This window comes from Ahaetulla prasina, chromosome 12, assembly GCF_028640845.1.
Source record: "Ahaetulla prasina isolate Xishuangbanna chromosome 12, ASM2864084v1, whole genome shotgun sequence".
Lineage (NCBI taxonomy): Eukaryota > Metazoa > Chordata > Lepidosauria > Squamata > Colubridae > Ahaetulla > Ahaetulla prasina.
In genome coordinates, this window is record NC_080550.1 from 24,099,032 (window position 1) to 24,586,618 (window position 487,587).

The 487,587-nt window shown below is 42.6% G+C and overlaps 9 protein-coding genes, 1 long non-coding RNA gene and 1 pseudogene across 16 annotated transcripts; 8 read left to right on the forward strand and 3 right to left on the reverse strand.

The window, feature by feature from the left end:
• The first annotated feature begins 85,576 nt into the window (after window positions 1-85,576).
• On the forward strand, window positions 85,577-134,021 carry CBFB (core-binding factor subunit beta). 6 transcript variants are annotated; one of them, XM_058155051.1, is made up of 6 exons: window positions 85,596-85,962; window positions 91,110-91,196; window positions 95,551-95,667; window positions 117,132-117,248; window positions 120,783-120,875; window positions 131,062-134,021. In XM_058155051.1, the coding sequence occupies exons 1-6, from the start codon at window positions 85,885-85,887 to the stop codon at window positions 131,128-131,130; spliced, it is 561 nt and encodes a 186-aa protein (XP_058011034.1). In that variant the 5' UTR covers window positions 85,596-85,884; the 3' UTR covers window positions 131,131-134,021. The 6 variants fall into 6 exon arrangements, with proteins under 6 accessions (XP_058011038.1, XP_058011037.1, XP_058011034.1 ...); XM_058155050.1 differs by having other exon boundaries at window positions 85,601-85,962; window positions 120,780-120,875; XM_058155053.1 differs by having other exon boundaries at window positions 85,601-85,962; window positions 120,783-120,906.
• Window positions 134,022-154,491: 20,470 nt separating this feature from the next.
• Window positions 154,492-227,446, forward strand: PHAF1 (phagosome assembly factor 1). Its single transcript, XM_058154727.1, has 17 exons — window positions 154,492-154,574; window positions 163,931-164,055; window positions 188,296-188,378; window positions 196,168-196,251; window positions 198,640-198,683; window positions 202,096-202,175; window positions 208,402-208,496; window positions 209,809-209,906; window positions 211,424-211,536; window positions 213,177-213,310; window positions 215,359-215,442; window positions 217,526-217,608; window positions 219,070-219,113; window positions 220,900-220,943; window positions 221,636-221,694; window positions 222,905-222,977; window positions 225,220-227,446. Exons 2-17 carry the CDS (start codon window positions 163,992-163,994, stop codon window positions 225,307-225,309), a joined length of 1,272 nt encoding a protein of 423 aa, XP_058010710.1. The 5' UTR covers window positions 154,492-154,574; window positions 163,931-163,991; the 3' UTR covers window positions 225,310-227,446.
• Window positions 227,447-231,707: 4,261 nt separating this feature from the next.
• Window positions 231,708-250,081, reverse strand: B3GNT9 (UDP-GlcNAc:betaGal beta-1,3-N-acetylglucosaminyltransferase 9). The gene is made up of 3 exons (XM_058154725.1): window positions 249,375-250,081; window positions 247,170-247,353; window positions 231,708-233,898 (listed from the first exon to the last, which is right to left on the reverse strand). The coding sequence occupies exons 2-3, from the start codon at window positions 247,178-247,180 to the stop codon at window positions 232,587-232,589; spliced, it is 1,323 nt and encodes a 440-aa protein (XP_058010708.1). The 5' UTR covers window positions 247,181-247,353; window positions 249,375-250,081; the 3' UTR covers window positions 231,708-232,586.
• Window positions 250,082-250,732: 651 nt separating this feature from the next.
• Window positions 250,733-270,086, reverse strand: TRADD (TNFRSF1A associated via death domain). Its single transcript, XM_058154726.1, has 5 exons — window positions 269,828-270,086; window positions 264,176-264,331; window positions 260,264-260,544; window positions 259,282-259,495; window positions 250,733-254,413 (listed from the first exon to the last, which is right to left on the reverse strand). Exons 2-5 carry the CDS (start codon window positions 264,315-264,317, stop codon window positions 254,106-254,108), a joined length of 945 nt encoding a protein of 314 aa, XP_058010709.1. The 5' UTR covers window positions 264,318-264,331; window positions 269,828-270,086; the 3' UTR covers window positions 250,733-254,105.
• A 190-nt stretch (window positions 270,087-270,276) lies between these two features.
• LOC131184161 (uncharacterized) lies at window positions 270,277-281,633 on the forward strand. The gene is made up of 3 exons (XR_009151931.1): window positions 270,277-270,313; window positions 279,258-279,329; window positions 281,566-281,633. It is a non-coding gene; the product is annotated as an uncharacterized LOC131184161 (long non-coding RNA).
• A 12,842-nt stretch (window positions 281,634-294,475) lies between these two features.
• On the forward strand, window positions 294,476-302,496 carry FBXL8 (F-box and leucine rich repeat protein 8). Its single transcript, XM_058155464.1, has 2 exons — window positions 294,476-295,033; window positions 301,247-302,496. The coding sequence occupies exons 1-2, from the start codon at window positions 294,717-294,719 to the stop codon at window positions 302,217-302,219; spliced, it is 1,290 nt and encodes a 429-aa protein (XP_058011447.1). The 5' UTR covers window positions 294,476-294,716; the 3' UTR covers window positions 302,220-302,496.
• Window positions 302,497-303,980: 1,484 nt separating this feature from the next.
• Window positions 303,981-353,009, forward strand: HSF4 (heat shock transcription factor 4). Its single transcript, XM_058155465.1, has 11 exons — window positions 303,981-304,103; window positions 313,285-313,393; window positions 319,466-319,593; window positions 323,289-323,413; window positions 325,139-325,214; window positions 328,111-328,175; window positions 329,630-329,729; window positions 338,672-338,793; window positions 342,977-343,082; window positions 344,534-344,599; window positions 352,662-353,009. The coding sequence occupies exons 1-11, from the start codon at window positions 303,981-303,983 to the stop codon at window positions 352,704-352,706; spliced, it is 1,065 nt and encodes a 354-aa protein (XP_058011448.1). The 3' UTR covers window positions 352,707-353,009.
• A 16,927-nt stretch (window positions 353,010-369,936) lies between these two features.
• DNAAF1 (dynein axonemal assembly factor 1) lies at window positions 369,937-390,648 on the reverse strand. The gene is made up of 14 exons (XM_058155045.1): window positions 390,556-390,648; window positions 389,603-389,744; window positions 388,284-388,391; window positions 386,008-386,131; window positions 385,580-385,671; window positions 385,064-385,285; window positions 383,633-383,799; window positions 382,427-382,548; window positions 380,921-381,111; window positions 380,340-380,573; window positions 376,939-377,045; window positions 376,723-376,794; window positions 373,397-373,745; window positions 369,937-370,730 (listed from the first exon to the last, which is right to left on the reverse strand). The coding sequence occupies exons 2-14, from the start codon at window positions 389,727-389,729 to the stop codon at window positions 370,675-370,677; spliced, it is 1,971 nt and encodes a 656-aa protein (XP_058011028.1). The 5' UTR covers window positions 389,730-389,744; window positions 390,556-390,648; the 3' UTR covers window positions 369,937-370,674.
• Window positions 390,649-391,378: 730 nt separating this feature from the next.
• Window positions 391,379-403,727, forward strand: HSDL1 (hydroxysteroid dehydrogenase like 1). 2 transcript variants are annotated; one of them, XM_058155501.1, is made up of 6 exons: window positions 391,379-391,503; window positions 393,206-393,291; window positions 394,313-394,546; window positions 396,631-397,076; window positions 398,529-398,756; window positions 400,677-403,727. In XM_058155501.1, the coding sequence occupies exons 3-6, from the start codon at window positions 394,327-394,329 to the stop codon at window positions 400,755-400,757; spliced, it is 975 nt and encodes a 324-aa protein (XP_058011484.1). In that variant the 5' UTR covers window positions 391,379-391,503; window positions 393,206-393,291; window positions 394,313-394,326; the 3' UTR covers window positions 400,758-403,727. The 2 variants fall into 2 exon arrangements, with proteins under 2 accessions (XP_058011484.1, XP_058011485.1); XM_058155502.1 differs by lacking the exon at window positions 393,206-393,291 and having other exon boundaries at window positions 391,426-391,503.
• Window positions 403,728-404,535: 808 nt separating this feature from the next.
• Window positions 404,536-487,315, forward strand: MBTPS1 (membrane bound transcription factor peptidase, site 1). The gene is made up of 23 exons (XM_058154965.1): window positions 404,536-404,727; window positions 412,324-412,862; window positions 416,744-417,001; window positions 420,879-421,082; window positions 421,860-421,970; window positions 423,999-424,108; window positions 425,732-425,848; window positions 426,079-426,146; window positions 429,960-430,062; window positions 430,709-430,860; window positions 432,710-432,871; window positions 436,528-436,672; window positions 442,090-442,278; window positions 442,530-442,702; window positions 443,434-443,549; window positions 455,995-456,151; window positions 460,308-460,432; window positions 461,347-461,424; window positions 462,417-462,557; window positions 473,870-474,001; window positions 476,743-476,869; window positions 483,511-483,641; window positions 485,473-487,315. Exons 2-23 carry the CDS (start codon window positions 412,676-412,678, stop codon window positions 485,664-485,666), a joined length of 3,180 nt encoding a protein of 1,059 aa, XP_058010948.1. The 5' UTR covers window positions 404,536-404,727; window positions 412,324-412,675; the 3' UTR covers window positions 485,667-487,315.
• Window positions 476,878-483,502, forward strand: LOC131184053 (uncharacterized; annotated as a pseudogene).
• Window positions 487,316-487,587: the final 272 nt, after the last annotated feature.

The following is a 487,587-nucleotide window of genomic DNA, read 5'->3' on the forward strand; positions in this document are numbered from 1 at the left end:
CTACAAGGTCCCTTCCAACTCTTGTTAATCTGTTACTGTTATATCATGGGGGAATTTTGCTTGGAAACCTGATTGTATTGCCCTGCACTGGTTTGAATCATTTTTATTCTGTTTCCTTTGATTTGATATTTTCTGCATGGTTAGCTATGCAGACTCACTAAGTGGAGCTGGCCAGCCTTTTAATTCTATAAAATGATTAAATAAACAGCTTTAAATGAATCCTCAGCAATTGGTGCCCTTGGTCTTCCACCACTCAGAAACTCACAAGGTTCAAGGTTGAGTGTCAAATTTTGTTGGATTTATTTAGCTGGGTTCATTTATTTTTCAACCAAGGCATTTAGAAAGCCTGGTCCAATTTCACCATTTCTCAACTGAATTGACGCCCTTTAAGATGAATGCAGTTTTCATGCTCACAAGAGCACTGGTTTTACAATTTTATTAGGGCATGGTAAATGAGGCATTGTACTTTTCTGAGCATCTGTGAAGGAAGAGGAAAGAAATCAGGGCATCAATTCTTCAACTGAGAAAGGAACCAACAATTATTGAAATAATCAACAGATAGAGTTGTCTTAGGAAAGCACCAGAAGTAGAATAGCAAAGTTGGAAGGGACCTCAGGGATCTTCTAATCCAAACCCCTGCTCAAGGCAGGAGAACTTAGACCTGTGATGGCAAACCTATGGCATGTGTACCGGAAGTGGCACGCAGAGCCATCTCTCCATGTACGTGAGCCGTTGCCTGTTGCTCTACCTGGTTCCGGTGTGCCGGCCAGCTGGTCTTCATGCATGCCGGAGCGCCAGAAACCAGAAGAGCAGTCACCCAGCGGGCTTGTGCGTGATGGACAGCTGCTCTTCCAGTTTCCAGCATGCGCATGTGCACCGGCCACCTGGTCCTCCTGTTTCCGGCATGTATGCACGAAGACCCGAGTGTGCCAGAAATCAGAAGATCATCTTCTTGGCATGCACAGGCGCCCTGGGTGACTGCTCTTCCAGTTTCCAGTGCACACATGCGCACCGGCCAGCTGGTCTTCGCATACATGCGTGTCAGGAATCAGAAGACCAGGTGGCTGGTGCGCATGTGTACACTGGAAACTGAAACAACAGCCACCCCGTGCACGCATGTGCACCAGGCAGTTGCTCTTCCGGTTTCTGGCATGCACATGCACACGCATGTGTGTGCTCATCATGCCGAAATGGTTCACCAACACTGTCCTATACCATTTCAGACAAATGGTAGTCCAGCCACTTCTTAAAAGCTTCCAATGATGGAGCACCCACAACTTCTGAAGGCAGCTTCTGTTCCACTGGTTAATTGTTCTCACTGTCGGGAAGTTTCTCCTTCGTTCTAGGTTGAATCTCTCCTTGATCCGTTTCCATCCATTGCTTCTTGTCCTGCCTTGCCTTCAGGTGTTTTGGAAAATAGCGTGACTCCCCACAAATAGTGAAAGACTGCTATCATGTCTCCCCTAGTCCTTCTCTTCACTAGGCTAGACGTACTCAATCCCAGCAACCATTCTTCATATGTTTTCGCTTCCAGCTCCCTAATTTCTTCTTGCCTTGATTAGTTTCCATCCATTTAGATCCAATAAGTTCTGAGGTGTCATCATTTGATGAGAACAAAGCTACAAAGCCATAGACTAGGTTCACACCCCAGGCTGATTCCCAAATCCCAGCTTAACAAAAGACAACTGCTGTATTTGCACCGCGTGTGATGTCCAAATAAACTCACAATATTCTGGTTTTATTGCAATGGTCGGGTTCAGCCAGTTTGCTACAATAAAGGACCCAGCACTGCTCCAGAAATGTCCAACACAATTTTACTCCAGCTAATGCTTTGTACAAACCTAGCAATTGTGTCAATGAATTGCCTTGGGCTGATTTTTTTTTTTCATTCCAGTAACAAGGAAATACTTTTATCCCTCCTACCAGCCTTTGGGATTTGAATTCTCTTTTTACAAAAACATCGAGACGTGAAAGCCTCTCTTTCATGCAGTCTACCCGGAGAACCGACCTCACTACAAAGATCTCAGCAGGCAAAAATGTGCCCAGTCGGGCCTCCTCAAGGACAAAATATCTGCCTCAGGTTGGGCAAGAAGTGAAAATATCAACCTCAAAGTCAGAAAGAAAAGGGTTTCCCTACTGTCAAAGATACTTGAATGGCTGCCAGGAGGTTTGGCATTCACTTCAAAGAGATGCAATCCAAAATATTATTCAGCTACAGAGAAGCACATGAAATGCACACATTCAAGGAGCATAAAGCAACCATCTTGGTTTCCAGCGTAACCCATGCCCGGGTGGAGAAGGCATGTACCTTCCACTTTCCCATTGCCTTGGGAGCCAGGTGTCTACCAGAGGTGGGATTCACTTACCTTCCCTGTCAGTTCGCAAATGTGAGTGCGCGCATGTGCAGTAGTTGCGCATTACATCCGGGCGGGTGGGCGGAGCCTCCTGCAGTCACCGCTACCAGTTCGTGCGATCTGGAGAGAACCAGCTGAATCCCACCACTGGTGTCCACCCAAGATGAATCAAGTCAAGAGGAACTGTTGGAAGCCTTATTTACCAAAGGCTTGTCAGTGGTGTTACCTAAGCTTTCGGGTTGCCATGGGCGGCTGGGATAAAAAGTCTAGTGCCACTTTACAAAGCCTTGATAAAACCACACTTGGAATACCGTATCCACTTTTGGTCACCTCATTATTTTAAAAAAATGTTGACGCTCTGGAAAGAGTGCAGAGATTAGGGGGCTGGAGACTAAAACCTATGAAGAACGGCTTCAGGAATGAGTGAAAACCTCCAGTGATGGAGCACACATAACTTGTTAATTCTTCCACTGGTTAATTGTTCTCACTGTCAGGAATTTCTCCTTAGTTCTATATTGGTTCACTCCTTGATTAATTTCCATCTGTTACTTCTTGTTGCACTTCGGGGGTGCTTTGGTGAATACCAGACTTCCAGTTTTTCCGGTAGGCCCATTTTTTGCCCTCCCCAGGCTCCAAAGGCTTTCCTAGAGCTTCCAGGGGGGGAACAGCATCCCCCAGGCACCAGAGGTCCTCTGGAGGCTGGAAATGGGCCCATTTCCAGACTTCCGGTACTTCTGGTAGGCCTGTTTTTTGCCCTCCCCATGCTCCAGAGGTTTTCCTGGAGCCTCCAGGACGACAAAAATGACCTTCCTTGGGCACTGAAGGCCCTTCAGAGGCCAGAAACAGTCCTGTTTCCAGACTTCCAGTAGGCCCATTTTTCGCCCTCCCAGAACCTCCCTGCACTTACCTGGCATCCAAAATGGACCACTTGGAGACTCCTGGGAAGGATGGGGTGGGGTGGGGTGGGGTGGGGTGGGCGGGGGTCAGAGAGTCCTTGGAACAACCGGTTTGCTGAACCAGATTAAAATTAACATCCGGTTCTCCCGAACCAGTCCGAACCAGCTGAATCTCACCCCTGGTCACGGTCTCAGATCCCACCTCCTCGCACCTGGTGGGAAAGTCCTTGGTTCTCAGAGGAAATAATTTTATTTTGGCTACAATCCCCCAGTTATCTCTACCTCCCCTTACTGTTCCCACAGATCGACTCATCTCCGCTGTGGCAGCCCTGAAGAGGCCAGGGGAAAATGGGTCCAGGATTGACACCCAGTACCTGCAACCCTTCTTCATATGTTCTAGCCTTCAGCCCTCTAACCATCTTTGTTGCTCTTCTCTGCACTCTTTCTAGAATCTCAACGTCTCTAGAATCAACGTTTCTAGAATCGTCTCTAGAATCAACGTTTCTAGAATCAACGTTTCTCGAATCTCTGCACTCTTTCTAGAATCTCAACGTCCCCTCATATTCCTTCTATCATTCCATCTCTGTTAGTGATAATTAAGTCCAGTATTAGATCCAAACTAACCAGAAGGCAAGAAAACTGTACTTTGAAGTCAACTGTGTCACAACACATAAGTTTCCATGATCATGCAAGAGATCAAAGGGAGCTGTGCAATAGAAGAGGAGATAAGTCAACTTTTGCTCATCAACTTCAAAGCTATTCCTTATCAGAGGACCCTCCCTAGTTTTCTTCTCTTCGTGGAAGGAGAAAAGCCAGTAAAAATTGCCCTCAAGGTATTATCCACCCAATAGTGAATCTCCTCTATTATCTCCAGTCTACATGAAGGTTGACTGTGTGCCAGAGGCAAGTAGTAACTGGTCCACATTTGCTACATGCCCAGAAATTGTGCAAGATCTTCCATCTTCTCACTGCTCAGTAAAACAGACTGGCATAACAGCAGCAAATTCTGTTCTGTAATCTTACAACTGAGGCTCAGAAATATGATACCAGAGGCTGGTATTTTCTGATTCATAAAGGATTAAAACCGTCATAGACAATGATTTGGCCGGTGAGAACTTTGGTGGGCAAAGATATGATCTAGGTTATGAATATCCAACCTTGACAGCCAGCGTGACCTAGATCAGGGGTGTCAAACTCAAGGCCCACAGACCGGGTGCTTAGATCTGGCCCATGGGGCTGCCCTAGAAACAGTGAAGGACTGGCCCCCAGTGCCCAGTCCTAAGCTCTGTTTTTGGCTGTGACGGCCTACTGCAGCCATATTCCAGCGAAAACAGAGCCCGGGAGGCCTCCCAGGCTCTGTTTTTGCTGGCAGAGGGCTGTAGGAGGCCATTGCAGTGAAAAACGGAGTCCAGAGGGCCATGTGCAGGGTGCAGGAACTCAAGCTGGCACACCCACCCCGACCACACCATCCCAGCCATGCCCACTCAGCCCCCAGAGGTCAAACACAACCCTGAAGTGGCCCTCAATGAAATTGAGTTTGACACCCCTGATCTCGACGGACAGCATAAGGCTAGAGGGCCAAGGATAATAGGGGGAGGGATTCAAAGCAATTGAGGAGCTATATGGAGACCTTGAGCTTGCATTGTATGGTCTTAGTCCTTATTTTCGTAAGATATTCTGTAGGGTTTAATCTCGGCTGCAAAAATCTGCATTTCAAAAATCAGAACCATCACTAAATAGCAATAGTGATTTCTTTATAGCAATAAAGAAAGACAAAAATATCTGATTTTGATGCCCTTGAAGATTTTTGCAGCTGAGATGGAATAGCCATAAGGTAAAAAAACTGGATGAAGTATATGCTTAGGACATCTAGGACAAAGAAGAGGGGATCAACCTATTTTCTAAACCACCAGAACGTAAGACAAGAAACAATGGATGGAAACTAATCAAGGAGAAAAGCAACTGGGGATTAAAGAGAAATTTCCTAACAGTGAGAACATTTAACCAGTGGAACTGCTATGCCTTCAGAAGTTGTGGGTGCTTCATCACTGGAAGCTTTCAAGAAGAGGCCTATACCATGTCAGCCATTTGTCTGACATGGTATAGGATTTCTTGCTTGAGCTTGGGGTTGAACTAGAAGACTTCCAAGATTCCTTCCAACTCTATTCTGGTTGATTGATCTAATCTTTCCTGAGATGACAATATTACTTTTTTCCCCAAATTTTTTCTTTCTTACTCCTAAAAAGAACTTCATCTTGAAAAATCCAGGAGAGTCTACAAGTAGCTTTGGCCTCCACCACCTCCTCCTCCTCCTCCTCCTCCTCCTCCTCTAATACTATTGAATGCTTGTAGAGCCCCATCAATCTCTCATCTTCCACTGCATGAGGTTCTTGCATCAAAGTGTTCAAGAAATGTCTTTCTGGAGGACAGCCAAGATATGAGATGCATCTCAAAGGCACAAAGGAACTGAACAAGAATCATCCAATGACTAAGAAGAACAGGGCTTGCACGTCTACTGTGGTCACCAAAAACCATCTGGCTGGTCTGCTCCGCCTCTTCCTCCTCGCACCTCTCTTATCAGCCTGCCAATCAATTGGCACTTGATGGCTTGGCTGCTACACCCTCCGTGCTATGTTTTTTCAGTGGCTTGGCCTCGGATAAATGAATAGCCCCCTTGTTGGAGCTGAGTTCGCTGCCCTATCGCTGTCAGCCCATTCATCTTTGATTCCGCTGCTTTATTTTCGTTTGGGAAAAGCGATTGCAAGGAGGGAGGGAAGGAGGGGTGGAAAGAGCTTGTGGTGGTGAGGGGAGAAATTAAATAGGCCTTTTATCAATGTGTTTAAATAGATGTGGCATTACAGGGCTCTTTGTATATAACACTATGCATTTTAGCATCCCTGGTTCCCATAAGAGATTGCTTTCCTGGAATGAAATAATAGCTCCCATATTTTTAATTTATAGTGCCATAAATAAGGTGGTACACAACCTAGCTAAGAACAGCACTGAAATTTTTCCTCCTCTGAACGTCTCCCTTGAGTTTCAGATTACCCAGGCTTGTTCTTCCGGGGCTGGTGGATTTTTCCATTCTTCCCTCCCCACCCCAATTTTCTATGAAACCCCATTCAAATCAGGGATGGGCTGCTGGGGGTTCACAGGGGTTCGGGAGAACCTCTAGCTAAGATTCTGTGCAGTTCAGAGAACCCCTAAATCCCACTCCTGGCTGGCCACACCCACCTCACTCCACTCCTTCCAGGAGTCCCCACATGGCCCGTTTTGGATGCAGGTAAGTGCCGGGCGCGCACGGAGGCTCAGGGAGGGCGAAAAGTAGTCCTACTGGAAGTTTGTTTCCAGCCTCTGGAGGGCCTGCAGAACCTGGGGAGGCTGTTTTCGCCCTTCTGGAGGCTCAAGAAAAGCCTCCAGAGCCTGAGGAGAGCAAAAACACCCCTCCTGTTGTGGTGCAGGAGCCCGACTAGGCCATACCCACCATAGCCACACCCACCCAGCAACTAGGCAGAGAACCCCTTGCTAAAATATTTGAAGCCCACTCCTGGTTCAAATGCTAATGATTTCAATGGCCCCTGTCTTCCTCCACCTCTCTTCTTACGTGTGCAAAAAAGTAGCCGTGGTACGACATTTCAGGTGACAGGCTAAGCCATCAAGTGTAAGATGGAAGAGGCCGAACAGGAGTTCAGCCAGACAGCTGTTGGTGAAACACAATAGAAGTGCAAGCTCTGTTCTTGTTAGTCATTGGAAACAACATAGAATTATAGGGATGGAAGGGACCTCAGGGCCCCTGCTTATGGCAAGAGCCTCATACTATCCCAGTCAAATGATTGTGCAGTCTATTTTTGAAAACCTCCAGTGTTGGAGTACCCACAACTCCAGAGGCAAGCTAGTCCACTGATTAATTGTTCTCACTGTCAGGAAATTTCTCCTCAGTTCTAGGTTGCTTCTCTCCTTGATTAGTCTCCATCCGTTGCTTCTTGTCTTCCCTTCAGGTTCTTTGGAAAGTAAGTGAATCCCCTCTTCTCCACAACCCCTCAAGTACTGGAAGACAGTTATCATGTCCCCTTAATTCATCTCTTCGATAGGCTGGACCTGTGATGGTGAACCTATGGCATGCGGGCCACAGATTGCACACAAGCTCTTTCTGCAGGCACGCCAGCCAATGCCCCAGCCCAGATCCCGCCGGCTAGCTGGTCTTTGGGTCTCTGCCACGCATGTGCGGGGGATGGGGCACATGGGGGGGATGCATGTGTGCATGGACAGGGATGGGGCGCATGCATGGGGGTGTAGGTTGGTGCAGGAGGCTTTCCAGGCCAAAAATGGGGAATGGGAGAGGGCTCGTGAGGTCCCCCCATGCCCCGTTTTGGGCTTGGAAAGCCTCCTGCACCAACCCGGGGCCAAAATGGGGCATGGGATGCAGGGCGCATGTGCGGGGGACACACATGCATGTGTGGGGGACGTGTGTGCATGCATAAGGGTGGCCACATGCGCGGGGGGCACTCGCATTGCATTCTGTGGGTTCCGGCACACACATGTGCATTTGCACATGCACACATGCACTTTGGGCACTCGGCACCAATACAATACAATACAATTTATTATTACAGCCAGAACAAATAAAAGCACTCAGTATATATACACTTAAAAATTTTAGTATAAAATAATATATAACACCTAAAATATATAATAAAATCCAATCAATTATACATAGTTTGACTATTTGATAGTTGCAATCCATGAACTGTGTGGCCCGTTGTAGGTTCAACACTAAAAGGGAAAGGACTAAGCGGTGCAAAGGGTTTGCCAGAAATTGTTATATAATATTGCTATGGTGGAGAAGACACGTGTTTGCAATGAATCCCCAGTGGTGCTGCACAGAATCTGGCCACCTGCACAGTAGTTATGGACTGTTTATCCTTAAGCAGCCACTGACAATAGGTAGTGTCAAAAGGGCCGGGATAATAACCTAGCAGTTATTGGCAGAATATGTTTTTTCCTAATCTCCGTATAAAACAAACATCTAAGGAACATGTGACCCACAGTCTCCACCTCTCCTGAGCCGCAGGGACAGAATCTTTCTGTGAATGGTATCCTTTTATACTTGCCATACAAGGCGGCCGATGGCACCGTGCAAATGCAAATGCTTTCCGGTGGTTTGCTGATTCCAACTGACTAAGATAGCTGGCAGGAGCAACATCTAGTGGCATCTGGAGCCAGAAACAGTGGAGCTTTCCCTAAGTCCGCCTGCCTCTCGATCTCCTCCACCCTATGATCTAGCAAGGTTTGTCTTGCGAGATCATAGTCCATCTTGAGTATTAAAGCTGGGGAGAAGCCTAATTTGGCAAGGTTGGACTCGACAGCCTTGATCCATGATGAAGAGAATTTGTCTTGGAGGATTAACGGAGCAAGACCTTGCGGAAAGAAGTTAAGCTTTAGCCAGAGATTTAAGGACACTATACAGATTCTTGCTTCGACTTTTGTCAATCCTGTCTCCAGGCGCAGAAGTGCATTTGAGACACAGTGCAGCATCTGGAGAATTGATCTAATGAATTTGGATTGAACTCTTTCTAATGATGTAAAACATAAAGCTGACGGTCCGAGCAAGGTCCCATAAAGGAGCTGTGCTAGCGACTTAGTCACAAAATGCTTAATAGCAGCAGGGACATAGTATTCTCCCTTTGTGTGGAAAAATTTAAGAATGGTGCTCACTGAACTTTGGCCCAAGGCAGCTGCATATTCTCCATGTGCTTTTCTTGAACCATCGGCCTGAATGACCTCCCCCAGGTATTTGAAGGTGATTACTTGCTCTATTTTGTGGCCATTTAGATACCACGAATAAAGTTTTGGCCTTTTTGCAAAGGCCATGATCTTTGTTTTCTCATAATTTATGTCCAGTTTATTGTAATTACAGTACTGGAGAAGGGCTCCCAAGGTTCTTTTAAGGCCTCCTGGTGTCTTGGAGAGGATCATAGCATCATCTGCATAGAGCAGGAGGACAATGCTTCGGTCACCTATTTTAAGGGGGAGTGATATGGTTTGTTTAGCCATTTTACCATGTCATTTGTGTAAAAGTTGAAAAGCAGGGAGGCCAAAATGTACCTCTGTTTAACCTCCTTTTCAATTTTAACCAGAGGTGGGTTTCAGCAAGTTCTGACCAGTTCTGGAAAACCGGTAGCAGAAATTTTGAGTTGTTCGGAGAACTGGTAGTAAAAATTCTGACTGGCCCCGCCCCCATCTATTCTCTGCCTCCAAGTCCCAGCTGATTGGGAGGAAATGGGGATTTTGCAGTAACCTTCCCCTGCCACACCTACCAAGCCATGCCATGCCCACCAAGCCAAGCCCACAGAACCGGTAGTAAAAAAAATTGAAACCTACCACTGGTTTTAACTGATTTTGAGAGGCACCCTTGCATATTACACTTCACCTTGAGGGATGTTTTAGTATGTAGAGCATGTAATAGATGAAGAAGCCTGTGGTCACTTGAGGCAGCTTCCAGCTTCTCCCATAATTTAGTCCTAGTAACTGTATCAAAGGCTATCTTGAGATCTATAAAACTGGGGTATAATGATACAGATCTATTGGAGATGCATTTTTCAATCAGGTGATGAAGAACTAAGCACTGATCGGTAGTGCCTCTTCCTCTCTAAACCCATCTTGCTCTTCAGCGGTCAAATTCTCAAAATCCAGCCACTCCTTTAGTTTATCTTGGAGGTGTTTGCTGATTATGTTTAGCAGACTTATTGGTCTATAATTGGCAGGGTCATCTCTTTCCCTTTTTAAAAATTGGGACAACAATTGCCAAGCCCCAATCTTCTGGAACATAGCCAGTGGAATCGATATAAGTGAATAGTGCTGCCAGAACTGGTATCCACCACTCCAAATTGTTCTTCAGTAATTCAGCAGTAATGGAGTCAGTTCCTGGGACTTTCATAGTCCTGAGTTGGCCAATGAGCGATTTGAGCGATTCAGGAAAGTCCTTCATTGTATACCTTATACTCTCACTGGACGGGTCTCGGTAGATTCTCCAAAAGTGAAGTTCCCAGGTTGTAGGAGGTATGTGGATGTCTAATGGGGTATAAATTCTGTCGGCACCAAAAAGGTTAACCATTACTGGGCTAGACATACCTAGTTCACTCAACCGTTCATCCTATGATTTTGCCTCCAGATCTCTTCTCATTTTTCTTGTTCTCTGGACCCAACACAAAGCACACGAATGGTTTTAAGAGGTTTGCTTTGCACTGTGTTTGAACTGGGATGTGAGAACACCATTGCTTTTCAGTAAAATGCTTTACAAATGAAATGCAAATGATGTGCAGTACACTTTAAAAAAAAAAAGAATGCAAATGTTCTGCCAGAGCAGTTTTATTCAGCAGCAAGACAAGGAAAAGAGAGTTCAATTCCCCTTCTCTAGCTGGCTCCCCTAATTGTCTTTGCTTGTCAGAAGAAAGTTGCAAATTGTGATAATGCAATTGCAAGAGTGCCACAACTGCCACCATGCAACCCAGATGCCAGGTGTGCAAATTGTGAAGAAACGAACCATTCCCCCTTCATTAATAGCACGAAGGCTTTGAGGTGAGGTGACAGATATGATTTATATGAAGTAGTGGATCTGGGGGCATGTCGTTAAGTGAATCACTATGATTGTTAAGTGAATCCAGCTTCCCCCATTGACTGACCTTGTTGGAAGCCCTCTGGAAAATTGCAGATGGCATAGGTGGTTGCAGCTCAGTGGTGGGTTGCTACGGACGTCTCTGTGCATGCACAGAAGCATTGCACACATGTGCAAGTGCAAGCGCGCCCACGAGCAAACTGGTAGCGGCCAAAATTGAAACCCACTACTGCTGCAGCTGCTGTAAATACATGCCAGTTTCCAAGATCCCAAATCATAACCACATCACAAAACCATTATCCTGATTGGTTGTTGGACTCCAAGGGGGTGGGGGTCTTAGCTAGCCTTTTTAGCTGATGTAATCTTCCCAGGTGCCATGTGGTGAGTTTCTGTTGCTAGATGGGTCCTATTGTGTTGCAGATGATGGTCCATTGACAAAGGTAGGAGAATGAGTTTCTGCCTCTGGCCCATTGACAAAGGTGGGGGGAGGCAGGAAGCTGCAGGGAGCTGCTTTGTCCTTAAAACATGTTTCTCCATTTCTCATCCAGGGAAATATAATATTCTGCCCTTTTTAATATTTTCTAAAATATTTCATTCTTCTAGGAGAGGAGTGGGTGCTAACTTCCTACACTACAATTATTAAGTGGATCACTGCAGTTGCTAAGTTAGTAACACGATTGTTAAGTGACTCTGGCTTCTCCCGTGACTTTCTTGCTGAAGGTCTCAAAAGAGGATCACATGATCCCGGGACACTGCAACCATCATAAGTACGAGTCAGTTGCCAAGCATCTGACTTCTGATCAGGTGACCACAAGGACGCCGCAACAGTCATCAGCGTGAAAAATAGTCATAAATCACTTTTTTCAGTGTTGTTGCGACTTCCGATGGTCACTAAAGAAATGGTTGTAAGTTGAGGAATATCTGTACTTCTTGTGAATCCTAAAAGGACCCCACTGAAAGCAACATGTCAAGGGTGTGCGGGTTTCTCTTCTTTTCTGGACTAGGAAATGTCTCAGCCAGGAAGCTTGGGAGAAATGGAACCGGTTCACAACAGTAACCTCAGTCCCGTCTTCAGCATTGTTTTAGACTCAAAATCAGTCCAAGAATAACACCAAGATATTTTTGGGGAAAATATTGCCGTACATGCCGGGAATAAAGTAGAAAAAAAAATACTTTGCAGGGGAAGTGTTTATGAAGATTCTCAGTCATCCAGGCCAGGTTTGTCCCAAAGGTGCTTTTTCAAGAGGCAACTGGACTTCCTTCTTATTCCTTGAAGATGCTTCGCTTCTCATCTAAGAAGCTTCTTCAACTCTGACCGGATGGTGGGGAATGGAAGGATTTATATTCCTTGCAGACAGCTGGTCATTTGCATCCTTTTAGAGAGTCGTTGAGGCCACTTGGAGGTTTATCTGTGTGTTGTGACCCAGGTTCCTGGACCCGGACTCCTGGACTCGGATGATTCAGAAAGTGAGGGAGAAGACCTGGCCAGCCCTGCTTCTCTTGAGCCCTTTCCCTCCCTGGCACCCACTCAAAGGGAGGAGGAGGGGCCGGCACAGCCTGATTCCATGGAGCCTCCTTCTGATTTGGCAACGCCCCAAGAACAGTTTTGGAGCGATGCAAGGTTACGTAGACGTGATCGCCGTGCGCAGCAGCGGAAGAGTTGGGATAAAGCCAAGTCATAATTGTCATGCAGTGACATCTGCAGAGACTATAAATAGGAGGCGGGACTTCCTGGTTTTTTGTCTTGGACAAAGTAATGAGTTGGCGAGCTAATGAATTGGCGAGCTAACTGTTTCAATGGAGGAAGAATATATTCGTGAGTAATTCTGGCCTTATCTATAATTTCCTCGTTATCTCCAGAAGCTTGGCAGGCGCGTGGGTAGGCGTGGCCAGGACATGTATCTATGTAAATAAAAGGAAAAAAGGAAGGCCTCTGACGGACTCTTTGCTGGGAGTATTGGGGGAAGGGAAACAGAACACTGTGTCTTCAGGGTCACCTGAGTAGTGCAAATAGGTGCAAAGCCTTTTTGGAACGACTGAAAGGCCTGAGTTGTGGAGCTGCGCATTCTGCAGGATGTTTTTCTCTGCCCTGTGTCCCTTCACTGTTGAACCAAGCTGCAGGCTGTTGGGGATGAGTATGTTGTCTGCATCTCAAACTAAAGTGCAAATGGTTCCTGTAGTCTGCAATTTTCTGGAATTCCATTCGTACTCCTGCACCATTCAAAGTAGATTCATCCCAAAATGCATCACTAAAAGTCTATAGAGATTCTCAGTCATCCAGGCCAGGGTTGTCCCAAAGGTGCTTTTTCAAGAGGCAACTGGACTTCCTTGTTATTCCTTGAAGATGCTTCGCTTCTCATCTAAGAAGCTTCTTCAACTCTGACCGGATGGTGGGGAATGGAAGGATTTATATTCCTTGCAGACAGCTGGTCATTTGCATCCTTTTAGAGAGTCGTTGAGGCCACTTGGAGGTTTATCTGTGTGTTGTGACCCAGGTTCCTGGACCCGGACTCCTGGACTCGGATGATTCAGAAAGTGAGGGAGAAGACCTGGCCAGCCCTGCTTCTCTTGAGCCCTTTCCCTCCCTGGCACCCACTCAAAGGGAGGAGGAGGGGCCGGCACAGCCTGATTCCATGGAGCCTCCTTCTGATTTGGCAACGCCCCAAGAACAGTTTTGGAGCAATGCAAGGTTACGTAGATGTGATCGCCGTGCGCAGCAGCGGAAGAGTTGGGATAAAGCCAAGTCATAATTGTCATGCAGTGACATCTGCAGAGACTATAAATAGGAGGCGGGACTTCCTGGTTTTTGTCTTGGACAAAGTAATGAGTTCGCGCGAGCTAATGAATTGGCGCGAGCTAACTGTTTCAATGGAGGGAAGAATATATTCGTGAGTAATTCTGGCCTTATCTATAATTTCCTCGTTATCTCCAGAAACTTGGCAGGCCCGTGGGTAGACGTGGCCAGGACATGTATCTATGTAAATAAAAGGAAAAAAGGAAGGCCTCTGACGGACTCTTTGCTGGGAGTATTGGGGGAAGGGAAACAGAACACTGTGTCTTCAGGGTCACCTGAGTAGTGCAAATAGGTGCAAAGCCTTTTTGGAACGACTGAAAGGCCTGAGTTGTGGAGCTGCGCATTCTGCAGGATGTTTTTCTCTGCCCTGTGTCCCTTCACTGTTGAACCAAGCTGCAGGCTGTTGGGGATGAGTATGTTGTCTGCATCTCAAACTAAAGTGCAAATGGTTCCTGTAGTCTGCAATTTTTCTGGAATTCCATTCGTACTCCTGCACCATTCAAAGTAGATTCATCCCAAAATGCATCACTAAAAGTCTATAGAGATTCTCAGTCATCCAGGTTATGGTTGTCCCAAAGGTGCTTTTTTCAAGAGGCAAATGGACTTTCTTGTTTTTCCTTGAAGACGTTTCGCTTCTGATCCAAGAAGCTTCTTCGGTTCTGACTGAATGGTGGAGAATGGAAGAACCGAAGAAGCTTCTTGGATGAGAAGTGAAACATCTTCAAGGAAAAAAAAAAGTCCAGTTGCCTCCTGAAAAAGCACCTTTGGTTTTCAGGGGAAGAGAACTTCGGAGAAATAGAAAGGATGATTTCAACTTGGCCTTATCAGAAAAAGGGTTTGATATAGTACCTGTGAGAGGGTAGTACCTGTGAGAGGGATCTTGGAGTCCTAGTGGATAACCATTTAGATATGAGCCAGCAGTGTGCAGCAGCTGTTAAAAAAGCCAACACAGTTCTGGGCTGCATAAACAGAGGGATAGAATCAAGATCATGTGAAGTGTTAGTGCCACTTTATAATGCCTTGGTAAGGCCACACTTGGAATATTGCATCCAGTTTTGGTCGCCACGATGTAAAAAAGATGTTGAGACTCTAGAAAGAGTGCAGAGAAGAGCAACAAAGATGATTAGGGGACTGGAGGATAAAACATATGAAGAACGGTTGCAGGAACTGGGTATGTCTAGTTTAACAAAAAGAAGGACTAGGGGAGACATGATAGCTGTGTTCCAATATCTCAGGGGCTGCCACAAAGAAGAGGGAGTCAAGCTATTCTCCAAAGCACCTGAGGGTAGAACAAGAAGCAATGGGTGGAAACTGATCAAGGAGAGAAGCAACTTAGAACTAAGGAGAAATTTCCTGACAATTAGAACAATTAATAAGTGGAACAACTTGCCTCCAGAGGTTGTGAATGCTCCAACACTGGAAATTTTTAAGAAAATGTTGGATAACCATCTGTCTGAGATGGTGTAGGGTTTCCTGCCTGGGCAGGGGGTTGGACTAGAAGGCCTCCAAGGTCCCTTCCAACTCTGTTGTTATATTATATATTATATTATAGAGAATAAATGCTAACCCATGGAGCTCTGATGGCTGCTTATAGTCCTCACACAAAGATAGCAGCGGTGGATTTCAGGTTATGTTACTACTGGTTCGTCCCGTGCGTGCATGCTCACTTCGTGCGTGTGCATGCCCATTTCGCATGCATGTATGCCTTCCACACATGTGCCCAGCTTTCCATGCATGTGCTTTGCTCACGTGCCTGCCTTCCGTGCATGCGCCTGGCCTCAAAAACGTGCCTAAATAGGATGGCATAGAGCCAGGGCGGGTGGGCCCCCACCCGCGATTTCCACTACCGGTTCGAGTGAACCGGTCCTAACCAGCTAATTACCACTTCTGAAAGATAGCCTTCTTAAAGAGAAGGGACACCCTTTTGTTAGAAAATAAGACAATCTATTAATGAGCCCGTCCATTCTTCCCTTCTTACCAGTGTTGCTTTTCTAACGTTCCTGCCTGTCTGTACTCTTTTATTCTGCTTCTTTGGATCAAATCATTCTTGCCAGGATAATTTGCTTTTGTTGTGGGCTTTTGAAACTGGGCTGAGATGCAATTCAGACAAGGGTCAAACGTGGCGTTACGGCAGCAGTTTGCCAATCTTAATCCCAGAACCAACCCCAAATCTCCCTGGATAAATTCCTTTGGCAATCCTTACGAAAGAATTAAGCGTTGTCAGCATTTCCTCTGAAAAATAGAGGGTTCGGTGAAACTGGTATAACAAAAACAGACTCATTTTAAATGCAGGAAAAACTAAAGGGTCATTGTTGATTACAGAAAAGGCTGGCATAACCACACACCTCTTTGTATTTAATGATTCCTCTGCAGAGGTGGTTAGCAGCATCAGGTTTTTGGATGGGCAACTAACGGGCAGGATAGTTCATTTAGCGACCATTCGAACTTTCAGTGATAGCGAAAAAGTGATTTATGACCATTTTTCACACTTATGACCATCGAAGCATCCCTATGGTCATGTAATTTACATTCAGATTAGATTGGATGAGATGAGATGCGATGAGATGAGATGAGATGATTAGATTAACAGAGTTGGGAGTGACCTTGGAGGTCATCTAGTCCAACCCCCACCCAAGCAGGAGACCTTACACCATTTCTGACAAATGGCAGTCCAGTCTCTTCTTGCAAGCTTCCAGTGATGAAGCTTCCCCAACTTCTGAAGGCAACTTCTGTTCCCTGTCAGAAAATTTCTCCTTATTTCCAGTTTGAATCTCTCCTTGGTCAGTTTCCATCCATTATTCCTAGTCTGGCCTTTGGGTGCTTTGGAAAATAGTTTGACCCCTTTCTCCTCTCTGTGGCAGCCCCTCAAATACTGGAAGACTGCTATTATGTGTCCCCTGGACCTTCTCTTCCCTAGACTAGCCATGTCCAGTTCCTGCAACTGTTCTTCATATGTTTTAGCCTCCAGTCCCCTAATCTTCTTGGTTGCTCTTCTCTGAGCTTTTTTCTAGAGTCTCAACATCTTTTTTATAGTGTGGTGACCAAAACGGGATGCAACATTATAGGTGTGGTCTTACTAAGGCTTTATAGAGTGGTATTAGTACCTCGTTTGATCTTGATTGTATCCCTCTGTTAACGCAGCTGTTTGACAGGATGTTTGACAACTGATTCATATTTATGACGGTTGCAGGGCCCCAGGGTCATGTGACTACCTTTTGCAGCCTTCTGACCAGCAAAGTCAATGGGGAAATTGGATTCACTTAACAACCATGTTACTAACTTAATAATTGCAGTGATTTTAACCTTCAAGCTGAGTATGCTGAGTTCATTTTTAATAATCATCTTCACTTGTTTTGGTTAAATAGATATCAAACAAGCAAATACAAACCCAAATTAAGAAAAAAATTCCTGGCAGTGAGAACAATTAATCAGTGGAACAGCTTGCCACTAGAAGTTGTGGGTGCTCCAACACTGGAGATTTTCAAAAATAGACCAGACAGTTAATTGTCCACAATGGTATAAAAACTCAACCAGCATAAAGGATAAAAGAAAAAAATCAATTAAACTGATATTTCAGAAAGTGTCATTTTCTACATTTTCTTTGGAATTCAATTTCTGTGTATTGTTCTGGCATAGGGCAGGCTAAATTAAGAATTAAGCAAATGCCAAAGCAACAGGATTTGCACTACATTGTACACTACACTGCATTGTGGTGTTTGTCAGTATTAACAGAATAACAGAGTTGGAAGGAACCTTGGAGATCTTCTAGTAGTCCAACCCCCTACTCAAGTAGCAGACCCTATATCATTTCAGGCAAATGGTTGTCCAATCTCTTCTTAAAAACTTCCAGTGCTGGAGCATCCACAATTTCTGGAAGCAAGCTGTTCCACTGGTTAATTTTTCTCACTGTTAAGAAATTTCTCCTAGGTTGGTTCTCTCCTTGATTAATTCCATTCATTGGTTCTTGTTCTGCCTTCTGGTACTTTGGAAAGTAGCTTGACTCCCTCTTCTTTGTGGCAACCCCTGAGTTATTGGAAGACTGCTATCATGTCACCCCTAATCCTTTTTTTCATTAAATTAAAGGTCAAGGTAAAGGTTCCCCTTGCACATATGTGCTAGTCGTTGCCGACTCATCTCTGTTTCAAAGCCAAAGAGCCAGCGCTGTCCGAAGACGTCTCCGTGGTCATGTGGCCGGCATGACTCAACGCCAAAGGCGCACGGAACGCTATTACCTTCCCACCAGAGGTGGTCCCTATTTTTTCTACTTGCATTTTTACATGCTTTCGAAACTGCTAGGTTGGCAGAAGCTGGGACAAGTCACGGGAGCTCATCCCGTTACACGGCAGCACTAGGGATTCGAACCGCTGAGCTGCCGACCTTTCGATCGACAAGCTCAACATCCTAGCCCTGAGCCACCACATCCCTTTCATTAAATTAGACGTAACCAATTCCAGCAACCTTTCTTCTTATGTTTTAGCCTCCAGTCCCCTAATTAAGTTTGTTGCTCTTCTCTGCACTCTTTCCAGAGTCTCAACAATATTGTTGTTCATGTCATATCAATATTGGGTATGAGCAGTTGATTTTTGTTGTTTCGTTGCTTTGTTGTTTTGCAAATAGTCAAGGACTTTTGTGCATTTTGGCCCAAATGCTGAAGATAATGTGTTTTTTATGGTATTTTGAAAAAATATATAATTACTTTTAAGGTTATATTACCGTAATCCAGGTGCTTTGCTCACTTTGCTCACATAAGAACAAAGCCAAAGCCTGAAGATGATGAGTGAGATCTCATCGAAACGTTGCCAAAATACTTCCAATCTTACACGGGAAAAGACCCGAACATACCAAAACCTGCATATATATGTGTGTGTGTGTATGTGTGTGTTTGTATAAATTGCTTTTTTCCTTTCCTTCTTTTAAATTGGATTGATAAAAAAAAAATACAATACCTTTCGCTTGAATCCTTCTTATAACATTGGCCTCTGCTCCACCTCTCAGCACCAACCACAACTGCCTGAACAGAAATTCTCCTTTATTTTCTAAAAAAGCTCACAAACAACAGAATTATGTTTTAGAGAGATCTTGAAATGATTTGAAATCCCTACCCAATGGCCTCAAAAAAGGGGGGGGGAGGAGAGAGGGAAAGAAACCAGAGCAAAGCAGAAGGAAAGTGTGATCATTGTAGAATTAGAGAAAATTGCTTTTTCTGAATGAAGGCCTTTGATGTGCTGCTGCAGAAATTTAGGAGATGCGTCTGAGAATGAAGTAAATAAGTGGGAATTATCGGGACATCTCAGATCTTTGAGGAATGGCATGCCATAATCCTTCTGGAGAAGCAACTGCTTAATTCTCTCCTCCTTTTTCATCGGGGCTGGCTGGCTGGCTGGCTGGCTGGAGTTCATTTTTATTCCGTTTGATCCAAAATAGGTATTTTTGTTCTGTCCCAGAATTTTACAACGTTTGGGGCTGTTGTAAATCAAAGGCACCCATGCATTTTTTTTTTAGCATTAATTAAAGGGAGCAACCGACTTTTCCCCCAGATTATACAAAATATAACTGTACTTGCCGTCTCTGCTCCACTTTCAGCAGAAGACTTATCTAAAATGATGGAAGTGTTTGTTTTTTTAAAAAAAAAACTTTTTTAAACAACTGTTAAAGCAGGGATATTGATTACAGGTAGTCCTCTATTTACAATTCATTTAGTAACTGTTCGAAGTTACAACGGCACTGAAAAGCTGACATGACCATTTTTTACCCTTATAGCAATAGCAATGGCACTTAGACTTATATACCGCTTTACAGGGCTTTCCACCTCTCTCTAAGTGGTTTACAGAGTCAGCCTCTTGCCCCCAACAATCTGGGTCCTCATTTTACCCACCTCGGAAGGACGAAAGTCTGAGTCAACCTTGAGCCTGGTGAGATTTGAACTGCCAAATTGCAGGCAGCCGGCAGGCAGCAGAAATAACCTGCAGTACTGCATTCTAACCACTGCACCAGTGTGGCTCATATGACCGTTGCAAAATTTTGAAACTGGGTCACAAGTAGCTTAAGTTTGGATTGTCTGTCATAACTTGGAATGGTCTCTAATGGTTGTAAGTTGAGTACTACCCAACATACTGCATCCTTTTGCTTGGTTTGGGCTTCATTCTTATTTATATATTTATTTTTAAATTGACATGTCGCTCATTGCTCCTCGAGGCAAGTCTAGGCGGCTTTCAACAAAGTATGTGGTTTAATGCACAGTTCGTGGTTTGGTATGTTGTGCAAACCCCAGCCATGGTTAAAATGATGGCTTAGTATCAGAAGCAAACCTGTTTCGGTACTTGGGGAAATTTAGATGCTAATCTTCCCAAGCCAGGAGCCCTGGAGAGAAATCAGGAAGATCAAAGAGAAGGGAATGTAATTTCGGATTGAACTGCGCAGGTAAGCTAACTTAAGTGCCCGTCTTCAAGGGGGCTGAGTCTGAGCCTAGCTAGGAGATTCCTTACAAAGGAATCTTTGCATGCTTACTATGCAGAAATAAGCCCTACTATTTAGAGCTTACTGCTTTGGTAAGATTACTACTTTAGTGAGCTTGCCTATTACCGCAGTGTTAGCAAAGCTAGTCCAAAAAGACTTCTCTCTTTTAAGCGTGGAGAAGATCCGGAGCTTCCACAGGGATGCCCTTTCTCTCTTCACTGGTCATTCAGCTGTTTCCCGCCCTATAACTGGCGGGTCTCCAGTGATGTTTTGAAGGATTCTGCAGAGTTGCCAGGCGTGGTATTCACTTACTTTCCCTACCAGTTCACAAATGTGAATGTGCGCGCATCCACACATGTGCCCAGCCTTCTGTGCATACGCTTTGCTGGAGTGTGTGCCTTCCGTGCATGCGCCCGGCAGTGGTGGGTTGCTCCAGGTTTGGTCCGGTTCTATAGAAAGTAGAAGTAGTAAAACCGGTGGGAGGCTCCGCCCACCCGCCATAACGTCTTCATGGGTGATCGGGGCATGTGCAGAAGCTTCTGGGCATGTGCAGAGGTGCGTGCATGAGCGAAGCGAACCGATAGTAAAGGTAAGTAGAACCCGCACCCGGCCTCAAAAACGTGCCTAAATAGGATAACATAGAGCTGGGGCAGGTGGGTGAGCCCACCCGCGATTTCCGCTACAGGTTCGAGTGAACCAGTCCTAACCAGCTGAATACCATCTCTGAGAGTAGCTTGAGAGAGATCCTTGGACACTTTTGGAAGAGCAGGTGCCAAGTGGGGAGTAGGGTTGGGCTTGGCCCAATTTGTCTCCCGTCCCAGATGGTTGTCCAAAACGGTTGCTTCATTCCACCCCATGGTAGGGCTGGTCCAGAGCCTTCATTTGCTTATACTCAAGAAGGCCCAACCTTTTACATGTCATATGCTAGCTGGGAAATTCTGGGAGTTGAAGTCCACCCATCTTAGAAAGGCAATAGGACAAGGAAACTGATTGCCAAAAAAAATTTGGTCAGCTTCGATTCTGCCATAGTCTATGTCAGTATTTCTCAAATCCTCAGCAACTTTAGACCTCAACAACTCCCAGAATTCTTCAGCCAGTTCAGCTGAGTTGACTGAGACCAGTAGCTATGGAAATTGGAGGGATGGATGGATGGATGGATGGATGGATGGATGGATGGACGGACGAATGAACGAATTTGTTGTTTATTTCTGAGAGTTGACGTCCACCCATCTTAAAGATGATGAGGTTTTGAGAAACACTGAACTAGGCAAAAAAAAGGATGGATTTAAGATCCATAAGGCAGATTTTCGTTAAAACTTTGAAAAAAGTCTTCCTAACAGTAAGAACAACAGGACAAGAAAACTATCAAAGAATTTTTTTTTATTTTTTTTCCCCCACATCGATTCAAGTCAAGGTTGGAGAACCATTCTCTGTTCAGCCTTTATATTAAAAAGTTTTTTATTTTCCATAATAATTCCCACAATTTGACCAGTGTACAGTACAATCACTTATCCAACAATCGATCCTGTACTCAAATTATGCTCAATCGGGCCTGCTCGGTCGCCACTCCCTTCCTTAATCCTTTCTACCCTTCTCATCCTTCTTCTACTTTCCCCACCATCCTCCTCCTCACTTTCCTACTTCTCTCCTCCTTCCCACTTCTCACTTCCATCCTTTCTAACCTTCTATCTTCCCCTCCTTCTTCTCCTCCTATCCTTTCTTCCCCCTCCCTTCGTTCCTACCTACCTACCTGCCTACCTACTTTCTTCCTTCTTTACTCCTCTTTCCTTACCCTTTCCTTTCCGGAGTGGTTACCGAGCAGCCCCGATTTTACACCATTCCAATTTATTTAATTCTACCATTATTCCTGTACAATGGCAATCAATCAATTTATAATCTTTCCCCTTCCCCCCCTCTTTCCCCTCCCACCTCCCCCCCCCCAGACTTCTCTGTTCAGCCCTGAGTCTGCACTAGTCTAAATCAGTATTTTCCAATCTTCAGTAACTTTAAGATGGGTAGGCTTCAGCTCTCGGAATTCCCGAACCAGTTTAGCTAAAAGTTTTGGGAATTGGTCCATCCATCTTAAAGTTCTTGAGGTTGAGAAGAAGACAGGGTTCCATAACTGAACTTAGTTGTTTCTAAGACTAACCCTTGGGGAAGGGGCTTAACATCTGGATCTGTTCTATAGAGGGATGACCAGGGGTGGGCTGCTGGGGGTTCACAGGGGTTCGGGAGAACCTCTAGCTAAGATTCTGTGCAGTTCGGAGAACCCCCAAATCACACTCCTGGCTGCCCCCTCCAACCTGCCCCTCCTAGAAGCCCCCACATGGACTGTTTTGGATGCAGGTAAGTACAAGGCATGCATGGAGGCTTGGGGAGGGTGAAAAACGGGCCTACCAGAAGTTCAGGAAGGCCAGGAACGGGCCTCCAGAGGGTCTCCGGAGCCTGGGGAGGCTGTTTTCACCCTCCCAGAGGTTGGAGGAAAGTCTCCGGAGCCTGGGGAGGGCAAAAACGCCCCCACCCCGCAGTGGTATAGGAGGCCAACTAGGTCACACCCACCATGGCTATGCCCACCCAGCAACCAGGCAGAGAACCCCTTGCTAAAATATTTGAAGCCCACCCCTGGACACAGTACTTGGTTAGGTTAACACTGGAATCTCAGGCAACTGGTTGGATCTGACTCACGATAAACAATCTGTTATAACTGAAAATGTTCTTCCCAGACAATGAGTCTTTGATTTATTCATGTATTTCCAGGAGAGAGAGAGAGAGAAAAGGAAAGAGGGCACACAAAGAGCTTCCGCCTCCCCCTTGTTTTGAAAATAAAGGCTGGGAAGAGAAACTTTTTAGCAAGCCCTTCCAGTATTTAGACACGTCTGCTTTTCTCTAAACAGAGTTGAAATTACCCATTCTGCTGCAGCCAAAGAATGTAATTTAAGACCGGCCTTGCCCTCTTCACTCAACGTAATTGCCACGCTTTTCAGATTCATTGTGAAATAATAGCAGCAGTGTGAAAAAGGCACTCCTGTTTCCAATCACTAAATGCTTCACAGCAACCATAAGAATAATATTTAAAAAATTGCACACACACACACAAATCCCACTAACTAATGACAGGAAGCTAGGAGAAAGTCCTAGGCTGCCCCTTTAGATAAACATGTTTGCTTTTCTCTCCTTTTCTGAAGGGACAAATTTTGCACACAACATCCGAGCAAACCGCAAGATTAGGAGTGTAATAAAGATAATAGTCCCTGAGCCCTAACCAAAAACTTTTGCTTCTGCTGCTAAACCTGGATGGATAGATTTTATCCTTTCAGTGTTACATTATGTTGATAAGTCAGGAAACTATCATAGAATAGATAGAATAGAATAGAATTTTTATTGGCCAAGTGTGATTGGAGACACAAGGAATTTGTCTTGGTGCATATGCTCTCAGTGTACATAAAAGAAAAGATACGTTCATCAAGGTACAACATTTACAACACAATTGATGGTCAATATATCAATATAAATCATAAGGATTGCCAGCAACAAAGTTACAGTCATACAGTCATAAGTGGAAAGAGATTGGTGATGGGAACGATGAGAAGATTAATAGTAGTGCAGATTTAGTAAATAGTTTGACAGTGTTGATGGAATTATTTGTTTAGCAGAGTGATGGCCTTCGGGAAAAAACTGTTCTTGTGTCTAGTTGCTCTGGTGTGCAGTGCTCTATAGTGTCGTTTTGAGGGTAGGAGTTGAAACAGTTTATGTCCAGGATGTGAGGGATCTGTAAATATTTTCACAGCCCTCTTCTTGATTCGTGCAGTATACAGGTCCTCAATGGAAGGCAAGTTGGTAGCAATTATTTTTTCTGCAGTTCTAATTATCCTCTGAAGTCTGTGTCTTTCTTGTTGGGTTGCAGAACCGAACCAGACAGTTATAGAGGTGCAAATGACAGACTCAATAATTCCTCTGTAGAACATACATAATACATACATACAAATGAAAACATATGATGAACAGTTACAGGAACTGGGCCTGTCTAGTCTAGGGAAGAGAAGGTCCAGGGGAGACATAATAGCAGTCTTCCAATATTTGAGGGGCTGCCACAGAGACGAGAGGGTCCAGCTATTTTCCAAAGCACCTGAAGGCCAGACAAGGAACAATGGATAGAAACTGATCAAGGAGAGATTCAATCTGGAAATAAGGAGGAATTTTCTGACAGTAAGAGCAATCAACCAATAGAACAGAAGTTGCCTTCAGAAGTTTTGAGAGCTTCATCACTGGAAGCTTTCAAGAAGAGACTGGACTGCCCTCTGTCAGAAATGGTGTAGGCAGAGTCTCCTGCTTGGGCGGGGGTGGGTGGACTATATGACCTACAAGGTGCCTTTCAACTCCACCACTCCTCTGGTAGCAACAAAATACCTTATGCCACCAGACTTGAAATTCTGGATTTAGATAATTTAGAACTACGCCGCCTTCGGCATGACCTGAACATAACTCATAAAATCATCTACTACAATGTCCTTCCTGTCGAAGACTACTTCAGCTTCAACCACAACAATACACGTGCACACAACAGATTCAAACTTAAAGTGAACCGCTCCAATCTTGATTGTAGAAAATATAACTTCAGTAACAGAGTTGTTGATGCCTGGAATGCACTGCCTATTTATTTATTTATTTATTTATTATTCATATTTATATACCGCCCTATCTCCCGAAGGACTCAGGGCGGTTCACAGGCATATAAAACACTTATATACAATTTAAAATAAACATTAAAAAACTTATTCTAATGCCCAAATTATTAAAACTAGAAATATAAATATTAAGACCAATTTAAAACCTCTATAAAATTTAAAATCTCATACCAAAATCCCCAAAACTTTAACCTAAGACTGTCTACTGTTGACCTCACCTCATTCCTAAGAGGTCTGTAAGGGGCGTGCATAAGCGCACCAGCGTGCCTACCGTTCCTGTCCTAATGTTCCCTTTGGTTGTATTCATTTTGTGTAGTTACTTCATTTATACTTTTATATATATTGTTGTGTTTGACAAAATAAATAAATAAAATAAAATAAATAAACTCTGTTAATCTATTAGATCTGTTAGATCTGGGCTGGCCTCTTATATTTTCCAGGACAGCCCTGCGGGCTGGAGCCGACCACATCATGGGCTGGATCCCGCTCAAGGACCTTGTGTTTGACAACCCTGATTTAAAGTGGAAAAAAGTGACTTATGACCACTATTCACACTTACGACCATTGCAGCATCCCCATGGTCAGGACATCAAAATTTGGATGCTTGGCAAAGAAGAGAACAGAAGAGAACAGAAGAGAAGAGAACAGAAGAGAAAAGAAGAGAAGAGAATTTTTTATTGGCCAAGTGTGATTTGACACACAAGGAATTTGTCTTTAGTGCAGATGCTGTCAGTGTACATAAAAGAAAAGATACATTCATCAAGAATCATAAGGTACAACACTTAATGATAGTCATAGGGTACAAATAAGCAATCAGGAAACAATCAATATCAATATAAATCGTAAGGATACAAGCAACAAAGTTACAGTCATAAGTAGAAGGAGATGGATGACGGGAACGATGAATTAATCTGAATTCCTGATTATAAATAGTCCTCCTTTAGCAAGTTAGTTGGATTTTTTTTCATGTGTTCAAAATTTTTATTACTTTATCCAAACACAATATAAATACAAAATACAAAAGAAAATAAGGGGAAAATAAGGGAGGAAAGGGGGGAGAGAAAAGTGTAGGGAAAGAGGTGGGTGGGGGAAGCAGACTTCCAACTCCTTTTGGTGCGGCAGGATAATAGGATCAAACCTAATATAGGTAACCTATGGTATCCTTCGCCATTAAAATACATAATTTAAAAACAGCAAACTAAATTAATTTTTCTGCTTTGGAATATAAAATTAACTAACTGAGATCAGTCTGGGGCAATGACCTCTTTCCTCTGTTGATGCCAAGTGCTTTATTTATTTATTTATTTATTTATTTATTTATTTATTTATTTATTTATTTTGTCACAACAATATATATAAGCATCACACAAAAAGATTATATAGTATATAAACATATATATGAGGAAATATAAGGAGATATAAGCATATATATATATACGGTAGGCACGTTTGTGCGCTTATGCACGCCCCTTATGGTCCTCTTATAGGAATGGGGTGAGGTCAATAGTAGAAAGTTTTTGGATAAAGCTTTTAGGATTATGGGAAGAGACAACAGAGTCAGGTAAAGTATTCCAAGCACTGATGATTCTGTTACAGAAGTCATATTTTCTGCAATCTAGATTAAAGCGGTTGACATTAAGTTTAAACCTATTGGTTGCTCTTGTATTATTGCAATTAAAGCTGAAGTAGTCTTTAACAGGAAGGACATTACAATAGATGATTCTGTGAGTTAAACTTAGGTCTTGTCGAAGGCGACGGAGTGCTTTCCACCTCAAAGGAAAGGCTATTCCTGCTAGGAAGCAGGGTGAGAAAATCAAGCGGGGAAGGAGGTCAGAAAAGTCAAAAGTCACTTTTTAAGTTGTGTCATGTGGTCAGTATTGCAATGATTGGCTTTTCACAGATTTGCTTCCCGGGCTAAAGGTGTCCTTTGAGCAGGGGTTGGACTAGAACAGGGGTCTCCAACCTTGGTCCCTTTAAGACTTGTGGACTTCAACTCCCAGAGTTCCTCAGCCAGCTTTGCTGGCTGAGGGACTCTGGGAGTTGAAGTCCACAAGTCTTAATGGGACCAAGGTTGGAGATCCCTTCCAGCTCTATGATTCTATGTTCTTTGACCCAAACAGATTATCAGTTCTAGAGAGATGTTTGATTACAAACGAAGGCCCTTTTAGGGGCACGTTCTGCTGCAAAATAGCTTCTCTGACAAAGCTTGACTAATATTCACTTTTCCCCCCTCAGACTGTGTAAATACCTTTTCATTAACTTAGTTATGATCTTCACTTCTGAGTTCTTTGATGTGTGATGTGTCATTTATTTTGCTGCTAAGCTGGTTTAATCTTTTTTTTTCCCCTGTAACTTCAAAGAAGTTTTTTCCCCCCCCTCCTGGTTTCTCTTTATTCACATTGATCTTGTCCTTCAGAATTTTACTTTCAGCGTTTTATTCTATTTCTTTGGAATTACCCATGGAACACAGGTTATCTGTGACCAATATAAACACATACAGTGCATTTCTAAGTCAAATATCCCTGCCCTGAAGCTGACAGTCCAACAGGCAGGGCACAAAAGGGGCAAAGAGGTTTGAGAGGAGGAGGAGGAAAGAAGGGATGATGGGGGCTTTCATTTTTGAGAGCTGTTATTAATAGGAGGTGGTCTGTATTGCAAAGAAATATAGAGATGGCCAGGGAGGGCAGAAGGAGAAGAAAGAAAGAAAGAAAGAAAGAAAGAAAGAAAGAAAGAAAGAAAGAAAGAAAGAAAGGAAGGAAGGAAGGAAGGAAGGAAGGAAGGAAGGAAGGAAGGAAGGAAGGAAGGAAGGAAGGAAGAAAGAAAGAGGGAGGGAGGGAGTCCCCATGTGAAAGAAATTCTAATTAATCCCACCTTCATTTTGTCTGATATAAAAAGGGGGAAGAGAGTCATGATTCTTTTATGCAATATATTGTATTAACTTTAGGATTTGGGAGGCCCCTAAATTGACAAAATAAATCTATTCCCACATGCTGCAGCTCCTTCTTTTTAAAAATATGTGCATGGCAATATTGCATGCATTTAAAACACGCAGCCACAGAATTAAATGTCACATTCGCTGGAAAGTAGAGCAGAATAAAGTCAAAGTTTTTCCGAGATTTGGCTGAACAAATGATGGTTTAAGAGAGGATGCGGGAGGAAACCATGGCTTAATTCTTGCCTCTAATTTTCCCACTCCAGGATATTCAGCTAGGAGGCACGAAGGGGAGCTAGGTTTTGTGAACATAGCTTTGTGCATTAACACAAACTGCTAATAAGACAAATAACTTGGTCTCCTCTTGAAATAAATATAAGTTTAGCTCTCCTGGCTGACTGTGCAGAATGCAGGAGAGCAGAAATCTAACCAACACTCGAGTGATTTTTCTCTCTGAAGCTGTCAAAGGTGGAGGCAAATGGCTGAAAAATTCTTTCTCCTGATTGTGATTGCAGGATGGCACGGTGGCTCAGGAGTTAAGACTGATGGACTTGTCCGCTGGAAAGCTGACAGCCAAGTTCAAGACCCGAACACCACACAATGGGGTGAGCTCCCATCCTAGCCTCAGCTCCTGCCAACTTAAAAGGTAAAAGTAAAGGTTCCCCTCGCACGTATGTGCTAGCCGTTTCTGACTCTAAGGGGCGGTGCTCATCTCTGTTTCAAAGCCGAAGAGCCAGCACTGTCCGAAAATGTCTCCATGGTCATGTGGCCGGCATGACTAAATGCCAAAGGCGCACGGAATGCTGTTACCTTCCCACCAAAGGTGGTCCCGATTTTTCTACTTCCATTTTTTACGTGCTTTCAAACTGCTAGGTTCGCAGAAGCTGGGAAAAGTAACGGGAGCCCGCCCTTTTACGCAACTCTAGGGATTAGAACCGCTGAACTGCCGACCTTTCAATCGACAAGCTCAGCATCTTAGCCACTGAGCCACCGCATCCCTGCCAACCTAGCTGCCAAAAGCATGCAAATGTGAGTAGATAAATAGGTACCACTTTGGTTGGGGGTTCACAGGGGTTTGGGAGAACCTCTAGCTAAGATGCTGTGCAGTTTGGAGAACCCCCAGATCCCACTTCTGGCTGGCCCTGCCCATCCTACCCTGCCCCTCCCAGGAGTCTCCAAGAGGCCCATTTTGCATGCGGAGGCTCGGGAAGAGAGAGAAATGGACCTACCAGAAGTTTGGGAAGGCTGGAAGCGGGGCTGTTTCTGGCTTCCAGAGGGCCTCCGGAGCCTGGGGAGGCTTTTTCCGCCCTCCCGGAGGTTTCAGAAAAGCCTCTGCAGCCTGGGGAGGGCAAAAACGTCCCCCCCCCACGGTGCAGGAGTCCAATTAGGCCACGCTCACCATGGCCATGCCCACTCAGCAACCAGGCAGAGAACCCCTTGCTAAAAGTTTTGAAGCCCACCCCTGGGATGGAGTTGCAAACCTGGAAGTGAAACCCTGCCCCAGATAAAGGTTTAGGAGATGCTGCAGCAAAGTCCTTTGAGATTCAGCACTGAGACCACATCCCAGGGTGGACTTTTCCTGGGCTCCCATTTCTTCACCTCATTTGCAGAAAGGCCCAGGAATCAGATCACCCAGCTTCAAAGCAAGACAACCCCTTGCTTAGGAAGGAAGGAAGGAAGGAAGGAAGGAAGGAAGGAAGGAAGGAAGGAAGGAAGGAAGGAAGGAAGGAAGGAAGGAAGGAAGGAAGGAAGGAAGGAAGGAGACAAAGACAAAGAAGAATAGAAAGAGATAAAGAAAGTTAGGAAGGGAAGGAGGGAGGGAGGAAAACTTGGAGTGTGTGAGTGAGTGAAGGATGGAAGGAAGGAAGGAAAAGTCAGAGGGAGGGGGGAGGATGTAAGGTGAAGGAAGGTGGATGGGTGGATGGGTAGAGAGGGCAGGAGGGAGGGAGGATAGTGGTAGGAAGAGCAGTGAATGCCTGTTGAATGCCCAGAGCCCAACATTTCACAGGGGCTTCCCCTTCCCTAAGACTTTTGGGCAGTGTTTCTTAAGTGTTTCTTCTTGGTAACTTAAGCAGGCTGGCTGGGGAATTCCGGGAGTTGAAGTCAACACATCTTCAAGTTGTCACGGATGAGAAACTCTGCTCTGGGAAGCCACCAAGCCCCGATTCCAATTTATAATCCTGAATTGGTCCTTGCAGCACTGGTGTGGTTTCCACACTGAAAACTATTTCCACGTGTGGGGATTGCATGTGCCTGGCCTAGTTCTTGGCCTGGGCAGAGACTGACCTCAGGACTCAGGCTACTCAGATCTCACTTTTACTGCTGGAATGCAGTTTCTGCACCCTGCAATTAACTAGGAACACCCGCTAAAGAACCACCTCCCACCCCAGCCTGTTATTAGTTCCTCTCCTGTCTCTCAGCTTCCCTGCTGCTAATTAGAAGCACGTTTTTTTCTCTTGCTCTCCACCCCACCCCGCCCCATCTCTCGTGCCCCATGGACGAGATGCAGCCATACCACGCGGGGAGACCCATCTCCTTGCCTAGATTTAGCCAGTTACCCTGGAGTTATTTCCTTGAGTCACAAAAACCCTCTTCTCTTCCCCTTTCTTTTCCTTTCCTTTCCCTCCTTCATCAGTTGACTTCCATTCCTTTTCTTTATCTTCCCTTTCTTTCCCTTTTTTGCTCTTTTCTTTGTTTCTTTTCTTTTCCTTCCCTTCCTTTCCCCTCTTCATCTATTTACTTCCTTTCCTTTCCCTTATCTTCCCTTCCTCTCTTTTCTTTCTCCTTTCCTTTCCTTTCCTTTCCTTCCCTTTCCTTCTTCTCAATTCCCTTTCCTTCTTCCCTTCCCTTCCCCCCTTTAACTATTGCCTTCCTTTCCTTTCCCTTTCTTTCCCTTTTCTTCTTTTTTCTTTCTTTCCTTTCCTTTCCTTTCCTTCCCTTCCAGCCGGCACTTAAGCAGAAGTTCAAATTGTGTGGAGTCTCTCAACTGATGACAACAAAGCTTCTGTCTGGAAGCTTTAAAAGCAGCAGGGAAAGATAATATTGACAACAGTCCCTCCTGGAGCCTTGAGGCAGTGAGTCATTGCATCCTCTCCTGCCAGCCCAGCCCCCCCTTGCCTGCCTCATTTACAGATGCAGAGGGAGAGTCTGAAGCATCACAAGAAGTTACTGTCCCTGCCAAGGGAAGACCTGGCATCATCGACAATCTTTATCCGTCAAATTCTGCTGGGAAACCTATTGAGTGATGCCAGAATCCTGAGCTTAGATAAACGAAAGGCTTTGGAGCGTGTGGGCACATTGACAAAGCACCTGCCTGCCTGGGACATTTTAAGTCAACATCTGTTTCCTGAGATTGTTGTGGAAGGCAGCTGGACAAGTCTGGGGATTAACTCGAGGGCTTTAGTAAAGTTTCCAAAACTTTTTCCTTCATTGTTTATTTGTTTGTTTTATTTCTATCCTGCTTTACTATTTTTACAAATAACTCAATAGGGTAATATTCATGACTTAGGTGTTTGAGTCTGCCCTACTTTGTAGGGCAGATGATTGACACAAAATGCTTCCCTTTCTTATTACATTCCTTTCCTTTCTTTGCTTAACACTTCTTATTCTCTTCCTGCAGCTGGCATAAACTTGCTTGCTTGCCCTGAAAAGCAAATAGGAACAGGAATAGGAATAGAATTTTATTGGCCAAGTGTGATTGGACACACAAGGAATTTGTCTTTGGTGCATAAACTCTCAGTGTACATAAAAGAAAAGATAACGTTCATCAAGGTATGGGATAGAATAGAATAGAATAGAATAGAATAGAATAGAATAGAATAGAATAGAATAGAATAGAATAGAATAGAATAGAATAGAATAATATTTAGAATAGAATAATATATAGAATAGAATAGAATAGAATAGAATAGAATAGAATAGAATAGAATAGAATAGAATAGAATAGAATAGAATTTTATTGGCCAAGTGTGATTGGACACACAAGGAATTTGTCTTGGTGCATAAGCTCTCAGTGTACATAAAAGAAAAGATACGTTCATCAAGGTACAACATTTACAACACAATTGATGGTCAATATATCAATATAAATCATAAGGATTGCCAGCAACAAGTTATAGTCATACAGTCATAAGTGGAAAGAGATTGGTGATGGGAACTATGAAACGATTAATAGTAGTGCAGATTCAGTAAATAGTCTGACAGTGTTGAGGGAATTATTTCTTTAGCAGAGTGATGGCCTTCGGGAAAAAACTGTTCTTGTGTCTAGTTGTTCTGGTGTGCAGTGCTCTATAGCGTCGTTTTGAGGGTAGGAGTTGAAACAGTTTATGTCCAGGATGCGAGGGATCTGCAAATATTTTCACGGCCCTCTTCTTGATTCGTGCAGTATACAGGTCCTCATAACATACTGAAGTCTGAAACTTGGTTGTTTTCTTGCAGATATTTCATTATCTGAAGTGGTAACATCGTGAGTGCTAGAAGACTCACACCCTTCTAGCACTGATGATGTTACCTGCTTTGGGTCATGAAAAGTCTGCAGGAAAACAACCAAGAAAGCACCAAGGACCCCACAGTCCTCCTCCTTCTCCTCCCTCTCTCTAGCACTGATGCTGTTAACTAGTTGGGTAATGAAATTTCTGCAAGAAAATGACCAAGCTCAGTGAGCACCAAAGACCCAACAGTTGCCATTGTCCTCCTCCTTCTCCTCCTCCTCCTCTCGCACTGATAATGTTAACCAGCTGGGTAATGAAACATCTGCAGGAAAAACCACCAAGCTCAGAGAGCACCAAGGGCCCCACAATCATCTTCCTCCTCCTCCTCCTCTTCCTCTAACATTGAGGATGTTTATTTATTTTATTTATTTATTTAATTATATTTTTATACCGCCCTTCTCCCGAAGGACTCAGGGCGGTTCACAGCCAAATAAAACCACAATAATAGATATAATAAAACAGTAATTAAAAAACCTATCAAATATATATGCAAGCGAAATGTTGGAGATGTAATTGTGATGATGCTACATATTTTCATGTATGGTGGACTTGTAAGAAAATTAAGTCTTTCTGGATAAGAATCTGGTGGGTTATGCAGAATGTTCTGAAGAAGAAGATAAAGTTCCTACCGCAATTTTTTCTTTTGGGAATAACAACGGACTGTACAGTGATTGAGACTAAGTTGATTTTGAACTTAATAACAGCAGCAAGACTGTTGATTGGACAATATTGGAAGAAAAAAGAATTACCCACAATAGAAGAATGGATATTGAAAATTTCCAATTTGGCTGAGATGGCTAAAATTTCAGCCTTTTTGAAAGACAGTACTCAAGAAAAATATTTAAATGAATGGAAGAACTGGATTGATTATATTCAAAATAGATATCAGATTAAGAAATTTCGGATTGCCTTTGAATGAAGGATGTTGTTTTTGATTTTAATGGAAGAAGTCAGGTTATGTGGGAGAGAAGGATTATAATTGTGTTAGATTTTAAAAAATTAATGTATGACTGTTTGTTTAATGAACTATACCTTGTGTTTGCTCCGGGAAGTCGGGGGGGGGAGGGGGTTTTGGAGGGAGGGGGGAAGGTGGGGGAGGGGGGGAAATTTAATTGTTGTTTTAAAACTTTTTCAATAAAAAAAAACCTATCAAATATGGCCCAATTTAAAATACATATAAGACAATAAAACCCAGTTAAAATTTACAACCCCAATAATAACATATTAAAATTCTAAAATCCTATGCCAGTCCTGCTCGAAGAAATAGGTACGTCTTCAGCTCGCAGCGAAAGGTCCGAAGGTCAGGAAGTTGACGAAGTCCCAGGGGAAGTTCGTTCCAGAGGGTAGGAGGCCCCACCGAGAAGGCCCTTCCCCTGGGGGTCGCCAGCCGGCATTGCTTGGCCGACGGCACCCTGAGGAGTCCCTCTCTGTGAGAGCGCACGGGTCGGTGGGAGGCAAATGGAAGCAGAAGGCGATCCCGTAAATAGCCCGGTCCTAAGCCATGTTAACTAGCTGGGTAATGAAACAACTGCAATAAAACAATCCAAGCTCAGAGAGCACCAAGAACCCTTCATTTCAACCCAGACCTACAAATATTCTCCTTTATTGAAGACTGAGGTGTTCAACTTTGGCAACTTTAAGACCTGCGGACTTCAACTCCCAGAATTCCCCAGCCACCATAGTCTTAAAAGTTGCCAAGGCTGGGTACCCCCCTGGAGGCATTGTTCTGCGCACATAATAGATAATGTCCAGGGCGGGGTTGATGCGGAACAGAGTGCCAAGGACATCAAAGGGAAATTCATGAAATTGAGGTTAATGTGACATTTGAAAAAAAAAAAAAAGGGGGGGGAGACAATTATTTCGGAAAACAACGGCACACTCAGTTCTTCTTCCTCCCTTTTAAGCCAGATGGGGGATGTGGCAGCCCCATCCGAGGGTTCCAGTAACTGGAGTTTAAGATTCCCCTGCCTGCTTTAATAATTCAGCTGCCAACTGCATCTTCTCTGTAGCTCTATTATAGTCTCTTTTTTTTTTGTCTCCTCCCGCTCTATTTTGTTATGCATTAAGTCAAAGCACAGACAAAGAGGCACCACGCGTATTAAAAAGAGAGTGGGGGTGGGGTGGGGGAATAGCTTGCCGCATCTTGCCCAGAGGAAGCAGATATTTTAAAAGAAACAGTTCTCTCTGTTGCCAGTCGCTGGTTATGTAGGTAGTCTTCCACTTACGACTACGTTGGTAAGCGAAGCAGTTGTTCAGGGAAGGTTACCCCCATTTTACGATCTTTCTTGCCACCGTTGTTCAGTGAATCGCAGCAGTTGTTAAGTTAGCAACCTGGTCATTAAGTGAAGCCTGGCTTCCCCATTTGACTTTGCTTGTCAGAAGGTCGCAGGAGGTGGTCACACGTCCCCCCACCACCAACCCCAGGGATGCTGCACCAGTGGTGAAATCTGAACCGGTTTACTACCGGTTTGCTGGCTGCACATGTGCACCACGTACCAAATGTGAGGTGCACACGCGCAGTGCACACCTAAAGGAGGCACGCAGTAAGTAGAACAGCGCATGGGGGTGATCAACTGTGGCGCGCAATCTTTTTTTTTTTTTTACTTTTAAAAGCATTGTTTTTAAAAGTAAAAAAAAAAAGCCTCTGACGATCGCACAGCTCAGCTGGGATTGTCAGAGCCTTTTAAAAGCATTTTTTTTACAACCTCTTCAGCTGAAGAGGCTGTAGAAAAAATGCTTTTAAAAGTAAAACCAAAGGCTCTGACGATCGTGTGGTTCAACTGGGCATGGGCGATCCGGTCTGAACTGGGAGTATTTCACCCCTGCACTGCACCCATCATAAATACAAGCCAGTCACCAAGCCTCTCAGTTTTGGTCACATGGCCATGGGGATGGCTGCGACAGTTGTAAGTGAGAAAAACAGTCACAAGTAACTTTTTTTTCAGTGCCCTTGTAACTTTGAATGGATGGTTGTAAGTCAAGGGCTGCCTGTTGCGTGAAGCAGCCATGCCTGGGTGTCCTCTAAAACAGGCGGAGCTAAATGGGTGGGTCCACATGAGATTCTCTACTCTGTAGAAAAGAACGGAAAGAAGTCCAGGAATAGTACGATTTATTGAAGGGTCCTTGGTAGTTTTCTTGTAGATATTTCATTACCCAACTAGGTAATATCATCGGTAACCAGAGGTGGTATTCAGCCAGTTCGGGTGAACTGGTAGTTGAAATTGTCAGTAGGGCTCTATGCTGTCCTATTTAGGCATGTTTTTGCGGCTGAGTGCATGCGCGGAAGTGGCACATTTTTGGTGCTGGGCGAACCGGTAGGTAAATTATGTGAATCCCACCTCTGTCAGTAATGCTGTGTCAGGTAACACTGATGATGTTACTTAGTCTGATAATGAAATGTTTGCAAGAAAATAACCAAGCTCAGAGAGTACCAAGGACCCCTCATGTTTAAAAGTTACTTGACTTGCATTAGGGAGGTATAACATAGGACGCTGCTTTAAACTTCAGGAAAGGGTGACTTTTTCATGACAGTTGCTGAACTTAAATTTTTGTTTTTTGTTCTGAAGGCCAGAGGAGGTCATTGATGATGTTATGAGAACCATGTGGGTGTAAGTACTAAATATATCCAGGGCAGTTTGGAAGGATAGGTGACTTTTTTCCTGAGGAAAATGTGAAAAAGGAGTAGTTTTGCCCTCAATTTCAGTACCACTGTTCGGGGAGGGGGTCTCCACGTTGCCCACAATCTACACTCACAATTCCTTCCTTCCCCCATTTGGTCACATTTTGCTTTTCTCAATCTGCTGCCTTTGAGATGAGTTGTAGATCATCTCCTAGGACTCCATCAGTGGTCATGGACATTCAGAGGGGTGAAGTAGGGCAGCTGTATTATAATTCAAATTCTGTCTCTCAAAGAAACTCAGATAACCAAGCTAACAGTAAATTATAGCCTAATCAAGGATCCACCAAGATCACTCCCACCAACAATCTGGCTCCTCATTTTACTGACCTCGGAAGGATGGAAGGCTGAGTCAATTTTGAGCCACTCAGGATCAAACTGCTGGCAGTGGACAGAGTTTGCCTGCAGTACTGCATTCTAACCACTGTGCGTCATAGATGGATGGATGGATGGATGGATGGAAGGAAGGAAGAAAGGAAGGGTAATAGTAATAGCACTTAAACTTATACTGCTTCACTGTGTTTTACAACCCTCTCTAAGTGGTTTACAGAATCAGCATATTGCCACCCAACAATCTGGTTCCTCATTTTAGCCACCTCAGAAGGATGGAAAACTGAGTCAACATTGAACCGCTCAGGATCGAACTGCTGGCAGTGGGCAGAGTTAGCCTGCAATACAGCATTCTAACACTGCGCCACCACGGCTCTTTACTAAAGTCCAGTGCCTTTCAGATGAGTCGTCTCAATAAAGACAAATTAGATTACAAGATTCCTATATGGGCGAGCCCCAGACATGCAATAGAGAATATAAATATAGAACAGAAACAGGAAATGATTACTTATAAAGAACTTTTGTATGCTGAAGGAGGTAGATTGCAATTAAAATCATTACAGCTATTAAATGAAGAAGGGAGGAATTATACTTGGTTTCAATATGGGCAAATAAGTGCTAGATGGAAAGAAGATCAAAAAATTGGTATAATACAAAGGGAGGAAAATTTAATAAAGCAAATTAGAAATCAGACCCAGGAGTATATAAAGAGATTGTATAATGTGTTGCTTGAAATAGATTCGGAAAAGGATTTGGTTAAGGACTGTATGATAAAATGGGCACAGAATATTCAGGAACCAATAATGTTGGAAACATGGGAGAAAATCTGGGTTAGAAATGTTAAGTTTACACAAGCACAGAATTTAAGGGAAAATTTTTATAAGATGTTTTATAGATGGCACTTAGATCCCAAAAAATTATCATGTATGTACCCTAATATCCAAGCGAAATGTTGGAGGTGTGATTGTGATGACGCTACATATTTTCATATTTGGTGGACTTGCAAGAAAATTAAGGCCTTTTGGATAAGAATTTGGTGGATTATTCAAAATGTACTGAAGAAGAAGATAATTTATTTTTAAATGTATATAACTGTACATTGAATGAATTGTTTGACATGATTGTAAAAATAAAACTTTTTTACTAAAAAAAAAAAAAGAAGAAGATAAAGTTCCTGCCACAATTTTTCCTTTTGGGAATTATAACGGATTGTACAGGGATTGAGACTAAACTGATTCTGAATTTAATAACAGCAGCAAGACTGTTGATTGGACAATACTGGAAGAAAGAAGAGGTACCTACAATAGAAGAATGGATACTGAAAGTCATTAATTTGGCTGAGATGGCTAAAATCTCAGCTTTTTTAAAAGACAATATGCAGGAAAGATATTTAATTGAATGGAAAAAATGGATTGATTATCTACAAAACAGATATCAGATTAAGAAATATCAGATTGCCTTTGAATAATTAGGAAGTTATTTTATGTAATGGGGAGGGGGTTGGGAGATGAAAAGCTTTGGATGAGGTCAATTGGATTGGAAGGGAAAATTTTATTCTATGTTTGGTTTATGTATAACAATACCTTGTGATTGACCCGGGAAGCCAGGGGGGGAAGGGAGGGGAAGGGGTTTTCTGGGAGGAGGGGAAAAGGAAATGTTTTGTTTTTAAAACTTTTTCAATAAAAAAAAAATATATATATATAAAGACAAAGCTACCACTCCGGTTCTGCTTCTTGTCCAGACTACCTTACAAGGCTAACAGGACGCAAATAAAGCCTCTTTTATCAAATTGGACACTCCGAAAAGCAGCTAAGTCACAATATGGCTGCCACAGTGGGTGTGGCCAATCCTTACACACCCATTTACTAGAAGTAAAATAGGTGTTCACTATGGCAACCTTGTGCCCACTATGTGAAGTTCTACCTAATTGCTTATTTTTTTCCTTCTGCTGCGGCTTATTTTGAAGGCAGCGTGGGATGGTTTCCAAGTGTGTAAGCAGAAACCTATTCCTATGAATAAAATAATGCTAGAGGCTGCTGTTATTCTACACCATAACAGTATCCCCTTTCATTTTTTTTAATTAAAATAATCTTTAAAATAATAAGTCAGAGAAAGAGAGAGAGAGAGAGAGAGAGCGCTGGGGCAGGAAACTGTCCTGAGCCACAGGCAAATTGGTGTTCCACATTCCCTAAATATACCCTACAAGGTCTAATAAACTCATGCACTCAACAATCTGGTATATCTTTGCAGGAAAGGCTCATTCACCTGAAAAAAAAAATGTCTGGAATTTTAAATAATGTATTCTTTGTTTTCCTATTTAGAAATTGCTCTCTGCAATGTTGTGCACGATGGAGATGATTTTCCAAAAGAAAAAAGAAAAAAAAAAACGCTGGAGGAAAAAAATGTTGCGTGAACAATTGCTAATCAAAGCAGACGATACCAATAAGTATTTTTCATCTTGGGCAAATTATGGATGTGTGGACCGACTCCTAGGAGTCCCCATTGCTGAGAATTGTGGAAATTAAAGTTCCTATGGGAAAGTTTGCAAGAGATACTAGCTGGGGAATTCTGGGAATTGAAGTCCACAAATCTTAAAGCTGCCAAGGGTTGGATACCGTGGCTATAAATAGTTGGGTTTGAGTGATGCACTGACCTGGTTGAGCATGTTACCTCATAACATGGAAGCTGGATCTTAGCTTCCAAATGGGGTTTGTTCAGGGAGTGAAGCATCTTCTGTTATGGACCTGGCTGGCTGGACTTCTGGACATAAGTTTAGCAATGTCCAAAGAACCACAGTGTTCTTAGCAATCCTAAATTGCATTAACAGAGGGATACAGTCAAGATCAAGGGAGGTACTACTATTGCTCTATAAAGCCTTAGTAAGACCACACCTAGAATAAGTTTTGGTCACCACACTATAAAAAAGATGTTGAGACTAAAAAAAGCGCAGAGAAGAGCAACCAAGAAGATTAGGGGACTGGAGGCTAAGACATATGAAGAACAGTTACAGGAACTGGGCCTGGCTAGTCTAGTGAAGAGAAGGATCAGGAGAGACATGATAGCCGTCTTCCAATATTTGAGGGGCTGCCACAGAGAGGAGGGAGTCAAGCTGTTTTCCAAAACACCTGAAGGTCAAACAAGGAATAATGGATGAAAACTGACCAAGGAGAGATTCAACCTGGATATAAGGAGAAATTTTCTGACAGGGAGAACAATCAACCAATGGAACAGAAGTTGCCTTCAGAAGTTGTGGGAGCTTCATCACTGGAAGCTTTCAAGAAGAGACTGGACTGCCATCTGTCAGCAGTGGTGTAGGGTCTCCTGCTTGGGGGGGGGGCTTGGACTAGATGACCTACAAGGTCTCTTCCAACTCTGTTTATCTGTATCTGTATCTGTGTTCCCTCCTGTGAATCTCCTCTTTCCTCATCCTAACCTTCCTTTAGGAACTTCCTTTAGGGGAACGAATGAGAAAGCCCAACCCCCTTCTCCCTTGTAAAGACAGGGTACAATATCCATTATTAGCCCAATTGCAGCTTTTCACCAAACCCATTAGTGACAGGTTGCCTCCAGTTTTCTATCTGCAAGCATGTTGTATGACCTCTTGCAAAGAAGCCGTGAGTTGATTGCTGCTTTCCTCAAGTCCCGTTTTTGGCACGGAAGGTCCCAGCTGCTGGAAGGGAGGCCCAGATGTTTCCAATGCAGATCAAATGCTTCTTTCCCATCCCTGAAATCAGCCTTGACAAGCAGTTCTCCTTCCAGGGAAAGCGTATTGACATGTCAATTTACTGTTGGCTTTAATGGCCTTAGGCCGCTCCTGAATGTATGGCAGTGTTCCAGAAATTCAGAGACGAATTCAACTTTTAAGGAAGAAGAATCCAACGGCTTGCCATATCTCAGGTACTTTGGAAGCCCAGCAGATGCCCTCATGCATTGAGGTGCCACCGGTGGTGGTATTCAGCCAGTTCGGACTGATTCTGGTGAACCAGCAGTGGTGACCTGTGGGTGGGCCCGTTCCCGCCTACCTGCCCCGGTGCTATGCTGTCCTATTTAGCCACATTTTCTCAGCCACGTGCATGCGGGCAAGCTGCATGCACAAGCAAAGTGTGGAAGGCCACACACATGTACAGAAGGCGTGCATGCGAGCAAGCACTCACATTTTCGGTGTGTGGCGAACCGGTGGTAAAATTATGTGAAACCCACCTCTGGGTGCCACCCCCAAAGCACAATTTTTGCAGAACACCCGGCCTGTGCCTTCGAAAAGGTACAGCCGATGATGGAAAGATTTGTTTTATTAAGAATTAGAATAGAGGTAGCAACTAGAAAGGGGGGGAAATATTATTATTCATATTTCCATATAATTATTAATATGTAGATGTAAAGATCAGAAGTTGAAAGATTATTTTATCATGTATACCTAGATAATACTACTATTGCTATTAGTACTGTGTATCAAAATATTGAAAAATAAAATCACGGGTGAAATCTACTTACCTTCCCTACCGGTTTGGAAGTGCATATGTACGCACCGACCCACTGCATATGTGCAAACCCTTCTATGCGTGTGCAGAGAGTAAAAAACAGGTTACTTCCTAGTGAAAACCAGGAAGTAACAACGACCAGGTGGGTGGGCGGAGTCTCGAGCTGCCATTGCTACTGGTTCTCTGAACCATCAGCCGTCATCGTTACTGGTTCAACCGAACCGGTCCAAACCAGTAGCATTTCACCACTGAATTAAATGACAAAGGTCTCCAACCTTCGCTTTGTTGCGAAGGCTGTAGAGAGTGATGTGGCGCGACAGCTTCCCCGATACCTGGATGAAGCCGTCTATCTAGACCCGTTCCAGTCCGGCTTCCGACCCGGATACAGCACGGAGACAGCTTTGGTCGCATTGGTGGATGATCTCTGGAGGGCCAGGGACAGGGGTTATTCCTCTGCCCTGGTCCTATTAGATCTCTCGGCGGCTTTTGATACCATCGACCATGGTATCTTGCTGCGCCGGTTGGGGGGATTGGGAGTGGGAGGCACCGTTTATCGGTGGTTCTCCTCCTATCTCTCTGACCGGTCGCAGACGGTGTTGACAGGGGGGCAGAGGTCGACCGCGAGGGGCCTCACTTGTGGGGTGCCGCAGGGGTCGATCCTCTCGCCCCTACTGTTCAACATCTATATGAAGCCGTTGGGTGAGATCATCAGTGGCTTTGGGGTGAGATACCAGCTGTACGCTGATGACACTCAGCTGTACTTTTCCACCCCGGGCCACCCCAATGAAGCTGTTGAAGTGCTGTCCCGGTGTTTGGAGGCCGTACGGGTCTGGATGGGGAGAAACAGGCTCAAGCTCAATCCCTCCAAGACGGAGTGGCTGTGGATCCCGGCACCCCGATTCAGTCAGCTGCAGCCGGATATGATCAGTAATCATCATAACGTCTATGGCCAGGAAGAAAAGAAAACAATGGAAGGGAAAGGAAAGGTTAATTAAAAGGGCCCTTTTGTGGTATATATTTGCAGGTTCACAACTTCTGTACATCTAAAATATACATCAATGAGGGGTTTTTTTTAGGTAAAACATATTAAGCCTTTCTAGCAATGCTTGCGGGAAAAATGTTTTAAAAACTCACAACTTCACTAGACTCTTCGCTTGTCAGGGTGACCCAGGTCCATGCAAATACAGGTAGTTCTTGATCTACAACTGTTCGTTTAGTGACTGTTCCAAGCAGAGAAAGGATTCACATAATTTACCTACCGGTTCGCCCAATACCGAAAATCTGTGTGTGCACGTTCACGCATGCGCCCAGCCTACCACGCATGTGCCCAACCTCAAAAACCAGGGCGGGTGGGCAGGCCCACCCACGATTTCCGCTACCAGTTCGCCCAAACCGGTCCAAACCGGCTGAGTACCACTTCTGGTTCCAAGTTAAAACAGCAGTGAAAAAAGTGACTTATGACCTTTTTCATACTTACGACCACTGCAGCATCCCCATGGTCATGTGAACAAAATTTGGATACTTGGCAACTGGCTCATATTTAAGACAGTTGCAGTGTCCCGGGGTCCTGAGACTTGCAACCTTTTACAATCTTCTGACAAGCTAATTTAATGCCAGGTTCACTTAACAACTATGGCAAGAAAAGTCATAAAACAGGGCAAAACTCACTTCACAAATGTTTCACTTAGCAACATAAATTTGGGGTTCAATTGTGGTCGTAAGTGGAGGACTTAAATGCTTCCAGAGAAACCAAGAGAGAGAGAGAGAGAGAGAGAGAGAGACAGGCAAAGCTGAATAAGCCCAATGGCATTTGCTGTGTCTGGTGAAAATTATAGTTGTTATATTATTACACTAGGCTTTATAAGTAAGGCATCATGTTCGGAATAACCTACTGGGGGAGAGAAGATTGTTCAAAACAGAGGTGTACAATTATTAAGGCAAGTTGACTCCTGCACTCAGCTGGAAGCAATGTCTTAGAACTTCATGGTCCAATTTGGCAACTTTTAAGACTTGTGGACTTCAACCCCACTAACATTCCCCAGCCAGCCAGGCTGGGTTGAAATCCACAAAGTTGTTAAGTTTGGAAACTCCTGATCTAATTCCAGGTTCCACTTTGCAATCCAGATAAAGACACACTCCTGATTCTCCTTCCTTGAAGCTCACACCTCTACAAGCATCTGAAGGCCAGACAAGGAATAACTGCTGGAAACTGAACGAGGAGAGATTCAACCTGGAAATAAGGAGAAATTTTCTGACAGGGAAAACAATCAACCAAAGGAACAGAAGTTGCCTTTGGAAGTTGTGGGAGCTTCATCACTGGAAGAGACTGGACTGCCATCTGTTAGAAATGGTGTAGTAGGGTCTGCTTGGGCAGGGGGTTGGGCTAGATGACCTCTAAGGTCCCTTCCAACTCTGTTAATCTGTAAAAATCTGGAAAGAGTTAGGACCAGCAAAAGCCACAAGTTGTTGCACACCTAGAGAAGCAAATTGGCCAGGGAGATTAGAACACAGAATATAAAATCATAGGGCTGGAAGGGATCTTTGAGGTTGTCTATTCCAACTTCTTGCTCAAGCAGGTGACCCTATATCATGTCAGATATGTCCATTTTCCTTAAAAACCTCCAGCAGTGGAGCACCCACAACTTCTTGAGGCAAGCAGTTCCACTGATTAATTGTCCTCACTGTCAGAAAATTTCTCCTTGGTTCTAGGTGGGATCTCTCTTATAAAAGAGAGGTGTCCTGAGGTGCTTTGGAGAAGAGGTTGTGCCCTTCTTTTCTGTGACAGCCTTTCAAGTACTGGTAGTCCTTGACTTACAACCATTTGTTTAGTGACCAAAGTTGCAAGGCACTGAAAAAAGTGACTTATGACTGTTTTTCACCATTACAACCACAGGTGGTATTCAGCCGGTTCAGATCGGTTCGGGCGAACAGGTAGTGGCAACCTGACACTATGCCGTCCTATTTAGCCACATTTTCTAAGCCGTGCGCATGCGTGCAGGCCGAACCGGTGGTAAAATTATGTGAAACCCACCTCTGGTTACAACCTTTGCAGCATCGCCATGATCATGTGATCAAAATTCAGAGGTTTGGCAACCAGTTCGTATTTATGACGGTTGCAGTGTCCGGGGTCACGTGATCCCCTTTTGCAGCCTTCTGACATGCAAAGTCAATGGGGAAACCAGATTCACTTAATAAACTGGGTTACTAACTTATCAATTACAATGGTTCACTTAACAGCTGAGGACAGGTCGTAAAATGGGGCAAAACTCACTGAACAAATGTCTCACTTAACCACAGAACTTTTAGGCTCAATTGGGCTTGTAAGTCAAGGACTAGATGTACGGGAGGATTGCTATCAGGTCACCTCTAGTCTTTCTCTTTGTTAGAGTAGACATCCCTAGTTCCAGTGGTGGGATTCAAAAAAATTAGCAACCGGTTCTCTGCCTTAATGACCGGCTGGGTGGGCGCAGCCAGGGGATGTGACAGGCAGCACTCAGCCTCCTGCACCCCCGGGAGCAAAAACGGGCTGTGGGGGGACGGGTTTCCCCCCATTTTGGGCCTAGCAGGCCTCCCTACAACCTCCTGGGAGCAAAAACATTTTGGGTCTAGGAGGCCTCCTTGCACTTACCTGGGACTCAAAATGGGGTGCATAGGGACTTTCTAGAATCTCTGCGTATTTTGTACCTGTTTATAGATAATCTTCAAACGGTGGTGAACTTTCCTAACCACTACAGAAATGGGGAATGCCCATATCGAGATACTTTTGACCACAACTGAAAAAGAGCTCGTTCTGGATTCCTTCAAAAGTTGTCTATCAAGACGGTTTCATCTGAGTTGGCATTTGGGCCAAAGCAACAACATCCACCTTTTTTTCCCAGTCAGTAGCTCAGCTCTAGATGTATTTATTCTGATTTATAAAAAAAAAAAAAAGGTAATTATGTTGATAGGTGATTAAAGGAGCCTCGTTGCTAATCTCCCTGATTCCCTCTCTAAAACACAACGGATTTTGCCACTAGATTCACACCTTGCCCTACACAATCCTGTGGTTAGTTTGGTTTGGGATATTCTTGTTGTGAACACAGGCTTTGCGGTTTATGTTAGGGCTGGGCACACTTACACAAGGATTCAGAAGATCTCGTGTGCCAGCGCTTCTCTGCTACTTGTTAAAGAGTCACATAATATATAACCTCATTTCAGAAGCCAGTCATTTACATCAGGCCATCACAAACCACAAGTTGCCTTTTTGATATTGGCATAGTTTGGTCACCATGATGTAAAAAAGATGTTACTAACTTATCAATTACAATGATTCACTTAACAGCTGAGGACAGGTCGTAAAATGGGGCAAAACTCACTGAACAAATGTCTCACGTCCCCCCCCCGGCCCGTTTTTGCTCCCAGGGGTGCAGGAGGCCGAGTGCTGCCTGTCACATCCCCTGGCCATGCCCACCATGGCTGCACCCACCCAGCCAGTCATTAAGGCAGAGAACCGGCTATTAACTTATCAATTACAATTTTATCTAGAAAGAGTGCAGAGAAGAGCAACCAAGACGATTAGGGGACTGGAGGCTAAAACACAGAACAGCAGAGTTGGAAGGGACCTTGGAGGTCTTCTAGTCCAACCCCTTGCTCAGGCAGGAAACCCTATGACTGTCCAATTTCTTCTTAAAAACTTCCAGTGTTGGAGAATTCACAACTTCAGGAGGCAAGTTGTTCCACTGACAGGAAATTTCTCCTTAGTTCTAGGTTGCTTCTCTCCTTGATAAGTTTCCATCCATTGCTAAGAAGTCCTGCCTTCAGGAGTTTTGGAGAATAGGGTCAAACCCCCCCCTCTTCTTTGCAGTAGCCCCTCAAATATTGGAACAATGCTATAATGTCTCCCCTAGTACTTCTTTTCATTAAAATAGACATATCCAATTTCAACAACCGTTCATTCTATTCTATTCTATTCTATTCTATTCTATTCTATTCTATTCTATTCTATTCTCTATTCTCTATTCTCTATTCTCTATTCTCTATTCCCTATTCCCTATTCCCTATTCTCTATTCTATTCTATTCTATTCTATTCCTTGGTATAAACACCTACGAAAGGTGAAATATTGGCAGAACAGTGTGTCACAGCCTCTGATGATCACTCGGCTCAGCTGGGATCATCTGAACCTTTTAAAAGCATTTTTTCTCAACCTCTTCGGCCGAAGAGATTATAAAAAAACGCTTTTAAAAAGCTCCTCTGGCGATCCCAGCTGAGTTGCCTGATCATCAGAGGCTTTTAAAAGCATTTTTTCTACAACCTCTTTGATTGGAGAAAAAATGCTTCTAAAAGTAAAAAAAAAAGCCACGCCCAACCCAGTCACATTACCCACCACCACCAAGCCACGCCCACAGTAACAAATTTTACATTTCACCCCTGGTTCTGTGTCTTTTTTTTTTTTTTTTTTTGCCAGTTTGGCAACTATAGGTAGTCCTTGACTTACAACACTAGTTGAGTCTAGTTGCTAACCAGGAAAGTTGTTAAAAGTGAGTTTGGCCCCATTTTACGACCTGTTCTGCTACAGTTGTTAAATTAGTAATATGGTTTGTTAAAGTAAACCTGGCTTCCCCAATTACTTTGATTGGCAGATGGTCCCAAAAGATGATCACATGATCCTGGGACACTAAAACCGTCATAAATAAAAACCCATTGCCAAAGATCTGAATTTTGATGACCTGACCATGGGGATGCTGCAACAGTTGTAAGTGTGATTAACGGTCATAAGTCACTTTTTTCTACTGCCGTTGTAACTTTAAATCAGGAGTGTCAAACACAAGGCCCGTGATCCAGCCCATGATTTGATTGGATCTGGCCCGTGGGGCTGTTCTGGAAAATGTAAGGGGCCAGCCCAGATCTAACAGATTAACAGAGTTGGAAGGGAACTTGTAGGTCATCTAATCCAACCCCCCCACACCCAAGCAGGAGATCCTACACCATTTCTGACAAATGGCAGTCCAGTCTCTTCTTGAAAGCCTCCAGTGATGAAGCTCCCGCAACTTCTGAAGGCAACTTCTGTTTCATTGGCTGATTGTTTTCACTCTCAGAAAATTCCTCCTCATTTCCAGGTTGAATCTCTCCTTGGTCAGTTTCCATCCATTATTCTTAGTCTGGCCTTTGGGTGCTTTGGAAAATAGTTTGACACCCCCCCTCCTCTCTGTGGCAGCCCCTCAAATATTGGAAGATTGCTATCACGTCTCCCCTGGTCCTTATCTTCACTAGACTAGCCAGGCCCAGTTCCTGCAACTGTTCATCGTATGTTTTAGCCTCTAGTCCCCTCATCATCTTGATTGCTCTTCTCTGCACTTTTTCTAGAGTCTCAACATGTTTTTTATAGTGTGGTGACCAAAACCGGATCACTTCGGCCCGGCCTGCCCAATGCGAAGAGGGAACATGCCAGCTGTTTGGGGAGTGATGTCAAACTGGCCACAGCCACCCAGTCAGCCACGCCCGCCCACCCACAAGGTCAACCACAGCCCTGATGTGTCCCTCCATGAAATTGTGTTTGACACCCCTGCTTTAAATGGTCACTAGATGAATAGTTGTAAGTGGGGGACTACCTGCACTAAGAAGGGACACATGCTGGATGGAACTAAACATCTTTCTGCAGTCTGTCCTTCCAGCCTGATCATTTTCAATCTGACCTTTTAGATCCAGGCCGTCCAACCACTGTTACTTCCTTGAAGACGTTTACCAAGACAGACATACAAATAAAAATCTCAGGAAAACTAAGGTCAAGAACTTTTTTTGTAATTATTATGATTTAGGAATCTCCAACTCCTGGTTTTAGATATCCGATAGCGAAACTCATACAAGAGTGGCTGTATTATTGTGAAGTCCAATGAACAGCTCAGAAGTGGTGGAGCTGTGGTGATGTTCCCCAAAGCTCTTCCTGTTGACAGATGGACTCTAGAAGTTAGGAATGGCTTAGGCCACCACGACCAAACTCAGGCAATATGACCAGATTTGTGTCCGAATCTTGGAAAGAACTGTTGGTGCTCTGGAAGATCTTCTCAGCTATAGAAGCATGAAAAGGTGGCTTAGACTTGGTGGCCATTTTGAAACTGGACAGTGCCTGCTGGAAGCCAGCTGCATACTTCTGAAGGTCGTTGCTGAGCCAATTCACGATGTTGGCTTCTTCCGAGGAGCCTTGCTTGAAAAGGCAGACGGTGTTGATGGCATTGTTCCGTTCGTTATCCTTGATCACAATGACGTTCTTCTCTTCCAAGTTCTCCAAGGCCAGGTCAAAGTCGTTGGAGGACATCGAAACGATGCTGGATTGACTGGTGGTCTTCTTGGCTTTGAACTGGTCCTTGTCCTTTAAACTCAAGGTGGCTACGTCGATGAAGCAAACCACCTCACAGTTCTCGTCCCTGGGAAAGTCGTGTCTGTACAAGTCTACTGGACACAGCCCTGCCTGGCTATTTAACCAATCAATTTCCTGAGCCATCTTCGTGACTTTGGAAAAGGAACTGTAGAGGTCTGAGGTCTTTGAAGGGTTCAGTTTTCAGTTGGCTGGCCTGGATGACTCTGCCAGCTTCAAGATACTCCTTCTTCTCTCTACTTCTTTCTGCTACTTGAGGTCAGAAATCTTGTCCTTAGGCAAGAACTCCTGGTTTCTACAGCAGCAAGTGACATCACAAACCATCAGTGTCCACCACTCACCAGAGACATATGCATTGTATGTCAACAAGAGGTATGTTGCTTAACAGCTCTCGGGAAGGACCCAAAGCAAGAACTCAAAGTAGATCTTTGAGCTGTAGCTCCAAGCAGCGCCATCACCATTACTGAGTGTGTCAGGGAGGTGGGCGCAAACTTCAAGTGTTTTAACTTTATGTTAAAGTATTTGCCTGGGTGGGGGGGGATTTCCTAGCAGATGTTCTATCCAGAATGCTTTAGTACCAAGAAGGAGATGCTAAATGCCGTGTTTGTGTGTGTGTGTGTGTGTGTGTGTGTGTGTATGTGTGTTTATAGCATATATATGTGTGTGTTATGTATGCGTACACTTTCGAAAGCAGGTAACAGAATTTCATTTCTAATGTGTGGCAGTGTGCCCACAGTAAAAAATGACAAGATCGATCGATCTATCAATCTATCTATCTATCTATCTATCTATTGGAGAAAGGGAGGAAAAATGAAAGGAAGGAAGAAGGGAGGGAGGAGGGAGGGAGTTAGGGAGGAAAGAAGGAAGAGGAATACATGGAAAGAAATAAGTAAATCAGGAGGGAGGGAGGGAGGGATGAGGGAAGGAAGGAGGAGGAAGAGGAATACAGGGAAAAAAGGAGGGAGGAAGGAAGGAAGGAGGGAGGGAGGGAGGAAGGAAGGAAGGAAGGAAGGAAGGAAGGAAGGAAGGAAGGAAGGAAGGAAGGAAGGAAGGATGGATAGCGGCATTCTTGAGTCTCATTATTGTGGCAGGAACAGATTACACAATGAAACTCACACAATTTATGTTAATAAAATTTACTTCCTGGTCAAGAGTAACTTAGCCATAGTAAAGAGACTTTACTCCCCCAAAGGAAGTTAAGTTGAGGCCAAAACAAACCCAGTCATACATAAGGATTAACTCTGCCCTGGGAGTGAGACATGTCTTGGGAATAATTAAACCCAATTAAGTTGACCCATTTTCTACCTAGGTCTAAAAAAAGGCAAGAGAAAAAGGTGAAAATGCAAGCCCCATTTTTTGACCTCTCTGGCCACAGTCATTAAGTGAATCACACAGTTGTTAAGTTAGTCACAAGGTTATTAACCACGGAGTGGCTTGGGATGCCGGCACCCCGGTACAGTCAGCTGCACCCGCAGCTGACTGTTTGGGGCGAGTTAGTGGCCCCAAAGGAGGTGGTTCGCAACTTGGGCGTCCTCCTGGATGGTCGGCTGTCCTTTGATGAACAACTGGCGGCCGTCACCAGGAGGGCCTTTTACGAAGTTCGCTTGGTTCGCCAGTTGCGTCCCTTCCTTGACCGGGATGCCTTATGCACAGTCACTCACGCTCTGGTTACGTCTCGGCTGGATTATTGCAATGCTCTCTACATGGGGCTGCCCTTGAGGTGCACCCGGAGGCTGCAGTTAGTCCAGAATGCAGCTGCGCGAGTGGTAATGGGAGCCGCTCGTGGTTCCCACGTAACACCACTGCTCTGTAGTCTGCACTGGCTTCCTGTAGTCTTTCGGGTGCGCTTCAAGATCCTGGTTACCACCTTTAAAGCGCTCCATGGCTTAGGACCCGGGTACTTACGAGACCGCCTGCTGTTACCTTATGCCTCCCATCGACCCGTACGCTCTCACAGAGAGGGCCTTCTCAGGGTGCCGTCCGCCAAACAATGTCGGCTGGCGGCCCCCAGGGGGAGGGCCTTCTCTGTGGGAGCACCACGCCTGGTTACGCCTCGCTGGATTATTGCAATGCTCTCTACATGGGGCTGCCCTTGAGGTGCACCCGGAGGCTGCAGTTAGTCCAGAATGCAGCTGCGCGAGTGGTAATGGGAGCCGCTCGTGGCTCCCACGTAACACCACTGCTCCGTAGTCTGCACTGGCTTCCTGTAGTCTTTCGGGTGCGCTTCAAGATCCTGGTTACCACCTTTAAAGCGCTCCATGGCTTAGGAGTACTTACGAGACCGCCTGCTGTTACCTTATGCCTCCCATCGACCCGTACGCTCTCACAGAGAGGGCCTTCTCAGGGTGCCGTCCGCCAAACAATGTCGGCTGGCGGCCCCCAGGAGTAGGGCCTTCTCTGTGGGAGCACCGACGCTCTGGAACGAACTCCCCCCTGGCTTACGTCAAGTGCCTGATCTTCGGATCTTTCGCCGTGAGCTAAAAACATATTTATTTATTCAAGCAGGACTGGCATAAAGAGTTGATTTTAAATTGGGGTTTTAGTAATATTTTAAATTTTTAAATCTTTTAAATTATCGGCCGTTTAGTAATAGTTTATTTTAAATTCTTTTAATTGTATATATTCTGTATTTTATTCTGGCTGTACACCGCCCTGAGTCCTTCGGGAGAAGGGCGGTATAAAAATCTAATAAAATAAATAAAATAAATAAATAAATTAAGTGAATCTGACTTGGCTTGTTGGAAGGTCGCCAACGGAGATCATGTGACCCTGGGACACTGCAATTGTCATAAATGTGAATCAGTTGCCAAGTGTCCAAATTCTGATCACCCGACCATGGGGATGCTGCAACGGTCGTAAGTGTGAGAAATAGTCGTAAGTCACTTATTTCAGTGCCATTGTAACTGAACAGTCACTATAACAAATGGCTAAGTGGAAGACTACCTGTATGACATTTTAAGGCATGCTAACCTCACTCATAAATCAGGTGATCAAATATAGTCACCGAATTATACAACCCCACAAAACTTTTAATTAGACTTGCTGTTTTCCTGCCCTATTATTTTTTTCCTTTTTCTCAATAACGAATGGTTCCATTAAACCATTTCTCTTTTTCACTGTATTTTTTTTTTGTATTTTAAACACTGGCCAAAGATCTAAATCAAGAGATTTGATTTGGTAGAATGGTGGGATTCAAATAATTTCACCCCTGCTTTGTTGAAAATGCGTGTGCGTGAATGTGCCCGCGTGGCTTCTGCGCACGTGTATGTTCACACGCTTTCCAGATGGGACTTCTTACAGATAAGAAGAACCATCCGAAGTCCGGTCCATTCCCAAACCACTTTGGGCCCCCTGCGCCCACACACCCCTCCCATGGCCCTAAGGCCTAGTGCGGCAGGCAGCAGGCCAAATAAATTGCTTGGTCCCAGGGAGCTATAGTTTAAGGCCGGGGGGAAAGGGGGCAGCATGTGGGTGGAGGCTCCGAGGCAAGGCCGGAGCCGGGGAATGGCATGTTCCCCGACCCGGCGAGGCAAACAGCAAGTGGACAGAGGCTCCAGGGTGGGTGGGCAGGCGGGCAAGGTGGGCAATAAGCCAGCAAGTGGGGCTAACCAGGGGTGGTAGTTTGCCAGTTCTCTGAACTACTCAAAATTTCCACAACCAGTTCGTCCGAACCAGTCTGAACCTCTGATTTGATACATATTGAAACAGGTTTCAAATGCACCCCCCACAGCCAAATTCCAGGTTTGCGAGAGTCCTGTAAATGGCCTTCCGTGTTGTGCGTTGATGCAAATGTAGACTGCAGCCACAACCATGCAAATATACATTATTATTACACTCCCTACCAGATGTTTCAATACACGGCATTTCTCTTTAAACTGGACAGTCTGCAATTTGCAATATATCAACATTTGTGCTGTCTCTTTCTTGGTATTATTTGCTTTTTTTAAAAAAAACTATTTTGAAAACATCCTGTTTTTGTTTTGGAAAAGCTAGCCATTCCATCCAAAGGCTGTCCGTGTCTAGCAAGATACGGTGCCAAGAGAGACCAAACAATTGCTAAATTTATGGGCAAAGGAGCTTTCCCGGAGAGAAGAAAGGGCTTTAATATATAAAATATAAAAATACTTCTTAGGATGGAAAGAGAATGATAACCCTAGTAAAGACCACAGCTGGAATACTGCATCCAATTTTGGTCACCCTACTACAAAAAAGATGTTGAGACTTTGGAAAAGGTTCAGAGAAGAGCAACTAAGATGATCAAAGGCCTGAAGACTGAAACATATGAAGAATGGCTGCAGGATTTGGGTTTGGCTACTCTAAAGAAAAGAAGAATTAGGGGTGACATGGTAGCAGTATTCCAGTATTTGAGGGGCTGCCACAAAGAAGAGGGGGTCAAATTATTCTCCAAAGCACCAGAGGGCAGAACAAGAAACAATGGCTACAAACTAATCAAGGAGAGAAGCAACTTGGAATTAAGGAGAAACTTCCTAACAGTGAAAACAATTAACCAGTGGAACAGTTTGCCTCTAGAAATTGTGGCACTCCGACATTCAAGGTTTTTAAGAACAGACTGGACAGTCACTTGCCTGAGATTGTACAGGTTCTCCTGCTTGAGCAGGGGGCTGGACTAGAAGACCTCCAAGGTCCCTTCCAGCTCTATTCTATTCTAAGATTCTAAGCCAGGGATGTCCAAACTTGGCCCCTTGAAGGGTGGTGGACTTCAACTCCCAGAATTCCCCAGTCAGCAACTTGCTCATATTTATAGCTCATGCTGGCTGGGGAATTCTGGGAGTTGAAGTCCACCACTCTTCAAGGGGCCAAGTTTGGACACCCCTGTTCTAAGCCCTCTTAGAAAAAGGGTAGGGAAAAAGGGTTTCAAAATTAGAGGTGGTGAGGATTTTCTTTAGATTACTAGAGAGAAATAATGCCAATCGGGTGAAAATAAAATGTAGGCAGGCTAAGAGCCAACATTTTTAGCAAAGAAATCTTTAAAAGTACAAAGCTTCTCTGAAGGCAGACTTGGAGAGAAAAATGCAGACAGGGCATCAAACTAATTGCACTAGAAGAGACAGTAAAGGTTTGCGCTACTTCTAAAGCTCAACTACCTGAATGAAGAGGCAATTAAAATGAGAGAGCCACTTTGCATATTTTCAAATGCACATATTTTAATAGTTCACTTTCCAAGAGAGGTCTAACTTTTGAAAACAACTATTGTAACAGGCAAAAAAATTGTGCTTGCATCTCATCATCAGCTTGGTAGCGAGGTAATTTAATTACCCAAAGGAATGAGTGACTAACCAGACGGAACTTTGCTTAGGTCCATAAATCTCAGTGGGAACTAAGAGCAAGTTTAGCTGAATTCAACAGACCTCACTAAGCCTAAATGTGTTTGGTTGCTGGTATAATATTCTGTGTGAATGCAGGCAGTATGTACAAATTATTCCTCATATAATGGGTTCTCTGAACCCAATGTGTTGTCTTTTATTCTGGAAAACCCAGAGCATCCCTGGCCTGCTCTTGAGTTGCCATAGGCCACGGGAGATGGGAAACTGGTGAAATGGCATGGCAGCCAAAGACAGATACACATTCCATGCTATCTCTCTCAAGGCTGTATCCCAGGGTTACCCACAGCGGGCAGAGGGGAGTGACCTCTACAACCAGCGAAATTCCTCCATTGGTGAATGTGACTAATGACACACCTAGGGGGGAGGGGGAAATAGGGTCAGAGCTGGGGTGTGAATTAAGTGAGGTCAGAGCTGGCTTCACTTGGGAACGTGCCAACATGAAGCTCCTAATAACTGGATTTCTTTTGAAGCTTGGCTTGAGGCTCATGATTTAATTAGGGCATCAGTCAGAACCCTGACAACCTGGTTAAGGGACCTGTGAATCAGTGTACTATAGAAGAATGGTCTGCTTGAATCCAGATTTTATGAAGAGTTTATCTGAAATGCAATCAGAATAGAGCTAGAGGTCTTCTAGTCCCACCCCTTGCTCAAGCAAGAGACCCTAATCCATTTCAGACAAATCTTAAAAGCCTCCAGTCAAGGAGCATCCACAACTTCTGAAGGCAAGCTGTTATAAAACCTTAGTAAGGCCACACCTGGGATACTGCATCCATTTTGGTCACCACATTATAAAAAAAAGATGTTGAGGCATTGGAAAAAGTGCAGAGAAGAGCAACGAAGATGATTAAAGACTTGGAGATAAAAACATATGAAGAACGGTTGCAGGAATTGGTTAGAGAAAAGAAGGACTAGGGGTGACATGATAGAGGTATTCCAATATTTGAGGAGCTGCCACAAAGAAGAGGGGGTCAAGTTATTTTCCAAAGCACCAGAAGGCAAGACAAGAAGCAATGGATGGAAACGAATCAAGAAAAGAAGCAACCTGGAATTAAGGAGAAACTTCCTAACAGAACAATTAATTAATTCCAGGTTGCTTAAGGTGGTTAAATTGAGGGCTACCTTTAGTTCATTTCAATATTAATGCACAAATTCTTTACTATCCCTTCTTGCGTTGAAGTGCTGAAATCTGAGGTCTTCCAGAGGATTTCGGTGCCCGATTTCGACCTCCCTTCAGAGCGAAAAGGAGTAATTCAGATGTTTTCCAAAATTGCACAGTAATAAATCAGTTATTCCAAAGTGCAAGCCCAACCCACATAAATCTTGAGTAAAGAAAATGAGTATACATAAACATGCACATACATATACATATGCACACCCACACACCAACTCAAACAAGAGACCAAAAAAACAATTATGTTGCGATAAGATGATGATGATGACATATTTAATTCAGAAAAGTATGCATGTGATGGAGCTGTTTTTGTGTTGACAGCTTACAAGGAAACATAAAACTGCTCTAGATGACTCAGCCTAATGTTGCACAGTCTGCAAAGAATTTGCCCTACCACAATTCATTTCTCTATCTTATGTTATTGAATCCAGGTTTTTTTTTTAACTGTAACACTAGGACAGGTAGAATAATGGCCAACTTGGTTCCTATGTTGGTCTCAAACCTACTTATCGGGGTGAAAATCCAGCAGGTTCTGACAGAACTGGTAGTGGAAATTTTGAGCAATTCAGAGAACCGGTAGTGGAAATTTTGAGTAACCGCAAATACCATCTCTGGCTGGCCCCAGAATGGGGTGAGAATGGAGATTTTGCAATATCCTTCCCCTGCCATGCCCACCAAGCCACGCCCACCAGGCCATGCCCACAGAACTGGTAGTAAAAAAAATGGATTTCACCACTGCTACTTATGTGTTGCAAGACCCTGAGAGTAGAACTGATACATTTAATAAATTTGCTTTTGTGTTTTGGGTTCAGTGTGATGAACTCATTTCATAATGGCTTAACGTTACATAGGAAAGAGCAATGGCAGCGTGTTTAACAAACCACGGTTTAATGAAATCATGATGCCATGCTTTGTATAGTCCAAGGTAGGAGCTGAAATTGGAGGGATTGGTTCCATCACATCTACTCCACTTGCCTATTTGGATAAAAGAAAAAATGTTCTTTGGGGCTCCAAAAATATCACGTCAGTAATAAAAGAAACATCTTGTGTATGAATCCCCAGATATCTATAACACACCCTATTCCAGGATTGGACAACTATGGCCCTTTTATGACCTGTAGGACTTCAACTCCCAGAATTCCTGAGCCACATGGGCAACTATGGCCCTTTTATGACCTTCTGGGGCTTCAATTCCCAGAATGCCATAGTTGCCAGCGCACCCCTGCCCTTCTCTGTGTGTCCTGGGATGGGGGAACCCGCAGAAACTTGTGATTTCCTGATACACAAATTCTTTCTCTCGCCTCTACCTCTCGGCTTCTACCCATAAGTTTAGTTTGGATCCAGGACCTCAAACCAGGGAGTATTTTTAGACATTAACGATCTGCAGATATTTGCAAAAGCAAAGCTATGTTTAAAAAAAGAAAGAAAGAAAGAAAAGAGGCACCAATAGAAAAACAGACAAGCCTTCCTTGTTTTCCAAACCATTTAGGTAAATAACTGTGAACAAGCAGCCCGGATTATATAGCACTATATATATATATTTAGAGAGAGCAGAACCGTTGTTCATGGTGGCAAGCTCCCCACCACGCCGACAAAAAATATAGACCTTCTGCATTGATTGGAAACTATCCAGCCCTCCAAATTTATGGTAGACTTAGTGACCACCACTTTCTTGGCGCTCTGGGGAGGGAAAACGATAATTTCTTCCCTTTGTTGTAGATTTCCAAATCTAAGAGTTGTGAAAGGAAATGGTTGGGGTACATTCAGAGGTGGTATTCAGCAGGTTCTAACCAGTTCTGGAGAACCGGTAGCGGAAATTTTGAGTAGTTCAGAGAACCGGCAAATACTGCCCCCATCTATTCTCTGTCTCCCGAGCCCCAGCTGATCAGGACGGAATGGAGATTTTACAGAATCCTTCCCCTGCCACGCCCACCAAGCCACACCCACCAAGCCATGCCCACAGAACCAGTAGTAAAAAAAATTGAAGCCCACCACTGGGTACATAGGTTAGCCCACATTTCCCAGCACATGAACGGCAAATATGATTTATAAGAAAATATCCCATGGAATGGATTTTCATGGAGCATGTGATCTGTCACTCTCTGCCATTGATGGACCACAGCTCCCATCATCCTCAACCAACCCAGTCAACAGTGAGGCAGGCCAGCAGCTCTTATTTCAGAGGTGTCCAACCTTGGTGACTTTTTAAGACATGTGGACTTCAAGTCCCAGAATTCCCCAGCTGGCAATTCTTAAGATTTGAAGTTCACACATCTTCCAACTTGCCAAGGTTGAGGGACGCTGTCCCAAAGAGACACTCTTCTTGCTCTTGAGATCTCATCCCTGCCATTGTCTGGCCACTTGGAGAGATGAAAATGGGCAGGTAGGACCACTCGCCTGCCATGATGGGCACCAAGACTGATTCTGTTGCCATGATGGGCACTAAAACCCTTTTTTATTATTATTATTAGATTTATATTGCTGCCTATTCGCCCATGGCGGCTCAAGGCAGCTTACAGAATATAAAAAAACCACATTTAAAAAACAGTAAAACTCATAAAAAATCAAATAAATTAATGCAATAAAATTACCCCGACCCCCACCTCCTGCCTCAGCGACAGCGACAGCCGATCACACGAGCCATTTAATGGGCTCCATCCCACTCTGGGTTCCCCAGGCCCATTGGCAGAACCAGGCCTTCAGCGCCTTCCGGAAGAGAATTATGTTAGGGGCCATTCTAGTCTCTGGGGGAATGAGGTTCCCAAGAGAGGGATCCACCACGGAGAAGGCCCTTCTTCTGGGTCCCACCAAGTGTAACTTTTCTTAATCTTTTTATCACTCTACAATAGGAGAGAGAAAATGGGATCCGGAAACTGTCGAAGTCTACGTATCTCAAAGTTGCAAAGGTTGAGAATTCTTGCTCTAGGGCTGGTGTGTGTTTGTGTATGTGTGTCAAACTCGTGGTATCACGTTGCCATCACATGACGTATCACAACTTCCCCCCCCCTTCACAGCGCTGAGGTGGGTGTGGCCTGCGTGTGACGCATCCGGACCCCAGCCTGCCTAGTTTGGCATCCCTGCTCTAGGGCAGGGGTCTCCAACCTTGGCAACTTTGTGGACTTCAACTCCCAGAATTCCTCAGCAAGCTTTGCTGGCCGAGGAATTCTGGGAGTTGAAGTCCACAAGTCTTAAAGTTGCGAAGGTTGGAGATCCCTGCTCTAGGGTATTATATCAGTCATCAGGAGAAGAAGCTTCCCGTTAAAATAGCACTGATGATATTACCTAGTTGGGTCATGAAATGTCTACAAGGAAACAACCAAGCTCAGATAATACCAAGGACCCCACAGTCATTCTCCTTCTCCTCCTCGCAACTCCAATCCCTTCTAGCACTGATGATGTTAGAATTGGAGGTCTTGGAGGTCTTCTAGTCCAGCCCCCTGCTCATACAGGAGACCCTATACCTTTTCAGACAAGTGACTGGCCAGTCTCTTCTTAAATATTACCTAGTTTGGTAATAAAATGTCTGCAAGAAAACAACCAAGTTCAGAGAGCACCAAGGACTCAACAGTCCTCCTCCTCCTCCTCTACCTCCACCAACTCGCAAACCTTGCTCCCTTCTAGCAAAGATAATAATAATAATAATAATAATATTTTAATTTGTATACCGCCCTTCTCCCGAAGGACTCAGGGCAGTGAACAGGCAGGTAAAATACAAATATACACAATAGTTAAAACAACCCTTAAAAAACTGATTAAATTAGCCCAAGTATTAAAATAACTTACACCCCTATAAAATTACAAAAATTTAAAAAACCCATCGAATTCAATTAAAATCTAAAGATAAAAATCAAGCTAGTCCAGCCATGCGAAATAAATAGGTTTTAAGTTCGCGGCGAAAGGTCCTAAGGTCAGGTAGTAGTCGAAGTCCAAGGGGAAGTTCGTTCCACAGGGTCGGAGCCCCCACAGAGAAGGCCCTCCCCCTGGGGGCCGCCAGTCGACATTGTTTGGCTGACGGCACCCTGAGGAGTCCCTCTCTGTGGGAACGTACCGGACGATGGGAGATAGAGGCCGGCAGTAGACGGTCCCGTAGATAGCCCGGTCCTAAGCCATGGAACGCTTTAAAGGTGGTAACCAATACCTTGAAGCGCACCCGGAAAACAACAGGTAGCCAGTGCAGTCTGCGCAGGATAGGTGTTACGTGGGAGCTCCGAACCGCTCCCTCAATAACCCGCGCAGCCGCATTCTGAACTAGCTGAAGTCTCCGGGTGCTCTTCAAGGGGAGCCCCATGTAGAGAGCATTGCAGTAGTCCAGGCGAGAGGTCACGAGAGCATGAGTGACCGTGCATAAGGCATCCCGGTCCAGGAAGGGACGCAACTGGCGGATCAGGCGAACCTGATAAAAAGCTCTCCTGGAGACGGTCGCCAAATGATCTTCAAAGGACAACCGACCATCCAGGAGCACGCCCAAGTTGCGTACCTTCTCCATCGGGGCCAATGACTCGTCCCCCGACAGACAGCCGCATCTGCAGCTGACTGTACCGAGGTGCCGGCATCCACAGCCACTCCGTCTTGGAGGGATTAAGTTTGAGCCTGTTCCTCCCCATCCAGACCCGTACGGCTTCCAAACATCGGGACAGCACTTCGACAGCTGTCGAAGATGATGTTACCTAGTTTGGTAAAGAAATATCTGCAAAAAAATAACCAAGCTGAAAGAGTACCAAGGACCCCAGAAACTAAGATCTACTTCATAATCAGCAGTTCATCCCAGAGAGCAAGGCTGGCATTGGGGGAGTCCATTTGTCCCTAAGTGAGTCTGTTTGGAGCTAAAGATAGCTTGTAAGCCACAGAATGAGATGGAGAAGTTCATATCACCCATTTCCCTGTCTCCTTCTTGAATGGTGTGAATAGGACCTGGTTCTTCTCATCATTTTTTTAAAAAGAAGCATTTAAGTAAACTGTAAATAAACATTACATTGTTTCTCATCTTCCCAGCCCATTTGTTCTCTAAGATGCTTTAGGATGGGGCTGCCCCCATCCGTTCTCACCTTCTGGGAATTTGGGCAAGTGGTTGGCTCCAAACCATAAACCCAAGAATCTGGTTTGTTCCAGTTTCACTGTTTCCACTCAGACACTCCAGTGATTAAATCGCACCGGTTCTAGATAAAATCAGAGGAACAGAAGAACCAGACGCATTGCAAACACCGAGAAAACACTTCAGTTGATCCCCGCCTGTTGTTTACATTGTTCAACCTAAAATAAGGCAAATAAGAGAAAGGTTAGTTTTAAAACACGAAATGAAGGCGAATATACAGTATATCACAGAAGTGAGTGCACCCCCCCCCCCACATTTTGTAAATATTTAAGTATATCTTTTCATGTGACAACACTGAAGAAATGACACTTGGCTACAATATAAAGTAGTGAGCATACAGCACAGCTTGTATAATAACAAACGCATAATATAATTGAGCACAAACGCAAAAAAGGCTTTAAGAGTTGTAAACCTAATCTTACGTAGCTTCTTCTCCAGAAACACTACACTATTGACCAGAGCTTATAAAACATTTGCTAGACCAATTCTTGAATACAGCTCTCCTGTCTGGAACACATACCACATTTCAGACATCAATACAATTGAACGTGTCCAGAAATATTTTACAAGAAGAGTTCTCCACTCCTCTGAATACAACAAAATACCTTATGCCACCAGACTTGAAATCTTGGATTTAAAAAACTTAGAACTCCGCTGCCTTCGACAGGACCTGAGTTTAACACACAGAATCATCTATTGCAATGTCCTTCCTGTTGAAGACTACTTCAGTTTCAATCACAACAATACCAGAGCAAACAATAGATTTAAACTCAATGTTAACTGCTTCAATCTTGATTGCAGAAAATATGACTTCAGTAACAGAGTTGTTAATACTTGGAATATACTACCTGACTCTGTGATCTCTTCCCAAAATCCCCAAAGCTTCAACCAAAAACCCTCTACTATTGAACCTCACCCCATTCCTAAGAGGTCTGTAAGGAGCGTGCATAAGAGCACAAAATTTGCCTACCGTTCCTGTCCTATTGTTTCCTTTCATTATATCCAATTAATATAGTTATTACATACTTATACTCATATATATGCTTATATATTATATAGTGGAATCTTTTTTTATATATTATATAGTGGAAAAGTTTTTATATATTATATAGTGGAAAAGTTCTGGAACGAACTTCCCCCGGGTTTACGCCAAATACCTGACCTTCGGACATTCCGTCGCGAACTGAAGACACATCTTTTTATTCGCGCGGGGCTGGCTTAAATTGATTTTAACAAATTTTTAAATTCTTAGTAATTAATTTTAAATGGGGTTTTTTAGCTTATTATATATTTTACTTCTCAGGCCAATTTTAAAATAAGTTTTTTAACTGCATTTTAAATTTGTATATTGTACCGTCTGTTTTATTCTTGCCTGTACACCGCCCTGAGTCCTTCGGGAGAAGGGCGGTATAGAAATCAAATAAATAAAAATAAAAATAATAAAAATAATAGTTATTTTCATGCTTATGCTTATATATACTGTTGTGACAAAAATAAATAAATTAAAATAAAATAAATAACTGTGTAAACAGGGCTGTCCCCTCAAAATAACAAATGGGGCCCAAAGTGTCAATATTTTGTGTGGCCACCATTATTTCCCAGCACTCCATGACGACGTCCCAGAGCTAGTGGATGTTAGAGACCTTGCACGCTTCCCCTTTCCGTTTCAGGATGCCCCACAGATGCTCCATAGGGTTTAGGTCTGAAGGCATGCTTGGCCAGTCCAAGGGCTGGAAGAGGACTCCCGTGGCAACCTGTGAAACTCTGGTGAACTCTGTGCTCAAGAGGGTTAAGGCAGTGCTGGAAAATAATGGTGGCTGCACAAAATATTGACACTTTGAGCCCCATCTGGACATTATCGTTTAGGGGTGTACTTGAATAGAATTTATTGGCCAAGTGTGATTGGACACACAAGGAATTTGTCTTGGTGCATATGCTCTCAGTGTACATAAAAGAAAAGATACCTTCATCAAGGTACAACATTTACAACACAATTGATGATCAATATATCAATATAAATCATAAGGATTGCCAGCAACAAGTTATAGTCATACAGTCATAAGTGGAAAGAGATTGGTGATGGGAACTATGAAATGATTAATAGTAGTGCAGATTCAGTAAATAGTCTGACAGTGTTGAGGGAATTATTTGTTTAGCAGAGTGATGGCCTTCGGGAAAAAACTGTTCTTGTGTCTAGTTGTTCTGGTGTGCAGTGCTCTATAGCGTCGTTTTGAGGGTAGGAGTTGAAACAGTTTATGTCCAGGATGCGAGGGATCTGTAAATATTTTCACGGCCCTCTTCTTGACTCGTGCAGTATACAGGTCCTCAATGGAAGGCAGGTTGGTAGCAATTATTTTTTCTGCAGTTCTAATTATCCTCTGAAGTCTGTGTTTTTCTTGTTGGGTTGCAGAACCGAACCAGACAGTTATAGAGGTGCAAATGACAGACTCAATAATTCCTCTGTAGAACTGGATCAGCTTTTGTTTACTCACTTTTGTTGCTTTTTGTACACTTTTTGTACTCTCTTTTGTTGCCAGCAGTTTAGACATTAATGGCTGTGTGTTGCGTTATTTTGAGGGGACAGCACATTTACATTGTTATACAAGCTGTATACTCACTACTTTACATTGTAGCCAAGTGTCATTTCTCCAGTGTTGTCACATGAAAAGATATACTTAAATATTTATAAAATGTGAGGGGGTTGCACTCACTTCTGGGATATACTGTCCCAGGATAATGTTGCGGGATCCAATCTGGGTCATCCACTGGAAACAGAGGTTTAGTCTTTGGAGCTTTCGGACTCGTCCTGAAGCCCATCCTCAGGGAACTTTGCACTATCGGAATGTGACCTTCCAGCAAATAAAATTTCCTGAGGATGCAGTCCAGCACGAGTCCAAAAGTTCAGAAAACTAAACCTCTGGTCCTGGTGATCGACCCAGTTTGGATTCTACAGTTTTAAGACAATCTGAGATTGGCTGTCGTTCATGGAACTCATATTTTGCTGTAGCTGCAGCCATTAGCAACAACAATATAAAATGTTATATTGCAGAGGTATAGGTAATAGGTAATGCTAAGTATAGGATAGGCAGTACCTTGGCTCGGCAGTTATAACATGAGAAGGAGCTAGGGGTCCTAGTGCAGGGGTCCCTGTGAACCAGCTCCGGACCATGGCATACCAACAACCGGGTCACGCAAATAAGTGAAACCCCATCCACAGGATGCAGGCAGCACACGAAACCACGCACCCTCCGGGCCACGAAAAAACCTTTCTCCTCAGAATCGGTTCCTGGTGCCCCAAAGGTTGGGTTGGGGGCACTGTCCTAGTGGACCACCCCTTAAGAAAGAGGAAGCAGCCTATTGAAGCTTCCAAAAAAAGCCAACACAGTCCTTGGCTGCATCAACAGAGGAATAGCATCAAGATCATGAGAAGTGATGGTACTACTTTATACTGCACTGGGGAGGCCACACTCTGAATATTGTGTCCAGTTCTGGTCACCTCGCTACAAAAAAAAAAAAAAGATGCTGAGATCCTAGAAAGAATGCAGAGAGAAGCAACCAAGATGATAAGGGGTCTGGAGGCTAAACTGTAGGATGAACAATTGAGGGAACTAGGTTTGTCTCTAGCCTATCAAAAGATCAGGGGTGACGTGATGGCCATCTTGCAGTACTTGAGGAGCTATCAAAAGAGAAAAGGACATCAATTTATTCTACAAAGCATTGACGGCAGGACAAGAAGTAGTAGCAATCCAATCTGGCAATAAGTTTGGAATTTCCTGACAGTGAGAACTATTTACAAATTAACAGAGTTGGAAGGGACCTTGTAGGTCATCTAGTCCAACCCCCCACCCAAGCAGGAGACCCTACACCATTTTTGACAAAGTCTCTTCTTGAAAGCCTCCAGTGATGAAGCTCCCACAACTTCCGAAGGCAACTTCTGTTCCATTGGTTGATTGTTCTCCCTGTCAGAAAATTTCTCCTTATTTCCAGGTTGAATCTCTCCTTGTTCACTTTCCATCCATTATTCCTTTTCTGGCCTTCAGGGGCTTTGGAAAATAGCTTGATCTTCTCCTCTCTGTGGCAGCCCCTCAAATATTGGAAGACTGCTATCATGTCTCCCCTGGTCCTTCTCTTCCCTAGATTAGCCAGGCCCAGTTCCTGTAACTGTTCATCATATGTCTTAGCCTCTAGTCCCCTAATCATCCTGGTTGCTCTTCTCTGCACTCTTTCTAGAGTCTCAACATCTTTTTTATAGTGTGGTGACCAAAACTGGATGCAGGACTCTAGGTGTGGCTTTATAGAGTGGTATTAATACCTCGCTTGATCTTGATTGAATCCCTCTGTCAGGCTGCCTCTGATTATAACTAGGAAAGAATATACCTTGACTTCATTTGCAAATAAAGAAAAGTACTTTTACTAATTACATCTGGATAGCAGCAGTGCGGAGTTGAATCTAAGACAAAATATGGCGAACAATCTGTATCACCCTATTCCTCCCTCCTCTTTCCCAAAAGGTCATCAGGTCTGGTCCAATGCCAGCTCCTTCCCGGGGTCCCGTGGTAATCTTCTTCTGCAGGTCTCTGGTTGTCAATCATATCAGGAATGTACTGTCCGTTAGAGTTCGCGCTCAAACATTCCTGTTGAATTCAAAACATTAATCTCCCCTCCCACCTTCATTATGTCAGACCGACACTCTTAAAGGCCCCTCTCTACTTAACTTGAATCAAATAGCTAATTACATTAGAAATACAATTCCATGCTATCTAACAACTGAATATAAGGAGTACAAAGAGATACGAAGTTTGGAGTGGAGGCTGACACCCTCTGTTAATGCAATTTAGGATTGCATTGCACTGCAATTAATCAATGGAATATCTTGCCTCTCTGAATTGTGGGTGGTTCATCACTGGAGGTTTTCAAGAATAGATTGGACAACCATTTGATCGAGATGGTTTCAAGTCTCCTGCCTTGAGCAAGGAGGTAGGACTAGAAGACCTCCAACGTCCCTTCTATCCAGTGGTGAAATCCAGCTGGATCTAGCCGGCTCGCGTGAACCCGTAGCGCCGGCACAGAAGAGGTGCACACATGCGCGCTCCCGTTCCCAAACCAGTAGTGAAGGTAAGTGGATTTCACCGCTGCTTCCAGCCCTAGGATTCTAAAATAAGCTTCTCTATTTGGGATCCTGCTAGCATGCAGCCATTCTTTCACCAACATCTGCACAATAAGGGACTGTTGTTATAGAGAAAATTGGAAGAAAGGAATGCTGTGTTCATTGGTTTCAATTCCAAACTAAAGAAGTGAATATAAATCTAAAAAATAAGCTTAAAAATAAATGCTGTAACCCAGACAATCACTTATTCTAAACCAGAAAATGTTAACTTTCTTCTTTTTCTCTTTTTTTAAAAAAAAAGCCATTTATAACATGGTCACGGAAAACTGCAGCTAACGCCAGAACAAATTTGTGTGCATATTTCTTAGCCCCGGCCCTCGCTTTTTGAAATGCAAATGGGCACACCAAATCATGAAAACGAGACAAATTTGTAGTCTTTGGCTGCACTCATGCAACAGATGGGACTTAGGCCCTGAATTTTCCACAAGAGGGTGAACTGTAGAGGAACAAGAACCAAATTCACGAAGTAGAACTATTGAAGTTCATCAAAGGGAAGGGAAGGGAAGGAAGGAAAAGAAATGCATAGGAAGGAAATAGAGAAAGAGGAAAAGAAAGGGGGGAAAGGAAAAGGAAGGGCAAGGCAAGGCAAGGCAAGGCAAGGAAAGGCAAGGAAAGGAAAGGAAAGGAAAGGAAAGGAAAGGAAAGGCAAGGAAAGGAATGCATAGGAAGGAAATAGAGAAAAATGAAAAGAAAGGGAACGGAAGGGAAGGGAAGGGAAAAGGAAAAACTACATTTCATCACATTATTAAGGATTCTATGACACCTTTATTTCTTCTATTTGACATTAATGCCAGTCCTCCAGGCAGCCAAGGGGTACTCCATCATGTCTCCTGGAATTCAAGCCTTACTAAGGGACTAAGTGCTGCACCCCTCATCCTGTGTAAATGTTGCTCTGGCTCAAGCTACTTACAAGGTTGATCCAAGAATCCCAGGAATTTTGGTCTCCCTGCTGGTCGCCTGCATTTGCAGGTCCTCCATCACTGGAGGTTTTCAAGAAGCGATTGGACAACCATTTGGCCAGGATGGTGCAAGGACTCTTGCCCTGAGCAGGGTGGGGGGGGGTTGGACTAGAAGACCTCCACAATCCCTTCCAGCTCTAAGATTCTATAAATTTCCAGTTCCTTCCAGCTCTAAATCTTCTGTAGCTGGTCCTGCACTAACATCCAAGTCATCCACCCAATAATCCTTTTTAAAGATGCAATTCTTTCTGCAGAAATAAGAGCCAAACGGGATATGCAGATGTGATGACACCATTCTCCATATAAGTTGTTTGTGTATGTGTGTGTTTTCTGTGTAATTTTTTTTTAAAAAAAGGCATTTGCTGGAAATAGAAAAAAAAACCACTGCTGTACTGCCTTACCAACATACACACAGTTAGCACTGAATCACACTCACAACTTGTTGTTTACCTTTTGGCGATTTCCAAAAATGAAGGAAGCCGTCAAGGCAGAAGTTGGGCACATCTGTTGACCTGCAGTAGCTCTCCCTCCCCTGTTGCATCATCAAGGATAAATAGCCAGTTCTGACATGCTCGGGCTTCCTTCCATCTGGGTTGCTTGGAGAGCTTGCCAAACTGCCATTGATGGATGGATGTAGAGGTGGAATTCAGCCAGTTTGGACCGGTTTGGGTGAACCGGTAGCTCTGACAATCAACTGGCCCCGCCCACCCACCTCTGCCCTATCCTGTCCTTTATTTCCTGCTTTATAGATCATCTCAGTCACGTGGCACAACTGATTATTTATTTATTATTTATTTATTTATTTTATTTTATTAAATTTTTATACCGCCCTTCTCCCGAAGGACTCAGGGCGGTGTACAGCCAGAAATAAGATACAAGATATATACAATTAAAAGAAATTAAAATATAGCAATTACTAAACGGCTGATAGTTAAAAATGAATTTAAAATTTAAAATATTAATAAAACCCCAATATAAAATTAAACTATTATGCTAGTCCCGCTTGAGTAAATAAATATGTTTTTAGCTCACGACGGAAGGTCCGAAGATCAGGCACTTGACGTAGGCCAGGGGGGAGTTCATTCCAGAGCGTCGATGCTCCCACAGAGAAGGCCCTACTCCTGGGGGCCGCCAGCCGACATTGTTTGGCGGACGGCACCCTGAGGAGACCCTCTCTGTGAGAGCGTACGGGTCGGTGGGAGGCATACGGTAACAGCAGGCGGTCTCGTAAGTACCCAGGTCCTAAGCCATGGAGCGCTTTAAAGGTGGTAACCAGAATCTTGAAGCGCACCCGAAAGACCACAGGAAGCCAGTGCAGACTACGGAGCAATGTTGTTACGTGGGAGCCTCAAGCGGCTCCCATTACTACTCGCGCAGCTGCATTCTGGACTAACTGCAGCCTCCGGGTTCCCCCCCCCTCGTTGTTCTACTTATCATTGCTGACTTGGAAGGTAAGCAGCTAAGTTTCTAAATGCTCTATTTTCAGCGCAAAGCACGCACTCACCGAACCAGATGTTAAACCGGCAGCATTCCACCAATGGATGGATGGATGGATGGATGGATGGATGGATGGATGGATGGATAGGATTCATGGAGACCACCTTCAAACCCAGATTTTTCAAAGCAGAACAGTTGCTCCACTATTCTGCCAAGTCATTGCGTGGTCCCCGAAAGACCAAGCAACGACAATTTAAAAATAGCTAACTTCTCAAGGGGAAAGAAGCAACCCAGAACTAAGAAATTTTTCCTGACAGTTAGAACATTTAATTAATAGAACAGCTTGCCTTCAGAAGTTGTGAGTTCTCCAACGGTGGAGGTTTTCAAGAGATTGGGTAACCATGCGTCTGAATGTAGGTAGTCCTTGACCTACGACCGCAGCTGAGCCCAAAATTTATGCTGCTAAGTTAGAAATGAGTTAAGTGAGTTTTGCTCCGATTTTACGACTTTTCTTGCCACATTTGTTAAAACGAATTAGCTGCACTTGTTAAATTAATAACACGGTTGTTAGGTGAATCAGGTTTCCCCATCGAGTTTGCTTGTCAGAAGGTCACAAAAGGGGATCACGTGACCCCGGGGCTCTGCAACCGTCATAAAAATATGCCAGTTGCCAAGCATAAGAATTCTGATCGGGACCGGGATGCCCTATGCACGGTCACTCACGCACTCGTGACGTCTCGCCTAGATTACTGCAATGCTCTCTACATGGGGCTCCCCTTGAAGGGCATCCGGAGGCTACAGTTAGTCCAGAATGCGGCTGCGCGGGTGATAGATGGAGCCCCTCGTGGCTCCCGCATAACACCTCTCCTGCGCAGACTGCACTGGCTACCTGTGGCCTTCCGGGTGCGCTTCAAGGTTTTGGTGACCACCTTTAAAGCGCTCCATGGCATTGGGCCGGGTTATTTACGGGACCGCCTACTGCTACCAAATACCTCTCACCGACCCGTGCGCTCTCATAGAGAGGGACTCCTCAGGGTGCCGTCAGCACAGCAATGTCGTCTGGCGACGCCCAGGGGAAGGGCCTTCTCTGTGGGGGCTCCCACCCTCTGGAACGAACTACCCCCCCGGACTTCGTCAGCTTCCGGACCTTCGGACCTTTCGCCGCGGGCTTAAAACATACTTATTTAATTGTGCAGGACTGAGCTAGATTTTAACTTTGGGTTTTAATTGGGTTTTATTTTTATATTTTAATTAACGGGCTTATAGAATAAGTTTTTTAATTGTTTTTATATTGTATTTATGTGTTTTTAAGTGCCTGTGAACCGCCCTGAGTCCTTCGGGAGATAGGGCGGTATATAAATATGATTAAATAAATAAATAAATAAATAAATAAATAAATAAATGATCACATGACCATGGGAATGCTGAAACGGTTGTGTGAAAAACGGTTGTAAGTTATTTTTTTCAATGCCATTACAACTTTGAATGATCATTAAATGAGCTGTTCTAAGTTGAGGACTATCTGTACAGGATCTGCTGCTTGAGCCGGGGGTTGGCTAGAAGACCTCCAAGGTCTCTTCCAACTCTTGCTATTCTATGTTCTGCCCTTGAAGCATCTGGATACTGCACAAAAACATGCCCGGTTTTCACTTGATTTTCAGGGACTCTGAAGGCCATGCATGGGCACGTTCCACAGCATCCTAAAATCTCACAAAAGTACACACCACTTGTGCAAGATTTGGGGGAAGCTCTGGAGCCCATGCAAGAGCCCACCCCATCCTCGCGCAGCTTCTGCAAATCGCATAAGAACAGGGCGTCCTTTGGACAGTTGCGGTTGTTGGATATTGGTGAATGCTGGCCTTTCATCTTTGACACGCACACCATAGATTCACCATCACTGTGCAAAATGCATCTTCTAGGTTTTATCCTAAGGACCATTTTTTCATTGCCCACCCCCCCCCCCAAATGTTAGAACAGGGTGCACAATTGCATTGGGAAGATCAGTGTGCGTCAACACTTCCCTTGGGACTTTCAAGACTTTTCTGCTTCTCTAAAAAATCTCTTCATCTTCGTAAAAGCCATAGTGGCAGATAAGAAGGAAAAGTGCTCCCCTTATTACTTTTCCACAAGGAGCGTTGAGTTTACCCCAGTCCTCAATGACCCGAAAATAGGAGCAAAGCAAAGCCACACCCAGGCTTGCAAGGTTGACATACAGGTGAGATAAAGCAAGAAGGGAGAAAGATGGGCTGTCTTTCTGTCACTGGTAGGTTCAGATAAAGTCAGCAGTTCATCTTTTGTGTGCTCCAGAGTATAAAGGGGCAAGTTTTCAATGGGAGGAACAGATTTCGCGCCTGCTGCGCCCAATGGCTTTTAAGCAGCCATTGTTATTTGAGTTGATCGGGGAGTTGCTTGTGGGTACTTGCTCCTGTTCCCCAATCACATCAGGGGTTTGGGATGAGCAGCGGATTCCCCTGCTTGGCTTTTGCTTTAATCCATGTAATCCTCTGTATGTAAATAAGACATGACTCTACCTGTAGCAGGTAGTTCAAATAACATCACTGCAAATTGCTTCAAGGAACCCATTGGCTTCTCTTGGGGGTCACAGAGTTTGCAGAAATGAAGCCAGGGGAGGGAGGAGAAGGGGGACGGGGGAGGGAGATTGGGAAGGAAGGACAAGGGGGAGGGGGAGAGGAGAGGGAGGAGGGAGGAAGGAAAGACAAGGGAGGGAAGGAAAAACAAGGGGAGGAGGAAGGGGAGGAGGGAGGAAGGGGAGGGAGGAAGGAAGGAAGGAAGGACGGACAAGGGGAGGAGGAAGGGAGGGAGTAAGGAAGGACAAGATGAAGGGCAGGGGAGGAGGAGGAAAGACAAGGAAGGAGGGAGAAAGGGAGGGAGGAAGGAAGAATAAGGAGGACGGGGAGGGGAGAGGAAGGAAGGAAGAAAAGACAAGGAAGGAAGGGAGGGGAGAGGAAAGACAAGGGAGGGAGGGAGGGGGAGGGAGGGAGGAAGGACACGGGGGAGGGAGGAAAAGAAGGACAAGGGGGAGGGGAAAGGAAGGAAGGACGGACGGAGAAGGGAAAGGAGGGAGGGAGGGAGGGAGGAAGGAAAGACAAGGAAGGGAAGGGAAGACAAGGGAGAGAGGGAGGGAGGAGGAGGAAGGGAGGAAGGAAGAAAAGACAAGGGAGGGAAGGAAAGACAATGGAGGGAAGGAAGGAGGAAGGAAGGAAGGAAGGAAGGAAGGAAAGAAGGAAGGAGTCTAGAGTTCTTAAGTTCCCACAAATGGTCCATATACAGCCCATCTTGAATTCTAGGGCCCATTTAGTGCTGACCATGAGTTAATTAGATTCTTGTGTACTGCGTTGGCATGAGCATCCCAAACGTGTTTTTCCAAAAGGCAGCTGGATTTTCTTTGAAAATGTTTCACTTCTCATCCAAGAAGCTTCTTCAGTTCGAAACATTTTCAAAGAAAGTCCATCTGCCTTTTGGGAAAAAAGGACCTTTGGGACAACCGTGACCCGGATGATGGAAAATCCCCACAGACAAAGGCATGAGCAATAGATTATCTTAACTGGGACTTCGATGTGGTCCCGATTCTGATTCTTCGTGCCTGGATTAAGAAAAAGCAGGAGGAAAGGCTAATAAATAAATACTGAGGACTCTAATAATGGAAATCGAGGTTTCCTGTATGCAAAGGAAATGTTCTGCAAAATAGGATAATTTGAGCCTGGTCATTTGTGCCTCGAATGAGAATTCTGAATTGATTTGTTTGACGATCCGTTGATTTGTTTCCTTGGCTGTCTGTAGTATTCTCAGGAGTTTTCTCCAAAACCAAAAGTGTCAATACTCTTCTTCTCCTGATTCTTCAAAGTCCAACTTTCGCTTCCATCAGTGAAAGTGCCCCAGAGAATAGCAATAGTACTATTGTAAGAGCACTTAGGCTTATATACTGCTTCACAGTGCCTCACAGCCTTCTCTAAGTGATTTACAGAGTCAACCTCTTGCCCCCAACAATTTGGGTCCTTATTTTACCGATCCTAGAAGGATGGAAGGCTGAGTCAATCTTGTGCCAGTCAAGACTGAACTCCTAGCAGTGGGCAGAGTCAGCTTGCAATACTGCATTCTAACCACTGCAAACCAGGGATGGATGGATGGATGGATGGATGGGAGAGAGGGAGGGAGGGAAGGAAGGAAGGAAGGAAGGAAGGAAGGAAGGAAGGAAGGAAGGAAGGAAGGAAGGAAGGAAGGAAGGAAGGAAGGAAGGAAGGAAGGAAGGAAGGAAAGAAGGAAGGATGGAGTCTAGAGTTCTTAAGTTCCCACAAATGGTCCAAATACAGCCCATCTTGAATTCTAGGGCCCATTTAGTGCTGACCATGAGTTAATTAGATTCTTGTGTACTGCGTTGGCATGAGCATCCCAAAGGTGTTTTTCCAAAAGGCAGCTGGATTTTCCTTGAAAATGTTTCACTTCTCATCCAAGAAGCTTCTTCAGTTCGAAACATTTTCAAAGAAAATCCAGCTGCCTTTGGAAAAAAAAGACCTTTGGGACAACCGTGACCCGGATGATGGAAAATCCCCCCAGACAAAGGCATGAGCAATAGATTATCTTAACTGGGACTTCGATGTGGTCCCGATTCTGATTCTTCGTGCCTGGATTAAGAAAAAGCAGGAGGAAAGGCTAATAAATAAATACTGAGGACTCTAATAATGGAAATCGAGGTTTCCTGTATGCAAAGGAAATGTTCTGCAAAATAGGATAATTTGAGCCTGGTCATTTGTGCCTCGAATGAGAATTCTGAATTGATTTGTTTGACGATCCGTTGATTTGTTTCCTTGGCTGTCTGTAGTATTCTCAGGAGTTTTCTCCAAAACCAAAAGTGTCAATACTCTTCTTCTCCTGATTCTTCAAAGTCCAACTTTCGCTTCCATCAGTGAAAGTGCCCCAGAGAATAGCAATAGTACTATTGTAAGAGCACTTAGGCTTCTATACTGCTTCACAGTGCCTCACAGCCTTCTCTAAGTGATTTACAGAGTCAGCCTCTTGCCCCCAACAATTTGGGTCCTTATTTTACCGATCTTAGAAGGATGGAAGGCTGAGTCAATCTTGTGCCAGTCAAGATTGAACTCCTAGCAGTGGGCAGAGTCAGCTTGCAATACTGCATTCTAACCACTGCAAACCAGGGATGGATGGATGGATGGATGGATGGGAGGGAGGGAAGGAAGGAAGGAAGGAAGGAAGGAAGGAAGGAAGGAAGGAAGGAAGGAAGGACAATAGCAATAGCATTTTATTTATTTATTTATTTATTTTATTAAATTTTTATACCGCCCTTCTCCCGAAGGACTCAGGGCGGTGTACAGCCAAGATAAAACACGAAATATATACAAGTTAAAACATTTAAAACCTAGCAAATTACAAAAAGGCTGAATATTAAAATTTAGTTTAAAAATTTTTAAAATATTAATAAAACCCCAAATTAAAATTTGACACTATTATGCCAGTCCCGCTTGAATAAATAGGTGTGTTTTAAGCTCACGAATTTAGACTTATGATCCCTTCTTAGTGTTTTACAGCCCTCTCTAAGTGATTTACACAGTCAGCCTATTGCCCAGAACAATCTGGGTCCTCATTTTACCCACCTCAGAAGGATGGAAGGCTGAGTCAATCTTGAGTTGGTCAGGATCGAACTCCAGACTATGGGCAGAATTAGCTTATAATACTGCATTTTAACCACTGCGCCACCACCTCTTAGTTGACTAGACCCGTGGCTTTTATGAATCCAAGAAGAAAAATTTTTCAGCCTATCACCACAGGTAGTCCTCGACTTATAACTATTTGTTTAGTGACTGTTTGAAGTTACAAAGGACTGGAAAAAAGTGACTTATGACCGTTTTTCACTCTCACAACCGTTGCAGCATTTCCAGGGTCACATGATCAAAATTTGAATGCTTGCCAACTGGCATGTATTTATGATGGTTGCTGTGTCCAAGGTCACGTGATCGCTTTTTGTGACCTTCCAACAAGTCCATGGGGAAGCCAAGCTGACTTAAACAACTGTGTTACTAACTTAACAATTGCAGTGAGTCACTTAACAACTGGGGCAAGAAAGGTCATAAGATGGGGCAAAACTTCTGTGTTGCTTGGCAACAGAAATTGTGGGCTTTGTTTTGGTCGTAAGTTGAGGACTACCTTATATTGTGGACCTCAGTCAGAGGTTCATAGACGCTAACCAATGCCTGTGACAGGTCAAATCAGACCTTAATCTGATTTGATGCCTGAAATCAGACCGTCACCCATTCTTCAGGGAAGGGATGTAGTTCCAAAATGTTTGGAAATAGTTCTATACATGTTTTTGCCCAACTTGAAAAAAAACACAATAGAATAGAATAGAATAGAATTTTATTGGCCAAGTGTGATTGGACACACAAGGAATTTGTCTTGGTGCATATGCTCTCAGTGTACATAAAAGAAAAGATACGTTCATCAAAACAACCCAACAGAAGATGAAATAGCAAAAAATGTGCCACCTATTCCCCAAAGATCAAAATCAGCTACAGGAGGAAATTGTTTTACTCTGCCTTAATGGTAGGAGAGGCCTTGCATGATTTGTGTATGTTTCCCTTTTGAAATACAACAAAAATCAGGAAATTCCAAAACAGAAATAGGGGAAATCATAAAACACTGCCACCTGGTGGTAATTCCTGCAAGATGACTCTCACCTCTCTAGGCACCGTCCTGTACGTGGGTTGTACACAACCTGTTTAATTCTAGGCCGGGGTTAACAAGTCACAAACCCTGCACTCATTGAGCATGCTTTGCTTAAGCAAAATGGCATGTAACACCTTCGCGTGATGGTCTGGGGTTTACACAACTGCAACAGACAGAGCTTCCCAGAACAACAGGATTCTCCAACTTGGTTTTAGTTGAAGGATAAACTTGGTTGACTTAAGCCAGCCAAGATGGCTGCAGTAAAGGAAGAGATACCTGCATTGCAGATGAAGTTAGCTATCTGCATGCAACTTATGCACTGAAACCGATGACCGGGGTGGTGGTGGTGATGTTTAAATTACTTATTTCTAAGACTGAGATAGAGAAATGCTAAAGAAACTAAGCTGTTCCCAGAAAATCTGCACTTTGAAGAAGCAAGAAGAGGAACAGCATTGAGGGGTTTAAACTCTGATGCTGGAGAAGGTATACCTGAGAATTCCAGGGAGAGGAGAGAAAAGAAATCAAGGAATCCTGGGGGTGGCGGAATCAACCCAACGTTCTCACTCCAGGAACAGACAGTCAGGCTTAAATTTATTCTATTTTGCACGCGTTCCGTGAAGATCTGGTCTCCTGCTTGAGCAGAGGGTTGGACTAGAAGACCTCTAAGGTCCCTTCCAGCTCTTATTCGCATGGATTGGTTGATCTGCCACTTTGGGGGGGAAAAAGGCTGTAACGTTACCAAAAGTGGAAGGAAAGTGAAAAGGATGAGGGGGTAACAAAATCGATGGATTCAGTTACAACAGTGATGGGCTCATTGTTGGAAGGCCGAGTGATGGACAGACAGTCATGAAGAATGACCGAATAACAGAGCTGGAAGGGACCTTGGAGGTCTTCTAGTCCAACCCCCTGCTCAAGCAGGAGACCCTATACCATTCCAGACAAATGGCTGTCCAGTGTCTTACTAAAAAACCTCCAGTGATGGAGCACTCACAACATCTGGAGGCAAGCTGTTCCACTGGTTAATTATTCTATCAGGAATTTTCTCCTTAGTTCTAGGTTGGATCTCTCCTTGGTTGGTTTCCATCCATTGCTTCTTGTCTTGCCTTCTGGTATTTTGGCGAATAGTTTGACCCACTCTTCTCAGACATGATAGCAGTGTTCCAGTGTATCCCAGGGGCTGCCACAAAGAAGAGGGAGTCAAGCTATTCTCCAAAGCACCTGAGGGTAGGACAAGAAGCAATGGCTGGAAACTAATCAAGAAGAGAAGCAACTTAGAACTAAGGAGAAATTTCCCAACACTAAGAATGATCAATCAGTGGAACAACTTGCCTCCAGAAGTTGTGAATGCTCCAACACTGGAAGTTTTTAAGAAGAGATTGGATAGCCATTTGTCTGAAGTGGTGTAGGGTTTCCTGCTGGAGCAGGGGGTTGGACTAGAAGACCTCCAAGGTCCCTTCCAACTCTGTTATTCTATTCTAAATATTGGAACACTGCTATCATGCAAACTCTATGTAGTTGCTAAGAATTGATATTGAATTGAAAGCATGTAAACCACTCTACCAGTCTATGAATGCAAGACCCAGCACCGTAGAGATGTCTGTACTGCTGGGAAGCGTGGAAAGAAAAATAATGACCAACAGTAAGGTAGATGCAGGTTGCCCTCGACTTATGACCACCCAGATGGGATCAGAATTTCCATTGCTAAGCAAGGAGATTTGTTTAGTGAGTTGCATCTGATTTTAAAACCTTTTACCCCAGAGTTAAACAAATCTTGCAATTCTTAAGTGAATCAGGTGGTTTTTTTTAAGCAGATCCGGCTTCCTCCATGGACATTGTTTGTTGGAAGCTGGCTAGGAAAGTCACAAATGGTGGATCACGTGACTTTGTAAATACATGCTGCCCAAATTTTGATCATGGGACCTGGGGATGCTGCAACCATCCTAAGTGCAAGGACCAGCCATAAGTCACCTTTTCCAGTGCTGTTGTAACTTTGGATGCTAAATGCACGATTGCAAGTGCAGGAGTACCTGTAGAGCAACAATGAAATTCACAAGTTCAAATTCTTCTGCAGAACTCTTTAGTCAACAGCTTGATGACACACATCATTAATCAAGCAATCTAGAAATATCGTCTCCATCAACCTTTGAGTTTCTCATTCACCCTAAAACTAGAAACAGGAGGGGGCTGGATGGTTGTTGCAGTCCCCATCCTGAATGTTTTCTTCTTGTTTACTTTTTAACTCTAGCAACAACAAAGAAAAACGGAAATGAGAGAGGAAGTAATAACTTCCTTTCTGCTAGCTATACAAATATTTGAGAAACGGCTAGCATATTTATTTATTTATTTATTTATTTATTTATTTGTCAAACATGTAAGATAGCAGGTATGAATATGAACATGAACGAAGGAAATGAATACAAATAAATGGGGACAGAAGGAACAGGGATGGTAGGCATGCTGGTGCGCTTATGCACGCCCCCTTTATAGACCTCCTAGGAATGGGGTGAGGTCAGTTGTGGGTTGCTACTGGTTCGCCCCAGTTCAGGTTAACTGGTAGCGGCGGGAGGTTCCTCCCACCCACCTAGACGCTTCTGCGCATGTGAGCACGCATGAGTGAACTGGTAGCAACCCACCCTGGGTGAGGTCCACGGTAGAGAGTTTAAGGTTGAAGCTGTGAGGGTTTGAGGCTGTAACAACGGAGTCAGGTAAAGCATTCCAAGCGCTGATCACTGTATTCCTGAAGTCGTATTTTCTGCAATTGAGTTTGGAGCGGTTTGAGTTTGTTATCTATTGTTTGCCCGTGTATTATGGCGGTTGAAGCTGACGTAGTCATTGACAGGTAGGACATTGTAGCAGACAATTTTGTGTACTCTGCTTAAATCGGACTGCAGGCGGTGCAGTTCCAGATTGTCCAAGCCCAAAATTTCAAGACTGGTGGCATAAGGGATTCTATTGGGAGTAGAGGAGTGGAGGACTCCTCTATATATATGATGAATCCAGGGATCGTGGTTTGTAAGCTGCCAGCATTCAGAGGTGAGCTAAATGGTCATAAGAGGTAAGTGTTGCAAAGAAGGAATTACCATGTAGGGATTAGGGAAATTCATCTTTTTTGATACAGATAGCCCTTGACTTAGAACAGTTCCTTTAGTGACTGTTCACTAAACGGCACTGAAAAAAGTGACTTACGGGCTTCCCCCCCCCACCCCACATTTAAGACCGTTGCGACCTCCCCATGGTGCCGTGATCAAAATTCAGACATTTAGCAACTCGTATTTATGATGGCTGAAATGTCCCAGGGTCTTGTGACCTCCTTTTGCAACCTTCTGACAAGCAAAGCCAATGGGGGGAGCAGGATTCACTTAACGACCGTGTCCCTACCTTAACAACTGCGGTGATTCACTTAACAACCCTGGCAAGAAAAGTCATAAAAGTGGTGGGGGAAACTCATTTAGTAAACATCTCATTTAGCAATTTTGGCCTCGGTTGTAGTCGTTAAGTTGAGGACCACCTGTACTGGCAACAAGACGGCAGACTCGATGGAGAAACCATGTTATGTTTAATAGATGCTGTAAACTGGCTGGAATCACGCAGGCTGATGAAGGATTATTGGCAATGAAGAGCTTGGCTCCGTTGCCAGGATGATAGATGACTTGGCAGGTCTCCAGTAAACACTCTTCGCAGATCAACGTGTCTGTATTCGTTGTTTAAAGTAACCTAATTGCTTCCACTAAATAGGTGCAACTCTCGACTACGGTGGAAGTGGAGGTTGCCAAATGCCCTCCGTGGTTCTAAGGCAAGGAGCCACTGGTTGGAGACTCAGACATTGCAAAAGTTGATGCCACGTATGCTGGATAGCAATAGCAACAGCATTTAGACTTATATACCACTTCTCGGTGCTTTACAGCCCTCTCTAAGCGGTTTACAGAGTCAGCCTCTTGCCCCCAACAATCTGGGTCCTGATTTTACCCACCTCGGAAGGACGGGAGGCTGAGTCAACCTTGATAATGATGAAAGGATGATGGAAGGAGATATTCCCTCCGAGAACCAACAGGCGGGAAGAAAATGCTCATTTCTCCCACCTAGTGCTTCCCCACTCCCAAGTTTCTCCCAGCCAGGAGATGGAGATAAAGATCAGTCAATCAGATTCCATTCCCCACCATTCAGTCAGAGCTGAAGAAGCTTCTTGGATGAGAAGTGAAACGTCTTCAAAGAAAAGCCAGAAAGTCCAGTGGCTTCTTGAAAAAAAACGCACATTTGGGACAACCATGACCTGGATGACTGAGAATCCCCAGAGACAATCAGAATGGAGTTGGAGGGGACCTTGGCGGTCGTCTAGTCCAACCCCCTGCTCAAGCCAAAGAACCTATACCAAATGATGGCGAACCTGTTTGGCACTGTGTGCCGAAAAGGGAGTGCGCGTGTGCATGCTCGTCTCGGTCGCAACCTGGAAGAGGAGCTGCCCAGTCCGCATGCCCAAAAATAAACTTCTGGCTTCCGGTGTGCGCATGCACACTGGCTAGCTAATCTGCCAAGTTGACGATCAGCTGGCTGGCGCACACGCTCACACAGGAAAATGGGAGACCAGCTCTTCCCGTTTCCGGCATTGCCGCACACACGAAGGCCAGCTGATCATCGTGCCAGCATGCGCGCCAGAAACCTGCAAGAGGAACAGGCGACACTGCACGTGCCAGGTGACATGGCTCCGTGTGCCACTTCAGGCACTCATGCCATAGGTTCGCTATCATGGCCCTATACTCTTCTAGACAAGTGGCTGTCCAGTCTCCTTGAAAGCCTCCAGTAATGGAGCACCCATAACTTCTGAAGGAAAAGTTGTCACAGAAGTTGTGGGTGCTTCATCATTGGAGCTCTTTAAGAAGAGACTGGACAGCCACTTGTTTGAAACAGTATAACCTTCTTAATTAAGATGGAGGAACCTTGGGTTCAGGTCTACCCCATATGCCTCTGGCCACAGAAGATGGAAGTTTCTCATTTCAGATCTACCACCTGGTGGCTCCTAGGGTGAGTCATTGCCAGGCTCTCCTTCGGCCAAATGACCAAGATTGGTGGCGAGGAGAAAAAAGTCAGCAGCACCCCAGACATGGTCCGCTGTCACCCATTCCTTCCTCCTTTTTCACATTCCACAAAGATGCCTGGTAGAAACCTCAATGGCCACTGAGATAAAGTTCCTGCAACACCTGGATGTACCGAGGGGCTCCCTAGATCTTGCCTCTGTCATGAGTTATAATATAAATCATTGCCCAATTTTGGCAGATTGGCCAATCCATCCTTCGGTGCTATTTGGAAGTCAAACTACAGTACTGGCCAAAATTGTGGAAACCTTTTGGGAAAAGTGTATTTTTGAGGTTTGATGGCTAATAACACCACTTTTTTGGGAGAGGGCATTTCAAGATAATCCTATTCCACCGCTGGAATGGCCTGGGAATAGTCCAGACCTTAATCCAATTAAAAATCTATGGAGCCAACTAAGGAAACTTGTTAGTCAGAAGCAACCGAGCAATAAAACCCAGTGAATAGAAGCAATCCTTCAATCTTGGTTTCACATTATAACAGCTGCAGAACTAAAAGACTTGGTTCACTCCATGGGAAGACGTTATAAGGCCATCATTCATGCTAACGGGTACCCAACTAAGTATTAACTGACATGGTAATAATTTTTGTGTATCTCATTTTTTTCCTATGGTGATAATTTTTGTATATCTCATTCTTCCTACATGTTTCACTTTTCTTCTTTATACTGTAACTGCTATTCTAATTAGCAAATCCTTCATAAAAGTTATTGCGTTACGTTCTTGATTAAATTATCTTTTCATTGACATATAATTTTATGGTACTACTGCAAAAAAAAAAGTAGTGTTATCATCTAGTTTTAGAAAATACACTCTTCCCAAAAGGTTTCCACAATTTTGGCCACTACTGTAACTTCTGAGGGTCCTTGGTGCTGTGTGAGCTTGGTTGTTTTCAGGCAAATGTTTCCGTAGCAACTACACAGCATAGTCAGTGTACTGGTGATGTTGCTTAGTTGGGCAATGAAATGCCTGCATGAAAACACCCAAATTCAGAGAACACAAAAGACATCACAGTTCAGTTGCCTTACAAATATTCTCTTCCATGAGGGGACTTCGGTGTTCTCTAAGCTTGGTGGTTTTCTCACAGATGTTTCATTACCCAAACTAACATCATCAGTGCAACAATCCAGCCAAAGTGGTACCATTCAACATGTTGGGTTTGATGATGTTGCTTAGTTGGATCATGAAACATCTGCAACAAAACCACCAAGCTCTAGAGAGCACCAAGGACCCCTCATTTTCAATCCTGAGCTAAAAATATTCTCCTTTCCCAATTCTCTTCTATTCTTGGGGTTCTTGGAGTTAATTGGATACGTCAGTTTGCATTTTGCCAGCACATAGATAAATGTGTTGGGTGAGGAAACCCAACATGGTCTTTTCCTTGTTTATCTTAGTTTGTTTTCCCTCCATCGTAAGCCTGAGAGCCTTGTTCATCTCTCCCGTTTTATTTCAGCTTATTCAAAATCTCTATGGATGACAAGCAAAAGATAATGTTTTCCCCGGAGTTCAACCGAGGTCTGGGTGTTGTATATTCTGGCAATGTGGAAGCGTTTTACCAGAAAATCAGAGATATGGTCAGCTTTCAACTTTATAAACGTTTAAAGTTTAAACTTTTTAAACTTCAATTCAAAACTCTTTGACTTTAAATTAAAAGTTTAAACTTTTTAAGCATTAATTTAAAAATCTTCAAAGAAGCCATGTTTGTTTTGCTTTGGAAAGTCTCTTGACTTTCCCCCCAAATCTGACTCTGAAGCCACTATTATAAATAGGAACACAAAAATTAAAAATAGTACAGAGGCAGGCGGCTTATCGGGCTACATAGCTGAATTATAAGAATACAGGAAATGGCTGTATTTTAGGCTATTTGTTCAACTACCAGCACTGTCGAATAAGACCATCCTTCCTGCAAACAACTTTGGCATGTATACTTGTTAAATTAAAAATGTATACATTTTGTTTTTTTTAAAAAATGAATTAGCCTTTGGTGGTGACTCTTTGGCAGAAGATCTTTCCCAATTGCTCCTACTGAATCTTTGAACTGGATATGCCGAAGGCTAAGGGATGTGTGAGAATTTTATTCTTCGTTTTTTTCTACAAGAAAGTGCTGTCACCTTACATAAAAGAGAGACAGGCCGAGATGCAGGAGGAAGGAGAAGGTAGGATCAATTTATCTCTCCAGACAGGAAGGTTCATAAAACGTTCCCTTCAAAATGATGTTGCCAGTTTCTTCCTTTTGACAAAATCTGGTTGTGTTTAGTATAGAATAACCTCCACTCAAACACATTCAGGAACATTCACAATCAGAGCAGACAGTTAAAAAGACATGAAATCAGAAAGCAGTGGGATATTAGCATTCTGAAGTCAAAATGCATTAGATCTCCGTTTCAAATTTAATTCTAAAAAACAGGCCTGACAGGATAGAAATATATATTTCCCCCACCCCCCCAAGGAAAGAGCTAAGAATACAGGATTTGGGGGTTCAACCTTAACTTCTCTTTTTGCACTCAATTTGGTGGAATTTATACAAGTGTCTAAAACGGCCAATTTTTTTTTTCTTCTTCCTCAGAAAATTAGTCCAGTCGCCTTTTTCAAAAACCATTTTTGATACAACTGTGACCTGGATGACTTGAGAATCTTTATAGATACTAAAACTGCAATCTTCAAATGCATATCCATCTCTAGACAATGGTTACAACTCTTCTCAGATTCAGCTTTAGCATATTTAATTATCCTAATTTAGATTGTCTATTATATTTTCAATTTTCTTTTGGTGCTGGTAAAATCAGCTTAAGTCAACTCAGCAAATGAGTTTGATCAGTAATGGTTGAGATTTTGTGAGGCTACGATTTTAACCTTTTCTTACTTCCTGCAAAAGTCTTCGGAACTTCTTCAGAAAATGAGGAGTAAATACCAATAATATTCTCCTAATTATCCATCATTTCTCTGATCTTCTCAACTAAAACAAGCAGATTCTTGCCTAGGAAATCTCATGCCAGAATACATTGTTTTTCTGGATGTGATTTCCTTACACAAGATCAACTGAGCTGTGCTGTCACTTGTGTCAGGATATGACTTTCATGTTCAGGATAGCCATGCCCAAGCTAGGAAAAAGTGGAACTTCTTTGTTTAATAGCAGTCTATCCTTCGTCCATTCTTGAGAACCAAGAAATTTTAAGGTTTCTTTACATACGATTTAACACTTCCCACAAAGCCTTCAGAACTTCTAAAAATGAAGAGTAAATGGTCATATTCTCCTGAGAAGCCACCTGGGTTGGTAAAGAGTGAAATCATGAATTGGACTCTCTTTTATATGTAAAATTTAGAATCTCTGCCTTCCCCAAAGAGGTAAACCAAGTCTCTTAAAAACCCAGCAGCATCTGCATATTAACCTGAGTTAGTTTAACCAGTGAACTCCAGGCATTTAGTTGGCTTATAGTTCGGTGGTTTGTACATACCCAGACAATGGGCTAATTCAGAAATCAAGCATGTTGTACGAATACAGCCATGTTTGCCAATTTCCAGAGGGATAACTGTGGTCTGTTGAGGCAAACACAATAGACAGTGGAGGCTTTGTTCACACAAGATAATTATCGGGGGAGAGTTCGAACTGCGGTTTGATCAAATTGGCCAACTTGGGGGGGGGGGGGGACACTGAATGACACTCAAGTAAAATGTTCAGAGGCTGGGTTTGCACAACTCACGAGGCTGCAATGTGATCGGGTTGTGTAGGACCCCACTTGCAACATCTGACAAACCTGGTTTTCTGCAAATAAGGGTACTTTGCGACTTACAACCGTTGGTTTGTTTAGCAACCAGTTACAACAGCACTAAAAGGGAGGGGGGTTATAGCAGGACTCCTCACACCTACAAAACCCTGAAATATCCCCAGTGATGTGATCAGTCAATGGAGGAAGTTGGATTGGCTTAACGACCAGGTGATTCGCTTAACAGTGGTGGCAAAAAATCAGATTCAACTCACTGAGGAGCTACCTTGCTTAACAACAGAAATTCTGGTCCTGTTGTGGCCTTAGGTCAAGGACTCCCTGAAAACTTTGCATTCAATGATACCCCCAAATCTTGTGGCTTAAGCCACAGTGCCTCTTCGGCCTGATCCTGCACAGCATTTCCTCTCCAGAGAAGCTCAGGTGAGAATCCCAGGTGCCTGCCTCTCTGCCCCTGCCAATGCCCGGCTTTTTGCACGCTGTCGTTTTCCCATGACCAAGGAACGGCACCCGAGGCAACCCCACGAAAGCCCAGCCCAGCTCTCCTGATCAACAGCAGAAGCAGGACGTGAGTTGCTGCCCGCTGCGAAGCAGGAAACAGGAAATCCAGCAGACAAGGCCAGTGTGTGCGCGCGTGCAAGAGGCAAAAGGGAGCCAGGCAGCGCGTGCAAGCAAGATAGGACGCAAGAACGGGGAGGATCTCAAGCCAGCCCCACCGAAATGCGAGGGGATCGACGCCGACTAGCCCCGATCTTATGCGCCACGCAGCAAAGGAAATTAATTCCCCGGGTGGAGTTTTAGCTTTGGTTGACCCGCGCCCCCACGCGCGAGTCTTGCAAACGGGGCTCCTTTCCCTCGCCAGAAAATTTCGGATCGAGCTCCGCCGGTGGTAGATTTCCCCCTCGTCCCGGATTCACGGCGGCTGGCTCGCTTTTCGACGGCGAGGAAAAGAAAGAGAAGGGTCCGGTCGCAACTGCTCGGTTTACTCGCGAGGAAAAGGGCCCGTTGGGGCCGATCCGGATGAAAATTTTGGAGATGCTGCCTCCTCACGAGTAAGGAGCCACAACAGGACTTGGGACTCTCAAAAGCCACAGCCCACCTGCCTCAGCCCCCCTTCTCCGCCCTGCAAATACAGGTAGTCCTCGACTTACGTCATTTTGCTTAGCGACCGTTCAAAATTACAAAGGGATTGAAAAGAAGGGATTTTACTTGACCCTTTTTCACACTCATTCCCGTGGTCATGTGATCAAGTCAGACTGACTCGTATTTACGACGCTTGCCGTGTCCCCGGGGTTTCCTGTGATCTCCTTCTGTGACCTGACAAACGAAGTCAATGGGGGAGCTGGATGCATTTAACAGCCGCAATACTAACTTAACTGCAGTGATTCGCTTAACAACTGCAGCCAGAAAAGTCCTAAAACGGGACAAAACTCACTTGTAACATGAGTCACTTTTAACAACAGAAATGTTGAGCTCAACTGTGATCGTGCATAAGTCGATGACAGGTTGTAAAACACTACCCCGTGCATGAGTTGTGCAGTGGTCAGAGCCAGGATAGGAAAAGAGGCGGGCCCCCCCGCCCCATAGTGCGATGTTGGGGCCGAGCTGCGGGCAATGGGAATTGGAGTCCAAAACTCCGGAAGGGTTTTGAGCTGAAGCTCCAGCTCGTGGAAGGGGGGGGGGATCGGGCCATGCGTGGGAATAATCGTCCAGTTTTGCATCGAGAAGATGGTTTCAGTTGGAAGGAGTCGGGCTCCGTGCCAAGCACGTGCGCAAACACAACACAAGCCAAATTGCAAAGAAGCGACCCCCTTTCTCCCACGGCCCCCTGGGGTCGCGGCGCCCCATCCTCCGCAGGCGGGACCATTTTTTTCCGACCAACGCAATTAGAGCTGCCCTCGAAAAAGCGAGGTGAACGCAAGTCGCGCGCAACGCCTGTGAATCCCAAAGGCGCTTTTTTCAGGAGGCAACTGGAACTTTCAGCTCCGAGCTGAAGAAGCTCCTTGGATGAGAAGCGGAAGATCTTTCGAAGAAAATCCAGAAAGTCCAGTTGCCTCCTGAAAAAAGCGCCTTTGGGATTCACACCCGTTGTGCGCGACTTGCGTTCACCCCTTTTTTTCGAGGGCAGCTCTTGAAAAAGCGCCTTTGGGACCACCGTGACCTGGATGCCTGAGAATCTCCATAACTACGTGTGAATGCATCCATCCTCCAGCGTTCGCTGACCCGCTTTAAAACACGTGTAGCTCTTCGGAAGACAGTTTCCAGGTGACGTTACCTTCGCCCAACACGCTTAAGTTCAACAGCCCCTTTTTCTCCATTCCCACAACGCCGCCTCCTCGAACGAACGAACCCCAAAGTCGGCCAAAACTAAAAGTTTAGCACACGTTGCACAATTTTTACGCGCGGCCACCTCTCCTCCGATCCGGTTGAGTCGGTCGGTTACGAACAGACAGCCAGGACTGTGGGATCTGAACAAAAAAAAAAAAAAAAGAAAGTGGGCTTCCCGCTCCCTTCCCCACCACGGCTTGGAAAGACAGCCCATCCCCACTCTCCCAAACCCACGGGATGCTGGACAAAAGAAAAAAAAAAAAAAAAAGATAGGGTTGAGAAAGGAGACCACGCCGAAATATATCCCGCTCGCTAGCGCGCGCGCGCCTCTTTCTCTGCTCCACCCGTGCGCATGCGTGCTCCCCGCTTCCCCACCCCTCCCCGCGGGCATAGCCCTTAGGCGCGGCTCTCCCCGTCCTGTACCTTTTTTTTCCTTCCCCTTCCTTTTAATGGGCGGCCGGAGGAGGAGGGGGGGGGGAAAAGAGAGGCGAGTGGGCGGGGCTGCGCACGCGCAGTGGCCAGCGCTGGCGGGTTTTCTCGCTCCTCTGGCGCGCGGCGCCTCCGCCCCCTCGGCTCTCCTCAGAGGCTCCGAGACGCCTCAGCGGCGGCGGCGGCAACAACGTCGACCGTTGGCCGAGCAGGCAAGCCGGGTGTGGGGCGGGGGGGGTGTCCTTCTTTCTCCCGCGCTTTCCGGCTCCTCGTCTCGCCGCCAGCCGGCTTTTTCCCGGGCGTTCAGGGAGGAAGAGGACGAGGCGGCGGGACCTCGTTGCTGGTACGCCCGCCGGCCGGCTGGCTGGCCGCGGCGCCTCCCGCGCACCATGCCGCGCGTCGTCCCGGACCAGCGGAGCAAGTTCGAGAACGAGGAGTTCTTCAGGAAGCTGAGCCGGGAGTGCGAGGTGAGGCGGCGGGGCGGAAGTGAGGCGGCGGCGTTGGCTCTCCCGCTCCCATCATCCCCAGCCGAGTCCCCGCTCGGTTGGTGGGTTTGGGAGTCCCATCATCCCCAGCCAGCTTTTCCTCCTTGTTTCTAGTTCTGTCCCTGGAATTGCCGTCATCCCCAGCCAGACTTCCCTCCGCTTTGTGGGTTTGGGAGTCCCATCATCCACAGCCGGGTCCACGGGATCCCCGCTTAGTTGGTGGGTTCTGGATTCCCATCATCCCCAGCCACGCTTCCCTCCAGTTTCTGGGTTTGGGAGTCCCATCATCCTCAGCCGGGTCCGCTGGGTCCCTGCTGGGTTGGTAGGTTCGGGATTTCCATCATCCCCAGCCAGCTTTCTTTCTGTGGTCCTTGTTTCTAGCTCTCTGTCCCTGGAATTGCCGTCATCCCCAGGGTGCCGAATCCATCTCTCCCCTAGTCGTTGGGTTTCTGTTCCCATCATCCCCAGCCAGACTTCTCTCTCTCTCTCTAAGCCCTCTTCCCCCAGTTCCTGGGTTTGGAATCCCATCATCCCCAGCTAACCTTCCCTTTGTGGCCATTCATTCCATCTATCACTCCTTCAGTCACTGGTTTGGATTCCCATCATCCCCAGCCAGCCTTCCTCCTTTGCCCCTGGATCCCAGGTTGGGGTTTGATGTCTTCTCTTCCCTTTCTTTGACACAGCAACTACCGGTAGTCCTCGATTTATGACTACAATTGAGACCAAACTTTCTGTTGTTGAGTGAGTTTTGTCCCGTTTTTACGACTTTTCTTGCCACGGTTGATAAGCGAATCGCTCTAGTTGATAAGTTAGTAACCCGGTTGTTAAGTGAATCTGGCTTCCCCATTGACTTGGTGCAAAAAGGGATCACATGACCTTAGGACACAGCAGCAGTCATAAATATGAACTGGCTGCCAAGTCTCTGAATTTTGATCGAGTGACCAAGGGGATGCTGCAGGGGTTATAAATGTAGTCTTAAGTCACTTTTTTGTAACTTTTGAATGGTCACTAAATGAACTTTTGTAAGTCGAGGACTGCCTGTGCCTCCTCCCCCACCCTCAGGTTTTTGGTGTTTCACACTCTCATCATGTCCAGCCAGATTTCTGGTGCTGCTCCTGGCTGCCAGCTTCTCTTTTCCCCCCTCAAACTGATGCTCTCTAGACTTCCATTATCTTCAGCTGGTTATCTTTCTGCAGCCACCTCATCTTCCCCCACTTGATGATTTGCAGACGTGAGCTGTTGATCCCCATCATCCCCAGCCAATTTTCTTCTTGTCCTCCCCCTCCTCCAGATATGTTGGGCTTCTGCTCCCATCATTCCCAGCCCATCTTCCATTTTGCGATCCAAAAGCCAGTTTTCCTCCCATCTTCCCCTTTCATCCCAAACCAGTCTTAATGCTTAGCCCTGTAACCCAGCCAGCCTCAAGCTGTTGGGCTTTGGGATCGAACTCCCATCATCCACAGCTGCCAACAAGCTCTGCTTCTGGACACCTGCCTTGCCTTAGTCTTTCCCTAAACTGGTGCCTTCCCGATTTGCAGAGCTACAATGAGCCATGTGCCGAGAATGTCAGGGGATGTCATACCTTTGGAGGCATCCACATCTGACTACATCAGTTCCAGAGACTGGAAAGCCCCCTCTCTTCTTCCCCCAAGCCTTGCTTTGGAAATCAGCCCGCCCTCCCCAGGCAGGCAGCTGTCCAACTGAAGTTGCATTCTTGTCTGCAGTGTAAAGAAAGAACTGAGCGTCAGACCCCATCCTGCCATGGTCATCAGTTTAGAGATCCTTGTGGATCACAGTTCCGCTCCGTTAGTTAATAAATCGGTTAGTCTGTGAAGTGCAGGAACGTGCTTTTTCTGTTCCTGGAAAAGAGCTATAATGGCTACCCTGCTGGAAACAAACTAAGGAAAGGAAGTATTTGGTCTTCCTTTGCCTTTTGCTGGATTAAAAGCTGTGCACAGGTATCTTACGTAGCTTGAATTTTTCTTTAAAAAAGTGTTTTTATCTTACTTTTCTTCAGTTGAAAAAGCTTTGGGCACTTTTGAATGAACAGGTTGCCATCCTGTATCTGCAGGAAGAAAGCCCCTATCGTCTCTCAGAAGTTACAGCCTGTCTCACTCATTTGTACTCCAAGGAATTGATGCCCTCCAGATGTGTACTTCTTCAATTCCCATCATCCCCAATCAGTCTAGCCAATCCTGTGCAGCCTCCAGATGATGGTATTTGGTGCCCTACGGAAGGTTCTGAAGTTGGGGAAGGTTTAAATTATAAACTGAAATGAAACCCATCATGTATAAGATTTCAGCCCCATTTCCAAGTATTTTTACTTGGAAGTAACCCCACTCTGCTCCCTGCCCCCATGCAGGAGAATTCTTAAAGTTACAGTTACATGATAGCATGAGCCTCAAGGGGGGGAAAAATTAAAGGGTATCCTTACTGAATTTAGGGATGCGAAGCATCTTCCTGTTTCTGTTTTGTACACACAACTGATCTGCAGGGCTCTGTTCAGAAAGAAAAAATTGCTTCTCCCCCTCCCCCATTCCATTAAAAAACAATTGCATTACTGTTGATTAGTTGGAAAGTTGAGGAATAGCTACCTTCGTCTTCTGTACTGATTACTTTTCATGGATAATGATGTTGAAAAAAGGATCTGCTTTACAATCAGCTTAGTTATGACTCAGTATAATTGATGAGACTATCTTATAAGATTATTATTTATTATTATTATTTATTTATTTACATTTATATCCCGCCCTTCTCCGAAGAATCATGGTAACAGTACACAACTACAAATGTTAATTTGAAAGCAAGCTCTGCTGTTTTCATTGAGTTTTATTCCATTCTAAGTGGGTTTACAATTGTAATTTAAATGAATATGATTGTAACAATGCACAATGGAAGAGTGGCGTAAAATCCACCTTAATTGTCTTGATATTATATGTATTAGAGCTATGACTGAATGCAAGAATTAAGCGTTAAGTGCCCATGTTTTGATTGCATTTCTGATATTAGCACACCAAATTATGCTTTTGCCATCCTTTTGAATCATTCAAGGGATGGATAATGATTCCTGGAGAAAGATAAAAAGGACTCCACTGGTTATATCCTGGTATACATCTAACCACGTTTTAATATAACTTTGATGTTTATTAATATTAAGTAAAACAAAACACTGTAGTGTTGGTATATTTGCTACCTGTATATGGTCCAGACAACTAATATTTACCCCAGATTAAACTCAGTTGAAGATGATCCTATATATAATGGAGGTAATCTGCACTAGTAAGTACCACATATTTCAGAAAATTTTATTCCTATACCTTAAATATGCAAATTGAGAGTAAAAAAAATCAAAAGCCAAAATTGTCAAATTTAAATTAACTAGAATTAGTGAAAATTCACTTTCTAGCACAAGAGAGCTGGATGCTATTTTAACTTTTGTAACAACAAAAATTATAGTGGGATCTTTCCTACAATATTTCTTAATACTGCAATGCTCTCTACATGGGGCTCCCCTTGAAGAGCACCCGGAAGCTCCAACTGGTCCAGAATGCAGCCGTGCGGGTGATAGAGGGAGCACCTCGTGGCTCCCATATAACACCTATCCTGCGCGGGCTGCACTGGCTCCCAGTGGTCTTCCGGGTGCAATTCAAGGTGTTGATTACCATCTTCAAAGCACTCCATGGCTTAGGACCGGGCTATTTACGGGACCGCCTACTGCCACAAACAGCCTCCCACCAGCCTGTGCGCTCCACAGGGAGGGCCTCCTTGGGGTGCCGTCGGTGAAACAATGTCGCTTGGCAACCCTCAGGGGTAGGGCCTTCTCTGTGGGGGCTCCTGCCCTCTGGAATGAGCTGCCTCCGGGGCTATGCCAACTCCCCGACCTTCGGACTTTCCGCCGTGAACTGAAGACTCTTTTATTCCGTCGAGCTGGGCTAGCCTGATTAAGTAATTTTAAATGGGGTTTTAGTTTTTATAGTACTTAGTTTTAAATTTGGCCGCTATTTATATAAATTTTTAGTTTTGTTTTTATTGCCTCTCTTCATGTATTTCTTTCCTTCTTAGGCAACCATATTTTATTTTATTTTTCCCGAGTCCAATAATTTTTATTGTATTTTAAATTGGCTGTTAACCACCCTGAGTCCTTCGGGAGAAGGGCGGTATACAAATGCAATAAATAAATAAATAAATAAAATTAAGGTGTCATTTTGTGAATATGCCCCAACTTCCTTATGGACACATTTTTCTCTAGTATTTTCCTTATTTTATACACCCATGCAGCTCCTGTTTCTCTTTTCTCATTTTCTATTCTTAGCATCCCACTCATCTCTGGCATTTATTGCCTCACATCCTACCAACACCATTAAAACAGAAGTTCAGTTTCCTTTATGCTCTTCATTTCTGCTATTGGAGATGGGCCTTCTCACTTTCTTCCTTGCTGTTCTCCAGTTGAATGGAAGACACATGGAATATTCCCTTTGCCTTAGACACCACATGCAGTTCAAGTTGCATTTTATTGCAATATAACCTTTATGTGGATGTGCATTTGCACTAATCTTAAATATATAAAATATGAAGTCAGTAATTATAATCTGTAAGGTTACTGCAAAGGATATTTATTTTAATAGACCAATTAACTGAAAAAAGGTTTAGTATATCTCTTCATGTTCTGCTGTCAGTTATGTTTATGCCTTATGATCTTCCTATGAAGATGGCTGGAATTTTGTTTTTTATGGCCATAATCCCATCCTCTGACTGAAAAATTCTGTAACTTTAGAAGGGCAGGCCTCTCTTCATGTATTTCTTTCCTTCTTAGGCAACCATATTTTATTTTATTTTTCCCGAGTCCAATAATTTTTCTTTGCCTCTTATAGTTTGCTGCAGCACCTGAATACAAAAGTTGTAAAGTAAAAATTGGGAATTCTGTAAAAAAAAAAAGTGTTATGGTAATTTAAAGTTGGGGGTGGATAGTGGCATATTGTAACGATATTTCAGAGTACTGTCCTTGCTTGGCTTCCACAAAAGTAATATTCACATTCTAACCATCATCTCTGCAGGCTTGCCCTTATCTCTTTGTTGGTACTGTAAAACAGGCATGATTCAATTTTTGATTTAGCTCCTGCTCTTTGCAGATTAAATATACTGGCTTCAGGGATAGACCACATGAAGAAAGACAGGCCAGGTTTCAGAATGCATGCCGGGATGGACGATCTGAGATAGTAAGTTTATACATTTATATTTTTATTTATGGTACTTGTGTCTTCAATTTCAACTGTTTGATGACTCAGGACAAACTGCATTATTTTTTAGGAATCTAGCCCATTTCTTATGCTAGTTCTGAGCTATTAGCATTGTTCTTTCTCTCTCCCTATGCCTTTCCCTATCTGCTTGCTGCACAATGTGAGGGGATTAAGATACAGATTAGATAATTAAATCTTATTTGAAATAATATAGAATGCAAACTAATTAAATCCAAATTTATAATTTAAACTGCATACTATATAGTACCAAGTTAATGTTACTTCTTCTCAGAGTTTTTTGTAACAGTTGTTACATATAAAAATTAGAAAAATATCCTTCAATTTTCCTTCCAATTCACATAAACCAGGGGAAAAAAAGGCCATTTGCATTTTTTTTTCTTCTGTGTCATTCATTTATTTAAACAAGGCATGATGTTACTGTTTATCTGTTTACTCATACTTTAATGGCCTAACTCTAGGCATTTGAGGTGGTTTAGAAAAGCATGTGCTTAATTTGCACTTTTTAAAATAAAACTTGAATCTCTGTCTAGGTAGAGTAAAAATTATAGAAGTCTAAACTAAATAAAAGTTCATATGCTATCAAAAACACTAATAACTTTCTAGGAGGAAAAACCCTCATCACTAACTATTGCTAGGCAGGAAGGACGGAAAAGGGGCTTTCAAAGAGATAAATTCAAACAGTAATTCCTTTACACTAACAAAATATGTAGCTAAAAGTGGGTGAGAACAGAATGCTACCATAGCTTCTGTAGCTAGTTATTTTTGATGTTAAAGTGTTTTCTTTTTAGCTTAGAATACTTCTAAAGAGCTTGGTTACAGGAAAGATTTCTCAAGGCTAAGGACTATTGGATGCTAAAAAGTACATTATTCAGCCATATAATTAGACATAAAGTTGATTGTTTGAAAGGACTGCATGGATTTCATGGCCTGATTTTAGTTTCTGCTTCTTAATTGTGATCTATTATATTACATGATGTGTAATATTTAGTTACATAGATTTTTTTGTATCCATTGTGATCTTCAGGTGTACTTTTAAAACAGCAAAGAGGATAATCGTATATTTTATGTTGAAGGCTGACATAGATACTTGTAAGTGAAACTCTTGAACATCCTGATAGCATATACCCTATGGAAGCTTTTATCTTTCACAAGAGCCATAATTAAACTAACTTTTGCTGAATTGTTATTCAGTAAGTAGCATGGGACTTGTTCGTTTAACAATATTTTTCCCATTATAGATTGGCCTTTTCATAAGGTCTGTCTTATATAGCAATAAATTTACCTTCTACAGATCATGGATTTACATGCTCTGTACAGTAATATTTGTCCTAAATGAATTAGTTGCATGCAGTCTACACTTTATTTATTATAATAAAGCATGGCATATTATGACAGAGCCTAAAGTCACTAAATTCTCACTATTATCAAGATCCGAACTTAAAGAAGAGCTATATGTTTTTTTTAATTAACTCATTCTGTTTCAGCAGAACCTGAGAAACTGTAGTTAATCTAATTGTAGTTTAGATTTTGAATATAGATAGAAACTATTACTATTAAAACAGCATGTTAAAGAGTTGGCCCAAAGTGCATAGATTTCTCATTTGCATCCATAGTTTCCTTTAGTTCCAGAACAAGTGGTATAATAAGTATGCAGCAGAATTCATACATATCTCAGATTGTACTTTGTTGGTTTCCCTATACTTGTATAAAGTATGGATTTTAAAAAGAGGATGATAGATTATGTTCAACTGTTAAAGCAAACAATATACCTAGAATTGTATTCTAGTGTAAAAAATAGTCCAATTCTATCAGAATAAAATTTGTTTAATTGCACACATTGTATCATATGAAGTACCTGAGACTGTCCATTGTCAAGAAAGTTGTATGGTACACTGTTTGAATTCTTTTAATTGAACAGAGTTTGAATGCAAGTTGTTTTTCAAACCTTATTAGCACAAAAAGACAAGTTCCCAACAATTACTTTATTATTTTTGTTACTAATAGAAAGGACTGATTTGTTCCTGTGTAAATGCTATCTTTCCCACCAGTCACACTCTCAAATTTGAAGCCTCTTAAAGTTGCTACAGAGTTCTAAGACAACAACTGTTTTGATAAGATAATCTGGAAGAATGCCATGTGGCTGAATGGTTGCTGAATATTTTAATTTATTTTATGAACAAATTTCAAGACACTCTGTGGTTACTTATATTTATTTAGCAGCTCATTCATGTGTTTTTAATGCAAAATTGGTAATAAATATTGTTTACTGTAAACTTTGTGTTTAAAAAATTAACATCAACTTTTGTAAGTTGCAAGAAAGTAACATTTGAGTCTCACTTTGCAACTGTACTGCAGACAAATTTGAGTATTATTTCTGAGTCATTACTTCACTCCTGCCATTCCTCCATTTTTAACAGAGATCATAAGGAGATTCATCTTTATTCCACATGTCTTCTGAACACAGTGGGATTCTCTAATCTGTATTTTGATTCTGTCACTCTGCACCTATCACAGAAGGATGTGGTATAAAGTCAGCCCTAAGTAGGAAATTCCAGTTCCAGGGGGTAAAAAAAGAATTTCCCATTTCAGGCTTTATCAGCCTAAACCATGAGGCTTGTACTGTCTGTGACCCTTTTTCTTCTCCTTCTTCGTGTACTATATTACATAATGCCAAAAGTTCAGGCTTGGAACTTTAAACTAGCTTTGGACATTATCGCTTAATTACCATACAGTTTAAAGCATGGAAGAATTACATGTAAAGTTTATAAGCTCTAGGAAATACATTATCCCCAGGTTCAAGTCCTTCACAAAACTTTCCACATTAATGACAGCATAGTCTATTTATTTCATACCCACCATTTGTTTGTTTGTTTCATACCCACTGTTGTCCTGAATCTCCTCCATAAATTTCCCCACCCCATTACTTGTAGCCCCTGGCCACCGAAGTGCTGCCTTTTCCTAATGCAAGGACTTTAGTTAAATCCCCCATCATTTCTATATTCATCAGAGCATAGACACACTTCTGCAGTGCATGGCTTCACTATATTCAAATTTGTTTTTTGCTGCAGCTAGCACAAACTGGATTATTTCTGATTCTTTTCACCCTTGCTCCTATGTCTCCAGAAATTCAAAAATGAAAAATAGAATTCAAATTGGAAACAAATCTTTTTAAAAAACGCAAAGGGGAGGAGATCTGGCTTAATGGTAAATTTCAATGATGTAAAGTTCTCTCTAGCTTTCTGGTTTTTGCATGTGCAATATTCTGCATATTTTGAAAGACATATGAATGAGATTTCTATTTTTCTTCTCATCCTCTCTATGATATTAATACCTAAAGAACCCCTTATGGTAGTATTGAAACTCAAGGGAGGCTACTGATTTGTTGTCTTATTTCTTGGAATCATATTGATTTAAGATAGATACACAGTACCCTTATTTTGCTGTTAGGAGAGTTATTCTGGCAAATGGTTTGCTCCCTTACAAAGTCTGTTTTATTCTTGAATTGATTCCTAAAGCACCATTATATGCATTTTGAGACTATTTGTGTTTGCTTGGTTTCCTTTCGCATTTAGTTTGCTTTGATCCTGGCTTTCAGTTTTTGAAGAAATACATAGAGCTGTACTTACATACATATATACAAATTCTTGACTTCAATAGAAAGGGGTTAATTAATATTTCTGGCAGCACAGTTGGAATTAATATTTTAATGAAAATTTTGCTTTCAATGTCTGCATTCATTTTCCTTCCTGCAATTGGAGTTCCTCTAGTCAGCTTGTGCAATATACACCAGTCTTGTGTTCCTCTATTTGTGTGAGTGATGGAAAGAATTTGAAATTAACAGAAGTTTCAGTAAATAATGCTCAACCTTCTGCTTGCTATACTGTACAGCTCCCCACATGATTCAAAATAGTAAAGCAGAGGTAAATCTAACTAAAAACTGAAAGCACTTTTTTATAAAATTACCAACAGCAGGAAAATGTACCTTAAAAACATTTGAGTGCTAAAAAAGTCATGCAGAAGTTTCAGACGGTACTTTGAATTTTAACGTCTCCAAGAACAATTTATAATGAAAGTATTGATTCCATAGAAGTATCTTATTTCTCCAGCAACCTGTAGCAAATATTGTCGAAATGAAATCAGATGTTTGTAACTTAGTACTTAAGAAAAATGATGAGTGCATGTTTTGGACTTTTGAGTATTCTCTACGCAGTTCAGCTTTAAAACATAAAACTGATGTAAAAATAAATGAGTGCTTGCATAATTTATGTAATGCCTTGCTCCCTGATCCTGTTTGTATTGATTTTTCTAAAAGGCTTTTGTGGCCACAGGAACCAATCTGTCTCTCCAGTTTTTTCCGGCCAGCTGGCAGGGGGAGCAGCGGCAAACACCGACCCGAGAATACGTTGACTTTGAAAGAGAGGGAGGCAAGGTAAGGACAAAAGGGATAGATGGCGGCCCTCTAGGTCTGTCTTCCAGAGGTTTTAAAACCCAAAAACTTAAAAGCATTATGTGGAATGAATGTGCTATGTCTTACACATATCCATTTTTATGGAGACTAGTTGCCTGAAACACTGCTGTTTTCCAGCAAATTTTCCGTGCTGTCTGCAAAATATTCCGAAGCCCCACATTATTGTTTCAGTAACCATTCTGTAGATAAATTTGCATCTGTTTATAAAGAATATATTTTTCTGCTTGTTAGGAGTGTGTTATCTCCAATAGCCTTTAGATTTTTTTTCTATTATCAAACCTTGTTTAAACACAATATAATATTACACAATATTATCCTTAAGAACTGCAAAAGAACTCTATAACCCTGTGTAATACTCATGGCATGCAAAGATTTTGTTTGGATGTCAACAGATGGCAACGATGTGTTTGTTAGGGTATTTCTGACAGCATTCCGAACGGTCAGATTCCAAATCAGCATTCAAATGATTTCAGTTGATAGTCAGCTTAACATATGGCAGCTCATCTCCACAGACATAGAAAATGCTTGTAGAAAAGAGTACATATTAGAAAACACAGATAATTGTATTTCTTTTTCTTTAAAAAGTAGCCAGTGAAAATAATCCCACCCTGAATTTGAAATTCTATGTGTATTTTTAGTACCCCAAAATTGCACTGGTCTAGTTTTGCCTAACATTACTATGTTTTGCCTATCGAAATGCTTAGTGTAGTTACAGTAGATGCAATCTGCACAGGACATATTTGATTAACTGTGCCTAGGGTGAGCTACTTTCAACCTAATATAGGAACAAAGTAAATTATTAATTTTCATTACTGAGTAATGTAAAAGATAAATTTGCTTATAATTCTCCAGATGTGTGTGCTTCTTTAATACCTGTATATTGCTGTTTCATCCTTTTTTAAAAATCAGAAGAAAACACTTACAGTAATCTGATTTTTTTCTATACATAGACTTCTAAAAGGAATTACATTAGAACAAATATTGCTGTTTTCTTTTGCACAAAATTCCACCATTTAGCATTTCAGCCTTTTCCTTGTACTCTGAAAATTGTGTGTTCTTATAAATGTGCTTGAATTATTGGAACAGGTCCGAAGCTTCTCATTTTAACTTCACCTCTAGACAAGTATAATTATTGGTCATAAAAAATCTTAAGTGAGGGGGGTGTCATTCAGTGACATATTTCTCATGATGTTTAATTTGTAACAAAGGCACATAATTAAGTTTGCTGGCTTTTCTGTGCAGTCCTTCGCAGTGCAGTGCACCAAAACCCAATGGAACTTTGTGTTGCTATTTTCATGCTGCTTTCCATTATTTCACTGTCAGGGAACCAAAATACTATAGTGGCAAGTAGAAATTTGGTGCTAATAACAGAAGAACTTTAAAATACAGTAACTTCTAATTTGACTTTTCCCTGGTATATTTAATTTGGATTGAATTTTTATGTGGAAAACAACCGCCACTTAATTTTTTAGCCCCAAATTCTTCTTTAGTTGCTTGCAAAGCACAACTAGCAGGTTTGTGCAGGTTTGGTTTGGTGGTAGATTGTATTTTTAGATTCTGGAGCTAAACTGTGCATATTATGGATTGTATTGGTGAGAAATGGCTTATGTACTTTTGTAAGTTAACATGCTCATCTTTGGGATTGTAATTAATACTTTAAAGAACATTTTGTTAAATAAAAGTTTTCTTTTTTAAAAAAAACTAGTCTGCTAAGAGTACCACTTTCGAAATAAGCTTTCTTTTTAAAGTTTTTTTTAAAAAAAACTAGTCTGCTAAGGGTACCACTTTCGAAATAAGCTTTTAAATTGGCAATGTTAAAGTTTGGAGAGACATTGCTTGTAAACATACTGTAATTGAACTTGCCCTTTTTCATTTTCAGTGTATTCACTTAATTTGCTGTGGGATTTTTTTACTTTGTTTTAATCTGAGTAGAAGAGAATAAACTACAAAGAAGCTCTTATTACTATTACTTTTTTTCCACAGTTTGACAAAGTCCTGTAATGAAATATTAAGTTTTATTATTCTTCATAAATATATTGGGACAATCAAAGTGCCATATCTGTTTTCAGATTTTGTTGTTATTGTTTATACAATATTATTTACCTTGTGGAAGAAGAAAGCAGCTAAAACATGCATTGCAGTATAATTGCCCTTTTGATATATATCTCTGGTTTATGTGATTTCCAGCTGATATTAAGATGTTGCTTATTTGAATTAATAGTGGAAATCAGGTTTTATAAAAACTATAGTAATTATGGCACTTGTAAACTCATAGAACATTAAGTATGTCTCCTGCTAATTCCTTTGTGTTTCTTTCATAGTATATTTCTTTTACTATCTGACAATGGAATACTCAAAAGTTACCTTACCCAGTATTATATGTGAAGGCTTAAAAGGGTGTTCCTTATGGGATGTGTGTGAGAAATAATTCAGTGAATACAATTTTCCCATTTTTGTGCACTCTGCCCTTAACTATGGCTCAAGCAGCAAGCAATTATTCTAACATAAAGAACAGTAAAGGCTAACTGCTTGCTACATACATACATACATATATACATACATACATAAAATTTAGTTCTATGCTGCAGGTTTTCTAAACTTGACACATAGCCTAATGAATGGAATTGTTCATTTTAACAAAAGTAGCACATTAAAGCACTTTGTGCTTGAATAGTTAATCTTGTTCTATATGTAGAATTTATGTATACAACTTTACACCTGTCTGCCTCAGAATAGAATTCCTTCTTAATTAGAAATTTAGCTTGAAATTGTAGATGCACAATTAATATATTCCAAGTGCTTTATCATAAAATAAGAATGCAGGAAACACTTTGCTATCTCTCTGTAATGAAACCGTCGATCCAGCAGTTCCTCACCCACTTTTGGTGAAAACAGTTGCAGCGGCTAAACTATTGCATGAGATATTTTAAATGGTGAAACTTCTAAATGCCTAGATGGTGTGAATTGGAGTAGATTCACTAAAAATTTCTGTTGATAAGTACAATACATGAAAATTGCTGCTGGGCTACCTAAAAAAAACATACACGAATGTGAAATAAATAATTATTTTTCTTCTGACTCATCATGGCCTGAAGCTTTACTTTGTATAATATGATCCAGCCATAGTTTGGCTAAATGTTCAGGTACCAAAGATAACATCAAGAGTAACTGATCGGCTTCCTGTGGCACGTTGTCTGTGCTAAAAGGGAAATAGCTGATGAGAGAAAGGTGACTAGGACAGCAACGGCATTAAAACATCAATACTTCCTTTTGCTTTTTATGGTTTATCCTGTAAAATTACCATCTTGTACTTAGCTGCTTGTTACATTTGGGGAAAATAACAGCTCTGAGAGCAGTTCTGTCAGATAAAAGCCTGTAAGAAGGACATGTTATAAATGTTCGTCTCCTGAGGCTCTGCTGTTCATATCACCTTGATAACTTTATTCAAAAGGTGCTTTTTAAAGAGGCAACTGGACTTTCTGATTTTTCTTTGAGGATGTTTCGCTTCTCATTCAAGAACTTCTTCAGCTCTGACTGGATGAATGAATCCTTCCATTCCCTACCATCCAGTCAGAGCTGAAGAAGCTTCTTGGATGAGAAGCGTAATGTCCTCAAAGAAAAACCAGAAAGTCCAGTTGCCATTTGAAAAAAGCACCTTTGGAACAATCATGACTTGGATGACTGAGAATCTCCATAGATACTTGACAACTTTATGATTTTTGGACTTCCAACTCCCAGAATTCCTCAGCCAGCGTATAAGGTTTATATGATTTTTGGTAATACAAGTACTGCCTGCTACAGGTAGTCCCCAACATATAACCACAATTGAGCCCCAAGTTTATGTTGCTAAGCAAGACAGTATTAAGTGAGTTTGACCCCATTTTACAGCCTTTCTTGCCACAGTCGCTAAGTGAATCACTCCAGTTAAGTTAGTAACAGTTGTGAAATGAATCTGTCTTCACCGTGGACTTTGCTTGTCAAAAGGTCGCAAAAGGAGATCACATGATTCCAGGATGCTGCAACCATCATAAATATGAGTCAGTTGCCAAGTGTTTGAATTTTGATCACATGACCATGGGGATGCTGCAGTGGTTGTGTGAAAAATGGTCATAAGCCCCCTTTTCAGTGTCATTGTAACTTCGAACGGTCACTAAATGAATGGGTGTAAATCAAGAACTACCTGTATTCGGAAAGCAGGAATGGCTCTAAGCTGTGATAAACTTCTCTGGAAAGTAGAGACTGTGTGGAATGAGGCCTCTTTGGCTCACCCACGGGAGCAATTCCTGAGTGGACCAGACTAGCACACACTTGAAGTGTTGGCATAGGACACTTGATCACCTGTCTTTTTGGAAAGTGGAGAATGGAACCACGGTTAGACTGGCCAGTGGGTGCCAAGCCCTGCCTCTCCTCCTTTCCCAATAAAGTATAGACTCTCGAAACGTGGTATTTCAAAAGGAACCTTTTATTGAGAAGAAGTGATAGCAGGACAGACTCTAAATTCCCTCTCAAAGTGTACAGTTAGAAATAGGGCTTTAGAATCCCTCCCTCCCATCCAAATGTAGATTCAGCCAATCCACAGGTATGAAGATGTTATAAGGGGCCGTTCCCAGGATGATCTTCCGCTTTCAACAAACTGAAACAATCCACATGCCCCTCCCTCCTTATTACATTCCAAAGAAGGTGAGAATACTGCAGGGCCCTTAGGCGCCAGGAAAAAGGTTATATTATCCCCATGCGCCCCCCTCTCTCCGTAAATGGCAGTATCACGTTAGGGATCTGACAGTGGGTCAAATTCTGGGATGTGTTCTACAACTGCAATAGGATCAGTCCTGATCCTCCTTAATAACTCAGCAACTTTTCAACTACTAGCAATCACGAGATTCAGGACAATTTCTAAGAGCTGGGACTTCAGTCACTGTGTCAAGTTTTCCTTTCAGCAGTTCCAGTCAGGATTGAGGTGTGGAGAGAATGAACCGAAAACTCCTGCTTTGCAGGGTTCCTCTGGGCTTGATGTTCTTCCCAAAGAATGGTCATCATCTAAAACTCTTCCGATGTTTTAAAAGGTCTGAGTTTTATCTAGCTTCTGTTCTGTTCAGTCCATATGGGGTTTGGAAAATCCAGATAAACAAAGAAACAATTTGGCAAGTTTACCTCCAGATGTGTTTGTATCCAAATGTGCACTCCATGATGAGCTATTTTGTGATTAGGCTTCTGTATGCTTCGGCTTGGAATACGTGCTTCGTTGTGTAGGAGCACAGATGTAGCATCTATATGTGACTCATTAAAGCAGCTGCACCATTTCCATGAGAGGGTGACTGCTGCGGAAACCTCCCAGCAGCAACTGTGCAAATCTGGAAACAGATGTGGCTGCTGCAATGAATCAGAGACAGGTGCTGCTTTTATTCTCGACACATTCTGAAGCACTTTTCCCCCCATTGAACTGGAATATTGCACAGCTCTGTTGAGATTTAATACTATTGTTGGAAGCCTCTTGTGCGCCTAGAGGGAAATTGAGTAACATAATCCAAAATGAGTAGGCAGTTGTAGTCTAATAGCTGTACTTGGTCTTTCCTAATTTCATCCTAGCAGAAGAAGAGGTATTAATTCAGCAAGAGCAGTCTGTTTCTTCTGTTTGGTACGCAGGAAGAAAAAGAGATATGAGGAAAATGTCAGTGGCTTGATCATCCATTGCCATTACGGGTCCCCATTCTTCTTCTGGTAGGAAAAAAGTCTCCTTGTTGGTGTTGCAGCAAAGTCATCTTAATTGTTTTTTAAGCCTTGCTGACTTCGTAAACAATCCTTCTCAAAATGACAAGACAGGATCCCATCTGCTGCCTCTTCAGACCATAGAATAAAAGTTGGTCTTGTAAATTGCTGTCACTTGAGTAACATTGTTCCAAAGCTGAGCAGTATATTGGTTATTCCTGTGAGGTTTGTTGTCCAGATGTATGGCAGAATGCCAGCTGGCAATCACGGTGGTCTTACCATGAATAAGTGCTTAAGGGAAAACACTGCAATTCATTTGTAGACTTTTATTCATTCATTTCCCACCCACCCCCCTCATCTCATTGGGTTATAGAGTCCCATTAATTTACAGATAAAGGAAGTAATTTTAATAGGGTTTAATTACATTTCTGTGTTAAACCATTCATAGAAATTGATGTTTCTTTGCTGGTTTCCATATTGTAATAATTTGCTGTGAAAATCAGCATAATGCTACACCTTCAATTTTCAGCCATCTTCCATCAGTTTTACATACACATTTTTAAAAGTTAAATATTTGGGAGAATATTTTACAGAGAAACGAGTCACAACTTTCCTTGAGTTCATTACAGGTAGTCCTTGACTTACAGCAATTCATTTAGTGATCATTCATAGTTACAATGGCATTGAATAAAGTGACTTACGACTATTTTTCACAGTTCGATCTTTGCAGCATCCCCATAGCCATGTGATTAGTTTGGCAACTGGTTCATATTTATGATGGTTGCAATTTACCAGGGTCACATGATCATCTTTTGCGACCTTCTGATGAACAAAGCCAATGGGGAAGCCAAATTCACTTAGCAATTGTGTTACTTACTTAACAACTGCAGTGATTCACTTAACAACTGTGGTAAGAAAGGTTGTAAAATGGAGCAAAACTCATTTAATAAATGTCCACTTAACAACAGAAATTTTGGGCTCAATTGTGGTCGTGAGTGGAGGCCTACCTGTATTACAAACTGTGATGTAAGAGACTTGAATTTCTGTAGATTGTTGTGCAGTTCCCTTTCCTCTTTATACAGCTTAACTTGGGGATCTTAAAAAACACTTAGGTAGATTCATGGAGGAAGTGCTACAAATAATAGGTGCTACAAATCATTGTGGTTCACATGATATATACCAGGAGAAGTATAGCTCTGAAAACCAAATAGTAAGGAAAATGTTAGGTGTATATTGTACCTTAGTTATAGTTCTGGATTTCCATCTTGCAAGTAATAAAGTTATTGACAAGGTAGGTATTACTCGACTAGCAATATAGTTCTTATGTTTTCATGCTGAGTTAAGATCAGGGGTGTCAAACTCGATTTCATCGAGGGCCATGTCAGGGTTGTGTTTGACCTTGGGGGGGCGGGGGCATGGCCATGGGGGGCATGGCCAGCTCAACGTCACTCGTGTCAGGGACGCCTCTGGTGGCCTGAGCACTCTGCCAGAGAAAATGGGCTCCCAAGCTCTCATTTTCCCCTGCAGTGGCCTCCTGCAACCCTCTGCCAGTGAAAACAGAGCTCAGGAGGGCTTCCCGCGGCCCTCGCAAGCTCCGTTTTCACTGGCAGAGCCACTGTGGGCCGGTCCTTCACTGTTTCCAGGGTGGCCCCACGGTCCAGATCTAAGCACCTCGTTGGCCGGATTCAGCCCCCAGGCCTTGAGTTTGACACCCCCCCGACAAGAGCATAATTAAAGCTCAGTTTCATTCATGGTTTCATGGATGGAAACTGGAGTATCAGTCCTGCCATATTGAACTGGTCAGGCAGATGCTGTAGGAGACAGATAGTCAAGCTAGACAATTTTGTTTCCTATTATGGATATACATACATACGCCTTAATTTTTAGAACACGTCTTAATACAGATAGTGCTTCGTTCCAGGAATGAAGGAAGGAATGGAGGCTTGATGGTAAAGCAGTAACTCTTTATTAACAACTAACAGGCAAAAGGAACAAACAAATGGCAAGTAAAAAGGGCAGTATTACCGAGAGTGCACAACTTCTCTCACAGCTGCTATTTATATAGCAGCAGTCAACTATTGGCCAATGACGGCCGCTCATTTCTCCTGCCGGCTAAGGGGAACCGTCACAGCCAATAGGCAACAATTCTCTGTTGCCAAGAAGAGGCGTGGCTGCATACGCTGCAGATAGTCCACGACTTACAAGCATAAGTGAGCCCAGAATTTATGTTGTGAGGTGAGAAACTTGCCAAGTGAGTTTTGCCCCATTTTTCGACTCTTCTTGCCACATTTGTTAAGTGAATCACTGCAATGGTTAAATTAGTAACACAATGGTTAAGTGAATCTGATTTTGCTTGTCAGTAGTTCGCAAAAGATGATCATATGACCATGGGACACTGCGACCGTCATAAATATGAACCAGTAGTCAAGCATCCGAATGTAAATCTCATGACCCTGCAGATGCTGCATAGGTCGCAAGTGTGAAAAACAGTCATAAGTCACTTTTTTTCAGTGCCATTCTAACTTTGAACAGCCACTAAACTACCTGTTGTAAGTCGAGGACTACTTGAATGTTCAACTGCTTGAAGACCAACCTATTCTGAAAAGTGTATTTTGGAGCTACTTTTTACTGCTTATAAATCAACGGACAGGACCTCAGTAATTAGCACCCTATTCTTGTTAGGTATTTTATCATCTCAATTGCAGCATTTATATTTTTAAATCTAGACAGCTTTAGAAAGGAGTGTTTGTAATTAGAGACCTGGTAAGGTTTAGAAGGTTATGTCTGTCCCTTTTAAAACAGTGATGGCAAGTTGCCCTTGTGAATAATTGATGTGGAGTTTTGCTTTGGAATGTTTGTGATGTAAATAGCGAGAACACTGTTTGGCCTGTCACAAATCAAAAGTGATCCAATGTGCGCTTGCTTGGCAAAGATTTCAGGGTGTGACTTTTAGGTAGACATCGAATGTATTATCGTTAACACTGCTGCTGTTGTAATTATAATGATGAGAATAATTTATTTTCCTACGGTTGCTGTTTATTATCACAAAGAGTGCTTGTCAGCGCTTTGAAAGATTTCTTCTAAGTCTGTCAGACTGCAGCAAAGTTTTCAATAAAGCTGATAAAAACAAGCCATTCTTTGTTGCCAGTGCAACACTATTTTGTTCTATGAATGGTGCTTAGTAAAACTACATTAGAATGTCATTTCATTTGTCTAGTAGTTAGTAAGATGATTCAGACTCAATTGAGTTCAACTTTCAGGGTTCATTGCCGGAGCTAATATGCAGACAGGCTGTTAACTGTGCTCTGTGAATAGGACAAGTTGTATATGATGATATTTGAGCAGTGACTCACCTGAATGTATTCTGTGAGAATGTATGGTAGACCTAGTTTCTGGGAATATGACTGAAAACGAATTCCAGTGCAATGGTATGTTCTTACTATTTTACAGTTTCCATGTGGCGACACTGGCTATGCTGACTCACTAACTGATGGCTGGTGATTGGTGAATTACATGCATTCAGTTGTGTTAGAAATGATTCAGCTGGCTTTTTAGAAAGAAAGAAAAAAGATTTGTGACAACTTTAGAAGATATACACTCTGAACTGGCTTTCTATAGAAGCTTACATTATTAATAGTAGCTTAGTAATACTGGGGCTGAGTACTAAATTGGATATCAGAATGTAAATGTTCTTTTCATGTGCACTTGTGTATAAACATCATAACATAAAATGCAATTGATAGAATGTCACGGGATATGTGTTTAATGGAATTGAGAGTTCATTGGTGGTGGGCAGCTCAAAGATAGAAAGATGCCATCTGAGAAACATTGGGATGCTCTTGAGACACTAAAATATGCTTGTTTCACCGTAAATCAGGTGTATCAAGAATGATATAATTCACATTCTCGGATTTTGTTAAAATAACTGTTGGAGTTAAAGTTTCTGTAACTCATAACATTTTCTTTATAAGTTTTATATCTTACTATATCTTAGCAGCTCCAGCAGATAGTTAGTGAAATTGATGTGTAATCCAAGATACTACAATTTCAAATTGCTGACTTGGCTTGCAGTAGATTTTACTTCTGTTCAAAGCAGCTGCTGGTTAAACATATAAGCTTCTAGCCATCACTGTCAACTGCTTAGTATCAGGTATTGAGTAATGATGTTTCTTTTAAGATGCTTTTGTAAAGAGTCCCATTTCTATACTACTGAATAGTTGTCTGTATCTGTGTATTAAACCTGTATGTCTAAAATTAGTGTCTGTACTATTATATGTAAATTTGCATTAATGGTGGAAAACAAGTTGATAAAGAGGTTTTTTTAATGTAATCTCAAAGCTAAAATAGCTTGCCCTCTTAACAATTTGAATACTAGAAAATGATCAGCTATTGGATATTTGAATGCCAGGCTTCCAGAAAAAGAAAAAAAAATAACCCATTCTTGCTCCCTTTTAGAGACAGAGAGAGAAGAATCTGTAAGCCCTTGTCCCAGATTTCTAGCCCAGCTCTTCAGTACGCATGCATTTGATATTATACAGATTCATAGAGTTAACCTAAAGTAAGACAAGTGGAACCTTCCTTGTAAACCTTGACTAAAGGTGCAACAGTAGTCTGCAGCTGAAAATTGGATTTCAGATTTTATGTACGTACTAAGCTCATTTTAAGTAGTTTTGTATTTGAAATTTCTTTGTATTTTACTAGACAAATGTATTCTTTTTTTAAAAATGTATGTAATAGGTATTGTTTTCAAATCAGATGTAGCTTGAAATATAAATGTTATTTCTGTATACAGGGTAGAGTTAATAATGTTCCCAAGATTAATTTTCATGAGATAAAACTCCAGTTGCTACTTTACTTTGTTGTGAAATAGCAGGCATTGTTTATATATAGCCTTAATCAGAGTTATTCAGAATTCTGAGCTATCAGACATGAGTAATTTGTCCTTGGATCTTCCATCCAACTGGTGTAGGTTTGTTTAGTGTCTCCTCCACTAGGATCCCAGGCTTCGAGCAATGTAGGAGAGAAGAAAACAAATGTCATTATTTGGGCATAAAGTAGCAACTCTGTAAACAGAGGCATCTTATTTGTTTCATGGTGCCACTTGCAGGTGGTATGGATGAAAAGCAGCAGCATATTCCTTAAGCAACATTCTGGCTAAAGTGTTCAAATCATTCAAAAGACTCCCGTCTCCATTTCAACAATTTTTACTTGGTTACTAGTTTGTTTCAAAAGTCAGAACTGACTGTAAAGAGGATATGACTGCTATAAAACTCAAATAGAGTTAGAAATGAAGAGGAAACCAGTTTTATCTTTAAAAAGGAAATGTGGTCAAACGGCTTCAGCAATAGTAGCAGTTTCTTCCAAGCTGTAGACTTGGGCTTCTTTCTCTGACAGGGAGGAATATTCATTGACGTGGTTTAAAGGAAAACATCAGAACACGGAGCAACAGGGCCTGCCTGTACATTGGGAAACATTTCAGTTGGAAGGGAATTATTTTAAAAATGGCAAGCTGCAATATTCAGAGGCTTATTCTAAAATAAATTCAGGATTTCAGCAGGGAGGGAGCCAAATATCACCAGCATTATGGAACAGCTACCATTTGGATATTAAATATGCCCCTGCTGTGGTGGTTTCTGGAAAATATTGGAAAGGTAATTATTCTAGAGCAGGGGTCTCCAACTTTGGTAACTTTAAGCCTGGCGGACTCAACTTCCAGAAAGCTGACTGGGGAATTCTGGGAGTTGAAGTCCGCCAGGCTTAAAGTTGCCAGGTTGGAGACCCCTGTTCTAGAAGCATTTAGAAGTTCAATATTGTCTATTCTTGCTACCTTGTAAACTGAACTTCAGGACATAGTGTAACGGTCATCAGATTGTGTAATAGAGATTATTAGTGTGTGATAATAGTAAGGTGTTAGTGCAGTGGTGGGTTGCTACTGATTCTCCCCAGTTCTTGCGAACCAGTAATGGAAATTTTGGTAGTTCGGAGAACCAGTAAATACCACCTCTGCCTGGCCCCGCCCCCAATCTATTCGCTGTCTCCCGACTCCCAGTTGATCAGCTAGAAGAAAAAAATCAGGGTTCACTTGACAAAGAAGAGGAGAAAAAAAAGACCGTTGCTTTAAATTGAGAAGCCAAGAAGCAGCTGCTGGAAGGAGATTTTTACTTGCAGAAGCGAAGTGACATTCAGAAGTGACATTCAGAAGTGACATTCAGCAGTTTGTTTCTCGATCAGCTGAACAACAAACTGGATAAAAAGAGGGATTCTTGTATGGTTCTATGTTTTTGAAGTTTTGGGGGTTGTGCAACGTGGGCTTTGTTTCTAAAAAGGTTTGGGCAATTTCCATTGTGAAATATCCTGTCTTGAATGAGTTTTCTACCTGCTTGTAAATGGAGCCGAACTTCCGGCTTCCACTTTCTATTATCTCTAAGCACTGGTAGCTGTTTTTTTCTTACAAAGTTTCCTTTATGCAGCTGGCAGGAATGTAGAATGAGTATCAGGCAGGTTCCTTGTTAGCAGCTTGATTTTTCCTTGCTTTTCTGGGAGCCTTTTCTTATGAGTAATATTTTATTTGAGGAAATGAAGAGGGGGGGAGTTTGATTCCTTCCCAGAGCAGGTTAGTGGGGTGGGGAGGAAATGGGGATTTTACAGTATCCTTCCCCTGTCACGCTCACCACGCCCACCAAGCCACAGTCACAGAACCAGTAGTAAAAAATTTTGAAACCCACCACTGCGTAAGTCCATCTTAATATGCTATTCCTGGTATGTGATGTTTTGTATACATACAGAGAAAGAAGCACTCTTGTAATCTTTGACTTTTAGACTTGCTGTCAAACATCAGCCATAATACAAATGACTGTTTTGAACAATATGCAGGTTGTATTACACAAATGGCTATTTTATATGTGAAATTATGACTGAAATATTTCTGCACCTATATTGTTTCACACTATCAGGAAGTTTCTCCTTAGTTTTAGGTTGCTTCTCTCTTTGTTAAGTTTCCATCCATTGCTTCTTGTTTTGCCTTCTGGTGCTTTGGAAAAAGCCTGTTACCTATCACACTCTTGGGCAAAGCATGTGAGCCATTTCGTCCTTTAGTGGTCCATGAAAGTACATCTATAGTATGTAGATAATAAAGCTGAAAAATGGTGAACAACGTTTTTGAGAACTATAGATACATTGAGACTGGGTGTGACAAGGAATGGAGGGGAGGGGCCAGTTGAGGCACCCCTTGACGTGAGTGACTTTGAGTTGGCCAAGCCTACCCAGTCACATGATCATCAAGTCATGCCCACTGTCACATGACCAAGCCATGCCCACAAAATAAGCCACGCCCACAGAACCTGTAGTAAAGAAAATTAGAACCCACCCCTGTGTTAGTGTGCTTGTTAAATTATTCTGTAGGTATTTCATGATTTGGTGCTGCTGATTTGATTGTGTAGGATGTTTTATTGTTGAGAGTGTTACACGTGCGAGGGATATTTTCATTGTTTTAACACTTCGTGAGCTCAGTGAAATTGGTCACATATGAGTTTGGTAAATAAATAATGTATACTGCCCAACTACTGGAGCTTTTGTGGGCTTTTTTATATGATTGTAATTCAGCTTGCCAGCCTGGAATATGTTGAAAAGTGAGATAAACTCTAGTTTAATAGTTTAAATCCCACAAAAATGTGTAAAAAATACAGGTAACAGTTATTTGTACCGAGTGTCTTGGCTTACAGACATGAGTGGAATGTGCATGAAATAGGGAGAAAGAAATTTGTTTTGAGCAAAAGCAACTTCAGGTAAATCTTTTGCAGCATTATTTTTCAGCATGTCACAAAAGTTGTGTGGAAGTCCACAGTACAGATAAAGCCCTCATTTTAATAATGAACAAAATTGAGCCCAGGATTGCAATCACTAAACCAGCTCACCATGTGGCCTGACAACATAATAACCATTTTTAGAGTAATCATAAAGTGGCTACTGGAGTTAACTGGAACATGTGATTGTTAAGCAAATCCATTCTCCTGAATGGGAACTTTTTTTGCCATAAACCAGCAAAAATTGCCAGAAACTGGGCAAAACCATCGCAAATTACAGTCACAGGATGGCAGGACCCTACAATCAAACGTAAGTGCAAGCCAGTTGCCAAGCACCAGAAATGCAATCATGTGACTGCAGGGGGTAGAATAATTGTAATTTTCAGTATAATCAAAAGTAACTTGGGGAGGGGGGTTGTTAGAATTTCCAGTGATCATTAATGTTTTTAAAAGTCCTATAGCAGAAAATTCAAGCAGTAATAAAGTTATATAATAATATAAGTGAGGGGGGCAGTATATTTATTTGAATCAAAATTGCTTGTATGGGGGTTTCTTTTCGGTGACCAGAACACTTGGAACAAAACTACTTGAATCAAATAAGTTCTGAGGCTGGAACAGAATGATCAATACACTCATTTCTCACATGTTTTGCACACTCCTGTTTTCCCTATATTCTTTCTTTCTAAATGGACATGGTGATTGCACAATTTACATTTGGCAGTCTCCCTTAAAAAAAACCTCAATTCATGAGATATCACTGCACTGCTTACTCATGAATAACTTTCCTATTGTAAACAATTTAAACCAGCAGTATACACTTACCTCTCCCCCTCCCCTCAAGTCTCAAATGGTTCTAACTCTTAAAACTTTTAACTGATTCTCTTTCACCTCCATTTCTCCTCAAACAGTTTCTGACAAGAAGTGGATGAGATCTGTGTCTGGTGTTTCACAGGCTAATGCACTCTTAAGATTTTTCATCTTGAAAGATTTTGAAAAGAACAGAAAAAAATGAAAGCCTTATTTTATTCCATATCGGGGACAAAACTCCAGAACACCAAGTGTTTTGTTCTAAGCTCTGAACACTCAAAGCAGTCATTTCAGAGTCAAAACATTGATGATTTTGACACTTCTGCTTAAAAAAAAGACACTGTTGCCCAGGAAACATTACCATTTTGCTGCTTAGCTGTTTTTTTCCTTCCTCCACCCCATTGCCATAAAAAATTATTATTGATATTAAGCATAAAAGTTCTTTAGTCATACGATGATTAGAGTTTTTAATCATTATTAAAGTTTTCTTTAATAACCTCCGTCTGGAGAGGCATTTTTGAAATGGAAAACACTCCATCTAATCCTAGACCAGGTGTGTCAAACTTGATTTCATTGAGGGCAGCATCAGGGTTGTGTTTAACCTTGGGGTGGGGGAGGTGTGTGTAGCCAGCTCAATGTCACTCATAGAAGATTCATTTTCTGCCACAACGGCCTCCTGTAGCCCTCTTACCAGCAAAAACAGCTCAGGGAGGCCGCAGGCAGGCTGCCGGAGCTCCGTTTTCACTGGCAGAGGCACCACGAGCTGTTTCCAGGGTGGATCACTGGATCTGGCCCATGGGCCTTGAATTTGACACCCCTGTCCTAGACTTACAACAGTTCATTTAGTGATTATTCAACGTTACAGCAGCACTGAAAAAAGTGACCTATGATTTTTTTTCACATGAGCATTGCAGCATCCCCATGGTCACATGATCGAAATTTGGACACTTGGCAACTGAGTCATATTTATGACTGTTGCAGTGTCGTGGGGTCTTTTGCAACCTTCTGACAAGCAAAATCAATGGAGAAGCCAGATTCATTTAACAACCATATTAATAGCTGCAGTGATTCACCTAACAGTGGTGGCAAAAAAAGGTCGTGAAATGGGGCGAAGTTCACTTAACAAATGTTTCACTCAGCAACAGAAATTTTGGGCTCAACTGTGGTGGTACATCGAGGACTAATCTGTACTAAAATCTCATTATTGAAGACAGAAGCTCGTACTTGTAGGTTCAGTTTGTAAGGAAAAAAAAAAAACCCAAGCATAGCTCCTTCTGCAGACTGTTGTTCACAACTGTTGGGAAACAATATAATAGGAAGCAGGGATTTTATTTCCACCCGCAATAAATAAGCTGTAATCAGTTCAATACCCTCCCGCTCTTATTTCAAACTGGTGCAATAATTCTTGCACTGTTTCAAAAGTCATTAATGGGTGAAAGAAGGATTTCAGAAACAAGCTATTCTTAGATTTGTGGATGTCATGTCATAACCTGATTTTGATGTGTGTCTTTGATAGAGCACTAGAGTTTCGAGGCTTGCATCCTAGTCTCTAAGATAACCTGTTTGCGACCTCCAGATTTTCATCATGTTTTTCTGTGATAAAATTCTAGTTATCGTAGTACGCTTGTTATCACAAGGATGGATCTGATGTGACACACACTTAGGTTGTAGACAAGACACTCTTGAATTTTTTTTGCTAGGAGTGGTGTAAAAAAAATTTGAAAGAAAGAAAAGAAAGAAAAAAGGAAAGAAAAGAAAGAAAGCAAACAGCACAAATAATAGTAAATGGTGGATTAACGGAATCTTTTGAGATTGAGAAAGAGACTAGAAAAGGATGCCCTTTGTCACCGTTATTATTTATTTTAATTTTGGAAATATTATTGCATAATATACGTGGTTTAGATCGAAAATATTTGCAGATCCCTCGCATCCTGGACATAAACTGTTTCAACTCCTACCCTCAAAACGACGCTATAGAGCACTGCACACCAGAACAACTAGACACAAGAACAGTTTTTTCCTGAATGCCATCACACTGCTAAACAAATAATTCCCTCAACACTGTCAGACTATTTACTGAATCTGCACTACTATTAATCGTTTCATAGTTCCCATCACCAATCTCTTTCCACTTATGACTGTATGACTATAACTTGTTGCTGGCAATCCTTATGATTTACATCGATATATTGATCATCAATTGTGTTGTAAATGTTGTACCTTGATGAAGGTATCTTTTCTTTTATGTACACTGAGAGCATATGCACCAAGACAAATTCCTTGTGTGTCCAATCACACTTGGCCAATAAAAATTCTATTCTATTCTATTCTATAAAAGGAATTAGAATTAAAAATCAAGATTATAAATTAAAAGCGTTTGCAGATAATCTGGTTGTTACTTTATCCCAACCAATACATTCAGCTATATATTTAAAGGAGGTAATTGATCAATATAGTAAGGTATCTGGGTTTAAAGTGAATCAACAGAAGACAAAAATGATAATTAAAAATATGCATAAACACCAAAAAGAAGAACTAGAAAGAATAACTGGATATGAAGTAGTTAAAAAGGTTAAATACCTTGGAGTATATATTACAGCATCAAATGTGAAATTATACAAAAATAACTATGAGATATTATGGCTGAAAGTAATTAAAGGAATGGAGAATTGAAAGAAATTATAATTATCATTGTTGGGAAGAATGGCAGCTATAAAAATGAATATTTTGCCTAGATTTTTATTTTTGTTTCAAATGATACCAATATTGAAGAAAGATGCAAATTTACAGGAATGGCAAAAAGGGATAAGTAATTTTGTATTGAAGGGTAAAAAACCTAGAATAAAGTTAAAAATAATGCAAGATGTTAGGGAAAGAGGGGGTTTAAAAATGCCTAATTTGAAATTGTATTATGAAGCAGTCACCTTATCTTTAATTTCTGATTGGATTAATTTAACAGAGGAAAGGGTTTTGAATATAGAAGGTTATGGTTTGTTATATGGTTGGCATGCATATGTATTATACGATAAGAAAATTGATAAGACATTAAAGAATAATATGGTTAGAAGTGCCTTGTTGAGGGTTTGGAAAAAATATCAATATAAGTTAGATGGTAAGATACCAATATGGGCAATCCCTAGACATATGATAGAGAATATAAATATATTCCAAAAAATGGAGGTCATTACCTATAAAGAGCTCTTGATTATGGAAAAGGGGGAATTACAATTATTTATTTATTTATTTATTTATTTATTTATTTATTTATTTATTTTATTAGATTTTTATACAGCCCTTCTCCCGAAGGACTCAGGGCAGTGTACAGCCAAATTATAAAACAATACAATATACAAATTAAAACAAAAACTTAAAACAAGCATATTTCATAAATGGCCGAAATTTAAAACAATCAATTTAAAACCCTTAAAATTCATAAATAACCCGGATTAAGATTTAGTAAACTTTTAAGCCAGTCCCGCTTGAATAAATAAATGCGTTTTCAGCTCACGGCGAAAGGTCCGAAGGTCAGGCAATTGGCGCAAACCAGGGGGAAGTTCGTTCCAAAGAGTAGGAGCTCCGACAGAGAAGGCCCTTCCCCTGGGGGCCGCCAGCCGACATTGCTTGGCGGACGGCACCCTGAGAAGACCCTCTCTGTGTGAGCGTACGGGTCGGTGGGAGGCATAAGGTAACAGCAGGCGGTCCCGTAAGTACCCGGGCCCTAAGCCATGGAGCGCTTTAAAGGTGGTAACCAAGACCTTAAAGCGCACCCGAAAGACCACAGGAAGCCAGTGCAAACTGCGCAGGAGTGGTGTTACATGGGAGCAACGTGTGGCTCCCTCTATTACCCGCGCAGCTGCATTCTGAACTAACTGAAGCCTCCGGGTGCACTTCAAGGGTAGCCCCATGTAGAGAGCATTGCAATAATCCAAACGAGAGGTAACAAGAGCGTGAGTGACCGTGCATAAGGCATCCCGGTCAAGGAAGGGGCGCAACTGGCGGACCAAGCGTACTTGGTAAAAGGCCCTCCTGGAGACGGCCGCCAGATGATCTTCAAACGACAGCCGTCCATCCAGGAGAACACCCAAGTTGCGCACCCTTTCCATTGGGGCCAATGACTCGCCCCAACAGTCAGCTGCAATTGTAGCTGACTGTACCGGGGTGCCGGCATCCACAGCCACTCCGTCTTGGAGGGATTGAGCTTGAGTCTGTTTCTCCCCATCCAGACCCGTACTAGATGGAAACTAGATCAGAAAATTGGTATTAAGCAAAGTGATGATAACTTGGTAAAACAAATAAAAGATCAAGGTCAACAGTATATAAAGAGATTATATAATGTATTGGTAGAAATTGATTCAGAAACGGAGTTGGTTAAAGATTGTTTGGTAAGATGGGCACAAAATTTTCAACAACCTATAATGTTAGAGACATGGGGAAAAATTTGGGTGAGGAATGTTAAATTTACACAAGCACAAAATTTAAGAGAAAATTTTTATAAAATGTTTTATAGATGGCATTTAGATTCGAAAAAATTGTCGTGTAAGTATCCAAATGTGAAAGCAAAATGTTGGAGATGTGATTGTGAGGATGCTACTTATTATCATATATGGTGGACTTGCAAAAACGTTAAAGCTTTTTGGATTAAAATATGGTGGATGATGCAGAATATTTTGAAAAAGAAGATTAAGTTTGCTCCACAGTTCTTTTTATTAGGAATTATTCCAGATTGTACTGTTATAGAGACTAAACTGATTTTGAACTTAATAACTGCTGCGAGACTATTGATTGCACAATATTGTATAGGATTGATTGTTGTATAAGTGATTGTACTGTACACTGGCCAAATCGTTGGAATGAATATGGAAAATTAAAAAAAATTGGGTAAATACTGGTTATTTTCCTTCTGTATCAGCCAAATGAAATACAACTTGTAAAAAGGAATCTTGCATCTCTAAGCCTGAGGACATGTGTCTACATCCAATGAATTATAAAAAAGAACTCGATTTTTAAATTCCCTAAACTGAAGACCAGAAAACCTTTCACGATTCTGATAGATTTTACCTTGCTTGTTAATTAGGACCAGAATTCATGCCTCCAAGCAATGCGATTTTAAAGTGTGACATCACATGACCATACTACTTAGTGACAGCAGTCCCAGTAATCCCCGATTACGGTCTTTAAGTGAGGAGTTCCCATGATTGTGATTTCCTGCTGGCTTCTCCATTGACTTTGCTTATGGGAAGCTGACAAGAATCATCACAGATCACAATCACATGACTGCAGGACACTCGGACAACCAGAACTTTTGAGGACTTCCAGTCGTACAGCACTATTGAAGTGGTTGGTGGTCATTAAACAAGGACTGCCTGTATTCAATGACTCAGAATTTTCTTCTCAAAGAAAACCTGGAGTAACTTAATTCCGTTCCAGAATGGTCTCACTTCTCTAGCAGAGCTCTAACACATTTTTCACAAAGATATTTCCAGGAATAATATTTATTGTGCCAGCACTTTTAAAAGGATACATTTGTTTGAACGTAATTGTTATAATCTAAACAGTTTGTAACAACTTAAAGTAAAACTGTTACTGTTATAAACTCTGAAGGGTGCGGACTTATGTAATGTTTTTTTTTTGTTCTTGGTGAGTTTTCTTTTATTAAATGTATTAGGCAAAATATTGTTTTGCCTAATACATTTTTGTTTTTTACATAGAACATAAGATTTGAGAAAAACACAGATCACAAAATGAAATTCTCTTTGTACTTGAATATCTGCTTTTTTCCCCTGTTACCATATTGTAGATATTTGAAAGTAAACTTGTAGCTTGAATCTTTATTTTAAAAGTTGGTTGATTGGGGTTGTGTTTTGTTTTTGTTTTTTTGCCTGCCTCCTGCTATTATCCTGATAGAATTCTAATTAATATAGTAGCTGAAGTTTTGTTTGTGTTTTGGGTCTGATTTCTGTGGTGGTCTGCACAAAATGAGAGGCAGCTCAAAGCAGTTTAAAAACACCTTGTTCCAACATTTATTTATATTTTATATAAATTTAACCAAAGACCTATATATATGTAGGTCTTTGGTTACCTACATACAAACACCCGCCAAAACCTCAGAAAACAAAACCTCAGAAAACATATATATATATATATATAGTGCCATTTATTTATTTATATATATATAGTGCCATGTCAGGATAACAATGCAAAGTACAACCAGAGAGAGATCAATGATAAATAACATACATGCTAATAACTATAACTGTACTATGTTAACAGTAATTGCAATGCAACAAAAAAAAGAAAAGAAAAAAACTTCAACTAAGTTTCTACTTACATTAGCTTATTTACAAATTTCTCCATATTATAGCCATAGTTTTATACATCTTTGTTGTACTGACATTCATAAACTTCCCTCTCATTTCTGCCTCTTGTCTCTATCCATTCATAAAATTTATTCCATGTCCTGTGATATTTTGAGTCTTCTTTATCTTTAATTTTTAAAGTTAATCTGTACAGTTCTGCACAATCCCAAATTTTCCTAATTATGTCATCATCCAGTGGGGTGTTCACATTTTTCCAATATTTAGCATATATAATTCTAGCTGCCATCAATATATGTAACACTACGTAGATGTCTGCTTTGTCATAACTTTCCGACAATATACCTAAGAGGCACATTTCTGGTTTGAACTCAATATATTGTTCACTTATCATTTCTAGCTAGTTATGAATTTTCTCCCAATAACTCCTTCCTTTCTTACATGTCCACCATATGTGGTAGTATGATCCAGGAGTCTGATTGCATTGTTCCAACTTTAAAACAAAACTCAGAATCCTGGTGATTCGTTTCTTCTGTCTTGAAGTAATTTCCTATGATCTTAGAATTTAGAACAATACTGCCTCCAAGTCTGGCCTGTGTTTTGTTTTAAAAATCATACTGCTTTGCACATCCTCTTGCCTTTTTTTTTTTTTTTAAATGATGTTGTAAGGCCATTGTAGGTGACATTAAAATTAAAGATACAGAAAGAGATAATAGCGTGATGTGTAAAATGCCTGCCTAGATTCATGTTCCTAGACATCATCCTCCCTCTGAGCATTTGTTTTCTCACTTTTCAGGTCTACTTAAAAGCACCCATGATCCTTAATGGGGTTTGTGTTATTTGGAAAGGCTGGATAGATCTCCAAAGATTGGACGGCATGGGCTGCCTAGAATTTGATGAGGAGCGAGCACAGGTAAAGAAGACTTCTCATGTACTATCCTGTGATTTCAAAGCTTCATGCATTTTTATAATACATTTATAAATTGAGGTTGAAGGAATTCTATAATAAGGGGGTCTCCCAACTTGGCCACTTTAAGACTTGTGGACTTCAGCTCCAGAATTCCTCAGCCAGTCATGCTGGCTGGGGAATTATAGGAGCTGAAGTCCACAAGTCCTTAAAAATGTCCAAGTTGGGAGACCCCTGATATAATACGTTGAAAACATCAGCAGTCATGGTAAAGAAATAGATTCAGCACTTTTGGATCTGCCTGATTCTTTTTTCTTTTGATTTTAGGCTGTTGTTCTTTTTCCTCCTTCCTTCAGTATTCATTGCTCATAATTTAAATGTCCATAGTTTTCTGGCTCATATGTCATTCATATATTTACAAGAGAAGGCGAGTAGAAGTTTACTCATATCTCTGGATGATATTGAGTTTATTTGGGTTTGGGCTGATAAATATCTCTTGATTACGACAGTGTATGCTTTACTGGATGTTAAATATTTGTCTTGTGGTAGGTGATGCTTTGTAAAAAGAATAAAAATCCTTATTTGTAAAACTGAATACTGGGATTTGCATGGCTACAGAGAGCTTTGTGGCTTCTGTACTAACATTCGTCCTCTCTCCATCCCTTTTTACATCATGAAATGGCAGTTGTTGAGACAATGACCAGGAGCAAGATTCCCAAATGGCAGTTGGTGTTATATTCTTTCTTGGCACATTAAAAGGGGGGATTGCATTGTTTTGCACCCAGATAAAAATTGACTCAAAGGGCCCAGATCTGCTACATGAAAGCGGAATCCAGTGGATGTTGCTTTTCAGTGCAGCTAGCTAAGGCCTTCACTGATGTTTAGTGATTAATAGAAGTTGGTATTAAATTAGGCAAAGCCCCACTGATGCTCTTTTACATCACTTCTCAAAATAGCTTAAGGGCTCAGAAAATGCCTTGGGCATAAAAGGCAATTTAATGTTTTTTTTAGTATAGTCATTTGATTTTTAGATTTAAATTTTAATGTACTCAAAGGCTATTAAAATATAGTTGGATTCTCTGGAGCCAAAGCAATTATCAGCTGTAAACTGTTGGAAAATCTGATTGCTAATGGAAGATGAGCAAATGTTATGTGTTTATATTAACAATTGTACATGCAGCTTTTGATTATTAGCAGGGTAAAACATACTAAAAAGAAAATATAGATATATTTTTTAGAAATAGTGCATCAGAATTACATGTTGCCGTGTATGACTGGACGTGTAGTTCCTCAGCACAGAATAGTTAGAAATGTTAGCAGAAATATTTTTTAAAAAACATACTAGACTTATGCAACAAAAAGCTTTCCAGATTATAAAACTTACGGTGGAAGATTCTCATATTTGATTTGAAAATGTCAGGCTGAAATTATAGACACTGATATTCAATAAAGCTTCTGGCAATCGAATAATATTAAGAATTTTACCCAGCTGTACTACATTTTTCTTCTGATAACAGCCAGGTTTATTACTGTATTATCTGGTGCAATACACAAGGGTTATAAAGAGATGATGCCCAGATAATGTCTTTTTAAAATGTCCTATCAACACTTAGAGCAAGCATATTTCTTAATTTTGCTGAGATGCAAATCAGCAGTGATTTCCCCACACACAGGTTGTAAATTATTTCCTATTCTTCATTGCCTGCATGACAGAGACAGGAACCCTGTGAGAATCCATGCATGGCCACCATAACAGTAGAGGAATTAAGCTGTCGTGAATGAAGGCAAATATACATGTCCCAGGGTAATGTTGTGGGAACCAATGTGAGTAGGTCACTGAGACCAGAGGTTTGTTCTTCCAAGCTTTCGGATTCATGCTGGAGCCCATCCTCATGGAACATCTCAATCTCCAGGATGTTCTATGTTGAGAAGTTCTGAGGGTGGGCCCCAGCATGAGTCAGAAAGCTTGGAAGAACAAACCTCTGGACCCCATGACCAATTCAGACTGAATTGAGCTACACCTGTACCATTTTACAAACACCCATTTTGAACTTGAGAAGAAATAGAATGATTAACGATGGGTTGAGTGTACCATTTTAAAATGCCTCATTTGTTTATCAAGGCAACACTGAGTCTGAAAGAATATATATATGGCCACAGGATTTTATTAACAGTATCCGTTGCAGGGTGGATTTGATTTAAATCAAGTCGATTTAAAGCAAGATTTAAATCATAATTTAAATCAATAGTTGTGGTCCACCAGCAGCCCATGGACTTGGCAAAGGAGTCAGACAGTGAGGAGGCTGTGGAGGACAATGGGCCAGTCCTGGAGTCAGGGGAAGGCCCGGACGAGGTCTCTGCAATGGAGGCAGAGATGGGGCCAGGGCCATCTGGGAGCGATGCGCAGAATCCAGAGCCTCCAGAGGCGGATAGCAGAGAGGCAGAGGAACAGGAGGAGCCTGTTCCTAGTGCATGCATGGGAAGAGCTGCCAGAAGCCAAGAGCAGCTAAAGAAAAAATAACAACTCGGGAATAAGGCCAGAAGATGATTGGCCACTCCTGTAAGGCTTAAAAGAGCAGCAACGAACCGTTGGGTTCTTTGTAGAAAAGCAACGTTGATTTCTGTGCTTCCTGTCAGTGTCTTTTGAACTTTGTGGGGGTTTTGCCAAGAAAAGCCTTTGGCAGGTTGCCAAAGACATCAAAGGTTGGTGATAAGGCCAACAGACTGGTTATTAAGAATTTTGTTTTGGACTAAGCTGAAAATGAATTGATTCTCAGCTGTTTTAATAAAATAAGTTTGTTAAGGACTGACTTGTGTTTAGTAATCACTACTTGGGCCTTGGTCACAACTAGTAAAAAGGCTTGATTTAAATCATCTCGATTTAAATCATAATTTTTAAAGAGCAACTGTCATCTCTGACCCGCTGTTGACTCACCGACAGTCCCAATACTGCAGAATATACAGCCTCATGCTACATAACTTAAGCGCCATTTCATGCTGAATAAACTAAATTATGAATGTATTTTAAATAGAAAACTATCTTTACAAAGATTTTTACTCCAAAAGCATTTTATTAAAATAAATTTGATAAAATAAAAAAAATCCAATTTAAATTTTTAAAAATCCATTTTTTCATTATTATTTTTAAAGAATCATTGATTTTTATCCAGAACAGAACAGAACAGAACAGAACAGAACAGAACAGAACAGAATAGAATAGAATAGAATAGAATAGAATAGAATAGAATAGAATAGAATAGAATAGAATCAGAGTTGGGAGAGACCTTGGAGGACTTCTAGTCTAACCCCCTGCTCAGGCAGTAAACCCTACACCACTTCAGGCAAATGGTTCTCCAACTTCTTAAAAACTTCCAGTTGTATGATCCGTTGTATGCTCTGTTTCATGATGCACCATTCAGTTCAGTTCTCCCACAAAAGGTAGAATTCAGCCAGGTGACAGCGTCAGTCAGGCAAACATTTGATTCCAATGCAAGTAAGACTTCTTTTTTTCCTCTCACTCTGGTTTCTGGTTGGTAGCAGGAAGATGCATTAGCACAGCAGGCTTTTGAAGAAGCTCGGAGAAGAACTCGAGAATTTGAAGACAGAGATAGGTCTCATCGGGAGGAAATGGAGGTGAGAGTCTCACAGCTGCTGTCAGTTACTGGTTAGTACTCTACCAAACATCTAGATTTTTTAATTTTTTTTTACAATGTTTGATATTTCAATGTTGTGATGTTGAGAACTATTGTTTTAGTGAAGATTAGCGCATACAGTTATTAAAAATGTTAATCCTACTATTAAAGCAAGTTTTTTACACAATAAACTATGGTCTCATAGTCCCTAGGTTAGTTAATTGTTTGAATTCATCTATTTTGAATTATTTGTTGCATGGTTAATACCTATTGTCTGCTTAAGTTAGTGTCCTACAATATTCTGTGGCTCACAAGGGGCAGCATACTGTGAAATTCTCCATTGAAGTATATATCTCCATTATTATATAATGACAGTGCAACCGTCATAAATATGAAGCCATTGCCCAGCCCTTGGGGATGCTGCAGTGGTCATAAGGGTGAAAAACAGTCCTAGCTCACTTTTTTCAGTGCCACTGTAACTTTGAACAGTCACTAAATGAAGTCTTAAGTCAAGGACTACCCTGTATTTATAGTTCTTTGTTTTTTCTGATGGTACAAGCAAATTCAACCCCAGAATAAAACTGTTGTCCTCTAGATTTAAAAAGGTAAAGGTTCCCCTTGCACATATGTGCTAGTCATTCCTGACTCTAGGGGGAGCTGCTCATCTCCGTTTCAAAGCCGAAGAGCCAGCGCTGTCCAAAGACATCTCCATGGTCATGTGGCCGGCATGACTAGACGCCAAAGGCGCACGGAATGCTGTTCCCTTCCCACCAAAGGTGGCCCCTATTTTTCTACTTGCATTTTTTACGTGCTTTTGAACTGCTAGGTTGGCAGAAGCTGGGACAAATAACAGGAACTCACCCCATTACACGGCACTAGGGATTTGAACTGCTGAACTGGCGACCTTTTGATCGACAAGCTCAGCGTCTTAGCCACTGAGCCACCATGTACCTAGATTTAAACCTATTTAATTATTTTTAAATATTTATTTAAATATTTAATTAGATATAAATCTAGATTTAGGAGAGAACTAAAACCCCAAATGCTTTGCTTTCTCTGGGTTTCAAGATGGGAAAGCAAAGACTCCTGCATTTCATGTTCACTCCTCTCACTTCATGCTCCCAGCACAGTTCCTTCCATCAGGATGTTCACCCCATTTTCTCAGGACTCCTTTTTCCCTTACTCTCCAACTGCCCTCATTGCTGGCCTGCCTTCCCCTGTCCTCAACTATTTCTCCTCTTCTCCTCCTCACAAACAGTCCCATTTCATTGCACGTACACAGCAGAACAACTGAAATGTACATGTTTCAGTTTGAGCATGAAACTATCTAAAATTGGCTCTTTTTGCAAAAGACAATTTTTGCACAGAAGTATTTTTAAGCAGCTTTTTTCAACCCTGGCAACTTTAAGATATGTGGACTACAGCTCCCAGCATTCCCCAGCCAGCACGTTGGCTGAGGAATTCTAGGAGTAGATGTCCACATGTCGTAGAGTTTCTAAAGCTGAGAAACATTGGACATACCCAGTTTTCAAACCACGATCCTTTCCTAAAACCAGCTCGGGTGCTTTGATTCCTGAACCCCAGCAGTTTTTTCATAGTTAATGTCATAAACGTCAGGATAGTTTGTTGTTGCAAATATATTTAAGAAAAAAAACCATATAACCGTCCTCCAAAAAGTACCTCTGATTGTTCTCCAAACAAAAAAAAGTAGAAGAGAACTAACTGATTGTTCTCACCCACTGAGAACAAAAACACTTCAATCTTGAAGTTTATATATAGGATTTGGTTTCAGAAACCATAAGACACCATTCCTTTCCTTTCCTTTCCTGCTGCATTGAAAGATGGGAACAGGATGGAGACACACAGTGGAATGATAATCCCACTTGCCTTTGATGGGGAACTTAATGGTTCAGTGCAGTGGTGAAAATGTTTGCAGAATGTATGGAAGATTCAGCATCCCCAACGTTTTTGCTAAGCCATTTAAAAACCCCTCCAAGTAGCAGTTCAGTTCACTCATTTTTTTATATACGTGCCTACATGCATCACCACCCTGTTCTGACAGCGAAACCCGACTGTACCTTCTGGTGTCTGGTGGTCAGCAACTCACAGCCCGTCCCTTTCCCTCCAGTCAATATGCTTGGGACGTAGCGTGGAACGCTTCTTTCTAGCCACTCCTCATCCCTCCTGCCCACTGTGATGCTGCTATCATGAGTCTGCCTGCCTTTCAAGGTAAACCATACCTGGAGTTCAAAGACACAGAAACTAGTACAGGTAGTTCTCAACTGGCAACCACAATTGAACCCAAAATTTCTGTCGCTGAGTGAGACAGTTAAATGAACTTCGCCCCATTCTACGACTTTTCTTGCCACAGTTGTTAAGTGAATCATTGGAGCTATTAAGTTAGTAACATGGTTGTTAAGTGAATCTGGCTTTCCCATTGACTTTGCTTGTCAGAAGGTCGCAAAAGGGGGTCATGTGAATCCAGGACATTGCAACAGTCATCAGCAATTCTTGATTAACAACCCATGCAGCCCTTGCCTTGCTGTCATGCTTTACGACCACATTACTTAGTGAAGGAAATTCTGGTTGCGACTGCTTTCATAACCCAAGGACTACCAATGCAATAACTTGCAAATCTGAATATGCTTCCTCCCTCCCTCCTTTTATCTACTAGAGACGGTCATGCTTGAGATGCTTTTTCAAATTACGTTTCTGCCCTGGACTGACTTCTTTTATCTATTATCTTGGTTGCAGCTCTTCCCCTGTTTCTCCAGATTTTATCCTCTGCCTATTACACACTTAGAGATCGCCCCCATATCTGAGTTATTTTTCGGTGAAGTTTCAGGAGGCAACTGGACTTCCTTGTTTTTTCTTTTGAAGATGTTTTGCTCCTCATCCAAGAAGCTTCTTCAGTGCTTACAGGACAGTGGGGAATGGAAGGATTTATACTCCTTGCAGACAGCTGGTCATTTGCATCTTTTTAGAGTAGGGGTGTCAAACAGCTTCACGTGAGGTATCATGACTTTTTTCCCCCTTCACTAAACCAGGCGTGGGCGTGGCCATAGCATGACACATCCGGCTTGTGGGCCCCGAGTTTGACACCCCTGTTTTAGCAAGTCGTTGAAACTCTTGCAGGTTTATCTTCAAAAGAAAGAACAAGAAAGTCGAGCTGCCTCTTGAAAAATACCTTTGGGACAATCATGACCTGGATGACTGAGAATCTCTTTCGCTGAAGGCTTTGCTGGTCTTTCTCTTGGGTATGCTAATTTAAAGAGGGGGAAATGCTGCCAAAGACCATCTGTACACCACAAGTGGAAGCCCTACACTAAATACCCTTTGTTTGTTCCAGGATGAAAACCCATCATTTAGGAAGCAAGACTGGTTAGCAGTTTTATCGTTTTCATTTTCCTCAGTTTATGCATTTCAAATCCCACAATTATAGAATATTTGAAAAGATTCAACTTGCTGCCTTGAATTTTAGCTCTGTTCTCGAGGATCATGCAGAAAACAGGGCTGTTTGTACAAAACCAAAGTTCAAGCTGTCTTATTTTTCAGATTGCAAGGTTACTGAGCACATACAGTTAAAATGCTGAAGGATTTTAAAAGTCTCATTGCTACAAATGTACATAGAGGATTGCTGCAAAGTCTGCACAAAAGTTTCTTTTATAAAAAAAAAAAGCATGCGTAGTTTAAATTACTTTAATAGATACCACATTTGAGCTCAATAAAAAGGGAAATCCCTGCACTCCTTGGTCTGCCACTCCTCAAAAGAGGCGCCAGCTCTTCGGAAGTCTTCATCCAACTCTTAACAGCATATGAAAATGATCACAGATTGTATTCTTTATTTATACAATTTCTTTCCTATAAAAGATTTTTATTTGCTTTAGTCATCTGCATGTGTAACAACTTAAGAAGTCTTCTTTCCTAAAACATCCGCAGGGTCCTTATTTTAGATTAGCCTCTGACAATTTTGAAAGTTAGGAATGAATATTAGACACATGGTAGCTACTCCAGATCGACACTTGCTTAAATAAAAGACTTCACTAATTCCCAGAAGCAACATTTATATGCACATCAAATGCATCTTTTTAGCAAAGTCAAGTTAGAGAATAAGATTAAACACAGAAAGAGAATATTTAACCAATTTAAACATAATTTGGGGGGGAAACCTTTTCTAATTTTGGCTCAGCAAATAAAACAATTTTATTGGACAGTTAAATGAACTACATTTTTTGGGGAAAAAGAGATGCTATTTTTTAGCACAAGAAGTTGCAATTAAATGTACCTCTGAATTTTAAGAGAAGCTATCTTCTGGAAATAACTCTTAATAAATCAGAATTGCAATGATATTTAAAGCAAATGAGAGAAAGTTCTAAAAGCTTTACTATTATTATTATTATTATTATTATTATTATTATTATTATTATTATTATTTATTAGATTTTTATACCGCCCTTTTCCCGAAGGACTCAGGGCGATTCACAGCCATAGTAAAAATAGACAATATACAAATAAAACAAAGATTAAAAAACTTATTATATATCGGCTAAAATTTAAAACAATATGCCATTAAAATTAAACTCTCTAAAACTTATAAAATTATAAAATTTAAAAATTACGAAGCCAGTCCCGCGCGAGTAAACAAATAGGTCTTCAGCTTGGGGCGGAAGGTCCGAAGGTCAGGCAGTTGACGTAATCCAGGGGGAAGTTCATTCCAGAGGATAGGAGCCCCCACAGAGAAGGCCCTTCCCCTGGGGGCCACCAGCCGACATTGCTTGGCGGACGGCACCCTGAGAAGCCCCTCTCTGTGTGAGCGTACAGGTCGGTGGGAGGTATTTGGTAGCAGAAGGCGGTCCCATAAGTACCCTGGCCCTAAGCCATGGAGCGCTTTAAAGGTAGTAACCAACATCTTGAAGTGCACCCGAGAGACCACAGGTAGCCAGTGCAGTCTGCGCAGGAGTGGTGTTACATGGGAGCCACGTGTGGCTCCCTCTATCACCCGCGCAGCCGCATTCTGAACTAACTGCAGCCTCTGGGTGCTCTTCAAGGGGAGCCCCATGTAGAGAGCATTGCAATAATCCAGGCGGGAGGTAACAAGAGCATGAGTGACCGTGCACAGGGCATCCCGGTCAAGGAAGGGGCGCAACTGGCGAACCAGGCGAACCTGGTAAAAAGCTCTCCTGGAGACGGCTGTCAAGTGATCTTCAAACGACAGCCGTCCATCCAGGAGAACGCCCAAGTTGCACACCCTTTCCATTGGGGCCAATGTTTCGCCCCCAACAGTCAGCTGCAGATGCAGCTGCCTGTACCGGGGTGCCGGCATCCACAGCCACTCCGTCTTGGAGGGATTGAGCTTGAGCCTGTTTCTCCCCATCCAGACCCGTACGGCTTCCAGGCACCGGGACAGCACTTCGATAGCTTCGTTGGGGTGGCCTGGGGTGGAAAAGTACAGCTGCGTGTCATCAGCGTACAGTTGGTACCTCACCCCAAAACCACTGATGATCTCACCCAGCGGCTTCATATAGATGTTAAACAGGAGAGGCGAGAGAATCGACCCCTGCGGCACCCCACAAGTGAGGCGCCTCGCGGTCGATCTCAGCCCCCCTGTCAACACCGTCTGCGACCGGTCAGAGAGATAGGAAGAGAACCACCAATAAACGGTGCCTCCCACTCCCAAACCCTCCAACCGGTGCAGCAAGATACCCTGGTCGATGGTATCAAAAGCCGCTGAGAGATCTAATTTATAACGCAAGCAGCGGCAGATTTTGAAATTAAAAGGACAGGGGCAGTTGGAAGACAGGACCTAGAGTTGTAGTCACAGCCAGGAGACAAAAGATTCATGTGGATTGATACTGCATACCATGTGGCAACATCTGGAAAATATTACCTAAAAAATTTATTTTTATGTACAGAAAGTAAAATGTGTCTTCCTGTCTGACTATTTTAAAGTCTTAATGATGTTTCAGAGTAAAGAAATGCATGCGATGTAACGTTTAATGAATGCCTTTTTACAGGGGTTATTACATGTATTTTCTTGCATCTCGGAACCTAACATTTTTATTAGAATTTAAAGTAGGCTTTCCCTAGTTTATTACTCTTCCTTATTGACCAGAGAAGCAAAGCAAGCATTCTGAATGTAGGCATCTGAGCATATATCTTTTTAATGCCAGTCCTTGTACTATTCTTATCTCCCCATGCTCAGTGCGCTGCAGAAGCTAAGATAGATAGGCAAAGCTGGCTGCATGGCTTATCCCATTTGTACAATACAGCAAGATATATAAATCAGTTCAAACAAGAACATTACAAGGATTTTGTCTGCTGGATACATTTTAATGCCCCCGACAAGAGATTGCCAGTGTGCTGTTGTTGCTGCTATTCTTGTGGTAGCCTTGTCTCACCACAAGTCCTACCACATAATGGGGATTTTACAAAAGATGCTGTTTTGCCTTGTGGGAAGACAGTAAATATACTTGCATTAAACTTCCAAAAGATACATGTATCAGTCTTCTACAGCACTGTAGAAATTAGAATTCCGCTTGGTTTCAAGCAGTTCTGTATTGAAGCGAGATCCTCTATATGGTAAGCTTTTAAATTGTGTAGTCTAGAGGCAAGAAAAACGTTGCCTTGAGTATAAATATAAGAAAAATATTATGTCTTACCCTTTGGTTGATGGGTTTCTATAGAAAACACAGAAGGGGAAGTGACATTTAATATCAAGCTATATGGTCATGGAAAAATTGCTTTGCATGTTTTGAAATACTGAAACATTTAATTGAGGCTCTGATAGCCTTTGTTTATTTAAGTGATGTTTAGCCTGTTTTTCAGGACACACAAGTCTTACCAAAGAAGTTTGTAAGATTATAAAACATAAGAAAATACAATTACAGTAAAAACCCAAAGCTTTTCCTTGAAAAAGTAACATGAAACTGTAAGCTATGGGCAATTTCTCAACTGAAAACTGAATCCTTGGCACATTAATTCATTTTTCTCAGCTGGACAAATTTTTATATGCCTTTTGAAAGTCTATTGCAGGTCTTAGTTTCTTTGGGATTTTTTTTTCTTTGGGATAAAAGCATTTTTTTAAAAATGCTTTTATTTGAAAAAGAACGTTGGTGTTAATAGTGATGCTATAAATATATAATCACTATTGATTACTGTCAGTCAGGGTTTCACTATTGCTCAGCCCTTTTTAACCTGCATTGACTGAAAGAAAAGCATATATTACAAGATTGCTTGACTTGCAAAGATTATCTTCTCTCTGCTACATACAACGCAAATTCTAAGCAAAAACAAAGCAGTTTTCTTAGCTTAATTTTGTAACTGCCTTGCTACTGGTTTATTTTGCTGGCATTTTTACACAGAAGTCCAGCCTCTTCTTCAGAAAGAGGCCATTAATATTTCTGTGGACATTAAACAACCCTTCAAGTTGTTGTGGCTTTTTTCTCCCTCTTTGAAACTCACAAATCAAAATATAATCCTGAAATATAAGAAAGAAGGCACTTTCAACAGTCAGTATTGAGAATGCATAGATGTGCAGAGGGTATATCTAATTTAGGTCACCTTGTCTTCTTTTGGAAAGGGGAAAAAAGATCTATTGCATTATCTGCACCAGATATAAAAAAGACAACCAGTCTGCCACCTATTACGGTAATACAGGGTTGGCCATTTTTTAACATACTATCAAAGATATTCATGTGCAAACTGAGAAAATATTTCTGCTTTTCCTGCATTGTGGCAGTGGATTTTAGAATTCCCTTTAGAATGCATGTTGTACATGGAAAGATTAGAACCCAGAGATTCCCTTAAGATTTCCTGGTGTTTTCAGTTCTAAGCTGAATTCCAACCAGCCAGACCATGAGACTCTGAAAGATTATTATGGGACGACTCCTTCGTCATCAACTTGGTTAATTGAAAATGGTGAACAACTGGCAGTTTTCAGGGTATTCTTGAATAAGCAAGCAGCTGTATATAGGTTGAGGTTTAATAATAATAACAACAACAATGATGATGATGACACAGTAACTTCTTTTTTAAACTAAGCTTTAAGATACATATATATATATATATATATATATATATATAGAGAGAGAGAGAGAGAGAGAGAGAGAGAGAGAAAGAAAGAAAGAAAGAAAGAAAGAAAGAAAGAAAAAACAAAGAAAGACTGTATTTGGACTTTATTCTTATTTCACATCTCCTTAGCCTTACTCAATTTTTAGAATCACAAAATTCTAATATTCCAAAGTTGTGTAAAATATACTTGAGTACTTGAAATTCAGTATTGGACCTCAGCTATTTATCTGAAAGAAAAACTTTGGTATATGAACAGGACTCTTTTCAGCTGGTTAAAGGGGCTGGTTAAAATAACTCCCAAGGATTAAATCTTATTATATGACTAAATAAAGTGGCCTGTAATCTCTCCTCCCAAAAATCCTGAAATTAAATAAATCTGGAATCTATTTAGGAGGAATTATGGTGGTATCGAGCATGGGGAGCGAGTAAAAGAAACATATCAAGAAATTACAAATGTGATATTATTCCAGATATGAAGGAATGGTTGTCAGAAATGTGTGGTCTTAGATATTTTGGAAAAGACAAGAACTTCTATCAAAGAATGTAATGATATGTGTTACTATGGCAGGGATCTTGTAATATCTTGCAATAATATCCTATATTAGTCATATTACACTAGTATAATTTATTAGTAACCAGTAACTATTGTTCCTTATAAAATAAAAGGTGGATTTTCCTATTTTTCTTTTTTAGCTTGTATTTTTAATTTACTGGGGGTTGTCTCTTCTATTTTTTTTTAAGCTTAAAGCTTGTTTTGTTAATTGTATATAAGAGTGCTAAATAAAAAATACATTTTTAAAAAAAATTGAAAGAAAATAAAACCTTTATGCAGCTAATTCTAATGTCATGTTTATGTGTGTATATATATGCACATTATGTTAATTGGTTGAGCTGCTTTAACTAACAATGGATTTGACAATTTGTGGGGTTCCAATAAACAGAGCAATATCTACAATGATATTTTGTTTGCTCCCAGAAGTACTTCAGAGTGAACGTGCATTTTTATTATTTCTGCCTATCATTCTATTTTAATGAGTTTATACATTATCTGTAATGGCTTTCATGTTATGTCTGTCGTGCAAAGTTTTTATTTAAATATATATGGTATGAAGCTCTTGCAAGGGGCTGTTGGTCATATTGTTTAATTTTTAATGTAGCTATACAATTAGAAATGCTGAGCTTAACTTCTCTCATAAAATGATTTCCAGTATAATAAATAATGGTAATGGTAGTGAACTTTTTTTGAATGTAAAGATACAAACTTTGTAGTATAAGTAGTCCTTGACTTATGATCCCAACTGAGCCCAAAATTTCTGTGGTTAAGCAAGACAGTTGTTAAGTGAATTTTGCTCTATTTTATGATTTTTTTTGCCACAGTTGTTAAATGAACCACTGCAGTAATAGGTTTATTAACTGAATCTGGCTTCCCCATTGAGTTCACTTGTCAAAAAAATCTCAAAAGGTGATCACAATTCCAAGACACGGCAACTGTCATAAATATGATCCAGTTGCCAAGCATCTAAATTTTGATCACGTGACCACAGGAACAGCTGTACCATTGGTCATAAGTCTGAAAAATGGTCATAAGTCACTTTTTCAGTGCTGTTGTAACTTCGAATAGTCACTAAACAAATGCTTGTAAGTCTGTCATTAAATATTCTTTTTTCAAAGGTGGTAATAAAACAAGATGATTATAGCTTTTCATCATGGTAACGCAGAAAGATGGAAGCTTTGAAGTGGAAAATTCCAATGTTAGGAAAGTCTGGAGTTAGTGGAGACTAAATCAGGATGAAAGAGAAAAAACAGATCTCTGGCACTAAAGTTTTCTTGCCCAGGGTATCTAACTCTGTAAAATATAGGAACAATCTCTGCAAAAGAAGAGAAGAGATGCCTAGATAAACATGTAAATCTAGAACTGGGTATTTTAAAACCTTCTGATTTGGGCACCGACACAGCATTTGTGAGCCCAAGACCATCCATCATTCTGTTTTCGGTTTGTTAGTTGTCCCGGTGGTGGTTTCAAATGTCATCTAAAACATTTTGAATTGATTTGCAACATTCTATTATCTCTTAATTTGTGCTCCATCCTTTCTTTTTGTCCCCTTCATCTCATCTAGGCAAGAAGACAACAAGACCCTAGTCCTGGATCAAACCTGGGAAGTGGCGATGATCTCAAATTGCGTTGAGAGGCAGTGCTGCGCTTTTTAAACTTGGCAAATGATGGAATTAAAAGACCAGAAACTGTGATGACTGGAGATATATATATAAGGATATATAACCTTTCCCCTGATCTGCGGCAGCCAAACTATCATGTCCTGCCATGGTTTGCACTATGTTTGTGTTGCATTACCTGTGTTTCTGTTCTTTAAGCATGTCGCCAGTGGGGATTTGACATTCTTGTTTTTTCTATGCAAGCTTATGATTTCTTGGCACTATTTTAGCAAAGAGAGAACTTTACACAGCCATAAAAATGTTCCTCAGCCAACATTTGTTCATTTCAGGATGGGTCCGAATAAATGTTTGTGAGTTCTTTAAAAAACCAAAACTTTCTAAACTAATTTTATATGAGATGTTGGAAGTTTGTCATAATGTTCTTGCTTTGGACACACAGTCTTTGTGGTTATCTCTTTTTGCACTTTTTTATCAACTTGCAAAAGACTTTTACCCTTTTACATATGCAGCCTGAACCAAGTAACACAAGTGGTGTCTGCTGATTTACTGAATTACACGGTTTTATTTTTAAAAGTACCATAGTGTCCTATTATTTTAGTTTACATTTCCAGTGGCTAAATGTTTAAAGGAATCTTAACCTGTCAGCATATTCTCCTGTAAATTAAATTCTGAAATTGTTCTTCTGAAATCAAGACATTTAAGTAATGGTTCAGTGTGTACAAAATCTCACGCTGGTTGCAAGGTTCCTTTTTGTGTGTCTGCATGTGTTTACTTTCCATTGATTCAATATTTTCCAGTGGGATTAAGCTTTTGGGTAACATTAATCAATATTCACCTTGCCCTCCTTCCATTTATTATTCAAGAAGTATTCTCTGCTTTATGTTGTATCTAGTAGTTTTGCTCTGTTTATCTAAGCAATCCACTTGAAATACCTACCTGCAATATTCATTTAGACTTTTAGAGTGAGTAGATAGATAATGATCATTGGCAGAAGAGTGGATACTCCTTTTAGGTTGAATCATGGTTGTCTGATTTTCAGTTTTTTTCAGTCTGCCATCCATGTAAAATCCAAGGCAAAATGCAAAGACAGGATTCTGCCTGCTTACATTTTTGCAAAATTAACATACCTCCTTGGTCTTTCAATATTTTTAGTCAACAAATAAAGGGCTTGTTTTGTTCATAATTGGGTAATGCAGCAGTTGATGTTTCTTGTTCATTTTGGAAACCCATCTCCCTCCTCGTGAAGCAGAGTTGCTGGCCCATCAAATATCCTCCGAGGACTTTAGAGAGTGAATGAAAGTAGGAAAGTAAGCTAGCCAAGAGGACTATTGGCCACAAACCAGGAAAGTGAGGTCTTCCTACTTCAGGTCTTCATCCTTTTTAAAAATTGACGTGGCACCATTCCAAATCGTGTATGTTGGTTGGTGCGGCAGATGAAAGCTATGACCAGCTATGGGTTAAACCAGTAACATAGCATACGAATGCCACTCTTAGTGAGGAAAGTCAAGGAGAATAATGTCAAAAAAACAAACAAACTTGGTGCTTGTTCTGAGATCTCTTACAGGGTTCAGAGGGTGAGGTGGTCGCTAGGGAAGTGGAGCCCAAATAAGCCCACAAGATTGATCATAGCAGGACCCAAGTCAGAAAGGCTGGTGGCTTTTGCACCAAGGAAAGGAAAGGAATCGACTCAAAAGAAATTGCCTTTGCAATCACTACCACTCCCCAACAGATTTCTATAGTTAAGGCTATACACATCATTTGAACCTCAGGATTTTAAAGTTCTACTTACTTTGAGGATATAATAATGATAAAACTGCAGTCATCTCATCTAATTGTTTTCTATCAGTTATTTTTTGCATTTATATTTCTACTGTTTTGTATATAATCCTCTTCCCCAAAATACTCTACTGATCTCAAAAGAATAACTAAGATGCATTATTTTTTTTAATAATGGGAGATGAATTAGAAACAGCTACAGATTTATGTTAATAGCTGGTGAAATTCCCCAGACATGACAACCCTAGATTTTTATCTTTACTGTAACGGTTGATTGTTGATGCTATAGCCAGATAGATCTCTAAACAGATCATTGTCACACTTCATTTTATTAATTTTGATACTCTTTTTTCAGTGTGTGTTTTTTATTTTCCTTAAGAAATAATGCTTCAAAGAGTTTCTAGCTGCTGTTATCATCCCTAATGTTCTGTTCCCTTTTATTCGCAAATAGCATGATGTTTACCTGGTTTCCAATATGGTTTGAGGGAGGAAAAAAACCTTAAGTATGCAAACTATATTATCGCATATTAACCTTTGTGTGTAAATATTTTTATCCTATTCCTTAGAACCTTCTACTTATGGTCAATTCCATTGATCACATTGGTTTAATAAGGTGGGATACATAAAGGGGATTTGCCATATTTTCAGGCAGTTCGTGATAGAATCAATTAAATCAAGACACCTAAAATTGATCATAGTTTTCAATTTCCAATTGTTTAGAGAATAAAGCAGATTATGAAAAACATCACAATTTTGCAATCTAGTTTCTCCTTGACCTGACGTTCCTATTTTATTTGGATTACACATGAAGCTATGGTTAATTAGGAATTTCCTGATTTAATGCCTTGTGAAGCAAAGGTTTATTAAACCAAGGTATGATTGTCAAAAGAGACCGCTATATCTTAATGCTGGCATTAAGATCAACAAATGTTTTCTGTTGCTATTTTGTGCAAACCTATTGAACTTAAACATTAAGTTATTGATGCAATTTAATATTTTCATAATTTCTATTTAAACAGAAGTTGCATCATCTTCATAGAACATATTTTGAGAGTTGCCTTAAAGCATCAACATTGCTTTTGCTGTCTTTTTCTCTGTCATGTTCATAATAAACTTCTGTGTAGTGAAACCGTGTGGCTGTTTATTTCTTTGTAACCATATTCTGAAGCAATGCAGGCAGTCGTAACGTTTAGAAACAGAAGGGCTGACTTTTTAAAAAGAAATATTGGGCAAATTACTATTTTTTGAAGCAATATTCCTGAAGTATGACCATTATTTTGTTTCTTTTTGAATAGATTCTCAGTATACAGTTGAAAAATTAAAAATTTCAGGTTTTGCTCAAGTTGTCCGTAATATCTCATAGCATATATTTTTCATTGGTTTCTGGAATATAGAGAAATTAGTTCTGAAATTCATTTCTAGAACTAAACATCAGTTCAATGAAACTTTTCCAATACATGTTTTCTCAGAAAAGTCTGCAATACCTATTGTTTAAAATTTTTAAATGTAATACAAGTTAAACTACTTGGTCTCTTAAGTTTAATTAAAATGCCTCTCTTGCAAACTCAATAAAAAACTAATGTTAAAACAGACATGAGAACATGAACAGCGGGTGTTTTCCAGAGCTGTGACACAACTTCCCACTTCCAGTTCCTCTGTCTTGGCCAGAGGTGGTATTCAGCTGGTTCGGGCGAACCGGTAGCTGCGACGATCAGTTGGCCCCACCCACCCGCCCCCACTCTATCCTGTCCTTTATTTCCTGCTTTGTAGCTCATCTCAGTCGTGCAGCACAGCTGATTCCCCCCCCCCACTCCTCGCTGTTCTACTTACCGTTGTTGACTTGGAAGGCAAGTAGCTGAGCTTCTAAATGCTCCATTTTCAGTGCTCGCCGAACCAGTTGTTAAACCGGCAACATCCCACCACTGGTCTTAGCCCAGGATGTGCAAAATCGCAAGCAGAGGCTCCAAGCTTATCCAAATCCTTCTACAGGGGTTCAAAGGCTACCTGATGAGTTATCGGCTAAACGAACAACAATGGAATCATAGGTAGTCCTCGACTTACTATCACAACTGAGCCCAGAATTTATGTTGCTAAGTGAGACGTTTGTTAAGTGAGTTTTGCCCCTTTTTATGACTTTTCTTGCCACATTTGTTAAACGAATCACTGCAATTAGCCACATGGTTTGTTAAGTGAATTCCGGCTTCCCCATTGCATTTGCTCATCAGAAGGTCGCAAAACGGGCATCTCGTGACACACACACACACACACACACACACAGAGGACATTAGCCACATGGTTTGTTAAGTGAATTCCGGCTTCCCCATTGCATTTGCTCATCAGAAGGTCGCAAAACGGGCATCTCGTGACACACACACACACACACACACACACACAGAGGACATTAGCCACATGGTTTGTTAAGTGAATTCCGGCTTCCCCATTGCATTTGCTCATCAGAAGGTCGCAAAACGAGCATCTCGTGACACACACACACACACACACACACACACACACACAGAGGACATTGCGACCGTCATAAACATGAGTCAGTTATCCAGCACATCCAAATGTAAATCATGTGGCCATGGGGATGCTGCAACGGTCACAGGTGTGACAAATGGTCATAAGTCACTTTTTTTCAGTGCCGTTATAACTTTGGACAGTCAGTAAGCAAGCTGCTGTAAGTTGAGGATGACCAGTGCTTCACTGTCTGCTTTGTCAAGTGTGATTGCGGCTGTGGTACACCAAATGCAGCCCACAGCCACACCTGTGATTTTCTTCTGGGTTGGGATCCAATGCTGGATGCGTCAATTCTACAGGGCAGCAAAAGGTGGCAGTTTTGCCTTTCTTATTTGAGATTGGAATGCTTTTAATGTCTTCAGACTTTTTAAGCAGGTCCCACTGATGCCCTTTCATCCCAAAACAGCTGGGGTAAAATCTGTGATCCATTGGGAACAATAAAACCAGGTGAGGTGGATTGCAAAGAGGAAGCAGGTGCAAAGTTTTTTAAACCTCTCGGAAAGGATTTGAATGGGCAGAAAGGTTCTTGGAGAGTTGTACACACAGCTGCAGTTTTTTTTTTCTTATTTCCTTGCAATATAATACAGTTTGCATCCCAATAATGTAAACTATTCTACTATTCATGTTCTCTCCTCTTCTTTTTTTTTTTTTAATGGCAGTAACTGTCAAAACCAGCTGAGAACAGGCAAGTACCGTATATACTCGAGTATAAGCCGAGTTTTTCAGCATGTTTTTTGTGCTGAAAAACGTCCCCTCGGCTTATACTCGAGTATATACGGCTTATACTCGAGTTTTTTTTTTCTTTTTTTCACATTATACCGGATGGTGCAAACTTGGCGGGCTTTTGCATTAGCGCGGGGAAGCCCTGCCGGTGCAGTGAGAGGGCGGGGGGGGGGAGCCGCCAGCCTTCTCGGCTGAGGGAGGGAGGCTTTCCCTGACCGGTAGCTGCCTCATTTCCCTCCCTCGGCTTATACTCGAGTCCCCAGTTTACCCCAGTTTTTTGGGGTAAAATTGGGGACCTCGGCTTATACTCGGATCGGCTTATATTCGAGTATATACGGTATTTAAAAATGCATCTAGCAAGAGCAAAGGACCAAACTTTTATTAATCTGCACAGAACTGCAGGAAAAAAATGTTCTAGGGCCAATCCTCAAGTTACAGCCATTTGTTCACCGACCATTCAAACTTAAAACTACACGGAAAAAAAGGTGATTTACTATCATTTTTTCATACTTAACAACCGTTGCAGTAATTGCCATATGTTTGTGACAATTGCACTGTCCCAGGGTTAAATAATCACCTGATCATCAGATTCACTTAACAACTGAATTACTAACTTAACTGCTGTGATTCACTTAACTCTGACAAGAAACGTAAAATGGGGCAAATCTCTCTCAATGACTATCAGTGAAAATTTTAAGGGCCAATTATGGTCATAATTTTGAACTATTTGTAATGCTCATAATGTTTCAGGGCTGACGAGCCACATCTCCATGCAACTTAATGAATTTCCCTCTTGTTTTAAAACATTAATGCTAAAAACATTAACCGGCAATCTCAGCAATCAATCTGTAATTTATTTTCCTTCTTTCTACAAATCAAAACTATTTATTTATTGTTTGCATGTTCTACCACCCTATTCTGCGTCAAGTCTCTGCTGTTTGCACTTACAAAAAAAACTCCAACAACACATACATGGTAAAAGAATATCAGCAGTCTTAAGCAATTAAAAGATCATAGAAATTATGTAGACATAGGGGAAAGATAATGACACGCTATGGCTCAGTGGCTAAGACATTGAGCTTGTCAATTGAAAGGTCGGCAGTTCAGCGGTTCAAATCCCTAGTGCCACGTAATGGGGTGAGCTCCCATTACTTGTCCCAGCTTCTGCCAACCTAGCAGTTCGAAAGCACATAAAAAATGCAAGTAAAAAAATAGGGACCATCTTTGGTGGGAAGGTAACAGTGTTCCGTCACCTTTGGCATTGAGTCATGCCAGCCACATGACCACGGAGACGTCTCCGGACAGCGCTGGCTCTTCGGCTTTGAAACGGAGATGAGCACCACCCCCGGGAACGACTAGCACACATGTGCGAGGGGAACCTTTACCTTAAGGAGAAAGATAATGGTGGCCTTCCAATATGAAGTAAATGAACTGAAAAATATTGTTGGACCTGCTTTGCTGTCTTCTCCTGGAACAGGTCTGCAACCTTAAACACTCAAAGAGCCGTTTGGACCCGTTTCCCACAGAAAAGAAAACACCGGGAGCCACAAAACCCTTCCCGTACCTGACTATTTCTTGAGCGGCCACAAAACTAGCATAGGTAGTTGAATTAAACATTCTGTTTTCTTCTGAAACAGTTATTTTCTTGGATTTTTCTTGGTAGGTTGGCCTACCAAGGGTTGAAAAGCTCAATAAATTGCATGCCTGCGGGTGTTGTACATTGGCGGTTGTGACACATATTTTGAGTGACGGAGACGCAGCAGAAGGGTGGAAAGAGCCACATGTGGTTCCAGAGCTGCAGGTGCTGACCCCTATCCTGGAAACATCGGAGACAACCAAAGATTTGATGGGGGGTATGGACAAAATGGGGTGAATTGGCCACTATACAAGTCAAGATGGTCCTTTAAGTAGGCCAGCATGGAAAACAGCTATTCACTTCACTTCTTCCCAGTTGGAAACTGCAAGAATGCCTGGGGAGAGGAATGGTCCAATCCAAGGAACCTTCTTGTGGCCTGACCATTAGTGATCCCTCTATCCAACCACCTGGCTTTAACCCGCCTCTTCTCCAGACAAAATTGAACACAATTAGGTGTGATACTGGAAGAAGTGCCTTTGCCTTGTATTGGTGGGGATGGAAAGATTCCTCTTGTAATTGTGGTGCTGATATGCAAACTGTTAAGCCTTGTGCAAGATTGACAACAATGTATGTTCTCTGGTTCCTTAAAGGATCTGCATGAAGCAACTCCAGAGGCATTCGCCTGGATAGCTGAACTGGACATACCGTTAGGAAGCCGCTGCCTACCATCATAGAAGTTTTGTTTCTAATTATGTAGACTGTGCATATGTGTTTATTTCTCTTCTTTCATGTTCTCATCGTAAGCCAAATAATAACGTATACAGTATTGGCCAAAATTGTGGAAACGTTTTGGGAAAAGTGTATTTTTGAGGTTTGATGGCTAATAACAATTTCTTCTGAAGTTTCAAGATAATCCTATTCCACTACTGGAATGGCCTGGGAATAGCCCAGACCTTAACCCAATTGAAAATCTATGGAGCTGACTAAAGAAACTTGTTAGTCAGAAGCGACCCAGCAATAAAACCCAGTTAATAGAAACGATCATTCAATCTTGGTTTCACATTAGAACAGCTGCAGAACTAAAAGACTTGGCTCACTCTATGGGAAGACGTTGTAAGGCCATAATTCATGCTAAAGGTTACCCAACTAAGTATTCACTGACATGGTGATCATTTTTGTATATCTCGTTTCACTTTTCTTCTTTATAACTGCTATTCTAATAGCAAATCCTTCATAAAAGTTATTTCATTACATTCTTGATTAAATTATCTTTCCATTGATATATAATTTTATGGTACTACTCCAAAAACAGTGGTGTTATTAGCTAATTTTAAAAAATACACTTTTCCCAAAAGGTTTCCACAATTTTGGCCACTACTGTAAGTAGTCCTTGTTTAGCAACTGCCTCATTTAGCAACTGTTGAGAGCTCATCCTAACAACCTCTTCCAATGTTTTGTAGCCAATTACCCTTTTGTGAAGTCTCCCATGGACTCTTAATAGCAATAGCACTTAGACTTATATACCGCTTCAGAGTGCTTTACAGCCCTCTCTAAGCGGTTTACAGAGCAGCTTATTGCCCCAACAATCTGGCTCCACATTTTACCGACCTAGGAAAGATGGAAGGCTGAGTCAACCTTGAGCCAGTCAAAATCGAACTGCTGGCAGTAGGCGGAGTCAGCCTTCAATGCATTCTAACCACTGCATACCACTGATGGGTGGATGGATGGATGGGCAATAGCACTTAGACTTATATGCCACTTCACAATGCTTTCCAGTCCTCTAAACAGTTTACAGAGTCAGGCTATTGCCCACAATGATCTGGGTCCTCATTTTACCCACCTCAGAAGGATAGAAGGCTGAGTCAACCTTGAGCCGGTCAGACCATTCGAAAACCCATATACACTACATATGGGGAGGACTTGCACACCATCACACCCAGCTTCGAAGACATTGTTGATTCCCACCACCCTACCAAATTAGTATTGTGTAGAATTTTGAAAATACTTTGGAAAACGTTCTTGCTCTCTACAAATGCCTTTCCCTCCAACCTGGAGGTTTTTTCATAAAAATTGGAAGCTTTTCTTCCAATACTAGCAAAAGGCAAATCAAATTGTATTCCGCGAAGCCAAGGTCTTCATGTTAAAAACGCTTCAGGGAGTTCCCACAGAGCTTTGTTCCTTCAATTTTAAAGTCAAGATAGCTTCAGGGATTGGTCAGATGACCATGTGAGGCTGGGTGTGGTCCCAAGATCATTCCAGGAATAAACGATGCTATGTGGGGAAAATGCATTCTTCACACACAGTTCTCGCTTTCTGCAGCAGCATTTCCTGAAGGATTCCTTTGATGCCCCATAGACGGACGCTTGCATTTGTATTTGAAGCAGGCAGTTTGCTGCCCCAGGCAGCAGAAGACCTCAATCCTAGAAGTATTTTAGTCTGGCCATGAGCTATTAATGAGGCTGCAAACTATGTAAAAGACAAGGAACAGCCCCTGAAACCTAGGACAGTAACGGGAATTACCATCGAATTATCAATGCATCTCAAAGACCCTTGAGTTGGAGAAAGCCGAGCTGATGGATTTATTTTATCAAGATTTGCCCAAATCTTTTGTAATCAGAAGTTCTCCTGTTCATCTTCTTGAAGGAAGAGAAGGTTCAAAGCCCTGTGTCAGACCTGCCCCAATCCGATCCCTTAGAAAAAAGAGATCCTTGATTTCATTTAGTTGAAGTGATAGGTTGTTTTACTGAAAGATGCTGGCTGCAGTAGAGTCAGGCTAGAACTGAATTTCCCACTTGAAAGCATACAAATTTTTCCTGCAATCCATCCCACCCCATCCCCTTGTCTAGCTCAATGCCATCCAATGAGCTGGGGTCTAGGTACCTTGGGAATGTCTGGTGTTTGGAGCAATCAACATTGCTCTTCCAGTACCTCTAGCATTTTAGTGTCCTTGAAGGCTGGCCTGAACTGGTTGAAAGCATCTCTGGTCTTCCTCAACTGTCATTTCCCCTCTCTATTTCCCATCACATACTAACACAGGTTTATTGCCCATTTATTCATTCTTTCCCCCCACCCCCCATGCTCTCTCCCACCCTAGCCTTTGATGGCAAGATGTCAGCAAGGCGCCAAGCCGAAGATGGCAAACTTGACACCCTGCGGGATTAACTGAAAAACAGAGTTGGAAGGGAACTTGGAGATCATCGAGATCATTTACGGGACCGCCTACTGCTACCGAATACCTCTCACCGACCCGTGCGCTCTCACAGAGAGGGACTCCTCAGGGTGCCATCGGCGCGACAGTGTCGTCTGGCGACGCCCAGGGTAAGGGCCTTCTCTGTGGGGGCTCCCGCCCTCTGGAACGAACTCCCCCCAGGACTCCGTCAACTTCCGGACCTCCGAACCTTTCGTCGCGAGCTTAAAACGCATTTATTCATCTGCGCAGGACTGGGTTAGTTTTTAAATTTATGGGTTTTTAATGGGTTTTTTATTATTTATCCTAAATTTTTAATCTCGGCCAATTGAATAAGTTTTTTAATTGTATTTTAATTGTATTTATTTTGTAATATTATTGTGTATTTTATCTGGCTGTGAACCGCCCTGAGTCCTTCGGGAGAAGGGCGGTATAGAAATGTAAACAATAAATAAATAAATAAATAAAAATCGAGTCCAACCCCCTGCTCAAGCAGGAGACACTATACCATTCCAGACAAATGGATGTCCAACTTCTTAAAAGCCTCTCGTGATGGAGCAACCACAACTTCTGAAAGCAAGCTGTTTCACTGATTAATTGTTCTCACTGTTAAGAAGTTTCGCCTTCGTTCCAGGTTGCTGCTCTCCTTGTTTAGAGTATCATGTCACCTGAATACATTTTTAATGCATGTAAAAAACAAGGCCAGGGCTTCAAACAACGCCCTCTTTACTTTCTGGACCCCCTCCTTCTGCGGCAGAACTCCATACCCCACCCTTCTCCAGCCCCAAGCAGAAAGGCAAGTGTTGTGGCCCACCAGCTGCCAGTGGAGCTGGTGGCAGACTCGGGCGAGGAGGAGGTTGGGGAGGAATTTGGGCAAGTTCTGGAGTCTGGGGAAGGCTCTAATGGATGCATTGGACACAGAGATAGAGCCGGGGCCGTCCCAGCCACCGGAGAGGCTGCTGCCTTTGGAGACTGATATGAGTGAGGAGGAAGAACAGCTGGAGCCTGTTCCAGAAGCATGTATGCGCAGTTAGGAGAGGTGAATAACGAAGGACAAGGAGTCAACTTGAGAAGCAAAGTAAACATGGAAACTGAATGGCCCCTCCCTGGCTGGGGAATAAATAGAAGGAAAGGGGAGTGGTGGTTGTAGTAGACAACAGTTCATATTTCGGGAGATTTTGCTCATTGTGTTTCGTGCCACAAACACTTCTTGCCAGAACTTAATTTGCAGACTTTCGGCTGGGAGCTGACGGCATTGCAATTATCGCAAGGAACTGATAAGGTCTGTTGCTGCAGTGAACTCCTTGCAGGACTCTTGCCCAGACTTTTTGGTAGGTGAATGCCATTAATTCACAAGAGGTAAATAAAGAGGGGTTTTCAGGACAAGGCATCTGTTTCTTGCTTCTGCTAAGGCTGGGTCAGAACAGCAAGCTTACTTCCCTTTCCAAGGCTGAACTTCAGAGATGAGAAGCGGCCCAGCAAAAACTCCTTTTAGGTGTAACCCAGCCGACCGTGGGCCTCTGATCTGACATGCAAGATGTATTATCAGTAAAGTTAGCTTGAAAAATCATGCTGGGGGTGGGGAGGAAGGGGGGCATCTGTTTCTAATGAGAGGTACAAATTTAGACCTAACTCAGCATGAATCACAGTATTTGGCACGGGCCAAGTTTTCGTACATTGATGCCATTGTAATGAGCCCGAATGGGGGAAGCACATCAAGAGAATCCGGGTGTACCAATGGGGGGAAGTGGACATTGAGAGCAACTGTGGTTAACAGCCTCCTCCCTCCCCTCCCCGTCCCAGGCTTGGGGGGGTGACCTCATGTTCCTGCCATGCATGTGGAGGGGGGTGTCCTGTTCTCCCCCTCTTTCTCAGCACAGCCACATCTGGGCAAGGATTTGGGGGGGAAACCCACACCCCTCCCCAGAAGAAATGATGGGTTTGAAAGTGCCACAAACAGCCTGTCAAAGCTACTGAGCAACTAAGTGAGGGGGCCCCTCCCACCCACCCCGGCTCCCGGCGGGTGGGACAGGGGGCTATCCGAAATGAAAACCAGGTTGGCAAAGCTGCAGCTGAGCTTCAGCCTGCTGAGGGGCTGTTAGTCAGATTTCTCATCTGAGCTTCCTTTGCTCTGCACTGGGCTCTCTCCTCAGAGGGATCGCTTCAACCAAAAACCGTCTACTATTGACTTCACCCCATTCCTAAGAGGACTATAAGGGGCGTGCATAAGAGCACAAAAGTGCCTACCGTTCCTGTCCTATTGTTCTCTTCATTATAGTATTATATGCATACTTTTACTTATACTTTTACTTATATATATTTTTTCTCTCATGATGGGTTATTGTTTATGTTGATGATTGTATATACTGTCGTGACAAAAATAAATAAATAGGGAATCTATTCCGCTTTGCTCTTCACTTCATTCAGAATGGGTCCGGGAGCTAAGAGCCAAGGGGCCCAGAGCAGAGTTGGGTCTTTGGGGGGTGGGGGCTCGTCAGCAAAACATGGGTTCTTTGCAGCAGGATTGATGGCTGGGAATATCAGAGGAACTTTGCTTTGCTGGAGGAAGGAAGGAGGGAAGGAGGGAGGGAGGAAGACGCCTCAATATTTGGAACAGCTTTCTGCCAACCGCAGCTCACCAGAGGGCTCAACCCCAGGCCCCATCGTCCTCAGCTCATCTGACTTCCTGAGGAGGCTCACCAGGTCTCTGATGAATTGGCCAGGTGTGGTAAAGTTTTGCCCCTAGTATATCATGCCTGGACAGCTGGACTTTGGAATGATGGTGCCTTTTCCTTAAAGGGGGCACCGCGTCAGAGATCCTAAGAAAAAAACCGCAGCGAACCCAACTGGATGCACGGACAGGGGATGATAGGAGCTTTAGTCCTGCACATCTGGAAGGTTCAGCAAATCAGACGGGAGGAAAAAAACTATGTTCCAGAGACCCCTTTTTATTTTCCCAGAACACTTTGCTTCTTTAAAATCTGCAGTCAGAATTCTGAACATGTTCTTTACTTCTCTTTGTATCGCATTTCTTGTATTTTGTTATCAATTCCTCCTCCCTCTATCATACTTGTCAGAAAGTCTTTCTCACGAAGTATGTAATTTTCTTTTGTTTTTCTTTTTCTTTTCTGTCTTTCAATGAGAAGGATTTTCTGCCCAGCCTAGTTTGTTTTAAATTCTGCTGTCCTCCTTTCTCCGTCCTTTCTTGCTTAGAAAGGGGCTCTCAAATTGATTTCCAGATTAAAAACACAAGCAACTGATTTTAAGAAAAATCAAAACACTGGCAAAACCAAACAGGTAATCATTTCAACTCAAACAACAAGGTTCAGAATGAAAATGAGTTTGAAAAAAGAAAAAAATTTTTTTTTTTAATTTACATTTATATCCCGCCCTTCTCCGAAGACTCAGGGCGGCTTACAATGTATAAGGCAATAGTCTCATTCTATTTGTATATTTTTTTTACAAAGTCAACTTATTGCCCCCCCAACAATCTGGGTCCTCATTTTACCTACCTTATAAAGGGTGGAAGGCTGAGTCAACCTTGGGCCGGGCTTGAACCTGCAATAATTGCAGGCTGCTGTGTTTTAATAACAGGCTTCTACAGCCTGAGCTACCACGGCCCAACTTCTGCCAAAATTGGCAGAAGTTGGCAGAAATGAAGAGTTATAGGCTGAAGGAAGGAAGGAAAGAAGGAAAAAAGGAAAAAAGGAAAAATGGAGGGGACAGATGGGAGAAAGGAGAGAAGAAAAGAAGAAGGGAGAAGGAGGGAAGAAAGACAGATGGAAAATAAGGAGAACAGATGAAAGGGGGGAAGGAAAGAGGGAAGGAAGAAGCAGCAACGGATGGAAACTAATCAAGGAGAGAAGCAACCTAGAATTAAGGAGAAATTTCCTGACAGTTAGAACAATTAATCAGTGGAACAATTTGCCTCCAGAAGTTGTGGATGCTCCAACACTGGAAGTTTTTAAGAAGAGGTTGGATAACCATTTGTCTGAAATAGTGTAGGGTTTCCTGCCTGAGCAGGGGGTTGGACTAGAAGGCCTCTAAGATCCCTTCCAACTCTGTTATTCTGTTCTGTTCTGTTCTGTTCTGTTCTAGTCCAGTCCCGTCCAGTCCCGTCCAGTCTATTCTAGAGAAAGAAAACAGGGTTGGATGAGGGAGGGAGGGAAGAGAAGTGATAGGAGAGATGGGAGGGATGGAGGAAGGTTTAACTTAATTGTGTTGCTAGCTGAGGAATTCTGGGAAGTTAAGTCCACACCCTTTAAAAGTTAACTAAAACTGAGAAACACTGACCTAAATCATTCCAAGAAAGAGCATCCCAGAGGCCTGACTGATTCATAGTATCTCTTGGGAGGTAAAGGTAGTTGCAGCAAGTCCTCCTTTTCCAAATCACACCTTTATGGAGAGGCAACTGAGAGCAAGAAGTCTCATCACTTTCCTCTCTGTTTTCTTTGTAGAGCAGGGGTCTCCAACCTTGGTCCCTTTAAGAGTTGTGGACTTCAATTCCCAGAGTCTTGCTGGCTGAGGAACTCTGGGAGTTGAAGTCCAAAAGTCTTAAAGGGACCAAGGTTGGAGACCCCTGTTGTAGAGGACTACAAACCTATACTTCCCCAAAATGACCTCACCCTTGAAAGGAAAAGGCTACCTGGATTTCCACAAGATTCCAGGTTGGAGTCCAAAGGGGTTGGATGTTTTACATACACTACGTGGAGGAAACTCAACCAGTCTCATAAAAGCTTTGGAAATGGAATAGAGTGGAGTGGAGTGGAGTGGAGTGGAGTGGAGTGGAATGGAATGGAATAGAATAGAATAGAATAGAATAGAATAGAATAGAATAGAATAGAATAGAATAGAATAGAATAGAATAGAATAGAATAGGAGCTGGAAGGGATCTTGGAGGTAGGAGACCCTATACCATTCCAGACAAGTGGCTGTCCAGTCTCTTCTTAAAAGGCTCCAGTGATGGAGCTCCCACAACTTCTGGTGGCAAGCTGTTCCACTGCTTAATTGTCCTCACTGTTAGGAAGTTTCTCCTTAATTCCAAGTTGCTTCTCTCCTTGTTTAGTGTCCAATCATTATTTCTTCTCCTGCCCTCTGATGTGAGTGTGTGTGGTATATTCCATTTCATTAATTTCCTGAAGAATACACACACACACACATATTTGCGGGTGGGAAAAAGATACCACTTTCTGCTTTCCATTAATATGGCTTTCTTGACCAAGACATGGTAAGCTTGGTGTAAAGAATGAGGTTTGCTTAGATGGTCCTTTCAACCCACCTGAACAGGAATTTCCAGGCTGCAATATCCCAAACTGCTGAAAGTAGACCTCCAAGGTCCCTTCGAACTCTATGATTCTATGCTCTATGATGTCTCTGTCGCCTTCCCTCCCACACCACTTTCACAAACTGTTGTTGGTCTGCTGGAGAGTTCTGAGACATCTTGAAAACTTTGTTCTGTTTTCTTGTCTCTTGTTTCTTGTCTCTGTTTTCTTGTAACTTGTCTCAAAAATAGGCACTCTGAGGTGTCTCAAAACAACGCCATAGAAAAGCAGATGGATAAAACTATTCGTTGACCAGTTTAAGAAGCTGCATTGACATGAACTATACAGCTGTGGTCCACAAATGGCTGGAATTGTCCACAAGATGGAGCCAAAGGGAAAAAAAAAACCCTAATTGTGACTTTTCTTCTAGCTTAGCACAATGTCTCTCACCGCTGTGTCAACTAGCGCACCTAAGAAAAATAGGCACTCTCAAACATTTTAAAATCCCAAAAGTAAAACTTTATTGGATACACCATTTCCAATACTGAAGAATTATAAACCAGCCCATGCAATGAATGCTACATAGAGATCACACCGTCCAATTAAGAATCAGTCTTTTGTTTTGAGAACAGTTCCTTTCTTTGTCAGACACCTGCAAGAGTGACCTTGGTGGATTCTTGGCTCACACGGTCTATTCTTGGATCGTCTTGCATTCCTTCTCCCCCTCCCCTCCCCCCAGTTGAACAGCGATAAAAGGTTCAAATGGCTGAGAAACTTGTCAAACTTGACACTCTTCTTCTCATTTCTCCATCCATAACAGGCTTTCTTCCCCAGACACATCTGTTCCTTCAAGCCCAGCTTGGCCACCCAAATTTAAACCCAGACAAGCTGTGGGAAAGCAGCAGAGAGGAAGGGGCCAAGAAAGGCAGAAGACAGGACGCTGCTGCAGTTCTTCAAAAGTTGGGATGATGAATTCAAATGTTGGGAACAATCGAAGACAAATAGTTGGCCACGCCACTGTGACAATGCAACTGATTGTTGGAAGGCTACCTACAGCTTCACATGTCCTCCAGCATCTTTCAGAGGAGATAAAAAGAAAAATTAGAAGATTTATTATTATTATTATTATTATTATTATTTCTTATTCATTAAACATGAAACTCACTCAACTGAATATTGTAAAATGCATCACAAATACCATTAACTGGTCCTAATGGTTGATATGGATTGCTGCCAGCATCCTAGGTATTAACCAAGTACCTTCTTAAGATGTACGATGTTCCAAGTAGTGATTTTTTTTGCAGTTCCGCTGGTGTTATTGCATGAAGCTGCAATTTCTTGGTGTGTTTTGTAAAATTCTTGGACATGGTACCTAGTGCACCGATGACAATGGGTATCACTGTTGCATGTTTCATTCTTTTTTTTTTAAATTTCATTTTGTCACAACAGTATACACAAACATCGTCATAAATAAAAACAACACACCATAAAAGATATATATATATATATATGTAAAAGTATGCAACAGCTATGTTAATCTGATATAATGAAGGGAACAATAGGACAGGAACGGTAGGCACTTTTGTGCTCTTATGCACGCCCCTTATAGTCCTCTTAGGAATGGGGTGAGGTCAATGTTTTTGGTTGAAAATTTTGGGATTTTGAGTAGAGACTATGGAGTCAGGTAATGAGTTCCAAGCATTAACAACTCTGTTACAGAAGTCATATTTTCTGCAATCAAGTTTGAAGCGGTTGACATTAAGTTTGAATCTATTGTTTGCTCTTGTATTATTACGATTGAAGCTGAAGTAGTCTTTTACAGGAAGGATATTGCAATAGATGATTTTGTGTGCTAAACACAGGTCATGTCGGAGTCGGCGGAGTTCTAAATTTTCTAATCCCAGGATTTCAAGCCTGGTGGCATAAGGTATTTTGTTGTTTTCAGAGGAGCAAAGAACTCTTCATAGCCGTGTAGTTTCAATAGTGCAGTTCCTAAAGTTATGGGATTATTGTCTTTGGACAGGTTGTGGTTTAGCCCCCGTGAACCAACTTAGGCACCTACCATCACTAATGATGAGAAGAAATCAACAAAATTCCACACCGGATCAGTCGATGCCTGGGTCAATAAGGACCGCGTCAGATGCTGTGGCTCCTGGACATCTGTCAAAAAAGGGGCTACGGGGCTCAGTTGTTACTGCTAGAGAACCAGAGCATGCAACTGCAAAGGGAAAAACAAAAGTGCAAAACTTGGATAACCGAAGAAAACTGAGAAATCAATAATAATAATAATAATATTAATATTAATAATAATAATAATAATAATAATAATAATAATAATAATAATAATAATAATAATAATTATTATTATTTTTTAAATTTACAATTATACCCCGCCCTTCTCCGAAGACTCAGGGTGGCTTACACTATGTTAAGCAATAGTCTTCATCCTATTTGTATATTATATACAAAGTCAACTTATTGCCCCCAACAATCTGGGTCCTCATTTTACCTACCTTATAAAGGATGGAAGGCTGAGTCAACCTTGGGCCTGGTGGGACTTGAACCTGCAGTAATTGCAGGCAGCTGTTGTTAATAACAGGCTGTTTAGCAGCCTGCACCACTCAAGGACCCCATAATAATAGTAATAATAATATCTCTTTTATTCATTAAACATGAAACTCAGTCAACTGAACATTTAAAAATGTATCACAAATACATTTTGCAGGAAGCTGCAATTTCTTGATGTATTTTGTAAAATTCTTGGACATGGTACCAAGTGCCCCAATGACAATGGGTTGTTGTTGTTGTTGTTGTTATTTATATTTTACCTCACCTGTATTATTTTTATAACCCAGGATGGCAAACATACCTTATATTCCTTTCAGATTATCCCTACAACAACTCTGTGAGGTGGGTTGGGCTGAGAGAGAACGACTGGCCCAAAGTCACTCAGCTGTTTTTTCAATGGCTGGCTGGGGAATTTTGGGAATTGGATTCCACAGGTCTTCAAATTTCCAAGGTTGAACATCCCTTATATACAGTCTCCTGCTAGAGCAGGGGTTGGACTAGATAGAAGACCTCCAAGGTCCCTTCTAACTCTGTTACTCTGTTATTCAAATGCTAATTCAAAATGGCCACTAAAGGTAAAGGTAAAGTTCCCCTCGCACATATGTGCTAGTCGATCCTGACTCTAGGGGGCGGTGCTCATCTCCATTTCAAAGCTGAAGAGCCAGCGCTGTCTGAAGACATCTCCATGGTCATGTGGCCGGCATGACTCAACGCCAAAGGCGCACGGAACGCTGTTCCCTTCCCATCAAAGGTGGTCCCTATTTTTCTACTTGCATTTTTTATGTGCTTTCAAACTGCTAGGTTGGCAGAGCCCGGGACAAGGAACGGGAGCTCACCCCTTTACGTGGCACTAGGAATTAGAACTGCTGACCTTTAGATCTACAAGCTCAGCATCTTACCCACTAAGCCACCACATCCCTTAAATGGTCACTAGATGGCACCAATCTTTTACTTTTCAAAATTCTACACAACACAAAACCTTGGTAACAGTTGTGTTTGCATTTCTTCTGGCCTTTGCCATCAAGCTGATATAATAGAATAGAATTCTTTATTGGCCAAGTGCGATTGGACACACAAGGAATTTGTCTTTGGTGCATATGTGCTCAGTGTATATAAAAGGACAAAAAAGAAAAAGAAGAAAAATGCATTCATCAAGAATCATAAGATACAATACTTAGTGATAGAATAGAATAGAATAGAATTTTTATTGGCCAAGTGTGATTGGACACACAAGGAATTTGTCTTGGTGCATATGCTCTCAGTGTACATAAAAGAAAAGATACCTTCATCAAGATACAACATTTACAACACAATTGATGGTCAATATATCAATATAAATCATAAGGATTGCCAGCAACAAGTTATAGTCATACAGTCATAAATGGAAAGAGATTGGTGATGTGAACTATGTGAAGATTAATAGTAGTGCAGATTCAGTAAATAGTCTGACAGTGTTGATGGAATTATTTGTTTAGCAGAGTGATGGCCTTCGGGAAAAAACTGTTCTTGTGTCTAGTTGTTCTGGTGTGCAGTGCTCTATAGCGTCGTTTTGAGGGTAGGAGTTGAAACAGTTTATGTCCAGGATGCGAGGGGTCTGTAAATATTTTCACGGCCCTCTTCTTGATTCGTGCCGTATACAGGTCCTCAATGGAAGGCAGGTTGGTAGCAATTATTTTTTCTGCAGTTCTAATTATCCTCTGAAGTCTGTGTTTTTCTTGTTGGGTTGCAGAACCAAACCAGACAGTTATAGAGGTGCAAATGACAGACTCAATAATTCCTCTGTAGAACTGAATCAGCAGCTCCTTGGGCAGTTTGAGCTTACTGAGTTGGTGCAGAAAGAACATTCTTTGCTGTCCTTTTAGTCATATAATCATACTAGGAAACAAACAGAACAATATAAATCGTAAAAATACAAGCAACATGGTTATAGTCATAAGTGGGGGAGAGATAGGAAGGATGAGAAGAATAGTAATACAATCTTAGTGAATAGTTGATAGTGTTGTGGGAATTAGTTGTTTAGCAGAGTGATGGCATTTGGGGGGAAAACTATCCTTGTGTTTAGTTGTTCTGGTGTGCAGTGCCCTATAGCGTCATATTTAACTCGCTAAGCTTCAACTTTAAGTCAATTTTCTTTGGCTTCACTGCATTGTTAAGTGTACAGCAGTGTTTTTGGAACTTGGCAACTTTCAAGATGTGGGGGCTTCAACTTCCAGATTTCCTCACCTAGCATGAGGTCAGATTGAAGTCCACACCTCTTAAAAAGTTGCCAGGCTCTGGAGAAACAATGCACCTAATCTGGATAATGGATGGTTATAGAGCAGTGGTTCTCAACCTTTATAGTGTTGCGACCCCTTTAATACAATTCCCCACGATTTGGCGACCCCAACCATAAAATTATTTTCGTTTTGAATTTATCGCGCCTGAAGCCATATTGGCTAGCGATCTGAACTGCTTGCGATTGCCTTGAGGACGGAGGCATTAAAGTGGAGACTCCTCCCCTATTAAGTTTATCGCGCCTGAAGCCAGATTAGGCTAGTGATTGGGAGCGATTGCAGCTGGCTTGAGAGGGAGACATCAGAGCAAAGATTTCTCTCTTTTTTAATTCATCGCGCCCGAAACCAAATTTGGCTAGCGATTTGAAGAGCCTGCAGCTGGCTTGTGGAGTCAACCATTGGAGCGCGATTCTTCTTTTTTTTTTTTTTTATTGAAAGAGTTTTAAAAAAACAAAAACATTTTTCCCCCTTTTTTCCCCCTCCCTCCCAAAAAAAAAAACAAAACACCCCCCTCCCTCCCCCACCCCCCGGCTTCCCGGGTCAATCACAAGGTAAAGTTATACATAAACCAAACATAGAATAAAATTTTCCCTTCCAATCCAAATAACCACATCCAAAGCTTTTCGTCTCCCAACCCCCTCCCCATTACATAAAATAACTTTCTAATTATTCAAAGGCAATCTGATATTTCTTAATCTGATATCTGTTTTGTAGATAATCAATCCATTTTTCCATTCAATTAAATATCTTTCCTGCGTATTGTCTTTTAAAAGCTGAGATTTTAGCCATCTCAGCCAAATTAATAACTTTCAATATCCATTCTTCTATTGTAGGTATCTCTTCTTTCTTCCAGTATTGTCCAATCAACAGTCTTGCTGCTGTTATTAAGTTCAGAATCAATTTAGTCTCAATCCCTGTACAATCCGTTATAATTCCCAAAAGGAAAAATTGTGGCAGGAACTTTATCTTCTTCTTCAGTACATTTTGAATAATCCACCAAATTCTTATCCAAAAGACCTTAATTTTCTTGCAAGTCCACCAAATATGAAAATATGTAGCATCATCACAATCACACCTCCAACATTTCGCTTGGATATTAGGATACATACATGATAATTTTTTGGGATCTAAGTGCCATCTATAAAACATCTTATAAAAATTTTCCCTTAAATTCTGTGCTTGTGTAAACTTAACATTTCTAACCCAGATTTTCTCCCATGTTTCCAACATTATTGGTTCCTGAATATTCTGTGCCCATTTTATCATACAATCCTTTACCAAATCCTTTTCCGAATCTATTTCAAGCAACACATTATACAATCTCTTTATATGCTGTCTTGATGTTGTGTTAGGCTAGTGATTGAGAGCGATTGCAGCTGGCTTGAGAGGGAGACATCAGAGCAAAGATTTCTCTCTTTTTTAATTCATCGCGCCCGAAACCGAATTTGGCTAGCGATTTGAAGAGCCTGCAGCTGGCTTGTGGAGTCAACCATTGGAGCGCGATTCTTCGACTCGCAAGTATACTTCCCATATTTCCGATGGTCTTAGGCGACCCCTGGCAAATCGTCATTCGACCCCCAACAGGGTCCCGACCCACAGGTTGAGAACCGCTGTTGTAGAGGTTCTGCATGGACTGAGCATGGGCTCAACTCAGCAAGGAGAGCCTTTCGCTGTGCATAGGTACAACTCTAGACCTTTCGACCCACCATCTTTCTCACTCTAATGCAGGGGTTTCCAACCTTGGGAACATTAAGCCTGGCGGACTTCAACTCCCAGAATTCCCCAGCCAGCTTTGCCAGTCAGTATTCAGAATTGTATCTCCAGAAGCTTCACCTTCCCAGACATCCAAAGTTCTCTAGTTTTCTTCAGTGGTTCCACATTTTACTTTAGTATTCTTATTGCATTGTCATTCTAGCATTTTCCTTCTCTTCCTTCCTTGCTGCCACTCTTTCCCTCTGGAGGGGGGCAACTTCCACAAAAAGGTGGAAGGGCATGAGCAAAGGTGCCTCTGAGAGAGTGCAGAGTTCCATCAGTCCCCACCCTTGTCCTGTTCTGCAAGGAAAGGGAGACACGTGCAACACCCTCCACCTCCAGGGGAGCAAGAAAGGGACGGGACCCTGAGTCCTATCCCCCAACTCCCCAGCAACCCGAGGGGAGGAAAGAAGAGAGAGCTTCTGAGCATCTGCAGAACGCTTCTTCCCCTCCCCTCAGCTTTGCGACTGTAAAAGGTACCATATATGTGGTACCTTGCTCAATAGTAGTAACTGTGAAAGGGATCTTGGAGTCCTAGTGGACAACCATTTAGATATGAGCCAGCAGTGTGCAGCAGCTGCCAAAAAAGCCAACACAGTTCTGGGCTGCATAAACAGAGGGATAGAATCAAGATCATATGAAGTGTTAATACCACTTTATAATGTCTTGGTAAGGCCACACTTGGAATATTGCATTCAGTTTTGGTCGCCACGATGTAAAAAAGATATTGAGACTCTAGAAAGAGTGCAGAGAAGAGCAACAAAGAGGATTAGGGGACTGGAGGCTAAAACATATGAAGAACGGTTGCAGGAACTGGATATGTCTAGTTTAATGAAAAGAAGGACTAGGGGAGACATGATAGCAGTGTTCCAATATCTCAGGGGTTGCCACAAAGAAGAGGGAGTCGGGCTGTTCTCCAAAGCACCTGAGGGCAGAACAAGAAGCAACGGGTGGAAACTGATCAATGAAAGAAGCAACTTAGAACTAAGGAGAAATTTCCTGACAGTTAGAACAATTAATAAGTGGAACGACTTGCCTTCAGAAGTTGTGAATGCTCCAACACTGGAAATTTTTAAGAAAATGTTGGATAGCCATCTGTCTGAGATGGTATAGGGTTTCCTGCCTGGGCAGGGGGTTGGACTAGAAGGCCTCCAAGGTCCCTTCCAACTCTGTTATTATTATTATATTAAAAAAAAGAGCTTCCTTTCCAAGAGGGGAGAAGAGATGGGGCGCCTCTGAGCACGTGCAGACAGGTCTTTCTCTCCTCCTCCCCCCCCCCTCGATTTGCAGAAAAAGAGCAGCCCCGTTTCCAGCGGGTAGAATAGATGGGATGGCCTCTGAGCATGCGCAGGTCTTCCCGGGGGGGGAGGAGGGGGAGGAAGTGTCTCTGAGCACGTGCAGAGGGCTTCTCCCTCGAGATTGCGTGGGGGGGGGAGAAGAGCTTCCTTTCCAGGAGGGGAGAAGAGATGGGGCGCCTCTGAGCACGTACAGAGAGGTCTTCCCCCCCCCCCGAGGGAGGGAGGGGTGTCCCTGAGCACGTGCAGAGGGCGAGATTGTAGGGAGGGAAAAAAAAAGGAGCCTCCTTCCCACCGTAGAGACGAGAGACCTCTGAGCATGCGCAGAGTTCTCCTCCCGGGAGGGAAGGAGGGAGGGAGGAGTTCGGGCGGGGCTCCCTCCGCGGCGCGGCCCTCAGCGCGCAGGCGCGGCCCCTCCCCCCCCCTCCTCTTCCTCCCCCCCCCTCCCTCCCCCTCCCCTCCCCTCCCCTGCTGGGCTGGCGGCGGCGGCGGCGATTTTCATGCTTTTTGCGGCAGCCGCAAGTGAGGTGAGTCGCAGCCCTGCCGCCCCCTCCCCTGCCCCGCGCCCCCTCCCGGACGGCAGCGACCCCGGGAGGAGGAGGTGCTGCCGGGGGCGAGGGCGGGAGGGTCCTCCTGGCTCTCCCGGAGCCTCTGCAGGGCTGCAAGAAGGAAGGAAGGAAGGAAGGAGGGGCGCCTTTGGGGCGGGGCGCCGGGAGGAGGAGGAGGAAGAAGGGAGGGCTAGCTGCGCCTTTCTCCCCTCCGCAGGGGACGCCCCAGCCTCACTACGCCCCCATCGTTCCCAGCCGCCCCGAGCCTCCGTAGGGCGCCAGGTTGGGGAAAGGCAGCCCGGGGGAGGCTAGGGGGAGGATCCAAAGCCAGCCCCCTCCCCATATTAGGGGAGCCATGTCTTAATGCAGGCTCTTATTTGGGGGTGGGTGGGGGTCCCCTGGGCTGAAGCAGCCCCCGGGCTTACGTAAATCAAGGGGTGGGGGCCCCTTCCTGGGCTTGGGGCCAGAGGGAGGGGGGCTATTGTCCCTGCTAAGACACAGTGGGTCCAGGAGGGGATGAACCCCACAGATCGCATCTCCCCCTCCCCATCCTTCTCCTGGGAGAGAAGAGTGGTCCTCCAGGTGTGGGAAAACTACAATTCCCAGCATCCTCTTTTCTCTCTCTCTCCCTCTCTTTCTCTCCCTGTTTCTCTTTCTCTCTACCTCCCTCTCTCTCTCTCTCCCTCCCTCTCCTTTCTTTCCCTCTCTCTCTCTCCCTCTTTCTCTCCTTTCTTTCCCTCTCTCTCTCTCTCTCTCTCCCTCTTTCTCTCCTTTCTTTCCCTCTCTCTCTCTCTCTCTCTCTCTCCCTCTTTCTCTCCTTTCTTTCCCTCTCTCTCTCTCTCTCCCTCTTTCTCTCCTTTCTTTCCCTCTCTCTCTCTCTCTCCCTCTTTCTCTCCTTTCTTTCCCTCTCTCTCTCTCTCCCTCTTTCTCTCCTTTCTTCTCTCTCTCCCTCCCTCTCCTTTCTTTCCCTCTCTCTCTCTCCCTCTTTCTCTCCTTTCTTTCCCTCTCTCTCTCTCTCTCTCTCTCTCCCTCTTTCTCTCCTTTCTTTCCCTCTCTCTCTCTCTCTCTCTCTCCCTCTTTCTCTCCTTTCTTTCCCTCTCTCTCTCTCTCTCCCTCTTTCTCTCCTTTCTTTCCCTCTCTCTCTCTCCCTCTTTCTCTCCTTTCTTTCCCTCTCTCTCTCTCTCTCCCTCTTTCTCTCCTTTCTTTCCTCTCTCTCTCTCTCTCCCTCTCTTCTCTCCTTTCTTTCCTCTCTCTCTCTCTCTCTCTCTCCTCTTTCTCTCCTTTCTTTCTCTCTCTCTCTCTCCCTCTTTCTCTCCTTTCTTTCCTCTCTCTCTCTCTCTCCTTTCTTTCCCCTCTGCAACTTCCACAAAAAGGTGGAAGGCATGCAAAGGTGCTCTGAGAGTGCAGAGTTCCATCAGTCCCCACCTTGTCCTGTTCTGCAGGAGACACGTAACACCCTCCACCTCCAGAGCAAGAAAGGGACGGACTGAGTCTAACCCCCAGCAATGAGGGAGTGAAAGACTCTGAGCATCCAGAACGCTTCCCTTCAGCTTTATGACTGCACCCATATATGGTTTTTTGCTCAATAGTAACTGTGAAGGATCTTGAGTCCAGTGACAACCATTTAGATATGAGCTAGCAGTGTGCAGCAGCTGCCAAAAGCCAACACAGTTCTGGCTGCATAAACAGAGGATAGAATCAAGATCATGAAGTGTTAATACCACTTTATAATCTGGTGGCCACACTTGGAATATTGCATCAGTTTTGTCGCCACTTAAAAGATATGAGACTCTAGAAAGAGTGCAGAAGAGCAACAAAGAGGATTAGGGGACTGAGGCCAAAAACATGAAGAACTTGCAGGAACTATATGTCTAGTTTAATGAAGAAGGACTAGGGAGACATGATAGCAGTGTTCCAATATCTCAGGGCTGCCACAAAGAAGAGGAGTCGGCTGTTCTCCAAAGCACCTGAGGGCAGAACAGCAACGGTGGAAACTGATCAATGAAAGAAGCAACTTAGAACTGAGAAATTCTGACAGTTAGATTAAGTGAACGACTTGCCTTCAGAAGTTGTGAATGCTCCAACACTGGAAATTTTAAGAAAATGTTCAGCCATCTGTCTGAGATAGGGTTTCCTGCCTGGGCAGGGGTTGGACTAGAAGGCCCAAGGTCCCTTCCAACTCTGTTATTATTATTATATTAAGAGCTTCCTTTCCAAGATCGCCTTGAGCACTGCAGACTCTTTCTCCTCCTTCGATTTGCAGAAAAGAGCAGCCCTCAGCGGGTAGAATAGATGGGATCCTCTGAGCTCGCTCTTCCCTTTCTCCTCTTCCCTGAGATTCAGAGCCTTCCAAAAAACCTCTGAGCATCCTCTCTCCCTTCCTCTCCTCTCAGCCTCTTCCCACCAGAGAACTCGCAATTCTCCTCCTATATTCTTCTCCTCCTCCCGCGGTCCCTCCCCTCCTCTTCCTCCTCCCTCCTCCTCCTCTCCTCTCTCCCCTTTTCTCTTTTTCCCTCTTATCCCCTTTCCCTCCCTCTCTCTCGCTCCTTCCCCTCAGCACCCCTTCTCTCCTCCTCCTCTCTCCCGGAGCCTCCTCAAGAAGGAAGGAATCGCCTTCCCTCTGCCTCTTCTCCCTTCTAAGATCTTTTTCTCCCTTTTCAGCCTCTTCAGAGTCATATTCCTTCTTTAATCCTCTTATTTTTCCTCTCTTCCCCTCTTCTTCTTCCCTTCCTTTTCCCTTCTCTCTTCTCTCCCTCTCCTCCTCCCTCTCTCCTATTCCTCCCTCTCTCCTTCTCCCTTTTCTCTCTCTCTCTCCCTCTTCTCTCTGTTTCTTCTACCTTCTCTTTTTTTCTTCTCTCTTCTCCTCTTTCTTTCTCCTTTCTTTCTCTCTCTCTCTCTCTTCTCTCTCCTCTTCTCCTTTCTTTCTCTCTCTCCCTCTTCTCTCCTTTCTTCCTCTCTCTCTCTCTTCTCTCCCTCTTCTTTCTTTCTCTCTCTCTCTCTCCCTCTTCTCTCCTCTTTCCTCTCTCTCTCTTCTCTTCTTCTCCTTTCTTTCTCTCTCTCTCCCTCTTTCTCTCCTTTCTTTCCTCTCTCTCTCTCTCCCTCTTCTCTCCTTTCTTCCCTCTCCTCCCTCTTCTCCTTTCTCCCTCTCTCTCTTTCTCTCCTTTCTTTCCTCTCTCCTCTCTTCTTTCTCTCTCCTTCTCCTCTTCCTCTCTCTCTCTCCCTCTTTCTCTCCTTTCTTCCTCTCTCTCTCTCTCTCCCTCTTTCTTCCTTTCTTTCCTCTTCTCTCTCCCTCTTCTCTCCTTTCTTCCTCTCTCTCTCTCCCTCTTTCTCCTTTCTTCCTCTCTCCTCTCCCTCTTTCTCCTTTCTTTCCCTCTCTCCCTCTTTCTCCTCCTTTCTTTCCTCTCTCCCTCTTCCTCTTTCTCTCCTCCTCTCCTTCTCTCCTTCTTTCTCTCTCTCCTTCTTCCCTCCCTCTTCTCTCCTTCTTCCTCTCTCTTTCTCTCCTTTTTCCTCTCTCTCTCTCTCTCTCCTCTTCTCTCCTTTCTTTCTTCTCCTTTCTTTCTCTCTCTCTCTCCCTCTTTCTCCTTTCTTCCTCTCTCCTCTCCCTCTTTCTCCTTTCTTTCCCTCTCTCCCTCTTTCTCCTCCTTTCTTTCCTCTCTCCCTCTTCCTCTTTCTCTCCTCCTCTCCTTCTCTCCTTCTTTCTCTCTCTCCTTCTTCCCTCCCTCTTCTCTCCTTCTTCCTCTCTCTTTCTCTCCTTTTTCCTCTCTCTCTCTCTCTCTCCTCTTCTCTCCTTTCTTTCTTCTCCTTTCTTTCTCTCTCTCTCTCCCTCTTTCTCCTTTTTCTTCCTCTCTCTCTCCCTCTTTCTCTCCTTTCTTTCCCTCTCTCTCTCTCCCTCTTTCTCTCCTTTCTTCCTCTCTCTCTCCCTCTTCTCCTTTCTTTCCTCTTCCTCTCTCTCCTTCTCCTTCTTCCCTTTTCTTTCTCCTCTCCCTCTCTCCTCCTCTTCCTCCTCTCTCCCTCTTTCTCCTTTCTCTTTCTCTCTCTTTTTTCTCCTCTTTCTTCCTTTCTTCCTCTCTCTCCTCTTTCTCCTTTCTTTCCCTCTCTCTCTCTCTCTCTCCTCTTTCTCTCCTTTCTTTCCCTCTCTCTCTCTCTCTCTCCTCTTTCTCTCCTTTCTTCCTCTCTTTCTCTCCTTCTTTCTCCTCTCTCTCTCTCTCCTCTTCTCTCCTTTCTTTCCTCCTCTCTCCTCTTCTCTCCTTCTTCCTCTCTCTCTCTCTCCCTCTTCTCCTTCTTTCCTCTCTCTCTCTTTCTCTCCTTTCTTTCTCTCTCTCTTCTCCTCCTTCTTCCTCTCTCCCTCTCCTTTCTTCTCTCTCCTCTTCTCCTTCTTTCCCTCTCTCTCTCTCCTCTTTCTCCTTTCTTCCTCTCTCTCTCTCTTTCTCTCTCTCTCTCCCTCTCCTTTCTTTCTCTCTCTCTCTCTCCTCTCTCCCTCTTTCTCTCCTTTCTTTCCCTCTCCTCCCTCTTCTCTCCTCTTTCTCTCTTTCTCTCCTTTCTCTTCTCCTCTCTCTCTCCCTCTTTCTCCTTTCTCCCTTCTCTCTTCCTCTCTCTCCCTCTCCCTTTTTCTCTCCCTCTTCTCCTCCTCTCTCTCTCTCTCTCCCCTTCTCCTTTCTCCTCTCTCTCTCTCTCTCTCCTCTTTCTCTCCTTTCTTCCTCTCTCCTTCTCTCCTTTCTTCCTCTCTCTCTCTCTCTCTCTCCCTCTTCTCTCCTTTCTTTCCCTCTCTCTCTCTCTCTCCCTCTTTCTCCTTTCTTTCCTCTCTCTCTCTCTCTTCTCTCTCCTCTTCTCCTTCTTCCTCTCTCCTTTCTTTCCTCCTCTCTCTCCCTCTTCTCTTTCCCTCCTCTCTTTCTCTCCTTCTTCCTCTCTCTCTCTCTCTCCCTCTTTCTCTCCTTTCTTTCTCCTTCTTCTCTCCTTCTTCCTCTCTCTCTTCTTCTCTCCTTCTTCCTCTCTCTCTTCTCTCCCTTTTTCTTTCCTCTCTCTCTCTCCTCTTTCTCCTTTCTTCCTCTCTCTCTCTCTCTCTCTCCTCCTTTCTTTCCTCTCTCCCTCTTCTCTCCTTTTTTCTTTCCTCTCTCTCTCTCTCTCTCCCTCTTTCTCTCCTTTCTTTTCTCTCTCTCTCTCTCTTTCTTTCTTTTCTTCCTCTCTCTCTCTCTCTCTCCCTCTTTCTCCTTTCTTTCCCTCTCTCTCTCTCTCTCTCTCTCCCTCCTCCTTTCTTCCTCTCTCTCCCTCTTTCTCCTTTCTTCCTCTCTCTTTCTCCTTTCTTTCCTCTCTCTCTCTCTCTCCTCTTCTCCTTTCTTTCCCTCTCTCTCTCTCTCTCCCTCTTCTCTCCTTTCTTCCTCTCTCTCTCCTCTTTCTCTCCTTTCTCCCTCCTTCTCTCTCCCTCTTTCTCCTTTCTCCCTCTCTCTCTTTTTCTCTCCCTCTTTCTCTCCTTTCTTTCCTCTCTCTCTCCCTCTTTCTCTCCTTTCTTCCTCTCTCTCTCTCCCTCTTTCTCTCCTTTCTTTCTCTCTCTCTCCCTCTTTCTCCTTTCTTCCTCTCTCTCTCTCCCTCTCTCCTTTCTTCCTCTCCTTTCTTTCCTCTCTCTCCTCTTCTCCTCTTTCTCTCCCTCTTCTCTCCTTTCTTCCTCTCTTTCTCTCCTCTTCCTCTCTTCCCTCTCCTTCTTCCTCCTCTCTCTCTCTCTTTCTCTCCCTCTTTCCTTTTCTTTCCTCTCTCTCTCTCTCTCCCTCTTTCTCCTTTCTTTCCTCTCTCTCTCTCCTCTTTCTCTCCTTTCTTTCCCTCTCTCTCTTCTTCTCTCCTTTCTTCCTCTCTCTCTCTCTCTCTCTCTCCTCTTCTCCTTTCTTCCCTCTCCTCCTCTCTCTCCTTTCTTTCCTCTCTCCTCTCTCCTCTCTCTCCTTCTTCCTCTCTCTCTCTTTCTCTCCTTTCTTTCCCTCTCTCTCTCTCTTTCTCTTTCTCTCCTTCTTTCCCTCCTCTCTCTCCCTCCTTCTTCCTCTCTTCTCTCTCTCCCTCTCTCCTTTCTCTCCCTCTTTCTCCTTTCTTTCCTCTCTCTCTCTCCTCTTTCTCTCCTTTCTTTCCCTCTCTCTCTTCTTCTCTCCTTTCTTCCTCTCTCTCTCTCTCTCTCTCTCCTCTTCTCCTTTCTTCCCTCTCCTCCTCTCTCTCCTTTCTTTCCTCTCTCCTCTCTCCTCTCTCTCCTTCTTCCTCTCTCTCTCTTTCTCTCCTTTCTTTCCCTCTCTCTCTCTCTTTCTCTTTCTCTCCTTCTTTCCCTCCTCTCTCTCCTCCTTCTTCCTCTCTTCTCTCTCTCCCTCTCTCCTTTCTCTCCCTCTTTCTCCTTTCTTTCCCTCTCTCTCTTCTCTCTCCTCCTCTTTCTCTCTCCTTTCTTTCCCTCTCTCCTCCCCTCTCTCTCTCCTCCTCTTTCTTCCTCTCTCTTCTCCTCTTCTCTCCTTTCTTCCCTCTTTCTCTCTCTCCTCCTTTCTTCCTCTCTCTCTCTCCTCTTCTTCCTCTCTCCTCTTCTCTCTCTCCCTCTTTCTCTCCTTCTCTCCTTTTCTTTCCTCTCTCTCTCTCTCTCTTTCCCTCTCTCTCTCTTTCCTTCCCTCTCTCTCTCTCTCCTTTCTCTCCTTTCTTCCTCTCTCTCTCTCTCCTCTTTCTCTCCTTTCTTCCTCTCTCTCTCTCTCTCTCTCTCCTCTCTCCTTTCTTCCTCTCTCTCTCTCTCTCCTCTTTCTCCTTTCTCCTCTCTCTCTTTCTCTCTCTCTTCCTCTCTCTCTCTCTCTCTCCCTCTCTCCTTTCTTCCTCTCTCTCCCTCTTCTCTCCTTTCTTTCCTCTCTCTCTCTCCCTCTTCTCTCCTTTCTCTCTCTCTCTCTCCTCTTCTCTCCTTTCTTCCTCTCTCTCTCCCTCTCTCCTTCTCTCCTCTCTCTCTCTCTCTCTCTCTCTCCCTCTTTCTCTCTCCTTTCTTTCTCTCTCTCTCTCTCTCTCTCCTCTCTTTCTCTCCTTTCTTCCTCTCTCTCCTCTCTTTCTCCTCTTTCTTTCCCTCTCTCTTTCTCTCTCTCTCCTCTTCTCTCCTTTCTTTCCTCTCTCTCCTCTCCCTCTCTCCTTTCTTTCCTCTCTCTCTCTCCTTTCTCCTTTCTTCCTCTCTCTCTCCCTCTCCTTTCTCCTCTCTCTCTCCCTCTCTCCTTTCTTCCTCTCTCTCTCTCCTCTCTCCTTTCTCCTCTCTCTCTCTCTCTCCTCTCTCCTTTCTTTCCTCTCTCTTTCTCTCCCTCTTCTCTCTCTCTCTCTCTTTCTTTTCTCCTCTCTCTCTCTCTCTCTCTCTCCCTCTTTCTCTCCTTTCTTTCCTCTCTCTCTCTCTCCTCTTTCTCTCCTTTCTTTCCCTCTCTCTCTCTCTCCCTCTTTCTCTCCTTTCTTTCCTCTCTCTCTCTCTCTCTCCTCTTTCTCTCCTCTCTCTCTCTCTCTCCCTCTTTCTCTCCTTTCTTTCCCTCTCTCTCTCTCTCTCTCTCCCTCTTTCTCTCCTTTCTTTCCCTCTCTCTCTCTCTCTCCCTCTTTCTCTCCTTTCTTTCCCTCTCTCTCTCTCCCTCTTTCTCTCCTTTCTTTCCCTCTCTCTCTCTCTCTCCCTCTTTCTCTCCTTTCTTTCCCTCTCTCTCTCTCTCTCCCTCTTTCTCTCCTTTCTTTCCCTCTCTCTCTCTCTCCCTCTTTCTCTCCTTTCTTTCCCTCTCTCTCTCTCTCTCTCTCTCCTTTCTTTCCCTCTCTCTCTCTCCCTCTTTCTCTCCTTTCTTTCCCTCTCTCTCTCTCTCTCCCTCTTTCTCTCCTTTCTTTCCCTCTCTCTCTCTCTCTCCCTCTTTCTCTCCTTTCTTTCCCTCTCTCTCTCTCTCTCCCTCTTTCTCTCCTTTCTTTCCCTCTCTCTCTCTCTCTCTCTCTCTCCCTCCCTCCCTCTCCCTCTCCCTCTTTCTCCTCTCCTTTCTTCCTCTCTCTCTCTCTCCCTCTTTCTCTCCTTTCTTTCCCTCTCTCTCTCTCTCTCTCTCTCCCTCTTTCTCTCCTTTCTTTCCCTCTCTCTCTCTCTCTCCCTCTCAGACAGGCTGCTGGGACCTGATTTCCAACACTATATTTTTTGGGGGTGGGTGGTGGGTTGCATGACTTTTTGAAGACAGTCAGGCTCCTCGCACCCCTTCACTCTAAACATCACCAGGTGGTGTGGAATCCCTCCCTTTCCCTGGATTTGCACAAGACATGGACTTGTGGGTTCACACAACCAGTGGGTCGTTCGGATGGTTGTGCGAACGGTCGCCGCTAAGCAGTTTAGGCCCGTTGGGTGGGGGGGGGGGAGGTTTACCTCTTGGGGAAATCCCTCTCTGGTTTTAGAATCTATCCATGACTGGGAAAAAGATTATCCCAAACTTTGGCAGGCAGGCAAGGAATCGATTAGATTCACTTTTACTCCTGGCAGAAGGACAAAAGGGACGGGAGGGGGAGGAGGAAGAAGAGAAAACAAACAAGCCAGATAATCTGCCTGTCACTTGTGGACGCTATATCTGTGTCTGAGTATCCGTGAAGGAGAGGAATATTATGGGATTTACCTGCCTGCTGCAAGATATTGTATCTTTAAAGAGTTTGGAGATTTTTCTCCCACTCTTTTAATAGGGATATTAGGGTGGGGGGGCTGAGCACATGGTGACTCAGTGGCTGAGATGCTGAGCTTGTCGATTGAAAGGTCGGCAGTTCAGTGGTTTGAATCCCTAGTGCCGGTTAATGGGGTGGGTTCCCGTTACTTGTCCCAGCTTCTGCCAACCTAGCAGTTCGAAAGCACGTAAAAAAATGCAAGTCGAAAAAATAGGGACCACCTTTGGTGGGAAGGTAACAGCGTTCCGTGCGCCTTTGGCATTTAGCCATGCCGGCCACATGACCACGGAGACGTCTTCGGACAGCGCTGGCTCTTCGGCTTTGTAATGGAGATGAGCACCGCCCCCTAGAGTCGGGAACGACTAGCACATATGTGCCAGGGGAACCTTTACCTTTACCTTTTTTTAAGAAAAGAAAAGAAAAGAAAAAAGGAAAGTTCTTGTGAAGAAAGGAGCCACAGGATTCCCAGGATGAATGAATATGAATATTTTAATTTGTATACCGCCCTTCTCCCGAAGGATTCAGGGCGGTGAACAGGCAGATAAAATACAGATATACACAATAGTTAAAACAATGAGAATGAGAAATGGGAATTTGAGAGTGAAGGAACCCTCTCTGAGCTGGGGTGGGTGGGAGAGCATCCCTTTGGGGTGAGACCTGAAAATGAGGATAACCCACCTTTTCTCTCTGTCCCCCAGGACGATCTACAGTTCACATTGGGAACCAACGAAGGGCAGCCGGGCCATTCTGCTTAAACCAATGCTAGATTTAGAAGTGCTTCCCGAAAGATCTCTTGGGAATGAACAATGGGAATTCACCCTTGGTAAGTATCGGATCCCTGCCCTTTGGGGCTTTCCTCCCAGGGTTAGGGGGGAAAAAGTGGGAAGAAACATTTATTTTCTCCCAGAATTAGGGAGGGGAAAAAAAGGTTGGAAGAAGCATTCATTGGACCTGACATTATTATGTTCTTTACTGGGTTGAACTTCAATCCCATCATCCACTACCAACATAGCACCAACTGAACCTCAGTCTCAACCAACCCATCTATTGAAAGGGGAAGATTCATTTCCAGTGCTGTTTTAGAAGCTTGCGGTTAAGTAATCGATTGGGAGCCTTTAAAGCAATCTTTTTCTCAATTCCAGCAACTTCAAGCTGGGTGGACTTCCATTCCCAGAATTCATAGCACAGCTGGCTGGGGGATCCTGGGAGCTGAAGTCCATCCAGCTTAAAATGGCTAAGCATGAGAAAAGTTGCTTTTAAATGTCCCCATTTTAGCACTTCGCAAAGCGGAGATCTAACACAAAGGTTTTTAAAGCTTAAATATATATATATATTTAAATGTATAAATTTAAATTTATTTATTTATTTATTTAAATATATTTAAATAAATATATATTTATTTAAATATATAAGGGGCGTGCATTAGAGCACAAAAGTGCCTACTGTTCCTGTCCTATTGTTCCCTTCATCGTATCAAATTGATATAGTTGATGCATATTTTTTTACATATATGTATATATTTTCTTCAAAATATGTTGTGTTATCTATGACAATTGTTTGTGTATACTGTTGTGACAAAAAGAAATTTAAAAAAAATGTATAAATATACATTTGAAATGAACTTTGAAATACAGGTAGTCCTCGACTTGGGACCACAATTGAATCCAACATTTTTGTTGCTAAGTGGGACATTGCTGCAGTTGTTAAGTGAAATCACTGCAGTTGTTAAATTAGTAACAAGGTTGTTAAGTGAAAGTGGCCAAAGGGGATCACGTGTGAAAAACAGTCATAAGTCACTTTTTCGTGACTTTGAACAGTCACTAAATGAACTGTTGTAAGTCGAGGACTACCTGTATAAAGTAATAAAAGAAAGGAAATACTGCCTGCATGTAGTAAATTAGCACCTCAACTGAGAGCTTATCCTCCTTCCAGGATAAGGCTAGGATTTTGTTTGTTTGTTTGTTTAGCCTTTTTTTCTTTTGCAAAACTCTGTTAAGTATTTTAAGATGGCTTCCTGTCTTCTCTTGGCGTGTCCTTAAAAGGGGTCGTGTTCTGTTTTGGTTTGGCTTCGGGACTCCCGGCGTGTTTAGCAACATGTATAAGCCATCACATGGGTGTTGCTCAGATCACCTGGCATGTGGCCTTGTGGGAAGCTTGGGCTAAAAAGAGATGGGGTGTTTTTTCCACATTCTGCTCCGGGTGCTGTATTTCGGAGAGAAGCTGGCAAGCTGGCAGCCAGGATGCCAAGAAGAGACGGGAACGGGTGGTGAAGAAGCGGTTTTGGGTGACAGCTGTTGGGCTTGGAGCCTTCAGGAAGGGCAGGTTTTGAGGTTTACTCGATCTTTCTCACCGGATTTCTTGGTGGCCTCTCAGGGTGGAAAGGCACAGGAAGTATCCTGACTTTGAAAAAGAACCCCCAGCCTGCAAGAAAGATCATTTCCCTTGAACCCAAGTGGATTCAAATCCTCCTTTGGTTTTATTTTATGATGCCGATCAAATTTAGAAGCAGGCCCGTCTCGCTCGCAGAGAGAGATTCTGGGTGGTAGAAAAATCAAAATATTGAAACTTGAAAACACTGGATGTAAAATTTGAAAAAAGGCAAAGGTGCTGTGCTGAGTATTTTTGGCCTGGACAGTATCCTTATCTTCTTAGTGCTCTTTAAAAGAGAAAATGGAACACAGGTAGTCCTCGACTTACAACTGTTTGTTTAATGACCGTTCAAAGTTACAACGGCACTGAAAAAAGTGACTTATGACCATTTTTCCCACTTACAACCTTTGTAGCATCCCCATGGCCATGTGATCAGAATCCAGGCGCTTGGCAACTGGTTCATACTTACGACCATTGCTGTGTCCCAGCGTCATTTGATCCCCTTTTGCAACCTTCTGACAAGCAGAGTCAACGGGGAACCCAGATTCACTTAACAACTGGGTTTTCCCGAAGGCCATCACTCTGCTAAACAAATAATTCCCTCAACACTGTCAGACTATTTACTGAATCTGCACTACTATTAATCGTCTCATAGTTCCCATCACCAATCTCTTTCCACTTATGACTGTATGACTATAACTTGTTGCTGGCAATCCTTATGATTTATATTGATATATTGACCATCAATTGTGTTGTAAATGTTGTACCTTGATGAAGGTATCTTTTCTTTTATGTACACTGAGAGCATATGCACCAAGACAAATTCCTTGTGTGTCCAATCACACTTGGCCAATAAAAATTCTATTCTATTCTATTCTAACTTATCAACTGCATTGATTCACTTAAAAACTCCGGCAAAAAAAAGATTCGTAAAACTCATTTAACGAATGTCTTAGCAATGGAAATGTTGGGCTCAATTTTGGCCATAAGCCGAGGACTAACTGTAGCCTTATGAACAGTTTGTTAGAGGGAAAAACAGGACGAAAAGTAATTTTAGAAACCCCATGACTGAAAGGAAGAATCGGATATAGTTTTGTCTTGGTCTCAGTATTGAATTTGCATTACCAGAATTTCTTATTGTGTGGCTTTGAAACCTGGGTTATTTTCATGCCCAGAGTGTCTTCTGGGGACTTGATTGAGGTGAAGTGAAATGCTAATCTCATACATGTAGTCTTCATTTAGTGACCAACTACAGTTACAACGGTGATCGAAAAGCAACTTAATGACCAATTTTTTGCATTTATTTTCTGGAGATTCAATGAATAAAATGTTGTTAGTCCTTAGCTTAATTGAGCCCCAGATTTCTGTTGCTAAACAAGACAGTTGTTAAGTGAGTTTTGCCCTGTTTTAAGACCTTTCTAGCCACAGTTGCTAAGTGAACCACTGCAGCTGATAGTAACACAGTTGTTTAATGAATCTGGCTTCCCCATTGACTTTGCTTGTCAGAAGATTGCAAAAGGGGATCACATAAGTCCAGGCAAAAGGGATCACATAAGTCCAGGCAAAAGGGATCACATAAGTCCAGGCAAAAGGGATCACATAAGTCCAGGCAAAAGGGATCACATAAGTCCAGGCAAAAGGGATCACATAAGTCCAGGCAAAAGGGATCACATAAGTCCAGGCAAAACGGATCACACAAGTCCAGGCAAAACGGATCACATAAGTCCAGGCAAAACGGATCACATAAGTCCAGGCAAAACGGATCACATAAGTCCAGGCAAAAGGGATCACATAAGTCCAGGCAAAAGGGATCACATAAGTCCAGGCAAAAGGGATCACATAAGTCCAGGCAAAAGGGATCACATAAGTCCAGGCAAAAGGGATCACATAAGTCCAGGCAAAAGGGATCACATAAGTCCAGGCAAAAGGGATCACATAAGTCCAGGATACTGCAACTGTCATAAATATGAGTCAGTTGCCACATGTCTGGATTTTGATCATATGACCATGGGGATGCTGCAACGGTCGTTAAGTGTGAAAAACGATCATGTCACCTTTCTCAGTGCTTTTGTAACTTCGAAAGGTCACTATATGAATAGTTGCAAACCGAGGACTACCTATATAAAAAGAAAAATAATTCAAAAGTGAAAAATCAGGGAGGAAGAAGTGAAATAAAGGATCAAAAACGGGAAAAGTGGGAGACAACCAAATTTGGCTAGCGGATGGGTTGAAATGGCCATTTGTATAAAGAAAAGATGGTCCTATAAATATAAGTAGTTCTCGTTTAGTGACTGCCTCGTTTAGCGACTATTCACAAGTGGTATTTGAAATGTAGTTTCCAACTAATCTTCACATTTATGGCCTTTGCCAGTCTGTCAGACAAAGAAAACCTGGTCAGATCAGAAACATGGTTGTGGTGTTATTGAGCGACGGCTTCACTTAATGATCAAATCGCCAATCCCAATTGCGGTTGCTAAATGAGGACTACCTGTACTCTTATCTCCATATCCTAGTTGCTTTTAAAAGTTAGTCTATGGGTTAGATGCATGGGTTAAACAGAATGCTCTACTTGCATCGGTTGCTAATGAAGGCTGCCTTAAATCCTTAAATTTCTTCACTTTGTCAGCCGAAGGCTGAGGGAGCACTACACAGTTAAGTGAAATTGTCCCACCCAGTTGTAACTTTTCGGTGGATTGCATCAGGGCAGTGTTTGTCTAACTTGACAGCTTAATTTAAATTAAGAGAGTTGGACGGGACCTTGTAGGTCATCTAGTCCAACCCCCCTGGCCAAACAGACCCTACACCATTTCTGACAGATGGCAGTCCAGTTTCTTCTTGAAAGTTTCCAGTGATGAAGCTCCCACAACTTTTGAAGGCAACTTCTGTTCCATTGGTTGATGGTTCTCACGGTCAGAAAATTCCTCTTTATTTCCAGGTTGAATCTCTCCTTGATCAGTTTCCATCCATTATTCCTTTTCTGGCCTTCAGGTGCTTTGGAAAACAGCTTGACCCCCTCCTCTCTGTAGCAGCCCCTCAAATATTGGAAGACTGCTATCATGTCTCCCCTGGTCCTTTTCTTCGCTAGACTAGCCATGCCCAGTTCCTGCAACCGTTCATCGTATGAACAGTCTCCAGTCCCCTGATCTTCTTGGTTGCTCTTCTCTGCACTCTTTCCAGAGTCTCAACATCTTTTTTATAGTGTGGTGACCAAAACTGGATGCAGGACTCTAGGTGTGGTCTTACTAAGACTTCATAGAGTGGTATTAATAACTCCCTTGATCTTGATTGTAACCCTCTGTATATGCAGTTTAGGATTGCATTGGCTTTTATGGCTGCTGCCACATATTTAACTGGTTGTCCACTAAGACTCCAAGATCCCTCTCACAATTACTGCTATTAAGCCTGGTTTCACCCAGTCTGTATGTGTTCTTTTGGTTTTTTTGCCCAAGTTCTTCAAGATGGGTGGATTTCAGCTCCCAGAATTATTATTGGATCATCTTCTCCTATATTTATCTACGTTGAAGCTTTTCTACAAATGTCAGAATGGGGTAATTTCCCGCTTCCTACTCACTTGTGCCTTCAGCTCCAGAAAAAAGGCATTTTATTCGCTTAGCATCCTGTTTTAATTTCATACGCATTGTTCTATTTTTATCTGCATTTTAATCACTGCTTGCTCTTCTTTGCTTCCTCTGCTGTGATCAGCATTGATGCGCTGTGGATAAAAGAAGCTGATTTGGGGTTTTATCCCTTGCTAAGGCAGTTGTAAAACACAACACCTTGATTTTGGTTTTCCTGTGGTTCTAAACTGGCCAGACTTTGGTGAAACTTTTTCTATTTATTCTACAGCTAGTGTCGTGTCCCATTCCTCCGCTGACGGCCGGGTCAGGGAAATCCGAATCAGGCTTGCCTCTGCAGCTCTGCCCAAAGTCCTAGCAAAGTCCTCAGAGCAGGCAGGAGACCAGAAAGTGACTTCAGCAAGATAAGTTCGACTTTGCCTGACTCAGAGACTGCCAGAAAGCAGATCCTTTATATAGGCCATGGGGTGTGGCTCCATGACTCAGCACTCATTAAGGCCTGCCCCTCCCTTCCTTCTGTTGCCTCCGCCTATCCAGTCTTCTGACGCGAGGGTCACTCCAATCAGCAGCTGTTGGAAGTAAACTTTCCTCAGGCTCACATGCTGTGGAGGAGGGGGAGGGGTCTAGCTGCTCCGTTTGCCTGGGCATGGAGCCAGGGCTGGGGCCGGGGGGTGCTCCCTCCTCTGCAGCCTGCTTGGGCATGGAGCCAGGGCTGGGACCGGGAGGTGCCTCCTCCTCAGCCTGTCTGGGCATGGAGCCAGGGCTGGGGCCGGGAGGACATTCTTCAGCGTTCGGAAGCAGATAAGCAGACCCCGGCTGCGGTGAGAGCGGGCAAGACACAACAGCTAGTCTTTAACTTACAACCCCAAAATTTCTGTTGCTAAGCAAAACGGTTATTAAGTGAATTTTGCCCCATTTTATGACTCATTTGCCACCGTTGTTAAGTGAATCACTGCAGTTGTTAAGTTAGTAACATGGTTGTTAAGTGAATCTGGCTTCCCCATTGACTTTGCTTATCAGAAATTTACAAAAGAGTATTACTGGACACTGGGACGCTGCAATCATCATAAATGTGAGTCTTGTCAAGCGAATATAAATCACACGCCATGGGGATATTGCTGTGGTCATAAATGTGAAAAATGGTCACTTTTTTTCAGTTTTTTATAACTTTGGTCACTAAATGAACTGTTCTAAGTCGATTATTCCCTGTACTTTTTCAAAGACACAAGCATTGAAGGGTGTCTTTTAATCATAACTTTATAACTTGCATAAACTCCAGCAAATTCTAGATAAAAATTGTACAGGCAGTCCTCAATGTACAACTTTAGACTTAGAACAGGGGGTGTCAAACTCAATTTCATTGAGGGCCGCAACTGGGTTGTGTTTGACCTTGGGAGCGGGTGGTGCGGCCATCTTGATGTCACTTGTGTCAGGGGTGCCTGTGGCGGCCCTGAGCGCTCTGCCAGCGAAAATGGGCTCCCGAGCTGTGTTTTCGGCTGCTATGGCCTCCTGCAACCCTCTGCCAGCGAAAACGGAGGCTCCATTTTCCTGGCAGAGGCACCGTGGGCCAGTCTTTTGCTGTTTCCACGGTGGCCCCGTGGGCCGGGTCTAAGCACCCCGCTACCGGGTCTGAGCACCCGCTAGCTCGATCCGGCCTACAGGCCTTGAGTTTGACACCCCTAACTTAGAATAATTTATTGAATTAGAATTTATTGTCACTTTAATTGTCCACCAATCGGCATACACTAAAATCAAATTTTATTGCATACAGCTCTCACTTTTCTTGTTCACCTTTTATAAACAGAGAATTTGAGTGAATATTCCATGAAATGGCATACAGTTGTTCAGGTAGCATCTTAAGCAAAAGAATCCCAACATTGTAACACCTCCAATACACATTACATAAACGTGACTGACTAACTAACTAACTAAACAAACAAACAAACAAACACAAAATTATGCACATACCCACATATGTTATATGACACAGAGAACCAACCAGTCTAGTTTGGATGTACCGTGTTTCCCCAAAAATAGGACCCAAACAGAAAATAAGCCCTAGCTTTTTCAGGATTTTCAATGATTTTTCAGGATGCTCATAATATAAGCCCTACCCTGAAAATAAGCTCCAATTAAGATTGTCAGCCAGATGAATAAATTTAGTACCGTATTTCTCTGAAAATAAAATCTAACCCACGGGTGTCAAACTTGCCATGTCACATTGCCGTCTCGTGACGTATCGCGATGTTTTTTGCGGAGCTGGGGTAGGTATGGCCTGTGCGTGACACATCCAGCCGATGGGCCGCCAATTTGACCCTCCTAATAAGCCCTAATGCGTCTTTTGGAGCAAAATTTAATATAAGACAGAGTCTTATTTTTGAGGAAACACGGTATACATGTACCCAGCGAGAAAAAGGAATCTTACGGGTTTACCAGACGGATGGCCTAGGCCAGGGGTCTCCAATCTTGGCAAGTTTAAGCCTGGCGGACTTCAACTCCCAGAATTCCTCAGCCAGTTTTGCTGGCTGGGGAATTCTAGGAGTTGAAGTGCTCCAGGCTTAAAGTTGCCAAGGTTGGAGACCCCTGGCCTAGGGAACAAAGCTGTTCCAGAATCTATAGAAACAACTCTGTCTGAAGTTACAACAAATTGAAAAAATTTACTCGTGACCCGTTTGCAAATGACCGTAGCAGCAGTCAAGTGATCAAAATTCAAGCACTTGGCAACTGGAATGTATTTACGACGGTTGTATTATCCCGGGGGTCATGTTTTGCGACCGTCGGTCAACCAAAATCAACCCGGGAAGCCAGATTCACTTAATCACCGTGTTACTGACTGAACAACTGCAGAGGTTCACTTAAATAATGGTGACAAGAAAACTCGTAAAAATGGGACAAAACTGACTTAACGACCATCTCAGAAGTTTTTAAAGCTCCACTGTGGTCGTAAGTCGAAGACTACCTGTATTGAAGTTGTCATCCAGCTGTGGAAGGCCTTGGATACTCTTAAGAATAGGGAAACAAGGCATAGAATAAAATTTACTCTTGGAATATTTTTTAAAATATTTCCTGTTGGCGTCCTTTTGCTAAATAATGAGAGGTTTCTCAGGAAAAGCAGTTTGAGGAACATGAGTTAAACAACAGCTAGACAGCAATAGGTTGTCGTTTGACTATGCAACATTGTGGTTTCAAGGAAAACGATACAGTTAAGGAACATGCAATACACAAGAGGCACCTGTTAGCCACTCAAGAGGGTGTGTCTTTTCCTGGGGTTGCATGCTTCGTTCTATAATGGCACAATAATTTCTGGATCGTGTGATCATGGGGCTGCTTCAGTGGTCGTAAGTGTGAAAAATGGTCATAAGTCCCTTTCTTCAGGGCTGTTGTAATTTCAAATGGTCACTAAACGAACGGTTGAAAGTCAAGGATCCCCTGTATAACTTTCTCATCTGAACATTTTTCTTGATTTCCTGTTTCGGTCACTAAATGAACTGTTGTAAGTCGAGGAATAGCTATAGTCTGAATTGTGCCTGTTTGGGATGGAAAGGGTCCATAATTCCCTGCTTCCCGGGTTGCACTTAAAAGCCTACGAGCTCTTGACTTTATCATTAGCAAGAGCAGCTTCAGCCGTAGCTCTTTGTGATGATCAGAGACCAAAAATACAGTGTTAGCCGAACGCTAATACGGTTACTAAAACCGACAAGGTCAGGCAAATGTTCATTCTAGCCCATCGACCCTGATATAAATTCTGCTGGCATTATGCTGCAATTTAGAGACATTTAGAGAAATTCAGTCCGTCCAATCTGACAGTCGGCACAGAGGATCGAACTGAGTGTCCTGGAAAATTAACTGTTAACAGATTGATGTAATATGCATAGATGTTCTTACAGAGAGTGCAAAATAAATAAATAAATAAATAAATAAATAAATAAATAAATAAATAAATAAATAAATAAATAAATAAATAAATAAATAAATAATAATAATAATAATAATAATAATAATAATAATAATAATAATAATAATAATAATTTAATTTTATACCGCCTTCTCCGAAGGACTCAGGGTGGTGAACAGGCAGATAAAATAATACAATATATTACAATAAAAACACTATTTAAAAAACTTATTCAATAAAGCCTAAATTTAAAATACAATACAAAATATAAAATAAACCCCAATAAAATCCATGTTTAAAAACCCTATTAAGCCAGTCCTGCTTGGAAGAATAGATATGTTTTAAGCTCGCGGCGAAAGGTCCGGAGGTCAGGAAGTTGTCGAAGTCCTGGGGGAAGCTCATTCCAGAGGGTAGGTGCCCCCACAGAGAAGGCTCTCCCCCTGGGGGTCGCCAGCCTACACTGTTTGGCTGACGGCACCCTAAGAAGACCCTCTCTATGGGAGCGTACCAGCCGGTGGGAGGCATGTGGTAACAGAAGGCGGTCCCGAAGATATCCTGGTCCTATGCCATGGAGCGCTTTAAAGGTGGTAACCAACATCTTTAAAAAAAAGAAAATGGGCTGTGGATTTTGAGTGGCACGGAGAGAGAGAGAGAGAGTGTAATATTTCCTGGTTTTCCTTCTTGAAAAGCAGAGACTAAATCTTACCTGTGCCTGTGGGGGCTTCCTTCACCTTTGCTCAAGTCTAGGCCCCATCTGATTTTTTAAAAAAAATTTTTTAAAGAAGTTTCTTACTGCAAACTACAGATAGTCCTGAATCCATTCATTTAGTGACTGTTTGAAATTACAATGGCACTGAAAAAAGTGATGTGTCACCGGTCCTCATACAGGTAGTCCTTGATTTACGACCACAATTGAGCCCAGAATTTGTGTTGCTAAGTGAGACATTTGTTAAGTGGGTTTTGCCCCATTTTATGACTTTCCTTGCCACATTTGTTAAGTGAACCACTGCAATTGTTAGCTTAGTAACACGGTTGTTAAAGTGAATCTGGCTTCCCCACCGACTTTGTCTGTCAAGAGGTCGCAAAAGGGGATCCTATGACCTCGGGGCACTGCAACCATCATAATTATGAGCCAGTTGCCAAGTGTCAAAATTTTGATCATGGAGATGCTGCAACTATCTTAAGTGTGAAAAATGGGTCATAAGTCACTTTTTTCAGTTCCATTATAACTTTGAATGGTCACTAAGTGAACTGTTGTAAGATGAGGACTAATGCCGGGTGTCAAGCACCCAAAATTTCATCATGAGACGTTGGGGATGGTGCAACAGTCATAAAGATGGAAAACTGATCATAAGTCACTTTTTTCAGTGCTTCTGTAATTTTGAACAGACATTAAACAAATACCCTGTCTCCTTGAAAATAAGACCTATCCAAAAAAAAGCCCTAGCATGTTTTTATATGTGCATCTAATAAAAGCCGTACCCCAAAATAAGCCCTACATAAGAGCCTGTGGAGTCGGCCCCCCGCCCAGTCCATGTGGTTGCTCACAGTGCCGTGGCCACAAGGCAGGGTGGTGATGGAGCTGCCCCCCCCCCGCCCCCCACATTGGCTTACCTCAGGGCCCCCGCAGCCAGGCCATCCACGCCCTGACACCTGCCTCATGGCAGCGGCACCAACAGCCATGTGCAGCAGGAGCCCACGTGGCCTCCAGCCCACTTCTGTTTGCCCACAGCCGCAACAGAGAAGGAGCCCAAGTGGTGTGTTAGTGCCGCGGCTGCGAGGCACGGCAGATGTCGGGGTGTGGATGGTCTGGCTGTGCGGGCCTGAGGTAAGCCAGTGTGGGGTGCATGGAGCAGCACAACCTGCCTCGCCTCATGGGCGTGGCACCGGTGCGTTGCTCGGCCTGCTGCTCCGTTGTGGTCACAAGCAAGCAGAAGGAGTGGGCTGGAAGCCACACAGGGTCCTGCTGGATGTAGCTGCTGGTGCTGTGGCCATGAGGAGAGGCAGGTGTTGAGGTGTAGTGGCCCGGCTGCGGGAGCTCTGAGGTAAGTCGGTGCAGTTGGTGTAAGTCAGATGGAGTCGACTCCATCCCCCTTGCCTTGTGGTGGTGGCACTGGGACGCCGCATAGCCTCATTCCCCACTGTGAGCAAGCAGAAGTAGTGGGCCTCCCATACATAGAAAAAAAATAAGACACCCCCTGAAAATAAGCCTTAATGCTTAATTTGGGACCCAAAAGAAAATAAGACCTGGTCTTATTTTCGGGGAAACACGGGTAGTTAAGTCAAGGACTACCTGTTTCAAGCCATGATATGCTTTATATACTTGGGGCAGCTTGTGAATCTAGCCAGTTCTAACTCAGTTGGCAAACTATATTCTAGCATACCATGACTAGTCTCTTTTTGAAAGCCTCCAATGATGAAGCGCTCACAACTTCCGAAGGCAACTTCTGTTCCATTGCTGGATTTTTCTCACTGTCAGAAAATTTCTCCTAGAAAATTTCTAGGTTGAATCTCTCCTTGATTAGTTTCCATCCATTATTCCTTGTCTGGCCTTCAGGTGCTTTAGAAAATAGCTTGACCCCTTCCTCTCTGTGGCAGCCCCTCAAATACTGGAAGACTGCTATCCTGTCTCCTTCTCTTCACTAGACTAGCCAGGCCCAGTTTCTGCAACCGTTCATTGAATGTTTTAGTCTCCAGTTCCCTAACCTTCTTGGTTGCTCTTCTCTGCACTTCTTCTAGAATCTCAACATCTTTTTTTATAATATGGTGACCAAAACTGGATGCACTATTCTAGGTGTGGTCTTACTAAGGCGTTATAGAGTGGTATTAGTACCTCAATTGATCTTGATTGTATCGCTCTGTTAATGCAACCAGGTTGCTGTGTGTCATTGCAACAGTCACACCTTGCAAACATCACAATGAAATTCTTCATTGAGAAATGGGGGCAAAACACCAGGAAGTTGCAGCTGATTGAGTGACTTAGTCAACTTTGCAAAAATACTTTTCTTAACCCTTGAACTGGGTTTGGCTATTGAGGGTTCCATACAAGTTTTGTTTAAGATGTGTTGGCCAACACTTGATCTTCAAGTGTCTACAAGTCCACTGTGCAAACACTTCTTAACAGAAATTGTTCTCCATTTTCTCTGGTTCATGTTTTTGAGCATAACCTGCAGAGACGCCTTCAAACTTTTTAAAGTGTTAATTCCAATAAGATACTTTAAAAACAGTAACGAGAAAATTTATTAGGGTAAACGAAACCCTTAAATATCGTTGTCTAAACTAAAGCCACTTCATAATGAAGTTGACTTTAACTTACCAGATTTTCAATAATATCTTTGGGGCTTTATTTTAATATCAATATTCTTTTAAAACAAATACTTTGATGAATGTTCCCTTCTGGAGAGAAATCCTGGCTCAAAAATAATATTGAAAGATTCCAGCGTTGAAGTTGTTATACATATTTGGTTATTGACAAATAAACAGTTGTGTTTTGATTGCAAATTACATAAATTAGGACAACACAAATTTGGAAATAGTGGGGAAGGTGTTTTGCTGGAAAGTGTGGGCCAAACAAGGAACCAATACTTTAAATCAGTCATAATGGTTATTTTGAAAACATTGAGAGTTACATTTTGAATTCAATTTCTATACAACATTTCTTTGATAATATAAATAGCTGGAATATATATTAACTATAGCAGCCTCCAAGATACCTGCTGTTTTGAGATCCTTAAAAGATGCAGTGCTTAAGCAATAACAAACTTTCTAATTTTATAAGGAATTAAAAGTAAAATGAAGATTACTATTAGTGAATTATGGAATTAAGAGCCGGTGTATCAAATTCTGGAGAATTAATGGGCTCAGGTGTTAAGAAACACAACATACAATACTTACGATTTAAAAATGAAATTAACTGATTAGAAATACTCGTTTGTGTTTACTGGATCTCCCAAAGAATATTTTTTTTAAAAAAGATGGATATTTGGGATTTTTTAAATAGTATTGTAAATGTGAACATTCTTTCATTCATAAGTTTAATCTTGTCTACCTGTAGTTTTATTTTGGTTTGAAATGATCACCCTGTTTCCCCAAAATTAAGACCCAACCAGAAAATAAGTCCTAGCATGATTTTTCAGGATGCTCGTAATATAAGCCCTACCCCCAAAATAAGACCTAACCGGAAAATACGTCCTAATATGTCTTTTGGAGCAAAAATCAATATAAGGCCTGGTCTTATTTTCGGGGAAACACGGTATATATATGCTAATACAAGTTTATAAAGTAATAGGGTTAAAGACTTTAATGCTGTGCTTCCGGACTTTGACAACTTTAAGATGTTTGGACTTCAATGACTAGAATTCTCCAGCCAACCATGTTAGGGAATTCTGGGAGTTGAAGTCCACACATCTCATACAAACTCAGGTGCTTGGCCGCTGGGATGTATTTATGATGGTTGTGCTTTCCCAAGGTCATGAGATCTCATTTTTGTGACCTTCTCAGACAGCTTCCCACAAATAAAGTCAGTGGGGAAACCAAATTTGCTTAATTACTGCATGATTCACTTAACAGCTGTAGTGATTCATTTAACTACTGTGGCACAAAAGGTCATTAAATTTATTTTATTTATTTATTTATTATTTAAATTTTTATACCGCCCTTCTCCCGAAGGACTCAGGGCGGTTCACAGCCAGATAAAAATACACAATACATTATAAATACAATTAAAATACAATTAAAAAACTTATTAAATTGGCTAAGATTAAAAATTTAGGATAAAAACCCATTAAAAACCCATAGATTTAAAAACTAACCCAGTCCAGCGCAGATGAATAAGTGAGTTTTAAGCTCGCGGCGAAAGGTTCGGAGGTCCGGAAGTTGACGGAGTCCTGGGGGGAGTTCGTTCCAGAGGGCGGGAGCCCCCACAGAGAAGGCCCTTCCCCTGGGCGTCGCCAGACGACACTGTCGCGCCGACGGCACCCTGAGGAGTCCCTCTCTGTGAGAGCGCACGGGTCGGTGAGAGGTATTCGGTAGCAGCAGGCGGTCCCGTAAATAGCCCGGCCCTATGCCATGGAGCGCTTTGAAGACGTTCACCAACACCTTGAAGTGCACCCGGAAGGCCACAGGTAGCCAGTGCAGCCTGCGCAGGATAGGTGTCACTCGGGAGCCACGAGGGGCTCCCTCTATCACCCACACACTGCATTCTGGACTAACTGTAGCCTCCGGATGCCCCTCAAGGGGAGCCCCATGTAGAGAGCATTGCAGTAGTCCAGACGAGACGTCACGAGGGCGTGAGTGACTGTGCACAAGGCATCCCGGTCTAGAAAGGGGCGCAACTGGCGCACCAGGCGAACCTGGTGGAAAGCTCTCCTGGAGACGGCCGTCAGGTGGTCTTCAAAAGACAGCCGTTCATCCAGGAGAACGCCCAAGTTGCGCACCCTCTCCATCAGCTACGACTCAAAGGTACAAGAGGCAACTGGACTTCCTGGTTTTTCTTTGAAGACGTTTTGCTTTTCACCCAAGAGGACATTCCGCTAGGACTCACTTGCCTCACTTAGCAACGGAAATTCTGATTTCAGTTTGGTTGTAAATCGAGGACTTCCAAAGCTGCTGTTGTTAGGATGTGTCAAATATTTCGACTTTCAATTTCCAGACGTTAGTTGTGCTCAAAATTTGTGACATGCCTTAGGGATTGTAAACATATTTTGATTACTTTAATATCATTTAGGTGTGCTTGGTAAGAGTAACTTACAGAAAGATCATAACTTTCTAACATTTTGTTTGTTTGTTGAATTATAGCCTGCTTGTTTCTCCAAACAAGAAAAATCATTTTGAATTTCATAGTCTCTCTTAACTTTGTGGTTTTGGACTATAATTTATTGGAGCTCTCTTATTTGTACAAAAAATGATTTTATTAAGAAATGTTGTCATAAGACCCCACCTTCCCCCTGCACAGTTTGCTTCATCTCGCCTATTTTTAATCCCATATTACTATACCTTCATTGCTTATTACAGTTTTTGTTTTTGTTTTTTTATTTGCATTTATATCCCGCCCTTCTCCGAAGACTCAGGGCGGCTTACACTGTGTCAAGCAATAGTCTTCATCCATTTGTATATTATATACAAAGTCAACTTTTATTGCCCCCAACAATCTGGGTCCTCATTTTACCTACCTTATAAAGGATGGAAGGCTGAGTCAACCTTGGGCCTGGTGGGACTTGAACCTGCAGTAATTGCAGGCAGCTGCTGTTAATAACAGACTGTCTTAGCAGTCTGAGCCACTCAAGGACCCAGTGTTTATCCTTATGGTTTCATTACTTTAATACTGTTACGTTTCGCCTGCTTTTCATTTCTCTGTTCTTACTTTTTACGATCTGCTCACAGTAGCCCATTGGCGAGATGGGCAGAAAATAAATTTAGCAAATAAATTTCCATGAAAGGGTTTCAGGTGCTTCTTTTTCTCTCCATTCTGTCCCAAGTGCTTTTCAAGAGGGCAACTGGCCTTCCCCTGTTTTGGCTTGAAGACGTTTCTCTCCTCATCCAAGAGGCTTCTTCAGTTCTTCCATTCTTCACCATTCAGTCAGAACTGAAGAAGCTTCTTGGATGAGAAGTGAAACGTCTTCAAAGACAGCCGTTCATCCAGGAGAACGCCCAAGTTGCACCCTCTCCATCAGCTACGACTCAAAGGTACAAGAGGCAACTGGACTTCCTGGTTTTTCTTTGAAGACGTTTTGCTTTTCACCCAAGAGGACATTCGCTAGGACTCACTTGCCTCACTTAGCAACGGAAATTCTGATTTCAGTTTGGTTGTAAATCGAGGACTTCCAAAGCTGCTGTTGTTAGGATGTGTCAAATATTTCGACTTTCAATTTCCAGACGTTAGTTGTGCTCAAAATTTGTGACATGCCTTAGGGATTGTAAACATATTTTGATTACTTTAATATCATTTAGGTGTGCTTGGTAAGAGTAACTTACAGAAAGATCATAACTTTCTAACATTTTGTTTGTTTGTTGAATTATAGCCTGCTTGTTTCTCCAAACAAGAAAAATCATTTTGAATTTCATAGTCTCTCTTAACTTTGTGGTTTTGGACTATAATTTATTGGAGCTCTCTTATTTGTACAAAAAATGATTTTATTAAGAAATGTTGTCATAAGACCCCACCTTCCCCCTGCACAGTTTGCTTCATCTCGCCTATTTTTAATCCCATATTACTATACCTTCATTGCTTATTACAGTTTTTGTTTTTGTTTTTTTATTTGCATTTATATCCCGCCCTTCTCCGAAGACTCAGGGCGGCTTACACTGTGTCAAGCAATAGTCTTCATCCATTTGTATATTATATACAAAGTCAACTTTTATTGCCCCCAACAATCTGGGTCCTCATTTTACCTACCTTATAAAGGATGGAAGGCTGAGTCAACCTTGGGCCTGGTGGGACTTGAACCTGCAGTAATTGCAGGCAGCTGCTGTTAATAACAGACTGTCTTAGCAGTCTGAGCCACTCAAGGACCCAGTGTTTATCCTTATGGTTTCATTACTTTAATACTGTTACGTTTCGCCTGCTTTTCATTTCTCTGTTCTTACTTTTTACGATCTGCTCACAGTAGCCCATTGGCGAGATGGGCAGAAAATAAATTTAGCAAATAAATTTCCATGAAAGGGTTTCAGGTGCTTCTTTTTCTCTCCATTCTGTCCCAAGGGTGCTTTTTCAAAAGGGCAACTGGACTTCCTCTGTTTTGGCTTGAAGACGTTTCTCTTCTCATCCAAGAGGCTTCTTCAGTTCTTCCATTCTTCACCATTCAGTCAGAACTGAAGAAGCTTCTTGGATGAGAAGTGAAACGTCTTCAAGCAAAAAAAGTCCAGTAGTTGCCTTTTGAGAAAGCACCTTCAGGACAACCATGACCTGGATGACTGAGAATCTCCATAGACATTTCTATTCTATCCCTGTTTTTCCTTCTTGGAAAAACGATTTGAAAATGATGAGTTTGGAAAAGCAAATTATTTCCCTGAAATCTCTGCATAGTCCTGCTTTGTGCTTGATAAGATCCTGATCTGAGCTGTACAATTTACTCCAAATGGTTTGCACATCAAACAAGTCAATTGATTAAGAAAGAGAGAGATGAGCTTCTTGTAACGGCACATAATGTAGATGAACGACCTATTGGGATCCTTATATTAAAATGACATATTTCATGTGCGATCAATATTCAAAAATTGCACTTAACACAGCTTTTATTTCAATAAAACAGTCCAGTTGAAATTTGCATATGTGGGTGTGATTGGAGTAAATAGCAATCTCTCTAGTTTTTAGTTTTAATAATTTTACTCTTTGATTTATAAGTCATAAGCCACTTTATAGGGAGAAGGGTAGCGTAAATATAAATAAAAATGGTAAGGCTGATACCAAAATATGATTTGCATTCTTTATACTTTTTATTTAATCTGTTTCTTTTATTCCATTTTGTAGAGTCTTAGTAACGTTCTGTGTTTTTATATTCTGGGTTTTTTTATATGGACTTATATAATGGTGGGTTTCAAAAATTTTTACTACCGGTTCTGTGGGTGTGGATTGGTAGGCATGCCATGGTGGGCGTGGCAGGGAAAGGATGTAAAATCTCCATTTTCACCCCACTCCAGGGGAAGGTTACTGCAAAATCCCCATTTCCTTCCGATCAGCTGGGACTCGGAGGCAGAAAACAGATAGGGATGGGGCCAGTCAGAGGTGTATTTACTGGTTCTCCGAACTACTCAAAATTTTCCCTGTGCTTTTATTCAGTGTGGCATTTCTAAAGAAATTCTTGATTCCTGCAATATTATTATTGTTATTTTGCTCTGCTTCATTTATATTTCATCAGTTACCCAATAAACCCGGCAATAAATTCACAGCCTATAATCAGTTCTGCAGCCTGCATTTTTTTTCCTTCGGGTGATAAACAGTTCCGTAGGGCAGTCTTGGCATTCAAAGCTATAAAACATTCAACCTTCTGGGGAATGCTAAAATTTTCCACTGCTTCTGTAAAATCAGAATATGGCCTTGCTCCCTACCTATTGATGATGTGTGACTTTTGCAGAGTTTGTGCTGATTTAGGATACTGGGATACTTCATGATAGACAGATGTTTGTCAACTTTGGCAATTTTAAGATGTGTGGACCAACTCCCAGAATTCCCCAACCAGCAATACTAACAGATTAACAGAATGATAAGAGTTGGAAGAGACCTTGGAGGTCTTATAGTCCAACACCCTGCTCAAGTAGGAGACCCTACCATTTCATAAAAATTGTTGTCCAATCTTTTCTTAAAGACCTCCAGTGTTGGAGCACCCACAACTTCTGGAAGCAAGTTGTTCCACTGGTTAATTGTTCTCACTATCAGGAAATTTCTCCTCAGTTCTAGGTTGCTTCTCTCCTTGACTAGTTTTCACCCGTTGCTTTTTGTTCTGCCCTCAGGTGCTTTGGAAAATAGGTTGACTCCCTCTTCCTTGTGGCAGCTCCTCAAATACTGGAACACTGCTATCGCATCAGCCCTAATCCTACTTCTCATTAAACTTAAAAGACCTCAGTGAGATGTTTCTCAACCTTAGCAATTTTTAGATACCGTATTTTTTGGACTATAAGACGCACCGGTGTATAAGATACACCAAGATTTCGAAGAGATAAGCAAGAAAAAAAAGTTATTGCCCTCCCTGGCCCCCAGAAGCACTCTGCAGGCCTCCCAAACCCTCCGCATGTCCTGTTTTTCGCAAAAACGGGGCATGCAGAGGGTTTGGGAGGCCTGCAGAATGCTCCTGGGGCTGGGGAGGCAAAACACGACAACAGGGGGTTGGGAGGCCAAAACCTTCATTTTTGCCCTCCCCAGCACCCAGGAGCCCTCTGCAGGCCTCCCTCTGCGTGCCCTATTTTTGCGAAAAACGGGCTAGTTTTTAGCAAAAACAGGATGCGCGGGACGGGGCTTCGGAAGGCCAAAAATGGCTATATTTAGTGTATAAGATGCACCAACATTTCCACCCTGTTTTGGGGGGGGGGGAGAAACTATGTCTTATTACTCTGAAAAGTACAGTATGTTGGCTCCAGCTCCCAAAATTGGGAGTCGGCTGGCTGGCTGGGAAATTTCTGGGAGTTGAAGTCCACATACCTTAAAAGTTGCTAAGATTGAAAAACACTGTCCTAGACACAACCATAATTGCATTTGGCCAGCCCTGGGGAAGGCTGAATCATTAGATATATGGTACTCTTTTCTGCTGTAAGCTGTGAATAGACATGCACATGCAACATTACAATGATATATGGCTTTTTGAGCCTCCTAGCACATAATGTGCCCAAAGGCTGCTTGTACCAATGCAGTTAAACTAATCCTTCTGGGTGTCTGCTTCTTCTTTTCAGTTCATATCTTGTTGATGTTAGGATGCTCAGTGGTGGCAGTGGCTCAGTGGCTAAGATGCTGAGTTTGTCGATCGAAAGGTCGGCAGTTCAGCGGTTCGAATCCTTACTGCCGCATAACGGGGGGAGTTCTCGTTATTTGTCCCAGCTTCTGCCAACCCAGCAGTTTGAAAGCATATAAAAAATGCAAGTAGAAAAATAGGGACCACCTTTGGTGGGAAGGTAACAGCATTCCGTGTGCCTTTGGTGTTTAGTCATGCCGGCCACATGACCACGGAGACATCTTCAGACAGCACTGGCTCTTCAGCTTTGAAACGTAGATGAGCACCGCCCCCTAGAGTCAGGAACAACTAGCACATATGTGCAAGGGGAACCTTTACCTTTATCCTTTTGATATTCTTATTTCCTCTTTATTTTTCCCCCTCAAAAGGGCTGGAAGGATAACATTTTATTGCAAAGCATGTCTGGGTTTATCTGTTGCACTCAGTAACAGGCACCATGTACCTGTTTATATACAGCAGGAATCGTAGCACTTCGATTCACAGCTTGGCATTGTCCATGAATCCCAGGCATTGTGGTTTTGTAAGGCACGGATTTTGGCTTCAGATGTTCTATGAAGAGAACCCAGCTGTCGAAGTTTATAACCAGGATTTCTGGCCCAATCGTGGGGATTAGTGAGCCTGGCTTACATATGGGTTGAACCAGTTGTTTAAGCAATTGCTAATATAGTAAGAAAGAAGAAACAGATTAGCACTGGTATATTTAAAGATCCTAGTTAGGAACAATTTTAATAAAGAATTAAATGGGGTAAAATAGCTTTCTGCTGGATGGAATAATTTGGGCATAAATTTGTTCAAAACTGAAGAGAGCTGTAAATCTGAGTTTAACTTTCAGGTGGAGCCTGGGTGGAGAATGGTGGGGCATCCAAGCATAACAAGGATTTCCTCAAGTTGTGAACACATAAACTCTGATCAGAAGAATGGTGTGCTTGAATCTTAGACTTCTCAGCTGCTAACCACAACAGATTGAAAAAGCAAAACTTCTGAATAGTCCTAAATCCAGATTGCAGTCCAAAAGAAACAGAAAGCAGATTTTTTAAACTTGCTTATTCATTATTTATTTAAAACAAGACTATTCAACCTTGGCAAATGTCTGTGGAGATTCTGTCATCCAAGTCATGGTTGTCCCAAAAGTGCTTTTTCAAAAGGCAACTGGACTTCCAGATTGTCCTTGAAGACGTTTCGCTTCTCATCCAGAACAGAAGAAGCTTCTTGGATGAGAAGTGAAATGTCTTCAAAAAAAAAAACAAAAAAAAAAGTTCACTTGCCTTTTGAAAAAAGACCTTTGGGACGACCTTGGCAACTTTAAGATGTGTGGACTTCAACTCCCAGAATTTCCCCAGCATGGCCTGGGTTGCTGGTGAAAACAGATTTGTCTAGCACCATATAGATAATCCAGTAGTTATAGAGTTGGAATTATAAGGATAACCCTGTTGAGCAATTAAGGTTTCATGGAATATAGCAGATACAAAACCACAGCATAATTTGCCAGATTTAAATACGTGTTGAAATGTTCCTAGAAGGCCTTGTGGTATGATGAAGATCTCCTATTCCAGTGATGGCTAACCTTTGCCGGACGCCCCCCCACGCATGCGTGACACCCTGCGTGACACCCTGCATGTACCTCACACATATGTGCGCACTCCTATGCATGCATGTGTGACCCCTGCATGCGCCTCGCCCCAGCACATGCATGCAAGCATGCCCCCCCGCATGTGCACAAGCCCCCCATGTGCGCCCCACCCCCCCACACATGCGCGGCAGAGACCTAAAGACCAGCTGGCTGGTGGGAGCCACACGCGCATGCATGGCAGAACTGAGCTGAAGCGACGGCTTGCATGCCCACAGAGGATGCTGCGTGTCACTTCTGGCAAGCGTGCCGTAGGTTTGCCATCATGGTCCTATTCTGTCAATCGGTTTTAATAAATGAACATTTAGGCAAAATATAGCTTTGACTTCAAATGCTTTTAAGCAGGCACAGAAAACTTCCCTGACTCACAGATTTTGAGAGTATGTTGTGGGAGCTTTCACAAAATGGCTTCCATGGGAGTGGCCATTTTCTGAGGGGCTCTGATTTAGATAGGCCTCGATTTATGACCACAGTTGAGCCCAAAATTTTCATTGCTAAGCAAGGCAGTCGTTAAGTGAGTTTTGCCCCATTTTATGACCTTTCCCACCTCAGCTATTAAGTGAACCACTGCAATTGTTATGTTAGTAATGCAGTTCTTAAGTAAATCAGGCTTCCCATTGATTTTGCTTATCAAAAGAGGGTCATATGACCCCAGGACACTGCAACCATTATAAATATGAGTCAGTTGCCAAGTGACTGAATTTTGATCAAGTGACCGTGGGGATGTTGCAACCCTTGTAAGTGTGAAACATGGTCAAAAGTCACTTTTTTCAGTGCCGTTGTAACGTCAAACTGTCATTAAACCAATGGTTGCAAGTCAGCTGATGACACCCAGCTGTACATTACCACCCCAACGAAGCTATCAAAGTGCTGTCCTGGTGCCTGGAAGCCGTACGGGTCTGGATGGGGAGAAACAGGCTCAAGCTCAACCCCTTCAAGACAGAGTGGCTGTGGATGCCGGCATCCCGGTACAGTCAGTTGCAACCGCTGCTGACTGTTGGGGGCGAGTCATTGGCCCCAATGGAGAGGGTGCGCAATTTAGGCGTTCTCCTGGATGGGCAGTTGTCTTTTGAGGAACACCTGACGACCGTCTCCAGGAGAGCTTTTTACCAGGTACGCCTGGTTCGCCAGTTGCGCCCCTTCCTAGACCGGGATTCCTTATGCACAGTCACTCATGCCCTCGTCACTTCTCGCCTGGAGTACTGCAATGCTCTCTACATGGGGCTTCCCTTGAAGAGCACCCGGAGGCTCCAGTTAGTCCAGAATGCAGCTGCGCGGGTGATGGAGGGAGCCACTCGTGGCTCTCATATAACACCTCTCCTGCGCAAGCTGCACTGGCTGCCTGTGGTCTTCGAGTGCACTTCAAGATGCTGGTTACCACCTTTAAAGCGCTCCATGGCTTAGGACCGGGATACTTACGGGACCGTCTTCTGCTACCACATGCCTCCCACTGACCGGTGCGCTCCCATAGAGAGGGTCTCCTCAGGGTGCCATCAGCCAAACAATTCCTGCTGGTGGCCCCCAGGGCGAGAGCCTTCTCTATGGGGGCACCTGCCCTCTGGAATGAGCTTCCCCCAGGACTTCGTCAACTTCCTGACCTCCGGACCTTCCGCCGCGAGCTGAAGACGTATTTATTCTTCCGCGCGGGACTGGCATAAAATGGGTTTTATTCGGATTTTAATGGGGTTTTACGTTGTTATGTATTTTATATTAATTATCAGCCAATTTGAATAAGTTTTTTAATTTTGATTTTATTGTATTATTTTTATGTATGCTATTTTTATCTGGCTGTAAACCGCCCTGAGTCCTTCGGGAGAAGGGCGGTATACAAATAATAATAATAATAATAATAATAATAATAATAATAATAATAATAATAATAATAATAATAATTATTATTATTATTATTATTATTATTATTATTATGTGTGTGTGTGTGTGTGTGTGTGTGTGTGTGTGTGCCTGTACACAATTTTCAAGTACGTCCACTGGCTCAAAACAAAAGCTTTTCCAGCCTCTGGACTCTCAAATCCTCTTAGCAGACCAAAATTAATGCTGTGACCAAAGGGAAAAACAAAATATAGAATAGAATAGAATAGAATAGAATAGAATAGAATAGAATAGAATAGAATAGAATAGAATTTTATTGGCCAAGTGTGATTGGACACACAAGGAATTTGTCTTGGTGCATATGCTCTCAGTGTACATAAAAGAAAAGATACCTTCATCAAGGTACAACATTTACAACACAATTGATGATCAATATAGCAATATAAATCATAAGGATTGCCAGCAACAAGTTATAGTCATACAGTCATAAGTGAAAAGAGATTGGTGATGGGAACTATGAAACGATTAATAGTAGTGCAGATTCAGTAAATAGTCTGACAGTGTTGAGGGAATTATTTGTTTAGCAGAGTGATGGCCTTCGGGGAAAAACTGTTCTTGTGTCTAGTTGTTCTGGCGTGCAGTGCTCTATAGCGTCGTTTTGAGGGTAGGAGTTGAAACAGTTTATGTCCAGGATGCGAGGGATCTGCAAATATTTTCACGGCCCTCTTCTTGATTCGTGCAGTATACAGGTCTTCAATGGAAGGCAGGTTGGTAGCAATTATTTTTTCTGCAGTTCTAATTATCCTCTGAAGTCTGTGTTTTTCTTGTTGGGTTGCAGAACCGAACCAGACAGTTATAGAGGTGCAAATGACAGACTCAATAATTCCTCTGTAGAATTGGATCAGCAGCTCCTTGGGCAGTTTGAGCTTACTGAGTTGGCGCAGAAAGAACATATACACGGTGTTCTTAACTTTAATACTTCATCAATGGAAGGAATGTTTACATTGCAGTTCCTAGAGATGGCTGAAGATGTAATCTTTCTTTTTTTTTAGACAATTTCAGTTTGCTGGTTTTGTCCGGCTTAGGAGAAATGTTCCTAATTTTATGGCTCTCGTTGCTGTTTTGAAAGCACAGGTTACTTTTCCTGATTTGACATGGAGCTGAATTTACTCACTGCCTTGACATGTTTGTGTGGGTCAACTGGTTCTTCCCCAGGGAACAAATATTGCTCCACAAGTACTCTGCTGAGCCAACACCTTCGCATCAGCCTAATTAAACTAAGAGTAATTTTCTAACTCTGTTTTCCTTTTTTTCCCCCTTCCTCCAGGAATGCCGTTGGCTCAGGCTGTAGCAATTGTTCAGAAACACTGCCGTATCATAAAAAATATCCAAGTTCTCTACAGTGAACAAGTAAGTGTTTGTTTTGCTGGCTTTGCTTTTGGTGTTTATTGCACGCTCCGCAAGCAAGAGGAAGGTGTCTCAATGTTGCATGTTGTTATTGTATGTGTGTGTTGGTCCTTATGATGTCTAAACATTCTTGGCTGTTGCCACATCCTGATGAATGTGGTTTTTAAACACAGTGGCTTTCCCGTAGTGTCAGGTATGCATAAGTGCACGTATCATTAGTTTTATTCAAGAGTATTTTTTGACCATATCATGCCATGCCACTCCAAGGGACCGGTGATATATTTAGCTTTTTACAATCAGAAAATGTATTGGATTCAGGAAGCAGAATTGAATCAGTTTCTTTGATTTGTATCCTTGATTTCATTTGGAAATAAGAGAATCTTGCACATCTCAAAACAATTTAGTAATTTGGTTGCATTCAATCCCTCAATTTCCCAGTTAGATCTCTGAAACAGATTATTAACCAAAGAGATAGTTAAACTTTTTGGATTAGGTAGAGACATTTAACAGTTTTGGAGAATCCCTTGTTCAAGAGATTATGATGATTTTCACAGATACTGTACTTCTATCTTGTATTTAGGGTTGCATCAGGGATCAAATCTAATCAAAACCAATTAATTCTCCTATAAAAGCAGAAGAACTAAAAGCAGAATTTAAGACATATTGACGCTTTAAATAAACAACTGTTAATACATGATTAAAATCTCATTCTAGTTGCTGCAAAGCCCTGTTTTCAGATTCACACTTTGCAGTCTAATATCACAATGCTTCCATTCATCCAGACTGAAATGTGCTTTTGTTTTGCACTCTGTTACATTTTTGGTAAGGAAAGGCAGGGAGGATTTTAAAAAGAAAAACCTAGGAATCACTGATTTCCTTGTGACATGGATTTTGCTTCTTGGAAAGAAAGAAATTGAAAAGAGCTTATATTCTTAGCCATAAATAATTTTTGTCATGGCTCAGTATCTGGCTGATTTTGTCCTCAGATACATACTATTATTAACATGCCTTTTGTAACTTTTAATATATATATATATTGCCCTGCTTAAACTCTCTTCATCAATATTATTTTCCTTTATTCTACTTCATACAGGAAGGTGTTTAATCAACAATGTCTGTCCATAACTGTTAATGTGAAAAACTCATAAGAACGTTTATTACACATAGCCAGTTTGTTTCATGGGAGAATTCTGCAAATGTGTCCCCCATTGCTCGGCTGCCTTTCAATCTGACTGTTGCCTAGTCTGTGGCCAGATAAAAGCGTAGCCCTATTGCCTTTTATTTGACTATTGCTTAGACTAGAGCTCTTTGTTCTACCTCTGATTGTGATCCCTTTCTCCTTTTTCATGTTGGGACAAATGATATAACTAAGAGGGCAGGACAAGAATTAAGCTTAATTTTAAGAGAGATCCAACACAAAACTAAGGAGAAATTTCCAGACAGTGAGAACATGGTGTAGCTGCTTCATCACTGGAGGGTTTCAAGTGTCAGCCCTGGTTTTAATATCAGCTCTGCCCCAACTTGGTCTTAGGAAAGTAAGACTCTCGACTTCATATGTATTGAAAAGAATCATTTTACGAAAAGCCAAGCAGTTACAGTAGATAGAATAGAATAGAATAGAATAGAATAGAATAGAATAGAATAGAATAGAATAGAATAGAATAGAATTTTTGTTGGCCAAGTGTGATTGGACACACAAGAAATTTGTCTTGGTGCATATGCTCTCAGTGTATATAAAAGAAAAGATACGTTCATCAAGGTACAACATTTACAACACAAATGATGGTCAGTATATCAATATAAATCATAAGGATTGCCAGCAACAAAGTTACAGTCATACAGTCATAAGTGGAAAGAGATTGGTGATGGGAACGATGAGAAGATTAATAGTAGTGCAGATTCAGTAAATAGTCTGACAGTGTTGAGGGAATTATTTGTTTAGCAGAGTGATGGCCTTCAGGAAAAAACTGTTCTTGTGTCTAGTTGTTCTGGTGTGCAATGCTCTATAGCGTCGTTTTGAGGGTAGGAGTTGAAACAGTTTATGTCCTGGATGCGAGGTATCTGTAAATATTTTCACAGCCCTCTTCTTGATACGTGCAGTATACAGGATCTCAAGGCAGGTTGGTAGCAATTATTTTTTCTGCAGTTCTAATTATCCTCTGAAGTCTGTGTCTTTCTTGTTGGGTTGCAGAACCAAACCAGACAGTTATAGAGGTGCAAATGACAGACTCAATAATTCCTCTGTAGAACTGAATCAGCAGCTCCTTGGGCAGTTTGAGCTTACTGAGTTGGCGCAGAAAGAACATTCTTTGTTGTCCTTTTTTGATGATGTTTTTGGTGTTAGCTGTCCATTTTAGATCAAAGTATTTTATATATATTTTATACATATACATAGTCATTTTAGATCAAAGCCAGAACTGAGGTTTTGTATGCGAAAGCTTCCCCATTAACTTCCGCTTTCTAATTCCACCCCTCTGCTATCTCCCGTATGTCCAGGCACAGTCAAAGAAATTGTTTTGGTAACTGTCCCTGCAAATGCAGGCTAAATCTTGAGCCCTTATATTCCATTTCCCAGGCCCGGGACCTTGGGATGTTGAGTCGATGTCTCAGGAAGGCACTAAGCTTAGTTTTGGTTTCCCCAGTTCCTTCCGCCTGTAGTTTATGGCATGCTGACATCTAGCGAAGCAGGGCTGAAGTGAAGGATGACAGTTCTGACAAATACACTGGTCAACCTCTTGACCGGGATGGTATAAGATAAGCTGTGGGTTGGACTAGAAGACCTCCGAGGTTCCTTCCAGCCCTGTGATTCTGTGTTCTATGTCCCCCCAAGGTTATTCCCCCGTACCATCACAGCCCTGGTGCTATACCCAGTCCTGCCTTGATCTAAGTCTGTGTCATAGGGATTCTTGCTTAGAGAGAATTGTGTGCAGACCAAGCACTAGGCAGACGTATTTCCCCGTGCAAAGGACACCCTGTATAAATAATAGCAACATCTTGTTTATATAGTTTGATTAGACGTTTCTATAGCTGTTCTAACAAATGCTTCAATATGTGCGTTCCTTGGTATTCCTGTATTGGCGTGTTTTTGTCCAACTTTAACATGTGTGGATGTCAACTCCCAGAATTCCCCAGTCAGTGCATTGGCTGAGGAATTCTGGGAGTTGAAGTCCACACATCTTAAAGTTGACTTAAGTTGAGAAACACTGCTCTTTGGGACAGAAGCTGTTCTGCTTTGCTTTTGAGAAAGGGAAACATAAATCTGTTGTGATCGTGTTCCATTTTACCAGGTTTGGGAGACTATAAATTAAATAAATTAAATAAAAAATAAATAGAAGAGCACTTAGGGCTTTCATAGAACCAGTTGTATTTTAAAGCATCTGAACAGCACTTCCCAGAAGCTTTTGCTTGCGCTGCTCAGGAAATTCGTTATAAATTTTGAAATTTCCTGAGCAGCATAAACAGTAACTTTAAAGGTGCTGTTCAGATGTTTGGAAACACAAATGGTTCTATCCAAGCAAATCTTTCAGGGTAGGAAAGAAGAAATGCTAATTCTTTTAAGCTTAGCTTTTCTCAGTTGAGGAGGTCGAAAGCCATTGCATTAAAAAAAAATACAGTGTAAAACAGCTGGCTACTGGAAATGAGCTTAGAAATCTGCTTCCAACTAGCTGTGCAGTTCTTAACTTCTTGTGAGGAGCAGAGGTTTCTTCAAAGTGATAGAAGGAATGGGGAATTACAAGGTAAACAAAACCTATTACTTGCCCGAGGCAGCTTGCCCAAGAGTTGTAGGAAGTGATTCCAGAGATGGAAGTTAATGTATCTTAAGAGTCATGAGCGATTGACTGTTTCTGACTAACATGTGTCTGGACTTAATCCTTTGAAGACAGGTATTCCTTGACTCACAATCATTAATTTAGTGTCCTTTCAAAGTTATAACAGGACTGAAAAAGTGTGATTTATAGCAATAGTAACAGCACTTAGACTTATATACTGCTTTACAGGGCTTTACAGCCCTTTCTAAGCAGTTTACAGAGTCAGCATATTGCCCCCAACAATCTGGGTCCTCATTTTACCCACCTAAGGAGGATAGAAAGCTGAGTCAACCTGGAGCTGGTCAGGCTCGAACTGCTAGTAGTGGGCAGAGTAGCCTGCAATACTGGATGAATGGATGGATGGATGAAGAGAAGGAAGGAAGGAAGGGAGGGAGGGAGGGTGGATAATAGCAAAAGCACTTAGACTTATATACCGCTTTACAGTGCTCTCTCTAAGCAGTTTACAGAGTCAGCCTATTGCCCCCAACAATCTGGGTCCTCATTTTACCCACTTCAGAAGGATGGGAGGCTGAGTCAACCCTGAGCCAGTTAGGATTGAACTGCCAAATTGCAGGCAGCCAGCAGTCAGCAGAAGTAGCCTGCAGTACTGCACTCTAACCACTGTGACACCATGGCTCATAACTGTTTTTTATATTTCTGACTGTTTCAGCATCCCTATAGTCATGTGATCAGAATTCTAGTGCTTAGCAACTGGCATGTGTTGCAGTGTTTCACGGTCCTTGCAACCTTCTGACAATCAGGGAATCTAGATTCACTTAACAAGTGTGTAACCAACTTAACAAGTGATTCACTTAACCACTATGGTAAGAAAGATTGTAAAATAAGAAAGTCCCTACAGAGAGTGGTGAGGACAGTGGAGAAGATTAAGGGAAGCTTGTTTCCTGTTATTCAGGATACTGCTTATAAGCGCTATGTGCTTAGAGCTCAAAGAATTGTTAGAGACCCCACGCACCCACTTCACAGTCTGTTTCTGTTGCTCCCCTCTGTTAGGAGGTTTCAGAGTATTTCTAGCAGGACAACCAGATTCTGTAACAGCTTTGTTCCCTAGGCTATCCGCCTGGTAAACTTGCAAGATTCGTTTTTCTCACCATGTATTGTGACCGAAGCCCAAGTAGTGATTACCAAACTCAATTCAGCCCTGAACAAACTTATTTTATTAAAACAGCTGAGAATTAATGAATAGAATAGAATAGAATAGAATAGAATAGAATAGAATAGAATAGAATAGAATAGAATAGAATAGAATAGAATAGAATTTATTGGCCAAGTGTAATTGGACACACAAGGAATTTGTCTTGGTGCATATGCTCTCAGTGTACATAAAAGAAAAGATACCTTCATCAAGGTACAACATTTACAACACAAATGATGGTCATAGGGTACAATTAGACACTTAATGATACAACACTTAATGATAATCATAGGGTAAAATAAGCAATCAAGAACAATCAATATCAATATAAATCATAAGGATTACCAGCAACAAAGTTACAGTCATACAGTCCTAAGTGGAAAGAGATTGGTGATGGGAACGATGAGAAGATTAATAGTAGTGCAGATTTAGTAAATAGTTTGATAGTGCTGAGGGAATTATTTGTTTAGCAGTGTGATGGCCTTCGGGAAAAAACTGTTCTCGTGTCTAGTTGTTCTGGTGTGCAGTGCTCTATAGTGTCGTTTTTAGGGTAGGAGTTGAAACAATTTATGTCCAGGATGTGAGGGATATGTAAATATTTCATTCTCAGCTTAGTCCAAAACAAATTCTTTATAAAAAGTCCTTCAGCCTTATCACCAACCTTTGTTCTCTTTGGCAACCTGCCAAAAGCGTTTCTTGGCAAACCCCCCACAAAGTTCAAGAGATGCTAACAAGAAGCAATGGAAATCAATGTTGCTTTTCCACAGAGAATCCAGTGGTTCGTTGCTGCTCTTTTGAGCCTTATGGGAGTGGCCAATCATCTTCTGGCCTTACTCCTGAGTTGTCCTTTTTGCTTCATCTGCTCTTGCCTTCTGGCAGCTCTTCTTATGCATGCACTAGGAACAGGCTCCTCCTGTTCCTCTGCCTTTCTGCTGTCCGCCTCTGGAGACTCTGGAGTCCATGCATCGCTCCCAGATGGTCCTGGCCCATCTCTGCCTCCGACGCAAAGCCCTCATCCGGGCCTTCCCCTGATTCCAGGACTGGCCCATCGTCCTCCCCAGCCTCCTCACTGTCCGACTCCATTGCCAGCTTCTCAGGCTGCACAACACTATCCCTCGCTGCAGAGCCCTTCTCCCAGGTCTGACGATCCAGATGCAGCCATGATGGGAATTGGTCATGGAATGCTGTCACCAAAGCAGATGCATGCACTGAGGTCACATCCTCCCAGGTGAAGTCCTCTGGCCCATATCCCTTCCACTCGATGAGATACTGGAACCATCCTTTTAGCCACCGGGAGTCCCAAATGCTGGGGACCTCGTACTTAGGTGGTTCCTCTCCATCACATTTCATATAATAATATATGTGGGTATATGCATAATTTTGCATTTATTTATTCATTTTGTTATATTTATGTAGTGTATATTGGAGGTGGTGGCCCTTTTGAGAGCTGCATGCAACGAAATTTTAATTTTAATAGAATAGAATAGAATTCTTTATTGGTCAAGTGTGATTAGACACAAAAGGAATTTGTCTTTGGTGCATATGCTTTCAGTATGTATGTATATATGCCAATTATGTATGTAGGTAGTAATTGTCAGGCCTGGAAACCATACTAGACTTTAGGGTTCCAGACGCTGCCACATTTTTTCCCCTGAGGGGAAGAAGGGGGGCTGAGGGGTATGGTAACATTCTTCAAGCGGTCAAGGTCGGATGGTGTTCACATCTGCAGGAAGAGTGGCGAGAAGATATTTGAATGAACTGGGAGAACGTGGGACCATGTGACCATCAAAGGGGTCAGGGGGGTGGGACTCTTGGGGTTTGTATAACTGGGAAAAGAATCCGGAAGTTCAGTTTTGGAATTTCACTCATCGGGTGCCAGTTTCCTCATGCTAGTAAAGAACTCTGAAAAACAATGGCTTCTGAGTTTTTTTACGCAGAAGAGGTTTTTCTGGAACCTTGACAGTAATATATGTATGTATGTAATACATGTATGTAACCTCTTGGAACGGTGTTCTGATTTTCAAGCAATTAACATGCATATGTCAGTCCTCCATTCCTCAATCTGTTGCCTGCTGAGAAGGAGTTTGATAAAATTATCCCCTCTCGTTCTAATTGGCCATGGAACAGCAGGGACGATTTATTAACCGTAATAATAAGAATGAGGGGTCCTTGGTGCTCTCTGGGTTTGCTTGTTTTCTTGAAGACGTTTCATTACCCAACTAGTTAACATCATCAGTGTTAGAGAGGAGGAGGAGGACTGTGGGGTCCCTGGTGCTCTCTGAGCTTGCTTGTTTTCTTGCAGGTAACAGCTAGTTTGGATAATGAAATATCTACAAGAAAATAACCAAGCTCAGAGAGCACCAAGGACCTCTCAGGTCAACCCTGAGCCACAAATATTCTCCACAATAAGGATAGATTTAAAATCTAAAACGGAATCACAAAGTTGATGTGAATGAACAGAATTCCAGCTTTTTATTTCTCAAAGCAATCACTGCAGTTGGACTGAACAGTGTGTCTCTGGTGATGCACTTTGGTTGTTCCTTCTCAGCCAGGAACACGAGATTTGGCCGTTATTCCTGTGAAAGCAGATTTTAAATGTAATCTGAGTCTTGCCTAGCGCCTCTGTATTTCAATTCAATAATACGAGGAAAAGAAACTTGGCAACCGCAGTTTTGGCCATGGCTGGTTTTCTGGCAGCCTCCAGCGAACATGCAACCTTTCCTGGTGCCAATCGAGAGAAATCGTTCTTTTCTTTGGCTTTCGGAGAAACGGGACTCCAGAAATTCTCTGCCAGCAACTCAAAAATGAATTTCTTTGATTTATTTTCCAGTCTCCTCTCAGCCATGACCTCATCCTTAACCTGACTCAGGACGGAATCAAACTGCTATTTGATGCTTTCAATCAAAGACTGAAGGTAATCTCATGCCCAGAAGTTACCATTCTCTCTTCCTACGCATCTACCATGCATGTTGGCAGTGTAGGTTAATCGTAAAAGCGACACCATGTTTGGAGCCACAACTATGCAACTGTGTCTCCATGGCTACTGCTTCTCCCCAGTATTTACATCTTGTGTGTTTACCGGGCTGGCTGCTGCTGCTGCTGCCACTGTGATACGGATGGTTTTGTCAGTCTTGATTTAATGCCTTGATTTTAGATCCCTGTACGAGATTCGAGTGTGTCGTTTCAGCTAGAATATCTGTTGGCTTATGGATAAGCAGGGAGGTTGAATTTCAAAAGAAGACACCTCCCTAATTTGTAGTCCTTGACTTAAAATTATTTGTTTATTTATTATTTATTATTTATTATTTATTTATTTATTTATTTATTTATTTACATTTATATCCCGCCCTTCTCCGAAGACTCAGGGCGGCTTACACTATGTTAGCAATAGTCTTCATTCTATTTGTATATTTATATACAAAGTCAACTTATTGCCCCCAACAATCTGGGTCCTCATTTTACCTACCTTATAAAGGATGGAAGGCTGAGTCAACCTTTACTGGCTGTTCGATGTTACAATAGCACTGAAACAGTGACTTGCGCCCATTTTTCACACTTAATGACCATTGTAGCATCCCCATGGTCACACGATTCAAAATTCAGGTGCTTGATAATGGATTTACCCTGTTTCCCCCAAAATAAGACATCCCTGATAATAAGCCCAATCGGGCTTTTGAGCGCATGCGCTAAAATAAGCCTCCCCCAAAAATATAAGTCGTCACCGAAAATATTTAAACACAGAGCTGGAAATAAGGTAAGACGGCAAAAGAAGCCCCATCTTGTTCCACGCGCCCCAAAATAATGAGACCTCCCCGAAAATAAGGCCAAGCGCTTATTTCAGGGTTCAAAAAGTATAAGACGGGGTCTGATTTTTGGGGGAAATACAGTATATTTGTGATGGTTGCAGTATCCTGGGGTCGTGCGATCCCCCTTTTGTGACCTTCTGAGAAACCAAGTCCATGGGGAAGCCAGATTCACTTAAACAACTGCAGTGATTCACTTAACAGCTGTGGCAAGAAAGGTCGTAAAATAGGGTCAAAACTTAACAAACATCTCACTTAGCAGCAGCAATTTTTGGATTCGATTGTAGCCATAAGTCGAGGACTACCTGTATAAGGAAGGCGATGGGTGACTTCCCTTGTCCATATTTTGGCTGGTGGAGGCTGCCCACTATCACTTACATACCATGAACAGCTCCTTCTTTTCTCCAGCCCAATTGTGCCATCCCCGTTTAATCCTTTTCTCGTCAGTCATATCCAATTTTTCTATTTGGCAGCTCCTCTGAGAACCTGTGGGCCTCCCTTGGCCTTACTGGGAGATAACAGAATAACAGAGTTGGCAGGGACCTTGGAGGTCTTCTAGTCCAGCCCATGCTCTAGCAGGAGACCCTTTGCTCCTCTCCTTTGTAGAATCTTTGGGAAGCTTGGCCTCTCTTCTCAATCGGGGGAGCCATGCTTTCCCCCCTTTTGAAGCTCCTGCTAGGTGTGGGGCAGGATTTGGCGGAGCTGACGTCTTCTCGTAGATCAGCCAATCTCTCTAAAGCAACATAGTGGTGCCCAAGTTTATGCAGGCTTTTGAAGTAAACCATTGGTGAAGTCAGTCTCTCCAGTGGCATTTGGGCAGCATGTGGTTTATCATAGTTTATTCATGGGGAGATGCAAACCATGGTTGACCATGATATGCAAAGCAGCACCTGAAAAATTGATTTTGCAGCTTTTGAGACGGATAGATGGTGTTTGGCCTTCTGCACTTCTGCACTTTGGCCTTCTGCACCAACCACTTCTGTTGATGTTATATGTAAATGAAGATTCAATGATCCAGGCCAAAAGTATCAAAAAAAAAAAGGCTTAACTCGTGGTAACTGGACCAAAGTTTCTTCTGTTGATGTTTTGCTCAGTTCTTCAGCTTCATGGCTGTGCTTTCCTTCCTTCTCTTTTATCTCCTCCTCTGCTTCTTTGCCCACCCCCTTCTCTTACTTTTTCTTGTTTCCTTCCTGCTTTTCGTAACACCCACCTTCAGGTCCATTAAAACAGTTTTTCAACCTTGGCCCCTTTAAGTGGCATGGACTTCAACATGCTGGCTGGGGAATTCTGGGATTTGAAGTCCAGGTCTCTTCAAGGGACTAATGTTAAAGAAGCACATTCAAACTAAAATAGAGGCAAATATCCTCTTCCTTTGTTTTATTCGCATGTAATTGTTAAGTTTTTAAGTTTTTCTTTGAAGTCAAATATGCCCTACAATTCCAGGAGATTAATTGATTAATTTTTCAGAATGTTTACAGTTTTTGTTTCTCTTTTTTCAGGTGATTGAAGTTTATGACTTGACTAAAGTGAAATTAAAGTACTGGTAAGTAGCCAGATGGTCTCCGCAATGGCCATAAAAAAAGACTTATTAAGACATTTTCAATTCTGCAGCAGTTGAGCTGTCTACAGGAAGAGCATGTCAGAAGAGATAGGATGATGGATGCAATTATGCAACCAAATTCGTGCCTTTTTTTATGTACATAGGAGTCTTCAAACTTGGCCAAGTTTTAGGCTTGCGGACTTCAACTCCCAGAATTCCTCAGCCAGCATGAAGTCCGCAAGCCTTAAAATTGCCAAGTTTGGAAATTCCTGATGTACATCATAAAACTTCAGTCAGATGATTGTGACTACTGAGGTGATATTTTGGACTCTCCCCAAGGACATCAAATTTCTTAAGATACTTCTTGAAGGAAAATTGTTAAAACTGGTTGGTTTCAAAAAAGCCGTGTCTTGTCTAAGGTAAAGGTTGCCCTTGCACATATGTGCTAGTCGTTCCCGACTCTAGGGGGGCAGTGCTCATCTCCATTATAAAGCCAAAGAGCCAGCGCTGTCCGAAGACATCTTAGTGGTCATGTGGCTGGCATGACTCAACACCAAAGGCACACGAAATGCTGTTATCTTCCCACCAAAGGTGGTCCCTATTTTTCTACTTGCATTTTTTACATGCTTTCGAACTGCTAGGTTGGCAGAAGCTGGGACAAGTAATGGGAGCTCACCCCGTTACGCGGCACTAGGGATTCGAACCACTGAACTGCCGACCTTTTGATTAACAAGCTCAACATCTTAGCCACTGAGGCTCGCATCCCTTTTGTGTCTTGTGTAAGCATGCTTAAAAGGAATAAAAGATCGAAAAAGAGAAATTGGAGTTTACAGATTGTATCCTTTTTGATTCAGCACGGTGCAGATGAATTTTGAGTCGCCTCAAATTGCCAAAAAGTTCTATTCAATGACAGTTTCTCATTTGCACATTTGCTGGAGAAAGATGATTATTTTCAGGATGAAACATGGCCTATTTGAAATGGCCTTTGGGATAAATTGGGATTTTCAGCTCCGTGTGGCATTGGCTTTCCTGACTGATTCCTAAGCAGGTTACCATAAATTTATTGTTAAATTCTGTGTCACAAGTTTCCCTCCCTGGTGTCTCAGAGCAGCCCTTATTTTTACTCACGGTGTGCTGAAGAGGTATGTGCTTTGCGCTCTTGTATGCTATCCGCACTAATGCCAGGCTCCTCTCCCCTGCGCTGCGCATGCAATTGCACCATCTGCACATGCATGCGGTTTTCGCACGTGCAGTGCACATGCACGAATGCCATCTACGCATGCATGTGCTGCAAACAAGTACTTGCATGTGCAAATGCGCACACATGTGCAGGAGAGCTCCAAATACTAGCTGGGTCCCCTGAATTGCGCACTTGCGCACCGGAGGCCTGAATACCAGTTGGGGAGTGCACGTATGCACAGCTGCAAGTGACTTGGGCGACAGTTCACATGCCCAGAAAGATGGCTCTGTGTGTGCCGCCTCAGGCACATGAGCCATAGGTTCACTATCATGGGTCTATTCCAATGGCCCCAAGCTTTTGGGCACCAGAAACCGGTTCCACGGAGAGAGGTTTTTCTGAGGACCGGGTTGTGTGTGTGGTTTTGCGTGCTACCTGCATCCTGTGAATGGGGCTTTGCTTGTTTGCGAGGCCTGGGACCTGGCATGCCATGGACTGGTGCCGATCCATGGACCGGGGGTTGGGGACCCCCAGTTGGAGTGGAACATGTTTTTCACTGAACTTCTCAAACCAAATGTATAGGTAGTCCTCCTTAGGCAGCTTAGTCATTAAGTAATGTGCTCACTTAAGTAAAACCACAGGTGTATTTGTCATCTTCCTTCAGGTTTCCTTGGGCTTCACAGCAGTGTTTCCCAAACTCAACAACTTTCAGATGGATGGGGTTCCTTGGGAATTCTGGGAGCTGAAGTCCATCCATCTCAAAATGGCTGAGATTGAGAGAGATGGTTTGACAGACCTGCGAAGGCTGTAAACGCGAGGATTGGTTGCGAAGTTGCATTTTCATCACTGTTGCAATCGCAAATCGTCACTAAAAGAGACAGTCATTAAATGACTACCTGTACTACAGTTTCCCCAGCATTGCATTATGTGGACAGCACAGGGAGGCATCCAAGCAGCCCTTCCCTGCTCACATACAGCTGTGCAGGCAGACAAATTCAGTAGATTTCTTACTAGACCTTTGCCAAATTTGTATCTGTCGGTTCAGTTATTATACAGGTGGTCCTCGACTTAACGTCCACAATAGAGCCCAAGATTCCTGTTGTTAATTGAGACATTTGTTAAGGGAAGTTTGCCCCGTTGTACGACCTTCCTTACCATAGTTGTTAAGTGAATCACTGCAGTTCTTACGTTAGTAACTCGTTTGCTAAGTGAATCTGGCTTTCCCTTTGATCTGAATCCTATTCCACCCTCCTCATCTTAAAAGCTGGTCAAAATGCCGAGTACAGGCAGTCCTTGACTTACAACAGTTCATTTAGTAACTGTTCAAAGGCACAGCGGCACTGAAGAAAGTGACTTATGACCATTTCTTACACTTACAACCGTTGCAACCTCCCCACGGTCACATGAACAAAATTTGGACGCTTAGCAATTGCTTCGTCTTTATGACGATTTCAGTGTCCTGAGATCAGGTGATCCTCATTTGCAACCTTCGGACCAGCAAAGTCACTGGGGAAGCCAGATTCACTTAAAAACTGTATGACTAAGTTAACAACTGCAGTGTTTCACTTAACAAGAAAAGTTATAAAGTGGGCCGGAAGTCACTTAACATATGTCTTGCTTAGCAACAGAAATGTTGGGCTCAATTGTGGTCCTAAATTGAGGACTACCTGTATTATTTCTTGAAAGATACTTGGTGTGATGGAGTGAAAAATGGTTCGTAAATCTATGATGAGAAACTAGTAACAGTGCATGTTCATTCTTTGGACTTTCTCTTCTAAACCCATTTAAAAAAAAAAACTGTAATTGCAGAAGATCTGATGAAAATAAGAAAATAATGGATTTGGCTTGAAAGAGCATTCTGTTTCTCACCCCATTAAACCAGTAGTTGCAACAAAAGCATGTTGTACATGGCGTGAAAGTGTGTTAAATATACTTTTGAGCCTTTTACCGAAAGAACTCTGCATTAGAATTTCACGTCTGAGCAGATTCGGTTAAAAGCAGAGATAGAATAGGGTATTTAACCCGAAGCCCCAGATCACAAATAGCTTTGAGCAAGGTAGTTTTTGCAAGTTTCACGCTGCAAAAAAAAAATGGGAACATTCTAGTTTGCTGGGTTGTGGAAATCTGAAAAAAAAGAAACAGTGAAAATAAAAAGATTTTGAAGACATTTGTGAATGCGAGGGTAACTTTGCATTTGACTGGTTGGTTTTAATTAATCTTTTCTTTTTTTTTCCCTAGTGGTGTTCATTTTAACTCTCACGCTATTCCTCCTACCATTGAACAAATTGATCAGTCTTTTGGAGCCACCCATCCAGGAGGTGAGTTTTGGACATTAAAAAAGATACAAATCTTGCTTGGCAGCTCATGTCCAGAAGAATCCTTTTGCCAGATTAGATTAGATTAGATTAGATTAGATTAGATTAGATTAGATTAGATTAGATTAGATTAGATTAGATTAGATTAGATTAACAGAGGTGGAAAGGACCTTGTAAGTCATCTAGTCCAGAGGTGTTCTGTCCCCCCACCTCAGTCTGGGAAGCACGAGAAAATGACTCAATTAGCCGGCAATTGAGTCCACAGCAGCTATCAGCTCTGGCAGCAACCCAGCAAGCATCTGCCAAGGTTTTTCTGTTATCTTTCTTGATGCCGGCGTGTCAAACAGGAAATCAGGAATAAACAGCACTTCAGCTCAAGTTCTCTCTAGGCAGTTTGATTTGTTCGTCACAAAGCAGTATAGCATCCCCTCCTGCTTTTATACCCTGTGGGGTGTGGCTCCATGACTCAGCACTTTCTAGGCCTGCCCCATTCATGCTTCTGTTGTTCCCGCCTCTCTTGTCTATGAAACCTGGGGTCTAACCAGGACTGATTGTCCTCAGCTGGGTATGGAAGCGTTTTCTGGGCGGGGGGAGATACAGGAGACAGAGGCCTCGTCACCTCTTCCACCTGGCCTGCCTCTAGCTCCTGGAGCTGAGCCAGGGAAGCCAGCCCTGCAGAAGGGAGCCCTGACGGCCCTTCCCCCTCACTCTCTGAGTCACTCTCTGGCAGGGGGCCAGGCCCGGGGGGGGGGTGGAGCCACAACAAGATGTCTAGTCCAGAGCAAAGCTTTGCTGGCTGGGAGATTCTGGGAGTTGAAGTCCGCCAGGCTTAAAGTTGCCAAGGTTGGAGACCTCTGATCTAGTCCAATCCCCCACTCAAGCAGGAGACCCTGCCTATACCATTTCCAACAAATGGCAGTCCAAGAGAGTCCCTTCTTCCTTTTAATTTCAGATTCAGGTTGATAGGTTTACATAGGTAGTCCTTGATTTACAACAGTTCATTGCATGACCTTTCGAAGATACAGTCGCACTGAACAAAGTGACAAGATTTTTTTTTCCACATTTAAGATTGCGACTTATGGTTGTTTTCATACCTACAATTGTTGCAGCATCTCCACAATGACCTGATCAAAATTCCGACACCTGGCAACTGATTCATATTTATGACAGTCGCAATGTCCCGGGCTCATGTGATCCCCTTTTGGGACCTTCTGACAAGCAAAGTCCATGGGAAAGCCAGATTCACTTAACAACCGGGCTATGGATTTAACAACTGCACTTTAACAGCTGTGACAAGAAATGTCATAAAATGGGGCAAAACTCATTCAGGGATTGTCTCGCTTAGCAACAAAAATTTTGGGCTCAATTATGGTCATAAGTCAAGACTACCTGTATAGCTTATCATTTGGAGAGTCCCTTGGTTTCTGTATAGGATGACTTTGGACAGAGAAAAAAATGCATAAAAGAGCACAGATTATTGGAGAAGGCACGTGACAATTTAGTAAAATTGTCAACAGACAAAAACAGACAATAAAACTGGAAAGGATGAGAAAGAGTTGACCTTTTGAGTGGACCAGATTCTTTGAAGAAATGTATGGTTTACAAACCACAGCACCTGCATTCATGTCTCCTGCTAAACCAAAAAACAAATCAAAAGATATGGTGGCTTAGTGCCACCTTCTCCAATTTGGTGGAGCTCCAGAATTGCCCAACCAATGTAGGTTGACAAAATCCCAAGACGTCAGGAAGACATCAGACTGAAGAAGATCATGAACTAGAAGGTATTTTATGACTAAGAGGACAGTTAATCTCTGGAACGACTGTGGGTGCTCCATCACTTATCAAGGAGAGGTCCAACCTAGAACTAAGGAGAAATTTCCTGACAGTGAGAACAACTAATCCGTGGAACGGCTTAGCGATGGGAATAAATTCATCCCATGATATCAGTCCATCAAGAGAGGCCATGTCAAGACATCAGCATGGCAGGGACCCTAGGATTAGCTCCTTTTTTGTTCTGGGGTCCACAGAATTTTGAGTGAGAACAATTAACCAGTGGAACAAATTACCTTCAGAAATTGTGGTTGCTCCATCACTGGAGGTCTTTAAGAAGAGACTGGACATCCATTTTTTCTGAAATGGTATAGGATCTCCTGCTTGGGCAGGGGGTTGAACTAGAAGGCCTCCAAGGTCCCTTCCAATTCTGTTGTCCCAAAGATGCTTTTTCAAGAGGCAGCTTGGATGTTCTGGTGTTTCTTTGAAGACATTTTGCTTCTCATCCAAGGAGCTTCTTCAGCTCTGATGGATGGTGGGGCTGAAGAAGCTCCTTGGATGAGAAGCGAAAGGTCTTCAAAGAAAAACCAGAAAGTCCAGTTGCCTCTTGGAAAAAAGTACCTTTGGGACAACCATGACCTGGATGACTCTGAATCTCCACAGACGTTCCCATTCTGTATTTCTCAAAACATTTTAGTGACACAAATGAAGAGAAAATATGGCAGATACATATATCTAGTTTGTTGGTTTTCTTGTGCTGTCTACCAGGATTGTGGAAAACCTTCAAAGAGATCCATGATGGGATGAACAGGAGCAACATCGAAAACATTTCTATAAATCTGGGGGGGAAATGCAGCTATTTTAACAGTTGAAAAAAAGTTGCTGGGAAACACTTCTTTTGAAGGGTTGTTTGTTGTCCTTTTCTGGAAAATGCGATGTAGGATGGGGTCTTTAGTCTGATTTTATTCTTTCTGTGATGTTGTAGCACAAACAGACAAGTTTGGAATATTAGAATAGAATAGAGCTGGAAGGGACCTTGGAGGTCTTCTAGTCCAGCCCCCTGGTCAAGCAGGAGAACCTAGAACCTCAGATAAGTGACTGTCCAGTCTCTTCTTAAAAACCTCCAATGATGAAGCACCCACAACTTCTGGTGGCAAGCAGTTCCACCGGTTAATTTCCTCACTGTTAGAAAGTTTCTCCTTAATTCCAGTTGCTTCTCTCCATTGTTTCTGTTCTGCCCTCTTGTGCTTTGGAGAATAATTTGACCCCCTTTTCTTTGTGGCAGCCCCTCAAATACTGGAACACTGCTCTCATGTCACCCCTAATTCTTTTCTTTAGACTGGCCGGATCCAAAACTTGCAGCTGTTTATTTTAAACTTTTATTATATGCCTCAAAATAGTGTAAATAATTCATACCAGGAAAGCACCAAGTTGCTTGGAAGGGAATTTGCTTGGTGGTTCATTTGTTACAGGGTTTTCTTTTTCCTTGTCAGTAGCATTTAATTGCTTAATTGCTTGCTTGTCTTAGTCATCAAGTTGAAGCTTCTCCTAAAAGGTGAACCATCCAGATTACACAGTTACTAAATTTGGATAATTTTCTTTGCAATAGTAACAGTGTAAATATCAAACTGAAAATGCAAATAAAAAAAGAGCTCTAAATATTTGCCATTCTCAATTATAATGAGATATAAGTATCAAGCTGATCAACAAAAGAGGATTTAAAAGCCAGGATGAAACAACATATCCAAATAGTATTTTTCTTCCAAGAATTCAGCTTTTGTAAGAGACAGGAAGTCAAGGCAAATGTTTGAGTTCCGATCAGAAACTTCTACAGACGATCCTCGACTTAAAACCACTCACTTAGTGACCATTCAAAATTACAGTGTCACTGAAAAGTGACTTAGGACCAATTTTCACACATACGACCATTACAGCATGTGGTTACATGATCCAAATTCAGATGCTTGGCAACTGACTCATAGTTACGACGCTTGCAGTATCACGGAGGTCGCGGGAGCTCCTTTTGTGACCTTTTGACAAGCAAAGTCAATGGGGAAACCAGATTCACTCAACAATGGCAGTGCTTCACTTTACAACTGTGGCAAGAAAGCTTGCAAAAATGGGCAAAACTCCCTTAACACGTGTCTCGCTTAGTGACATAAATTTTGGCCTCGATTGAGGTCAAAAGTCAAGGACTGTCTTCACCCGTTTATTCCTCTTATCCTGTTTCTTTTTTGTTGCGCCTTGATATTCCGTAGCATGCTTCCTTGTGTTTCTTCCTTGTTTTTTTCTTATTATTTAGCCCCATTATAACATCTAGCCAAACAGGTTAGGTAGGTTGTGTTGCAACTGTAGAAACTTGCAGGTCCTGTTTGAGCTGCGTACCACAGGAATCAATGTTCCAAAAATCCAGAAATGGGGACATCTAATTTTTCACCCAATTAAAAATAACAGCTGTGATCCCATGAAAAACTTCATTTTTTGCCCTGACTCTTGGGTTTTCCTCTGGGTATTAACCAGCAGAACAACTTGCCTCCAGAAGTTGTGAATGCTCCAGCACTGGAAGTTTTTAATAATAATAATAATAATAATGTTTTAATTTGTATACCGCCCTTCTCCCGAAGGACTCAGGGCGGTGAACAGGCAAATAAAATACAAACAGAAACATACACCATAATTAAAACAACCCTTAAAAAACTGATTCAAGTATGCCAGAAATTTAAAATGACATTACACCCCATACAAATTACAACAATTTAAAACCCAATTTAAGAACAGATTGGACAGCCATTTGTTTGAAATGAAATAGGGTTTCCTGCCTGAGCAAGGGGTTGAACTAGAAGACCTTCAGGGTCTCTTCCAACTCTGTTATTCTGTATATTTAATTTTCCTAGAGTATCTTGAAACCCCTACTGTTTACCAGATGATTGGAAAAAAGTGAGACGTGTTATAATTGTTGTGGTCTGCCAGTAGCCTGCGGAGCTGGCGATGGAGTCAGATAGCGATGAGGCTGAGGAAGAACATGGGGCCAGTCCTGGAGGCTGGGAAAGGCCCGGATGAGGCTCTGCGTCGGAGGCAGAGGTGGAGCCAGGGTCATCAGGGGGTGACGTGCGGACTCCAGAGCCTCCAGAGGCTGACAGTAGTGAGGCAGAGGAACAGGAGGAGCCTGTTCCTAATGCACGCATGAGAAAAGCTGTCTGTTTGAAGTCGGAGATAATGAGGTTCGATGGGACCTTAAATCCAGAAAAATTCGCTCTTAAGAGCAAACCCCCTGGAGAGATCTACCACTCCCCCACAGCTCTGCACACCCCCTTATGCCCAAGGGGTATGCTAAGGTCAGTGAACAGTGATTTATACTGTTTCACTGACTTTTACGATCTTCTAACGCGGAGCGCCCTGTTAGAGCACCCTGCAGGAGTGGTGACGTCACTGGAAGGGGGAAAAAGGGGGAAGGGGGGAAAGGGGGACGTCACTGGAAGGGGGAAAAAAAGTTTTTGTTTATTAAAACTTTTTCAACAAAAAAAAAAGAGAGAAAAGCTGTCTGAAGGCAAGAGCAGCTAAAACAAAGAGGACGACTCGGGAGTAGGGCCAAGAGATGATTGGCCCCTCCCATAAGGCTTAAAAGACTAGCGACGGCGTTTGGACTCTTTGCCAGAAAACAGCGTTGATAGCTTTGTCTTGTTGCATTTGTTTCATATCGGTTTTGCCACATTCTGAATTTTTGCCAAGAAAGGCCTTTGGCAGTTTGCCTAATTGGACCAAGGTTGGTGATAGGACTGAGGTATTGTGTTGGGAGGAATTTGCTTTAGTTTAGTTGGACTATGCTGAGAATGAAGTAATTCTCAGCTGTTCTAATAAAGTTTGTTTGTTTTTACACTGACTGAGTTTCCTACTACCTACTTGGGCCTGGGTCACAACAATAATGAAGAGCTCAACCATGGGATAGATTCAGAAGAAAAATGTTTAGATTATTAGTCCTGAGCGACTATAATTGAACCCACAATTTCAGTTGTAAATTGTGACGGGCATGAAGTGGATCGCCATGTAACCACGCCTGATTTTATGACCTTTTAGTAATGGTCGTTCAGCAAACCCATTGTTTGCTATGCGGCATTTACCGGAAATGGGAAATAAATGTTGGTTTATGGAAATACTATGGTCACGTGATTACGGGATGCTACAAACAGATGGTTGCCAAGCATCCAAAATATGATGATGTAACTGGGGGGAGGGGAGCAGATATCCCCCCAGCAGATGACCCTTCAAATCTGGGTCATAGGTCAGTTCTTCAGGCTCTGTTGTAACTTTGAGCAGTCACTAAGTGAACTGTCGTAAGTCTATGTTTACCTATATGGGAGTGTTGTGAATGCAAAGTTTGGCTGTATCAATATTAGTGCCAAGTTTGGGTTTTAAAAAGAGTTACTTTTTTTTACATGCTGCTGTGTGTTTTTTCCACCAGTTTACAACTCTGCCGAGCAACTTTTCCATCTCAACTTCAGGGGCCTGTCCTTTTCCTTTCAGTTGGACTCATGGACTGAAACTCCAAAGTATGAGGTCAGCTATCTTATTTAAAAAATAAAAAATGCAAAAAGAAAATAACGTATTCGTTTCTTCCCTGTGTTCCCTTTCCTTGATTGTAAAAATGTGTGGTTTAGACCAGGGGTCTCCAACCTTGGCAACTTCACAACTTGTGGCCTTCAACTCCCAGAATTCCTCAGCCAGCTTTGCTCCGGGGAGCTGAAGTCCACAAGTTTAACTCTTGCGGGCTGAAGTCCACAAGTCGTAAAGCTACCAAGGTTGGAGACCCCTGGTTTAGACTACACTGCAGGGGTGAATCCAGAGAAAGGTTAAAAAAATACCCAGCTTGGAGGCCTGAACTGGAGACCATGCATCTTTTTCATATGAATTCAGGACACATGTAAAAAGAGCTGGGCTCATGAACTAGACACACACATGCACGCATGGAAGGACACACCATGCCAGCTAATGCCCCTAATCAGGAGGTTTGACCCCCAAGCTATAACTATAGCAATCATGTCAAGCTATAGTATGTTTATCCATGTTTTGTTGAATAAACCACCATCGCCCAGGTTAATACTACTGTGGCCTGTCGGCCGCCGGCCACTTTAGCAGCCAAAACAGAGGAGGAGGAGGCGGCATGGGAGTCAGAGGCAGCCTGAGAGCTCTGAGGGCAAAGAGGGCATGGAGCTGTCAGAGAGAGAGAGAGAAGTGGAGCCTGGGCCGTCCATCAGCCCTCAGATAGAGAGTCAACAGCCCCCAGGTCTGGAGGGGGCTGATGAGGAAAAGTAGGAACAGCTGGCTCCAGTGCCTGACGCATGGATGCGCAGAAGGCAGAGGAGAGGAGAGCAGTGGAAATCTGTGGGCCGATCTTTGGGACTGAAGAGCCACCACTGCTAATGAAACCCCACCCTAGCTCTGGGGATAAAAGGCAGGGGGTGGAGATGACTAGATGTGGCAGACAAATATTCATCTCCCTGATGGACTTGTTACCTGAGGTGAGACAGAAACTTTTTGCCGGGGCTGCTGGCGCTCCTAATAAAGGAACGTTTGCGATCAGTTCAAAGGGTTTGTCGTGTTTGGGGAGCTGGGTCAGAGCAGTTATCCACTAAGCCATAAACCTTGATTTTAGAGAGACAATGGCTACGTTCTCCTGCCGAAACCCAAACAAATCCCCTTATGACTCACCGAGATATGTAAAGCAGATCCTGGGTTTTGCAAGAGAGGGATTCAATTTTCCGCTAAGCTCTTTATAAGAGATGAAGGTGCAGCTTTGGGAGCGTAAAAAAAAGAACTGCTGGTGGTGTGTTCAGTTATTCACAATACCTTTTCATTTCGATTTCCGCAGCCAAACTTTGCCCACGGCTTAGCCTCTCTGCAAATCCCACACGGTGCAACTGTGAAACGCATGTACATCTACAGTGGAAACAGTTTACAGGATACGAAGTACGTCGCTCTTATGTTGTGGGAGGGACCTTAGAGGTCTTCTAGTCCAACCCCCTGCTCAAGCAGGAGACCCTACACTCAATAATTAATCTGATTGCTAATTAATTGAATTAAATACAGATTGCAAATTAAATACAATCAACTAGATTAATAATTTATTAATCTAGGGATATAAAATGTCAATATTTTATGTGGGCTGCCTTATTGAAAAATGGAAATAATGTATTCATTTTTTCCCCTGTACCTTTTCTCTATTATAAATTATGTGGTTTAGACTACACAGCATGCATGGCTATGTAAAATGTTGCTTTTTCACGCATATAATTAATATACTTGTGCAGGTAGTGCTCAGTTCATGACAAATAACCATTCAAAGTTATGATGGACTCAAAAAAAGTTAGTTATGACCTGTCCTCAAATCTACAACTAACACACACACACACATCCTGTTCGCATCATCACATTTTGGGCCTGTAGTAACTAGGTCACATTTATGACAAATTCAGCACCCTCCAGTTACATGATTGTGTTTTGTGACATTTTTTTGGCTTTTTGTGGCAAAAAAACACCCACATCAAGCAATGTCAGTAAAACAAGCTGGACTCAGTTAAGGACCATGTGATTTACTTAACAACTGCAGTGATTCTCTTAAAGATGATGGCGGAAAAGGTCCTACAATTGGGCGTAATTCACTTCATCACTCTTTTGGTTAGCAACGTAAATTCTGGTCCCAATTGTTGTCATAAGTCGAGGACCACCTGTACTGAGCGTGAATACTTGGTGTTAGTCCTTCACTAAGATGTATTTCATCTTCTGTTTTGTGCTTAAAAGTCTTTTTTTCTCTCTGTTCAGTTCAGGAAACACTTTCAGTTTCCAGGCTGAGAAATTTGGTTTTTTACACATTGATTTCTTGGCATGCAAAACATCTCTCAAAATTTCTATGGCGATTCTTTGTCATCCAGGTCATGGTTGTCCCAAAGGTGCTTTTTCAGGAGGTAACTGGACTTTCTGGTTTTTCTTTGAAGACATTTCACTTTTCATCCAAGAAGCTTCTTCATTTCTGACTGGATTTCCATTCTTCCGTTCCCCGCCATCAGGTCGGAGCTGAAGAAGCTTCTTGGATGAGAAACGAAACATCTTCAGAGAAAAGCCAGAATTGGCTCCTGAAAAAAGCACCTTTAGGTCATCTCTCAAAAATCTGCCTTTTTTTTCCTAAACAGATGGCCTCTGTTTAGGAAAACAGTGAATATCCAGAATAAAATAATTTGGCATATGGCTTTTATTGGCTGACAAACTTCAAAGTGTGATTTATTAATCCGGCCATTCTTCAGCAGAGGCTTCCCTTTTTTCTCTATTGGGCTACAGTTCCCATCATCCTCCAATCACCTTCCGGAGTTGGACTTACCCTTCCATTGCGATGTCTATTTTGAGTTAGGAAGTTTGGGATATGGAAACCTTCAGGATTGGTAAAGGAACATACCCTATTTTAAATTATTTACATTGTTTTATGCTTTTAGGGCACCTATGATGCCACTCAGCTGTTTCCTCGGAAATGTGTATGCAGAATACGTTGATGTTCTCCGAGATGCAGCTGGACCCTCAGGTTTACGACTGCGATTGCTCACTGCAGGTATAAGAGTATGTCCAGGTCTAGTCACCATGATATAAAAAAGTTGTTGAGACCCTAGAAAGAGTGCAGAGAAGAGCAACAAAGATGATTAGGGGGGCCTAGAGGCCAAACCATATGATGAACATTTGAGGGGATCTAGGTATGTCTAATCTAATGAGGAGAAGAACCTGGGGTGACTTGATAGCAGTCTTCCAATATCTGAGGGGCTGTCATAGAGAAGAGGGGGCCGACTTATTCTCCTGTTTGAGCAGCGGGTTGGACTAGAACAGGATTCTCCAACCTTGGCAACTTTAAGCCTGGAGGACTTCAAGTCCTCCAGGCTTAAAGTTTCCAAGGTTGGAGAACCCTGGACTAGAAGACCACCAACATCCCTCCCAGCTCTATTCTGACTGATCAATTGGTTTTTAAGAAGAGACTGGACAGCCACCTGTCTGAAATGAGATAGGGTCTCCTGCTTGAGCAGGAGGTTGGACTGGAAGACCTCCAAGGTCCCTTCCAACTCTTGTTGTTCTATGTTGTAATTCCAAGTTAAAATATTTGTTCTTGACTTTCCCCTTAAAGACAGGAAAGTGAACGTGGTCCAGTTGGCGAGGTTGGTCCCGTCCAGGTTTTCTAGCCTACGCACCTGGTCAGAAGTAAACCACCCAGTGATGGGATTCAAATAATTCAACAACCGGTTCTCTGCCCTAATGACTGGCTGGGTGGGCGTGGCCATGGTGGGTGTGGCCAGAGTGTGTGACAGGTAGCACTTGGCCTCCTGTACCCCCCAGGGAGCAAAAATAGGCCGATGGGGGCGGGCCCCCCCCTGCTCCCTATTTGGGGCCTAGGAGACCTTCCTGCATTTACCTTGGAGCCAAAATGGGGTGCCTGGGAACTCCTGGAAGGGGCAGGGAAGGGAGGGGTGGGGCCAGCCAGCAATTTAACTACCGGTTTGCCCAAACTGGTCTGAACCAGCTGAATCCCACCACTGAAACCACCCAATACTAGATCAGACTGTGACAAAAACAAAAACAACTCTCTCATGTCTGTTTGTAACTTTCAGTGGGGTGCATTTTAGCAACAATTTTTAAATCAATGTACCTCAAATGGGCTTATTTAAAGAATTTATTTATTTATTTATTTATTTGATTTGATTTTTATACCGCCCTTCTCCCGAAGGACTCAGGGCGGTGTACAATGAGTCCATAAATCATAATTTATTTTGTTTTTTTATTTGAATTTATATCCCGCCCTTCTCCGAAGACTCAGGGCGGCTTACACTGTGTTAAGCAATAGTCTTCATTCTATTTGTATATTTATATACAAAGTCAACTTATTGCCCCCAACAATCTGGGTCCTCATTTTACCTACCTTATAAAGGATGGAAGGCTGAGTCAACCTTGGGCCTGGTGGGACTTGAACTTGCAGTAATTGCAAGCAGCTGCTGTTAATAACAGACAGACTTAGTCTGCTGAGCCACCAGAGAAATTTCATTTCTTTCTTTCCGCATAAAGTTTACATGAGCATTCTAGATTTTTTTTTCCTCTGACCACTCACCTTCACATAATTTTATTTTCTAGGACTATTGGGATCAGTGCAGGTGCTTCATAATTATTCTGTTGTGCTCGTATCTTCCTCTCTCCTTTATTTCTCCTGTATAGGTTGCAGTCCTGGTGTGTTAGCCGATGCCAAAATACGGGTATCTGAGCGTTGTGTGTATTTCGGTGATTCGTGCCAAGATGTTCTGAGCACTTTGGGGTCCCCTCACAAGGTTTTCTACAAATCCGAAGATAAGGTTAGGCAAAATCCTTGCAGATCATTTGTATAAGCAACCTGCAAAGACCTTTTTTATTTTTTTATTTATTTTATAATTTAATTTCTATACCGCCCTTCTCCCGAAGGACTCAGGGCGGTGTACAATGAGTCCATAAATCATAATTTATTTTGTTTTTTTATTTGAATTTATATCCCGCCCTTCTCCGAAGACTCAGGGCGGCTTACACTGTGTTAAGCAATAGTCTTCATTCTATTTGTATATTTATATACAAAGTCAACTTATTGCCCCCAACAATCTGGGTCCTCATTTTACCTACCTTATAAAGGATGGAAGGCTGAGTCAACCTTGGGCCTGGTGGGACTTGAACTTGCAGTAATTGCAAGCAGCTGCTGTTAATAACAGACAGACTTAGTCTGCTGAGCCACCAGAGAAATTTCATTTCTTTCTTTCCGCATAAAGTTTACATGAGCATTCTAGATTTTTTTTTCCTCTGACCACTCACCTTCACATAATTTTATTTTCTAGGACTATTGGGATCAGTGCAGGTGCTTCATAATTATTCTGTTGTGCTCGTATCTTCCTCTCTCCTTTATTTCTCCTGTATAGGTTGCAGTCCTGGTGTGTTAGCCGATGCCAAAATACGGGTATCTGAGCGTTGTGTGTATTTCGGTGATTCGTGCCAAGATGTTCTGAGCACTTTGGGGTCCCCTCACAAGGTTTTCTACAAATCCGAAGATAAGGTTAGGCAAAATCCTTGCAGATCATTTGTATAAGCAACCTGCAAAGACCTTTTTTATTTTTTTATTTATTTTATAATTTAATTTCTATACCGCCCTTCTCCCGAAGGACTCAGGGCGGTTTACAGCCATATTAAAAACATAGAATATACAAAGTATAAATCACAAATTTAAAACGAATTTAAAACGAAATATTTAATAGGCCTAATTAACTAAAACGGTCATAGACCGATATAAAACCCTTTAAAATTTAAAATTATAAATAAATTAATTAAAACACACTTAGGCTAGTCCCGCACGATTAAATAGTAGAGTCTTCAATTCCCCCTTGAAGGTTCGGAGGTCGGGGAGTTGGCGTAACCCCGGAGGTAACTCGTTCCAAAGGGCCGGTGCGGCCACAGAGAAGGCTCTCCCCCTTCACTTTCTCACTTAGTGTTAGATAAATTATAGGTAGTCCTCCCCTTACGACCACAATTGAGCCCAAACTCTGTTGCCAAGCAAGATACTCGTTAAGTGAGTTTTGCCCCAGTTTGCGTTTTTCTCGCCAAGTTGTTAAGTGAATCCCTGCAATTGTTAAGTTAGTAACACCGTTCTTAAGTGAATCTGGCTTCCCAATTGACTTTACTTGTCAGAAGGTCATAAAAGGGGACCACGTGACCCACGGCAACCGTCATAAGTAAGAATCAGATACCAAGTGTCTGGATTTTGATCACGTGACCATGGGGATGCTACAGCGGTCATAAGTGCGAAAAATGGTCATAAGTCACCTTTTTCAGTGCTGTTTTAACTTCGAATGGTCACTCAATGAACTGTTGGTAAGTTGGGAGCTACCTGTGTTCTGTTTAGTTTTCATTAATTTTTCCTGCTTGTATTTTTCAGTGAAATACTTTTAATGTCATTTTAAAATGCAGAAAGAGGCATATGGATGGTTGTTGTTTCCCACTCAATACAGGGAAGTAGTCCTTGACTTACAATCAGAATTGACCACAATATTTCTGTGGCTAAACAAGGCAGCTGTTCAGTGAGCTTTGCCCCATTTTATCAGAGAAAGGGAGTTTTGCCCCCTTTTTGCCACTGCCGTTAAGTGAATTACTGCAGCTGTTAACTTGTTAATATGGCTGGCTGAGGAATTCTGGGAGTTGAAGCCCACAGGTCGTAAAGTTGCCACAGATGGAGATCCCTGCTGTACAGAGTTGAATTAATTCCTGATTTCTCTCGTAGATGTCATTTAATCCATTCAAAGCTTAGAGCTCCCTTTTCCCAATAAACACCACCCACTGTTAAGTTTGAAAATAAAGCTGTTTCTTGCTTATTTTTTTTTGCAAACAGATGAAAATCCATTCACCTTCGCCTCACAAGCAAGTCCCTTCAAAGTGCAACGATTTTTTCTTCAACTACTTCACGCTTGGAGTGGTGAGTTAAAGATGGGGTTAGTTACACGCCACTAAACCATGTTTGTTTAACCATAAACACAGGTGGCCAGGGTCACCCAATATGCTGAATCATGTCACCTGAGTTCTAGCATTACTGAGCTTGTCTGGTCAAAGTCCCAGGGCCAAAAGGCAGCTCCTGGATCTGCAAGGCCACTAGATGGCACTTGAGGGCCTCCATAAACTCAATGAGGGAAGTCAGAGTTTCCATCACAGAGTAAAAGTTTGTAAAATCTTCATAGTTTTCGCTTAAAAAGGCAGGTCCGGTGGTGCCACACATGATATTATGTAAAATTGTATGCTAGCTGTTGAAAAAAATAGCAGATGTTTTTGCTGCTCATTTTTGAATTAATTAAACTTTTCAAGTTGCTCACATATAGAATGTCATAGATACCAGTACAATTAGCACAGGGCCCCCCCAAGGCTGTGTGCCCTCCCCACTTCTCTTCTCTCTGTATACCAATGACTGCATCTCCAACGATCCATCTGTTAAACTACTGAAGTTCGCAGATGACACAACAGTGATTGGTCTCATTCGAGACAATGATGAATCCGCATACAGACGGGAGGTTGAACGACTAGCCTCGTGGTACGACCAGAACAATCTGGAACTGGAACACACTCAAAACCATAGAAATGGTGGTAGACTTTAGGAGAAACCCCTCCATACTTCCACCTCTCACAATACTAAACAACACAGTATCAACAGTAGAAACCTTCAGATTTCTAGGTTCTACCATATCGCAAGATCTAAATTGTTCTTTCTGTGTCAATTCAGAAAGCTCAAACTGCCCAAGGAGCTGCTGATCCAGTTCTACAGAGGAATTATTGAGTCTGTCATCTGCACCCCTATAACTGTCTGGTTTGGTTCTGCAACCCAGCAAGAAAGACACAGACTTCAGAGGATAATTAGAACTGCAGAAAAAACAATGGCTACCAACCTGCCTTCCATTGAGGACCTGTATACCGCACGAATCAAGAAGAGGGCTGTGAAAATATTTACAGACCCCTCACATGGTTTTTCAAGAGGCAACTGGACTTTCTGGTTTTTCTTTGAAGATGTTTCGCTTCTCATCCAAGCAGCTTCTTCAGCTTCTGTCCTTGGATGAGAAGCAAAATGTCTTCAAGTAAAAAGCAGACAGCCCAGTTGCCTCTTGAAAAAGCACCTTTGGGATAACCATGACCTGGATGGCTGAGAATCTCGATAGAATAAACAGGGTTGCAAAGGACCTTGGAGGTCTTGTAGTTCACCCTGCTCAAGGCATGAGACCTTATGCCATCCAGACAAATGGCTGACCATTCTCATCTTAAAAACCTCCAGTGATGGAGCACCCACAACTTCTGGAGGAAAGCTGTTCCCCTGATTACAGTAATTGTTCTCACTGTCAAGAACTTTCTCCTTATTTCCAGTTTAAAGTAGACATACCTAGTTCCCTTAGCCCAGTGCTTCTCAAATAGTGGGGCGGGCCCCCCAGGGGGCGCGCGAGGCTCTGTAAAGGGGGGCGCGTTTGACCTCGGCAAACACTGTCATAACAAGCTAAGCCCAGTGTTTACAGTCGCGCGGGGGGCGCGAAAAATGTTTTCTTCTTCCTAGGGGGGCATGACAGAAAATAATTGAGAAGCACTGCCTTAGCCATTCATCATATGTTTTAGCCTCCAGTCCCATAATCATCTTTGTTGCTCTTCTCTGCACTCTTTCTAGAGTCTCAACATCTTTTTTATAGTGTGGTGACCAGAACTGGATGCAGGGTTCCAAGTGTGGCCCCACCAATGCAATATAAAGCAGTATTATCACTTTATGTAATCTTAAAACTACTCCTTTGTTGATGTAGCCTAGGACTGCACTGGCTTTTTTTGGCAGTTGCAGTACAGCTCATATTTAAATGGTTGTCTACTAGGACAGCTAGATCCCTCCCACAGTTAATACTGTTGAGCCAGGTACATGTTGACTGACATGCAGGGTGTTACAATAACTTAAACAGGTCAATTGATTGATGATGATGGCTGGTTTCATCACTTAAGTGTAGTAAACATGTATTTTTCTCTGTTCTGGTTTTCTCCCACAGGATATCCTTTTTGATGCAAATACTCATAGAGTAAAAAAATTTGTTTTGCATACCAATTATCCTGGTCATTATAACTTTAACATGTGAGTAAAAAAGCTCTAATATACCCCGTTTTCCATTTTAGTTTGAAAAGTAATGAGCTAGTAGTAGGTGAATATGCAAGGGCCCAGAAACTTTGTGCTTTTTCCTGATTTCCACCAGTGGAAACACATAATGCCTAATTTCATCAAACATTTGAGGAAGGATTCTATCTTTTCAAAAAAATTTCTCAGACAGTCAAAATCGTTTATCTTCGTTTTCCATGAAATAGAGGCAGTCCTCCCTTAAGGGCCACAATTGAACCCAGAATTTTGGGTGTAAATTGTTCTGGTCTTTTAGTGGGCTCACCTTGTAACTTAAATCCAATTTGACACCATTTTATGACAGTTGTAAAGCAAGTCACTGCAGTCGTTCAACAAATCAGGTGGTCGCTAAGCAAATCCATTTTTCCAAATGGGTGTTTTGCCAGAAACTTCAAAAATCACAGTCACATGACTGCTGATGCTGATATTCATAGTGAATATTCTTATCAAGACTGCAGAATATAGAATGTGCATAACATTTCACCTTCAAATCCTTTTGAATTTGAAATATATGTGTTGTGTCTTGCCCGCCCTCAGAGCAGCCGGGGCCTTCTTACCTGCTCCCGAACACTGAGGAATGTATGCCTCCCGGCCCAAGTCCTGGCTCCATGCCCACACAAACTGCAGAAGAAGGAGAATCTCCCGGCCCCAGCCCTGACTCCATGCCCAGGCAAATGGAGCAGCTAGACCCCTCCCCCTCCTCCACAGCATGTGAGCCTGAGGAAGGTTTATTTCCAACAGCTGCTGATTGGAGTGACCCTCGCATCAGAAGACTGGATAGGCGGAGGCAACAGAAGGAAGGGAGGGGCAGGCCTTAATGAGTGCTGAGTCATGGAGCCACACCCCATGGCCTATATAAAGGATCTGCTTTCTGGCAGTCTCTGAGTCAGGCAAAGTCTAAACATATCTTGCTGAAGTCACTTACTGGTCTCCTGCCTGCTCTGAGGACTTTGCTAGGACTTTGGGCAGAGCTGCAGAGGCAAGCCTGATTCGGATTTCCCTGACCCGGCCGTCAGCGGAGGAGTGGGACACGACAATATGTCAAGTATCAGACCACACACACACATGCAGGTTTCAAGCCTGAAACAGTCATTTTGAGTGTGAAACGGTCTGTTTTGATCATTTTGGAAGGAGCTTAGAAACCACGTTTCGAATTCAAAACAAGGTGCTATGAACTCAGAACAGTTCGATTGAAACATAGATTTATTTAGAGCAGGAGTGTCCAACCTCAGCAACTTTTAGGACCTGTGGACTTCAACTCCCAGAATTCCCCATGCTGGCTGGGGAATTCTGGGAGTTGGAAGTCCACAGGTCTTAGAGTTGTCAAGGATGGACGCCCCTGATTTAGAGCCAAGTATTTTTTGAAATAAAACTCTTGTTTATGATTGTACTTTCTTCTAACTGCTGATTCCTTTCTTGCAGTTATCACCGTTGTGAATTCAAGATCCCACTCGTTATTAAACGAGGTAAGAAAGAAGAATATTTGCCAAAAGATATATGTGAATGGGAACATCTACCATGAATGAAATATGGGCTTCTTATGATTCTAGGACATTTTTTTAATGTGTTCTAAAAAAAGTTTTAACTAAGCAAAGTTGAGTTGAAGCCCACAGTTACGGAAGGTGAAGCTAAGACTTTTAGGTTCAATATGGCCGACAACATGGGTGAAATTACAGAAGATTTCAGGAAACTTCAGGAAATACTCATTTAAAGAAACCTTGATGAACTTTATTGAAAATACCTTCCTTTTCTGCTGTCCCAAATGTGTTTTTTCAAAAGGCAACTGGACTTTGTTTTTCCTTGAAGATTTATTTATTTTATTTATTTATTTTGTCAAACACATACTAAACAGTATATATAAGTATAAGCATGAAATAAACACACAAATTGAATACAACCAAAGGGAACATTAGGACAGGAACGGTAGGCACGCTAGTGCTCTTATGCACGCCCCTTGTTTCGCTTCTCATGTAAGAAGCTTCTTCAGTTCTGATTGGATGGTAGAGAATCCCGATTACGACCCCACCTCTCTCCTTCTTTACAACACAAGTCCTTTCAGCCTCTCCAAAAAGGTTCCACACCCATTTGCGCTATTCAGATAACCCCGAGGATACGGAAAAACCTCCAAGTGCCCTCAACAACTCTCAGAAAGATTACTAATGGCCAGATGACTGCAAGGAATATAGATTTTATTTATTGTTTTGATTTATATACCGCCCTTCTCCTGAAGGACTCAGGGCGGTTTACAGCCGAATAAAACAAGAATATAGAAATTAAGAACATTATTAAAAGGCTTATTCAATTTGGCTAACAGCTAAAATTCAATAAAAAACTAAAAACTTAAGTTAAACTCCATTAAAAACCCCATTAAAACTATTAGGCCAGCCCTGCGCGACGGAACAAGAATGTCTTTAGCTCGTGTCTAAAGGTCTGGAGGTCAGGGAGTTGACATATCCCTGGAGGTAGCTCGTTCCAGAGGGCAGGAGCCCCCACAGAGAAGGCCCTCCCCCTGGGGGTTGCCAGTCGACATTGTCTGGCCGACGGCACCCTGAGGAGGCCCTCCCTATGGGAGCGCACTGGTCGATGGGAGGCATTTGGAAGCAGCAGACGGTCTCGTAAGTAACCCGATCCTATGTCATGGAGCACTTTAAAGATGGTAACCAATACCTTGAATTGCACCCAGAAGACCACCGGCAACCAGTGCAGCCTGCGCAGGAGAGGTGTTATGTGGGAGCCTTGAGTTGCTCCCTCTACTACCCGCGCAGCCACATTCTGGACCAGTTGGAGCCTCCGAGTGCTCTTCAAGGGGAGCCCCATGTAGAGAGTGTTGCAGTAGTCTAGGCGAGAAGTGACAAGGGCGTGAGTGACCGTGCATAAGGAATCCCGGTCTAGGAAGGGACTCAACTGGCGAATCAGGCGAACCTGATAAAAAGCTCCCCTGGCGACGGCCGTCATATGATCTTCTAAAGACAGAATAGATCCTTCCATTCTCCACCATTCAGTCCAAACTGAAGAAGCTTCTTGGGCGAAAAATGAAAGGTCTTCAAGAAAAAACAAAGGAAATCCAGTTGCCTTTTGAAAAAAACACCTTTGGGACAACAGTGACCCAGGTGACTGAGAATCTCCATAGACATTCCTTTTCTGCTCTAGGCCAAACCTATCTTATTGGTGTTTTACTTAGCATTTGCTAGGAGGAATGTGCCTCTGACATGTAAACTTTTTTTTTTTTTTAATTTTTCTCCCCCAAACTAGAAAGCACCGAGTCACAGACGGAAACCTGCACAACATATAGCAAGGTAAATCACAAAGAGGAGATTCTTAGAACAGCCCTGACCTTTAGAGGTGTTTTACCTGTTTTTTGGCCAGGTTAATAGGAGGGGTACTGAAAAAGGCTGTTTTCCATGGGGTCTCAGAAGAATCTGGGGTTGATGCAGGGGTGAAATCCAGCAGGTTCTGACAGGTTCTGGAGAACCAGTAGCAGAAATTTTGAGTAGTTCGGAGAACTGGCCCCAGAGTGGGGTGAAAATGGAGATTTTGCAATATCTTTCCCCTGGAGTGGGGAGGGTTTGGGAATTTTGCAGTATCCTTCCCCTGGAGTGGGGTGAGAATGGAGATTTTGCAGTATCCTTCCCCTGGAGTGGGGTGGTAATGGAGATTTTGCGGTATCCTTCACCTACCACACCCATAGAACCAGTAGTAAAAAAAATTTGAATTTCACCACTGGATTAATGGATTCCTACCAGAACACAGCTACTTTGAGATATTTGCAGTTTTAAGTTTCCAGGAAGGTCCAAGAAAGAGCAGGCTTAGCCAGAAATGAGGGCCCTGCAATAAAGACTCTTGGGTCATTATTGAGAGATGTTAGCAGTTCTTCCAAAATGGCACCTGAATTCTGGAAATGTGGTGCACATAGAACCTTTTTTATTTTTGTTTTTAAATAAGGATATTCCCAGTCAGCTTCATTCTCTTAATTTCCTTTTTCTTGTAGTGGGATAATATTCAAGAGCTTCTTGGACATCCTGTGGAAAAACCTGTAGTTCTTCATAGGTAAAAAATAAAATAAAAATGGTTTCCTTTGGGAAGAAATGGCATGCCTTGCTAACAAGATATGAAAAATAAAATGCAGCTCCAAAAATGATTCTGAGGAGCTGAAAGGAGATAGATTCTAAGATTAGATTAGTACTGTTGTAGAATTCTGCTCAGTATTCATTTGTGTCATGCAGAACTCGCTGTCAGAATAGAATGCAGATTAGAGCTGGAAAGGACTTTGAGGTCTTCTAGTTCAACCCCCTGTTCAAACAGGACACCTTATACTATGTCAGATAAGTGACTATCTAGTGTCTTCTTAAAAACCTCCAGTGATGGAGCATCCAGAACTTCTGAAGGCAAGTTGTTCCACTGGTTGATTGTTCTCACTTTTAGGAAATGTCTCTCTAGTTCTAGGTTGCTTCTCTCCTTGATTAGTTTCCATCCTTTGTTTCTTGTCCTGCCCTCTGGTGCTTTGGAGAATAATTTGACCCCCTCAAAACTGGAACACTGGTATCATGTCACCCCTAGTCCTTCTTTTCTCTAGACTAACCATACCTAATTCCTGCAACTGTTCTTCAACTCTTCTGCAATCATTGTTGGTTGGCAGGTGTTATGGAGAGAAGCCTCAAGCACAGGTAGTCCTCAAATTCTGATTATAATGGATCCTGCCCACCACAGTCATCAATAACAATAGCAATAGCACTTAGACTTATATCAATAGCAATAGCACTTAGACTTCACAGTGCTTTACAGCCCTCTCTTAAGTGGTTTACAGAATCATCATCTTCCTCCCAACTATCTGGGTCCTCATTTTACCAACCTCAGAAGGACGGAAGGCTGAGTCAACCTTGAGCTGGTCAGGACTGAACTCCTGGAAGTCAACAGAATTAGCCTGCAATATTGCATTCTAACCACCTTAACTTCAAATGCTCACTAAAGGAATGGTTATAATTGCCTCTACTTTTGGAAATCCATCTTCACCATTATTTTGCTTGTTGAATAATGTGCCTCATGACAGAATTTTATGACTTCCTGAATAATCTGTAGCATAGCAATGAATGTGAAGCATTTGGGGGGAGTAACATCAGTGCGAGGTCGGCAAAGTATAGATTGCGAAATAGCACCTCGAGTTGGAAAATTCAACTTTCCTACAAGGGCAGTTTTTAATTCTAGCTGAGGTTTGCTTTCATACAACTGGCAAACATATCATCTTCTTTCATTTTTACAGGTCATCCTCTCCGAACAACACAAATCCATTTGGGTCAACCTTTTGTTTCGGATTACAACGGATGATCTTTGAGGTGAGGAAAGCAACAGTCAGTTGGAGTTGGGTTGGGTTGAAATATGGCTATACCTTCTTTAAAAACGGATATTATTATTATTATTATTATTATTATTATTATTATTATTATTATTATTATTATTATTATTATTATTATTATTATTATTATTATGTAAGAAGGGCCACGATGCATATTGGGTATATTTCCATGTGTGTTGGTTTGTTTTGCTTGCTTAATTCCATGGAGAGACTTCCCAATTCCACAACCATTACTAGCATTTAATATGCTATTATTGTATTGAAATATTTTGCTTTCTTATCCCACCCCTTCCCCAGGGCTAAAGTTGTTCTAAGATGAGTTGTTCTATGATGGTATGTGTGAATGGTCAGATAAGAGGCAGCTGAACCCTCAGAAGTAATATGGGTGGATAAATATCTCAGTAATGATCCTCCCTAGTTTCCTGGTCTGTAAAGGCAACAAGGGAGAAACTTACTCTCAGACTTACAAGAGTTTGTTAATATAATTTTGCAATAAAGTAGAGTTACAGGTAGTCTTATGGGATGCGGTGGCTAAGACGCTGAGCTTGTTGATCAAAAGGTCTGCAGTTCAGTGGTTCGAATTCCTAGTGCCGCGTAACGGAGTGAGCTCCCGTTACTTGTCCCAGCTTCTGCCCATCTAGCAGTTTGAAAGCATGTAAAAAATGCAAGTAGAAAAATAGGGACCACCTTTGGTGAGAAGGTAACAGCGTTCCATGACCTTTGGCATTGAATCATGCCGGCCACATGACCACGGAGATGTCTTCGTACAGCACTGGCTCTTCAGCTTTCAAACAGAGATGAGCACTGCCCCCTAGAGTCAGGAACGACTAGCACATACGTGGAGGGGAACCTTTACAGGTAATCTTTGGTTAACAATGGTCATTGATAATTTCCATCGCTAAGTGATGGTATTTGCTGTTGCCATCGTTAAACAAGGAGTGGGGGGTGATTGAGAAAGTTCCAGGTCATGTGAACCGTCATTTGCAGCCTTCCCTTCCATCTTCTCACAAGCTTGGAAGCAGCCCAGCAGGCAGGTGAGTGTCTGCTGTTGGGTGGGAGAGGGTGTGGGTGGGTGGCCCAAGAGGGGCAGTTTGACTGTGGTGGGGCCAAGGGTCACTACTGCTGACGGGTGAAGATCTGGAGCCATTTAGCAGATCAATTTGCAACCTTCCTTGCTGTCTTTCCTTTTGAGTTGCTTGTGAGAAAACAGCAGGGAAGGATGCAAATAACATTCACAAGAAGACAAGCAAGCTCAGAGAGCACCAAGGAGCCCTCATTTTAACCCTGAGCTACAAATATTCTCCCTTATTGAAATGTTCACGTGACCATGAGACTCTGGAACCATTATGAGCTGGTTCTCAAACGGCCAGATTGCAGTCATGTGGCCTCAGAGATGCTGGGATAGCCAGAACCTAAGGATCTGATATATAAGTGCCACTTTGTTGTGGCCTGTCGGCTGCTGGCCCCTCCAGCAGCTGAATCAGAGGAGGAGGAGGAGGAGGCGGCGTCGGAGTCATGGTCAGCATCAAAGCAACCTGGGAGCTTTGAGGGGGAAGAGGAAATGGAGCTGGCAGAGAGAGAGAGAGAGTGAGAGAGAGGCCGTCCGTCAGCCCTCAGATGGAGCGTCAACAGCCCCCAGGTCTGGAGGTGGCTGATAAGGAACAGGAGGAACAACTGGGTCGAGTGCCTGACACGTGGATGCACAGAAGGTAGAGGAGAGGAGAGCAGTGGAAATCCATGGGCCGGTCCTCAGGACGGAAGAGCCACCACTGCTAGCGAAGCCTCACCCTAGCTCTGGGGATAAAAGGCAGGGGATGGAGATGAATAGGTGTGGCAAATCATCTCCCTGCCGGACAAACTTGTTAGCCTGAGGTGAGACAGAAACTTTTTGCCGGGGCTGCTGGCGCTCCTAATAAAGGAATCATTAATTTAATTCAGAGGGGTTGTCGTGTTTGGGGAGCTGGTTCAGAACGCACTTGTTTAGCCCCATTGAAACTTCAAACAGTCCCTAAATGAATGAACGTTAATTGAGGATTGCCTGTAGTTCACCTGGGCACACTTCCTGTCTGGACGGCCTCACAGGACTGACGTCCCTTTTTCCATGGGATGGGCTGAGCCAGCCCTTCCCTGGGCCTTCTGGGCTGACCTTCAGGTAATGCATTCTCTTGCTCCCGATCCCTTCGGATGCCATGTTGAATCTGTTGGCTGTCTCTTATCCGCAGGTGATGCAGAATAACCACATCGCGTCCGTCACGCTCTACGGCCCAGCCCGACCCACCATCCAGACCAAGATCTTGGACCTTCCCCAGTGAGCAATACCCGATTGAACATAACGCTACACAATTTAGCTCAGCGTGCCTTGAGTTGCTGCCGCTTTATCATACAGAAAAGCAGGAAATGGTGGAGAGCATGTGTGAGTGTGTGTGTTTATGGTTGTGACGTGTAGAGAGAGAGAGAGTGTGTGTGTGTACAAGAAAGCTTGGCCCTCGCCGTCTGTGGATGGCACAGGCTGGAAATCCTCTGGAGCTGAACCTTGCAGGACTTGGAGCCAGTGGCAGAGGCACACACACACATACACACACACACACACACACAAACTAGCCGGCAGTACCATTAATCCTCTCTTCTCGCTTGGCCCTTGGAAGATATGATATAAATGCAAAAAGTTTGGCTTTGTAGAGCTGGACACAGGATGAGCTTTCAAAAAGAGCTCAGCCAGGAACTGCACATCTTAGAAGCACAAGTTTCTCATTCTTGAGAAAGCAGGTCTCTTTATATATACATATATAGATATATATAGACATATATACATATACGTATACATATATACATATATATATATATATGTACATATGTATGTATGTATGTGTGTATACGTATTTTTCCTCTTTCTTTCCCATCTGTGTTTGCGTTCCATGTATTGAGAGTCACGTTTCTGTGTTTTATTTTGCTTCTGGAAGTAAAAAAAAAAAGGAATAAGACAAGGATATAGATGGATACAGACTCACACAGAGCTCATGTATAGGTGTATATATAAAATTAAGTACATGGGTTTTTCGGTACCTTGGGATATCCCACCAGGCTCAACATGTCCATAATTTCAGACATCTGATTTTGAAGACAAGGCGCAAAGCAACCTAAAGACTCAGTGGTCATATATATGTGTGTATATATATATATATATTTGCACTACATACACTTTAATTACTTGATAAGACCTTTTGAATTTTACGGAGTGCTAGGCGTGAGTGGGCTTTTGTTTTTGCCACCCCAAAAACAGTGTTGGGGGGAAATACCCGATGCAATTTTTCTGCACTAACGTTTACTTGATGCAAACGAAACAATTTTGTCTCCTGCCATGTTCGGTGAACTAAACGCCAGTTTCTTCCGGGGGTTAGAGAAGAAGGAACAAAAACTCGAGTTAGATGATTCCTACGAATTATGATGCTTTTTAGGAAGAGTTTGGATATGTCATATTTTTTTCCCTTTGTATGCAGAACAGATAACTTAATATGCATTCTCGGGAAGAGTGAGGTGGCTATCTTAACTGTCTGGAGGGGGACATGGATCTGATTTAGACCCTCTTGAGTTCCTCTTCCTTGTCCTGTAAACGAGGTTAGCGGGAAGTAGGGGGGGGATTGGGATGGTTTGAACCAGCTTCCTTTTTTTCCTCACATATATCCTGCTGAGATGAAATGGAAAACATGTCGCCTTAAGGAATTTCCCCCCCAGAACTTTTCGAAGAGCATCAACCCTGGAGGAGAAAATTCTGGGTTGTCTTATTTGGAGCACAGCAGGACGAGGACTGCCTCTCTCTCTCTCTCTCTCTCTCTCTTTTTAATTTAATGCCAAAATTTTAGCCAAAGAGATCCTTAATCTAGTTTCAACATTTCTACGTGTATAGCTAGAAATAGATAGGAACAGAGATAAGTGTTGGGCAGGTCCACCTCCTCTATCTGTAGCAGGGGAAAACAAACCTAATAATAATTCAGTGACTTCTAGTTAAAGAAAAGTTATTTAAAAGCTTATTTCAAGAAGATTTTAAGGGACGCTTGTGATTCTTTTGCTGCTTTTTATCTAAAAGAAAAAAGTAAATAATAAATGGTCTCGCTTTTCTTTTCAATCGTAACCCTTTTTACAACAGCGGAGAGAATTTAAAAAAAAAAAAAGGACTGCCTAGAGAGAAGTTTATAATTTTATCCCATTTTTTAATATTTTGGTGTAGCAACTTGTGATATAAATTATAGATGATTTTTGTGAGTTTTAAAACTGTGTGTAAATACAGATTTTTGTAAATACCAAAAACAAAAAAACATTTTGTAATTTTAATTCTGTGTACAGCTAAAGCACGTGTATAAATTTATCCACAAATGAGGAATAGGGAATTTCAGAGTGTTAAAAAGTTACAAATCCTGGACCGGTAGCAGGATAAATGTTGTGTGAACTTGCTGTAAATTTGTGTGCGTGTGTTTGTGTCCCTCCTTTTTGTCATTCAGTCCTCTATACACTGTTGGACTAATAAATCAATCAATCAAGGAAACCCCATTGGGCTAACGGGAAGAAATGGTTTAGGATTTACCTTTATTCTTAAATGTTTCTCCAAATCCTGTTTTTCCTTGGACAGTTGCTTGCTGAGAAATTTTCTTTTCTTATCCCATGAATTTGTGTTTTCATAATTCTCCTGTAAATTCTCTGAAATGCGTTAACATCTAGCATGTACCTTAAAAGGACAAATAAACAAGACTCAGTTGCTGGGTTTAGCTACAGTGGCTGAAAATATATATATGCATATATATAAATATGCATATATATTTATTTATGTACTTTGCAATAAATGAGTCGTTCTTGGATTTATCTTCCTGTCCAGATCTTGCCGAAGGTGGTGAAACTTTCCAGAGTTACTTTGTAAAGTAGATTACTGTATTTTTCAGACTATAAGTCACACTAAGATAAGATGCACCAAGATTTTGAAGAGGTAAACAAGAAAAAAAAGTTTTTGCCCTCCCCGGCCCCCAGGAGCACTCTGCAGGCCTCCCAAACCCTCTGCGTGTCCCATTTTTCATAAAAACAGGGCTTGCAGAGGGTTAGGGCGGCCTGCAGAGTGCTCCTGGGGCTGGGAGGCAAAGCCCCTTTTTCCTGAAAAACGCCCAGGAGCCCTCCCCAGCCCCCAGGAGCACTCTGCAGGCCTCCCAAACACTCTGCAGGCCCTGTTTTTGTGAAAAAAGGGCCTGTTTTTGGTGAAAATGAGACGCGCGGGATGGGGTTTCGGGAGGCCAAAAATGGCGGTATTCGGTGTATAAGATGCATCAATATTTCCACCCTCTTTTGGTGGGGGGGGGGAGTGCGTCTTACACTCCGAAAAGTAAGTTGTAAGAGATTTTGGGTGAGTAATCTTTGTGCAGTGTTTCTTTAAGGCCAGGAATATATTCTTTGAGCTCGTGTGTGTACTCTACAGGTAGTCCTTGATTCACAACTTTTTATTTAGCCTACCAAGTAAATCACAATTCCAGTATGTTCCAATCTCCCCCCCTGCCTCTCTCTCCCCCCCCCTCTCTCTCTCACACACACACACACAAATACACACACATGGTGACCTCCAAAGTCCCTTTCAGCCCTATGATTCTGTATTCTCATCGTACCTTCCTAAGTTACCACCATATACTGAATCCTAATTATAACTTGTATGTTTTGGTGCACAGATTCATAACAACCAGCTTGTGTGAACTGGATATAAGTATTTACAGTCATAAAGATTATAAAATTATTGCTGCCTTGCACGTACTGCCATTTTTCTCTCTCCTGAAGTATAAGTAGCTGGTTAGGTTAGCCATGAAAAGAGTAAAGTGTTTTTCTCTCTCTAATATTTATTTTTCTGGGCAAATGCTCTCTATCAGGACAACATAATAATAACCTTGTCCGTTCTTTCTTAATTTGAAACATATTTTCCCCCCTGTGGTAAAATCATCGTAGGATGTGATCTGACTTGCAAATGTTGATTTTAACTTTCTGACCTCTTTCCCCACAAAAACTGGCGAAATCAGGTTTTCCAGGCCCTAAGGCTAACTTGGAAACGTCTTTTAAAGTTTTTTCCATTTTTTGTTACGTGCAAATCAAAGCAAAAATCATATTCCTTAAAGGAATCTGATCAGAAGGATCTGGAAAAGAAACGGAGCGTAATGATTTCTTCGACTGTAATTTAATTTTCCCAAGTTTTTTTTCTGACTCACAAACTGCTCAGTAAATTTGAGCAGTGTTTATTAGATCATTTTTTTAAAAAGCTCCCATATTCAGGAGAAAATTCAGGTAGGAAAAAAGATGATTAGTTTTCTTTAGTTGTATGCTGCCAACCAACAACCTCATCATAAATTTAAAATAATATAAAAAAGAAGAAAAGAAAACTATAATACATTAAAATGCCAATAAAAAAATTTAAATAAAATTAGTTTGGCTAATCTAAGGAAAGGAAGGGGTGACACCTTCCAAGCAACTTGATACTGTCCTGGTATGAATTATTTACACTATTTTGAGGCGTATAATAAAAGTTTAAAATAAACGGCTGCAGGTTATGAGTCTGACTAGTCTAAAGAAAAGAAGAATTTTTTCTTTTTATTTATTATTTATTTATTATTTAAATTTATATACCGCCCTATCTCCCAAAGGACTCAGGGCGGTTCACAGGCATATAAAACATCAATATACAAAATTAAAATAATCTTTAAAAAACTTATTCCAATGCCCTATTATTAAAAATAAAAATATAAATATTAAAATCAATTTAAAACCCCTGTAAATTTAAAATCTAAGCCAGTCCTGCACAGATGAATAAGTGTGTCTTGAGCTCGCGACGGAAGGTTCGAAGGTCCGGAAGTTGACGGAGTCCTGGGGGGAGCTCGTTCCAGAGGGCGGGAGCCCCCACAGAGAAGGCCCTTTCCCTGGGCGTCGCCAGACGACACTGCCTAGCTGACGGCACCCTGAGGAGTCCCTCTCTGTGAGAGCGCACGGGTCGGTGAGAGGTATCTGGTCGCAGTAGGCGGTCCCGTAGATAACCCGGCCCAATGCCATGGAGCGCTTTAAAGGTGGTCACCAAAACCTTGAAGCACACCCGGAAGGCCACAGGTAGCCAGTGCAGCCTGCGCAGGATGGGTGTTATGCGGGAGCCACGAGGGGCTCCATCTATCACCCGCGCAGCCGCATTCTGGACTAACTGTAGCCTCCGGATGCCCTTCAAGGGAAGCCCCATGTAGAGAGCGTTGCAGTAATCCAGGCGAGACGTCACGAGGGCGTGAGTGACCGTGCATAGGGCTGCCTATGAGGGGCTGCCACAAAGAAAAGGGGATCACATTATTCTCCAAAGCACCAGAGGGCAGGACAAGAAACAATGGATGGAAACTCATCAAGGAGAGAAGCAACCTAGAACTAAGAAGCAGCTTCCTAACAGTGAGGACAACTAATCAGTGAAGCTGCTTGCCATCAGAAGTTGTGGGTGTTTAATCACTGGAGGTTTTTAAGAAGAGACTGGACAGCCACTTGTCTGAGATGGTATAGGTTCTCCTGCTTGAGCAGGAGGCTGGACTAGAAGACCTCCAAGGTCCCTTCTAGCTCTATTCAGAGTAAGATAACAAACATCTTTTTCTGGCTGGGCAAAACAAATGGACCTTAATGGCTTTTTCAAATCCTAGGAGGGCGTTTGGTGTAAAAGTGGTTACGACATCAGGCTAGAGACCCAGACAACTCGTGAGTTCAAGTCCCACCAGAGGCACAAAGCCAACTTGGCATCAATTTCTCCCAAGCCTAGGAAGGAAGGGAGGCAATGGCAAACCACTTCCAAAATCTTGCCAAGAAAACTTGCAAGGACTAATCCAGGCAGTTGTCAGGAGTCAACACTGCCTTGCAGGCAACTAGAAGGGGCGCAGACAGCCCAATCTCTGGGCAAAAGGCAGTGACTATTGAAAACTCCTGCAAACCGATGATTGTAAAACTGGTTAAATTTTTGTTCCACCTGCTGTGCGCCATTAGCGGGGGCTCCAGTAATGGTGCTATGATAAATAACGATATTAATGATAAATAATATTTAATGATAAATAACCTCCATTAAAAATGTTGCCCTTCCTGGTGAAATAAGTTTTTTGCGAATTTTGTCTTGCTTTTGCAGCATGCAGAACTATCCAAAGAAGAACTAGGACTGATCTAGAGCTGGATCTAGGGTTGACTACTATGTTGAAAGCTCACGATGCTCAGTTAAATAAGGGCTTAGACCATCATCATCATCATAAGTGCATAGAAACTGAGGAAGAGGGCAGTTGTAGGAAGCAAGCTATCCCTTCCTTCCTTCCTTCCTTCCTTCCTTCCTTCCTTCCTTCCTTCCTTCCTTCCTTCCTTCCTTCCCAAGTTTTTCTTCTTTCCCTCCCCCTTCCTTCCCTCCCAAGTTTTCCTTCCTCCTTCCCTGCTCCTTTCTTCCTTCACTCAGTCCCAGATTTTCCTCCTTCCTTCCTTCCTTCCTTCCTTCCTTCCTTCCTTCCTTCCTTCCTTCCTTCCTTCCTTCCTTCCCTCACTCACTCACTCACTCACTCACTCCCAAGTTTTTCCTCCTTCCTCCCTCCCTCTCTCTGGCAAAAGATGCCTGTTTAACACTGGGTCTTTTCTACAAGCACAGCATTGCAAGCTTATGAAATAAATTATATTGGACACTATAAAGTACTACAGATAGTCCTTGACTTACAACAGTTCATTTAATGATCAAAGTTATAATGGCATTGAAAAAAACAGACCTATGACCATTTTTCCCACGACCATGACAGAATCCCCGTGGTCCCATGATCAAATTTCAAATGCTTGACAATTGACTCACATTTATAATGGTTACAGTGTCCCGCGGTCATGTGGTCATTTTTGGTGACCCTCCAGCAAGCAAAATCAATGGGAAAGCCAGGTTCTCTTAACAGCCGTGGTACTAATTTCACAATTGCAGTGATTCACTTAACAGCCGTGGTAAGAAAGTCATAAAATGGGGCTAACTCACTTACCTATCTCACTTAGCAACACAAATGTTGGGCTTACTTGTGGCCATATGTCTAGGACTACCTGTACAGCAGCAACAGGCCCATTGAACACAAATCAGCTACTGTGTGGGGTGAAAAAATGCATCAAAGAAGTACATTTTCCGGATATCCAATTCTGGGAATTTTCTGACGATGGTCATGCCTTTAAAAGTGTCACCAAAAGGACTTGCTATTAAGAAAACTAGTTGGGGAAGAATCGCTTCGAGGTGTTCAAATTACTAAGTGACTTCATGTCTGGCATTGGCTATAAAAGATGAACTAAGATGATTGTGTTTAAATATCTCGCCCTACAAAAGCTACACTAGATAGCCCTCAAGAACACCTTCAACAAAACTGAACCAGGTCAGTTGAAGACCTAACACCTGCCTTCAGGCAACATGGTAAGTTTGGTTAGAGTTAACCTTGGTTTATTGGTTTGTGGGTTAGCACATAGTTTCTGCTTGGTTTCTGGTTCAGTGTACTGGGTGGACTCCAAAAAAATGAATAATTCAACATCCTTGTGTAAATCCAGCCCTGGTGTCCACCAGCCCTTAGGCACCGTAATTTTTGGCAGTGTCTTTAATCTTCTTCCATCGGAAAGCTTTCCTTATTTGCTTGTTCTGAGTGCAAGAGAGTCGTGGGTTGTGGAGGAGATTCCACATTAGCCAAATTTCAGCTATCTTCAGACCATGGACTACCATGAGATCTTTGTAGAAACAAGGATCAAAAGTCTCTAGGTTGGGAGCTGCAGAAGGTTTGGGTATTCCGAAAGTCTTGAACCCTTCGTGCAAGATGGGCTTCAGATTGATCCGTTGCAAGCACATGCCCAAGAAGACATCATCAATTGGGAAGAGTTCCACTTGGGTGCAAGCTTGAGCAAGTTTCTTCAAGGTGCTGATGGACAACAAGAACCCACCACCCCCGGCATAGGCTGGATACATACCTAGCCCATACATTGTTATTGGAATATAGTATTTGCTTTTTCGGATTCGAATCGGTTGTGCATTGTAGATGATGTCCCCAACGAAGAGGTCCTCAGAAGGATTGCAGCTTTCCAGGAAGTTGACAATGTTCTCCATGTTGACGAAAACATCAGCATCCCCTTTGAATATGAACTTGGTCCTGGAACAAAATTCATCAGCCCAGCTTAGGAAATGTATCTCTTTCAAGGTCAAGTTGAAGAAAGTATCCAGAAAGTCCCACAGCAAAATGTCCCGGTACAACTGGCTCTCTTGACGGACCAGAGTTTCCCAAGTCGGCAGCATTGTCTTGTTCTTTGGAACTCCTAGGAGGAAAACTCTTTGGACCTGCAGCCCGTTCACCAGACCTTCTCTCCCCCATGTCTTGCGTACAATCTCACGGCGGTCGAACTCCTCGACCAGCGATTTTATGGCGACGAGCAAAAAAGGCCTCTCTGAGCTTCTCATGCACTTCTTCGGCTGATTAATGAGAAGGTTGAATTTCCTGTTGTCCTTGTTCCTTAGGTAAAGTCTAAAATCAAAGGTGGAAGGAGTCGGGAGGGCCGGATGGGTGACTTGGTCTTCCTGGCTTTCCAACGTGACATCTTTGATAGGCGAGATAATTCTAGGCTCCGATGGGTGACTCTCGACATTTGACTCTTGCTGGAAAACAGGAACACGGAAGTCTCTGTGAGTTGCGGCTGAGGTTTTTTTCTGGCCTTCTGTTTTTTCTTCTCTGTGGGATGAGTGGCCCAGTTGGGAATAGAGCATGGTGAAAAGAGCTACCACCAGGCAAAGTGTGCAGATAGCATCGCTCCTGAGTTGAACTCTCATCATTTCCAGGAATTTTAAAGAAATATCCAACGTAGCACGACTAGGGGAAATCTTTGCTGGCCAGGTCCATCTGCAAATACAGACACTGTAGGTTAGTACAAGTTTTGCCACGTCATTCAGAATCTCAAAAATGTCCTCCACTCAGCACAGGGATATTAAACATAACTTCATCCTAATTCATTAAATGTACTGTATATGCCCGTGATGGTGAATTTATGGCATGCATGCCGGAAGTGGCACACAGAGCCGTCACCCATTGCTCTTCCAGGTTCCTGCGTGCCTGCCAGCGGATCTCCACATGCTCAGGAGCGGCAGAAACCGGAAGAGCAGCCGTCTGGTGTGCACGTATGTGCTGGGAAGATGATCTTCTGGTTTCCGGCACGAACATGCATGTGTGCCAGAAACCAGAAGACCAAGTGGCCAATGTGCATGTGCGCACCGGAAACTGGAAGATCATTTTTCCCGGCACTCGCATGTGCGCCAGGCAGCTGCTCTTCTGATTTCCGGCATGCATACACACGCATGCGCGCGCTCCCATTTCAGCACTCAGTGCTGAAAAGGTTCACCAACACTGGTACATGCTGTTCAATTCCCAGGGACTTTGAGTTAAGTTAGCAACAATAACTTAATAGAGCCTGTTTCATTTTTTAAACACTGTTCAAGTTCATGTTTCAGTTAGACAGTTCATCTATCCTCATTTACTTCTCTGAACATTCAATAGATGGTAGAAAAAATCAAGCCAAACCAAACTCATCCAATGGTTACTACCACTATCTGATCATTAGGAAGCAACATAATTGTCCACAGCACTAAATACATGACACCAGAGCAGGGGTGAAACGCTCCCAGTTCTGACGGTAGCGATTGTGGCCGGTGGTTTGGCGATCCGGTAGCGATCACTGAACCACCGGCGACACCCCGTTCGCTCGCGCGCAGGGCGTGTGGACTTCCGATTTCACCCCTGATTTCACTCTGCATCAGATGGTGTAGAAAACAGTCTTGAGGAACAGGAAGAATAGCTACAATAACACAACAGTCAGATACAGGAAATCCTTGAGCTACAGCAATAATGAAGCCTGTCTCAAGTCATTAAGCAAATGTGGCACTGACGAGTGTGAAAGTGTCATAAATGCAAACACTGCAGTAGTTAAGCAAACCCATTGCATCCTGTGAGTAGTGTGAATCAAAGGGCAAAGACATTTTATGAGGTTCCTTGCCAAGCAAGAGAGTAAGTTCCCTTGATTAAAGATAGCTGGCTGCAACCTGATATAAAAAAATGGCCCTGACCCATGGATCCTTTGTTGGGATCAACTGTCTGATTTCTGCTTCTTGCATGATGTTCATGAGGATTTGGCTTGGGCAATTTTGACCACTGGACTGCCTTAACAGTCCCTGATCTGGATCTTGAATGTCTGGATTAAATTTGGACTGTTGTTCTACACACTCCTGTTAAAAGCAAGTCATTCAGAGACCCTATTTTGGTTAGCATTCCTTGTTTGCAGTGATTTCCTTGACCTTGAGTGAACTGCAAATTTCCATAGCAATTTTGCGTGTGAGTGCATAATTGAAACAAAAAAAGAGTACAGATCCTCTTCTGTATCTAATATCTACATCCCATTGGCCTCTGTGGTTGCTTTAAGAACAATCTTCAAGAGGGGAGCAGCTTTCACTCCTCAGAATTGGATCTGAGGAGGTTGCAGATTAAGAGTTGGAAGGGACCTTCTAGGTCATCTAGTCCAACACACACCCCCAAGCAGGAAACCCTACACCATTTCTGACAGATGGCAGTCCATTCTCTTCTTGAAAGCTTTCAGAGATGAAGCTTCTACAACTTCTGAAGGCAACTTCTGTTCCACTGGTTGATTGCTTTCGCAGTCAGAAAAATTCTCCTTATTTCTAGGTTGAATCTCTCCTTGGTCAGTTTCCACCCATTGTTCCTGAATCTAGGTTCCTTACTCTAGAACCATGATGGTGAACTATGGCATGCGTGCCACAGCACCCTCTCTGTGGGCACACGAGCCGTCACCCCAGTTCAGTTTTTTTTTTTGTTTACATTTATATCCCGCCATGCATGTGCCTCCCACCGGCCAGCTAGTCGTGGGGTCTCTGATGTACATGCGCAGTGGGAGGGGCGCATGCAGAGGGTCACGTGTGCATGCACAGGGTTGGGCGCATGAGGGATGTGCACATGCACGGGCTGCGCGCACATTGCATTTTGTGGGTTCGGGCATACGCATTTTTGTGCACGCACTTTGGGCACTCGGTCCGGAAAAGGTTAGCCATCACTGCTCTAGAAGGTTTCTCAGCAGAAAGATGGCACTGAGCTCCTGGTCGATGCTATCACCATCTCAGGACTCAGAAGCCAAAAGAGGTAAGTCAGAATCTGCTTTGTCTGAACTGGATTGAGAAGCTATCGTTCCTCAAGCCTCATTTATCTCTGAATGTCTTGGTGGACTTCTTCTGGGACTTGAAGTCCCCACGTCTTAAAGTTGCAAGTTTGAGGAACGCTGGCCTTGAGGGATTTCACATTCCCATTTCAAGAAAGCATTTCTTTGGATTGGCTGGGATTTCCACGTGGTGGTGGTGGGAATTAAAGATGGAGGTTAGGACTGTGCAGTTGGAAGTCTTGTTCTTTCTAAAATATGTCGCGAGGGTGTAAAAAAGCTGCAGGGATTTAATCATGGAGTTGCAGCTGCCATCTTTACTTTTTTTTAACCTGTTCATAGTGGATGTTCCTTTCCCCCTCAAAAAAAAAAACCCCACAGTGTTTGTTCATTTTTAAGGTATGTAGCCATATAAAAAAATTGGAACAGGGTTGAAATGGTTTTTCACCCTGCACAGATTTTAATTCTGGATCCTGCCGGGCTGATCACTATCCTGTGCCAAATAGTAATTTTTCGTGTGACAGAAGAGGGAGAAATAATGACTCACCAGCTGTTGAATAATCGTGTCAATTTACCAAAATAAATATAATTTAAATTTGATCGAGGTTTTGCTTAGGATTTTAGAAACTGGAAACACTTTAGGAAAACAAAGAATAAATTATATTCTGGCCTTGCTTCTTTTCTTTTTCTTTGTGGTTTCTGGCATACTCAACAGAACTCGATTTTAATCGTAATTTTAAATTACCAATACAGGGCTACAAGATGCTGAACAACCACGAGGTGGCAGCAAAGGATTGCAGATTTGTTCTCTCTTTGCCACCCCCTGTTGCTTGGCTAGATTTCTGCAACCTAAGTACTACACTTCCTAGCAAAAGCTGTGTATCTGTTCTTTCTACTTCCCATTCTGGTAAAATAAAAAGCATGTTCCTAGGAAGATGGCAGCAGGTAGCAGATCTGAAAAGCGAAGTAAGTTTAGACCTGGTTAATATTTGGAGGGCAACCATCCACAATTCTCAGAGCTATAGCGTCAAATGAGAGTCAAAGAACATCCTACAGAAATGCAAATTAATTACTGATGTCAAGAAAATGACATGGATGAATAACAGGATGAATAACATAACATGAAGGCCTTCTAATTTAACACCCTGCTCAAGAGGGAGACCCTATACTATTTTATTTGTTTATTCATCAAGCAAAATTGCGAGCTTAAGACACATCTATTCATTTGCGCAGGACTGGACTAGGGTTTTAAATTTTTAATGACTAAATTTTAGCTTTGGTTTTAAATTGGGTTTTACTATTTATATCTGATTTTAAATATTTGGCCTTTATAATAAGTTTTTTAGCTGAATGTTTTATTTTGTATATTTCTGTGTTTTTATATGGCTGTACACCGTCCTGAGTCCTTAGGGAGATAGGGCGGTATAAAAATACGAATAAATAAATAAATAAATAAATAAATAAATAAATAAATAAATTTACAAATTCAAACGAACAAAATGAAAAAAACTAAAATGTGACAGGGTCAATAAGCACGTTAGTGCACTTATGCATGCCCTCTTAGGAACCTCTTACATATGAGATGAAATCCACAGAAGTTAAGTAGGAATTAAAATTGCAAAAGTTAAAATCGGCCATCCCAGACAAGTGGCTGTCCAGTCTCTTCTTAAAATCCTCACCCACAACCTCTGGAGGCGAGCTGTTCCACTGGTTAATTTTTCTCACTATTAGGAAATTTCTCCTTGGTTCTAGGTTGTTTCTCTCCTTGATTAGTTTCCATCCATTGTTTCTTGTCTTGTCTTTTGGTGCTTTGGAAAATAAATTGAGCCCCTCTTCTTTGTGACAGACACTCAAATATAGGAAGACCGCTATCATGTCACCCCTCGTCCTTCTTTTCACTAAACTAGACATACCCAATTCCTGCAATTGTTATTCATATGTTTTAGCCTCCAATCCCTGAATCATCCTGGTTGCTCTTCTTTGCACTCTTCAGAGCCTCAACATCTTTTTTATACTGTGGTGACCAAAACTGGATGCAGTATTCCAAGTGTGGCCTTTTTTTTTGTTTTTGTTTACATTTATACCCCGCCCTTCTCCGAAGACTCAGGGCGGCTTACAATGTATAGGGCAATAGTCTCATTCTATTTGTATATATTTACAAAGTCAACTTATTGCCCCCCCAACAATCTGGGTCCTCATTTTACCTACCTTATAAAGGATGGAAGGCTGAGTCAACCTTGGGCCGGGCTCGAACCTGCAGTAATTGCAGGCTTTGTGTTCTTAATAACAGGCCTTACCAGGCAGAGCTAAACCGGCCTTGAATTTGAGGTTACCAAAGTCAAGTATGACTTAACGTCTTGACTTTTGGAGGACATGTAAAAACTTTACTTGTTCATTTCTTTAGTATCTTTTGAGTCCACCCAATAAGCCGAGTCCCACCCTTTGGACTCAACTGCTCAGTCTTGATTTATACAAACTGTGCTGTTTTATGAAAGAGAAATATTCTGAATACGTTTATAAAACTTTTTCTAGTCCAGGCAGAGAATTTAATGCAGGATACAAGATTTGTTCAGCTAATAGAAAGGCCCAGCGATGTTGAACCCTGGATTAAAGAGGATTTCAGTGTAGAGCTGGCTTGACTTTAAGATTCAGGATACAAATGACAACTTTGGATGTGATTCTTGGCTTTCTTCACACTGTAAGTCAATAAACTCAGGCCTTGGAACCCACTCTTGTGAGAAGACACGCCAATGTTTCCATGATTGAACAGATTTTGTTGGCCAATATCTCGGAGATCATAGAAAGCAGGCCAACCTCTTGTGTTTTCAGCAACAATGGTCTCTCCCAGGCCAGGACCACCTTTAAAATATCAGAGCGAAGGCCAACAAATAGAAAGACAAGACATTTCTAACTAGAAATCTTGTTAGGAAAGCACAGCAGGGACCATTTTCTTGATTCATGGTAAATTTGGTTGAAACCAGATCCCAAGCTACATTAGAAGAAAATAACCAATAACAGAATAAGAGTTGGAAGGGACCTTGGAGGCTTTCTAGTCCAACCCCCTGCCCATGGCAGGAGACTCTATACCATTCCAGACAAATGGCTTTCCAGTCTCTTCTTGAAAACCTCCAGTGATGGAGCACACACAACTTCTGGAGGCAGGCCGTTCCACTGGTTAATTGTTCTCACTGTCGGGAATTTTCTCCTCTTCTTGATTAGTTTTCATCCATTGTTTCTTGTCTTGCCATTTAGTGCTTTGGAAAATAGGTTGAACCCCTCTTCTCTGTGGCAGCCCCATAAATATTAGAACACTGCTATCATGTCTCCCCTTTCACTATAATAGACATACCCAATTTCTTCAACCTTAGCCTCCAGGCCAGAGATGGTATTCAGCCGGTTCTGATCGGTTCTGACAAACCAGTAGCGGAAATTTTGTAGTAGTTTGGAGAACTGGCAAATACCACCTCTGACTGGCCCCGCCCCCCATCTATTCGCTGCCTCCCGGGTCCAAGCTAATTGGAGTCCCAACTGATCGTCTGGGTCTTCTTTTGTTGCCCTGCACAGGAGAACAGAGCCGGAAAGCAGGCTAGTGGGGTGGGGAGGGAATGGAGACTTTGCAGATTTTGACCTTCCCCTGCCACGCCCACCAAGCCACGCCCATGGAACCGGTAATAAAGAATTTTGAATCCCACCACTGCTCCAGGCCCTTAATCATCTTTAGTTGCTCTTCTCTGCAAAAGGTGTTCCAGAGGCTCAATGTCTTTTTTATAATGTGGTGACCAAAACTGGATGGGGTATTCCAAGTATGGTCTTACCAACGCCTTATGAAACAGTATTAGCACGATCTTGACTCTGTCCCTCTGTTTATGCAACCAGGGATTGTATTAGCTTTTCTGGATGCTGTTGCACACTGCTAGCTCATATTTAAGTGATTGTCCACTAGGACTCCAAGGTCCCTCTCACAGTTACTGTTTTTGAGCCAGGTTCCACCTAATTTGATACCTGTACATTTGTTTTGCCCAGTGGTGGGATTCAAGTAATTGAACAACCGGTTCTCTGCCCTAATGATTTCTTCCAATAACCAGTTTGCCAAACTGCTCAGAAAGTTAACAACCGGTTCTCCAGAAGTGGTGCGAACTGGCTGAATCCCACCACTGGTTTTGCCTAAGTGTACAACCTTACTTGTCTCACTGTTGAATTTCATTTTGTTAGATAGGGGCCCGTAGTTCAAGTCTGTTTAGATCCTTCTGGATCCTGAGCCAGAGGTAGTATTCACTTACCTTCGCTACCGGTTTGCTAATATGAGCGTGCATTCACCTCTGCGCATGCGCAGAGCATCAAAAATGAAACGTGATGACATCTGGGTGGGTGGGTAGGTGGAGCCTCCCGCTGCTGCCCCTACTGGTTCACCCAAATCGGATAGAACCAGCTGAATACCACCATTGCCCTTAGCCTATCATCTGGGGTGTGGGCTGTTCCTGCCAGTGTAGTGTCATCTGCAAATTTGATGAAAGTGCTGCAGGGAAAGACAGATTAGCACTCTCAATCTTCTCCAACACGTTTTGCAACTGGCCCCTTCCCGAAAGGCCTTTGTTTCTTCCTTTTTAAAAAAGGGCAAAAATGAGCAAAGGGAGGCTAACCTTTCCTGTCGCATATTAAAGTAGTCAAGGAAGGGACAGCCCATCTAGAATATGGCAGACTGGATTTGCCGAGCATCTGACGCAACTTTTAAAATGATCTGCATCTGGGCTGATTATGCAAAACAGGAAGCCAAGTTCATGCAGAGTTTGAAAAACAATCTGTGCCCGTTCCCCCATTTTCTGACTGTTTTCAATCAAAGCTGCTTAATGAAGGGATAATAGAGAAGAGAGCCAGGGCTGGTTCTGAAGGTCTTCAGTTGGAATTCTGCCTTGAGTTTCCAAACACGAATAGCTTCCAAAATGATATCCACAAACAGCAAAAAGACCAAAAAAACAACAACAAAAAAACCTGCATAAAACTAGAGCTGCCATAAGAGCTGAACTACAAAGCTAGGAAAGACCCAATTTGGGTCAGTCCCCAGGCCCAGAGGTTTTCTCTTCCGAGCTTTCAAACTCATGCTAGAGCCCATTGTCAAGGAACTTTTATGTGTGCTTTGGGCTCTTCTGGGTGTGGTATTCGTTGTGTGTATTTGTTGTGTGTACTAAGTCGTTGGCTGTTGTTTCCTTGTGCTGCCAAGCCCTCGCCTCCTAAGTACTTGATAAGCTGGGAGTAAATCAGCACTCCTGTTTACTGATGAAGGGTCTGTTTCCCAGGCTTCAATCACTTCCCTGGCTGTTTTTGTACCTGCTCGTCCAACAATCTTAGTAGCTGCAAAATTGAATGTATATCCTTGTTTATCACAATGTGAGGCTACCAATGAGTTTGGGTCTCCTTGTCTGACCACTCGCTTGTGTTCTTGCAATCTGGTGGTTAGCTTCCTCCCCGTCTAATCCTACAGGGGCAATCCATGCAGGGGATCCAGTAGATCACTGCTTCCCAACCTTTTAGGCACCAGGGACTGGTTCCGTAGAAAAGGTTTTTCCATGGACCAGAGGGGGCGTGCTTTCACATGCTGCCTCTATCCCATGGATAACGCTTCGTGTGTTTGCGCGGACCAGTTTGCGGCGTGCTGTGGACCGATGCCAGTCCACTGATCAGGGGTTGGCACCCCCTGTGGTAGATTACATTGGAAGTATCTCCCACCTCCAAGCAATCTTTACAATGCATAATTTGGCAGTGGTGTGCGAAGCCCACTTGCAAATTTTGGAAGTTGCATTCTGCTGCTTCCGAAATGTTTTTGATGTATGGCAGGGTATGAATGGTTGCAGGAAGTGGGCCTGGCTAGTCTAATGAAAAGAAGGACCAGGGGAGACATGATAGCAGTCTTCCGATATTTGAGGGCTGTCACAGAGGGGAGGGGGGTCAAGTTATTTTCCAAAGGCCAGACAAGGAATAATGGATGGAAACTGATCAAGGAGAGATTCAACCTAGAAATAAGGAGGAATTTTCTGAGAGTGAGAACAATCAGCCAATGAAACAGAAGATGCCTTCAGAAGTTGTGGGAGCTTCATCACTGGAAGCTTTCAAGAAGAGACTTGACTGCCATTTGTCAGAAATGGCATAAGGTCTCCTGTTTGGGTGGAGGGTTGGACTAGATGACCTACAAGGTCCCTTCCAACTCTCTTAATCTGTAATCTGTAGAAGAATTGTTTCTTCCTTTCTCTCCCCATCATGTTGTGCAGATATCTTGTAACAAATGATTGTGGGTTTTTTACCGCTTTTGAAATCCCAAAGCTGGCTGCCATCTGCTCCAAGGGTTACCCACTGCTAAACTGAGGCAGCCATGCAATGTCGGCTTGTCCTCTGTAACCACGGCTTGGTGGCCACGACCGTAATAAGAGATGCCTCCCTCAAGCTGCGGATTCCTATCTGAGGTTCTTGGCTCTGAGGCCGGAGTCTATTGTTTGTTTCTCCGTGTTTAGCCATACAAAGCAAATTCCTTCTGATGTTTTGCTTGGGAGGGGACCAGATTCTGCTTTAATAGGCCTGTTTAGGAGATGCCATTTTGTTTGCTGCCTCCGTGGGGAAAGCGACGCAGTGCAAAGAAAACCATTTCAGACACAGACTGATTGACTGTCTCTCCCCATTTACCAGCCAAAAAATAAAAAGCAAGATAGGTTGGGGGGAAAGACCCTCTGGCCTTATAAGGGTCTGTCTGTTTTCTTTTCCACATTTCCTGGAATGCTATGCCAGGCTTGTGTTCTCTGCAGCTTCTCTATATATTACGAAGAGGTGGAGGGAGAGTTGTTTAAATTCTGTACCACAAGCCAGGGTTTTGATATTTCGTCCCGGGAAAAGTGAAAATGTGCACATTCACCCATATTTTCAATAAATCACTAGAGATGTGTTATGTTCCTTCTTGCTTCAAACGCTCTACCATCATCCCAGTGCCGAAGAAGCCCACCATCAAGGAACTGAATGACTACAGACCAGTTGCTTTAACATCTGTAGTCATGAAAACCTTTGAAAGGCTAGTGCTTTCCTACCTGAAAACCATCACGGATCCGCTGTTAGACCCCTTGCAATTTGCATACCGAGCAAATAGATCAACAGATGATGCTGTTAATATGGCTCTGCACTACATCCTACAACATCTTGAGTCTCCAAAGACCTATGCAAGGGTCCTTTTTGTAGACTTTAGTTCAGCATTCAATACCATCATTCCAGACATTCTTCTAACTAAGCTAAACCAGCTACGGGTACCGGAACAGACTTGTAAGTGGATCACAAGCTTCCTAACAAACAGGAAACAGCAGGTGAAGCTAAGCAAGATCACATCAAATACCTGTACAATTAGCACAGGGGCCCCCCAAGGCTGTGTGCTCTCCCCACTTCTCTTCTCTCTGTATACCAATGACTGCATCTCCAATGATCCATCTGTTAAGCTACTGAAGTTCGCAGATGACACAACAGTGATTGGTCTCATTCGAGACAATGACGAATCCGCATATAGACGAGAGGTCGGACGACTAACCTTGTGGTGCAACCAAAACAATCTGGAACTGAACACACTCAAAACTGTAGAAATGGTGGTAGACTTTAGGAAAAACCCTTCCATACTTCCACCTCTCACAATACTTGACAACACAGTATCAACAGTAGAAACCTTCAAATTTCTGGGTTCTATCATATCGCAAGATCTCAAATGGACAGCTAACATCAAAAACATCATTAAAAAAGGACAACAAAGAATGTTCTTTCTGCGCCAACTCAGTAAGCTCAAACTGCCCAAGGAGCTGCTGATCCAATTCTACAGAGGAATTATTGAGTCTGTCATTTGCACCTCTATAACTGTCTGGTTCGGTTCTGCAACCCAACAAGAAAAACACAGACTTCAGAGGATAATTAGAACTGCAGAAAAAATAATTGCTACCAACCTGCCTTCCATTGAGGACCTGTATACTGCACGAATCAAGAAGAGGGCCGTGAAAATATTTGCAGATCCCTCGCATCCTGGACATAAACTGTTTCAACTCCTACCCTCAAAACGACGCTATAGAGCACTGCACACCAGAACAACTAGACACAAGAACAGTTTTTCCCCGAAGGCCATCACTCTGCTAAACAAATAATTCCCTCAACACTGTCAGACTATTTACTGAATCTGCACTACTATTAATCGTTTCATAGTTCCCATCACCAATCTCTTTCCACTTATGACTGTATGACTATAACTTGTTGCTGGCAATCCTTATGATTTATATTGATATATTGATCATCAATTGTGTTGTAAATGTTGTACCTTGATGAACGTATCTTTTCTTTTATGTACACTGAGAGCATATGCACCAAGACAAATTCCTTGTGTGTCCAATCACACTTGGCCAATAAAATTCTATTCTATTCTATTCTATTCTATTCTATTCTATTCTATTCTATTCTATTCTATTCTTTCCCTAGAGACCCTCTAATATCCCCTTATTTCACATTTCTTGAAGGATTGGCACTTATTCAATGGCTCTTTTGGCATAACACACTCAAACCCAGTTAGTTAAAAACCTAGTGAGTTGCATTCGCATCGTAGTTTGTTTGCTGTTCTATCATAACTTAGTGCTTTGGTAAATCTAGAAGGCTGAATTGGTTAATTACAGTAGTGGCCAAAATTGTGGAAACCTTTTGGGAAAAGTGTATTTGTGCGGTTTGATGGCTAATAACACCACTTTTTTTGTGAGTTTCAAATAATGATATTCCATTGCTGAAATGGCCTGGGAATAGCCCAGACCTTAACCCAATTGCAAATCTATGGAGCCAACTAAAGAAATTCGTTAGTCAGAAGTGACCCAGCAATAAAACCCAATTAATAGAAGCAATCATTCAATCTTGGTTTCCCATTATAACAGCTGCAGAACTAAAAGACTTTGTTCACTCTATGGGAAGATGTTGTAAGGCTGTAAATTCATGTTAAAGATTACCCAACTAAGTATTAACTGACATGGTGACAATTTTTGTGTATCTCGTTTTTTCTACGTTTCACTTTTCTTCTTTACATTGTAACTGTTATTCTAGTAGCAAATCCTTCTTAAAAATTATTGCATTACATTCTTGATTAACTCATCTTTCCTCTGATATATAATTTTATGGTACTACTCTCAAAAAAAGTGATGTTATTACCTAGTTTTAGAAAATACACTTTTCCCAAAAGGTTTTCACAATTTTGGCCACTACTGTATGGGTCAATTATTGCAAAAACCCAGAAAATAAGTCAAATACAGGTAATCCTAAACTTATTTTTTTAGTGAATGTTTGAAGTTACAATAGCACTGAAAAAGGTGGCTTGTGACTGTTTTTCACATTTATGACTATTGCAACGTGGTCATAAGATCAAAATTTGTAGACACTTGGCAACTGGTGTGTATTTATGATGGCATGAGTCAAGTGACTCTTTTTTGCAACCTCCTGACAAGCAAAAATCAACGGGGAAGCCAGATTCATTAACAACCAGGCTACTATCTTAACAAATGCTGTGATTTATGTAACAACGGTGGCAAGGAAGGTCATAAAATTGGGGCAAAATTCACTTAATAGCTGAATTTGCTTAGCCACAAAAACGTTTGGCTCAATTGTGGTTGTTATGTCAATTTAAGAAACAGGTTAAGAGCATGATAGGAACATGATAAATATATTCAGCACATGCTTCCAGAAGACTCTGCTTAGCATGCTGTAAAGGCAAGCAAAAAATTCAGCAGAGATTCCAGAATAAGGAGTTTGCACGCTATTTGAAGGTGACTCACGTCCACGTAGCCTTTGCACGTCTACTTTTGCTCAAATTCAGTGGAGCTGAAGATGGGTGTGTTGGGCTACACTCTGAAAAGCTTGATCGGATGCAACCATTTTAAAAAAATGATAGATTCAGCATCATCTGCGGAATAAATCACGATGTATGATAGATATAATTTATATATTATAATTAATATCAGAATTATAATTGATTTTTTAAAGCCATGACAGCTCACTATTTTCATGCTCTTCCTTCTCGTAATCTGTCCATGATTTGATGGGAAACAAAAAATATATTTTGAATATTAGCTCATCTTTGTTAAAATCTCTTGTAGGCAATATTGATATTGTTGCCCTTTAATCCCTTTGAATTAAAACAATGTTATAGCTCTGATTAAAAAGAACAGTTAAAAATATTAGTGAAGTACCACCAAAATGAATATGATTCTAGAAGTTAACAGTCATTTACAATAAGACTTTAAAAGCCTTCGTCAAAACAGAAGCAGTGCTTCAGAAAGTTTCCTCCTAGTACTTTAAAAAAATAGTACTCTAGCATTATATGCTTTTGGACTTTTTTTTAACGTAAAAGAGATGAGGTTTTAATCATTGTAAAATTATAACTGTTAGTATTTGATTTAGCATTACAGCATTATAATGCTAGTATGTTAAATGTTGCTCCTATGTTTTAGCACTAATTAAAAGACTAAGAGAAACAAGCAATTAAGGACAACAACTATAAAGATTAAAGTGAACATGTGCTCAATTTCCCTGCTCAACTTTAAAAAAAACCAGTTAAATCATTCTCAGGCAAACCAAGCTTTTTTGTTTCGAACCCCCCTAAAAAATCAAATTTCTACTTTTAATAAATTGAATTTGAATAAAATACCTGAGACTTGTCTTGTTTCAAGGAAGTATGCTGACAAACTTCCATAATCACAGAAAATGTTTAGAACAGCATTCCTTAATCTTGGTAACTTTTAAGAGGTTTGGAGTTCAACTCTCAAAATTCCGCAGCCAGCCTTTATTTATTTATATATTATAATTTATATGCTGTTAAGCAAGCTATAAATAGTCCTCGACCTACGATCGAAATTGGGACCAGGATTGCCACTGCTAAGCAAGTTGGTTGTTAAGTGAGTTAAATGCCCAACGTTACGACCTTTTCACCATTGTTGTTAAGAAAATCACTGCAGCCAGTAAGTGAATCACACTGCTGTTAAGTGAATCCAGCTATTCCCATTGACGTTGCTTGATGGACGTTGGCTGGGAAAGGTCTCAAATGGCGACATTGCAGATATGTATTGATTGCCATGTGCCCAAATTTTGATCATGTGACGAGGATGCTGTAATGGTCATAAATGCGAGGACTAGTCATAAGGCATTTTTACACAGTTCTGCTATAACATTGACTAGTTGCTAAAGGAATGGGTGTAAGTCAGGAAGTATCTTACTGCATCTCACAATTGATTCACTCTGTTGCCTTCACTTTTAAGAGACCATACAGTTTTAAATCACTATATTTGGTACGTTTTAATAGCAATAGCAATGGCACTTAGACTTATATACTGCTTTCCAGTGCTTTCCAGCCCTTTCTAAGCAGTTTACTATTGCCCCCGACAATCTTAGGTCCTCATTTTACTCACCTCGGAAGGATGGAAGTCTGAGTCAACCCTGAGCCTGGTGAGATTCGAACTGCCAAATTTCAGGCAGCTGGCAGTCAGCAGAAGTAGCCTGCACTATAACCACTACGCCATTGTGGCTCATAATAGTTGCTAAAGGAAGGTTGTAAGTCAAGGACTGCCTGTATTTTAAATTAAAATGTGCCTGCCTAACTCTATTCTCCGTGTCAGCAGCTCAACCCAGAGTTGGCTTTCTTCAAAATTTAACAGAATAGCAGAGTTAGAAGGGACTTTGGAGGTCTTCTAGTCCAACCCCCTGCTCGAAGAGAAAACCCTGAATCATTTCAGACAAATTGCTCTTCTTAAAAGCCTCCAGTGATGGAGCACCCACAACTTCTGGAGACCAGCAGTTCAGAGGTGGGTTTCAGCAGGTTCTGACCAGTTCTGGAGAACCGGTAGCGGAAATTTTGAATAGTTCGGGGAACCCGTAGTAAAAATTCTGACTGGCCCCGCCCCCATCTATTCTCTGCCTCTCAAGTCCCAGCTGATCGGGAGGAAATGGGGATTTTGCAGTAACCTTCCCCTGGAGGTTACTCCTTCCTCTGCCACGCCCATCAAGCCACTCTCACCAAGCCATGCCACACCCACAGAACCAGTAGTAAACATTTTTGAGACCCACCACTGAAGCAATTCCACTGGTTGATTGTTCTCACTGTTAGGAAATTTCTCCCCAGTTCTAGGTTGAATCTCTCTTTGATGAGCTTCCATCCGTTACTTCTTGTCTTACCTTCTGGTACTTTGGAAAATAAGTCAACCCACTCCTCCCCATCACAAGCCCCTAAAATATTGGAAGACAGCTATCATGCATGTCACCCTTATTCATTTTTTTCATTAGATTTCCACTGGTTAATTGTTCTCATTGTTAGGAAATTTCTCCTTAATTCTAAGTTGCTTCTCTCCTTGATTCAAGGTGGCAATATCTGATATCTTTCATAAATCTCATTGCTCTCCTGCAGAGAACTAGAAAAGGGGTGTGGGGAGAGATAATGTGGGAGAAAATATTACTCATAAAAACCCCAACTGCATTTTTGGTCTTTTTTCAGCTTCCCCATTGCATGCATACGCAGGCATCAATTTCCAGGAATATTAGTCTGGCTGAAGTTAAGAGTGAATTGCAAAATAGCTTCTTCTGCATTTTTGCTGTTTGGAATGCAAAGTCCCTTTTTAAAATTAATTTATTGTTTTATCATAGATTTAAATGTTAAATTCCATTGAGCACTTTTTCCTCTTTTTTTTTGTACACTATTTTTTGCTTTTTGTTGTTGTTAGGGTTGAATGCATGCTTTCGTTTTGTTGATTTTACTTATTGTATTTTACTCCTTAGGGATGCAAAGTTCTTAAATCTATGATGCAGGGGAGAAGGGCTTCTTGTTTGGGGGGGGGGTGGCTTTTGGGTAGACGTGTCCTTAAAATTTGGAAACACTTGGAAAATAAACCCTTTTTTTCTTGACTCCCTGGGAGATCAGCTCAGTCCTGCCCCCTCTTCAAGAGAAGTGGGGGAGTCGATTTTGGAGTAGTGGGGATCTTTACGCCCCTTTGCTGATGGTGGGGAAGCAAGGGGGAAAACACCCCGCCCTGAAATATTGCAGGGGGTCAAGAGAAAAGCAGGACCTCTCCTTTCCAAATGTGTCAGTCACGCAGCCCAAGCAAATCCTCCCAATCCAGAGCAAAACCTCCACTCTTACCTCTACAGCATTCCCAACGTCCGCCTCTGTTCCATAAGGCTCCTCTGTCCCATGGTTGCCAAGTTGGCACATCTGGATTGTGTTAGTTCTGGCATTCCCCTTGACGTATAGCTTGGGAAACGTAGGCGAGCTGTAGCAAAGAAGCTTCGATTTCCTTCTGGTGCATTTCACCGAGGATCCTGCTTTCTCTAAACAGGATTACATGGGAACAGGTCTCGCTGGCCTCCTCCTCCACCCCCCCTCTTCCCCAACTCCTGATCAAAGCTGCTTTCCTGCACGGTGCGCTCACCAAAGAGAGAAAATCTCCGCTCTGCCTAAAGCCAGGCAGCTGAGCTGGCCTCTGGTCCTGCTCACGTGACATCTGAGCAGATGTTTCGGGTCAAAAAGGCTTGTCTATGTACTTGGTAGCCTGCCCCATACAGATGTTTGCCAGCAGCAGCAGCAGCAGCAGCAAAAAAAAAGTTGGCACAACCTGTGTGCAGATGGGGATTGTTCGGTACACAGAACCTCTGCTGGATTGCCTTACCAGAACTGGATGGACTATTCGGCTATTTTTTCCTTTTTAAAAAAAATATCAGTCATAGTACACTTCTGGCAGAATTTCCACCTTTGAAGGGAGGGGAGTTTTTAGTTCTGCCACAGACACCCCCCAAGTTCAAGGCTTAGAGTGCTTTCTAAGCCAGAAGACACTCACACATGCATAGATAGCGGGTGGCTTAAAGAATATAAATGCTTTTGTTTCCACATGGAAACAACGCTTCTGAGACCACTTGTGCTTGAAGTGGAAAAGAACAAAACTTTGATTTTGGGTTTTACTGCTTAGACCAGCGGTTCTCAACCTGTGGGTCGGGACCCCATTGGGGGTCGAATGACGATTTGCCACAGGTCGCCTAAGACCAGTGGTTCTCAACCTTTATAGTGCTGCGACCCCTTTAATACAATTCCCGATGATGTGGCAACCCCCAACCGTAAAATTAATTTTGTTTTGAATTTATCGCGCCTGAAGCCATATTGGCTAGCGATCTGAACTGCTTGCGATTGCCTTGAGGACGGAGGCATTAAAGCGGAGACTCCTCCCCTATTAAGTTTATTGCGCCTGAAGCCAGATTAGGCTAGCGATTGGGAGTGATTGCAGCTGGCTTGAGAGGAAGACATCAGAGCAAAGATTTATCTCTTTTTTAATTCATCGCGCCTGAAGCCGAATTCGGCTAGCGATTTGAAGAGCCTGCAGCTGGCTTGTGGAGTCAACCATTGGAGCGCGATTCTTCGACTCGCAAGTATACTTCCCATATTTCCGATGGTCTTAGGCGACCCCTGGGAAATCGTCATTCGACCCCCAATGGGGTCCTGACCCATAGGTTGAGAACCGCTGCCTAAGACCAAAATTAATTAACGATAATTGGGCCCAAATTTTCTCTTCCTAAGCGAGATAGTTGTTAAGTGAATTTTGCCTCATTTTATGACCCTTCCTGCCACCATTGTTAAGTGAATCACTACAGCTGTTAAGTTAGTAACCCAGTTGTTAAGTGGCTTCCTTGCAGACTTGGCTTTTCAGAAAGTGGCAAAAAGGGGATCATGTGACCCTGGAATACAGCAACCGTGATAAGTATGAGTCAATTGCCAAGCACCTGAATTTTGTTTTTGTGATCGGGGGGGATGCTGCAGTGGTCGCAAGTGTGAAACACAGTTCATAAGGCACTTTTTTCAGTGGCATTGCAACCGTGAATGGTTACTAAACAAATGTAAGTCAGGATTACCTGTAGTAGCTAGAAAAATACCCGTATTTTTCGGACTATAAGAAGCACCTAAATTTACAGGGGGAAAACAAGAAAAAAATAGTTTTTGGCCTCCGTGCATCGGATTTTTGCCCTCCCCAGCCCCCAGAAGACTCTGCAGTGCTCTGCACTGCCTGTTTTCACCAAAACGTGCCTGTTTTTGGCCTTCAGAGTGCTTCTGGGGATCAGGGAGGGCGAAAACATGACACACAGAAGGTTCAGGAGGCCAAAAATGCCTGTATTCGGTCTATAAGATGCACACTTAAATTTTCACACACTTTTAAGGTGGGGGGGGAAAGGTGCATCTTATATTCCAAAAAATACAGTAAATCTAAGCAAATTTTTCCACTGTTCAGCTATAAGCAGATTACTGATTTTTTTATGCCACGACGGCCCACTATTTTCAAGCTCTTCCTTCTCGTATTCTTTCCATGATTTGATGGGAAAAAATATATTTTGAATATTAGCACATCTTTATTAAAATCTCTGGTAGGCAACTGGGATATTAATATTGTTGCCTTTTAACCGCTTTGAATTAAAACAAATGTACAGCTCTGATTAATAAGAACAGTGAAATATTAGTAAAATGTCACCAAAACGAATACAATTCTAGAAGTTAGCAGTCATTCACAATAAGACTTTAAAAGCCTTCGTCAAAACAAAAGCAGTGCTTCAGAGTTTCCTCCTAGATTTAAAAAAAAATGTACTATAGCATCATATGCCCTTGGAGGTTTTTTTTAATGTAAAAGAGATGAGGTTTAAATCATTGTCAAATTATAACTGTTAGTATTTGATTTAGCATTACAGCATTACAGTGCTAATACATTAAATGTTGCTCCATGTTTTAGCACTAATTAAAAGACTAAGAGAAGCAAGCAATTAAGGACAGCAACTATAAAGATTAAAGTGAACATGTGCTCAATTTCCCTGCTCAACTTTAAAAAAAAAAGTCAAATCATTCTCAGGCAGACCAAGCTTTTTTGTTTCGAGCCAAAAAAATAATAATAAATCAAATTTCTACTTTTAAAAAATTGAATTTGAATAAAATATGACCATTCTGTACAAAATACCTGAGATTTGTCTTGTTTCAAGGAAATATATTGACAACCTTCCAAAGTCACAGAAACTGTTTAGAACAGTGTTTCTTAGTCTTGGTAACTTTTAAGAGGTTTGGAGTTCAATTCCCAGAATTCCCAGGCCAGCGTGCTGGGGAATTCTGGGAGCTGAAGTCCAAACTCCTTAAAATTGCTGAGAAACACTAGTATAGAAGTATCCTCTTGAATAACTTGACATTGAAAATGCCATTGTAGAAAAATCTGTTAGTGTAAATAATGCCCTGCTTGGGCATGGAGGTGGATAAGATGACCTACAAGGTCCCTTCCAACTTTGTTACCCAGAAATGGGTTAGATTTGCATTCTCAACTCCAGTTATTGTGTTTATGAATGAAAGATTCATCTTTATCAGTCTTCCCTGCCTTAGAAGAATCAGGTGGGACTTTCCATGTAAACATCTAAGGCAGCGTGTCCAACCTTGGCAACTTTAAGACTGGTGGATTTCAACTCCCAGAATTCCCCAGTCAGCTCTGCAAGTTAGTCCACCAATCTTAAAGTTGCCAGATTGGACATCCCTGATTTAAGTCCTTCAACAGCAAATAGACTAAGCTCGTGTCAATCAAGAACTTGTAGCTCAAGGTCTCCTTGAAATGGTTCCCCTGAGGTAATTTATGAGAGTCTGTAATAATGTAACAAATCTATTTAGGAAACAGAGAACATCTCATCGATCTGGAGGATCATAAATTTCCCAATTTGACGGAGATGACTGATCTGTAATTGATTGAATCACGCACATACGAAGATCACGAATGGATTCTCATGAGTTGAAAATGAAAATATATCTGGGCTATTCTTTATTGAACCAACGGTCTCCTCAGTTACTCAGAAGGCCTCTTGAAGACCAGGAGAACATCAAAGTTAAATCTGCCATTTGATCATGATAGGGGGAAGAGAGAATCATAGGGCTGGAAGGGACTTTGAAGGTCTTTTGGTCAAACTAGTCCAAGGCCAGATGACCACATATCATCTAGGACAAATGACTGTCCAATCTTTTCTTGTAAACCTTCAGTGACGAAGTACCCACAACTCCAGAAAGCAAGCTGTTTAGGGGTGGGCTGCTGGGGGTTCGGAGGGGCTCGGGAAAACCTCTAGCTAAGATTCTGTGCAGTTTGGAGAACTCCCAAATCCCACTCCTGGCTGGCCCCATCCACCCTGCCCCTCCCAGGAGTCCCCACACGGCCCATTTTGGATGCAGGGTGCACATGGAGGCTCGGGGAGGGTGAAAAAGGGGCCCACCGGAAGTTCGGGCCTGTTTCCAGCCTCCAGAGAGCCTCTGGAGCCTGGGGAGGCTGTTTTCGCCCTCCCGGAGGCTTGAGAAAAGCATCCAGAGCCCATGGAGGACAAAAATGCCTCCCTATGCAGGAGGCCAACTAGGCCACGCCCACCCAGCAACAGGGCGGAGAACCCCTTGGTAAAATTTTTGAAGCCCACCCCGAAGCTGTTCTATTATTAATTGTTCTCACTGTCAGGAAATTCCTCCTTATTTCCAGGTTGGGGTCTTCCTCTGATAAGGACCCATTCCTTCTTATTCTACCCACCCTCTCCTGTGCTACGGATATCTCCTGAATCTGACAGTGTCTGGTGAGGTCATCTTTTCCATTTCCAATTAGAAGGACCACTGCTCTTTCAGAGCATGCTTGCAATTTCTTGCTGAAACCATACTTGATTTTCCAGTTTGACTTCAGGATTTTGGACTTGATTCTTGTTGGGAAACAAATCATAAGAAGAAGCCATAGTTGATCAGGGACTGAATAAGATGCACAAGAAAGTCCAGTGGGAGGATCAATCAATCGCAGAGGCACAAAGCTAGCAGTCTCCAAAAAAAGACACTTTTTTTTCTTCTTCACAAGTCACTTTGGTGGAGACCCAAAAGTTCTTCGGCTAAGTTGATGAGGCCATTGTCTTCCAAGGCAGCTACCAGGCACTGAATGGTGGCCTTCTTGCCTTCGGAGTCAATAAACCTGCGTAGCAACTGGTATGCTTGTTCGTAAAGGCCTTCACGTTCGTATTCAACGGCTAGGTTATCAATGAAGGGGTCCCGAAGGGCTCGGCATTTGGTCTGCAGGTAGAGGGACCGGCCCACCTGTTTCCATTTCTTGGATACCAGTTTAGCGAACTTCTGGTGGTCATCGGGGGTGATTTTTCTGTTGGCTGCAAAAGGGAGCCAGAAAATAAATTATTTTAACCTCTTGCAGACTTCTCATTGACAAAGGTTATGTTTAGGCTACAGTTCTGTACACTGCCCCGCCCACTTCTCTCCCATGCTGCACAGGCAGTCCTCGACTTCCTGTCTTTCAGTGACCGTTTGAAGTTAACAACAGCACAGAAAAATGACCGTTGTAGCATCCTGTAACCATTCTTCGCATGTTTTTGCCTCCAGCTGCCTAATCCTCTTTCTTGCTCTTCTCTGCACTCATTCTCCCTGGAATACATTTTTAAAAGCTCCATGGGAGGGAAGGGTGCACATTCTTGGGGAGAGGGGGTGTTTTCAAGATTGCACAAGGGCTGCCTGCCACCCACAAGCTGAATTTTTGGCAAAACTACTCTAGAGAAAGGTTTTGTTCAACATGAACTTTTATACTGTGCAAACAAACTGTTTTCAGTGCGCCCTCTAGGGGAGGCTGAATAAATACACCTTTATTTAAAGCTTTTACTATCATTGGTGGCACAGTGGTTAGAATGCATTTCTGTTGACTGCCAGCTGCCAGCAGTTCAATTCTCAGTGGCTCAAGGTTGACTCAGCCTTCCATCCTTCTGAGGTCAGTAAAATGACCCAAATTGTTGGGGACAATATACTGACACTGTAAACCGCTTAAAGAAGGCTGGAAAACACTGTGAAGCAGTATATAAGTCTAAGACGGTGCTATTGATATTTCTATTGTAGTTCTCCACTTACAACCAGTGGTGGGATTCAAATAATTTAACAACAGGTTCTGTGGGTGTGACTTGGTGGGCATGGCCAGATGGCCATGTAACTTGGTGGGTGTGGCCAGGTGGTCATGCAACTGGATGGGCGTGGCCATGTGACTGGGTGGGTGTGGCCTAGGTGACTCAGTGGGCATGTCCAAGTGACGGTGCACGTGGCCAGGTGCCAATGTGACTAGGTGGGCATTGCCAGGGAATCATGTGACTAGGTGGGCATGGCCGGGGTGGTGGTGGTTCATGTGACTGGGTGGGCGTGGCCTGATTGCCATGTGACTGGGTGGGCGTGGCCGATGGGCATGTGGCTGGGTGGGTGTGGCCAACTCAAGGGCGCTTCTTTGCCCTAATATTTAAAAAAATATTTTAAAAGATGCATGTAAACGCTCTGTACACCGGGATTGCCTTTAGATATTTAGATACCCTACCCTTCATGCAACCCAACTCCAAAAACTGAAATGAAATGTTTGCACCCCACCTGTCAGATTAATCTCCAGAGTTCTCCATCAACGCTGCTATATTCTTAATGCACCACCAGTGTTTATATATAGATATTTTATAAGTACATTATTTCCATATTTTCTATGTCTCTATATGCTTAAACTATTCACCAAAATCATATTTAGATTTTGAAAAACTTGAATAGTAAAATGTTTGAAACGATTATATTATCTGCCATATTCTGATATTGATTTTTCTGTAAAATAATTAAAATGCCATTAACTTAATTACAATTCAGGAATGAAAAACAGTTTCATAATTTCCTTTGCAATTATAATGTGAATTAGTCTGTAGGTGTTCCAGCAGATTTGACAATAGGAAATATTTCTGTTTCCATCTCTGTTCAATCTCTATTTTAGTTTATTAAAAATGATAGTAGATGAACAAGATATGGATGCCATTTTCTATTTGAACTTCAAGAAGCCTCTCATTTGATTTCTGCACTAGCACTGATACCAATAAACTTCGCTTTGTTTCTAATATTTCACCCAGATGTTTAACATATTCTGTAAACTTTTATTTTAACCATACTGACGAGGAATTAAGCTTTAACCTCAATCAACCTGAATCCAGATTAAGGCACAGGAATTTAATCCATGTTCTCTGATTTTATAGAACCACAAGAGTATAGTTTGTTCCAAGAAACAAATCACATTCAAACAGTGTAGAAAATGTATTTGATTGCTATACCAAAATATAAGTAGAAAGAATGACATAACACAAGCACCACCCAAAGGAACTTGCAACATCATAACACATAGCGGGTGCTCCATGACTAGAGGTTTTCACTAATGCTCACTCAGGATTTTCTCCCAAGCATCTCAACGCTGGCACCATCGGAGCAAAATCCTATTCAATTTTTTTCTAAGTAGTTCTTAGTAAGACCAACATTATTTAAACTTTCCATGACTGAAGAACATATTGTCTGTGCATCTTCTTTTTCCAATTCAGCTAGCTCAAGGAAAAATAGTTGCTGAGGTAACTGAATCCTCAACTTTTAAGAAAAGTATAACAATTGGTTTGCAAGATATCGTTGAGGCTTCATCAATAATCTAACATATTTCAGATTATTTTCAATAAATTTAGTAAATAGGTTTTTTTTTCTTTTGCAATGAAATCAACCATCTTCACTGCAGTTTTACATGAATGTAATCCCATTCCCATATTTAATCCATTGATCATTTGCATGTCTATGTCATCTTCTATGTCTGAAAATGGTTTACATCTTTGTGCCAGGTTGTAAATACTCTACAAGTAGTACCTACATATTTTTCAGTCATCTTATCTAATCTTTCCTAGCTAAGACTACTTTACATTAGCCCAGGTCTTAGAGAAGTGGGAGAAATGTGCACATAGCATGGAAGGAGCCCAGGAGAGACAGAAAGGAGAGAGAGAAATGGGGTAAACGTGCAGACAGTGCAGAAGGCACCCAGGGACTGGGGCTTGCTTACAGGCTCACCCAGGCAGATCAGGGCCGCTCAGCTGGGCTGCAGGGAGAGCGCTCCGTGGGATGCAGCCGCCATGGTGAAGGCAAGCAAGCTGGCTGGCCCGCAGAGACTGTTTGGTCGAGACAAGTGAAGGAGCCAGACAGAGAGGAGCCACAGCTATGCTGGGCGAGTGGGCAAGATGAGGAGTGACTGGGCAGGGCTGGGCTGGGCTGGGCCAGCCAGAATTTTAACAACCGGTTCCCCCAAACCGGCTGACTCCCACCACTGCTTACAACCCTAACGGAGTCTGCCATTCGTGTCGAAAACTGGAAACAAATGGAAATTTTCAACCAAAATGGCATAAAATGCAGTTATGTTACTGTGAGACACAAGAAATGGCCACAAATGCGGTCCATTTGCGCAATGCCCAAAATACGGTCACAAGACCGCATGGTAGGAGGGGTGACTGTCGTAAGTTTGGAACCTGTTCATAAATACACCTGCGGAGGTCCGTCGTAACTCTGAACAGTTGCTAAGCGACGACTGACTTCACCGCTTGGCCCTATTTGCAAACTGCACAAACCTGGTCTCTGGTCTAAGACTGTAAATTGATTGATTGATTGATTGATTGAACTGCACAATCCTCTATGAATTGTTGTTCTTCCTGCCACTAATACCTGCGGGATTTATACAGATATTTCTATATGGAAGCCTCCTTAGGTGTTGCCTTGCAGGATTCAGCATACAGGTAAACCACAACATAACTGAGACCAACATTTCTGCTGCTAAGTGAGACAGTTGTTAATTGGGTTTTGCCCCATTTTACGACCTTTTTGTTAAGTGAATCACTACAATTGTTAATTTAAGTTAGTAACATGGCTGTAAAATGCATCTCTGGCTTCCCCACTGACTTTACTTGTCAGAAGGTCGCAAAATAGGAATAGCACTTAGACTTATATACCACTTCACAGCCCTCTCTAAGTGGTTTACAGAGTCAGCCTCTTGCCCACAATAATCTGGGTCCTCATTTTACCCACCTCAGAAGCTGGTCAGGATCGAACTCCTGGCAGTGGGCAGAGTCAGCCTACAATACTACGTTCTAACCCAGGGGTAGTCAACCTTTTTATACCTACCGCCCACTTTTGTATCTCTGTTAGTAGTAAAATTTTCTAACCGCCCACCGGTTCCACAGTAATGCGCCGTGTATCATCATCTGCGCATGCCTCTCGTGCATCATGGATTGGGTTGGGGAGGGTGGGCTCCGGCTACCAGCTCTGCTTGTCTGTTACAGCTGGGTGGTGTGGGGGGAGATGTGCGAGCTATTCTGGGACGAGGCTCTTTTTGTTTGCGGTCGCACTATAGCGCCATTTAGTTTCACTTACGTAACGTGAACTAAACTTATACACAGGTGATACAAATAGTATATTTTCAGAAATTTAAATTGTCATGGGGAATTTTATGAAAACCTAATGAAAATGTTTTTAAATAATGCTATGAAATTTTTTTAAAAAGTCAATTAAATTTAAAAAAAGGGAAATGCTTCAGTATCGGACAAAACCCCTACCGCCCACCATGAAAGCTGGAACGACCACTAGTGAGCAGTAGGGACCAAGTTTACTACCACTGTTCTAACCACTGTGCATAATGGATAGATGATGGATTGTCCTCTAATTGCGATTATAATGGAACTTGCCCATCACAGTGAGCAATAGCAATAGCCCTTAGACTTACATACCGCTTCACATTGCTTTACAGCCCTGTCTAAGCAGTTTGCAAAGCCAGCTTATTGCCTCCAACAACCTGGGTCCTCATTTTACCCACCTAGGAAGAATGGAAGGCTGAGTCAACCTGACAACCATCCAAAAGATGATCACATGACCCTGGGACGCTGCAACCGTCATAAAAACATGCCAGTTGCCAAAGCAAAGTGTGAATTTTAATCACGTGACCATGGGGATGTTGCAACGGTCATTAAGTGGGAGAAACAATCTTGTCACTTTTTTCAGTGCTTCTGTAAGTTGGAACGGTCACTAAACGAATGGCTTTAAGTTGAGAATTACCTGTACAGTCCTTGTGGAGAACCTACTGAATATGTCTGTACCCGTTTCAGCCTTCCGTTCGTTACCATTCTGCCCAGCATTTTTGTCTCAAGTCCTTGCCTGAAACACTCACCAAATTGCTGGTTCTGGAAAAAGAAGGTGTCTTCTTCAACCGAAGCCTTTGAAATCTCCGGAGGGCCAGAAGACGGAGGTGAGGAATTTAAAGTAGGGAGGGAAGATTCGGAAGAGAGCTGCCATTTCAGGGATCGAGTGCCCTTTTGTTGAAATGAAAGATTCATGAGACATGCTTCCAGCTCTGCTACTGCTTCATCTATAAGATGATCCGGCTTCAAAAAAAGAAAGACAGTGAGAGACATTGGGGGGGGGAGGGGGGTGGTAAAGTAAATTCTTACACTTAGGCAATTAAAACCAAAGGTACACATATAGCCTGGGTGAAACCAGGCTTAATAGCAGTAACCGTGAGAGGGAGTCTTAGTGGACAACCAGTTAAATATGAGCCAGCAGTGTGCTGCAGCAGCCAAAAAAGCCAAGGCAATCCTAAATTGCATTAACAGAGGGATACAATCAAGATCTAGTGAGGTACTAATACCACTCTATAAAGCCCTAGTAAGACCACACTGGGAATACGGCATCCAGTTTTGGTCACCACATTATAAAAAAGATGTTGAGACTCTAAAAAGAGTGCAGAGAAGAGCAACCAAGATGATTAGGGGATTGGAAGCTAAAACCTATAAAGAATGGTTGCAGGAACTGGGCATGGCTAGTCTAGTGAAGAGAAGGACCAGGGGAGACATGATAAGCAGTCTTCCAATATCAGAGGGGCTGCCACAGAGAGGAAGGGGTCAAGCTATTTTCTAAAGCACCTGAAGGCCAGACAAGGAATAATGGATGGAAACTGATCAAGGAGAGATTCAAACTAGAAATAAGGAGAAATTTCCTGACAGTGAAAACAATCAACCAATGGAACAGAAGTTGCCTTCGGAAGTTCTGGGAGCTTCATCACTGGAGGCTCCCAAGGAGGCATTGGAGTTTTGTTTATGCGGACACAGGGCCTGCATTTTAGCGGCCTGCCCATTTCAGAGTCTGACACTTACCTTCTCGCGAGAGATGCTTTCCAGACAACGTTGTTCTTCTTGGATGATGGAATCCAACTTTTCAGCACCAGCCCTCAGCTCCGTTTTGAGGAGCTCTAGGCTGGGCAAGGACAAGTAGAACTTGAGAGATCTCTGGAGAGCTTCTTGAAGTTCTCCTTGCTGGTAGCTTTGCAGGAACTTTCTGCAGTTCTCTTGCTTGTTGAATTTGAGCTGGATGATCAGATCAGGGTCACTACAATGAACCTTCAAAATATCCACCCTGCTAAAGTCCCCTGTGGATTCTGTGGAGGAAAGAAGGGACAGATGGAAGATGAGTCAGATGGTTTGCTGCTGGTTGCTGCAGCAGAAGATCTAAGCCAGTGTCTTTCAAACTTGGAAATGTTAAGACGTGTGGACTTCAACTTCCAGAAGACCAGCTGGAGAATTCTGGGATTTGAAGCCCATACCTTTTATTTTATTATTATTTATTTATTTTATTAGATTTCTAGACCGCCCTTCTCCCGAAGGACTCAGGGCGGTGTACAACCAAGATAAAAATGAACAATGTACAATTAAAAATAAATTTAAAAACTTATTATACAGTTTGGTCAATAGATTAAAATATATAAAAAATCTAAAAAAAAACCAATTTAAAACTTAAATAACATTTAAATTTAGAATCTAGACAATTTAAGAAAGCCCCGCGCGAACAAACAAATATGTTTTCAATTCGCGGCGAAAGGTCCGAAGGTCAGATATTTGGCGTAAACCCGGGGGAAGTTCATTCCAGAGAGTAGGAGCCCCCACAGAGAAGGATTTTCCCCTGGGGGCTGCCAGCCGACATTGTTTGGCGGACGGCACCCTGAGAAGTCCCTCTCTGTGTGAGCGTATGGGTCGGTGGGAGGCATGAGGTAACAGCAGGCGGTCCCATAAGTACCCAGGCCCCAAGTTGCCAGGTTTGAAAAATGCTGCTACAGCCATTGGTTATGTCCTTGAATAAGTCCTCTCTGGAGGAGGAGCTTGTGGGGAGCTCAGTTAGGGCCACTTCTAAGGAGGAAGAAGAAGAAAAGTAGAAGTAGGGGTGAAATGTAAAATTTGTTACTACCGGTTCTGTGGGCCTGGCTTGGTTGAGGTAATGTGACTGGGTACGCGTGGCCAACTTTTTTTTTTTTTTTTACTTTTAAAAGCATTTTTTCTACAACCTCTTCAGCCGAAGAGGCTGTAAAAACAATTGCTTTTAAAAGGGATCAGGCTACTCAGCTGGGATCGCCAGAACTCTTTAGAAGCATTTTTTTAACAACCTCTTTGGTGAAAAACGCTTCTAAAGGGATCTGACAATCCCACCTGAGTCATGCGATCATCAGAGGCTTTTTTTTTTTACTTTTAAAAGCATTTTTTTGGCTGAAGAAAAAATGCTTTTAAAAGTGGGGGGAAAAAACCCTCTGATGATCGCGCGGCTCAACTGGGCATGGGGGGGGCGCGCAGGGATTTCTGCTACTGGTTCTCCGAACCACCTGCTGCCATCGTTATCGGATCGAGGGATCCGGTCCGAACCGGGAGCATTTCACCCCTGAGCAGAAGTCTTCTGAAGTCAACATGCATCAACAGGAGACAGTTTCTTGGAACCATTTCTGAGTGCTCCTGACTCTGCCTTCCTGTAATGTCGGCACTGTGAAACTGTGGACAGTGGCAGGTCAAAACGAGACAAAACTCGTTATTATTTGGAAGAGTTCCTTGGGAGTAGTGATCTATTCTGGAACAAGTGCTCCACTTAGGTGTAGGTTGTTACTCTTGAATGCCCTTTCTGGATTCTGTCCTAATCATTGCTGGCTGCATTTGGAAAGAAGTATAAACCTCTTCAGAAAAACAGAATGGTATAATCAACCTGAGCAGACAGTTGGACTAGAAGACCTCCAAGGTCCCTTCCAACTCGTTATTCTATATTCCGTATTTTTCCTTGTTTCCATCTGGGTTGTCGTCTCTACCATCTTTGTTCCTTTGTGTATAGCCTTCATTTAACAATTTGTACACTACCAAGAGTTGCTTGGAGTCAGGTAGCACAACATTATTATTTGAAGTTGGTCAATTATTATTCTGGTTTGTCACAGTCAATCAGATATTATTATATATTGTTGCTATTCTTCTTCCTCTTCTTTTAACAACCCCATAATCCCTTGCGGAGTGGAGTCTCGGCAAGTGACTGGAGCTGAGTGTTTACTGGCCGGATGCCCTTCCTGTCGCCAATGCAGAATTGTGTTCAGCAGACAAATTCTCATCATGCTCAGAGAGAGAAATATCTGCCTCTACCTCGGATCAGCCTCCTGATTGTGAGACAAGAGCTCCACTTATATATAGTTTTTATATTATTATTAATTCAGATGTCTAACTTTTCTTGTTCTTCTCTTCTGAAGGAAATATATACCTAAATCTAAGTGCTGTTCCTGCCAATGCCATTATGAGGTGCATCTGTGCAAGGTTGTCCTCAGTTTTCCAAACATTATTTCCAGTAGCAAAATGTAGTTTCCACTCTTAAAACATTCCCCATTCCTGCCCCTGATTTTTCCTTCCAAGAAGTAAAAGTTCAGAGATAAATAGATGGTGACTCATCTACTCTTTTTTTTTTAATTGAAAGAGTTTTAAAAAACAAAAACATTTCCCCCCTTTTCCCCCCTCCCTCCCCCCCAAAAAAACCCCTTCCCCCCTCCCTCCCCCCCCCCCCGGCTTCCCGGGTCAATCACAAGGTATTGTTATACATAAACCAAACATAGAATAAAAAAATTTTCCCTTCCAATCCAAATAACCACATCCACAGCTTTTCATCTCCCAACCCCCTCCCCATTACATAAAATAACTTTCTAATTATTCAAAGGCAATTTGATATTTCTTAATCTGATATCTATTTTGTAGATAATCAATCCATTTTTTCCATTCAATTAAATATCTTTCCTGCATATTGTCTTTTAAAAACGCTGAGATTTTAGCCATCTCAGCCAAATTAATAACTTTCAGTATCCATTCTTCTATTGTAGGTACCTCTTCTTTCTTCCAGTATTGTCCAATCAACAGTCTTGCTGCTGTTATTAAATTCAGAATCAATTTAGTCTCAATCCCTGTACAATCCGTTATAATTCCCAAAAGGAAAAATTGTGGCAGGAACTTTATCTTCTTCTTCAGTACATTTTGAATAATCCACCAAATTCTTATCCAAAAGACCTTAATTTTCTTGCAAGTCCACCAAATATGAAAATAGACTCATCTACTCTTAACTTTATGGCTATGGTGACTGAAGAATAGGGTTGAACCTATCACCCTAGAAAATATTCAGAACAGAAAACAAAAGCACCTTGAGTGTAAACTCTTTCTGCAAACATGACTCAGAAGATCCAAGGCAGGAAAGGATGATGATGATGATGATTTACACAGGGTAGTGGTGGAAAGGGGTAGAGGGACGTGGTGGCTCAGTGGCTAAGATGCTGACCTTGTCGATCAAAAAGTCGGCAGTTCAGCGGTTCAAATCCCTTGTGCCGTGCAGTGGGGTGAGCCCCCTTTATTTGTCCCAGCTTCTGCCAACCTAGCAGTTCGAAAGCATGTAAAAAATGCAAATAAAAATAGGGGCAACCTTTGGTGGGAAGGTAACAGCACTTCTTGCGCCTTTGGCATTGAGTCATGCCGGCCACATGACCACGGAGACATCTTCGTACAGCGCTGGCTCTTCGGCTTTGAAATGGAGATGAGCACCGCCCCCTAGAGTTGGGAACAACTAGCACATATGTGCGAGGCGAACCTTTATCCTTACTTTACCTTTAGTGGTGGAAAGCATTTTGAACTCAGAAGGAAAAAAATCTGAGCTGCTTAGCCAAGAACTGGGTAACTGATTCCCTCTGATCATAACCGTGTGGGGTACGTGGACCAGGGCTAACGCTATCAACGTACCTGCAAATGCCACCTTCAATGCTTTGTACACGGAGGGCCTCTGCTCTGGGCTTTTGTAGAATGTAGGTAGAAAGACCTTTTCTGCGGTTGCTTGGAGAAAGAGGTAAGCACAGCCCACCCACTCATCTATGCTGGCCGCCATCCTGGAAGTCCCTCCTGAAATGCAACACAAATCAGCCATCACCAGAGACACCTGAAAACATCCTCATCATCAACTACAGGCAGTCCGCGACAACAATTCATTTAGTGACCAAAGTGACTGAGAATCGTTTTCGCACTTAATGCCATTGCAGCATCCCCATGGTCACGTGATGAAAATGTGGATGCTTGGCGGCTGAGACCGTTGGCAGTGTTGAATGAGTAACACCTGCAGTGGGATGTGGGAAAGACCTTGGGAGATTCAGAAGAGACCCTCCCTAGTTTCTTGGGTTGTAAAGGAGATGGAGGGGGGGGGAGAATTGTACTTTGGATGCTTACAAGATTGATGTCAACCTTGAGGGCTAAAGCAGATAATAGCAAATAGCAATAGCACTTAGACTTACATACCACTTTACAGCCCTATCTAAGCGGTTTACAGTCAACCTATTGCACCCAACAATCTGGGTCCTCGGTTTACCCACCTCGAAAGGACGGAAGGCTGAGTCAACCTTGAGCTGGTCAAGATTGTAATTGTGGTGGTGGGCAGAGTCAGCCTGCAATACTGCATTCTAACCATTGTGCATCATGGATGGATGGATGGATGGGCAATAGCACTTAGACTTATATACCACTTCACAATGCTTTACAGCCCTCTCTAAGCAATTTACAGAGTCAGCCTGTGGCACCCAACAATCTGGGTGTCGTGTCCCACTCCTCCGCTGACGGCCGGGTCAGGGAAATCCGAATCAGGCGTGCCTCTGCAGCTCTGCCAAAGTCCTAGCAAAGTCCTCAGGGCAGGCAGGAGACCAGAAACTGACTTCAGCAAGATACGTTTAGACTTTGCCTGACTCAGAGAATGCCAGAAAGCAGATCCTTTATATAGGCCATGGGGTGTGGCTCATGACTCAGCACTTATCCAGGCCTGCCCCTCCCTTCCTTCTGACGCCGCCTATCAATTCTTCTGATGCGAGGGTCACTCCAGTCTGCAGCTGTTGGTAATTGACCTCCCTCAGGCTCACATGCTGTGGAGGAGGGGGAGGGGTCTAGTTGCTCCGTTTGCCTGGGCATGGAGCCAGAGCTGGGGGCTGGAGATACTTCCTCCTCTTCAGCCTGTCTGGGCATGGAGCCAGGGCTGGGGCCGGGAGGCATACTAGGACATTCCTCTGTGTTTGGAAGCAGATAAGAAGGCCCCGGCTGTGGTGAGATCGGACGAGACACAACACTGGGTCCTCATTTTACCCACCTCGGAAGGACGGAAGGCTGAGTGAACACTGAGCGGATAAGAATAGAACTGCCAAACTGTTGGTAACCAGCAGTCAGCAGAATTAGCCTGAAATCCTGCATTCTAACCACTGCACCGACCACAGAATTACAACTAGTTGAGATTAATTCTACTTTGTTCTAAAGGAACACTGACAGAACCTTGCAAGTATGAAAGTACAGTTCTCTCAGTTTCCCTTACTTTATTGAATGAACAATAAATGACTTGGTTCTCATGGTACAGGTAGTCCTCGACTTACGACCACAACTGAGCCCCAAATTTCCATTGCTAAATAAGATAATTGTTGTTTTGCCCTGGTTTATGACCATTGTTAACTGAATAACTGCTATTATATTCCTGACATAGTCATTAAGTCAATCTGGCTCCCTAGCTCCCCTGATCGCTTGTCAGAAAGTCACAAAAGGGGATCACATGATCCCAGGACATTGCAACTGTCATAATTTCTAGGTTCTACCATATCGCAAATTAAAATGGACACCAAACATCAAAAACATCATCAAAAAAGCAAAAGAAAGAATGTTCTTTCTGCGCCAACTCAGTAAGCTCAAACTGCCCAAGGAGCTGCTGATTCAATTCTGCAGAGGAATTATTGAGTCTGTCATTTGCACCTCTATAACTGTCTGGTTCGGTTCTGCAACCCAACAAGACAGACACAGACTTCAGAGGATAATTAGAACTGCAGAAAAAATAATTGCTACCAACTTGCCTTCCATTGAGGACCTGTATACTGCACAAGTCAAAAAGAGGGCTGTGAAAATATTTACAGACCCCTCGCATCCTGGACATAAACTGTTTCAATTCCTACCCTCAAAATGACGCTATAGAGCACTGCACACCAGAACAACTAGACACAAGAACAGTTTTTTCCCCGAACACCATCACTCTGCTAAACAAATAATTCCCTCAACACTGTCAAACTATTCACTAAGTCTGCATTACTATTACTATTAATCTTCTCATCATTCCTATCACCCATCTCCTTCCACTAATGACTGTATGACTGCAACTTTGTTGCTTGTATCCTTATGATTTATATTGACTGTTTCCTAATATGATTTGATTGCTTATTTGTCCCCTATCACTATCATTAAGTGTTGTACCTTATGATTTTTGATGAAGGTATCTTTTATGTACACTGACAGCATATGCACAAAGACAAATTCCTTGTGAGTCCAATCACACTTGGCCAATAAAATTCTATTCTATTCTATTCTATTCTATTCTAAATATGAGCCACGTACCAAGTGCCTGAATTTTGATCATCTGACCATGGGGATGCTGCATGGTCATAAGTGTGAAAAATGGTCATAAATCACTTGTAACTTTGGTCACTAAACAAACTGTTGTAAGTTGAGGAACTCCCTATACACTAACCAAAACCAAATTACAATTTAGCACATTTAGTAATCCAAGGCCAGATAGATACGTCTGAATTCTAGCCATCCCCAGTCTGAATGTGATGGCCTCACAACCCCTAGATTTCCACCTGCATTTCTCGGGGGCTTTTCGGCTCACTCAGAATGACCCATTCAGCTCTTAGTCAAAGTCTGATAATTTATTAGTTCTCCCATAATTTCCAGTTGCAAACAACTCAGCACTTTAGAAGATGTTACTGCAAGTAGTTCTGGACTTATGACCATTTGTTTAGTGGCCATTTGAAGTGACAAGTGACTTGCAACCAGTCCTTGTACTTACGACCATCACAGTGTCCTTGTGGGTCATATGATTTGATTTAGGATCTTAGCAACAGGCATGTAACAAGCCTAATACACAAATTAGAATAGAATAGAGCTGGAAGGGACCTTGGAGGTCTTCTAGTCCAGCCCCCTGCTCAAGCAGGAGAACCTATACTATTTCAGATAAGTGTCTGTCCAGTCTCTTCTTAAAAACCTCCAGTGATGGAGCATCCATGATTTCTGGAGGCAATCTGTTCCACTGGTTAATTGTCTTCACTTTTAGGAAGTTTCTCCTTAATTCCAGGTTGCTTCTCTCTTTGATTAGTTTTCAACCATTGTTTCTTGTCCTGCCTTCAGGTGCTTTGTAGAATAATTTGACCCCCTCTCTTCTTTGTGCAGCCCCTCAAATACTGGAATATTGCTATCATGTCGTCCCTAATTCTTTTCTCTGGACTAGCCAAACCCAAATCCTGTATGTTTTGGTCTCCAGGCCTTTGATCGTCTTAGTTGTTCTTCTCTGAACTTTTTCCAAAGTCTCTGGTGTTTTCAGCTCAGAATCCTTATGCTGGCTGCAATCAACTGGGAATACAGGTAGTCCTCGACTTACAACTGTTCATTTAGTGAATGTTCAAAATTACAACAGCAGTGAAAAAAATGACTTGTGACCATTTTTCACACTTAGGACCACTGTAGCATCCCCATGGTCACGTGATCAAAATTCAGACGCTTGGGCAACTGGCTCATATTTATGACGCTTGCATTGTCCTGGAGTCACGTGATCCCCTTTTGCAACCTTCTGACAAGCAAAGTCAAGCCAGATTCACTTAACAAACGTGTTACTAACATAATGGCAATGATTCGGTTAATGACAGCGGCAAGAAAACTTATAAAATGGGGTAAAATTCACTTGATAAATGTCTCACTTAGCAACAGAAATTTTGGGCTCAATTGCGGTCGTAAATTGACTACCCGCAGTGAAAGTCAGAGGTCAAAACATCTGGAAAGAACCAGTTTGCCAGCATCTGCACAGCAGTAGATTAGCCTAAATGTCAAAATGGGAAAAGCCCAGACCTTTTTAGCCCAGTTGTGCGCTTCTATCAATTGTGAATTTACAATATTGCAATATTTCAGTTAGTGGCCGTTCAAAGTTACAGTGGCACTGAAAAAAAGTGAGTTATGACGGTTTTTCACATCTACGACCTTTGCAGCATCCCCATGATCATGTGATCAAAATTCAGAAGTTTGGCAACTGGTTCACACTTACGACGGTTGCAGTGTCCCAAGGTCACTTGATCCCCTTTTGTGACCTTCTGACAAGCCAAGTTGATGGGAAGCCAGATTCACTTAACAACTGTGGCAAGGAAGGTCATAAAACGGGGTAAAACTCTACTTAAGAATGGTTTTGCTTAGCAAGAGGAATGTGTGGGGCTTACTTGTGACCTTAAATCGAGGACTACCTGTCCTAGGGACGGCAGATGCAGGGATAGAAACTACATTACTAACTGACAACACAATTTGGGTTTAAATGGCTTTATTCCGGAATAACAACCACCCCCAGAAAGGTAGAAATCCCTGCAACCTTCCCTGGGCCCTCCCTCCTCGCCCTTACGGCGGACCAAGGACCCGCTTCCCCAGCGCCGAATCCGACGACGGAGCGCTGCTTGCAAGGGAGTCGCCGCCGCCTCTTCCCGGAAAGGCCGAGATCGCGCCTCTATTCCCACGATCGTGCTAGGAATCGGGGCTCTTCCCGTTACCCCCCCTTTCAAAACAAGGGAAAGCCAGCAGCCCCCCCTTTTTTTGCCCCCTGCAAGTTAGAACCGTGCCCCACTTGCGCTTTCCTCTGCACCCCCGTCCAGTCCCGGGGACGGAGGCGGCCTAAAGCGAAAGCGCTTTTTCCCCCAGCCTGACACGTGAGGAGCCGGAGATCGCGGCAGATCCAGCGCCCACCCACCCCCTCGCCTGCCCTGGCTTCTCTCACCCTTCCCAGGACGCGCGACATCTGGAAACAGCTGCGGGGCTGGGGCAATACAGAGAATCTCCGTATCCCCCTTTTCCGCGGGGAGAAGGAAGCGCTTCGTGGGGAAAGCCCACGGGCTCGGTTCGCGAACCCGGGTGGGGTGGGGGTGGGGGGGCGAAGGGAGGAATCGCGGAGAGGGAACGAGCCAACTTCGCGCGATCCGGACAGATCGCGGGGATCCCCCAATTCCGGATCCCCCCTTTTCTCAACTCTCATAAAAGTCAGGAAAGGGGCGCTCCGGCCGCATTCTCACGACACGCGGGACCCGAGAGACGGAAATCGTAAAACCAGGGTGCCAATCCGTTGCCCCCCCCCACCCGTTCGTCACGCACCCCCGCCTCGGTTTCCCACGGAAGCTCGCGCGGAAGCCCCGGAGGAGGTCGACGGAGAGGCCGCCAGTTCGAATCCCCAGCCGGGTTTGCCGCCGACCCCGCGATCGGCCCACCCCCGCGGTTAATCTGAGCGGAAGCCCCCCTCCGCCCCGCGGCCCCGAGACGGCCCAGCAAAGCCCCCCACCACCACCACCACGCCATGCCTACCCTAGTAGCCGAGCCCCGCCGGCCGCCTTCCGCCTTTGAGCGTCAGCAGCTCCGGGCGGACAAGCCAGCCGGGCACGTGCGCGCCTCGCCTCCCCGGGATAGGATCGGGCGCCGCTTCCTAATCAGCTACGGAGCCGGGAAGTCGCGCGCCGGGGGGGGGGGGCTTTTTTCCCCCGCCACTGCCTCGTGAATGGAAGCGGCCCATTCAGAAAAAAGTTCGGAAGCGCCGCGCTAGATACTTTGTAGCGGGCGAGAGAATTCCCGAGCCGCCTTGGCGCCCATTGGCCGGAGGAACTGTCAATCCGACCCGAGCGGCTCGCTTTCATGGGTCGAGCGATGGCGGGAGGCAGAGCAAATTCCTTCGGGCCAATCAGAGGAGAGCCAGGGACGTCATTTTCGATACCTTATTAGGAAGCGATCCAGGAAGTGTTGCCTGCCGGAGAAGTGCAAGAAATTCTCCCTTGGCTTTTTTTTTTCTGCTGTTAGGTAGGTAGGTGGGGTGATTTGGGAAGGGAAGAAAAATAGAGGGGCAAAGAAAAGAGTGCCTCTGAGCATGCCCAGAGCGTGCCCGACCCTTGTCTGCGCAAAAGCCTTGCTCATTGTCATAATCCAGGGCAGGGTCTCCAACCTTGGCAACTTTAAGCCTGGAGGACTTCAACTCCCAGAATTAAAGTTGCCAAGATTGAACACCAGGGGACCGTGTCATACAGAGGCCAACTAGGTGGGGCGGTGCAAAATAGAGCTAGGCACGTATCTCTCCCTTTCCTGCTGTCATTCAGGAGGCAGCGTCCAGTCCTGACAAGGAAGCAATCTGTATTTATTTATTTATTTATTTTGTCACAACATCATACAAAAAGATTATATAGTATATACACATATAAACATATATAGGAAGAAGAAAAGAAAAACAATAGGACAGGAACGGTAGGCACGTTTGTGCGCTTATGCACGCCCCTTATGGTCCTCTTAGGAATGGGGTGAGGTTAATAGTAGAAAGTTTTTGGTTGAAGCTTTTAGGATTATGGGAAGAGACCACAGAGTCAGGTAAAGTATTCCAAGCACTGATGATTCTGTTGCAGAAGTCATATTTTCTGCAATCTAGATTAAAGCGGTTTACATTAAGTTTAAATCTATTGGTTGCCCTTGTATTATTGCAATTAAAGCTGAAGTAGTCTTTGACAGGACAACTCCCCCCCCCCCCCCCGCGAGTTTCCTAACCTTTTAGATATGTGGACTAGAATCATGAACTTTGGAGGTCTTCTAGCCCAACCCTATGCTCAAGCAGAAGACCTTATATACCATCCCGGACAAATGGTGCCCAATCTCTTCTGCAAAAACTCCAGTGATGAACAACCCCACCCCAAAGGCAAACCACTGTTGAAATCCAAATTGTTTTACTACCGGTTCTGTGGGCATGGCTTGGTGGGCCATGTGGTGTGGTGTGATGGGCGTGGCTTGGTGAGTGTGGTAGGGGAAGGAGATTGCAAAATCCCCATTCCCGCCCCACTCCTTGCGTAAGAATATTACAAAATCTCCATTCCCACCCCACTCTGAGGCCAGCCAGTTCTCCAAACTGCTCAACATTTCTGTTACTGGTTCTCCAGAACCTGTCAGAACCCGCTGGATTTCACCCCTGAGGCAAGCCGTCCCCACTTGTTAATGAACAGAATTGGAAGGGACCTTGGAGGTCTTCTAGTCCAACCCCCCTGCTCAGGCAGGAGACTCTGTCCAATCTGTTCTTAAAAACCTCCCGTGTGGTAGCACCCACAACTTCTGGTGGCAAGCCGTTCCACTGATTGATTCTCAGTGTCAGGAATTTTTTCCTTAGTTCTAGGTTGGATCTCTCCTAGATAAACTTCCATCTGTTACTTCTTGTCCTGCCTTCGGGAGCCCTTCTCTGTGACTGCCCCTCCAGTACAAGAAGACTGTTATCATGTCCCTCCTGGTCCTTCTCTTCAACAGACATACGAGGTTCCCTAATAGAATAGAATAGAATAGAATTTTATTGGCCAAGTGTGATTGGACACACAAGGAATTTGTCTTGGTGCATATGCTCTCAGTGTACATAAAAGAAAAGATACGTTCATCAAGGTTCATCAAGGTAATCATTTATTGGGAACGTTCATTCAGAGCCGTGGTAGCACAATGGTTAGAATGTAATATTGCACGCTAACTCTGCCAACTGCCAGCAGTTTGATCCTGACCGGTTCAAGGTTCACTCAGCTTTCCATCCTTCTGAGGTGGGTAAAATGAGGACTTAGATTGTTGGGCGGAATATGATGACTCTGTAAACTGCTTAGAAAGGGCTGCAAAGAATAGAATAGAATAGAATAGAATAGAATTTTATTGGCCAAGTGTGATTGGACACACAAGGAATTTGTCTTGGTGCATATGCTCTCAGTGTACATAAAAGAAAAGATACGTTCATCAAGGTACAACATTTACAACACAATTGATGATCAATATATCAATATAAATCATAAGGATTGCCAGCAACAAGTTATAGTCATACAGTCGTAAGTGGAAAGAGATTGGTGATGGGAACTATGAAACGATTAATAGTAGTGCAGATTCAGTAAATAGTCTGACAGTGTTGAGGGAATTATTTGTTTAGCAGAGTGATGGCCTTCGGGAAAAAACTGTTCTTGTGTCTAGTTGTTCTGGTGTGCAGTGCTCTATAGCGTCGTTTTGAGGGTAGGAGTTGAAACAGTTTATGTCCAGGATGCGAGGGATCTGCAAATATTTTCACGGCTCTCTTCTTGATTCGTGCAGTATACAGGTCCTCAATGGAAGGCAAGTTGGTAGCAATGTAGCAATGGTAGCAAAGCACTGTGAAGTGGTATAATAAGTGGTAGTACTAAGTGGGAAGGAAGGGAGAGAGGGAGGGCTGTAGTGGCGCAGTGATTAGAATGCAGTATTGCAGGCTAATTCTGCCCACTGACAACAGTTTGATCCTGATCAGTTCAACGTTGACTCAGCTTTCTATCCTTCTGAGGTGGGTAAAATGAGGACACAAATTGTTAGGCACAATATGCTGATTTTGTAAATTGCTTAGAGAGGGCTGTAAAGCACTTTGAAGTGATATATACGTCTAAGTGCTATTGCTATTGTATGATTTAGCCTCCAGACCCCAGATCGTCTTTGTTGCTCTTCTCTGCACACTTTCTAGGGTCTCTGTGTCTTTCTCATATTGGGGCAATGAGAACTGGATGCAGTATTTCAAATGTGGCCTCACTACTGCAGTAAATTTAACTCCTATTGATGAGAATTCCATTCGAGAGGGTTAATGGGGGTGGGGGGTGTCGGTGGGATAGAGCAATATATTGGACAGACAGCATATGCTGACCTGGTTATTGTATGATCCCTAACTAAAATAAGACAATGTACAGTATCGATACTGTATAGTATATTCTGCCCCACTGTCTTACCAGAGTACTGGGGTCTAACCTAGAGCAATATATTGATTCTATAAGATTCACTGCCCTGGTGGCTGACCTGGGTATTTAATGTTTATATTTGTTGTTCTTAGTTGGCTGTAAACTGCCCTGAGTCCTTCGGGAGAAGGGCAGTATAGAAATTGAAATAATAAATAAATAAATAAACAAGAAAGAAAGGGCTTCAGAAGAACGCTGGCTGTAGTTTTAGTGTGTACTGTTTTGTAGCCCTGGTGGCACAGTGGTTAGGATGAAATATCGCAGGCTGACTCTGCCCACAGCCTGGAGTTTGATCCTGACAGGGTTCAAGGGTGGCTCAGCTTTCCATCTGAAAAATAAGGAAGTGGGGTTTAATGTATTGTAGATTAGGGGTGTTAAACTCAAATTTCATTGAGGTCTGCATCAGGCTTGGGGACATGTCTCGGGGTCTGTGGCCAGTTCGACATCACTCGTGTTGGGGTGCCTGTGGTGGCACGAGCACTCTGCCAGCGAAAACAGGCTCCTGAGCTCCATTTTCGGCTGCGACAGCCTCCTGCAACCCTCTGCCACCAAAAACGAAGCTCAGGAGGGCTGCCCATGGCCTTCTGAGGTCCATTTTAGCTGGCAGAGGCGCCATGGGCCGGTCCTTTACTGTTTTCAGGACAGCTCGCAGGCCCAGATCTAAGCATCCCGTAGGTTGGATCCAGGCCCCAGGCCTTGAGTTTGACACTCCTGGTATAGATAGAATATTCTGCCCTGGATGGCTGGGTGGGGTATTGCAGCCCCATTGGAGAAAATAGTGCAATGTTTTGAACCTATAAGACATACCCTGGTGGCTGACATAGGTACCACAAGCTTTATAAATAAGATCTGTATTGTAATTACTGCATCTAGGATTTACTGCAGTGGCTCAGTGGCTAAGACGCTGAGCTTGTCGATCAGAAAATTGGCAGTTCAGCAGTTCGAATCCCTAGTGTCGCGTAACGGGGTGAGCTTCCGTTACTTGTCCCAGCTTCTGCCAACCTAGCAGTTTGAAACCTTTACAACTGGCTAGTGCATGCCCAGTCAAAGAAGAGGACAGTTATGGTCATTATCAGTGGTGGGATTCAAGTAATTTAACAACCAGTTCTCTGCCCTAATGATTTCTTCCAACAACCAGTTTACCAAACTGCTCAAAAAGTTAACAACCGGTTCTCCTGAAGTGGTGCAAACTGGCTGAATCCCACCACTTGTCATTATGATGATATAATGATAATGAACCTATCAGCTCCCTCAGGCAGGAACCCAGAATTCTGAGTACAAACGCTACTTTTATTGTAAGGTTCCAGTGACACAATTTTACAAGTCTGCAAAGCACTTCCCCTCTCCTTGCCTGTTATGGAGTGGAATGGGGGGAGGGAAATCCCCAGGAGGGGGAGATGTATTCTAGTAGAGTAAGCCCAGATATCACATGTGGGAGAAAGACAGGGAGGGCAGCCCCTCCCTAATAGTTCCCAGAGTATACTGTAGATGCAGATAGTTGAGCGTTCAATCTAGAAATGGCTGTAAGTGTGAAAAATGGTCATAGACTTTTTTTTCCGATGGCATTATGACTTTAAACAGTCATTCAATGAATGGTTTGTATTTTGCCTGTATTTTGCCCTTGGAGCCTTCAGTACTGAGATCAGCCACTGGGGGCAGTAAATCATACATTACATGTATAGATTACATGTTGCATGGCTGTTTTTCTTTTTGTTTTGGAACATCCTTCCATCCTCTGATATGCCTCCTTATGGATTTTATTATTTATTGGAATTTGTCAAACAAAAAAACGAGAACAAGAACAGGAGAATAAAAATACAATGACAGGGACGATAAGTACGTTAGTGTACTTATGCATGACTACTTAAGTATGAAGTAAGGTCCACGGAAGTTAATTTGTGACTGAAACTGTGAAAATTATGCTAGTTTTTCTGACATTTGAGTCAGGATTTTAGATGTTGTTCTTAACGGCCAAAGCTAACTGGCCTGATATAAAGACTTTTTTTTCCAGTTCCTCAAAATTGTGCAGTTGTACTAGGCAAAAACCTTTTGAGTATCTGAAGTCCCCTCCCTTTTTTTGTCTCAGAAAATTGACAAAAATACCTTTTGATTTTATGAGGGTTTCTGCGCTGGCAATCATTTTATATTTGTTATAATTTACTTTTGCCTCCTGTCGTAAACTTTGGGGCGTAACAGGAACTGATGCATTATAATTGCCGAGGATCATAAAACAACTTATAAAGCCCTCTATGAAATAGGAGTGTATTATTTGGAGAGCCAAGGTCTCGCCGGCAGTATTGGCTCACTCCACATCTCGTATAATAGGCTGGGCAACCTTGTATTCCTTCCTAGTGTTAGTACTATATACCATATTTTAGGAGGTATATACTGTATTTTTTGGACTATAAGACACATTGGAGTATAAGACACATCAGGATTTCGAAGAGGAAAACAAGAAAAAAAATAGTTTTTGGCCTCTGCAAATCCGGTTTTTGCCCTTCCTGGCCCCCAGGAGCACTTTGGCAGGTCTCCCAAACCCTCTGTGCATCCCGTTTTTGAGAAAAATGGATCCATTTTTCACAAAAATGGGCTGTGCAAAGACTGGGGAGGGCAAAAACACAATGTGTGGGGGGTTTGGGAGGCAAAAACAGGCTCATTTTTGCATAAACGGGGTGCACAGAGGGTTTTTTGCCTCCGAAACCCCCCACGTTTTGGACTATAAGACACACCGGTTTATAAGATGCACCAAGATTTCGAAGAGGTAAACAAGAAAGCAAAAGTTTTTGCTCTCCCCAGCCCCCAGGAGCACTCTGCAGGCCTCCCAAACCCTCTGCATGTCCTGTGTTTTTGAAAAACAGGCCCGTTTTTGGCAAAAATGAGTGTGGAGTGGGGTTTCGGGAGGCCAAAAATGGCTGTATTTGGTATATAAGATACACCAACCTTTTCCACCCACTTTTTTGCGGGGGAGGTGGAAGTGCACCTTATGCTCCGAAAAATATAGTATTTTTTGGTTGTGTGAAGTGGTGTGGTGGCCTAGATGTGGAGCTCTCACCTCACAATCAGGAGTTCGATCCTAGGTAGAGTCAGATATTTCTCTCTCTGGGAACAATAAGAATATATCTGCTGAACAAAACTCCTCATTGGCTACAGGAACGGCATCCGGCCATTAAAACGCTCCATTCAGTTGCCCAGACTCCACCCTTCAAGGAATTATGGGGTTGTTAAATTAAGATGATATTTTTTGGTTGCACCTTGCTGCCTGCTTCCAACCCACCCCCACTCCTGGTACACTTACAGGTATCCCTCAATTTATAACCATTCATTTAGCAAACTTTTGGAGTTTTGAAAAACAAAGTGACATGGCCAGTCCTCACACTTATGACTATTGTATCATTCCCCATAGTCATGTGATCAGAATTCAGGCGCTTGGCAAATGGCAGGGATTGAAGGTCACATGATTGCCATTTGCCAACTTCCCCACTGGCTTCTAACAAGCAAAGTCATCGGTGGAATCTGGATTCACTTAACAGCGGCATGATTCACTTAACAACTGCAGCAATCTGCTTAATGATGGTGGCAAAAAAAAGGTTGTAAATTCAGGCGCAACTTACTTAACAACCTCCTTGCTGAAAAAGAGGGCTGAGAAAATATCTACAAACCCCTCACATCCTGGACATAAATTGTTTTGATGTAAAACAATGTTTTAAAAAAACATGTATCATAAAAAAAATGTAAAAAAGATGTTGAGACTCTAGAAAGAGTGCAGAAGAGTGCAGAGAAGAGCAACAAAGATGATTAGGGGACTGGAGGCTAAAACATATGAAGAACGGTTACAAGAACTCGGTGTTGATCCCCTGATTCCTCCCTTCCTCAGGCTACGTCTACAGATGCAGCTGATAACCATATTAATCAAGCCTGGACCGACCCGCGCTTCAGAAGATTAGAGAGGCGGCGTCATCAAAAGGAAGGGTGGGGCAGGAGCCCCACCCCACAGGATATATAAGGAGCTTTGGGACTGCTCTCACTTCTACGGGAAGCAAATTAACTGAACCGTGTCGAAGTGAGCTGAAGTCTTAATCTGTTTGAACCTTTTGGCAGGCAGCTGCGTTTTCTCGGGCAGGACTGATAGGAGCCGTGTAACCACTGGCTGTAGGCCAGCTTGTTACTCCAAAGTGAGGACGGAGACAGAACACTCGGTATGCCTAGTTTAATGAAAAGAAGGACTAGGGGAGACATGATAGCAGTGTTCCAATATCTCAGGGGCTGCCACAAAGAAGAGGGAGTCAAACTATTCTCCAAAGCACCTGAGGGTAGAACAAGAAGCAACGGGTGGAAACTAATCAAGGAGAGAAGCAACTTAGAACTAACGAGAAATTTCCTGACAGTTAGAACAATCAATAAGTGGAACAACTTGCCTGCAGAAGTTGTAAATGCTCCAACACTGGAAATTTTTAAGAAAATGTTGAATAACCATTTGTCTGAAATGGTGTAGAGTTTCCTGCCTGTGCAGGGGGTTGGACTAGAAGACCTCTAAGGTCCCTTCCAACTCGTTGTTGTTGTTGTTGTTGTTGTTGTTGTTGTTATTGGTTCAACTTTTACCCTCAAAATGCCGCTATAGGGCACTGCACACCAGAACGACTAGACATAAGGACAGTTTTTTTCCGCATGCCATCACTCTGCTAAACAACTAATTCCCACAACTATTTAGTAAAACTGTATTACTGTTTTCTTCTGTTAGGAAGGAGGATGGAGAAGAAAGAAACTGTTATTCTTCTCATCCTTCCTATTGCCCTTTCTCCTTTCTCCTTATGACTATAATCGTGATGGTGAACCTATGGCACATGGAAGTGGCACACAGAGCCATGGCCTGTTGCTCTTATGGGTTCCAGCATGCCAGCCAGATGGTCTTTTATGAGTGCGGGAGCGGCAGAAACTGGAAGAGCAGCAACTGGAAGAAGGGTGCATGCATGTGCTGGGTTTCTGCTCTTCCGGTTTCTGGTGAGTACATGTGCACCAATAATCTGGTCTTCTGATTTCTGGTGCGCATGCGTACGCGACAACCAGCTGGCTGGTGCACATGCGCACACTGGGTGGCACTTGGTGTGGAAAAGGTTTGACAACACTGGACTATAACCTTGTTGCTTTATATCTTTACAATTTATATTGTGTTATCTAGTTTCCAGGGATGCGGTGGCTCAGGGGCTAGGACATTGAGCTTGTTGATCGAAAGGTCGGCAGCTCAGCGGTTCGAATCCCTAGTGCTGCCGTGTAATGGAGTGACCTCCTGTTACTTGTCCCAGCGTCTGCCAACCTAGCAGTTTCGAAAGCATGTAAAAATTGCAAGTAGAAAAAATAGGGACCACCTTGGTGGGAAGGTAACAGCGTTCTGTGCGCCTTTGGCATTGAGTCATGCCGGCCACATGACCACAGAGACGTCTTCAGACAATGCTGGCTCTTCAGCTTTGAAACGGAGATGAGTACCACCCCCTAGAGTCAGCAACGACTAGCATGTATGTACGAGGGGAACCTTTACCTTTACCTTTTTATCTTGTTTCCTAGTATGATTTTGATTGCTTATTTAATATCTTACGACTGTCACTAAGTATTGCATATTATGATTCTTGATGAATGTATATTTTATGTACACTGAGAGCTTATGCACCGAAGACAAATTCCTCGTGCGTCACGCTTGGCCAATAAAGAATTTTACTTGTGGACTACCACAAATAGTTGGGAACTACCTGGATGGTTGGCTCTGGCCCTGTTGGCTTTCAGAGAAGGATTAAAATCCTGTTTTTGTCCTTGAGATCCAGAGAAAGAAAGCTGTGGATAGCCCCAGATCACCTGTCAAAGGCTTGGATTGAATTTTTAAATTGGATTTTCTTTCTTTTCCTCATTCATCTTTTGGCTAGGCTGAGCTGCCCATGAGAACAGCACCTCTCCCTACAATGATGTCTTTGGATTTTGGTTTTTAATTCTGTTTTTATTCATTTCAGATTAGGAGTGACTGCTTCCCTGCTACCTGGTTTATACAGGTAGTCCTCACGACTACAATTGAGCCCCAAAATGTATGTTGTTAAGTGAGAAATTTGTTAAGTCTGTTTTACGACTTTTCTTGCCACATTTGTTAAGGAAATCCCTGCAGTTGTTAAGTGAGGAACATCTGGCTTCCCCATTGCCTTTGCTTGTCAGACGGTCGCAAAAAGGGATCACATGACTCAGGGACACTGCAACCGTCATAAATGTGAATCAGTTATCAAGCATTCAAGTTTAAATTATGTGACTGTGGAGATGCTGCAATGGTCATAAGCATGAAAAATGGTCATAAGTCACTTTTTAAAGTGCTGTTGTAAGTCAAGAATTACCTGTACAATGTTTTCATTTTTCATGGTATAGCAATAGTATCTAGACTTATATTAGACTTCTCAGTGCTTTCCTGCCCTCTTTAAGTGGTTTACAGAGTCAGCACACTGCCCCCAACAATCTGGGTCCTCATTTTACTGACCTCGGAAGGATGGAAGGCTGAGTCAACCTAGAACTGGATCGAACAGCTGACAGTGGGCAGAGTTTGCCAGCAATACTGCATTCTAACCACTGTGCATCATGGATGGATGGATGGATGGATGGATGGATGGAAGGAAGGAAGGAAGGAAGGAAGGAAGGAAGGAAGGAAGGAAGGAAGGGCAATAGCAATAGCAATAGCACTTAGACCTATATACCACTTCACAGTGCTTTATAGCCCTCTTTCCAACGATCCATCTGTTAAACTACTGAAGTTCGCAGATGACACAACAGTGATTGGTCTCATTCCAGACAATGACAAATTCGCATATAGACGAGAGGTCAAACGACTAGCCTTGTGGTGCGACCGAAACAATCTGGAACTAAACACACTCAAAACCGTAGAAATGGTGGTAGACTTTAGGAGAAACCCTTCCATACTTCCACCTCTCACAATACTAGACAACACAGTATCAACAGTAGAAACCTTTAAATTTCTAGGTTCTATCATATTGCAAGATCTAAAATGGACAGCTAACATCAAAAACATCATCAAAAAAGGACAACAAAGAATGTTCTTTCTGCGCCAACTCAGTAAGCTCAAACTGCCCAAGGAGCTGCTGATTCAGTTCTACAGAGGAATTATTGAGTCTGTCATTTGCACCTCTATAACTGTCTGGTTCGGTTCTGCAACCCAACAAGAAAGACACAGACTTCAGAGGATAATTAGAACTGCAGAAAAAATAATTGCTACCAACCTGCCTTCCATTGAGGACCTGTATACTGCACGAATCAAGAAGAGGGCCGTGAAAATATTTACAGATCCCTCACATCCTGGACATAAACTGTTTCAACTCCTACCCTCAAAACGATGCTATAGAGCACTGCACAACAGAACAACTAGACACAAGAACAGTTTTTTCCCGAAGGCCATCACTCTGCTAAACAAATAATTCCCTCAACACTGTCAAACTATTTACTAAATCTGCACTACTATTAATCTTCTCATCGTTCCCATCACCAATCTCTTTCCACTTATGACTGTATGACTGTAACTTTGTTGCTGGTAATCCTTATGATTTATATTGATATATTGACCATCATTTGTGTTGTAAATGTTGTACCTTGATGAAGGTATCTTTTCTTTTATGTACACTGAGAGCATATGCACCAAGACAAATTCCTTGTGTGTCCAATCACACTTGGCCAATAAAAAATTCAATTCAATTCTATTCTATTCTATTCTATTCTATTCTATTCTATTCTATTCTATTCTATTCTATTCCATTTTATTCTATTCTATTCTATTCTATTCTGTGATTAATGTTCTCTTTGTATTTTAATTTGACTAATATCAATAGATGGTAAGGTACACTCCTTGTGTTCTCCTTTTTGGGAGATTTTTGGAGATAAATTAGATTAGAACCCAAGGAATAAATCTGAAATGTGACCTTCACGCCGTGTGAAGGAAGGGTGTGAGAAAGCCTTTTGCTGCTCAGGAAGGGAAATCTGGGTGTTTCTCTAAGTCACTCCTCCCCACAGTGACGTGTTTCGTGTTGAAATGCAAAACCAGGGGCTCGGTTGCCTGATGGTTTATAGCAAATGCAGGAAGCAGAGCAAACACACTTTATGAGGCAAGATAAAGAGCCGGACAATCAAAGGTCAGTTTCTGTGGCACAGAAACTTGAATTACAATTGCGAAGAAAGCAGTGCGTTAAATGATCCGAGGAAGTGACTTCATCCATTCAGTCTTTCCGGAAAGTAAAAAATAGCTGATGATCCTTTTCTCCTCCTTGTTTGCAGGGCTGCAGTGAGAAAGCAGGAAGGGAAGGAGGAGGAAGAATCTCTGCTCCAAAGTGAAAGGATTCGTGGTAGGTGACCCTGCAAATTTCTCTTGCAGATATTGAGATCTGGTTTGAGAGAAAAAACGAAATTGCTTTCTTTCCCAATGTGGCTGGGTGTCACACAGGCAGATACAGAATCTTTCTATCTCTGGATCACCTGCTCGCTCGCTCTCTCTCTCTCTCTCTCTCTCTCTCTCTCTCTCCTCGTCCTCCTCTTCCTCTTCTCCTCCTCCTCCCTTCTTTCCTTCTTCTCCCACCTCCTCTTCTTCCTTTTCCTCTCCTTCTCCTTTTCTTCTTCTTCCACCACCACCTCCTCTTCTTCTTTTTCTCCTCCTCCTCCTTCTCTCCAAATTCCCAGGTGCTAATAAACACCTTCTGTGTTTTGAGCACACCCTGGTCTGTCTCCCCATGCTTTTATTTCTGGATTCTTCGCCAGATGTGCTGGGCATTCAACTCCCAGCCAGAAAATGTTTTTTTTTTAGGAGGTGGGGACCGGGAGTTGCAGTCCCTTTTTAATCACATGACTTGGTCTGGTGAAGTTTTGATTTTAAAATTATTTAATATATTATATTATACTTCATTTATTATATTTCATTTATTATACTATATACTTTAGGAGCCACAGTGGTGCAGTGATTAGAGTGCAGTACTGAAGGCTACCTCTGCTGCCTGCAATTTGGAGGTTCAAATCTCACCAGGCTCAAGGTTGACTCAGCCTTCTATCCTTCCAAAGTCAGTAAAATGAGGACCAAAATTGTTGGGGGCCTTTGGCTGGCTCTGTAAACTGCTTAGAGAGGGCTATAAAGCACTGTGAAGCAGTATATGTCTAACTGCTAGTGCTAAGTGCTATTTATTAACATTTTATGCTGCCCAGCACCCCTATAAGGGGACTCTGGGAGGCTTACAATTCAGATTCAGGATTCTGCTTCTGGAACAATCAAAAGCATCTGAGGCTCCACCTTGCTCCTTTTCTTTTTTTTTTATTTTGTCACAAACATCAACATAAATCAGCAAAATATCATATAAGCATATATATGAGCAAAAGTATGTAATCATTGTATTAATTTGATATAATGAAAGGAAACATTAGGACAGGAACAGTAGGCATTTTTTGTGCTCTTATGCATGCCCCTTATAGTCCTTTTAGGAATGGGGTGAGGTCAATAGTAGACAGTTTTTGGTTAAAGCTTTTGGGAGTTTGAGAAGAAACCACAGAGTCAGGCAGTGTGTTCCAAGCGTTAACAACTCTGTTACAAAAATCATATTTTCTGCAATCAAGATTATTAATTAACATTAAGTTTGAATCTATTGTTTGCTCTTGTATTATTGTGATTGAAGCTGAAGTAGTCTTTAACAGGAAGGACATTGCAATAGATGATTCTGTGTGTTAAACACAGTTCTTTTTTAATCTATCACTTTTTTTTTCCTATCACTTCCAATCTACTGTTGAAGTTTTGAATTTTTTGATCTCTTTGTTCTTCTCTTTCCTCTACTTTCTGAAGTCTGTCCTCATAATTTTTCAACTTCTGTTGGATATCTTCTACTTTTTCATCTGTTTTTTTCCATCTTTTGCTTGATCTCTTCTATCCCCTGCAAAATAAGCTGCAGAGAAGAGTCCCTTTCCCTTTCCTTTCCTTTCCTTTTCCTGTATAAGTAATGCTGGTATTGTTCTTTGAGATCCTGCTGGTGAGGAAGAGGGGGCACGAATCACTGTTGCTTTTCTGCTCATTTTTGTATATAAAAGTGCCAACTCTGAAACTCCAAATTATAATCCAAATCGCCAAAGTTGTGCAGCAAGAAAGGGAAAAAAGGAAAAAGTCTTCAGACTCTTTTATGTCTTAATCCAACTCGAATTAATCTAAAAAAAAAAAAAAAGAAAGAAAAAGAAGAAAAAAAGGCCCAATCGATAAGGAAAATGTGAAACAATATTTGAATAAAGCAAATTTACCTTAGATTCCTAAAGATATTGAAGTTATGTTGGAGGGAAATATAACAATGATGGAATTAATGCAAGCGCTAAAAATAAAAGGGGGGGGGGGGAAAGCTCCAGGCCCAGATGGATTGCCAGTTGAATATTATGTGACATTTCAAGAACAACTGGGTCTCCCATTTTTAGAGATTATGAATGGAAGTGATGCAGAAAGGGGAAATACCTGAGACCTGGACAGAGGCTTATATTACTTTGATTCCAAAAGAGGACTCTGACTTAAATCAAGTTAAAAATTACAGACCTATATCCCTGTTGAACTCAGACTATAAAATATTTGCTTTAAATACTTGCAGAACATCTGAAAAGATATTTGAATGAATTTATACATTCGGATCAAAATGGATTTCTGCCTAAAAGACAAATTAGGAATAATATGATTATTTTGTGAATGCACAGGAAGATACATTAACACCCTTACAGCACGTTGTAATGGAATTGATTTGATGAGGGGGGTTTTTTATGTTTAAAAATAAAAATTTTCAAAAAAAAAAAAAAAAGCTTCTGAGGATCCCCAAGGAAAGACTCTGGGTGCCCAAAATTGGCTGGGATGCTAGAAATGAGAGTGCCTCCCCCCATTTAGAGAATGCCAGCTTGTGGAAAGGTGGTATGAATACTTTGCCAAATTTACCTTGGATTCAGGCTGTTTAATAGCTGAGGGCCATGTATTTTCTCTGTGGCTGTGTATGGTGTGTGTGTGTGTGTGTATGTGTGTACACATGGCAGTTCAATCTCTTCTTGAAAGCCTCCAGTAATGAAGCTCCCACAACTTCTGAAGGCAACTTCTCTTCCATTGGTTGATTGTTCTCACTGTCAGAAAATGTCTCTTTATTTCTAGGTTGACTCTCTCCTTGATCAGTTTCCATCCATTATTCTTTGTCTGGCCTTTGGGTGCTTTGAAAAACAGCTTGACACCCCACCCCCCCGGGTGGGAGCCCCTCAAATATTGCATCCAGTTTTGGTCGCCACGATGTAAAAAAGATGTTGAGACTCTAGAAAGAGTGCAGAGAAGAGCAACAAAGATGATTAGGGGACTGGAGGCTAAAACATATGAAGAACGGTTGCAGGAACTGGGTATGTCTAGTTTAACAAAAAGAAGGACCAGGGGAGACATGATAGCAGTGTTCCAATATCTCAGGGGCTTCCCCAAAGAAGAGGGAGTCAAGCTATTCTCCAAAGCACCTGAGGGTAGAACAAGAACCAATGGGTGGAAACTAATCAAGGAGAGAAGCAACTTAGAACTAAGGAGAAATTTCCTGACAGTTAGAACAATGAATCAGTGGAACAACTTGCCTCCAGAAGTTGTGAATGCTCCAACACTGGAAATTTTTAAGAAAATATTGGATAACCATCTGACTGAGATGGTGTAGGGTTTCCTGCCTGGGCAGGGGGTTGGACTAGAAGGCCTCCAAGGTCCCTTCCAACTCTGTTGTTATGTTATGTTAAATATTGGAAGACTGCTATCCTGTCTCCCCTGATCCTTCTCTTCTCTTCACTTCAACAGAGATAGAAAAGTGGGTGGTAGGTAGACTAGCCAGGCCCAGTTCCTGCAACCATTCTTTGTATGTTTCAGTCTCCAGTCCCCTCATCATCTTGGTTACTGTTCTCTGCACTCTTTCTAGAGCCGGGGTAGTCAACCTTTTTATACCTACCACCCACTTTTGTATCTCTGTTAGTAGTAAAAAAAATTAACCGCCCACCTTTTGCGCATTGTGGATTGGGCTTGGGGCGTGTGTGTGTGTTGTGTGTGTTTTACGGCTTACGGTATTATGGAAATCCAACCCGTTTAGATCAGGAAGCCTTGGCAAAGCAAACCGTGGTTTAATGCAGTGCATGAACTCCAACTTATTGTCTGGTAGGAATGAAATCATGGTTCGAAGCCTATTTTAAGTGACGGAAAGGACATGATGTCCACCGGATCGGGCAAGTCCTTCATGACCAACAACCATCCTGTGGTTGTGCTTAAGGTGCTTTACCTTCACATCACAAGAAGACGGACATCGGTGACTCAGTGGAGTTTCTTCCAGAAGGCTCTTCCCATGGTTTATCCCTTGGTCCAAGGTGTGACCGCAACTTGTTTCTCCAAAATGAAACCAATGATCAGAAGTCAAGAATGGACGTGTTGCTTCTTGGAAGCCCTGAGTTCTTGTGTGTGTATGTACGTGTGTGTGTGTGCGTTTTACGGGTTAGGGCATTATGTAAACTTAGCCCATTCAGATCAGGAAATCTTGAAAATACAACCCATGATTTAGTGCAGTGGTGGCGAACCTTTTACTCACCGAGTGCCAAACAAGTATTCGCTTCATTTACGTGCGGCTCCTCCCCGTGCGGTTGCTGTGCGTGCAACTGCACCATCTGCACATGTGCACGGCTTTCATGTGACTCCTCTGTGTGCTGCATGTGCAGTTGCACTGCCTGCACATGTGTGCAGCTTTTGCACCGCTCCCCTGTGCGCTGCGTGCACAATTGCACCATCTGCGTGCGCACACAGCTTTCACACATGCAATGCATATGCGCAAAAGCCATCTGTGCATGCATGTGCTGCACAAAGGTAGTTGCACGCACATGCGCAAATGCACGCGCATGCACAGGAGAGCTCCGGAGGTCAACTGGGTCTCTGGAATTGCTCACATCCGCACCGGAGGCCCGAACACCAGCTGCGCAACTGCAGGTCAGTTGGGCGACAGCTCGCATGTCCGGAAAAATGGTTCTGTGTGCCACCTCAGGCACGCGTGCCATAGGTTCGCCATCACGGGTTTAGTGCAATATACGAACTCAGACTTTTGTCTGAGAGGAACACAATCATGGACAGAAGGCCATTTTAGAAGAAACATGATGTCTACAGCAGCGGGCATCACCCTTTGTGGCTTGGTGGCCTGGCTCGGGGGTGTGGGGGAGAGAGAGGAACTGAGCTGCTTGAATGTGCCTGTGCGCAAGCAGACCTTGCGCTAGTGGTGTGCCGGCATACTTGCATGCAGCTCGACTTGCATGAGTGGTGGGCTGCTACATGCAAGATGAGCTGTGCACATGCATGCTCCAGCCCAGGGATCTCCAACCGTGACAACTTTTAAGATGTGTGGACTTCAACTCCCAGAGTTCCTCAGCCAGCTTGGGGACCAGGGTAGGACAAGGGAGAAGAACGAGTGTCATGCCTGTCATGGCATCATGGTGGCGGTGATGTCATCTATGCAATTTGCATGACTTGTGCAATGATGTCAATACACTGTGATGTCATCATGGCGTCTCCTAGATACCTATAGCTTTCATTCATCTTTTTTCCTCTAGCAGGATGGCAGGGCTGCCAAACTGAGGGAACTATCCGGATTGGGCGCTAGCAAATTTGGACAATTGTCATGTGCAAATTCTCTCTTCCGATTAAGCCGGAAGGGACCATTGTGGTTGTGCAAATTGCAGAGTGTATTTTTAAAAATCTGATGCACTTTTTTAACACATACAGTAGGTTCCAAGTCAGGTTAACTGCTGATCGAGTTGTCCACATAGGTAGTACACATAAAAAGTACAGGGCTTTTCAACTAAATTCACTTCTGGAATAAACATAAATCAGGGTAGAAATAAATTCGCAAATGTAATTCAAGATGAATTAAAACCCATAAACAATTGGGAACACATAATTTTAGGGTTTTTTTTAATATATTTATGTTCACATCTTCCAAAGCATATATAAACCATATCTTTCTGTTCCTTGGCACCAGACCTAGATTAATAAGAATAGTTTGAGTTGCTGAATTGTTTATTTTCTTTGTTCTTGTCAAATTATAGTACAATGCATATTATATTTTTCTATCTTAGTTCACATCATTGTACTGACCAGATTCATCTGCTCTGCATTGCACTATTTTTAATACATTAGAATGTGATTTATTTGAACTGAGCATGCAGCCATTTGTGACTTACTCAATAAACATGATTTTTTTTAAACTGCCACAGGTTACAACCCATAATGGCTTGAATCACACGTCAGGATGAATAATGTTTAGTTTTTCGTTCCTGTCTCTTATTTGTATATTATTTTTAAAGCATTAATTTAATTGATGGAATTTGAAGCCAAGGGGTTCGGCTTGGTTGTAGAAGAAATAATTAGAAAAGTCATAGACAACAGACTAATCAGGATTTATTACTCAATGGAGCATCCAGGGTCCATGGAAGTCTACCTTTGAGAATCATTTACAGGTGAGCAAGGAAGAAAGCTGTTGTCCTGTTTGTTCTCACACAATTGTCACAATTGTGGGACACAATTGTGCTTTCTTAAGCATTTGTATCCTGCCTTTCTATTACTAATTCAAACCCAAAAAAATCATAAAAAGATTATGATGTTACCAAAACAAAAAACAACAACAACCCGACCCATGCAATATCTTTAAAACATAACAAAATAATCCACTGAGTGGATTGCAGTGTTCAGCATGGAAAAATTTGCAGAAAATAATTCTGCATGACAACATTTGCTGAATGCAGTAGAAACTTTGCAACATTTTAAAGATGGTCAGTGAGATTTATTTATGCGCCACTTCAGAATGTGTCTGAAAAGTTTCTCCCTCCAAATGTGAGTGGGACTTCAATTCTGGCTGGGCCTTATGGAACCAAGGGCCAACAAACCTGCGAAATACCTGGTTGGGAAAATTGGTGTACAGGTTTAGAGAATGATTGATAAAATTACTCTAAGCAGATTGTTGTTTTTTTTTAAAAAAAATTAAATACCCCAATAAAGTTTTCCAACTTTCATTGTATTTCACTCTTGATATAACACGGGGGTGCTCCGTCACTGGAAGGTTTTAAGACGAGATTGGATAGCCATTTGTCCAGAATGGTATAGATGGGGTTGGACTAGAAGACCTCTAAGGTCTCTTCTCACAATTCCCTCTGATAAATTGCCAATAGTACTTTCATTCAGAAACTGTCCTGATGAGCTACACGATTTATTCACTTGAGCAGTTGCAAGATGCATCCCCTTCAAGCCATAATCCAACCACAATTCAACGGTGGTTGCTGTATCAGCCTTCTTCTATTGAGAACATCCATTCAGTAAACAAGCTTCAATCTGCTTAACCACGGCTTATTAAGCAACCCCCCAGCTAGCATAACCCAAAACACTAAACTGTAAGTAATGGATTATAAGCCACACCAGCTGGGCTCATGCAATACACCAAGCCAACATGTGGCAACATAAAATAAAATAGAGCTAGAAGGGATCTTGGAGGTCTTCTAGTCCAGCCCCCTGCTCAAGCAGGAGAACCTATACCATTTTAGACAAGTGACTGTCTAGTTTCTTCTTTAAAACCTCCTGTGATAGAGTGCCCACAATTTCTGGTAGCAGGCTGTTCCACTGGTTAATTGTCCTCAGCGTTAGGAAGTTTCTCCTCAATTCCAGGTTGCTTTTCTCCTTGGTTAGTTTCCATCCATTGTTTCTTGTCTTCTGGTGCTTTGGAGAATAATTTGAGCCCTGGCAGCCCTCAAATACTAGAATACTATCATGTCACCCCTAATTCTTCTTTTCTTTAGACTGGCCAAGCCCAAAACCTGCAGCCATTCTTCGAATGTTTTAGTCTCCAGGCCTTTGATCATCTTAGTTGCTCTTTTCTGAACTTTTTTCCAGTCTCAACATCTGTTCTGTAGTAAAATTGGTTGCAGTATTCCAGGTATGGTTTAACCAGGCTTATAGCATGCTGGTTAAACTATGGTTTACTCCTTCTGAGAAGCTAGGAATAGAAGGGCCAGATTGAAGGTGGGGGTGTGTGTCTGTGTGGAATCCTTCTGGCTGGACAGAACTGCTCATCTCCAACAACGCCAAGTGCCAACAACCTCCGGGAAGGAAAGCGTTAAAGCGCCAGGTGAGGGGGAGGCTTCCCCGAGCATGCGCACTTCCCCCCCTACCTGCCGCCGTCGAAGGTCGGCAGCGGAGCCGCTAATTGCGCGCAGGTGCAGCTCGAGAGCCACGTGCAGCTGCTAGAGGCAGAAAAAGAAGGCGCGATGCGAGTAGCGCGAGGCTGCTGGTCGGAGGGCAGGTGGGTGTTGGTGAGCCTGCAGGGGATTTTTTTTCCCTCCGAATTGGGATGCTGAGCCATTGAGACTTCGCGTAAACTTTACTGGGGTTAACTTCGTTTCTTGGGTTTGGCCAACGCATACAACTGTGGGGGGGTCTTTGGTGCTCTCTGAGCTGGGTAGTTTTCTTGCAGACGTTTCCTTACCCAACTAGGTAACATCATCAGGGGTGGAAGGGAGTGAGGTTTGTGTAGTGAAGGGATAGGAGAAGGGGTGGAGGACTGTTCACAGATTAGAGCAGTGGTGGGATTCAAATGATTTAACGACCGGTTCTCTGCCTTAATGATTTCTTCCAACCACCGGTTCGCCAAACTGCTCAGAAAGTTAACAACCGGTTCTCCCGAAGTGGTGCAAACTGGCTGAATCCCACACTTGGGACTTGGAGTCTAAAAGGTTGGCTGAAGGTTCTCTAGGAGGCCTCTGGGACTGGTGTGTGTGTGTGTGTGTGTCTTTGTGTGTGTGTCTTTTTCACTCCGAATCTTCCAAGGTTTCAGGTGGGAGCACTCAAAGGTCATGAGATTTAGGAGTCTTGCGGAACTTGAGCAGGGAATATTTTGAGTGGAAAATAATATTTAATGGTTGGGTTTGAAGAATGCTCTTGGGATGAGGACACCTGGATATCCTATTTAGAGGTGCCCCTTTGATGGTCTTTGGTTGTGATTCGGTCTGTTTATTTTATTTATTAAATTCGTCACTCTGGGCAGCTTATAACCCAGCATTGAAAGGAAAATGATTGAAAGCTACTTTCTCCTAACCCAAGTACAGGTAGCCCTTGACTTACAACAGTTCTTTTAGTGACCGTTTGAAGTTACAATGGCACTGAAAAAAGTGATGTATGTTTTTCACACTTACGACCAGAATCGGAATGGAGCTGGAAGGGACCTCAGAGGTCTTTTAGTCCAGCCCCCTGCTCAAGGAGGAGATCCTATACCATTTCAAACAAGTGGACTGTCTTGTGTCCTTATGGACACATGCTCAAAATTCAGACGCTTGGAAACTTGCAATGTCCCCAGGTCACGTGATCCCCTTTTGTGACCGTCTGACAAAGTCAATGGGGAAGTCAAAATTCACTTAACAACCGTGTTACTAATTTAACTGCAGTAATCCAATTGTGGTGAGAAAGATTGTAAAATGGAGCAAAATTCACTTGACATGTCTCGGTTTTTCGGCTCAGTTGTGGTCGAAAGTTGAGGACTATAGTGATTTGGCTACTTTGCACAAAAGTGTGTCATACAGACTTCAGCATTGCACTAAATTATTCTGTTAAACCTGGGTTGATCGAGCCAGGATAAGAATGTGGTAAGAATCTGGTTAAGCCAAGTCCAATAAGATACGTTGTGAGTGGGCTGTGCAGACAGCTGTGTGTTTCTTTGAACCTGGCTTATTGAATAAACCATAATTGTCTGGCTTTACAGGTGCCTTCCAGGGGTGGGTTCTACTTACTACTGGTGCACAGAAGCATGTGCATGCACAGATCACCTGTGATGACGTCCGGGTCAGTGGGCGGAGCCTCCCACCTGTTTTATTACCGGTTCTTGCGAACCGGTCCGAACCGGGGGCAACCCACCACAGGTGCCTTCCTCACCAAATGCCTTGTGTTCACAACAGGCTTACTTGGGGTTTATTTATTTATTTTATTTATTTATTTTTCATATTTATATACCGCCCTATCTCCCTAAGGACTCAGGGCGGTTTACAGGCAGTTAAAACACATATAAATACAGATTAAAACGACAATTAAAAAACTTATTCTAAAGCCCAAATCATTAAAAACAGTATAAATAATAAAAAACCCCTTAAAACCAATTACTTTAAAACCTAATCCAGTCCCGCGCAGATGAATAAGTATGTTTTAAGCTCGCGACGAAAGGTTCGGAGGTCCGGAAGTTGACGGAGTCCTGGGGGGAGTTCGTTCCAGAGGGTGGGAGCCCCCACAGAGAAGGCCCTTTCCCTGGGTGTCGCCAGACGGCACTGCCTAGCTGACGGCACCCTGAGGAGTCCCTCTCTGTGAGAGCGCACGGGTCGGTGAGGGGTATTCGGTAGCAGTAGGTTAAACAGGCTGTGATTTGCCTGCTCATTTCTTGACATGCTCTGAACTATTACCAAACCACATGGAGTGGATTCAACCCAGAAAGCTGGCCTTAAATATAGGCAGTCCTCGACTTACGACTGAAACTGAGCCCAAAATTGATGTTGCTAACTGAGAAAATTTTGCCCCATTTTATGACCTTTCTTGCCACAGCTGTTAAGTGAGTCACTGCAGTTGTTAAGTTAGTAATGTGGTTGCTAAGTGAATCAGGCTTCCCCGTCGACTTGGCTTGTCAGAAGATCGCAAAAGGGGATCATGTGATCCCCAGGACACTGCAACCGTCATAAATGTGAGTCAATAATATACAAATGGATGAAGACTATTGCTAACATAGTGTAAGCCGCCCTGAGTCTTCGGAGAAGGGCGGGATATAAATGCAAATAAAATAAAAATAAAATAAATAAATAAATAAATTGTCAAGAACATTCAAAGGCATATTGGATGCCTTTGGACCATGGGGAAGCTGCAACGGTCATAAGTGTGAAAAATGGCCATAAGTCGGGTTTTTTTTCAGTGCTGTTGTAACTTTGGCCACTAAGTGAACTGTTGTAAATCAAGGACTCCTTACATTACACGTAGTATTGATTGAATTTCTATTGCGCTCATCTAACCCAGAGATCAGCTCTGGCTTACAATAACAATAAAAGTTTTAAAAGTGCTAAAAAAAATAAAATTGGGATAAAGAGTTAAAAATTAAACTTAAAAACCAAGAGGATGGACAGCCAAGGGGGTGAAAATTTGCTCTTATCCTGTCAGCCCCCCCCCCCAATATAATTGGGGGAGGGCTCCCCGGCCAAGCGGCAGAGCTTTTAGGTTCTTCCAGAAGGTTGGATCTCACCAGTAATGGGAGCACACAGGCAGCCCTTGAATTATGATCACAACTGACCCAACATTTCACTCGCTCAGTGAGTCAGTTGTTAAGTGAGTTTTGCCCCATTTTACCGCCTTTCTTGGCACTGTTGTTCAGTGAATCACTGGAGCTGTTAAGTTCGTAACATGGTTGTTAAGTGGATCTTTCTTTCCCATTGACTTTGCTTGTCATATGACCCCAGGACACTCCAACTGTCATAAATAGGAGCCAGTTGCCAAGAGTCTGAATTTTGATCGGGGGGGGAGATGCTGCAATGGTCGTAAGTGTGAAAAACGGGTCAAAAAATGAGAAATGAGCCATGGTGGCACCGTGGTTTGAGTGCAGCACTGCAGACTACTTCTGCTGACTGCCGGACGTCTGCAATTCGGCAGTTTGAATCTCAGCAGGCTCAAGGTTGACTCATCCTCCCATCCTTCTGAGGTTGGTAAAATGAGGACCCAGATTGTTGGGGGCAATGTGCTGAGTCTCTCAAACTGCTTAGAGACGGCTGTAAAGCACTGTGAAGCGGTATAAGTCTAAGTGCTATTGCTATTGCCTTTCCTTCATCTCCCTCTCCTTCCTTCCCTCCCTCCCTCCTTCCCTTCCTCTCTTCCTTCCTCCCTTCCTTCCTTCCTTTCCTTGGTGACTCACGAGTTAGAATTCAGTATTGCAGGCTAACTCTGCCAACTGCTGTCAGTTCAAATCTCACCAGGCCCCAGGTTGACTCATCCTCCCATCCTTCCGAGGTTGGTAAAATGAGGACCCAAATTGTTGGGGGCAATGTGCTGAGTCTGTCAAACTGCTTAGAGACGGCTGTAAAGCACTGTGAAGCGGTATAAGTCTAAGTGCTATTGCTATTGCCTTTCCTTCATCTCCCTCTCCTTTCCCTCCCCCCTCCTTCCTTCCTTCCCTCCCTCCCTCCTTCCCTTCCTCTCTTCCTTCCTCCCTTCCTTCCTTCCTTTCCTTGGTGACTCACGAGTTAGAATTCAGTATTGCAGGCTAACTCTGCCAACGGCTGTCAGTTCAAATCTCACCAGGCCCCAGGTTGACTCATCCTCCCATCCTTCCGAGGTTGGTAAAATGAGGACCCAGATTGTTGGGGGCATTAAGCTGACTCTGTAAACTGCTTAGAGAGGACTAAAGCACTGTGAAGTGGTATATAAGTCTAAGGGCTATTGCTATAAGTCACTTCAAAGTTGTAACTTTGAGTGGTCACTGAACAGACTGTTGTAGGTCAAGGACTACCTGTATTCCTGTTATGCAAACGTAGCTGGCCAAATATATCTTGAACAGGGTTACTACTTGTGAATTCCTATCTTGAAGTCTGCCTGGTGTGGCCTTTGCATACAACTCTCCCTGGTTCAGATCTTCTGCCGGTTTCCTTGCGATGGCTGGTATCCCCTCGAGCAGAGATATCAAACTCAAGGCCCGTGGGCCGGATCCAGCCCGTAGGGTGCTTAGATCTGGCCTCTGGGGCTGCCCTGGAAACTGTGAAGAACCGGCCTGCGGTACCTCTGCCAGTGAAAATGGAGCTCAGGAAGGCCGTGTGCAGCCTGGCCCAGCTTCGTTTTCGCTGGCAGAGGGTTGCAAGTGGCCACTGCAGCTGAAAACGGAGCTCAGGATCCTGTTTTCACTGGCAGAGTGCTTGGGCCACCACAGGTGCCCCCCGACACGAGTGACGCCCATCCTGGCCACACCCACCCCATCCCCCCAAGGTCAAACACAACCCTGATGCGGTCCTCAGTGAGTTTGACACCCCCGCTCTAGAGTGAAATGCGTAGAAACGAATCTTTACCCTATCCCCGTGATGGCAAACCTATGGCATGCATGCCAGAGGTGGCACGCAGAGTCCTCTCTGTGGGCACACGCACCATTGCCAGCTACTCTTCTGGTTTCTGGCACGCCTGCCAGCTGATCTTTGCCGGTGCCGGAGCACTGGAAAATGGCCTGAAAATGGGCCGAAACAGGCCATTTTCTGGGCTGTTTTCAGGCTGTTTTTGGCCTGAAAACGGCCCGAAAAACAGCTTGAAAATGGCTTGAAAAATGGCCTGAAAACGCTCAAAAAATAGGCATGTGTGCACCAGCCAGCTGATCTTCAGGTTGCTGGCGCTCTGGCACGTACACATGCACACATGCACGTGCGTTCTGGTTTGGGCACTCGGTGCCGAAAAGATTAGCCATCACTGCTCTTTTTTTAAATTTTTGCTGATGGACTTTTCTTTCTTGTTTTGGGGGGTGGGGTTAATTTTGCAGGGAGTCATCCTCGAGGCTCGGAGGATGTCTAACGTGATTGACAATCTTTGGAACTACATGCCCGAAGAAATTATGTCCAGTGTCTTTTCCTTCCTCTCGGTTAGAGACAGATACACGGTTTTACACGTATGCAAGAAATGGGCTGCGGCTGTGGCTTCCTCTGCGGTCTGGAGTTTTACAGAACTTAGGTAAGAAGAAGAGGCTGCTGTTGTCCAGGGGATAACATGTGTCATTGGCATCAAATTAAGCCCTCATTTGGATTGGTCATGTGGCATAGATCAGTCTTTATGGATGATGATCTACAGCCCAGCACATTGTGTGAAATCACTATTTAGCAAATGGCATATCATACACAGACTAGAATAGAATAGAATTTTTTATTGGCCAAGTGTGATTGGACACACAAGGAATTTGTCTTGGTGCATATGCTCTCAGTGTACATAAAAGAAAAGATACGTTCATCAAGGTACAACATTTACAACACAATTGATGATCAATATATCAATATAAATCATAAGGATTGCCAGCAACAAGTTATAGTCATACAGTCATAAGTGGAAAGAGATTGGCGATGGGAACTATGAAACGATTAATAGTAGTGCAGATTCAGTAAATAGTCTGACAGTGTTGAGGGAATTATTTGACTAGCAATATAGATTAACATTTTACCCAGATTAGTAAAACAATAACATGTAACTGTCAAATACTGTCTAGAGACCATCTCCTGCTTGAGCAGGGGGCTGGACTAGAAGATGGACCTATTCCTATTCTGTTCTGGTCTGTTCTGGTCTGGTCTGGTCTGGTCTGGTCTGGTCTGGTCTAGTCTATTAGAATAGAATAGAATAGAATAGAATAGAATAGAATAGAATAGAATAGAATAGAATAGAATAGAATAGAATAGAATTTTTTATTGGCCAAGTGTGATTGGACTCCTTTTATTTGTCTTTGTGCATATGATCTTTGTGGACATAAAAGATACCTTCATCAAGAATCATAAGGTACAACACTTAATGATAGTCATAGGGTACAAATAAGCAATCAGGAAACAATATCAATATAAATCATAAGGATACAAGCAACAAAGTTACAGTCATATAGTCATAAGTGGAAGGAGATGGGTGGTGGGAATGATGAGAAGATTAATAGTAGTGCAGATTTAGTAAATAGTTTGACAGTGTTGAGGGAATTATTTGTTTAGCAGAGTGATGGCGTTCAGGGAAAAACTGTTCTTGTGTCTAGTTGTTCTGGTGTGCAGTCGTTGTGAGGGTAGGAGTTGAAATAGTTTATGTCCAGGATGTGAGGGATCTGTAAATATTTTCACAGTCCTCTTCTTGATTTGTGCAGTATACAGGTCCTCAATGGAAGGCAAGTTGGTAGCCATTGTTTTTTCTGCAGTTCTAATTATCCTCTGAAGTCTGTGTCTTTCTTGTTGGGTTGCAGAACCGAACCAGACAGTTATAGAGGTGCAAATGACAGACTCAATAATTCCTTTGTAGAACTGGATCAGCAACTCCTTAGGCAGTTTGAGTTTTCTGAGTTGGCGCAGAAAGAACATTCTTTGTTGTCCTTTTTTTATGACGTTTTTGATGTTAGCCGTCCCTTTTAGATCTTGCGATATGGTAGAACCTAGAAAATTGAAGGTCTTACTGTTGATACTATTGTAAAAGGTGGAAGTATGGAAGGGTTTCTCCTAAAGTCTACCACCATTTCTAGGGTTTTGAGTGTGTTCAGTTCCAGATTGTTCAGGTCACACCACGAAGCTAGTTGTTCAACTTCCCGTCTGTATGCGGATATTCTCCTTCCCTTCCCTTCCACTCCACTCCACTCTACTCTATTCCTTTGAAGCACAATATTATTTTTATTAAACAAATCAGATACTGGACCAGCAAAAGCCCTCAGCTTATGATGTCACGATATAGATGTGATCTACAGTTTGATGTGGGACCCCACAGTCATACTGAGGGGAGGATACTGTGCCCCATTGATCCAAAGTCCCTTTTTGAAATAAACTTTTGGCTTCTTCAACAAATCATGACCAAAGCCATTATGATGAATAAAAGTCCTTGACTTATGACCACAATGGTCCCCAACATTTCTGTTGTGAAGTGAGACATTTATTGAGTTTTGCCTCATTATATGACCTTCCTTGCTACAGTTGTTAAGTGAATCACTGCAGTTGATAAGCCATAAATGAAGGCATACAAACCACAGAAACCGGGGTTCACACAACAGGCTAACGTCCAGCAAGTGAAGTACATGATGGCTTACTGTGTATTGTCACCCAGTGCAGTAGGAAAAAAATGGTCCTGGGAATGAATCTAGTGTTAGAAAAGGCTGAGTTCAATTTTACTGATCTACCGCTGCCTTTACGGAATGCATTCTGGTTAAATTGGAGGCATATTTAAATAATTTAAATAATATTTGTAATCGTAGTGAGTGCATTCATGAAATGGGTGTAATTGTAGAAATTAGAATAGAATAAAGCTGGAAGGGACCTTGGAGGTCTTCTAGTCCAGCCCCCTGCTCAAACAGGAGACCCTATCTCATTTCAGACAAGTGACTGTCTAGTCTCTTCTTAAAAACATCCAGTGATGAAGCACCCATGATTTCTGGAAGCAAGCCGTTCCACTGGTTAATTATCCTCACTGTTAGGAAGCTGCTTCTTAGTTCTAGGTTGCTTCTCTCTTTGATTGGTTTCCACCTGTTGTTTCTTGTCCTGCCTTCTGGTGCTTTGGAGAATAATTTGATCTCCTCTTCTTTGTGACAGCCCCTCAAATACTGGAATACTGTTTTCATGTCGCCCCTAATTCTTCTTTTTTTAGACTAGCCAAATCCTGCCACCGTTCTTTCTATGTTTTAGTCTCCAGGCCTTTGATCAACTTAATTGCTCTTCTCTGAACTTTTTCTAAAGTCTCAACTTTGTATGGTGACCAAAATTGGTTGCAGTATTCCAGGTGTGGTCTTACTAGGCTTAGCATGCCGGGTAAACCATGGTTTACTCCTTCTGTGAAGCTAGGAATAGAAGTTTCTCCTTAATTCCAGATTGCTTCTTTCCTTGGTTAGTTTCCATCCATTGTTTCTTGTCTTGCCTTTTGGTGCTTTGGGGAATAATTTTGACTCCCTCTTCTAGAACTGCCTGTTTATAGAATAGCTGTCATCTGGAGCAGGCCCAGTTACCAAACCAATAAAAATGTGTATTCCAGTCTGTCAGGATGGTCTCTAATATTTTGGGGCTAAAGTCCCTGCTATAAGTAGTACGAGAGAGTGAAGGATTGCACTACGGATAATTCTCGACTTGCAATCACAAAGGGGCCAGAATTTCCATATCTAAGCAAGATGATTGGTTCAGGGAGCCATGCGGATATTGCGACCTTTTTATTGCCATGGTGGCTAAGTGACTCACTGCAGTTGTTAAGTGAATGACCCAATTATTAAACAAATACAGGTTGTCCCTGACTTACAACTGTTCATTTAGAGACCATTCAAAGTTACTAACGGAACTGAAAAACATAACATATGACCGTTTTCCCCAGTTACCACCATGATCACTTGATCAAAATTCAGATGCTTGGCAACTGGTTGATTCTTATGATGGGTTGCCATGTCCTGGGGTCATTTGATCCCCTTTTGTGATCGTCTGACAAGCAAAAGGTCAATGGGGCAGCCAGATTCACTTCACAAGTACCGTATATACTCGAATATAAGCCGATCCGAGTATAAGCCGAGGTCCCCAATTTTACCCCAAAAAACTGGGGTAAACTGGGGACTCGAGTATAAGCCGAGGGAGGGAAATGAGGCAGCTACCGGTCAGGGAAAGCCTCCCTCCCTCAGCCGAGAAGGCTGGCGGCTCCCCCGCCCCGCCCTCTCACTGCACCGGCAGGGCTTCCCCGCGCTAATGCAAAAGCCCGCCAAGTTTGCACCATCCGGTATAATGTGAAAAAAAGAAGGAAAAAAAAAAACTCGAATATAAGCCGTATATACTCGAGTATAAGCCGAGGGGACGTTTTTCAGCACAAAAAACGTGCTGAAAAACTCGGCTTATACTCGAGTATATACGGTAGGTTGCTAACTTATCAGCTACAACGATTTACTTAACGGTGGCAAGAAAAGTTGGGGCAAAACTCATTTAATAAATGTCTCATTTAACAACAAAAATTTTGGGCTCAATCATGGTCGCAAGTCGAGGATTATTCTTGTATAAATTTCCCCATCCTCTTTGCTTGTGGGAATCTGGCTGAGAAGGTACAAACGGTGATTAAATGACCCTGAAACTGTACAATCCTCATCAATACAGGCTGCTTGCCAAGTGCCCGAATTTGCATCGAGGGATGGTGGGAATGCTGTGACATAGCCATAAAGTGCAAGGATCGATCTGAAGTCTCTTTTTCAGGGCTGTTGTAATTTGGTGGCTAAGCAAATGGTCGCAAGTCAAGGACCACCTGTATGCCAGGGTCCTTTTAAATGTACAGGTAGCCTTCAACGTTCGACCACAAGTTTGAGCCCAGAATTGATGTTGCTAAGTGAAACATTTGTTAAGTGAGTTTGTCCGACTTTATGACTTTCCTTGCCACATTTGTTAAGTGAATCCCTGCCATTGTTAAATTAGTCACACGGTTGTTAAGTAAATCCGGTTTCCCCATTGTCTTTGCTTGTCAGACGATCGCAAAAGGGGATCACGTGACCCCCCGGGGGGTCACTGCAACCCTCTTAAATATGAATCTGTTGTCAAGCATCCAAATATAAATCACGTGATCCTGGGGATGCTGCAATGGTCATAAGTATGAAAAATGGTCATAAGTCCCTTTTTTCACTGCTGTTGTAACTTCGAATGGTCACTAAGTGGTTGTAAGTCGAGGACTGCCTGTACAGATAGTCCTTGATTTACAACCACAACTGAGCTCAAAATTTCTGTTGCTAAGCAAGACACTTAAGTGAGTTTTGGCCCGTTTTGCAAGTTTTCTTGCCACAGTTGTTCCCATTCTTTTTTTTTTTATTATAATATAAAATATATATTATATTTTATAATATAAAATACTTCATAATAAACTAATTATAATTTATAATATAAATGTACAAAATAAAATATAAAATACCGTATATACTCGAATATAAGCCGATCCGAGTATAAGCCGAGGTCCCCAATTTTACCCCAAAAACTGGGGTAAACTGGGGACTCGAGTATAAGCCGAGGGTGGGAAATGAGGCACCTACCGGTTGGGGAAACCCTCCCTCCCTCAGCTGAGAAGGCTGGCGGCCCCCCCGCCCCGCCCTCTCACTGCACCGGCAGGGCTTCAGTCCGGTAAAATGTGAAAAAAAGAAAAAAAAAAACTCGAGTATAAGCCGTATATACTCGAGTATAAGCCGAGGGGCTTAAAAAAAAACAAAACTCGAGTATAAGCCGTATAGACCCGAGTATAAGCCGAGGGGACGTTTTTCAGCACAAAAAATGTGCTGAAAAACTCGGCTTATACTCGAGTATATACGGTAATACAAAAATACCAAAGAAAATAGTAGGAAAATAAAGGAGAGAGAAAAGGGAAGGGAAAAAATGTAGGGAAAAATGGAAAAGAAAGAAAAGGCATTGACTTCCAACTGATAATACCTCAAGGTTTTACTTTTACATAGTAGTATAAACTAGCCTAAGAGGGATGTGGTGGCTCAGTGGCTAAGACGCTGAGCTTGTCGATCGAAAGGTCGGCAGTTCAGCGGTTCGAATCCCTAGTGCTGCGTAACTGAGTGAGCTCCCGTTACTTGTCCCAGCTTCCGCCAACCCAGCAGTTCGAAAGCATGTTAAAAAATGCAAATAGAAAAATAGGGACCACCTTTGGTGGGAAGGTAACTGCGTTCCGTGTTCCCCGTGCGTCTTTGGCATTTAGTCATGCCAGCCACATGACCACTAAGATGTCTTCGGACAGCTCTGGCTCCTTCGGCTTTGAAATGGAGATGAGCATCGCCCCCAAGAGTCGGGAACGACTAGCACATAGGTGCAAGGGGAGCTTTTACCTTTACCTTTGTAAACTAGCCATTTCTATAACAACAAACCTCTCCACAATTAGCCACAGCTGTTAAGTGAATCTGGGTTCCCCCTTCACTTGGCTTGTCACAAGGTCGCAAAAGAGGGTCACCTGACCCCAGGACGTTGCAACCGTCATAAGTACATGCCAGTTGCCAAGCGTCCAAATTTTTGATCATGTGACCACGGGGGATACTGCAACGGTTGCAAGCGTGAACAATAGCCGTAAGTCAGTGCTGTTGTCGCTTTGAACGGTCACTAAACCAAATGGTTGTAAATCAAGGATAACCTGTAAAGGAGGTTGCAAGGACCTCCAGTGTCCTGTTTTGGGGAGCTTGCTAGGTGGCCTCATTAAGGTTTCTTTGTCCCTCTCCCCCCATCCTTTCAGTTTTGACTTCGAAGAGGAAGAGGAAGCCTGTATATTAAGGACGTTACACCCATACCTGGTCCATATCAGACACTTGAAGATTGTACTGAACCAGTACTTGGAGTTAAACCGAAGACTTGTCACCCAAATCATAGACATGCTGGCTTATAAGAGGGTCAAGCTGCGGGCGCTGCACATTATCTGCCAGGGGTTGAGTCCTTACTTCTACTCTGGCCAAGATGTCCTGCAAAGTGTCCGCCTGCTTTGCCAAAGCAACAATAAGATCGATCTGCTACACGTCGACCTTCGGCAAATGCCTTTCATCCTGGACAATGGCACGGTGCTTCTCCTGGCTTCCAGGAACCCAAACCTTCACACCTTGCTGATCAACAACCGAGCTCCTGGGGTGATTATCCTGAAACCGGAGACCATTGTGGAGGTGGCTCGGATTTGCCCGAAACTTACGGTTTTAGGAGTTTATTACACCAGCCTGTCAAAGAGCCTGTTCCAAGAACTGGTGAAACCCAACAGAGGACCATTCAAATGTTTGGACGTTTTGTACGAAGGTCTGGAGAAGCACATTCCTGAAGAATGTTGGGCCACAATGAGCAAGAGACACCCCCAGTTCCGGGTGAAGTTTGAATTTGCTGCCATGGTGGACCCCACCAAGATCCCCGCCGTCCTGAAGGCCAGCATTCCCATGAAGTCTCTGCAGTTCAATTACCTTCATTACGTCCCGGATCTGCTGAGGCTGATCACCGACTGCTACAGCCAGACAGTAGAGACATTCATCCTTTACACGGCCGCTTCAGATGCTCTCAACTCCTCCCTGATCGAGTTGGCCAAGAAGTGCGGGTACCTGAAGGAGGTTCATTGTTACTGCGTCGTTAGCCAAGCCGTGGTGGATGCGTTTCTCTCACACTGCCCTTACTTGAGGAACTACACACTGCCCACCACACTCTTGCCTTCTATGTTACCAATATTGTGCCCTTAATTTGACCAAGGTACCAGGTGAATATCTCCCGGTTCTGAAGCATAAATGCAGCCACGATTCGGGACATAGAAGGGGTACTTTCTTCTTGCACAGTGAGCAATTTAAATTAAATTGTTTTTTATTTAAATGGCTTTCTTTTATATAAATTGCTTTTTTTTATTTTGGTATTGCTGCACAGATCCATTTTATAAATCTCCTGATCCAGGAACATTCATAAAGGATCTTTGCATTTTTTAAATATAATAATAATCTCTATATGCACAGTCTCATCACAGAAGGAAAAAGCACAGAATTCTTGGGGACAATGCAGGATTAGGTTTACTCAGCATTCTGGATTCTAATTCAGCTGCAGATTTTAATATTTTCTTATTTGGCAAACACCATGGTCACTTGTGATTCACAATAAAGATTTGCATATACTGAACAGTTTATAATGATCTTGCTATTCCCTTAAATCTTTGCCTGGACCAAAAAAAAAAAAAAATCACTTAAATTGAAGTCAGAGATGCAGAGCCTGCTGTCTCAGGGTTTTAAGTAGCGTCAGAGCATCTCTAGATTTTAGTGCTAACTTGTGGTTTCTCATGACGTAAAAAAACCTGCTCCGTTTCCACAATGGAAAATTCTTTTGGGCATTCTGTTTTTAATGGCATTGAAACTAAAGTTCTTTTTGGAAATGTGCAGGTAGTCCTTGCTTAATGACCGGTTGTTTAGCAACCATACAAGGTAGGACGAACTCTCCCCTCCCCCCAAAAAAGGTACTTATGACCTGATTCCACTTGCTGTACTTTCTCGACAGTTTTTCAGGCGCTTGGCAAGTGACTCACCTTTATACCCAGTTGAAGCATTCTTGTGGTCACATGAGCACAATTTAGGTCTTTGGTTTTCCTCCTCCCCCTCCCCCTCCCTCCTCTCCCCCCTCTTCCTTTCTAGCACTGATGATGTTAATTCGTTTGGTAATGAAACATCTGCAAGAATCAGAGAGGGCCAAGGGTCCAAAGTCATCGTTGTCGTTGTCGTCCTCCTCCTCTTACCCCACTACAAACTGTACTCTTTCTAGCACTGATGATGTTACCTAGTTGGGTAATGAAATGTCTATAAGAAAACAACTAAGCTCAGAGAGGGCCCCGCATTTCAACCCTGAGCTACAAATCTTCTATGGGTGTCCTTTGCTTATTCTGCAGGCAGCCTGTTTCTCTCCTAATGATGCAATTGTTCCTTGGCTTAGCTTCCCTACGTCACCAACATCTTTAGGGTTTTATCAGATGAAAAGATGGTCCAGAAACTACCCGAATGAACAACTTATGCAGCCGATTTGAAGGGGCTAGGGTGCAGAGACTGATTTTCACTTCTCCTCTGCCAGTTGTGTAAGCACAAGAGGAGTGAGTGAGTAGGTGTTGCCATTTCCTCTTCTCCCCCCCACCCCCTTGATTTGCTGACCTGCTGTGTTTGTGCAAGCCCCGTGTATTCTCTTTGCATGATGTTGCATCTTTTTTCATGGCATTGTGCAGTTGAAAGCAGGGAGCTTTCGCTCAGAGTATTGTCGTCCCCCCCCATTAGCCGTGTCTGCATATTGTGATGTGTTTGGAGTTGAGCCAATGCCTCTGCTGATAGGACCCCTATGGGGAGAAGGGGTGTTTTCTCAGCTCTGCCTGGGACACTAAGTGGCTCTTTTCCCCCTCTGATCTATGCAAAAGAGAGGAGGGGGGGCCTTGTTGCAAAAAAAACGATGATGTGAGAGTAGTTTTTATGAGTCGCGACACCATGCAGGACTCAACCACAGCCCTTGCTATGGACGGTTACACCAGCAATGTGCCGGCCTTTCTTACTAAGCTGTGGACTTTGGTTGAAGATCCCGAGACCAACCACCTTATCTGCTGGAATACGGTGAGTCGAACTCATGTTTTGGGATTTAAAGTGGTGACCAAATGCACTCCAAAGTGCTTGGAATGCTGCATGCAGTTTTGCTCAACACAATATTTAAAAAAAAGATGTTGAGATTCTGGAAAGAGTGCAGAAGAGAGCAACAAAGATGATCAGGTTGCAAGAATTGGATTTGTCTAGTTTAATGGAAAGAAGGACTGGGGATGACAGGATAGCAATGTTCCAATATTTGAGGGGCTGCCACAAAGAAGAGGGGGGTCAACTTATTTTCCAAAGCACCAGAAGGCAGGACAAGAAGCAATGGATGGAAACTAATCAAGGAGAGAAACAACCTAGAACTAAGGAGAAACTTCCTAACAGAACAATTAATCAGTGGAACGATTTGCCTTCAAAAGTTGTGGGTGGTCCATCAGTGGAGGCTTTTAAGAAGAGACTGGATAACAGTTTGTCTGAAATTGTATAGTGTTTTCTGCTTGAGCAGGAGGGTGGACTAGAAGACCTCCAAGGTCCCTTCCAACTTTATGGTCTGACATTTGATAGTCCATTCCTGTCAAAGCAGTTGGCAGGAATTCAACATTAAGTGTTTTTAGGACTGCCTATGCATCTCAGTTTGTGTGTTTCTCCACTGTCTGTCTGAATGATCATAGCTATCTTGTTTTACTCAGAACAATTCCAGTCCACTTGTCCTGTTGAATTCCAAGGAAGGTCTGGTCCTTAGAGGTTGACAGACCTTTTGGGCTGGTGCTGAAGTCTAAATTATTTTGTAGTCCCCCAGAGATCTTTGATTCTGAGTGGATGACTATAACAGGGATGGTTATATCAGCCATGGCAATAATGGCAAAGGTGATAAGCTTACTAATTTTGAAAGAAGGTCTTGAGTTCTCAAAGTAGCTCTTGTGATGGACTCACCAGATCACAAAAAGCCTCATTTAGTGGAAAGCAAATAGATGAAATTTATGTTCCTCTTATTCCATCCGCCCATTGATCTCTACTTCAGGAAATTATTGTGGTCCATGAAAACATTATTGCACAGATACATTGAAGGATTATACTGCATGCCATATTTCAGAGATAGAGAGATAGATAGATGATGGATGGATGGCTAGATAGATAGAGAGATAGAGAGATAGGTAAGTAGGTAGAGCTAGCTAGCTAGCTAGCTAGAGAGATAGAGAGATAGATACAGAGATAGATATACTGTAGATGGATAAGTATAGATAGATAGTTACAGGGTGAGAGACAGATTAAATAGAGATGATATATAATATAGATGATGATAGATAATAGATACTGATAGATGATATATAGAGATAAATAATGATAAATGGATAGATAGATAATAGTTAGCCTAGATGATTGATAGATGATAAATATAGACAGAGGATGATAGATGGATAGATGATGGCTGAGAGAGACAAAAAATTAGGAGAGACTTTTATGGGAGAATTGGTACATGTGGTTAGGTTGCTTTTTCTATTCAGATGACTCAACCATAGAGTTAGAACTCATCCCCTAAATTATCCAATCCATTGTCTTGTCATTGCAAAATAAATTCATTCTCTGTAGCAAACTCTTTAATGTTAGCTCATGTAAAGTCTAATACTTTCACTGCTGAACAGTTGATACCTTAAGATTTTCTCTTTGTATTTCATTGAAATGTCCTTCCTAATCTGAGACTTTGTCCTGGGCCTTTCTTTTCAGAGGAAACTCCCAATGCATTAGTCAAACATGTGCCTATATAAACCCATTGGTAAGAGCAGCCTAAAAGGGAATAGTTTACCCAGAAGCCACAAATCAATTATTCCGTATTGGTTTCACAGTTTCTATAACTTGCCCCAGTTTGTAGACTCTAGGTCAGGGGTGTCCAAACTTGGTCCCTTTAAGACTTGTGGACTTCAATTCCCAGAGTTCCTCAGCCAGCTTTGCTGGCTGAGGGACTCTGGGAGTTGAAGTCCACAAGTCTTAAAGGGACCAAGTTTGGACACCCCTGCTCTAGGTGATGTCCAGGAGAGTAAAAAAAAAAAGCCAAATAAAAATAAAAAGAGATGTAATTAATTGAAGAGCTCCAGGTGTAATCAGAGGCATTCAATCATGGTTACGAATACAGTGGATTTTAGCAGCCTTACAAAATGCTAGATGGGAAGGGTATAGCCAGAAACCTATGGAAAACACCTCTGGATAATTTGCGTGTGTAAAATATTTTTTAAATATTTATTTATGATGAATAATGGATTTCGCTGCCCATAAACTAGAACTACAACTTTCAAACCATGTTAAGAAATCATATCGCACCTTGTATGTGATGTAAATCCAAATATACTGCTGTCTGTGGAGATTCTCAGTCATCCAGGTCATGGTTGTCCCAAAGGTGCTTTTTCAAGAGGCAAATGAACTTTCTGGTTTGTTTGTTTTTCTCTGAAGATGTTTTGCTTCTATCCAAGAAGCTTCTTCAGCTCTGAAGAAGAAGAAGCATCTGGGATAAGAAGTGAAACGTCTTCACAAAAAAACCCAGAAAATCCAGTTGCTTCTTTGTGTGTTTGCAGACATTTTATTTTTGCTTATCCAGTAAAGGAAAACTCTTTAAGCTATTAGTAGTGTGCAAACACAAAATTAAAATGGGAAAATTAAATAGAAAAGCATGAAGAAAATGGAATGTGGTGCGGTGGCCTAGAGATGATCATCTCACCTCACAATCAGGAGGCCATGAGTTTGATCCTAGGTAGAGGCAGATATTTCTCTCTCTGGCCACAATGAGAATATATCTGCTGAATAAAATTCCGCATTGGCGAGAGGAAGGGCATCCGGTCATTAAAACATTTTGCTAGCTCCATTCAGTTGCCCAGACTCCACCCCGCAAGGGATTATGGGGTTGTTAAATGGAGATGATGAAGAAAATGGAATGGAAAACTGCTGGGTCAATGAAGAAAAATCTGGCTTACCAAATCTACATACCTGGCCTGCTGGGTTTCAGAGACCAGGTGTCTGTTTACTTAACCAAAGAATCCTTATGCATAGGCTTTAATCCCCAGGATTCCCCAACTAACCTGATTAAGTTTGAGGTTTCTGGGAACCCGAAGTCCACAAATCTAACAGTACCTGTAGCCTTTGACCTACAACCACAGAGCCGAGGTGGCGCAATGGTTAGAGTGCAGTACTGCAAGATACTTCTACTGACTGCCGACTGCCTGCAATTCGGCAGATCGAATCTCAGGTTCAAGGTTGACTCAGCCTTCCACCCTTCCGAGGTGGGTAAAATGAGGACCCAGATTGTTGGGGGCCAGGAGGCTGACTCTGTAAACTGCTTAGAGAGGGCCGTGAAGCACTGTGAAGTGGTATATAAATCTAAGTGTTGTTGCTATTCATTTAACAATTGTTTGAAGTTAGAATTGCATGGAAAAAAGTGATTTACGACTGAACCTTGCCCTTCAACCATTGTGGCATTCCTGCAATTAGGTGATCAAAATTTGGCAGTATCCCAGGGTCACCTGATCTGCAACCTTCCCAACCAGTTTCTAACAAGCAATCTCCATTGGCAGAAGCAAAATTTGCTTGTCAGGCATAATTCGCTTAAAACTGTGGCAAAAAAAATCATAAAATCAGGCATGGCTCATTTAATATTCACTTTGCTTGCCAATGAAAATTCTAGTTACAGCTGTGGCCCTAAATCGAGGATTACAAATTAGGCAAGCTGTTCTCAAGAGCTTGTCAATGCTGATTCTTCAGCTGTCTGGGAAAGTCCAGGATGCAGTAAGTTGGTTCATTCAAGATCCATCTTGGTTGGGTACAGTGGTGGGATGCAACCGGTTTGACAACCGGTTTGGTGAGTGTGCGCTTTGCCTAACACGCATGGGCGCAGTGTTCAAAATATAGCAATTTAAAGCTCAGCTGCTTACCTTCTAAGGCAGCCCTGGTAAGTAGAACAGTGGAGGCACAGAAATCAGCTGTGCCGCGTGAATCAGCTGAGCCAGAAAGAAGGAAATATAGGGCAGGGCAGGGCAGGGGTGGGGTGGGTGGGCACAGCCACTGGCCGTAACTGCCGGTTCGCCCAAACTGGTCCAAACCTGCTGAATCCCACCTCTGGTTGGGCAGCATCTCACCCTACTATTTTGCTCTGGCAGAAATGAAGATGATGCCTTTTCACCTGAGATCAGGTTCTTTCATTTGGGCAAGAGTTCCTGGTATCCACTCAAGTGGAGGAAAGGCCATCTGTCCAAGTGTCTATAGAGATTCTCAGTCATCCAGGCCATGGTTGGCCTGAAGGAGGCTTTCCAAAAGGCAACTGGATTTTCTCATTTTTTTTCTTTGAAAACATTTTGCTTTTCATCCAAGAAGATTTTTCAGTTCTAACTGAAGCACCTATGGAAGTACCTCTCTAAGAGGTAAAAGGTCACCTGGAGCCCAGTTATTACCTACAGCATTTCTGAGGTCAATTCCCTTTTGTAAAAAGGGACGTGGTGGCTCAGTGGCTGAGCTTGTCGATCAAAAGGTCGCCAGTTCAGCGGTTCGAATCCCTAGTGGCACGTAATGGGATGAGCTCCTATTACTTATCCCAGCTTCTGCCAACCTAGCAGTTTGAAAGCACGTAAAAAATGCAAGCAGAAAGATAGGGACCACCTTTGGTGGGAAGGTAACAGTATTCTGTGTGCCTTTGGTGTTTAGTCATGCCAGCCACATGACCATGGAGACAACTCTGGCTCTTCGGCTTTGAAACGGACATGAGCACCACCCCCTAGAGTCGGGAACGACTAGCACATATGTGTGAGGGGAACCTTTACCTTTAAACCTCTCACCTGGGAGGGAAGATGCTTCTTTACAATCACTTATCACACAGGTGTGTGAGGGCAGAGGTTCATGCAGAGGTTCATGCAGTTCAAAAATTGAATTGGGGAACTGCACCTGGCACTCCCCAAAAGCTCTCCCCCTCAAATAAGGGGCCTGGAGATTGGAACAAAGAGTTGTGGGGAATGAACAAACATTGGAGGTTTTTAAGAAGAGATTGGACAATCATTTTTTTCTGAAATGGTATAGGGTTTCCTGCTTGACAGTGGGCCAAGCCCCCTTCCAACTCTGTTATTCTGTTATTCAGTGAGGGGCAGTCTTGATAACACTTCCGCTGAAACAGGAACATAAACACATTTTTCTCCCTGTCCTGCTAGAGAGCTTTGAAATTACTTCTTTTCCTACTTAAATTCAATGTCCGCAAGTTGAGTTAATGGGGAAACTACGTAGACAGATGTTCCACTACCTTGTCCTCCTTCCAGTAATCATCTCTGGCTGTTCATCCTTGGTCCTGTTCATCCATCTTCATGATCCCAGTTTCTCTTTCCTTCAACCTTGTGCAATCGACTTCTCTTCTCCATCAGGAGCCCAGATGGCAAGAGTGGTTAGAGTGCAGTACTGCAGGCTAATTCTGTCCACTGTCAGCAGTTCAATCCTGACCAAAGGCTCAAGGTTGACTCGGTCTTTCATCCTTCTGAGGTTGGTAAAATGAGGACCCAGATTGTTGGGGGCAATATGCTGACTCGGTAAAACCACATAGAGAGGGCTGTAATGCACTGTAAAGCGGTATATAAGTCTAAGTGCTATCGCTATTGCTATCATCCTAATGTTTTAAGATGAGTTGTAGAAGGGCCAGGGTTATCAAGGGCTGCAACTATGATGTCTGTCATCTCCAATAAAAAAAGATTGAACCTTTTACTCACCTTTTTCACTAATTTTAAATTTAAATTTAAAAAATTTTACACTATTCTTGCTAAGCTTCTTCTCCGGTAACATTGTACTGCAAACTAGGGCATACAAAATCTTTGCTAGACTTGAATACAGCTCGTCTGTCTGGAATCCGCATTGTATATCGGATAGTAATACAATTGAGAGAATCCAGAGGTATTTCACGAGAAGAGTCCTCCACTCCTCTACTCACAACAGAATCCCTTATGCCAACAGGCTTGAAATGTTGGGCTTGGACAACCTAGAACTATGCCACCTTTGGTCTGACCTACGTGTAGTACCCAAAATTATCCGCTACAACATCCTACCTGTCAATGACTACTTCAGCTTCAATCACAATAATACATGAGCACACAATAGATACAAAACTCAAAGTAAACCTAGGGGCCTCTGTGGCTCAGACTGCTAATGCAGTCTGTTATTATAACAGCAGCTGCCTGCAATTACTGCAGGTTCTAGTCCCACCAGGCCCAAGGTTGACTCAGCCTTCCATCCTTTATAAGGTAGGTAAAATGAGGACCCAGATTGTTGGGGGCAATAAGTTGACTTTGTATATAAATATACAAATAGAATGAAGACTATTGCTAACATAGTGTAAGCCGCCCTGAGTCTTCGGAGAAGGGCGGGATATGAATGCAAATTAAAAAAAAAAAACCTCTCCAAACTCGATTGCAGAAAATACGACTTCAGCAACAGTGGTCAATGCCTGGAATGTACTACCTGTTTCTGTTGTTACATCCTCAAACCCCCAAAACTTTAACCTTAGATTGTCTACTGTTGACCTCCCACCATTCCTAAGAGCTGTGAGGGGCGTGCAGAAGCACACCAGCATGCCTACCGTCCCTGTCCTACTGTTCCCATTTATTCGTCCCCATTTATTATGTTTATGTTTATACTTAATACCCGTTACCATTTACATGTTTGACAAACTAAAGAAATAAAAGAAGATCAATAGCCGGGAGCCACAGTTGGCGTGGCCTCCTGGATGTGCTTGTGAGCTTCACAAATGTGCTGGCTACTCTTGTGACACACAATGATGGACTGACTCAGCCCTTGGGTTGATTGAGCAGGGCAATCTGATAACCGCCATGCCTGGGAAACTCTTTGTCATCCGGCTTGAATTTATCAGCCTTCAGAGTTGCTGAACTGTCATCCTGTATGCCAGCTCTGGTGAAAACATGGCTTTTCCAGAAAACTTTGAATCAGAAAAAAATTTCCTGGGCATATAAAGATGATCTTAATGATCATAGTTTCTACATCATCTCCATAAATCTTTTAAGCTACATTATTTGATATGAAAGGGAAAAAAAACCAGTTAAACCTACCCTATTTTATGAGGTTTGAACAGTATATTCCAAAAAGTTACAGTTTGGAGATCTGGAGAAAAGTGGCTTACAGATTAACAGAGTTGGAAGGGACCTTGTAGGTCATCTAGTCCAATCCCCCATCCAAGCAGAAGACCTTATACCAGATGGCTATCCAGTCTCTTCTTGAAAGCCTCCAGTGATGAAGCTCCCACAACTTCTGAAGGCAACTTCTGTTCCATGGGTTGATTGTTCTCACTGCCAGAAAATTTCTCTTTATTTCCAGGTTGAATCTCTCCTTGTTCAGTTTCTATCCATTGTTCCTTGTCTGGCCTTCAGGTGCTTTGGAAAACAGGTTGACCCCCTTCCTCTCTGTGGCAGTCCCTCAAATATTGGAAGATTGCTATCCTGTCTCCCCTGGTCCTTCTCTTCACTAGATTAGCCATGCCCAGTTTTGTTGTGGTCCACCAGTAGCCTGCAGAACTGGCGATGGAGTCGGACAGCGATGAGGCTGAGGAAGAACATGGGCCAGTCCTGGAGGCTGGGGAAGACCCGGATGTGGGCTCTGTGTCGGAGGCAGAGATGGGGCCAGGGTCAGATGGGAGTGATGTGCGGACTCCGGAGCTTCCAGAGGCTGACAGTAGTGAGGCAGAGGAACAGGATGCACGCATAAGAAAAGCTGCCAAAAGGCAAGAGCAGCTAAAGCAAAGAGGATGACTCGGGAGTAGGGCCAAGAGATGATTGGCCCCTCTTATAAGGCTTAAAAGACCAGCAATGGCATTTGGGCTCTTTGTTGGAAAACAACATGGATAGCCTTGCTCCTTGTCTTGCTGCATTTATTTCTTGTCAGCATCTTCTGCTTTTGAACTTTTGCCAAGAAAAGCCTTGGGCAGTTTGCCTAATTAGATCCAGGTTGGTCATAAGACTGAAGAATTATGTTAGAGTTATGAAATATTTGCTTTGATTTAGTTTGGACAATGCTGAGAATGAGTTAATTCTCAGCTGTTCTAATAAAGTCTCGACTCCGACAAGACCTGTGTTTAACACACAGAATCATCTATTACAATGTCCTTCCTGTTAAAGACTTCTTCAGCTTTAATAGCAATAATACAAGAGCAAACAATAGATTCAAACTTAATGTCAACCGCTTCAATCTTGATTGCAGAAAATATGACTTCAGTAACAGAGTTATTAATGCTTGGAATACACTACCTGACTCTGTGGTCTCCTCTCCAACTCCTAAATGCTTTAAACAAAAACTGTCTACCATTGACCTCACCCCATTCCTAAGAGGACTATAAGGGGCGTGCATAAGTGCACAAAAGTGCCTACCGTTCCTGTCTTATTGTTTCCTTTCAATATATGTTCCTGTATATAATGTTATGACAAAATAAATAAATAAATAAATAAATAAATACTACTACCTACTTGGGCCTGGGTCACAACAAGTTCCTGTAACTGTTCATCGTATGTTTTAGTCTCCAGTCCCCTAATCATCCTGGTTGCTCTTTTCTGCACTCTTTCTAGAGTCTCAACATCTTTTTTATAGTGTGGTGAACAAAATTGGATGCAGTACTCTAGGTGTGCTTTTACTAAGGCTTTGTAGGGGTATTAGTAGCTCCCTTGATCTTGATCATATCCCTTTGCATTGCATTGGCTTTTTTGGGTGCCACCTCACACTGCTGGCTGATATTTAACTGGTTGTCCACTTAGACTGCAAGATCCCTCTCATAGTTCCTGCTATTAAGCCTGGTTTTACCCAGTCTATATGTGTACTTTTGGTTTTTCTTGCCTAATTGTAAGACTTTACTTTTACCGGACTATTGGAAATTATTTTTGGGTGTGACATAGTGAGATAATGCATGATCTCATCTTAAAGTTGCCAAGGATGAGAAGCACTGCCTTATAGAGATCTTTTAAGGCAAGACTAGCATCTGAGCAATCTTGGCTAAGTCCTGTAAAAATTAAGTAGGGTTAGACTTGGGGGTTTTTTCTCCCATGGTCGTAGGGAAGTAAAATTGACACCCTGAAGAAATCAACAGTTAATCATTTCCATATTATTGCCAAAAAATTTGACATTTTTTCCTCATCGATGGAGACAGAGGGTTTCGAAGGAGTGTCTAATGCTTTCTTTTATTTATTTCTCCTTTCAGAATGGCACTAGCTTCCATGTTTTCGATCAGAGTCAGTTTGCCAAGGAAGTCCTGCCCAAATATTTCAAGCACAACAACATGGCCAGTTTCGTCCGCCAGCTGAATATGTGTAAGTGACACTGGAAACTCAAGTGGGGATTTGGGGGTCCTCTGAATGCTACTCCCCTCATCCCTAGCCACGAAACGAATGTTAGGTTGTAAGTTGAGGAATACCTGTATACCTGACAAGCTGCTGGCTTGCTGGAGTTCTGACTTTGCCTTGAGTTGAAATCTGCAGTTTGATAATGCAAGAAAAAAGACCAAAGTAGAGGGCAGGAATGCCTGATTTTATGACATTTTTCCCACGGTTGTTAAGCAAATCACTGCAGTTGTTCAACAAACCACATGGTTGTTAAACAAACCTGGTTTCCCTCAATGACTTCGCTTGCCAGAATTGCAAGAAATAATTGCACCTGAAGGGGAATCCCCATCACCGAGTGCTGCGATGGCCATAAGTCTGAGGACTGGTGGTAATTCCTTTCTCCCCCCAATGTATTCCAATATAAATTTGTATAGACATTAAATGAATGGTTGTAAGTCTAGGATTCTCTGTCTTGCATAATTCAAATAAATATTTTTCAAACTTGGGAACTTTAAGAGGTATGGACTTAAACTCCCAGAATCATCTATTACAATGTCCTTCCTGTTAAAGACTTCTTCAGCTTTAATAGCAATAATACAAGAGCAAACAATAGATTCAAACTTAATGTCAACCGCTTCAATCTTGATTGCAGAAAATATGACTTCAGTAACAGAGTTATTAATGCTTGGAATACACTACCTGACTCTGTGGTCTCCTCTCCAACTCCTAAATGCTTTAACCAAAAACTGTCTACCATTGACCTCACCCCATTCCTAAGAGGACTATAAGGGGCGTGCATAAGTGCACAAAAGTGCCTACCGTTCCTGTCTTATTGTTTCCTTTCAATATATGTTCCTGTATATAATGTTATGACAAAATAAATAAATAAATAAATAAATAAATACTACTACCTACTTGGGCCTGGGTCACAACAAGTTCCTGTAACTGTTCATCGTATGTTTTAGTCTCCAGTCCCCTAATCATCCTGGTTGCTCTTTCCTGCACTCTTTCTAGAGTCTCAACATCTTTTTTATAGTGTGGTGAACAAAATTGGATGCAGTACTCTAGGTGTGCTTTTACTAAGGCTTTGTAGGGGTATTAGTCGCTCCCTTGATCTTGATCATATCCCTTTGCATTGCATTGGCTTTTTTGGGTGCCACCTCACACTGCTGGCTGATATTTAACTGGTTGTCCACTAAGACTGCAAGATCCCTCTCATAGTTCCTGCTATTAAGCCTGGTTTTACCCAGTCTATATGTGTACTTTTGGTTTTTCTTGCCTAATTGTAAGACTTTACTTTTACCGGACTATTGGAAATTATTTTTGGGTGTGACATAGTGAGATAATGCATGATCTCATCTTAAAGTTGCCAAGGATGAGAAGCACTGCCTTATAGAGATCTTTTAAGGCAAGGCTAGCATCTGAGCAATCTTGGCTAAGTCCTGTAAAAATTAAGTAGGGTTAGACTTGGGGGGGTTTTCTCCCATGGTCGTAGGGAAGTAAAATTGACATCCTGAAGAAATCAACAGTTAATCATTTCCATATTATTGCCAAAAAATTTGACATTTTTTCCTCATCGATGGAGACAGAGGGTTTCGAAGGAGTGTCTAATGCTGTCTTGATTTATTTTATTTATTTCTTCTTTCAGAATGGCACTAGCTTCCATGTTTTCGATCAGAGTCAGTTTGCCAAGGAAGTCCTGCCCAAATATTTCAAGCACAACAACATGGCCAGTTTCGTCCGCCAGCTGAATATGTGTAAGTGACACTGGAAACTCAAGTGGGGATTTGGGGGTCCTCTGAATGCTACTCCCCTCATCCCTAGCCACGAAACGAATGTGAGGTTGTAAGTTGAGGAATACCTGTATACCTGACAAGCTGCTGGCTTGCTGGAGTTCTGACTTTGCCTTGAGTTGAAATCTGCAGTTTGATAATGCAAGAAAAAAGACCAAAGTAGAGGGCAGGAATGCCTGATTTTATGACATTTTTCCCACGGTTGTTAAGCAAATCACTGCAGTTGTTCAACAAACCACATGGTTGTTAAACAAACCTGGTTTCCCTCAATGACTTCGCTTGCCAGAATTGCAAGAAATAATTGCACCTGAATGGCAATCCCATCACCGGGTGCTGCGATGGTCATAAGTCTGAGGACTGGTGGTAATTCCTTTCTCCCCCCAATGTATTCCAATATAAATTTGTATAGACATTAAATGAATGGTTGTAAGTCTAGGATTCTCTGTCTTGCATAATTCAAATAAATATTTTTCAAACTTGGGAACTTTAAGAGGTATGGACTTAAACTCCCAGAATCCCCCAATATTTTATCCAGTATTTGTGTTAACTTGAAAGGATTGTCAAACTGAGCGCATACAAATTTAATAAATAAATAAGAATAAAATAAAACTATACAGAATAGAAAATACAGTGTCTTTTGTGAGGATAATCTATAGGGCTATTATTATTGTTATTTATATTATGGTAATTTATGTTATAAACATCTAAAATTATACATAAAATTTTATAAAAACTTTATAAAATTATAAATAAAGTTCCTATAATTGCATGTGCTTAGTCACAGAAGATTCTATTTGTTTTTCAATACAGATAGTCCTCGACTTATGACCACAATTGAGCCCAAAATTTCCATTGCTAAGCCAGACAGTTGTTAAGTGAATTTTGCCCCATTTTACGACATTTCTTGCCAGAGTTGTTAAGCGATTCACTGCAGTTGTTAAGTTAGTTACACGGACATGCTTGTCCGCAGGTTGCAAACAGGGATCATGTGATGCCGGGACACTGCAAACGTCATAAGTACAAGTCAGTTGCCAAGCATTTGAATTTTGATAATGTCACTGCAAGGATCCGAATTTTGATCATGGGGATGCTGCAGTGGTCATTGATGTAAAAACCAGCCATGAGGTCATGTTGACAGCTCTTGAAAATTTGATAGAATTAGATTTGGCTAGCGCTGTAATAAGAGACTACCAGGGAATCCTAGAAGCAGAAACTGCAGGGGTGGGATCCAGCCGGTTCGTACCGGTTCAGGTGAACTGGTAATTGTGACCCGGCTCTCTGCCGTCCTATTTAGTTGCGTTTTTAAAGCCGTGCACATGAGTTCAAAAGCGCGCGCTAACAAAGCACATGTGCAGAAGGCTGCATGCATGCGTGGAAGGCATGCGCATAAGGGAAGCAAGTATGTGCACATGCGCGCTCACATTTTTGATGCTGGGGTGAACTGGTTGTTAAATTATGTGAAGCCCACCTCTGAGAAACTGGATTGAGAAGTTGGAAAAAAATACCTTGGATGGCAGCAGTGCCATTCGATGTTTGTGGCACAGGGCCTCTGTGGCTCAGATTGCTAAGACAGTCTGTTATTAACACAGCTGCTTGCAATTACTGCAGGTTCTAGTCCCACCAGGCCCAAGGTTGACTCAGCCTTCCATCCTTTATAAGGTAGGTAAAATGAGGACCCAGATTATTGGGGGCAATAAGTTGACTTTGTATATAAATATACAAATAGAATGAAGACTATTGCTAACATAGTGTAAGCCGCCCTGAGTCTTCGGAGAAGGGCGGGATATAAATGCAAATAAAAATAAAAATAAATAAAATAAATAAGTGTTACAGACAAGAAAATAATTTCATCTTCCCCAACTTGGTCTCTGCTCTCCACCCATCCATCTTTTTGGTTATCAGATGGATGTATTATTCTCATTGTGTTTTTTTGTCATTGTTTATTGCTGATTTTATCGTTCTATTGTTTTACTTTGGTTTATTTTCCATTTTTCTTCCTTTTCATTGTTGTAAGCTGCCTAGAGTAGCCCACCCGGGTGAAATAGCTGGCAAATAAATTTAACAAATAATAATGATGATATGAATTGAGTTTAAGTCTACCAAGTCCCTTGAGGTCAATCTGGATTTGAGGGATGCTTGTTTTCTTTAAGTAGACGGATTACAGATGGTCGTCGCCTTACAACAGGTCATTTAGTGACCATTCAAAGTTACAACAGCCCTGAAAAAAGTGACTTATGACCGTTTTTCACACTTACAACCGTTGCAGTATCCCCTTGGTCACATGATCAGAATTTATTTATTTATTTATTTATTTATTTATTCATACTTTTATACCGCCCTATCTCCCTAGGGACTCAGCGATATAAAAAACACATAAATATACAAAGTAAAACATTCATCTAAAAAACTTAATTATATAGGCCAAATATTTAAAATAGACATATAAACAAAAAAAAACCCAATTTAAAACCAAATCTAAAATTTAGACATTTAAAATTTTTAAAAAATCTAGTCCAGTCCTGCGCAAATGAATAGATGTGTCTTGAGCTAGCTTGGCAATTGGTTCATACCAATTGCCAAGCTATTCAGATGCTTGGCAATTCAGATGCTTGGCAATTGGTTCATACTTATGACAGTTGCAGTGTCCTGGGGTCACGTGATTCCCTTTTGCGACCTTCTGACAAGTAAAGTCAATGGGAATGTCAGATTCACTTAACAATTGTGTTACTACTTTAACAAGTACAGTGATTCACTTAACAAATGCGGCAAGAAAAGTCATAAATTGGGGCAAAACCAATGTCTCACTTAGCAACATGTGTTTTGGGCTCAATTGTGCTGGTACATTGCAGATTACTTGTACAACTCTTGGATTTTGACAAATGTCTGATTTTCCTGTCCTTTGAAAATAGTGGATTGTGGGCATTTATCCTGTTGTGGTTTTTGGACTCATGCTACAATGAAAATTGACATCTTCAAATCTTAGAATCAGAATCCTACGGCTGGAAGGGACCTGGGAGGTCTTCCAGTCCAACCCCCTGCCCAAAGCAGGAGTCCTTATATCATCCCAGCCAAATCATCCCAAAGGTGCTTTTTCCAAAGGCAACTGGACTTTGTTTTTCCTTGAAGATGTTTAGCTTCTCATCCAAGAAGCCTCTTCAGTTCTGATTGGGTGGTGGAAAATCCAATATGACCCCACCTTTCTCCTGTTTACAACCAAGAGGATGAGGGGACTGGAGGCTAAAACATACGAAGAACGGTTGCTGGAATTGGATATGTCTAGTTTGATGAAAAGAAGGACTAGGGGAGACATGATAGCAGCTTTCCAATATCTCAGGGGTTGTCACAAAGAAGAGGGAGTCAAACTATTCTCCAAAGCACCTGTGGGTAGAACAAGAAGCAATGGGTGGAAATTAATCAAGGAGAGAAGCAACTTAGAACTAAGGAGAAATTTCCTGACAGTTAGGACAATTAATTAATGGAACAACTTGCCACCAGAAGTTGTGAATACTCCAACACTGGAAATTTTTAAGAAGATGTTGGATAACCATTTCTCTGAAATGGTATAGGGTCTTCTGCCTGAATAGGGGGTTAGACTAGAAGACCTCCAAGGTCCCTTCCAACTCTGTTATTCTATCTTAGTTGCTCTTCTGTTCTGTTCTGTTCCATTCTGCTCCATTCCACTCTATATTCTATTCTGTTCCGTTCCGTTCCACCCCACTCCGCTCCATTTCATTCCACTCCGGTTCCACAGCTATTTGCACTATTAAAGTGACCCTGAAGGCACAGATAAACCTCCAAATGGCTTCAACAACTCTCAGAAAGATTATTAATGACCAGATGACTGCAAGGACTGTATGTAAATCTTTCCATTCTTCGCCATTCAATCAGATCTGAAGAAGCTTCTTGGATGAGAAGCGAAACATCTTCAAGAGAAAAAACCAAGTCCAGTTGCCTTTTGAAAAAGCACCTTTGGGACATCCATGAACTTGGATGACCGAGAATCTCCGTAGACATTCCAGACTGATGGATGTTCAATCTTGCTCTGTTATTTTACTCTGCAACAGGACAGTAAATAATTTCCTATACAGTAATTCTTCCTCTCTTATCATATGCTGCAACAGGAAAGTAGCTTAGTTCTTGCACAGATATAGTCCTCAACTTACAACCACAAGATGAACCAGAACATTTGTCACTATAAGCTGCATTGTTGTTAAGTGAAACATTGTGTAACCTCCGCTCCACTCTTTCTACAATCTGTGGCATGTAGATGGTTTTAGGAAAGTGGTGAACATTGAACAAGGCGGACTTGTGAAACCGGAACGTGACGATACGGAATTCCAACATCTTTATTTCCTACAAGGCCATGAACATCTTTTGGAGCTGATCAAAAGGAAGGTAGGAGATTGTTGTGGCCCCAGATTCAGACAGTGAGGAGGTTGGGGAGGAACATCGGCCAGTCCTGGAGTCTGAGGAAGGCTCAGATGAGGGCTCTGCATTGGAGGCAGAGAGGGGGCCAGGGCCGTATGCCAATTAGCTGTTGCCTTCAGACATCAGTGAGGCAGACGGACAGCTGGAGCCTGTTCCCAGTGTGCGCATGCGCAGAGTTGCCAGATGAAGGGAACAGCTAAAGAATAAGGGTCGGCTTGGGAGTAAGGCCAGAGGTGGACTATAAATGGCCCCTCCCAGAGAGAATAAAAGAGGAGCGAAAAGGGAGTGGAGTTTGCAGGAGAAAAGTAGTTCACCTGATTGGCGAACTCCAATTTGTGACTCTCTGAGACTCTTTGCCAAGGCAGCTCTCCAAGCCAGATAGGTCTGTGATGTAAATTCTCCCTTGAAAGACTTTGCTAAAGGTGAATGAGAGGAATTCACTGTTTGTTTAATAAAAGGGGTTTTGTTGGGACCAGGATTCTGCTTCGTGCTTTTTGGGGAAGCCTAGGTCAGAACAGAGATGCCTTGTTGACATTCGGCAAAATTCATCCAGGAATCTGTCTGAAATTCCATTTTTCCAATTGCAATATGGTTGCTTTGTCAGAGTCTCCATTTCCCCAAGCTTGGAATGGTCTCCCTTGTTTGGAATTTTGAGGGTATTATATTGTGTTTGGACAAAGGAGTGGTGCGGTGGCCTAGAGGTGGAGCTCTTGCCTCACCGTGAGGAGGCTGTGAGTTCGATCCGAGGTAGAGGCAGATATTTCTCTCTCTGGGCACAGTGAGAATATTTCTGCTGAACAAAACTCTGCATTGGCAACAGGAAGGGCATCTGGCCATTAAAATACTCTGCTAGCTCCATTCAGTTGCCCAGACTCTACCCCGCAAGAGATTATGGGGTTATTAAAAGAAGATGATTGTGTTTGGACAAAAGAAGCAGCCATGAAAGAGATTTTCTTTTTCACACAAAAAAAGCTAGTGTTGGCCAGTGTGGCTGCTCCCCGCCAGGGGTGAAATGCTCCTGGATCAGACCGGTTCGCGTGATCCGGTAGCGATGGCGGCTGCTGGTTCGGAGGACCGGTAGCAAAAATCCCTAGCCCCGCCCCCCCGCCTCTGCTGAGCCACACCATCTGCAGTGGCATTTTCTCTCTCTGTGTGTGTGTGTGTGTGTGTGTGTGTGTGTGTGAGTTGTATGTGTGTAAAGTGTGAAAGTTGGTTTTTGAACTTTTTGTGGCTATGTGAAATGTGAAGTGCAGCTGCTTTTACATTATGTGTGAGTCAGTTGTGTTGTGTTGTGTGTGTGTAAAGTGTGAAAGTTGGTTTTTGAGCTTTTTGTGGCTATGTGAAGTGTGAAGTGCAGCTGCTTTTACATTGTGTGTGAGTCAGTTGTGTTGTGTTGTGTGTGTGTAAAGTGTGAAAGTTGGTTTTTGAGCTTTTTGTGGCTGTGTGAAGTGTGAAGTGCAGCTGCTTTTACATTGTGTGTGAGTCAGTTGTGTTGTGTTGTATGTGTAAAGTGTGAAAGTTGGTTTTTGAGCTTTTTGTGGCTATGTGAAGTGCGAAGTGCAACTGCTTTTACATTGTGTGTGAGTCAGTTGTGTTGTGTTGTGTGTATGTAAAGTGTGAAAGTTGGTTTTTGGTACCTCTTTTTGTTTTTTATACTTTGTTAATTATTTTTATTATTTATTGTTATTGGCCACTTTACATACATCTGACCACCAAGCCACGCCCACCAATTAAGCCACACCCACAGAACCGGTAGGGAAAAAATTTAGATTTCACCCCTGGTCTCCGCTTCCATTTATTGCGGGGAAGTAAAGTTGCATTGGCAGCACACCAGCACTTCCCTTTGTATGCCCAGAGTGGGCAGGGCCAAACATTTTAGTTCTGTTGTTTGTTTTATGGGAGGGCCGGAAGGATTTTAAGGTAGCGTCCTTAACATTTACATAGTCCACATCCTTCATAGAGACCAAACCCATTTACAGTAGTGGCCAAAATTGTGGCAACCTTTTGGGAAAAGTGTATTTTCGAAAACCATATTTTTCAGCATATAAGATGCACTTTTCCCCCCTAAAAGAGGGTGGAAATGTTGGTGCGTCTTATACACCGAATACAGCCATTTTTGGCCTCCCAAAGCCCCGCTCCGCTCGTCCCATTTTTGCGAAAAATGGCCCTGTTTTTCACAAAAACAGGGTGCGCAGAGGGCTTGGGAGCTGGGGAGAGCAAAAACTTTTGTTTTTACCTCTTCGAAATCTTGGTGCGTCTTATAAACCGGTGCGTCTTATAGTCCGAAAAATACGGTAGCTAATAACACAGCAGTGGAATAGGATTATCTTGAAACACCCACCCACCCCCCAAAAAAGTGGTGTTATTAGCCATCAAACCTCAAAAATACACTTTCCCCAAAAGGTTTCCACAATTTTGGCTACTACTGTAGGTCTTTAACTCTTAAGCTTTTCCTGTCTCCTACTGTGCATTCCAGCAGCCATGGCTGACTCTGTTCGGTTCGACATGACAATGGGGCGTATATCAGTGGTGGGATTCAATTTTTTTTACTAGCAGTTCTGTGGGCGTGGCTTGGTGGGTGTGACAGGGGAAGGACACTGTAAAATCTTCATTCCCTCCCCATCCCACTAACCTGCTTTCCAGATCCGTTCTCCTGTGCTGGGCAACAAAAGAGCTGGGACTCAATCAGTTGGGACTTGATCAGCAACCAATAGATGGGGGTGGGGCCAGCCAGAAGTGGTATTTGCCAGTTCTCTGAACTACTCAAAATTTCTGCTACCAGTTCACCAGAACTGGTCAGAACTGGCTGAATACCATCTCTGGGCATATTCCAGTAAAACAGTGTTGGGATTGTGAGCTGGCACCTTTCAGGGGCATTGAATAGCATTTTCCTATCATCTAGATCAGTGGTTCTCAACCTTTATAGTGCTGTGACCCCTTTAATACAATTCCCCACGATGTGGCGACCCCCAACCATAAAATTATTTTTGTTTTGAATTATCGCACCTGAAGCCGTATTGGCTAGCGATCTGAACTGCTTGCGATTGCCTTGAGGACAGAGGCATTAAAGCGGAGACTCCTCCCCTATTAAGTTTATCGCGCCTGAAGCCAGATTAGGCTAGCGATTGGGAGTGATTGCAGCTGGTTTGAGAGGGAGACATCAGAGCAAAGATTTCTCTTTTTTTTTAATTGATCACGCGTGAAGCCGAATTCAGCTAGCGATTTGAAGAGCCTGCAGCTGGCTTGTGAAGTCAACCATTGGAGCGTGATTCTTCAACTCGCAAGTATACTTCCCATATTTGGTCTTAGACCAAATATCTTTGGTCCCATAGATGGTCTTAGGCGACCCCTGGAAAATCGTCATTCGACCCCCAATGGGGTCCCAACCCACAGGTTGAGAACCGCTGATCTAGATTGAGGGAAGTGGGGGGGTCTCCAAATTTGGTTACTTTAAGACTTGTGGATTTCAACTCCCAGAATTCCCAATGGCTGGCTGGGGAATTCTGGGAGTTGAAGTCCACAAGTCTTAAAGTTGCCAAGTTTGGAGACCCCTGTTCTAGAGTTTGGAGGACACCAAACTTAGCTATGGATATGATGATCCATCCCTCTGTTTTGGAAGCTGTTGTTTGTTGCTTTTCTCTTCCTCCTCTTTGTTCCTTCAGGTGTCTGTGGTGAAAAGTGAAGAAACCAAGATGCGCCAAGAAGACCTCAGCAGACTCTTATATGAGATCCAGGTCCTCAGGAACCAGCAGGAGATGATGGAGTGTCAAGTTCAGGATGTGAAACAGTAAGCCCATCTCCTGGCCTTCAAACATGGTGTTTACCTCAGGACTTCATGGCATGTAAACATCAGCTTGGGGAAATGCACCCAGCCTCCACCATGGGCAGCATCTCCAAAGGCTATCAGAAGTGGCCTAAATAGAACCTTGTTTCCCCTAAAATAAGACATCCCCTGATAATAAGCCCTCCCGAAAATAAGCCCTCCCCAAAAATATTTAACTGCATGCACAGCCGGTCCCCGCCATTTCCTTTGGTTAGGGATTAGGGAGACAGAGCTGGAAATCAGGTAAGGTGGCAAGAGGAGGCCCGTCTTGCTCCACGCGCCCCAAAATAATAAGACCTCCCTGAAAATAAGGCCAAGCACTTATTTCGGGGTTCAAAAAAATATAAATCAGAGTCTTATTTTCAGGGAAACACGGAAGTTTATTCCTGGACTGAGAATGGAGACTATGAGTTTTGGTCAGGGGTGAAATGCTCACGGTTGGGACCAGATCGGCCGATCTGATAGTGATGGTGGCAGGTGGTTCAGAGAATCGGTAGTAAAAATCCCTGACCCTCCTGCCCATGCCCACCCAATCGCCCGGTCGCCCGCTTGCCCGCTTGCTGCTTCTTTCCAGCTCACTCGCTTTTCCCACCCGAATGGTAGGAATAGCTTGTAAAAAATGCTTTTAAAAGGTAAAAAAAAAGGCTCTGATGATCACAGCTGAGTTGCGCGATCGTCAGAGCCTTTTTGTTTTACTTTAAAAGCATTTTTTTACAACCTATTTGGTCGAATAAGTTATAAAACAATGCTTTTAAAAGTAAAAAAAAAGATTGCACGCCACAGCTGATCACACACACCCTCTGTGTGCTGTTCTACTTACCCCATGCCTCCTTTTGGCCTGCAATGCGCATGTCAGGAGTCTTCAGACTTGGCAACTTTAAGATTTGTGGACTTCAGCTCCCAGAATTCACCAGCCAGCATTGAAAATTCATGTCTGAGGAATTCTGGAAGTTGAAGTCCACAAGTTTTAAAGGTTGGAGACTCCTGCAGTAGACCACAGCCTCTCCAAATTGGCTGTACAGGTAGTCCTTGACTTAGAACCACAATTGAGCCTAAAATTTCTGTTGCCAAGTGAAACACTTGTTAAGTGAGATTTGCTCCATTTTACGACCTTTCTTGCCACCGTTGTTAAGTGAATCATTACAGTTGATAAATCAGTAACATGGTTAAGTGAATCTGGCTTCCCCCATTGACTTGGCTTGTCAGAAGGTCACAAAAGGGGATCATCTGACTCTGGGACACAGCAGCGGTCATAAGTATGAACCGGTTGCCAAGTATCTGAATTTTGCTGCAAAGATCGTAAGAGTGAAAAACGGTCGTAAGTCACTTTTTCAGTGCTGTTATAACTTTGAATGGACACTAAATGAACTGTTGTAAGTTGAGGACTACCTGTAATTGTATAGCCATTTATAGTTAAAATTAACCAAGCAAGACCTTACAATAAATGATCCATACCTACCTATCCACTGAATTGTACATGGCTGCCCCACATTATCATGTATTTCAACCTGCACTACTAAGGAAGTCTTATCCAATCCATGTTCTGACAGCCAGGAATGATAGCAGTTGAACTGAACTAGTCTAAGCCCCCAGGTTGAGTATGGTTGCATAGAAATATACAAACCTCTAGATGGTCTTGAGGAGCCCATGGTCAGTTGTGTACTAGCACAATGACTCTTTTCTTTTCAGGCAGAACGAGGTTTTGTGGAAGGAAGTTCTGTGTCTCCGGCAAAACCATTTGCAGCATCAGAAAGTGATCAATAAGGTAATGAGGGGATTGAGACCGACGGAACACCATTGAGACATATTCTCAACATGTAGTGGGTTTATGTTTGGATTTGCTTAACTGGGCTTTCTTTGATTTGATGTAGGAGAAGAGCGAGCAGAGGTGGGGGAGTGAAGTTAAGCATGTCATCAACTTAGAATCATTACATTCCCACAAATGATTGGAGTCCAACCCTTCTTGAATTCCATTGACATTTACCTGATGCCAATTTAGAACTGACTGTTAGTTGGCTAGATTCTTGTGCACAGATAGATTATATATATTTTTTATTTTATTCTGTCATAACATTATATACAGGAACATATATTGAAAGGAAACAATAGGACAGGAACGGTAGGCACTTTTGTGCACTTATGCATGCCCCTTATAGTCCTTAATCTAGATTAAGATCAGTTATGAAGTATCAGGACCGTACATTAAGTTGCAGTTCAAATATTTATTGCTTAAGCCTATACACCACACTATTAAAAAGTTGTTGAGACTCTAGAAAAAGTGCAGAGAATTACCAACCAAGAGATTAGGGGACTGGAGTAGTAGTGGGTTTCAAATCCCATTTCTACCGTTTCACTCATGGATGTGCGCGCGCTTGCGTGCTTGCACGATGCTTCTGCACATGTGCAGAAGCTTCTGCGCATGTGCAGAGATAACTGGGCAGGTGGGTGGAGCCTCACGCCACCGCCGCCACTACCAGTTTGCCCGATCCGTGGTGAACCAGTAGCAACCCACACTGGACTGGAGGCTAAAACATACGATGAACAGTTGCAGGAACTGGGCATAGCTAGTCTAGTTAAGAGCAGAACCAGGAGAGACAGGATAGCAGTCTTCCAATATTTAAGGGGCTGCCATGGAGAGGAGGGGGTCATGCTATTTTCCAAAGCCCCTGAAGGCCAGACAAGAAGCAATGGATGGAAACTGATCAAGGAGAGATTCAACCTGGAAATAAGGAGAAATTTTCTGACAGTGAGAACAATCAACCAATGGAACAGAAGTTGCTTTGGAAGTTGTGGGAGCTTCATCAATGGAGGCTTTCAAGAAGAAACTGGCCTGCCATCTGTCAGAAATGGTGCAGGGTCTCCTGCTTGGGTGGGGGGTTGGACTAGATGACCTACAAGATCCCTTCCAGCTGTGTTAATCTGAATCTGAATACACGAGAATCTAGTCAACTAAAGCTCAATACTAAATAGGCGCCAGACAAGGATCAATGAAATTCAAGAGGACTTGGACTTGGACAACAGAATGACTCTAAACTGATAAGTTGCTTAACTCCTCCTCTCCCCCAGCTCTGCCTGCTCTTCTTCTACTGTGACTGGAATTTTGTTTCAGGCTAAATTCTGGGTTGGGGTTTGCAAACCACAGTAACTTGCTTTGTGCATCTAGTAAGCCTAGGATAAAGACTTCTGTTTTTTGAAATACCCTTCCCCTTGAGAACTGGCAGGCCCCTATTTTTTAATTAGTGTTTCACAACCTTGGCAACTTGAAAATGTGTGGATTTCAATTCCCAGAATTCTTAGTTGGCTGGGGAATTTTAGGAGTTGAAGGCCATACATCTTGAAGCTGCCAAAGTTGAGAAATTCTGCTTTTAACCTTTCAAAAGTTTTAAAGAGCGGGGTTTTCCCTCCAAGCACTGAGATAGGGTAAAGATGGAGTTGGTACAGAGGTTTGGTGTTGCATCAATTGAGTTTGATGACAGAGTGAGATTTTTTTCTGCGTCTGTGTTTGTTTTCTGCTTCTTTTTTTGCACAATTTTGTTTCTATATTGCGGTTGTGAGTTGCCTGCGGTTCTGATTTTAAAACGGGCAACTCTACTAGTAATATAAATAAATTGTTTGTCTGCCTTGGTGTAAATGTCAACTCCTTGGAAGTCTTAATGTTCACCTGTAGAATTTAGCTTAAACCAAAGTATCTCAGCCTCTCTCACCCATCCACACAAGTTTGTCTATGGCAGTGCTTCTCAATTATTTTCTGTCATGCCCCCCTAGGAAGAAGAAAACATTTTTCGCGCCCCCCGCGCGACTGTAAATAGTATCATAATAGTATGTAAATAGTGTTTGCCGAGGTCAAATGCGCCCCCCTTTACGGAGCCTCGCACCCCCCCTGGGGGGCACGCCCCACTATTTGAGAAGCACTGGTCTATGGGATAAACCAGCTTTTTAAATTCATGCTGGGTGGTATGTCCAGATGTTTGCAATTTTACCTGTATCCCGGAGTTACGGGTGCACCATTACTGAAGGCCCCAAAGCTGCTTCCCACCCCCCCAAAGACAATTGTACTTTCTTGGTTTTTTTCCTTTGAAAACGTTTTGCTTCTCATCTAAGAAGCTTCTTTAGTTCTTCCACTTAGAACTAAAGAAGCTTCTTGGATGTGAAGCGAAACGTTTTCAAAGGAAAAAAAGTAAGAAAATCCATTTGCCTTTGAGAAAAAAGAGCACCTGTGGGACAACCATGACCTGGAGGATTGAGAATCTCCATAGACACTGTCTCTGGAGGTTTGCAAGAATAGACTGGACCAGGGGTCTCCAACCTTGGCAACATTAAGACTTGTGGACTTCAACTCCAAGTACTCTGGGAGTTGAAGTCCACAAGTCTTAAAGTTGCCAAGGTTGAAGACCTCTGGACTGGACAACCACTTGACCAGAATGACATAAAGTCTCATGTCTTGGGCAGTGGGTTGAACTAGAAGACCTCCAAGGTCCTTTCTATCCCTATAATTCTATAGAAGTCTATGAAATACTGGAAATACAATTTTGGGCAAAACAGGTGCCGGCTTAGATGCCTATTCAGAAGGTTGTTCCGGCAAGCAGAAGGGGAACACCAGGTGTTCAGAGAGAGAGAGAGAGGCTGCCTTATTGTCTGCTGACTGATATTTTCCCCAACAGCTGATTCAATTTCTGTTTGGCCAGCTCCAGTCCAGTCCCAGCAGCCCTGGGATAAAGAGAAAACGGTGAGTAGCCGCTTCATGTGACGCCTACGTGGGCAAGGGACTCTTGGGGGGCTCTCTGCTCTTGCAGAGTATGGAGCTGTTTCAAAGGGCAGAGCTGGTCATGGGACCCGGGCACCCTGGTGACCAGGATCTGAACAGGGGTGGAATTGATGAGTCAGAGCTGCTGATTCAGGGCCCTTGGACAACCACCCAGTCAGCTGCTGTGGCCTTTGTTTGGAAGCATGCTGGGCTGAGGGAGAGGAGACCAATGCCGAAGGGCTGGGGTGGAGGCAAGCTGCTTCACAAACCCCACCCCATGGGATTAGTTACTCGTAGCTCTGAGTGGGTGAGGGAGATATACCTGGATTGGATTTAAATGAAGTCCTCTTGATGGTTTTTTCTTTGGTCCATCTCCTTCATGGGATGCTTTAGGTTAGCCAAAGGGGACTTGGGAACATTATGGGGGTCTGTGGGAGCAGTTTATCCATCCTTGTCCAACAATCGTTATAAGCGGAAGAAGTTTCTTTCACCCTTGGCAACTTTAAGATGAGTTGACTTCCACCCTCAGAATTCCCCAGCCGGTATGTTTTAAGGTGTGTGCTTCAGTTCCCAGAATTCCCCAGCTAGCATGTTTTAAGGTATGCACTTCAACTCCCAGAATTCCCCAGCTAGCATGTTTTAAGGTATGCACTTCAACTCCCAGAATTCCCCAGCCAGCATGTTTTAAGGTATGCACTTCAACTCCCAGAATTCCCCAGCCAGCATGTTTTAAGGTATGCACTTCAACTCCCAGAATTCCCCAGCTAGCATGTTTTAAGGTATGCACTTCAACTCCCAGAATTCCCCAGCTAGCATGTTTTAAGGTATGCACTTCAACTCCCAGAATTCCCCAGCTAGCATGTTTTAAGGTATGCACTTCAACTCCCAGAATTCCCCAGCTAGCATGTTTTAGGGTATGCACTTCAACTCCCAGAGTTCCCCAGCTAGCATGTTTTAAGGTATGCACTTCAACTCCCAGAATTCCCCAGCTAGCATGTTTTAGGGTACGGACTTCAACTCCCAGAGTTCTCCAGCCAGCGAATTTGTCCATGCCTAGTCTATGTACATACAGTCTGTAACCTCATTCATAAGTTACAAATAGGATTAAGTCTTCCATTTACTAAGTAAACAAAGAACAAGTACATAGATTTACGGTGTTATAAAGGCACCAGGCTAAAAACCAGGAGACTGTGAGTTCTAGTCCCATCTTATGCCCAAAGCCAGATGGGTGACCTTGGAGGCCAGTCCCTGCCTCTCAACCCTGGGAAGCAAGCAATGGCAAATGTCTTCCAGACTCTTGCCAAATCTAGAGGATCCCCAGGAGTCAAGACTAACTTGAAGGCACCATAAATAAAGGAATTAATCTGTGATAAAGCTGTGAGCCAGACATCAGGATGTGGGTGCGTTAAACTGCTTTGCTTCCTATCTGCCCATAGGCCTCTCATGTTGGATGATGGCAACTCTGCCCCACAAGTGGCCAAATTCAGAAGACCTCTCCCTTTGGATCCCTTTCACGAGCCTTGCTACATTCAGTCTGTAAGTTTGGGATTGTGATCCACCCAGTCTTTGGTTTCTAACCTGCTCTCGCTTTGACTGGCAAGTGATTTGGGATGTCAACCAGCTCTTTGTTGGCCGGTTAGCTCTGCAGCTGGTGATTTGGTTCAGATTGGTTCAGATTAGATTAACAGAGTTGGAAGGGACCTTATAGATCATCTAGTCCAACCCCCTGCTCTAGCAGGAGACTCTATACCATTTCTGACAAATGGCACTCCAATCTTTTCTTGAAAGTCTCAAGTGATGAAGCTCCCACAACTTCCAAAGACAAGCTGTGGATTGTTCTCACTGTTAGAAAGTTCCACCTTATTTCTAGGTTGAATCTCTCCTTGTTCAGTTTCCATCCATTATTCCTTGTTTGACCTTCAGGTGCTTTGGGAAACAGGTTGATCACCTGCTTTCTGTGGCAGCCCTTCAAATATTGGAAGACTGCTATCCTGTCTCCCTTGGTCCTTCTCTTCACTAGACTAGCCATACCAGTTCGTGCAACCGTTCATCGTATGTTTTAGCCTCCAGTCCCCTAATCTTGGTTGCTCTTCTCTGCACGCTTTCTAGAGTCTCAACATCTTTTTTATAGTGTGGTGACCAAAACTGGATGCAGTACTCTAGGTGTAGTGTGTCTTACTAAGGCTTTATAGAGTGGTATTAGTACCTCCCTTGATCTTGATTGGATCCCTCTGTTAATGCAACTTACGATTGCATTGGCTTTTTTGTCTGCCACTGAACATTGCTGGCTCATACTTAGCTAGTTGTCCACTAAGACTCCCAAGATCCCTCTCACAGTTCCTGCTATTAAGCTTGGTTTCACCCAATCTGTATCTGTCCTTCTGGTTTTTCTTGCCTAAGTGTAGGGTTTTACTTTTTTCTACATTGAATTTCATTTTGTTAGATAGGGCCCAGTATTCAAGTCTGTCAAGATCCATCTGGATCTTGAGTCTGTCTTCTAGGGTGTTAGCTATTCCTACCAGCTTAATATCATCTGCAGATTTGGTAAGTTCCCCTTTTATTCCCTCATCTAAGTCGTTTATGAAGATATTGAAGAGTACTGGGCCTAAGATGGAATCTTGTGGTACCCCACTGCTTACTTCCCTCCATTTGAGGAGATGCTTATTTATTATTTATTATTTGCATTTCTATACTGCCCTTCTCCGAAGACTCAGGGCGGTTTACAGCCAAGATAAAATTTTGCTTCTTGGTTTGAAGCAAAATCCTTTGTAGGGGCCTCTGGTGGCTCAACGGACTAAGTCTGTCTGTTATTAACACAGCTGCTTGCAATTACTGCAAGTTCAAGTCCCACCAGGCCCAAGGTTGACTCAGCCTTCCATCCTTTATAAGGTAGGTAAAATGAGGACCCAGATTGTTGGGGGCAATAAAGTTGACTTTGTATATAATATACAAATGGATGAAGACTATTGCTTAACACAGTGTAAGCCGCCCTGAGTCTTCGGGGAAGGGCGGGATATAAATGCAAATAAATAAATAAATAATGGTCTGTGCGAATGAGTGCGGGAGATGGAGGGAGAGCCACCGACAGGATGCCTGGTGTGTGGAACACGTCTCAGCCCACAGAAGGAAGGAGGGTGTGGAAAGTGTTTCAGAAGGGACCCCTTCTACTTTTCCAGAAAGTAAAAGGAAAGAGGGGAGAAATAATTTTACTACCAATAGGAGAGAATATGTGTAGCTCAGGGTTGACATGAGGAATCCTTCGGGCTCTCTGAGCTTGGTGGCTTTCTTGCAGACGTTTCATGACCCAGCTAGGTAACATCATCAGTGTTAGAAAAGAGGGGGAGGAGTAGGAAGGGGGGAGAGGAAGGAGAAGGTGGTCGTCTTTGGTGCTCCCTGACCTTGGTTGTTTTGTTGCAGACGTTTCATGACCCAGCTAGGCAACAACATCAGTGCTAGAAAGGAGTGAGGCTTGCTCTCTGGTTACATACAGTAGCCGGCCTGTCAGTGTGGATGGGAGTGTTGTTTTTGTTTTGGTAGTTTCTTGATGAAGCTGTTGTTTACTATTTGATAGTTTATCTGTAAGGCTGTAAGCAACCTTCAGGAAGAAACTATGATAGATAGATAGATAGATAGATAGATAGATAGATAGATAGATAGATAGATAGATAGATATAGATATATGTTGCTGTTGGTCTGCAACAATTATTTGTTGTCCTAGGTTCCCTGTTAATGTTGTCCTGGGTTCCCGCAGGAACGGGTCTCAGCCCTCGCTGAGACAATTTAGTGGGTCCTCGCAAGGACGAAAGAAGCCAAATAAAAGACACCACACCAGGAGTTCTTCAAAATGAGAGAGTACGAAGAAAGGGTTGTAAAAAGAGATCCCCCTTAGATCGCAACAGTCTCTTTTATTATGCAGTTTTAGCAGGGAGGGGGGAACTACAGCAATGAGGGAATTAACATATAGAAACTTAGCTATACCAATCAGCAAGCGTTTAGAGTATACGTATTAGCAAAATACCACGTGTTTTTCAGGAAATCATGCGTTTTACCTGAATAGAAACTCAACTTAAGGAATGCAAAACTAGAAGCTTATCTCAGGGAAGGCTAGGGGCCCAAATCAGGGAGAGCAATACTATGCATCTAACTCAGAGAAGGTTAGGCGGAATAGAAACTTAATTCAGGGAATCATGTCTGTCATGTAGCACTGAAAAAAGTCAAATCAAGTTCTCCCGGCTGTGAGGCCTAAGAAAACCTGAACCAATGATATATCCATATGTCCTCTGTTTTTATTTTTTAAGATGGGTAATTGATATATCCATATGTCCTCTGTTTTTATTTTTTAAGATGGGTAATATTCTTCTAAAGCTATGACATCCCCAGTGGGTCCCCCCTCCGGCAGACCCATGAGGAGTCAGTACACTTTTCCAAAGGAATGGTTCCCGATTCAGAGTCTTCATCAGCCTCAGAGGCTAATTCTAAAAGAGGTTGTTTATATTCATTTTCAACAGTGTTCTTTAGCAAGAGGACATCATCTCCAATACTGTTTAGTCGTTGTTTCAAAAATGCTAAAACTCTCCCCATGACACATGGGCCAATTGTACATGCAAGGAGCAATAAAATCAGAGGACCAGCTAGGGCAGAGAGGAGGGTGGTCAACCAGGGAGAGAGTCCACCCTCCAGTGTCAAGTCCTAGCCTTTCTTTGGATAAGTATATTGTGCAGGAAGTATAGGCATCCGATGAGGCATTGATCAACAACCTTGACCTTCAATTGAGGATACCGTTATAGAAGAGTTAGACCACCTACAACCGGTATCTGAGGTGCTATTGGTAAAAGGTAGGGCGGAACCTATGGCCTCATAAAAAGGGGGTTGAGAAGACAGACACAGCCAACATCTACTATCATTGTTAGGAAAAGTACGGGCTGCCACAAGGGCATCATGCGCAGAGGAGACCAAGGACACCAATGGATTGTTGCTTTTAATCAAGGGCTGTAAAAAGGGCGAGTTGACTTGTTTGTTTGGGCCCACAGGTGGGGATGTTTCTAAGGACATGGTAAGACGAATTATGAATATATTTCCTGGATGTTTGTAATCGGAATTATCTCTCGACCTTCCCCCCCATCTTTTCCCTTTAAGCCATTCAGTAATCGGAAGACCCCTTCCATGAGATGTAAAAGTAACAGTCATAGGATTGAGGCGAACGCAGCAGGCCCAATTGGAGCAGGAATTCCAAGGCAAATTGTTATCAGGGCCTAGTACAGCTTTGATATAGTCAGTAGTATAGGGAGCAGTCCACCAAATCTTTCCGGTTGACACACATTGCCAGGACTTACAGTACCAATCAGAGATGGTCCCACATTCATCTAGGTGGGAGAGATCAGTAAGATGTCCTGGGCAGATATACAGGCCTGGACCAATTGACCAGACGTCCCGAGGGGAAGGATTACATTTTGTTTTACGTTTAAATCCATGGGCGCCGACCAGCATTTCAGCAAAGTCAAAGTAGAGTGCAGGAAACCAAGGCCACAGAGTTCGATTAGAGATGGAATGAAGGACGCCTCCTTGGAAGTCCAAAATAGTCCAAGTATAATTCGCGGGACGATGCAGGTTCTGCTGTGCTCCGGATAAGGAGCGCCGCGAACGGAGAGCTGCAGAGGTAGAAACGTGGGAAGAGGGCAAGAAGCGAAGTACGCCAGAGGAGAAATGGGTAGCAGAGAGAAGGGAAATTTTCATGTACATTTAGGAAGAGAGGAAGAGGCATTAGAGACAGAAGAGGCAAGAGAGATCAGGGATAGGATCAGGAGGATCTTCATCTTTCTTTTTTGGTTGATTGAGATGACAGGGGCGAACACAGCGAGCTGGAACCCACAGGACTCGATCAGGCAATTGAACTGCAGCGTAGCCTTTTCCCCAGGTAATCAATTGAGCTGGACCTTTCCAAGCTGGATCCGGAAGATGCCTATAATATACCAGAGGACGAGAAGAGGGGAGGGGAGGAGTGGAAAACTGTCTCGAGGCGGCAGTGGAGGCAGGAGATCCAGTTAGATTAAGAAAATTCAAGGAATACAAGCAAACATTTAATACATTTTGCAACGTCGGGAGTGTCGGGGGGCTGATGCCTTTTGACCCCAAGTGTCTGTCCAAGGCCTGTTTAAGAGTCAAATTCGCTCTCTCTATTATGGCCTGGCCCTGGCTATTGAAAGGAATGCCGAATTTATGGATTATTGACCAGCGATGGCAAAATTGTGCAAAGGCAGAGCTCGTATAGGCTGGTCCATTGTCAGTTTTTAGAGTTTTTGGACATCCCAACGTTACGAAAGTCCGAATACAATGATTAATAACTTGTTTTGCGGTTTCACCCCTTTGCAAGGTTGCCATGATGAAACCTGAATATGTATAAAGGATGGATATTGAGTTACATCCATTTGCCATAGTTGACAGGCCACTGTTCCTCTGGGGTTGACCCCCATCGGAAGAGAGTTACCTTGGCGGCTGCAAGTAGGGCATTGATGTATGATCAGATGCCTCAGCAGCCGTGAAGCCAAATTGTTTCATGAGCGCCTTTTTGTTTTGATGAAAATAGGAGTGACTGTCCCAAGGAGAGACAGGAGAAAGTGTCAAAAGAGAGGAGGCAGAGGCCGCAGCCTCTGCTACATAACAAAATAGGGATGTGTACGTTTGTAAATGAGAGACTGTAAAGTTGTGAAAAGAGAAGTGAGATTAGAATCAAGAGAAGGGGACAAGTAAGATTGAAAAATAGTTTGTACTATTTGAGTAACATACTATGTGGAAGACAGAGAAAAAGACAAACAATCAATAAAAACCAACTCCCACCCTTTTTATTCATGTGAGGAAGTTGGTCACTAACAAAATCCATGCTATCAAAAACTTCCAAAAACAAACCACATTCTTAGCAAAATAACCTTCTAACTTATCACATCCTATAACTTTCTAACTCATCTCTGAAATGGTTCCTAAAACAGGGCACATATTGTGCTGCTAAAAAAGAAAAAGAAACACAAACAGCAAATAAGGGTGAGTCAGTTTGTGTGGAAAACCTAAGTGCATTTTCCAAAAAACAGATTTACGCTTAAAAAAAATGCATCCATACATAAGAAGATAGCCATGTGTCTGAAATGCTGTAGGGTTTCCTGCTTAGGCAGGGGGTTGGACTAGAAGACCTCCAAGGGTCCCCTCCAACTCTAATGATGTATGTTAACAGCTGCAAAAATACAAAGCTAAATGAAACAGTTTGAGTCAGCTCAGTGCTTTGAAAACATTTATAAAGGTATAGGTTTAATCAGGCAGGTTAAACCTCAAAAAGTTCCAGAAAAGATAAAAAATGAAAATTAAAAGCAAAACCAAAATTGTATGCATGATTAAAAATTAAAATCAAAATTGTTTTCATGGTGGATCTGCATAGTTTTTACATAGCCTTTTACAAAAGCAATGCTTCCAGAGAGCCTAATTGTCCCTCCCTTCTCAGACAAGAAAGAAGAGAGAGAAGAAAAAAAAAATGGAGTGGGGGTGAATGGTTCTCCCCCGTAGCCCGCCCTTTTCCCTGGCACAGCAAGGAACAAAAAGGGGGGGGGGTAGTTAAGATAAGCCAGAGGGCAGAAAAAAAAAGTTAAAAGTAACTCACTGGAAAGACATTCTCATGCATATGAAGAGAAAAAAAAATCCAAAAGTAACTCACTTGCTTGCAAAAGGAAAGAAAAATGTTTTATTTCTTTTCCAAAAGTACCTGGCTGCTTGCATATGGAATTTATGCAGACAGATACACACACACACACACACATGCAGAGACAATTTCTCACACATGTACACATTTCTTGCAAATCCAAAAGACAACACAGAAATTTCACACCTTCTCAATGAGTTTTGCACATACACACATTCCATGGAAATCAAGCATAACAATTATCTCTACAATTCTTATGCAGGTCTGAAAATGATCACATACATACATACACAAGCACACACATCATCAAACAACATTTAAAGACCTGGGGAACTTGTCTGAGAAAACTCAGCAGTTTAAATCATGACTGTGATTGTGGATCCTTTTAAGTCATTTTTGATAAGGCAGAGGTCCTAACAACTCTCTAAGTGACGTCTGCAAGTAAAATGAGGCATTCAAAGATCATGTGCCAGATGGACAAAATTTTTACAGGGGCTCTTGGACTTTCATGGAAAAAGGTTCCCAATGTTTCCCATGTAGTCGCTGTGAGCAAATTCTTTTCCAGATTGTTTCCAGATATAGAGAAGCAATTAAACCAAATCAGTTGCTGATCACCCATGGGGGAAAGGGAGGGGTGCTCTGGGGGAAGGGAGGCAGGCAGGGGAAAGGAGGCAGTTTTCAAAGCAGGGATGGAAGAAACAGGCATTTGGTACAATACGCTTTCTAGCTCAATATGCTTTGAAGGTTCAGAGTGGGGGGAAAGGGAGGAGGGAAAGGAATGAGCGGGCAGAGGAACTGAAGGAGAGTGAATGCCGTAGGAAGTAACAGCTTCTTTTAAATTTTTAAGCACCCGTACATTGATGTTATCATGTATCGGCTGTCCTCCTCCTGGTGGATTGAGGTTTAAAGGGTAAGCCGATATCGGGGGTTCAGTTCTTAGAGAAAGAGAAGAAAGAGCAACCAAGGCAGAGAGAGTACCTGCAGCTATGTCTGTATCCTCCGGAGGGGGGGGAGACGCTGCAGGAGGAGAAAGAGCTGTGTCTGCAGGGGGAGCAGAGGCAGCTACAGAGACAGAAGAAGATTCATACGGAGGTGGAGAGACTTTTTCATCCGTAGTAGAAGAGAGCGGAGCAGGCGAATCAGTAGAAGGAGAATTAGGATAGAGGGTGCCAAGAGCAGCCGTAATGGCCCGCCAAGTCACTAGAATATCAGGCGGAGCTCGAGGGTGGTCATGGAGGAATTTTCCCAAGCGGGTCCAGGTGGCCTTCTTAAGAGACCCTTCCTCCGGGTAGGCAGGGCACTTTTCATGAACATAGGATAGAAAAGAGGTAAGAGATTTCTTAGAAAGAGGATAGACAGTGGTGCCATTAACTTTTTGCAAACAATTAGCCTTCTTCACCAGAGAGTAAAGCTCATTCCTATGCAATGATGAGACTTTCGAGTTCGAGGAGCCCATAACTTACGTGTGCACGTGTCGCGTCCCGGACGGGTAAGCTATGAGGGTGAAGGTGACGCACCGCTAGACAACGATCACGCCTCTGGACAACACAACAGGTCCGGACGAGCCCCCAGATGTTGCTGTTGGTCTGCAACAATTATTTGTTGTCCTAGGTTCCCTGTTAATGTTGTCCTGGGTTCCCGCAGGAACGGGTCTCAGCCCTCGCTGAGACAATTTAGTGGGTCCTCGCAAGGACGAAAGAAGCCAAATAAAAGACACCACACCAGGAGTTCTTCAAAATGAGAGAGTACGAAGAAAGGGTTGTAAAAAGAGATCCCCCTTAGATCGCAACAGTCTCTTTTATTATGCAGTTTTAGCAGGGAGGGGGGAACTACAGCAATGAGGGAATTAACATATAGAAACTTAGCTATACCAATCAGCAAGCGTTTAGAGTATACGTATTAGCAAAATACCACGTGTTTTTCAGGAAATCATGCGTTTTACCTGAATAGAAACTCAACTTAAGGAATGCAAAACTAGAAGCTTATCTCAGGGAAGGCTAGGGGCCCAAATCAGGGAGAGCAATACTATGCATCTAACTCAGAGAAGGTTAGGCGGAATAGAAACTTAATTCAGGGAATCATGTCTGTCATGTAGCACTGAAAAAAGTCAAATCAAGTTCTCCCGGCTGTGAGGCCTAAGAAAACCTGAACCAATGATATATCCATATGTCCTCTGTTTTTATTTTTTAAGATGGGTAATTGATATATCCATAGATATAGATATAGATATAGCATATCTATCTGTGTGTTATGTATGTGTACTTCTGAGAGCAGGGAACATAATTTCATTTATGTTCCCTGCATAATTTCATAATAAATTGCCGTTTTTAATTGGGGTTTTTATTATTTCTCTATTTTAGTTTTTAAATGGGGTAGCCAAATTGAATAAGATTTTTAAAATGTTTTTTAATTCTATTTATAAAATTGTTTTTATGTTGGCTGTAAACCGCCCTGAGTCCTTCGGGAGAAGGGCGGTATAAAAATCTAATTAATTAATTAATTAATAAATAAATAAATAAATAAATAAATAAATAAATAAATAAATAAATAAATAAATTTTTAATGTGTCTGTGCCAGTGTACCCACAGTAAAAAAAAAAAAAGACAACGAGGTTATCTTTAACTGTTTAGAAGAGGTTGTAAAATCAAGTGGGTTAAATGACCCATTTTACGATTGTCATGCCCTATGACCATAATGGACAGGCTCCATAATGGTCATGAGTGGAGGATTACCTATATTCTTCTGGAGCTTCATTCAAATAACAAAAGATGTATTTTACCCTCTTCCCTGTTTCTAGCCATCCGCAGAGCCTGCCTCCTGTTTAAACAGCCCTGTTCCGAGAGGAGCCATCATTTCTGATGTTTCGGAAGCTGCCCAGCCCAGTCCGGTGGCTTTACAGCTGCCTCCCGACAGTGAGAGGTAAATAATTCAATGAAAATAATGGAGAAATGAGGGAGGAAAAATAAAAGAAGTATAAAAGAGGGAAAAAGAAAGGAAAAACATGGACTTCTAACTCTTTTTGGCACAGTAAAATAAGATAGAAACAGCCTCAACTTTTTACTTTTACATACTAATACGTATTAGCCATGTCTATAACAACAGACTTATCAGCACGACCCAAAGTCAAAGTTTCATTTGTTTCCACCTGGAACAGAAAATCCAGAAGTGGTTTCCAAGTAAAAACAAAATTGGTTTGTGTTCTTGTCTTTAGTTAAAGCAGTCAAGTTAGCCATCTCGGCTAGTTCCATCAGTTTTTCCAGCCATTCGTCCGGTATAAAACAAGATTAGCCTGATACAAAATCCATCATTGGTTGTCCTCTATAGCTCTTCCCCACTGGAATATTTGGATTCCAGTTCCCATAAATCTCCAGCCAGCATTCCCAATAGTCATGTGGGCTTTGTGGGGAGTGCTTTAGTTCAGCTGGACATCAAAGTGACATGTACATCATGTCACTAGGACTTAGGAGTCTGCTGGCTTGTATTTAAGGGATCGTCCACTAGAACTTTGGAGTCCTAGTGGACAATCTCTTAAATACGAGCCAGCAGTGTGCAGCAGCAGCCCAAAAAGCTAATACAATCCTTGGTCATATAAACAGAGGCATTGAATCAAAACCACATGAAGTATTAGTACTGCTTTGTAAATCCTTAGTAAGACCACACCTAGAATACTGCATCCAATTTTGGTTATTACATTATCAAAAAAATGTTGAGACTTTGGGAAAAGGGCAGAGAAGAGGAACTAAGATTATTTAAGTCCTGGAGACTAAAACATGTGAAGAATAGTTGCAGGACTTGGGTATGGCTAGTCTAGAGGAAAGAATGACTACAGGTTATAGCAGTATTCCATTATCTGAGGGGCTGCCACAAAGAAGAGGGGTCAACTTATTTTCTGAAGCACCTGAAGGCAAGACAAGAAACAATGGACAGAAACAAATCAAGGAGAGAAGCAAGCTGGAATTAAGGAGAAACTGCCTCACAGTGAGACCAATTAACCAGTGGAACAGCTTGCCACCAGAAGTTGTGGATGCTCCATCATTGGAAGTTTTTAAGAAGAGACTGGACAGACACTTGTCTGAAACGATATAGGGTCTCCTTCTTGAGCAGAGGGTTGGACTAGAAGACCTCCAAAGTCCCTTCCAACTCTATTCTGACATATAACATTATATTAACTCTTCCCCACCATTCCCACCATTCTGGATACCTCATCATTGGCAGAAGACATCTGCTGTAGAAGTGTGCTCAGATAGAACTGATTTTATTCTTATTGATTCCTGAAATTTCTACAGTGGTATTGCTAATTCCATTCCAGCTGGCACATAATTTAAAACCAATGGCAACCCCCACCACATTATCTACCATACTGTTAAATAATGCAGGTCTAGACTAATATCTCTCGAATGCTGTGTTCCAAAGCCAGTTTTCCACATTGCTGTGGAAACCCACCAGAGAAATGATAGTCCACATGCAGGAAGGTAGGTTTCTCTACAGCAGAGCTCTCCAAACTTGGCAATTTTAAGACTTGTGGACTTCAACTCCCAAGCCATGTCGGCTGAGAGTTGATGTCCAGAAGTCTTAAGTTGCTAAGTTTGGAGACTCCTGCTCTCCAGGTAGGAAGCCACCACTGAGAAGCTCTTCTGTAGGATCCTTGCAGATGTTTTCATATGAAAACACTTATTGGGACATGTTTGGGCTGTGCTTAGGAGGAAGGGGATGTGGTGGCTCAGTTGCTAAGATGCTGAGCTTGTCGATTGAAAGGTCAGCGGTTCGAATCCCTAGTGCCATGTAATGGGGTACCCTCCCATTACTTGTCCCAGTTTCTGCCAACCTAGCAGTTCGAAAGCATGTAAAAATGCAAGTAGAAAAATAGGGATCACTTTTGGTTCCATGTGCCTTTGGCGATTAGTCATGCCAGCCACATGACCACGGAAACTTCTTTGGACAGCGCTGGCTCTTTGGCTTTGAAATGGAGATGAGCACCACCCCCTACAGTCAGGAACGACTAGCATGTATGTGCGAGGGGAGCCTTTACCTTTACTTAGGACAAGGAAGAGTCTGGAGACAGTTGAGCGAAGCAAACAAACACAGAACATGGAGAGGACTTATTTCTTGTTCTAGGGAAACCAATCTTCTGCTGATCAAGGAAGAAGCCGCTGGTCCAGACAGGAAAGCTGCATTCACTAGTCCTGCTGTCCCCTTGGTTGGGTACAACTCCTGTCCTGAGCCCCCTGTGCTGCCCATTACTGTGGTCCAATCGGTCTTAGATGGGAGGACAAGGTGCGATGATCTGCAGCCAATGTGTTTGCAGCCCCAGGAAAGACGATCATTTTTGGACAGGTGAGGCACAGGTGTGCACCCAGCATTGTTGCAGTACAATGCTGCTCTCTTTGGCTGCAGCACTGATAACCCCCAAACCATTGTGTTCTTTGGTCATTTGTCAAGGTTCTGATGGATGCCCTAATTAAATCATGAGCCTCGAGCCAAGCTTCAAAAGAAATCCAGTTAGGACCTTATTGATTTATTAGTTCTCAAGTGAAGCCATCTCTGACTCTACGTAATTTATGCCCCAATTATGACCCTGTTCCCCACTTCCCCAGAGTGTGTCATCAATCACATTCACCAATGGAGCAATTTCATGGGTTGTAGTGCTCACTCCCCTCCAGCTGCTGTAGGTAATCTTGGGATACAGCCTTGAGAGAGATAAACATAAAATGTGCATCTGTCTTTGGCTGCCGTGCCGTTTTGCCAGTTTCCCATCCCCCCTGGCCTATGGCAACTCGAGAGCAGGTCAGGGATGCTTTGCGAGTAAACATTATGTGGTTGGGAGTTATGGAACCGAGTTCAGACCAGAAACATGGATTGCAGGTAGTCCTCAACGTACGACGGTAACAGAGCCTGCTTATTACAGTCGTTTGCCATAAACAGTCGTTACATGGGTCAGTGACATAGTTTTCTACAAGCTATTTTGCAGAAATTGTTAAGACAGTCACTGTGAAAAAAAGAAACAGCAGTTGTTAAGGAAATGGTTCACAATGGGTGTGGTTTTGCCAAAACTGAAAGCGCCACTGAATGTCGGACATTGTAAACACCCATAAATGTAGTGGCTGATGTTTGGTGACATAATTATAAATGGGGCCCCCGACCCTCAGAATTTCAAATCTGGGTCTTAATCCTCCTTTTTCTGGTCAGTTGTAACTTTGAATGGTTGCCAAGTTACCAGTCATAACTTGAAGACTGCCTGTAGAACTTTGGGGTTGCCCCAGGGGTGGGTTGCTACAGGTTCACCTGGGTTCAGGAGAACCCATAGCACATTACAGCCAGTTCGGAGAACCTCCAAATCCCACCCGTGGCTGCCCCGCTCACCTTGCCCCCCACCACCTGTCCCTCCCAGGAGTCACCACGTGGCCTGTTTTGGATGTGAGGTAAGCGCAGGGTCCGTGCGGAGGCTCAGGGAGGGGGAGAAAACAGGCCTCCAGAGCCTGGGGAAGGCAGTTTTTGCCCTCCCAGAGGCTCGAGGAAAGCCTCCAAGTCTTGGGAAGGCGGAAATTTCACCACCACCTCCGCTGTGGTGCAGGAAGCCGACTAGGCCACGCCTACCATAGCCAAGTACACTCAGCAACTGGGCAGAGAACCCATTGCTGAAATTTTTGAAGCCCACCCCTGGGTTGCCCTCTGTATATTTTCATATGAGATGATCTCAAAATCCTGTATTTAAAGTCTACTCCACTGTTCTGTATTGTCCTGATCTGCTGGAGATGGTCCGGTTTTCATGTTGAAATTTTGTAAGCTTTTGGTAGGGCAGGACAAGAAACAATGGATGGAAACTAATCAAGGAGAGAAGCAACCTGGAATTAAGGAGAAACTTCCTAACTGGAAAATTAACCAGTGGAACAGCTGGCCTCCAGAAGTTGTAGGGGCTTCATCACTGGGGGTTTTAAGAAGAGACTGGACAATCACGTCTGAAATGGAATATATGGTCACTTGATTGAGCAGGGGGCTGGACTAGAAGACCTCCAAGGTCCTTCCAGCTCTATTCTGAATGAACTGAAGGTCACCTGATTATTATTATTTTTTTGGGACAGTTGTCTTTTTTGTGTTTCTTCAGAACAGTCATTCCTGATCTCTGGGACGGGGCTGATCTGAATTTGGAAGGCTTTCAGATCTTTCTAAGAAACCCACAGTACAGTCTGGAAACCAACAGATCTTTGGAGGTAAAGTCCCTAAGCTGGCTGGAAGAATTCTGGGAGTTGAAGTCCCACGTGTCTTAAAGTGGGGATAGCTCAGGCAATAGAGAAGCCTGTTATTAGAACACAGAGCCTGCAATTACTGCAGGTTCAAGCCCGGCCCGAGGTTGACTCAGCCTTCCATCCTTTATAAGGTAGGTAAAATGAGGACCCAGATTGTTGGGGGGGCAATAAGTTGACTTTGTAAAAAATATACAAATAGAATGAGACTATTGCCTTATACATTGTAAGCCGCCCTGAGTCTTCGGAGAAGGGCGGGATATAAATGTAAACAAAAACAAAAAAACAAAAAAAAGTTGCCAAGCTTGAAAAACATCAGAAGGGTTTAAAAAAAACACATGGATGTTCTACCTGAGTGATTACAGGTAGTCCTCGACTTACAACTGCAATAGAGGTCAACGTTTCTGTTATTAAGTGAGACATTGCTTAAGTGAGTTTTGCCCCATTTTACGACCTTTCTTGCCACAGTTGTTAAGTGAATCAGTGCAGTTGCTAAATTAGTGACCTGGTTGTTAAGTGAATCTGGCTTCCCCATGGACGTTTACTTGTCAGAAGGTCGCAAAAGCAGATCACGTAACCCCAGGACACTGCAACCGTCATAAGTATGAACCAGTTGCCAAGCGTCTGAATTTTGATCATGTGACCACGGGGATGCTGCAACGGTCGTAAGTATGAAAAATGGTCATAACTTTTTTCAGGGCCGTTGTAACTTTGTACGGTCACTAAATGAACCATTGTAAGTCGAGGACTACCTGCATTTAAGGAGTGGAATTCCTCCCTTTTAGTATGATTGTTGGTGACAAACTTGCAAGAGCTGCTTCAAACTCAGAACAAGTGTGGCCAATTCAAAGGTGTCCTGAAACAACTTGCAATTGTGCTCGCGAGCAGTTCGTTGTGTCCCATTTAGAGTGGAGAAAGGGCCTGAAATGTTTAAAAATATGTCTAGTAAATATTGGAAATGTAACCAAAAAATGGGCACATTTTATCGTATGTGGTGGACTTGTGTTAAAGCGAAAAAAATTTGGGCAAAGATACATAAGTGGCTAGAAAAGATGATAGGGAAACATGTATATTTTAAGCCTCAACTGTTTTTATTAGGTGTACCAGAAAAACTTGATAAGCGAAGTATATATTTAACACCGCATGCCTTAAACAGCAGCGAGGATTATATTTCTACAATATTGGAAAAATGAAGAAACACCGTGAGATGAAGAGATAATTAGGAAGATACTAGATTGTGCAGAAATGGCTAGACTGACGCTGAAAATTAAACAGAAAGAAGACACAGAACATTATCAAACATGGAATTTATTTTACCAGTGGTTGGAAAAAAGGGGTGGAGAGTAAGAATGGAATCTGTATTGATATATATATATATATATATATATAAAGCTGAGTTTTTTCTTTCTTTATATTAGGCTTTCAATCCCATGATCCCATCAAATGAATGGACTTTAAATGACGTGGAGGCCGATTTGCCTGGGGTAAGAGACGGACCTGCAAAAGGGGAGGTATAGAGATTGTTTGTGGATAGCATCAAGATCACATGAAGTATTAGTAACTTGGAATACTGCATCCAGTTCTTGTCACCATGATATGAAAAAAGATGTTGAGACTCTGGAAAGGGTGCAGAGAAGAGCAACAAAGATGATTAGGGGTCAGGAGGCTAAATTGTATGATGAACAATTGAGGGAATTGTTCTACTGTATGTCTAGCCTAATGGAGGGAAGGATTAAGGGTGACATGATAGCTGTCTTCCAGTAGTTGTGGGGCTGTCACCAAGAAGAGAAAATTGATTATTCTCCAGAGCACCAGAGTGTAGGACAAGGAGTAATGGATGGAAGCTTATCGAAGAAAGTTCCAATTTAGAAGTCGGGATAAATTTCCTGACAGCGAGAACAATTAATCAGTGGAATGGCTTCCCTCCAGAAATCGTGGCTGCTCTATCACTGCAGGCTTTTAAGAAGAGATTGGATAACCATTTGTCTGAAATGGTATAGGGCCATGATGACGAACCTATGGCATGCATGTCCAAAGTGGCTCGTGGAGCCATGCTGCCTGGCATGTGCGGCGTCGCCCATTCCTCTTCTGGGTTTCTGGCGCATGTGTGCACATGATGATCAGCTGGCCTTTTTGTGTGTGGCAGTGCTGGAAACTGGAAGAGCTGGTCATCCGTTTTCCTGCGTGAGCATGCATGACAGCCAGCTGATTGTCATGCACACATGTGTGCCAGAAACCCAGAAGACTAGCTGGTTGGTGCACATGCATGCTCTGGAAACTGAAAGTTCATTTTCAGGCACGGACATGCACCCTGGGCAGTTCTTCTTCCAGGTTGCAGCCCAGACCAGCATGCACGTGCACACGCTCCCTTTTCAGCATTCGGTGCCAAAAAGGTTCGCCATCACTGGGATAGGGTTTCCTGCAGGGAGTTGGAGAAGACCTCCAAGGTTTCTTCCAATTCTGTTATTTAATTTGTCTGGAATATATATAGGGTCTCTTGCTTGAACGATGGGTTGGACTAGAAGACCTCTAAGGTTCCTTCCATCTTCATTATTCTGATTCCAATCTGTTCTCCAAAGCTTCAAACAGGAATCTTTCCCAGGCAAGACTCAGAGACCATCTGCCTGAAGAGCAGGTATTTAGCAGAGCCACTTTCCCAAAAACTTTGCAAAAGTATTTGGCCACAGTATTGCAAAGTAAAAACTGATCAAAATCAGTTGCACGAGTATGAATAATTGTTTTTGAGTATGAATAATTGTTTTCTCAAGAAAGGTCAATGTCGTTTCTTTAATAAAATGAGGCTTGATATGTAGACACAGACAGAATGGTATAGATCAGCGGTCACTAACTGATGGTTTGCGGACCACTGGTGGTCCGCGAGAAAATCTTTGTGGTCCATGGAGAAATCTTCGTATTTTTGCTGATGCACCCTGGTGGAGGAGCTGCGGCGCAAGGTGACAGAAGCAGTGATTGCAGTGGCTGGAAGCCGTGGGAGCAAAGCACTACTTGCGCAATATCAGCATTCCGCCTCAGTATATTTGCCCAGTCGGTGGCACAAAGCAGCCCTCGTCTCCTGCTGCTTGGGACTCGGAGCGGTAAATGGCGACTGGTCCGGGGAGCAGCTGGATTTTCTATTGCGGATGCTTGATCAACTCCCTGCAAGCTCTCGTCTCTCAAGGAGCGCTCACTGAAGCCGCATGGGAGACTTCAGCCGGGCTCCTCGAGAGACGAGAGCTTGCAGGGGGCTGATCTGGCATCCACAATGGAGAGCAAAATCCAGCTGCTCCCCTGGCCATATGCCGTTTACCACTCCGAGTCCCAAGTGGCAGGAGATGATGTCTGCTTTGCACCACGGGCTGACGCAAATATACCTAGATGGAATGCTGATGCTGCACAAAATGAAATAGACAAAAAGAAACAGAATGAAAGAGAGAGAATGAGAGAGAGAGAGAGAGAGAGAAAGAGACAGAGAATGAGAGAGAGAATCAGAATGAGAAAGAATGAGAGACAGAGAAAAAGACAGAATCAGAGAGAATCAGAGAGAGACAGAATGAAAGAATCAGAGACAGAGAGAATCAGAATGAGAGAGAGAGAGAGTAGGGGAGAGAGAGAAAGAGAGAATGAGAGAGAAAATGAGAATGAGAGAGAAAGTGGGAGAGAGAGAGAGAATGAGTGGGAGAGAGAGGGGAGGGAGACAGAAAGAGAATGAAACAGAAAGAGTGGGAGAGAGAGAATGAGAGAGAAAGAGTGGGGGGGGGAGAAAGAGAGAGAGACAGAAAGAGAGAGGATGGAGGGTGCCTGAAGGACCACATCCCATCACTGGGAGTCCAGGCGCTTCAGCAAGCGGCGCGCTGGATTTGTATTACTGGTCCACGGGATTTAAAATTATGAACTTGGTGGTCCCTGAGGTCCAAAAGGTTGGGGACCCCTGGTATAGACCACGGTCTCCTCCTTGAGCAGGGGGTTGGACTAGAAGAGCTCCAAGGTCCCTCCCAACCCTATAATTCTTACGTTCATCAGCACAGAAATAAGCCGCTGCATTTAACTCGCGGGATGTTGCTATGATCTGCATCACTTCCAAGTGAATGTTCCGTTATAGGCCTCTTCAGTCTTTATCTGCCCATATTCGCTTTAGATAGTGAAACGGGCGGCATATAAATTTAATAAATAAATAAAATAAACTTGCAGAAGCACTGAGGTTCTAGGAGTGTGGCCATCAGAGATCTCCAGAAGTTGTTCCTAAAGTGTGATTTTTTCCCCTCAGACACCAGAGGGAGGAAATTATTAAATGAACAATCAACCAGAAGACGTGCCAATGATATTTTATTGTAATTAATCTTAATCCTAAATGAAACCATGTTTCCTTTCTATCCTGGTCCCACTCACCCCTAAGAGGTCAGATTTGCCTAAGAGCGGCTTTGTTTCAGAAAAAAAGAAATCATGCATCCCACTTCTTATGGGGATTAAGTAGAGGAATTATAGAATATAATCCCAGATTTGATAGAAGCTCTTCAAGCAAATCTCTTGTGAAGGACAAGAATCCAGATTAAAGCCTCCCAGATTTGAGATTAATGGGGGAAGTGTTTACTTCCAGATTAGCAATCATGCTTTTCTCCCCCTAATTCATTTAATATAGCTGAACTGAAACAATGTCATTGACAACCTATTTAGGCCTAGTACTCTTCAACATCTTCATCAATGACTTGGACCAGGGGATAGATGGGGAACTCATCAAATTTGCAGATGACACCAAGCTGGCAGGAATAGCATAAGGAATAGCCAACACTCCAGAAGATAGGTTTAAGATACAGAAGGATCTTGACAGACTTGAACATTGGGCGCTATCTAACAAAATGAAATTCAATGGTGGAAAAAAAATAAGGTTCTACATTTAGGCAAGAAAAACAAAATGCACAGGTACAGTATATGTGGTACCTTGCTCAATAGTAGTAATTGTGAGAAGGGTCTTGGAGTCTGAGTGGACAACCATTTAAATATGAGCCAGCACTGTGCAGCAGCTGCCAAAAAAGCTAACACAGTTCTAGGCTGCATAAACAGAGGGATAGAATCAAGATTACATGAAGTGTTAATACCACTTTATAATGCCTTGGTAAGGCCACACTTGGATTACTGCATCCAGTTTTGGTTGCCATGATATAAAAAAAGATGTTGAGACTTTAGAAAGAGTGCAGAGAAGAGCAACAAAGATGATGAGGGGACTGGAGGGTAAAACATAATAAAGAACGGTTGCTGGAATTGGGTATGGCTAGTTTAATGGAAAGAAGGACCAGGGGTGAGATGATAGCAGTGTTCCAATATCTCAAGGGTTGCCCCAAAGAAGAGGGAGTCAAGCTATTCTCCAAAGCACCTGCGGGTAGAACAAGAAGCAATTGGTGGAAACTGATCAAGAAGAGAAGCAACCTAGAACTAAGGAGAAATTTCCTGGCAGTGAGAACAATTAATCAGTGGAACCACTTGACTCCAGAAGTTGTGAATGCTTCCAACACTGGAAGTTTTTAAGGAGAGGTTGGATAACCATTTCTCTGAAGTGGTGTAGGGTTTCCTGCCTAAGCAGGGGGTTGGACTAGAAGACCTCCAAGGTCCCTTCCAACTGCTATTCTATTTGAAACTATTGTAGTTTAGTATTTTCTTTATCCTGGCATGTATGCATGGACTCTTTGTTTCTGCAGTAGATGTAGACATGCACGTATGTATACCCACAGTAATTTTTTCGGTAGTAAATAAGGTGATTTTTAAAATTATTTTGACAAGATACAGCTGAAGTTGGTTAATGCCCAATGATGCTGAGAATACTTTCAGCCACAGATACTGTAGTCCTCGACTTGTAACCAAAATTTCTGTTCTTAAGCAAGACATTTGTGAAGTGAGATTTGACCCATTTTACGACCTTTCTTGCCTCCGTTGTTAAGTGAATGCCCGCTGCTGATAGGTTTGTAACCCAGTTATCAAGTGAATCTGGTTTCTCCCATGACTTTGCTTTTCAGAAGGCCGCAAAAGGGGGTCATCTGACCTGGGGACACAGAAACGGTCATATATACGAATCAGTTGACAAGCACCTGAATTTGGATCACATGACTGTGGTTATACTGGAAAGGTCGTAACTTTGAAAAACGGTCATAACTCCCTTTTTTCAGTACTGTTGTAACTTTGAAAGGTCATGAAAGGTCATTGTAAGTATCCGTATCAGAGATGGGTTTCACATATTTTTACCACTGGTTTGCCGCATGCGAGCTTTGCGCACACACCATCCACGCATGTACACGGCCTACAAAACATTGCTAAATAGGACGACGTAGCACCAGGGCAGGTGGGTGGCAATCCCACCCGCGATTGCCACTACCGTTCACTTGAACCGATCCGAACTGGCTGAATACCTCCTCTGATCTATATTGATGCTGATTGATCAATAGCCAGTATAATAAGGCAAGAGATGTTGCTGATTTTTTGGCTTAGTTAATTGTGTGGACTCTTGGCTGATTTTTTGCACGTTGTCAGAGGATGTAGCAGTAAGATCTGGCGTCAAGAGACAAATGTTCTACTCTTAAAGGAGATCTGTGCATAAGGGTAGACCTGTCCTTTTCTCTTAATAAATTCAAACCAAATTTTGTGTGCTTAACTCTCCCATAAATAGAGTGGAAGCATTCGCAACCACTTTTCTTTTGGCCTGCGATCTCTATTTGTGGTTGCCTGGTCCAGTTTGCAGGGTTGCCACTAGCTTACCAAGGTGGCACAGGACAGGCAGGAAGAAAGATTGGATGGAAACGTATCGAAGAGTGATCCAACATAGAACAAAGGAGAAATTTCCTGACAGAACAAGTAATCAGAAGAACAGCTTGCTTGAAGGATTGAAGGCTACGGAGTTGATCTGTGCAGGGTGGTGATGTGATCGTGCATTTAAGTAGCGGTTGGTGTGTGTTTTTTTCTGGTAGATGGTGTGTCCTAGGGAGCCATTGAGTTTTTTGTAGATTAGGATGTCCAGAAAGGGGAGTTGGTTGTTAGCTTCTATTTCCATAGTGAGTTGTATTTTGGGGTGTAGGCTGTTGAGATGTGTGAGGAAGTTGTCCAGTTTCTCCTTGCCATGTGGCCAAATTGCGACAGTGTCATCTACGTATCTAAGCCAGAATTTGAGTTTGAGTTCAGATATTCTTCTGACATTTTAGAGGTTACAGATTAGTGGCAACTGTTGGAAGAGCTCTATAAGCCACATCCAAGGCTGATAACCCTTCCAACAGGGAGTTGCTCGGGATCCTCAGTTTAAGTCCTTGGTTGAAAATCACAGGCATTCATATCATGAGAAACAAGTGACCCTCGATGAAACCAGCATGGCTGTATAAAGAACTCTCTGACAAACACATCAGAGAGAAGAACTAGAAAGAATAACTGGATATGAAGTAGTTAAAAAGGTCAAATACCTAGGAGTATATATTATAGCATCGAATGTAAAGTTATATAAAAATAATTATGAGGTATTGTGGGGAAAAGTAATTAAAGAAATGGAGAATTGGAATAAGTTACAATTATCATTGTTGGGAAGAGTGGCAGCTATAAAAATGAATGTTTTGCCTAGATTTTTATTTTTGTTTCAAATGATTCCAATATTGAAGAAAGATGCAAATTTACAGGAATGGCAAAAAGGGATTAGTAATTTTGTATGGCAGGGTAAAAAACCGAGAATAAAGTTAAAAATAATGCAAGACGTTAGGGAAAGAGGGGGTTTAAAAATGCCTAACTTGAAATTGTACTATGATGCAGTTGCTTTAGCTTTAATTTCTGACTGGATTAATTTAACAGAGGACAGGGTTTTGAATATAGATGGTTATGGTTTGTTATATGGTTGGCATGCATATGTATTATATGACAAGAAAATTGATAAGATATTTAAGAATAATATGGTCAGAAGTGCTTTGTTGAGGGTTTGGAAAAAATATCAATATAAGTTAGATGGAAAGATACCAATATGGACTATCCCCAGACATATGATAGAGAATATAAATATATTACAAAAAATGGAGATTATCACTTACAAAGAGCTTTTGATTATGGAAAAAGGGGAATTACAGTTAAAATCTAGGGAGAAATTGAGGGATGAAGGGAGAAATTATACGTGCTTCCAATATGGACAATTGCAATCTAGATGGAAAATAGATCAGAAAATTGGTATTAGGCAAAGTGATGATTAACTTGGTAAAACAAATAAAGAAGAACAGCTTGCCTCCAGAAGTTTTGGGTGCTCCATCACTGGAGGTTTTTAAGAAGAGATTGGACAGCCATTTGTCCAGAATGGTACAGGATCTCCTGCTTGAGCAGTGGACTGGATCGGAAGACCTCCAAGGTCCCTTCTAATTCTTGTCATTCTCTGATTCTGTAAGGGTCTCTTGCTTCAGTAGGGAGTTGGACTAGAAGACCTCCGCGGTCCCTTCCAACTATGTTATAGAATAGAATTTTATTGGCCAAGTGTGATTGGACACACAAGGAATTTGTCTTGGTGCATATGCTCTCAGTGTACATAAAAGAAAAGATACGTTCATCAAGGTACAACATTTACAACACAATTGATGATCAATATATCAATATAAATCATAAGGATTGCCAGCAACAAGTTATAGTCATACAGTCATAAGTGGAAAGAGATTGCGATGGGAACAATGAGAAGATTAATAGTAGTGCAGATTCAGTAAATAGTCTGACAGTGTTGAGGGAATTATTTGTTTAGCAGAGTGATGGCCTTCGGGAAAAAACTGTTCTTGTGTCTAGTTGTTCTGGTGTGCAGTGCTCTATAGCGTCGTTTTGAGGGTAGGAGTTGAAACAGTTTATGTCCAGGATGCGAGGGATCTGCAAATATTTTCACGGCCCTCTTCTTGATTCGTGCAGTATACAGGTCCTCAATGGAAGGCAGGTTGGTAGCAATTATTTTTTCTGCAGTTCTAATTATCCTCTGAAGTCTGTGTTTTTCTTGTTGGGTTGCAGAACCGAACCAGACAGTTATAGAGGTGCAAATGACAGACTCAATAATTCCTCTGTAGAATTGGATCTTAGAATAATAATAATAATAATAATAATAATAATAATAATAATAATAATAATAATAATAATAATAGAATTATTCTGTTATTCTATCATGTTCTGGATCAGCCAGGGTTTTTTTAAATCATAACTCTCTCTCGCGCCTTACCTTGGTCAATAACTCTGCATAGTTGTACCGTAGTTTGTATTATTATTATTATTATTATTATTATTATTATTATTATTATTATTATTATTATTATTATTATTATTATTACCATTTTCTCCCCAAAATAAGACCATCTCTTATATTTTTTGAACCCTGAAATAAGTGTTTGGCCTTATTGCCATGCGCTCAAAAACCCGATTGGGCTTATTATCAGGGGATGTCTTATTTGGGGGGAAACAGGGTATTATTATTATTATTTTATTTGCACAAAATGACAGTATACACAGCAAACGAGATAACTATGCTATTATTATTATTACTACTACTATTACTATTATTATTATTTGCATCAGTCTGCAGATGCTCACTGTGGAACAACTGGAGAAGAACATAAATAAGAAGTCCTCCTGAGGACCAGAGCCTCATCATCAGTACTCTTGCCTGGGAGCTGAATATTTACATCTGGAAAACATGGCTTTGTCTGCTGGCTTTGTCTGGGATTCCGGTGACAGACAGACACACACATTTCACAAGGAAAGACTATTTTTCCAACATAACTCTTGTGCTGCTATTTTGACCAGTTCAGGACACTCTTTTTCGAATGGAGAGCTCCATGCGTTCAACTGGTTTTTTGTTTTTTTTTGGGGGGGGGGAGGCCATGCATTCAACTGGTTTGTTCTGCATATTCTCACAGTCTCCTGCCACCTGGTGCCCTCCAGATATTTTGGACTACAAATTCCTTCATCCACAGCTGGCGTGGTGATTAGCCAATCCTGTATTGTGTATTAGTGTATCTGTTTACTTATTAGGCTGTTCAACAAACATGACCTCATGTAGGAAACAATATCTGATCAAGTGATCCTTTTACTGTTATGTCGGCTCGGCTCATGTTTTCGACTTCTCTTGAATTCCAGTTGACTCTTCAGATTTTGGGATTTTGGACCAGCTTTCAAATTCCTGCAGATTCTTGAATTCGCTTCAAGATCAAAGCCTAATTTGAGCTTTAGATGCCAAAATGCTTTGAGGCAGTGGTGAAATCCAAATTTTTTTACTACTGGTTCTGGGGGCGTGGTGGGCGTGGTGTGGCTTGAGGGGCGTGGCAGCGGAAGATTACTGCAAAATCCCCATTCCCTCCCCACTCCAGGGGAAAGATACTGCAAAATCCCCATTCCCTCCTCACTCCTGGGGGAAGGATATTGCAAAATCTCCATTCTACCCCACTCTGGGATCAGCCAGAGGTGGTATTTGCCAGTTCTCCGAACTACTCAAAATTTCCACTACTGGTTCTCCAGAACCTGGTGGATTTCACCCCTGCTTTGAGGACTATGAAAAACACTTGTGGCTTATTTTTTTATATCTTTCCTTTTAAGAACTAATTGGAAGACGAGAGTTTCTGAGATCATGTCATCCCATTGCCGTTTACCAGGGATGATGAGCAGCTATGGTGACTTTACAACCTGTGAACTTCAACTCCCAGAATTCCTGTGCGGGCTCAGGAATTCTGGGAATTTAAGTTCACAGGTCATAAAAGTTGCCCTAGCTGTCCATCCCTGCTCTATATTACTGGCCATTCAACTACCAGAACCCAATTCAACCAAAGGGGGCGGTATTGCTATAGGAGAATTGCTTTGTCCTCTTTCCCCCCCCCCCATGGAGCCTGTAATTCCCCAAGAAGCCACAGGGGGCAGTACGTGGTACATACAGCATAAATAGCTTATCCAACAGTCCATTTTGATTGTGCAGGTGGTCTTTGACTTATGACCACACTTTGGAACAGAATTTCCATCGATAGGCAAGGTGGTTAAGTGAGTGAGTCCCGATTTTATGACCATTTTTGCCACGGTTGTTAAGCGAATCACTGTAGCTGTTAAGTAAATCACATGGTTGTTAAGCAAGTCCAGTTTCTCTGGTTGACTTTGCTTCTCGGAAACCAGCTGGGAAGGTCAAATAGGGTGATCATATGACCCTGGTGTACTGCAACTGTCATAAAGATATGCTGATTGCCAAGGGTCCAAATTTTGATTGTGTGGCTGTGGGGATGCTATGATGGTCGTAAGTGCGAGAACTGGTGGCAAGTCACTTTTTTCGGTGCCGTTGTAACTTCAAAAGGTCATTGAATGAATTAATGAATGTAAGTGCAAAGATTACCTGTATAGTAAGTAGGCAATAACCCGATGCATTTAAGCATAACATATACTGCCTCCTAGTGGCCCACATAGATATAAACAGCTCTGCAGGGAAAAACCGCTATGCTTTTAAGCCAAAGTATTGACTGCTCCAGGAAAGTTACCTTTAATTTGTTACTAGTTGGCCAATGTTCTTTTTTTCTTTTCTTTTTCTCTTTAAAGGGACTTCATGTGTTCTCTTAAAAAAAAAAGAGCTTGAAAGAATCCTGTGTTTGCTTCTTTTCTGTTTTCTTTTGTATATTGACAATGATCACCTGACCACCCAATGCTGCATGGTTTAATTAATTTATTTGTACCACATTATTATTATTATTATTATCATCATCGTCATCATCATCATCATCATCATCATCATCAACTCAAGGCAGTGAACATACCTAATGTTCTTCCTCCTTTTCTGTTTTGCCCACAAGAATAATTGTATGAGGTCAGTTGGGCTGAGAGAGAAGGAAGGACTGGCCCGAATTCATCCAGCCAGTTTTTCATGTCTATAGTTGTCCTAGAACTCTAAATCTCTTGTCCCAAAGATGCTTCTTCAAGAGGCAACTTTCTGGTTTTTCTTTGAAAACGTTCACTTCTCATTCAAGAAGCTTCTTCAGCTCTGAAGAAGCGTAATGGATGAAGAAGCTGAAGAAGCTTCTTGGATGAGAAGCAAAAGGTCTTCAAAGAAAAACCAGAAAGTCCAGTTGCCTCTTGAAAAAACACCTTTGGGACAACCATGACGTGGAAGACTGAGAATTTCCATAGTCAAAAGTCTCTTGATTTCTAGCCTGGTGCCTTCACCTTTACACCAAACTGGATCTTATAGGTGAGGTTACTGAAGGATTAGCTGATCATTTGAAAAATATGAAAGGGGAACACTTTATAGCTTAATAATAATTAAATAAGCTAGCCACTGGCAAGGTAAGATAACATTGGCATCTAAAATTCCAGGAGAATTTTGCTCAACTGTGTTCGGTCTATTGTGCTTTAATTTCTCAACAGGCTCTGAGCAAAGTCAAAGAAGATTATGTATTTGACTTGATATTAAGAATGACCAACTGTCCTAGAAAAAAGATACATATATTAAAAATGAACCGTTTTGAGAATTTCCTTTGAATTTACTGTATTGGCTTTTTCTATGTGAATCTGGAGCTTATGACTTTAGTACATCCTTAATTCTTTTGTGGGATGATTGGTGGGTATCAGAAGTCCTGAAGTTAGAAGTTATAAAATGTTTTAGCATCTCTTGGAGATGATTGAAGTTTTATGCCAATCTGATTTTCAAGCACAGTTGTAATTTACGGTGTAATTCTCCCACGTTCTGGGGAATTTAGACATAAAAATCAAAAGTTGAGTTCCGTGGATTTGGAGGTATTGCTATAAATCCCTCCCAAAGTTTTGCTTTTATCACCTTTTAATTTTTTTAATATTTTATTGATTTTTAAAACAAAAAACAAAAACATAAATACAAAAATACAAAAAAAAATTTGTGCAAAATTTGACCATTTACACGACATATCACTATGAAATTCTAAAACTCTATACATTTTACTTTATCTAATTCTACTATGTCTGAGTCTGTTTTATTTTTGTTTTCAATCCATTTGTACTATTTCTCCCATGATACATAATAATCCAAATCTGTCATTTCTTTCAATTCCAATGTTAGTCAAAGATTTTTTTAATTATTATGTCATTGGAGGGCGTGTTGCTGTTGGTCTGCAACACTTATTTGTAGTCCTAGGTTCCCTGTTAATGTTGTCCTGGGTTCCCGCAGGAACGGGTCTCAGCCCTCGCTGAGACAATTTAGTGGGTCCTCGCAAGGACGAAAGAAGCCAAATAAAAGACACCACACCAGGAGTTCTTCAAAATGAGAGAGCACGAAGAAAGGGTTGTAAAAGGAGATCCCCCTTAGATCGCAACAGTCTCTTTTATTATGCAGTTTTAGCAGGGAGGGGTAATTACAGCAATGAGGGAATTTAGCATATAGAAACTTAACATCACCAATCAGCAAGCGTTTAGAGTATACGTATTAGCAAAATACCACGTGTTTTTCAGGAAATCATGCGTTTTACCTGAATAGAAACTCAACTTAAGGAATGCAAAACTAGAAGCTTATCTCAGGGAAGGCTAGGGGCCCAAATCAGGGAGAGCAAAACTATGCATCTAACTCAGAGAAGGTTAGGCGGAATAGAAACCTAATTCAGGGAAAGACTATTAATCATGTCTGTCATGTAGCACTGAAAAAAGTCAAGTCAAGTTCTCCCGGCTGTGAGGCCTAAGAAAACCTGAACCAATGATATATCCATATGTCCTCTGTTTTTATTTTTTAAGATGGGTAATTGATATATCCATATGTCCTCTGTTTTTATTTTTAAGATGGGTAATTGATATATCCATATGTCCTCTGTTTTATTTTTAAGATGGGTAATATTCTTCTAAAGCTATGACATCCCCAGTGGATCCCTCCGGGAGACCCATGAGAGTCAGTACACTTTTCCAAAGGAATGGTTCCCGATTCAGAGTCTTCATCAGCCTCAGAGGCTAATTCTAAAAGAGGTTGTTTATATTCATTTTCAACAGTGTTCTTTAGCAAGAGGACATCATCTCCAATACTGTTTAGTCTTTGTTTCAAAAATGCTAAAACTCTCCCCATAACACATGGGCCAATTGTACATGCAAGGAGCAACAAAATCAGAGGACCAGCTAGGGCAGAGAGGAGGGTGGTCAACCAGGGAGAGAGATTAAACATTCCCTGATACCACGTATGGGATAGAGAACGCTCTTTTTCTCTATCTTTCAATCGGGTATTTAATTCTGCCATAGAGTCAAGCACAACACCAGAACTTTCAGTGTAAAAACAACATTCTTCTTTCAAAGCTACACACAGACCGCCCTGTTTTAAGAATAGCAAGTCCAAACCCCTTCTATTTTGTAACACAACTTCGGAGAGAGAGGTCAGGGAATTTTGGAGGGCAACCATAGATTGCTCAATGCGTTTGAGATCAGCATCTATTTCAATACTGAGCCTGCGGATGTTTTTGTCAGCCACAACCATTCCTGCGATTCCAGTTGCAGCACCAGTGGCTCCTAGGCCCAGGAGAAGGGCCAAAGTCATAGTAGTAACCACCTCCCGTTTGGTTCGTGGAAGGTATTGGGGTGTTTCCATGCGAGAAAAGAACTCATTATTGGAAAAAACAGACATTTTAGGGAGAAGATAAACCTGAATGCAAAAAGCGTGTTTTGTGTGTAAAATGTCTCCACTGACACATGCAGTAGCACCCGTAGAGCAGGCCCAAATAGAGCCATTGGAAGGAATAAAAAACTGACCATTTAAACGCTTTGGAAAGATCTGCAGTTGATAGAGTGTGTATTATAGTCCACCCTCCAGTGTCAAGTCCTAGTCTTTCTTTGGACAAGTATATTGTGCAGGAAGTATAGGCATCCGAGGAGGCATTGATACAATAGTGAGAAAAGTTAGAGGGTACATACCCAAGGCAACAACCTTGACCTTCAATTGAGGATACCGTTATAGAAGAGTTAGACCACCTACAACCGGTATCTGAGGTGCTATTGGTAAAAGGTAGGGCGGAACCTATGGCCTCATAAAAAGGGGGTTGAGAAGACAGACACAGCCAACATCTACTATCATTGTTAGGAAAAGTACGGGCTGCCACAAGGGCATCATGCGCAGAGGAGACCAAGGACACCAACGGATTGTTGCTTTTAATCAAGGGCTGTAAAAAGGGCGAATTGACTTGTTTGTTTGGGCCCACAGGTGGGGATGTTTCTAAGGACATGGTAAGACGAATTATGAATATATTTCCTGGATGTCTGTAATCGGAATTATCTCTCGACCTTCCCCCCCATCTTTTCCCTTTAAGCCATTCAGTAATCGGAAGATTCCTTCCATGAGATGTAAAAGTAACAGTCATAGGATTGAGGCGAACGCCGCAGCAGGCCCAATTGGAGCAGGAATTCCAAGGCAAATTGTAGCTTTGATATAGTCAGTAGTATAGGGAGCAGTCCACCAAATCTTTCCAGTTGACACACATTGCCAGGACTTGCAATACCAATCAGAGATGGTCCCACATTCATCTAGGTGGGAGAGATCAGTAAGATGTCCTGGGCAGATATACAGGCCTGGACCAATTGACCAGACGTCCCGAGGGGAAGGATTACATTTTGTTTTATGTTTAAATCCATGGGCGCCGACCAGCATTTCAGCAAAGTCAAAGTAGAGTGCAGGAAACCAAGGCCACAGAGTTCGATTAGAGATGGAATGAAGGACGCTTCCTTGGAAGTCCAAAATAGTCCAAGTATAATTTGCGGGACGATGCAGGTTCTGCTGTGCTCCGGATAAGGAGCGCTGCAAACGGAGAGCTGCAGAGGTAGAAACGTGGGAAGAGGGCAAGGAGCGAGATACGCCAGGGGAAAAATGAGTAGCAGAGAGAAGGGAAATTTTCATGTCAAAAGATCTTTCTTGCTTTGGGAAAACAGGAGCATGCATAAGTGCTGTAGTCTTCAGCTGAGATGTTAAAATTAACAGAGAAGTGGAACAGGAGAAGATATAATGTAAGTATTGTTAGAGGATGGACTGGATATCCATTCTTTAGCCATGTCCACTGAGCTGGATGCAGCAAGGGATGGCGTTGTCTGCAAACAAGTTCCACGACCCCAAGAGGGGTTAGTATTCTACAATGAGGAACTCTTATATAAGCACTTAAACGTTCAAGGAAAGTACATTTAGGAAGAGAGGAAGAGGCATTAGGACAGAAGAGGCAAGAGAGATCAGTGATAGGATCAGAAGGATCTTCATCTTTCTTTTTGGTTGATTGAGATGACAGGGCGAACAGCGAGCCGGAACCCACAGGACTCGATCAGGCAATTGAACTGCAGCGTAGCCTTTTCCCCAGGTAATCAATTGAGCTGGACCTTTCCAAGCTGGATCCGGAAGATGCCTATAATATACCAGAGGACGAGAAGAGGGAGGGAGGAGGAAAACTGTCTCGAGGCAGCAGTGGAGGCAGGAGATCCAGTTAGATTAAGAAAATTCAATGAATACAAGCAAACATTTAATACATTTTGCAACGCCGGAGTGTCGGGGGCTGATGCCTTTGACCCCAAGTGTCTGTCCAAGGCCTGTTTAAGAGTCAAATTCGCTCTCTATAATGGCCTGGCCCTGGCTATTGAAAGGAATGCCGAATTTATGGATTATTGACCAGCGATGGCAAAATTGTGCAAAGGCAGAGCTCGTATAGGCTGGTCCATTGTCAGTTTTTAGAGTTTTTGGACATCCCAACGTTACGAAAGTCCGAATACAATGATTAATAACTTGTTTTGCGGTTTCACCCCTTTGCAAGGTTGCCATGATGAAACCTGAATATGTATAAAGGATGGATATTGAGTTACATCCATTTGCCAAATTTGACAGGCCACTGTTCCTCTGGGGTTGACCCCCATCGGAAGAGAGTTACCTTGGCGGCTGCAAGTAGGGCATTGATGTATGATCAGATGCCTCAGCAGCCGTGAAGCCAAATTGTTTCATGAGCGCCTTTTTGTTTTGATGAAAATAGGAGTGACTGTCCCAAGGAGAGACAGGAGAAAGTGTCAAAAGAGAGGAGGCAGAGGCCGCAGCGTCTGCTACATAACAAAATAGGGATGTGTACGTTTGTCAAGAGAAGGGGACAAGTAAGATTGAAAAATAGTTTGTACTATTTGAGTAACAAACTATGTGGAAGACAGAGAAAAAGACAATCAATCAATAAAAACCCAACTCCCACCCTTTTTATTCATGTGTGGAAGTTGGTCACTAACAAATCCATGCTATCAAAAACTTCCAAAAACAAACCACATTATTAGCAAAATCACCATCCGTCTTACTTTACTCATACTTTTTCAGCACTAGTATGAAAACTTCCTCTTAACTCTCTCTTCATATTCTGTAACCTTCTAACTTATCACATCCTATAACTTTCTAACTCATCTCTGAAATAGTTCCTAAAACAGGGCACATATTGTGCTGCTAAAAGAGAAAAAGAAACAATACAAACAGCAAATAAGGGTCACACTGAGTCTGATTCAAAAAAGAAAAACATGGCGGAAGCTTTAGGGTGAGTCTGTTTATGTGGAAAACCTGAGTGCATTTTCCAAAAAACAGATCTACGCTTAAAAAAAATGCATCCATACATAAGAAGATAGCCATGTGTCTGAAATGCTGTAGGGTTTCCTGCCTGGGCAGGGGGTTGGACTAGAAGACCTCCAAGGGTCCCTTCCAACTCTAATGATGTATGTGAACAGCTGCAAAAATACAAAACTAAAGGAAACAGTTTTTAGTCAACTCAGTGCTTTGAAAACATTTATAAAGGTATAGGTTTAATCAGGCAGTTTAAACCTCAAAAAGTTAAAAAATGAAAATTAAAAGCAAAATCAAAATTGTATGCATGATTAAAAATTAAAATCAAAAGTGTTTTCAGGGTTGAAGATTAAAATCAAAATTGTTTTCATGGTTAAAAAGAAAATACATCTGCATAGTTTTTACATAGCTCTTTGCAAAAGCAATGCTTCCAGAGAGCCTAATTGTCCCTCCCTTCTCAGACAAGAAAGAAGAGAGAGAAGAAAAAAAAATGGAGTGGGGGTGAATGGTTCTCCCCCGTAGCCCGCCCTTTTCCCTGGCACAGCAAGGAACAAGGGGGGGGTAGTTAAGATAAGCCAGAGGGCAGAAAAAAAAAGTTAAAAGTAACTCACTGGAAAGACACTCTCATGCATATGAAGAGAAAAAAAAATCCAAAAGTAACTCACTTGCTTGCAAAAGGAAAGAAAAATGTTTTATTTCTTTTCCAAAAGTACCTGGCTGCTTGCATACGGAATTTATGCAGACAGATACACACACACACACACACACACATGCAGAGACAATTTCTCACACATGCATACATTTCTTGCAAATCCAAAAGACAACACAGAAATTTCACACCTTCTCAATGAGTTTTGCACATACACACATTCCATGCAAATCAAGCATCACAATTATCTCTACAATTCTTATGCAGGTCTGAAAATGATCACATACATACATACACAAGCACACACATCATCAAACAACATTTAAAGACCTGGGGAACTTGTCTGAGAAAACTCAGCAGTTTAAATCATGACTGTGATTGTGGATCCTTTTAAGTCATTTTTGATCTAAGTGACGTCTGCAAGTAAAATGAGGCATTCAAGGATCATGTGCCAGATGGACAGAATTTTTACAGGGGCTCTTGGACTTTCATGGAAAAAAGTTCCCAATGTTTCCCATGTAGTCGCTGTGAGCAAATTCTTTTCCAGATTGTTTCCAGATATAGAGAAGCAATTAAACCAAATCAGTTGCTGATCACCCATGGGGGAAAGGGAGGGGTGCTCTGGGGGAAGGGAGGCAGGCAGGGGAAAGGAGGCAGTTTTCAAAGCAGGGATGGAAGAAACAGGCATTTGGTACAATACGCTTTCTAGCTCAATATGCTTTGAAGGTTCAGAGTGGGGGGAAAGGGAGGAGGAGGGAAAGGAATGAGCAGACATAGGAACTGAAGGAGAGTGAATGTCATAGGAAGTAACAGCTTCTTTTAAATTTTTAAGCACCCGTACATTGATGTTGTCATGTATCGGCTGTCCCCCTCCTGGTGGATTGAGGTTTAAAGGGTAAGCCGATATCGGGGGTTCAGTTCTTAGAGAAAGAGAAGAAAGAGCAACCAAGGCAGAGAGAGTGCCTGCAGCTATGTCTGTATCCTCCGAAGGGGGGGGAGACGCTGCAGAAGGAGAAAGAGCTGTGTCCGCAGGGGGAGCAGAGGCAGCTACAGAGACAGAAGAAGATTCATACGGAGGTGGAGAGACTTTTTCATCCGTAGTAGAAGAGAGCGGAGCAGGCGAATCAGTAGGAGAATTAGGATAGAGAAGAGGTAAGAGATTTCTTAGAAAGAGGATAGACAGTGGTGCCATTAACTTTTTGCAAACAATTAGCCTTCTTCACCAGAGAGTAAAGCTCATTCCTATGCCATGATGAGACTTTCGAGTTCGAGGAGCTCATTACTTACGTATGCATGTGTCGCGTCCCGGACGGGTAAGCAATGAGGGTGAAGGTGACGCACCGCTAGACAACGATCACGCCTCTGGACAACACAACAGGACAGGACGAGCCCCCAGATGTTGCTGTTGGTCTGCAACAATTATTTGTTGTCCTAGGTTCCCTGTTAATGTTGTCCTGGGTTCCCGCAGGAACGGGTCTCAGCCCTCGCTGAGACAATTTAGTGGGTCCTCGCAAGGACGAAAGAAGCCAAATAAAAGACACCACACCAGGAGTTCTTCAAAATGAGAGAGCACGAAGAAAGGGTTGTAAAAGGAGATCCCCCTTAGATCGCAACAGTCTCTTTTATTATGCAGTTTTAGCAGGGAGGGGTAATTACAGCAATGAGGGAATTTAGCATATAGAAACTTAACATCACCAATCAGCAAGCGTTTAGAGTATACGTATTAGCAAAATACCACGTGTTTTTCAGGAAATCATGCGTTTTACCTGAATAGAAACTCAACTTAAGGAATGCAAAACTAGAAGCTTATCTCAGGGAAGGCTAGGGGCCCAAATCAGGGAGAGCAATACTATGCATCTAACTCAGAGAAGGTTAGGCGGAATAGAAACTTAATTCAGGGAAAGACTATTAATCATGTCTGTCATGTAGCACTGAAAAAAGTCAAGTCAAGTTCTCCCGGCTGTGAGGCCTAAGAAAACCTGAACCAATGATATATCCATAGGGCGTCTTTACATTCTTCCAACATTGTGCAAAGGCCAATCTTGCCACAGTTATTATATGTAGAATGATATGTCTTGTCTTCTTATCGTAAGTCTTTTTCATTATCCCCAGAAGGAACAATTCTGGTGTATACTCCAGTTGAACGCCAGTTATTTCCTGCAACCAATTTTTTATTCTTTTCCAATATTTTTTTGATTCTGAAAACAGCCACCATGAGTGATAGAAGGTACCCTGCTTCTGTCTACATTTCCAACAATATGTGGTTAAGTTTGGATGTATTTTTGCCAATCTTGAGGGAGCCAGATGCCAGCGATAGAACATTTGTATTGGCTCTCTTTATATTTTGCCGATCTTGTTATTTTATAGTTTCTGTTCCAAATTGTTTCCCATTCCTCTAATTCAATATTGTGCCCTACATTTTTTGCCCAAGCTATCATCACTCCCTTCACTATTTCTTCTGCTTTATCAAATTCCAAAAAATACTTATACAATTTAGTTATTAATTTTTCATCCGGGCCAATCAGTAATTTGTTACCAACTTCACCTCCATTGTCAACACCCACCCAGGCATTTTCATATAATATTTTTTCTTAATTTCTTGCCATATTAGCATTAAGGCCGCTTGTATTTTATGATGAAAAAAATATGAATGGGATTTATTTTCTTTGTCCCATAGAAAGGCATGCCACCCTTTTTGTAGATCATGCCCTTCCAATATGAGTAATCTTTGATTTCTTAGGTTTATCCAGTCCTTGATCCAGGTTAAAATTGCTGCTTTGTAATAGAGGCGCCAATCTGGGATCCCTAGACTACCTCTGCTGCTATCTTGAAGGTCTATTAATTTTACTCATGCTTTTCTGCCTGCCCATATAAATTTTGTTGTGATTTGGTTCAATTCTATAAAAAATTTCTTATCCAATTTTATGGGTATGGTCTGAAAGAGAGATAACAATTTTGGCAAGATATTCATTTAATATTTTTTTCATTCTTCCTGCCATGATAGTTATAAAAATCTTATAGTCGGTATTCAAAATAGAAATTGGTCTATAGTTTTGAATCTGATTCAGGTCATTCTTTCATGATGACTGTAATGTATGCTTCTCTCCACGAGATGGGCATTTTTGCTTCCAACAGCACCTCGTTTTACAAATCCAAGACTATCCGTTCCAATATTTTCCCCATATTTTTGTAAAATTCACCTGGTAAACCATCAGGTCCTAGAGTCTTATTGTTTTTTTGTCTATGGATCACTTCCTTTAATTCTACCAAAGAAATCTCTCTATTTAACCTCATCCCAAGGGTGAAATGCTCTTGTTCGGACTGGATCGGCCAAAAAAAATGCTTTTAAAAGTAAAAAAAAGCCTCTGATGATCGTGTGGCTCAGCTGGGATCATCGGAACCTTTTAAAAGCATTTTTTCTACAACCTCTTTGGCATCTTATAGGTAACTGTTTATTTTTTCCATCTCCACTTCCTCTTGATTGTACAGGTTCTCAAAGTATTCTAATATAATCCTTTTAGTTTCTTTATTTTGTAGATTATCCACCTCATCCTGTAGTTGATAAATTATCCTACTTTTTCTTTTTTTTTTTTAATTTATATACTAGCCACCTTCCCGGTTTATTTGCAGTTTCAAATTGATATTGTTTCACGTATTTAATATTCTTAATATGTTCTGTTTGTTCAATTAAATTTAATTTATGTTTAGTTGATGTTAATTCTTCCTTAATTTGGGGGTCACCTGGGTTTAGTTGAAGTTTGTTTTCTAGATACTCTAGTTCCTTCAATAGTGCATCCTGCTGTTGCCTTTTTTTTTGTTCCTCATTGATGTGTATGCTAATGTTATTCCCCTTGTAAATGCCTTTACTGTATCCCATAGGTTCTGCAATGATGTATGGTGTTTTTTATTCACGTCGAGGAACAAAATCAGCTCTTTTTCTATCTTCTCTAAGTATTCCTTTTTCTGTAATATTTGCGAGTTTAGAGTCCATCTCCTAGATTCCCTTTTTTGACCTTTCCAGGTTATTCTCAGGGGATTATGATCCGCCCAGTCATTGGGGAGAATGTCTATATTTTCAGTTTCTTTGATTATTTCTCTATTTGCCCATACCATATCGATTCTTGAAAAGGAATTGTGTGGAATAGAATAGAAAGTAAATTTCTTTTCCCTGGGGTTTAATAATCTCCATACGTCAGTCAGGTTCAATTCTTCAGCCATATTAAAAAAAGTTTTTGGTAATACATTCCTCTTTTTTTGTTTTTTGTTTATTGCAAATATAATCAAAATATACATATATTTTGGTAGTCTGCCTCAATGATTGTATCATGCATTTTCTTGTAAAATTCTTTCTGTTTTTTGTTGGGAGCGTATATATTAATAACATTTTAGTTTCCCCTCTTTCAATTCAATCAAAAATACTCTTCCTTTAGGGTCCTCATAGATTACTTTAGCTATTACTACTTTTCTAATATATACCACTACCCCTCTTTTTTTGTTTTTTGTTTATTGCAAATATAATCATTTTTATATCTATTATTCCATTATAGTCATCCACTATACATATATTTTGGTAGTCTGCCTCAATGATTGTATCATGCATTTTCTTGTAAAATTCTTTCTGTTTTTTGTTGGGAGCGTATATATTAATAACATTTTAGTTTCCCCTCTTTCAATTCAATCAAAAATACTCTTCCTTTAGGGTCCTCATAGATTACTTTAGCTATTACTACTTTTCTAATATATACCACTACCCCTCTTTTTCTTTTTTCTGATAATGCTGCAAATAAATTTCTCAATTTGTGGTATTCCAGATATTTCCTATCTTGTTTTTTTTGTTTTTTTTATTTGCATTTATATCCCGCCCTTCTCCGAAGACTCAGGGCGGCTTACACTATGTTAGCAATAGTCTTCATCCTATTTGTATATTTATATACAAAGTCAACTTATTGCCCCCAACAATCTGGGTCCTCATTTTACCTACCTTATAAAGGATGGAAGGCTGAGTCAACCTTGGGCCTGGTGGGACTAGAACCTGCAGTTTTCTAATATGTGCCTCCTGGAAACATTATATCTACATTTTGTTTCACTAATTTTCAAAATATCTTTTTTCTTTTTATCTGATCATTCAGTCCATTTACATTTATTGTTAGTAATTGGGTTCTTTTCTCTATTTTCTTATTTATCTGTTGGTCTCTGAGTCCTAATTGTTCTAGTAGTTCTTTGTGGTCTGATCCTAATATCCCTTCCTTCATCTCGATTTTCCGTTATCACCTTTGTTCCTTCTTCCGCTTCCTCACTTCCAGATTCTTGTATTTGTTATTCTGTGCTAGTTGCCTCCAGTCGCGCTCTACTGCTTGAACTTTCCTCCACTCCCGTCAATTGGTCAAATAATTCTTGGGCTTTGTCTAAGTTGTCAATTTTAATTTTTTTGCCCTGCCAAATTATTAACATTCCTTCTGGAGTGATCCACCTAAACAGAATTTTCTTCTATGTTCAATAGAGATGCCAGGAATCTATATAGTCATTCCTTTGTTCTCGTATCAGTCTAGGAATCTGCTTTAGTTTTATGGTTACTGTCCCTTTATAGAACATTGGTTCCTCTCTTCTAATTTTATATATATCATCATGGGTCTTTTTACGTGCAAATCTAATATGTACCTCTTTTGGGAGATGATGGCACCTTGCATAATTAGTTTGAACTCGGTATATTTCATCAAGCTCATTCATAATCTCCCTCTTATCCCTCTGAAGGGCTTTGGCAATCAGTTCCGCCATTACCTCCCTTAAGTTCTCTTCTTTAATTTCGACTACATTTTGAAACCTCAAGTAGAAAGAGGCTCGGTCCATTTCGAGATATATCAGAAAGTTTTCCAAATCCTTGTTTACTGCCAATAATTTTTGGTCTACCTGTTCTAATTTTTTTTCAGTTTGTTCTGTTTTCATTTCAACCAATTTAATTCTTTGTTCATTTTTTTGGGATTGTCTGTTGAATTAAGTCCATTTTATTATCCAGAGTTTGTTTATCAGTTTTCAGGTCAGCATGATTTTTAACCATCGTCTCTTAAAGTTTCATCATGGTGTCCCGTATTGTTACCAAGGTAGATTGCAACGTTTGAACGAATGGGTTGGTACTCGATTTTTCTACTGTTAGCATCATATCTATCATTCTCTGGCTCAACGGAGAAGCCATTGCCACCATCAGGTTTGATGTTGCCTTTTTCCCTGCTCTTAAAGTTGTGGTAGTAATACTAGTCATTTCTTTTAGGATTCTACTTTGTTCTCCCAAGATTTTATAGATTTTTGCCCAGATTACCATCCATTGTTATCACTGAGTTGCTTATCTATTATTTATAATTTGTATTTATTTTGCACTCTAATTTTTATTTCTATTCTATTATCCTTAATTACTTAGCCAAGAACTTATGTATCAATAGCAAAATGTAGAATACAATACAATATAGTTACAATCCAATTATAAATCATTCTATATAATTACTCCATATTTAATCAATTCCTTTGATTAATTAGACTGTTAACATAATAGGTGTCTCTTGTACATTTAATTTATGTAAATTTATAAACATTTATTAAATATAATCTCTTTTGATCTAATTAATCAAAAATTACTGGTAATACTAGATCTATATATTTTTAAGTATGATCTTACTACAAGAACAATATCAAATATCAAAGCAATACCAAAAGACCTATTCAGAAGAAGGGAAAGATCCTACTTCCAAAGTATTAGTCACTGTCTATAATATAGCAGTCTTAGTGATATTCCACATGAGACAAAGCCTCTGTTGTATCTTTTAAGTTTTTCAGATGTTTCAACACTTTTACTAATCCCAGCTTCGTTTCCGCAGCACCGCTATCCTCTTTTCCACTTAGTCACTCAATATTGTATTATATTCAAATCTCAATATCACTGCCGTTCCTCTCTCTTCTCCTCATCACTCTCTCACTGTTTCTCCTTTGGAGTCCTTACTTCCACCGGAAGAGTCCAATTTAGCCCAATCACTCCCTTTTCTCTCCACTTTTCTCGTTGAATATCACCAATTTGCTCTCTCAGACGTCACTTTCTCCAGATCTTTCCGTCCGATTAGCCTCTCCTTTCCGAGTTATTCCTTGCTTCTTGTACCCTTCTTTGTCAACGTTCGATTCCTGTCTTGGTCTGTCTCCTTCTAATCTCCAATAATTTTATTAATTTCCAAAATGCAGATTCTTTTTCCCCCCCTTTCTTTCCATCGTTATCCTATACTTTCCCATTTTTGTTCTCACACTTACAGTCTTATTCAAATCTTACTTTCCTTTTCGCTCTCCTCCCTCGGCAGTTTTCTTTTTCTTTTTTTTTTTTGATGAGTCACAGCTTGTCTCTTTCAGTCGCAGCTAATTTTCTATCGGAGCTTCTTTCAGTTTTGCCGAATATTTTTTAAATTTACTTACTTTGACGGGTCCAATCACCACGCATGAGGGAATTTCTCACCAGCAAAAATAGACACAGTCTGCTAATAATATTTTCTTCCGATCCTCTTGTGGGCTGTCACGGCCTCAGGTCCGCCATATCAGATGAAATGACGGGACATCTCGCCGGGTTAATGAGGGCTTCCCTTGCTTCAGCGGGCAGTTGCACACTGCCTCGCCGATCTCCAGGATTCCCCTCTGCTTCACGCGGCTCTTCAAGCTCCACAGGCTTTCGAAGGGTCCCCAATCACAGAAAAATCAGAAAGGACGGAGCTCATCCTTTCCCTTTGTGCCACCCAATAGCACCACTGGAAGTCAATTTATCACCTTTTAATAATTTATATTGATCCATATTTCATTCAGAAACACCCCTCCCTCCCTCCATTCATTTTGGACCTTCATTATTCTGTTCCTAAGGAAGGATGTCATTCTGAAAAGTATCAGTTGGCATCTCCTTGACTGCCAAACTTTTTAAATCTATCTGAAAGTTTAACTCTTCTCATTCAGTCTGGAACTTTCTCTTCCTCTTTTTATTGCTAAGAAATTCACTACATTAAATTAAACCTGACCTCTCTGCAGTGGAAAAGGGATGGGTTTTGGGGTTTTTTGAGGATGAGTGTGAGTGTGTACCTTCTCTTTCATTCTTGGGTTACCTATTGAATACAAAAGGGAATGTGATGCAGGAATACAGGGTGTTTGCACTGATTTCTCTGTCCTTTGCTTTCATGTCACAAATTTCTCTTTCCTGTAGCATCTCCCACAAATGTTTAAATACAGTATTATAGCTATTAAGTCTATCCGGATACCACTTTGCATTTAATTTCTAATATCTAGTTGATAGTAACGCTAAGTTTCTTGTAAATTTTTTGATATGTGAAGGTGCAAAGTCTAGGTTTAAAGACCTTGAGTGTCCGCTGAGCCCTGTTTCCATGTAGAGCGAACACCACAAGCCTGGACAGAGCCTCAACCACTTTCCATCTGTAGGATGATAACATTAGAGGATGAATGACTCACTAGAGGTTTAGGCGATCAGGAAGCTCCAACCTTAAGTCGACACACAGGTGAGTGTCTTTTGACAAGCTGAGAAGGATCCTAATAGCTGGGGGTTGCTCTGCTTCCCAAGACAGGTTGGAAAATTACAGAGTACAGATTTCGGATAGGGAGGGATAGCAATAGCCCTTAGACTTATATACCACTTCACAGTGCTTTACAGCCCTCTCTAAGGGGTTTACAGCGTCAATATATTGCCCCCAACAATTTGGGTCCTCATTTTACTGACCTCAGAAGGATGGAGGTCGTGAGAGCCAGTGAGAACTGCCCAACTGCTGGCAGTCAGCAGAAATAGCCTGCAGGACTGCATTCTAACCACTGCACCACCACAGCTCATGGAAAACGCTTCTGTGCCTCATAGTTCTTAGCAAATCTTTTCTTCCTGTTTGTGAAAGTTATCCATCCTGGACTTAATGGGGAATCTACAACTGAAGGGTTTCCATGCCAGCTGTGAAAAATACAAGGAAGGAGGGGATTCTGATCTTTTTGCATTGAATATGCCAACCAACAAGCAAGATAAGGAATGAGGTACACACAGCTACGTACAGAGAAACCTTTATTGAAGCTGAATTACAGTTAGTAATAAATCCAAGGAGAAATATGCAACAACAACTTAATAACTTCTTGTCCCAGAAGGCACAATGCTTTTGTTTCTCTTTCGATTCAGTGTTTTAACTGCCTTGTGTTAACAGAACCCCAAAAGTTAAAAACGAATTCCTACTTTAAATCTTGAGGAGCTGCCATAGAGGCTTCCTTCCATGCCACGGGGCAGCACTGGTTGTTCTCAGTCCAGGCTATCACACACGCAGATTTGCGATCAAATGGCAGGTGGAGAACCTCAGGGAGAGGGATCAGGTAGGTGAAAACATCAGCATGTATCCTACTCTCCATCTCACTCCTCAGTCCAATGCCTGTTCAGCATCTTCACTCACTTCTAATACTGGCTGTTTTACATCTGTTGGGAGGAAAAAAAGGCATTTTTTTTTTGGCCTAGGCAGTGATTCTGTGGTCTTCCAAAGATTTCTCAAAGGAGGGAGCCTGTTCAGTTATTTGGCTTGAAGAAACTCCACAAGGGACATTTGAGATAATTCAGAATCTAATTAAACAAGCAAGCACATTTCCTAAGTGGTCCCCCAGCAGAAAAGACAAAAATGAGATCACGGAGGATGCCATCTCCTCCGGTTCCCTTCATCTTGGTTCCCAGCTCAGCTCAGAATCTTAGAGGTTCTTCTAAGAACCTCTTAAGATTCTCAGCTCAGAACCCACCCAGAGGTTCTTCAGAATTTCTAACTTTTAGGTGGAGTTTGTGGAGTAGAGTAGAGGAATAGAATAGAATAGAATAGAATAGAATAGAATAGAATAGAATAGAATAGAATAGAATAGGCTGGAAGGGACCTTGGAGGTCTTCTAGTCCAACCCCCTACTTAGACAAGAGACCCTATACCATTTCAGACAAATGGTTGTCCAATCTCTTCTTAAAAACTTCCAGTGTTGGAGTATTAACAACTTCTGGAGGCAAGTTGTTCCACTAGTTAATTGTTCTAAGTGTCAGGAAATGTCTTCCTTAGTTCCAAGTTGCATTGCCCTAATCTGAATGTGATTTGACTTGGCCTTAAGATGCTGTGTGAACCTAGCCACTGTGGTTTGCAAGCACTTGATATGGTTTAGCCTTGACTTACATCTTCACTTTGTTGCATGCACTGGGTTCATTCAACAAAGTATGGCATATAGCACAATGTGCAAGGCATGTAATGCAGAGACTCGGGCACTGGCTACTGATTTCTGAAATACTTTGATAAAACCAATATATTATCTCATCCTGAAATGGAATAATGCTGACAATATTCATTCCCTTGTCATCTTGCACCTAAACTTCTGCAACTCACTCTACATGAGGCTATTTTTGAAGAATTGGAGCTACAGCTGGTATATAATGACATAGCTGTATTACACATTGTTTTGTACATGCTTTATATCGGGGGAGGGGGTCTCCTACCTTGGCAACTTTAAACCTGGCGGACTTCAACTCCCAGAATTCCCCAGCCAACAAAGCAAAACTATCTGGGGAATTCTGGGAGTTGAAGTCTGCTTTATATAACTACAGTGGTTACTAGTTTGTTTCCAGGCTCAGTTCAAGGTGTCCTTACCTATTAAGGACTTGGGTCCTTTTTAAGACTATTTACTCCAGGTAAAATCTGCTTAGATATTATGAACAAGCAGATTGGACAGGCAGGGTGTCACCATTTTTCAGGCTTTCTCAGAATGGTCATGAAATGCTGTTTTTTTAAAAAAGAGCTTCTCCTTCATTGTGGAATGAATGCTGTTATTAATTCCAAGCCTCAAGAGCCTTCCATCATGGTGAATCTTTATGAGAGAGTTGTGCTAACTTCTTCCTTTTTGGGAAATTAAAAAAAAACCCTGATCTATTGATTTGATACTTATTGATGGTTATTTTGCTATAGACATTTTTGTACTAGTTATAAGCCACTTACAGTCTGTGATTGAAGTGCTGTGTATATTTTTAAATAAATTAAAATGTATAAATACTAGCTGATTCAATCTTCTATTCAAAAATTAATCAGGACCTGAGTTTTTATTTTTGAACACTGTTTCTATAATGTGTTTGCTGGCTGATGCAGCCTTTACAGATCTTAGATATTGCTATTGCATTGCTTTGCTTTGCTTTGTGACAAAACAGAGTGTGAGCCTTTCCAAATATGAACTAGATCTTAAACCAAAAACTCACAAATAATGAAGGTAAAGGTTCCCCTTGTACATACGTGCTAGTCGTTCCTGACTCTAGGGGGCAGTGCTCATCTCCGTTTCAAAGCCGAAGAGCCAGCGCTGTCCGAAGACATCTCTGTGGCCATGTGGCCGGTATGACTAAACACCAAAGGCGCACAGAACGCTGTTACCTTCCCACCAAGAGTGGTCCCGATTTTTCTACTTGTATTTTTTACATGCTTTCGAACTGCTAGGTTGCAGAAGCTGAGGCAAGTAATGGGAGCTTACCCTGTTATGCGGCACTAGGGATTCGAATCGCTGAACTGCCAACCTTCTGATCAACAAGCTTAGCCACTGAGCCACACTGGCTTAGTGTGCTTATTATTATTATTGTTATTCATACCACACTTGTTTTCCCCAAACAGCTTGCATGTCATTGTGTCTTGTTTAATAAACCATGGTTTAACCAACCTGGCTTTAGCCTGCCATATGAACCCAAGCAATGAAAGCATAATTGAAACAATCAAATTTTATTTCTAAAGAAATATAGTTAAGTTTTAGGTATACTTGTCTGGAACTTGAGTCATGGCAACTGGACATTTTTTTTCTTTTTTAGTTTGAAACCTTTCTCTGCTTATCCAGACTTATCTTCAGCCTGAAGCTCAAAAATAAAAAAAAATCAGTTGCCATGACTTAACTTTCAGACAACTATGACTGAGAATTTTCATCGGTATTTAGGTTGTACTTTGTACATATGCCAGAAGTACAAGCTAGGCCTATTTCAGTGACTTGTTCTGAGAAGAAATAAAATTACTAAGTGGATTTGTCCCAGTATTATTGAGAGTCACAAACAGATGATTATGGACTCAGATCATTGTTTCGTATGTGTAAATTTACCTAGGCAAGGTGATCCAGACTGAACCTCTACGTTTTCGGTACCATTTGGAATTAGTCCATTTTGATCACGAAGTGAAGGCTCTGAAGATTCAGGAGTGATGTCTTCAATTAAAGGTCCTAGAGGTTTTGCTTGATGTTCCTCAGTTTTCTCTTGTGGTGCTAGAAGATCTTGGACAATTGGCCTAATGGTTTCTTTGACATCAACTTCAGGTACTGTAGAATTTTTTGAAAAAATGGAGTTTAAGACTTCTGTTGTTAGTGAATTGTCAGAAGTGGCGACTTTGCCCTCAGTACAGCTTCTGTCATGGCTGGTTTCAGAAATCACTTCAATTTTGGGAGGAGATACTTGCTGTAAAGATGAAACAAAGAGCATAAAATGGATCTCTTTCTACTACGTATAGCAATAGCTATATGGAATTCTCATCAATGGGAGTTAAATTTACTGCAGTAGTGAGGCCACACTTGAAATACTGCATCCAGTTCTCATTGCCCCAATATGAGAAAGATGCAGAGACCCTAGAAAGTGTGCAGAGAAGAGCAACAAAGATGATCTGGGGTCTGGAGGCTAAATCATACAATAGCAATAGCAGTTAGACTTATATACTGCTTCATAGTGCTTTACAGCCGTCACTAAGCGGCTTTACAGAGTCAGCATTTTGCCTCCCAACAATTTGGGTCCTCATTTTGCCAACCATGGAAGGATGGAAGGCTGAGTCAACCTTGAGCCGGTCAGGATCGAACTCCTGGCAGCGGGAAGAATTAGCTTGCAATGTTGCATTCTAACCACTGCATGTTATGGATGGATGGATTGGATGGAAGGAAGGAAGGAAGGAAGGGCAATAGCAATAGCACTTAGACTTATATACCGCTTCACAGTGATTTACAGCCCCTCTCTAAGCTGTTTACTGAGTCAGCCTAATGCCCCCAAGAATCTGGGTCCTCATATAGTCCTTGACATACGACAATTGAACCCAAAATTTCTGTGGCTAAGCAAGAGAATTGCTAAATGAATTTTGCCCTATTTTATGTCCTTTCTTGCCACAGTTGCTAAGTGAACCACTACAGTTGTTAAGATAGTAACATGGTTGTTCAGTGAATTTGGCTTCCCCATTGAGTTTGCTTGTCAGAAGGCCACAAAAGATGATCATATGCACTGGTTGCCAAGCATTTGAAATTTAATCATATGACCAGGGAGATGTTGCAAAGGTCGTAAGTGCGAAAAATGGCAATCAGTCACTTTTTTCAGGGCCGTTGTAACTTTGAACAGTCACTAACAAATGATTGTAAGTCAAGGACTACTTGCAATAGAATCCTGATACCCAAGATTCACATCATTTTAAACCACTTTGTTTCCTAAAATAAATCAAGAATTTAAACTTGCTTACAGTAATCAGGATTAACATTCTATCTCTTGTGATTTGGTTAGGAATGGTTGTCAAAGCATTACATAATGTGAATTAATTCCCTATAGGAAGATGTCAGTTTCTTGCCTGTAGTCATGTTATTTTAAATAGTTATTATGAGTTTGTGTATTACATTAATTCTGCAACTTTTCCTTACACCTATGTGTGTTTCATGCATCTGGCAAAGTGGCATTGTATGAAAGCATCTACTTTAAACAGGGGTGTGTCCAATCTTGGCAATTTTAAGATTTGTGGACTGCAACTCCCAGAATTCCCCAGCATTCAAGTCTTAAAAATTGCCAGGATTGGACACCTCTGCTTTAACACATTTGCTATTATGGAAATACCAAAGGATTCAATTCTTTAAGCTCGGAAGGAGTTTATCTGCAATTTCTTTCTTTTCTCCCCACCAATTTTTTATTTTTTTACAAACATATCAATGCGTGAACAGTTTGGCACCTGAGTGTCATGCATTCTAATACAAATAAAACTAGTAAAATTGATCATAGTTATTACATTCAATCAACTTATATATTTCTAATAATAATACACATTTATATTAAGTTGCAGTCTGTCATTATTCAATTATTCTATATTTTCTCTTGTTATTGCTTTTATTTTATTATATAAAAGTGTATACACTAATATTCCCTCTAATTTTTAATCATATCACCCTTTACTAAAAACATTTACTTTCTAGCCTATCTAACTTCTAGTCATGTCACCTACCTAAAAAAAAGAAAAAGAAAGAGAGAGAAAAGCAAAAGCAAATCAGAACAACAAAAAAGAGAAATAATCTATCTATCGTCTCTTGCCCACTTCAATACTTTATTTATTTATTTATTTATTTATTTAATTAAATTTTTATACCGCCCTTCTCCCGAAGGACTCAGGGCGGTGTACAGCCGAAATAAAATACAAAGTATATACAATTAAAAGAGATTAAAATAAACTAAATGGCCGGTAATTAAAGATTTAAAAATTTAAAATATTACTAAAACCCCAATTTAAAATCCACTATTTATGCCAGTCCTGCTTGAATGAATAAATATGTTTTTAGCTCACGACGAAAGGTCCGAAGATCAGGCACTTGACGTAAGCCAGGGGGGAGTTCGTTCCAGAGCGTCGGTGCTCCCACAGAGAAGGCCCTACTCCTGGGGGCCGCCAGCCGACATTGTTTGGCAGACGGCACCCTGAGAAGGCCCTCTCTGTGGGAGTGTACGGGTCGATGGGAGGCATAAGGTAACAGCAGGCGGTCTCGTAAGTACCTGGGTCCTAAGCCTTTAATTGCTATGCTTTTTTTGACTTGCCTCCCATATTCTTCTCTTGGATCTTTGTCTGTATCTACTTCTTGGCTATTCAATTTAGATAGTTCTCCCATCTCTACCCTCTTCCACTGCCTAGTTTCCAAAATTTCTGCCCAGGCCGCTATCTCCCTTTCAAATTTCTGTATCATCTTAACTGCTTGCCATGACTCAGCATCTTAAATTTTACATCATCTTAACTGCTATGTCTTATTTGCCATCTTAGAATAATAGTTCTCTGTGGGAAAGGTTCTGGTAGTATTGTTAAAGATTCTGATATTGAGATCTATTCTTTGTTCTCATCCGGACATGTAATTTCAGAATAGCTGAAAATGCTTTTAACGTTTCTTCACATTACTCTATATTTGTAAAGGTGTTTTTAATCTGTGTTTCCATTCTGAAATTGGTGCAAACAAAAAAGAAATCACTGTCTTATTGGCATATTTGAATTATCTTTGAATTATTTTTGAATACATGGGTTGCTTGACTTACAACTCTAATGGAGCCTGCCCATTATGGTCATCAGTTGTCATGGCCGTAAACATGACAAACCCAATTTTAGAATATTTTATTTTTTTTGGTGGCAGTTGTTAACTTTAAAGAGGGTGAAAAAAATGACCTTTTTGGTGAAGATGTCCTCCTTTGGTGAATCTTCACCGGGTGTATCCATATCTTCTAAATCAGGAAGTTCCTGAAAAATATCAAAATGTTTATGGAAGAAAAAGAGCTTTTCAAGAGAATGTGGTTGGTAGGGAAGAGAAATGCCATGGAACACACATTTCCATCCCGGCCCTCCACTTCACCCCATCTTTCCTGTCCTGTTGTTAAAACTTACATCAAGGAAAAGTTTTTCTGGCACATCCAACGTAATGTGTTCGATATCTGTCAAGTCAGTGCATTCAGTTCGCAGTGGCCCTTCGACAGCGAACCTATAAACTGTTTCTAAAGAAAGAGATAAAAATCTTCAAAAAATGTGGATTCAGTTATTATCAGGGCTGGGAAGCCATCAGCTACAACACAACTTTAGCCCCCCACCGCCCCCCCAACCCCAGTGTTTAGATGTCTGGAAACAAACTCCCAAACCCCAGGGCCAGTGGTGAAATCCTACTGGTTTGCCCCAGTTCAGGCAAACTGGTAGTAATGAAATCTACTGGTTCGGCGAACTGGTAGTAAAAAAAAGCTACCGGTTGATCCGAACCGGTATTTCTGAAGATCAGCTGTGCCGTGCAATTTAGATTCACTAGGAAGTCCTGTTTTCTAGCGATTCTAAATTGCGTGGACAGCTGTTCCCTCCCTTGCTGTTCTATTTACCTTCAAACGGCTCCTTTTTCCACGTGAGAAATGCACATTTGGTGCACACTGTGCATGTGAGCATGCAGCGTTCATTTGGTGTGTACTGTGCATGCATGTGCAGCGTGCATTTGGTGCACACTGCACACGCATGCAGCAGCGTGCACACAGCACATGTCTGGCGCGCATTACACATGCATGGGCAGCGAACCGGTGGCGAACCACAGAGGATTTCACCACTGCCCAGGGCTAACAGCAAAATGTTACCGTTCAGTTATACAATGACACCCAGTGTCACTTTTGGTGGTGGGGCGGCCAAATAAATTTGATTGATAACAAATGAATAAATAAAATTCATTTGCTAATCTGAGCTTTATGCCTGATTAAAAAGTTGCTTGCTAGAGCGATCCTGGATATTGAATACGTAGGCACAGAATTGGGGAGAATATTTTCACAATGTTGCCCCCTAGTGGTGGCAACCTAAGGTCCCTTGTCCCAGGGCAATAGCATGGATTAATCTATGATTGGTAATTTTTTTTTCTTTTATTCCCTTGAATAAAAGGGGTGTTGTCGCTCCAACCCCCCCCCTCCCGGGCCTGGCTCCCTGCCAGAGAGTGACTCAGAGAGTGAGGGGGAAGTCAGGGCTCCCTTCTACAGGGCCAGCTTCCCTGGCTCAGCTTCAGGAGCCAGAGGCAGGCCAGGTGGAAGAAATAACGAGGCCTCTGTCTCCTGTATCTCCTCCCGCCCAGGCGATGCTCCCAGACCCAGCTGAGGACAATCAGTCCTGGTTGGACCCTAGGTTTCGTAGACAGGAGAGGCGGGAACAACAGAAGCAGGGATGGGGCAGGCCTAGGAAGTGCTGAGTCATGGAGCCACACCCCACAGGGTATAAAAGCAGCAGGGGCTGCTATACTACTCCGTGGCGAACAAATCAACTGCTTAGAGAGAACTTGAGCTGAAGTACTGTTTGTTCCTGGTTTCCTGGTTGACTCGCCGGCATCAAGAAAAGATAACAGAGAAACTTGGCAGACGCTCGCTAGTTTGCTGCCAGAGCTGATAGCTACCGTGGACTGAATTGCTGGCTAATTAAGTCATTGCTCATGCCTCCCGGACTGAGGTGGGGTGGGGGGACAGAACAAGGGAATATTGTAGAGTGTCATCTGTTCCACATTTGTAACTGAACTGAGCTAATGTATACTTCTTGAGCCAAGATACAAATTGGATTATTTCAAATCTTACGCTATCTGACTTCTTGCAGAATACAGGTTGTCCTCGGCTTATGGCCACAATTGAGTGCAATATTTCTGTTGCTAAGTGAGGCATTTGGTAACATTTTATGACTTTTCTAGCCAGAGTTGTTAATCGAATCATGGCAGTTGTTAAATTAGCAACATGGTTATTAAGTAAGAGCACAAACGTGCCTACCGTTCCTGTCCTTTTTTTTTCTTTCATTATATCCAATTAACACTTGCATGCTTATGCTTATATATATGCTTATATATTATATAGTTACTTTCATGCCTATGGTTATATATACTATTGTGACAAAATAAATAAATAAATAAAAATAAATAAATAAAATGAATCTGGCTTCCCCATTGACTTTGCTTGTCAGAAAGTCTCAACAACAATTACAGGACCCCAGGACACTGCAATCGTCATAAATATGAGGCAGTTGCAAAGTGTCTGAATTTTGATCATGTGACCATGGAGATACTGCAATGGTCATAAGTATAAGAAATGGTCATAAGTCACTTTTTTCTGTGCCGTGGTAACTTCAAATAGTCACTAAATGAACTGTTATAAATTGAAGTCTAACTGTGTAAACCTTTGCAATGCAACTTTAGACAAACTAAAAATTGCATGAAATTATGCAAATGTATCTGCTTTAAAAAAAAAATAATTATGGAATAATAGCCAGGAGGGAGTATATGTAAAATTGCAATAGGTTAGATCTAGGTTGGTCTGTATTCCTTAGAATTTTCAGACAGGTATGGAATTTAGAGTCTCTGTTTACAGAATAGAGAATAGAGAATAGAATAGGATATGTAGTGGAGTGGAATGGAATGGAATGGAATAGGATAGGATAGGATAGGACAGGGGTCACCAACCTTTCGGATTTTTGTATCCAAAACTTACAAAACTCGCCTGTCTGGAACCCTCACCACTTTCTGACATCAATATAATTGAACGTGTCCAGAAATATTTTACAAGAAGAGTTCTCCATTCCTCTGAAAACAACAAAATACCTTATCCCACCAGACTTGAAATCCTAGGTTTAGAAAACTTGGAACTCCGTCGCCTTCGACAAGACCTAAGTTTAACTCATAGAATCATCTATTGTAATGTCCTTCCTGTTAAAGACTACTTCAGCTTTAATTGCAATAATACAAGAGCAACCAATAGATTTAAACTTAATGTTAACCGCTTTAATCTAGATTGCAGAAAATATGACTTCTGTAACAGAATCATCAGTGCTTGGAACACTTTACCTGACTCTGTGGTCTCTTCCCATAATCCCAAAATCTTTAACCAAAAACTTTCTACTATTGACCTCACCCCATTCCTAAGAAGACCATAAGGGGCGTGCATAAGCGCACAAATGTGCCTACCGTTCCTGTCCTATTGTTTTTCTTCTTTTTTCTTCATATATATATATATATATATATATATATATATATATATATATATATATATATATATATATATATATATATATATATATATATATATATATATATATATGCTTATACTTCCTTATATTTCCTCATATATATGATTATATACTATATAATCTTTTTGTGTGAAGCTTATATATATTGTTGTGACAAATAAAAATAAAAAAAAAAAAAAAATAAAAAAAACTACCTGTATGATTTTCACTTCAAGCCAGCTCCGGATATTGTTTAGCATCCCAACTACTTTCTTGTCTGCAGATGCCCTTACCTTTTTCAATAGGTGTAAAGCCAGGAGCCACATTCGATTCCGCTTCCTGTACTTCCTGCTGATATGGATTATTCTCTGATCTCCTCGACTGATCATCCAAGATTTCTTCTGCAGCTATAGCTTCTTCGTGGGCGCCCAGAGTGTTTTTCACAAATTTCTCAATCTTCTGCTTCGTCTGCAGTGGTTCCACTCCATTTTTGGCCACGGCGTCGTTGCTTGAAGATGGGATTGTTTCTGGAATGATCCAAATAACAGATTAAAAACAAACACCAGCCTACCAGCAGACTTAATTCTTGCGTTCATTGAAAAAAAACAATATGCAGAAGAATGATTTACATTTAAATTAAGCAAAGCAGGATATTAAATAAGAATCTTATAATGTCTTATGAACTTTAGTACCTTTTGGGATAATTTGTCAAGGAGAAAATGAGGGTAGTAACATGCATTTATTTGTGTCACCCAGAGTGACACAAATGTGTCATACAGAGGAGATGGGTGGCATAAAAATGTAATAAATAAATTAAAAACATGAATATTATTAAGTGTGATCTAGAATACACCTGCCTGCAAAAGTCACAAACCTTTTTCATCGGCTGAGACTTTTTCCATTTCTTTCATTTCCTTCTGTTTTTTCCTCTCTTTGGCTTTTTCTCGGACTGCAGTGAGGGCATCCATACTGTCTTGTATCTTCTTCCTTTCTTTCGATTCCCACATTTCCTTTTCTTGTTTTTCAGCTTCACGGCCCCCTGCAGCCCAGGCCTCTGCACAGGCTCTGAAGGGAAAAAGGAGGATTTCCATCAGCTATCTGGGAGTGGGTTTCAGCCATTTCTATAGAAAGTTCTTACATAGTGCAGAATAAGAGTTGGAAGGGGCAATGGAGGTCTTCTAGCCTAATCCTCTGCTTAAGCAGGAGACCCTATACCATTTCAGATAAATGGCTATCCAGTCTCTTCTTAAAAATCTCCCATGTTGGAGCACCCACAACTTCTGGTGGCAAGTTGTTCCACTAATTAATTGTCCTCACTGTTAGTTTCTCCTTAGTTCTAGGTTGCTTCTCTCCTTGATTAGTTTCCACCCACTGCTTCTTGTCCTGCCTTCAGGTACTTTGGAGAATAGGTTGATCCCCTCTTCTTTGTAGCAACCCCTCAAATATTGGAACACTGCTATACTTACGGGACCGCCTACTGTTACCTCACGCCTCCCACCGACCCGTACGCTCACACAGAGAGGGATTTCTCAGGGTACCGTCCGCCAAGCAATGTCGGCTGGCGGCCCCCAGGGGAAGATCCTTCTCTGTGGGGGCTCCTACCCTCTGGAACGAACTTCCCCCTGGCTTGCGCCAATTGCCTGACCTTCGGACCTTTCGCCGCGAGCTGAAGACATATTTATTTACTCGCGCGGGGCTGGCTTAAATTTTAAATTTTTTAGATGAATTTTAAGGGTTTTTAGATTTTAAATGTTTTAAATTTCGGCCAATTATATAATAAGTTTTTTAATTTTGTTTTAATTGTACATTGCTATTGTTTTTATTCTGGCTGTAAACCGCCCTGAGTCCTTCGGGAGAAGGGCGGTATAAAAATCTAATAAATAAAAAATAAATAAATAAAAAATCATGTCATCCCTGGTCCTCCTTTTCACTAGACTAGACACACCCAATTCTTGCAACCGTTCTTCATATGTTTTAGCCTCTGCACTCTTTCCCCGAGTGTCAACATCCTTTTTTATAATATGGTGACCAAAACTGAATGCAATGCAGAAGAGAGGCTTCTTAGCCTACTATGCTGCCATTGCTCGTTTTATGGGAACCACCCTCAACTTTCGGGGTGCAAGGAACTCTAACTCTCTGGACGAAAAGTATGTCTCCAGATGCACTAGAATGGAGAGATTACCTGGAGGCTGTTATATATGAAATCCTTTTGCTTTAGTTTCAGGGGTTTTTGTACACTGAATTTCTGCATTGAGTTTTCGAGAAATTCTTTTGTTATCCCTTGATATACAAATGTGAAATGCATCTGTAGTTAGAACTAAATGGTTATGAATCTTTTATTAGTGAGGCTGAGAAAGAATAATCTCCTTCCTTTTTTTACCTCTCCTTTGGAAAAACCGGTCTGTCGTCCAAATATGTCAGATGTTTTAATCGGATAGTAAGTGTCCTCCTATAGTTAGTTATTTTCTTAATGACTTCATTTCCCATTAGGTTTAACACACGCTAGAGAAGAAAATGAGTTTTAGGAAATGTAATTAAACATTACATTTTGAGAAGCTAACTTTCAGTGACTCATTTTTATCCATTTATCTCTTTTTTTAAAGTTTCTATTTTTTTATTTTTTACAAACATATCAATGTATGAACAGTGTGGCACCTGAATATCTTACATTTTAGTACAAATAAAATAATATTCATCATATTTATTACAGTTGACAAGCTTATATAGTTCTGGTAATAGTGCACATATTTTGTTGAATTATAATCTTTCATTATTTAATTATTCAATATTTCAGTATGTTATTTTTATACCAATCACCATATTGTTCAAATATTCTTAATACTAATTACCATTGTTCAAGTTCTGATTATTACTTCGTCTTATTATATAAAGGTGTGTATTCCATTTATCGCATTTATTTTTATGCATTGCATTTCCTAGTCACGTTACAACTGCAGGCTTAGCTCTCAATCCTTGGGATTATGTATAGGACATAATCCCATAGTTTGCCCTGTTTATACACACTTTTTCCCCTGGATTTCTTTTAACACATTCTTTGAAAAGCATCACCTATAGATATGTTAACTCCGGAAACCAAAAATAAGGCTATGCTAGCATAGACTTACAACCATGTGTTTAGTGACCATTCAAAGTTACAATGGCACTGAAAAAGTGACATGACCATTTTTCACACTTGCAATCATTGCAGCATCCCTATGGTTATGTGATCAAAATTCAGATGCTTGGCAACTGGTATGTATTCATGTTGGTTGCAGTGTCCTGGGGGTCATGTGATCCTCTTTTGTGACCTTCTGACATGCAAAGTCAATGGGGGAGCCCGATTCACTTAACAACGGAGTTACTAAATTAACAACTGCACCTATTTCGCTTTGCTTGGGAAAAACGATAGTAAAATGGGGCAACTCACACTTAACAAATGTTTTGCTTAGCAATATAGACATGTTGGGTTCAATTGTGGTCGTAAGTCGAGGACTACCTATAATAGTAAACTGGAAAAAGCTCTTCGATTTGCTGAATGTAGATGAATCAGGGGATGTTAAGCCTAAGAGCTGGATATTTTGCTTACCAAATCAGGCATGGTTTCCAGAACTTCTAAAATATGAGGATCATCTAGCTTATTGTGAGAGAGATCGAGCACGCTAATACTCGGGCATTCCTGCAAGTGCTGTATGTCTTCCACTGTGTGTAACATATTGTGAGAAATCTGGAGAGTGTTGAGAACTTTCAAACAAGCTGTTGAAAAATCAGAGTTAGTTAGATTAAATGCCCCGAGATAAATTTCTTCTGCAAATTGTCTGGAATGATAATTGTGGCTCTTGGTAGCATTGAACAGCCTTACAGTTGTTAGGAAAATACTAACAATCATTAAGGGGTGTGTGTGTGTGTTTCCCAAATTTATCTTAGAGTGAGGATAACAAGTTTATACAGTTAGAATTACCTAAAGCCCACTCACGGCTGCCAGTTTTAGACAGTAGGAAGAGATAATCAACTTGAAGTGCAAAAGAAGGTGTCTTTTTTTAAACTTAGACTTATATACCGCTTCACAGTGCTTTATAGCTCTCTCTAAGCGGTTTATAGAGTCAGCCTATTGCCCCCAACAATCTAGGTCCTCATTTTACCCACCTCGGAAGGATGGAAGGATGGAAGGCCGAGCCAACCCTGAGCTTAGTAGAATTCGATCTGTCAAACTGCTGGCAGCTGGTGATCAGCAGAAGTAGCCTGCAGTACTGCACTCTAACCACTATGCCACCACAGCTCTTAAATTTAATATTTATTGTGGCTATCTATCTTTTATTAAAACAAAATATTTGTACTCGGTGAGTCTTGCTGGCTGTGGAATGCTGGGAAGTTGAAGTTCCGTTCTCTTAAAGTGACCAAGGTTGGAAACAATGGCTTAGTTTATTGGGTGAATACAGAAAACTGGGGTTAGCAAGACATAGTTAATGGCTTAGTATGTTACGGGAAGCCAGCCAATTGTGATTATTTTCAAAAAGCAAAGTCAAATAAACCATTAGTGTGATGTGGGATTCAGCTAATAGTCTGAGTTTGAGAAAGAGCAATTTAGATTATCTGCTGAGGAAACAGAAGGGTGCATCAAATATCACATATTAAGTGCTTGACTTTACAACTACTAGAAACTATTATGGCTATTTTGCTCTGTGTTTTAGTACAGAGAACCATTCCTCCCTCCCTCCCCCCACCTTCTCTCTCTCTCTCCCTCTCCCTCCCTCTCCCTCTCCCTCCCTCTCTCTCTCTCTCTCTCTCTATATATATATATATATATCCCTGCCTCCCTCTATCTATCTATCTATATCCATCCGTCCATATCTATCTATCTATCTATCTATCTATCTATCTATCTATCTATCTATCTATCCATCCATCCATCCATCCATCCATCCATCCATCCATCCATCCATCCATCAGACAATCCCAATGCAAAATAATACCGCATTCAAATAACAAGCCATATTTCCCCAGGAACAGAGATGCTTACAGAGATTCTCAATGGTCTTAACGTAATTGTTGCTGAGGTTGAGCGAGTCCAGTTTCTGCAAAGGCTCAAGGTTCTCAATTTTGTGGATCAAATTGAGTTGCAGATAAAGGCAACGCAGGTCTGTCTGTGCATTCAGATTCTCAATCTTTGTCAGGCCATTGCATTCTAGCCACAGGCACCTTAAGCCTGTATATTCTTCCAAGTTCTCCAAACGATCAAATCCTGCAGGAATTGAAACGCAGAGAGAATGTTCAAAAATGCTCTTTGTGAACACAAGGGATGAATGGCTCACATGTGAGAATGGGTGAGTTGCAGTGCAGCTCTCATTTGATTAGAAACCTTTCAACCTGCCCTGAAGATGGTTAAATCTCAAAAGCTCCCATGTAAGGCTTAGAAAATACTTCACAACACAGAAGGAATTATAGATGCCTTCCTTCCTTCCTCCCTCCCCTCCTTTATTTTTTCAAATGCCCAATTATTTAAATGCATTATAGTTTCAAACATTTGGCTTCTCACCTTTGTAATGGAGATACAGGGTGTCATTCAAGCTTGGAGTCACATATAACTTGTGTTGTTTGCAGAGGTCCCTCAACAGCTTTTTGGTCATTCTAAAACATTAACAAAAAGTATGAATCCTAGGATTATTTGGAAGAGAGTATGATTTTATTAGTCAGCAGTGCAAAGATGCATTTAAAATTTACTATTTACTAATGGCCCAGTGTCCAAATCTTTACATTTTGCTTAAAATCTGCATCCAAAATTTGGTTTAACAATGGCCAGGGCCAGCATTGATGTAACACTTTGTCATGATTCATTCTAACAAGTAAAATAACTGAGGAAGGAAACTGTGATCCTGCTTTCGCCTCTCAACTATTCCTAATTAGTTCTAGCAATTTTGGTTTTTCTCTCAAAAAAGGAATACCTACGTAAAAAAAATAACTTACCTCAAGCCACATTTGTTTAAGTCTGATTCTCCAGAGGGTGAATCAAGTATTGGTTTATGATTATTATTTGTCTTCTCAATAGTCTGTTGAGCAGTGACAGTCCCGGAATTTTCTCTTTTCAGTGCTGCTTGAACATTAAACATGGCATAAAACATCTGGATTCTTCAGATTTGAATGATTCAGTTTTTACAATGAAAATTGAGTCTAGAATTCACTGTGTAAGCAAAGATTGTAAAATGTACTGTACGTAGGATAAGGTAATGGTATATCGTCCTAAATTACTTGGTGAAAAGAGGTATGAACATACTTCCAGTTTTTTTAAAAGAGTGTATATTATGTGAGGTTTTCTCCTTGTTCTTGCTATATAAATGCAGTTTCCGCTTTTTAATAGAAGCCAGATGTGTAGAAATTCAGTAGGAAAGAGTCTGCATGTTTCCCAGCTATGTGTTCATGCCAGTCAGAGTTTTTGCATCATCTGGACTGTAACTGTGCACACCCAGCAGACTCTGCCATAAAGTGACTCATTCCTTACAACACTGCGATTTAGTCAACAAAACTTGGTTAAACAAATTACAGGTAGTTCTCAACTTACAACAGTTGATTTAATGATCGTTAGAAGTTACAACGGCACTGAAAAAAAGTGACTTATGACCCGTTTTTCACACTTATGACCATTGTGGCATCCCCATCGTCACATGATCAAACTTCAAACACTTGGAAACTGACTCATCTTTATGATGGTTGCAGTGTCCTGGGGTCATGTGATCCCCTTTCATGACCTTCTGATAAGCAGAGTCAATGGGGAAGCAGATTCACTTTACAACCGTGTTACTAACTTAACAACTGCACTGATTCACTTAACAACTATGGCAAGAAAGGTCATAAATAGGGCAAAATTCACTTAACAACTGTTTCGCTTAGCAACAAGAATTTTGGGCTCAATTGGTCGTTAGTTGAGGACTACCTGTATGTGTGATATATCTAACACCGGCTCACTCTTTGAAGAAAGACACTGAGCTTGTCAGCTGCCAGGCTGACAGCCTGAGTTTTGTCATCCGAGTGCCATGATATGGAGTGAGTTCCCGTTACTTGCTCCAGCTCCTGCCTGCTTAGCAGTTCAAAAGCAGGCAAATGCAAGTAGATAAATAGGTACCACTGCTGGGAAGGTGACAGAATTCTGTGCACCTCAGCCTATAATCATGTTGGTCACATGACCACAGAAATATCTTCAGATAACATGACTCCCACGCTAAAAAAGGACAACAAAGAATGTTCTTTCTGCGCCAACTCAGTAAGCTCAAACTGCCCAAGGAGCTGCTGATCCAACTCTACAGAGGAATTATTGAGTCTGTCATTTGCACCTCTATAACTGTCTGGTTCGGTTCTGCAACCCAACAAGACAGACACAGACTTCAGAGGATAATTAGAACTGCAGAAAAAATAATTGCTACCAACCTGCCTTCCATTGAGGACCTGTATACTGCACAAATCAAGAAGAGGGCCGTGAAAATATTTGCAGATCCCTCGCATCCTGGACATAAACTGTTTCAACTCCTACCCTCAAAACGACGCTATAGAGCACTGCACACCAGAACAACTAGACACAAGAACAGTTTTTTCCCGAAGGCCATCACTCTGCTAAACAAATAATTCCCTCAACACTGTCAGACTATTTACTGAATCTGCACTACTATTAATCGTTTCATAGTTCCCATCACCAATCTCTTTCCACTTATGACTGTATGACTATAACTTGTTGCTGGCAATCCTTATGATTTATATTGATATATTGATCATCAATTGTGTTGTAAATGTTGTACCTTGATGAACGTATCTTTTCTTTTATGTACACCGAGAGCATATGCACCAAGACAAATTCCTTGTGTGTCCAATCACACTTGGCCAATAAAAATTCTATTCTATTCTATTCTATTCTATTCTATTCTATTCTATTCTATTCTATTCTATTCTATTCTATTCTATTCTATTCTATTCTAAGAAATGGAGATGATCACCACCACCGAGTCAGAAATGATTGATAGGGGACACCTTTACCTATATTCCTAATTTACGTGAACCCATTTGTCGGGGCTTGGGAACATAAAGGGGCAGGCTGCTATATAGTGCTAGCCAAGACCAGCTAGCCATTGTAGAAAACAGAATATCGGACTAAAATGGAAACATGAGCTGACTCAGAGAAGCAAATCTTATCTTCTTAAAAGCACTTGTTATGTTGTAACAGAATAGACTGAATGAGAACGAAAGGAAAAAATTACCTGGTTCTCCATTGCTATAGTCAACATCTCCACTTTTCAGTTTTGGATTCTCATAGCTAATATCCCTTTCTTTCCCTTGCTCTCCTTCAGGCAGTTGAGGCTTTTCTTCTAAAAGTTGGAGAGAACAGAGTCAATATATAGTGCCGTTGTTGAATTATACTAACATCCCAACAACATAGTTAAGTGCCCCGAAAGACTGTTTTTGATGCCGTCTCACATCGTGAGTCAATTTTTGTAGGACTCAAGCAATAATAATGCAGGTCTGTATGAGCTGCCTATGAGGCTATTGCTTCCTAGTTAGAGCATAAGTTGTGAGGGACATTTAAAAAATGAACCTGCAAACAAGAACAGCTGGAAGAGGGAACAAACTGTGGGTCACGTAGTTATATTTTGTTCACTTTTATTTATCCATGTTTCCACGACTGAGAAATAAAGCAAGGGGAATGTTTATGATAACAAGTAGTCCTTGACTTAAAATCGGTCATTTTTATGATTGTTTGAACGGCCTTAGAATGGGTGCTTTGAAGTCTGCAAAGAACTTCAAAGAACTGATATCATGCAGTAAACCAGGGATTATAGCCTATCGTATGTAAATGAAGATTCAATCATCCAGGCCAAAAGTATCTAAAAATGGTTAAATCATGGCAACTGACCAAAGTTTATTAAAACTGAGATGTTTTGTTACTCATCCAAGTAACTTTTTCAGTCAAAATGGGTTGTGTTTTTTTTGAGATATATCTTACCACACATCACCAAGATTATTTTAGCACCTCAAGTAGCACCTTAGATGCAATAGCAATAGTACTTACTTATATATCATTTCACAGTGCTTTACAGCCCTTTCTAAGTGGTTTACAGAGTCAGCCTATTCATCATCATCTGCTTTTAATGACCCCATAATTTCTTGCGGGTGGAATCTGGGCAATTGAATGTAGCTAGCAGAGTGTTTACTGGCCGGATGCCCTTCCTGTCGCCAGTGCGGAGTTTTGTTCAGCAGCTATACTCTTATTGTGCCCAGAGAGAGAAATATCTGCCTCTACCTAGGATCAAACTCACAGCTTCCCCCTCAAGGCCACCGCACCACTCCTTACAGAGTCAGCCTCTTGTCCCCAACAATCTGACCTCGGATCAATTTTACTGACCTCGGAAGGATGGAAGGCCGAGTCAAACTTGAACCTTTAGGCACCAATTACAATGAAACAGGGGAAAAAATATAGAGCAACTTTTCAGACCGCAAGGTTTGCAATTTACCCATTATACTTTATCAATACTCCATAGTCAAATGTCATTTATAACCATTCTTTTCTTGGATCCGCTACCTGCTTTAACTAAGCTGTCCATACTGCTGGAAGTGCTGCCTTCCTGCTTGCAGTTTTTTATTTCTTGGTCGTTTCCCTTTGTTGCAACAGCCTCTCCCAATCCAGATTTTTCACCCGGTGGGTACATTTTCAGTTCTGTCACCTAGAACAGAAGACCAGGAATTTATAATAGGCTTTATAGTTAATGCTCGACTTACAACAGTTGGTTCAGTGACCGTTCGAAGTTAAACAGCAGTGAAAAAAGTGACTTACGACCGTTCTTCACACTTATGACCATTGCAGCAATCCCCATGGTCATGTGATTAAAATTCAGATGCTTGGCAACTGGTTCAGATTTATGACGGTTGCAGTGTCCCGGGGTCACGTGATCCCCTTTTGCAACCTTCTGGCAAGCAAAATCAATGGGGAAGCCAGATTTACTTAACAATCGTGTTCCTAACTTATCAACAGCAGTGATTCACTTACCAACGGCGGCAAGAAAGGTCAGAAAACCTATTTTTCCCCTCCCAGCAACCCTATGAAATCGATGACAGGTAGTCCTCGATGTATGACCACAACTGAGCCCCAAATTTCTGTCGTTAAGCGAGACATTGCCCCATTTCACAACCTTCCTTGCCACCGTTGTTAAGTGAATCACCCACAGTTGATCATTTAGTGAGTGATCCGGCTTCCCCTTTGACTTTGCTGGTCAGAAGGGACCGAAAAAGGGATCACCTGATCTTGGGGACACTACAACCGTCGTAAGTGGGAGCCCATTGCCAAGCATCACATGACCATGGGTTGCCACGAAGGTCGTTAAGTGTGAAAAACGGCCACTGTCCTTTTTTCAGTGTCACTTCGAACGGTCACTAAACGAACCGTTGTAAACCGAGGGCTTCCAATATTAAATCAATGATATTTTTTTATAGTGTGTGAATACGGAGGATGATCGTTATGTGTCCCTGCAGCCTCACACTCTCCTCAGCGGGCCATCCTTCCTCCCGCAGCGGAGTAAAACGGAGATCCGCCCTTCGCTCGGACCGCCGCCACCTCCTTTCCCGGCTTCAAACGGCTCCCGGCCAACGGCTTCTCCGTTGCCCTGGCGACGACGCACCACGCACGGATCCGCACACGCGCGCCAGGTGGTCTTGCTAAGCCCCGCCTTCTTTCCCGACTGAGGCGTTTCTTGCTTCCAGTCCCGAGTGCTCCAAAAAAAGGGACATAGAGATATGGAAAGGGTAGACTCGCATCCGACGCTTCAAACCACGTTGCGGGTTCACATGTCGGAAACCCACTCGGCAAACTTCAGTGGAAAAGAGCAAAGTTAGTGGGCCCCCCCCACCAGGGTGGTCAAGCCTTCCTCTCAAGTCTTCCCTAATTAAATTGTAAAAGAAAAACTTTCCTGATTGTCCTAGTTATAACTCTTGTAACGTGTAGTGTAACTCTTCCACTGAACTGGATATAAATCTCCTGGAAGATATGTATTACAGCGTCGCTATAAATGGTTAAAGTCACTGCTCCAAATAAATTCTTGACAATATTCTAGTGTTTGAAATAGTTCTATTTAAAAAATAGTCGCCATGGGTAAAAAGTAGAAACTCGGTGTCTTTAAATTCTGTATACCTTTGTGTTACACCGCTTTCAGGACCTGGAAGCTGGACATTTGGAGGAGGGGGGGAAAAAAGCGTCCTAAAGTTACATGGAAAACTTGGCTTGTTAATCCTACGGAATTAGATTCAGGAACCGTTACATTAGCCGGCCCCATTCCAAACTTCGCGTCCCGGGTTTTTCTGCTAGCTAGAATACAAGCTAGGCTTAAGAGAAAGGTTTTTAACCAATGACAAGATTGGGTTAAGGGGCAAGTTACCATCCTGCAGATGTTATATTGTGATGCAAAGCCCACCTGCATCAGAGAACACCTGGTAAGATAAATAAAAGCAAAGCAAAATTGGGGATTTGTCCTTGTCTCTTTGCATTTTAAAAGCAATGACGGATGAGTCTGGTTATTTTTTCACTCTATTTAGCAGCCTATCTGAGATGGGCGGCTCTACAAATATAATTGATTAATTGATATATATTTTTTTAAAAAAAAAAATCATGTTTGCCAGGTCGGAATAGAATAGAGATGCCTGCTGCAATTAGAAAATGTAAATTTCAGTCATTCCTTGAGCTAGCAAAACAACCCCAAAAGATTAAAAACAAAAATGCATGGTTTAAAAAATGACTGCGGGCGGTGTTTCTGCCAGAAACCCAATTGCCATTGGATTAAGGGGCTTCGATTTCTGAGCCAGGTTTAGCTTGATTCAGCAATGGGGAGGACCAGGTTGGAGAGTTCAGTTGAGGTTTATAGGAGGGAGAATAAAAACTCAAAGAGATTCTATCTTAATTGGCTTGCCTTAATCAGCCTAGGAATTAATTCTTGCTGTTCTCAAGATGGTGCTTATGCCCTGCTTTTGCAATAATGGTGTGCCTTTGAAAACGATGTCATTTATGAGTTTGCTAACACGCCAGCCACGTGCTGGCTAAATATGCTAAATATTCCATAGGTAGAGACATCTATGCTTCCACTGTTGGGTTACCAGATATCCAATTAAAGGAGACGGTCCTCCTTTTTAAATTCTGTTCAGCAGGTACATCTTAAAATCAAATACTGTCCCGTTTGTAGAGATTCTCAGTCATCACGTCATGGTTGTTTCAAGGGTGCTATTTCAGGAGGCAACTGGACTTTCTTGTTTTTCCTTTTAAAGACGTTTCACTTCTCATCCAAGAAGCTTCTTCAGTTCTGACAGGTTCCATTCCCCACTATCCTGTCACAGCTGAAAAAGCTTGGATGACAAGCGAAACATCTTCAAAAGAAAAACAAGAAAGTCCAGTTGCCTCCTGAGAAAGCACCTTTGGGACAAATATTGTCCTGCTTTTTGAATTTCCTGTTTCCTTTTTTTTTAATTAAAGAGTAGTCATTCATTTTTTTTATTATGACTTGTAAATTCTCAACTTCTTTCTTTCCTATATTTATATTACTTGTTTCTGGAAACCAGCCATCAGTTTCAATCTGGCCTTTTCTGATCTAGAATCACTGGAGTCTGGAAATCACAATAAGTTGTGATAGGTTTCTAGGGTAAAATTTGCAAAGTGTGTCATTGTCTCTTTATCATATATCCTTGAAGGTAAAGATGGCTTGGGAAAAATATTGCAACTGCAAAACAAGTCTTTCATAAAAATTTCATAGATATGTGGGCCTAAGTCCTTTTTCTTGCAGTTTTTCACTATAACTTTTGTCAGAAATGCCAAGAAAGCTAAACAAGCAGTATATCCCCCTTTCTTCCTCTTTGTCCTATTAATATATCTACCCCCCCTTCTGTGGCATATGGGTACAGTACCCATAGAAAGACTTGCGAGTCAGCAGATGCCTGTTAGTCAATGGCCCTGAAGACAGAAAGTTATTATATATTGACTGAATTTCTTTTTTTGTGGGGGGGGGATAAGCACTGTAATTTTGTATAGTCTTTTCATTGTGCATGCTTGGCTGTTTTCTTGTAAATAAAAACTATGGAGATTGTGCTGGCCGATAGCTAATACTATGTCCTCCTCCTATTTTCCCCCCACAATGGCCCTGCGAGTTAGGCTGCTCTGAGAGAGAGAGCGGGCCCCAGTCAGCAGAGGAGCTTGCAGTATTAGAAGTCCTCAGCTCCTTGGAGGAAGAGCATAAGGTGTGTGTTTGTGTTTTTCTTCTTCTGTTCAATCATGTCTGATACTCAGAGAGTGTCTGTACAGGCTCCTCCTGTTTTCTTGCGTTGGTAAGATTTTCCAGAAATGATTTGCCATTGTCTCCCATCTAGGACTGAGAGAAAGTGACTGGCCCAAAGTCACCCACTTTGTGCCCAAGGCAGGATCAGAACTTGCATTCTGCCAGTTTCTAGCCTTACTTGGTGCATCCAACTGGTGTGTTTGTGTCTTTGTAGATAGTCCTTGACTGACAATCACAATTGGGATCAAAATTTGTGTTGCTAAGTAACGCGGTTGTTAAGTGAATCATTGCCGTTGATAAGTGAACCACATGATCATCGCTGTTATCCTTCTCATCTTTCCTACTGCCTTCCCCTGTTGGTATTTTATGACTTATCACTTTGTGGTTTGTGTCTTACGATTTTCAGCTTAAGATGTACAATTAGGATTTATCATTTTTTTGTTTTTATGTACACTGAGAGTTTATGCATCAGAGATAAATTCTTTATGTGCCCAATCACACTTGGCCAATAAAGAGTTCTGTTCTGTTCCGTTCTGTTCCGTTCTGTTCCATTCCATTCTTTATTCTCTATTCTATACAGTATTCTATATTCAGTATTTAATATTCTATATTCTATTCTATGAAGACAGCTTTCTATATTCTATACAGTATTCTATATTCTATTCTACAAAGCCAGCTTCCTCCATTGACTTCGCTTGTTGGTAGCAGGCTGGGAAGGTTTCAAATGGCGATCCCATGACTCCTCTGAACAGTGCAACTATCCTAAATACATGAAGAGTTGCCAAGAGCCCAAATTCTGATTATGTGACCGTGGGGATCCTGTGACAATTGTTAAGTATGAAGACTGGTTGTTAAATCACTATTTTCCAATGTCATTGTAACTTTAAATGGTTGCTAAATGATTGTTTGTAAGATACAGGACTGCCTGTATCTCACATAAATTCATCCTAACAGAGACTTCTCGTGTTTTTTTCCCTTTCAAGATAATCCAGTTGCAATGGCTGCGGTGGACAGTTTCTCCCTGTTGATGCGGGAGATCGGACGGTCCTACCACTACTGCGTGGAGATGCTAGCAGTTGTGGGAGCTTTCTATGCGAGCAAGGTGTGCGTCACAGTTTTGAGCGACACCTACATGCTGATCAGGGTGCATTTCGTTCCACGTATCTTTGGCCGGCCTGACTTAAGCAAGCGGTATGGAAAGTGGGCTGTGGTCACAGGTAAGAACCCTCTTCCCCCTCATGGCTTTATGTATAATTTCTCCAACAAAATAACAAGAATTATAATGTTTTGAATATCCTTGTATTAACCTAAAGCTAGGCATCTGCTTTCAGATTTTTCATTCTGTGTAGGTACAGGCCACTGTTTCTCAACCTGAGCAACTTTGAGATCTATGGATTTCAACTCTCAGAATTCTTAGCTTAGCTGGCTGGGGAATTCTGGAACTTGAAATCCATAGGCCTGAAAGTTACCAAGGCTGAGAAACACTGGCCTGTTCCTACGCAGAATGAAAAATGTGATGCCTAGCTTTAGCTTAACAGACGAATATTCAAAATATTATAACTGGTAATTGGTACTTAGGGACGCGGTAGCTCAGTTGAGCTTGTCAATTGAAAGGTCAGCAGTTCAGTGGTTTAAATCCCTAGTGCCATGTAACGGGGTGAGCTCCCGTTACTTGTCCCAGCTTCTGCCAACCTAGAAGTTCGAAAGCATGTAAATAATGCAAGTAGAAAAATAGGCACCACCTTTGGTGGGAAGATAATGGCGTTCCGTGCGCCTTTGGCGTTGAGTCATGCCGGCCACATAACCACGGAGACGTCTTCGGACACCGTTGGCTCTTCAGCTTTGAAACGGAGATGAGCACTACTCCCTAGAGTTGGGAACGACTAGCACATATGTGCGAGGGGAACCTTTACCTTTACTTTAATTGGTACCTACACAGAATGAAAAATCCAATGGTTAGAATGAAAAGGCTAAGCTGCCAGAGGCATTGGAGTCATTGGCTGAAATGCTCTGATGTTACAGAAGGATACTGGACGTTCCAAATCTAGGAAGTCCTCAACTTTCAACCATAGTGGCCGTTCAAAGTTACAACTTCAGCACTGAAAAAAGTGACATATGACTCTTTTTCACACTTATGACTGTTTTTTTTTTAATTTGCATTTATATCCCGCCCTTCTCCGAAGACTCAGTGCGGCTTACACTATGTCAAGCAATAGTCTTCATCCATTTGTATATTATATACAAAGTCAACTTTTATTGCCCCCAACAATCTGGGTCCTCATTTTACCTACCTTATAAAGGATGGAAGGCTGAGTCAACCTGTTGCAGCATCCCTATGGTCATGTGATCAAAATTTGGATGCTTGGTTCATATTTATGAGGCTTGCAGTATCCTGAGGTTATGTGATCCCTTTTGCGACCTTCTGACAAGCAAAATCAATGGAGAAGCCAGATATTTACTGTATTTTTCATCTGTGTTACTAACTTAACAACTGCAGTGATTCATTTAACAACTGTGGCAGAAAGTGGCCACAGTAAAATGGGGGCAAAACTCATTGAACAACTGTCTCGCTTAGCAACAGAATGGTTGGGTTCAATTGCGGTCGTAAGTCAAGGAGTACTTATAGCTGAAATGTGGAATGTTAAGAAAAAGGCTGAGGAATTCTGGGAATTGAAGTATTCCAAGTTGCCGAGGTTGAAAAACACTGGTAGATGTTTGGTTTGGCTGATTGATTTTTCCTTCCTGGCAAGAGGTTTTCCGGTATCCTCTACCTCTGCCTTCTATTGCTGTCGGTTATCCGCCGCCAGCCCCTCCAGCAGCTGAATCAAAGCAACCTGGGAGCTCCGAGGGGGAAGAGCGACTGGAGCTGGCAGAGAGAGAGAGAGACAGAGGGGGAGCCTGGGCTGTCCGTCAGCCCTCAGATGGAGAGTCAACAGCCCCCAGGTCTGGAGGTGGCTGATGAGGAAGAGGAGGAACAGCTGGGTCCAGTGCCTAATGTGCGGCTGCGCAGAAGGCAAGGAGATGAGAGCAGTGGAAATCTGTGGGCTGATCCTTGGGAAGGAAGAGCCACTGCTGCTAGCAAAGCCCCACCTGGGGATAAAAGGCAGGGGGCGGAGATGAATAGATGTGGCAGATAACTATTCATCTTCCGGCCAGTCGGACTTGTTAGGCTGGGTGAGAGAGAAACTTTTTGCCAGGGCTGCTGGCACTTCTAATAAAGGAATGTTCGAGTTAACTTCAGAGGGTTGGTCGTGTTTGGGGAGCTGGGTCAGAACACCCATGGGTCTTTGCTTCCTTGCAGGAGGAACCTCAGGCATTGGCTTTTCCTACGCTAAAGAGCTGGCCAGTTGTGGAGTTAACCTCATCTTGATTAGCCGGAACCGGGAAGAATTGGAAGCTTCTGCTAAAGAGATCATGGAGACTTACAACATCAGCACCATGACTGTCGTGACAGATTGTAGCAGGGGCCGCGAGGCCTATCCGGTCATTAAGAAGGTTCTGGAAGGCAAAGAGATTGGCGTCTTGGTCAACAATGTCGGAGTCCTTAACCCTCTGCCCGATTCCTTCACCAATTTGACAGAGGCTCAGATTTGGGAGTTCATCAATGTAAATATTGGAGCCGCCAACATGATGGCACACCTTGTGTTGCCGGGCATGGTGCAGAGGAAGAAGGGGGCCATTGTCAACATTTCTTCTATCAGCTGCTGCAATCCCTGTCCCTGGTACACAGCGTATTCGGCCTCCAAGGTATACCTCAACGGGGAAAAAGGATATCAGCTTGATGTTAATTTCCTAACCGGTCCTTTGGTGAAGAGGTCTCTGGTCGGCACCTGAGGAAATGGTTTCTCCCTCATTTTATCCTTAGATACAATTTCCCTATCAAGTAGGTACTAAAAGGAGAACAATTGTAGGACAAGAGCAAGCAGAGCTGATGAGGGTAGTGTTAAGTGTGTCATCAGCCTAGAATCATTGCATTCCCACAAATGGTCTAAGGTCCTGTAAAGGAGAATATTTGTAGCTCAGGGTTGAAACGAAGGGTCTTGGGCACTCTCTGAGCTTGATTGTTTTCTTGCAGATGTTTCATTACCCAAATTAGGTAACACAATAAATGATGATGTCGCCTACTTTGGGCAATAAAATGTCTGTGGGAAAACAACCAGCTCAGGACACCCAAGACCTACAGTAAATCCAATCCTTCCTGAATTCCATCGGCCCTTTTCTAACGCCAATTTACCGTAATATTGAACTTCAGCTGTCTAGATTCTTCTGCTTAGAATTGAGCATTAAACCTTTGAACTGCAACTTAACGTATGGTCCTGATCCTTTTTTGCCTGATAGCAGTTCCCCATTCTGGAGGTGGTTAATAGATTGGGAGAAGATCCCATCTCTACCTCCATTTACATATTGGCCCTTTGTATCCAGTTTGTTGTTAAGTTTAATGTTTTAATTTATAATGCTCAATGTTTTTAAATGTTTTTTATTTTTACATTGTTTTATATTGTTATATTACTATGATGTAAGCCACTCAGAGTTGCTGGATAGTGAGAAGGGTGGCATATAAATTTAATAAAATAATAATTTACCCAGAGTAATAAAGTGGGTTCCCAGGTAGAGCATAGACTTCAGCTAGGAAAAGCCCCAAGGAATCCACATTTTATCTACCAGACAGTCCTCAAAATATGACTGTAATGGAGTCTACCTATAATGGACATGACAGTTTGGAGGGAGGGAGGGAGGGAGGGAGGGAGGGAAGGACTACAGTACCCAAAGTATTAATCATTTTGCCAGAGTTTGATAGCCTGATTCTTTGAAGCTTTTACCTAGGGCAGTGATGACGAACCTTTTCAGCACCAAGTGCCAAAAAGGTCACACGGAAACATTGTGTGCGCATGAGCCCGACGATCAGCTGGCCGGTGCGCATGTGCAGGCTGATTTTAGGCAGTGCCATGCGTGTGAAGGACAGCTGATTGTCACGCATGCATGTGTGCCAGAAACCCAGAAGACAAACAGGCAAGGCCGTGCATGCCGGGCGACATGGCTTCATGTGCCACTTTGGGCATGCGTGCCATAGGTTCGCCATCACAGACCTAGGGAGTCAAGCTGTGTTCTATCCTTACCCTTGGTCCCCTCTGACATGTCTAAACCCAGAATTTCATTTCTTTAACGGGTGTCCCCCTCCTCGTCATTTATTCTCTACAGACTTACCTGGATCACTTCAGCAGATCCCTTCACTATGAATATGCCCCTCAGGGCATTTTCATTCAGAGCTTAATTCCGTTCTTCGTTTGCCCCAACGTGACCAAGCTGAGTAGCCCCCTCTCCAAAGTGAGCTTTTTCGTGCCTTCTCCTGATGAGTACGCTTGTCACGCCGTCACCACCCTCGGAGTCTCCCCAAGGACGACAGGATATTGGCCACATACGCTCTTGGTGAGATTGCTTTTTTCGTAGCTTTGTTTGTATTTTGCTCTTGCCGTTGCTAGGATAAGCAGACCAGAAGTGGTATTCAGCCCATTAGGACCAGTTTGGGTGAACTGGTAGTAGTGGTCTGCAGGTGGGCCCGGCCACCTGCCCCAGCACTATGCCATCCTATTTCGCCATGTTTTTTATCCGTGAGCATGCGTGGAAGCCACACGTGTGAGCAAAGCGCATGCGCGGAAGGGTACACGCTCTCACATTTTCGGTGCTGGCCAAACCGGTAGGTAAATTATGTGAATCCCACCCCTGGAACAGACCCAAGATTGGGCAGGAGGTTAAACATGAGCTAAGCAGCCTTTCTTAGGTGAGATTCCCTGAGAGATTGAAAAATAAAATAAAAGCATGTTTTGAATTGAGCACATTACACAGATGTTAGCTAGCTTTTTGGGATGCTGGGAATTTGTAAACACTGCAACGGCCAGCCTGCTGCTTTATATTGCAGTGAAATGAGGGTTGCGTAGGGTAGAGAGGAATTTGCATTATGAAGTTTTTGTATTGGTTGCCATGTTTATGCCAGGATTTCCTGAAGAAATTTTCAATTTCCAAATTACAAAATTATTTCTAGGGTTTCTTCGGGATAAAAAGGTTGAACTACTGACTTAAAAGTGCAGTGATAGATAACAGGATACCAGAGTTGGAAGGTACCTTGGAAATCTTCTAGTCCAACCCCTGTTCAAGCAGGAGACCCCTTATCATTTTGGACTAAAGGCTGTCCAGTATCTTCTTGGAAACCTCCAGTGATGGAGCACCCACAACCTCTGAAGGCAAATCGTTCCACTGGTTAACTGTTCTAACTATCAGGAAATTTCTCCTTAAATCCAGGTTGCTTCTGTCTTTGATTAATTACATCCATTGCTTTTTGTCTTGCCTTCAGGTGCTTTGGAGAATAGGTTGACCTCCTTGTCTCTGTGATAGCACTTCAAATATTGAAGACTGCTATCATGTCTCCCCTAGTCCCTTCTCTTTGTTAGACTACTAGACATTCCCTGTTCCTGCAACTGTTCTTCATATCTTTAAACCTTAAGTTGCTTACTCTAGGTCAGGGGCCGCCAAACTTGGCAGCTTTAAGACTTGTAGACTTCAACCCCCAGCTATGCTGACGGAGAATTCTGGGAGTTGAAGTCCACAAGTCTTAAATCTTCCAAGTTTGAAGACCTCTGCTGTAGGTCTTGCTTTATTTTATTGCTCAAGGTCTGTAAAAGTTTCTACCTTTTCCTATGGAAAAGGAAGGAATAGGAAGATCTGGAATAGAAACAAATTCTGAGCCATTTTGGATTTTATTGTATTTTGCTATGGTAAACAGGATTATCGTTAACCCTTTAGTTTAGGGGTGAAATCTAAAATCTTTCCTGATTCTGTGGGCATGGCTTAATTGGTGGGAATGGCTTGGTAGTCCGGTGACTGAATGGGCATGGCCAATAATAATAAATAATAAAAATAATAAAGTATACAAAACTTGGGAGCACACCTGTCTACCTTCTTTAAAAATAGAGGCACCGGTCTACTAATTGCCTTTTTTTGGGAGGCACTGGTCTACCTTCTTTAAAAATAGAGGCACCGATCTACTAGCCGCCTACAGCGCTGATCAGCTGTAGTGCAGCCCTTTGAAGCACCGCGGCAGTCATTTAAGGCCGTTTGCAGCTATATCACCACTGAGAGTCTCAGGGACAGAGAAGAGGAATAGCGAGGCGTGGGTGGTGGTGGGGGCAGGGATTTTTGCTACCGGTTCTCCGAACTACCCGCCCCCATCGTTACCGGATTGTGCAATCCGGCCCGAACCGGGGGCATTTCACCCCTGCTTTAGTTGTAGATGAAGTTGTTTTATAAATTCTTCTGTGTGAAAAAAAAAAACCCCTTTCTTTTATCTTGCAGATGATTTTTGCAAGGTTTGTCCCTGAATGGTTCTGGGCTTGGATGGTATCCAGAATAAAATATTGCCAGAAGTCACTTTGAAAAAAAAATGCCTGTGAAGATCTTGCCTTGAATACCAATAACATCTGGAAGTTTAGACGAACTGTAGCTGCAAAATCCTTTCTTGCTTGTGTTATTTGTTTGAAATCACGTACTTGAGACTTGAAGGAAGTTTAGCTTTGATGTAGCTGAAAGAAAACACTTGAAACAAACTTTTAGAGAGCTGGCATAGCATTCTCTACCCCGAGGCATCATTTATGTAGAGTTCTTCTTGGCTCCTCAGTGAAGGACACAAGAAACCTGTAGATGACGGAGAAATTGAGTTGTTGAAGAACTTGGGTTCCAGAAGAGCAAAAAAGAAAGAAATATCTGCCAATAGGGCATTGTAGATCAACTTTCTCCAACCTCGTGCACTGGGCTACAATGCTCATCAACCCCAACTGAATGATCTCTGATGGAAGTTTGATGCAACATTACCCTCAAAACTGCCCTAGTTACAACTGTTCAGCAGAGATGCCCTTCTTTAAATCAGTACGATCTTGTGCTTTTATCAGGAAATTATTGTTGTATGTATGGTGTCTACTTTGGAGTGGCCAATGCTGTGATGGATGCTAGGATCTCAACTGACACGACTGTCTCGTGGGGGTGTCGGTGGCCCAGAGTCCTTGACTTTTCAGTCTTGCAACAAGGCTAATGGTTGCTGTACAGCAGGGATGTCAAACTTGATTTCAATGAGGGCTGCATCAGGGTTCTGTTTGACCTTGGGGAGCGGGGGGGGGCATGGCCATCTCAACATCACTCATGTCAGGGGTGTCTGTAGTGGCCCGAGTGCTCTGCCAGCGAAAATGGGCTCCTGAGCTCCGTTTCTGGCTATGACGGCCTCCTGCAACCCTCTGCCAGTGAAAACGGAACTCCCGAGGACCATGCCCAGCCCTCCTGAGCTCTGTTTTCACTGGTAGAGGCACTGTGCCGGTCCTTCATCGTTTCCAGAGTGGGCCCTCGGGCCAGATCTAAGTACCCCGTGGGCCAGATCCGGCTCACTGGCCTTGAGTGTGACACCCCTGCTATACAGGTTCTTTGGCAACTTCCCAAGCTGTCTTGCTCCAGAAGTGTCAATCTTTGGAAAGGAGACAAATTCTGAGCTGTTCTGGATTTTATTTTACTGCGGTAAACAGGATGACACTGTAGTAGCAGATGAAGTTATTTTATAAATTGTTCTCTATGGAAAAAACCCGTGTCTTCTTATTCCCTCCCAGTCTAATAACCTGCTGGCTGGGAGGGAAGAGAGTGGTCCTACGGTGGGTTGTTTGATCAGTTGTAAGAAGGTCCTGAACAATTTGCCTTACTGTATTTTTCGGAGTATAAGACGCACTTTAGTTTTTGGAGAGGAAAATAAGAAAAAAAAAAATCTGCCTCTGCCTACCAGCATCCATTGGTATTCATCTGGCTAGCATCCTTAGCAAACAGCCTGGTCAGCTTCAGCACATTAGCCTGATTCAGCACGAGCAGCTGATTGGTGGGTGGATCACCTACTGGAATACCCCCAATCAGCTGTTCCCAGAGGTGAACTTTAACAACAGGTTCTCTAGTTGTGAGCACGCGCACGTTGGGGCAGATACGCAGCTTCAAAAATGCAGCTGATCATCGCAGGGCGCTTCAGTGACTACAGCAGGCGAAGTGCAGGACCAGTCTGACAAAGCAGCAGCTGTTCTGGGTTGCCATTTTGGCTTCTGCGCCTTGCTTTTTCACCCTCCGGAAGGTCCGTTTGAAAGGACATGTGGGGCCCGGTGGGTGGGCAGGGCTACATTCGGTGTATAAGACACACCCAAATTTTCACCCTCTTTTGGGGGTGAAGTGCGTCTTATACGCTGAAAAATACAGTAAGCATCAATTAGGCTTAATTTCTGTGAAAGCAGTCACAGAAATGGGGTATTTTCCACAAACAGAATGTGGCTGATGAACTGTTTGCTGGTGGCCTCTTTTGAGTTTGATGTGCCGTCTGAAATTGGGACATAATTATTTTCAGATCCTGAGTTACTTGAATTTGAGGGGGGCCCTGACTCCTCTTTTTTGTAGCCTTAGGGACAATCAAACCAGGATTGGTAAAAACAAACAGCTGTTTCCCAATATTTTGGGGACAGGATCAGTGGTGGGTTTCAACATTTTTTACTACCTGTTCTGTGGGCGTGGCTTGGTGGGCGTGGCATGCCTTAGTGGGCGTGGTTTGGTGGGCGTGACAGAGGAAGGATACTGTAAAATCTCCATTCCCTCCCAATCAGTTGGGACTTGGGAGGCAGAGAATAGATGGGGACGGGGCCAGTCAGAATTTTTACTACCGGTTCTCCGAACTACTCAAAATTTTCACTACCGGTTCTCCAGAACTGGTCGGAACCTGCTGAAACCCACCTCTGGACAGGATGCATAGGAATGAAAACTGTACAGCGGTGTAAAAGTAAAGCAGCTTAATAAGAGTTATTATAAACAATGCTAGGAGCTGTAGACCCGGATTGTATATCCTGTTTAGCCTTGTTTTGTGAGCCATGCTTTATTTAGTGAATAAACCCACTTGCTTGGGATCACACAGCCATAAACGTGGGGGACGAACACTTTACTTAATATTCTAAAACAAAGGCAAAGATGCCACAGCATAGGTTGGCTATTTATTAGATGTAATAACAAGCTCCCAAGATTGTGAGCAATCCAGCCCCATGAATAAATTCATACTTTTTTCCCCCTTCAGGTAGGCAGATTTGCTGGATGTGCAAAACTATTAAAAAAAATAAGCCAGAAGTTACTTAGTCCTCAAAGCAAATAGAGAGAACCTTCTGTTTTCTAGCAAGCAGTACTTTCTACCATGTATTATACCTGGAGTTATAGTCATGATATCAAACTGCACTGGATCATCTTTTATTCTTTTAGAATCTTTTAGCCATAATGTCAAGTGGTTTGAACTGATGTGTGATTGCTCTAATAAAGGCTTACTCCTATGGAAATATTTGTGGGTGTTTTTGTGTGTATGTGTGTATATATTACTTTGTTTCCATTAGGACTAACAATCACAACAGTTAATAGAAATAAAACAAGCTAAACCATACAGTTTAAAAAATAGCAATAGAGTAATTAAGAATACAAAAGATAAAATATACAATAAATGAATTTACATGGGAGAAAGATGTATGAATTAAAATATTTTCTGCATTTTGGACAGAATGGCAAAACACAGAACGATTATAATATCTAAATATATAATATTCCCGAGCATCTTTATTCTGAACATAATAAATGTGAGTAGAACAGAACAGAACAAAATAGAACAAAATAGAATCATAGAGCTGGAAGGGACATTGGAAGTAGTCTAGTCCTTGGCAGCAGTCAAATAGTTGTCCAATCTCTTCTTTAAAACCTCCAGTGCAATAATAATCATCTGGATTGTATAACTGTTTATTATATATACTCATCATGGCAGCGTGTAAACTCCAACATTCGCAGTTGCTGCGAGGAAATTCCTATATAATTAATTTAGCTTTTTATCAAGTTGGATATTATACTTTAGATGCAATTCCTATTATTCACAGCAATGCCGCTGAAAGGTGCTGGGAGTTGTAGTCCACAACAAAAGGGTTTTTCAGTTAGGGGGAAAGCTGGCGGCGAGCCCCTCATTTGCCTTCCAGACTACAGGTTCCACAAGGCATAGCGGCGTCGGCCGGCCGAGGGCGCGCGCACTCTCTGAAAAAGGCCCGCGCGGCCACCATCCGTTGGCTCTTAAACGCAATTCCGCTTGCGCGCTGGGAAATGTAGTTCATACGGCCGTCCAGTTCTTCATGGGGGAAACGGCGCCGGGACTACCCGTCCCGGCAGGCGCCGCGCTTCGCCGTCGCCCGTTTTTTTCCCTTCTGCATGGAAAGAGCTTCTCGGACGCTGCTTGGACCGAGCGGAGGATCCGGCTGAGGGGAAGAGTCGCGCTCGGAGCTCGTGGCGCCAAGCCTGAGGCCCCGAAGCGTTGAGGCGGCTGGTAAGTCGGAGCGGGCCGGTGGGAAGGAGCGGGCTGGGAGGACGCCGCGGCCCTTTTAGGGCCCGGTTGGACTTCGCGGCCCGGTTCGGCTCCCAGGGAAGGAAGAAGGGATCGGTCCGAGGCTGCCAGTCAGGAGCTGGGAAGAGGCTGGGAAAAGGCGGGATCGGGAATAGGGGTAGTCCTCGATTTACGACCACATTTATGTTGCTAAGCGAGACAGTTGTTGTGAACCTATATCCCACTTTACGATCTTTCTTGCCCCGGTTGTTAAGTGAATCACTGCGGTCGTTGAGTGAGTACCATGGTTGTTAAAGTGAATCCCCATTGACTTTGCTTGTGAGAAGTTTCGTCAAAGGGGATCGCGTGAGCCCCGGGATGCTGCAACCGTTGTAAATGCGAGTCAATTGGCCCAGCATCCCAATGCAAACCACCTGACCATGGGGATGCCACAACCGTCATGCGGTAGGTGCGAAAGGGTGGCGAAAGTCACTTTTTTCACCCTGTGCCGTTGTAGCGTCAAACGGTCGCTAAGTGTCGAGAGGACTTCCTATAATGGGGTGGGGACCCAGGCATCGGCTGAGCTTTTGCTCTCTCTGGACTTGCCGCCTCTCAATAGGGTTTGTGGATTATAAGCAGCAGGTAAGGACAGCTGAGAAGATAATAATAATAATAATAATAATAATAATAATAATAATAATAATAATAATAATAATAATAATAATAATAATAATAATTATTATTTAATTTGTATACCGCCCTTCTCCTGGAGGACTCAGGGCGGTGAACAGGCAGATAAAATAAAGACAATACATTCAATAAAAACAATATTATAAAAAACTTATTCCAATAGCCTAAATTTAAAATACAATACAAAATATAAAATAAACCCCAATAAAATCCATATTTAAAACCCTATTAAGCCAGTCCTGCTCGAAAGAATAGATATGTTTTAAGCTCGCGGCGAAAAGTCCGGAGGTCTGGAAGTTGTCGAAGTCCTGGGGGAAGCTCATTCCAGAGGGTAGGAAGCTTTAAGACAGGGGTGTCAAACTCACGGCGGCGTCATGTGACTATCGGGACTTTTTTCCTCTTTGCTAAACGGGCTGTGGACCAGGGGTTTGGATCAGCCCTGCTCTAAGACCTCTCCTATTTTACAGCAGCATAACAAACTGCATCGCTGCCTGGTTTGGTGGCAGCAGTGCCTCAGATAGAAAGCCCGTACAGAGAGTGGTAAAGATGACTGAGAAGATTATAGGAAGGTAACTTCCTATTCGGGATACTGCTTATAAGCACTATGTGCTTAGAGCTCAAAGCATTGTTAGAGGCCCCACACACCCACTTTATGGTCTGTTTCTGTTATTTCCCTCTGGGAGGAGGTTTTGAAATGTCTATAGCAGGACTACCAGATTTTCTAACAGCTTTGTTCCCTATGCCATCATCAAAGTGACAATAAAGTTATTCTATTCTCTATTCTATTCTGTTCTATTCTCTTTTTTATTCTATTCTATTCTGTTCCTATTCTTTCTGGATGCATAAAGGATGGAGTTGGGGAATTATCTGGCAGGTAGAGGAAGGCTGTGTATTTAAGAAATTGGCCTCTCAGCCTGCAGAAATAGGCACACTGGCTCCAGGACAGTCCTTAGAGTTAGCACACTGATTTGTTTATTAGATATTTATCCCACTTTTACTGCTGTATAAGTGACTCAAGGCAGGGAACACATACACTATTCCTTCTTCCTATTTTCCCCTACAACAACAATCCTGTGAGGTGGGGTGGGCTGAGAGGCCCTAAGTCATCCAACTGGCTTTCATGCCTAAGGTAGGACTAGAATTCAGTGTCCTTTGGTTTCTAAGCCAGCATGTTAACCACTAGTCAAAGTGACTTCATCTCAGTCTGCAGAGTTGGACAATCTGGTTTCATCTCGGTAGAGTTGGGCAAACTGGTTTCATCTCAATCTGCAAAGTGGGACGCATTAGTTTGAGTTTTGCATAAAAGAGCTTTAAGAAGTCATTCGTCTTCTCGCCGACCTCCACAGTAGAACAACCCAAGTGTGGAGGAAAAGTTGCAGGTACTCTCACTCAACTCAAAAAACCTGAAACAAAACATTAGCCATGCTTCCCTTATGGTGGGAGGTATTGGCCACTGGAATTTGAAATGGTGGTTAAAATGTTAATCTTCCCTTTGGGAAACAGGCTGTTCAGATTTCTAGGAGGATATGAAGCAAGTATGTTCACAGTTGTAGGAGTGGGAGAAGAGAAAGAAATGAAATATTAGCCAGAAAACACTTTAAGAGTAATTGCAATATAAATTGCCTTCAGCTGCTAGTCCTGGACTTACAACAGTTCATTTAGTGACTGTTCAAAGTTACAAGGGCAATGAAAAAAGTGACTTATGACTGTTTTTCACAGTTATGACCTTTGCAGCATCCCTATGATCACTTGATCAAAATTCAGATGCTTGGCAACTGGTTCATACTTATGACCATTGTTGTAGCCCAAAGTCATGTGATCCCCTTTTGCGACCTTCTGATAAGCCAAGTCAGTGGGGGAAGCCGGTTTCACTTAACTGGGCTACTAACTTATCAACTGAAACGATTCACTTAACAACTGTGACAAGAAAACTCATAAAATGGGGCAAAAACTCACTTAACAAATATCTCCTTTAGCAACAGGAATTTTGGGCTCAATTGTGGTCGTAAATCAAGGACCACCTGTATTATTTATTAAACCTGTACGCTGCCAGACTCTCAGCAGTTCTGGATGGTTTTCCAATCGGATTACAAAGTAAACCGTGATCTAACCACCATGTCTGTATACTGATTGAAAATGGTGAGCACCGTATGTAGCAGTAGCACTTATATGCCCAGCAATATCTAGGAAACCTAAAGAAAGATAGAATACAGGTTTTTTTGAATGGGGGTGGGGGGGGGAACCAAAAACACAGAAGGATGAAACTTAAAATATTTTCCTCTTCATTGTTTCTCACTTGTCACATCAAGCAATTGGGATCTCTTCTCTGAAATAGTAAACAGTCTGGGCTGCATCATTTATTTATTTGTCAAATAATTTTTGTAAATAATGTTTGTCAAACGTACAAGATAAACAGGTATAAGTATAAACATGGACATGAACACAGGAAATGAGTACAAATAAATGGGGACAGAAGGACAGGGATAGTAGGCACGCTGGTGCGCTTGTGCCCGCCCCTTACAGACCTCTTCAGAATGGGGTGAGGTCAACAGTAGACAGTTTAAGGTTGAAACTGGGGGGGTATATAAGTATCCATCTGTAATATAGATTGCAAATGGATACTTAGGTGACTAAATGCAGCCCTTGGTGGATATTTCTCATGTCAGAACGATTTATTACAGAGAAAGGAGATTACTGTCTGACAGTTGTGTCTGTGTTGAAGGTTATTCCAAGAAGAAAATCCCTGTGTCTAGCCTAAAATAATATAACCCAGATGCATGAGAATTAGAGCCTGCTCATAAATATCTTTCTGCTCTCAGTATTTCTTCAGAGCTGTATACAAATTCTTTTTCTCTTTGGAAAACTTGTGCTTTGAAATGTTTCTCTCTCTCTCTCTCTCTCTCTCTCTCTCTCTCTCTCTCTCTCTCTCTCTCTCCCTCCCTCCTCCCTCCCTTCCTCCCTCTACCCCCCCTACACACACACACACATTTATTTCAAATTCTTTATGATATTAACAGATTTTCTTCTGACTATAATGTGAAAGTGAGAAGAAAACCTTCAGGGGTGAGGAAAAATGCTCTTGTTGCAGTTTATTAAATCTGATTGTGATTCTGACAGTGTAGTTAAACAATGGGTGTTCCCATAACAACATGGCCATTATAATTTATAAAGTACAAGAGGTTGGTTCATACAAGACATATAAGTTATAAAGTAAGCTGCTACCAGTACATTTAAAAAAAAAAAACTATTTTGGTTGATACCATACTTTCTATAGCATGTATTAACTTTTTAGATTTTTAATTGCAATCCTGTGTGCTGTTGTTTGATTTTGAATGAAATTTGGTTGGTTTTTATTATTTGGAATGTAATGAGAATTTTTGTTGTTTATTCATGTATTGCTTGATTTCAGTAAATTAATTAGAATAGGTTTTTAAAATATAAGACCTGTCTGAAAACCTCTCAGGAGATACTATGCTAAAAAGAACGAATGAGGCTTTAAAGGAAGAGACATGGAAGCTACTAGGAGGAGCGGAAAGTATTATATTGCAGAGTTGTTTGTGGAATTATGCTAATGGGAATATGCAAAAAAAAAGTACTTGGTGCAAAGTTGAAGTGAAATGATTGCAGCAGAAGTGAAACACATGATGTGTACAAAGAGAAAAAGATAGTTGCAGAGAAGATAGTCAGATCAAAGAAGCAGGTAAGATTAAAAGATAGAGGAAAATGCAGGGTGATTTTGATAGAAATAAAAATTTGGGCAATAGCTGAGGAGTGCTAAATAAAAGTGTCTCCTGGAGAATAAATGAAATTGATTAAATGATTTGAAATAATACAGAGGTAAGAGAACGCTAAACGATTTTAGAAAAATTGTGGGAATAGTAGAATTATGTCAAACAGTAGAGTTGAAACAAATGCTATTAATACTAGTGTTCAAGAGAAAAGTTATGAAAAAAATATGCAGTGAGAATGTTGGAAGTTGTAAGGTCCAAGTAAAGAGAGTGAAAATAGAAGGAAGTTAAAATTGAAGCATAGTTTACTTACAAAGTATGTAATGCAAGTTGCATAACCACTTCGTACGTAAACTATGCCTCTATTTTATGTATGTGAAGCTGTACCTGATGACTGAAGAATGCCATTATTGTTCTTGTTGTACAAAAGAAATGATAACAAACCTGAAGTTAAAGGAATCTATTTGTCAAATATATTAAGAAAACTGTTTGGCCAAATTTGAAACTGGAAGGGCGTGAGAAGTAAAAACATTTGCAATATACCTTTACTTTGGCAGGGAACAAGAGGCAGATCAGATTTTTATCTTTTAGCAAGTTGGTGAGAAACAAGCTTACTGCAGATTTGATGATTTAGAGAAAGTGTATCATAAAGTGAACTGGCCTGAATTATGGAATCTTTTGTGTGAATAAGGAATTGACAGTTGATTGTGATGAAAATAAACCATAGGAAGGCGTAAATGGACCAACATGGAACAAGCAAGTAAGTCAAGGATGTGTGATGTTCCCTTAGTTGTTTAATATACTCATGCCAAAAATGTCTGAGGAACACATGTGTTTGCAGAGATGTATTGGTTGGGACCTGAAAGTGTGTGTAGTTTCCTCTGCAGATGGTACAGGTAGTCCTCAACTTACAACTACAGGTAGTCCTTGACTTACGACCATAATTGAGCCCATAATTTCTTTTGTTAAGTGAGACATTAAGTGAATTTTGCCCCATTTTACGACTTTTCTTGCCACGGTTGTTAAGTGAATCACTGCAGTTAAGTTAGTGACATGGTTGTTAAGTGAATCTGGCTTTCCCACCAACTTTGTTTGTCAGAAGGTCGTGAAAGAGGGATCACGTGACCCCAGGGACACTGCAACCGTCATAAATATGAGTCAATTGCCAAGTGTCTGAATTTTTATCGCATGACCATGAGGATGCTGCAATGGTTGTCAGTGTGAAAAACAATCCTAAGTCATTTTTTTCAGTTCCACTGTAACTTGGAACTGTCACTAAATGAACTTTTCTAAATTGAGGACTACCTGTATTTGTTTAGCGACCACTTGAGGTTCCATTAGCACTGAAAAAAGTGATGCAGGATGTATAAATAGCATGTATTTACAATGGTTGCACCATCCCAGGGTAGCTATTTTCGACCTTCCCAGCTGATAAGGCCCTTCTCCTGGGTCCCACCAGATGCACCTCCTTAGGGGACGGGACCCACAACATTCCTTGCCTCCCCTCTCTAGTGGGTCAAGTGGATGTAGATGTCGTAAAATCTGCCTTTTTTAAAATTTCTGCTCTTTTTGTTAGATAGTAGGCTGGATTGCAGACTTGGCTTCTTGGCTATTGTTTACCTCTTTCATTTCCTCTAACCTATCCTTGTTAGTGAACCTGTTTTTGACCTTACCTTTGGCCCATCCTGCTAAATTGCATATTTCCTTGGCAAGATCTATGTGGCCACTGTGTAAATAGTTGCGAGCTAGTTTCTGATTCACCTGTCCAAAGTCAATACATTATAAATATGCGAGGCTCTTTTCAGATTAGAATATCCTGATCTGATTCCTGTAGTGCTGCTTATTCCATTCAGGTGAAAAAGCACGTTGCAGTGGATTCAATACAGGTAGCCCTCAACTTACAAGCATTTGTTTACTACCTGTTTGAAGTTACAGTGGCACGTTAACAAAAGTGGCTTACGATGAGTCCTTGCACTTATGACCATTACAACATCCTCATGGTCATGTGATCAAAATTCAGGTGTTTGGCCACCAGCCTATTATCCTACAATGGTTGTAGCATGGGTGGTGTAATTCCGATCTTTTCCAGCCAGCTTCCAACAAGCAAAACCAATGGGGGAAGTTGGAAACTTAACAACCACGTGATTCACTTAATCATGACCAAAAAAGGCCATAAAATGGAGCACAACTCACTCAACAACCGCCTTGTTTAGCTTAGCAATGCAAATTTGGGTCCCAATTGTGGTTGTGAGCCAAGGACTACCCGTACATTTGTTAGCAAGACGCCTTCCTGTGATAACATTGGGAGTACAACGGATTTGTGTTGCTGGAAATACTTCTTTTCCAATACATCTATTGTGTTTGCATTTTTTTGTTCACTACAATTTCACTTTGCATGTCTGCCAGAGTCCTTGTAATAGAAGTTTAAAATTATGGTTAATGGACATGATAAGTTGATGGAAGACTACACTGTTCTAATTTATTTAGTGACTTCAAGTCTGTAGAGATTCTCAGCCATCTAGGTCATGGTTGTCCCAAAAGTGCTTTTTTAGGAGACAACTGGACATTCTGGGTTTTTTCTTTTGAAGACCTTTCGCTTCTCATCCAAGAAGCTTCTGCTCTGACAGGATAGTGGAGAATGGAAGCATTTATATTCCTTGCAGACAGCTGGTCATTTGCATCCTTTTAGCAGGTCATTGAAGCACTTGGAGGTTTATCTGTGTCCTCAGGGTCACCTGAGTGATGCTCCTGGTTCCTGTAGTCTGCAAGACTTCAAGTTAGTGTTGACTCATGTCAACTAGCAGTTTTCTTGGCAAGATTTTGGAAGTGGTTTTCCATTGCCTCCTACGGTTGACAGAGAGTGACTGGCCCAAGGTCACTAAGCTGACTTTGTGCTTAAGGCAAGACTAGAACTCACGGTCTCCCTGTTTCTAGTCTGGTGCTTTTATCCACTTCACCAAACTGACCCAGTTTGGCCTTGTAGTTTGTCTGCAACCAGTGGAATGGTTGTGTATCTTTTTAAAGTGTGAAGCAGCCACAATCTCTTTTTACTGTCATTATTCCCAGTACCCTTCCACAGCTTGTCACGTAATTTTTAACTTGAGCACCTGAAACAGCATTGCAGCCCAGATATGTCAATATATTCACCAATATTTAACTCACGTAATGTTTATTTTTACAGGTTGCATCTGAAAAGAATATGAACGGTGACCCTTACCCTTAAATTTTGGCTTTGTTTCCACTCGGTCTTGTCTGAAATGGAGTACAGGGCCGATCTGTTGAATCCCGAGTGACCAGATCCTGTAATGAAAAATGGAGAAAAAACGGAGAAAGAAATGAGCCTGATGATTAGGCTTCATCCGGAAAGACTATGCAGACGAGACTTTTGCTTGGCTTGGACAAAACTTTTAACGTCATCAACTTAAAGAGCGCTTAAAAGAGCAGCTTTCCCTGAAATCAAGAGACTGGGGAGGGGGGGGGAGAACTAATTCATGGAGGATCACTATGTGAATTGAATCCATGGAAATCTGGAAATGAAACCTCCTCCTTTCCTGACCATGCAGCTTGCAAACACCTGGTTGTTTCTAACGGCAATCTTACTCTGCGGCAAACAGCACCTGGGCACCAGGCTGGGGAACTCCTCTCATGAAAGTCATTTATGTCCCGACTGCTCTCATCTGACCCTGAAAGTGGAATTCTCCTCAACGGTTGTGGAACACGGTAATGAGTTCTTTGCAGCAAATTTATCGCAGCCTTTGTGAAATGCAAAAATAAATAAATAAAAATGTCCGTCTCTTATAAAATGAAACTATAGATAGTTCTTGACTTAAAACCATTTACAGGTCGAGAGCTACCATTTACAGGTAGTTCTTGACTTACAACAGTTTGTTTAGTGACGGTTCAAAATTACAACGGCACTAAAAAAAGGTGACATGACCGTTTCACACACTTAGGGCTGCTGTAGCATCCCCTAATATCATGTGATCAAAATCCAGACACTGGGCAACTTGCATGTATTTATGACAATTGCAGCATCCCGAGGTCATGTGATCCCCCTTTTGTGACCTTCTGAAAAGCAGAGTCCATGGGGAAGCCAGATTCACTTAGCGACCATGCTACTAACTCAACAACTGGGCGATTCACTTAATAACTGTGGCAAGAGACGTCGTAAAATGGGACAAAACTCACTCAATAAATGTCTTGCTTACCAACAGAAATTTTGGGTCATAAGTTGAGGACTCCCTGTATAGGAAAGGTCTGCTGAAAACGACTGGCCTGGCTTCTGCAGAAGAAGACAGTTATGTAGAGAAACTTTGTCACAGCAGCAAAGGGCTGATTAATTTATTTGCAGTATATTTTTATTTCTGGGAAAGATACTTGTAGGATTGTTGTCCTCAGGAGGCCAAATAACACAGCTGGCCTTGGAGACTCTGACCTTGGTTAAGTCTAGCTCATTATTAACTACTTTGTCACAGGCAGCAAAGTGCATGTTCTGTGTGGTGTATGAAAACTGTTCCACTCTAATGAGTCACGGACTAGAGCAGTTATTCTTCTGGCTTTCTAATCCTGGGGAATATTGGATCCCTGCTGAGAAAGGTCTGAGTATCTGCCACAAAGTGTGGTGTTTTAAAGCTGCATTGGGGGCTTGCTGTGTCAGGACTCATCAGTATAGAATAGAATAGAACAGAATTTTTTATTGGCCAAGTGTGATTGGACACACAAGGAATTTGTCTTGGTGCATATGCTCTCAGTGTACATAAAAGAAAAGATACGTTCATCAAGGTACAACATTTACAACACAATTGATGATCAATATATCAATATAAATCATAAGGATTGCCAGCAACAAGTTATAGTCATACAGTCATAAGTGGAAAGAGATTGGTGATGGGAACTATGAAACGATTAATAGTAGTGCAGATTCAGTAAATAGTCTGACAGTGTTGAGGGAATTATTTGTTTAGCAGAGTGATGGCCTTCGGGAAAAAACTGTTCTTGTGTCTAGTTGTTCTGGTGTGCAGTGCTCTATAGCGTCGTTTTGAGGGTAGGAGTTGAAACAGTTTATGTCCAGGATGCGAGGGATCTGCAAATATTTTCACGGCCCTCTTCTTGATTCGTGCAGTATACAGGTCCTCAATGGAAGGCAAGTTGGTAGCAATTATTTTTTCTGCAGTTCTAATTATCCTCTGAAGTCTGTGTTTTTCTTGTTGGGTTGCAGAACCGAACCAGACAGTTATAGAGGTGCAAATGACAGACTCAATAATTCCTCTGTAATCTGGGTGTGAACAGCAAACATATCAAGGTGTCCTGCAAATGTTGGAAATGTAACCAAAAAACGGGCACATACGGTATTATCATATGTGGTGGACTGGTGTTAAAGCAAAAAAATTTTGGGCAAAAATACATAAGCGGTTAGAAAAGATGACAGGAAAACGTGTAGATTTTAAAGCTGAACTGTTTTTATTAGGATGTGTCCTGCATCAAGAATTACATAGCTTAATACAGGTAGTCTTCAACTTATGACCACAATTGAGCCCAAAATTTTCTGTTGCTAAGTGAGTCAAGTGAATTTTTCCCCATTTTACGACCTTTCTTGCCACAGTTGTTAAGTGAATCGTGGCAGTTGTTTAAGTTAGTAACATGGCCGCTAAGTGAATCTGGTTTCCCCATGGACTCTGTTTGTCAGAAGGTCACAAAAGGGGGATCACATGACCCCAGGATGCTGCAACCATCATAAATACATGCCAGTTGCCCAGCGTCTGGATTTTGATCATGTGACCATGGGGTCTTAGCTGTGGAAAAAAGGTCATAGGTCACTTTTTTCAGTGAAGTGACTTTGGTCACTTAAACGAACTGTAATCTTGAAGAATTAATGGGAGAGTCAGTTTGGTACAGTGCTAGAAATAGGGAAACAATGCGTTCTAATCCTACGTTAAATACAAAGCTGCTGGGTAACCTTGGGCCGGTCACTCTCTCTCAGCCCTTAGAAGCAAGCAACGACAAGCTTCCTGTGAAATCAGCCTTGGTGCTGGAGCAGGTGCTCTGGAGCGTGGCCAGGGGGGTGGCAGGCTGTCTGGACTCTTAAAGGTAAAGGTTCCTCTCGCACATACATGCTAGTTATTCCCGACTCTAGGGGGCGGTGCTCATCTCCGTTTCAAAGCCGAAGAGCCAGCACTGTCCGAAGACGTCTCCGTGGTCATGTGGCCAGCATGACTAAACGCCAAAGGCACATAGAATGCTGTTACCTTCCCACCAAAGGTGGTCCCTATTTTTCTACTTGCATTTTTTACATGCTTTTGAATTGCTAGGTTGGCAGAAGCTGGGACAAGTAACGGGAGCCCACCCTGTTACGCAACACTAGGGATTAGAACCACTGAACTGCCGACCTTTTGATCGACAAGCTCTGCATCTTAGCCACTAAGCCATCGCGTCCCTTTTTTTTCTTTTTTTTTTTCTGGACTCTAGGCAGACATAAAAGTGGCAGGAGTAATTTCTGACTTCCCGGTGTTTCCCCATTGATTTTGCTTGTGGGATCTGAGAGGGAATGCCAGAAATTGTGATCACATGACCGCAGTTCACATCCAAGCACCACAGATCTTGATCAGGTGACTCTGGGGATGCTACAGTGGCACATCTTCACAGACTGTTTATAAGGTGCCCTCATTTAGTGGCATTGCAACTTTGAACAGTTGCTGAATGAGTGGTCATAACTTGAGCACAACTGGAGTTCAGGCACCTAAAACAATTTTTTTAATATTTTGCTGTATGCCACCTGACCTAATGAAAATCAAGGAGCAATAGGGTGCTGCCTAGTTCCTTTCTCTAATGGTATAGGCGGATGACCTTGGGCAAAGGAAGGAAGTGATGCTGCCTGGGAAGCAATCAGAGAAGAGAGGCAGGATCCCCCAATGGCTTGACGGTCAGAGGAAGAAAGTTAGCAGAGACCCTCCCTAATGAACCAAGCAGTTGATTGGTGGTGGCTTGCATCTTCAGGCTTGCAATGACCTGTTTTTATTTTATTGTTCCTGTTCCTGTTCTGTTCCTGTTTCCTCTCCTCTCCTCTCCTCTCCTCTTCCCTCCCCTCCCCTCCCCTCTCCTCTTTCCCCTCTCTTCCCCTCTCCTTTCCCCTCCCTTCCCTTCTCTTCTTTATAATCAATAATCTATTCCGTTCTGTTCTATTATTATTCTATTCCTATCAAATTCTTTTCTATTCCTATCCTATCCTATTATTATTTATTATTTATTTATTATTTATTATTTTTACAAATAACTGTAAATAATGAACATACCCAACACACCTTTTTCCTGTTAAGTTTCCCTACAACAACTCTGTGAGTTGGGTTGGGCTGAGAGACAGGGACTGTTAATATAGTCTTCCAATAAAAGAGCTAAAGTAGCTCATCTAGTCGTGTTTCCTGCTGGCCTTATCCAGGAGGGCTGACACTTTGTTTTCAAGAAAATTTTCTCTCTGTATCTCCTTAGAGGAATTGATTTAGTGGCCCTTCCTGAACTTGTTCCAGTAAAAGGTTTTAGACACTATATAATGGTATGGTTTCCTTTGTCTTTTCTAATGTGTATTTTTCTAATGGGTCCCTTTGCAGAATATATTGTGGCGTTCAATGGCTACTTTTCAGCCCAAGCGAGAAGCAAATTTATTTCAAGAGCACTGAAGAGCAGCGAGATAGAAAACTGGAGGATTGTACCCCGCAACAACCCAGCCAGCGATTACCCTAGTGACTTTGAAGTGATCCAGATCCACGAGAATCAGAAAGTCGGAGTGGAGACGCTTGAAGACCATCCCAATATCAAACGGGTTACGCCACAAAGAAAAGTTTTTCGCTCGCTAAAATACACTGAGAGTAAGCATGTTCAGCATTTCCATGAATTGTTCCCGGGAAGGATTGACCAGTTGTCATACACTTAACTCTATCTTTCTCTGGAGTTTTACTGTTTCCCAATCAAGTTTGGTTTTTAAAACCAAATTTTAAAAATGAATTTCGTTTTAAAAACAAAATTCAATTTAGGGAAAAGTAAGGTTTTACATTTAGGGAAGAAAAGCCAAATGCACAGGTATAATATATGTGGTACCTTGTTCAATAGTAATTGAGCAAGGTACCACATATACTGTACCTGTGAGAGGGATTTTGGAGTTCTAGTGGACAACCATTTAAATATGAGCCAGCATTGTGCAGCAGCAGCCAAAAAAGATAACACAGTTCTAGGCTGCATAAACAGGGATAGAATCAAGATCACATGAAGTCTTAATACCACTTTATAAGGCCTTGGTAAGGCCACACTTGGAATCCTGCATCCAGTTTTGGTTACCACAATGTAAAAAAGACGTTGAGACTCTGGAAAGAGTGCAGAGAAGAGAAATAAAGATGATTAGGGAGGTGGAGGCTAAAACATATATGGTTGCTGTAATTGGGTATGTCTAGTTTAATGAAAAGGACTAGGGATGATACGATCGCAGTGTTTCAATATCTAAGGGGCTGTGACAAAGAAGAGGGCTCAACCTATTTTCTAAAGCACCTGTAGGCAGGACAAAAAACAATGGATGGAAACTAATCAAGGAGAGAAACAACCTAAAATTAAGGGGAAACTTCCTGACAGTGAAAACAATTAAATTGGTAGAACGACTTGCTTCCAGAAATTGTGGTTGCTCCAACACTGGAGATTTTTAAGAAGAGATTAGACAGCCATTTGTCCAGAACGGTATAAGGTCTTCTGCTTCAGCAGGATGTTGGACTAGAAGACCTCCTAGATCCCTTCCAACTTTGTTAATCTGTTCACTGTGTCTCAGCTGTTTCATCAGGATCTTGCTTCGTAATCCAAAATTAATCTATTAATTGATGTGGGTTTAGAAACAATGTCCCTTCTCTGTGGAGCCTTCCTGAAAATCCACCATTGAAGGAGGTTGAGGATGTTTTCTCTCTGCCCAAAGCCCTGAACTGGTATTGTGATTCCTTGTGAAGGGATTAGTTAACTGGGGAAAAAGTATAACCATTCTGTGGGAGAGAGAAAACAATATTTCACTCCAGTCAAGAAATTGCTTTGGAGGTGGTTGGTAGTGGATGGTGAAACCAGAAGCTATAGTTTGTGGAACAATTGTTACACACCCAGAATTGCATGAAACTTAAACTGAATTCAAACTTTATGGCTTCGTGTAGGGTTGGCTATCTTTCCTGGCACTGGACACCTTCATCTTACGTTGCATGATGCTGTGTGCCAGGGTATAAAGTAAAATTATTTAAAGAGTTGCTCAATAGTGAGATGGATGGCATATAGATTTAATAAATAAAAAAGATACATTTTAAAATAGTTGAAACCTTGTGAGAGTTCATGTGATAGCCACATTTCTTGAGAATTTTGGTATTTTGTGAGATTTGGGACTTTTTAAACAAATGTTTTATATTTTTTTATACTGGACATCTGTTGATACCTTCTGGTGGTTCCATAAGGCTTTGATTGTCTTCTTTCCTCATTCAAATGTGCTTAAAATCCAGAGGGAAAGGAAGAACTTTTATTTTATTTTATTTTAATTTTTATTAATTAATTAATTTATTAATTTGTTTTTTTAATTTATTATTTTATTTTTATTTCAGTATTTTATTTCATTATTTATTATTTCTGTAAGGACCAGCTTCTCCCCACCCTTCCAAGAAAGTACAAACTCTTGAGAACTTTGTATTTCAAAAGGAATCTTTTATTGAAAGGGATGAAAGCAAATCAAAAACTCAAAGCAGGCTCTGGGTTCCCTTAGGACATGCAGTTCAGGATAAAGGAAATTAGGAACCCCTACCCATCTACCAGTGTGGATTCCAGCCAATCTGCAGGTATGAATACAAATTGCATCAGCCTCTCTGAGAAACAGATATGAAGAGTTTACAATCCACTCATTCCCCCCTTTTTTCCGAGGTGTGAGATTTCTTCAGGGATTCCTGGCCCCAAGCAATGGTTATAAATCAGGGTAAAGTTTATACAAAGAGGATCAGGCAAGAAATTGGACACTCAGGAAAAGAACTAAATGTGACACTCCAAATCCGCCCCCACTTCCACGAAGAATGGCAGATACACTGATCTGACAATTTCACTATTTTATTTTATTTATTTCATTTCATTTCATTATTTTATTTTATTTTATTATTATTTTTTGTAGTTTGCCCCACTGTTGTAGGTTACAACAGTAAAACGATAACAGTAATCCCAAATCCGCTGTTCACAGTCCATCCAGGTTGTTCACTTGCTCCCATTACATGTGAAGGAAAAAACCCAGTTGTCAGCTGTTTTATGGTTTTGGAGTGCTCTTTCCCCACACATGGCAGCATCCTCTGTGACAATGGGAATATGTACCATCAGCAGCTCTTACCTAGTGTTGGGATTGTCCCATTCCCTTTGATCTATACACCCATTAGAAAAAAGACTGGGCCATTCTTTGGTTTTTTTTCCTTTCCCAGAATATCCCTACAGCTCAGTCTCTGCATTTGCTGAAAAAGTTCTTTTCTGTATTAATTAAGGAGTCCACAAAATCTTTGCTTTGGCCTTATGAGAGATTGTGCTGTGTCTTTGGCCTTGTCTTTCACCTTGAACTGAGCTTTGAAGCTATTGCGTGCGTTAAAAGAATGGAGAACTTGCCCTTTCAATCGTAGAAGGATGGAGTCAAGGCATGTCCAAGATAATCACAGACTGCATGTTTTTGCCGGCTGAAAATGCCACTATGGCAATTTAGATATGATTAATAGATTATCACCGGAGATATGCACTTTTTATGAATTTGTTTACAGAAAGTGAGCATGGGGCTTCCTGTACAGGTAGTCCTCAACTTACAACCATAATTGGGACCAGAATTTCAGACACTAAGCAGTGTGGTTAACAACCATGTTATTTGCTTAACCACCACAGTAAAAATGGTAGTAAAAGCAGGTAATAAAAGCAGGAGACTCTGTACCTGTGATGGTGAACCTATGGCACGCGTGCCAGAAGTGGCACACAGAGCCCTCTCTGTGGGCACATGCGCTGTCGCCAGCAGCTCTTCAGGTTTCTGGCGCGCGCATGCATTCTCATTCATCACGCGCGCCCAAGCACCAGAAACCTCAAGGCCAGCTCGCTGGTGTGCATGTGTGCGCCAGCTACTTGGTCTTTGGGTTTCCGGCGCGCACGCGTGTGCATTCCGGTTTGGGCACTTGGTGCCAAAAAGATTCACCATCACAGCCCTATACCATTTTAGACAAGTTGCTGTCCAGACTCCTCTTAATAAGCTCCAGTGCTGGAGCACCCATAACTTCTGAGGGCAACTTTCATTCCACTGGTTTATTGTTCTTACTGTCAGGAAATTTCTCCTTAATTCTTGGTTGCTTCTCTCCTGGATTAGTTTCCATCCATTGCTTCTTGTCTTGCCTTTTCCAAAGCATCATTTCAATCCCAAGCTACAAATATTCTCTTTTATCGGCACATTGTCATCTATTGGGATCTTAGAAGTAAACCCACTTTCTCACTGCAACTCCCTCCTCCCACTAAATGAAGTCTCTCCTGACACTTGCATAGCTCCTTCCTTTGTGGAATTCCAGCAAGTCTTAAAGTTCTAGCTGTTCAAAGTTCAATACAATAAGGGGAAGCTGTACACATGTTTTAAGTAAATAAATAATCAAATGTAGAGGTAGTTAGACATGAGAAACTAGGTAGTATACAAGTGCCCTCATTGGTCAAGTTATATGTCTGTGCTTCTCAAATCTATAGCAGATTCAGCTACTCCTTGCAATGAGACCAGATGGACGCAGAAGTGGCAGTCTTCCCGCCCGCTCCGAAGGGCAAGCTTGTCTCTGGGTTCCGGATTTTGGCATGCGACGGGCAGGCACTCCAGCAGGCGCTTGCTGAGAGCAATACCTCGGCAGGTGGCACAGACCCTTCAGGCAGACGTACTCTGGCAAATGGGTTTTACAGGTAGGTCTGTTAGTAGATGCCATTCAGAGTCTTCATAATTATAAAAAGGCTTAATAATTAGCCATTGCACAGCTAACTCTTGTTTCTAAAGATTAGAGTTTCCCTTTTTAGTGCAAAAAAATAATATTAGAAGTCCTTCATGTTGGAAGAATTCTTAGTGCAGGTTTATTTTTTATTTTATTTTATTAAGACACTTTATGTAACATTCTTGTGGAGGGTTGCAAGGGCTCATAGAAAAGCTGACAGTCCAGTTCGAGACCCAAGCACCACGCGATGGGCTGAGCTCCTGTTCCTTGCTCCAGCTCCTGCCCATCTAACAGTTCAAAAGCATGCAAGTGCAAGTACATAAATAGGTACCACTTTGGTGGGAAGATAACAGTGTTTTGGGCCCCTTGGCATATGGTCATGCTGGCCACATAACACAGGCTCCCTTGGCTAAGAAACTGAGATGAGCACTGCTCCCTAGAGTCAGACATAACTCAAGGGGAAACTTTTACCTTCGCCTTTTAACATTCATGTAACCCAGTTACATGTATGGCTAGTTGGAGAATTCTGGGAGTTGATTGAAGTCCATTCCCATCTTAAAGCTGCTGAGATTGAGAAACAGTGATGCAACCGGCTAAACTCAAAAGGCAGGCAAAGTATTTCCATAAAACTTTATGTATCAGCATTGTTATCTATCTATATAAGCTTGCAGGAATGATTTCTTAAAATACCATCAGAACCATATCTCTTACACTAACCTGTCATTGTGTAAACCTTCTTCTGTACAAATAGGAGGCGGTGTAAGAGTGGCTGTCTTTGATACTGGACTCAGTGAGAAACATCCACACTTCAAAAACGTAAAAGAGAGGACAAACTGGACAAACGAGAGAACTCTGGATGATGGTAAAAAAATAAACCACCTCAAAACTTTCTTTTAACCAGTTGTCCCAAAGGTGCTTTTTTTTCCAGGAGGCAACTGGACTTTCTCATTTTTTTCCTTTTGAAGACATTTTGCTTCTCAACCAAGAAGCTTCTTTAACTCTAACGGATTAGTGGAGAATGGAAGGATTTATATTCCTGGCAGACAGCTGGTCATTTGTATCCTTTTTAGAGAGTCCTTGCAGCACGTGGAGGTTTATCTGTGTCCTCAGGGTCACCTGAGTCAGAGCTGAAGAAACTTCTTGGATGGGAAGCAAAACGTGTTCAGAAGGAAAAAAACAAGGAAGTCCAGTTGCCTCCTGAAAAAGCACTTTTGGGACAACCATGACCTGGATGATGGAGAATTTCTACAGACTTGTAACTAATTGAATTCTCCATTAAGTGTTGCAGTGGTAATTTTGTGAGAGAAGAAGACTGGGCTCTGTTTTTATTTAGGATATGAAGGCCTTCTAGTTACTGGATCTATTTCCCCAGTCCTGATCGCCAGATTTGATAGAAAAGCTGATCTAGCCTTACAAGGCCTTGGGTTGTATGTTTTGAGTTTTTTGCAGCTTTTCAGCCTGGTGGGTTTAATTAGGCTCTACTGTTCTTCATGAACTTCTGAATTAAAGCCCATTCATGTAAGAAATGTTCCTCCATGTAATATTTGTAAATTATAGTTATTTTCCAGCCATCAGAGAGGACCTTTGGATATATGTAGTTGAGAAGGAAATTGCATTTAAAAAAACATTTAAAAGGAACAATAACCAGTGCAACCTGAACAGAAGTGGCTTCGTTTCAGCATATAATGATTTCATGTGTTTTGTAAACTTTCATATGTTCTATCAGTTTTTGCACTCTTCCAATTTGCTTTGATGTCAGTTGACGATTGTTTGAAGCCTCCGTTCGTAGTGCTTGTGAACATTCTGAAAACATGCCTAATACACACACTCTTTCAACCTATTATCTATGAATTATCTGCATAGCGTCAAACTTTGGAAATATTTTTTTTCCTATTGCAGTCCCAGAACATCCTACAATGGAGGCCACTGAGGCTGGATTAGAAAAAGCTTTTAGTTTTGTTCTGTTTTCATCGAGAGATCTTTTCTTCTCCAGTTCAATTTGGGTTAATTTATATTCCAAAGCACCAGCCGGCAGGATAAGAAATAATGGATGGAAACTAATCAAGGAGAAAAGCAACATGAATTTAAGGAGAAACTTCCTAACAGTGAGGACAATTAGTCAGTGGAACAGCTTGCTTTCAGAAGTTGTGGGCGCTTCATCACTGGAGGTTTTTAAGAAGAGGCTTGTCTGAAATGGCATAGGGTCGCCTGCTTGAGCAGGGGGCTGGACTAGAAGACCTCCAAGGTTTCTTCCATCTCTATTCTGATTGTAGTTCTGCCCTGTCTTGCTCTGCAGAATCTGTGTGTGTGGCTCAGTTCCTTGAATCTTGACAGATCAAGACTACAGGTAGTTCTCAAGTTACCACGGTTCAGTTAGAAACCTTTCAAAGTTTCAAAAGCACTGACCATGGCAGCTTCTCCATGGTCACGGGATCAAAATTCGGATGCATGGCAGCTGACTCATATTTACAATGTTTGCAGTGTCCTGGGATCACGTGATCCCCTTTTGCAACCTTCTGACAAGCAAAGTCAATGGAGAAACCAGATTCACTTTACAGTGAACTTTTACAGTGTTCCTAACTTAACAACTGCACTTAAACAACCGTGGCAGGAAAGGATGTAAAATGGGGGCAAAATTCATTTAACAAAAATATTCACTTAGCAACAGATATTTTGGGCTCAGTAGTGGTCGTAACTTGTGGACTGCCTGTATTTCCTCCTTTCTTCTCTTTTCCTCGCCACAAAATTATCTCTTCCCTAGCCACAATTGACCAGATAGTAACTCATCGAAGTACCTTAAAGTATACCAAAGATAGTGTATCAAAGTATATTTTGTATAAGAGTATACCAAAGATAGTATATATCTTACTTGATTGTTTATTGTCAACAGGCCTGGGCCATGGGACTTTTGTCGCAGGCGTGATAGCTAGCATGAGAGAGTGCCAAGGATTTGCTCCAGACTCTGAACTGCACATATTCAGAGTCTTCACTAACAATCAGGTAAAGAGAGGACCAATATATAGCACAGTGTGTTCTGACCTAAGCTTCCCCAGCAGCACGAAGCCGAGGCCTTATCCCGATAAACCCCTTTTATTTAATTTACAATGAATTCCTCTCCAGCAAAGTCTTTCCTCTCCCAGTCTTTCAAGATAGTTCACAATTACCAACCTTTATCAGGCTTGGAGGATGGCCAGGCTGATGTAATAGACAATACTTGGCAAGAATGCAGGAACAGATCTTCACCCAAATGAATTAATTGTATCCTGCAAACTCCCCTCCCCTTCACTCCTTTTTATTCCCTATGGGAGGTGCCATTCACTGTCCACTTGTGGCTTTACTCCTGAGTTGACCCTTAGCTGTTCCCTTCTGGCAGCTCTGTGCATGCGCACATGGGAACAGGCTCCAGCTGTTTGTCTGCCTCACTTGATATCTGATTCCGAAGGCAGCTGACAACTGTCAGACGGCCCTGGCTCCATCTCTGCCTATGATACAGAACACACGTCAAAGCCTTTCCCAGATTCCAGGATTGGCCCATGTTTCTCCCCAACCTTCTCACTGTCTGAATCTGCTGCCAGATCCTCTGGCCGCTGGTGGGCCATAACAGTGGTTAAGGAGTTAGACTTAACTCTGGGGAGGATCAATCCATCCCAAGTCATGGAAGCTCCCTGGAAGCCTTTGGGCCAGTCCCTAAATCTATATCCTAAGTTTGTGGTGAAAATAAAAATGGGAGGAGGGAATGCTGCAGGTGCCCTTTCAGTTCCTGGAGAAAAGAGGCAGCATGTAAATCTAACAAATATAAAGAGAAATCAGTGTAGCATTCCCAATCTGATGCTCTCTAGGCACAGGAAGATTGCATCTGCCAGACTCTCTAGCCTGCCTCTCCGAGGAATCCCAGCAGGGAAAGCATTTTTAGGGATCAAACTGTTGGTTCTCCATGCATTATATTGGAACCCCTTAAACATCTCCTTTTATGTGTGTGTGTAAAAGTTTGCTTCTATGTATCTTGAGATCAGCACTGCAGATCTTAAAAATCGGTTTAAGAGTTTGGCTCCAAATACCAGGGTGAAGCTCCTATTTTTAATGGTAAAATTGGGATTTTAAGACTGAATTCATTGAAGAGAAATAAATTTTTGAGATAAGAAAGGTATCAATTTGGTCATGGAATTTGGGAAATCCTTCCCTTTCCTTTTCCCTTCCCTTTCCTTCCCTTTTTTCCTTTCCCCCCCTATTTTTTCTCTATTTCTTTCCTATGCGTTTCTTTTTCTTCCTTCCCCTTCCTCATTTTCCTTTCCTTTCTCATTATTTTCCTTTTCTTTTCCTTTCTTTCCCTTCCCTTCCCTTTCCTCCTCCTCCTCTTCTTCCCCTTCCCTTTCCTTCCCCCCTTCTCATCTTCCTCCCCCCCTCAAATGGACAGCCTAAATATGGGAAAATAGAAGTATATGTCCCAGGGCAAAGTTCTTGATAATATTGCGGTCATTACAGGGAAGTTTCCCGTTTCCTTAATTTTGGGTAGTACTGTAGTGGGTCCCTCTTCTGTATGCATGAAGAGGCCTGGCAAATTTCACCTTGAGGATAGTTGTTGTTATTATGCTTAATATTAAGATCTGTTTCATTTTTAAACAGGTTTCATATACATCTTGGTTTTTGGATGCTTTTAACTATGCTATCTTAAAGAAGATTGATGTGTTGAACCTTAGCATTGGAGGCCCAGATTTTATGGACCATCCATTTGTAGACAAGGTTGGTATGGAGTGGGGTGTGTGGGGGAAGAGACTGGTAGAAATTAGACCATTCGTCTCAGAAGATTTCGTTTAATAGAAACTTTGGTTTTACGCAAAATAATAATAGCATGGGGAGATTGTATCCATACAGTCAAACCTGGATTGCTTTACAATGTAACATTCTCTGAATATTAAGTCTTAATGTAGCTAATTCTTCGGTTTCTAACATCTGATTATTTTCATTCCAAGGTGTGGGAATTGACAGCCAATAATGTTATCATGGTCTCTGCTATTGGAAATGATGGTCCTTTGTATGGGTAGGTGGTTTTTTTAATATATATTTTGAGCAGAAAAGTATTTCAGAGTAAATTTACAATAAAGAAACACTTTTGCCATCTTTAAAAAATAATGCCAATTTTCCCCAAGTAACTGGATTTCTTTTCAGAGTAATCCTTCACCCTAAAACACATTGTCATGGTTCCGAGTAATGGCCCCAGTTCAGGACTCTGAAGCTGTGGTTTTTCTCAAGGATCCATTTTATTGGGTATCATATCAGCATGTTCAAATGTGAAACCAACTCTAAATATTTCCCGCAGTTTGTTATAATAAAAAAAATAGACATCCCCTACCCCCTAGTGTCACAGGTCATGTTAGCCAACCAGGTAGATGGCCGTTTACTTAGCTATTCCCTCTGGCATTACCAGCTCTCGTTGAGACGACCTTGATTCCCACGGGCCTTATCGCTGTTATGTCTGGCACATGGGAGGAAAATACCCCACACCCTGTAGTTCCCCCACTCCCCCATATGTATGGCAACCTAAAAACGAAGTAAAAAAGAATACGGTGTCCGCTAAAGTCGTTTTGAGAGTTGACACATATTTTATTTTTATTTTTTTTATTTATTTGTCAAACACAACAGTATATATAAGTAGAAGCATGAAATAACCATACGAATTGGATACAATCAAAGGGAACATTAGGACAGGAACGGTAGGCATGCTGGTGCTCTTATGCACACCCCTTACAGACCTCTTAGGAATGGGGTGAGGTCAACAGTAGATAGTCTTTGGTTAAAGTTTTGGGGATTTTGGGAAGAGACCACAGTCAGGTAGTGCATTCCAGGCATTAACATCTAATTGTGTGCTTGTGTATTGTTGCGATTGAAGCTGAAGTAGTCTTTGACAGGAAGGACATTGTAGCAGATGATTTTATGAGTTATACTCAGGTCATGCCAAAAGCGGCAGAGTTCTAAATTTTCTAAACCCAGGATTTCAAGTCTGGTGGCATAAGGTATTTTGTTGTGGTCAGAGGAGTGGAGAACTCTTCTTGTAAAATATTTCTGGACACGCTTAATTGTATTAATGTCCGAAATGAGGTGTGGGTTCCAGACAGGCGAGCTGTATTCGAGAATTGGTCTTACAAATGTTTTGTATGCTCTGGTTAGTAGTGTAGAGTTTTTGGAAAAGAAGCTACACAAAATTAGGTTTACAACTTTTTGGCGATGTAGTTCCAGTGGGCTTTGGCACTGAGATCGTTTGATATGAAAACTCCAAGGTCTTTGACGGGGTGAGGGTCATCTACAAGGTAATGTCCATCAAGCTTGTATTTAGTGTTCTGATTCTTTTTTCCAATGTGTAAGACAGAGCATTTGCTGATTGAGATTTGGAGTTGCCAAATTTTTGACCATTCCGACACAAAGTCAGGGCCTTTTTGAAGGGTAACCTCGTTGGTAGTGTTAAATAGTTTAACATCATCGGCGAAGAGAACACAATTACTTATAATATGGTCACAGAGGTCGTTAATGTATAATATGAAGAGTGTTGGTCCTAGAATGCTGCCTTGGGGACACCGCTATTGACAAGAGCAGGATTTGATAAGGCACAGCCTTTTTTGACCATTTGTTGTCTGTTTGACAGGAATGCTGTTATCCAATTGTGGAGGGGTCCGGAGATGCCGTAGGATTTTAGTTTTAGAAGAAGTTTGTCATTTACCACTGAGTCAAAAGCTTTACAGAAGTCTATGTAAATTGCATCTATTGCTTTGCCCTGATCAAGATTTGTAGTCCATACGTTTTTGCAGTGAAGAAGTTGTAAATTACAGGACAATTTTTTTCTGAAACCAAATTGTTTATTAGAGAGTAGGTTGTTTGTTTCTAGGTGGAGGGTGATGGATTGGTTGATGATTGATTCCATTACTTTGCAGGTGACGCAGCGTAAAGAAATTGGTCTGTAATTTTCAACTAGGCTGGATCTCCTTTTTTGAAGACAGGGATGACCGTGGCTAGTGACCATAGTTTGGGAAGAGAGCTGGTCCTGAAAGATTTTTCAAAGATTATGCTTAGGGGTTTTGCTATAACAGTGGAAAGCTTTTTTAAGAAGTATGCACATAGACCATCAGGTCCAATAGATAGAGATGGTTTCAATCTGCGAAGGGCCTTATCAATATTATCTTCCGTGAAATCTATTTGTGTTAGATCGTTGTAATCATTGTTGGTACGACGGGAATATTGGGTATGAGCCATTACTGTTAACAAAGACTGAGCGAAGAATGTGTTAAAGAGGTTTGCTTTAACTGTTTCATCATTACATTATTTACTGTTAGAACCTTTTAGGTGTGGGATGGTATAATACATATTATACCATATAATACATATGTGATAACTAGTTTCAGAAATGGTTTCTTAGGCAGCAGAGTGGCTGAAATTCAATGCAAGCTGTGCTTATATCTCACTGAAATCCCACTGCTTTCATTCCATCTGAAAGATGATCTTTGTTTAATCCGAAGCAAACACAGTTGAGGCTGTGCCATGGTTGGTTTAAAACATCATTTGCTGAACAAGTCAGAATATTCTAGTTTTATGGTACCATAATTGGTGGGTTCACATATCACACTTAGACAAAAAGCTAGATCAAGTTACGACTGTTATCTGTAAGCCACTGACAATGCATACATTTTCCTTAATTCTGACTATTGAGTTTTGTGAGGAATGGAAAACCAGCTCATTTTTAATACTTAAAACCAATTCAATTTATCTGTTCCATCTTTTTGGAATATAGTGTAATTTTGTGAGTCCTTTTAAAACTGAACCCTTCCAGATCTCATATATTGTACTGTATACCCTTAACTGATAAGCATAGGAATTATGAGAGATTAATCCAGTTCATTTGAACACTGCAATTTACCGTAATAACATGGTTGGAAATGTTGAGGTTCAGATTCATATTCTTGCATTTTTACATAATGAAAACCCATTTTTCAGCTATAACAGGTGTCCCTTTGTTACCTAATTCACTTAGAATCCTAAACCATAATAGATTCATCCATCACAGTAAGACAAACACAAGCCCACTATTTGTGATTTAACATAACATATGATCAGGGGGACTTGGTTTCATTTACTTTGCAGGATTTTTATTTTTAAACAGAATTAGGCATTTTCTTTTTTAAAAAGAGTAAATAAACAAGTAAAAAGCAACAAAGAAAAAAAGGAAAATATATTTGTTTCAGAAATGTAATGTCGATTAGGCAGGGATGAAATCCAGCAGGTTTTGGAGAACCGGTAGCAGAAATTTTGAGCAGTTCGGAGAAACGGTAAATACCACCTTTGGCTGGCCCCAGAGTGCTGTGGGAGTGGAGATTTTGCCATATCCTTCCCCTGCCATGCCCACCAAGCCACACCCCCAGAACTGGTTGTAAAAAAAATTGAATTTCACTGCTATAAGGTGACAAAGGAATTGTACAGTGAGTGCTCTTTAACTCTTTGCAGGATTATTGTGAAGATTTAAAAAAAAAAAGGTTAGGGAAAAGGGCAGAATTGTAGGTACTGCCATCATCTCCTTAGAAACAGATGGGATACAAAAGGAATATGAACCATGGTGGTGCAGTGGTTAGAATGCAGTACTGCAGGCTAATTCTGCTGACTGCTGGCTGCCAGCCATTTGAGCCTAACCAGCTCAAGGCTGACTCAGCCTTCCATCGTTGGTAAAACGAGGACCCAAATCGTTGGGGGCAATATGCTGACATTGTAAACTGTTTAGAGGGGGTTGAAAGCACTATGGAGTGGTATATAAATCTAAGTGCTATTACTGTTGCTAATAAACCAATAATAAAAAAAATACATTCTTTTTCAGCACACTCAACAATCCAGCCGATCAAATGGATGTGATTGGAGTTGGCGGCATTGACTTTGAAGATAATATTGCTCGGTTCTCCTCCAGAGGGATGACCACATGGGTAAGCCCCTTTGTAGGGGTATTGTGCTCAGCATAATGCTGATACACTCAAAGGTTTAGCCTAGTGCAGGGTCTTCCATCAGTTTACACATAGAATAGAATAGAATAGAATAGAATAGAATAGAATAGAATAGAATAGAATAGAATAGAATAGAATAGAATAGAATAGAACAGAACAGAACAGAACAGAACAGAACAGAACAGAACAGAACAGAACAATTGGACACACAAGGAATTTGTCTTTGGTGCCTATGCTCTCAGTGTACGTAAAGAAAAAATAAAATATATTCATCAAGAATCATAAGATACAACACTTAGTGATAGTCATAGGATACTAATAAGCAATCAAATCATACTAGGAAACAATAAAAACAATATAAGTTGTAAAGATACAAGCAACATGGATATAGCCATAAATGGGAAAAGATAGGTACTAGGAAGGATGAGAAGAAGAATAGTAATATAGTTTTAGTAGTTAATTTGACAGTGTTTTGGGAATTAGTTGTTTAGCAGAGTGATAGCATTAAAAAAAACTGTCTTTGGGATGGGAAGGGCAGTTTAATTTTGTCAGAAGTCAGTCTAAATCTCGTTTCATTGATGTGTGAGCATCAAGTCATTTGTTCGATGCGTTTGACTTTTCTCCCTAGGAACTTCCTGGAGGTTATGGGAGAGTCAAGCCTGATATCGTGACTTATGGCTCTGGTGTGAGAGGATCTGGCATGAAGGGGGGCTGCCGCTCACTCTCTGGGACAAGCGTGGCCTCCCCTGTTGTGGCAGGTGCGGTCACTCTTCTAGTAAGGTACGTGCTCCATCAAAATATATTTCCCAGGCTTTTCTGATAAAGCTGCATCGTTGTTCAAACCTCAGGGCAACCCAAGAGAAATAAATGGGGAACATCCGTCAGAGTCTGTTACCAAAATCATACCCAAAATGGCAAATTTGAGGATGTTGTAGAAGAAGAAAAAACAACGTATCTTTGAGTTTTTACGTTATTTTTTAAAAGTTTATAATTTTTAGGTTTGGATCAGACTTGAGTACATTCCCCAAACTTTGGTCAGGCCTAGACAAATTTTCCCATCTTTATTCTAAAAGAAAAGTCCTCAACTTACAACTGCAATTGAACCCATAATTTCTGCTGCTAAGCAAGACCGTTGTTGTGAATTTTGCTCCATTTTATGACCTTTCTTGCCACAACTGTTAAGTGAATGACTGCAGCTGTTAAGTTGGTTAAGCTAGTCACACTGTTGTTAAGTGAATCTCGCTTCCCCACTGACTTTGTTTGCCAAAAGGTGATCATGGGATCCCAGGACACCACAACTGTCATAAATAGGAGCCAGTTGCCCATTGTCTTGACTTTGGATCACAGGACCCTGGGGCTGCTGCAATTGTTGTGAATGTAAAAAAACCCCCACTCATAAATAATTTATTTCCAATGCTATTGTAACTCCGAATTGCAAATGGATGTTGATAAACTTGAGGACTGCCTATACAATTATGAGAGCAGTATGTTTTTTTTAGTAATACAATGAATCACTTCTGGTTCATTTACAACAGAATAGAATAGAATAAGGTAAAGGTAAAGGTTCCCATCGCACATATGTGCTAGTCGTTCCCGACTCTAGGGGGGCAGTGCTCATCTCCGTTTCAAAGCTGAAGAGCCAGCGCTGTCCGAAGACGTCTCCATGGTCATGTGGCTGGCATGACTCAACGCCAAAGGCACATGGAACACTGTTACCTTCCCACCAAAGGTGGTCCCTATTTTTCTTTGTTGTTATTAGTTGCGAAGTCATGTCCGACTCATCGCGACCCCATGGACAACATTCCTCCAGGCCTTCCTGTCCTCTACCATCCTCTGGAGTCCATTTAAACTCATGCCTACTGCTTCAGTGACTCCATCCAGCCACCTCGTTCACTGTCTTCCCATTCTTCTTTTGCCCTCCATCTTTCCCAGCATTAGGCTCTTCTCCAGTGAGTCCTTCTTTCTCATTAGGTGGCCAAAGTATTTGAGTTTCATCTTCAGGATCTGGCCTTCTAAAGAGCAGTCAGGGTTGATCTCCTCTAGAACTGACTTGTTTGTTCGCCTTGCAGTCTAAGGGATTCGCAGGAGTCTTCTCCAGCACCAGAGTTTTTTCTACTATTTTTCTATTTGCATTTTTTACGTGCTTTCGAACTGCTAGGTTAGCAGAAGCTGGGACAAGTAACGGGAGCTTACCCAGTTATGCAGCACTAGGGATTCGAACCGCTGAACTGCCGACCTTTTGATCAACAAGCTCAGAGTCTTAGCCACTGAGCCACCGCATTCCTATTTAGATTAGATTAGACTAGGCTAGGCTAGACTAGAGGAATGGAGTGGAGTGGAGTGGAGTGGAGAGTGGAATGGAATGGAATGGAATTCTTTATTGGCCAAGTGTGATTGGACACACAAGGAATTTGTCTCAGATTACATAAAGAAAAAATACATTCATCAAGAATCATAAGATACAACACAGTGATAGTCATAGGTTACTAATAAGCAATCAAATCAAACTAGGAAATAAATAAATATAAATCATAAAGATACAAGCAACATGGTTCTAATCAAAAGTGAGAAGAGATAGGTAACTTTAGCATGATCAGAGTATAACATTTCAGCTGTTTATGGCTTTCAGCACAGTTCCAAAGCGTGAAATGGTGAACCCAGCTAGCATGAAACAGGCTCTGATTGCTTCAGCACGCCGGCTTCCCGGGGTCAACATGTTTGAACAAGGTCATGGCAAACTTGATCTTCTCAGAGCCTATCAGATTCTCAACAATTACAAGCCCCAGGCCAGGTGAGTTTCTTTCCAAGCAAATGGCTCAAACCATTTTCCGTTGGAAAAATAAATAAACAAGCTGCAAATCCTGTTTTTCTATGTTTCAACTCTTAGATAATTACAATAGACTGTGGGACCAGATTTTTTTTGTTGGGGGAGGGGGGTGTTGATTGAGCAGGGGACTGTTTAAGATTTTATGATATTGTCTTCCTTATGTGTTGGTTAGGGTTCTAGAAGGCAGCTAGTTAAGGAAAACTGGTTTCCAAGTGTTATATTTGTGGGCATGGCATAGTTCAGTTTTTATGCTCCTTATCTATTGTTTAGCATCAGCTGCCCCAATATACTCTAGAATAAATTTTAAAAAAACAGGCCATTATTTCACTTTTAAAACTCAAAAGTCACTTTTTATTTGGAAATGAAAAGATAACTAAACTCTTTAACTTAGGAGAACATGTAACATTGTTGTCAATCATCTGTCAAAGGGTTGGTTGAGTCCTAAACATTGTCTAGATTCTAATGCTTTCTACATTTATTCAAATTCATCAAGAGCATAGTTTGATTTGCGTTATACAGGCAGTTCTTGATTTATGGCCGTAATTGAGCCCAAAATTTTTTGTTGCTAAGCGAGTTTTACAAACCCTTTTTATGACTTTTTTGACACGATTGTTAAGCGACTCACTGCACTTGTTAAACTAACCACTTGGTCATTAAGCAAGGGGCCGGGATAGCTCAGGCAATAGAGAAGCCTGTTATTAGAACACAGAGCCTGCAATTACTGCAGGTTCGAGCCCGGCCCAAGGTTGACTCAGCCTTCCACCCTTTATAAGGTAGGTAAAATGAGGACCCAGATTGTTGGGGGGGCAATAGGTTGACTTTGTAAAAAATATACAAATAGAATAAGACTATTGCCTTATACATTGTAAGCCGCCCTGAGTCTTCGGAGAAGGGCGGGGTATAAATGTAAACAAAAACAAAAAAAATCCACCTTACACCCATTAAGTTTGCTTCTCAGAAGCCAGCTGGGAAGTTTTAAATGGTGATCACATGACCGTAGGATAGTGGACTGTCATAAGTAGGACAAGTATAAAAGGACAAGTATAAGGACAAGTATAAAAAGTGGAAAGAGGGGCAAATAACTAAGGCAGAATATCAGCAAATAACCCGAAGCCTGTAAAGATGAAGTGAGGAAAGCTAAGGCTCACAATGAACAAGGGCTAGCGACAAAAGTAAAAAATAACAAAAAAGGCTTCTTCCAACATGTTAAAAACAAGAAAAAAGTTAAGGAAACAATTGGCCCATTGGTGGGAGAAAGCGGCAAGAAGGTGACAAGCAACAGGGAGAAAGCAGATCTACTTAACTCATTTTTTGCATCTGTCTTTACACAAAAGGAAAAAAACAATCCAACCTATCAAAAACAGCACCACAAAAAACAGATTAGGAACACAAGTTAAAATAGGGGAAAAAATGGTAAGTGAACACCTGTCTACCCTAGACGAGTTCAAATCACCAGGACCGGATGGATTACACCCCAAGGTTCTGAAGGAACTGGCAGATGAGATCTCAGAACCACTGAACTATATCTTTCAAAGATCCTGGAGCACAGGGGAACCAGAGGACTGGAAAAAAGTTGATGTAGTTCCCATCTTCAAAAAAGGGAAAAAAAACCAGACCAAAACAAACTACAGACCTATCAGCCTGACCTCGATACCAGGGAAGATTCTGGAAAAGATAATCAAGCAACGAATCATTGAATACCTAGAAGCAGACAAAGTAATAACCAAAAGCCAACATGGGTTTTTGAAAAACAGATCATGCCAGATTAATCTCATTGCATTCTTTGACAAAATGACAAAATTAGTGGACCAGAAGAATGCTGTTGATATAATTTACTTGGACTTCAATAAAGCATTTGATAAAGTAGACCATAACCTACTACTAGATAAAGTAGAAAAATGTGTGTTAGACAGCACCACTACCAGATGGATTTGTAACTGGCTGACCAACCGCACTCAACATGTAGTCCTCAATGGAACTACATCCACATGGAGTATGGAGTATGCAGTGGAGTACCCCAAGGCTTTGTTTTAGGCCCAGTACTCTTCAACATCTTCATCAGTGACTTGGACAAAGAGATAGATGGGGAACTCATCAAATTTGTAGATGACACCAAGCTGGCAGGAATAGCCAACACTCCAGAAGATAGGCTTAAGATACAGAAGGATCTTGACAGACTTGAACATTGGGCGCTATCTAACAAAATGAAATTCAACAGTGAAAAAAGTAAAGTTCTACATTTAGGCAAAAAAAAAATGCACAGGTACCGTATATGTGGTACCTTGCTCAATAGTAGTAACTGCGAGAGGGATCTTGGAGTCCTAGTGGACAACCATTTAGATATGAGCCAGCAGTGTGCAGCAGCTGCCAAAAAAGCTAACACAGTTCTGGGCTACATAAACAGAGGGATAGAATCAAGATCACCTGAAGTGTTAATACCACTTTATAATGCCTTGGTAAGGCCACACTTGGAATATTGCATTCAGTTTTGATCACCACAATGTAAAAAAGATGTTGAGACTCTAAAAAGAGTGCAAAGAAGAGCAGCAAAGATGATTAGGGGACTGGAGGCTAAAACATACGAAGAACGGTTGCAGGAACTCGGTATGTCTAGTTTAATGAAAAGAAGGACTAGGGGAGACATGATAGCAGTGTTCCAATATCTCAGGGGTTGCCACAAAGAAGAGGGAGTCGGGCTGTTCTCCAAAGCACCTGAGGGTAGAACAAGAAGCAATGGGTGGAAACTAATTAAGGAGAGAAGCAACTTAGAACTAAGGAGAAATTTCCTGACAGTTAGACTTCTTTCACAACTTCTTGCCTGCAGAAGTTGTGAATGCTCCAACACTGGAAATTTTTAAGATGTTAGATAATCATTTGTCTGAAATGGTGTAGGGTTTCCTGCCTAAGCAGGGGGTTCGACTAGAAGACCTCCAAGGTCCCTTCCAACTCTGTTATTATGATAAGTATATGTCAGTTGCCAAGCATCCAAATTTTGATCCTATGACGGAGGGGGTTATTCCAATGGTCACAGGTATGAAAACCAGCCATCAGTTATTTTTCTTTTTCAGTGTTGAGACTTTAAAAGGTCTTTAAGTGAATGGTTGTAAGTCGAGGACTACCTTAGACAGTCCTTGACTTACATTCACAATTGAATCCAACATTTCTGTTGCTAAGTGAGACATTTGTTAAGTGAGTTTTGCCCCATTTTACAACTTTTCTTGCCATGTTTGTTAAGGGAATCCCTGCAGTTGTTAAATTAATAACATGGTTGTTAAGTGAATCTGGCTCTCTCATTGATTTCGGTTGTCAGAAGGTCACAAAAGGGGATCACATGACCCCGGGATGCTGCAACCGTCATAAAACATGAGTCAGTTGTCAAGTATCTGAATGTAAATCATGTAAACCATGGGGATGCTGGAAAAGTTATAAGTATGAAAAATGGACATAAGTAACTTTCTTCAGTGTCATTGTAATTTGGTCACTAAGTGAACTTTATAGTTAGAGGACTACCTTTATTTTTTCAGTTTAAAGCCTCATTAGACAGTGAAACATAAAAAATATTTCATGTATGCTTATTTCTTATCATCCGTTTATGCCTGCCCATTGTATTTTCCCCTTAGTTTGAGTCCAAGTTACATTGACTTGACGGAATGCCCTTACATGTGGCCCTATTGCTCTCAGCCCATCTACTACGGAGGCATGCCCACGATTGTCAACGTCACCATCCTGAATGGAATGGGAGTCACTGGAAGAATCATAGACAAGGTAAGAGCTGGAGGAACTTAGCCAGGCTGAATGAAAACTTGTTCTTCTTCTTCCGGTCATCACGACAATTGAGACAACAATTTAGGACAGGGGTCTGCAACTTTAAACACTCAAGGAGCCATTTGGACCTGTTTCCCACAAGAAAAGAAACACTGGGAGCCACAAAACCTGGGTGGGCATGGCCAACTCAATGTCACTCACTCCCAGTCATAGGACCCCCTAGCCACGCCTACCCAGCCGGTCATTAGGGCAGAGGACCAGAAACCACAAAACCCTTTTGTCTCTTCTCTCCTTCCTCTCTCTGTATCTATGTCTTTCTCTCTCTCTCTCTCTCCCCCTCTCCCTGTATCTCTTTATCTCTTTATTTATTTATTTATTTATTTATTTATTAATTTATTAATTTATTAATTTATTAATTAATTAGATTTCTAGACCGCCCTTCTCCCGAAGGACTCAAGGCGGTGTACAGCCTTATTTAAAACACATAGATACACAATATAAATCCCAAATTTAAAATACATTTAAAATGAAATATTTAACAGGCCAATTTAAACTAAAACGGTCAAAGACTGATATAAAACCCTTAGAATATAAAAATTATAAATAGATTAGTACAATTAAAATTCAATTAAAATTCAATTAAACTAAATATTAAATTAAAATAAATATTTAGGCTAGTCCCGCCCGATTGAATAGTAGAGTCTTCAGTTCCCACTTGAAGGTACGGAGGTCAGGAAGTTGACGCAGCCCTGGAGGTAACTCATTCCATAGGATCGGTGCTGCCACAGAGAAGGCTCTCCCCCTGGGGGCCACCAGCCGACACTGGCTGATGGCACCCGGAGCAGGCCCACTCTGTGGGAGCGCACAGGTCGTTGGGAGGCAGAAGGCAGTCTTGTAAATAGCCCGGTCCTAAGCCATGGAGCTCTTTAAAGGTGAGCACTAGCACCTTGAATTGCACCCGGAAGGCTACCGGCAGCCAGTGCAGGCCGCGCAGGATAGGTGTTATATGGGAGCAATGTGCTCCCACGATTACCCGCGCAGCCGCCTTCTGGACTAGCTGGAGCCTCCCGGTGCTCTTCAAGGGGAGCCCCATGTAGAGAGCATTGCAATAGTCCAGGCGAGAGGTAACGAGGGCATGAGTGACCGTGCATAAGGAGTCCCGGTCAAGAAAGGGGCGCAACTGGCGCATCAGGCGAACCTGATAAAATGCTCCCCTGGCGACGGCTGTCAAATGTTCTTCTAAAGACAGCCGATCGTCCAGGAGAATGCCCAAGTTGCGCACCCTTCCCCTGGGGGTCAGAACTTCACCCCACACAGTCAGCGAACTCTCTCTAACTTTCTCTCCCCCCTCTCTCTGTATGTGTCTCTCTCCCTTTCTATCTCCTCCCCTCTCTCCCTCCTGTGTATCTCTCTCTTCCTCTTCCTCTTCCTCTCTTCCCCTCTCTCTCTCCCTTTCTATCTCCTCCCCTCTCTCCCTCCTGTGTATCTCTCTCTTCCTCTTCCTCTTCCTCTCTTCCCCTCTCTCTCTCCCCCACTGCGAAATGCAAGGTTATTACGCCAAACCAGTTTCTGCCATCAACTTTGCTTGTTGGAAGCTAGCTGGGAAGGTCAGAAATGGCAATCATGACGACTCCAGAGGTTGCAGGCATTGTAAATGCACACCAAGCCACTGAATTTTGACCATGTGACTATGGGGGAGCTGTAACGGTTGTAAATTTGAGGACCAGTTGTAAGTTATTTTGTCAGGGCTGTTGTAACTTTGCACGGTGACGTGACAAGCAGTTGAAAGTTGAGAACTACAGGTAGTCTTCGACTTATAGCAGTATAATTTAGTGACCGTTCAAAGTTACGACGACATTGAAAAATATATGACTGTTTTTCACACTTATGACCGTTGTAGTGTCCCTAAAGTCACATGATCAAAATTTGGACACTTGGCAACTGACTCCTATTTATGATGGTCACAGTGTCCCGGTGTCACGTGATCCCCTTTTGCAACTTTCCATCAAGCCAAGTTAATGTGGAAGCTACTAACTTAACAACTCCAGTGATTCACTTAACAAGAGGGGCAAAAAAGGTCATAAAGTGGGGCAAAATTCACTTAATAACAGAAATTTTGGGCTCAATTGTGGTCGCAAGTTGAGGACTACCTGTACCTGGGTTCACTTCTTTCTGTTTTATATCAGAAGCATGGATATAAATCAGGATTCTTTGCCAGGTCATTTCTTTAGAGCAATCTTTAGTGGAACAGATGAATTCTGCAATGTCATTCGCTGTTGTTTTAATGCATTTAATGCATTGCATTAGAAAATGCAATGTTAAAGTCTTTTGATCAATTCATTCAGGTTTCTCTTTGCCTCAGGCCTAATCTTAAAGGGGCACTTAGTGTGTTTGGAATGTTATATATTGGAATAACCCTTGTTATTATTATGAAGCTCCAGCTTGGTAACCCACCTAGGAAGGCTAAGCCTTGAGAATATGTTTCTGCGATACCTTGAGTGTTCTTCAGCAAACAAGGGTTTGAAGCATTAGTCCAATGGTTTGATGAGGAATGTGCATTACCTTGCAGACTAAAAAATCAGAATGATTCCCCTTTAAATGGGAAAAGAGTGGATTCCTGCATTCACACAAAAGAAAGGAAGGAATAAGATGCCTTCTAGAAAATGGGTCAAGGTTTTGCTGAAAAAGTCCATTTTTGAAGATGCTTTAGTTTCATTTATTTCAAAAAGGAGTTTAGACTGGTTAGGCCGGTCACACCTGTCTTTTCACAAGCTGGGCTGGCTTTCAGTCGTCCTGAGGAGGTGAAGTTAAGAGTTGTAACTATAAAAGAAAAGAATTCCACTTTAAAAAGTCTTATCTGATGCCTGCATCCTTTTTTTAGTTACAGATTAAGTTTAAGACAGATAGTCTAGATTTTAACTGAAACGTTTGAGAAATCTTTTAATACCCTTGAGGTATTGTAATATTTCAAACAGATACAGATAGTCCGCGGCTTACGTCCATTCATTCAGTGACCAGAGTTTTGGCCGGGCTGGAAAAAATGGATACATGACCAGTCCTCAAAGTTGTGGCCATCACAGCACATCTGCTGTCACGTAATTGCGATCTGGCCACTTGTGTGCCCAGCTCACAATTACAATGTCATTCAGAACTGCGGTCATGTGATACAACTTAAGACCTTCCCTGCCAGCTTTCCACAAGGAAAATAAATGGAGAAGCCAGCAGAAGGTTACAAGTCGCCCTGATAAGTCACACCCACATTCCTGCTTGCCACACAGACACACTACCCATGCACACCCTCTGCCAGCCTCCCAGGCCCTCCTTCACCACTGCCCCTACCCATATCATGCCTTACTTCAGACTCCTTCCATTTCCTGTTTAAGAATCAGCATGTCTTGGGGTTATGAAGACAGCCAGGACTGCTGAGACTGTCATCGCTAAGCAATGTGGTCACATGACGTCATGCCTTATAACCTCATCATTTATCGCAATAGCACTTATACCACTTCACAGTGCTTTACAGCCCTCTTTAAGTGATTTACAGAGTCAGCCTATTGCCCCCAGCAATTTGGGTCCTCGTTTTACTGACCTTGGAAGGATGGAAGGCTGAGTCCTTGGGCTAATGAGAGTTGAACTGCTGGCAGTCAGCAGAGTTAGCCTGCAATACTGCATTCTAACCACTGTGCTACCATATCAACAGCAATCCTCATCCCATTTCTTCTCACAATCGGGGGCTAAGTGTATGTTTGTATGCCCTGTGCTTATTATTGCCTCATTCTATTCCTTTATTAGCTATCCTGGTAGTAGTAGTATTGGTTGCAATCCCTAAAATTAAATATTTCACCTTATTTTTCCAAATAATCGCGTTTGCCTAAATGTGACAGATTATTTGCTGTAGACGTGACCTCAGGCAAAAAAAATAAAAATAAGAAGCAAACCATATAATGGCTGAGTATGACATATGAAATTAACTAAGTGAAAGGAAAGACTAGGGGGACATAATAGCAATGTTCCAGTATTTGAGGGGCTGTCACAAAGACGAGGGAGGCAAACTATTTTCCAAAGCATTTGAAGGCAGGACGATGGAAACTAATCAAGGAGAGAAGTAACCTAGAACAGAGATCACCAACCGGTGGTCCGCGAGAAAATTTTGGTGGTCCATGGAGAAATCTTCGTATTTTTGCCGGTGGAGGAGCTGCAGCACAAGCGGGCCGAAGCAGCGATTGCGATGGTTGGAAGCTGTGGGAGCAAAGCACTACTTGCACTTGCGCAGCATCAGCATTCTGCCTCGGTATATTTGCCCAGCCGGTGGCGCAAAGCAACCCTCATCTTCTGCTGCTTAGGACTCAGAGCTGTAAATGGCGACTGATCCGGGAAGCAGCCGGATTTTGCTCTCTATTGCGGACGCCAAATCAGCCCCCTGCAAGCTCTTGTCTCTCGAGGAGCGCTCGCTGAAGCGGTGTGGGAAACTTCGACCGGGCTCCTCGAGATGAGAGCTTGCAGGGGGGCAATCTGGCATCCTCAATGGAGAACAAAATCCAGCTGCTCCCTTGACCAGATGCCGTTTACAGCTCCGAGTCCCAAGCGGCAGGAGACGAGGGCTGCTTTGCTCCACCAGCTGGCACAAATATACCGAGGTGGAATGTTGATGCTGTGCAAAGTGAAATAGAGAAAAAGAGACTAAAGCGAGAATGAGAATGAAAAAGAGAATGAGAGAGATAAAGAGACGAGAGAGAAAGAGACGGGAGAGAATCAGAGAGAGAGAGAATCAGAATGAGAGAGAATGAGAGACAGAGAAAGAGAATCAGAGAATGAGAGACAGAATGAAAGAGAATCAGAGAGAGAATCAGAATGAGAGAGAGAGGGGGAGAGAGAGAGAGAAAGAGGGGAAGAGAGAGAAAGAGAGATGAGAGAGAGAGAGAATGAGAGAGAAAGAGGGGAAGAGAGGGGGGAGAAAGAGAGAGGAGGGAGAGTGCCTGAAGGACCCATCCCGTCGCTGGGAGTCCAGGCGCTTTAGCAAGTGGCACACTGGATTCATATTAATGGTCTGCGGGATTTAAAATTATGAACTTGGTGGTCCCTGAGGTCCAAAAGGTTGGGGACCTCTGACCTAGAATTAAGGAGAAATTTCCTAACAGTGAGAACAATTAACCAGTGGAACAGCTTTCCTTCAGAAGTTGTAGGTGCTCCATCACTGGAAGATTTTAAGAAGAGACTGGGCAACCATTTGTCTAGAATGGTATGGGGTTTCCTATTTGAGCAAGACTAATGACCTACAAGTCCCTTCCAACTCTGTTATTCTGTTATACTGTTTTATGTTCTAACCATTGTTGTGTTTACTGTTCTGCTTCTCCAGTTCTTTAGTACCTGTAGCCTCAGTGTTTTGATCCATTTGCTTTCTATTTTATCCTTTATAGCCGGATTGGCAGCCCTATTTGCCACAAAACGGAGATTACATTGAGGTGGCCTTCTCCTATTCACCTGTTTTATGGCCCTGGTCAGGGTATCTTGCCATTTCCATCTCCGTCGCCAAGAAAGCAGCCGCTTGGGAAGGCATAGCACAAGGTCACGTCATGATCACCATTTCCTCCCCAGCAGAGAATGAGGTTGGCTGAACCTTTAAAAAAATCCTTTGCCTTGTTTTGATGTATGCATGCTTGATTTCATTAGTGGGCTGCATCAGGGTTGTGTTTGACCTCGGGGGTGTTTCTTATTATTGTTCTGTTTTTGTATAGCATTGTTTGCCCTGAAATGGAACAGCGTGGTAGTTACATATGGATGGATATTATTGATAGATTGGATTACAAAATGGGCTTTCTTCAGGAAATTGGTTTGATTTTGTTTTGTTTGTTTTCAGTCAAAAGTTGGTGCTGAGCAAACGTCAACCGTGAAACTCCCCGTCAAAGTGAAAATTGTCCCAACCCCCCCTCGGAATAAGCGGATCTTGTGGGATCAGTATCACAATCTTTGCTATCCACCAGGATACTTTCCAAGGGATAATTTAAGAATGAAGAATGATCCGTTAGATTGGTATGTTTATCTTTATACAGTTCTAATAATTATTTATGGATGATAAGATTGACATATAAAGGAATGCAATTAGCTCAGTGTAAATTCTTATCCATTCTTAGTGATTTTGATTCTGAAGATATACCCTGCTTGAAAAATTTATGCATCTATATCTACATTTCTTCTTGCAAATAAGTACAATGTGTATATAGGTAATAAAAACCTAACTTTTTAAACAAAGTAAGAATAAGTATACCTTTGCTGAAACTTGTGAATAAGGTCTGGCTGCTTTGCAAAAGTCTTCTAATTCTGGGCTGTTGGTTTAAAAGTCTTCTAATACTTTCTAAATTTGCACTTCAACTGATTGGCAATTTATTTTCAAGTTAAAATATAATCATATATAGGAAAGCAGTGCTTATATTCTTTCAGTATTTTGATAAAATCATTTTCTCTAGAGAGAGAGAGACTATAAATATTTAGTTTGTTCAGTTTTAGATTTTATTTGCTATTTTTACTTGTTACAAGTTTATGCAGCCTGGCAAATAATGACACTTCAATACTGAGCTTTTTGAATGTTCTTCCTGTTGTCCATTTAGTTCAATTTTTGCAATATCTCCTCTTCCTCCTCTCTTCCTCTCCCCTCTTCCTCATCTCCCCCTTTTGTTCCCTTAAAAATATTTTAAATTCCTGGTATACCAAAAAGCGATTTGAGAGATGATTAGGCTACATATTTTATTTGTTCACCTCTTTAGGAATGGTGACCACATTCATACCAACTTCAGAGATATGTACCAACATCTGAGAAGCATGGGCTATTTCATTGAAGTACTTGGTTCACCATTTACATGCTTTGATGCCAGTCAGTATGGTAGGTAATTAAAAGTCGATGTTTATTTCCTTTTAGATTATGCCAAACCTCCTTTGTTTAGGATTTCAAAACAAAACAAAGATAGGCAGATTCAGGCTTGCATCATCTAATTGTTTGCTAAACAACAAAGTGTTCTACAGTCTGGACTTAAATATAAAAGGTGTCTATTTGAGCTGAAAAAAGGCTGTCTCTGAGGACGGATTTATTTTTAGTGCCAGATCTAAATTGTGTTTAAGACCTGGTATCCCTCATTTTGTGCATTTTTACAGCTCAATTTAGGTGGACAATGCCATTTTTCAGTATTTTTCAGACTATAAGACGCACCTAGCTTTTGGGAGGAAAACAAGAAAAAAAAAAACCTGCCTCTGTCTCCCAGCAATTTGCCTCCTTGCAACAAACAGCCTGGTCAGCTTCAGCACAGCCTGATTTAGCACAAGCAGCTGATTGGTGGTTGGATCAGCCTCAGCTGTTCCAGGCTGCAGGGATCACTGCCACCCATCGCCACCGCCTATCAACGCCTCTCCACATCCCATTTTTGGCCTCTGCGCGCCCCATTTTTGGCCTCTGCATATCCCATTTTCGTCTTCCATATGTCCCATTTTCGGCCCGTTCCAGGTGGTGGGGATCACTGCCGCTTATCGCAGCCGAACGGTGGGCCAGAACAAGCCGAAAACAGGACGCGTGGAGGCCGAAATTGAGCACGTGGAGGGTGAAAATTGGGCACACAACAGCAATCCCTGCAACCGGGAACAGTTGATAGGCAGTATTCCAGGAGGCTGATCCAACTGCCAGTCAGCTGCTTGTGCTAAATCAGGTTGTGCTTAAGTTGACCAGGCTGTTTGCTGTTTGCTGCAAGGAGGCAAATTGCTGGGAGGCAGAAGCTGAAGGTTGGGGGCCGGCGGGTAGGTGGGGCTTCGGCAACATTCTCTCTATAAGACGCACAGATGTTTCCATCCACTTTTTTTGGGGGAAGTGCGTCTTATAGACCGAAAAATATGGTAGCTGTTAAAGTAAAAGAGAATGGGCATTGGTTATTACCTGATACGCCCTTTCCTGACAGCAATCAGGAATGGGTTAACTCCATCTGTTAACTGCTTGGATTGAGTCTGTGAAATTGTTTAGCCACGCCTCTTCCTGTTGCTTGCCAGCTTTTTGACGAAGGTGGTGACGCAGACTGATGTGATGAGCTGTAAAGACAAAAGAAAAAAGACCTACCCTCCCATATCCCAGGGCCGGACGAAGAACCTGGGCGGTTCTTCTGTTCTTCTGCTGTTTCTTCTAAGCTGACAAAGGGTGTATCAGGTAATAACCAACGTCTATTCTCCATCCAGGAAGAAACAGCAGTCAGGAATGGGACATACCAAAGCCTTGTCCTATTGGGAGGGAGAAGTCCGGGCCAGTGGTCCTTGATATGAAAGGAGACTCTGTAGAACCCGTCTGCCAAAAGCAGCCTCAGCCGAGGCATAAGAATCAAGTTTGTAGTGATGTACAAAGGGAGAAGGAGAAGACCAAGTAGCTGCCCTGCAGACCTCTTCCAGAGAGGCCTGTGTACCCCAAGCACTACAGGTCGAATGAGCAGTAAAACTCTGGGCACAGGTAAGGATTGCGCCTCATAAGCTATAGAGATACAAGCCCTGATCCAACATCCCATGTGGGGGAAGTAACCCTGCAGCTTAAGGTGGCAGGCTGAAAGGAAACAAAAAGGGACTCTGTCCTCCTCAGAGAAGAGGTCCTTTTTATATATATGTGGAGAACCCTCCGCACGTCCAGCTTATGCCAAACCCTCTCCAAACGGTGGGAAGGCTCAGGGTAAAAATTGGGCAGGATCAACTCCTGAGCTCTATGAAACCAAGTATTTATCTTGGGAAGGAACGTAGAGTCGAGGCGTAAAATCATTCAATCAGAGTGGAAAACACAGAGATCCGCCCTGATGGACAGAACTGCCAGCTCAGATATACGCTGAGCAGAAGTGAAAATGCTACCTTATAACAAAGTAATTTTAAATTAACCTCTCGTAGAGGTTCAAAGGGACCCCTGATAAGGGCAGTGAAGACCTTATTCAAGTCCCACGAGGGAAACAGATGGACCACAGGAGGTCTGAGATTGGTGGCCCCTCTGAGGAACTGTTTAATTACTGGATGCCTCGATAGGGAATCCCTGGTTCCACAGGCCAGAATGGAAGAAAGGGCTGCCATCTGTCTCCGAAGAGTATTAGGAGCCAACCCATCATCTAAACCCTTTTGAAGAAATTCTGAAACCTGAACCACAGAAACAGAAGTGGGAACCAAATCCCCTTTTTTGCACCAGGTACAAAACGCCTTCCATGTAGCATTATAGATACGTTGGTGGAATCCTTGTGGGAAGCCTGGATAGTAGCGATGACCCTGGAGGAAAAGTCACCAGTCAGAAGGACCCGCTCAAGTGCCAAGCGGTTAGTTGAAACCACTGAGGGTCCGGGTGTATGAACGCCCCCTGCCTGAGGGATATCCTGTCCCAAGGTAACCTTCAAGGTTGGTCCACTGAGAGGGCCACTAGATCTGCAAACCAAGGTCATCTGGGCCAATGAGGGGCCAGAAGAAGAAGTTCTACCCCCTCCTCCAGAAGCTTCAAGATGACTGGGAATCAGAGGAAGAAAGGCATATAGGAGCCCGGATGGCCATGGGCTCTGTAACGCATCCACTGCTTCTGCCTCTGGAGCCGGAAACGGGAGAAGAATCTTGAAACTTGACGGTTGTCCCACTGGTCCACCACTGGTAGGCCGAACCGGTCTGTCAGATCCCTGAACAGAGATGGATCCAAGCGCCAATCTGCCTGGTCGACCGAGGTCCAACTGAGCCAGTCTGCCTGGACATTCGTCACTCCCGAAATGTGGTCTGCTCGAATGGAAGACAGATGAGACTCCGCCCGTAGGATCAGCAGCTCTGCATCAGAGCCAAAGATCTGGTCTCTCCTTGACGATTTATGAGGGGCTTGGTGGCTACACTGTCTGTCAACACAAAGATGTCCTTGCTCAAAACTAGGGACTCAAAACTTTTGCAAGCAAGGTGGACGGCTCGCAGCTCCAACCAATTGAAGTTGTGCAAAAGATCCTCCGGAGACCACTGACTTTGAGCCATGCAGGATTCGAGGTGACCTCTTCAGCTGAAAAGGCTGGCATCTGTCATCAGGATGAGACGATGAGGCTCCCGGAATCTGCAACCCTGGGCAATGGCATTGGAAGACCACCATGTGAGGGAGGACCGGACCGCTGGTGGAACCTCCACTTGCAGTGATGACATGCTGCTCCAAGCTCATTGGAATGGAAGGAGAAACTACTGCAGAGTCCTGCTGTGGAGATGACCCCAAGGTGTGATGCTGAAACACGACACCATCTTTCCTAGCAGCTGAGAGAGAAGCAGGAGGGAAGAACCCCAATGTGACCTGACCTTGACAGCCAGATCTCTTAGACTGGATTGGCGGTCCGGCGAAAAGTACACCTTTGACTCCACTGTGTCTATTATTGCCCCAAGATGGACCAAATGCATTGTCGGGATCAGATGACTCTTGGACCGGTTTACTGAAAAACCATAACATTGAAGAAACTGACAGGTCCTCTCTGGCCCTGGCTTCTGAACTGGACTGGATGAGGATGTCGTTCAGTAGAACTGTATCCTGATAGGCAATGCTCTGAGATGGCCTACCCGGGCTGCCATCAGGTTGGTAAACACTCATGGGGCAGAAGACAGGCCGAAGGGCAACGCCTGGTACTGATAATGTTTCCCCACTTATTGGAACCAGAGAAATTCTCTGAAATCAGGATGAATGGGAACATGCAGGTAGGCCTCTGTGAGGTCCACTGATCTAAGGAAGTCATCCTTCCTGACGCTTTCCAGGATGGAGTGGAGAGATTGCATCTTGAATCTTCGATATACTATGTAATGGTTCAAGGTCTTGAGATCGAGAATTGCCCTCCAACCTCCTGAGGACTTCTGAACCAGGAACAGTCTGGAATAAAATCCCTGACTGTGGTGCGCCTCTGGAACTGGCTGAATGGCCTGAATGGCCAACAAGTGTGCTATGGCCGATTCCATGAGGTGCCACTTCCCCCAATCTTGAGGCACGGGACAGTGGACGAAGAACCTCAGAGTGCTGGACAGGAATTCCAGGAAGAGGCCCAACCTTACTGTCTTTCTGACCCAAGAATCTGAAGTGGAATCCTCCCACTGGTCGGCAAAGAGCCAGCCAGCCCCCGATGGGAGGCTCGGAGGAGCAGTCATTTGGACTGCCAATAGGGATGACCCCTCCTGCCCTGAAAGGAACGTTTGGATGGATAATGGTGGCCCTGTCTGCCCTGTCTGTCCTGACCTTGTCTGGAAGCAAATTGTCTCTGCGATCTTTGCCTCCCAAACCCACTGTCCATTCCCTGAAAGGAAGAATGATAAAAATAAGGGCTCAGTTGGGACTCTGACCATCTGGTCAAGGAAGGCATTATCTTGTGTTTGTCCCGAGATTCCACTAGAATAGGATCTAGGGATTCACCAAACAATTTCTCTCCCCTATACGGAGAAGAAGCTAGCCTCCACTTGTTCCTAGCATCAGCCTGTCACTGGCGAAGCCAGAGGAGGCAACGAGAAGCAATGGAAGAACCAATAGCCTTAGACACAAACCGAGACGCATTCAGTGTCACGTCTGTGGAAAATTCCACTGCTGCCATGATCTTGTTGAGATCCTGGTGGGACCTGATGTCTGTAACTGGAAGCCGGTCTTCTAACTGCCTTAACCAGAGCAATGAAGCCCTGTTAAAAAAGGGTGCAGCAGAAGCTGGCTTGGCAGCCAAGGCCGAAGCCTGATGCGCCTTGACCAGAGATTGCTCAGATCTCTTATCCTCCGGATGGAGATATTCCTCCGGAGGACCAGGCAAAGTGGATTGAGATGACAGAGCCAGCACCAGAAGGTCAACCACTGGAACCTGTAGTGACCAAGTACAACCAATGTTGTACAGGTGTTTGTCCAAATTGCTGGGAACAGGACCCGAGCCAGGGGAAACCCACTTTCTATGTACCATGTCCAGAAAATGCCTGGGGCTGGAACCTCCTCAGACTCAATGGTGGGTTCCACAAACAAAGGATCAGCTGGGTCAGCGGGATCCAAAACAGTACCAGGAGATCATGCCCTGACAAGTGGTAACCTTGGCCTTGTGCAGCAATGATCTGAAAAGGGGAGGTCTGAAAATCCCAACAAAAGATGGTTGATCAGGAGACAGATCCCCATCATCAGATAACTCAGTATCATGCTGCATCTGTTCACTTGAGAGTGAACCTTGTCTGGAAGGCTCTGAACATTCCGGATCTTGGAAGCAAAGAAAAGATTCCAACCGATAATGCTTATGATGGGCAGATTGAGCTCCGGAACCCTCAGAAGCCATAGTAGTATATATGCATTGTAACCCTGATTCAATGCCCTGACATGGCATTGGATGACAAATGGTCAGGGATTTGAGAAGCAGCTGTCTGATCAGGTTGTAAGCCTGCAGAAATGGGAGTAGAGGATGTCTCAAAGGGAGGAGACCTGTGTTCCACTTGTTGCTCCCACAGGCTAACTGAAGGTTCTAGAGCAGGCATTGCCCCCTAAAAAAGATCACTGTCACCAAGAATCCCCATCTGGAGACCAGGCAGATGGAGCTTCCTCCGGAATAGCTGACAGCTCCTGCATCTCCTCAGAGGCAGCTTGAGCTCTAGGGGGATCCTTGCCCTTAGAAATAGTGTCCTTCTGAATCCCCTGGGAAGCCTGTCAAGAAGAGCTATGCATTTGCTTGGACCCTCGTTTTGAAGATCTTGAAGGCTGTGGAGCAGGCTTCTGACTTTGAGAACAGGCCTTGCCCCACCCAAGGGATTGAGAACCCGAAGGTCCTTCCCCTGGATCACTGTCTTGTTCTGAAAGGCCAGATCCAGATTTGGACCTGGAACGCCCTGAAGCTGAAGTAGCCATAGTGCCAACTCCTGCAAGGAGAATATGGACACAATGAATAATGGTAGTAAGTCCCCGACTGCAGTAATACTGAGTATACAGGGCCCACCATACTCAATTAAAAAGGGGGAGGCCTAAGTGCACGATAGGGTTCCCAACCCCAAGTGCCACACCCCCAGCCAGGTCTCTCAAACCAGTGCTCACAGGGACAGATCATGATTATGCCATGTACTCCTAGCTGACGAAATTAGAGAGGGCGCCCACAAAGGATATCCCTCAGATCGGTTTTATCCGGGCTGAAATGTGCAGCTGAGGATCCGATACTGAACCTCCCACTCAGAGGCAATCAAAATGGCCGCCGATCCTCCTTGCAACCAAAACAAAATGGCTGCGACCTCCACGAGGTCTCAAAATGGCTGCCACAACCACAAGGCTCTCCAATTGGCCACCAAGCCTTCATGCAGCTTTGGAATGGCCGCAGAGCCTCCTGCTGCTCCAAAAGGGCAGTCGCAGCCCATATTAGCTGAAAAAAATGGCCGCCGAGAAGCGCAAGGCTCCACAATGGTCGACGCTCCTCTTCGCCGCTCCATGCGATGTACAGGCCAGCACTACGGAGCCAGTTTCGTGGGTGCTGCCTGAAGCTGCTTTCAGCCATGCCGATCCACGCACTCACTGGGCAAGCGCTACGGAGCAAGCTAGTGGGAGCTGCCTTTGCCTTGCAGGGGAATCGAAGCCTCGATTCTCCCCATGGGTCAGCTGTTTGAGGCAAAGCCTGTGAGAGCTGCCCAGAGGTCCTTCAACACGCTGTTCCCATGGCCTTCAGTGGGCTCAGGCTGAATTGCCCTTCACTCTGGAACAAGGTAAGGTAAAGAAAATATAAAAGGAATCTCCAACCTGTTTTTCCTAGGAAAAAAGGCAATCAGGAATGGACAGCTCAAGAAAAAACGACTGAGTCTAAAAAGCTGGCAAGCAACAGGAAGAGGCATGGCTTAACAATTTTGCAGACTCAGTCCAAGCAGTTAAGAGACAGAGTTAACCCATTCCTGACTGCTGTTTCTTCCTGGATGGAGAATGGAAGAATAGTACTTGAAACGGATGTCTAATAGGGCAGCAATTTTGAAGTGTGCTGCTGCTACTGGTAGTTATATTTGAATGTTTTAATATGAAAATTCAAATTACCATCTTTCAAAGTTGACAACAGAAGATTGTTCTTTTTAATTATCAGGTTGTTGAAACACTTAAGAAATGAACTTCAGGTCCTGGATCTTAAGTGCTTTCTTTTTTTAAAATTTATTTATAACACAACACAACATAACCAACACAAAACACATAACGTACATTCCCTTTTTACAACTGTTTCGTAGCGGTGATCTCCTAATGTTTACATTTTCTCCCAATTCCCTTTATAATCTTTATATCCTTCTTGTTCCATTATCCCTTATTACTCTATAATCCCTATCACATTTTTATACACTATCTTACATACATCTTGCACTTATTGTTTCTCCACTTTTCATCACTATTCATTTTTCTAATATTAATAGCTTTACTTTTCTAGATTCTTATATATTTGTTATTTACATATTATACATTCTTAATACATTCTATACCTTCTAGTTTCTCCCTTTTATTTTCCTCCTTTATTTCTAGATTCAAGCCATTCATACCATTTATTCCAGATTGAATAATAATAATAATAATAATAATAATAATAATAATAATAATAATAATAGTAATAATAATATAATAATAATAATAATAATAAGTGCTTTCTTGATGCAACATTGTCACTGTTCTTTGATAGAGTTCATTAGGCTGAACTTTTTAGGGCTTTTATTATCTTTGATTTACAGTGTCAAGATTTTCTCTTGATTTTATGGAACGGCTGTTTAACATTCAGTCCTTTTATTATAGAAGACATTAAGGGTGATGTTATGCAGGCTAGGATGAAAAGTACACAGTTTTTGGTATTCATAAGGAGCCTAAAGCTGGGTTCACAAACATAAACTTACTCCAACCCCGAATTAACAAAATGATCCCTCTCCTGACTCCATTATATTGTTTAATCTCCAATAAAACATATTACGGTTTAAAATGATGACAGGTTCATCTGACTTCTTAAGCAAGGGATGAGTTTCCTTGAGGGAAAGAGAAGGGATGAGACAATGGATCACAAATTCTCCAGTCCCATTTATCTTAATCTTAATATTTGTGCAAGGTATCAGGCACAAAGGATCAGGACCATAGCTTAAGTTGCAGCACAGAAGATTCATTCAAGCCTATAAGTAAAAATCTAGTGGTCAGCACTAAAGGGTCAAAGGAATATAAGAGGGGCTGAACTTGAATTTTTTGTGGCAATGTAAGGATTCTAAGCTGATGTCATGTTTAACTCCGCCCCCAACTCTGCCTGCTTTTCTTCTACATAAGCCTAGTCATAATGTGTACAGTTAGTCCTTGACGTATGACTACAGTTGGGACCAGAATTTCCATTTCTAAGCAAGGCAGTTGTTAAGTGAGTTGCACCCAATTTTACAATCTTTTTTTGCCACAGTTAAGTGAATCTGGCATCTCCCATTGACTTTGAAGCTGGCTGAGAAGGTCAGAAATGATGATCACATGACATTGGGAGGCTGCCACCATTGTAAATACATGCTAGTTGCCAAGTGCCTAAATTGTGGTCATGTTGTGACAGTTGTAAGTGCGAGCATTTATTGTAAGTCACTTTTTTCAGTGCCATTGTAACTTCAAATGGTCACTAAATGAATAGTTGTAAGATGAGAACTATCTATAAATGAATAGACTACGTACATAACTTAAGCTTTAAGGGTTTGTGTTTTAAACTGTCCTGACAGTTTCATTTTTCTTTTGACATTAAATCAAACTTTCTGATCCAGTAACCTTCTCCCCATGATAGGCTATTAATTTAAAGGTCAGTGTTTCTCTGTTCTCCATTTCTGACATTTTAAAAAATCGCTGGTCACCATAAAGGGTGTGTGTTGATTTGCTAAGCAGCATGCAATTAAAAGTTAGACAGGTGTTTTTTTTTGGTTGTTTGAGTCTGGCGGATACTATTTTGTTCCTCTGAGAATTAAAAGCTGCATTTCATGAAGGATAGATGAGTGGTGCTGTGGTCTAGAGGTGGAGCTCCCGCCTCACAATCAGGAGGCTGTGAGCTTAGGTAGAGGCAAATATTTCTCTCTCTGGGCACATTGAGAATATATCTGCTGAATATAACTCTGCACTGGCAACAGGAATGGGATTGTTTTTAATAATAGTACCAGAATGGTACCTTTTATCCAACTTCTGTTATATGATGGGGACAATTGTCAAATCCATCTGGAGAAAAACACCCTGAGAAAGAGGGATCTATGGTCATTTTTTTTTTTAGTAAAGCAGTCAATATAATTAGGATCCAGTGACGTTGGTGAAAGGTGGAAGACAGAGAGAGATAAAAATCCCTGACAGGCTCGACACAGGAACAACATAATACAGGTAGTCCTTAACTTATGGCCACAATTGAGCCCAAAATTTATGTTGTTGAGGGAGAAATTTGTTAAGTGAGTTCTGCCTTACTTTACAACATTTCTTGCTAAGTTTTTGTTAAGTTAGTCACATGGTTAAGTGACTAGCCTTCCCCATGGACTATGCTTGTCAGAAGGTCGCAAAAGGGGATCACGTGACCCTGGGACACTGCAATCGTCATAAATATGAACCACTGCAATCATCATAAATATGAAATATGAAGCATCCAGATGTAAATCATATGACCATGGGGAATGGTGCAGTAGTCATAAATGTAAAAAATGGCCATAAGTCACTTTTTTTAGTGCTGTTATAATTTCAAACGGTCACTAAAGGACAACAAAGAATGTTCTTTCTGCGCCAAATCAGTAAGCTCAAACCGCACAAGGAGCTGCTGATCCAGTTCTACAGAGGAATTATTGAGTCTGTCATTTGCACCTCTATAACTGTCTGGTTCGGTTCTGCAACCCAACAAGAAAGACACAGACTTCAGAGGATAATTAGAACTGCAGAAAAAATAATTGCTACCAACCTGCCTTCCATTGAGGACCTGTATACTGCACGAATCAAGAAGAGGGCCGTGAAAATATTTACAGATCCCTCACATCCTGGACATAAACTGTTTCAACTCCTACCCTCAAAACGACGCTTAAGAGCACTGCACACCAGAACAACTAGACACAAGAACAGTTTTTCCCCGAAGGCCACCACTCTGCTAAACAAATAATTCCATCAACACTGTCAAACTATTTACTAAATCTGCACTACTATTAATCTTCTCATTGGTCCCATCACCAATCTCTTTCTACTTATGACTGTATGACTGTAACTTTGTTGCTGGCAATCCTTATGATTTATATTGATATATTGACCATCATTTGTGTTGTAAATGTTGTACCTTGATGAAGGTATCTTTTCTTTTATGTACACTGAGAGCATATGCACCAAGACAAATTCCTTGTGTGTCCAATCACACTTGGCCAATAAAACATTCTATTCTATTCTATTCTATTCTATTCTATTCTATTCTATTCTATTCTATTCTATTCTATTCTATTCTATTCTATTCTTTTCTTTCTAAACAAATTTAAGTATACATTTCTACGTATGTGTATCAATTCCCACCCCTTTATTTCTGGTTGTTTTTCTACATAATAGTAATCTATATATATAAAAGCAAAATACCACTCACGCATCATCATGAAACCTCCAGAACCATAAAGCCTACAAACTTGAAATTTGGCATCTATGTTCCTCTTGGCTTCAACGTGCTCAATAAGAAAGGATGTTTCTAAATTACCATCAGATCATTAGTATTTCTTATATTATTATTAACACGCTCTGATGCTAAGGAGTTAGACATTCTACTCCCCCTCCCCACCTGAAAAGAACTCTGTTTCAACTGCCACTTGGGTGTGGGTGTGGCCAGCACGTGACTCATCCGACCTGCGGGCTGGGTAACTGGGGAAACAAGAGGCTTCTGTGGGGTAAGCCTGAGGGAGAGAAGGGGAATAGGAGAGGAGAGGCTTTTGTGGGGCAAGCCTGAGGGAGAGAAGGGGAGAGGAGAGGATCAATGGGGCCAGCCTTAGGGAGAGAAGGGGGGAGAGGAGAGGAGAGGAGAGGAGAGGAGAGGCTTCTGTGGGGCAAGCCTGAGGGACAGAAGGAGAGAGGAGAGGATCAATGGGGCCAGCCTTAGGGAGAGAAGGCGGATAGGAGAGGAGAGGCTTCTGTGGGGTAAGCCTGAGGGAGAGAAGGGGATAGGAGAGGATCAATGGGGCCAGCCTTAGGGAAAGAAGGGGAATAGGAGAGGCCAATCATAACTACTCATTAATGTTCAAACTGTCAATTTAGCAAGCCTGATCACATACTTTTGTAGCAAAGAATGGGTATCCAGCTACTAGTCGAATATACAGGTAGCCCTCAACTTACAAGCATTTGATTAGTGACTGTTCAAAGTTACATCGGCACTGAAAAAAAGTGACATAACCATTTTTCACACAACCGTTGCAACATCCCCATGGTCACATGATCAAAATTCAGACACTTAGCAGCTGACTCACATTTATGACGGTTGCAGCATCCCAGAGTCATGTGATCCCCTTTTGCAACCTTCAATGAGGAAGGCAGATTCACTCAGCAACCGTGTTACTAACTTACCAACCTGTTGTGGCTCCTGCCCCCGAACCTGGCCCCATGCCCGAAAGTGCCTTGGAGCCGGGCCTGCTGCCAGAAAGTGATTTGGACAGTGAGGGAGTGAGGGCCATCAGGACTTACCTCGGAAGCACCGGCCTCCCTGGATCAGCTCCAGGAGCCTGAAGCAGGCCAAGTGAAAGAGATAACGAGGCCTCCTTCTCCTGACTCTTCCCCCCCCAGGCCACACCTGCAGACCCAGCTGACAGCAATCAGGCTTGGCTCAATCCCAGGTTTCGTAGACTGGAGAGAAGGGAACAACAGAAACAGGGGAGGGGCATGCCTAGGAAGTGCTGAGTCATGGAGCCACACCCCACAGGATATAAAAGGCAGCAAGAGCTGGTGTGTCTCTTTATATCAGGCAAATCCACGGATTGATTAGAGCTGAAGGTTGTGACTCACTAGCGTCTTGGCAGCTATCAAGGGCTCTTGGCAGACGCTGATTCTTTTGCTGCCAGAGCTGATAAGAGCCGGCTAATTAAGCCATCGTTCGGACGGAGGTGAGGAGGACACAACACAACCACAGTGATTCATTTAACACCTGTAGCAAAAAAAGTCGTAAAATGGGGCAAAACTCAGTTAACAACCGCCTTGCTTAGCAATGGAAATTTTGAGTTCAGTTGTGGTTGTACATCAAGGAGTACCTATACACCACATTAAACAAGGAAAGGGGAGACCTCAGGGCAGTGTCCTGGATGGTTATTCTACCTTCTCTTTTCCTTTATCCAAACAATCTGTTATATTCGTTATATTCTAATCTGTAGCTTCCTCCTGTCTATTCACGCAGGAACATTATTGATGGTGGACAGTGAGGAAGAGTATTTCCCAGAAGAAATAATTAAGCTCAGAAGAGATGTTGACAACGGACTGTCGCTCGTGGTGTTCAGCGATTGGTACAATACCTCCGTGATGAGGAAAGTCAAGTTTTATGATGAAAACACAAGGTGAGAGAGGTTGGAACCCGTTGCAAAACTATTGTCATTTCCAAGGTTAGTTATCGGTGGGGAAGAAGGGCAACTAAATGGCAGAGATATGTGTGGGTAGGAGGGGGAGATAGATGGGTGGGAGACAGTGAGATAGATGGGAGACCCAAAGGTGCTTTTTCAAGAGGCAACTGGACTTCCTTGTTTTTTCTTTGAAGACATTTCGCTTCTCATCCAAGAAGCTTCTTCAACTGACTGGACAGTGAGGAATGGAAGGATTTATATTCCTTGCAGACAGCTGGTCATTTGCATCCTTTTAGAGGGTCGTTGAAGCCCTTGGAGGTTTATCTGTGTCCTCTGGGTCACCTGAGTGGTGCTCCTGGTTCCTGTAGTTTCTACATTCCACATCATTCAAAGGGTGTTCATTCCAAATTGTATGGCTAAAAGTCTGTAGAGATTCTTACTCATCCAGGTCATGGTTGTCCCAAAGGTGCTTTTTCAGGAGGCAACTGAACCTTCTTATTTTTTCTTTTGAAGACGTTTCACTTTTCATCCAAGAAACTTCTTCAACTCTGAAGAAACATCTTCAAAAGAAAAAAGCCAGAAAGTCCAGTTATCTCCTGAGAAAGCACCTTTGGGACAACCATGACCTGAATCACTGAAAATCTCTACAGATTTTGATGGGTGGGGAGAGTTTAAGGGAAGGCAGTGGAAGAACTGAGGCTCAGGGCTGGGAGGGACCAAGTTGGGAACGGTTTGGATTGGGGCGGGTCCTCTGCTAGCAATTGGTGGGATATGGTTAATGACAGAAATGGGAAAGGCGGGATTGCTGTTGCTAAGCAATGAGGTCATGTGACATCAGAGTTTACAGAATTACAGGTACAACTGCATTGCTTGGCAATGGCAATCCCAGTTTTGCTGCCATAACCTGAAGCCTATGGTAGCTGCGGTAACGCAGTGCTTAGAATGTAGGCTATTTGTGCTGACTGCCGGCTGCCACCAGTTCAATTGTGACCTGACTCAGCTTTCCATCCTGCTGAGCTGGGTAAAGTGAGGGCCCAGATTGTTGGGGACTGACTCTGTAAACCACTTAGAGAGGGCAGGAAAGCACTGTAAAGCAGTATATAAGTCTAAGGACTAGTGCTAAATTGATTTAGTCCACAATCGAGCCCAACATTTCTGTTATTAAGGGAAACACTTGTTAAATAATTTTTGCCCCATTTTGTTGCCTTTCTTGCCATGGTCATTAAGTGAATCAGTGCAGCAGTTATGTTATGTCCCCCTCACCTCCGTCCAAACGATGGCTTAATTAGCCGGCTCTTATCAGCTCTGGCAGCAAAAGAGCCAGAGTCTGCCAAGAGCCCTCGTTGGCTGCCAGGACGCTGGTGAGTCACAACCTTCAGCTCTAGTCAATCCGTGGATTTGCCTGATACAAAGAGACACACCAGCTCTTGCTGCCTTTTATATCCTGTGGGGTGTGGCTCCATGACTCAGCACTTCCTAGGCCTGCCCCTCCCCTGCTTCTGTTGTTCTCTTCTCTCCTTCCTACGAAACCTGGGATTGAACCAAGCCTTTGCTGTCAGCTGGGTCTGCAGGCGTGGCCTGGGGGGGGGGAAAGAGTCAGGAGAAGGAGGCCTCGTTATCTCTTTCGCTTGGCCTGTTTCTGGCTCCTGGAGCTGATCCAGGGAGTCCGGTGCTTCCGAGGTAAGTCCTGATGGCCCTTCCCCCTCACTGTCCAAGTCACTTTCTGGCAGCAGGCCCAGCTCCACCCAGCTCCACTTTCTGGCCCCAGGCTTTTCGGGCATGGGGCCAGGTTCGGGGGCGGGAGCCACAACAGGTTAAGTCAAATAGTTGTTAAGTGGATCTCGCTTCCCCATTGACACTGAGTGTCAAAAAGACGCAAAAGGGGATCATATGATCCCGGGACATGGCAACGGACATAAATACAGACCACTTGCCAAGCATCTGAATTTTGATCACATGACATCAGGGATGCCACAAAAGTTGTAATGGTGAAAAATGATCATGTCACTTTTTTTCAGCGCTGTTGTAACTTTGAACGGTCACTAAATGAATGTTGTAAGTCGAGGACTAACTATATTGTATTTTCTTGCTGAATGGTAAGAAAGGAATTCCATACTTCCAAAAGCCAGTGATCTGTGTGTTACATTGGGCCCTTATGTTTCTTTTGTGGTGCTGGGAGAACTTTTAAGAGATTTTGTGTCCCTTTGTACCAAAACTGCTTCCCTTTGTTCCATTCAGATCTGCTTCAAAAATAAAATAGGGTAGGGCAGGGCATAATAGAATAGAATTCAATTCAATTCAATTCAATTCTTTATTGGCCAAATGTGATTAGACACACAAGGAATTTATCTTTGGTGCATAAACTCTCGCTGTACATAAAAGCTTTAAGTGATAAATCGTGATCACAGTCATCATAAAAAATACATTCAACATAAAGCACAAGATACAACACAGTGATAGGCATGGGATACTAAATAAGCAATCAACATAAATCAAAAACATCTTCAAACTCTTGTTTCTTTTTTTGCTGCTTTGCTTGACCGACTGAAATTTATTTTAAGCCGTAGAAGCTGGTTCAAATATAATATTGAGCCAACTTTCAGCGCAAGTGGCCTCCTCTCTTAGATGTGGGAAAGGCAGAGCAACCTGTGAGCCTGCAGCTTTACACAGGCATGCTCCAATTTATGGCACTAAATCCCGGCTTAGCATTGCTTGCAAATCCATTAGCAATTTTCTTTTCCTTTTTTTTTTTTTAGAAATCTGATTAGAAAATTCAGATTTGTGATTAAAGTGCCGTCTTTTCACTGGGCTTTTTGTTCCTTCAGGTGATGATGCTTTTAAAATGTAAAAAGGTTATTCCAAAATGGATAAGATAAAGCACTGTAAACCTTTAATTAATTTAAGCCAGGATTACAGGGATTGCTGAGGTGCTAGACTTCTAACTCAGAAGTCCTGCGTAGAATTTTATTTTAAGCCTCTTAAGAGCCGAGGCTTTACATCTGAAGGGGCTTCTTCTGTCAAATGAGCATGCTTACTGTTGCCCTCGGGGGTGACAGCTGTCGTGGCATGTATATTAGGCCTATGGCAGTGATAGCTAACCTTTTCTGGACTGAGTGCCCAAAGCATGTGCGCAAACTCCCAAAATGCAATGTGTGTGCGGTCCCTGCACATGCGCCCCACCTTGGCCCCCACACATGTGCATGCACCCCCGCACTCACCATGCACATACAGCCCCCCGCATGCACCCCCGCCTCACTCTTGCACATGCATGTGCAACCCTGCATGCACCCCCACATATGCGCATGCAGCCCACCCTGTATGTGCCCCGCCCCATCCCTTGCGCATGCACGGCAGAGCCCCGAAGACCAGCTGGCTGGCAGGAGGTGAACACGCATGCGCAGCGGAGCTGAACTGGGGCAACGACTCGCGTGCCCACAGAGAGGGCGCGGTGTGCCGCCTCTGGCACGCATGCCATAGGTTCACCATCACTGGCCTATGGGTTCTTGTTTGTACAGGTAGACCTTGACTTACAATCCATTTAGTGATCGTTGAAAGTTACGACGGCACTGAAAAAAGGGACTTGTGACCATTTTTCACACTTAACAATTGTTGCAGCATCCCCCTTGCCACGGGACCACAGTTCAGATACTTGGGAACTGGCTTATATTTACGACAGTTGAATTGTCCCAGGGTCACGTGATCACCCTTGGGTGACCTCCTGGCAAGTGAAGTCAATGGGGAAGCCAGATTCATTTAACAGCCCTGTTTCTAACTTAACAAATTGCAGTGATTCGCTTAACCATTGTGGCAAGAAAAGTCGCAATATGGGGCAAAACTCACTTAAGAAATTTCTCACTCAGCCACATAAACTTTGGGCTCAATTGTACTTGTAAGTCGAGGACTACCTGTATTGCTGTTGCTCCTGAATCATTGAACAACCATGTCACTAACTTAATAACCGGAGGGATTCACTTAACTGTGGTAAAAAAAAGGGGACAAAACTCAATTCACAAATGTTTCACTTAGCAACAGAAATGCTGGGCTCAATTGTGGTCATAAGTCAAGGACAACGTGTCTAGTACCTAGTTTTTATACAAGTCTGAACATCTCCGTGTATAATTCCCGGTGCTCTTCTGCTGATTTTTTTTTTTAGACAGTGGTGGATGCCAGATACTGGAGGAGCAAATATTCCAGCACTAAACGAACTTCTCTCCGTCTGGGGCATGGCCTTTAGCGATGGGCTCTACGAAGGAGACTTCACCTTGGAAAGCCAGGAAAGTAAGTACAGGTAGTTCTCGTCTAACGACTATTCAGCTAGTGATGGACATATACAGCAAACCTCCCCAAAGGATTCTGTGATGGTAAGGGCCGTTATTTATGGTTGCACCACATCCCTTGGGACTTAATTCAGGACATGTACAAATCTATGTACCATATTTTTCTGACTATAAGACGCACCGGTGTATAAGACGCACCAACATTTCCACCCTCTGAAAAATACGGTAGTTTGTCTTTGAAGTGGGCTTCCCACCGTGAGTCTAACATGCAAAGAATAAGCAACCGTCCTTACTGTTTATAGAAACGTATAGGTTGGAAGGGTCCTCGGAGGTCTACTCCAACTCCCTGACCAAGGCATGAGCCTTCATACCACCTTAGGCAAATGATTGTTCAATCTTTTTCTGAAAACCTCCAGCGATGGACCATTTTCCAAAAACATATTAGCAGATTCCATTGCTTGTCAGAATTTTCAGCACCTTCCTTTGGGTTTGATAGAGATCAGATAGGGTTAATAGAAATAGAAATCTGAGGAATGGATAAATGAAGTGCTAAGAGAAAGAGGAGTGGAATACTGAGAATTCATTGGCTACAAGTTTTTTAATTAAAATGAACTAGAATAGTCTAACACAGGGGTTCCCAGACCCTGGACTGCAGCCCACCACTGGGCCTTGAGCCATTCGGAGTCAGGCCACGGGAGGGGTGGGCTAGCACACGCGCACATCCCCACTCACACAAGCAGCGAGGGTGTACATGTGTGCCCGCCACTCGCACAAATGGAGCCACACACAAGTGCTTGCCCGCCGTTCTTGCGGAACCATCCCTTGTCCTCCCTCTCCCTCCCCCACCCTGGTCTACAAAGCTGAAGTTTGGGGAACTCTGGTCTTAACACATCTATATGTATGTTTTATTTTCAGTGAATTATGCCTCAGGATGTAGTATTGCAAAATTTCCAGAAGATGGTGTTGTTATTGCACAGACTTTTAAGGATCAAGGTAGCAAGTTCCTCTTTGTGTTTCATATTCTTTTAGATGTGATCTTGTATCTTCTGCTTTCTTTTCAGGAGAAAAGCTTAGGGAAACCTGGCATTCATATGGGTAATCTGTTCATTGGGAGGTGCAGGAAGCATGTTATTTAAAGTGTGCTAAGTGCATATGAAAAGAAGGAAATTGAATTTTATGTCTGTGTTTGAGGGAATGTACTTTGATCCTTTATTTCCTAAGATTCCTAGGCCACTAAATTCCCCTAAGCAGCTTTCTGAATGCCAAAATATAGGATTACAAACACCTGACATATAAAGTACCAACAGCATAAAATAACAATTATGCACTGTTAACAGTGTTAACCTCTAGTAAGGTCAGGGATCCCTGAATATGTTCCTAAGGAGCCTGCCAGAATCTTAGTGAGGTAGAAGAGGGTAGGATATGTCAGGTAAACGGTTGCACAGAAGAGATCTTCACTGAAAAGCCATCACTGAAAAGTTTTACCCCCAGATGATCATCTACAAAAGAAAGAGAAAGGGAGGGAAGGAGAGAGAGAGAGAGAAAGAGAGAGAGATTACAATCATTCATTTAGTGACTGTTCAAAGTTACAGTGGCACTGAAAAAATTGACTGTTTCTTTACACTTCTGACCATTGTAACATGCCAGTGGCCATGTGATCAAAATTCTGGCAACTGGTTCATATTTATGACGGTTGCCGTGTCTCAGGGTTATGTGATCATTTTCTGAGAAACAAAGTCAAGGGGAAAGCCAGATTCATGTAACAACCGTATAACTATCTCAGCAACTGCGGTGGTTCGCTTAACGGTGGCAAGAAAAATTGTAAAATGAGGCAAAACTCTCTTAATGATTGTCTCACTTAGCAACAGGAATTTGGGGCTCCGTTGTGGTCATAAGTGAAAGACTACTTGTATTCTAGACTGGCTGAAGCTTCTGGGTGCTGTTGGATGGAGTTTGATCCCTTTCCCCTCTCCCTTCCCTTCTAGGTCTGGAAGTTTTAAAGCAGGAGACGGCCATCGTGGAACATGTCCCCATTTTGGGCCTTTTCCAAGTTCCCACTGAAGGTGGAGGCCGGATAGTTTTGTATGGAGACTCGAACTGCCTGGACGACAGCCACCGGCAGAAAGGTGTGTAGAACTGTGCCATGAATTCCAATTTTCACAACACACTCTGCTAAACATCTAATTTCCACAACACTGTCAAACGGTTTAGTAAGGCTGTATTACTATTATTATTTTCATCTTTCCTATTACTATCTCCCTTTCTACTTACGACTATAACTTTGTTGCTTGTATTTTTACAATTTATATTGTTTTATTTAGTTTCCTAGTATGTTTTATGTTGATTGCTTATTTAGTATCCTATGACTATCATTAAGTGTTGTATCTTACTATTTAAGATGAATGTATTTTTATGATATACTGTGATCATGATTTATCACATAGCTTTTGTGTACAATGAGAGCTTATGCACTGAAGACAAATTCCTTGTGATTCCAGTCACACTTGGCCAACAAAAGAATCCTATCTTATCCTATCCCGTCCCATCCCATCCCATCCTAGCAAAATTACAGGTTCCAAGATGGAGGACTGTACAATTCAGATTTGCATACTTGTCTGCAAATCAAATAAAAATAAGTTTTTACACCTTGGGATCTGAAATTTGTAGATGTACAAGCCATTGGTAAAATTTATTGTATTTATTACTGATATTTCTGGTCATGACACTTTCATCAGCCACTGCTGAAATACAGAGAATTGACAGCTTCACTCTCACCATGATTTTTTTCTTCCAAGATTCGGGACATGGATGTTGTTCACACCTAATGCTAAGTCAAGTACATTGTTGTTGTTAGTTGCGAAGTCGTGTCCGACCCATTGTGATCCCATGGACAATGTTCCTCCAGACTTTCCTGTCCTTGTTGTGGTCCGCCAGCAGCCTGCGGAGCTGGCAACGGAGTCCGACAGCGATGAGGCTGGGGAAGGCCCTGATGAGGGCTCTGCGTCAGAGGCTGAGGTGGGGCCAGGGCCATTGGGGAGTGAGGTGCGGACTCCAGAGGCTGACAGTAGTGAGGCAGAGGAACAGGAGGAGCCTGTTCCTAATGCACACATGAGAAGAGCTGCCAGAAGGCAAGAGCAGCTCAAGCAAAGAGGACAACTCGGGAGTAGGGCCAAGAGATGATTGGCCCCTCCCATAAGGCTTAAAACAGACCAGCAACGGTGTTTGGGCTTTGCCAGAAAACAACGTTGGTAGCTTTGTCTTCTTGCATTTATTTTTGTATCAGTGTCTTCTGAACGTTTGCCAAGAAAGGCCTTTGGCAGTTTGCCTAATTGGACCAAGGTTTGTGATAGGAGGGACACGGTGGCTCTGGGGCTAGGATGCTGAACGTGTCGATCAAAAGGTCAGCAGTTCGATGGTTCGAATCCCTAGTGCTGCCGTGTAACGGGGTGAGCTCCCGTTCCTTGTCCCAGCTTCTGCCAACCTAGCAGTTTCGAAAGCACGTAAAAAATGCAAGTAGAAAAAATAGGGACCACCTTTGGTGGGAAGGTAACAGCGTTCTGTGCGCCTTTGGCGTTGAGTCATGCCGGCCACATGACCACGGAGACGTCTTCGGACAGCGCTGGTTCTTCGGCTTTGAAACGGAGATGAGCACCGCCCCCCTAGAGTCGGGAACGACTAGCATGTATGTGCGAGGGGAACCTTTACCTTTTTGTGATAGGACTGAGGAATTTGTGTTGGGAGGAATTTGATTTAATTTAGTTGAACTACGCTGAGAATGAAGTAATTCTCAGCTGTTCGAATAAAGTTTGTTTGTTTTTTCACTGACTGAGTTTCCTACTACCTACTTGGGCCTGGGTCACAATAGTCCTCTATCATCCTTTGGAATTCATTTAAGCTCACACCTACTGCTTCAGTGACTCCATCCAGCCACCTCGTTCTCTGCTGTCCCGTTCTTCTTTTGCCCTCAGTCGTTCCCAGAATTAGGCTCTTCTCCAGGGAGTCCTTCCTTTTCATTAGATGGCCAAAGTATTTGAGTTTCATCTTCAGGATCTGGCCTTCTAAAGAGCAGTCAGGGTTGATCTCCTCTAGAACTGACCGGTTTGATTGCCTTGCAGTCCAAGTGACATCAAGTTCATAGTTGGCTTATTATGTATTACAGTACACAACCCCTTCCATATTACAATTCTGTACACAAGCCAAGTCGACTGAGTTTGTACATGGCTTATTAATAAAACATAACTGACTGGTTTTACACAGTACTTCAAGCCATATCTTCATGTAGCTTAGTGTTTCTCAAACATTGCAAATTTAAGACATGTGGACTTCAACTCCCAGAATACTTCAACCAATATTCTGACTCTGGAATTCTGGGAGCTGAAGACCGCACCTCTTAAAAGTTGCCAAATTTGAGAAACACTGAGGGAGCTTGATGAAGAAATTGCAGTTTAAAACCTGGCTTTTAAACTCTGCGATGTTGAGCCCAGTCAGTGATTTGTGTGGTTAAATTAACTATTGGAGAAGCCTGAAAATCATATTGTATGTTTACTGAAAATTGGAGACCTTTCCAGAATATATTGGTAAATTATACCTCTATTTTATTTTAAAACTAGCTAGCCAGTAGCCCTGGACAGATTGCTCTAATAAATAAGTTTTAAATAGGGACATCTTCCTGTTCCAATCTCATTAGAAGGATTTTGTTGGAACAAATTATTCTGACTTTATGGGAGGCTGACTTTGAAGCAGTCTGATCCAGCTATGGAACGGACGTTGAAACAGCCCGTGTTCAGATTGGGCCAATTCGGATCATGTTGGAACAGGTGATACTCAACGTATTTGTTGAAGTGGGAACAGGGCAGTTTGATACCAGAACACTGCAACCTCCAGTTGCTTTATAAATCTCTACTTTGAAAATTTTAAAATAAATGTACTCTGATGATTCAGAATCATAGTTTGCATTGATTGCAGAACATGTAGCCTGTGAATTCTAAAATTCAGAACAAATTAATCTTTCCTAAGGTTTACTTCATATCAAATTAAATTATAACAATGTGCAACAATAATAAGTTATTTTTCCTTGAGCACTGTTTCTTAATTTTAGTGACTTTTAAGATCTGCAGCCTTTACCTTCCCGAATTCTGGAATTGAACTCAAGATATCTTAAAGATGACAAGGTTGGAAAACAGAGTATTGAACAAAATACCAATCTTGACCCATCCCATTAATGAGTATAGCTAGTCCTTGACTTACAACCGTTCATTTAACAAAAGTTCAATGTTACAATAGCACTGAAAAAAGTGTCTTTCAACTGTTTTTCACACTTACAACGGTTGCAGCATCCCCATGGTCACATGATCACAATTCAGACACTTGCAATTGACTCACAACTTGGCAACTGACTCTTCCAGCGTCTTGGGGTCACAGGATTCCCTCTTAAGCACAGTCAACAGGGAAACCAGATTCACTTAACAGCCGTGTTACTAACTTAATAACTGCAGTGATTCACTTAACAGCTATGGCAAGAAAAGTTGTAAAAACTCACTTAACTGTCTCGCTTAGCAGCAGAAATTTTGCTTCCCAATTGTGGTCGTAAGTTGAGGGTTACCTATATTTAGGTTTAGTGAACTAATCAATACAGATTATTGATATTGCGATTGGAAAGCCAATATTGCTTCAGCCCTTACCTCACATTTAACGATTGTGTAGCAAGATGCCTATTGTAGAGCTGGGCTTCCTTGTTTTTTCTTTGAAGATGTTTCACTCCTCATCCAAGAAGCTTCTTCGGTGAGAATTGAAATGTCTTCAAAGAAAAACCAGAAATTCCGGTTGCCTCTTGGAAAACCACCTTTGGGACAACCTGGATGACTGAGAATCTCTACAGACTTTTAGTTATACAATTTGGGATGAACACTCTTCGAATGGTGTGGGAGTAGGAATGGATTTCCAGAGGAAAAATTGCAGATTACAGAAACCAGGAGCCCTACTCAGTTGACCCTGAAGACACAGATAAACCTCCAAGTCCTTCAATGACTCTCTAAAAGGATGCAAATGACCAGCCATCTGCAAGGAATATAAATCCTTCCATTTCCCACCCATCCAGTCAAAGCTGAAGAAGCTTCTTGGATGAGTAGTGAAACTTCTTCAAAGAAAAAACAGAAAGTCCAGCTGCCTCTTGGAAAAGCACCTTTGGAACGACCATGACCTGAATGACTAAGAATCTTCATATACTTTTACAGCAATGTTTTTCAATCTTGACAACTTGAGAATCCATGGACCAACTCCCAGAATACTGGCTGGGGAATTCTGGAAGTTGAAGTCCACAGGTCCTCATTGGACTAGAGAACGGTTCTCCATTCTGTTTTAGCCCTGAAGTAGAAAAGTATTGAATATGGCATCAGCCATCCTTTCACTTTAGGAATCGGAGGCGGTGACTCCACTGTGACTTCAGTAAGCTTAGCGGTGTTTAAAATTCCTCACATACATCATTTATAAATCCTAAAAATGTGTCTGACCTCTGTATTAGAGCGAAAAGAAATCAAAGGTACGTATTTCAGGGACATGGGGATTACGAAGATTAATATCCATTCCCACCGAAGAGTAACATGGGATGGGGGAAGGATTTTACGAAAATGCCTTTGAACTGTGTTTAAATGATTTGAGAGCTAAATCTCACTATCAGCTCCAAACTCCAAGCCGAGGGTGGGAAATCTTAGCTAATTTCAGTTTGTTTCAGAGGCTATATGGGTCTCAAATCATATTTCCATCCTCCACATGAAACACTGTGGCATTAAAACTTTCAAAGGAAATGTGCTACCCATAAATGGCATCCTTGGTATTTATTTATTTATTTCTATCCTGCATTCCAGTTCTTTTTTTATAAATATGCAGCAAACATATCTAATACAGGTAGTCTCAATTAACCACCACAATTGAGCCCCCAATTTCTGTTGCTAATTGAGACAGTCGTTAAATGAGTTTTGCACCATTTTACGACCTTTTTTGTGAAGGGAATTACTGTGGTTGTTAAGTTACTAACACAATTGTGAAGTGAACGATGGCTCCCCCATTGACTTTGCTTGTCAGAAGGTCGCAAAAGGGGATCACGTGACCCTGGAATATTGCAACCATCATAAATATGAGCCAATCACTAAGTGTCTGAATTTGGATCACGTGACCCTGGGGATGCTATAAAACTATTTTCAATGCAGTTGTAACTTTGAAGAGTCACTAAACTAATGTTTGTAAATATAGTAAGTTCTTGTACTTATTGTATAACTGCTTGTGAAGAATATTGGAAGTCATTAATACCGTTTTCCCTTCTTTTCAACTTTTTTTTTCTCATTTCTTGCCCTTTTTACTTTTTCTTTTAATTTCTTTTTTTTCTTTCCCTACTTTATGTTACTTTGTGATAGAAAGTTTTAATAAAAATTAGGTGCAAATTGATTGGACGCCCACACACTGTGTTAAATGAAGCCAGCGGCATAGCTTAATATGATGAATAAGCCTAGATTTCATTTAGGGATTGCATCAACTTCCTCGTTGTCTGAAGAATTCTGTTTTGACGTGGTATCTGAGATGACAAAATGTTATTTGCGGTCAACGGGTAACCCAGAATCAGAAAGCAGGCTTTGAAACCACATTTTCAAGCCAAAGTTTTTTGTAGCTGGTAGGATGTACGAACTGCAAAGCATGGGGCTTATGTGCTCTTATTCCAACCTCTGAAGAATATTCATTAAAAAAAAACAGAAGAAGGCAGAAGCAGAAGCAACAACAATTAATTTAGTGACCGTTACAACAGCACTGAAAACAGTGACTTACGACCAGTTTCCACACTTATGACCGTTGTAGCCACCTCCATGTTTATGTGATCAAAATTCAAACGCTTGGCAATTGATTCACTTTTATGATGGTTGCGGTGTCCTTGGGGGTCACGTGATCCCCTTTTGCGACCTTCCAACAAGCAAAATCAATGGGGAGGCCAGATTCACTCAACAACCTTGTGACTAACTCAACAAATGCAATGATTCACTTAACTGTGGCAAGAAAAGTCATAAAATGGGGCAAAATTCACTTCACGAATGTTTCATTTAGCAACAGAAATGTTGGGCTCACTTGTGGTCGTAAGTCAAGGATTACCTGTAATCTGGTGTATTTCAAAGCTCTTACAGGTAGTCCTTGAGTTCCGACCATTCCTTTCATGATCTTTCAAAGTTACAACAGCACTGCAAAAACTCACTTTTGACCGGTCTTTGCTTTTAAGATGACCCTGCAGCACACCTATAATCACCCGATTGCAATCTGGGTGCTTAGCCAACCTGCAGGTATTTATGACAGTTGGCACATCCTGGGAACACGTGATCACCATTTGCCGCCCTCCCAGCTGGCTTCTGACAAGCCAAGTCAGTGGGGAAGCTGGAAGGAGATAGCCACTCCTGATTCCGTGATGTCTTGCTTAAAGACATGCGCAAAAGGGACATTCAGTTGGATATGGTCATGCAATGCTTCACTTCATGGCCACCCTACTAAACAATAGATTTTTTTTTCAGCCCCAATTGTGGTCGTTAAGTTGAGGAGTCCCTGTATTCTAACAAGATTTTGCTGTTGAAATTTGCCTAGTGCCCCTCAATGTGGCTTCTCTTGATTCCTGTTCCATTAAGTGAGAGCAATCAACCCAAAGAACAGAAGTTGCCCTTGGAGATTGTGGGAGCTTCATCTCTGGAAGCTCTCAAGAAGAGACTGGACTGCCATCTTCTCAGAAATGGTGTACAGTCTCCTGCTTGGGCGGGGGGTTGGACTAGATGATCTACAAGGTCCCTTCCAACTCTGTTAATTGGCCTGTTAAGTAACAGAGAACCAAAGACTATTTCTTCCTCTTTCCTTGGGGCCTTAACAGCATATTAGTTACGTACATTTTTCCAATTTCTGCTGAAATCCCTTGGTCTGTTTAGATTCACTTTAATTTTTTATACTTTTATCGAATATGGAGACGCATGTTCTTCACGAGTGGCAGCATTTTGCGTGGTAGTTTGTTACCCCAGCAAAGACATAACATTACTCAGGCTGCCATCATTTAGCGCTTGTTAGTAGAGCGTATCTTAATTTTATAAATTGGAGCGTGGTAATTAGTGGAAGGGAATTTCCCTCGATTTGGTTGGCCTTTGGCTGTAATAAAGAAGAATTTGGTAGAGTCTTTAACCCTACAGCCTGTGGGCCTTTTGATTAGTAGGTTTTTCTTAAAGAGGAAAAAAAATATTCATGATATTGGGTGGCCTGCCGTCCACTAAAATGGCATGTAGTGGAGGCTTAAAAAACTAAGAGAGACAATAAGTGAAAAACTCTGGTCTTTTTTATCATCTGTTGTGATCAGATTTGGGGGGGAACTTTACTTTGTTGCCAGCTTATACATAATAGTCTTTATATGCCTCTATAATAATAGCAGTAAAAATGCTACACTCAATTTGTCAGCAAATTTGGAAAACTCAGCAGTGACCACAGGATTGGAAAAGGTCAGTTTACATTCCAATTCCAAAGAAACGCAATGCCAATGAATGTTCAAAGTATCGCATCATTGCACTCATTTCACATGCTAGTGTTGTGGCTGCAGCCCCCCCCCCCCCAGGCCTGGTCCCCTCAGAGAGTGACTCAGAGAGTGAGGGGGAAGGGCCATCAGGGCTCCCTTCTGCAGGGCTGGCCTCTCTGGCTCACCTCCAGGAGCCAGAGGCAGGCCAGGTGGAAGAAATAACAAGGCCTCTGTCTCCTGTATCTCCTCCCCACCCCGCCCAGGCAATGATCCCAGACCCAGCTGAGGAAAATCAGTCCTGGTTGGATCCTAGGTTTCATAGGCAGGAGAGGCGGGAACAACAGAAGCAGGGGTGGGGCAGGCCGAGGAAATGCTGAGTCACGGAGCCACACCCCACAGGGTATAAAAGCAGCAGGGGCTGCTATACTACTCTGTGGCGAATGAATCAACTGCTTAGAGAGAACTTGAGGTGAAGTACTGTTTGTTCCTGGTTTCCTGGTTGACTCGCCGGCATCAAGAAAAGATAACAGAGAAACTTAGCATACGCTCACTAGTTTGCTGCCAGAGCTGATAGGTGCCGTGGACTGAATTGCCGGCTAATTAAGTCATCGCTCGTGCCTCCCGGACTGAGATGGGGGGGGGACAGAACAACTAGTAAGGTTATGCTTAAAATCCTACAAGCTAGGCTCCAGCAGTATGTGGATCGAGAACTACCAGAAGTACAGGCAGGATTTCGAAGAGGCGGAGGAACTAGAGATCAAATTGCCAACATACGCTGGATCATGGAAAAAGCTAGGGAGTTCCAGAAAAACATCTACTGCTGCTTCACTGACTATGCTAAAGCCTTTGATTGTGTGGATCACAACAAATTGTGGCAAGTCCTTAAAGAGATGGGAGTACCAGACCATCTTATTTGTCTCTTGAGCAACCCGTATGCGGGTCAAGAAGCAACAGTGAGAACTGGACACGGAACCACTGATTGGTTCAAAATTGGGAAAGGAGTCCAACAAGGCTGTATACTATCGCCCTGCCTATTTAGCATATATGCAGAGCACATCATGAGAAAGGCATGGCTAGATGAATCAAAAGTTGGAATTAAGATTGCTAAGAGAAATATCAACAACCTCAGATATGCAGATGATACCACTCTAATGGCAGAAAGCGAAGACGAACTAAAGAGCCTCTTGATGCGGGTGAAGAAGGAGAATGCAAAAGTTGGCTTGAAACGCAACATTAAGAAAACTAAGATCATGGCATCCGGCCCTCTCAATTCCTGGCAGATAGATGGGGAAGAAATGGAGGTAGTGACAGATTTTATTTTCCTGGGCTCCAACATCACCGCAGATGGGGACTTGCAGCCAAGAAATTAAAAGACGCTTGCTCCTGGGGAGGAAAGCTATGGCAAATCTAGACTGTACTAAAAAGCAGAGATATCACTCTGCCAACAAAGGTGCGTATAGTCAAGGCTATGGTTTTCCCAGTTGCAATGTATGGTTGTGAAGGTTGGACCATAAGAAAGGCTGAGCACCAAAGAATTGAGGCCTTTGAACTCTGGTTGGTTGCAGTCCAGTTCCCTTGGACTGCAAGGCCATCAAACCGGTCAGTCCTAGAGGAGATCAACCCTGACTGCTCCTTACAAAGTCAAATCCTGAAGATGAAACTGAAATACTTTGGCCACTTAATGAGAAGGAAGGGCTCACTGGAGAAGAGCCTAATGCTGGGAAAGATTGAGGGCAAAAGAAGAAGAGGACGACAGAGAACGAGGTGGCTGGATGGAGTCACTGAAGTAGTCGGCGTGAGCTTAAATGGACTCCAAAGGATGGTAGAGGACAGGAAGGCCTGGAGGAACATTGTCCATGGGGTCGCGATGGGTTGGACACGACTTCGGAACTAACAACAACATAATAATAGCCTTATAAATAATAAACTCTTTCCTCTTTATTTATTATTAATTAATTAAACTCTATCCCGCCTTTATTAATTTACATTGTAAGTAACCCAAGGCAGTGAACATACATAATACGCCTTCCTATATTCCCCACAACAACATCCCTGTGAGCTGGGTTGGACTAAGAAAGAGGGACTGGCCCAAAGTCACTGATTGGCTTTCATGTCAAGTAGGACTAGAACTCACAGTCTTATTCTGACCTAGGCTTCCTGAGAAAGCATAAATCACAATCTTAGTCCCAAAAAGGATTCACAAGCTGTCTGTGAAGATTCCGACAGATGTCTGCTTGAGTTGACACAGTGGTTCAGGGTAATGTTGATAAGCACCCACCTTTATCTCCCTTGAAATGCTGCCAGAGACGTAATCAAATGGAGCACAGAGTCAGATGGACTTCTCAGAACTTGAATTTACTATATGAACTAATTGCTTCCTGCAAAGGCTCACGTCCCTTTACTCCTCTTTTATGTCTTATGGGAGGGGCCAATCAACTCCAAACCTTACTCCGAAGTCACCCTTTTTTTCCTTAATTGTTCTTGCCTTCTGGCAGCTCTACGCATGTGCACACTGGGAACAGGCTCACACTGTTCTTCTGCCTCACTGATGTCAAACTCCAGAGCCTCCGGAGGCAGCACATAACTACCAGATAGCCCTGGCCCCCTCTCTGTCTCCGATGCAGAGCCATCATCCGAGCCTTCCACAGACTCCAGGACTGGCCTATGTTCCTCTCCAACCTCCTCACTGTCTGAATCTGCTGCCAGCTCTGCTGGCTGCTTGTGGGCTACAAGTCTTCTGGTGATTGGCCCAAAGTGACCAGACGGCGTTCACCTCTAAGGTGGAACTAGAACTCGGCAAACATAGGCAGCACACCTTCCTCCTTCTCCTATTTTCCTGTGAGATGAGTTGGACTGAGAGTGACTGGCCCAGTTGGCTTTATGGCCTAAGGCAAGACTAGAACTCACAGTCTCCTGGTGATGATTGGCCCAAAGTTACCCAGCCAGTTTTTATACCTAAGAGGGACTAGAAGTTTTCATCTCCTGGTTTATAAGCCAGCATCTTAACCCAGTTAAGCTCTACAGTAAACTGGCTCTTTCTTTCCACTTAACTTGCCTTCAGCATATACGGTAGTGGCCAAAATTGTGGAAACCTTTTGGGAAAAAGTCTATTTTCTAAAACTAGGTTTTAGAACACTTTTTTAAACACTTTTTTTGGAGTAGTACCATAAAATTATAGATCAATGGAAAGATAATTTAATCAAGAATGTAATGCAATAACTTTTATGAAGGATTTGCTATTAGAATAGCAGTTACAGCATAAAGAAGAAAAGTGAAAAACATAGAAAAAACAAGATATACAAAAATTATCACATCAGTTAATACTTTGTGGGGTAACCTTTATCATGAATTACAGCCTTACAACATCTTCCCATGGAGTGAACCAAGTCTTTAGTTCTGCAGCTGGTCTATTGTGAAACCAAGATTGAAGGATTGCCTCTATTAACTGGGTTTTATTGCTGGGTTGTTTCTGACTAACAAGTTTCTTTAGTCGGTTCCATAGATTTTCAATTGGATTACGGTTCGAGCTATTCCCGGGCCACTCCAGCAGTGGAATAGGATTATCTTGAAACTCCCCCCAAAAAGTGGTGTTATTAGCCATAAACCTCAAAAATATACTTTCCCCAAAAGGTTTCCACAATTTTGGCCATTACTGTAGTTCCAGAGAAGTAAAAGAGAAATCTGTAATATTTTCAGTCCTCCCCCATCTGGAGACACCCACCCACCCAAGTAGGGTAAACCTCAGCGATACAGAGTGCCAACTCGCAGAGTGTCTGGGAAAACAGATGGCATTGATAGGGATGGGGTTTTTTTTTAACTAAGAGAAATCCTGCTTTAAGAAACATGGCTTGCTACTCGCAATTGGCTGGTTTGGCTGCTGAAGCCAAGGTGATTTAATATATTCCTTTTTGATTTCCCCAGATTGCTTCTGGCTGCTCGATTCCATTCTGCAATATACGTCCTACGGAGTGATGCCCCCGAGCCTCAGCCATTCAGAACACAGACAGCGGCCCCCAACCGGGGCAGGTTATATTCTTCCAGAGAGAATGGAAGGTGGATTTGATTTGATTTTTTTTTTCCAATTAGGGCTCAGACTGATGGCATTTGGCATGGAGGGGAGAGGAAAGGAGGCTTTTCTTTTTATTAATGTTGTCAGTTTCAATCTTTTTTCAGGAGTGGAATAAAAGAAAAACGAGGGTAAAGGCAGTGGGAGGTATTCTTTAGAACAAGGGGGAGCAGGTCACAAACTGAAGCCCCCTTCCTCCCCAGCAACCCACTTATGGTTCGCAGTGTTCTCACCAAAGTGGGCTTGGCTGAGAGTCAGCTCATTTTTAGATGCTTTGGGATGTGCTAAGTGTCAGGGTTCCAAGTAACACTCCCAATGAAAGAAAACTCGGAGGCTTGAGTTTCCTCAAAGTTCCATTTTATTAGAGATGTCATATTGGCACATCTGGGAAACCCCAGAAAGCTTCCAGGTTTTCCCCACCCAAGGAAAGTCCAAGTCCCTTCCCCTGCATCCACATGTCCATCACATGACCCAATCAAAGCACCATCCCAACTGGGGATGCCTCCCAGCCACACCCCTCCAGGTGCAGGGCAAGATGTTCTTGACTCTCTGAGAAAGGAATGTTGGTATGACTATATATCACCCATGCTCCATACAATCGCCCCTCCCAATTTCCCACAGTAGTAAATGTGGCAGGCCTGAAGGCCTAACACCAAAGATGGCTTCCAGGCCTGACACTGGTGGACCTGAGGAATTCTGGGAGTTGAAGTCCTAAAGTTGCCAAGGTTGAGAATTCTGTAAGTTGAACTCCATGTGCATCTTAAAGCATAGCTGGCTGGGGAAGTCTGGGAATTGAAGTCCAACCATCTTAAAGTGGCCAGGATAGAGAAACACAGTTCTCCTGGGTGAAAACTTTCAAAGCCTTAAAGTACTAATTTCCCCCCTCTTAAAAATTTCAAATATCTCCCCTCCCCAAATAACAGACCAATTCCTAATTTGGGGTGATGTTTGCCTCTTGATGCTTTCCCCAAGGGCTGCAGTGTTTGGCATCATCGTCTTCCTTCCTTCCTTCCTTCCTTCCTTCCTTCCTTCCTTCCTTCCTTCCTTCCTTCCTTCCTTCCTTCCTTCCTTCTTTCCTTCCTTCCTTCCTTCCTTTCTTTCTTTCTTAGATTTATATTGCTACCTATTTGCATCTGGCGACTCAAGGCGGCTTACAAAAATATAAAAAGCAATAAATAATAAAATCATATATAATAAAATAGTAATATAAAATATAAAATAACCCCCTGCCCTCCACCCCGGTGACAACACATCATACGAGCCATTTAATGGGCTCTATTCCACAATGACTTCCTTTGCTGTTTCTATTCCTCCTGGGAGCTGCAGATTGTGCAGAAAAGCAAAGTGCCTCCTTCAGCTTTCTAATCTTTCCCCCAGGATCTGCTGGTTCACCATTGGTTTTATTTATTGGCAACTCAGCCCATCTCAAGGCTGTGAATGACTTACACAGAACCAAACCAGGGGTGAAATCCAGCACATTCTGACAGGTTCTGGAGAACCGGTAGCGGAAATTTTGAGTAGTTCGGAAAACCGGCAAATACCACCTCTGGCTGGCCTCAGAGTGGGGTGGGAATGGAGATTTTGCAATATCCTTCCCCTGCCACGCCCACCAAACCACGCCCACAGAACCGGTAGTAAAAAAAATTGAATTGCACCTTTTTGGCTTGCCTGTTTTGGTTGGGTGTGAGGTCCAGCCTATCCTCCTTATTCAAGAAAGTAAGGACTCTTGAAAACTTGGCATTTCAAAAGGAACCTTTTATTGAACAGGAGTGATAGCAAGATAAAATTAAAGCAGGCTGTAAGGGCCTTCAGGCAATACAGTTAGAATAAAAGAATTAGAAACCCCTCCCAACTTGAATCCAAGTCCATTGTGGATTCAGCCAATCTGCAGGTGTGAAGATGTTGCTGCCACTCTGAGAAAGTAATATGAAAACTTTCTCAGGGTCATCCTCTGCCGGCTTCCCAGCTACACAATCCACATGGTCCTCCCTCCCCTTACATTCCCCAAAAGATGAGAAAATGCCAGGATGTTAAGACACCAGGCTAAAGGTCATAAATCAATAACTATAGGATATGGGATACATAATAGAGAAAGCAATGATGTATAAATGTAACCAAGCATCCCCTCCTCTTTCCCTGAAGAATGACAGATTCATGGATCTGGGTTTTTTTAACCAGCTTTCTTCTCCTCTCCTCTCTGCCCCACCCCTTCCGATAATGGGGTAAAAGGACTGGTTCAGTAAATCCAAGTGTTAGCTTTGGAAGCCATACTAGGCCGAAGGCTTCCAAACACTGCCACTTTTTCTGGTGTGGGAAAGTAGGAGAGGGGGGTGAGGTTACAAGGGGCTATTAGACATAACAGCATTTTTCCTGCCGGTCAAGGTCAAGTTGAGCTCACATCTGGAGAAGGAGTGGCTGGAGTGATTCTTTGACATGGGACAGTTGAGGATTGGAACGTGTGACCGGCAGAGGGGTCATGAGGGTGGAGATTTTGGAGTTTGTATTACTGAGGGAAGACCCGAATCCCCAGTTTCAGTTTTCATCCAACTGTGCTAGTTTACCTACAGTATGCTAGTAAAAGAACTTTGAAAGATGTTGGCTTTGGAGTCTTTTCTTTAGGAGGGGTTTTCTGGAACGCTGACACCAGCGATCTAGTTCTCACACTTAGAAAAAGAAGCAAGCAACAGACTTTCAAGGATTAATTCCTTCCTTTTCTATGACATTTCAGGGAACCACCTTCATCGCTACTCCAAAGTGCTCGAGGCTCATCTGCGTGACCCGAAACCCCGCTCTCTCCCGGCATGTCCTCATTTGTCTTGGGCGAAGCCACAACCTCTGAATGAAACAGCACCCAGGTTGCCATTTTTTTAAAAAAAAATGTTTCTCTTGTTTCAAATTTGATCTATTTTATTGGGGTTTGTAAAGGGAAATGTGCAAAGATATATTTTTAAGATGCCCAGACTAGAACAGTGATGACGAATCAGTTGGGCTTGGCATGCTAAAAATTCATAAAATGTCTGCCTTGACTCTGCTGGCCTGTCACACACTCCCCACCCACAGGGAAAAGAGGCCTCTCCAAATTCTCTCTCCAGATTCTCCTCCATGGACCCCTGGAGGTTGTATTAGGGGACCCTGCTCTCGCTGGGCCTCTGGAGTCTCCAAAAATCATGTGAGAATGCTTGGGTGATTCTTCATCCAGGAAGAAACAGCAGTCAGGAATGGGTTAACTCCGTCTGTTAACTGCTTGGTCTGAGTCTGCGAAATTGTTAAGCCATGCCTCTTCCTGTTGCTTGCCAGCTTTTTAGACTCAGTCGTTTTTTCTTGAGCTGTCCATTCCTGACTCTTTTTTCCCTCAAAAAACAGGAGACCTTCCTTTTATATCTAGTGTTATTCCAGCGTGAAGGGAGATCCAGCCTGAGCCCACTGAAGGCCGGGGGAATGGCGAGAGATCTCTCGGCTGAGGATCTCTGGGTAGCTCTCACGGGCTTTGCCTCGAACACCTGACCCTCAGGGGATTCGAAGCTTCAGTCTCTCTGCAAATCTAAGGCAGCCCCCATAGCACTAGCTTAAAAAGGGTGCGTGAGATCAGCACTTCTCGAAGCCGCTCCAGGCAGCACCCATGAGCCTGGCTCTGTACGCCGTCCTGCAGTTCTGACAAAGGGGAGTGGCAGCCGTTCTGGTGACTTGTGAGTTCGCTGCACCCATTTTTGAGCCAGTTTCTGTTGCAGCTGCTGTTTGGAAGCCACGTGGAGGCTCGGCAGCCATTGTGAAGCCACTTGAGGGCCAGGTGGCCATTTTGGGGGCCTCGTGTGGGTGGTGGCCATTTTGACGCCTCGTGGAGGCGCGGCCATTGTGAACCCACACCGGGGAGGCTCGGTGACCATTTTGGGTGCCTCGGCGTGCACCATTGGCAGCTCTTCTCCAGTGGCACTCTTTCTCATTCCAGGTAAGACCCTGGCGAAGGTCTCATGGGCACCCTTTTACGATAATTCAGCCATGAACGCCCGTGGTTATTCTGCCTGCCATTATTTATCGTGTCCTTATTTTCCTTGCAGGAGTTGACACTCTGGCATTATGGCTTCGGGGCGTTCCAGATCCAAGTCTGGATCAGGCCTTCCTGATCAAGACAGTGATCCTGGGGAAGGGCCTTCTGGCTCTCAATCCCTTGGGCGGGGCAAAGCCCTCTCTCGAGCTAAGCAGCCGCCTTCTCTGCTTGCAAGGCATTCTAAAAGAGGGTCCAAGCAAAAACATGGGGCCTCTGCCGAGACACCTAAACAGGTTCAGAAGGACACAGATATGAGGGGAAAGAGTTCCCAAGGCAAAAATCTCCCTAGGGCCCAAGTTGCCTCTGAAGGGTTACAAGAGCTGTCGGTCATTCCTGAGGAAGCTGCTCCTCTGGCCTGGTCTCCTGATGGGGACACAGCACAGGCTCCTTCCTTGCCTAGTGGCAGTGAAGTGCTTTTTGGAGCTATGCCTTCTCTTGAACCATTGGTGTTCCCTGGGGAGCAACAGGGGGTACGTAGATCTCCTTCCCCTGGAGCTTCTTCCTCTCCCATTGCGGCAGGATTGCAGCCTGGTCAGCCAGGTAACTCCCAAGATCCTGAACATTTGTCTACATTGATTTCTAATGCCATAAGTCAAGGCATTGAAGCTGGTTTACAACGTATTTCTGCGGCTATGACTGCTGATTTTTCTAGAAGTCAATCTTTCCATCATAGACAACAGGAGTTGGGATCTTCCCTTCAATTTCAGGATCCAGAATATTCAGCGGCTTCTTCCAGCCAAGCTTCCCTTTCAGGGGAGAAGATGCATGGTTATATAGAGCTCTCTGATGATGAGGACCTTTACCTGACCAGCCATCATTTATTGGACTTTTTAAGCCTCATCTCTTCAGGTCATTGCTCCACAAGGCCAAAGTGACCCCTCGCCTAGGCACGGCCCAGTCAACTCCTGGTACTGTTTTGGATCCCTTTGACCCAGTGGATTCTTTGTTTGTAGAACCCATAGTTGAGTCTTAAGAGGTTCCGGCCCCCAGACTTTTTCTAGAATACTGCATAGACAGTGGGTTTCTCTGCACTCAGGTCCTATTCCTAGCAGTTTAGACAAATGCCTGTACAATATTGGTCCCGATTTGACCAAATCATTACAGGTTCCAGTGGTTGATACTCCAGTGGTGGCTCTGTCATCACAATCCAATCTCCCTGGTCCTCCGGAGGAACATCTTCATCTGGAGGATAAGAGATCTGAGCAATATCTGGTCAAGACCCATCAGGCTTCAGCCTGGGCCGTTAAGGCAGCCTCAGCTGCTTCATTTTTTAACAGGGCTTCATTGCTCTGGTTAAGACAATTGCAGGAGCATATTCCGGTCACAGATATCAGGTCTCACCAAGATCTTAACAAAATCATGGCTGCAGTGGAATTTTCCGCAGACGCAACACTAAATGCCTTGCGTTTTGCATCTAAGGCTGTTGGCTCTTCTATCACATCTCGTCGGCTCCCGTGGCTTCGCTAGTGGCAGGCTGACACTCGAAATAAATGGAGGCTAGCTTCTTCTCCGTATAAGGGAGAGAAGCTGTTTGGTGATTGTCTTGACCCCGTTCTAGTGGCATCTCAGGACAAATGCAAGATTATGCCTAATTTGACCAGGTGTTCAAGGATACTTATTTTCGTCCTTCTTCCTTTCGGGGATTGGACAGTGGTTTTGGGGGGCATCGATGGTAGAGACCTTTTGCCTTCAGACAGGGTCAAGACAGGCAGGGCAAACAGGGGCTACTTTACCCATCCAAATTTTCCTTTCCCGGCGGGTCGCCCCTATCGAAGGCCCAAATGACTGCTCTCCCGAGCCTCCCATTGGGGGCTGGCGGGCTCTCTTCTCCGACCAATGGGAGGCTTCAATATCGGACTCTTGGGTCAGGGAGACGGTAAGGTCGGGCCTCTCCCTGGAATTCCTGTCCAGCCCTCCGAGGTTCTTCGTCCATTGTCCTTTTTCTCAGGATCAGGTGAAGCTGTGTCTCATGGATTCAGCCATAACACACTTATTGGCCATTCAGGCCATTCAGCCAGTTCCGGAGGCGCACCATGGTCAGGGATTTTATTCCAGACTGTTCCTGGTTCAGAGGTCCTCAGGAGACTGGAGGGCAATTCTCGATCTCAAAACCCTGAACCATTACATAGTGTATCGAAGGTTCAAGATGCATTCTCTCCACTCCGTCCTGGAGAGCATCAGAAAGGGCGATTTCCTCACATTCCCTCACGAAGGCCTACCTGCTTGTTCCCATTCATCTCGATTTCAGACAATTTCTCCAGTTCCAATACACGAGGAAACATTATCAGTACCAGGCGTTGCCCTTCGGCCTGTCTTCTGCCCCACAGGTGTTTACCAAGCTGATGGCAGGTTTGGTGGGCCATCCCAGAACCTTGCCTATCAAGATACAGTTCTACCTGGACAACATCCTCATCCAATCCAGTTCTGAATCCAGGGCCAGACAAGACCTTGATCTCACCATACAGGTTCTTCAATGTCATGGTTTCTCCATAAACTGGTCCAAGAGTCATCTGATCCCGACGACACGTTTGCTTCATCTGGGGGCTATAATCGACACAGTGGAGTCAAAGGTGTATCTTTCGCCAGACCACCAGTCCAGGCTAAGGGACTTGGCAGTCAAGGTCAGGTCAGATTGAGCTTCCCTGCTTCTTCTCTCTCAGTTGCTGGGAAAGATGGTGTCGTGTTTCGGCATCACGTCTTGAGCTCATCTCCACAGCAGGGCTCTGCAGTGGTTTCTCCTTCCATTCCAACAAACTTGGCGCAGCACATCATCACTGCAAGTGGAGGTTCTACCAGCGGTCCGATCCTCCCTCAGATGGTGGTCTTCCGATGCCATTGCCCAGGGTTGCAGATTCCGGGAGCCTCATCATCTCATCCTGACAACAGACGGCAGCCTTTTCGGCTGGAAAGCTCACCTCGAATCCTGCATGGCTCAAAGTCAGCGGTCTCCAGAGGATCTTTCGCACAACATCAATTGGTTGGAGCTGTGAGCCGTCTACCTGGGTCGCAAGAGTTTTGAGTCCCTAGTTTTGAGCAAGGACATCTTTATGCTGACAGATAATGTAGCCACCAAGCCTGTTGTGTCTTGCCCGCTCTCACAGCAGCCGGGGCCTTCTTATCTGCTCCCGAACACGGAGGAATGTATGCCTCCCGGCCCCAGTCCTGGCTCCATGCCCAGACAAGCTGAAGAGGAGGGGGCACCTCCCAGCCCCAGCCCTGGCTCCATGCCCAGGCAAACGGAGCAGCTAGACCCCTCCCCTTCCTCCACAGCATGTGAGCCTGAGGAAAGTTTATTTCCAACAGCTGCTGATTGGAGTGACCCTCGCATCAGAAGACTGGATAGGCGGAGGCAACAGAAGGAAGGGAGGGGCAGGCCTTAATGAGTGCTGAGTCATGGAGCCACACCCCATGGCCTATACAAAGGATCTGCTTTCTGGCAGTCTCTGAGTCAGGCAAAGTCGAACTTATCTTGCTGAAGTCACTTTCTGGTCTCCTGCCTGCTCTGAGGACTTTGCTAGGACTTTGGGCAGAGCTGCAGAGGCAAGCCTGATTCGGATTTCCCTGACCCGGCCGTCAGCGGAGGAGTGGGACACGACAAAGCCCCACATAAATCTTCCAATGCCATTGCCCACGGTTGCAGGTTCCGAGAGCCACATCGTCTAATCCTGATGACTGATGCCAGCCTGTTCGGCTGGGGAGCTTATCTCAGACCCAACATGGGTCAGTGGTCGCCAGAGGACCTTTCGCACAACATCAATTGGTTGGAGCTACAAGCCATTCACCTGGCTCTCAGGTGAAGGAGAAGATGTCCATCTCCACCACCAGGGCCTCGAAACTAAGAGTTTTGAGGCCCTGGTAGTGGAGAAGGACATCTTAGTGCTGACAGACAACATGGCCACCAAGGCTCACATAAATCATCAAGGAGGGACCAGATCCTTGGCTCTGATGCAGGAGGCAGACAGGCTGATCCTCTGGCGGAGTCTCATCTGTCTTCCATCCTTGCGGACCACATTTCAGGACTGGCAAACATCCAGGTGGCTCAGTCGGAGTGGCGCTTGGATCCGTCTCTGATCAGGGAACTGACTGACCGGTTCGGCCTTCAGGTGGGGGACCTGTTCACCACTCAGGACAACCGTCAAGTTCCAGTTCTCCCAGCTCCAGAGGCGGAAGCAGTGGATGCGTTGCGGAGCACGTGGCCATCAGGGCTCCTATATGCCTTTCCTCCTCTTCCTCTGATTCCCAGTCATCTTGAAGCTTCTGGAGGAGGGGGTAGAACTTCTTCTTCTGGCCCCTCATTGGCCCAGATGACCTTGGTTTGCAGATCTAGTGGCCCTCTCAGTGGACCGACCTTGAAGGTTACCTTGGGACAGGATATCCCTCAGGCAGGGGGCGTTGGTACACCCGGACCCTCAGTGGTTTCAACTAACCGCTTGGCGCTTGAGCGGGTCCTTCTGACTGGTGACTTTTCCTCCAGGGTCATCGCTACTATCCAGGCTTCCCACAGGGATTCCACCAACCGTATCTATAATGCTACATGGAGGGCGTTTTGTACCTGGTGCAAAAAAATGGAATTTGGTTCCCACTTCTGTTTCTGTGGTTCAGGTTTTAGAATTTCTTCAAAAGGGTTTAGATGATGGGTTGGCTCCTAATACTCTTCGGAGACAGATGGCAGCCCTTTCTTCCATTCTGACCTGTGGAACCAGGGATTCCCTATCGAGGCATCCAGTAATTAGACAGTTCCTCAGAGGGGCCACCAATCTCAGACCTCCTGTGGTCCATCTGTTTCCCTCGTGGGACTTGAATAAGGTCTTAACTGCCCTTACCAGGGGTCCCTTTGAACCTCTACGAGAGGTTAGTTTAAAATTACTTGGTTATAAGGTAGCATTTTCACTTCTGCTCAGCGTATATCTGAGCTGGCAGTTCTGTCCATCAGGGCGGATCTCTGTGTTTTCCACTCTGATTGAGTGGTTTTACGCCTCGACCCTACGTTCCTTCCCAAGATAAATACTTGATTTCATAGGGCTCAGGAGTTGATCCTGCCCAATTTTTGCCCTGAGCCTTCCCACCGTTTGGAGAGGGTTTGGCATAAGCTGGACGTGCGGAGGGTTCTCCGCATATATATTAAAAGGACCTCTTCTCTGAAGAGGACAGAGTCCCTTTTTGTTTCTTTTTAGCCTGTCTCCCTCGGCTGCAGGGATTATGGAGTCGTTAAAAGATTATGATGATAAGAATGCTGTGAGAATTAGGTGTTAAGCAGAGTGGTGACACAGGGGAAAAACTACCTTTGTGCCTAGCTGTTTTGGCATGCAGTGCCCTATAGTGGGGTCCAGAGGGGAGAAGTTGAAACAGTTGATGTCCAGGATGTGAGGGGTCCGTAGATATTTCCCTCTTTTTCTGCTAGTCTCAACTGACCTAGAAATCCAGAGTTTGATTTGATTTTGTCTCTTCCAGCAACCTTTGGAAACATCAGAAATTATTATCGATTGACCTGGATAAAGTGGCATTGCCAAGCTTCCACCAGAACCGGCCCCAAGTAAGGCCTTTATCCCCGGGAGAGAGTGGAGCATGGAATATTCCAGGAGGTAAGTATAGTGGAATTGCCCTGAATTTCATCCCTTTATTTTAGGGCATGTCTAGTCTACCAAATTTTACCAGTTTTGGTCGCCATGATGTAAAAAAGATGCTGAGACTCTAGAAAGAGTGCAGAGAAGACCAACAAAGGGAATGGAGGCTAAAACATATAAAGAACAGTTGCTGGAACTGGGTATGTCTACTCTGATGAAAAGAAGGACTAGGGGAGACTTGATAGCAGTCTTCCAATATCTCAGGGGTTTCCACAAAGAAGAGGGAGTCAAACTATTCTCCAAAAAACCTTTATGTAGGACAAGAAGCAATGGATGGAAACTAATCAAGGAGAGAAGCAACTTAGAATTAAGGAGAAATTTAGCGACTTAACCAGAGGTGGGTTTTAGCAGCTTCTGACCAGTTCTGGAGAACCAGTAATGGAAATTTTGAGTAGTTTGGAGAACCAGTAAATACCACCTCTGACTGGCCCCATCCCCATCTATTCTCTGCCTCCCGAGTCCCAGCTGATCAGGAGGAAATGGGGATTTTGCCTGTCATGCCCACCAAGCCACGCCCACAGAATCGGTAGTAAAAATAATTTGAATCCCATCACTGGACATAACTAAATTATGTAACGACCGTTTGTAGTTACAAGGGTGATGAAGAAGTAACTTTGTGACCAGTTCTCAGGTCTGTAAAGCCAAGGGAAAGCTTTATAAGATCATAAGCATGGTTGTGGTTTAACTTAGCTTTGCTTAATGACCAAGTTACCAGTGCCTATTGTGGTTGCTAAATGAGGATTACCTGTATAATATTAAGCAGTGCATGCCCTCCAGGGCTACTCTGAATGCAGCTTTCTTTTAAATAACCTTCAGGAAAATAGCTGTGTTAAAAAAACTTTCTCTGGTTCCCCATTTGATGAAAACCCAAGTGTCTCATCAAGATAAGAGCTGCTGTTTCCCTTACTTCCTTGCTCACATCCTAACCAGGATCCTAAATTGATGAAAGTGTGAACTGAAGAATATAAGAAGAATGTATTTATTTAGGGCTGTTTCTAAATTGTGAGGTTCTGTTTTTAGATAGTTCACTTAGCCTTGTTTCTTGTCATGAACCCATCTTTTCTTCGTATTGGCATTAGCTTGATCAGTTCTGTATAATTGCTTCAGTGTCTATATTATCCATTGCTGTTGGCATCCTTTTTAAAACAACCCAGGATTTTTAATTGCACAATAGGAGTGAGGGTGACGTTTAGCGACTGATCATATGGTTTTATGTGTTTTTTAAACATAGGTAGTCCTAAATTTACGACCATAATTGAGCCCGAAATTTGTTGCTGAGTGAGAAATTTGTTAAGTGAGTTTTGCCCCATTTTATGACTTTTCTTTGCCACAGATGATAAGTGAATCACTGCAACTGATTAATTAGTAACTAACTTCGCTTGTCAGAAGGTAGCAAAGGTGGATCACGTGACCCTGGGGTCACGCAACCATCATAAATGAGTCAGTTGTCAAGCATCTGAATGTAAATCAGGTGACCATAGGGCTGCTGCAACGGTCATAAGTGTGAAAAATGGTCGCAAGTCACTTTTTCAGTGCTGTTGTAACTTCAAATGTTCACTAAGCGAACTTGTAAATCAAGGACTACCTGGGGGTTTGGTTTTGTCTTCAGTCACAGAACGCATTTGAGATGAGTGGCTATATAAACTGAAGCAATAAATCAATAATACAACACCTGCAAATAAAAACTTCTCTTTATGAAAAAAGGTTTAAAAACAAAATGTTATTTCCTGGAAGCCAATAAATTTTGCCTGTGGATTTTTCACGTGGACATTTTTGCTTCCCTGTGCAGGAATCATGCCCGGACGCTACAATCAGGACGTGGGAGGGACGATTCCCGTCTTCGCTTTCCTCGGTGCCATGGTGGTCCTGGCCTTTTTCGTGGTCCAAATCAAGTCCAAGAGCAGGCCAAAGAGACGGAAACTTAGAGTCAAGCGGCCACAAATCATACAGCCAGGCCATCCTCCAAAGACCCCATCTGTTTGATTGCTGCAGCCAAAGATGAATCGCTTTTTCTCTGACTGCTTTATGGAATTGCGATTGACTGCTGAAGACCTTTGTCCTTGACCTAGCACCCATCTCCTTTTGCCTTGGGTGATTGACAAGTGAGGTCTCCACCAACGATCTTCAGATTAAAAAAAAAACACGCTATTATTTCTCAGTAGCTGAACTGACCAAAGGCTTAAATGCTATTTAAGAAGGAGTCAGTTGCTTCTGAGTTTGGCAAGGATCTTTTTTTTTTTTCCTTTTGACATTGACCAAACCTTTTCATTAGAGGCTATTTTCTGTATTTATTTTCAGAAGGGACAGGGGAAGTTTCTCATCAAGGCCCTTGACTCACGGATGGCAGCACCATTTTTTTTTCCTGGTGTGCCTTTTTTTAATTTTATGTTCTCTCTTATGAAGACAATTAGAACTCAGGTCATCCTCCTGTAAGGATGAGAAAGAAACCGACAGTTCGAACAAAGTAGGAACAAATCGGTGTGGCTGATTTGTCTGATCAGTGTGGACCTGTAGTCCTTTCATTTCTTTTTTATAAAAGCAACTTACCATGAGGTTTTGTAATTCTTCAGCATGATTTCACCATTGCTGGTGGATAAAAAATTTTTCAATAAACATGCTATCTCTATTGAAACGGAAACAACAAAGAGGCAGCTTTCCCCCCTACACTAAATGAAAGAGAAAATGCTGATAGGAAGCAGTGGTTGTAGCTCAGGATTGAACTGTGGGGCTTTTCGTGCTCTCTGAGCTTGGTGTTCTCTTGCAGTCCTTTCATTACCCAACATTCCATTACCCATCATCAGTGCTAGAAGGGAATGGGACTTGCGAAAAGGAGGAGGAGTGTGAGGTGCTTGGTGTTCTATTTATTTATTTATTTATTATTTGCATTTCTATACTGCCCTTCTCCGAAGACTCAGGGCGGTTTACAGCCAAGATAAAACACATATACAAAAGTTAAAACACAATATTTCAATTAAAAATCTGATTCAATTGGCCAAAATATTAAAATAACGAGTAAAACTATAAAACCAAACCATCAATAAAACCACCCATTAAAATTGCCATTACGCCAGCCCTGCTCGGTGAAACAAAAAGGTCTTGAGCTCGCGCTTAAAGGTCCGGAGGTCAGGGAGTAGGCGTAGCCCCAAAGGTAATTCATTCCACAGGGCAGGTGCCCCCACAGAGAAGGCTCTTCCCCTGGGGGCTGCCAGCCGACATTGTTTGGTTGATGGCACCCTGAGGAGGCCCTCTCTGTGAGAGCGCACAGGTCGATGGGAGGCTATCGGTGGCAGCAGGCGGTCCCATAAGTAACCTGATCCCATGCCATGGAGCGCTTTAAAGGTGATCACCAGCACCTTGAATTGCACCCGGAAGACCACCGGCAGCCAGTGCAGCTTGCGCAGGAGAGGTGTTATATGGGAGTTACGAGACGCTCCCTCTATCCCCTGCGCAGCCGCATTCTGTACTAGTTGAAGTCTTCTGGTGCTCTTCAAGGGGAGCCCCATGTAGAGAGCATTGCAGTAATTCTCTGAGCTTGGTGGTTGTTGTTGTTTTGAAGATGTTTCATTACCAAACTAGGTTACTGTATTTTTTGGACTATAAGACTCACCTAAATTTAGAAGAGGAAATCAACAAAAAAGAGTTTTTGGCTTCTGTGGGCCCCATTTTGGGCTTTTTTTCGAGCCCATTTTCAAGGCTTTTTTCGGCTGGTTTTTGAGGCTTTTTTCAGCCTGTTTTTTCCAAAAAATTGGCCAAAAAAAGCCTCAAAAATGAGCCACAAAAAGTCTGGAAAATAGGCCAAAAAAAGCCTCAAAAACGGGCTAAAAAAAGCCTCAAAAACAGGCTGAAAAAAGCCCCGAAAAAGGCCTCAAAACAGGGTGTGCATAAAAAAATGGCCAGTGGGTGG

Excerpts from the sequence above, each read along its gene's own strand:
- CBFB (XM_058155050.1), top strand. The coding sequence starts at position 85,885 with ATGCCGCGCGTCGTCCCGGACCAGCGGAGCAAGTTCGAGAACGAGGAG. Across the intron at positions 117,249-120,779 it reads TTGATGAGGAGCGAGCACAG|CAGGAAGATGCATTAGCACA; the intron begins GTAAAGAAGACT and ends TCTGGTTGGTAG. Across the intron at positions 120,876-131,061 it reads CTCATCGGGAGGAAATGGAG|GCAAGAAGACAACAAGACCC; the intron begins GTGAGAGTCTCA and ends CATCTCATCTAG.
- PHAF1 (XM_058154727.1), top strand. The coding sequence starts at position 163,992 with ATGCTAGATTTAGAAGTGCTTCCCGAAAGATCTCTTGGGAATGAACAA. Across the intron at positions 213,311-215,358 it reads TCTACAAATCCGAAGATAAG|ATGAAAATCCATTCACCTTC; the intron begins GTTAGGCAAAAT and ends TTTTGCAAACAG. Across the intron at positions 221,695-222,904 it reads AAACCTGTAGTTCTTCATAG|GTCATCCTCTCCGAACAACA; the intron begins GTAAAAAATAAA and ends TCATTTTTACAG.
- TRADD (XM_058154726.1), bottom strand. The coding sequence starts at position 264,317 with ATGGCGGCCAGCATAGATGAGTGGGTGGGCTGTGCTTACCTCTTTCTC. Across the intron at positions 259,496-260,263 it reads AAAGCATCTCTCGCGAGAAG|CCGGATCATCTTATAGATGA; the intron begins GTAAGTGTCAGA and ends CTTTTTTTGAAG. Across the intron at positions 254,414-259,281 it reads TTTCCAGAACCAGCAATTTG|CCAACAGAAAAATCACCCCC; the intron begins GTGAGTGTTTCA and ends TCCCTTTTGCAG.
- FBXL8 (XM_058155464.1), top strand. The coding sequence starts at position 294,717 with ATGCACACATGCACGTGCGTTCTGGTTTGGGCACTCGGTGCCGAAAAG. Across the intron at positions 295,034-301,246 it reads TGGAGTTTTACAGAACTTAG|TTTTGACTTCGAAGAGGAAG; the intron begins GTAAGAAGAAGA and ends CCATCCTTTCAG.
- HSF4 (XM_058155465.1), top strand. The coding sequence starts at position 303,981 with ATGCAGGACTCAACCACAGCCCTTGCTATGGACGGTTACACCAGCAAT. Across the intron at positions 325,215-328,110 it reads ATCAGAAAGTGATCAATAAG|CTGATTCAATTTCTGTTTGG; the intron begins GTAATGAGGGGA and ends TTTCCCCAACAG. Across the intron at positions 343,083-344,533 it reads AAACCAACAGATCTTTGGAG|GCTTTCAATCCCATGATCCC; the intron begins GTAAAGTCCCTA and ends TCTTTATATTAG.
- DNAAF1 (XM_058155045.1), bottom strand. The coding sequence starts at position 389,729 with ATGTACCCACCGGGTGAAAAATCTGGATTGGGAGAGGCTGTTGCAACA. Across the intron at positions 386,132-388,283 it reads CTATAGCAATGGAGAACCAG|CACTGAAAAGAGAAAATTCC; the intron begins GTAATTTTTTCC and ends ATGTTCAAGCAG. Across the intron at positions 370,731-373,396 it reads GTCTGGATCACCTTGCCTAG|ATGTAAAACAGCCAGTATTA; the intron begins GTAAATTTACAC and ends TCCTCCCAACAG.
- HSDL1 (XM_058155501.1), top strand. The coding sequence starts at position 394,327 with ATGGCTGCGGTGGACAGTTTCTCCCTGTTGATGCGGGAGATCGGACGG. Across the intron at positions 394,547-396,630 it reads AAAGTGGGCTGTGGTCACAG|GAGGAACCTCAGGCATTGGC; the intron begins GTAAGAACCCTC and ends GCTTCCTTGCAG. Across the intron at positions 397,077-398,528 it reads CAGCGTATTCGGCCTCCAAG|ACTTACCTGGATCACTTCAG; the intron begins GTATACCTCAAC and ends TATTCTCTACAG.
- MBTPS1 (XM_058154965.1), top strand. The coding sequence starts at position 412,676 with ATGAAACCTCCTCCTTTCCTGACCATGCAGCTTGCAAACACCTGGTTG. Across the intron at positions 426,147-429,959 it reads AATGATGGTCCTTTGTATGG|CACACTCAACAATCCAGCCG; the intron begins GTAGGTGGTTTT and ends ATTCTTTTTCAG. Across the intron at positions 443,550-455,994 it reads CTTTGATGCCAGTCAGTATG|GAACATTATTGATGGTGGAC; the intron begins GTAGGTAATTAA and ends CTATTCACGCAG.